Source organism: Thermomyces dupontii (assembly GCF_041956625.1).
Source record: "Thermomyces dupontii strain NRRL 2155 unplaced genomic scaffold VTN31scaffold_5, whole genome shotgun sequence".
Lineage (NCBI taxonomy): Eukaryota > Fungi > Ascomycota > Eurotiomycetes > Eurotiales > Trichocomaceae > Thermomyces > Thermomyces dupontii.
Genome location: NW_027192311.1, coordinates 1 through 464,017, shown reverse-complemented (window position 1 = coordinate 464,017; position 464,017 = coordinate 1). Strand labels below are relative to the sequence as shown.

At 52.6% G+C, this 464,017-nt stretch overlaps 190 protein-coding genes and 2 non-coding genes across 192 annotated transcripts; 91 read left to right on the top strand and 101 right to left on the bottom strand.

Moving 5' to 3' along the window:
* Positions 1-845: 845 nt before the first annotated feature.
* VTN31DRAFT_5434 (uncharacterized protein) lies at positions 846-1,367 on the bottom strand (the record flags this gene model as incomplete). The annotated part of the gene is made up of 1 exon (XM_069405933.1): positions 846-1,367. The coding sequence occupies one exon, from the start codon at positions 1,365-1,367 to the stop codon at positions 846-848; it is 522 nt and encodes a 173-aa protein (XP_069259591.1).
* An 821-nt stretch (positions 1,368-2,188) lies between these two features.
* Positions 2,189-2,818, bottom strand: VTN31DRAFT_5433 (uncharacterized protein; the record flags this gene model as incomplete). The annotated part of the gene is made up of 2 exons (XM_069405932.1): positions 2,189-2,299; positions 2,375-2,818. The coding sequence occupies 2 exons, from the start codon at positions 2,816-2,818 to the stop codon at positions 2,189-2,191; spliced, it is 555 nt and encodes a 184-aa protein (XP_069259590.1).
* A 953-nt stretch (positions 2,819-3,771) lies between these two features.
* Positions 3,772-5,801, bottom strand: VTN31DRAFT_5432 (uncharacterized protein; the record flags this gene model as incomplete). Its single annotated transcript, XM_069405931.1, has 2 exons — positions 3,772-4,271; positions 4,325-5,801. The coding sequence occupies 2 exons, from the start codon at positions 5,799-5,801 to the stop codon at positions 3,772-3,774; spliced, it is 1,977 nt and encodes a 658-aa protein (XP_069259589.1).
* Positions 5,802-7,231: 1,430 nt separating this feature from the next.
* On the bottom strand, positions 7,232-8,027 carry VTN31DRAFT_5431 (uncharacterized protein; the record flags this gene model as incomplete). The annotated part of the gene is made up of 2 exons (XM_069405930.1): positions 7,232-7,612; positions 7,683-8,027. The coding sequence occupies 2 exons, from the start codon at positions 8,025-8,027 to the stop codon at positions 7,232-7,234; spliced, it is 726 nt and encodes a 241-aa protein (XP_069259588.1).
* A 1,439-nt stretch (positions 8,028-9,466) lies between these two features.
* Positions 9,467-12,918, top strand: VTN31DRAFT_5430 (uncharacterized protein; the record flags this gene model as incomplete). The annotated part of the gene is made up of 4 exons (XM_069405929.1): positions 9,467-9,871; positions 9,933-10,027; positions 10,097-12,029; positions 12,094-12,918. The coding sequence occupies 4 exons, from the start codon at positions 9,467-9,469 to the stop codon at positions 12,916-12,918; spliced, it is 3,258 nt and encodes a 1,085-aa protein (XP_069259587.1).
* Positions 12,919-13,158: 240 nt separating this feature from the next.
* On the bottom strand, positions 13,159-13,706 carry VTN31DRAFT_5429 (uncharacterized protein; the record flags this gene model as incomplete). The annotated part of the gene is made up of 2 exons (XM_069405927.1): positions 13,159-13,570; positions 13,645-13,706. 2 exons carry the CDS (start codon positions 13,704-13,706, stop codon positions 13,159-13,161), a joined length of 474 nt encoding a protein of 157 aa, XP_069259586.1.
* Positions 13,707-13,789: 83 nt separating this feature from the next.
* VTN31DRAFT_5428 (uncharacterized protein) lies at positions 13,790-14,090 on the bottom strand (the record flags this gene model as incomplete). Its single annotated transcript, XM_069405926.1, has 2 exons — positions 13,790-14,035; positions 14,088-14,090. The coding sequence occupies 2 exons, from the start codon at positions 14,088-14,090 to the stop codon at positions 13,790-13,792; spliced, it is 249 nt and encodes an 82-aa protein (XP_069259585.1).
* Positions 14,091-14,563: 473 nt separating this feature from the next.
* Positions 14,564-16,417, top strand: VTN31DRAFT_5427 (uncharacterized protein; the record flags this gene model as incomplete). The annotated part of the gene is made up of 1 exon (XM_069405925.1): positions 14,564-16,417. The coding sequence occupies one exon, from the start codon at positions 14,564-14,566 to the stop codon at positions 16,415-16,417; it is 1,854 nt and encodes a 617-aa protein (XP_069259584.1).
* Positions 16,418-16,815: 398 nt separating this feature from the next.
* VTN31DRAFT_5426 (uncharacterized protein) lies at positions 16,816-17,385 on the bottom strand (the record flags this gene model as incomplete). The annotated part of the gene is made up of 3 exons (XM_069405924.1): positions 16,816-16,844; positions 16,902-17,223; positions 17,308-17,385. The coding sequence occupies 3 exons, from the start codon at positions 17,383-17,385 to the stop codon at positions 16,816-16,818; spliced, it is 429 nt and encodes a 142-aa protein (XP_069259583.1).
* A 781-nt stretch (positions 17,386-18,166) lies between these two features.
* Positions 18,167-20,425, top strand: VTN31DRAFT_5425 (uncharacterized protein; the record flags this gene model as incomplete). Its single annotated transcript, XM_069405923.1, has 6 exons — positions 18,167-18,272; positions 18,339-18,455; positions 18,522-18,892; positions 18,953-19,312; positions 19,372-20,131; positions 20,187-20,425. 6 exons carry the CDS (start codon positions 18,167-18,169, stop codon positions 20,423-20,425), a joined length of 1,953 nt encoding a protein of 650 aa, XP_069259582.1.
* Positions 20,426-21,656: 1,231 nt separating this feature from the next.
* On the top strand, positions 21,657-22,927 carry VTN31DRAFT_5424 (uncharacterized protein; the record flags this gene model as incomplete). The annotated part of the gene is made up of 3 exons (XM_069405922.1): positions 21,657-22,108; positions 22,174-22,757; positions 22,815-22,927. The coding sequence occupies 3 exons, from the start codon at positions 21,657-21,659 to the stop codon at positions 22,925-22,927; spliced, it is 1,149 nt and encodes a 382-aa protein (XP_069259581.1).
* Positions 22,928-23,353: 426 nt separating this feature from the next.
* On the top strand, positions 23,354-23,424 carry VTN31DRAFT_t62. The gene has a single exon. It is a non-coding gene; the product is annotated as a tRNA-Glu (tRNA).
* A 543-nt stretch (positions 23,425-23,967) lies between these two features.
* On the bottom strand, positions 23,968-24,449 carry VTN31DRAFT_5423 (uncharacterized protein; the record flags this gene model as incomplete). The annotated part of the gene is made up of 2 exons (XM_069405921.1): positions 23,968-24,302; positions 24,362-24,449. The coding sequence occupies 2 exons, from the start codon at positions 24,447-24,449 to the stop codon at positions 23,968-23,970; spliced, it is 423 nt and encodes a 140-aa protein (XP_069259580.1).
* Positions 24,450-25,266: 817 nt separating this feature from the next.
* VTN31DRAFT_5422 (uncharacterized protein) lies at positions 25,267-25,641 on the bottom strand (the record flags this gene model as incomplete). Its single annotated transcript, XM_069405920.1, has 3 exons — positions 25,267-25,363; positions 25,440-25,510; positions 25,588-25,641. 3 exons carry the CDS (start codon positions 25,639-25,641, stop codon positions 25,267-25,269), a joined length of 222 nt encoding a protein of 73 aa, XP_069259579.1.
* A 1,850-nt stretch (positions 25,642-27,491) lies between these two features.
* On the top strand, positions 27,492-28,304 carry VTN31DRAFT_5421 (uncharacterized protein; the record flags this gene model as incomplete). Its single annotated transcript, XM_069405919.1, has 1 exon — positions 27,492-28,304. The coding sequence occupies one exon, from the start codon at positions 27,492-27,494 to the stop codon at positions 28,302-28,304; it is 813 nt and encodes a 270-aa protein (XP_069259578.1).
* A 503-nt stretch (positions 28,305-28,807) lies between these two features.
* Positions 28,808-30,035, bottom strand: VTN31DRAFT_5420 (uncharacterized protein; the record flags this gene model as incomplete). Its single annotated transcript, XM_069405918.1, has 2 exons — positions 28,808-29,837; positions 29,890-30,035. The coding sequence occupies 2 exons, from the start codon at positions 30,033-30,035 to the stop codon at positions 28,808-28,810; spliced, it is 1,176 nt and encodes a 391-aa protein (XP_069259577.1).
* Positions 30,036-30,424: 389 nt separating this feature from the next.
* VTN31DRAFT_5419 (uncharacterized protein) lies at positions 30,425-31,434 on the top strand (the record flags this gene model as incomplete). Its single annotated transcript, XM_069405916.1, has 3 exons — positions 30,425-30,655; positions 30,712-30,931; positions 30,995-31,434. 3 exons carry the CDS (start codon positions 30,425-30,427, stop codon positions 31,432-31,434), a joined length of 891 nt encoding a protein of 296 aa, XP_069259576.1.
* Positions 31,435-31,725: 291 nt separating this feature from the next.
* VTN31DRAFT_5418 (40S ribosomal protein uS4) lies at positions 31,726-32,633 on the bottom strand (the record flags this gene model as incomplete). Its single annotated transcript, XM_069405915.1, has 6 exons — positions 31,726-31,903; positions 31,957-32,190; positions 32,253-32,351; positions 32,430-32,448; positions 32,519-32,556; positions 32,620-32,633. 6 exons carry the CDS (start codon positions 32,631-32,633, stop codon positions 31,726-31,728), a joined length of 582 nt encoding a protein of 193 aa, XP_069259575.1.
* A 266-nt stretch (positions 32,634-32,899) lies between these two features.
* VTN31DRAFT_5417 (60S ribosomal protein eL21) lies at positions 32,900-33,608 on the top strand (the record flags this gene model as incomplete). The annotated part of the gene is made up of 4 exons (XM_069405914.1): positions 32,900-32,935; positions 32,995-33,062; positions 33,123-33,170; positions 33,278-33,608. 4 exons carry the CDS (start codon positions 32,900-32,902, stop codon positions 33,606-33,608), a joined length of 483 nt encoding a protein of 160 aa, XP_069259574.1.
* Positions 33,609-34,421: 813 nt separating this feature from the next.
* On the top strand, positions 34,422-35,702 carry VTN31DRAFT_5416 (uncharacterized protein; the record flags this gene model as incomplete). Its single annotated transcript, XM_069405913.1, has 3 exons — positions 34,422-34,600; positions 34,659-35,609; positions 35,663-35,702. 3 exons carry the CDS (start codon positions 34,422-34,424, stop codon positions 35,700-35,702), a joined length of 1,170 nt encoding a protein of 389 aa, XP_069259573.1.
* Positions 35,703-36,383: 681 nt separating this feature from the next.
* Positions 36,384-37,039, top strand: VTN31DRAFT_5415 (uncharacterized protein; the record flags this gene model as incomplete). The annotated part of the gene is made up of 3 exons (XM_069405912.1): positions 36,384-36,457; positions 36,514-36,704; positions 36,780-37,039. 3 exons carry the CDS (start codon positions 36,384-36,386, stop codon positions 37,037-37,039), a joined length of 525 nt encoding a protein of 174 aa, XP_069259572.1.
* Positions 37,040-37,216: 177 nt separating this feature from the next.
* Positions 37,217-39,347, bottom strand: VTN31DRAFT_5414 (uncharacterized protein; the record flags this gene model as incomplete). Its single annotated transcript, XM_069405911.1, has 9 exons — positions 37,217-37,448; positions 37,529-37,729; positions 37,795-38,114; positions 38,169-38,253; positions 38,305-38,474; positions 38,542-38,664; positions 38,724-38,878; positions 38,944-39,061; positions 39,126-39,347. The coding sequence occupies 9 exons, from the start codon at positions 39,345-39,347 to the stop codon at positions 37,217-37,219; spliced, it is 1,626 nt and encodes a 541-aa protein (XP_069259571.1).
* Positions 39,348-40,483: 1,136 nt separating this feature from the next.
* VTN31DRAFT_5413 (uncharacterized protein) lies at positions 40,484-42,265 on the bottom strand (the record flags this gene model as incomplete). The annotated part of the gene is made up of 2 exons (XM_069405910.1): positions 40,484-41,669; positions 41,727-42,265. The coding sequence occupies 2 exons, from the start codon at positions 42,263-42,265 to the stop codon at positions 40,484-40,486; spliced, it is 1,725 nt and encodes a 574-aa protein (XP_069259570.1).
* Positions 42,266-44,036: 1,771 nt separating this feature from the next.
* Positions 44,037-46,435, bottom strand: VTN31DRAFT_5412 (uncharacterized protein; the record flags this gene model as incomplete). The annotated part of the gene is made up of 2 exons (XM_069405909.1): positions 44,037-44,348; positions 44,417-46,435. The coding sequence occupies 2 exons, from the start codon at positions 46,433-46,435 to the stop codon at positions 44,037-44,039; spliced, it is 2,331 nt and encodes a 776-aa protein (XP_069259569.1).
* Positions 46,436-47,391: 956 nt separating this feature from the next.
* VTN31DRAFT_5411 (uncharacterized protein) lies at positions 47,392-48,186 on the bottom strand (the record flags this gene model as incomplete). The annotated part of the gene is made up of 1 exon (XM_069405908.1): positions 47,392-48,186. The coding sequence occupies one exon, from the start codon at positions 48,184-48,186 to the stop codon at positions 47,392-47,394; it is 795 nt and encodes a 264-aa protein (XP_069259568.1).
* A 1,274-nt stretch (positions 48,187-49,460) lies between these two features.
* VTN31DRAFT_5410 (uncharacterized protein) lies at positions 49,461-50,141 on the top strand (the record flags this gene model as incomplete). Its single annotated transcript, XM_069405907.1, has 4 exons — positions 49,461-49,473; positions 49,573-49,618; positions 49,692-49,889; positions 49,970-50,141. The coding sequence occupies 4 exons, from the start codon at positions 49,461-49,463 to the stop codon at positions 50,139-50,141; spliced, it is 429 nt and encodes a 142-aa protein (XP_069259567.1).
* A 202-nt stretch (positions 50,142-50,343) lies between these two features.
* Positions 50,344-52,838, bottom strand: VTN31DRAFT_5409 (uncharacterized protein; the record flags this gene model as incomplete). The annotated part of the gene is made up of 4 exons (XM_069405905.1): positions 50,344-50,449; positions 50,512-51,270; positions 51,323-52,541; positions 52,685-52,838. 4 exons carry the CDS (start codon positions 52,836-52,838, stop codon positions 50,344-50,346), a joined length of 2,238 nt encoding a protein of 745 aa, XP_069259566.1.
* Positions 52,839-53,703: 865 nt separating this feature from the next.
* On the bottom strand, positions 53,704-55,357 carry VTN31DRAFT_5408 (uncharacterized protein; the record flags this gene model as incomplete). Its single annotated transcript, XM_069405904.1, has 3 exons — positions 53,704-53,771; positions 53,832-54,750; positions 54,809-55,357. 3 exons carry the CDS (start codon positions 55,355-55,357, stop codon positions 53,704-53,706), a joined length of 1,536 nt encoding a protein of 511 aa, XP_069259565.1.
* A 2,465-nt stretch (positions 55,358-57,822) lies between these two features.
* On the top strand, positions 57,823-60,198 carry VTN31DRAFT_5407 (uncharacterized protein; the record flags this gene model as incomplete). Its single annotated transcript, XM_069405903.1, has 4 exons — positions 57,823-58,015; positions 58,085-58,784; positions 58,840-59,948; positions 60,011-60,198. 4 exons carry the CDS (start codon positions 57,823-57,825, stop codon positions 60,196-60,198), a joined length of 2,190 nt encoding a protein of 729 aa, XP_069259564.1.
* Positions 60,199-60,923: 725 nt separating this feature from the next.
* VTN31DRAFT_5406 (uncharacterized protein) lies at positions 60,924-61,844 on the bottom strand (the record flags this gene model as incomplete). Its single annotated transcript, XM_069405902.1, has 1 exon — positions 60,924-61,844. The coding sequence occupies one exon, from the start codon at positions 61,842-61,844 to the stop codon at positions 60,924-60,926; it is 921 nt and encodes a 306-aa protein (XP_069259563.1).
* Positions 61,845-63,108: 1,264 nt separating this feature from the next.
* VTN31DRAFT_5405 (uncharacterized protein) lies at positions 63,109-64,800 on the top strand (the record flags this gene model as incomplete). The annotated part of the gene is made up of 4 exons (XM_069405901.1): positions 63,109-63,138; positions 63,194-63,281; positions 63,343-64,587; positions 64,664-64,800. 4 exons carry the CDS (start codon positions 63,109-63,111, stop codon positions 64,798-64,800), a joined length of 1,500 nt encoding a protein of 499 aa, XP_069259562.1.
* A 1,129-nt stretch (positions 64,801-65,929) lies between these two features.
* On the top strand, positions 65,930-67,105 carry VTN31DRAFT_5404 (uncharacterized protein; the record flags this gene model as incomplete). The annotated part of the gene is made up of 4 exons (XM_069405900.1): positions 65,930-66,416; positions 66,474-66,599; positions 66,656-66,938; positions 66,991-67,105. 4 exons carry the CDS (start codon positions 65,930-65,932, stop codon positions 67,103-67,105), a joined length of 1,011 nt encoding a protein of 336 aa, XP_069259561.1.
* Positions 67,106-67,488: 383 nt separating this feature from the next.
* On the bottom strand, positions 67,489-69,115 carry VTN31DRAFT_5403 (uncharacterized protein; the record flags this gene model as incomplete). The annotated part of the gene is made up of 4 exons (XM_069405899.1): positions 67,489-67,942; positions 68,018-68,621; positions 68,683-68,969; positions 69,042-69,115. The coding sequence occupies 4 exons, from the start codon at positions 69,113-69,115 to the stop codon at positions 67,489-67,491; spliced, it is 1,419 nt and encodes a 472-aa protein (XP_069259560.1).
* Positions 69,116-70,730: 1,615 nt separating this feature from the next.
* Positions 70,731-72,291, bottom strand: VTN31DRAFT_5402 (uncharacterized protein; the record flags this gene model as incomplete). Its single annotated transcript, XM_069405898.1, has 2 exons — positions 70,731-71,854; positions 71,916-72,291. The coding sequence occupies 2 exons, from the start codon at positions 72,289-72,291 to the stop codon at positions 70,731-70,733; spliced, it is 1,500 nt and encodes a 499-aa protein (XP_069259559.1).
* A 1,052-nt stretch (positions 72,292-73,343) lies between these two features.
* On the bottom strand, positions 73,344-74,894 carry VTN31DRAFT_5401 (uncharacterized protein; the record flags this gene model as incomplete). Its single annotated transcript, XM_069405897.1, has 4 exons — positions 73,344-73,668; positions 73,725-74,211; positions 74,291-74,573; positions 74,670-74,894. 4 exons carry the CDS (start codon positions 74,892-74,894, stop codon positions 73,344-73,346), a joined length of 1,320 nt encoding a protein of 439 aa, XP_069259558.1.
* A 597-nt stretch (positions 74,895-75,491) lies between these two features.
* Positions 75,492-77,814, top strand: VTN31DRAFT_5400 (uncharacterized protein; the record flags this gene model as incomplete). Its single annotated transcript, XM_069405896.1, has 4 exons — positions 75,492-75,637; positions 75,693-75,836; positions 75,911-76,094; positions 76,144-77,814. 4 exons carry the CDS (start codon positions 75,492-75,494, stop codon positions 77,812-77,814), a joined length of 2,145 nt encoding a protein of 714 aa, XP_069259557.1.
* A 180-nt stretch (positions 77,815-77,994) lies between these two features.
* On the top strand, positions 77,995-80,900 carry VTN31DRAFT_5399 (uncharacterized protein; the record flags this gene model as incomplete). Its single annotated transcript, XM_069405893.1, has 10 exons — positions 77,995-78,203; positions 78,628-78,963; positions 79,021-79,078; positions 79,144-79,279; positions 79,342-79,702; positions 79,760-79,839; positions 79,891-80,042; positions 80,094-80,287; positions 80,344-80,492; positions 80,542-80,900. 10 exons carry the CDS (start codon positions 77,995-77,997, stop codon positions 80,898-80,900), a joined length of 2,034 nt encoding a protein of 677 aa, XP_069259556.1.
* A 426-nt stretch (positions 80,901-81,326) lies between these two features.
* VTN31DRAFT_5398 (uncharacterized protein) lies at positions 81,327-82,151 on the top strand (the record flags this gene model as incomplete). The annotated part of the gene is made up of 1 exon (XM_069405892.1): positions 81,327-82,151. The coding sequence occupies one exon, from the start codon at positions 81,327-81,329 to the stop codon at positions 82,149-82,151; it is 825 nt and encodes a 274-aa protein (XP_069259555.1).
* A 922-nt stretch (positions 82,152-83,073) lies between these two features.
* On the top strand, positions 83,074-83,685 carry VTN31DRAFT_5397 (uncharacterized protein; the record flags this gene model as incomplete). The annotated part of the gene is made up of 1 exon (XM_069405891.1): positions 83,074-83,685. One exon carries the CDS (start codon positions 83,074-83,076, stop codon positions 83,683-83,685), a length of 612 nt encoding a protein of 203 aa, XP_069259554.1.
* A 218-nt stretch (positions 83,686-83,903) lies between these two features.
* Positions 83,904-84,914, bottom strand: VTN31DRAFT_5396 (uncharacterized protein; the record flags this gene model as incomplete). The annotated part of the gene is made up of 2 exons (XM_069405890.1): positions 83,904-84,365; positions 84,438-84,914. The coding sequence occupies 2 exons, from the start codon at positions 84,912-84,914 to the stop codon at positions 83,904-83,906; spliced, it is 939 nt and encodes a 312-aa protein (XP_069259553.1).
* A 720-nt stretch (positions 84,915-85,634) lies between these two features.
* Positions 85,635-87,455, bottom strand: VTN31DRAFT_5395 (uncharacterized protein; the record flags this gene model as incomplete). Its single annotated transcript, XM_069405889.1, has 1 exon — positions 85,635-87,455. The coding sequence occupies one exon, from the start codon at positions 87,453-87,455 to the stop codon at positions 85,635-85,637; it is 1,821 nt and encodes a 606-aa protein (XP_069259552.1).
* Positions 87,456-90,106: 2,651 nt separating this feature from the next.
* On the top strand, positions 90,107-90,679 carry VTN31DRAFT_5394 (uncharacterized protein; the record flags this gene model as incomplete). Its single annotated transcript, XM_069405888.1, has 1 exon — positions 90,107-90,679. The coding sequence occupies one exon, from the start codon at positions 90,107-90,109 to the stop codon at positions 90,677-90,679; it is 573 nt and encodes a 190-aa protein (XP_069259551.1).
* Positions 90,680-91,534: 855 nt separating this feature from the next.
* VTN31DRAFT_5393 (uncharacterized protein) lies at positions 91,535-93,190 on the top strand (the record flags this gene model as incomplete). Its single annotated transcript, XM_069405887.1, has 1 exon — positions 91,535-93,190. The coding sequence occupies one exon, from the start codon at positions 91,535-91,537 to the stop codon at positions 93,188-93,190; it is 1,656 nt and encodes a 551-aa protein (XP_069259550.1).
* Positions 93,191-96,614: 3,424 nt separating this feature from the next.
* On the top strand, positions 96,615-98,305 carry VTN31DRAFT_5392 (uncharacterized protein; the record flags this gene model as incomplete). Its single annotated transcript, XM_069405886.1, has 4 exons — positions 96,615-96,828; positions 96,910-97,306; positions 97,371-97,731; positions 97,799-98,305. 4 exons carry the CDS (start codon positions 96,615-96,617, stop codon positions 98,303-98,305), a joined length of 1,479 nt encoding a protein of 492 aa, XP_069259549.1.
* A 1,371-nt stretch (positions 98,306-99,676) lies between these two features.
* On the bottom strand, positions 99,677-100,492 carry VTN31DRAFT_5391 (uncharacterized protein; the record flags this gene model as incomplete). Its single annotated transcript, XM_069405885.1, has 1 exon — positions 99,677-100,492. The coding sequence occupies one exon, from the start codon at positions 100,490-100,492 to the stop codon at positions 99,677-99,679; it is 816 nt and encodes a 271-aa protein (XP_069259548.1).
* Positions 100,493-103,347: 2,855 nt separating this feature from the next.
* On the top strand, positions 103,348-104,337 carry VTN31DRAFT_5390 (uncharacterized protein; the record flags this gene model as incomplete). The annotated part of the gene is made up of 2 exons (XM_069405884.1): positions 103,348-103,423; positions 103,481-104,337. The coding sequence occupies 2 exons, from the start codon at positions 103,348-103,350 to the stop codon at positions 104,335-104,337; spliced, it is 933 nt and encodes a 310-aa protein (XP_069259547.1).
* A 137-nt stretch (positions 104,338-104,474) lies between these two features.
* On the bottom strand, positions 104,475-105,988 carry VTN31DRAFT_5389 (uncharacterized protein; the record flags this gene model as incomplete). Its single annotated transcript, XM_069405882.1, has 2 exons — positions 104,475-105,095; positions 105,161-105,988. The coding sequence occupies 2 exons, from the start codon at positions 105,986-105,988 to the stop codon at positions 104,475-104,477; spliced, it is 1,449 nt and encodes a 482-aa protein (XP_069259546.1).
* A 1,002-nt stretch (positions 105,989-106,990) lies between these two features.
* VTN31DRAFT_5388 (uncharacterized protein) lies at positions 106,991-108,545 on the top strand (the record flags this gene model as incomplete). The annotated part of the gene is made up of 7 exons (XM_069405881.1): positions 106,991-107,080; positions 107,127-107,202; positions 107,253-107,262; positions 107,313-107,509; positions 107,563-107,655; positions 107,702-108,379; positions 108,430-108,545. 7 exons carry the CDS (start codon positions 106,991-106,993, stop codon positions 108,543-108,545), a joined length of 1,260 nt encoding a protein of 419 aa, XP_069259545.1.
* Positions 108,546-109,115: 570 nt separating this feature from the next.
* On the top strand, positions 109,116-109,426 carry VTN31DRAFT_5387 (uncharacterized protein; the record flags this gene model as incomplete). Its single annotated transcript, XM_069405880.1, has 2 exons — positions 109,116-109,221; positions 109,317-109,426. 2 exons carry the CDS (start codon positions 109,116-109,118, stop codon positions 109,424-109,426), a joined length of 216 nt encoding a protein of 71 aa, XP_069259544.1.
* A 56-nt stretch (positions 109,427-109,482) lies between these two features.
* Positions 109,483-110,700, top strand: VTN31DRAFT_5386 (uncharacterized protein; the record flags this gene model as incomplete). The annotated part of the gene is made up of 1 exon (XM_069405879.1): positions 109,483-110,700. The coding sequence occupies one exon, from the start codon at positions 109,483-109,485 to the stop codon at positions 110,698-110,700; it is 1,218 nt and encodes a 405-aa protein (XP_069259543.1).
* A 544-nt stretch (positions 110,701-111,244) lies between these two features.
* On the bottom strand, positions 111,245-112,351 carry VTN31DRAFT_5385 (uncharacterized protein; the record flags this gene model as incomplete). The annotated part of the gene is made up of 1 exon (XM_069405878.1): positions 111,245-112,351. The coding sequence occupies one exon, from the start codon at positions 112,349-112,351 to the stop codon at positions 111,245-111,247; it is 1,107 nt and encodes a 368-aa protein (XP_069259542.1).
* An 821-nt stretch (positions 112,352-113,172) lies between these two features.
* On the top strand, positions 113,173-113,467 carry VTN31DRAFT_5384 (uncharacterized protein; the record flags this gene model as incomplete). Its single annotated transcript, XM_069405877.1, has 2 exons — positions 113,173-113,182; positions 113,244-113,467. The coding sequence occupies 2 exons, from the start codon at positions 113,173-113,175 to the stop codon at positions 113,465-113,467; spliced, it is 234 nt and encodes a 77-aa protein (XP_069259541.1).
* Positions 113,468-113,630: 163 nt separating this feature from the next.
* VTN31DRAFT_5383 (uncharacterized protein) lies at positions 113,631-115,527 on the bottom strand (the record flags this gene model as incomplete). The annotated part of the gene is made up of 3 exons (XM_069405876.1): positions 113,631-114,156; positions 114,225-114,984; positions 115,047-115,527. 3 exons carry the CDS (start codon positions 115,525-115,527, stop codon positions 113,631-113,633), a joined length of 1,767 nt encoding a protein of 588 aa, XP_069259540.1.
* A 1,648-nt stretch (positions 115,528-117,175) lies between these two features.
* VTN31DRAFT_5382 (uncharacterized protein) lies at positions 117,176-118,739 on the top strand (the record flags this gene model as incomplete). The annotated part of the gene is made up of 4 exons (XM_069405875.1): positions 117,176-117,178; positions 117,230-117,290; positions 117,339-117,685; positions 117,735-118,739. The coding sequence occupies 4 exons, from the start codon at positions 117,176-117,178 to the stop codon at positions 118,737-118,739; spliced, it is 1,416 nt and encodes a 471-aa protein (XP_069259539.1).
* Positions 118,740-118,916: 177 nt separating this feature from the next.
* VTN31DRAFT_5381 (uncharacterized protein) lies at positions 118,917-119,498 on the bottom strand (the record flags this gene model as incomplete). The annotated part of the gene is made up of 1 exon (XM_069405874.1): positions 118,917-119,498. The coding sequence occupies one exon, from the start codon at positions 119,496-119,498 to the stop codon at positions 118,917-118,919; it is 582 nt and encodes a 193-aa protein (XP_069259538.1).
* A 3,005-nt stretch (positions 119,499-122,503) lies between these two features.
* VTN31DRAFT_5380 (uncharacterized protein) lies at positions 122,504-125,031 on the top strand (the record flags this gene model as incomplete). The annotated part of the gene is made up of 2 exons (XM_069405873.1): positions 122,504-122,537; positions 122,606-125,031. The coding sequence occupies 2 exons, from the start codon at positions 122,504-122,506 to the stop codon at positions 125,029-125,031; spliced, it is 2,460 nt and encodes an 819-aa protein (XP_069259537.1).
* Positions 125,032-125,746: 715 nt separating this feature from the next.
* On the bottom strand, positions 125,747-127,896 carry VTN31DRAFT_5379 (uncharacterized protein; the record flags this gene model as incomplete). Its single annotated transcript, XM_069405871.1, has 3 exons — positions 125,747-126,353; positions 126,410-127,652; positions 127,707-127,896. The coding sequence occupies 3 exons, from the start codon at positions 127,894-127,896 to the stop codon at positions 125,747-125,749; spliced, it is 2,040 nt and encodes a 679-aa protein (XP_069259536.1).
* Positions 127,897-130,136: 2,240 nt separating this feature from the next.
* On the top strand, positions 130,137-132,129 carry VTN31DRAFT_5378 (uncharacterized protein; the record flags this gene model as incomplete). The annotated part of the gene is made up of 3 exons (XM_069405870.1): positions 130,137-130,808; positions 130,864-131,247; positions 131,305-132,129. The coding sequence occupies 3 exons, from the start codon at positions 130,137-130,139 to the stop codon at positions 132,127-132,129; spliced, it is 1,881 nt and encodes a 626-aa protein (XP_069259535.1).
* An 882-nt stretch (positions 132,130-133,011) lies between these two features.
* On the top strand, positions 133,012-134,052 carry VTN31DRAFT_5377 (uncharacterized protein; the record flags this gene model as incomplete). Its single annotated transcript, XM_069405869.1, has 1 exon — positions 133,012-134,052. One exon carries the CDS (start codon positions 133,012-133,014, stop codon positions 134,050-134,052), a length of 1,041 nt encoding a protein of 346 aa, XP_069259534.1.
* Positions 134,053-134,279: 227 nt separating this feature from the next.
* VTN31DRAFT_5376 (uncharacterized protein) lies at positions 134,280-135,492 on the bottom strand (the record flags this gene model as incomplete). The annotated part of the gene is made up of 4 exons (XM_069405868.1): positions 134,280-134,315; positions 134,370-134,951; positions 135,002-135,183; positions 135,237-135,492. The coding sequence occupies 4 exons, from the start codon at positions 135,490-135,492 to the stop codon at positions 134,280-134,282; spliced, it is 1,056 nt and encodes a 351-aa protein (XP_069259533.1).
* Positions 135,493-136,648: 1,156 nt separating this feature from the next.
* Positions 136,649-142,485, top strand: VTN31DRAFT_5375 (uncharacterized protein; the record flags this gene model as incomplete). The annotated part of the gene is made up of 3 exons (XM_069405867.1): positions 136,649-136,671; positions 136,734-138,801; positions 139,057-142,485. 3 exons carry the CDS (start codon positions 136,649-136,651, stop codon positions 142,483-142,485), a joined length of 5,520 nt encoding a protein of 1,839 aa, XP_069259532.1.
* Positions 142,486-142,600: 115 nt separating this feature from the next.
* Positions 142,601-143,674, top strand: VTN31DRAFT_5374 (uncharacterized protein; the record flags this gene model as incomplete). Its single annotated transcript, XM_069405866.1, has 2 exons — positions 142,601-142,861; positions 142,922-143,674. The coding sequence occupies 2 exons, from the start codon at positions 142,601-142,603 to the stop codon at positions 143,672-143,674; spliced, it is 1,014 nt and encodes a 337-aa protein (XP_069259531.1).
* Positions 143,675-144,435: 761 nt separating this feature from the next.
* On the top strand, positions 144,436-145,764 carry VTN31DRAFT_5373 (uncharacterized protein; the record flags this gene model as incomplete). The annotated part of the gene is made up of 7 exons (XM_069405865.1): positions 144,436-144,559; positions 144,628-144,634; positions 144,702-144,761; positions 144,860-145,304; positions 145,374-145,417; positions 145,474-145,687; positions 145,735-145,764. 7 exons carry the CDS (start codon positions 144,436-144,438, stop codon positions 145,762-145,764), a joined length of 924 nt encoding a protein of 307 aa, XP_069259530.1.
* A 3,418-nt stretch (positions 145,765-149,182) lies between these two features.
* Positions 149,183-151,228, bottom strand: VTN31DRAFT_5372 (uncharacterized protein; the record flags this gene model as incomplete). Its single annotated transcript, XM_069405864.1, has 2 exons — positions 149,183-150,401; positions 150,456-151,228. The coding sequence occupies 2 exons, from the start codon at positions 151,226-151,228 to the stop codon at positions 149,183-149,185; spliced, it is 1,992 nt and encodes a 663-aa protein (XP_069259529.1).
* Positions 151,229-151,584: 356 nt separating this feature from the next.
* VTN31DRAFT_5371 (uncharacterized protein) lies at positions 151,585-153,307 on the bottom strand (the record flags this gene model as incomplete). The annotated part of the gene is made up of 3 exons (XM_069405863.1): positions 151,585-152,428; positions 152,498-153,047; positions 153,121-153,307. The coding sequence occupies 3 exons, from the start codon at positions 153,305-153,307 to the stop codon at positions 151,585-151,587; spliced, it is 1,581 nt and encodes a 526-aa protein (XP_069259528.1).
* A 389-nt stretch (positions 153,308-153,696) lies between these two features.
* Positions 153,697-154,972, bottom strand: VTN31DRAFT_5370 (uncharacterized protein; the record flags this gene model as incomplete). Its single annotated transcript, XM_069405862.1, has 4 exons — positions 153,697-154,004; positions 154,060-154,428; positions 154,498-154,645; positions 154,733-154,972. The coding sequence occupies 4 exons, from the start codon at positions 154,970-154,972 to the stop codon at positions 153,697-153,699; spliced, it is 1,065 nt and encodes a 354-aa protein (XP_069259527.1).
* Positions 154,973-155,645: 673 nt separating this feature from the next.
* VTN31DRAFT_5369 (uncharacterized protein) lies at positions 155,646-158,772 on the bottom strand (the record flags this gene model as incomplete). Its single annotated transcript, XM_069405860.1, has 3 exons — positions 155,646-158,003; positions 158,065-158,288; positions 158,361-158,772. The coding sequence occupies 3 exons, from the start codon at positions 158,770-158,772 to the stop codon at positions 155,646-155,648; spliced, it is 2,994 nt and encodes a 997-aa protein (XP_069259526.1).
* A 6,452-nt stretch (positions 158,773-165,224) lies between these two features.
* VTN31DRAFT_5368 (uncharacterized protein) lies at positions 165,225-166,073 on the top strand (the record flags this gene model as incomplete). The annotated part of the gene is made up of 2 exons (XM_069405859.1): positions 165,225-165,248; positions 165,315-166,073. The coding sequence occupies 2 exons, from the start codon at positions 165,225-165,227 to the stop codon at positions 166,071-166,073; spliced, it is 783 nt and encodes a 260-aa protein (XP_069259525.1).
* A 510-nt stretch (positions 166,074-166,583) lies between these two features.
* Positions 166,584-167,875, top strand: VTN31DRAFT_5367 (uncharacterized protein; the record flags this gene model as incomplete). Its single annotated transcript, XM_069405858.1, has 2 exons — positions 166,584-166,673; positions 166,757-167,875. 2 exons carry the CDS (start codon positions 166,584-166,586, stop codon positions 167,873-167,875), a joined length of 1,209 nt encoding a protein of 402 aa, XP_069259524.1.
* Positions 167,876-168,678: 803 nt separating this feature from the next.
* On the bottom strand, positions 168,679-169,296 carry VTN31DRAFT_5366 (uncharacterized protein; the record flags this gene model as incomplete). Its single annotated transcript, XM_069405857.1, has 1 exon — positions 168,679-169,296. The coding sequence occupies one exon, from the start codon at positions 169,294-169,296 to the stop codon at positions 168,679-168,681; it is 618 nt and encodes a 205-aa protein (XP_069259523.1).
* A 548-nt stretch (positions 169,297-169,844) lies between these two features.
* Positions 169,845-170,501, top strand: VTN31DRAFT_5365 (uncharacterized protein; the record flags this gene model as incomplete). The annotated part of the gene is made up of 1 exon (XM_069405856.1): positions 169,845-170,501. One exon carries the CDS (start codon positions 169,845-169,847, stop codon positions 170,499-170,501), a length of 657 nt encoding a protein of 218 aa, XP_069259522.1.
* Positions 170,502-170,784: 283 nt separating this feature from the next.
* On the bottom strand, positions 170,785-172,261 carry VTN31DRAFT_5364 (uncharacterized protein; the record flags this gene model as incomplete). The annotated part of the gene is made up of 5 exons (XM_069405855.1): positions 170,785-170,995; positions 171,057-171,467; positions 171,523-171,730; positions 171,801-172,037; positions 172,114-172,261. The coding sequence occupies 5 exons, from the start codon at positions 172,259-172,261 to the stop codon at positions 170,785-170,787; spliced, it is 1,215 nt and encodes a 404-aa protein (XP_069259521.1).
* A 1,902-nt stretch (positions 172,262-174,163) lies between these two features.
* VTN31DRAFT_5363 (uncharacterized protein) lies at positions 174,164-175,490 on the bottom strand (the record flags this gene model as incomplete). Its single annotated transcript, XM_069405854.1, has 3 exons — positions 174,164-174,935; positions 174,996-175,298; positions 175,351-175,490. The coding sequence occupies 3 exons, from the start codon at positions 175,488-175,490 to the stop codon at positions 174,164-174,166; spliced, it is 1,215 nt and encodes a 404-aa protein (XP_069259520.1).
* Positions 175,491-175,757: 267 nt separating this feature from the next.
* VTN31DRAFT_5362 (uncharacterized protein) lies at positions 175,758-177,187 on the top strand (the record flags this gene model as incomplete). Its single annotated transcript, XM_069405853.1, has 2 exons — positions 175,758-176,182; positions 176,269-177,187. 2 exons carry the CDS (start codon positions 175,758-175,760, stop codon positions 177,185-177,187), a joined length of 1,344 nt encoding a protein of 447 aa, XP_069259519.1.
* A 224-nt stretch (positions 177,188-177,411) lies between these two features.
* Positions 177,412-180,409, bottom strand: VTN31DRAFT_5361 (uncharacterized protein; the record flags this gene model as incomplete). The annotated part of the gene is made up of 5 exons (XM_069405852.1): positions 177,412-177,644; positions 177,708-178,526; positions 178,584-179,895; positions 179,959-180,269; positions 180,334-180,409. 5 exons carry the CDS (start codon positions 180,407-180,409, stop codon positions 177,412-177,414), a joined length of 2,751 nt encoding a protein of 916 aa, XP_069259518.1.
* A 487-nt stretch (positions 180,410-180,896) lies between these two features.
* Positions 180,897-181,801, top strand: VTN31DRAFT_5360 (uncharacterized protein; the record flags this gene model as incomplete). The annotated part of the gene is made up of 4 exons (XM_069405851.1): positions 180,897-180,946; positions 180,997-181,179; positions 181,256-181,614; positions 181,668-181,801. The coding sequence occupies 4 exons, from the start codon at positions 180,897-180,899 to the stop codon at positions 181,799-181,801; spliced, it is 726 nt and encodes a 241-aa protein (XP_069259517.1).
* Positions 181,802-183,080: 1,279 nt separating this feature from the next.
* Positions 183,081-184,628, bottom strand: VTN31DRAFT_5359 (uncharacterized protein; the record flags this gene model as incomplete). Its single annotated transcript, XM_069405849.1, has 4 exons — positions 183,081-183,180; positions 183,364-184,408; positions 184,486-184,558; positions 184,617-184,628. 4 exons carry the CDS (start codon positions 184,626-184,628, stop codon positions 183,081-183,083), a joined length of 1,230 nt encoding a protein of 409 aa, XP_069259516.1.
* A 2,552-nt stretch (positions 184,629-187,180) lies between these two features.
* Positions 187,181-191,745, bottom strand: VTN31DRAFT_5358 (uncharacterized protein; the record flags this gene model as incomplete). Its single annotated transcript, XM_069405848.1, has 3 exons — positions 187,181-190,959; positions 191,024-191,432; positions 191,485-191,745. 3 exons carry the CDS (start codon positions 191,743-191,745, stop codon positions 187,181-187,183), a joined length of 4,449 nt encoding a protein of 1,482 aa, XP_069259515.1.
* Positions 191,746-193,488: 1,743 nt separating this feature from the next.
* Positions 193,489-194,479, top strand: VTN31DRAFT_5357 (uncharacterized protein; the record flags this gene model as incomplete). Its single annotated transcript, XM_069405847.1, has 2 exons — positions 193,489-193,510; positions 193,578-194,479. The coding sequence occupies 2 exons, from the start codon at positions 193,489-193,491 to the stop codon at positions 194,477-194,479; spliced, it is 924 nt and encodes a 307-aa protein (XP_069259514.1).
* Positions 194,480-195,364: 885 nt separating this feature from the next.
* VTN31DRAFT_5356 (uncharacterized protein) lies at positions 195,365-196,506 on the top strand (the record flags this gene model as incomplete). The annotated part of the gene is made up of 2 exons (XM_069405846.1): positions 195,365-195,761; positions 195,824-196,506. 2 exons carry the CDS (start codon positions 195,365-195,367, stop codon positions 196,504-196,506), a joined length of 1,080 nt encoding a protein of 359 aa, XP_069259513.1.
* Positions 196,507-197,191: 685 nt separating this feature from the next.
* VTN31DRAFT_5355 (uncharacterized protein) lies at positions 197,192-199,599 on the bottom strand (the record flags this gene model as incomplete). The annotated part of the gene is made up of 6 exons (XM_069405845.1): positions 197,192-198,357; positions 198,412-198,554; positions 198,604-199,121; positions 199,183-199,341; positions 199,406-199,523; positions 199,577-199,599. The coding sequence occupies 6 exons, from the start codon at positions 199,597-199,599 to the stop codon at positions 197,192-197,194; spliced, it is 2,127 nt and encodes a 708-aa protein (XP_069259512.1).
* Positions 199,600-200,092: 493 nt separating this feature from the next.
* Positions 200,093-201,433, top strand: VTN31DRAFT_5354 (uncharacterized protein; the record flags this gene model as incomplete). The annotated part of the gene is made up of 1 exon (XM_069405844.1): positions 200,093-201,433. One exon carries the CDS (start codon positions 200,093-200,095, stop codon positions 201,431-201,433), a length of 1,341 nt encoding a protein of 446 aa, XP_069259511.1.
* A 616-nt stretch (positions 201,434-202,049) lies between these two features.
* Positions 202,050-204,677, top strand: VTN31DRAFT_5353 (uncharacterized protein; the record flags this gene model as incomplete). The annotated part of the gene is made up of 2 exons (XM_069405843.1): positions 202,050-202,913; positions 202,980-204,677. 2 exons carry the CDS (start codon positions 202,050-202,052, stop codon positions 204,675-204,677), a joined length of 2,562 nt encoding a protein of 853 aa, XP_069259510.1.
* A 1,028-nt stretch (positions 204,678-205,705) lies between these two features.
* Positions 205,706-209,324, top strand: VTN31DRAFT_5352 (uncharacterized protein; the record flags this gene model as incomplete). Its single annotated transcript, XM_069405842.1, has 4 exons — positions 205,706-205,733; positions 205,810-206,005; positions 206,073-209,002; positions 209,056-209,324. 4 exons carry the CDS (start codon positions 205,706-205,708, stop codon positions 209,322-209,324), a joined length of 3,423 nt encoding a protein of 1,140 aa, XP_069259509.1.
* Positions 209,325-210,876: 1,552 nt separating this feature from the next.
* Positions 210,877-213,036, top strand: VTN31DRAFT_5351 (uncharacterized protein; the record flags this gene model as incomplete). Its single annotated transcript, XM_069405841.1, has 1 exon — positions 210,877-213,036. The coding sequence occupies one exon, from the start codon at positions 210,877-210,879 to the stop codon at positions 213,034-213,036; it is 2,160 nt and encodes a 719-aa protein (XP_069259508.1).
* A 387-nt stretch (positions 213,037-213,423) lies between these two features.
* Positions 213,424-214,317, bottom strand: VTN31DRAFT_5350 (uncharacterized protein; the record flags this gene model as incomplete). Its single annotated transcript, XM_069405840.1, has 2 exons — positions 213,424-213,995; positions 214,056-214,317. The coding sequence occupies 2 exons, from the start codon at positions 214,315-214,317 to the stop codon at positions 213,424-213,426; spliced, it is 834 nt and encodes a 277-aa protein (XP_069259507.1).
* A 511-nt stretch (positions 214,318-214,828) lies between these two features.
* VTN31DRAFT_5349 (uncharacterized protein) lies at positions 214,829-216,016 on the top strand (the record flags this gene model as incomplete). Its single annotated transcript, XM_069405838.1, has 3 exons — positions 214,829-215,128; positions 215,186-215,547; positions 215,608-216,016. The coding sequence occupies 3 exons, from the start codon at positions 214,829-214,831 to the stop codon at positions 216,014-216,016; spliced, it is 1,071 nt and encodes a 356-aa protein (XP_069259506.1).
* Positions 216,017-216,053: 37 nt separating this feature from the next.
* On the top strand, positions 216,054-216,974 carry VTN31DRAFT_5348 (uncharacterized protein; the record flags this gene model as incomplete). Its single annotated transcript, XM_069405837.1, has 1 exon — positions 216,054-216,974. One exon carries the CDS (start codon positions 216,054-216,056, stop codon positions 216,972-216,974), a length of 921 nt encoding a protein of 306 aa, XP_069259505.1.
* A 4,104-nt stretch (positions 216,975-221,078) lies between these two features.
* VTN31DRAFT_5347 (uncharacterized protein) lies at positions 221,079-221,612 on the bottom strand (the record flags this gene model as incomplete). Its single annotated transcript, XM_069405836.1, has 1 exon — positions 221,079-221,612. One exon carries the CDS (start codon positions 221,610-221,612, stop codon positions 221,079-221,081), a length of 534 nt encoding a protein of 177 aa, XP_069259504.1.
* Positions 221,613-221,657: 45 nt separating this feature from the next.
* VTN31DRAFT_5346 (uncharacterized protein) lies at positions 221,658-222,122 on the bottom strand (the record flags this gene model as incomplete). The annotated part of the gene is made up of 1 exon (XM_069405835.1): positions 221,658-222,122. One exon carries the CDS (start codon positions 222,120-222,122, stop codon positions 221,658-221,660), a length of 465 nt encoding a protein of 154 aa, XP_069259503.1.
* An 875-nt stretch (positions 222,123-222,997) lies between these two features.
* Positions 222,998-223,453, bottom strand: VTN31DRAFT_5345 (uncharacterized protein; the record flags this gene model as incomplete). Its single annotated transcript, XM_069405834.1, has 1 exon — positions 222,998-223,453. The coding sequence occupies one exon, from the start codon at positions 223,451-223,453 to the stop codon at positions 222,998-223,000; it is 456 nt and encodes a 151-aa protein (XP_069259502.1).
* A 2,073-nt stretch (positions 223,454-225,526) lies between these two features.
* On the top strand, positions 225,527-225,839 carry VTN31DRAFT_5344 (uncharacterized protein; the record flags this gene model as incomplete). The annotated part of the gene is made up of 2 exons (XM_069405833.1): positions 225,527-225,534; positions 225,593-225,839. The coding sequence occupies 2 exons, from the start codon at positions 225,527-225,529 to the stop codon at positions 225,837-225,839; spliced, it is 255 nt and encodes an 84-aa protein (XP_069259501.1).
* Positions 225,840-227,970: 2,131 nt separating this feature from the next.
* Positions 227,971-228,544, bottom strand: VTN31DRAFT_5343 (uncharacterized protein; the record flags this gene model as incomplete). The annotated part of the gene is made up of 2 exons (XM_069405832.1): positions 227,971-228,283; positions 228,396-228,544. 2 exons carry the CDS (start codon positions 228,542-228,544, stop codon positions 227,971-227,973), a joined length of 462 nt encoding a protein of 153 aa, XP_069259500.1.
* Positions 228,545-228,692: 148 nt separating this feature from the next.
* Positions 228,693-229,690, top strand: VTN31DRAFT_5342 (uncharacterized protein; the record flags this gene model as incomplete). Its single annotated transcript, XM_069405831.1, has 3 exons — positions 228,693-228,724; positions 229,025-229,316; positions 229,610-229,690. The coding sequence occupies 3 exons, from the start codon at positions 228,693-228,695 to the stop codon at positions 229,688-229,690; spliced, it is 405 nt and encodes a 134-aa protein (XP_069259499.1).
* Positions 229,691-230,448: 758 nt separating this feature from the next.
* VTN31DRAFT_5341 (uncharacterized protein) lies at positions 230,449-231,294 on the bottom strand (the record flags this gene model as incomplete). Its single annotated transcript, XM_069405830.1, has 1 exon — positions 230,449-231,294. One exon carries the CDS (start codon positions 231,292-231,294, stop codon positions 230,449-230,451), a length of 846 nt encoding a protein of 281 aa, XP_069259498.1.
* Positions 231,295-235,669: 4,375 nt separating this feature from the next.
* VTN31DRAFT_5340 (uncharacterized protein) lies at positions 235,670-237,127 on the top strand (the record flags this gene model as incomplete). The annotated part of the gene is made up of 1 exon (XM_069405829.1): positions 235,670-237,127. The coding sequence occupies one exon, from the start codon at positions 235,670-235,672 to the stop codon at positions 237,125-237,127; it is 1,458 nt and encodes a 485-aa protein (XP_069259497.1).
* A 112-nt stretch (positions 237,128-237,239) lies between these two features.
* VTN31DRAFT_5339 (uncharacterized protein) lies at positions 237,240-237,747 on the bottom strand (the record flags this gene model as incomplete). The annotated part of the gene is made up of 3 exons (XM_069405827.1): positions 237,240-237,368; positions 237,423-237,652; positions 237,726-237,747. 3 exons carry the CDS (start codon positions 237,745-237,747, stop codon positions 237,240-237,242), a joined length of 381 nt encoding a protein of 126 aa, XP_069259496.1.
* A 781-nt stretch (positions 237,748-238,528) lies between these two features.
* VTN31DRAFT_5338 (uncharacterized protein) lies at positions 238,529-239,834 on the top strand (the record flags this gene model as incomplete). The annotated part of the gene is made up of 2 exons (XM_069405826.1): positions 238,529-238,902; positions 238,982-239,834. 2 exons carry the CDS (start codon positions 238,529-238,531, stop codon positions 239,832-239,834), a joined length of 1,227 nt encoding a protein of 408 aa, XP_069259495.1.
* A 3,325-nt stretch (positions 239,835-243,159) lies between these two features.
* On the top strand, positions 243,160-244,632 carry VTN31DRAFT_5337 (uncharacterized protein; the record flags this gene model as incomplete). The annotated part of the gene is made up of 3 exons (XM_069405825.1): positions 243,160-243,249; positions 243,308-243,699; positions 243,777-244,632. 3 exons carry the CDS (start codon positions 243,160-243,162, stop codon positions 244,630-244,632), a joined length of 1,338 nt encoding a protein of 445 aa, XP_069259494.1.
* A 1,438-nt stretch (positions 244,633-246,070) lies between these two features.
* On the top strand, positions 246,071-247,010 carry VTN31DRAFT_5336 (uncharacterized protein; the record flags this gene model as incomplete). Its single annotated transcript, XM_069405824.1, has 2 exons — positions 246,071-246,087; positions 246,158-247,010. 2 exons carry the CDS (start codon positions 246,071-246,073, stop codon positions 247,008-247,010), a joined length of 870 nt encoding a protein of 289 aa, XP_069259493.1.
* A 217-nt stretch (positions 247,011-247,227) lies between these two features.
* On the top strand, positions 247,228-247,598 carry VTN31DRAFT_5335 (uncharacterized protein; the record flags this gene model as incomplete). Its single annotated transcript, XM_069405823.1, has 2 exons — positions 247,228-247,356; positions 247,407-247,598. 2 exons carry the CDS (start codon positions 247,228-247,230, stop codon positions 247,596-247,598), a joined length of 321 nt encoding a protein of 106 aa, XP_069259492.1.
* A 1,394-nt stretch (positions 247,599-248,992) lies between these two features.
* VTN31DRAFT_5334 (uncharacterized protein) lies at positions 248,993-250,195 on the top strand (the record flags this gene model as incomplete). Its single annotated transcript, XM_069405822.1, has 2 exons — positions 248,993-249,279; positions 249,349-250,195. 2 exons carry the CDS (start codon positions 248,993-248,995, stop codon positions 250,193-250,195), a joined length of 1,134 nt encoding a protein of 377 aa, XP_069259491.1.
* A 1,269-nt stretch (positions 250,196-251,464) lies between these two features.
* Positions 251,465-252,397, bottom strand: VTN31DRAFT_5333 (uncharacterized protein; the record flags this gene model as incomplete). The annotated part of the gene is made up of 1 exon (XM_069405821.1): positions 251,465-252,397. One exon carries the CDS (start codon positions 252,395-252,397, stop codon positions 251,465-251,467), a length of 933 nt encoding a protein of 310 aa, XP_069259490.1.
* Positions 252,398-252,729: 332 nt separating this feature from the next.
* VTN31DRAFT_5332 (uncharacterized protein) lies at positions 252,730-253,812 on the top strand (the record flags this gene model as incomplete). The annotated part of the gene is made up of 2 exons (XM_069405820.1): positions 252,730-252,855; positions 252,922-253,812. The coding sequence occupies 2 exons, from the start codon at positions 252,730-252,732 to the stop codon at positions 253,810-253,812; spliced, it is 1,017 nt and encodes a 338-aa protein (XP_069259489.1).
* A 41-nt stretch (positions 253,813-253,853) lies between these two features.
* Positions 253,854-256,370, bottom strand: VTN31DRAFT_5331 (uncharacterized protein; the record flags this gene model as incomplete). The annotated part of the gene is made up of 10 exons (XM_069405819.1): positions 253,854-254,746; positions 254,799-254,847; positions 254,897-255,073; positions 255,127-255,251; positions 255,301-255,335; positions 255,391-255,784; positions 255,837-255,930; positions 255,994-256,065; positions 256,126-256,159; positions 256,228-256,370. 10 exons carry the CDS (start codon positions 256,368-256,370, stop codon positions 253,854-253,856), a joined length of 2,016 nt encoding a protein of 671 aa, XP_069259488.1.
* Positions 256,371-257,289: 919 nt separating this feature from the next.
* Positions 257,290-258,158, bottom strand: VTN31DRAFT_5330 (uncharacterized protein; the record flags this gene model as incomplete). Its single annotated transcript, XM_069405818.1, has 2 exons — positions 257,290-257,654; positions 257,726-258,158. 2 exons carry the CDS (start codon positions 258,156-258,158, stop codon positions 257,290-257,292), a joined length of 798 nt encoding a protein of 265 aa, XP_069259487.1.
* Positions 258,159-258,533: 375 nt separating this feature from the next.
* On the top strand, positions 258,534-261,272 carry VTN31DRAFT_5329 (uncharacterized protein; the record flags this gene model as incomplete). Its single annotated transcript, XM_069405816.1, has 7 exons — positions 258,534-258,614; positions 258,690-259,119; positions 259,178-259,386; positions 259,449-259,806; positions 259,860-259,956; positions 260,010-260,642; positions 260,696-261,272. The coding sequence occupies 7 exons, from the start codon at positions 258,534-258,536 to the stop codon at positions 261,270-261,272; spliced, it is 2,385 nt and encodes a 794-aa protein (XP_069259486.1).
* Positions 261,273-261,745: 473 nt separating this feature from the next.
* Positions 261,746-262,033, bottom strand: VTN31DRAFT_5328 (uncharacterized protein; the record flags this gene model as incomplete). Its single annotated transcript, XM_069405815.1, has 2 exons — positions 261,746-261,882; positions 261,955-262,033. 2 exons carry the CDS (start codon positions 262,031-262,033, stop codon positions 261,746-261,748), a joined length of 216 nt encoding a protein of 71 aa, XP_069259485.1.
* A 994-nt stretch (positions 262,034-263,027) lies between these two features.
* VTN31DRAFT_5327 (uncharacterized protein) lies at positions 263,028-264,185 on the top strand (the record flags this gene model as incomplete). Its single annotated transcript, XM_069405814.1, has 1 exon — positions 263,028-264,185. One exon carries the CDS (start codon positions 263,028-263,030, stop codon positions 264,183-264,185), a length of 1,158 nt encoding a protein of 385 aa, XP_069259484.1.
* A 350-nt stretch (positions 264,186-264,535) lies between these two features.
* On the bottom strand, positions 264,536-265,144 carry VTN31DRAFT_5326 (uncharacterized protein; the record flags this gene model as incomplete). Its single annotated transcript, XM_069405813.1, has 1 exon — positions 264,536-265,144. One exon carries the CDS (start codon positions 265,142-265,144, stop codon positions 264,536-264,538), a length of 609 nt encoding a protein of 202 aa, XP_069259483.1.
* A 990-nt stretch (positions 265,145-266,134) lies between these two features.
* Positions 266,135-267,469, bottom strand: VTN31DRAFT_5325 (uncharacterized protein; the record flags this gene model as incomplete). The annotated part of the gene is made up of 5 exons (XM_069405812.1): positions 266,135-266,698; positions 266,755-267,000; positions 267,056-267,132; positions 267,201-267,222; positions 267,419-267,469. 5 exons carry the CDS (start codon positions 267,467-267,469, stop codon positions 266,135-266,137), a joined length of 960 nt encoding a protein of 319 aa, XP_069259482.1.
* Positions 267,470-268,586: 1,117 nt separating this feature from the next.
* Positions 268,587-270,595, bottom strand: VTN31DRAFT_5324 (uncharacterized protein; the record flags this gene model as incomplete). The annotated part of the gene is made up of 2 exons (XM_069405811.1): positions 268,587-270,349; positions 270,418-270,595. 2 exons carry the CDS (start codon positions 270,593-270,595, stop codon positions 268,587-268,589), a joined length of 1,941 nt encoding a protein of 646 aa, XP_069259481.1.
* Positions 270,596-271,162: 567 nt separating this feature from the next.
* Positions 271,163-275,499, top strand: VTN31DRAFT_5323 (uncharacterized protein; the record flags this gene model as incomplete). The annotated part of the gene is made up of 5 exons (XM_069405810.1): positions 271,163-271,218; positions 271,273-274,061; positions 274,122-274,208; positions 274,258-274,479; positions 274,538-275,499. 5 exons carry the CDS (start codon positions 271,163-271,165, stop codon positions 275,497-275,499), a joined length of 4,116 nt encoding a protein of 1,371 aa, XP_069259480.1.
* A 108-nt stretch (positions 275,500-275,607) lies between these two features.
* VTN31DRAFT_5322 (uncharacterized protein) lies at positions 275,608-276,243 on the bottom strand (the record flags this gene model as incomplete). Its single annotated transcript, XM_069405809.1, has 1 exon — positions 275,608-276,243. The coding sequence occupies one exon, from the start codon at positions 276,241-276,243 to the stop codon at positions 275,608-275,610; it is 636 nt and encodes a 211-aa protein (XP_069259479.1).
* A 287-nt stretch (positions 276,244-276,530) lies between these two features.
* VTN31DRAFT_5321 (uncharacterized protein) lies at positions 276,531-277,855 on the top strand (the record flags this gene model as incomplete). The annotated part of the gene is made up of 2 exons (XM_069405808.1): positions 276,531-276,760; positions 276,811-277,855. 2 exons carry the CDS (start codon positions 276,531-276,533, stop codon positions 277,853-277,855), a joined length of 1,275 nt encoding a protein of 424 aa, XP_069259478.1.
* Positions 277,856-277,985: 130 nt separating this feature from the next.
* On the bottom strand, positions 277,986-278,963 carry VTN31DRAFT_5320 (uncharacterized protein; the record flags this gene model as incomplete). The annotated part of the gene is made up of 1 exon (XM_069405807.1): positions 277,986-278,963. The coding sequence occupies one exon, from the start codon at positions 278,961-278,963 to the stop codon at positions 277,986-277,988; it is 978 nt and encodes a 325-aa protein (XP_069259477.1).
* Positions 278,964-279,550: 587 nt separating this feature from the next.
* Positions 279,551-280,106, bottom strand: VTN31DRAFT_5319 (uncharacterized protein; the record flags this gene model as incomplete). Its single annotated transcript, XM_069405805.1, has 3 exons — positions 279,551-279,705; positions 279,815-279,917; positions 279,978-280,106. 3 exons carry the CDS (start codon positions 280,104-280,106, stop codon positions 279,551-279,553), a joined length of 387 nt encoding a protein of 128 aa, XP_069259476.1.
* Positions 280,107-280,347: 241 nt separating this feature from the next.
* VTN31DRAFT_5318 (uncharacterized protein) lies at positions 280,348-281,163 on the top strand (the record flags this gene model as incomplete). Its single annotated transcript, XM_069405804.1, has 2 exons — positions 280,348-280,452; positions 280,537-281,163. The coding sequence occupies 2 exons, from the start codon at positions 280,348-280,350 to the stop codon at positions 281,161-281,163; spliced, it is 732 nt and encodes a 243-aa protein (XP_069259475.1).
* A 30-nt stretch (positions 281,164-281,193) lies between these two features.
* VTN31DRAFT_5317 (uncharacterized protein) lies at positions 281,194-282,251 on the bottom strand (the record flags this gene model as incomplete). Its single annotated transcript, XM_069405803.1, has 3 exons — positions 281,194-281,594; positions 281,643-282,099; positions 282,150-282,251. 3 exons carry the CDS (start codon positions 282,249-282,251, stop codon positions 281,194-281,196), a joined length of 960 nt encoding a protein of 319 aa, XP_069259474.1.
* A 1,025-nt stretch (positions 282,252-283,276) lies between these two features.
* On the top strand, positions 283,277-286,759 carry VTN31DRAFT_5316 (uncharacterized protein; the record flags this gene model as incomplete). Its single annotated transcript, XM_069405802.1, has 2 exons — positions 283,277-286,477; positions 286,538-286,759. The coding sequence occupies 2 exons, from the start codon at positions 283,277-283,279 to the stop codon at positions 286,757-286,759; spliced, it is 3,423 nt and encodes a 1,140-aa protein (XP_069259473.1).
* Positions 286,760-287,313: 554 nt separating this feature from the next.
* VTN31DRAFT_5315 (uncharacterized protein) lies at positions 287,314-288,773 on the top strand (the record flags this gene model as incomplete). Its single annotated transcript, XM_069405801.1, has 3 exons — positions 287,314-287,406; positions 287,464-287,855; positions 287,933-288,773. The coding sequence occupies 3 exons, from the start codon at positions 287,314-287,316 to the stop codon at positions 288,771-288,773; spliced, it is 1,326 nt and encodes a 441-aa protein (XP_069259472.1).
* Positions 288,774-290,501: 1,728 nt separating this feature from the next.
* On the top strand, positions 290,502-290,892 carry VTN31DRAFT_5314 (uncharacterized protein; the record flags this gene model as incomplete). The annotated part of the gene is made up of 2 exons (XM_069405800.1): positions 290,502-290,597; positions 290,668-290,892. 2 exons carry the CDS (start codon positions 290,502-290,504, stop codon positions 290,890-290,892), a joined length of 321 nt encoding a protein of 106 aa, XP_069259471.1.
* Positions 290,893-291,176: 284 nt separating this feature from the next.
* VTN31DRAFT_5313 (uncharacterized protein) lies at positions 291,177-292,004 on the top strand (the record flags this gene model as incomplete). Its single annotated transcript, XM_069405799.1, has 1 exon — positions 291,177-292,004. The coding sequence occupies one exon, from the start codon at positions 291,177-291,179 to the stop codon at positions 292,002-292,004; it is 828 nt and encodes a 275-aa protein (XP_069259470.1).
* Positions 292,005-293,084: 1,080 nt separating this feature from the next.
* On the top strand, positions 293,085-293,659 carry VTN31DRAFT_5312 (40S ribosomal protein eS12; the record flags this gene model as incomplete). Its single annotated transcript, XM_069405798.1, has 3 exons — positions 293,085-293,087; positions 293,145-293,466; positions 293,535-293,659. 3 exons carry the CDS (start codon positions 293,085-293,087, stop codon positions 293,657-293,659), a joined length of 450 nt encoding a protein of 149 aa, XP_069259469.1.
* Positions 293,660-293,936: 277 nt separating this feature from the next.
* VTN31DRAFT_5311 (uncharacterized protein) lies at positions 293,937-295,892 on the bottom strand (the record flags this gene model as incomplete). Its single annotated transcript, XM_069405797.1, has 3 exons — positions 293,937-294,127; positions 294,179-295,805; positions 295,869-295,892. 3 exons carry the CDS (start codon positions 295,890-295,892, stop codon positions 293,937-293,939), a joined length of 1,842 nt encoding a protein of 613 aa, XP_069259468.1.
* A 472-nt stretch (positions 295,893-296,364) lies between these two features.
* On the bottom strand, positions 296,365-297,737 carry VTN31DRAFT_5310 (uncharacterized protein; the record flags this gene model as incomplete). The annotated part of the gene is made up of 5 exons (XM_069405796.1): positions 296,365-296,907; positions 296,971-297,287; positions 297,350-297,554; positions 297,626-297,633; positions 297,695-297,737. The coding sequence occupies 5 exons, from the start codon at positions 297,735-297,737 to the stop codon at positions 296,365-296,367; spliced, it is 1,116 nt and encodes a 371-aa protein (XP_069259467.1).
* A 654-nt stretch (positions 297,738-298,391) lies between these two features.
* Positions 298,392-301,151, top strand: VTN31DRAFT_5309 (uncharacterized protein; the record flags this gene model as incomplete). The annotated part of the gene is made up of 3 exons (XM_069405794.1): positions 298,392-298,869; positions 298,928-299,747; positions 300,521-301,151. 3 exons carry the CDS (start codon positions 298,392-298,394, stop codon positions 301,149-301,151), a joined length of 1,929 nt encoding a protein of 642 aa, XP_069259466.1.
* A 902-nt stretch (positions 301,152-302,053) lies between these two features.
* Positions 302,054-303,724, bottom strand: VTN31DRAFT_5308 (uncharacterized protein; the record flags this gene model as incomplete). Its single annotated transcript, XM_069405793.1, has 3 exons — positions 302,054-303,143; positions 303,201-303,222; positions 303,277-303,724. 3 exons carry the CDS (start codon positions 303,722-303,724, stop codon positions 302,054-302,056), a joined length of 1,560 nt encoding a protein of 519 aa, XP_069259465.1.
* Positions 303,725-311,666: 7,942 nt separating this feature from the next.
* On the bottom strand, positions 311,667-313,344 carry VTN31DRAFT_5307 (uncharacterized protein; the record flags this gene model as incomplete). Its single annotated transcript, XM_069405792.1, has 10 exons — positions 311,667-311,686; positions 311,754-311,874; positions 311,927-312,283; positions 312,344-312,681; positions 312,735-312,805; positions 312,870-312,906; positions 312,966-313,043; positions 313,105-313,147; positions 313,216-313,236; positions 313,324-313,344. 10 exons carry the CDS (start codon positions 313,342-313,344, stop codon positions 311,667-311,669), a joined length of 1,107 nt encoding a protein of 368 aa, XP_069259464.1.
* A 596-nt stretch (positions 313,345-313,940) lies between these two features.
* On the top strand, positions 313,941-314,851 carry VTN31DRAFT_5306 (uncharacterized protein; the record flags this gene model as incomplete). The annotated part of the gene is made up of 5 exons (XM_069405791.1): positions 313,941-314,228; positions 314,286-314,357; positions 314,421-314,558; positions 314,622-314,679; positions 314,733-314,851. The coding sequence occupies 5 exons, from the start codon at positions 313,941-313,943 to the stop codon at positions 314,849-314,851; spliced, it is 675 nt and encodes a 224-aa protein (XP_069259463.1).
* A 312-nt stretch (positions 314,852-315,163) lies between these two features.
* On the bottom strand, positions 315,164-317,615 carry VTN31DRAFT_5305 (uncharacterized protein; the record flags this gene model as incomplete). The annotated part of the gene is made up of 6 exons (XM_069405790.1): positions 315,164-315,992; positions 316,063-316,628; positions 316,680-317,264; positions 317,326-317,432; positions 317,499-317,526; positions 317,583-317,615. The coding sequence occupies 6 exons, from the start codon at positions 317,613-317,615 to the stop codon at positions 315,164-315,166; spliced, it is 2,148 nt and encodes a 715-aa protein (XP_069259462.1).
* Positions 317,616-318,366: 751 nt separating this feature from the next.
* Positions 318,367-320,001, bottom strand: VTN31DRAFT_5304 (uncharacterized protein; the record flags this gene model as incomplete). Its single annotated transcript, XM_069405789.1, has 3 exons — positions 318,367-319,182; positions 319,240-319,751; positions 319,851-320,001. The coding sequence occupies 3 exons, from the start codon at positions 319,999-320,001 to the stop codon at positions 318,367-318,369; spliced, it is 1,479 nt and encodes a 492-aa protein (XP_069259461.1).
* A 423-nt stretch (positions 320,002-320,424) lies between these two features.
* On the bottom strand, positions 320,425-322,356 carry VTN31DRAFT_5303 (uncharacterized protein; the record flags this gene model as incomplete). The annotated part of the gene is made up of 2 exons (XM_069405788.1): positions 320,425-320,476; positions 320,546-322,356. 2 exons carry the CDS (start codon positions 322,354-322,356, stop codon positions 320,425-320,427), a joined length of 1,863 nt encoding a protein of 620 aa, XP_069259460.1.
* A 1,021-nt stretch (positions 322,357-323,377) lies between these two features.
* On the bottom strand, positions 323,378-324,380 carry VTN31DRAFT_5302 (uncharacterized protein; the record flags this gene model as incomplete). The annotated part of the gene is made up of 2 exons (XM_069405787.1): positions 323,378-323,952; positions 324,071-324,380. 2 exons carry the CDS (start codon positions 324,378-324,380, stop codon positions 323,378-323,380), a joined length of 885 nt encoding a protein of 294 aa, XP_069259459.1.
* A 404-nt stretch (positions 324,381-324,784) lies between these two features.
* Positions 324,785-327,091, bottom strand: VTN31DRAFT_5301 (uncharacterized protein; the record flags this gene model as incomplete). Its single annotated transcript, XM_069405786.1, has 9 exons — positions 324,785-325,123; positions 325,179-325,516; positions 325,579-325,679; positions 325,745-325,889; positions 325,944-326,058; positions 326,121-326,612; positions 326,667-326,818; positions 326,871-326,976; positions 327,029-327,091. 9 exons carry the CDS (start codon positions 327,089-327,091, stop codon positions 324,785-324,787), a joined length of 1,851 nt encoding a protein of 616 aa, XP_069259458.1.
* A 734-nt stretch (positions 327,092-327,825) lies between these two features.
* VTN31DRAFT_5300 (uncharacterized protein) lies at positions 327,826-330,048 on the top strand (the record flags this gene model as incomplete). Its single annotated transcript, XM_069405785.1, has 9 exons — positions 327,826-327,878; positions 327,933-327,973; positions 328,033-328,052; positions 328,105-328,181; positions 328,231-328,360; positions 328,414-328,680; positions 328,734-328,975; positions 329,025-329,830; positions 329,885-330,048. 9 exons carry the CDS (start codon positions 327,826-327,828, stop codon positions 330,046-330,048), a joined length of 1,800 nt encoding a protein of 599 aa, XP_069259457.1.
* A 453-nt stretch (positions 330,049-330,501) lies between these two features.
* VTN31DRAFT_5299 (40S ribosomal protein uS3) lies at positions 330,502-331,529 on the bottom strand (the record flags this gene model as incomplete). The annotated part of the gene is made up of 3 exons (XM_069405782.1): positions 330,502-330,819; positions 330,910-331,223; positions 331,376-331,529. 3 exons carry the CDS (start codon positions 331,527-331,529, stop codon positions 330,502-330,504), a joined length of 786 nt encoding a protein of 261 aa, XP_069259456.1.
* A 584-nt stretch (positions 331,530-332,113) lies between these two features.
* On the bottom strand, positions 332,114-334,489 carry VTN31DRAFT_5298 (uncharacterized protein; the record flags this gene model as incomplete). Its single annotated transcript, XM_069405781.1, has 3 exons — positions 332,114-333,856; positions 333,918-334,406; positions 334,466-334,489. The coding sequence occupies 3 exons, from the start codon at positions 334,487-334,489 to the stop codon at positions 332,114-332,116; spliced, it is 2,256 nt and encodes a 751-aa protein (XP_069259455.1).
* An 827-nt stretch (positions 334,490-335,316) lies between these two features.
* Positions 335,317-335,656, top strand: VTN31DRAFT_5297 (uncharacterized protein; the record flags this gene model as incomplete). The annotated part of the gene is made up of 2 exons (XM_069405780.1): positions 335,317-335,510; positions 335,569-335,656. 2 exons carry the CDS (start codon positions 335,317-335,319, stop codon positions 335,654-335,656), a joined length of 282 nt encoding a protein of 93 aa, XP_069259454.1.
* A 681-nt stretch (positions 335,657-336,337) lies between these two features.
* Positions 336,338-338,590, bottom strand: VTN31DRAFT_5296 (uncharacterized protein; the record flags this gene model as incomplete). Its single annotated transcript, XM_069405779.1, has 1 exon — positions 336,338-338,590. One exon carries the CDS (start codon positions 338,588-338,590, stop codon positions 336,338-336,340), a length of 2,253 nt encoding a protein of 750 aa, XP_069259453.1.
* A 2,340-nt stretch (positions 338,591-340,930) lies between these two features.
* Positions 340,931-341,246, top strand: VTN31DRAFT_5295 (uncharacterized protein; the record flags this gene model as incomplete). Its single annotated transcript, XM_069405778.1, has 2 exons — positions 340,931-341,173; positions 341,235-341,246. 2 exons carry the CDS (start codon positions 340,931-340,933, stop codon positions 341,244-341,246), a joined length of 255 nt encoding a protein of 84 aa, XP_069259452.1.
* A 415-nt stretch (positions 341,247-341,661) lies between these two features.
* Positions 341,662-342,798, bottom strand: VTN31DRAFT_5294 (uncharacterized protein; the record flags this gene model as incomplete). The annotated part of the gene is made up of 1 exon (XM_069405777.1): positions 341,662-342,798. One exon carries the CDS (start codon positions 342,796-342,798, stop codon positions 341,662-341,664), a length of 1,137 nt encoding a protein of 378 aa, XP_069259451.1.
* A 316-nt stretch (positions 342,799-343,114) lies between these two features.
* Positions 343,115-343,840, bottom strand: VTN31DRAFT_5293 (uncharacterized protein; the record flags this gene model as incomplete). The annotated part of the gene is made up of 1 exon (XM_069405776.1): positions 343,115-343,840. The coding sequence occupies one exon, from the start codon at positions 343,838-343,840 to the stop codon at positions 343,115-343,117; it is 726 nt and encodes a 241-aa protein (XP_069259450.1).
* Positions 343,841-345,713: 1,873 nt separating this feature from the next.
* VTN31DRAFT_5292 (uncharacterized protein) lies at positions 345,714-346,760 on the bottom strand (the record flags this gene model as incomplete). Its single annotated transcript, XM_069405775.1, has 1 exon — positions 345,714-346,760. One exon carries the CDS (start codon positions 346,758-346,760, stop codon positions 345,714-345,716), a length of 1,047 nt encoding a protein of 348 aa, XP_069259449.1.
* A 343-nt stretch (positions 346,761-347,103) lies between these two features.
* On the bottom strand, positions 347,104-347,388 carry VTN31DRAFT_5291 (uncharacterized protein; the record flags this gene model as incomplete). The annotated part of the gene is made up of 2 exons (XM_069405774.1): positions 347,104-347,221; positions 347,273-347,388. 2 exons carry the CDS (start codon positions 347,386-347,388, stop codon positions 347,104-347,106), a joined length of 234 nt encoding a protein of 77 aa, XP_069259448.1.
* Positions 347,389-351,320: 3,932 nt separating this feature from the next.
* Positions 351,321-352,588, top strand: VTN31DRAFT_5290 (uncharacterized protein; the record flags this gene model as incomplete). The annotated part of the gene is made up of 5 exons (XM_069405773.1): positions 351,321-351,333; positions 351,385-351,401; positions 351,457-351,480; positions 351,533-351,942; positions 352,009-352,588. The coding sequence occupies 5 exons, from the start codon at positions 351,321-351,323 to the stop codon at positions 352,586-352,588; spliced, it is 1,044 nt and encodes a 347-aa protein (XP_069259447.1).
* Positions 352,589-352,749: 161 nt separating this feature from the next.
* Positions 352,750-354,368, bottom strand: VTN31DRAFT_5289 (uncharacterized protein; the record flags this gene model as incomplete). Its single annotated transcript, XM_069405771.1, has 3 exons — positions 352,750-353,858; positions 353,923-354,227; positions 354,292-354,368. 3 exons carry the CDS (start codon positions 354,366-354,368, stop codon positions 352,750-352,752), a joined length of 1,491 nt encoding a protein of 496 aa, XP_069259446.1.
* A 511-nt stretch (positions 354,369-354,879) lies between these two features.
* Positions 354,880-356,124, top strand: VTN31DRAFT_5288 (uncharacterized protein; the record flags this gene model as incomplete). The annotated part of the gene is made up of 4 exons (XM_069405770.1): positions 354,880-355,250; positions 355,316-355,642; positions 355,702-355,828; positions 355,900-356,124. 4 exons carry the CDS (start codon positions 354,880-354,882, stop codon positions 356,122-356,124), a joined length of 1,050 nt encoding a protein of 349 aa, XP_069259445.1.
* Positions 356,125-356,335: 211 nt separating this feature from the next.
* Positions 356,336-356,406, bottom strand: VTN31DRAFT_t59. The gene has a single exon. It is a non-coding gene; the product is annotated as a tRNA-Gly (tRNA).
* A 362-nt stretch (positions 356,407-356,768) lies between these two features.
* Positions 356,769-359,618, bottom strand: VTN31DRAFT_5287 (uncharacterized protein; the record flags this gene model as incomplete). Its single annotated transcript, XM_069405769.1, has 1 exon — positions 356,769-359,618. The coding sequence occupies one exon, from the start codon at positions 359,616-359,618 to the stop codon at positions 356,769-356,771; it is 2,850 nt and encodes a 949-aa protein (XP_069259444.1).
* A 1,184-nt stretch (positions 359,619-360,802) lies between these two features.
* VTN31DRAFT_5286 (uncharacterized protein) lies at positions 360,803-361,679 on the bottom strand (the record flags this gene model as incomplete). The annotated part of the gene is made up of 3 exons (XM_069405768.1): positions 360,803-360,917; positions 360,979-361,060; positions 361,130-361,679. 3 exons carry the CDS (start codon positions 361,677-361,679, stop codon positions 360,803-360,805), a joined length of 747 nt encoding a protein of 248 aa, XP_069259443.1.
* A 1,451-nt stretch (positions 361,680-363,130) lies between these two features.
* On the bottom strand, positions 363,131-364,514 carry VTN31DRAFT_5285 (uncharacterized protein; the record flags this gene model as incomplete). Its single annotated transcript, XM_069405767.1, has 2 exons — positions 363,131-363,853; positions 363,909-364,514. 2 exons carry the CDS (start codon positions 364,512-364,514, stop codon positions 363,131-363,133), a joined length of 1,329 nt encoding a protein of 442 aa, XP_069259442.1.
* A 670-nt stretch (positions 364,515-365,184) lies between these two features.
* VTN31DRAFT_5284 (uncharacterized protein) lies at positions 365,185-365,616 on the top strand (the record flags this gene model as incomplete). Its single annotated transcript, XM_069405766.1, has 3 exons — positions 365,185-365,419; positions 365,481-365,501; positions 365,558-365,616. 3 exons carry the CDS (start codon positions 365,185-365,187, stop codon positions 365,614-365,616), a joined length of 315 nt encoding a protein of 104 aa, XP_069259441.1.
* A 552-nt stretch (positions 365,617-366,168) lies between these two features.
* Positions 366,169-367,797, top strand: VTN31DRAFT_5283 (uncharacterized protein; the record flags this gene model as incomplete). Its single annotated transcript, XM_069405765.1, has 2 exons — positions 366,169-366,396; positions 366,451-367,797. The coding sequence occupies 2 exons, from the start codon at positions 366,169-366,171 to the stop codon at positions 367,795-367,797; spliced, it is 1,575 nt and encodes a 524-aa protein (XP_069259440.1).
* Positions 367,798-368,055: 258 nt separating this feature from the next.
* On the bottom strand, positions 368,056-369,260 carry VTN31DRAFT_5282 (uncharacterized protein; the record flags this gene model as incomplete). Its single annotated transcript, XM_069405764.1, has 2 exons — positions 368,056-368,076; positions 368,145-369,260. The coding sequence occupies 2 exons, from the start codon at positions 369,258-369,260 to the stop codon at positions 368,056-368,058; spliced, it is 1,137 nt and encodes a 378-aa protein (XP_069259439.1).
* Positions 369,261-369,779: 519 nt separating this feature from the next.
* On the bottom strand, positions 369,780-370,989 carry VTN31DRAFT_5281 (uncharacterized protein; the record flags this gene model as incomplete). The annotated part of the gene is made up of 5 exons (XM_069405763.1): positions 369,780-370,199; positions 370,251-370,509; positions 370,571-370,726; positions 370,791-370,800; positions 370,866-370,989. The coding sequence occupies 5 exons, from the start codon at positions 370,987-370,989 to the stop codon at positions 369,780-369,782; spliced, it is 969 nt and encodes a 322-aa protein (XP_069259438.1).
* A 716-nt stretch (positions 370,990-371,705) lies between these two features.
* VTN31DRAFT_5280 (uncharacterized protein) lies at positions 371,706-372,185 on the bottom strand (the record flags this gene model as incomplete). Its single annotated transcript, XM_069405762.1, has 1 exon — positions 371,706-372,185. One exon carries the CDS (start codon positions 372,183-372,185, stop codon positions 371,706-371,708), a length of 480 nt encoding a protein of 159 aa, XP_069259437.1.
* Positions 372,186-374,758: 2,573 nt separating this feature from the next.
* VTN31DRAFT_5279 (uncharacterized protein) lies at positions 374,759-375,220 on the top strand (the record flags this gene model as incomplete). The annotated part of the gene is made up of 1 exon (XM_069405760.1): positions 374,759-375,220. The coding sequence occupies one exon, from the start codon at positions 374,759-374,761 to the stop codon at positions 375,218-375,220; it is 462 nt and encodes a 153-aa protein (XP_069259436.1).
* A 2,938-nt stretch (positions 375,221-378,158) lies between these two features.
* VTN31DRAFT_5278 (uncharacterized protein) lies at positions 378,159-379,712 on the top strand (the record flags this gene model as incomplete). The annotated part of the gene is made up of 9 exons (XM_069405759.1): positions 378,159-378,233; positions 378,289-378,320; positions 378,389-378,474; positions 378,751-378,773; positions 378,841-378,878; positions 378,934-379,074; positions 379,126-379,375; positions 379,441-379,610; positions 379,679-379,712. 9 exons carry the CDS (start codon positions 378,159-378,161, stop codon positions 379,710-379,712), a joined length of 849 nt encoding a protein of 282 aa, XP_069259435.1.
* A 417-nt stretch (positions 379,713-380,129) lies between these two features.
* Positions 380,130-380,588, top strand: VTN31DRAFT_5277 (uncharacterized protein; the record flags this gene model as incomplete). Its single annotated transcript, XM_069405758.1, has 1 exon — positions 380,130-380,588. One exon carries the CDS (start codon positions 380,130-380,132, stop codon positions 380,586-380,588), a length of 459 nt encoding a protein of 152 aa, XP_069259434.1.
* A 35-nt stretch (positions 380,589-380,623) lies between these two features.
* VTN31DRAFT_5276 (uncharacterized protein) lies at positions 380,624-381,276 on the bottom strand (the record flags this gene model as incomplete). The annotated part of the gene is made up of 5 exons (XM_069405757.1): positions 380,624-380,669; positions 380,731-380,738; positions 380,796-380,955; positions 381,008-381,032; positions 381,105-381,276. The coding sequence occupies 5 exons, from the start codon at positions 381,274-381,276 to the stop codon at positions 380,624-380,626; spliced, it is 411 nt and encodes a 136-aa protein (XP_069259433.1).
* A 1,643-nt stretch (positions 381,277-382,919) lies between these two features.
* On the bottom strand, positions 382,920-383,525 carry VTN31DRAFT_5275 (uncharacterized protein; the record flags this gene model as incomplete). The annotated part of the gene is made up of 1 exon (XM_069405756.1): positions 382,920-383,525. One exon carries the CDS (start codon positions 383,523-383,525, stop codon positions 382,920-382,922), a length of 606 nt encoding a protein of 201 aa, XP_069259432.1.
* A 1,498-nt stretch (positions 383,526-385,023) lies between these two features.
* On the bottom strand, positions 385,024-386,063 carry VTN31DRAFT_5274 (uncharacterized protein; the record flags this gene model as incomplete). Its single annotated transcript, XM_069405755.1, has 3 exons — positions 385,024-385,487; positions 385,542-385,837; positions 385,885-386,063. The coding sequence occupies 3 exons, from the start codon at positions 386,061-386,063 to the stop codon at positions 385,024-385,026; spliced, it is 939 nt and encodes a 312-aa protein (XP_069259431.1).
* A 562-nt stretch (positions 386,064-386,625) lies between these two features.
* On the top strand, positions 386,626-387,542 carry VTN31DRAFT_5273 (uncharacterized protein; the record flags this gene model as incomplete). The annotated part of the gene is made up of 3 exons (XM_069405754.1): positions 386,626-387,155; positions 387,229-387,407; positions 387,460-387,542. 3 exons carry the CDS (start codon positions 386,626-386,628, stop codon positions 387,540-387,542), a joined length of 792 nt encoding a protein of 263 aa, XP_069259430.1.
* A 1,318-nt stretch (positions 387,543-388,860) lies between these two features.
* On the bottom strand, positions 388,861-389,454 carry VTN31DRAFT_5272 (uncharacterized protein; the record flags this gene model as incomplete). Its single annotated transcript, XM_069405753.1, has 1 exon — positions 388,861-389,454. One exon carries the CDS (start codon positions 389,452-389,454, stop codon positions 388,861-388,863), a length of 594 nt encoding a protein of 197 aa, XP_069259429.1.
* A 2,272-nt stretch (positions 389,455-391,726) lies between these two features.
* On the top strand, positions 391,727-392,722 carry VTN31DRAFT_5271 (uncharacterized protein; the record flags this gene model as incomplete). The annotated part of the gene is made up of 1 exon (XM_069405752.1): positions 391,727-392,722. One exon carries the CDS (start codon positions 391,727-391,729, stop codon positions 392,720-392,722), a length of 996 nt encoding a protein of 331 aa, XP_069259428.1.
* Positions 392,723-392,756: 34 nt separating this feature from the next.
* Positions 392,757-394,259, top strand: VTN31DRAFT_5270 (uncharacterized protein; the record flags this gene model as incomplete). The annotated part of the gene is made up of 1 exon (XM_069405751.1): positions 392,757-394,259. The coding sequence occupies one exon, from the start codon at positions 392,757-392,759 to the stop codon at positions 394,257-394,259; it is 1,503 nt and encodes a 500-aa protein (XP_069259427.1).
* Positions 394,260-400,841: 6,582 nt separating this feature from the next.
* VTN31DRAFT_5269 (uncharacterized protein) lies at positions 400,842-401,330 on the top strand (the record flags this gene model as incomplete). Its single annotated transcript, XM_069405749.1, has 1 exon — positions 400,842-401,330. One exon carries the CDS (start codon positions 400,842-400,844, stop codon positions 401,328-401,330), a length of 489 nt encoding a protein of 162 aa, XP_069259426.1.
* Positions 401,331-403,300: 1,970 nt separating this feature from the next.
* Positions 403,301-404,804, bottom strand: VTN31DRAFT_5268 (uncharacterized protein; the record flags this gene model as incomplete). The annotated part of the gene is made up of 5 exons (XM_069405748.1): positions 403,301-403,848; positions 403,917-403,981; positions 404,038-404,417; positions 404,476-404,546; positions 404,618-404,804. The coding sequence occupies 5 exons, from the start codon at positions 404,802-404,804 to the stop codon at positions 403,301-403,303; spliced, it is 1,251 nt and encodes a 416-aa protein (XP_069259425.1).
* Positions 404,805-405,981: 1,177 nt separating this feature from the next.
* VTN31DRAFT_5267 (uncharacterized protein) lies at positions 405,982-406,470 on the top strand (the record flags this gene model as incomplete). The annotated part of the gene is made up of 1 exon (XM_069405747.1): positions 405,982-406,470. One exon carries the CDS (start codon positions 405,982-405,984, stop codon positions 406,468-406,470), a length of 489 nt encoding a protein of 162 aa, XP_069259424.1.
* Positions 406,471-406,713: 243 nt separating this feature from the next.
* On the top strand, positions 406,714-407,426 carry VTN31DRAFT_5266 (uncharacterized protein; the record flags this gene model as incomplete). Its single annotated transcript, XM_069405746.1, has 2 exons — positions 406,714-406,908; positions 406,971-407,426. The coding sequence occupies 2 exons, from the start codon at positions 406,714-406,716 to the stop codon at positions 407,424-407,426; spliced, it is 651 nt and encodes a 216-aa protein (XP_069259423.1).
* Positions 407,427-407,857: 431 nt separating this feature from the next.
* Positions 407,858-409,180, bottom strand: VTN31DRAFT_5265 (uncharacterized protein; the record flags this gene model as incomplete). Its single annotated transcript, XM_069405745.1, has 4 exons — positions 407,858-407,873; positions 407,926-408,850; positions 408,924-409,074; positions 409,139-409,180. The coding sequence occupies 4 exons, from the start codon at positions 409,178-409,180 to the stop codon at positions 407,858-407,860; spliced, it is 1,134 nt and encodes a 377-aa protein (XP_069259422.1).
* A 320-nt stretch (positions 409,181-409,500) lies between these two features.
* Positions 409,501-410,308, top strand: VTN31DRAFT_5264 (uncharacterized protein; the record flags this gene model as incomplete). Its single annotated transcript, XM_069405744.1, has 2 exons — positions 409,501-409,628; positions 409,696-410,308. The coding sequence occupies 2 exons, from the start codon at positions 409,501-409,503 to the stop codon at positions 410,306-410,308; spliced, it is 741 nt and encodes a 246-aa protein (XP_069259421.1).
* An 871-nt stretch (positions 410,309-411,179) lies between these two features.
* Positions 411,180-412,887, bottom strand: VTN31DRAFT_5263 (uncharacterized protein; the record flags this gene model as incomplete). The annotated part of the gene is made up of 4 exons (XM_069405743.1): positions 411,180-411,277; positions 411,332-412,446; positions 412,507-412,635; positions 412,697-412,887. The coding sequence occupies 4 exons, from the start codon at positions 412,885-412,887 to the stop codon at positions 411,180-411,182; spliced, it is 1,533 nt and encodes a 510-aa protein (XP_069259420.1).
* A 1,685-nt stretch (positions 412,888-414,572) lies between these two features.
* Positions 414,573-419,104, top strand: VTN31DRAFT_5262 (uncharacterized protein; the record flags this gene model as incomplete). Its single annotated transcript, XM_069405742.1, has 5 exons — positions 414,573-414,657; positions 414,722-414,881; positions 414,957-417,927; positions 417,985-419,028; positions 419,093-419,104. The coding sequence occupies 5 exons, from the start codon at positions 414,573-414,575 to the stop codon at positions 419,102-419,104; spliced, it is 4,272 nt and encodes a 1,423-aa protein (XP_069259419.1).
* A 524-nt stretch (positions 419,105-419,628) lies between these two features.
* Positions 419,629-420,974, bottom strand: VTN31DRAFT_5261 (uncharacterized protein; the record flags this gene model as incomplete). The annotated part of the gene is made up of 3 exons (XM_069405741.1): positions 419,629-420,143; positions 420,219-420,809; positions 420,890-420,974. 3 exons carry the CDS (start codon positions 420,972-420,974, stop codon positions 419,629-419,631), a joined length of 1,191 nt encoding a protein of 396 aa, XP_069259418.1.
* A 349-nt stretch (positions 420,975-421,323) lies between these two features.
* On the bottom strand, positions 421,324-422,193 carry VTN31DRAFT_5260 (uncharacterized protein; the record flags this gene model as incomplete). The annotated part of the gene is made up of 1 exon (XM_069405740.1): positions 421,324-422,193. The coding sequence occupies one exon, from the start codon at positions 422,191-422,193 to the stop codon at positions 421,324-421,326; it is 870 nt and encodes a 289-aa protein (XP_069259417.1).
* A 1,430-nt stretch (positions 422,194-423,623) lies between these two features.
* VTN31DRAFT_5259 (uncharacterized protein) lies at positions 423,624-424,376 on the bottom strand (the record flags this gene model as incomplete). Its single annotated transcript, XM_069405738.1, has 5 exons — positions 423,624-423,659; positions 423,718-423,864; positions 423,919-424,082; positions 424,160-424,272; positions 424,324-424,376. 5 exons carry the CDS (start codon positions 424,374-424,376, stop codon positions 423,624-423,626), a joined length of 513 nt encoding a protein of 170 aa, XP_069259416.1.
* A 1,460-nt stretch (positions 424,377-425,836) lies between these two features.
* Positions 425,837-428,851, top strand: VTN31DRAFT_5258 (uncharacterized protein; the record flags this gene model as incomplete). The annotated part of the gene is made up of 1 exon (XM_069405737.1): positions 425,837-428,851. The coding sequence occupies one exon, from the start codon at positions 425,837-425,839 to the stop codon at positions 428,849-428,851; it is 3,015 nt and encodes a 1,004-aa protein (XP_069259415.1).
* Positions 428,852-429,157: 306 nt separating this feature from the next.
* Positions 429,158-431,597, bottom strand: VTN31DRAFT_5257 (uncharacterized protein; the record flags this gene model as incomplete). The annotated part of the gene is made up of 6 exons (XM_069405736.1): positions 429,158-429,870; positions 429,938-430,099; positions 430,174-430,570; positions 430,634-430,819; positions 430,872-430,933; positions 430,985-431,597. 6 exons carry the CDS (start codon positions 431,595-431,597, stop codon positions 429,158-429,160), a joined length of 2,133 nt encoding a protein of 710 aa, XP_069259414.1.
* A 1,700-nt stretch (positions 431,598-433,297) lies between these two features.
* Positions 433,298-434,223, top strand: VTN31DRAFT_5256 (uncharacterized protein; the record flags this gene model as incomplete). The annotated part of the gene is made up of 2 exons (XM_069405735.1): positions 433,298-433,370; positions 433,433-434,223. 2 exons carry the CDS (start codon positions 433,298-433,300, stop codon positions 434,221-434,223), a joined length of 864 nt encoding a protein of 287 aa, XP_069259413.1.
* A 458-nt stretch (positions 434,224-434,681) lies between these two features.
* Positions 434,682-435,868, bottom strand: VTN31DRAFT_5255 (40S ribosomal protein eS4; the record flags this gene model as incomplete). Its single annotated transcript, XM_069405734.1, has 5 exons — positions 434,682-434,732; positions 434,796-435,090; positions 435,264-435,548; positions 435,612-435,749; positions 435,855-435,868. The coding sequence occupies 5 exons, from the start codon at positions 435,866-435,868 to the stop codon at positions 434,682-434,684; spliced, it is 783 nt and encodes a 260-aa protein (XP_069259412.1).
* A 485-nt stretch (positions 435,869-436,353) lies between these two features.
* Positions 436,354-437,550, bottom strand: VTN31DRAFT_5254 (uncharacterized protein; the record flags this gene model as incomplete). Its single annotated transcript, XM_069405733.1, has 3 exons — positions 436,354-437,159; positions 437,212-437,469; positions 437,523-437,550. 3 exons carry the CDS (start codon positions 437,548-437,550, stop codon positions 436,354-436,356), a joined length of 1,092 nt encoding a protein of 363 aa, XP_069259411.1.
* Positions 437,551-438,404: 854 nt separating this feature from the next.
* On the bottom strand, positions 438,405-440,334 carry VTN31DRAFT_5253 (uncharacterized protein; the record flags this gene model as incomplete). The annotated part of the gene is made up of 4 exons (XM_069405732.1): positions 438,405-438,614; positions 438,667-438,848; positions 438,895-439,948; positions 439,999-440,334. 4 exons carry the CDS (start codon positions 440,332-440,334, stop codon positions 438,405-438,407), a joined length of 1,782 nt encoding a protein of 593 aa, XP_069259410.1.
* A 1,158-nt stretch (positions 440,335-441,492) lies between these two features.
* VTN31DRAFT_5252 (uncharacterized protein) lies at positions 441,493-445,611 on the top strand (the record flags this gene model as incomplete). Its single annotated transcript, XM_069405731.1, has 3 exons — positions 441,493-441,875; positions 441,932-442,088; positions 442,144-445,611. 3 exons carry the CDS (start codon positions 441,493-441,495, stop codon positions 445,609-445,611), a joined length of 4,008 nt encoding a protein of 1,335 aa, XP_069259409.1.
* A 401-nt stretch (positions 445,612-446,012) lies between these two features.
* On the top strand, positions 446,013-447,189 carry VTN31DRAFT_5251 (uncharacterized protein; the record flags this gene model as incomplete). The annotated part of the gene is made up of 3 exons (XM_069405730.1): positions 446,013-446,291; positions 446,354-446,812; positions 446,869-447,189. 3 exons carry the CDS (start codon positions 446,013-446,015, stop codon positions 447,187-447,189), a joined length of 1,059 nt encoding a protein of 352 aa, XP_069259408.1.
* A 413-nt stretch (positions 447,190-447,602) lies between these two features.
* On the bottom strand, positions 447,603-448,209 carry VTN31DRAFT_5250 (60S ribosomal protein eL37; the record flags this gene model as incomplete). Its single annotated transcript, XM_069405729.1, has 4 exons — positions 447,603-447,742; positions 447,834-447,905; positions 448,074-448,136; positions 448,206-448,209. The coding sequence occupies 4 exons, from the start codon at positions 448,207-448,209 to the stop codon at positions 447,603-447,605; spliced, it is 279 nt and encodes a 92-aa protein (XP_069259407.1).
* Positions 448,210-448,945: 736 nt separating this feature from the next.
* VTN31DRAFT_5249 (uncharacterized protein) lies at positions 448,946-450,331 on the bottom strand (the record flags this gene model as incomplete). The annotated part of the gene is made up of 1 exon (XM_069405727.1): positions 448,946-450,331. The coding sequence occupies one exon, from the start codon at positions 450,329-450,331 to the stop codon at positions 448,946-448,948; it is 1,386 nt and encodes a 461-aa protein (XP_069259406.1).
* A 397-nt stretch (positions 450,332-450,728) lies between these two features.
* VTN31DRAFT_5248 (uncharacterized protein) lies at positions 450,729-455,779 on the top strand (the record flags this gene model as incomplete). Its single annotated transcript, XM_069405726.1, has 2 exons — positions 450,729-450,963; positions 451,017-455,779. 2 exons carry the CDS (start codon positions 450,729-450,731, stop codon positions 455,777-455,779), a joined length of 4,998 nt encoding a protein of 1,665 aa, XP_069259405.1.
* Positions 455,780-455,914: 135 nt separating this feature from the next.
* Positions 455,915-456,415, bottom strand: VTN31DRAFT_5247 (uncharacterized protein; the record flags this gene model as incomplete). Its single annotated transcript, XM_069405725.1, has 2 exons — positions 455,915-456,177; positions 456,247-456,415. The coding sequence occupies 2 exons, from the start codon at positions 456,413-456,415 to the stop codon at positions 455,915-455,917; spliced, it is 432 nt and encodes a 143-aa protein (XP_069259404.1).
* A 2,156-nt stretch (positions 456,416-458,571) lies between these two features.
* VTN31DRAFT_5246 (uncharacterized protein) lies at positions 458,572-460,855 on the top strand (the record flags this gene model as incomplete). The annotated part of the gene is made up of 11 exons (XM_069405724.1): positions 458,572-458,667; positions 458,721-458,865; positions 458,918-459,123; positions 459,189-459,234; positions 459,285-459,733; positions 459,789-459,879; positions 459,934-459,989; positions 460,043-460,292; positions 460,345-460,441; positions 460,497-460,623; positions 460,697-460,855. The coding sequence occupies 11 exons, from the start codon at positions 458,572-458,574 to the stop codon at positions 460,853-460,855; spliced, it is 1,722 nt and encodes a 573-aa protein (XP_069259403.1).
* A 507-nt stretch (positions 460,856-461,362) lies between these two features.
* On the bottom strand, positions 461,363-463,741 carry VTN31DRAFT_5245 (uncharacterized protein; the record flags this gene model as incomplete). Its single annotated transcript, XM_069405723.1, has 5 exons — positions 461,363-462,352; positions 462,405-463,413; positions 463,469-463,563; positions 463,630-463,659; positions 463,709-463,741. The coding sequence occupies 5 exons, from the start codon at positions 463,739-463,741 to the stop codon at positions 461,363-461,365; spliced, it is 2,157 nt and encodes a 718-aa protein (XP_069259402.1).
* Between the last annotated feature and the right edge of the window lie 276 nt (positions 463,742-464,017).

The window sequence follows — 464,017 nt, the reverse complement described above, 5'->3', positions numbered from 1 at the left end:
TATCACACTGAGCAATGATGAGCAACGCCCATGCTGATTAACGTCGAGCTTGCTCTTGATGATGACAAAGTCCTCGTGTAATACAGTACGCCGTACAGTAAATAGTTATTCCATCGAATCCCTGCCGCTCGGGCTTCTGCAGATGGAACTTGTCAGCTTTCAAGTACACTTCTCACCAAGTGTCAACTGTCAAAGCGTGCTGGTGTCTCTACTACACTATACCTAGAATGGCTAAGTGTCATCACCACATGGAGTGGAATGTCCATGATTCCGTCCAGACGATGTCTTTGGCTCTTGTCGTCTTTTTTTTTTTTTTTGTTTCAACATGAGTAAAATGGAGAGCTAGCATGGTTAACTGCTCTCTCTTCACCTACAACCAGGATTCTGCCCCTTGAAAAAAGGTACTTGCACTCACTTCCCCGTCACAATCCCCTTGACATTTGACATGATGTCAAAAAGCTTCACCCCATATCGACCTCACCTTTGTTTTCAGTGAGCAATCACTGAAGGGTGCGGGTATGAGACCAAAGACTGCTTTCTTAAAATCTGATCCGAGGACTCTTGACTGCATTTTGTTGTGGTTTCTCATTTAATATATGTGCTGCATGGATCGTGCTGACATGTCCGGAAATCGTACAGGATCTTGACTGGTTTTGATACGGTGACAGCAGGCTGGTCGGGAGGTTGTTGACGATTCAAAGTGTGCTACGCATTGTTGCTGCAAAGTGCGGAACAAAGACTTAGAGTACTCCGTATTCACTCATGCAATTATATTAGATCCTCCATTGATCACTGTCTCCAACAATTACCCTACCAGTCACCACATGCAACACAGTACATGACTCTTAATCCCTCATTTCCACCAACTTCCGTAGGGCCATCACCTCCCCCTCCCACTTAGCAACCTGCAACCTCAACTCATCCCGCTCCTTAGTCACCTCAGCCAACCGCCTCTCCAAATCAAGGACTCGATCCTGTTTGCGTTGCCGGAACCGACGGGCCGCCAAGGTATTGCGACGGCGTCTTTCAAGAATGCGCTCCTCCTCAGAATCGAGGGCGCTATCATTGCTGGACGGCGCCGAGTTACTCTCGAGCCGTGTGCGCTTTTTCGTGTTGGTCGACGCAGCCGCGGGCACTGACGACGAGGGTCCGGAGGAAGTTGGCAAAGTTACCGAGGACGGCTTGGCTGCGATGGGCGGATACTCATGACGGTGTAAAGGGGGCGGCACAGCAGCAGAAGGCTTGTCGAGGGTATTGGTGGATGGGGACGCGACAGTCGTTGTGGTGAAGGCCTTGGCACTCTGCTGGACCCAAGAGGAGTCCTCGAGGCCAGCCGTCGACGGTGGGAGCAGCAGGGTGTCCGACATCTCACCTAGCTGCTGGAATATCGGGTCCAAGTCAAACGAGACGCTGTCTTTAACAAGCGGCGTCGTCGTCTGGCTAGGATTATCAGCGATCACCAAAGGAGGATCGTGCGAGAGCGAATCCCAATCAAACGAGTTGAAATCAAACAGAACTTGACTCTCCGGCGAGTCCGAGTGCTGCGTCGAGTAACCCGGACAGGCTAGAGAAGGCGAAGGAGAAACCGTTGAACAATTGGACGAAGGCAGGAGAGACTCAAAGTCAAATAAAGGGTCGATCGATTGATCTTGACCAGAGCTTGCGAGCTGACTACCGAGCAGCTGCTGCGAAGAAGAAGTTGACGAAGAGCTGCCTGTTCGGCTGAGAAGCGCAGAGGAAGTAGGCCATGGCGGGTCTGGGTTCTGAGGAACCGGCACCCGAAATCCTTGGATGGTGAGAGAAAAAGAGAACTACCGCCTCGCAGGCAGAGAAAATAGCAGGACTCCGGCGGTCCTGCTAACAGCGCGGAGTGAACACCTGTGCTTTTGCCAATGCTTTTGACTTGCGGGTTCGAGAGGGGATGGGTTAAATAGATCGGGGTGTGGAGAAGAAAGTTTTGTTACCGTTCTGTTGGTTCTGCTTGTATTTTTCAGATTGTTTGTTACGATTTGTATTTGTTTGCAGATCAGCGTATGATTTCGTGCTAGCAGGGGTGGTCGGCAAATCCCATTGAGGAGTCTCTTCATGGTAAGATTCAAACTAGCAGTCATACGGTATGATCAACGACCAACGCCGGGAATGAATTCGGAGTTCCCGGACATAACTGATCGCAGTCAACAATATGAATTTACCAGTCACAGCTCCTGGCGAGAAGATCTGCGAGCTGCTCCAGATACTCCCGATCCACTTCGTCAAAGCCATTCGGCTTCGTGCAGTCAATGTCAATGATTGCGACGGTCTATACCAGTCAGTCGATCAGTCCTTGCTACTCATCGTCTGAGAATTCTGGCGGAAGAAGAAAAAAAAAGCATACCTCCCCCTCATGCAGAATCGGAACCACAATCTCGCTGCGACTCTCAGCGTCGCAGGCAATGTGACCGGGAAACTCCAACACGTCCGGCACGACCACCGTCTCCTTTTTCAGCGCCGCGGTGCCACACACCCCCTTACCGAACCGGATCTCCTGGCAGGCGGTTTTACCCTGGAATGGCCCTAGGAGGAGTTTCCGTTCGGAGGGAGGAACACTCGCGGTTGTACTTGATTGTGACGAAGCCCGGCTGGGGAAGAGATCACTGCGGATGTAGAACCCGGCCCAGTTGACCGAGGAAGATGGCTCGGGGAGAGCAGCATAAGCGTGCCAGAGTAGCGAGGATGCGTTGGCGAGGTTACTAGTAGGAAAGCCGTCAGACACCGAGTCCAGCAGGAGAGGCAGTTTCTTTTTTCCCATCGTACCTGACCTAGTAGTTCCAAGAGCCATAACCGCATCAGCGATTTTACCTGATACACTCAGCATGACAGACTCAATTGCGATTTATTTACCCAGTTCCGCTGATCAGCGAGCAGACCCTGCGCTTGCTCTAGAAGCTGCTTGTAAACTTGGGCTTTCGACAACCCTCGGCCGAATTGAGTCGCATCCGCATGAGGCTGGGTTTCATTAGCCACTGCTGGTCACACAATCCAGGACTTGGGCATTATCGGGAAGTTGAAAACTGACCATGGTGACTTAGGAGGGGGGGTTAACTGTTTTCCTACCAACGTTGGACAGAGAATGAAAACAGCTGCTGCGATCTTGTCCGGGAATCAAATCTGATTGTGGGGACGACTGTCGTACTGTAGGTATCGGGATCAATCGGCGTCAGAAGATAGGTACTACTTCGTTATGAAATCGTAGTTGATGCACAAGTCGAAGAGACATGAGGTTATTCAAGAATCTTAAATCGCTAACGATGTGTTGAATTATTAAGCTTGATGACCAGATTCTCCGATTCGGAGAGCTTTGCGAGGTAGGATTGCTCATTTCTCCTCATAATAACGCAAACCCTGATCTCACCAAGAGTCGTTCTTTTGTTTCGCTGGTGTTTCCACTCATCGTCCAAATTCGATTCTATGAGACAGTGACTACCATCGCTACCCGAATCGACTACAGTATGGATCAAAGTACTTGAATGCACACAGTCGGTGTCTCATTTGCTTGTATGTATTGTATCAATCCGAGGCGCTTTCCAATCGAACTATGTCCAAAAGACAGAAACCACAAACGCCGATCCAGTGATGATCAGTCCGAAAGTCTGCTTTAACGTCGAACCCAAATGAACGTCATGACCAAAACTCCAGCAGATCGCCAACTAGACATCGCTTCAACGTCATGAAAGATTGAAGGAATGTACAGCAGATCATGTGCCAACTGCAAAATCATATATGGCGACCCCGCTACATGTTCAATAAACTCAGCTGCCGGCGCATGGGACTCGCCGAGCCGGTGCCACAGGAGTCGCCGTCTTCACTCGGCCCAATCCCGCTGTCGGTCCCGGTCGCCGGGCTGTCAAAATCAATATCAAACTCGGTGTCTTCTTCGTTGGACTGATCGCCGTCCCAGGCCTTTTGCATGCTACCGCGGGAGTTCCACCGCAATGCTCGACGCACGCTGTCGAACCACTCCCCGCCTCCGGATACGACGGTGGGGAATGGATACTGGCTGGCTTCCACGGTGACGTAGTCTCCCTGTCGCAGTTCGATCCGTCCCTTGCCATCGAAGGAGCAGTAGGCGACCGAGCGGGAATTGACTGGGACAGCGATCCGGAGCAGCATCGTATCCGAGAGAACCATTGGTCGGAAGGAAAGCGTGTGGGGGCAGATTGGGGTCAAGAGGATGCCGGGAATAGAAGGATGAATGAGAGATCCGCCGGCGGACAGCGAATATGCCGTAGACCCTGCACATCGTTAGCGCTTGAAGCCATGCATCACAGACTTCCCAGTTACTTACCGGTCGGTGTGGAGAAGATACAGCCGTCAGCTTGCACCACGGTCAAGAGCTCGTTATCGCCATAGAGCTCGAGGTTGGAAACATAAGGAGAAGGGCCCCGGTCGATGACCAATTCATTGAGCACTTCGAACTGCTCGCCTTCTTCCACGTCTCCTGGGGCAGCCCCCTTGCTGCGGTCAGCACGGAACACCGTGCAGGTAAACCGCATGCGCAAGTTCACTCGCATCCCACCATCGCCCATGATATGGTTTAGGTGTTCCCGGTACTTGGAAAACTCGAAATTCGTCAGGAACCCCAAGCTTCCCAGAGAGAAGGACAGAACCGGAGGAACGATGCGTTGGAACAGCCAGGACGTGAAGAGAACAGTTCCATCACCGCCGAGGGTAAGAACCAGATCAAACTTTTCCGGCGATGTCCAGCACATGTCCGGGGTCCAGTAGTGAAGCATGTCTTTGAAACGGGGATCCTTTGCAATCAGGCTAGGGGCATCGAACCGTTTCGAGGTCTTCAATTTAGCATCCACGTAGACGTTGACTCCCACGTCATTTCCGTATCTCGGGGTGCTGATCAGCCATTCGGCCAGCTCGCGGGTCAAGTAGACTAGACTATTATCCCGTGCCTTCGTGATGATCATGACCGTCTTCACCGCGCGCTTGATTGGCCTGCGCTGAAGTTGCTTCGAGACTTCTCGAACGCCCGTGGCTGTCTGCACCAGCCGCGAGTGCGACAGCCACTCATCATCGGCAATCTCCTCGAGAACCTTTTGGATATTGACAGCGTCGTCGAACCGCTGGTGGAAGAAGCAGGGCGACTTTAGCGCATAGCGGGCTGTCAGCGAGTCTTTGTCCTCGGAGTTGCTGAACTGCAGATTCGCCAGCGCCGCCGAGAGAGTCTGCGACGTCGCATTGCTGGATTTGCGAGTGGTGTCGTTCTCTTCCGTGGAGGGGCTTGTATTATTATTATTATGATTATTAGACTGTGCGTTGATGAGGCCGGATAGGGAGGCCGCCAGCGGCAGTGATGGTGCATTAGACATTGGTGGTCGAGACGCCAGCGCCTTCATGATGGTTTGTCGCGGGATCGTGTCGATGGGAGGCAGCGTGGGTTTCCGGGGATCTCCAAGTGAGCGCGGGGGACGCAGAGGCAGGAAAGAAGGTGCGGGCGCGGTCGCGATCGAGGCTGAGTCCTCGCCGGGCCGTGCTGCTTGACTTGCTTCCCGAGGACGGGACGCTGCGCTGGATTGCATGTCTTCTGGCAACGACGATCTTCTCGATGGACCGCCCTCTTCTATCGCAGGCATCGTATGTTCATGTTCCCGGAGTGATGTACTGTTGACTCGCGACGAGATAAAAGACCCAGGTCGGTCGGCGGAATCCCGGTTTGTCAAAATAGTCAGAGACGGCCGGCGACGCTTTTCACGACTGTCTCGCGGTTTGGCTGGAAACGAGAGGAGCGGCGGACTTGGGGGAGTGGACATGGCGGTGGTCTTCGCTCCGCGGGACTACCGGACTTTTTGACCCTCGGAGTTACTCCTCCTTCTTCTCCACGACGAAGGCAGATGAATCGCCCGGAATGACCGGCCGGTGATTGCCAAGGGAAAATGGGCACCGGACGATTCGGACCGTCCACTAGCGGTGCCTTGCGAGAATACGGGCTGCGTCTTCCAAGGAAACGAATGTGACCGAGGGGCTGGAAGATAGTTTATTAGGAGCACGGTTAAGTAACTCAGTAGTTAACCCTATTTCTCTGTCAGCTTTCCGCTCCATCCCCCACGTCTCGGTGGAATTTTCCAGGCGAACCTTTATTAATAGCAGGTCTTAAATGATTAATAGAGTCTGCGTGCAGAACGATTATTATTATTATTATTAATCCGTTGGCCCCCGAACCTGCAGGAGCCCGGTCGAAAAGAAGAAGAAGAAGTGCTGGAGAGTGTCGGTCCCTGCCCGACTGCTGAAGTCTTAAGTAGTTGTCGACGAGGATGATGATCGAGCCCCCAGGCTCCGACTAAGTTATCGCCGACAGGAACGAATCAATCGTTCAAGCAACGTCGATAGTCCAAAGAGCTTGCCAACTGCCGGGATGAAAACCTTGGTCTAGATATAGTCACAGCTCAACTCCAGCCCCTTATTTTTTTTTTACCCTCTGCATAACAACAACGAGCAGAATCCAACAGCATCCAGTTTCAGAATCTCATGCACACCCCCACCGCATGAAAGTTTCATCTCACTGCCTCCAGCAGTTCGCTGGGCTGGCTCGTGCATCAGAATCCTGGGGATATCAGATCCAACCGATTCTGTCACACGCTGCAATTAGCTCCATTCCATCTTAAACATTGGAGCTCAGACTCGACTACTTTGGTACATAGAGAGGAAACGCATGGACTCAGAATCATTGCTGTGTCTACCAATTGCCAATCCAAGCATCACTCTACTCCGTCGATGGCACGTTTTACCCTCAACGACTTGACGATTCGTACGGAGTTCATCTAATCAATGGCCCGACGGAAGTAGAGCCCGCTTTTGACTCGGCTAAATTCAATCCTCAAAAAATGATGTTCTCAGATCATCGCATTTGGACTGACAATACTTAGTGTCGGCCAAGCGGATGCAGTGACACGACTCGTGTTGCGAAACGTTTGACCGACAAGACCAAAAACGCGGCTCAACCGCCGTCCGGCCCGTTCCTTGACCATGTGCATGAGAGTCGTTCAGTCATTGTGCGAATCCGCAGATCTGCAGGAGTTCCTTCAGAGAAACCCATGACAACGTCTGGCTGAATTACGGCCAGTTTTGCCGCTCTCTTACCGTTTAGACATCCGACATGTCACCGTGGGCATTATCGTCGCTCATGTTTCGCACAGATGAGCCAGAGAAATGAACCAAAGCCGCATGTGATACGTCGCGGAAATCATGCAGCATTGATAACATAGGCGTAGTCGCGGTAGATTTTGTCTTCCACCGTTTCCCGCAGCACCCTTTCCAGATTTCCGTCTTTGTCCGAAGGCTTGCGGTCCCGGCAGATGGTATATGCACGGTCATGCACCTTCTCCCACGTGTCGAGATCGAAACATCCGGAACTTTCATTCATGAGGAGGTGCCCCTTGGACGAGAATGCAAGGGCATGGAGGGATGCGGCGTCTTTGATTACCTGGACGGACGGATTCTCGACGATCTCCCCGGTTGCAGTGACTGCCAATGCGGTGGTCGTCAAGGTCATCGACAACGGAATAGCGGCCGAGAGTAACGTGAGGAGAGCGGTGTGTAGCAAGGCCGGCAAGACCGGTATATACTGCCGAGATTGTCTTGGATCAGTGACCAGGCCCCAACTCAAAGTCGGTCGTTGCCGTGTTTCTGCTCACCGATTGTCCTCTTCCCATCAATTCCTCGGTCGGGCCACCCAGAACCACCAATGTCAAGACGAGCCCTCGTCGTGGAAATCCCTTTTCTCTCCCCAGGATGATCCTCCCCAGAACGCTCTTGAGAATCCCTTCTGCATACCTTTCGCCGACCGCGCTGGGCGCGGTTGCCGGTTTGACCAGGATTTCCAGCGTGGCTTCCTCGGGTTTCTGCGCGTCTCGACGGCCAGGCAGCTCGATGGGACCATTGACCGAGCCCAGGATGTTCAACCCGGTGTACGGACAAGTGTATGCAGCAGAGCCATCGGCGCGATCCAACGGCGAAAGCGTCACCGTCGAGCCTGTCATTGTCGGAAGAAGGCTAGTTCAAGAACGGGAGCAGCAGTGTCACAGCATGCATGTCGCAAAGATTCAGTCTTTGCAAATGGCGGAAAACTTCCGCTCAACTCCTTGGCTTCGGCAGGATCAGAATGCAGAAGCTCGCTGATTGGCTCGCGCTCGTCCCTGATTATCAGATTATTTAGCAAGCAATGAATCTCCACGACATGACACCGTGTGACGAGTATGTATGTTGACAATTCGGGTGTGTGAAAAAGGGCTCAGAATTTGACAGCGAGTGCAGTTCCATTTCCATACCGATTTGGTGTTGGAAGCCTTTTACAGTTCGCAGTGGGCAGATGCCGATGGCCAATGGCAAACTGACCAGCAGTGAGGCGTGCATCAAGTCTTCCTAAATGCCACCGTTGCCAATTTTGCCAACCGCAGATAGCGACTGAACCGCGCTGTTGCTGCAAGAACTCTGTCGAGGGAATGTTGGTGATCTTTCACTACATACAATAGTATTACTGTATGTACGGACTACGGAGGATGGAGGATTTCTCAAGGATGGCTCTGAACTTGGAAGCCTTGGTCCAGGTCATCTGATTGAAGGCCAGTTCCCAAGTTCGCCTAAGCCAAAGTAGGTAGGGCCGCTAGGGTTAGCCCTATTCCAATCAAGTACTCCGTACGGCCATAACTCATGATTTTCGCCTCCATGCCCAGAAGTCAGATTCTTGACCTTGCCGACGCCACAACGACAAGAGAAATTACGTCATGCCCAACGGCAATGTGGCCCATGCCTGACCCCGGGATCCCCTTCCAAGAGCACAGCCACTGATATGGGTGGAGGTTGGAAGCGCTCAGAAACTCAGAATTAACCCTCCCTAATGGATAACCTCCCTACCCAAGAACATGGACCGTTGATTGCGTTGCGGAGAGTGTGGGCAAGCATTGGCGAATCCAGGCGCAAGTTCCGGAACTAGGCGATCACCAAACATCATTCCCCGACTGGCTGTCCGGTGGTGATTCGTCCATCTGCTCTGAAATAACCAGGTCCAGACATCCGCCAGTCCATCGTCCATCATCGCTTATCCTTGCTTGTCCCCTCATCTCAGTCGCGGTTGGCGCCAAGCAATTCCTCGTCGAATGCGAGCATTGACCCAGACTGGTAGGATGCATGTCGCTGCGATGGGATACTGTATGTATTAAAGACCAGAAACTCCGTCGGTATATAGTTTCATACGTAAGCACCTTCTGCACCGACCCACGGTCGATTGCTTCCGAGACTCTCGGGATCCAGGGTTGTACTCTGCCGCTGGTGCTGGAAAAGTAAGGCGTGTCCAGCTTTTACGACATCCCGGTTGTCGTACGCCCTCTTCCGGCATTCTTCTCTGTCTCCCAGCGGAATCCAGACGATCACGTCCTTTCGCTGCCAAATACCTCCCCCGCGGTGCAGGAACGCCAATTGAATGGGCATAGAGATTGCGTCCCCCGATGTCGAAGAATCGACGGAGCCTCCTATATGCGGTTCCAATGAGGACCTTCCCAGTTTATCACGACCACAACCCGCGACGAGTCGAGTAGATTCCCTGCAAGAGTCGAAGACAACACCGGCGACAACCCTTTCGCAATCAACCACCACATCTACTGCCGTATCCGCAGACGTCTACGACGAGCAGGACACCCACGTCTACGCGCATACTCTCCCCGCCCATCAAGTAGCTCTCCATCTCCGTGTAGATGTCAATCATGGACTGTCTAGTGCCGAAGCGGCATCTCGCCTGGAGCGAGATGGCCCTAACAAGGTTAAGAGTGCAGAGGGGGTTTCCGCTTGGGAAATTCTGTTAAGACAGGTGTCCAACAGCCTCACGATGGTATGTTCTGCACTGTGGTTGAAGCAAGCCATGGAAGCGTGCGTTTAGTAACTCGGACCAGGTTCTGGTCATCGTCATGGGGTTGTCATTTGGTATTTCAGACTACATCGAAGGGGGCGTGATTGCAGCGGTAATCGCCCTCAACATCATCGTCGGGTAAGTGAAATATTAGCTTTATTCTGAGTCCTCGCACGTGGACTAACATGCTTTTTTTCTTGCTTCTAGCTTTGTCCAGGACTATCGGGCAGAGAAAACCATCAACTCATTGCAGCAGCTCTCTGCCCCGGTATGCAGGGTCATCCGCGATGCCAAGCTAATGTCGATCAAGGCCGAAAAGCTGGTCAAAGGCGACATTGTGCAGCTAGCGGTCGGAGATGTCGTCCCCGCCGATATGCGGCTCTTTGAAGGGATCAACACGTCGATGGACGAGGCCCTACTCACCGGTGAATCGGTTCCCGTGAGCAAGAAACCCAGCATCGTGCTGGAAAATCGGGAGATTCCCATCGGAGACCGCTGCAATATGGCGTACTCTGGGAGTACCGTGGCGCAGGGTCGCGCAAAGGGCATCGTCGTCGCCACGGGCATGTCCACTGAGGTGGGCAAGATTGCGAAGCTGCTCCGTGAGAAGGGCAACAACTCTCCCACCGGGGGGGTTGTAGCAGGAGCCTGGGCAAGACTACGCACCAGTTTGATCAACATCTTGGGTCTTGTTGGCACCCCTCTCCAGGTCAAGCTGAGCAAATTTGCTTTGCTCCTGTTTGCTCTAGCCATTCTGCTGGTCATCATCGTCTTCTCCGTGGCATTGTTTGATCTCGAGGGCGAAGTGCTCATCTACGGCATCTCGGTGGGAGTAGCGGTGATCCCAGAATCACTAATTGCCGTACTCACCATCACGATGGCCGTCGGAACCAAGGCCATGGCCAAGGGGAATGTCATCGTCCGGAAACTGCAGTCGTTAGAGGCTGTGGGCGGTGTGACGAATATTTGCTCGGACAAGACCGGTACCTTGACGCAGGGCAAGATGTTGGTGCGTCAAGTCTGGACACCCCGGGCCGGTACCATGATGATTGAGGACGTGGGGAATCCTTTGGATCCAGGCAGTGGAACGGCCAGGATCGATGACGTGGAAGCAACTTCGTCGAACATCAACAGCAACGACCACTGGAAATTGCTCCTGACAGCGGTTGCTCTGTGCAATCTGTCGACCGTTAGTTTGGAATCCAAAGGGGCAGACTCCGCGCAAAAGCCTGCGGCTGCTGCATCTCCGACATGGGTGGCGGTCGGAGAGCCGACTGAGATTGCCCTGCAAGTTCTGGCTACGCGATTCGGCCATGGAAAGCCGAAATTGCTCGAGGACGGCAACTTCGAGTTCATTGCCGAGCATTCATTTGATTCCAGAATAAAGAGGATGTCTGTCGTCTATCACAACAACCGGACCAACATGAACGAAGTCTACACCAAAGGCGCCACAGAAGTTCTGGTGCCAAATATGTTGCTGAACGAGAAGGAAAAGGCTGAGGTGCAGAGCCAGGCGGAGCAGATGGCAGGCGAGGGACTGCGAGTGCTTTGTGTCGCAATGAAATCCGTCCCTGTAGCCGATTCCGACCATTACATGAACCGAGACCTGGCCGAGGTAGGACTCACATTTCTCGGGCTGGTCGGCATCTACGACCCGCCCCGCCCCGAGACGGCGGGTGCGGTAGCTCGATGCCAGATGGCAGGCATCACCGTGCACATGTTAACGGGAGACCACATCCGTACGGCAACCGCCATAGCGTATGAAGTGGGAATTCTCCGCAAGTACGTGCCGTCGGCATTGCCTCGCACGGCCATCATGACCGCGGCAGAGTTTGATGATCTCACCGACGCTGAGCTCGATCAAATGGAATCCCTCCCCCTGGTCGTCGCGCGGTGCAGCCCGTCGACAAAGGTGCGAATGGTGGAGGCAATGCACCGACGGGGCGCTTTCTGCGTAATGACGGGAGATGGTGTCAATGATTCACCTGCGCTTCGTCGGGCCGACGTTGGCATCGCCATGGGGAAGGGGGGAAGTGATGTGGCCAAAGAAGCGTCGGACATGGTGTTGACCGATGACGATTTCTCTTCAATCGTCAAAGCGGTTGAAGAGGGAAGACGGCTGTTTGACAATATACAAAAGGTGCGAAAGCCAGTCAACTATTTTTTTTTTGAGTTCATACTTGGAAGGTTACTGACTGTTGTAGTTCTTGATGCACTTGTTGATATCAAACATATCTCAAGTGATACTCCTGCTGATTGCCCTAGCATTCAAGGATGACGACGGGAAATCGGTGTTTCCTCTCTCCCCGCTCGAGATCCTTTGGACAAACCTGATCACGTCCTCCTTCCTCGCGATAGGTCTTGGTTTGGAGGAAGCACAACCCGACATCATGTATCGGCCGCCGCACGATCTCAAAGTTGGCGTCTTCACCTGGGAGCTGATCGTCGACAAGATGATCTACGGCACTGCGATGGGCGTCCTGTGTCTGGCAGCATACGTGGCGGTCAGCTACGGGCCAGGACAGGGCCAGCTAGGAATCGACTGTAACAACGGATACAATGACACGTGCGACGTCGTTTTCCGCGCACGGGCAACCACCTACGCAACCCTGACATTCCTCCTGCTCGTCACAGCGTGGGAGGTCAAACACTTTTCCCGGTCTCTATTCAACATGGATCCGGTCCGATACCGCGGCCCGTTCTCGGTGTTCCCCGTCATCTGGCGGAATCGTTTCTTGTTCTGGGCCGTGATGGCGGGCTTCGTGATCACGTTCCCGGTGATATATCTTCCTGTCATCAACCGGGCTGTCTTCAAGCACCACGGCATCACTTGGGAATGGGGCATTGTTGTTGGTGCTCTGGTTGTGTACGTGGCGGTGGTGGAGAGCTGGAAGGCAGTCAAACGGTCCTTGGGCATTGCCAGCGGTAAACATCGCATCTTGACTGTGCGGGATGCCGAGATGCAGGCTGGCGCGTCTCCTCTGCCAGGGGAATGGAGAAGTATCTCTCCCAGCGTGGAGACAAAGTAAGTTGGTCGAAGAACTTGAGACTGCAGTATCATATATCGTCGTGATGTTCAACACATCCGATCATCGATTTATATATTGTCAATGATGCATTCTGTATTCGATAAGTAGGTAGCACATCTGTTCAATCTCAAAGAATCCCGTTTATTTGCCACACCAATCGAAAAACGACGATGACCAGATTGACGTTGTAATTTGCCCTCACGATAGTAATCAACATCTTATGAAACACATATCACAGTTTTATTCTACCTTTCGACTCTCCTTCATTCGAGGATCCCGCGCATAGCCAAACATGCCCAGCAAGTACGCGATCCGATTCATCAACAGGAACCCCGTCACTGCAATATTTCCCCATGCCACTGGACTCCAAGTGGCCACATCCCAGAACCCGCTAGGCCCCATGGCGACGTACGTCGCATAGATGTGACCTACGTCGCCGATGGCCAGCGCAATCAGATAATTGCGCAGTACCCGGGGCTCCGAGGCGGTATACACGGTGAGAACCCCGAGAATGGCAAGTAATAGGTAGAGATTGCCCAACTGGTAGGTCAGCGCGAAAACGCTGGGATGCGGAGGAGGTTTTCCGCTCTGGGATGTTTGTCCGGCGATGAAGCTGGGAGTGTCGATGAGAGTCCCGAGGAAGCCGGCGATTCTGTGGGACTGGCCATCAGTGATGCTGCTAACAGGTTACATACTTAATTTACCCAGGTTCTAGACGACACTGACAGTGAAAGCGGCTCAAGGATGGCGAAGAGGATGTGAGGCCAGGTAGGGAATATTGTCGACATGGGTGAGGACTCCTGCTGGAATACGAAGGATGCAGTCTGGGCCAAAGCCTGCACGGGGGGTATATAGTACTCCGTAGTTTCAATCAGAGGGGAATCGCTGATTGATCAGTGGGCATGCGTGGATTTTCCCAGCTAAGCTTCATGATCCATGCATGCATTGATTCGTTGAGATCTGCTGAGTGGTGCCTATATCCTGAGCTGACGTCGAAGAAATTCTCCCAACGATGACGACGACGACGATAGACGTTCTGCTTCAAAGAATGTGTTGCCGTCCATAAAAGCCCTGTTAGGACATGCATATAGGCCTCAATCCGAACACAGCCGGCGCTCTGGACGAGCTGTCAGTCGTCAGCTACTGTTGTTCATAGGACAGGGTACCACCATTCAGCTGTTGATGGTCGTCGACCAGACTGTGGTCATGAATGAAGTTGCATGAGCAGCTTGAGACGCCAAATTCTGGTTTGGAGCAGAATGGGGAGATCACGGACGAGAGCCCTAATCCGGAAATTTACAATTAACTAACTAAAATTGAACTCGAAATAGGACTTTTTCATGAAAGTCCAGCCACAATCGACGTCAAATCGTTGACCATGTTTATCAGTTTTTGAGTGTTTACTTTAACTAACTTTCAGTGACTTATTAAGCACGGTTACTGTGATTGGATGATGGCAATTCCGACTCGTAAAAGCTGTCCTCCCATGGCCATCTCAAAAGGCGTGAACCTGCATGTAGGGCAAACGCACCCACTGTGAGTTCCAGATTGAATACTACTAATTGCTGGCAAAGCACCCTATGCTACTGGCCATGGGTCAACGTCTGCGCATGTCGAACAACACCAGCATCCGGCGGCCTTCCACATGATGCGAAATGCAAACTCGTCGTCCTCCGACGAGCTCCAACTTTCCCGCCTGCGCATCCCGTCTCTTGCTCCTCCCCCGACGCCGGCGCCGGCAGTGCCGCACTCGACCGCCGAGAAGAGTCGGCCCTTGCCGCTGTTCGAGTCAGGGAACCTGAATCATGCCTCGCAGCAGCCAACTTCCACGCCGCCGTATCCTTCCACCGCCTCCGCTTTGCCGGCAAAGCTTCCGACCTTGAAGGAGTTCCTGACTGCGGCTCGCACAAACAATAACGGCGATCCCAGAACGGATCCGTCGTCGTCGACCACGCAGCCGCCACCGAGGACGATCTTGCCGGCCTTTATCAATCTCCGGGCGGTGGAGAGACTGCCCTACGCATCCATTGAGTCGGATGGCTTGACCAGACGCCGACGCTTGGATGTCCCTGGGGAACATTTCACGGGCGAGACTCTGCAACTCCCGGTGCCTCAGACGCAAAGCGAGAAAAAGCCACCGCCGCCGTTTGGACCGTTCACGATTCTCAACGGGTTGAACGAACCTCCGCCAAATGCTGCTCTGTTTCCTCCTATCGAGCCTGGAGCTATGCCGCAAGCTCTCGACAAGCGAGCATCCGAGTTGGAAAAGTCAGAAAAGCCAACAGGGAATCCTGGTCGACGGGAAGGGCGACTGGAAGAAATCCTCAGCCCGGGAATTCAAGAGAAGAGTCCAACCGACGTGCAACAGTCCGAATGGACCTCAAAATGCACCAAGAACAATATCGCACTTCAGGTGGCCGCCCCTAGCGCTGCTCCTCAGCGTCAAGACCATGATAACAATGACGAGCCACTGTCTCCCCGGACTCGCGGGAGGTCACGCAAAAATGTGCGAATGTGGACGGAGGAAGAGACCAAAGATCTCCTTCGTGGAGTAATCAAATGTGGCATCGGTAACTGGGCAGAGATCCTCCGGCAACCAGAGTTGAAATTCAACAAGCGCAGTGCTGCTAACCTCAAGGATCGATTCCGTGTCTGCTGCCCCTGGGCGTACAAGGCAACTAACCAGAATGAAGCCATCAGAAAGCTCCAGGCCATTCTTGCCGAGGTCTTGGCGGACTCGAAGCCGATCGATCTCATCAAAACGGAGCACGCGGACCTGGATCCCAGCGACTCGGCTGGTTCAACGGATTCCGAGAAACAGTCAACTTCACGTCAATCATCAAAGTCTGAACCAGGCGGGGCGGACGCGGCGAACAAGTCGAAACCAACGCCTGCGTCTCTGGGCATCCCGGAACCGCGTGCTCAACCCAACACGAAACGGCGATCTCGCCGACGGTTCACGTCGGAAGAAGACAATGCGCTGCTCACCGGGTACGCAATGTATGGATTCCGCTGGACGCGGATCCAACAGGACAAACGCCTCAATTTGTCCCACCGCCGCGCAACCGATTTGCGGGATCGCTTCCGTAACCTACTCCCGTATGTGTATCGGGAAGGATGCACGGTAAAGTTGCAGGTCGGTGATCTCTCTCCTGTATCGAAATCCGTGCCGTCGGGTCAGCCGTCCAACCCAAGCCGCGCTGAGCCGCCGTCGTCTTCGACGCCAGTCGCACCGTCGTCGCTCACACTTCCTAATAGGAGGAAGATGTTAAAATCTATAGCGAGCAGTGGCCAATCGAGTGTCAATGCGCTGCTAGGGCCCGTCGATCCCGCGTTGATGCCACCGCCGCCGTCGGGATCGTCCAGTCATGGCAGTGCTAGTCTCTCTCTTGGTGAAGACAGTCATCATTCTACGTATGCAGTCCCTGGTAACTCACAGGCCGAGGGTATGTGGGAGGATAATACATTGCCTCCCTTGGTGTGGGAAGATCTTAGTTGAAATTTATCTAAGTTTGCGAGGATTTTTGGTGGATTTTTGATCAAAAGCGTCTGGAACGATTGGAGATACCCCGTGAACGAATTGTATGCTTCTGGAATGTATTGAAATCGAAAATACCGGTTGTCTGATATCTCAATGTATATCTCAATGTTATTAAGAGCTAAAAGAAACGTGAAAGTACACCTCGAAGTTATAAACACCAGGTCTCCAAAAGAATTTGCAAAGAATCGCTCGAACACAGCCAATTGCGCCAGAACCGATTAAAGGAATGACAGAAACAAAGACTACGTTAGTATGCCATGACACGTGACCGGAGGGAAAGTAGGTGCGAGGAGCGGGCAGTCTGAAGGGAGTTTGAATCGACACAGCGTATTGTGTGGATGACCGAGTGATGATCATCACCAAGCATTGCGATCCCAGTTCGGATCTATGAATCGACCATTAGCATCGGTCCGATAATGAATCTAAAACTCGACATTCATACCTTGAATGAAGCTCGCCAGGACCTTACTCCCCGTCTGCAGCAGCGGATGCCCGGCAACAATCTGGAGGAACCTCTGGAGACCTTCCCTTCGATGCTCAATCACGTCATCACTGAAGCGGTTTGTGAAGACCTTTCCGGGCAGAGGCGGGATCGTCACGCGCGAGGATTCCCGCTCAAGGATATCGCGGAAGTATTCAAAATCCGAGTATCGACGGCGGACGACCGAGTGTTTCAGCTTGAAGGCGGGGATGTTGGTGCGGCAGACGATTTCATAGGAAGTGTACATATTGCGCGATGTGCCATGGGTTTGCGGATTGCGCACCTGAAGGTTCGTTCGTTCCGGCGTTAGTTGTTCCCGTTCGGTCACTGGTACGGGAGGAGGTTGGATGATCGAGCGAGGGAGTACCTCTATCTCCAGGAAGTTCTCCGGTGGCCCGTATATTTCTTCGAACGTCTGCTGACGCGCATCCGGAACGGACTGCATCTTGAATCGTTGTTGTGCTTCCGAAGCTGTAACTGTAGAACTTGAGCGGTTTTGCGCTTTCGAGGACATGGGTAGCAGTGATCTGAAGCTTGGATGGAACGGAGAAGACTTGGGGGTGCTGACGACGACGCCGAAGACGACGAAGCCTAGGATGGAGACGTTCTCGTGCTTGGGTAACAGAAGATGATGCAACTCACAATAATGGGTAGACCGCGCCTGGGTTGTGCACACAAGCAGACGGAGGCAGCGAAGGTTAAGTAGCTTAGAATGTCCCCGTTGGAGAGGACATTCGATGTCTGGACCCCAGCGGGGCAACGGTCTCTCGGTTTTTAGTTTTTCCGAGGCGACTTGCCAAGAAACTGGGGATATGGAATCGTCAAGTTTACCCACTCACGTGTCAGCTGCCGTAATTTACCGATGAGTATCCGTACTCGTAATCTGTATCTGTCATACAGTAGTTAAGTAGTACTCGGCATTTCGATCTGGGTTGAGACGAAAGGATGAAATCCGAATTGATTGATAAACATCCAACGTCCACTTCACCAATCGGATTTTGGCGCGGACTTTGTCTCTGTAGTCCGCATCGCCAACGCGTGGCCAAATTCATTCTTCGAATTCCAGCGTCCTGGAGATTACAAACTATGTATTTCCCCGCCCGGAGATCGACCCAACAGCCTGCTGCGTCCCGAGTCCCGACCAGCGGTCAATCCTATCATATATTCCGCGTTTCGCAAGTTCCATCCTGCCCGACACTGGCAACGTATATGAGAACCTTCAGAGCATGGACCACGATCCCGATCACGCGCGCGATTCTCAGTACGATGACGAGCAGTTTGACGACGGACTAGACGAAGGTCGCACGCTGTTTGGTCGGGTTAATTTCGTCGGTGAGTGCTTGACGAAATTCCAGCCTCGTTGGCCACCGTCGTCGTAACTCGTGGTGCATCAAGCAGGCGATTCCGATGACGCTGGCCTCGGTAACGTTTACATCGAATTCGTCATGGACCCCCCGGATCATGACCATGAGGGCAGCATGGGCCCCTCATCGGGGCAGGGGCCCTTCGCGAGAGGTGAGAGGCCCGACTCTGTCCCCGGTTTCTTTGAAGATCAGTGGCTGCCGCTGACACTACGACCAGTAAATCCTGCGGAGATCCTCCAACTCCTTGCTGCAACTGGGCTCCGACGAGTTCCCCAGGCGCATGGGTTCATGGGCGGCCCACCCTTCGACCCCGACGAAGAAGCCGATGAGGATGATTTTTTCTTTGCAGAACAAGGAGCCTATCGATTTCGCCGAAACCGCCGCGATCGACCGTCGGGCAATCAGTTTCCCGAAGTTCCAAGCGAAAATGGTCAAAAATTAATGGCATCGGGTGTCTATGGGAACAATCCGCACTACTTGGACACTCGCAGGCTAAGAAAGAAGAAACTGTCCAACAGGTTGATGTGGCGCGAGCTGGGACTCGGCGGGTACAGTGGACAGAGAAGAGACACACGCTCAATATTCCAGGTAAAATGACTTCTCTCCATTGAATTGATAATGCCACCCCATCTGACAGTTGTGCGAAAGGACTTGATCCCCGGAAAACGTCCTGACAAGATCCTCCATTACGATTCTCGATGTTACTCCGGGCAGTTCTCAGAAGACGGAAACTTTTTCTTTTGCTGCTCCCAGGACTTCAGGGTTCGATTGTATGACACGTTGAATCCATACGAGTGGAAATACTACAAAGCGGTCTCATTTCCGTTCGGCCAGTGGACCATCACGGATGCCACGCTCAGCCCAGATAACAAGTACCTGGCATTCAGTTCCATGCATCATGAGGCCGCCCTCGCCCCGACGGATCCCAATGATTCGTCGGAACCGATTTTGCTCGATTTTGGCAACTCGTCACAGCCCAGAACTTTGTTATTAAGCCGTCATTTTGGAGTATGTTCTACTTACCTGCTCTGGTATGATCACGCAAAGCTAACATTATCACACCTCAGATCTTCTCTTTACGGTTTTCCGGCGATGGCCGTGAGGTAGTCGCAGGCACATCCGATCGCTCAGTGATAGTGTATGACCTAGAAACTCGACAAAGTGTGCTTCGCTTGCAAAATCACGAGGACGACGTGAATGCGGTGTGTTTTGGGGACAAGTCATCGCCGCATATCCTGTATTCAGGATCTGACGACACCACCATCCGCGTTTGGGATCGACGGTCCATGAGTGACCGGCGTGAGGCTGGTGCGTTTGTCGGCCACACTGAAGGCGTGACCTATGTGGACAGTAAAGGGGATGGTCGTTATGTGCTCTCAAATGGCAAAGACCAGTCAATGAAGCTTTGGGACTTGAGAAAGATGATGTCTACGGCAGATTTCGACAAAGCCGACATTCACTCATACACGACCGGCTTTGATTATCGATTCATGTCCTATCTTGAAGAGGACTACATGAGGCATCCCCAGGACTGCTCGGTCGTCACCTTCCGCGGACACCGTGTGCTCAAGACCTTGATTCGGTGCCATTTCTCTCCTCCCGGAAGCACAAACTCAAGATATGTGTATACGGGCAGCTCAGACGGCAAAGTGTATGTGTACAACCTCGATGGTACAAAGGCGGCGATCATCGATGTGCAAAAGTGTACACGCAACACCCGTCCTCGACAAGAGGACTATGGCTATGTTTTGGCAAATGACCGCGGACTTGAGTGGAAAACATGTGTTCGTGACGCAAGTTGGCATCCTTATGCCCCTGTCCTGGCCGGTAAGTCAAGAATGAGATCCCTACCACATGTGTTTGTATACTGATTACATTCTAGCTACCTCGTGGGATGGTTGGGGCATGTCCACCGGAACTACCACCCTTTTTTCATGGGGTGACGGAGTCAAGAAGGACGAAGGTGTCCCGCACATGGGGATGAGCTATGATTCCAGAGTCAAGTTCCATTCGCGATTCAGTCCTCGCACAATGGAAAACGAGATGACGGAGCGATTGCAAGAATATCACAGCAATCCAATGAACGAACTCTATTCGGAGTACTTGGCTGATATAATGTGATCCCCCCTACGGTGTTCATATATATGTCATTGTACATTATGTCAATATGGTGCGGCTCCCATCAATGACTCAATGGCAATCTCAGGATGACCTATGATAACTGTACATGCTCAGGATTCTATCTGTCAGTGAAGTATATAGCAATGCACCGGCAAGCTGATGCATGCAAATGGGGAAGTCCCGTCACTCCCGCGTAACGTGACATGAAATTTCCTAACTTGGACCGTATATTTCTTCTTGGCATTAGTGTTATTATTTATTGGCCTACCAGGGCCTGGGCCAGGGTACACGGGAAATACGTAAATCCGTTCCGACCACAGAATGTCTGAGCTTCTTGGACCAAATCTCTGGTTCTCAACATCTTTCATCAATTCCTGGCACTGGTTTGCATCGCTTGTCAGGTTCATGGGTTCGAACTGCGTCTGTCACGTATCGAAGAGACCTCTACGTTGTCTTCTCCAGTGATTTCTTTTCTTTCCTCCTTGTTTCACGGTGCTATTCGCGTGCAGTAACCCTATCGCGTCAGACGAACGCCATCCCGGTCCTCTCCTCAAATCCACGCGAAGAACATCACCAGCTGATCTCGAATCAACCTGGTGCTTTGTTCTAGCTACTAATCTTCTCTCATTTTATTCGTTCCTCTTGTCTCAGGGATTTTTTTTTTCTTTTTTTGGTTCATGTGTTGGCTGCCACTGTGTTGCCAGCAGCTTTGAGGGCGCCAGAACCTCTGTCGGAATTTCCTCTTCTCTGAGATTTGAAAAGCTTGTTACTTCTTCCACACGCCTGCACTTGCCATCAAAGGCAGTCTGGCTGATCATTGCTCGAGACGGTGTTTGAGTTGAACAGATCAACTGAAAAAGAAAAAATAAAAAAGAAAAGAACAAAAGGAAAACAAGCAAGCTGTTTCTCTTCCTGCGACCGTGGTCCAACTTGTACGTATTTCTTTTTGTCTTCCTGTCACTATGCACATGTCGGTCAGCTGCTGGGAATGCAGTGGGGTTTACCATTCGTTGCTTTTTTTTCTTTTCCTTCGTGGCTATCAGATCATGTCTCGCTGTTTACTAATGTGATATCTTGACTGACAGACATGTACACATATTGATTCATCCGGGAGAAGAGAGAAAACAAAGCTTGTGCATAACAAAAACCTGAAAAGCAAAGAAACAAGAAGTGTTCCAAGCAGCATTTTCTCACTTGCCATACCGTACCTCTGTGATCTAGTCGCGTGACCATGGCCGAGGACGATAACTTTGACATTGACATCTACGGTGATGGAGGCTACAATGGGAATGAGCAGGGCGAGTACAAGGAGGATCAGGAGTTGATACTCGATACTCAGGAAGGTCAAGGGGATGGAGCGGGCGAGCATGGAAAACAAGACGGGGAGGACTACAGTACCGAAGGCGTGACGGCTACCAATGGAGCAGCGGGCGCAGATAGTGGCATCTATGACACCAACGACCCGTCTCAGAGCCAACAACAACAACAGGGACAGACACGGAACGAATCCTCGTCGGACGGACGGCCGGTCGATCCCGACGCCACGACCGCCCTTTTCGTGTCCGAACTGGCATGGTGGACTACCGACGATGATATCCGAGGATGGGCCAAGGAGGCCGGAGTCGAGGAAGAGCTCAAAGATGTGACGTTCAGTGAACACAAGGTCAATGGAAAGAGCAAAGGGTATGCTCAGAGAACAGTGTGCCAAGGTCACATGTTGTCGTTTCTGAGGCTAACGGGCCATCCAGACAAGCATATGTCGAGTTCACGACACCGCAGGCCTCCACGGCTACCAAACGCCACATCGAATCCATAGCCGCCAGCGGACAAGTTGGACGTAAACATCTGGCGAGCTACGCAAACCCGCACCAGAATCCGTTCCGGACTCTGCCAAAGGACGCGCCGTCACGCAAAAACCCTGCCCAGCAAGTCGGGTTCAACGCGCAGGGAAATATGGGCTTTGGCATGAACAACATGGGCGGCGGTTTCCGGGGTGGTCGTGGAGGCTTCAACCGCGGCGGCATGGCCGGCAACATGGGATACGGCAACCGCAATTTTGGCGGGCCGATGGGAGGCTTCCAGGGCGGCGGTTCCATGGGTGGTGGTGGCTTCCAAGGGCCCATGGGCGGCGGCATGCAGAACTTTGGCGGCTTCAACAACCGCGGCAATATGATGGGTGGAGGGATGCGCGGTGGCCCCGGAGGGATGCGCGGCGGTCGCGGCGGCATGGCCCCGAATATGATGGGCATGGGCATGAATCCCATGGGAGGAATGGGCATGAACCCCATGGGCGGTGGAATGAACCCGATGATGGGCAACATGGGAATGCAAGGTTCGTCTACCCCATCTCGCCACGGTCATCCTCTGAACGCTGTTAACTCATTCCCAGGACCAGGCGGTTTCCAGAACCCCAACTTCAACTCCGGGTTCTTCCAGCAGCAGAACCAAGGGGGGGATGGAAACTGGAATCCTCACGGGGCGAAGCGGACTCGCCAGGAATGAAAGAAAAAAAAAACCTTTCTATTCCGTCCTTCTTTCTTTTATCTATCTCCGCCGGTTGCATCACGGGCTTGTCGAATTCTGTCCATGTCTGATATCTCTCTTAATCGTTGTTATGTTTCTCCCAGAGTGGTCTCTGTATTAGAATCACAGTTGAGTGTTCCGTCTTCTGTTGTTTTTTATTTGTTCGGGCTGGTATTGTTTATCTGTCATGTATACTTTTTTACTGGCGCCTGAGGCCTTTCTGTTCCTTCTCCTGGTCACCAATAATGAAATCCAAGTTCGGTTAAAGTCTTGATATTGGGTTCGGTGATTGAAACTGTGTCGTTGGCTGTCCGGATTATCGAACTCATCGATCTCATCGAGTTGTTGGCTGCAAAATCTGCTAATCGCATGTAAGGACTCAAAAGGTCGGTCATTAACAAGCAATCCGTAATGGTGTAGCGGTAACATCACTGTCTCTCACACAGTAGCCCGGGGTTCGACTCCCCGTTACGGAATACTGAAGTATCTTTTTTTCGTCCTCTTTCACACTTCACCAGACGGTGCTGCGATTCGAAAGTACTTTTGTTTTAAACCTACAACCTGAATTCGGTAGGTAGTTATTGTTCCCATCGGCAGTGAATGCCGCCGGCTGTCACAGAAAGCAGCCCTTGGTCGTCAAAAGGTTGATCTCGAAGCACAGAGGTGAACAAGTGTGATGAGCATTGAGAGGTCGGATCAATTATATTCAACAAACACATGGACAAAGCGGTCTACAGATAGCGAATAGTTATCGGCTGAGCTGATTGTGAGAGGACAGTACTCTTGTATAACTTGGGGTTCCTGTTTCACTTGCAACTGGAAGTGGATTTGACAAACATTGTGATGAAAGGCGGTTCTCGAAGAAACGGCGCTGGAAGGGTTTTGTCGTCCCGCGGATTCGTTCCCCTACCATGCTAGACGAACAATTCCACTAGAAGATCATTTATTTCGGCTACTTCGGGCGCGTTGTCATGTGCATTTAGCACCAGTCGTGTCCGTATCAAAACACTTGAAGAACTTCAAGTTCCCGGTGGTCGCATCAATTCCCGCATTTTGGGAACGCGTGATCTCCGAAGCATTCTCCAAGAACAAAGGCCTTGGCAATGGCCATATCCTCGATGGTGTCGTCGGCATCGATCACTGGGAGTGCTCGATGGTACGCCCAATAGATGTACTCCGTAGGTAGATGGCGAATACATCGGCTCCAAAGCCATGATATACGCACAGTGCCCGTTTCTGTCTCTGCCCAGATCCCTGACAGTGCTCCCTGGAATACCGGGTCGTTTCCAGGAGAACCGCATGCGCGTGAAATGGTTCCCCTTGTACGACTGTCTAGACTGTCTTCCCACGGAATCTGTTGACGAGTGGTCAGCATCGACAGTATGCTCTGCCCGCAATGCCATGGTCACTGACTTGGTGCCGAGGGATTTAGAAACGCGAACCAATCGTTGATCGGTGCTACCCGAGTTGGTCGTAGGCTCGTAGCAGCACGTGGAGCCATGCTATTGTTGATGAAAATAGAATGTACAAATGATCATCAGTTGATGTAAACGCAGTGGTGAGATGCACCGATGAGAAGCAATGTCAAGGAGTGTCATCATGATGCCTTGTACCTATAATCTAGGTAGTTTGAGGTTGAAGTAGAGAACGGAAAGGAGCGAGCGGCGAAAGGCTGACTTCCTCTTGGAGCACGAGTAGGTGTAGAGCCCAAAAATACAAGACGCTTCCCGGCATCGCGCCTTCCAAGTTCTCGGGTTATCTTGATGAAATCCACGATTGAATGGCCAAAAAGAGTAAGTACTGTATAGGCCTACAACTGTCCAAGCAGTCAAGCACCGCGAGCCCCCATCAAATCCACAGTAAACTCGAGTCAAATGGACTCCCTGCGAGCGTTTTGTCCAAGGCATGCGGTCCTTCGTCTTTCCTGAAGGTGTGAAACCATGCTTCGCAGACGGATGGAAACAAAAATAAGCTCTAACTCCAGCCCAACGCCGGACAGATCCCCTCTTCCATCAAACGGCGGAACATATGCCGTCATTGCTGGATGGAGGTACATCCCCAAAAGGGCCAAAGACATTGAAGCCGCTTTCGCTGCAATTGCCGAGTTTTGTTCTCCCGAGAGGCTGTGGGCAAGCTACTTCATGTATTCGCCTTGTGACAAGTGCGGAGCAACGCCACACCTGTTATATTGCACCGTTATCACTCTTCGAAGGAAGCCGAATCCCGAAAACTGCCTGTCATAAAGAATACATCTGCAAGACAACTTTGACAGGTTCTCCAGAAAACAGTCTTGACAGGCCCCGAGTGAATGAAATCATTTATTTCTTCCCACCCGGAGGAGTGTACCAAGCTCCACCCTTGCCATTGTTGTAGTAGGTGCTGCCGTTAGGGTTGCTGTAGTAGTAGGAGCCGTTACTGGAAACATTCTCAGGTCAAGTCACAGACGGATCTCGTCGACAGAGGGAGGTCAATGGCCAAGTTGTGTCCGTACCTGTTGGAGTTGTGATAGCTATTGGGGTTGGCCACGTTGCTACCATAGTTCTGGGAGCACCAGTGGTTGCCCTGTAAATGGCGATGCATGAGCCGAACTTGATCTATGCCCCTCAATCGAATCTCTTACGTAGTAGGGTTCATCTTACCTGGCTGTTGGCGCCAGAGCCGTTGTAGGTGTAACCTTTGCCGTTCGAAGACATGGTGAGATGGATTATTAATCGAGAGATTGGATGATCAGAGGCTTGCTGAAGAGATTGAGGGCACTGAAGCCTTCAACAGAGCTCAGGAGTTGTGAGAAGAGACAAACAGGAACCAGGCAGGAGGTCCTCTCTTTCTGAGAGAGACCTTTAGTGACCGATTCCATTATTGGTGAACGCTAACCTCTACGGAGTACTACATACTGTAAATACTAATAGTGGGTAGCCTCGATGTGATTGACAGCCAATCAGGCTGTCGAGATGCCTTGAGGTAGATGCCTTTTTGGAAGTCATGATCCGATGGCACGGAACGCTCTGGTTAGCGCGACTCGTAACTTACTTATTTAAGTAGGTTAGGTAAGTAGAATCTCGTGCGATTGACGCGATCCGCGAATCTTACTCTGAACGTCAAACTCAACCGTTAGTCAGAGATTATGTAGTACTTCCGGACTTCAGACATCAGACTCGCCTAACCAGGGTTAAATACAGGATTCAGAGGTCAAGTACTCGTACGGACGAGTTGGGTTCGTTTCATCTTCCATTGGTGAAGTCACTCAAGTACGAGTAGCTTGCAGTGGTAACTATATAGTACGGACAGACAATCGAAGTCGCTGTCTGGATGACGACCCATGCGGAAGCGGTCCTCCGTGGTTGATGGCTGCTGCAACTACTGTAGGGGCCTGACGAGTCGTCTCAGCAGAAAGATCTATCAATAAGTTGCTTATACACGTGTTTGCTCTGTACGTGTTTGTGGCCTCAGCATGCGTTCGAAAAATGACCTGTCTAATTCGGCCCGGCGAGTTGTGTTTTCAGGTAACAAAATACGGCCTCAATCGTGCATTCTTGCTAGACAAGATTTACCTACTCGTACTCCAAGCAAGCCAAGCTGCCAAATACAAATAAGGTTGCTTTCGTGCCGATTCCATCCTTGGACACCTTCGATACCGTATAACCTGCTCATTTCCGGCCTGACTATGTACCCACATAGCACTGGTTGGTAGTGCTGCTCGTAATCATACCATTCAGATCTCATGGTTTCGAGATATACCCTCCATGTTCGTGAGCAACGTAGGAACGGCGAACGTGACACAGCCTTCCAGTTATCGCTATTCGTACTCGCACATATCGCCACTGGAAATTGAGATGATGTACTAGGACCTTACTGGGGGCCTCTGCATCGAGTGAAGAAGTCCATTCTCCGAACCCAACACTTGTGGGCACCCTGCAATTGAGACAATGCAAGATTAGGGCTAGGTCACCGCTGGTGAGTTCATGTAGAAGCACAAACCAACATCAGACTTATTACTTGACATCAGCATTGATTGTATTTGATTCTCGGTGTTACTCTAGGAGACTGACGGAATTCGTTTCTGGATATGTACCTTTTTGGCCGCTTTTTTCCACTCAAGTAGAAGTGACTTGGCCCCAACCATGACGGTAGTATGGCTTTGTCTTGCTTTCTTGCTTCAAGAACATTGTCTGTATTTCTTTGAGACTATTCAAGTAACTCGCCAATAAGCAACATTGTCATTGTTTGAGGTTACCAGGCAACAAAAAAAAGACAGTAGATTTCCGAAAGAGTTCCTGGGATTGTAGGGCAGATCGGAGACTCGACGGCAAAGTCCATCACATCGACACCGGTCACAGCAAGAAACAACAATCTGTACGGAATTTCTTTCTGAGAGTACTACTGATTACTTCTCTCGTAGTTGCATTTAATTAGAAAGAAGAGAATTCTCTGAACTCCATTAACACAACTTGCCGTCGAAGAGCTCGTCTGGTATTCCAGCCTCGACCCAATATTGGCAGGATTGAGCACGAAAAGAAGTTCATAATCCACAATCACATCGACAATGGAGAAGGCGAGCATTGTGAGATGGACGCATGGGGAGCCGTTACCCCCAGAGGTACTTGAATATGCCAGTGAACAGGAAACCCCTGGGCGGCCAATGATCTACTGGCAGCATTTTGGCACTATCCCAGCAAAGTCACTTCGTTCTGAGGACGGAGCGTTGAGTTTGCTCATACAAGTCATCCCGAAGGACGAACAACAGCTGGCTTTCTTGGAGGGCAGCAGAGTGAATGTGATCTTGGAGCCCTTAATGCACAAAGGCCCCGAATCGGCCGACTTTGAATGGCTGGAGGCAGACACTGGCGTTGATGCCAAGGTCCATTCTGATTTCTGTCTTCGAAGGGGATCAGAGCTGCCCATATACTGGGCGCTTGAAGATTTTCTCAACGATATGCCATCGCTGTACATTTTGATCTCTGACTTTGCGGTCCTGGAAGCCCAGTCTGGTTACGATTACATCTTTGGAGGAACGATTGACGTAGTGGGCAAGTCTTTCGAAATCAATCTTCCTCCAATTGGGATTCGCTACGACCCATATGGCGATGCTCCAACATCTCGCTTTGTTTACACTGCGTCCATCGAGGACGAAGATCAGACTTTCAGTGTCCCTCCCACTGGGGTGCTGTACGATTTTGTCTGTGATTTCTTTTACGAGGGGATGCACGCCCGCGCAACGTATTCAATCCTGTCTGTGAATGACGATGATCTAGAGTTTTATCCTCTGCCTTACCGAATGTGGTGCAACCTCCTTGCATTCCCAAGCTCAAGCAACCTGGACGCATTCCGAGTGATAGTCGAACATGAAGGGGCGTGAAACGGGAGGAACTTGGTTCGGGGACGTTTGCTTTTTTTTTTTCTGTGAGTTCTTGATTACAGGTTGTGTTTGAGAAGGTTGCAGTTTGCAGTGTTGATCGATTGCTGAGCTTCTCTAATCTGGAAATTCTTTGAAAGTCGAAACTTGTCCCGAGGACTTTCCCCTGTTGCTTTCAGAGAGTAAACACGATGTCGCGATAATCGAAAGCTGCAAGTGCTCAGACTTTTCGACAAGAAGTAAGACGGATTGAAAGGAAGTGAGTACTCGTAGGTCTTTCGCGTTTCGTTGAGCCAGTTGTACTGTTAGGGCCAGGATGCGGGGGGGGTGCTGATTAAGCGCAGATGACCAAACCGCTTCTTTTCAAATCGCCCTGCATCAAGGATATTCTAGAAACCGGCAGACGGCGCATCACTATCATATTTGTACTTTGTACTAGTAATTGATTGTCCTACTCATTATCAGCAACACACAGAGCTGGAGAGCAATTGTATGCATTCAAGAGGCTACCACGGTGCCTTGACATCGTATGTCCCATCCTCGTTCAACACTTTCCCACGATCCCACTCCCTGCCTTCCCCTTTCTTTGCCCATCGAACCTCCTCCATTTTATTTTGTTCATTGCTTCGTGAAAAGGCAGGGTTTTTCTTCCATTGCTCGATTACTTGGTCGCCGAATCCAGCCTCTCGTAGTCGTTCGGCACCTTTCTGTCTCCATCGAGCACGGTCTCTGAGGGCTTCGAGTGCCATGTCCCAATCGTCCTCTGCAGTCATGAGACCTGCTACCGGTCTCCGCGTAGAGACGCTGCTGGGGCGGCCATCCTCATCGTCGTCCAGATGGACGTCAAGAGTAGGGTCATAATCTTGTGAGAAATGTGCGTCAATATTAGAAGATCGGTAGGCACCACGGCCACGAGACGGAACTGAGTCCATGTTGCGACCAGCGTCCTGGGATTGCGGTAGTGGCCCGATCAAGTCTTCTAGTGGATCGGATTCGTCATCTGACGCCCGATGATCCTCATGCAGTCTATCGCGCCGGTGATTTGATCTGTGTTCATCGTCATTGCTTTGTTTCCGCCGTTTTGGCGACGCTGAGCGGTAAGGAGACCTGGACCGCGATGAAGAACGTGACCGGCGGCCGTGCCTGTGTCTTGTGTGGCAATCATCGCGCTCATTTCTTCCGCGTCTCGGGGATCTATCACTGTCTCGAACATCATGTCGTCGACGATGTCGGTGTCTCCTTGGAGATTCGCGACCGTCAGATCCATGGTCTCTCTCATGCTGACGCCGAGATCTCCTTGGCGAGCGATCATAGTCACTCTCAAGGGACCGATCGCGCCTCGAGCGTGACGATCGTTCTCTCGTATCGGACCGATGTGAACGATGCGAAGGTGAAGCGTGCCGGCCTAGGCGACGTCGCATTCGCTCTCGAGCTTCTTCCTCTTCCCTCCGTTTGAGCGCCGCATTGTGGTTATCGGCGTCTCGCAGGATGTTTCGCAGGAAGCGCGTGTTTGGTTTCGGGGCTTTACCACTCGGTCTAGATTGTTAGGCCCATGATCTCAGAATCGGAAATAGGCCATCCGGCAAACCTTTTTGAAAGGTATGCGTCTATTCCCAAGGCAGAGTATCTTAAGGAGCTGTTTCGTGCCTCCGAGGCCACCAGCTGTGCGATGTAATCATCGTTGGAATCGTCCAAGGCTTCATTTTGTGACGGCATCCTTTCACGAGAATTCATAGTCTGATTCGAGATTGACGTTGAAGATGTATGGAAGAATTCATTCCACAATACTCACAATACTCAGTCGATCTTCTGATCATTCCAGCTCTTTGACCAGCTAGTTGTCCATTATGGCCATGTGGTGGACCAAGTTCGGTCCTCCAATACCCATGTGTCATGGTCTCTGGAGTCTCACCCTTCGAGGTTGATCCAAACAAACCAAACATTTCCGAAACCGGATGGCGATCTGATAAGCATTGTTTTGATCGGCGATAGGCAACACTGACGATCGCGACGCGCGGTTGAGCACTCGAGCCTGGGTTCTACAAAACGATTTTTGTAGTCCATAAAACTCTCAATGATCTTGTTTAATACCCTCGGCTGAATCGCATATACGGACCGTAACTATGACGCCTCCATCACCGTCCAAGACGCTTTCCAAACTTCGACAGCTGCAAAAGAAACAGGAGGGTCCCGATTCACAACTTGCCATCCTTCGAATCAGTGAACCATTCGCTTCCAGCAACAAGGTCGTTGGGATAAACCGGTCGCCTTCGAAACGAACGTCAGATGCGTCGGAAAATGCTCTGGAGGACGTAACACCAGCGTCTCTAGAGGCGGAGCTTACACACTACAAAGTCTGCGCCTATCCAGGGTGCCGAGTTGCATGAATAGCTCAGCTGATTCTGTTCAGGAGCTCTTTTCGAAACTTCGGTTCTCGTATCTAGAGCAAGTGACAAAAGAAAAGTTCCTGCGCGCGATCGTCGGCGATCCGCCGCTGGTTGTTGGACACAATGAGAATGTCGAATTGGAGGCGCAATTAGTCCAAACCAAGGAAGAATTGCGCCGAAAGAAAGAAGAAGTCCGTGTTATGGTGGAAGAGTTGGAGAAGAAGGGACGGGATCTTGCGAGACGTAAGTTTTCGAACGCCATCGTGTTCGATGCTTGTTGGGACGTGTTGACTGAGGTTGCCCTAGGATATCAAAACATCCAGTTGCAGACCACACAGCTTTCGACACTACCGGAATCAATAGCGAATCTCGACAGTACCATCGCATCGTTACGCGCTAAGCAAGCCGCCCACGCCAGCGCCGTGGACCCAAGTAATCCGTCATCGTCGCAGAACTTGTCTCTTCCGGCAACCTTGTCTCTTCTTGCTGAGCGCGAGGCGGAATTGGCAGCTATTGAACGACAGCTGACCTCTCTACACAGCGCTCTTCCGCGGAAGACAAGAGAGGCAGAAGCTATGGAGCGAGAGCTGAGTGTCTTGGAGCGACGGAGGAACGAAGCGGTGGCACAGGCCCAGGAAGCCAAACGTAGGAAGCGTGAAGGAGAAAGCGATGGTCTGGAAGAGATGGGCAGATGGTATCGAAGCGCGGAAGCAAATTTGAAACAGCTCGTGAATGTCGAGACTTGATTTGGCCAGAACAGGCTCGGTCAATGCGTAGCAAAATTGTCCAATATTCTTCACTAGTGGCAGCCGTAGAGCCCTGGTTAAACTATCAGAGGCAGCCGAGACGAAATTCAACGTTTTCAAGATATTCAGTGACTACAGAGTGTTGCCAAAGACTTTCCCGTACTGCAAGTCTGGTGTTCACCATTCGTCATCATTGTACATGCTAAGTCGTACTAGACTACTTTAACGTCAATGTCCTCAAACAAAACCGATGTCTAATTCAGACTACCGTTTTAGTCATCTGCTTTTCATTTACTCCTCGTCCTCCTCGGCACCCTCATCACCACCGCCCTCAGCGGCACGAGCCTTCTTGCGGCGGACACGGCCAGGACGGCCACCACCGAACGGAGAGGTGAGGGCGAAGTCGATGTGCTTCTGGGAGTCCAAGCGCACCATGTAGGAAGGAACGTTCACAATTTGCTTGCCGACACTACAAGTTGTTAGTTTCGTGTTATACTAATCGCAGATCCATCAGAGACATACCGGATATGGCGCTGGCGAATCAGAACACGGGCATGGTGGATGGACTTGGCCAGACCCAGCTTGTAGACCTGCGTCTGGAGACGGCGCTCCAAAAAGTCCTCAATCTTCAGGGCCAGGACGTAATCCAGTCTCATGCGGGACTCATCGAGCACACCGATGCGGACCAGACGGCGAATGAGGGCATTGCCTTCGAAGAGTCGCTTCGGGTCCTTCTCATCGAGAGTAAGAAGCTCACTATGTATCCCCAATTAGCTAACGAGACTCAAACCACCATTCTCTTCCACGAAAGTGCATACCGAGCCGCACGGCGGATCTTCGACAGGGTGAGCTGGACACGCCACACCTCTCGCTTGTTGCGCAGACCGTACTCGCCGATGAGCTTAAGCTCCGAGTCACTAGAGACGAATGTTAGGACATGATCACCACGACATAAGTAGAAGCACGCTTCTACTTAGTGGCCGGGGAGTACTGACAGTCGAGCCGACTCGAAGGCTAAGGCACAATGTTAGCATGACTACCTTCATTTCGAACATGTAAAAAATATCCCAGGCGGAATACTCACGTCGGCGAGGGGTTTTGTAGGTCTTCGAGTACGGGCGCCTGGAAAAAGAAAAGTAATCGTCAGGAGCCTGTCATTCTGCAACGCAGACAGCGTATACTCACGGGACCGGAGCCATTGTTGCGGTGGTGCTCTCCCGATTGTCGCGAGGATGAAGAACAGAATGATCCTACGCGAAGTTCCCAAGTTCAAAAAGTGGAGTAAGCGAAGCGAGTTAGTTAGTGGGTCCGAATCAGGGTTAGCGTTAGGGCAAACCCTAATCATTGTCCAACCTTCGCACTAACGTCGGAACAGCTCCCTGTAACAACTTGAGTCCGCCGCCGGAGGGTCTTTGAATTGCCAACTTCCTTCATACAACAGGACCGCACCGACAAATCTGCCATCATGGGTCACTCTGGTGGTTTGCGCTCCGGCACCCGGGTATGCTTTTACTGTTGAAGGGAATTTAACGCTCTTTCCGTGCTGACTAGGTTTTTCAGAGCTCGTTCGCCCGGGATTTCCGTCGACATGGCACCCTTCCGATGTCCACCTACTTGAAGCAATATCGGTAAGAAATTCCTACGCCGCGAGATTGCTCGTTAAAGTACAGCATCTGATGGTACTACAGAGTCGGGGACATTGTTGATATTGTCGTCAATGGTGCCGTGCAGAAGGGGTTAGTCCTGCCCAACATGGTTTTCACGGGCTTTGCAGGACCTGAGAACCTGCATGCCCTGGAAATCGAATATCCGAGAAAAGAACCGTGGCTGAGAACCCTCACAGTATGCCTCACAAGGTCTACCATGGCCGGACCGGTGTCGTCTACAACGTGACCAAATCCGCCGTCGGTGTCATCGTCTACAAGCGTGTCCGCTACCGCTACATCGAGAAGCGCATCAACGTCCGTATTGAGCACGTTCGTCACTCCCGATCGCGCGAGGATTTCCTTCGCCGTGTCAAGGAGAACGCCATCAAGCGACGTGAAGCGAAGGAGCAGGGCGTCCATGTCCACCTGAAGCGGCAACCGGCTCAGCCCCGTGAGGCCCATGTCATCTCGCCAGCGGAGAACCCCCCGCAGACCATCACTCCTGTCCCTTACGAAGATCACCTCTGAGGGATGAATTCGGACGATGCGGGTATTCGGTATTTGTCGGTTGTACTGGTCGGCCGCTGGTCACGGGTTGCATGAAGCAATGTCTTTGCGGAAATATCCTCACATGGTGGTCCTTACAGTTAGATGACCTCTTCCAATAAAAAAGTTCAAAAAGGACGGTTTTCGAAGTTTCATGTCTAAGTACAATAGTCACTGTTGACTTTGCCGGACATTTTGGCGTTAAGAAACGACAATTCGCAACTCGTGATATGTTCCTTGAGACTGCAGTGTTCGGCTTGTCTCTGAAGCGCCTCAAAATACCGTACATACAACATTTACTCGTAGTATTGATGTTTTCAATGCTAGCATACAGCCACATTTGATACTGTTGTCCTATTATCCTTGACATATACAGCAAGAACTATGCACCGCGACATCCGTTTCGCATACTCTAGCCTCGCTTGACGTTTATTCTCCTCATACGGATACCCATTCCTGTTTCTTTGCTCTCTGCTGCGCGTTCTGGATGCCCATGAGCCTTAACATACGCATAGATTGCCGGCCGCCTAATTCGCGGCATCTGATTGGCTGCGATTTCTCAAGCAAAAAAGTTTCTCCTATCAATCGGCGATCAATCACTACTTCAGAGATCGGAGAATCTACAGTGAACTGCAGCGACCAAATATCGTGTTTTCAAATCTGCAAGTCCATCTTGATCGCAGATGCGGTAGCGGCGAAGCTGTTGGGAGCAAAGGACGCGCGTCTTGATAGCCTTTGCTCCAAGATTTTCTGATCCAGCCTTTACCAGCCGGCTAGTACTATTACACCTCGAGCATGGCACTCTCAATCTCGCATCAGAGCTCTACGCAAAAGCAATTATCGAGCAAGGATCCAGTCGACCCGGCCGCTGTTCAATCACGAGAAACCGGCGATGTTGTTCCAGAGGCAAACAGACTGCCTCAGGCCGGCGAGAAGCCGAAGGCCAAACCGCTGGCTCATTTGATTGCCGGAGGGTATGGATCAGTTCTTGTTTCGCTTTCAAGGGTTAGCCAGCTGACAGTTGTCCGATAGGATTGGTGGCATGACAGCAGCGACCCTGACTTCGCCCCTCGATGTTCTGAAGACGCGTCTCCAGTCCGATTTCTATCAGTCGCAACTCCGAGCGCTGCGAGCGCAGCATGCCATCCCTCCGAACGTCTCGCCATTCGTCCGGCTTCCTCGTTCTGCTTTCCTACATCTGACCGAAACCTTTCAAATTCTCAAGTCAATCTACGTTCATGAAGGTTGGCGTGCGTTGTTCAAGGGGTTGGGCCCGAATCTGATCGGAGTCGTGCCGGCCCGGTCCATCAACTTCTACGTCTACGGGAACGGCAAGCGTATCCTTGCGGATTACTTTGGTTATCAAGATACGACAACGACTCCGTGGAACATTCATCTCAGCGCTGCCGCCATTGCCGGTATTGCTACTGGCACTGCGACGAACCCAATCTGGCTTGTCAAGACGCGACTGCAATTAGACAAGTCAAACGCGGAGAGTGGGAAGGGTCGGCGATATAAGAACAGCTGGGATTGTATTAAGCAAACCGTTCGACACGAGGGCATCCGCGGCCTCTACAGGGGACTTTCTGCATCATATCTCGGTGTGACGGAATCCAGCTTGCAATGGGTCATGTACGAGCAGATGAAGAAGTTTCTCGCTCGCCGCGAGGCAGCACGCAGTGCCGATCCGAATCACGTTCCCACCCTTTGGGATCAGCTCGAGCTCTGGGGTGGACGCATCGCTTCTGCCGGAATGGCCAAGCTGATTGCGGCCATCGCGACATATCCTCACGAGGTCGTCCGAACGAGATTACGACAGGCCCCTACGGTTCCTGTTGGGGGTGGGAAGGTTGAACTGAAGTACACTGGACTCGTGCAATGTTTCAAGACCGTTTGGAAAGAGGAGGGTTTGGTTGGGTTGTACGGTGGCCTGACGCCGCATTTGTTGCGGGTTGTTCCCTCTGCGGCCATCATGTTTGGAATGTGAGTCTTCCTTTGGACGTTCCGATTTTCAGCACTTTCTCACAGATCTCCAGGTATGAGGCAATCCTGCGCCTCTTGGGAACCACTTCATAGACCACCGGGTCAGAGCTTGTACGATAGATGGGTCGAGGTCCGTCCCTGGTTGCTCATTCTCGACTAAGTTTACCCATCCATAGTTTGTTTGGATTGAGCATGCAGTTGCATATACATAACGGATGGAGTGGTTGCACCTTGCTGAGGGTGCATTCCTGCTGTATAATAAATAGTAGTAGGCGTTCCAGGAGTATGCTAGACAGGCGGGTTCTTCGCGGATCATGAGCTGCATTAATCTCAACTTTGGTTGAAGGAAATCCGTTATTCTCATCTGACCCACAAGTCAACGTAGCCAACTGTTACTCGGTCGCAGAGTGACTTTGGTCTGTCCGAGCTCTAGAGAGATTCGGCGTCGTCCACATGATGGCACCATCGTAGCCTCTAATGCCGCGATTTGACCCCGTCCATTCGGAAAATCGGAGCAGTCCAACCACTCCAGTGGTCGAACCGTTTTCTTTTTTTTTTTTTTTTTCTGCGCCTCTGTCTTCTCATGATGACTGGCAATATTTGTCAGCGATTTGTAATCTCTAATCAGGTGCCTTGTCCTCTCTGCCCTCCATCGCAGCTATCAGCAAACGAATGTAGCTGCGCACGGAGTATCCAAATAGTATTATTCTACGATCTCAGACGCAGTTCCCCGCGCTGCAGTACTGTATCCAAACAGCGGGGTGAACCTACAACATGACGGATCAACAAGTTGCTCACGACTACCACACCCCACTACAAGGCTACGAGAACCTCGAGCCCCTCGGCGAGTACGTGGAACCATCTTTGTTTGCACAGAGAGCTTGGGATTAAGCAGAGAATGCAGAGAGCGAACAGCAGATGGGGCATCGCTCGAAAATCCCCAGCACGGCATCCTCAGCAAAGCCTACACCGAGTTCCCCGATCCAATCGACAAGGGACGCCGCGGAGGCTTCGACATCCACGTCTATCATTTCCAGAACAATCAGTTCCAGCAACGATATGCACGGGAACTTCATGAACGGATCCGGAGAGAATGTAGGCTACTATTTATTTATCTCTCTCCAGAAGCACCCCTCGGTTGCTAACCTGGTAGGTACGATGATGGAGTAGTTCCCGAATTGCGCATTTACCGCTTCTTTGATAGACCCGTTGGCCCACATCCTGTGGCCATGTTCGAGGTGAATCTCTTCACTCCCGCACAGTTTGGCGCATTTATCCCGTGGCTGGCGATCCATCGGGGGCCGCTGAGTGTCTTGATCCATCCGAATACAACAGTTCCCGGGGAGGAGGTAAAGAACCACTCTCAAAGGGCGATTTGGATGGGGGAGAGAATCCCGCTTGATTACTCGGTGTTTAAGAACTTGGAGTGATTGATTGTCGTGATAGGTAGTGCATTGTCTGGGGCGTTAGGTACTAGGTTCACATCTTCATCAGCTGATAGCGTTTTTTTTTTTCGGACGGGTTGGTGATCAAAGGTTTGACCAGTGGTTTTCATTTCCGGCCTTCCATCGTGCTCTCTACCTAGTTAGGGAATGGAACACCTGGATCTATTCTCTATCCACCTGTGCATACCACTCATCCAGCCAAACCTTCATTTGAGCAAGAGCCTTGTCAATAGCATCCTGCACGCCTTCATCGAGTCGTGCATTCCTCAAGTTCAAGTCAAAGCAGTGACTAGCGTTCGGCAGAATGTACACGGGTGCTTCTGGCGTTGACTGCTTTGGCCCGCAGGGCCGAAAGGGAGAGGAGACCGACTCCGTGATCCATGGATCATACTGCCTGCTCGAATCCATTATTAGAACCCAATTTTTCAATGTGTCCAACATAGGGGGGGGGGGGGGGTAAAATAAGAAGCCGACCCTTGAACCCATAATAGCCTCTTCGTCTCGCCAAACCAGCCATGAGTCCATTCATTGAGCGCATCTGTGCGTTTCCCGTCGGGGGGAGCGCTGCCGTAGGTATATCCCTCTTCTTCCGGGAAGTATAGCGCACACTGGCGGTGCCAGTAATCAGCTGTCACTAATCGTGACACGATGCTGGGTGTTCCTTTTGGTGCTCCACTATGATACCCTCAGTCAGACGCCCAGCCATATACAGCAGGATAATAGAGAGAGGAAGTAAGTACTCTTGCCATGAAGCGAAAGGCTCGTTACATAGGATCCAGTTCCATTGTCGATTTGCGACATTCCTCACCGAGGTGTCCGCAAACTTAGGGTTATTCGGGTCGTAGGACTCCAGACAGCGGGTGCTCAACGGATCCGTGTCATCATAGCCGACAAACTGGACGTCAGCAATGAATTTATCCGTCTTCGGCACGATAGTTTGTAGGATAGACTCACACCCGGGAAAGAAGATCTCGTTCCACCAGGCCGCATACCCCTCCAATGCCCTCTCTGCACCGACACCATCCGGTTCGGGGTAGCTTGGCGGATTTCCTTGAACATTCTGAAGTTTTGATGAGAGTACAAATCAGGAAGATCTCATCTGAGCTCTGCTTACTTCGATATAGTCGCAGAACGTGTAAAATTCGTCAAAATGGGTCCAATTCGAGGCTTGCCATAGATATTGACCAGCCGCGAGAACCCTACACTTGTGTTAAATCCTTTCCAGACCCTCAGAACAAGGCAAAACGTACTCTGCGAAATCATCGTCTTGCAATGAACCCACTTGGAATTTATCCTTCAACTGTTGCTTTGTTTTCTCATCACCAGATGCCAGAATTCGGTCGACGTGTTCAACGAGACGTGCGAGATCCTTGCTGCAGTTCTTCGGCATACCCTCTTGGATTGGGACAAAGTACTGCCACTGAAAAGACCGCGTACGTGTCAACTCACAATCTCTGCACGCATCGAGGCCGAGTGAAGATACACACATAGTCCCAAATCGCCTCCACGGGCGCACTGGATGCATGATATGCCCAGTATGTGCCTGGGGAGGTCGCCGCTGTCCACCCAGCCAAGGCGCCGCCGTACGATCCACCGACCATGATCCATGGCTGAGTTGTTATCCATCAACATCTTTCTCTTTCTCTCACTCTCGCAATGTTAGTCTCACCGATGCGTCAGCGTTGCTACCGCCCGTTGGGTCAAACGGTAGCTTCACATTCTTTGCAAAGTAGATTGCATCCTGAATTGCATTCTCTATCGTCAAATGCTGCAGGGTTTTGGTCGTTAGGTTCTTGAAAGGCGACGATTCGCCGTAATAGCGGTCTGTAAACAAAACTTCAGCCAGGTAACTCTTTCTTTTTTTCTTGGTTCAGAAAGTTCATACTCACGCTCGAGGACGATGACGGCGCCCCCAAACTCCTGCGCATAAAGACCAGAAACTGTTTGATTGGTCAGATATCCTAGGTAGAACTCAGCATGGAACTCTCCGGGTTGAAACACAATGATCTACAGAGGCATCAGTTGGCAGTAATCCAGAGCATATGCGGCGATTTCATCGTCAGATACTTACTGGCGATCCTGGACCCTTCCACCACTGGGAATTCCACCAGTAGCGCTGGGGAAATGTCCCCAGCTCCGGATTTTTGTGATCCAACAACTGATCAAAGAAGGCACTTTCATTGATAGGCAGACTTGCCACATCCTTAATTGGAGGAGCTACTGGGATGGGACGTAAAGAAGCTACGGCGACTTGAGCGAGCAGAAGGGAAGCAGGTAGAGAGAGAAGGAACATCATTGCAAGAATAAATGACTGCAGTGTTTTCTGGAGCTCACAGACTCGGCATGTAGGCCAACAGCTTCCTTATATTTCACAGTTCTATGGACGTGCTCCGTGGCACCCCATATTAGGATCATCCTGCAGTCTCGATCTTCTCTTGTCTTCCGGCATTGCTTCTCCTCTCCACTCCGTCATTTGCGTCGGTAACTTAACTAATTGTCCTCAAAAAAAGTCAGCCATTTATGAAGTGCCAATAATCGGGCCAGCTCATGAAGTCCAGACCTGACGGAGAAAAGGTTGCATGGGATCATCACACCGTAGTGTATCGCCAATGTGGGAAGAATGAATCTGGTCCGTGTGATAGGGCAAAGAGCAGCCGAGTCATATTGGCAAACGAAAAAATGGCTAGGTTTCGATGATGTCCGCCGGCCAAGGGCTGTATGCAACTAGGCGCATGCTGTGCGTCTACCCGAGAGTTCTTTGTTCGTAACTCGTTCGGATCATACTTGCACCTGAAAATGATGGTACAAAATCTACTACCGATCAGTATGCACTAACTGTCAAGCTTTCAGCTATCGGTGATAAACACAGTACGTTCGCAATCTGAATCATCTGGCATGTACGAAAACTGTTACTATTGTTTTTCAGTATTTATAGACACTAAGAATACAATATCACAAGACAGCGTGAGAAGAGGATCGGGGAACAATAGAAGGGAAGGGTATCAAGAGAGGCAGCCTAGGTTCTCAGGACACATCAAGAGCGTCACCTTGAAACATTGCACATTATCTCAACCTCTCAAGGAGCAGTCGATGGGCCTTCGAACCTGAGGAGTGAACGTGCTGGACCATGACAGAACGGATGCTCTTTCATCAAACAGGAACAAGGGAATGTAACAAGTGTAGGTGTAGACGCTGAGACCCTCTAGGTTGATATCCGGGTTTCAAAATCTTGAAATGGGAAGCATGAAAGAGGTTGACAGAATAACAACACGGAAGAAAAAGAAGAGTGAAAAACCCAATATCTCCGCCGCAACTTGTGACACTCAGAAGCTAAACATCTGAATCCTGAGTTGGCAGAGTGCGCAACTATCAGGCCACCACATTGCTGCTCCAGGTCGGGCTACGTTCGAAGATCGGCGTTGCTGCTAATCATCGGGTAGCACGACCATTTCTCGGAGGAGTTGGCCCATACCGAGCCGAGGTTGGTGGCTTCTGGCTGTTCTTGAGTTTGTTTTTATTGTTGAGCCTGTTAGTTCTCCAGCGCTCATAGCAGATCTCGCGACTGGCCTCGCGCAGTTCTGATCGCCATTCCTTGAATACGCAGTCCTTCAGCTTCACGAAGTCACAATGTTCGGGATTGTATGGATCAGCGAAGCCCCAAGGAAATTGCCGGCCCACAGGTCCATCCTCCGACTCCAGAGTATGAGGATCGGGGGAAAGGATTGAGAGCGGAATGAATGGATGATCCGAGGTCGAATTCGTCGTAGCGTTGGTGGACTGTCGCTTGCTTGGGGGAGACGATGGAGCTGATTGCTCCACGACCGGCTCAACTTCTTGATTCGAGTCTCCGTCTTCATTAGGGCCGGAATCGGCATCAGTTGCCTCTTGTTGGGAAAGACCTTCCTCCTCTTCCTCCTCATCCGCCTCATCCAATCGATCATCAGTAATGCCACTGGAATCGTCGTCCTCTTGCTCCTCCAAAGTCAGAGCCTCCAAGGGATCAATCTTGGCCAGCTTGAGGCTCTCCCACACTGCCTTCTTCAGGAACGCCATGTGGGCCGTGGTAACCGTATCAGCCTTGCTGATCACAGGAACCACAGTCGTTTTGCCTTGCAGCACGCGCAACACCTGCAGGTCGAGGTCATTGTCCAGAATACCAACAACTTTCGACTGCGAGCCGTGAAAGTTGCTCAGACTGTTCTCCTCAGCTTTTTTGGCAGCCGCAAGGTTGATGTCCAGGCGGGCAGGATCCAGGATCAGAAATACGCAATGAATGTGCGTGTCTCGAACTCCTGGAGAGCGCACCACCTTCATTTCCTCGGCAAATGTCTCCTCGAACTTGCTTTCCACAAACGCAGTGATGTCCGGCAGCTGGAGGTCGACCACGTTTCTTTCCAAGCCCTCCGAATCCCAGAGCGTCAGGCCGACCCGCTCGCCATCGATTTCTGTCTCGACGTAGTGGGAGGTGAAATTGGAATTCGCAGGGGACACGTTCTCCTCCGCTACTTCGTCTGGTGACCGCATTGGGAGTTTATTAGGAGGAAGCGCGAGCGACTTGCGCAGAAAGTTCAGGAAAGATGTCTTGCCGCTGTTGCGCGCGCCGACTACCAAGAGGCTGCGCCATTGTCAGAAGACGGCGAACGAGGTGATCTCCATAATTGAGAGTACTCACTTGTAGGGGGTCGGGTCCTTGCGTCTGCGCAGCCTCCGCGGGCTATTGATGGTACTCACCGCGCTGCTAGCATAGCTGTAGCGGCCACGATGAGTCATGCTTTCCGTCCGCGCATATGGATCGATAGGGATTGGAGGCGGCGGAACGTGGTGCTGCAATGACTTGGCCCTCCCATCAAGGTGGTTTTCCGAACTTGTCACGTCAATCGTGTCATCGCCTCCAAAAGTCTTGAGCTTTGGTGTCGGGGCGAGATCCGGGAGACGGGGAGCGTGCTGGGGAATGGATTCGCGCAGCCTACGTTCTTCCTCCCGGAGCTGCTCCTTCATTTTCTTACTGAGCTTCGAAGACAACTTGCGCTCCCCGACGGGCTCAGTCGATTTGGAGCGACGTAGAAAACCCAGCGATGACCTGCGCGGAGCGGTGTCGGCGGAGAGGTTGTTCTTGCCATTTTCGGTAGCAGAGGGCAGCGGCTCTGGCTGAGAGGGCTGCGAGGGCGACCGGCCGCCCGGAGTGCGCGGTCGGGAAGTCGCGGCGGCCATGGTGGCTCCTTCCTAGCAGGGAGTGTCGAGTTCAGACACTTCGCGCCGGTCAGTTGAAAGTTGAATGGACTCTGGAGTCGATTTCTGGTTCTCTTCGGTTGGGCGACGAGATCGGAGATAGACTTGCGCACTTACAGAGTGCAGAATTGATTGCCTTGTAAAAAGTCTGGAGGGGACGCCGGGGAAACGTTGATTCAGGGGGTTCAGTCACAGCGAGGACGGTGCGGCGATTCACAACTCTCCGTCAGCGCTCTGGTGGCGAAAATCAAGGCAGCAGAAGTTGTCCGCAGGTGGGCGATTCATGCGATGCCTGGTAATGTAATCCTGGTTGCGTCGGTGTGGACGTCGGGCTGACGATTTCTCAGAGCAAGGTCTGGAAATGATATGAAGGAGTCAAAGGAGCGAAAGATATGGTCAAGACTGGCGCCAGCTCAGCAGGATGACATTCACGAGTCCAGCAGGTGATTGTCAAATTGGCTGACGCCTGGCGAGCGCAGCTGGTCCTGTCCTGAGTCCTGACTCGATGCCAGGGTCCAGGGGGTTACGTCGCACTGCGGGGGGGTATGGAAGAAAGAAAGAAAGAAACAAAACGAGAGACAAAATGATCCTGCTCTGCGGAGTACAGGCACCAGGATGCTGCCAGTACCGCGAGAGACGAAAGGAAGGACGTCAATTAAAGCGAGCAGATTGAATGCTGCGCGCACAAATTATTTTGTCCCGCGCTATGGTCTCGAACCGCTTACGGGGGGAATGAGCCCAAGTCCCAAGTCCGTCAAGTTACAGAACCCGGGCAGGTTGAATGCACATTAGGATACCCGCCGACCACTCCTGAGTCTCGACTCTGAGAAAATTACCCAGATAAACAACCCAGATTGGCATTTCTCGGTTTCATTGCCCACTCTCGGGTTTTTCTGCAGGGCAAATGAGCAATGACCTGCTCCAAAGTCCCAATGCGCATGGCCGAGCCGCCAAATTCAGGGGCTGCGCTTAAGATTGTAGTCTAGGCGGGCTTGATAGGGCTTTCGGGACAAGCGGGTTCCCCCACTCGGACGAGGTTGGTGTCCAGTGGTACGCCTGGATACGCGAGCCATCGTTGAGATCAGATCATCGTCCAGTCCCTCTAAAGGCATCGTAGGACACATAGTGATCGCATAGTCAGGTACGAAGCTCGATGAATGAAAATGGAGTTGACAATGGCTTTTGCATGTACTCCGGATGCTCTGCCTCTCTTCCAGCCTTAAGCTGATTAGGATGATTCTCCTTCTTCATTGGCCACTTTTGCTGTTTGGGGCCGAGCCCGGCTTTCCTTTTCCGGACTGGCGCAACTCCACGGTTCCCTGAGAGTGGGCCACGCCATGATCCAATTCGTTCCTTCGGAGCTCTCCGCGGGCATGGCCAAGTTCAGGAACAATGAGGTACATTCATTCGACTTCACAATACCGTAAGTACTACATACATACATAGAGACATACAAATATCACCACTAGACAAAGAATTGAACTGAGCAGAGCTCTACAAACGGTATAGTTATTTGATCTGAAAGCAAGATCACCGTCTAAGGACTGTGGCAACCATTCATCAAGATGATGACCACCGAGTTCGGTACCCAAGATCATATCGCATCTGGTTGGATTTATGTGCTGTAGCTGGAAGTAAGCTTTGTGACTGATTTGTAGGTACAAATAAACTCATGCGTAGAAAAAAAAAATACTCATTCACGTCTTCGAATCGGATCCAATCATTCCAGGTACATACAACATACAGCACATACCTATACAAGCCTGCTCAACTTGGACGAACTCCGGGCCAACTCAATGCAGAACTCGCCCCAGTCGCTTCCGCCACTCGAGGCCATAATCTCCTCAGCAATCGTCTCCTCAAGGCGTTCGCCGTAGCGCTTTCGGTATTCACGTTTCACCAACTCCAAATGCTTCGGCTCCCAATGGAGACGCACGAGGCGAGATATTAGCAACTCGGAGCGTTCCCTAGTCGACTTGGACTCTCGGATTGCCTGGTGTAAGAGAAGAGCATCCCGCATGGGCCGGTTGATAGCTCCGTTCAAGATGTGTGCAAGCGTTTCGCCCTGGAAAAAAAAAAACGATAATCAGTGACCCGGATGGATGCCTTGAGTGGGTTAAGGGGAATGCATACAACCAAGTTCCTGGACTTTGCAATCATCGCCCGTGCAAAGTTGTGTTTGTACTGACGCTCATAGACCCTCAGAATCTCGCGCAGATGCGAGTCGCTCCGCAACAGGATAATGTGTATCATTGCTGTCTCGCCTCCCTCGCGTGACACCAGTGCCCGATAGAGGTCGTCAACATCGCGCTGGACCAAGTAAGGATCAACTGTTTTCTCCGGCTGACGGCGCTCCTCCAGGGCGAGGAGGATCGCCGTCCGGAATTTGTCGGCCTTCAGTTCCGCCTTCATGCACTTCTCCAAGTCGTCCGAGTAGCGTTTATCACGGAAGCAATTCTTGATTTCACGAATCTCGGAATTGGTCCGGCCAATCAGTGACTCAATAAGCAGCTCCCGTCGTGACGCTCCTGACTGGTAGTAGAGGTTCGCCCAATACGCCTCGGATTCCCAGCGGCCAAGGGCTGTGGCATAGCATGCCTTCCCAAGCGGGCCGGTACCGAGTTTTAGTTTGATGTGCTTTGCCAAGTTGATACCCTTCCCATGGATCTTTGCATGCTTTTTGTATTCCGCGCGCAGCAGCAATATGTCGTCACTGGTCAAATGGGGAAGAATTCGAATCAAGGGTTGAGGATCAATACTGCCAAACTTCGAGAGAGTCTCTTTGAACGTAATTGCGTCGTCCGTCGGATCGTAAAAGGTGACCTTTTTGCGACCGGATGGGACGATCACTAACATCTTTTTCTCATCCTCGCTCCCATGCCGTTCATGTCCTCGACGATCGCGAGATTTTGAACGCCGATCCCGAGATCGCGATCGCGAACGATCTCTGCTATTCTTGGAGCTTCTATCGTCTACCGACAAGTGGCGCCCGTGCTTTCTGTGCTGCACCGAGTCAAATCCATCCAACGGCTCTATGTCGGAGATATCGCCATCTTTGGGTACAATCTCGGGGGATGCAATGGGCGATGGCATTGGCGAAATGGATTGATATGTTCCTTTATAAGCCTCGAGCAATGGACTTGCTGGAGGACGATCACCCGGGCTTGGCTCTTTTCCAGAAAGATCAATCGACACTGAAAGATTCAGTGGTCGTTTGCCAGGGGCAATCTCGAACTGGGGTTCGGCACTCGCAGTGTACGGCAATGAACTGGCCGGGGGACGATCACCCTGGCTGGACCCTTTCGCAGAGGGATCAGCCGTCTGCGAGAGACTCCGGGTTCGCTTGCCGGGGGCAATCTCAAACTGAGGCTCGGCACTCGCTGTGTACGGCTTCACGGATGGGTTCGCCGTCGTTTGCCTATATGGAGCATTTGAAGATTTGCTTGCATACTTGATGGAAGCAGGGTCCGGATCAGCGTACTTCCATTGAGGAAGATCGGAGTACATTTGCTGCGGAGACTGGGTAGGCGTCTGCGAGTTCGATGGCTGTACGGACGTCGAGCCAGGAAAAGCGCCCGGAATCGAGGTCGGGCTAGGCTGCGCATATGGACAGTGCTCAGCGGGCTGCGCGTACGAGAACCTCTCCGGTCTGGCATAACTTGGATGACTACCAGGTGGTTCGGAATCAGAGTCATATAGCTGGTATGATGCTGAAGACTTCCCGTCGGATTTGTCCACCGAAGAGTGAGACGAACGCGGATCTTGCAGCTTAGAGGCTCGCCGTTTAGCTTCGTATTCGATCGCAGAGGTGTCGCCGTAAGCTAGTCCACTGATGATGGAGTCTGTGTCTGATGAGTCAGAGTCTTCGGAGGGGACAGCTGAACGTCCGGGTTTTATGAGACGATAGATGTTTTCCTTCAGCTGATATTTATTGCCATGCTTGTCTTCGCTTGCGAATCCACGGTGCGCTCCATTGCGCTTCTCATCGTCCTTGGCCGAAGGAGAGTAGTATTCCTTCCGCACCCTGTCGCTGATATCTGAGGGTGGGGATAATCGCCGCCTGTCACTCGATTGAGGGCGCTCTCTATTTCGGCCGCTGGGAGGTCTTGAGCGACCGCGCGATTGCGAATCATCGACCTGAAGTGTCGACATGGTCTACCAAGTGCGCTGCGGGGTTGAGAAACGACACTGCGAGCGAAAACAGCGATTTGACGCAAGTTGATTGTGAGATTTCGGTACACAAGAGGAGAGCAATGAGAGCTGCACTGCGCACACCAAAGTATGATGGACAATCTACCCAGGTATGACGGTTTGCAGAATCAAACACATGTTGAGTTCCAGGCTGAAGTAATTTGTCGTATATACCGATCAGGTCAGCTGAATGACTGCCCTGGAAGATCATTTAAAATAGCTCGCAAGCAGCCTACACTGGGCTGCCGTTATGCTGCAGGCAACCTGCAGCTAAGCGACAGCGGCGACACTGTACGGAGTAGGGTCAGCAGGAAAGCTTAACAAATGATTCTTGTTGATACTTTACCAAATCAGGTTAGAATATAGGGTTATCGCGGTCAACCTCAGCCTGTCACAGGGCAAGGCCACAGCCGCAGAGCAAAAGTTAAACAGGACGGCTAGTCCCGATTTGGCAAAAGCACCAGATCAAGTTTAGCGCCATTGTCAGAGATGGTGAACCGATGAGGCTCCGTTCAGCCTCCAATTTATCAAGAGCGAATGAAATCACATTCCTCCGCGGATCGGCCATGTGGCAAACAGCCTAACGTATGTATGTAATTGTCCAATGCATCATTCATCTCACGTTGCTGATGACGTTCAAATACTGGTCTATGAGCGCAATAATTATCAACTGATCGAGGTTTCGATGGATACATATGAGTTTGTAAAAAATTATGACAGTGAATGCTGCTGCCCTGAAGGATTGTTTGGAGGTTGTATGGCGAACAATGAATGCTGAAAGGCAACATGGGACAAGAATACTCGTAGATGGGTTTGAACAAGGATGGACCGAATGCATTCAAATCGGAAGACAGAACAGTCGACGTCTGATAAGCAGGCTGATCAGTTCCGTCGTCAACGGACGCGCCTGATAAGACTCAGTAGTATTCTGATACCGCAAATGCCCTGGCAACTGGAGGAGCGCCCGCCAACAACCCACAGTCCACAGGAAGACAGACCCCAGTGATGGAGCCGGCCTGTGCACTGGCAAGGAACGCCACTGTACTCGCAACATGCCCGACTTCCACGATGCGCTGCATCGGATACCACTGCTTGACTTCATCCAGGACATTCGGATTGGCTTTGGCCTTTTGTTCCCATGCCGGGGTTTTCACCGTACCCGGAGCCACGGCATTGCATCGGATCCCGAAACGGCCGTACTCCACGGCAATCGACCTGGTCAGATGGATGAGGCCGGCTTTGGCGGCACTATATGCGGGGTTCCCGAACATGCCCAGTCCATTCGCCGACGCGACGTTGACCACCGAAGGAGAGGACGGACAAGCCTTTAATGATTCGGAAAATGCCTGGAAGCAGAGAAATGCAGCATTGAGGTTGAGGTCGACCTCAGCTTTCCAGGATTCAACTGTCATCTCATGTAGAGAAGCCGCATGTGTGGCGCCCGCGTTGTTGACGAGCGTGCGCACCGTGCCTCGCTCCGACACCCGGCGGGCGAGATCCTTGACGGCGTCGGGGTCCGTGATATTGCATACTTCTGGAATGATTCTGTTGTGTCCTCCTTCCACCCTCGACTCGAGTTTTGCATGTGTCGTTTTCAGCTTTTCTCCATCGACGTCCACCAGGACCACGGCATCGTGTGTCGGAGCAAGCTGCGCTGCGATTTCCTGGCCAATCGCTCCGGCAGCACCAGTTACAACAGCTAGGTAGGTCATTGTTCACGTCACTTGGATCAAGCCGAGGACAACTGAGGGACCAAATGTTAAAAGCTTCTCCGTACTGCAGTGAAGCGGGAGAAACGAGTGATAACTAGAACTCGTTTTATTGTCGGGTTGTACTCCGTACCTGATAGTTAAGTTTGATCGTGACATCGGCATCGTATCCCTTGACTCTTCCCGTTCCCCAACGGCGAGGATCGGTACGAACTGAGAAGTACCTGGAGGTACACATTGCAGTCTTCGGTGAAGTACCATCTCAATCCGTCTTCAGCTATCATGATACCGAAAGGTACTGTCAACGATGAAATCCCTCAAAGTACCGACTCGGAGTCACTGGACACTGACTATATCAGGTTCATTTTCACACGATTCTATGAAGGTTTACCGTGAAATTGGCAGGAGTGTAGACACTGTACATGCTGCAGATTCTCCAACTTGTACACCAAAGTACCTGGTGGGGAAGAGGCCATGACGTACACGTGGAGGTGGAGCCTGGAGCGGCTCAGCGAGGGGTGAGTGGCAGCCAAGAGGTAGAGAAGCGTGGGGTTCTGTACTCCATATGTACTCCGTACCTAGTCATAGTTACTCCATCGTACGTAATGAATCTGTTATTGAGTGTAAATTTGCTTTATGATTGGTTGCTGATCACGGAGGTCGGAGTCATATTATTGTATGTATCCGACGGGAGAAATCAGGTTATCACACTTTGAATTCTCAAGCAATCACTCATCTCACTACTGCCAAGATGTGTTGTGAAAAACACTGATGAATGTTGCTTGAAGTTGCCCGGTGCCTTGTGACGACGGGACTCTGGTCCTGGTGCCTGGATCACACATTTTGTGCCTGAACTGAACCTTTGGACAGATCATCAGCAGATAATTAGCCCAAGGACTGGGCAAACACCTAATTCCTCGTATATTAAGTAGTAGGCTTATTAAGTACTCAGCCCCGAGCAGATGCCAATCCGACAATTCCTTGAATCTGCTGTCAATCGATCCTTCATCCTTGAAATTTTTTGTCAAGAAAAGTTGAACCTCAGAAAAACTACCCAAGGTACTAGTACCTATGGCACCACTCCGAATTCTCTGCTTCGGAAACTCCCTCTCGTGTGGATGGATGTCCTTTGACGAGGAAAGACATCCTTACGCCATCAAACTCAAAGAGCGACTTCTCAGCAGCGAAATACCTGCCGTCCGTGATGGTGTCTTGATCGATATCGAAGGAATGCCGGGGGATTTTGTGAACTGTCACCTGGACAATTCCTTCAAAGAATGACAGAGAGATGTCTGTCTGCCAACCCCAGTCTGTCCAGTATACACCGAAATCTGTCTTCATTCTTGCCGTTTTATGTTTGGAGGGCCCATTCTTCTGACAATGCCCCAGGTGACGCCGCGATATACGACTGGGTCATTGTCTTAGGGGGAACAAAGTCTGTGTCTGACATCTGTCCCGACTAGCTACTATTCTCGCAGCACAGCAACTGACATTCATCCACGAAACAGTGACCTGCCCAGCGGCATGTTCTCTCCAGAATCCATCTACAACGATCTCCGAAACGCCTGGAAGATCGCCCTAGACCACAACGAAACGGCCCAAGTTCTCGCCCTGACCATCCCCGAATGCGGCGTGAAAAGCGCGAATCTGGACAAGCGCCGAGACACAGTCAACAGTTTCATTCTAGCACATAAGGAAAACCGATTGTATGTTTTCCTCTTTTTCCCTTCTTCTCAAGGTACTCCGTATTTGCAGGGAGTTTCAATGCTGATTCTTGGAAAAATAGCCACACATTCGACCTCAAGACTGAATTCCCATACCACTCGCTCGACCAGAAAGAAAGAGAGAGGCTCTGGGCAGATACCGTGCATTTTACCGCCGAAGGGTACGATCGAGTGGGAGGATTGATTGCCGATAGATTGATCGGGATTCTTTCGAGGCAGGAACAGCAAAGCTGAAATTTCAAAAGCAGTACAGTATCCGAAACAACTACAGTAATGGGTAGTAGCAAGGCAAGAAGAATATTAACACAATGGTACACACCCAAGGTCAACGCCCACAATGAGGAGGCTGGCAAAAAAACGGACCCGAATCCATCAACGCCTTAAATCCGTCCTTAACCTAGAAGACGGTTGCATATTAAAACCAGAATATAGCGAATCATGATCCTCGGGGAGGAACTTCGATTCCGGCCGCTTTGAGTTTATCGATATCATCCTTCTTCATGGTGACATGCGTCATGTTACGCGGCAATGGAAGACCTCTCCTAAAAAAGAAATGTCAGCATGGAATGATCCGTGATAAGTGAAAACCGAAGGTGGAACTCACTTCAGATAGTCAATGTACAAGTTACGGGCCTTGTCTTTGAGCTGCACTTGACTTCGGCGGCTGAGCCTTGGCCCGTCCGGATGGGCTTCATCCGCCCGTTTGATATCAGCCCACCTGGTCCCGTAGCGCTCTATCAACTCGATCAATCGTTTCTCTTCATCCGCTGTGTATCGACGGCGGATTTGCGGCTCCGGACTCCCAAAAAATCGCGCTAATCTCGAAATTGGTCGCGACGGACGGTAGTCACTGTCATGGCTAACCGTACGAACCTCCGTGATCTCGCATTCCTTGTCCTCGCCCGAAGTCGCGCCGTTTGTTCGATTGTGGTCGACACTACGGCTGGTTTGCGCGTCACTCGGGGCGAATGGAAGGTTGCGACGCCGCTCTCCGGAAGCCATCTCATTGTTCGTGGTATTCGAGAGACGCTGACGCTTTCGTGATCTTGACTCCTGATCAGTATCATTGTCGTGCTCGGCAGCACTTGTGTCTCGTTTCCTTTGGTTCTGGTTGCTGTCTTGAGGAATCTGAGAGGCATCTGATATCGAGGATACCCGTGACGCCGTTGACTGCCGATCGATAAAAGATTTCCTGGGCATGAGCGACTGGTTCAAACTTTCCCGCCAATCCTCGTCGTCATCCAGGACGATCGTCTTGTCAGGGTCAGGGCCATCTTCTTGAACCGTCGAGCCGCTTTGGTCCGCCGAGGTCGGCTTGTGTCCATGCAGACGCAGTATGTCCATCAGCCGGTCTTTATCTGCTCTGTTAAATGATTAGTGAGGCTGGCAGACCGGAGGTACATCGGCGAACTCACGCTTTAGTTGTTCCGTTTTGACGTTTACCTGGCGACAGTTGCTGTTCCGATTGTCCGAGGGAACGATCAGTCGACCGGGAAGCACTTCTCCCACTGCCGGGGCCTAATGGGGACCGGCGGAGCAGCATTTCTGAGTGCAGCTGAGACGAGGGTGAAACGTCCTCGAAGTTGGGTGGTCCTGCGCTGCGCCCACTAGTACTGTTGCGCCGTTTGAGAACATTTTCGAGTTCGTCGCGGGCTATATCGAACGGAGGCTGACGATTCAGGTGCTCTGAGAGTTCCTGATCTCGACGGCGAATCCAATTCGCTACTTTGTAAAGAAACGCATTCCAGGGATACTCGATCTCTAGCCCATCTGTGTCCACACGCCCGCCTCGGAGAAATCGTTTGACATCTTGGACGTGAGCCAAAGCATCGTCCAAATAGCGCGACGGAAGATTGCCGTTGTGATCTTGCAAGCCTGGGACATTGAACCCACGCAAAGGCGCATTTTCGGGATCATCGGATACGTCGTCTGTATTCGAGAACACTTGGTATACGAGATCGAGCGCATCAGAATCAGCGTCTGAGACGATGTGGGCTTTCAGCAATTGGGTTCTCAGATTCAATCCGACATTTAGGGTTGCGTTGCGCAGGTTACTCCTGCCCGGCAAATTGACGTCAGGCTCTCCATCGAAGGAACTGAGAAACTGAGAAGGGAATCCTGCTACTAGTTCGTAAAAGTCGGTTTCGGCTTGCGGCAGGGTCGCTTTAGTGAGGATTTGTAATGCGAACTGGGCGCAGTTTGCCTTGTAAAGGATACCATCGACGCGCCATTCAAGGTCGCGGGTTACGTTCACGGGGGGTAGTGTTTCCGCTATCTGATCGACGGCAATATAGCTTCCAGTGTTGAAAGCTTCCATCTGAGTTGCCAGATTGGATCTCAATCGATGCAGTCGACGACTGTAGCCACTTCGAGGGTCCTCGAGCTGCTTTGCCAGTTCCACAGTGGCATTCGCGGTGGATGTGTACCGAGTGAAAAACTCAAGCACTGACGACGCAGCTCGTTCTAGATCCGGGATCGCATCCAACATTAATTCTGCGTCCACACCGCTTCCTTCAGGCTCCGTATCTAGGAGAGTGGCCCCAGATATATCATGATGCTCCGATTGATCGAGGCTGTCATGGTTGTGTGACTTTGTCGAGGTGGGTGTCGGTCTGAATTCTTCGTCGTCCAAGTCTGTGTTGTACGATGAGCATTGGAACTCAGATGCGAGGAGCAATGTGTTATTCTATGTGTCATGACCACCCAACGTCGTTGAGCATCGTCGTGATCACATGCAAACCAACAATCAAAATGAGGATGACCAGCTGAACACTAACCTTGGCTTGTTCTCCTAGTTGCCGACCTAGGTTGACTGGCTGAGATGCTTGTGTCATCAGCCCCATTGAGTTCGTCGTCTTCCGGTTCTTCGCTCTGGTCTCTGGTCGGCCTCCTCCTCGGAGTCCGAAGGTGATGAGGTGGAGAGCTTGACATTGCGGGAGCTGTCATGCACGCGCCGGAGCTGTCTGGGCCCCCCTGCTCGATGGGTCTTGACAACGAATATGCGACAGGGCCACTCAACAACAACCCAACCCAGTCAATGAAAGTAATGCAATTAGAAAGAATTCGACAAGACAAAAAAAATCGAACCCTTCGGCTTGTTGCACTTCGAGTGCAAAATACGAGTACAGAGTTCAAATCAGGAGAATGGAGGCGAGAGGAGAATCGCGCTAGGCTACCCTAACAACCCTGATACCGCTGATGCTGACTAATTAATTGTGACCAATCAGAATGAATGTTTTGTTTACAATGGCTGTATCATGTGACTAACCCTAAAGGTATTTTAGCTAGTTACTAAACTCGGTAATAAAATACCTCACCAATTTGAGAAGTTTGGATCTCTGCAGTACCCTTTCAACCTGTTCGAGGACTGTTGATAACCATCCATAAAAAATACTCGTCTTGCCTTTGGTCACATGTTTAGGAGCTAATGGTTAGCGGAATGGGCATCCAAAGTCTGAAAGGGCTTCTCGAAAACGGACGTCGCATAGTCTCATGATCTTTCTCATTGTGCGACGGACGCGACCTTGAGAGGACTGAGATGACCTACAAACCCATTGTGAGAGTCGTATCACCACAATGTGTCTCAAACCCGTCCACCCAGTAATATACATTAAGAAGCAGATAGACATATACCGTAGTACCCAATCCTCCCACATGTAGTAGGGATAACAGAGTCCAGCGTCACGGAGAGAAAACCACGTCTAAAATCTAAAAATCACAGAAAACAGTCCTGGAAGACATCATACTCGTACATTGATGGCCGCTCCGCTAAAGGGATATGCTGACGGCACCATGTTTAATAGATCGCTTCAATCAAGTATAAAATGCCGAATATAAAGAACGCACAGGCACCTCCCAGTGTAACTGTCGACGAGTTAGTTAGAAGCTTGGGAGACTTGAAGCTGCTTTGAGACATTATCATACCTGCTCGGAGGCTAACTCTGCCAGCAATGGCGCGTCCACCCAGGACAGCGGCGCCGGTGCAGAGGCCATGGCCGATGATTGCACCGATTGTCACCCACCAGTAGTCCTGCCCAGCTGCCATGGCGATAGTAGCAACCTGGCTACGGTCACCCCATTCACCCAAAAACGTCATGGCAAAAGTTTGAACCCAAGCAGGGCTCAGCAAGTATGAGCATAGGTTGCTCACACCAGTCATAACCGACTCCACCGAGAGTCCTCGAACAGGGGACGATTCACGCGAGGAATCCGAAGACGCACTCTCTGGAGGCGAAGGAAGCCGATTATTGGATCGTTTTCGACCAGCACGCCCGGCTTCGAGAGCGTAGGGACTGATAGAGGATCGGCGTCGACCTCGACGACGTTGAACATGTTCTTTTTCTTCCAGTTCCATTTCGACTTCTTTCATCTCTTCACTGACACCCTCGTCTGGCGACATGGCACGGCCTTCTTTGAACATCTTCGTGCCAAAGGTAAGGAAGAGTACACCGGCCATGAATTTTGTGAACCAGGAAGGTAATAGGGCAGGAACTGCATGCCCGAGAAATGCAGACAGAACGGTCATGACGATCAGGGCGCAAAATGCTGACGAGAAAACGAGCAAACGAGAGTGGCGCATGGCCATCAGCGCAGCCACAAGGAACGTCTTGTCTCCCACTTCGGAAAACAAAATCATGGTAAGAGAGAGAACAAGGGAATGAATTGGGCTGATGACTTTTCCTTCCGAGTCGGAATAGTCCAGTGAAAGCCACGATTGGTCGGTGGAGGTGGCAGAAGTATCGTGTGGTAGATGTGTCGTGTCCCGCACGGAGTCATCATCGTATGAAGACGGTGGTTTAGGGAGATCAATGTCGAAAGGTTTCTCGGGTAAGTCTTCGGGTTTCTGTGGCCCAGAATCCGTCAGCTAACAGCCTTATCAGTGCTAGAGGTCTTCGTCACACCTGAAGCAAGCCGTCTCCCTCCGCCAGGACACCCCCAGAATCCGTCTCGTCAACACTATACGCGCCGCCGACGGCTTTCTCCTGCTCGCTCTGGGGGAGAGGAGGTGCTTCCTTGGGCTTCTCTGGAAGCTTTTCGGCCCCATCCTTGTTTTCTTTGCTCTTCGCCGACATACCTCCCTCGGTGCCGCGAGTGCCCTCTTTTGGGCCTAATCGATGGGGGTCATCCATGACGCCGTCGTTCGATTGGGGAATGGGCTTCCCATCTGGACCTAGATAAGATCGACCGAGATCTTCCGACGTCGCGCCCGCGCCGCTGGTTTTTGTTTTCTTTCGCGTCCTTTCAGCCTCCGTCTCAATATGAGGCCCTTGATGAGGTTTGCCGTCTTTGCCATCGACAGGGGCGTCCAGCGTCCCTTTTCGAAGAGTTGGATTCACGGCAGCATTACCAGTATCGTCAGATAAAGCAAGGGCATCGGCAGGATCATACTCGGTGGACGCGGTTGTAAGCGCGAAAAAGGCAAACGCTAGCAATAATCGATCGAACCTCATAATGCCATGGACTTGGAGTCTTCAAAAGAATGTGGATGGATTGATGACAAGTTGCGTAAGGCGAACGTGGCTTAGTAGATACTTAAGTAGTGAATGGGAAGCGAACAAGGGCCCTAGAATAGGGAGTACGGTGGTAGAATTGTGCAGGAAAAAAAAAACAATCTCGAGCATCCAAGTCAGGAGAACTGTCCAGCGTCAACAAACACGTCGAGGTCAGGGGTACTCCCGTCCTGTAAGGAAAACAACCAAGAAGAATCTCTGATGGTCTCGATCATCGCCAGACGCCACGAAACGCACGATTCGTCAATTCGAGTTACCAAAGTTAGTTACGGAGTCACGTGAACTCAGAACTCATTTTTCCGCATATGGTAGTTACAAGTAATCGAGCAATTGTCCACGAAGTCGTCGAGGATCAATGATGACCAGCTGCTAGCGGAAAGCAGCGAGATCGAATTACGAGTAGGTCATGTTTCGAAGGCAGGTGTACGACTTTCATGGATGAAATCGACGTTCCATCGTGAACCCGCAGCTTCTCGTGGAAGAGGTCAGTACTACTCGTAAGCACTGTACTTTCCGCCCATTCAACCTCGGAAAAAGGCATTCTGCACAGTACCTGTGCTCCAAGGACGCACCTACACAGTTGGTTATGTGCCTAGCCTTTTGGCAGAAGTGCAGCAGCAGTGCATCCTTGATGCACCCAGCATGCTCGGCAGTGTGTCACCCTGCAGGCCTGCATTCTACTGCCATGTGCGCAGCTCGTGGTTCCACTTCAGTTTCAATGAGTCTTCTCCCAGCAGCGCCAGTTGATTCAGAGACTCCGAGCTGGCTCGGGAGTCAAGTCCATGCATCCGTCTCGCACTCCGTCACATTGGCTCTGTCAGAGACAGCGGGATTCAAAGCGGATTCGAACTGAGAAGCTGTCCAAACCGAGCAGCAAAAAACAAGGATAAAAGCTGTTGGCTGCCTGCAGCTCCTGCACCAACGCCAGGCCATTGGACGTTGACATCGGAATTCATATGCATGTGCTCTACAAGTCCTCCCCGGAGGACGGGCGATCAATTCGTAAAAGTTGGCTACTCGAAGATCAAAGAGGTCAATCGTGGATGCAATTAGCCTAGAGGTCAATTTTCTCGCTTAGAACTGAAGAGACGGTGTAAACGATCGGCCTACCAGCACAGCAAGTTTAAGCTCGGGAAGCCGACGATCAAGCGCCGCTCATTCGGTCATGCGGAGGACAGATGACGATCAGGGATTAGCGAGCACAGCGGGCGCGCACCTTATTGACCCGAGGCCCGCCGACGATACAGTAGTACATACATATACATACATAACCTACCTACCTTAGATAGTAAGATGGAGTGGTTTGGACCCTGCACTGACTGATGATAACCTCCGGAGAGCACGAGCGTCCATCTGCACAATGACGACAGAGTGGACCTCGACTCTTTGACGCGTTCAGAAACCATCGAGTCAGCTGACTGGGGAGCCTCGTCATCCGCGGCACTGAGAGAAGTCTGTCATTTTGGCTTGTCAGATCGATCATCTTCCCACTGCTGTCCTTGGCGAAGCTGCAGAGGGGCTTTGATGGACCTTTCTCGTAGTTTCTTTGTGAACTCGAGGTCAGGCTAAGTAGGTCGTAGGTAGGCTAAGGAGGAAGAAGAAGGAATCATGGGAAGAGGATGTGGCTGGTCATCGGACCTCCTCTCCGCCACCGGAGGAGGCCATCTCCAGCGAGATCCGCCTAAATGCCAAGCCTGACGACTGCAGCAGAACTGGGTACTCCAACTCCTCATACATAGTACCTACTATAGTACTCCCTCCTCGTAGCAAGAACTAATAACTACTGCAAAAGTGAAGAAGAGGAGAAGTGGACACTGGCAAATGCTATTTCGGCCGTCGTGGCGTCAAGTGGCGGAGTTGGTTCGTCCAGTGATCCGCTGCCGCTACACAACACGACGATGGACTAAGTATGTCTGTAGGACTCGGTACAGTTCTGTGTATACTGTACTGTATAGGGTGGATCAAACCCCAAAACAATCCGTCATTCAGTTCGCTGTAGGTGATTCGGAGCTTCTGCAGCTGGCTCCTTGTAGAAGAAACACGAAAATACCGTGCTCAGCGTCACATGCAGCGCTCTCCACTGCAGTAGTACTACTCCGCGTTTCCATTGTTCCTCGATGCTTTTTGCCATCTCTCCATTCCATGGCGCGCGCCGTATTTAGAGGGCACCATGACGCCCGCTCCGCATTCTCCCTCTTCCCGACCGTGTCAGTTGCTCCCGTCCGTTGCCTCCCGTCCCATCTGACGGACGAGGACTTTTGCGTTTGGTGTTGAGGGTCAAGGCCCCCAAGTGCGGCGTTGTGGGAACGACCAACGCAGTGGCAACTGGAATAACCACACAGCGGGTGACGCGCCAATTGTCAAGTTCTGGTGCTGAGTCACCCTTGACTAGAATCCCGGGCAACATGAGTACAACCGACGCGCCGAACTCCCCGGCAGACTCGCACGGAGAGCTGCGCATTCAGTCCTCCGTACCCATGTGGAAGAGATGGCTGGGCGCATCGCGAGGCGAGCGGCGATCAGATTCTCCCGAATGGGGGCATCGGTCCAAGTGGACGCTCGGGATCCTCAGCGATAAGGAAACCGACGAAGTGCCAGGTAAGTACGACCAGCCTGAATAAACCCTTCACGATCTGTTGCGGCAGTTCATTGACCGAGTGCCCGCAGGAACCGTCTTGTTGTTGGCATCGAACCGAAATGAACCGTTGGGTCTTCGGCACCAGCCTGCTCGCACCTCCGCTTCCTCCCTGCCGTCTCCGTACCCGCCGTCGCGCTCCTCGTCGCGCTCGGTGGTCCCGCAGAAGAGGACCCCCGATGGCCGCATCGTCCTGAATCCGCAGCCGGAAGATACAATGAATGACCCCTTGAATTGGCCAACATGGCGAAGGGATGCGGCGCTGCTGTGTCTGGGCTTCTACTGTTTGATGGGTGGTGGTATGACGCCGGTATTGGCGGCAGGCTTCCCGCAGGTGTCGGAGGACTACGGGGTCAGCATTCAGAAAGTGGCATACACCACCGGGCTTTACATGATGGGCTTGGGTGTCGGATCCGTCGTGATGGCTCCCACCGCCATCCTCTGGGGCAAGCGTCCAGTCTACCTCGCCGGAGCCACCATGTTTATCCTCTCAGCAGTGTGGTGCGCGCTCTCCCAGAACTACGCGAGCCTCGTGATTGCTCGCGTCTTCCAGGGCATTGCAGTCAGTCCCGTCGAATGTTTGCCATCTGCAACCATTGCCGAGATTTTCTTCTTGCATGAAAGAGCCTATCGTATCGGTATTTATACACTGCTTCTCCTGGGTGGAAAGAACCTTGTACCATTGGCTAGTGCTGCTGTCATTGAGGCCCGGGGCTGGCGTTGGGTGTTTTGGTAAGTTCTCCGTTGGCGACCGTCCGACCGATGTTCCAGCTGACACGAGCGTCAGGGTGGTTGCCATCATTGTGGCAGGTTGTCTAGTTTTGCTGTTCCTCTTCGTTCCTGAGACATTCTGGGACCGGACTCCACGCCCGAGGGCTCGATCGAAACGGCCCGCTCTATACCGGAGTGTGTCCAGCTTTCGGGGTCGCCGACCCGAGCCGCGCCCTGATCCCGCCTCTGAGTCGGGTCCTACTGCGGAGAAGCACGCGGAGCCATCGGCCACCCGAGCTCGGAAAGACGTCCGTGTTGGGTTCGCAGGAGATAATCTGGACGAGAAAGACGGTGAATCTGTGAATGGACGACCAGGAGATTCGCAGGAACACGGAGACGCTGGGGCTGTGGAGGAGAAAATCGATTCTGCCGAGTCCCCCATCGAGACTCAACCGCAGGTTGCCCAACCGGTCCCAGTCATGGTCCCTCCGGAGGGCGATACTCCAGACCTGGAGAATGGTCGGCCCGGTCCAAGGTCACCCATCCGCAGCGAGTCGGAGGAGTACATTCCGACGTTAAGTCCGTCCGTAGCGTACACCGAGAACCTTCGTCAAAAGCCTCCCGTTCCTTGGGTGCATACTCTCCGGGTATGGAATGGGCGGTTGGCGAGCGACAAATGGCTTCGAATCCTTTTGCGCCCGTTGATTCTGTTCGCATATCCGTCCGTCCTGTGGTCATCTCTTGTGTATTCATTGTCAGTTGGGTGGTTGATCGTTTTGTCCGAGGCGGTGGCCCATATTTATCAGGATCGCAACACCTACAACTTCTCACAACTCGGCACGGGCCTCGTCTACATTTCACCCTTTGTTGGGGGTATCCTGGGCACGGCCGTGGCCGGCAGAGTGTCTGACATGGTTGTCCGCTTCATGTCACGACGCAATGGAGGCGTGTACGAACCGGAATTCCGGTTAGTGATGGCGATTCCAATCGCACTGTGTACTGCAGCCGGCCTCATGGGATTTGGCTGGAGTGCAGAGGAACGAAATGCATGGATTGTCCCTACTATTTTCTTTGGAATAGTTTCGTTTGGGTGCTGCCTGGGGAGCACGACGTCCATTACCTTCTGCGTCGACAGCTATCGGCAGTACGCTGGAGAGGCTCTCGTTACGCTGAACTTTAGCAAAAGTAAGTTCCACCTTCTCTTGGTTTGCTACATACTTTTCTTTTCTCTAACTTTGATCCCACAGATATCTTCCACGGCCTGATCTTCTCCCTTTTTATCGTTGACTGGCTCGAGTCCGACGGCGCGCGGACGGTGTTCCTTGCGTTGGGTGGCATCCAACTCGTGTGCCTGCTGTCCGCGATTCCAATGTACATATTTGGCAAACGAGCTCGCATGTGGACGGTGCGGAAGAATCTGATGGAGAAGTTCTGATCGTACCGTACCCGTGGAGCTTGGGCGGCGTTGTCTTTGCGATGAGTATTCTGGTTAACGACCTTATGCATTGGGATACATCATGGCATCATGTTACGTACATACGTCATGTTGGGTTTACTCCAGTTGATTATGGTTTGATGAGGGCTCGTTACTGGATGTGCTTTTTTTGTGTTTGTTGTTCGCGGGTCATTTCTCTTTTTTTTATTTTTCAGGTTTGGCTCTCTAGATCGTTTGCTTTGGTTGCTTCGAGTGGAGGTTCTCATGATGTTGCTTCGTTGGGAACTTGATTGTACCTTTTCTTTCTCAAATGTACACGATAAACCGTTGTTGGCAGCAACCTCCGACCACTTGCATGCAGGTAGCTACACCATCTGTGGACGAACATCGTCGAGAACTGTGCACAACTTGTCCTCGAATGGGCCACCTCTGGCTCATCACTCAGGAACGGAATCAATCAGCCTCGGACTGGACGGTGGAAGGACAATGAACCATCAAAGTCAAATGACTTGAGAGCTCCGCAATGATGCAGTAAGGGAATACTCGCAAAGGTTTCGACGGCGAAGTGTAAATGTTCGTGAAATCCGGGTTTTCGTTATTGAAACATCATATATACGAGCAATAGGTAACGTGATAGATTGGCATAATCCCATGATCCGACAGGATCGAATTGGTAGTCTCGTATAGTCTCATAACGCCGATAACGGGGGGCTTGGAGCTGCTACTTAGCCGCGCGGCTCGGATATTGCCGGCAATTCTGCCACTTTTTGACCGGAAGGCCCGGAAGTCAACTCCACCCCGGGGGGCCTATAGGCCACGTATGAGGCTCTCTTGTGGTCGTGGTTGAAGGACATATCGCCGGGGAGTTCCATTGCCATGGGAGCAGTGCTGTCGCTCGTGGCTGTTCCGCTCCATGAAGAACGGGCCGGGTCTGGCGACCGCGGTACTCGATAAATGGACGGCGAGGACAAAGGTGGTGAGGGCGGCTGCTGCTGTTGTTGTTGCTGCTGCAATACTAGCATCTGCTGTCGCTGTGCCTGTGCCTGCGCTGATCGATCCGCCGGATTGATCGTCTTCAGCCGGCCATTTTCCATCATGGCTTGCAGGACCCCTTGATCCAGCAGCTCGGCCTTCTTGATCAGTCGGTCTACGAGGACCTTGGTGGCGGACTTGAGGTTGTTCTTGACGAAGGAGACGAGACTGAAATTGCATCGGATTTCAATATCCTCTCGGAGATACAGGCCCTCGGAAGGCGCGCCGATGCCAATCTCCTGTCGCTCAGGTGGCTCACCGGGCTGATTCCCTGCGATGCGATAGTTGTGGCGCAAATCGATCCCCATCGGAACGTAGATGTGTGTCTGTAGACCCCAGGGTACATCGTGAAAGCACCCGTGAAAACTGACTTTGCCCGCCCCCATCTTGCCGATGCCGGGGATGAATTGAATCCGCTCCGTGATTTCATACCATGTTGAATAGTATTCTTCGGCGGGCGCGTCGCGAGGGGGTTTGATGGCGCGATAATCAATCACTAGCGGGTTCAACTCGATGATTTCTCCATGGCTATGGAGGAGATCCACGGCAAGTTGTCGCGGGATGAATGACGGCAAGGGGGTGATGTTCGTGTACACCTCTTTCTTTTTCATCATTTTGATCGAACGTTAACCAAGTTGCTGCTCTGTTTGGCAGTTTTGGCGATAATGAGAGGTTGTTGTTTCTCGAGGCATTCGGCAAACAGCGAAACAAACTCGATGAAACAGACGGAACGAATCAACAAACGTGTAGGCAGAAAATGAACAATCACTGATCAAAACCCGGAAGACAACTTATGTATTGTTGGGTTGGATTAAATTAGGTTGCTTGAGGAGCACGACGTCACTACTAGTTGCATAGGCTTTCAGCTACAGCTGCATGGTCCAGTAACAATTTGCTTTCAACCTGTGCCTTTTGGGGCTGAGTTTGTTGGGGATGTCGGCCTGATTGCATCGACCAGCGTTTCCGAAAAAAAAAAAAAAAGCAGAGACCTCTGCGACGCATCATTCTGAAGGATAGATTAACGAGGTATGGATCTGATCTGTTTGATGAATACAGAGAATTGATACTGAGATTCACACAAATTCTTCAAGCAAGAGTCTCAAGAGAACACTGAAATGGTGCAGAATTGTCATCGGCCACAAATTCCTGCAGGCATGGCTCGTGCACAGAGACAAATCAGATCATGAAACCCCAAGTCCTTATCTTTTCCTAACTTCAACTCCAGTACTCATACCCTGATCTAAACAAATGCTTTCGGCTTTGAACTCGTACACCCTAGGTACTATCGAGAATCCATTGAGATTACGTGCACAATCAAGTACTCCTGCAGCATGGGATACTGTAGTAGACATGATCCGGGTCATCCGACAGGTTGTCATGTTCTACAATCGAATTCGATCGAGAGCGAAACGACCGACCCTTCTCGTTCACCTTCGGTCGTCCTCTTCTTTAAAATCTTCCTCATATTAGCGTACCAGTCCATCGGCGCTTCCGGGCCGATGTGCTTTCAGAATCACCACTGTGAACGACAAGTTACCTACCAACTTAAGAAGGCTACTCTGTAACCGCCGAAGCCAAGAGTCTTATCCACCGAGTTCGGCTTGCGTCCCGGCCTCCCGGGGCTGCCCACTCGTAGTTCTGAACTGCGGCGGGGTGAACGATTTGCTACGGTTCGGCCAGATCGCCGAAGTACCGGACTGTGGGGAGAGATCCGGAGAAGTACCAAGGAAAACACGAAAAGACGCCTGTCGTTGAACGGAGCCTGACCCTAGAGTATTTATAAAGCCTGCTTGTCCATCCATCTTGATCACGATCCTCTTCTCTAGCTGCATCGCTCTTCAATAGCCCTATCGATCCTTTGCCAGGACCCTCCAAAAAATGGCCAAGGAATACAAGCTCCCGTTCACTGTAAGTCAGTTCGTGACACGTTCTTTTGGACACAGTTTACTGATAATCCTGATAGCTGGACAAACCAGATTTGATCCATTTCGAATCCTTCGTCAACCATGAATGGGTATCTGCGAAGAAGGGCGGGCGGTTTGAAGTAGTTGGTAGGACGCTGCAACCTTCTCCGCATGGCCTCGCTACCCCGCTAATCACAGCGCCATCAAGATCCCGGCACGGATATTGCCTGGGCGAGTTGTCCAATCAACACGGCCGAAGACTTGCCGCATGCCGTCGAGGCTGCCCATGCGGCTTTCGAAAAATACAAAAAAGTCACCCCGCGACAGCGTGCGCAGTGGTTGCTGAAATGGGACAGCCTGATCCGCGAAAACAAGAATGATATTGCCAAAATCCTTACTCATGAGACTGGGAAGCCCCTAGCGGAAGCCCACGCAGAGATTGAGTATGCGGCCAGTTTCACGTGGTGGTTCAGCGGCGAGGCGGAGCGGATCCAGGGAACGGTTTCTACGCCGGCCATCCCCGGTCGCCGGGTTATCACGCACAAGCAGCCCATCGGCGTGGCGGTCGCTTTGGTGCCATGGAACTTCCCCATCGCCATGGTTCTCCGAAAGGCTGCCGCCGCCTTGGCAGCTGGTTGCACGATGATTGTGAAACCAAGCCCCGAAACTCCAATCTCTGCTCTGGTCCTCGCTCACCTTGCCAAGGAAGCTGGTTTCCCCCCTGGCGTGTTGAATGTACTCACCACTGATCTGGAGAACACTCCTGCATTGAGCGAGGCGCTCTGCAAGCACCCATTGGTCAAGAAGGTGACTTTCACCGGATCGACCAGAGTGGGTAAAATCGTGGCGGGCCATTGCTCGCAGGGACTCAAGAAGCTGACCCTGGAGCTGGGCGGCAATTGCCCCTTCGTCGTATTTGATGACGCCAATCTTAACCAGACGCTGGACCAGCTCATGGCCCTCAAATGGCGCCACGCCGGTCAGGCCTGTATCACGGCCAATCGCATCTACGTCCAATCCGGAATCTACGAAAAGTTCATCGAGGCACTCAAGGAGTGCACCTCCAAGATTGTCGTGGGCCATGGCGCCGCAGCAGGGACAACCATGGGTCCATTGACCACCCCTCGCAGTCTCGAAAAGGCCGAAAATCAAGTCGCAGACGCGAAGAAACGCGGCGCCAGGGTCGTCTTGGGTGGCAATCGAGTTGCTGGAAAGGCTGGCTACTTCTTTGAGCCGACCATTCTGGCAGACATGACGTCCGACATGTTGATCTCGCACGAGGAAAGCTTCTGTCCCATTGCGGCGATCTACAAGTTCGAGACGGAAGAAGAGGCGGTCAAATGGGCCAACGACACCAGTATGGGTTTGGCGAGTTACGTGTTTACGAAGAACGTGGACCGAATGTGGCGAATGTTTGAGAATCTGGAGGCAGGGATGATCGGTTTGAACACTGGTAAGTTCCTTGCCCGGTAGTGTGCCGTTTCCGGTGCGGGAAAAAAAAAACCCTTGCTGAAAAGTGTGACGTTTAGGAAACTCCTCTGCCGCCGAGTCCCCATTCGGAGGGATCAAAGAATCAGGCTACGGCAAGGAGAGCGGCAAGGACGTTGCCGTCAATGAGTATTTGATCACCAAGACAGGCACACTGTCGGTTGAGGATCACTATTAACCTGTGACGATATATACATGGAGTCAATAACAGTCCTACGGGATACGACATGTATGAGTACTGATGATGAGAATCCACTCTTGAGAGGAATTTTCTAGCTTCGACATCTGGAAAATCTAGGGCAGGGTCTGGAATGTGGAGGCTCTGCAAGGGACTCCAACAGAATCCTGAGTGGCGTACTAGCGTGTATCATTCTAGCAATGGCAACGAACTGTTGAATGCTTCAAGAATGCCTCTGCGTCGCAGAACCATGGCGTTGAGGTTTGCCAGTGATGGTAGACTAGAGTTTCAAACAGATGCTGATATCTGGTCCTGTTACAGAATTTCCTTATTGAGTGATCGATTTAGGGTTTGTATCGATGTGTGCGGTTCATTCTTGATCAGTTCACAATAGCATTCCACTTTAAACATTCATCCACTGGGTCCATTGATAATTTCCGATCTGTCGTCGTCCAGGAGAATAAGATTTGAAGTTCCCACATGTCAATCATGACACTAAGTCCATGCATTTGCCCAAGCTGTCTACTGGGATTGATGTCTTCCTCCATGAAAGATCGTGCAGAGGCAACGTGCCTGCACTCCCAACGCGCAGACATACTATCTCCCGAATGTTGATGAATCGTTGTTGACCCAGCGCTGTTCTGACAACAGCAATGAGTGATTCCGCGATAACACTGACCAAGAGGAGAAAACTGCAAGGAGTCACGGCCCTGATATGTTTGATCGCCATTCCGTTCGTAGTGCCGCTGTCAACGGTCTGGTCGAAGGACAAGAGCAAGCTTCATAGTAAGAGGGTTGTTCAATGTGGAGGTACGTTGTCTGATTCTGTGACCCGATTCAATCATGAATCAAAAACATTGCTAAAGTTCCTACGTATGAGGACTCAAAGTCGATGCGCCCGAAGGCCAAAAAGAGTGCCCGGATAATGCATGCTGTTCACGTTATGGATATTGTGGCAAGACCTTGGAGTATTGCGGGCTTGGGTGTCAGAGCAACTGTGATAGCCAAAAGGCTGTCGCAAAATTGTAATTGTGCCAACTATGCTTGATAACGAAGAGTTGCTGATTGAATCAACGCCTCCCACGTTGGGAAACAAAGCGACAGTGCTCCATGCCCCGGTACGAATTCGATGAACGTTTCCATCGCGTACTATGAAAGCTGGGCGAGTCAGCGCAGCTGCAATGTGTATACGCCTTTTGACATCGACCCGACGCCTTACACTCATCTTAACTTTGCTTTTGCATTGATCGACGACGACACGAGTGAGATACGACTCTCGTCGGGGAAAGACACTGCGCTCTTTGCCCAGTTGAAGCATGTCCAGTTTTTGAGCCGAGACTTGCAGTTGTGGATTTCGGTAGGTGGATATGCCGTCGGAGCAGCGCCGTTCTCAAAGTTAGCCAGTACTGCCGACGGACGCCGGAGATTTGTCGAGTCGGCCTGCAGGTTCATGGACCAGTATGGGTTTGATGGCATGGATCTCGATTGGGAGTTTCCCGCTGTCCCGGAAAAGGGCGGGAGCAAAGCTGATCGGGAAAACTTGGTGGCTTTGGTCAAAGATTACCGATCCTACTGCAAGAACAAGGGACTCAGTGTGGCAGTACCCGGGGGCAAATGTGAGGATCTTCTCCCCTGCTGGAAAAGAACTGAAGTAATTGCTGACTTTTGCCAAGCTTACATGCACGGGTTCGACTTCAAGAGCATCGTGCCCTTTGTCGACTGGCTGAACATCATGGCTTATGATCTACACGGACCGTGGGAGAAGCCGTCACTCGCTCTCCCGCACACGAACTTGACCGGTAATCACGTACGGGCCGCACGGAACATGGACAAGGTGCTCAACCCATTGCAACAGACATCCACGAATCGATCCAGAGTATCCTTGATGCCGGTGTAAGCCCAGAGAAGATCGTCCTCGGCCTCGCTAATTACGGCAAAACGTTTGAGCTTTCCAACGATGCTTGCAACAGCTCTAGCTGTCCAGCCAAGGGCCCCGGTAAATCGGGTCCTTGTTCGGGTGAACCTGGTTCGCTCTACCGCGCCGAGATCCACTCGATACTGGAGGAGACAAAGGAGATCAAGCCGGTATTTGACCGCCATGCGACGGTGAAATATTTCTCTTGGGACAAGACGCAATGGTTTGCCGTGGATTCTGCGGTTGAGGTCTTTGCACTGACGGGGTATGTGTAGGGTATCGTTCGATGATAAGGAGACTATCGAGCTCAAAATGGAGTATGCTGCGAGGAATTGCTTTGCCGGTATTCTATGGTGGGCGGTGGATATGAGTCCCAGAGAAGATACTTGACAACTTTACTCCGCTCAACTTTACAAAAGAACGAGTGCGAGTGCCCCTCTTGTCTCATCATCCATGAATCGCCAGACCCAATGCTGCGGTTCTTTGAGCCTTTGAGTTAGGTCTGGTGAGGACTTTGTTTGGTTCCACTCTGGCTACCACGAGTCCAAATAGAACGTGCAGTCATCAGCCTTTATTAACAAAGAAAATCTCGCCGGGCGAAAGGTACATCGTCAAGGTCATGCCGTGGGCTTACGAACAACGGGCCAATGTCAGTAAGTAATACTATCGTCATAATCTCTGTGACATTATGCAATTATAGAACAGAATAGAATGTCGTCCAACGACTTTGAAACGCTCCTCGTAGAGCTTCGCATGTTACTATATACACGAATTTATGCTCGTAGTAAGCACATGTTTGGAGGAATGGATGGGGTAGGGGATGGGGCAGGGGATGAGGCAGGGGATGAGGCAGAGGATGAGGTGGCGCTGTTGGCGGCGGCGAAGGAGCTCCCAGAGGCATCAGGGCCGCCAGCGGCACTACCCAACACGCCCTTTCTCAGGGCCTCGACATGAGACCAATCGTACGAGTCTTCACCCAAGCTCCAGGCCATGACACCACCGAGGCCCAAAGGCTTCACAATCTCTTCGAATTTCCTCGCAATCAGCTCGGGGGTATCCCAGGTCCAGAAGAGCTTGGCCTCGGGATCCCAATAATACTGGCCACCAGCCTCTTCATCGGTCTTGCCTTCTCTTTGGGCTTTGCGCCACGAGTCAATGGCAGAGATACCGCGGCAGGTGCCGTAGTCAGACAAGCACCCAGCAGAGCAGAACTCATCGGTTGAGCCGCTAAGGATCAAAAGGCAGTTAGAATCGGTGGGCAACCTTCAAACCAAAAACCAGGGGTTGAAGAAGAGCACATACCAGTAGCCATGCTGACTGCAGCATTGGCCTTCAGGGCACTTTCCGCTGTCAGGGCCGCACAATCCATTCGACGAGATTGAAAGAATGGATGTGGATGGGGGTGGTGCCATGAATTGCTTCTCAAATGTGATAACCCCGGACCTGCCATTGTCGCTGCCGTCCGCGTTTTCCATCGCTTCTGTTGGGCAGCCCAAAAGCTGAGCGCCGCAGTCGCCAGCAGTGGGGAAGTACTTTGCATAGAATGCGAATCCCAGATTCGCCTTGTCTGGTGGCAGGCCAATGTCAAGATAGCTCTTCACCCCTTCCAGGGAGGCTTTGACGCTGGAATGATGCTTCGTCTCGGTATCGCGACGGTTCATCAAGTCATATGTCATGATGTTGACAAAGTCCACCGATTCCCAGATGGCGGGTCCCTTCTCCGGCGTGAATGCAATCTGATCGCGTGCCAGTCCCGGCACCGCAATCGACAGGATCTTTTCCGGACCAAGTTCCTCCCGAAGCGTCCGTAAAAACACCGGGAAGGCGTCGACTTCGTGCGCCTTTTCCTCGTTGGAGGTGATCAGGTAGTCCTGACCATTCCCGCCGGGATATTCCCAATCGATATCTGTCCCATTTATCAATCAGCATGGTGACACTTGCGAACCAACTGGGGCAGAACACCGTACCGACGCCGTCAATTCCCAAGGTATTCACCATGTTTACCACATTTCTCGCCCAATTTCGCATCGACTCGTCATTTTGCACTGCGAGTGAGAAGCCTTTCGTGTCCCCCCAGCCTCCAATCGCAACCAGAATCTTGCTGTCTTCGGGAAATCGGCTTCTGAACACAGACATTGGCTCCCATGGCTGGTAAGCTGTCCCGTTCAGGAACAGTTCTGAATTGGCAAACGCCATGATCGCATGGGTGATGCCTGTGGTTTGTTCGCGGCCGGGCAGGTCTTTGATATGCCATCTATTCATCGAGCACCACCATCAACGAATCCGTCCTATATTGGTGGCAGACTCGAAGCATCCCAAAACTTACTCGTCAATATACATGACATATTTCAAGGCCGCTGCCTGAGCGGCAAGCAAACTGATAGCAAGCCTTCGCAACATTGTGCAAAGCCAGGCACGCGAAACAACTGGACTCTGTGAGGAGAGGAGGCCGGGGGCCGAATCATTCAAATAGGGTACCAAAGAGCTCAGAGCTGAGGTGGAATCAATTAGGGCTTTGACTAATTCAGGTTCGGCCCTCAGTTAGTCGTTCCATTTAGAGTGGTCATTTACCAACAGGGAACGTCGTCAAGGGCCGCCCGCCCCCCTCTCCATCCAATGATTCTACATAGAGCCCCTGAGGAGTTCCTGAATGTGTATATATTAACCGGGTGGACTACGCCTATCATGGTTAGATACTAGTAGTAATTCTAACAATGCCAGCTGGAGTCGTTCCTGGTCCGTTTCAAACCATTCCCAAAGTCCCAAGAATATACAGATGTCCAGCCCACGGACCATGAGTTCATGACAAAGGCCATCGACAGTCCCAGCGCGTACCAAGCTTACGGAATGCTGTACATAAGTACGAACCCACCTCTGAGTACTGTGAATGCGAAAGGGCAAAGCATGACCTGTTATGTCATTATTTAATCCATCTATATTTGGCCTTTCATTGTAGACCCAAATAGGTCTGAAAAGTGGAAGATCATCGTCGTGAGCATTCTGCAGAATGGATAAGTATCCATGCGTTGGGGGAGGGGACCAATTACGTTGGCCATCAATTGCACACTGTTATGTAACTAGCAGGTTCATGTTCCCCAATCTGCCTACTCTGCGCTAGGTGGTACTAGTTTTGAAACAGCGGAGGGAACTGAGATGGTCAGCAGGTCAAGGAACCAACGTTGATTTGGAGAAATACGGAGTACAATACAATGGGTGCACATTTTTTTTTTTCCTGCCCCATGAGTCTCCATGGGGGCGGAAGTGTAAATTGGTTAACCTACTTTTAGGCCCTTCCATTGCTTTAGGTTAGGTTAATCCTTAGTATGTACTGTAGGCATTCCGGCCCGTCTTTCAACCTGTTCTAACTTCTGCATGCATCTTCTGCATTCTTGGATTAACCTCAAAGTTCTTCATCTCTACGAGGTCGATGTGGGATGTAAACAAAGCCCAAATACTACCTAGTACCTCCTGATTTAAATCCTCATCGCTTAACACGAGGAATACGGAAAACGTGTCCATGCATCTATCTCAAAGGCCCTTCAGCTCTAGTACAACGTTCAAAGGATCAGAGTCGTGAAGTCATCAGCCTGTCCTTGGGCTCTTGGCAGGGGACCTTTTGGCTGCGCTAGCAGCGGCTTTCCTTGGCCCAAAAGAGCGTTGGGATTCAGGTACTCCGTACAGACTGCAGAGTAGTAATAATAGTATTGAGTATTGCTGTGATCTGCGACTGGTCGCGAACATACTTAAACGACTAGGTCTCTACCAGAAGGTTATTATCAAGGTATCCATGCTCCAGTGACACCAGAACGCTTCCGAATGTCAGAACACACGTCTTGGCTGACGTCTTGTGCATGCACAGACATTGAAACGTTAGCGATATCCGAACTCAGATGTTGACAACCATTCAAAAACCATCCTTGATGCCATGACGGATTGCAACATACTCGCGCCGAGTTCATTATAACAATATTTACATGATACATCACTCATATCGTAATGCAACGTGTTCCAGTTGCTAATCCCAATGTCGTCGAATCACTGGGCGAGCCGGATCCCATGGCCCAATAACGACATTTTTGTACTTCTGTAAACTGATCAACCACCAACTGCAGGCACCCATGGCAAATGCTGTCAAAAAGCTGCCGAGGAGTGACCCGACGACGGCTCCAGTCACGCCGCCTCGAAGCGTGATGCCCACGCCTGCTCCTGCAGCAAGGACCAGGGCAAAGGTAAGAAGCAGATGTCCTGTCCACGAAACGTGCCGGAGGTGTCTCCGAAAGACCGGAAACAGTCCAAACACTTCAATCGAAAACAGCATCAAACTGAACACATGTGTGGTGGATGGTAGGCGGGATGCCAACACTGTCGAGGCCATCACCGCTGCATTCGTGGACAGAGAAGCCGGGAACTTCGTCGCTCCAGCTTTCTCCCCACTGCCGTAATCAAAGGAGAATATGTTAATGATCATCAACCAGCAACTCATGGCCCAGATTGAGTCGCTAGCGGTGGATTTAGTCAAGGACTTCAAGATGGGACTGAGCCCCAGCAGGGCACTGTAAATCAAGACGGCAGACTTCATGGTGGAAAGTCGCTGTCGGTTACGAGCAGACAACAAATGTTTCTTCTCATCAGCCGATGCCCCTCCAGATAATCCTGTGGACTGCCGCGACGGAAGCGACAGGCCGCTGAATTCAGTGCTATGACGGCGCAGCTTCCTTCCGGACTCGGACTGTGCCAATTCCAAGCCAAGGCCCTGCACATTGTCCGAGCTTTCAGTCGGATGGGAGGAGGAAGCAGCTGTATGTGATGTTCCCGAACTGGAGCTTGAGCCGTCGTCGACTTCACTCGTCTCCGAAGCCTGAGCAGCCTTCAGGGCCTCGTTCTGTTCCCTCCAAACCCAAAAATCCCATAGTACCCATCCTAAAAGAGTACCTAAGCTGCCCCATCCCACAACGGATACTGGACTCACCCTCCCCTGCACAATGCCCACGAAGCAGCAGACGAAGATGACAACGGAGCTGACGTGCTGAACGATGACGGTAGAATCAGTCACCAATGGCCAAAAATCGTATGGCCGTACTCGTGGATTGCGTTGAAGATGATCAAGGAATGTTTCGGCGTCGGTGTAATTATCTGGGTCTGGCGTTGCGTGACTGTCAGTCGGCACTCCATGTGCGAGGGAAATTGCGCACACACTTACATGACTGTCGCACCCAGAGGAGCTTTTTCCAGGCGCTTTTCCGTTTTTTTCGTCTCTTGTAATCTCGACGTTTATGGTGGCTATCGGATCTCTTGGGTTCGGTGCCAGGTATGGCGGGCGGCGGTCGCAAGGCTGCGACAGCAGCGGGAGTGGGCGCTAGACCGTCTATCGGTCTTGAAGGGAGCAAACTGCCCTCGTTCTGGTTCCATACTCGAGGATAAGCACTACCGTAGTAGGCATGCTCTGGAGCAAGGCGGTTTGGATCCGGCGGCACCCGTTGTGGTAGAGGCGGCTTCAGTCCCCCAGCCCTGTTTGGGTGAGTCTCAACAGGGACTGGAGGAGGGATTGGAGCAGGAGACTGGGGAACCGGCGCCATCCGCGACCGCGAAATTGTGGGGAAAGGACTCTGGGTGACCAGAATGCTCAAGGATTTATTTCATCATCGACATTGATGGGAGCATGAAGTAAGTACTTTGCAGGAGTAAAGTAGAACTGGATCGACACCAATGCTGGACCAGCCAAACATGACAGGGGTTAACCTAATAACCTGCTTGGTGTAACAGTATGTATAGAACAGGTATTGACTGTAATAATTGCCCATCTAGGTATAGTTTCCCACTTAATCACAGTACAAGTTCGAGTACGTACCTGTAAGGAGGTAAGTAATCGCTCGTACTATGGTTCACCTGCACCGTAACCTGGTGGCCAGGCAATGCAGGAAGAACACTGCTTAGTACTGTCAAAAGGTTAACTAGAACTGGGAATCCTTCACGGGTCCCTGAACAACCAAAATGCAAAAGGGATAGATCACTAAGATTGGGAACAGTTAGAAGCGAAAGGGAAGCTTGACCTATAGCCAGCAAACGGGGAAGCTCCGACCTTTTTGAGTCCTGAAACTCCTGACAGGCTCTCAACACCCCCCGACGGGGATTGTTGTCGACTTTGACAAGCCAACGATGCCGATTGTCAGGGTTCCAGTAGCATCTCTGGGCCAGCAGACGCCATGCACATCGCTTGCCCATTCTTCATCAATATTCCATGCCAAAAGGCACTGCATTCATCCTGAGGAAGTAATGCCTTAATTCACTTGTCTGAGGTTCACCAGCCCTTGGATACTCGCAGACTTGCATTAATTTGAAGGATGATGAAAGGTTGCGACAATATATCTCTGCTGTTCCATGGGACTAGGGCAAATACCTGTCGAATTTCGAGATCAGGAAAACAACCTAACAACTTCTCTATTTGCAAGCTGACTGAAACCAATGTCATCTATACATCTACTACGAGTACATTCCCTTTCAATTCTGAATTTACAAGATGCGTCTTACCCATCATTCTGGGCCGACTGGATGCTATACAGGGGTATCGTGAAACAAGACGTTCAGATGATATAGGGTCACCGGTGTCGAGTTCTTCGCGAATGAAGGCTCAGGACGAGCTTTTATCAGCAGTTTGCGGATTCGGTTCCGCTTGGCGGAGCTGCTCCCACGTCGGCCGTGCCGAAGTCGACTCTTCGAAGCTGTTCCGCCGGCCCCAGTTTTGAGGCTGTCGCTTCAAGAAGGCACCAACTGCACCGAGATAACCTTCATGGCGGAGGAAATAGGCCTGCTTCTCCCCTTTGGACCAAAATTTGATGGCGTACGATAGAGTGTTCATGGTCTGTCGATGGCCGCGAATAAACGATCCTCCGAAATAAATGTCATGTACGCCGTGCTTTTCTGACTGCAGATACGCTATTTGACCGATGTTATTGCTGCAAAGAACCAGCGTCAACGCTGACCACGATGGGCGGCAGAAATCAGTACGTACCTGATCGCAAATAGAAGGCTGCGGCTCATGTCCTCGTGGCGGAATTGGATTGCTTTATGCTCTTCCGATTTCCCGCCTTCTTCCGCCGCAGCCTCGGCGGCTCGCTTCATCCTCAAGACTTTGCCGAATGTGCTGGCGATGGCTGTGCTTTTAAGGCCAATCTTAGCGTAGTCCATGCCGTAAATATCGCCAACAAGCATATCCACGCCGCTGTTATCCCCGCGATCCGCCAGCGCAAGCATTTCGTCAAACGACGTAACTCCAGTCAAAAGGGACATGAGTCCCCAAAACGTTCCACCGCCCAAATGGGTCCCGCCTACTCGCTGGAATTCGTTCGGGCCCGATACTTTGATCATGGAGACACCGGAGCCGATGTTCACGAGGAGATAGGGATATATGTTTGGCCGCGCTTCAGCGAATCGGATGGGCTCTCCTTCGCTATAGGTGAAGACCTCATTTGGGATTTCCGATATGAAGAAGTTCAAACCTGAGCATCAAAAGCAATCATGTCAGATTCCACGTAGATGTTCGCGACCGGAGAGGTGCCCAACAAACTGGGTTATTACCTGTGATTAGACATTCCATCTCCTCTTCGCGCGTGATGTCCACTTTTAACTCCTCCTTCAATCTATCGTAGTACTTGAAGGCGCCGCCTCCAGTTGCAACGACACATAATTCGTCCGGGGCTGAGCCATTGAGCCGGGCATGCTCTTCCTTCAATTGTTTGATGAAGTCTATGCACAAATCGATGCGGTGCGTTTCGAAATTAACAAAATTCAGACGGCCGCCATCCACCGCCGAGTTCAATTCGCGTGTAAAATAAACGAGTTTGGCGAGCGATCCCCCGAGCTGAGTGAGAAAAGAAACGATGTTAGCGCTCTGCCTTGACAGGTCGACGGATCACACGAGTTAGGTAGGTCTTGCGGGGAAACGGGAACTGCGCACATCGACCGCAATGTGGCTCACGACGCTGGTATGGTGAGGGAGCCGGATGTCTTTTCGCTCATAGCGCACTCCGTTCTCCTCCACACTGTCTGGGGTCGATGGCTCGTTTTCAACAATAAAGGCACCATCAACATTGATTTTGACGGTGCCAGGATTACTGATGGTGGCTTCAAGGCGGGCAGCCGAGGATGCCGCGTTCGCGGAATGACTGTGGGCGGCAGACATTTCGCGCGGAGCTTCGGACGAGCATTTGCAGAGAAAGAGAGATGAAAGAATTGGATTCTGTTGAATTGATTTACGGTGGGGAGGGCAGTCTTGAAGAGCCTGGAGGTCGGCGTGCCCACGCTTACGGCGTATATCTCCTTCTGGCCGGGGAGGGTGGTTGACCCCATCGAGCCGACCGAAAACCGCGGTTCACATCCGCTTTTGGAGCAGCAGCGATCTCCGCAGTCGGCATACGACAATTTTTTTTTTTTTCTTGCTCTACATGGCAATGCAGTGATCAAAGCGTTACTGGGACGATAATCGGCCAAATCCTTGAAAATCAGTCAACTGTCATGGATTGGAAGTTGTGCAATACGCTGCTCTTTCCGATTATACCACCATGCTGCCCTCCCGGATTGCGCCTTCCCCCCAGATAAGAATGAAAGAAAAACTTGAAAGATACGGAAGGCGCCTTCTCTGCTCTTGCCTTGCGCAGCCATGCCGTCGATACTCTATATTAGTATCTCCCGGGCTCCGGCGATATGGCGTCTAGCTGTGCCGTGATCGTGAAGCAACAGAGCTTTGGGGATCGTTAGCGCCGGTCTGGTCGTCGGCATTATGTTTGCATTGCTTCTCTGGATTACATTCCTTACGGCTTGCTATGCCAGCATCATCATCAGCCCAGTCAACCCATTGCGCTGCGATCAAGCCGCAACGTCAAAACAGCGCTGCTTTCGGGGCCAGAATTGCTCGGTGGATGGGCTGTGAGTTCTCTCGTTGCGTAACTGATCCGAACAGGACCTGACGAAATGTCTGCAGGTGCCAAATTGTTCATGATGATTCCATTCAGTATGCATCGTTATTTTCCAGTGGGCATGGTCCCGACCCAGTTCATGAACCTCCGAAGATGAAAAAGCGCAGCCGCCTGGAGAGGTTTCTCAACGCTCCTCAAAATGCCCAAACGTAGGCATTTGATTCCCCAATTCTGCCCAGAACTAGCATTGATCTCTAACGAAATGGCACTGCCAATATAATAGCACCTCTTCGAGTGGTGCAGAAGCTGCGTCGACTCGGAAAGCAGGGGGTGTTGTGAAGGCTGCGATCTCGGAGCCAGTGCTTCATCCCCCAACAGGTAGCAACGTGTCAGCTGGTACGAAGACGCAAGTGTTCTGTAATCCGGACGATACTGTTCCCTGTCATGCGTGTTGCTCTGCCTACGGGGTCCGTTCCTGACTGCAGTTACACTCAGAATCGCACTAACAATGTACAGTTTTGCGGATCGGGCCTGTCGTTCTGTGGCTATGGATGTCAGTCTGGCCAATGCATGAATCCTAAAGATCTACCGGTCCTTCCGCTCCAATATCCAAACCTCAGCTATGCTCCGGGAATATTTAGGATCGTCGGCCAGTCAGGTGTCCCGGCTATGGGCGCGGCTTTGATGCCAACCGGCAACCCGGTTTTCACTGACAAAGTCGAGAATTATACCCAGTTGCTGTTGGACAACGGTCGCTATGCATTCTCGGCAGAATATGACCTCAAAATGAATATCCCACGGCCTTTGTACATGAAGACCAATCCTTTTTGCTCTGGTGGCATCTTCCTCGCAGACGGGCGGTTACTCTCGATTGGTGGTAATGGGCCGCTCCCAGACATAGATCCGACTGTGGGGGACGGATTCCGCGCGTTACGTTACTTAGAGCGCACCCCTGGTAATGAGTCCGGCGAAGAGCTGAACTGGCAGGAGCCCGGTCATTTGTTGTCATCTGCTCGGTGGTATCCTAGCGCCCTGACGATGCCCGATAAGCGGATCTTTGTCGTGTCAGGAAGTTTGAATGGGTTGGATCCTATTGACCCGAAGAACAACAATCCGACTTACGAGATGCTCGACGAGTCTGGTCATCCAGAAGGGCCAAGCATCATCCTCCCAATCCTGGAACGAAACCAACCATACTACATGTATCCGTTCCTCCATCTCTTGAATGACGGCAATGTTTTCATTTTCGTTGCTCGCTCAGCGGAGATCTTCGACGTCTTTGCGGGGATCACCGTGGAGAATCTGCCAGATCTTCCAGGTGACTATCGCACCTACCCAAACACTGGAGGCAGTGTTCTTCTCCCGTTGAAGGTCGAGAATGATTTCAATCCCGAAGTCATGGTGTGTGGTGGAGGACCGTATCAAGATATCAACGCGCCGACTGATCCAACCTGTGGGCGTATCCGTCCCCTGTCGCCTTCTCCTCAATGGGAGTTGGAGTTGATGCCTCAAGCAAGAGGAATGGTGGAAGGAGTTCTCCTACCAGATGGGAAGGTGCTGTGGATCAACGGAGCTCAACGTGGATCCCAAGGCTTTGGTTTGGCGAAGGACCCCGGCCTGGATGCTTGGATTTACGATGCCGAGCAGCCTCTTGGGGCTCGATGGACAGTAGCTGGCACCTCGAAGATTCCCCGACTATACCATTCAGTGGCGTTATTGCTTCTGGATGGTACCGTACTACTGGCCGGCTCCAATCCGAACGAACAGCCATTGCTTGAAGGATTTCCTGTCAATCCATCAACCGCCTTCGAGACGGAGTTTCGAGTGGAAATCTACACTCCTCCATATTTGGCAGGCGACCAAGCTTCGCGGAGACCGACAGACGTCTGGATCTCGCGGAAAGAGCTCCATGCGAACGGAAGCACTTTCCGCATCTCCTTCTCTGCCCCGGAAAATGCCCAGACGCTACAGATCGCGCTGTACCATGGGGGGTTTTCTACACACTCGGTTCACATGGGTCAACGTCTGATCTTTCTCGACTCCGAAGGGTTCCATGCCGGTTGGACAGACCAGGTTGTGACGGTTAGCATGCCGCCCTCCAGGAGCATTGCCCCTCCCGGTCCCTATGTGATCTATGTGGTCGTGGATGGAATCCCGTCTATAGGACAATTTGTCATGGTCAAATGAGTACCGGTCTTGTTGAGAACGATGCTGGTTGGGCAAGCTCTCGGTCATCCCTATCTTTAAAGCAAAGTAGCGAACAGGAGGCGTATTTGTCAATCAATTCTATTCTTTACTCGAGTCTTCCTTCTGAGCATGACTCTTGTCTTGGTACTCTGCCTTGAATTCACCCTGAAACCGTCGTGAATGCATGCTTTCCTGTCGAGACAGGTTCTCGTTTGCCAATTTCCCGATTGGGATGTTGAGATCCCTTCACGCTCCAGCCGCTTGATGCTTCTGATTTTCTTCCACAGATCCCTGCTCCTATTTTCTGCTCACTACCTACTCTCTCCTGGCTGGGTCAACCAGTGGCAATTCGTGGCTGCCGGAGTGTTTCCAAGCTCACACAATCTGAGGTGTGTAAGTGGCCGTTCTCATATCGCTGCGTGCTCAAAGATCAGGCAATTATCTGTTTAATGTCACTGTGTGATACTCATCAGGGTCCGGGAGCTTCTTCTGTTATCAGGCTCTCGAAAGAGCCTACCTTGTGACGGCTGTGTTTCCGGCTGATGCCATGGTTTGCATGGGCAAAAAGTGCCATAACTACTCTGGTTTTGATGACCTGTGAATCCTTACCTGTTCTTTCCCTGACTGGGGTTTGTTTGCTGCTTTCTTCCTTTTTTTATTTTTGCCTTCTCTGTTTCCTTTCACGTGCTTTCAGGGTAGTTCTTGGTCATTTCCTCCTCGGTCTGATATTCCTGTAGAGTTGGGGTCGAGCATCCTCATCCACCTCTTTGAAGTATAATGGTTCCAGCATCGATGGCTGACACGTACCTGCAGATCACTCTCAATCTCCATACTATGCGCGAGGATGGCAGCCTTCGACACTTCGGAAATGGCTGATGCTCTCCCTGAGGTGACGAATGCGGGCACCACTGGTCGGACGAACGCCGAAACCGCTGCTCTCATCAGAGAGAAGGGCTGGGCAGCTCCGGAGCAGTACGATTATGCGAGATACTCGGCTCCCAATGCCATTAAACACCCGGAATGGGCGTCCAATGCGGCCAAGTACGAATGGAAGGACGAGTACGGTGATGTCGGCCCAGCGGATCCAGAATTAGAAGAGATGCTCTTTCGGAATGACCTGATCAACCGGCCTGGTCTCAAACTTGACACGTAAGTCAACTTCCCGCAACAATACTATGCATGGGATGGACTGACACCGACTTTCAGGCTGCGTGGCATCAAAGTCACTGCTGAGTCGATTGAGCAGCCGAAGCCTATCAAGAGCGTATGTTCAATATCTCCGCTGTAAGTTTTGTTGTGCGCGAAATAGACTCAAACTCGTGAGTATAGTTCGATGATGCCGGCCTGCATCCTATCATGCGGGAGAACATTCGCCTGTGCGGCTATCAGATTCCCACTCCAATCCAGGCCTATTCTATTCCAGCAATCATTACGGGACATGATCTGATTGCTGTTGCCCAGACCGGTCAGTACTGCATCAATCACACTTTTTCGCCCCCTTTCTGACACTTGGCTCATTACCTAAAGGGTCTGGGAAGACGGCCGCCTTCTTCATTCCAGTGCTCTCTCAGCTCATGGGCAAGGCAAAGAAGCTCGCAGCTGCACGTCCTAACCTTGCTGCTGGGTTCAATCCTGCCACTGATGCAGTGACTGCCGAACCACTTGTGCTGGTCATTGCGCCGACCCGTGAGCTGGCGACGCAAATCTTCGATGAAGCGCGCCGTCTTTGCTACCGATCCATGTTGCGGCCGTGCGTCGTGTATGGTGGAGGCCCAGTGTCTGCTCAGCGTTTGGAACTCCAGAAGGGATGCGACATTTTGATCGGTACTCCTGGTCGACTGCTCGACTTCATGGGAAAGCCTCACATTCTGTCTCTGCGCCGTGTCAAGTATGGAATGGTGAAGGAGAACCACACTGATTCCACAAGCTAAGGCCTTTCTCTTAGGTACACTATCATCGATGAAGCCGACGAGATGCTCCATTCCGACTGGGAGCAAGAATTGGGACAGCTCCTTTCAGGTGGAGGTCAGTCTCAGTTTTTCGGGTCACTCATATTGCAATGCTTATTGATTATAGATTCCAATGAAGACGCTGATCATCGCTACATGATGTTCTCTGCGACCTTCAACAAATCCTGCCGCGAACTTGCCCGGAAATATCTTGCGATTGATCACGTCCGCATTCGTGTCGGCCGTGCCGGCAGTACCCATCAAAACATCACTCAGAGGGTAAGATGTTGGCGCGATCTATCGACAACGGACCAAAGCTGACTCCCGAAGATCATTTATGCAGAGGAAGAGAAGAAGAAGCAGTGCCTTTTTGACCTGCTGATGTCCATGCCTCCATCCCGCACCCTCGTATTCGTGAACTCGAAAGTACAGGCAGATTTGGTGGATGATTACCTCTACAACATGGGCTTTCAGAGCACTTCGATCCACTCGGATCGCAACCAACTCGAGCGTGAAGATGCGATGTAAGTCCCCAGCATTGCAGCGATGGTTTCCAGTTGGCCACTGATCCCATCCGTAGACGGGCCTTCCGTTCTGCCAAAAGTCCGATCCTCGTTGCCACTGGTGTCTCTGCGCGTGGCTTGGACATCAGGAACGTGATGCATGTGATTAACTACGACTTGCCTCGTGTCGACCGTGGTGGTATTGACGAATACGTTCATCGTATCGGTATGGAACCAAGATTGTTGATGCATGCATTTCTCTGACACCATTCTAGGACGCACGGCCCGCATTGGTAATGAGGGTCTGGCAACATCTCTGTACAATCATGAGAAGGATGCCGCTCTTGCGCCTGACCTTGTCAAAATCCTGCTCGAGTCCAACCAAGAAGTTCCCGACTTCTTGCAGGATTGCATCCCTACCGATGGCGTTCTCCAATTCGACGACGACACGGATGCCGAAGGTGAGGACCAGAACGATAAGCAGGAAGCTAGCGGCGATTCGTGGAGTTCCTGGCAAGCAGCCAATGCGCAGACTGAGAATGGTGGTTCGGCTTCGTTCGAGGCTACTACGGCTACTGCTCCCCGTTCGTTCTCTCCTGTCCAAGACCAGCCTGGCGATGACTACAACTGGTAGAATCCGGTCCATTTTCCAGACCATGGCCGCTGGCAGGACCGCCCTGAGCTTCTACCTCGGGGTCCAACTGAACAAAGTGTGATTTGATGTTCTGTGCTTTCAGTTCGTGTGTTGATCGATTGTGACAAGTTGTCCAATTGTTTCTCGCAGCACTGCAGGAACGAGGCAAAAACTTGTCGTAGTGTCAGTCTTAGAGACTGGAAGTAGTGAGGAATGAGAAACATCAATCTGAATATTGCAGTTGCTGTCTGGGTATGTTCCTTCCTCGTATGATTATTGTATGTGTCCCTCGACACGTGTTGTTGTTGTCAAGCACACGCACACTAGGTATCTCTCCGCACCTTTGGAGAGGAGCGTGTCGCTTCACTTCTTACTGCTGCTCTATCGTTACCGCCGATGCTTTCAAAACATTGATGGTCAGTCGCCATGGCTCCTTTGCCATTGATAGTGTTCCTTTGCTGTGCATGGCTTTCGTTGCTTCCCGGTAGTTATGGCTTCCTTTTCAACAACTCCACTTCGAAGCAAGGCCTCGTGATTGATACCTTCAAGAACACTGTGCACAATGATTTGGGTGCCTGGCACGGTCCAGGGGAGAAATTATATGTTAGATACGGCAACTGGGCGCGTCGCTTTGTCCGCTTGTTCCCATCCAATCCCGACCATAACTACCACACGCAGCTGTCAGCGTCATGTCTCAACTTGACGGAGTACTCCAAGATGTATCTGCATGTGGTAGCCTCCGGCAGTCACCACTTCAGCATCTCTCTCTACCAGAACGTGGACTGCGATGCACACAAACCGTCTGTTCCCTTAACTGCCGACAGCGTAGACGCGACGCGATACGCAACGGGAACCCACATCTATGTTCCCCTGTCTCATTTCGCGGTCGACCTGTCCAAAGCCCATTCGATTGCGTTCCATGGCTTCTATTCTCCGAGGGAAGTGGTGCTGCACAAGGTGGAGATCACACCGTCGATCCCACGATATGTACACATACCTGCAAAGCAGAAGACGGGAACATTGGTGTTCAGATGCAAAAGACCAAATTCATTCGCTTTCGGTGTAGACGATGGTGACCCTGAGTTAGCCCGAGAAGTGATGAAGATCTTCGATGATGAGGGCATTCAAGTGACATTCTTCGTGGTTGGGAAAGGCTTGGAAGATAGCTACACGAATTTCACCGCATTCTACAAGGAAATGTTGCAACGGGGCCATCAAGTTGCGCTCCACTCCTATTCCCATCCCAAGTAAGCATTCGATTCGTTGGGCAGTGAACAGAGCAGCTAATTTGGACAGAATGGAGGGTCTTGACATTGCAAGCATCGACAGGGAAATACTCAAGGGATATCGAGCAGTGCGTGACCATTTGGGAGTTCGATGTGAGTGATGCAATATCAATAAAAACCTGAACGAGGGCTTATACATGCAGCGCGATACTTCCGGCCACCGTACGGAACAATCGGGGCGCGAATGAGGCAGAGGTTATCCTGGTATCTCAAGGACCCGTACATTGTGAATTGGAGTGTGGATATCGAGGACTGGCTTTGGGCAAACACAGACGAGCCAGAGAAACAACTCGAAGCATTCAAGCGCGACGTGGATCGGGGTGGTGACTTGGTAGTCATGCATTACCTGACACCATCGACTGTGCAATATTTCAGGGATATCATCAAAATAGCCAGAGACACAGGGAAGAGGATCATGAGAGTGGATCAGTGTCTGATGGATCCAGATGCACCTCCACTGAAGAATTCAGGGTCGGAAAAGGGGCAATATATGAAAGACGAAGAAACAGAAGACAACGAGGAAGACGAGGGGAGAGAAGAGGGCGAAGAGAATGAAGAGAACGAAGAGAGCGAGCGGGAGGACGACGACGAGGAGTGAAGCGGTGACAGCAGCCGACGTTGATAACCATTGGTATCTTATCACTAACAAGTCGTTAGCCTAACCTAGGTTAACTAATACCTAGTCAATTGCCGTATTTTTAAGCATCCACGCCGATCGGCATGATCTCATCCTTGTCAATGCGGAGTCCTGTCCTGTACTCATGCCCAATCTGACGCTTCTGTAGGCTAGGCTACTAGCGATGACGGTCCAGCAGTTCAACCGATTGATTGATTCTCAAGCTGAGGCCCCAGCCATCCACTGACTACGAAACCACCCAACCGTCAAGATGACCACCACCACAACAGACAAAGACAAAACCACAACAGATCCGCCAACGGAAAACAAAGACGCACTCCCACCACACTTAGACCCCTCCACCTTTCCCCGAACGGTGACCCTTCCAGACGCAAACGTCACCGTCGAGCTGACCTACAATGAACTGGACACGGACCAGCTGATGCGGCGAGTCAAGTCGCCCCGCGCGGGGGCCAACGTGCTGTTCCTGGGCACCACGCGGGACACGTTCCAGTCCCGCGCCGTGGCGCAACTCAGCTACACGTCGTACGCGCCATTGGCGCTGCGCACGATGACGGACATCGCGCGCGACGCGTACCGGGAGCATGGACTGGTCGGCGTGAGTGTCACCCATCGGTTGGGGACCGTGCCCATTGGGGAGGCGTCGATTGCGATCGCTGTGAGTGCGCCGCATCGGGGCCCCGCGTGGAGGGCGGCGGAGGAGATCCTGGAGGAATGTAAGGCGCGGGCGGAGATTTGGAAGAGGGAGGAGTATGTCGGTGAGAGGCCGGAGGATGGCGTTTGGAAAAGGAATTGCGAGTGGGATGCGGAGGGGAGACGGAGGGATGTCTCTTTGAACCAGCCGCTGAATCGTACTGTTTAATGGGCTATTACTATGACATGATCAATGAATTTGGAACGATTACCAGCGTTTGGAACGGAACTTTTTGCTCAGTAACATGGTCAATGACTACTCTGTACCTTGATGCTGAAGCTCGTTGGATCGTCGAATAATCGCCAAACCATTCGATTGACTATAATACAAGTTTAATGGTCCGAATCGGGAGGAGAGAGTTCTATTATTACATGCTTTTTGGAACTTTATTTCTTGTTTGGGTCCAGGTCAAGGGGCTTCCCTTCTCGCTTCCAATCATTGATATGCGCCATGATTAGGCGGGTCGCCGACTCGGGAGTATCCTGACGACCGATGCACTCGACAAAATCTCCGTCGGGGTCCATCAGGTAGAAATAAATGCTGTGGTCGACCAGGTAGTCCTCCCCGGGTTTGATGTTCTCCGGCGTGCTAAAGTACACCCGGTACGCCTTACACACGTCCTTGATCTGCTGGTATGTTCCTGTCAAGCCGATGATGTCCGGATGGAATTCCCGGAGATACTTGCGAAGAACCTCGGGCGTATCGCGGGCCGGGTCGCAGGTGATGAAGACCGGACGGAGCGGCGACACGGGTCCTCCCGCGGCTTCCTTCACCTTGTCAATGATGGCAGCCATCTTGTCCAGCTCGTCCGGGCAAATATCCGGGCAATGGGTGAAGCCAAAGTAAATCTGAACAAAGTTAGTCGCGTTGTCCCCCTTCCTAGGACAGTCGTCGGGCCAGAAAAGATATGTCTCTCATACAAAGCTATATCTCCCCTTCAAATCCTCATGAGTAAACTCGTTCCCATCCAAATCTTTCAACACAAACGGTCCGCCGACTTTGGGCTTCCCAACGCCTTTGCTCATCTCTGCTATTCGCTTGCGCTGCAGCCGCGCTTTCTCGTACCGGAAATAGACGATCATCGACGCGCCGGTAATCACGAACAAGAGAGCCGCCTTCCATGAGAACGGGCCCGTGGCATGCCGGGCTTTCATTTGGGCCATTGTTTTCGGCGCCGTGCGGAAAGGTGTTGTTGAGAAGGAGCGGGCGAATTGAGCCGTTGCTGAGGCATTGATGCCATTGCGTGAGGGATTGCTGTGCGTCGTGTAGGGCATTGTCTTGGATACCGGTCGTTGGCGCAGAGCGCAGCGGATCATGGACCGTTCCAGGTTGGAGGCCAATGGAAGAGCGCCTGAAGCGCGGCCCACTGACCGGGAAAGCGTCGATGACAGTAGCATCTCGAATAATTTTTCTGCTTCGTCGGAAATTGGTTGGGGATTGAATTGAATCAAAAGTGCTAACTGTCAAGCTCGAACATCAGTTGATAGCGAACCGTTTTCCTCGTTTGGCTAAGCAAAGGTGCTTCCGAGCCATGATATCGGATCAACGATGATCCGCTAGATACCGTCCGATTGGTGCGCAACGTGCTGTCGTCAACTGTCATAATGACAGAGCATGCATATATACTACTCGGAGATCCTAATCGATTGACCATCACGGAGACAGTTCAGCACTTCAACCCGAAATTACCATCCAGAATCTCAGGAATTTCCCTAGAACAGAGCACAAGCATCATTGCTCTATTATCACATGTTCATACTCCGTGGAATGTAGGTAAATACTAGTAGTATTCAGTACATATGTGCATCGAACACATACTGCTCCAGTGGAAAGCAACAAAGATGAACACCGAAAAGAAGATCAGAAATACCACACCTAGAGAAAGCAGCTGCTCAAAGACGAAACGCGCTGTACAAAAGATCGTAATGAAGAGGTCGGGTAAATGCTCGGCGATGCAAGCGGTTCCATGGATCAATAGGGCCACCCGTCAGCAATTAAGACGACAATCGAAAACGGAAAATGCCGACAAAAGATCGTGCTTCAATTTTCAGACACAACATATCGTGATCTATCTTCAAAGCCAGATATATTTGCAATGAGAAATCGACATCAATTCGTCACTGCCCACCGTGACTCGCCTGGCTGGCGCGGCTGGGACTCGTACGGCTCGGTTCATCCTCCTCGAGGACGTCGCTCAAACGGGTCGGATGACGGTGCCGCGGAGTAATTGACTCCCATCCGCCCCAGCCCGAGCCGCTGTAGTCGACAACATCCTGTCCGTACCCACCTCTGGCAGGAGCGGTTCCATATCCGCTGTCATAGCCCTCTTCGGTGGTATACACCAACCGCCGGCCCTGGGAGTCAACAGCATACGATCCGTCCGGATTGCGGACGTAAGCTTCCTCGCTGATATCACTGCCCTCCACGCTAGGGACGTACGACCCATCGTCCGGTTCTGACGTTGGTGGCTCGCCATGTAAGGCAGACCCTTCATGCTGATAGAATCGACCTCCTTCTTCAGCATAGGCAGGCTGACCTTGGCCCCGCAAAGGCTGACTGGTGGTGGTGGTGGGAACGCCGCCCTGAGATCGGCCCTCGGAGAACTCCTCCGTCCCCCTGGGAGCCTCCTCGTAATACGCTTGCGATGATGGCGGCATGCTATGCGGTGGCTGTTGACCTCCAAAACCAGATGCAGCGGCACCGGCAGAATGCGGCCCGTCGCGGGTAGGAGGTCTGTTGGTGCTGTTTTGCCTGCTCATAGCTCCCGGAATCATTGGCACCACTTGAACGCCACCGACAATAGTGGGCTCGCCATTGCGGAGCGAAGCTGTGCGTTCCCGTTCCTCCTGTTCTCGGCGGCCAAGTTCTTCCCAAGCACGGCGAGCTTCTTCCTTGGAGATTTGCAACTCCCGGCGCATCTCCTTCAGCAATTCTTCGGCCTTCTTTCGTTCAGCTTCCGCTTTCATGCGGTGATTAACGGCATCGGCTTGCTCCATTTTCAGGGTCCTGATCTGTCTTTCCAGTTCCGCCTGCACTTCTCGAGCCCTTTCTTGTTCCGCACGGGTATCGAAGAACCACCGCTGGAACTTGCGCTCTGATGAAGCTCGCAGTCGCTGCAATTCGACCACTGCATGGAAAAGGTTCGCACCTGCGGCCGAGAGATCATTGATCTGCCGGGCCATCTGCTGGCTCAATGGGTCTTGACTGATTTCTTTGTTATTCTGTTCCAGTTTCCTAATCCAGTAACCTGTGAGACCCTCCCAGTGTGATGAGAGGGTTTCCCAGCGCTCAAAAGCATGAGGAAAGGTAGACCGACGAGGTTGTTCCTGTAGCTTCGCTGGTTGCGCCGACGTTCGCCCAGATGGAGCAGGCTGGGTTGACGGTCGCTGCTGAGTTCCACCCGTTGTGGATTGCGCTGCCGTTCTCGCTTGAGATTCTGGTTGCTGTTGTTGCGGGAATCCCGTTGCTGCTGCAGTTGTTCCAAGTGGTGGCTCCTGAGAAGACGGAACCGGTTGTTGTTGTGCGTCTGGTCGCCTTGTAGGCTGTTGCTGTTGCATGCTAGGCGGCTGCTGGCCCGCATACGGTTCGACGGCAGGAGGCTGTCGCTGAGGGCCACCAGTTCGCGGGTCAGTTAAGGATTCTCGGCCGGCAACGCCAGCAGCAGCGTATTGTTGTTGAGAGTGAATGTGTTGCATGTGCTCCTGTTCCTGTCTCTGTCGCAATTCAGCTTCCTGCTGCTCGCGTTCGCGAGCTTCCTGTTCGGCCTTCCTTCGGGCTTCCCGGTCTCTACGATCTCTCATGATATCTGTTGGCGTGCGCACGCCAGCAGGGACCTGCGTACCTGGCCGCAAACCCTGAGTTGACCGAGAGGTTCCATTTTGAGCCCGACTTCCCCCTGCCACAGTTGTTCCACCGATTCCTCCTCCAAGCTCGGACATCGACGCGTTGAGCTCTTCGTAATCAGGAGTAAAAGGGAACGGCTTGCGAAGGGCCTCTTCCAAGGCCCAGCGAATTGCCGAAGCAGTTCTCGGAGATACTCTGGTTGACCGCGGTGGCCAATACGACTCGAGGCCCGGATTGTATTGGTCTTTGGCGGTGGAAGTGCTGGCTTCAGTTTCCGCCTCTGAAAGAGCAGGAGCGATGTCAGCCGATGTCAATCCACGCTGCGGAGGAGCGGCGGCTTCCGTGCGCTGAGCAGGATCCGTCTCACGGTGGCGGGGAGGAGGGAGATTGAATGAGGCGGACCGGTGGTGAGTTTGAAGACGTGGAGAGACTCTTCGGAGTGAGCGAACACTTCCCGATGGGCTCGATGGTCGAGTGGGTTCGGGTCCCGCTGCGGAAGTGGGAGGAGCTGCGGGATTGGGTGTAGAAGGCTGCTGCTGGCGTTGCTTCGGCGGATTTATGGACGTTGATGGGCCGCCAACCTCGACGGGATGGTCCGGCGGTCCCTCGGTGGTCGGATTCACGGCGACAGCTGGCGATGACAACGGAGCCGATCGAGAAGACAACGTGAAGATAGTTTGAGGCCGACCTTGCGGTCAGTCAAACCAAATCACTGATTCCGAACAAGTAAAGCAGGGGGGGTATAGGTGTTTCCTCCTGCAGGGAATGCTGTATGCTGTGCGAGGTGTTCTACTCCGAGACGTTCGAGACCGTCTAGTAGGAGACTGAAACGTGCAAGGCACGCACAGAAGGGATTGCGCCGGGTAGAAAAGGAGAGTGAGGCGAGGATGAGGGAGACAAGTAAGTGGTCGTTCAACCGAAGCAGAAACGAAAGGGAAAGGATGTGGCTGGTCAAGAGTATGGGGATGTCAAGCGATAATTCAGATGGCTGGGAAAGCCACCGGCGGTCATGGGGAGCTGTGCCAAAGCTGCGATGCACAGCAAAGCAAATTGACTGCCCGGCATGGATCAATTGGCGTGTGTGGCAGTCATCAAGGCGCTCAGAGGCCAAGTTTCCGACAGATGTCCTAGAGAAAAGAATACTCTAGCGGTGCGCGGACATGTTTTAGGGCAGGGCTCCGTTGGCTGGGTTCGACTCCGCCGGATGATCGACTTCCCCCTACGACGAGAATCAAGGATTGAGCCACACAATCGGTGTCTTTGAAATGAGACTCAATGTGGTTGTTTAAACTAACTGATTACGGAGTTTATTTTCTTTTGTATGATTCATAAAACACGGGCCAAAGCTTCTTGTTTATCAGCGAGTCGCACGATTCGATTCCAGTGTTCAATGATTGTGATCGCATCCTCTTCATGAGGGCATCATTACGGTCCCTATTGCTCGGGGCAGCCTTGCGCGAGTCCCAGTATCTCAAAGAAACTGTCAAGTTAGGCATGATGTTTGGGCGATGATGTGTTGGCATTTCTTTCTCCTTGTTTCTGTTTTCGATCCGTTGGATTACTGCCGTATATTTACTAGGCTACTTAACATTTTCGGTTAGCGAGGGAGCTTGGATAACCTGACCAGCCACTCGGTGTTTGCATCTTTTGCAATAGCTCAAGGTCGGTTCGTGTTTCCGACATTAACTCGTGATCGCGAACGAATCTCTCATTTTTATTGGTGGATAAGATGACTCATCAAAGCTAATCACGTGAGCCTGGCCAGCCCTACCTAGGCCCTAGGCCCTTGCAGCATAGCTTGATGCATCTTCAAACCCCATTCACAAGCAGTTAAACTGTTTGGACCTTGGGGAGGCCGGAAAATAAAGAAACCACCCATTGGAGTTGTTGCTTTGTTAGGACACCTAGGTATCAGGAGTCGAGAGGGAGGGAGGGTAAACGCTGTGTTTCAAGGCATTGTCAAACGCAGTGCAAAATGTCCGCTCTGCGAGGGCTTCGTTCCTTGAGTACTACCATCCAAAGACGCAAGAAGTCCATTCGTCGCCTCAGGAATTTTGTACGCCAAAAAACGCCATGGACAAAGAACACTACCAATAGTAATGATCATGAGTTTGTGGGATCGAGAGTACTTGCCTTGGAGCCTCCATGTGGTTTCTTCATCAGTTGAACTGACGACAGAGTTTCGACGAAGTGGAAGCCAATGCTCAAGACTGGTGATGATTGTGTATTTGGCACTCCGCACTGTGAGTCTGAAGAATACCAAGAAAAACACGTCAACCAATGTTGGAAGAACATGGAGTTCAAAACAAACAGTTTCTAACGAGCCTCTAAACAGAGAAGATTTGTCAGATCTTGCCCAGGAAAGGAACTATTTTGAATTAAGCTTTACCATCCCTTCAGGATCTTTTAATAGCGTGTAAGCAAGGAATGGAGGCGAGACTCGTACAACAGGTTTTTTTGAGGAGAAGAGCCTGATCTGCATCGAGTTGAATGTTTTTTTCGGGTTCGTAGACGCCACTGACATTGATTCCCGCAATCGAGTTCAAACTCTCGGTTATACGTAAAGAAAAACATCGACTTAATAGAGTGGCCAATTGTTTTGTCTTATTCGAAAAAAAACTGAGAAACTCCTAACTTCGTAATAGAGTAAAGTCATGATGCTAGCTTTCGCGCTGTTCGAAATGGTGCATTCCAGGGATATGGCATGTGTCGGCAGTGGGCACTCGGCAGTGCTCTACCGGTCTAGATGAACGCGGAGATTGCAAAACCACACGCAATCCCGGACACACCGGAGGACCCTGAGCGCAAGCAGCTCCCGGAAGACTCCGGGGAGACTTGGCAACGCAGCGACAAGGTCTCGCTACATACAATTGTTTTCCGCGGCGCCGCTGTTACGATGACGAAGCAGTGCAGCGACTGGAATGCGGGACTGTGGCGATGCTGTGTGGCCGGAGCATTCGGCACAGCGACACTGCTGAGAGATGGATCATGGAAGCAAACCTCGGTTGATTCTAAGCTTGGAGCTGTGAGAGTCTGTCTACAGACGAGTCTACACAGTAGTACTCTCATAGCACGAGTACATGGATTGGAGAATAATGGCACATTAGTTTATGGATCCCACACTTCCAACGAATTTGAACCCTCTGGTTCACTCAAAGCCGTGTATCATTGCACGACTTACTGGTACATACTCGAACTTTTGTCGGTCAAGAAAGGTCCTTGCAACATCACACGGTCGTTCCACCGAAAGAGGCTGGGAGACAACCATGGGCGAGTTTCTGTTAGATTGCCCGAGAAGTCTATCGTTCGGCAGCAGTAGAACGAAAGGCAGATGATATTTTTCCAGTTCTAGGGATAACCGAGATCAATCTGCATAGTTCGATCGCCAAGAGAAGCGATTGCATCGAGGCTTGCGGCCTGCAGCCCGTCTTGCTCTTAGCCACCGGCAATGAGTCGAAGCCATCGTGACTTCTACTCGTTAGCGTAGACGAAGGCGGGCTCAAAATGAGCATGCCTTATTGCTCGATCATCATCGAACTTTCGACCGGTCATATCAATTATGGAGAGCAGTAGCGTCCAGTCTGGATTCTATGTGCTGCGGCGCTCCGTCGGGAGAGAGAAGTTCTGTCTCTTCTCTAGTCCGAAACTACCAGAATTGTCCTGTCATCAGAAATCTCATCGTAATGAGAAGCTTCAGTGAACGCTTTGTCCCTTGCTCCTGATAGGAACTCAGTTTTCAACGGCAAGGCAGCTCCAAGCCTCCAAGAATCCCCGTCTGTAGGAAGAGATCCACCTTGCAGTAGCTTCATTCATCCCTCTTATCCCTTTGGAGGGCGAGATGTGAGATTTCATAGGGTTCCGAATATATCAGTTGTCTGTGTGGCTGCATGAGTGGAGAACGGTTTTCCTGCATCTCCCCCGGCATGCAGGGGATCTACAATGAAAATTGGTAGCCAGACTAAGCTTGTGTTTTGGTAGTTGATGGAGGGGACCTCGTCCTAGATTCATGTATAAACAGATCGCCGGCTCCCTGGGAATCCTCCTTGACGCCGTGTCATTGTCCTCCATCGCATTCCAGAGCCGGCTGATCATAGCGTCGACGAGCACCACGAGATCCTGTTCTATGTTTGCTGTTATCGTTCCTTTTGCACCTCTACCCTTCTTGAACTAGTCCATGGCTGGCGACTGTCTCGCCGTTCCCTCACTGCCGGACGCATCTGGGAACAAGTCTGGGAACAAGTCAATCGATTATGCAACGGACACCTTTAGAGAGCGTGTAGAACAGTGGGAGACGGCGAGATTCACACCAGTTCCCGGTGATCCTAACCTCGATCCTTTCTACCTGGAGAAATCGCTCGAGACAACCAGGGCTTGGGAGTGCTACACGTTAGACGAAACTGATGTCGAGTTTGACGATCTGGAGAACGAGTACTTGATGCTGTACATGACCGAACCGTCCCCGATTTCCCCAGACTATCACGATCAACCAGCACACGTCCAAGGCGAGCAGTACCCGGCGAGATCTATTCAAACCCGTTTGTACGGCGCGTCTTCCCACTTGCAGAGAACAGCGAACTACAGCCAAAGTTCCTGCAGTTCCATCAGAACGGATGCTACAGGGTTAACTCCGGAGTTGACGCCCAGCAGCTCATTCTCCTCCGCGTCCTCTGTATCAAACTGTCCCGAAACAGTACGATTGGCCACGGAACAGCTTGCATACTACACAGGTCGGCTCCATCAACGCGAGCGTGCACCTCGATTCTACCTTCCGTCAGCGACACCAGACATTCAGTCGAGGGCGTGCACCCGGCCATCCACTCCAATCAATGGTACGGGCTCTGAAGGCCCCGAGGCAGAGAGCAACAGCCAATCTTCCGCAACTCCCACCATGGTGCCGCGAGAAATTGGAGGTCCAGCGGCGTCGCCGCTGCGATTGAAACCCTTGCCATTCCCCCCACCGCTGACGACGAATGGCGGTGTCCCCGTACCGCAGAAGAAATCATCCACTCCCGGCCTCAAAACGCAGATCAATCCATCGGCGATCTCGCCGCCCAGCTTGATGAACCCGGTCACCATGGAGCCCCACCGGTCGCCATTCGACCATGCGGTCTTCATCTCGTCGCACAACTGCAGCCCCGTTCCCAATCCCGCTGCAGGAACGTCGATCGATCGGCGGAGGACCGACGCATCAACCAAGGGGCGGGTCTCCACAACGACATCAGTAGCGCACGGCGAACAGTCGGTGTGGGAATCAGATTCGGACTCAGAGTCCATCACCCGAACATCACAATTGCGCCGCGGCCCAATCGACACGCTTCGGAAGGTCCGAAGCCGAGTGCAGCTGCGCCGTATCGCCAAATCAGAGGGAAGACTGCATGCGGACATCCACAATGCCTCGCCCATTCGGCCAGGAAGCGATGACGCGGCAGCGCCTCGGCAGCGGGCGTACCCGCAAGCAGCGCGGTCAGCCGCCGGTATCACGTTGGCTCCCGACCTGTTTCCGCGGCCCAGCAAGCAGACTCTACGGCTTGTCGCGCCGTCGATGACTTCCCTCACGCAGCCGCAGCCGCAGCGGAGCAGTTGTCACGGTGACCAGGCCATTGATACGTCGACGGCTGCCGCCATCCAGGCGCAGTCCCGGCGTCGGCAGAAATCGAACGCGACGGATGACTTTGATATCATGTTCAAGGGCGAGGGGGACGACCGATCATACTGCCAGAGCCCGCCGACGGAGTCATGGTCGACGAATACACATCTAGGCCTGGGGAGGCCAGGAATGTTGAAGCGATTGTGGAAGTCAGTGCAGTCACTGAATTGCGGGGGCAACTAATGATTGGTGATGAGTGATGACTTTCTTTTTTTTGGGCTACGATGTATGGTTGTTGATGACCATGATGATGGAATGTGATGAATGATTCTGGGGACATGGGAGAAAAAAAGAACAACAAGCTGGTTGGACATTTGATATCCTCTCTTTTCTGGTTTTGTCTGATTTCGTTCTTGTTTGCTGTTTCCGGTGGTTGCAGATGCTGGGCTGAAGCGTCCGGCTCTGATCGAGCTCCAAGTGAGCGTCCCATCTCTCTTTCCTGTTTCCACATGCTTGACATACGCTCATTCTGTTGGTCCTTTGTAGACATCATGCAGGCGCAAGCACTTGGAAAAGTTGGAGTGAGGAACCTGTGCCATATATGAATTTACCTGTATCAGAAAGGTCCGATCTGTACTGGTATGCGACAAGATGGGAAAGCAAAAGTTCATGTTGTTCATGTTGTCTTTGGCAATCCAAGCCGCATCGTGGCTCTCTCCGATGAGTGACAATGACGAAGATTTGAAGCTAATTGATTCAGCAACATCCATAACAGACGGTGTTGTCCCATTCCCCACGGGGTAATCAGTCAGTACAGCCGATCTGAAAGCGAGCCGAGGAAGCTGGTTCACGGACTTCATCGGCTGAGCCGTACAAGGGGATGCATTCGACCAAGGGAATACGGTCAAAACAAGCTTCGTTTGTCCGCAACTCAGCGAGACAAGACCCCTCTGCCAGGGTCCGGCGCATGTGTCTCAACGAGAAAAAACTCGAAAAATGCGTTGTCCGTTGGGTCTCGAGACAAACCTGTGTACAGTGAGTACTCCGTACGGAGTACTCGACTACAATACTCGTAGGTACCTGTAGCTTGCGGGCGGTGGCGGCCAAGAAGCAAGCAACAGTTGGACTTTAGGATCCTGCGAATCGAGGACACACAGGTTTGCTGCACAGCTGCAGTGCTGCTGCCGGGGGGCCTGGGCCCGACCAGTGTGGGATTCTATGAGAGCGAGGGTCCCGTCAAAAGCAGCAACTGGAGAGAGTAAAGAGACTTGAGTTTAACCTTGTTTACGGATCGATGGGGTGCCGAGGGTTCAGCAAAAGTCCAGAATCTTTAAGAAATCGATCTCGTGACAGACGCGGCCAAGCCCCCCCTGTTCAGACTTCAGCCACGACAAGAACCCAGGAGGCCGACTGTAGGTAAGTACCCAACCGTGGCATTCGAATATGATTCGATTGATTCGAAGCCGGAAAGTCTTGGAGGAACCCTCGGTCCCTCAACCCTTTGCGCCAAAACCGTGCGCGCCCAACATCCAATGTGAGCGGTCGGACACTTTGGAGTTGGAGGCGGTAAGCAAGGGCATGGTCAGGGGAGTCAGCCCCTCAATGGGCATTTTCCAAATTATCTACGAGTACGGTACGGCGGAGTACGGAGTACTCCGTTGAGGTCCGTTCAGAAGGCGTTGGCATGGCATGGATCACAAATCATGAACTGTACGGAGTACGGAGTACTCGTACGGCGTAGTCTGTAGATAATTACCAGTCAAAAAACTCAGTCTGACCAGTTCGCTTCTGCCCAAGGGTCCAGTTCAACATGAAACAACCTACGAGTAGTTGACCCGTTCCTTTCTTACGGAATCTTAATCTTCACGCGGGCTTCACGCGGGTGGCCGGGTGCTTTTTTTTTTTTTTTTTTCTCGTTTTGGTCAACTACAGTTACTGTCTCTAACGGGGGATCTGACCTTGATCGTACTAACTATGGGGAATCATCACTGCTTCTGGATATTGAAGGATTATTTTACTGCCCCATTCGGGGTGTTGGCCGAGCAAAACTCCCCAGTGTTTTTGGATGTGAGTCATGACAAGCCCCGAATTGCAAAATGCACAAACTGGGAACGGCAAGCCCTGACTGGTCCAAATTCCGCCAGCCAACTGGCGACGAGCGAGATTCTGTCACGTGACTTAGTAACCCCATTGGGTGGCCCGCCAATCACGCCCTCAGCTCCAGTGGACAGCAGCGCCCGCGTCGCGGCAAAGGGCGTTATCTCGGACGACGGAATATTTCTTTCCGAGCACGATCTGATCTGCATTCTGCATAACTAACTTACGAGTACGAGGATTCGGTGGTTATGTACTCGTACTCCGTACTCCGTACAAGATTCGATCGGGGCGAAAGGAAACTCCTACCTCGGGACTTTTGTCCCTTCACTTGGGTCGTCCTTGGTCCCTTGTTCTCCGTCTCCGTCCTCGTAGAGAAGCGCCCAATTCCCCCAATTCAGACAAGTTTCTGCAGCATCAGCCGCGCAACGTTGCAACTGACCGAGGCTCGGAATCTCCGATCCGCAGTGGCCTTTTTTTTTTTCTCTTTTTTCCCTGCTGCCGGAGTCCCCTGCCTGTCAAAACCGGATGACGTTGTCCGGAAGCCAGGCAGACCCCCATCTCCAAGGGACCCCCTCAACTCCCCAAGTAACAACAATCGGAGATATTGGCCTCATCCGTCAGAGCTTAGTGATGGCCAAGCGCTCCCAAGATTCGTTTTCCACAGGGGGTGGTGCATCACCTAGTGTATCTATGATTCTATCGGTTGGAAGAGATCTTGAAGCGACACTAAAAAATCACCAAAGATCCACCTGAACTAGGCTAGATGTAGTTAAAGACAAGAAGCAAAACGGCCGCCTCGAACCAGTTCCAGCGTCACCAGAGTGGGCGAACTTCGGGTGCATCTGATCTGGCCATCCGCATTCTGGATTTCTTCTGGCACTGGCAAAATAAGCGTCCTTGGACGCGAGAGGCATGGGAAAGTGGAAACACAGCGCCACACGGCCATGCGTTCGGTTTCTCTGGCTTTCTGGAACGACGGTGTTTCTATTTTTCCTTCTTCTGACGTTCGCTCTCGCCAGCCGTCAAGTTATACTTTGTTGCGACTTTGTAAAAAACAACTAAAAAAGCTCTGCGGGCATTTCCCTGGTCGTTCCAGTTTTCCTCTTGCTCCTAGTAACAGATATCCATGTCTACCTGACCAACTTTTGATGGATTTTTGTTTGTTCATTGTTGTGATCCATGCGCTTTGCTTGATTCGACAATCCATGATGGAACGGACGATGTAAGGGTGGTGCACTGAAAGGAAGATCCCGCCAACACCCATCGCATTCAAGTCTCAAAAAACATTCACTCTCGATTTGTTGTCGGGATTTTCCTCCATGACATGTTGCTCGCCTTTTTTCCCTACTCTTGCTATTAATATGCCTGCTTCACGTTTCTCTTGGTCCCTCGCCTCCTCTCCTCGAACAACTCAGTCTTCGATTGCATTCACCATACACTGGGTGAACCGTCCTTGCCGCCACGGGTGACACCTTCGATTCACACGATCCTTTACCTGGCTCGGCCGGGGCTTGGAACCTCTTTGGCAATCTCTTTGTGAAACCGCAGAGGCCGTCTTTGCGGAACCGCCATGTCGGGTCGCCGCCAGCGAATTGCGGTCGTCGGCAGCGGCGCCGGTGGCATGGGCGCTTTGTATGCTCTGCGCCATGCCGACCACTGTGAGGTCCATCTCTTTGAGGCGGCTGAGGAATGGGGTGGACATATCCACACCCACCGCCATGAGAAGGATGGCTTGCAGGCTGGGGTCGACTTTGGTTTTATCGGATTCAACCCAGCAACGTATCGTAAGTACTCCCCAGCCTCCTTCCATGGATCTCTGCCTTATGGAAGCCAACATTGTAGCCAAGGCTGACTGAATTGAATAGCCAACTTCACAGCTGCAGTCAAAGACTTGGGTCTTGAATTGAACCACCCACCCAATTCGCTGGGCATTTCCCGAGGTTTTGGAGCCCTGGAGTGGTCTACAGACCGCGTCTTTGCCCAGCCCTCCAATCTGTTGCGTCCGTCTTTTTGGCGGATGCTGTTCGACATCATCCGCTTCAACAATACCTCCCTCGACGTTTTGATCGAGGAGGCCGAAGAGAAAGCAAGCGGCGTCGTCACCGAGCGTCGCCTGGAGACTCTGCGCCAGTACCTCGCAAGAGAAAACTACTCGGAGCAGTTTCGCGAGGACTATTTGGTGCCCATGACCCGCCTGATCTGGCTCATGGAGATAGAGCAAACCCGTTCGGATCTTCCCATGCGCATGCTGATTCGTTACATGTAAGAGCCGGCCTTTTTGTTTGGTGCCGATGTTGTGAAACCGTGACTAACCCCCGCGATATAGGTGGAATCATCACTTTTTGATCACGCTGGCCAAGGGACATGACTGGTACTCGATCAAGGGCGGGTCCAGGACGTATCTTGAGGCGATTCTCCGTCACTACCCGGACAACCAACTGCATCTCAAGTCGCCCGTACTCTCTGTGCGGAACCGTGATAACCGCGATGGAAAGGGCCGCTTGGCGGTTGAGGTTGGCGGTCCGGACGGTAGCAGACGGACGGAATTCTTCGACCACGTCATCCTAACCTGCCACGCGCCGCAGATACTGCAGATCTTGGGGCCGGAAGCCACCGACGAAGAGAAGCGGATCCTGGGCGCTTTCAAGACAACGACAAAGGACATTGTGTTTCACTCCGATACTTCGGTACGTACTTACCCACCTCGCTTTCTGTCCATCCTTGGGGGTTCCAATCATTAACAGGAAAGAACAGGTCATGCCGAACCGCAGAAGTGCTTGGTCCTGCTGGAATCACAAAGATTCCGGCGATCCCAAGTCCGTCAAACAAAAGGATGATCCTCAGCAATGGACCTCCTGCTGGATCAATCTTGCCATGAACATTCCCGAAGACAACTTCGGGCCCCTGTTCACGACGACCCCCCCGGAAGGCGTCGACCCTTCCCGCGTTCACGCTCGCTGGACAGCCAGCCATCCATGGTACACGCCGGAAGCGGTGAGCTCGCAGGAAAAGATCCCGTCGATTCAGAATAAGCGTGGCATCTCGTATGCGGGCGCGTGGATGGGGTACGGCGCTCACGAGGACGGTTTCTCGGCCGGCCTCAGGGCCGCTGTAGACCACCTCGGTGCCAAAGTCCCGTTTGAGATTCGTGATGCCCGCTTCGTAGAAGGGGTCATACCCAAATACACCCTTTGGGACCATTTGATCAGACTGATCATTCGGATTATTCAGTCCTTGATCATGCTGTGGGTTGGCAAGTAGTCGAGACTCAGGACTGTTGGCGCTCCTTTCTTTTTCCCTCTTTGTTTCTGGGCGGCTATTTTCTTTGTGCTCTTTTTTTTTGCATTTGCATGGGCATGGCGTCGTTGATCATGGTTGTGTGGAGGGGTTGGAATCCGCGCATTGTAGCATGCGAAAACGGTGTTTGATCAGGTTGGAGCATCCAGTGTAGAATGGAGTTGTTACGGTTTTGAATGATAAAGAAAAGTTCTCCTCACAAGATGCATCATTGTTTCGGAACAAGCCAACACGAGTATTCTCTGCAGCATTGTATTCCGTGAACTGGAGGCAGGAATGTCGCAGGCGAGGAGGGCTGCATACATTTTAAACATGATCACAAAGACCCCTGCTCGGAATATCTGGCAAAAGACTAATATTAGTACTTCCATAGGTAGAATGGGGCTCATTGATTGAAGACTCCATCACGCACTCCAGGATCTGGATGGGCGCCCCATTAAGTTATTCCGCGGCCTACGGGGATTTAATTTAAAGAATCTCCTGGGGTCATGGCCCTGATTGGAGTGCCTTTGTGAGATTCTTTTTTTCTCGGTTTGGACGGGAAAGCGTCAACTGTCGGGCAATGGGAACCGACATGTCCTGACCTCATCGTGACTGATGCACACTGATTGCCTAGTAAGCCGGGGGTGTTGCATTCTTGGAGGAGTTGGTGATTGAGTTGAAAAACTATACTAGCCTAATGGTTACATAAACATGATCTGAGCTTCACTTTGCTTCTTCCCTTCCTGGCAACAACTTTACCTATAAGTAGTTGTTGAAGACTGGGCTTCAGTTCTGTCCAAGCATGAGACCATGGTCGAACAGAAAGTCCTTGCAATAGGTTAGCACTGGAAGAACAACCTTCCTGGAGGGAGCCTTGTTGTTCCCATCTCTCTCAAAGACGCATCCAAATAAATATAGAACTCCCCAATCCCCTGCAGTCCATCTATTCTATTCTAGAGTCGGAATGGCTGAACCCCACACTTTCTGCGGATTGAACTACTTGTGTTTAGCCCTAGTATCGCTATTGAGAATCGACAATGAGCTGATGACGGTGTTTGTCGTCGTTGGTCGCAGGGGAGGTCACCCTGCAGTGGCAATTTCCTACAAAAGCAACCAACCTACTCGTATGAGTCGATACTCGGACACACCTCGAAGCACCGGGTAGATAGCCTAATAATGATCCTGTTAGACTATCACGTACCAAGGCAAAACAAGAGATCAAGCACTGACTTCTATTATTAACAAGGCTGGTTAGTTGATGGGCGGCGATTGTGGATAGCCCTGTTTAATCCGAGTCAAGCCAGTTGACTATCGAGATGCCTGGTCGATGACCCGCGGTCTTGTGTTCGCAAGTCATGCATCCTCACGATCCTCGAGCTGCTCCACAGCCACCAGATTCTCCTCCCATTTCGTCACCCGAGCAACCTCCTCCCAGCGGCGGACGATGGGATCTGCCTTGTTAGCGAGGATGGTCTCGGGTTTCTTCCACTCGCCGCCGTCATCATTGGAGGGCAGTTGTTGCGTCGTCCCGAAGAGATGATCAATCTTCAACTCGGAAACTGCTCGCCGGTGCAGCTGCCGCAACTGCTCAAGGTGCCGCGTGATCCTCTCTCTGTCCTCCTCGCTGAGGGTATTCTGCCAAGCGGCCTCTTTACTCGCATTGCTCATCTTCTTTGTTGTTGCTGTTGTTGTCTTTGGCTTCTGCTCTTTGATGTTTGCCTCTAGTCCCATGATGATCCCCTCCAGGATTCCGAGCACCGTCCCAACCCGTAGCCCGATCTGCGCACCAACGGGGTAACCCGCGTCGAAACCCTTCTGCACGTGCTCGTTTTTGGCCGTGAATACCGCGTCGCGATACCCGCTGGTGACGTGCTGCCGTCGCAAGGAGGGCAGTTCTGACGGCTCGAGCGATGATGTCTGCTTCGTGCCGTTCGGCCCGGCATCGCGGGCAATGGATGCGGGCTCTTCCGGTGAGCTGCCGAATATATCGTCGAGCAGATCGCCCCCCGCGGAGGAGCTCGGGATCTGAGTAGTGCTCATGCTGGCGTCCTCGAGTGCGAGGGGGCGACGGCCTGGGAAATTTCCGAGTACGACTTGATCGGGTCCCTCCAATATCAGATCTACATAGATATTCAGATCTGGATGTGGGGCTGCGCTGACTAACGTCATCCAGCAGGAAGTCGACAACTATGAGTAAAGTAATACTCCATATGGTTCTTTGAAAGGACGTCAACAATGACATTCAACCAGGGTCTACATCACGTATACAATTACCAAAAAAAAAAAAAAAAAAAAAAAAAAAAAAAAAAAAAAAACTAAAGAAAGCTTTGAATCAATGCCTACCCGCCCCTGTCGTAATCCGCCATGCTCGTAACGGCAGGTCTTGTAGTTTCAACGCCGTCGGGCGGATGAACCAAACCAACGTCGCCGCGCCGATGATCACGCAGAGAATGTTCGTCATGTAGTATCCATCCTGCTCGACGTGGCACGTGCCACCGCCGTCAAGGCATCGGTGCTTATCCGCCTCCAGGGCGCAAGAGAATGGGGAAGTCACTGGTTCCCCTTTGAGGGTATCCGGCGCAGCGCTGGTCGAGGGCGGAATGCACGTTGCTCGAGAAAGAGCATCGACCAGCTTCAGGATGAAATATTTGGGGAATGTTCCGCCGAGGTTAGAGACGCTATGTGGATGAGACATGAGACGGTCAGTGTCAATGCCAGAGCAGCCAAAAAAAAAAAAAGCTGAACTTACGTTGCCAACAGCGTCATATACGTCCCTCCAATGGCAGGATCCGAGATCCGAGCATGGAACGCCGACACAGCGACAAACATCACGGTCGACATAAACGTCGACAGCACATGTTCGCCAATCACCATCAGCAAGTACCACCCGGGCACCGCCTCCGCATCCGGGTATACCATGACCGTTGCCTGGGCCACCACGGCCGCGATCAACCGGCCGACAAATGCCCAGCACCACAGGCGCATGGGCGTGTATTCATTCGACCACTTCCCAGCGTAGTATCCCAGGGCAATCTCAATGGGGAAGTCGATCAGCACCACCAGTGCCATGTTGTCTTGCCCAAAGCCCTTGTCGAGGAGCTTCAAACTAGTGACGGCGTCGTTCGCCTGGAAGCCAATCTTGCCAATCAAATGGAGAACGATGATCAACTGAATGTTCTTCAGCTTGAGTATGCTCCACATGCTTCGGTACACTTCCATGATCCCATCCTGATCCTTGCTGAGCTCTTCCCGCTTAAACAACACCAATCCAATTGTGACAAAGATATAGATCCAGCCCCAAAACGTAAGATATCCGCCCAGTGTCAGAAACCCTGTATCGCCCGGTGTCGTGCGGAACCAGCGATTGGCAAAGTCCGCCGAATTGAGCGCAAGGAACACCGTATGCGAGAGGAACTGCCCCGCCGTCAGTCCGACGGTCTGCGCTGTGGACGCGTAGGAGATATTCTGCGGCGAAAGGAGCGTCAGCGCCCAGCCGTCCACCGCGATGTCCTGCGTCGCGCAGAAGAAAACGAGCAGGAACCACCACTGGGTGAAACTCCAGACCCCGGCATCGCCGTTGCTGCCGGCGTCCCGCATCATCTGCTCGATGTGGCCTCCCAGATACAGCATGGTCAGGCCGGAGATCAACTGGATTGGGGCGATCCAGCTCTTCCGCCGACCGAGTCTCTTGCTCCATAGAGCATCCACGATCGGACTCCACAGTAATTTCAGAGAGTACGGGTAAGACGCGAGTGAGAACACGCCGATCTGCCCGTACGACAGCAGGGGTTTGAGCAGAAACGGCACCGACCCCATGGCGAGACCCATTGGTATCCCTTGGAGGAAATACAGCATCACCAGGAGGATAAAGTTTCTCCGGTCCCGCTCGGGCAGATCAAAGAAGCCCGTACTCTCCAATTTTGGTGTCGGCGGCGGTTCATCATCCAGCGTGAAGCTGGACGAAGCCATCACGCGAGCAGCATGCTGCGCGGACGACGGCGACTCGATGGAGGGATCCTTCCTCCGCAGCTCCAGTCGGGACGACATGTCGTCGTTCCTATGACTGCCGTTTTGGCCCGTGGATATGGTCAGGCCCGAAGCAGAGCGCCGTTTTGAGAGTCCGCGATTCTTGCCCTTCATCTGGTAGTTCCCTTCTTCTAGCTCGGAAGGTTCGCGGAGGAGACGATCGTGGTCGCCGTCCGGAAAAGATAGGTCGGATTCACTATCCTCGTATCGGATGCCAGGTTCGGGCTGCTCGCGCTCACGGCGGTTTGTCGAAAAGGACTGAAGCTCTACTTCCTCGTTCGTCGAATCAGAAAGCGAATCGTGGTCGGTCTTTGGGCCATGCGACGGGTTACGCGAATGACTAGGGAGCGACGACGGTGAGGAAGAAGCAGCGAAAGAAGATTCGGCGGACTGGGAAACGAATGTCGTCGAAGGAGCGCTGGTGGAAGTAGGGCCAGGCATCCATACGGTCTGGATGGGGGGCGCTTGCAAGCTGTCCTCTACGACCCGAGAATCCAGTTTATTTGTAACCGAAGGATTTGTTGGCCTTGGCGCGAGACCCCTCATCCAGTCAATGGGCAGACGACTGGAGGAAGTTCTGTAGTGAGTATGCTGGTGTATTCCGACTGCTTCTGCCTCTGAGAATAAAGCCGGTTATGACGACCTTGCTACAACATATCGGGCAGAGTTGGCCAGTGCAGACTCGCTTCTGCTCGCATACAATCAATTCGTAGGCTACGGTCAAAAAGCATAAAGTCTGACAGCAGCTATAGGAGGCTCTTCGTTGGTGAAATGTTATCACAGACTACGAGTCCCGTATGTATGTGTAGGACTGAGGCTCTGGAGCTGTTGGCGTATATGTGTCTTTGATCTCCGGCAATGGCGGCAGGGGACGCGTTGCGTCAAAGTCGTCAAACGCCAAGATTTAAGTCACGTGATTCTAGAGTTAGTTTTCTCCACGCCAACCATTTGGCCGAAACTGCAAAGCATAAACAAACCCCGACAGCACAATTGAGGCCATGAATGCACCTCTATCCGACACCGACGCGTCCGTTGAGGCGCTGGACAGAGAAATAGCAGGTATTCGCGAAGAGAGTAAGGCCAAAATTCCCATATGGCATCTTTGTCAAAGTATTACTCACTCTGCAACAGTCAGCAAGCTGACTCGACGACGCCGCTTTCTTTCATCGAGTCTCCTCTCCTCCGACTATGTTAGGCGTCGAATTGAGCAACGTCGCAATGCGCGCTCGGTGCCGCCGCACACGGACACCGATCCATCCACTCTAGTCGCGCGGGCCGCCAAACATCGCGACTCAAATTACCACCGCGTCGCATTCTCGACCACAACATTCCCCTTCCGTGACCCATCGCCGCACACCGAATCGCCGGATCTTTTAGGCGTACGCATTGACATTTCAACGGGCGAAGGGCGATTTGTGAAGCCGTATTACGTTCTCCTGCGCCGCGTGCGGGACAGCAGTTCGGAGAACACGTCCCCCCGGCAGCAGCGATTAGCAGTGCATCAGCATACGATTCCGGAGTTCGTTCCGCTGACGAAACTCGCCCAGCGGTATCTCCCGCTGCCACGACGGAGCGCACACACCGAGGATGATGAAGTGGTGTCCAAGCCGTCGCCAAAGCAGGACTTGGTGGGGTTTGTGCGGCATCTCCGGAGAGAGCTTGTGGCGTGGCACATGCGCCGGGACTCGATCGAGTGGTTACGGAGGCATATGGGCTTGTCAGACGTTGACGAGACGAATGACCGAGACACGCAATCTGGCAGCAGTCATTCGCGAATCGTAGCCCTTGGCCCAGCGTCTCTAGAAGCGCGATATGTGCGTGTTGAATGGCGTGATGGCCGTGTGGGTAGGTTCAAAATCTCGAATTCCGGCCTCGTCGAGCGTGCTGTCGTTATCGGGGATCGCGGCAGGGATAAAAAGACAGAGGCGATCCTCACCGGTGGTGATGGTCGAATAGAGACATTGCATGAGCGGTTGTTGAACACGTGATGCTGCCTATTGTTGGGCGATTATGTATTATGAATTACAATTATATACATGGGTATCTTCAAGTTGAACATGACAGTCGTAAGTTCCCACTGCGAAATCCGTAGGAGGTCGTAGAAAAACATGCAATCTCATACACTTTAAGACGCATCATCCAAAAATGACCTTTGCCGCATCGAACGCGAACGCTCCACGACCGGGTCGATATCAAATGATATCTCTGGTAGAGGTCCGTACGGTTGTCCGTCTCTTTCCTCGAGTCGTTTGCGAAGGATAGCTTCCTCGAGATTCCAACGACGACGCAGTCTGGCCTTCTTGGCCTCGAACGCCTGCCTGATGGCTTGCTGCTCCTTCATGTGTTGTCGCTCCAGCTCGGCTATCGCATCGATGTTGTGATTGACCAGGTCTTGGAGCTCCTTTTCCAATCGGGCGGTGGTGCTTTGGAGCTGGCGCTCCTGTCGCTCCCGGAGCACCTTGATCCGCGCTTGGTGGAGCCGATCCATCGAGTCCAGCTCACGAAGCTCTTGCTCCAGTTGCTGCCACTGTTGGCGCGTGACATGGCGAGTCGGCTGAGCTTGATTAAGGCCAAGGCTCGACTGGGACCCCGATGTGGGAGACTCGGGGGTTGTCGCACCATCCACGTATCGCTGCATGTATTTGATGCGCGTTTCAGAATTCTGCTTGGCTCTCCGGAACTCATCCATCATATCCATCTCCATCTGCAATTGACGTTCCTCCATTCTGGCAAGGATGGCGGCGTTCTGTCATATCCGAGTTAGCTGTTAGGAACGGACAGAAGAAAGAAAAAGTCTAGACTAGTCTTTACCTGCTCCTCTCGTTGCCTCTCTATGCGCTCATTTCGTATCTTCCTCTCCGAAATAACTTCACGATGCCGAGTCTTGGATAACTCCAGAAGATCCTCCCGTAGAGCAATGAGCCGATCCCGCTCGGCTTTGTGCTTTTCCAGTAACCTGATCAACTCGGGATTGTTCAGGCTACGTTGCATTGCGGCATCATCATACACTGGAACTTCCGTAGCGACTGTTTTGTCGACCTCTGACTGCTGTGGCAGATGTGCTGCCTCGCTTTTGGTCTCAACTGTGTACTTGTCGATGCCCCCTTGTGGGTTTTGAGCATGGACTCGTGGATTTGAGGACAATGTCATCATCGACGCTGGTCGCCGCTTGCGGAGCGACTTGCCAATGGCTCCTAGCAAGCTATGTCGTTTCCGTTCCGTTGGGCTGGCTGCAATCTGTGGCCGATCCTTGACCCGTACCGATGGGGATCGGTCATCGAACGAACTTATCGACATTGGCCGAGGCGACCAAGAGTACGTCGACGGCACATGGTCGGATATCGTGGTGTTCGAGAAGGAACTGGCCAGCTGGTCAACTGACGTCGACCCGGACCGCTCCGCGTCGGAAAGCGAGCTGCTGGCCATGGAGGCGCGCAAGGAAGAGGTGACATGATTGGATAGAACTGTGCTGCCCAGCGAGGCCGAGTTTATCGATGCGGCCGACGACGCTGCGAGTTCGACATCTGGAATTTTCAAGCCGAGATTGGCGGCTGTCACGAGTAGTCGCTCCTCGACAGAATCTTCGGTTTCGTCTTCGTGCAAACGTAAGACCTCGGTTCGGTATCGGTGTTCGTCCATTGACGGCAACCAGCTGCCTGACCTCCTGCAAAGGCATCGGGAGAGGCGGAAACACAGCTGTCAATGCAGAATTGAGGACACCGTGTGGGCTCTAAAAGAGGCCCTGATAACAGATTTCTCGAATCCGAGCCGAGCGCCCGGCCCCTGCATCATGCATGTCTATATGAACTGAACGGCAAATCTGAGCCCCACCAGTCCACCATACATAATCCTCCGGCTTCTCAGCCTCTGGGTTTCCATCACGAGCTGACGAAACATGAGGGAGAAAAAAAAAATCCGACATTCTCATTCTACAAGAATCGCATTGACACATTGTGTAGTAGAAGAAATGCCCTTTGCTGGCATCCCCGGGAAACCCCGATTCCGTCGAGAAAGCAATAATGAAGCTTTCTGGTGGGATCGGACTTATATCACGTGACTTCCACGTGGCAGATGGAGCACAGATTGTGGTTGGACGGAGAAAACCCCCTTTTTGCGACTTGCTGTTGGAATTATCGCGGTTTGAAACATTTGATTTTCGGGAGGTATGTATACGAAGTACACACCATTGGCCATTAGTTTTTGTTGTCACAGTGACGGCTGAATTGCTCGACGACAGTAGTGTTCAATCTCTGCATTGATAGTAACCTATACTTTTCGAGGGTGAGAAAAGGAGTTGCTCCATGAAAGTCATGACCGTACGGAGTAATTTTCTCCGTACCGTACGGAGAATTTATACCTGCCTTAGTGGGTTAGTTTATGCTGATCGGTAATCACGTGAAGATCACGTGGACTGCGGCTCTGAAGCTAGTCTCCATTGGGATAGCGTAATTGTCAGTCAAAGTTCTAACCGAAATTGGATTAGTGAACGCAGATCAAGCCGCTCTGTCATCATGGAGATAGAGCTCCGTTCCGAGTCAACTGCTGTACTACGAGTATACGTCCACGCGCGTAGTCACTCGAAACTCTCTAGTACATACTATTCACATTGCGAGCATGAATAGTCCAGATATCAGCGGCAATATGGCCAGTCATCCCCGTGACGGTGACGTTCATTACACTGTTTTCGTTCGCCTGCCCTTCCCGCGAGGGGACTTCATCGATCCGCCTCCAGTGTGTCGCTTTCTGCATGGTACTTGACTCGTGCTGATTGCTCTAGGTAAATTGGAATGCTACCAAAGACCGAGCTCTCTGGGAGATACTCTCCCGACCAACCAAGGGCGATGATATCGATTGTATGGTCACGATCCTCATCACCGATTGATCCGTTGCTGACATCGTGCAGGGAAAGCAATGTACGTTAGATGATCTTGTGCGATGGATGACGTGCCTCTGACAGATCCAGTGCCGAGGAATTTGATGTTACCCTTCCTTTCCTCCTACAGCAGGTGGCCTGGCTATACGACCGGCAGTTGTCTCAGGTCCGAGCACAGATGCGCAGGGTCGGTACGACGCATTCCGCTTCCCCGTCACCCGGCGTTGGGTCAGTTTCAGGGAGTGGTACACTGGGCGGACAGCCTATGAGGCGGGTAGCGAGCGGAGGTGAGCAATGATTGCTTGGTATGCCACAGGTCCGCCTTCGTTGACAATAGCAGGATCGCGGGGGCTTTCCAAACTGTCTACATTGGCCAAAGAAACGCCGACGGGGCGACTGGAGGATATTCCCGTCACTGCCACGAAGGCCAGAGGTTTGTACTATTTTTCCCCCAAAATGGAGGCTTCTAACGAACATAGCACCCTCAGTACGCACAAACTCGGCCAACACCGTGACTCAAACCCAAGGAGCAACAGAAGCATCGTCACCCCCTCCCATGACACCCCGAGAAGATTACTCGGGTCAACGTCCGACGTCGCGAAGGGAACGGCCGTCCCTGGCGGTGTTACAAAAGCCGCCCAAAGCCAGAGAAAGAAGCCCCCCGTTGTCAGAATCGGACGAGTCAGAAACAGAGTCAGACTCGGAAGATGACATGCTCAATCGCCGCCCCGGAGGCGGACACCGCTTTGGGAAGTTTTCAATTCAGAAACCGGGTCTCCGCAGTAACGAAGATGACGACGACGAATCTCCGGCATTCCTACCACTATCGAGCGAACCCCAGGCGGAGCCATCAGGGCGGGACTTGCACTCGACGCTTCGCCAGGGTAATCGAACGCTCGACACGATCGGTCGACGGGACACAACTCATGTTGCTTCGTCTCGACAGTCCAGCCAGCAAGCTTCATCATTGAATAGCTCAGAAAGTTTCGGCGTAGCCGTTCCCAGCCCGCAGAACGGGCCCGGACGCCCATCAGGCCCACTCAGCCCGCAGCGAGTTGGCGGGGACCTTGCTCGTCGCAGTCCACGACGTCCGGGATCCGCGACCCATAGCAGTGAGAACACTTCGAGCATGGGCAGCAGCTTCAGTGATTTGGATGGTAAGTCATACAAGAGCAATCGGGGTCACTTTTGCTCATTACAATTCCAGACGCCAGCGTCACGCAATCCGCGCTTGAAGAGGCTCTTCTGAGCAACATGCAGCACGGAGGAATGGCGAGCCGGATGAGCACGATCAGCCAGGCCCTTCGCAGTCGATATCTGTAGCTCGTTGTCCGACACGCGGGATGATTTGAACAAGGATTGGTTACGATCTTGTGGTTTTTCAGCAGTTGGGACAGTACTATTTACATGATGTATTCCTCACGCTGTTGATGCATGATGTTCAACCTCTGATGGTGATTCGAATCAGAGACGTAGGGAGAGAAAGACTGGAGTGTGGAAGCACCAAGTACTGGACTGTAGGACTGTCGGAAGGAAGTCCGCCGAGGCAGGAGCGAACCATCGGCACAGTTTCCGTAGAGCCGATGAGGGGAACCTCAGTCGGCACTCTGCAGTTTGCTGGACCTCTTCTCTTCTTCGCCTCTTGAACTCCGTACAAATAAGATGAAAAAAACTAAAAAATGTGATCTTCTGGCAATAGAGAATAGAAAGCTTACTGTCGTCGAAAATCAAGCTCTGAGACCATCGCCAAGGGACTGCTGGTCACGGAACCTCGACCGCCTGACTCAAAAACCGGTCGCGGATCCCTGCCCTGCTACAGTTCCTCTATCTACGGAGTAGATCTCATCACATACGGTTGCCCGGTGCTGCTGCGACAAAATAAAAGCCTGGCGAATGCACAGTATTCAACTCGCTCCGTCTCTTGTGACGACCGATCGCCGCATCGAGGGCCGGAGGTTAGCTGTTACCTACTGGGATCAAAGGGGCAAACGACATCACAGTAAGTTCCAGGTACCAACGAAGATTGTACTATATACATCGAGTTCGATGCGGCACAAATCGCATCATGTCGAAAACATGCTGACCATTTCCTAGGCGAATGGAGTGCCTCGAATAAATTCGTCGCTGGTTGGAAGTCGGTACCCTTCTTGCTCTCTCGCCGGAAGCATCGGATAGAACCCGCACATTTCCAGAGGCACTCATAGGTTGGCTAGTGCTTCTAGTGTACTGTACTTTGGATACCCACGCATCCCCCTACACCATGTCAGCCGAGCATAGTTCGCCGACCGAGGCTGAATCCGCCTATTTCAACAGCTATCCACCCCCGAAAGCGCTCGAAAAACACGAGGCGCTGGCGCGGGCATTTGTGGCTCACCATGTCGAGGCCAACCGCCGGGTCGTGCTGGTCACATCAGGCGGTACGACGGTGCCGCTGGAGAATCAGACGGTGCGGTTCATCGATAACTTCAGCGCAGGGACGCGAGGTGCCACATCCGCGGAGTATTTCCTCGAGGCGGGGTACGCGGTGATCTTTTTGCATCGCCAGTTCAGTCTGTTGCCTTACTCGCGCCACTACAGCCACTCGACCAACTGCTTCTTGGATTTTATGGATGAGGACGACAACGGAGGTCCAGACGGTTCCGGGAGGATCGTCGTCCGCAATGAGTACCAAGACGCTATGCGGGACGTGCTGCGCAAGTATCGCTACGCAAAGAACAACAACTTACTACTGTTGCTGCCATTCACCACCGTAACCGAGTACATGTTCGAGCTCCGGTCGATTGCGAATATCATGCGGCCCCTCGGCGCCAATGCAATGTTCTATCTGGCCGCCGCAGTGAGCGACTTCTTCATCCCACGACATCGCATGGCAGAACACAAGATCCAATCCAGCGATATCCCCGAGGATGTCTACACGGGGTACAATGACGACTCGCATCCACCGGCCAAGTCCAAGAAACTGATCATCGACCTGGACCCGGTGCCCAAGTTCCTACACCGTCTCGTGGATGGCTGGTCGCCAGCTAACAGCATGATCGTCTCTTTCAAGCTGGAAACGGACCCGAATCTTCTGGTATACAAGGCCCGCACATCTCTGCAGCGGTACTCGCATCATCTAGTGATCGGCAATTTACTATCGACGCGAAAGTGGGAAGTGGTCTTTGTGACACCGGACCCACCGTATGAGCGCTGGATTCGCGTCCCCAAGGCACGGAGAAGCAAGAGTGTCTCCGGCATCGAGGATCAGATTGGATTGGCCGAGCGCAAAGACGCGTCACAGGGTGCATCCTCGGCGACGACAACAACAACAACAACAACGCCAGCCGTGGGGGACGAGTCTGCAGCGGGTACGACTGAGAAACATGCTGCCGACGGCGGCGATGATTCTGAACATGTCGACATTGAGATTGAGAGTCTGATTGTGCCACAATTGGTCGCCATGCATACTAAGAAGATTGAACAAGCGTCGAGAAATTGACGTCCACGATTAATTACCTAGATGTCTGTATTTCTTGATCATCTATACGGAACACACAAGTCTATGGTCTATGTACATAACAAATCATGTCATTCGAACCCCAAGACACCCACGTACCTGAGAGAACCTCCAAAACCAACGCCGAATCCCGCTCCCAAACCAACAGAGATCACTCCCATTGTGGCCCAGAACAATACCCTTGGGCGTCTGCCTTATCCTCTATTCTCATCTTCAACCAACCAGACTGTGCTCCCCGTCTCCTGATCCCTAGCCGTGGAGATTCAAAGGTACGGCATTCATACCTAGGGTCATCGTCCAGGCGCTCCGGGTCTTTGATAGGCGACAAAACGTACTGAGAGCAAGACGGACGGGCCTCGCATACGGCGGCGCAGTCGCGGATCGTGGTATAGACACCCTCCTCGACGTCGCCAGAAAGGTTGTCCCAGTCGTACCAGATCATGCCGTCGGTGGGTAACACTGGGAGTATGCGCTCACGGAAAACGTCCGAATGGAGCAAGATCGAGTTCTGTTTCTGTCGAGATGGTCAGTTTTCGGACGGGGTCGGCACAGCAAGGGATCTCGCTTTTCTTACGTCAATGAACCACTCCTGGTCGAACCGCCACATTCTCTCCACGTCCGCCGGGTCGAGATGGTGATATCCGACCACGGGAAAACACCAAGGCTGGCGGTAGAACCGGTTTGTCAACGGCTCGATCTCGCCGAGCTTCGCATTTTGCAAGAGGGGCCACGAGAAGTTGAGTTCGACGCCGGCATCCGAGAGCAGCTTCCCCAGGACCATATCCCCCGCCCATTGCGACTCCGTATACTGATAGTATTCGTCGACGTGGTTCGCGCGGTGCGCTGACGCCATCCGCATGGCTCTGCGCGAAACCATGAAGCCAGATCCTCCGTGTCCAAACCGCACGGCGCCGATCTGCGTCTCGGTGCCCAGGTAGTGTGGCTCGTCTGGATCCAGCCGCGAGAGCCACGCCATGACATTGGGCCAGACAAGATGTGTGTCCGCCTCCATGAACACGTACCACTTGGCGTCGGGCTTCGCTTTCAGCGCCTCGTCGACCATGGGCAGGAACTTCCATTTGTCCAGTTTCCAGCCCGGATTGTTGGGCATGCCAAAGGGGCTGTTCTCCTCCTTGGTGGTATCTGCCGACGTCAGGCCGGCTCGTCCGTAGGCGCGGAGACGGTTGTACATGTTGAAATCCGGGACCCGCAATCGAACGGTCTGGTCGACGTTGCGGAGGACATCGTGGACCTGGATTCCTTCAATCTCCTCCTCAAAGTCCGAGAAGACGACATAGTTGGGAAGACAATTGAGCGTTGTCCGCGCATGCACTGGAAGCTTCTCGCGCGCTTCCGTCACGCCCGTCTTCAAGATCACCAGGACGTCCTCGATCCCCGGGGCGGACGGACAGCGGAATCGATTCTCGTTGGAGATTGGCACCACCCCCCAGTCTGTCAGGAGTTGCAGCAGGAGAACCAATCCTAAGAGCGGTGCGACGAGCGTGATCCAGCGGCGTGACTTGCGACCAATGTACAGCATGAGGGACAACCAGGCGGAAGAAGCCACGGACTCAACAGGAGAAGGTTCATATGTACTGGGACGAGTACGTACGTTGTACTCGCAGAGGCACATACAAGAAAGCAGAATTGAATAGGACTTATTTTCCGGCCGATAAATCTGCGCCTGGCAGTTCAATACATTGCTAGGAGGGACTGTAGCTCCGGCTCATTATACCGGCGGCCCAAGTCATGAACAATCAAGGCTTGGGCCGAAGGACGATCACCATGCCGAAGTGCAAAAGCGAAGAACTTGTGCAAAATCCACAATCCACATGAGAGGAATGTGGTCTGTGGACTACATACATATACAGTGCATACCCCGTACATAGCTCAAGCACTAAAAAGGAAGCCGATGGTTGGTTATGACGGAAGCATTGTCATGAAAAATTTCATCGCCAACGAACGTCCCCGCCGGAGGACCGCCACTCCGCCCGAGACGACGCAAGGGCACGGCTCTGCCGCTGACTAGTGGATTTGATTTGATTTGCTTTGCTGGGTTGGCGGGACGAAGGACTCCATACGTATTGCACCACATACATACGAGTCACAACCCGTTGAATGTGCTCCGCACTTTTGGGTCCAAGCCCTTGGAGGTTTTTTTTTTTTTCCCTCGGCTCTCGGGGGGAACAAGAACGAGAGATGCGAGGCCGAAAACTTCATCCTCAATTGGACCGGGAACTCCCTCCCCTCCTCTGAGATTCCTGGATCTCTCTCCAAAAAAGCCTAATATGTGTACTCCATACTTAATCCCAAACTCAAAACTAACCGACGGGAAGGATTGGACATGGCCTTTTCTGCCGAACACGGTCCACCTTGGGTATTCTTTGAGTTTTTGCATGACGCGGCATTTCAAATGGCGACTTTCGTTTATTGCGTAGGTACAAAGTACGGAGGATGTATAGAGGTACAGTAGTTTGCGACGATCCATTGTTTCAGGTTAGCTGATCATGATATCATCTCTCCAGAAGTTCCGCGCGATTTGTGGGGAATTTTATACGAAGCCATCCGTAACGAAGGGGTTGTTTCGTTTCATCACCCGAACGAGCAAATGGAGGTTTTGATTCAGGGGAAAAAAAAGATATTTATTTTTTGGAGGACAGAGTGGCTGGCTTATCGGAGATTCGGAATCCCCCCGTTAGTTATGAAACATTGGCGATCGTGGATCGGTTCCACCTCGGTAGTTGGTTAGGGTTAATGATCTTGGTAAAGTTTACTCATCCAGGGCAAAGTGAGGGTTCCTATGATGACTTGAATCCTAACGTTCATCAGGTTGGTCTGTTCAGATAACTTGTTCTGTTCAGATAAATAAATAATTACCCTAGAAGAAAAAAAAAAAACACGGGCTCCAATGATCAACTCGTTGGTTCCACAAGCAACACCGCCGCTTCATACGGCCGCAACGGCCAATGCTTATCCTGGTACTTCTCGCTTACGCCGTAGCTGTTGAGCAGCACCTCCTGGACTTTACCCACCGAGTGCGCGGTCGGATCCCACACCACCGGCTCATCGGTCCAGTTGCACAGGACCAGGGCCTGCTGGTCCTCAAACTGGCGCGTGTACGCAAATACCTGCTCGTTGGCAAAGTCCAGCATCACGAAGTCGCCGTACACGAAGATGTCGAGATATCGCTTGCGGAGACCCAGCACCGTGCGCCAGTAGTTGAAGACCGAGTTGGGATCGGACAATTGCGCCTCGGCGTTGATAGTCTTGTGGTTCGGGTTCACGCTCATCCACGGCGTCACCGTCGGCGACGTGAAGCCGGCGTGTGCCGCAGCGGACCATTGCATCGGCGTTCGGGCATTGTCGCGTGATTTCCGTTGGTACTGCTCGCGGTAAACCTGGAGGGCCTCGGTGTTCTCGGGATCTTTGGCCAGATGCCTGCAATAATGATCAGAAACTTTCCTTTCACTTGACGAGGTAATTCAAGGAACTGATTTGTAGCTTACCCCTTCCAATGGTTCAAACAGTCAATGTCTCGGTACTCATCCATGCCCCATTCTTTCGGCACGTTGCGCATCCCGAGCTCCTGTCCTTGGTAGATGAATGGCGTGCCCGACATCAACGCCAGCACAGTCGCCAGCATTTTCGCAGCGGCAGTCGTGTACTCGGGCTTCGCACTGGTGTATCGATCGATGCATCGAGGCTGGTCGTGGTTTTCCCAGTACAGCGCATTCCACCCGTCGTTCTCATACATGAACGTCTGCCATGAATTGAACATCTTCTTCAGATCCGTCAACTTCCACGGGTTCGGCACAAACTTGTCAAACGGGCCGTGATCGATGTCTACGTGGTCAAACTGGAAGATCATATTGATTTCGTTGCGGTCGTATCGAACGGCTTTCAAGACCTCTTCCGGGTCGCGCACGTACGGCATCTCACCGACACTGAACGCGTCGTACTCTCGGAGAATCTTGCCGATGTCCTGCAGGTACTCATGCAGGCGTGGCCCGTTGGCGTAGTGGCAGTACGCCCACTGCCAGATTTGCTCCGGATTCTCAACGGGTGCGTCCGGGAATCTGGGATCCTTGCTGATGAAGTTGATCACGTCCATCCGGAACCCGTCGCATCCTTTATCCAGCCAGAATCGCATGATATCGTGGACGGCCTTGCGGACCGGAGGATGCTCCCAGTTGAGGTCGGGCTGTTCTTCTGCGTAGAGATGCAGGTAGTACTCTTGGGTTTTCTCGTCCCATGTCCATGCACTCCCTAAAAGGCGGCGTTCTCGTTAGCCGTCCATTCATGGCGCTATGAAGGCGCTCAGAGCTTGCCTTGAAAATGCGACACCCAGTTGTTTGGTGGATGTCGGTTCCCCTGCGCATCATATCTGGCGGGTTTCCAGATATACCAATTACGAAACTCATTGTCTTTGGAGCTCCTCGACTGCTTAAACCACTCGTGCTGGTCGCTTGTATGATTGACCACGAGATCCATCAGGAGCTTCATGCCTCTCTGATGGGCGCCTTGTATCAGGCGCTCCACGTCTTCGACAGTTCCATACCGAGGATCGATTTTGTAATAGTTCGAGATATCGTACCCCATATCAACCTGCGGCGATTCATACGACGGACACAGCCAGATGATGTCGACGCCGAGTTTCTTGATGTAATCCAACTTGGACACAATGCCGGGGATGTCCCCAATGCCGTCGTCATTGGAGTCCTTGAAGGATGCCGGCCATATCTGGTATACGGAGCATTCTTTCCACCAGGCTCGATGCAGGGGTTTGTGGATGTGCTTGTTCGATGACATTTCCCAATTCAACACACTTTGACTGTGCATATCATCGTACTATGGCCACGAGGGTGCGAAATTTGTGCGCCCCGGAGAAGAAACTGAACGAATCCCGCTGTCGTCGAGTCTAACAGACTTCAAAGTCCGTCATCTTGACTCCACTACGAGTGGCGTGGGCTGCTGTCATTGTCGGACATGAACTCCGGGAGTTGTGGAGTACTGTACATAACAGCAGGCCCAGCAGATCTCGGCCCTACTGTTGAACCAGTATGAACGTTCTTTTGGACAATTCAAGATGCGACAATGCAAGGATAACCGGTTTTTCGGGTTTACGTGGCACCGCTCAGGTACTACATCAACGATTGAGGTTCACGTTCAGTATCCGGGGAAATAGAGCCATCCCGTCGTTCTATTGTGCTAATACTTTCGGCTGGTTAGGTATTCATTGAATTTCCCTGTTGGTGGCCATCCAATCGAAAACATGCAACCTCCTTTGCGAATGTTCTTATTGCGATATTGATATCGAAGCTGGGTTGAACTCGGATCGTTATCAGTCTTCCTCCAAGGTGAGATAACCTTAGTAAGCCCGCGACGAATTAGCGATCGCATGTTTGCTTACATAATATGCACTATTCCATTCTGGTACTAGCGGAGTACAGCGTCCGTCCATCAAGCCTCGAACTTGGATTCTTTCTTGACTCCTTGGAGCTTCTCATGGCTGACTCTTGAGTCCTGTTCGTCTCATCATGGCCTATCGTCAAGGGGATTATCGCCATTCCAACGAGTCTTACCGCTCGCGCTATGACGACCGCATGTACGATGACAACCCACGATATAGTTCCGGCGGCGCGGGCTCTTCTTCACATGGTAACATTCATACTTCAACATGAAGACATCTTTGGCTGGACGTTCAAGGTTGTTCGCGAGTTCGTGCTAATACAGTGATCTGTCCGCAATGCAAAAGACCATGCGTGGACCTCCGGATCAGGATCAGGAGATCGAGATTACTACCGCCGGTCTCCGCCCCCACGGCGGGGACGGTCTGGATACAGAGGCCGCGACCGCGACGGATATCGCTCGCCGGACTATCGGAGTCGCAGCAGAAGTCGCACCCGCAGCCGGAGTCGCCACCGCTATCATGGCCCGCCGGAAAGCAGAGAGGTTATCATGGAGGGTCTGCCAATAGATATGCTGGAAGAAGACGTTCGCCCACTCCTTCCCAGGCTGGCTCATCACCGCTAAGCATCCTACGGTGGTTCATTATCTGTTGGGAGAGGCAAGAAGCTGAGATATGTTCTGGCCGGGCACCGTCCGGTCGATGCGTTTATACAGATTGCGAGAGAACTTTCAGAGTATTACGGCCTAGACAAGTTGGATGATATTCGAGTCATCCGCGACCGGCAGACGAGTACGTTTTATGGCTGATTCATCATTGGAACTGTATTTCTCTGCTAACCAAATCACGACAGAGGTCTCGCGGCAGATCGGGTTTCTCCGGTTTCCTAGCCTAGACGCTTCTCGTGACTTCATGGACCGAAATGCTCCTTATATCTACTTCCGTGGGCCGAACGCAGGGGAGGATGACCGGGGGACCAAAGTCCGAATCGCATACAGCCGGGAGAGGGAAGATCGTCGATCCCGTCCGGAAGGCGAATGGACTTGTCGAATGGTGAGTCGCCCACACGACGTTGTCAGTTCGATCCCGTGGCTAATTCCGCAGTGCCTCTTCGACAATTTCTCTACTCGTCAGAGATGTTTCCGCTGCCAAGCCGATCGCGCAGGTGTGTGCCTTCGTTTTCACAGATGGATTGCTTGCTGAAGGATCCCAGACGCTGAGATGCCGGCCGCCGCCCCCCCGCCCCGCGTCGCCAACAATGGTGACAACGATGTTGCGACAGACAACACCCCCTCCCAATTCGTCCTCTTCCGCGGTCTGGAGTCTTCGGTCACCGAAGAACTCTTTGCCAAAGGTGTCACCAAGCTGTACAAGCCATCCCAAACTGACAAGCAGAATGCGTCCGGTGAACAACAGCCCAAGGGCATCAAACCTACATCGTCATCCGGCGATGCAAATAGTGGCGCTAGGGAAGGTTCTTTGCGACGTGTATTGCTGGTGCGCGACCGGCGGACAAACGAAAGCTGGAAGTTCGGGTTCGCTGAATTTGCGACCGTTGATGTACGTTGCCATGCCCTCATATGGGAAGGGCGAGGCTGATTGGATACAGGATGCCAGAGCTGCGCTCAATAAATTCAACTCTATGGAAAAGTTTACCATCGCGTCGAGGCCGGTCCTCGCAAGCTACATTCATGCAGGAGTCTTTGTTCCTGTTCTGAATCCAACCCCGAGTACGGTGCGGTTCACTTTCAGTCCGCTGAATAATCCAGATATGAAATTGCAATACTGGGATGAGGAGGGCTATGTTACGGAACTGGTGGTGTCGCGTGAGGACTTGGACAAGAAGCCAAAGACGGAGTCCAAGACTGGAAAAGAGACGGAGAAGACGAAGAAGAGGAAAACTGAGTCTTCTAGCATCGCAGCATCAAAGAAAATGGCTGTCCCGTCCCATCTTCAGTTCTGGTCTGATCGACATGCAGAACTCCACGGAATTCAACGCAAGGACGGCGATGGAAAGGAGGCTGAATCGGGTGGTGGCTCGAATGCAGAACCTCTTGCCCCCCCTACCCAGTCCTATGCGGATTTGAATCGCAATTGCTGCTACTTATGCATGCGGAAATTCAAGTCAGCGGCGGAAGTGAATCGACACGAGCGACTGAGTGAACTACATCGCAACAATCTGCAGAATGAAGAACTCAAGGCCAGGGCTCTGGCGAAACTGGAGAAGCACAAAAACGATCCACCGGCCACCGAATACCGTGACCGTGCAAGGGAGCGACGGCAAGCATTCGGATCGTCCAAACAAACGACCAAGCCGAAGCCGTCAGCTGCTGTCGCGGAAGAGGAACCGGCGGCCGTACCGACACAGTCCAAAGGTGCTGCGCTTCTCAGCAAAATGGGCTGGTCGGCCGGGTCAGGTCTTGGTGCGCAAGGAACCGGCGTCACGGCACCAATTCAAACCGAAGCCTATGTGCAAGGCGTTGGGCTGGGTGCGCAGGGCGGCAAACTGGGAGATGCAGCGGAGGAGGCAGAACGGAAGACCAGAAATAGGTACGAAGAGTTCTTGGAGAAGACCAAGGATCTGGCAAGGGAGAGATATGAGCAAATGTCTTGATATCCTTGTTTATTTGTATCATTAGGTATATCATGGGCTTGGTTTGAATGAGAAACGACGTACGGGAATCAAAGAGCAAGGGCCATAGAATCTTTTCCGGCTATATGTACAAAGCTGTAGTAATACATGATCGAAAACGCTCTGATGCAAGCGAGTCAAGATTTCAAGGCGTCACCATTACCGCCCCTTATCACCCTCGCTGTCCGATCTCTTTTCTCTGTTCTTTCTTTCCCTCCTGTCCAACACGCTCGCCACCCATTCCTCCAACTCCTCCTCAGCATCCTGCTCCGTCCGACCCTCAATTCCCATCCCCGAACGAACAAACCGACGCAGATCATCCATGGAATTGATATCCAGGGCATACAGCGTACCCCCCACACCCATCATGGCTAGCGAAAGAACATTAATCGTAGCAATATTCAGCGCCTCAAAGGCCTCCAATGGTCCGTTCACGCGCGGTTGGTGCAGCGGGGCACTTGTGTAGTATGGTGGCATGGCGGCCATACGTCTCCGCGCCAGGGAACGTCTTGTGACGATGATGGAGAGGCCGAAGAAGACGGCGCCGCCGAGGAGGAGTTTGAGGTTGTTGTTTATTCGTGGTTTATTGCTCGGAAGGGAGGTTTCGGTGCTGGATGATGTGGGTGGTGTTTGCTGGGAGGGCGATGGTTGGGATGGGTGCGACTCTGTCGGGGGTGTCGGATTGGTTTCTTTCGTTTCTTTTGGAGCGGGCGAACCCCACCATCGCGCGAGGAATGACATTGTGGTACTCCGTACTTTTCTGGTGGGTGCTTCCGGCGGGAAAGAGAGGAGATGTTCAGATTGAGGATGCGATGGTGCTACGCAGGACTATCGAAGTGGTTGTTGTGATTGGGCCGTGCGCCAGGCCAGTCTGGAAAATTGTGTATTGGGCCAGTAAGCGATTATTGCCACGGGTCTTGCCTTAAGTCGACGGGCCAATCATACCTACGAGTACGAGTAGTTACGGCGGACTGTAGCTATGGTGTTGGAATTTACGGGTGTTACAGACGGTGTTTTACGAGCATTACGGGTTGGATACATGGCACCGGTCATGTGATATTCGCTTAAAAGGACACACAAAATCTTCCTGTGTGGCTAGTTTTTCGTTATAGAGGTCAATGACACATACACCCTGCAAGCCACCTGCAATCAGATACCATTCGTGTTTGTCGAGAAGATTACACGTCGTTACCGTCTTCTGTTACCTTGTTGTTGTGGATTTCGTACATATGGAGTACGGACATAGGGATCAAAATTGTTTCGCGCCTGTAATGTTGGTATTGCCACTTAGTCTTGCCTTACGTCGACGCACCGACTCAGTCTCCACTACTCCGTAGGTATCTGATGCTACGTAGGTACGGAGTACATCAGTCTACGATCATTTCAGCCTGTTCAGGTCACTACCAGAGTACTTGAAGTAGGAACTTAGGCAAACAACCTCGTAGAATTAATTGTTCGACAGCAGAGCCAGCTCCATAAACGTGACATTAATCGAAGTTCCAGAAGACAAACAATGGGATAGGTAGTAGTTTGTTTCGTTCAACACTTCATCATCATCATCATTTCGTCAATTCAATCAATTCGATTCCCTCGAGCACTCGAGTTCACAGCCGCCGTGATCAATCTCGCCAGTCCTTGAAGAACAGCCACGACAGTAATGAGAACCATATTTTGTTTGGCTGGAGGTACGACCGATACGAAGATCGCCTCCAGCACGCAAGACGTGATGGTAGGGTCTTCAAGATTGTCAACACCCAACTCTCCCTTGCCGTCGTTACTGCCTTCCTCGTTGCAGATATACCGCGGACACTTGTCATCAATTTCAATCTCATTGTTGGCTATTTCTGTTCCGTTTCTTTTCTTTCGGCTTTGAAGAACTCACGAAGCATAGTACGATTCACAAAGCCATAGTCGGATCCAGAGGGCATCAGATCTAGCACCGGCATGTGCTCTAGTTCTTTGACACTAATCGCAGCTCCTGGACTCTGGGGCGCCTGCACACGTCGACCGAACTTGTAGGGTCTCGTCTCGCCGGAGTTCAGACGACGGTATGCTTCGAGCTGCTCTCCGTTAGCTGGTGTATGAAGATTCATTTACACAGAGATCAACTCATACAAGTTTCTTTCTCGGCATCTCCAGGTAGGGCTGAACCAATGCCTGTTTGTGTTGAGTCCATACGTCAGCTCCATGTCGCAAGCATTGAGAAGATGAATGCTTCATTTGATTTACAAGCTCCGCATCAGTGGCAGCGTCGAGGATATCAAAGACTTCCTGCAAACAAGCCAGGTCAGCATGACCTTCTATGATCCATGACTTGAACAACACACAAGATCTCCATTGATCCACATGAATAGCACCTGCCCCAGGGTCTGCAGCAAATGTCTCGATCAGCTACTGATCAACATGAACTTCTGAGGCAGCCTAACACGGCGGCTGATGACAAAGCGTTCGTTGAGCTTGTTCAAGGCAAGGTAGTTCACTGAAGTTGGAGAGATGTTCTGAGGCATGGTGAGAGGAAGCGAACGTTGTGCTGTGCAGATTCAGACAGCAGAGACAGCGATGCAGAGATAGAGACGATGGATACGAGTCTGTGGTCAGTGTGAGATAAATGCAGAATGAATGGTGAAGAAACCCGTAGACAGAGGTAAGAACTGTCTAATCACTTGTTGCAGAGTGCTGCGAAGGACCGGTGGTGTTGAATTCACGGTTGTTTCCATTTGTGGTAACTGTCACTACAGCTCCATGTGGTGACAGCTGACCTGTGAGCGGTTTGTGTTGAAGATGGGGAGATAGACCTGAGCTAGCGTTCGGACACCATTTTCATGGCGTCTAAGAGCAGAGGGTTGGCTTTGTATAACAGGATCATCCTAGCATTTCCGATCCAAATGTGGCCGCTGTGTTGATTCACGATCTATTGTTGAGTCAGAGTGTTTGTGGAAAGCTACGATCGGAACTCGATTCGGTCTTCCAAAGACGGTGATATGCTCTGAAGAGAAACCGCAGTCAAAGATAGTACTGAGGAGAGCGAGGATACTTGATCTCTGCCAGGAGCTTGGGACAATGGAAGGATAAGCAATTCGAGGAGTTCATCTGGGATGACTCTAACTGGAATTGCATCAACAGCACTTTTGCTCCTGCAATCAAGTCAGTTCACTCAGAATTTTTCCATGAAAAAGTCATGATCTTCTAAAAGTTCGTGAATGGTTCCTGGACTAGAGTGGTAAGTGGTAACAAGCCACCTATTCCGTAGGGACTTTTATATTAAGAACCTACTACATGTACCTAATTACTAACTTACTTGATCGACAGCAATGGAGGACAAAAAGTAATGGCCCTACAAATTATCGAGAGAAATGAAAAGGATGAAACGAGGATAAAGCTGGCAATAGATTGCACTGCTGGTTTCAGGTTCTTGGATTAGGGTTTCCTCCGTACTTGGATTCGGTACCTCGGCCCATCCATCGCTCTCACCGGCCCGCCGCCTCATCGACTGGGCAGCAATGAGCAAATCCATCCCTTGGCTTGATTGACTCGGAATAAACTCTGGCATCATCAAAATACCAATAAAATAGCTGGGAAATGTCTAATCTCCTTGCATCTGCCAGTAAGAGTGTGCCACGGCGGTGGCTGGGATTTTTCCAGCCTCCCCCCATGAAGCCCAACCACCTCGTGGTTATCATGGAGGGAGCTCCAGGGGAGCTCGCCCAATTCCACATATCTACATTCTCAATGCTGTCATTCTCACAATGAATGCCGTGGAGCATTCCCAGGCCGTCAATTGTAAGTAGAGTGTCGAGACGTCGCAATGGATTACATTGTACAGTGCTAACCCGCCCAACGATATACAGGCATTCAACCACCGCAACTCTCGCACCAGCAATCGCAGCAATCCGTCAGCACCACTGACGACTATTACTCGGTTCCATCCGAACAGTCGTCGGTGAAAAGTAGCAGCAGCCAGGCGACGGTGGTGCGGTATGCGACTCCGCCATCACACCTGACGCTCCAGTCGGCACAGCATTCCAGAGCCAACCTGACTGAACCGCAACAAGTGGAGTTCGTTCCTGCGATGTCCACACAGCACGTGGTCGAGCAACAGCAGCAGCAGCAACCAAGTCGACCAGTTACCTCCAGTACCGTTCGCGCCGACAATGCTGGCCAGCCGAATAATAATAACATTCCGCAGCGACAAACCAGTGCTCCGACCCCAGGTGTTGACGACGGTCCGTATATTCGATTCGCAATTGATCAGCTGACACGCGATGAGGAAGTCATGGGCGTCGGGAGACGGGGCTCCGTCGACAGCGCGGAGTACCCGGTGGAGCGCATCGTCGGTGATGGCGGCCTGAGATACTACGCTCGCGCAGGGCAGGATGTGATAGATCCAAGGAGACCGCCCAACGCTCAGCGGAGTTTCGATCGTCGTGATGAGACCAAGGATGCCGTCTACGTTGCGGTCGATCCCGCGCCCGACGATCCGAAGCACCCACCCTTGAACTACGTCCCTCTTGTGTTGCAGTGGTGGGCGCTCGCCCTCTACATCCTCTTGGTGCTTTTGATGATCGCCGGAGTCGTGTTTAGCAACGTCTGGGCGCAAAGGCATGGCGGTCTCTGGGATTACGATGGGGTGGGCGGATCGCGATACTTTGTGGTTCAGTATCTGCCACAGCTTCTGGGCGGAATGCTGATAATCTGGAGCTTTGTGGTGCAGGCGGCGGTCTACCGGACCGTGCCGTTTTGCATCATGGCGGCGGAGCGCCAAATCAAGGGCGTTCTGCAAAGTGTTCCGATCATCCCGCGCAACTTCCTGGTCCCGGATATGGTACATTTCCGATACGGCGAACCGCTCGTTGGATTCAGTCTTGTCGCGATGTGGCTGACCAATCTGTTTTCGATGCCGCTGCTGAGTTGCCTCTATCAAACAAAGTACTACAACACATGGCGATGGACCACTGTTCAGGGGGTCGGCTGGTGCATTGTCGCCCTGTACGGGTTGCTGATGATTGCTCTGGTTCTGCTGTTGGCTCGCTTCGCCCGCACCTGGACCGGACTCCTCTGGGACCCCGTGAGTCTCGCCGATCTCATCCCGTTGATCCAGCGGTCGAACATCCTGGGCGACTTTGACGGCTCGGAAATCAACCCGACATTGGCGTCCGACCTGAAAAAGCGCGTGCTTCGACTGGGATACTGGCGGCTGATTGACGGCGAGGAGATTTTCTACGGCATCAGCGAGGAGTACGCGGTGGGTACGAATCAGCAGCGACAGCAGCAGCAGCAGCAGCAACAGCAATCCGGGCAAAACGTTGACACGGAGACCCGGCGAAGTTCCGTGATGGAGGACCCGGAGCACCAGAGCATCCTTCGGAAGCAGTCGTTCGAACGGCACCTGCACTCGCCGACGGCTCGCTACCGGTGGACAGTGTGGTACCTGCGGGATACGTTTGTCCTGGCATGGATCGTGATCGTCGCGGGTCTCTTCATCGCATTTGTCGTGGTGAGCTTCGTCAAGAACGCCATCCCACGCGGATTCGAGCCGCTGCTACCGACATTGCCTGCCCCAAACGGCTTCTCCGCCTCCAATTTCCTGTACAGCTTCATCCCGGCGCTGATCGGCACGGTGCTGTTCCTGGTCTGGCAGCCGATCGACGTCTACTTCCGCGCCGTGCAGCCCTTTGCGTCGCTCTCCTCGCCGGGCGGCGCGTCGGCCGAAACCAGCCTGCTCCTCTCCTACCCTGCCGACCTGCCCATCGCGGTGACCGTGTTCGCCTTCATCGCCAAGCATTACAAGGTCGGCATCACCTCGCTCATGAGCGTCCTCTCGCTGGCCATCCCCGTGCTGGCCGGCGGCATCTTCATCGCGCTGTGGTACCCGCAGGAACAGGCCGTGCGCATCTCCGCGCACCTACCGGGGTACTACGCCCTCATCGCGGCCTGCGCCCTTTACATGCTCGCCTATGCCGGCGGCACGATCTGGCCGCGCCGCCGCCGCCGCTACCTCCCGCACAGCATCGCCACGCTCGCCGATCTCATCAGCTTCCTGCACCAAAGCCCGCTCCTCGCCGACAGCGTGCTGCGAGAACCCCGCGCAAAGACGGACCTCGTTACGCGGCTCATCGTCACGCCGCCGTCGGAGCGCACCGCTCCCCGGTACGGGTTCGGCATCTACCGTGGCCTCGATGGGCGGGATCATCTCGGCATCGATCGGCTGACTAGGCCGGGAGGGGTTGAGATGGTACTGACCATGGAAGAGAACCCGGACAATCAAAAAGTTTGATCGATCTTCGTTTTACTTAGCGGGTATTCTTTTTCCAATGATGTATGATATGACTTGCATAGTGCGTGCGGATTGGTGTTGATAAATGTCCGCCGCCGCCTTGGTGTTGGTGGTTGATATGATTTGCCATGATGATGGGGTTTTCTTTTCATCCATCTACGGCTTAATGACTGTTGTTATGATTGTTATGATGTTATGATTGAATGAGTTATCGGCAGTCATGATATTTTTTTGGCACTCTGACGATTGGGCGTTACGATATTATGGGACTTTACGATTATGACGATAATGACAAGAGAATCCATGCAACGCCTCCATTCTCATTTACAAAAGTGTACATACAGGACGGTATCGAATCACAGGGGCAAAAAGCATTGCGGGAATCAGTCAACACCATGCAGGACACAAACCCGGTCAACCAAATACACATACAGGAGGAAACCATCCATATCAAGACCCAACGCCCTGACCTTCCGAAGAATCCTCATCCCAGTTAAAGAACACATGGAAATTAAGAAACCTCAACATGAAAACGATCGAGATCAAAGGCACAAACCATGTGTCACACTCAAATTCGTACCGTGATGGGCCAACAAGTCCGCCTTCTGGAGAAAACGCCAACCGGGTAAGTAGCAAAGTGCAAAAGAACAACAACAACAACAACGGAAAAGGAGGAAATATATACTGAGGAAAGAAAGAAAAGTTAAAGACATGATCAGAATCCAGGGTAGCGACCACCTGCTGAGCCCGGGCTCAGGTAATCAAATTCATTGACAGGTGTCATGCGCCCCCCACCCCGGCCTCCGCGTCCTCGACCGCGGCCGCGACCACGACCTGGCCGGGCCATTGGCAACTCGAAGTCCGGGTTGCTGCTCAAGAGGACGTCCTGGGTCCGAGGTACCGGGGGAGGCGGTGGAGGTACCGGTGGTAGGTCACGATTGAGAGATTCCTGCCAGCGCGGGTTGATCGGGCGCTCGGAAATGGAGGTGAAGTGGCTCGTATCGCTGATGTTGGACAACCGATTGTGCTCACCGTCGGGCCCCATGCTGTTGTCCTCATCGGGCGGCGCGACGGCTGGTGGTTCGGGGTTGTCGCCGCTTGCCGTTGGGGGTTGTTGGTCCCTTGTTCTCGTTCCGCTTGCCGCACCTCCGCCTCCCGGCACTAATGCCGATGGTAACCTCTCTTCTGATGGAGCTGGTTCGGCGAAGCGTGGATCCACATCTTCATAATAGTTTGTGGAGCTTGGCCCTCCCGGGCGCGGTCCGCCATGGTTCCCGTTGAAGTTGAGGTTGCCCCATTCGGCGCGCGGTGGTATGTAAGGCCTGGTGGCGTCAGTCCGTCTTGACGGTCGAAGAACCAAAGCACTCCATAGACTTACTCATTGTCCTCGTGGACATTGCCCGAGCTCTGTGGCGACGGCCGCTGCGGCTCTACTTGGTTGTCGTGAGGAGGCCGTGGCGCTGGATCTTGATGAAGTCCAGGCTCATCTCGGTACTGTGGTTCGGGCGCCTCGAAACCGGGACCAATAGGCCGGCCGGACGATGGGCCGTGCGGGACATGCGGGACTCCAGCAGGCATGGCACCGTACTGATCGTATCCCCCGGGGTATCCACCGCCCGGTCGGGGATAGCCTGGCGGAGGAGTGCGGCCACGCATCGGGGGAGCGCCACGCGGAGGCGCACCTCGGCCTCGCGCACGACCTGAGCGCGGTGCGCTGCGAGGGGAATAACCGCCTCCCATAGGGGGGCCTGGTGGACCGCGCGGAGGAGGCCCGTGACCCCGAGATCCGTAACCACCTCGGCGAGATGCCAGGTTCCCGTCGGAATATTGGTTTTGCAGCCTATCAGAGTATTGATGTTGCAATCTTGGATCCGAATGCGACCGTACCATACGGGGGTCCGCCTCATATGTGCCTGGAGCCGCCATTGGATTCCCATATGTATCCCTCGGAACGTTGCCGGGAGGATTACCAGGATGGCCAGAAGGATTGTTGTACCTTCCGTCGTCACCCATTCGCGTGGCATTGCTGGATGACGTCGTCGAGTTCAGGCGATGCAGGTCATCATCGTTCCTCTGGCTGGTCATTTCAAACCTGGCAAAGGTGGGAGCTGATTCCGTTTGGTAGCTAAAAGGTGTTTTTGCCTCTGTACTTGGCGCAAACGGTGAGCTAGACTTGGCCAGCATTGCTGCCTCCGAATTCTGCCGGCTGTAGAAATTCTGCCCATTCATTTCCGCATTTTCGGCGATTCGTCTCTTGCGTGCTTTGCGGCTGACGAGCGTGCGTCGCATGGCGCATGTCACTACGCCACACGCGACGATGATGATGGTCGCTGCCAGCACGATCCAGCCACCCCAGGACAGATGTGGGACGAACAGCAGAATATCAACCAAGAACGCCAACAGCGACACCAGTACCGTAGGCAGGAGCAAGATCAGCAAGGCCAGGAGGTATCTCGGGGAGTGCGACGGGCTACGAAAATGCGAGGCGGCTGCCATGATGAGACAGACCAGGGTAAGGAATGCGGCCACGGGATGGACAATGAGGATCGAAGAGAGCGAGTTCCGGGCGCTGGACGGGAGGTTGAAGTCGGCATTGGTCACTTCGGTCTCGAATAGATGGTCTACCATTCAATTAGGACTCATTTGGACAACGGGGAAGGAGGATCAGCTATTACCGGTCGAGTAACCAACTCGAACCTTGCTGCACTGCGAGCCCCTGCAGTAGCCAAACACTCCCAGGTCAACATTTTGGAACGTGGCCAGTGGGATACCCTTGATGACCGGCGTTGACAGCGTCGACAGCAACAACAGCACAAACGCGGCCAGCAGCAGGACTGTCAGCGGTGTCGCCGGCTTGAGCAACATCACCGTCGTCGGGCGGGGGTGGAAGAGGCGCGCTCCTCCTCCACGACGTTATTGCAGCTAACAAGAGAAACCCGTCCGGCCGGATACGAGCGATCCCAACTACCTAGGCAATCGCGGGACAAGGAATCATGGAGGTGGCCGCGCTGGGGTAGTCAACATGGAGCACGGGGGGAGAGAGGAGTAGTCGCAGGCTGCGTTTCCCGCAACTGCGGTCGGAGGAATGCCACAGCGCGGTTTTCAATAAGCGATTTCAGTTTAGCCAGTATGGGCAAAAGAAAACGAGTGAGAAAACGATCCTGGTCGAAGACGGCTGCTGGAAAGAGTGAGGACGTTGATAGACAGGAGTTGTTGGACGAAACCAGCCCGTTGGAGCGACTCGTCAATCATATACTGTAACTAACCCGGGGCCGGGCAATCTGGAACCAAGAGATAAGTACGGAGTACGTACTGCAGTTACAGGATCGCAATAATTTCACGAGTAGGCCTATGCATCAACCACAAGCTTGTCTGCTACCTTTGGAATCTTTCTCAATGATTGTTGAATTGCGAGATTGCGCCCATCGCTATCAGCGATACTACACGGGCGTCGCCAACGGCATTCGGTGGCTCAGAAGTGCCTTTTTCAACGCACGAAATTATCCTGTTCGCCGGCCCCTCCGCATGGCCCCAGCAATGGCAGAGATTACGATTGGCCAATCTGGGCTCTGACGGCCTCGATTCCGCTCTGGGCTGTTCTTTTCTCCAACTTCGTGTTGGGAATGGCGGAATGCACGCAACCCTCGACGAAGCAACGCCTCAGCGGAGTCGGCGCACTTGGCCCTGGCAGATGGGTGGATGTTTTCATATGCTAACCGGATCGGGATTCTTTTAGGGCTTAGGGTAAGTTACTTAATGATTCTTCAGGCCATTCTGCATTTGGCAGTCTACAGAGGAAACCATTTAGGAAGGTTTCTTGAGAAATGTTGTAATTTACTTGTCCCTCCAACATGCTCCAACACGGCCAGTCGTCTCGCCCCGGCCATTTTGGTCCTGCATTCATTTGAGTTTTCAGTCTGGTAACCGTCCCTTATTCAGATCCAAATGGCAGGGGTGAGATCATCCATTGACGTCGATGATCCAATCTTTGTGTTTTGGACCAGGGCTGAGTGCGGGCATTGGCATAGGAAGTGCTGGATGGGGGGGTCGGCGTGGGTAACCGAGATCACAATCAGGTCTCTCTTGGCCGGTTGACGGCTTCGTATCAAACTGAATTCTTTTCCGCTGATGTTTGAATTCCCAGATCAATACGGGAAGAAAGGACACCCATGCCATCATGATGTTCGGTAGAGGAACCTCCATGGAAACCAAATCAACGTGATAAGCAGTTCATGGTACTCGTCCTGCTCGATACATTGAGCGATTCCGATTGAAAGCTTGCCTTGGATGCGGGGGATGAGATGGCAGACTCAGAGAGACGGAGCAGGGTCTGTCAAACATTATCGATACATACATTGGGTACCTATCAGACTATCAGCACTGCATTCTTGATAAGGAGTGGGGATCACCCTCGAGAGTCGAAGCTGTATCATCGATTGGATGCACTTGGAAATTATTCTTGTCCAGGACTTGATGTCTAACTAGCTGTTGCGTTTGGGAATTGATCAAAAGTTGAGAGGAGTGTACCAATTGCCGCTGAACAGTGAATCTTGATCAGAGACTGAAGGTCCGAAGAGGCAACTTGACTCGGAGCTTTGAAAGCAGCAGGATTGATCGGCAAGACTGTGAGTATACAGTACTGTGTACCTGGCCATTTGTATCTGACCAGAGTCAAAGTTACGGAACGTCCCGGTACTTAACTTACCGGTCTGGAACTCTGGATTGGTCCACCAGTCGTGTTGGCAAATACAGTAAATACAGTAAGTACCTTGACATCTTGGTACCCAGCGATACGCACCGTCGGGCCCCAGCAGTTATTTTTTTTTGTTTTTTTTTTTTTTTTTTTTTTTGCTTGCCGCTTGTCCACTCACAGACGAGGACGTTCCCAGGTTCACGGCGCTGCAAGCTTTTGGACCTTTCAAAGCTTCACGGTCCAATCAACGCGTGGCTAGAAATTTCCCATCGTCTTTGCCTTCACGAATGCCGTGATTTAAAAGGAGCAGAGGCCGCTTATCGCGTCTTTCAACACTCTGGTGATCAATTTTTTATTTCCATCCCGGTTTTTTTGATCGGATCGTCGTGGATTTGATGAGACACGACGGAAAATGGTGGATCTCTCGAAGCAGCTTTCGCTGCTTCAGCTCGATGATACGAACAAGAAGACCGAACGGAACAATGCCGAGGCCGAGGAGCTGAGGACAGCACCGCTGTTCACAAGCAATATCACCGCGCTCGGGAAGATCGGACCTGGAGGGAACTGGTTCCCCCAATATGGTCTTCTCGGGTTGCGATGCGAAACATACGGTGAAGGCGAGGAACCGGAGCCGTTTCAGCCAGACACCAGCGACGCGAAACAAAACCTGCTGTATGTCAATGTTGCAGCACCACACTCCACATTCATTTGTGGCAGCCAGGGCAGTGGCAAAAGCCACACGTTGTCTTGTCTGCTGGAGAATGCACTCTTGAAACCAAACGCGGCAGGCGAGATCCAGAAGCCCCTCTCGGCTGTTGTCTTCCATTATGACAAGTTCACCTCGTTTGCGAGCACCCAAGTCTGCGAGGCCGCCTGGCTGTGCACCGCAGGTATTCCAGTTCGAGTGCTGGTGTCCCCAAGCAATCTTCTGGCCATGAAACGACTCTATGGCGAAGCTTTCAAGAATGCGAAACGAAAGCCCGAGGTACATCCTCTGTACTTTACAGAGTCGCAGTTGAACATTGCAATGATGAAGACGTTGATGGGTGTGGGGGATGACGGCAACACGCCATTGTACATGGATGTCAGTGTTGCTCTCGTTTCTTGGAGAGTTGGAAGCGCAGACTGACGGTCCCCAGGTTGTCATGAAAATCCTGAGAGAAATGGCCCGGGAGGCCGGAGACACCCCGGGACTGAGGTACTCCGCATTTAAGAGTCGGATTGAGGCAGAGAAGCTGCTACCAGGACAAGCGCAGCCTCTGAAGATGCGGCTGCAACTTCTCGAGTCGTTCCTGGCGACTCAAGATCAGAACCAGAATAATGGTCAGCAGAAACAGAAATTCAAAGCCAGAAAGCAGCCCCCTGTCTGGAAATTTGATCCGGGCAGCCTTACCATTGTCGACCTCAGTTGTCCGTTCGTGGCCGAGAACGACGCATGCGCGTTGTTCAATATCTGCCTCTCGCTGTTCCTCGAGGACCGCAGCTCAAACGGGCGGATCATCGCCTTGGACGAGGCTCATAAGGTGAGTGGACCGAACATTGTTCAACTCTTTTTCAAAGCATACTGACTTCCGTCGTAGTTCTTGACAACGCAATCAACGGAGGCAAAGGAGTTTACCGAGACGCTTCTGTCGATTATCCGTCAACAACGGCACTTGGCCGCGCGTGTGGTAATTGCAACGCAAGAGCCGACACTTTCACCGAAATTGCTTGACTTGTGCAACGTCACCATTGTGCACAAGTTCTCGTCTCCGGCATGGTACTCCATGCTTGAGAAACACCTCGCTGCAGCGACGATGAGCAATCGGTACCATGATAGCGACGGGTCGAACAAATTAGATCTTTTCAAGCAGATTGTACGGCTTCGCACCGGCGAAGCCCTTTTGTTTTGCTCGGCAGCTGTCGTCAACGTTTCCCAGGAGGACGAAGCCGGCAACACTAATGGTGGCAACGAGAATAACCACTGCCATAATGACAACTACAGCAACGGCATAATCGACTACGCCCAGAGCAGCAACAACGATGGCATCATCGACTATGCCGCCAGCAGCAACGATGGCATTATTGATTACGCCCAGAGTAGCAACAACAACGGCATCATCGACTACGCTGAGACCAGCAACAACGGTATTATCGACTATGCTGCCACTAGCAACGACGGCATTATCGACTATGCCGCCACCAGCAACAACAACGGCATAGTTGACTACGCCAACAACAACCGCAACGGCGCAGCCAACGGCACTGGCAAGAAAAAGAACAAGAAGAACAAGCAATCGAACGGTGTCTCGAACGGCACCTCCAAGCTGCCCCCGCGGGTATGGCTGCTGGGTCCGCGATACATGCGGGTGAGGATACGTTCCCGCATATCAGCCGACGGCGGACGATCGATCATGGCTATCTAGACGACACAAAGAACATAGACCTCCATGTCATGGGTTTCGGTGGGATATTTGCCTATTAGATCTGCAATGATGGTTTTTCCTTTGAGATGCATAGACGGGGTTTTGGCTCTCTCTCTCTCCGAGTTTGAATTAGACGATTCTGTTTGTTGTAAGTACCTAGAGAAACAACGACTCTGACATGACGATAGACGTGACACCTTGAGATGCATAAAAACTCGTCAGCAACGGTCATGCAGCTGAGTTGGGGTCCGATGTATGAGTAGGCCGAGTCATATAGTAGGTAGTCATCCACAATCACAATGACACGACCACCAGCAACATGATGATGCATTGCGATTGGAGTATCTATTAGCACTCCAACTATGCCCCAACGAACTAAAAAGAATTTCCAAAAAAAAAAAAAAAAAAAAAAAAAAAAAAAAAAAAAAAAAAAAAAAAAAAAAAAAAAAAAAAAAAAAAAAAAAAAAAAAAAAAAAAAAAAAAAAAAAAAAAAAAAAAAAAAAAAAAAAAAAAAAAAAAAAAAAAAAAAAAAAAAAAAAAAAAAAAAAAAAAAAAAAAAAAAAAAAAAAAAAAAAAAAAAAAAAAAAAAAAAAAAAAAAAAAAAAAAAAAAAAAAAAAAAAAAAAAAAAAAAAAAAAAAAAAAAAAAAAAAAAAAAAAAAAAAAAAAAAAAAAAAAAAAAAAAAAAAAAAAAAAAAAAAAAAAAAAAAAAAAAAAAAAAAAAAAAAAAAAAAAAAAAAAAAAAAAAAAAAAAAAAAAAAAAAAAAAAAAAAAAAAAAAAAAAAAAAAAAAAAAAGAGCTTAGGTTTTGGGAGGCGTGTTTCATCTTCAGCGAATATTAATTAAACATATTATATATAAAAATAGCCATTTGGAACAACCCACATGCCCTCGCTCGCCGCATTTCTGTTCTTAGTGACAGCGTACTATCATCAAGTGCTCCGTATATCCGCGTCCACCGTGACGGTGGATGCTGTCGTTGAGGTAACGCAGACGGTGACGGAGAATGTCCTCCCACCACCACCACCTCCTCCACCACCATCACCGTCACCTTCGACGACGACGTTGACGAGCGACCCCGTCTCTGCTTCCACGACGACAGTAACGCCGCTGGCAGGCACAAGCGCCGTGCGATCGTCGCCGCCAGAGGTCACTTTCCAGCGAGATGCAGGCGTCACCACAGCACGATCTGTGCACACGGTAGTCTCCACCGCGGGTCGCGATCCCGAGCTTGTTGAGCCTGTCGCGAAAAGCAATCAGGCTCTCACCATTCCCATCCATGTCGTCATCCTTGTTGCAGCGGTCGTCGTCGCCGCCCTCGCGCTGCTCATCCTGTGTCTCTGGTATAAGCGAAAGCGTCGGCGTAGAAGACGGCGGTCTTCCGGACTTAATGAACCAGGGAGACCCTACTGGGCTCAACAACAGGAGTCATCGAGTCCTGATCCCTGGCAAGCGCAGCATGACGATCCACGATGGCCAGAGTCAATGTCGGAAAAGTTCTTCTCTGATCATTTGTCGTGGCTACAGTCATCATCACAATCATTGCCCGGGATGAAGAGGGAAACGACCGTATCGACGACCCTCTCATCCGGAGGTGGGCAAGAGCGCTCTCGGCAATCAACAACGTCGATGAGCATGTTCCTGGATAACTCTTCGCATGGTCTCCCACAGCCGGATCTGGTTCCCCAGCCGCTCTCTGATTCGGAGCCGGCGGGTGATTTGTCTTCCCGATGGACAACTTCCTCATGCGAGTCGCAGCAGGCGAGAGAGAACCCCTTGGACAAACATCGCCAGACACCGCCTGTTCCGATTAAAGCATACATCCAGCCTCCTCGGTTTGACGATGCAGATCATTGGGGCGATCAGATTCGGTCGATCCTACATGTCCGTTCGGTTAGTCCAAGTGTATATTCCCGCGATGCTTGATCGGGTGCCAGATTGACCGTTATCCATTGCGGGTTCGTATTGCGTTTGAGAATGATGATTCAATAGCAATGATCACTGTATTCATAATCAAACATTATGTTATGCGAAACCTGTACGATATGACATACCAATCAAACGAGACATCGCTGCAAGACCACTCTAACAGGACAAACATAGCGGTATAAGAATAATGTACAACAAAACAAGGTATGTACAGAAAGTAAAGCTCATCCGGAAATCAATACCCATAGGAGGAAGAAAATCTATATGAAGGTGTCAGCAGGTTGTCCTCTCTCTCACAAACGCCGGGGACATACCATTAAAATACCGAACATCTTGGCAATCAACCAGCGGTTGCCTGACATGCGAGACCAATACTTCATCAACTCACGCTGCGCTCCCTCAACGTTCTCGACAACATCTTCGGTGTTTGCGTCAATGCGTTGGATCATCTCCGATTGCTCGCTGACCATCTGCGCCAGCTGGCTGAAGATGCCGCCCAGTTCGTTGATGGTTCGCTCGATCGCCTCGATGGCTTCCCCTCGTGCTTGTATGTATGTATTGTTTGGCTGAGCCTCTTCCATCATCAGGAGCTGCTGATCACTCGACACGCGGCCCGACTGTGGCTGGCCCAGGACCGACGACGACGACGGTTCGAGAGAAAGCAGGTCCGACTGGTTGCTGCGGAAGCCAGGTTGCGGGGACCGCCGCCCAGAGGCGGTATACAGGGGAGAATCGGAGCGCTGAGGGTCGAGCTGTGTTTGTGACCTTGAAGACACGGAGGACACAAAGTTCTCTGTCCGTGACCGCGAAGCTTGAATGTTCTTCGTTCGGACCTCGAGGACTTCTTTGAAGTTTGCGCCGACTTCGGCAAGCCTGCCTTGCAGCATAACAACAACCTACTGATGTTAGCGAAACTTCAAGACGTGACGGTGAACAGCGGTCCTACATTGTCGTTATGTTCACCTTCCTGGTCGGTCTTTGCCCGATTATGCTTGGGGTGCTGGGATAATGTCAGGGCCTGTAGAGCGGCAATCTGCGAGTTCAACGCGGCCAAGTCCTGCTTGATCACGTAGGTCAACTCGGAGATTTCCACAGGCCGATCGTCAAACAACGACTTGCGCTTGGCCACTGCATTGCCATTAGTTACAAGCCGCAAGACCAAACCTCCGTTGACCACCTACGTTCCGCCAGTCTCTGCAACTTCGCCGTTGTGCTGGTGATCCCCCGACCGATCTCCAGCGCTTTGCGGGCGAACTCCGACCGGGCATCCCGGGAATCTCGCCGGCGGGCGGCATCGCCATTTGCTTGCCGTCGTTGCGTGTCCGACAGTAACGCTTGCCTCTGCGCTCCGACCTTCTGAGAGGCCATCCGTTTCTGGGCCTGGCCCAGGATGGACCGAAACTCGGCGGTTCGGTCCTGGATCGAAGCAGCGGCCATGGCGTGGCCAAATCACGATGGATGTGGGTGATTGACTGGACGACGGCAAAAGGAGGGCTGTCCTCGAAGGATCGGTCGGCAGCTCCGCACGTAGCGTTCGGCAGATAAATAAAACTTGAAACGCGGCACTCCTCAAGCAATCTTCCCGGCTCACAGCAACCGCAGTACGCTGGAACCCGACTGCGCAGATCACGACTTGAACCGTTTGACCAATCGTCCCAGGCTGACGCCAAGCGCGCTGGGAAGGGTATTTGTTGGGCGGCTGCAGCCAGCCTGGGCCCCGGAGGCTCGACCGCCCGAAGCTCTCAGGAGACTCATGACCGGATCCGGAATAGCGCGGAATCTGATCACGTGACTTGACCGTGGCGGGGCGGGGAGTTCCTGACCAATGGGAATTGGCTGCCAACGCAGCTCTGTTCTTCCTCTGTGCCGTTTCTTACGTCTGTGCAATGGCGAAGAACTGAGTGAAGAGGTTGCTGTATACAGGGAAGTCTATCCAACACAAACAGACAAGCAGGAACTTCGTGCCCGGCCGTCGTCAACAGGAAAGCTTGACGGCGCCAAGGTGATCCAAGCAACAGTCGGATCTGTCATTTGGCGGTGATTTTGGGCTCAGTCTGTCCGGCAGCTGAGCAGCCTCCCAACACAGCCATTGGTTGAGGGTCTTTTGGGCTGGTCCAGGGCTGAATCTGACCTGCTGAAAAGTGGGAGCCCTTTAGGATGAAGGTTAATTTAGAATTTACATATATATGTATTATGGAGTGTTCAATAATTAAAACCTCCTCTCTGTGCCTTTTTTTGGATGACGAGGCCAGGTATATTCTCTTTGGGGTCTCGTCGTTTGCTTGCTGGACTGGTTGTTCTTAATTCTTCCATCAGTAAGTAGTTGATTCTCTCGCTGTCTGCCAGTCTATACCAAGTACTCCGTACATTGCGCCATTGCGTCTCCGCCGCATACCAAGCCCGCCACTCGTGCTTCCCAACGGGCTCGGACCTCAAATCCCATCCGCCATCGCTCATCTCGCTCGCTCCTCTTCGCCCAGCCGTGCGCTGGCTATCCTTCACTCCCCCACCCACTGCCATGTCCTCCGTCACTACAGAAGGGGTTTCCTGGGACTGAAAGGTTTCCTGGAGCTGACATCTGCCGGCCGCCACAATGTCGATGCCATATCGCCATGAGTAAGCCGTGCTCTAGTCCCCGTCGCGGAGAGGACGGTGTGTGCGCTGACACCCAACAACAGGTACGGCACAGGTCCTCTGGGATCGCAGTCTCAGAGCAGCTCGACGCTCTCGTTTAAAACCGATATCAATCGGCAAAAGACTCGGCGATGGGTAGAGGCCAAGTCCGTCTCCTACGATGGGGATGACTGGGGGGATGACGATCTGGTGGTAGAGGAGGAGGTCGCGCCTTCGGCCACCACTCCAGCCGCATCCTCAGACCATCGCCTAGCGGCGATTTCGGAGGCTCGGGAGTCTCTGGCTGAGGACGGGGCGGTGTCTCAACAACCTCGCGATGACTCGGAAATGCGGACAACAACGGGTGGTGAACAAACACGTGGCTCCTCGACAGAACCTTCGTCGCTGGGCCGACCGGCCGATAGCCACGAGCAATTTCAAGAGCAGAGCTCGGGCACCGTGTCATCGAAGCCGGCACCCGTAGACCATGGACAGCAGGAATCTTCCCCTGCGCCCGCTTCTTCCGCTCCCGCAGCACAAGCCTCGGAACCTGTGGCTTCGACTCAGACGGAAGAGAAATCCTTGCAACGGGACCCATCCCTGGGTTTCCGATCCGTTGTTCATCAGGCGTTTGATGCCCAAGACACACCGACATCTATGTCGGATGATATCAGTCGTTCCGACAGTGTCAGCACTTCTGTTATCAGCCCCATCATCCCACGCAGTGGTCTGGACACGGACAAGACCAAGACCATCGAGGAACACCCCGATGAAGCGGATACAAATGGTCCTCCGCCCGGTTTCCGGCCAGGGCATCGACGCGATCTGTCTCTTCCAGGGTCTGAAAATGACGCGAGTAAACGCGCGACCATCGTGGATGGCCAACAAGCACCGGAGCCCCAGCTTGCTCAGACCGTTACCGTGCCTCCGGCTCAATCTCACGAGGGTCAAGTCTCTGCTACAGGCGCTGACGAGCCAATAAAAGTGCATGATCAGCAGCCAGCTCAGGACCTTGATGGGACCGCAGGAAGCCAGCTACACACTCCGATGCCGCTACGGATTCCAGAGGGGCAAACGCACAACGCGTTGGAAAGCGCACCGCCCTCTGTGGGTACCGAGGCATCTCCCCAGGAGATGGAAAGCGATCGTTTACGCAGGGAAATCATTCGATCCCTAAGTCCGGATCCTCAACAAGCCTCACGCCCCGCGTCGCGAACATTCAACGAATCTCATGCTTCTAAAGGAGAAGCTCCGCATCTTCCCAGTGATGGTGAACACGGCATTGCTCCTCCAGATCCGCTGCGCATCAAGTCGCCTGCTGTCCCACAGGCTCCTGCAGATGTGGCTCCAGTCCCATCCGAGCCTGTGCCGGCGCCAGAGGAGGACACGCGCCCAATGCTGACAAAACGCTTCTCCTGGGAAGAATCGAGCAACGAAGCCGACAACGATGCCGGGGTGGCGCCCAATCAGAGGGCTGTCACTTCGGGAGTATCTCCTTCCGAAAGCCCAGGACAGGATGTTGCGGCGCCGACAACGAGTGCCTCTCCCGAAGAGCCTAAGGATGTCCCCGCAAGTAGCGAGGGCGCCAATAGTGGCGGTTCCGAGGCCGCACCAAGGCCGCCTGTCGAAGCCACGGCAGCGCAGTCTCAAAGTGAGCCTCCGTTGCGGACGTTCAAGCAAATCATGGAGATCAAGTCGCCAGAGGAGAAGATCCGCGCATTCAAGGAAACACGAGAGCAGTTCGCTTCCATGGATACCGGTCTGTCTGAGTGGCTCCGACGGTCGAGCGAATCCCTGCAGGACCACGCCGATTTGGTGCAACTGAATGGCGAAGTCCCTGGTGGTGCACCTGCGCGTGCTTTGCCCCAACGAACTAAATTCCCCAAACTGTCATCTTTTGGGAACCTCTCCTTGAGCTCTCCGTCCCTTCCGAGCACGTCCCAGACTTCAGGTACGCACGGTCACGTCCGGCGCCCGTCTGCTCCTCTCGCTGGCAAGATCAACATGCAGAACATGGAGTCAAAAGGCAAAGATCTGCTCCACAGCGCAGGTATGCTTGGCGGCAAAGCAGGCGGTGCAGCACGTGGGCTGTTTGCCAAAGGCAAGAGCAAATTGCGAAGCACTACTGATAAGGTAGATTGATCCCTCCTCTCCTTGTCTCGCTGCACAGATTGGCAAAATGACGTTGGCTGGTGTTGGCCTCCCATCATGTTTTTTCTCCACACTATGTGGGCTCTCCTTTACACCGTTGTGTACACATCACTACCAACCGTCAAGTAGGAGTGCCTGGATTTCACATTCGGTTGATACGGTCATCATTGTCTATGTATTGGTACCTGCAGCTATCGATATGTCTAGCAAGTGTTCTAATTCGAAGGGGTTTTGTAGGGAAGTTCGAAGTTCAATCGTCGAAGCCTACAGTTCTTTAGGCAAAAATCCAAATCAGACCTTGGCGATCAACCTGATATGGAACGAGCGGAATCGATGCCAAAGGAGTCAAGATTCTCGTCTCAACCAGTCCCTCGGCTACCTTCGTTCAAGTTCAAGGAAGGTCGGAATTTTCTTGACGACTTAGACCTGCCGGATGTGCCATCTCTCCAAGATGCAAAAGACAAGTTGTCCATTGTGCCGGAGCGTCACTCTGATAGCATGGGTTCCATGACTTCTTGGTTGGACATATCACCGACTGGTGAAACAGCCCGGAACTTGAGTCGGCCTTATTCAGCCAATGACACTCTTGGCGCATCGGAAGAGGGTCGTAAGGTCCCTGCAGCTATGCTGCGGCTGGACAGCGCGTCGACTCGAGCCAGTCGGTTCAGTTCTCAGGTGCCTGGGCCAGATATCACACGCTCGACTTCTGTGTCAGCACCGGCTGCGAGTTCTGAGCCAAACTCTCGTTCACCAAGCCCTGACAACTCCGCATCAGCGCCGGCAGCAGAGACTCAACAAAATGAAGGGTCAATTCTTGTTGAGCGGAGAAGCTCTCAGGCTAATGAACGAGAGGTGGAGCCCTCGGCATCTGCGATAGAGTCGCGCGTGAACCCCGAGCCTTCGTCTCCTCTGTTGGATCCCCCGGGCTCTACCTCGGCCTCTCAGCAAGGGAGCGGGCCGAATGAAATCGAGCAGCGAGACTCACAGGGTTCTGAACAAGAAATCGCACGCTCGGCGTCCATCTCAGCGCCCAATGAGAATGGCGATTCCGATTCCTCTTCTCTAAACCCTTCGAATTCTGCGCCGGCGCCGGTAGTCGCGAGTAGGGAAAAGAGCGGCTCGACGCAGACCCATTCCCAGGGGTCTGGGACACCCCAGCCCGAGACTTCACCTTCGGCATCTGTTGAGCCATCCCATGTGGACCCTGAGTCTACCTCGTCCTCGCCAAACGCTTCGCGTCCCGCGTCAGTGTCAGTGGTTGCGACTCAGCAACACAGCGAATCGACGCAGACAAAACGGCAGAGCTCTCAGCCATCCGAATCAGAGGCACCGCCTCCTGCGCCTGTCACGGGGTCTCAAGAGGGCTTTGGGCTTACTCCACCGTCAGATTCCCCAAGCTCCGCGTCGGCTCCGGTAGCGTCAGCGGCTCAAGACCAATCGGGTCACCTCGATGCGCATGGTTCTGAGGCCCCAAAGTCAGAAGATTCCCCTTCGGCGCCTGTCGTAGCGTCACAAAATGAAAATGCCGAATCTTCGTCACCGTCACCGGACGCTTCAGGCACCACATCTGCCCTCGTGGTGGAGGGGCAGCAAGACAACGGGTCCACTGAAACCATGCGGCAGGATTCCCAGGCATCTGAATCAGAAATCGCACTCACCGAGTCTGGATCTGCTTCTCATGCGAATCTTGAGCCTGCATCCACATCGACAGCTTCGGACCCGGCGCCGGCACCGTCGGTTTGCACTCGGCAAGACAATGGCTCAACACAACCCGACTCAGGGGAGGCATCCTCAGCGCCTGTCACAGAGTCGCATGCGGATCCCGGGCCCGCATCTGCCTCTCCAGATGATTCCGCCTCCGCTCCGCCGCCTGTAGATTCTATTCGACAGGACAGCGGTTCAGCTCAAGCAGAACCTGAGAATGTTCAGCCAGCTGAGCAGGAGATTTCCCCTTCGTCACGACCTCAAAGCTCCGTGCCGGCGCCGGTAGAAGTGGCTCAGGAAGATAGGGGGTCGACTCAAAGCGAACGTGTGAATTCTCAGGGGTCCGAGCAAGGCACATCTCCCTCATCACGCCCTCAGAGCCCCGCGCCAGCCCATCAGCAGGAGAGTGATTCAACTCAAGCCGGGCGTGAGAACACTCAGCCTCCCGAACAGGGAACTTCTTCGTTACGGTCTCAGAGCTCCGGGGTTGATACTCAGAAAGACAGCGGGTCAAATCAAGCCGAGCGTGAGAATGCCGAGGTACCGGAGCAAGAAACTTCTCCTTCGTCACGACCTCAGAGCTCCGCGCTAGCACATCAGCAAGAGCGTGAGTCAACTCATGCCGAGCGCGAGGACACTCGGGCACCTGAGCAGGAGACTTCGTCACGGTCTCAGAGCTCCGGGGATGCAACTCAGAAAGACAGCGTGCCATCTCAAGTTGAGCAACCGAACTCTCAAGCACGGGAACGGGACCTTCAACCGTCCACGCCTGTCACAGCGCCGCAAGCGAACACTCAACTTGCCCCTGCCTCGCAAGATCGTCAGAACTCCGCCACAGCATCGGGTCCCAAGCCGGTGGATGTGCCTGGCATCCCTCATCAAACAAGTCACCAAATGCCCAGGAGCCGCACCACTCCGTCTCGACGTCCAGATTTGGCAAAGAGCATGTCAAAACCCCTTCCAAGTCTGCCACCCCTCGCGGAACAGCTTGTCGTGCCTCGTCCTTGGATCGATGACCCCCACCGCGATAATGCAAACATAAGCACCAGAAAATCTCGAAGTCAAAAACCAACGACGGAGTCGCGCTCTGGTCGTGAAAAAAGTTCGAGAAATGATCATTCTTCATCCGCCGACAAAACCAAGAAACCGACAAAATCTAGCGGCAAGCCGGCCAAAGATTCGAAATCGTCCGAAAAGCATCGGAGCGGAAAAGAGCATGGGAAAGAGAAATCCAGTCGTACCAAGGAATCGACGCGGATTTCACCTGACGGTCTCAGAATAAGTCAACTTAGCATCGATCCTGAGAAGAATGAGCCGTTGACAGCGCGGCCGGTGACGGTAGAACCTCAGAGGCCGATCAGAGTCATAACGTTAACGAAGGCAGTCAAGAACCGCGACAAGGAAAGCCGTAAATCGAGGGAGTCTAATGCTGGAAGTGTCAAAACTGTCAGTTCCCGGAAGCCTGTGGCTACCTCCAATCCAGGTGAGAGTGCGGCCGGAGAGGCTCAATCCCGCGGCCTGCGTAGTCCGGTGAAGGCGCAATTCCAGAAAACGACCGGTGGCGACACTCCTAGTGGTTCTCCTCGACCGCCTCAAACGGACGAAGCCGGTAGCAAGCGGGATGGGAAGACAGAAAGCAATGAAAACGTCAGAAATGAACATGGAGCTGGTGCGAAAGCTACAAATGGGACTCCCTCTGTTGGAATCGATTCGCGGGAGAAACCTGCTGTGTCCCAAGCGTCGGCGAATGCCACTCCGGTTGACTTGCAAGATTCTTCTGCTCAGAGTCCCGGTCAGCCACAACGCTCCGACACATTGGTCATGCCCCTTCATGGTCGAACGGGTTCACAAGTGTCTCTTGATCGCGGATGTCTCAGCCGGGCCCACACCTTTCAGGGTAGCCCCAGCATCAACTTGCTTGACCCCCATGAATTCGACTTCCGAGCTGAGGCCACCTCTTAGTGTGGCGGCCGACAACCCTAGCGGGTCTTCTTCCGGCGCGAATTCACCCAAAACACCTGCGTCCAGAACACAAAGCAGCGACAATCCTATCCGGGGCTGCAATCGAAGTGTGAGCATGGCGGCTTCCGGGGCTGACTTGAAATCGAAATTCTCTTCGTCAGAGCGCGCATTTGACGCAGAAAACTCTCCCAAGTCTGCCGTTCCATTTCCCAACAGGTTCAAGTTCTTGGGCTTGCGGTCAAAAACCGTTTCGGAGATCAATGCGCAGATGGCGACTAAACCACAGGGCCAAGCGCAGCCCGACAAGACGGTTGCCAGGGAGCCTACGCAACGGAAGTTTGTAGGATCCAGGAAAGGGACCTTATCCCGCTTCAGTGTGAGTAACTCTACGCATTCAGGGTTTTCTTGCCTTGCCCTAACTCATCGGTTGTTGCAGGGGTGGTTCAGTAGATCGGGATCGACTCCGCGCTCGGATGAGAAGCGCGAGACACAGTATACTACTACGTGGGCAGTTCAGCCGAGTCAGCCGCCCGTGGACGTTGGACTCAGTTATCGATTCAGTCAGCTCAGCTACGCACCGTATTTGCACACGCTAGGTTCGGAACCGAGGGGTCATGAATCTCCTGTTCAAGCGAACGAACCCAAGCCAGACACTATTTACAAGAAATACGACGACCCCTCATCCTTCGATGCAATCCGACCATCGTCCCAGACATCCTACTCGACCAAAGAGCCGATATTTTACTCTCCACAGCAGGTCTTGGAGATCCATCGGTCAAGATCGGTTGGTTCTCCCCAGGTCAGCGGACCTCCAACGTCGACGGGGACACCTCGTACTGGCTCACCGGATGAGCAAGAGCGGGGTCGCAACCACGCGCCGGATCAACGGCAACGTTCGCGCAGTCCCCTCCCCGAGCCCGTGCCAGACCGGGAGCACAACGACGATAGCAAGGCGGACAACGCCGACACGGACAAATCCAAGGCACGGATGTCGGTTGTTGCCGCCGACCTTCGAGAAAAAATGCCGGTCGAGGACGAACCGGGTCCGAAGATCAAGGGCAACCCTCAGTCGCCAGTGGAGTTGCCGGTTCCCGGCGACGACTGGAGCGAGAAAATTGAGATGACAAGCACGGCCTATCCCGGGCAGGAATGGCACCCGGATGGGTTTGAGCACTGGTCGCCATACTAATCTGGTTGTATCATCACTTTGTTATGTATCATTTTTTGTGTTTCAGATACCCATCGCCATGACTTTCGTTGATTGTTGAATGGCTTGATACCACTATACAAAGTACTACGATGCGGTTTATTGTATATAGACTTGTGTGATTGGATAGATGCTCAATCAGGTAATTACGGGTCTAATTTGATCAGCATTTGCGATCAGACAGTAAGTACCTACCTACCTCTACATAGGTATGCATACCTAGCTAGTACTTAAGATCTACGACCGAGGACGTGAACGAGCTCCCTTGGGAGTTGAACACCGCAGAATTCTAAATTCTTGGCATAGGATTTTGAAATTCAAAGTGGATCAAAATTCTGAAAATTGAATGAAAGTGACAGCAAATCGTCCCAGCCGTCAGGAACGAATGGACCAATCATCAATGACGGCCAAGGCACCCCATAATCCAGATCCCAAAGTTCCAGCCCAAGAATCTTTGCGGACCGTTCTTAACATTTCCCAAATAGGACAGATGACAAGCTCATGTGACGGAGTGGCTTCCATGAGGTTTCTCCAGGCTCGGAGTCGGAGACAATGCCGTGAGAGTGAGACAAGTGAGGGGTTCGACGATAGGACTTGATCTTGAATACTTGGGCGATTGAATTGATAGTTGCTACCGTTTCGTTCAACTACTAGTACTACTATCTACGCTACAGCGCACTGCTTGTATAGTACGGTACATCATAAATAGCTGTTCCTACCACCGGTACAGAATTCGAACAAGAATGCCTTCATCAAAGACCTGGCGTGTGTTGCTTGGACGGCCGATTCCAACTCAGATCAGATCCGTGCATACGCGTGTGCCACGGACGTTGCCAGCTTTCTCGCTCGAGGGGAAGACTTGTGTTGGTAAGAACTTGAAGGCTTGCTCATTGTGGTCGTATGCGACGCGATGATTGCTGATGGCATGGATGCAGTGACGGGGTGAGGAATGAAAAGAAACTTGCACTTTACCTATCCATGCAGGAAGAGAATTGCTGAACGTAACCAGTGCGGGTCGTGGCCTCGGCAAAGAGTTTTTGACGGGATTCGCACGGTCTGGTGCACGAGGGTAGGGCACTGCACTTCCATACTTGGCATGAATTCGCGCAGTAGAACGACAAAAAAGAAAAGAAAAAGAAAAAAAAAAGGCTAAGAGTGGTCCAACAGAGCTTGCATCGACCTGACTCTTGCCAGCGCAACGGCGTCCGTCTCACATATCAAATCGCACCTGGCGAGTCTACCGGAAAAAAGTACTACTAGTAGCACCACCGAGAAGGGAGAGAACGCTTCGTCCATCGACCTTCGCCCGTACGCATGCGACGTGACCAAAGAAGATCAGGTCATCTCGACATTCGACCAGATCGTGCGTGATTTTGGCCAGATTGATGTCCTGGTTACCGCCGCGGGGATCGTGGATAATGTCGCCGCGGAGGACTACTCGTACGCGCGGTGGCGGAAGATGATGGACGTGAATCTCGACGGCACGTTTCTCTGCGCGCGCGAGGCGGGGAGGCATATGCTTCAGCGCGGGATCAAGGGGAGTATTATTCTGGTGGGGAGCATGAGTGGGAGTATCTGCGTGAGGCCGCAGAAACAGGCCGCTTATAATGCTGTATGGCCATCCCCATTCATAATATATATGGACTAAAATCAGTGAGGGCTGATCGAGATGTCTACATAGAGCAAAGGCGCGGTCATTATGCTTGCCAAATCCCTGGCTACAGAGTTCGTCATTCAACTCGTGTCCATACCTACGAATTCGATGTCTGACCGTTGGTTAGATGGGGTCCTCATGGCATTCGCGTCAATACGCTCTCCCCCGGCTACATGAAGACAGATCTTATCCGCGAGCTTCTGGAAAGAGAAGGCAAGGAACTGGTCGAGTCGTGGGTCAAGGACACGCCACTGGGCCGCATGGCTCATCCGTCGGAGCTGCAAGGGACGGTTGTGTGGATGGCTTCCGATGCCTCTAGTTTCCTCAATGGTTCTGATGTGGTAAGTTCGATCGCCAACCATGGGAGAAAATCAGGCTGATGGGATAGATCGTCGATGGTGGTTATACCTCCTATTGATAATAACTGGCATACTGTGATGGCTATCTGGTTGTAAGTTCAAATTCCAAGTAGGTACATACAGAAATTCAAGTCAATTTCCATCATATCAGCATCTTCCCACCATCCGATCTGATATCAGGCTATGCCCGTCGCAAAGGTTCTATCCTTCATGAAATACAGATACGCCTCAGCAAGCTCTTCCGGCTGGCCGATCGGAAGACTCTGAACCTTTAACCCACTCTGCGCATCTTTGCTTCAAGAAACCCACCCACATGGACCAACTCAGAATCAAGTACGATTTCAATGCTGACTGGTGTCCAAACAGCCAAGACGGAGTTGCGCTGTCGCTGAACCGGTTAACCCTGTGGTTCAATATCAGATTTATGGTTAAACTTACTGTCATCCACGGAGTAACAGCCACACTGCTGGCTCACGATATCAGCTCTGACCTTTTCGTAGGTTCGCCTACTTGCTGCTCTTGTGTGCTCCCTTAGGTCTACGCCTCAATTCTCTGCAGGGCTACATGGCCGCGTAGAGGCTTTTCATGCTAATGCTCAGCCCTGCTTCGAACAGGCAACAGAGAAGGATCACCGATAGCTTCAGCCGGACGGAGCAGCACGTGACAAAGTCTGAATCTCCAATCACGCTATTATCAAGCGTGTTTGTAGTTGTGAATCAGTGCGTAGACGTGAATGGCAGCCTAAGCGAAGGCAGTTTAAGCGAGACATCTGAAAGCACAAACGTTCAGCTTTGCTAATAACAACCTCTTGAATCATCCATCATCGATGGCCATGGGTATACCACAGGACATACCACAAGGGACTGAGCAATAACAAACATCATCCCACCGAAGTGCTGCGAAAAAACAACAGAGTGAACCGCAAGCAGAAGACAAAGCCATCAAAGCACAGAAACTGTGGGAGAGAGGCACACCGACAGAAAAGAACAGCAGCACGTTCGCAGAGCAACGAAGAAAATGTCAAATGCCAGCGCTCCTCCTCCTCCTCATCATCATCATCATCTTGCTGCGGTCATTACCGTCCGCTCTCGTTCAGATTTATAGATTGTTCTGTTCGACTCCGGTAAGGACATGAACCAAGAAAAGCTTTTTCTTTTCGGGAGATCTTACCGAGTGGCCCGCCACGATAGCCTTCGGCCACTGCTGCCTCCTTGCAACCTTCGACACGCGCGTTTCCGATGTTCAGCATCTAAGGGATGATAAGAAATCCAAAACAAAACCTTCACGCTTGAAGAAGCAGTCAACGCATACCTTTTCAATGCTGAATTTCCCGAAGAAGATTTCGAACATGGCCATGAAATGACCGCGGTGCTTGCCTAAGGTGAGTGGCACTGCCAGAGGTTCCGCTCGCTTCTCGTTCCGGTCTTTTTTGGGGATGCCCTGCCATGAATTAGCCGGGGCCCAAGGTTGTAGGGACCACTCTCGTTGAGACATACAGCAAACATGCCGCGACGGGCCAGGAAGAGCTCCAACATTGACTCCTAGCAAGACTCGTGAGCTACCGTTCTGCCATTCTCTCCAACTGGAGGGAAGGAGGGATGATCACCTTATACTCGTGCCCGCAGGGTAGAAGATCCTCCTTCTCAGTTCCGTCCGGCTGCTGAGACGGCTCCGGCATACGCTACGGAATGAAGTGAGAACGTGAGCCCGGCAAACTCAGGGAATATAAGATGCCGAAGGATTTGACTCACAGCGTTGGACTTTCGGCAGCTATAACACCGCGGAAGCTTCCCCTTGTGCACAAAAAAGCCCGCTCTGGAAATGGCAAGTAACGAAACATCAGCAGAGTTGCTCTGAGGACGGATATGAAGCATCCAAAGTCACTTTGAGGGACGGATTTACCTCAGCCTCTCCTCGATGGACTGCCTCTGAGCTTCCTAATAATTAAAAAACAACGTGTCAATGAAGGGTACTATCTTCAAGGCAAGATCGAGAACTGCCAAACCTTCGATGGCTTGCCAGATAACCAGCGCTTCCGGTACAACATGGTTGCCCTGGGGTTGCCCAGGACTTCCACATTCTCGGCATGTGCTGGAGATGGGCTTTTCTCCTTCGGCTTACTCGAGGACTTGGCCTTCGAGACGTCCGAGGTTCTCTTAGCCCGCTTAGCTGGGCGTGGGGACTCCTGTACGTCCGTCTCCCCGGTCCTAGAATCCCACTGTTCAGTCCCTGGAAATAAGAAAACGACATGTTTGAAAATTTCTCGCGTCCGCCGGCGAATTCAGTGCAGTCGTGGACCTGGGTGGAGAGGATATTGAACCTACCGTCGAACTCTCGCCATGATTGAGTTGAAAAGACACGTCCTCACGGAGTTGACAGCCAAAGTTGAACCGGAAAAAAAAAAAGTACTTGATGGCCTCAGCTTCGAGGGCAAGGGATCAGGTTGCTGATGGAAAGAGGGGACGAGTGTGCGAGAGTGATTTTTCTTCTTTCAGTTTCTCAATTCACAAATAAAAACAAAAACGCACTCACGCGGAGAAGGAACTACATACCTACTTGTGCGGAGTACGGATGCGAAAAACTCGGAAGTCCCGAGATACGCGGGGGAATTTCTTAATTTTCGGCGGATTTCAGAACGCGCTATTTTCTTTGCTGCACACCACCAACGCTAGCTCGAAGTTACGGTTTTACCTAAGTCCAAGAGCTTGGTTTTTAGGCGGCTTGGCCCATTTCTCACTACGACTTGTCCCAAGCTGAACGGTTCTCGAGTGCTCGTTATGCACTTGGTATAGGGGTACAAGGAGAGCTGGTACTGGAAGGCCAACTGAACACACCTGCGAGTTCCAGGATTCGGTTAACCTATATTTCAAAATTGTCAGTGTCAGAGCAATCTGGGAGAAGCGACTGCACTCACTGCAGTCCCGGACTGTTTTACAATTCGTCCCTTTGCCCAAAACAGGCCGAAACTCGTCCGGGAACTGAACTACCTTTCTATTCACAAGTTCCGGGTCATGTCTTGTTGGAAATTGTCGTGCCATCTGTGCAATTTCGTTAGAATGGAATTGTCCCAAGGCACAGTTCGATTCTTCGATGGAACAGTGCGGGATTGTTACGGTCTTTTGAGTGAGGTACGCTTTCTATCTTCGCGCACTGAATGGACCATACAGCGTCATCGAGCACCCAGTCAGATTCTAGCTGTCTATAATATGCGAACATAGCGGGGCGTGTTGAGACAGTCGTACATTCAAGAGTGAAGAGGAGCGTGATCGGAGCCGAAGATATGAACGCCTTGCCGATTTGAGCGGAGCGAAGAGCGGCAGGACAATTTAGTCAGTTCCTTTGAATCGCGGGTTACCGCATAATCGGAACCTGAAGGAGAGACCAATGAGGTTTGGATCGTCCACCCGTCCATCTTTCAAAGGGAGGGGTCGGCTGGACCGCATGGCCTTTCGTAGGCGTAGAGAGGAGATGTCCCGTCTATCCCTCGAAAATATTCTGATTCAACTCCACTCCCATATCCTTCGCCATGACTTTCATCTGCCGCTCAATATCGTCCTCCATGCCACCGCCAAGGCCCAGGAACTGCCGGATCTTGGTGAACCAAAACACCAGATCCGACGAGAAGAGGACCAGCCGGAAGACTATATGACGACCGTAGTTCCTGATCTTCTCGCTGAGCGGCAGATCCGGCGACTCGACCAAAGCGCGGGACGCCCACATCCCGGTGACCTTGACCCGGTTGACCGGTGACCCGAGGAATTGATTGTTGGCCTGCACGATGCGCAGATTGCGCCCGATGAAGATCAGTTCCCGCGGCCACTTGGTCTCGTCCCCGAGGATCTCCCGGATGGCTTTCCGCGCTGCTTGCTGCATCTCGTAGTGCCGTTGCTGCCGCTCCGCCTTGGTGAGACCCTCCAGGCCCCGTTGCGTGGAGAGATCGCCTCCACGGTACGGCCGCATTAGTGTGGCCGATGCGAAGATATCCGGGTTATTCACGCCCCACTGCCCGACAATCTCCCCCAGGGTCTTGTTGTCGAGGGTCAACAGCGCCTTCCAGAACTGCGCGTACTGATGGCGAAAGTTGGAATTCATCTGAACATACAAGCCGTGGTCGATCAGCACGAGCTCCGGCTTGCCGTTCGGCTGCCGACGGACGAAGATGTTGCCCGGGTGAGGGTCGCAATGCAGCCAGCCCCAGAGAAACATCTGCGCCGAGAAGAGATCGACCATGGTCGTCATCACGTCTTTCAACGACAGTCCCAGACCACCCCGTTCTCTCCATCCCTTCCAATGTTTCCTTTCTGGCTTGATTTGCAGCGACGTCACGGCCTTGCGTGCCAGCTCCTCGCGACTGGTACCCTTCGCGTTCGGAGGATCCAACGGTGTCCCATGAGAGCCGGGACTGCCCTCGCGCCAGCCGCCCCTCCATGGCCGTTCAATCGATTCTTTATCCCATAATCGGACGCCCTCGATCCATTCCGCCGTTAAAATCCGCTTCGAGCTCAGCTCACGGTAGACTTTGGGGATGTAGACACGATCCCGTAGTCGCGGTTCCTTGGCAACAAAGGCAGCCATCCGCTCCGAGTTGTTGGCCTCGTTCTCAAAGTCTGTTTCGAGAAACAGTCGCTCGCTGACAAAAGGAACCAAATTATAGAACGGGAGATCGAACCATTTGCTATAGATCCACGCCACAACCCTGCAACCAACTCAGCACGCTGCGACACAATCAGCGGGAGAGAACAGTACTTACTTGAAAGCCCACAGATCCCACGCCACTTGTTGCGCAATCTCCCGCTTCTGGATCTTGATGGCAATTTCCCGACCATCGGCTAGACGAGCCCAATGCACCTGCGCGACACTTGCACTAGCCCGAGCTTTCCGCTCCAAGACCCCCTTTGTAGGATCACCGGTAAACGAAACCCCAAACACCTCTTCGACGGACTTGCCAAAATCCTCCTCGATGACCTTCTCGACATCCTTCCAGTCATTCTGCGGCGCATCATCGAACATGCGCGAGAACATTTTCTGGAACTCTGGCGGAAGGATCGCGGATTGCATGGCAATTGCCTGGCCGATCTTCAAGTACAACCCGCCATTCTGCCGGAGAAGATTCGACAAGCGCTCGGCGTTCCTCTGATGCACGGCGGCGATCGACGAGGCAAAAGGCGGATTCGGCGTGAAATTAATTTTATAATCCAGCGCAACGAACAGGCCCAGGCCAAACGTGCGCACGGTCCGGGTCAACGAGGAGGCGTAGAACTGGGTGTCGATCAAGTAGATCGTCCCCGTGGCGAGGGACAGGTAAAACAGCCGGCGCAGCCATTTCCGCGTTCGTGGATAGGTTTTTGCGGGGACCGGCCTGCCGAGCGAGCTTGGAGATGGCGGCACAAAGGGTCGGAATTCCTTCGGATGGATGAATCGGCGTGTTGAGGCCCGGGCGATGATGGGTGTTGTTGTCACTGGGATGCGCAACCGGGACAGGGTCTGCCACTTGTAGCGGCCGCACCTGGACAGAAAGACCATGGTGCGGATTGGACGGTCAGCGGTAACCGTAAGATGTGACCGAATCCAAATCAAGCCATGGGGAATGAGGTTGAGAAGACTTCTTTACAAGTCCCGCGTTTGTGGAAGCTTCAACTTTGCTGCCTGCATATCAGATCGATCGGCGATTTAGTTAACCTACCTAAAATCTACTCCGTAGGGCGGAATTCCGTCATCGTTATCTCCGACCTTCCCCGATACGGACATAGGGCTTTGAACCCTAACCCTGCTGGTTCGAGGATCAAGAGAGAGGTAGCATAGTAGCATATGAACTATAGTTCAATTCACTGATATACTCTGCAAATTCAGAAGGATTAACTGCCCAAGCCAACTCAATCTCAATTTCCAGCTGCTGGGTACATCCTGACATGAACGCCCTTTCCAGGTGTTCCTACAATATCTGCTTTGTGAAACTGCTCCTCCCATTTGCCGACATACTCAACGCGCTCATAGCGTTGGAAGATGCGGGCCACCACATACGATATCTCCGCCAAAGCAAAGTTCTGGCCGATGCAAATGCGCGGACCACCATTGAACGGGATATAGTGCCATGGCTTGGGTTGCCAGTGCTCCCAGCGCTCGGGTGAGAAGACATCTGGGTCGGCAAAGTGCTCGGATGTCGGCGGGTACAGATCCTTGCGTCGTTGCATCGCAAGGGTCGAGTAAATGACGGCGTCGCCCTTCAGGACAGGCAAAGGCATGTCGCCATTCGGACCGCCACCCGATGGAAGGGTCGTGTCATTCAACGCGAAACGAATATTGTACGGCACAGCAGGATAGAGACGGAGAGTTTCGTTCACTGTGTTCTTGAGATACGGCATGTTCTTGAGATCGTCATACGTCGGCGGCCGTGTTGGGCCAAGGGTATCCAAGATCTCCCGCCGGAGCTTCGCCACAATCTTGGGATAGTGGGAGATCTCATAGATCAGCCACGATAGTGTCGCAGCAGTAGTATCTCGACCAGCAAGAAGCACGGCGACGACCTGGTCTCGAATGACCTTTGGATCACGGGTGAAGCTGGCCAGGGCATGGAGGAATGTGAACGACTTCTCGGATCGATTGCGCTTCTCGAGCTCCTCTGGAGGCAAAGCCAAAGCCTGATGAACAAATGGAACAACGAAGTCGTCGATGACCTTGATTCCACGATAGTACGCTTTCTTGTCGATCCACCAACTAATTGGTCTGCGTGTGGCTCAGGAATCAATTCTCTCCCAATCGTGGCCATTGAAAAAGGGGAACATCGTCACTTACTGCATCACCGTCAATGTCATTTGGTCCCGCTGCACATCCGAAAATGCCTGGACAAACTCAGCCTTTGGATTTTCCAGGCTGTGGACTCCATGACCAAGCAAGAATTCGGTCGTCACATCGAGCGTTAGGCGATAGAATAGATCCATGATGTCAAACTCCTGGCCAGGCTCTGGGAAAAAATTCATCATAGTCTGTGTACAACGTTCGAAAATCTCCAGGTCAGAAACACGATCTTTGACAAACATAGGCCGGATCAACTGCCTGCTGTTACTCCACTGCTTGCCGTCGGTTGTGAAAATGCTGTCGCCCAGGAAAGGGCTCCAAAGGTCATGGAAACGTTCACCCTTTCCATAGTCGGCAAAATTCCCAGTCAGAACGGCCTTGATATGCTCAGGTTCCCGAGTCATGAGGACACGGGCGTTTCCGGTGAAGTTGCTCTCGACGCAATTTGGACATGTCGGGCTGCTATACTGGTCAAAGGTGTTGTTCATGTGCTGGAAAAGGCGATTCTGCAGATGTGCCCGGCCTGCCTTGAGGAGATAATAGAGGTCTGTTCAAGATCCATCACAACCTGAGTCAATAACTGACCTCATTTGAACACGGGGGGATAATATGATCCAGACCTCGAATTGGTAGGATCGGTCCACTCGGGAGGCGAGGTGCGTGGAATCCTCCATGCCATCTACTTAACCGATAGTTGTAGAGTGCCAACCGAATGAGTCTGACCAAAGAAACCAATATGATAAAGGAGATGACGCCATAAACTGGCGTCAAAAGAGAGAACTCGAACTTTGCTAGATCAGTGATCATGGTGCGCTACAAGTCATGGTTGTCACATTGACCATCAATGACCACCACACTCGATGAAACGTCACTGATATATAGTATGTCAGCATTTTGAGCTGACGTCTAACCCACGTGAAAAACAAGCCGAGGCTGTCAACTTAGTGTCTTAACCTAGGGTCTGATCCATATCCATATCCACCTTCTCGGGTTCTTGGACATCCGATTGTTAGTTGAAATCGTGGAGAAGACGCTAACCCCGCATCAAAATCCATGGCAAAATGATGACACAAGGGTTCCAAGGTATTGTTAGGCCATTGGAGGAAATGGTCTATATAGATTCTTCTGGCAAAAAAAAAAAAAAGTCTCGACAGTTGAAGCCACTCAGAAGAGTAAATAGTAGAGCCGATACAGTTTCAATGTTGTTCACATCCAATCACAAAACGAGTCCCAACGGTGCATGGAACCATTTGACCAGGCATCTTCTTCTCAATTGCAAACTTTGCCCTCCATCCCGTACAGTGCCCCGGCATCAGAACTGCCGGGTCTAGTCTCCAGAGATCGCGCACAGTACTTTCGATGACGGACTCGTCGCTCGTGGCGAGATGGTAACCACCCACGATAGCATATACAGGTACTTTGCCTCTGAGAAGCTCCATAGAATGCTTGGTGGCATTGACGACGCCGGCATGGCTACAACCGGTGAAAACAACAAGTCCCTTGTCTGTGATTTCCTTTAGCCAGGATCAAGAAGGATTGCTGGGCCTCGATCGACGTACCCTTGACGTGGCATGCTAGTAAACGTTCATCTTCAATCTTCTCATCTGATACCCATTCATTGTCTTCCTTGACGTATCGGACTGCAGAATGCAGGCCCGTTTCGTACGGTGTCTGTCGCCGGATTTGCCCGGAAATCAAAAACATGTCATCCAAGACCGTATGGGCCTTGTCATGCTTCTGGACAGTCGCACCAGCCGCAGTGATCTCATCAAAGGTCGGATCCGCCTCAAGGGAGATGATCTTGTCGCCCATGCTGAAGCCCCTATAATCAGGTCGATCAGGGTGCAAGTCGACGATGAGATCGTGATTGCTCTGTCCGTTTCTTTCTTTCGCTTCCTTGATCATGCGAATAGCCCGAAGCATGCCACCTTGAGACCAGTGTGAATAGACACCACAGAACACAATTGTTTTTTTCCTTTAAAAAGGCAGGGTCTTACCAGAATGGTCGCGATGCCAATGCGACAATTGAATGACATCGATCTCGGAGAGATCAAGTCTTAATCGACGAGCATTTCTCTCCCAGACATCCTCCTCTGGCCCCGTATCAAACAGGATGGTTCGTCTGAGGTCGCCTTTGACAGCAGTCTAGCATGTAGCAGAAAAAAAGCAACTCACCGATTAGCAGACTCGCTTCAAATAGACATCGAGACGGAGAGGACGGAGGCATATTACCACCATCAAAGAGAGCCCATGCGCCGAGCAACATAGATGATTCATGGGGACTTCGATAATCGTGTCCTCCGCGCGGCCCCGCTCTCCCGGCGCGACGTGCTTGCCCGTCTGCATCGCAACGAGCGGTACAGGACCCCCTGTGACCTGAACTGTGTCCGGGGGGCAAGGAGACATGGGATCAAGCTCATTGTCGACGATAACGGTTACCTCCACAAAATCAATCTCGACGAGTGAATCCATCGTTGTTTCGAAACAGTGGTACTACAAGGGCCCACTGGAGAAAGTTTCTCGAAGAATTCAACAATGGCACTTATTTTGCAGCTTTTATCTCGACTGTTCAGGAAAAATGCGGGCAAGTGTATGTGCTCGTCTTGTGACGCTTTGGAGAGAAAGCGGATGATTCGGCTCGAGCCATGATATCACAATCTCGGGAGTTAGATAACCTCCATGTAGTAAAGCCTGCAGACCCTTTAAATCAAGGTCCATCAAAACCCATTCACATTATTGCGCATACACATGTCATACCAAAGTATGTATTCCCAGTTTCTGTGATGCCTCTCATGTTCACCAAGTATTTGTCGAGCTTGAACTTGACCAACAGCAAGATTGTACTGTGAAGACTCACTAAAGAGAGAAAAAAAAAAAAAAACCCATATACGTCTCTAAGATGTGTTGGTATTGATATACAACACCAAGTCTATAAACATATGTAATGACACGACTCCAGTGAGTCCATGGGTGCCGGTCGGGTTGGGCTGTCTACACGAAGAAAAAGAACAGAGAAAAAAAAAGAATCAAAAACACACAAGGAGATAAAGGGGAAATAAAAACAAGGAGGTATTAAAAACAGGGAATCAAAGTCACAAATATCCAGGCCCCAACCCCCTCACGCCGGGTATCACATCGTTCGTGTTCAATCATCATCTTCCTCTTCAGGAGCACGAGTCGTGAGCACGTATCTCGACTTGCCCGTGTGCTCCTCCCGCTCATGCTCGATGGCCAGTTTCGACAGGTGGCCAATGAGGTTCTCAATCTGGGTGTCCGCCTTGGAGCGCTTGGCACGGCCAAGGTTGTCGAGCCACGGGATGTTGGTAAGGAGGGCATAGACCATGGCGATAATGATGGTGACACCCAGAGAGTAGGCCCACACGACGACCACGGTGACAATGCTGGTCGGGCCGTCCGAGAACTCGTACGAGGCCGGAGGGCTGGTCGGCGGCGGGTAACCACCAGACAGCCAACCGAACACGCAGAACAGAGTAGCGATGACATCCACGAGCAGGATGGCACCCACCAGCTGCCACGACGGGTAGGTCTTGCCACCACGGGTGACAAAGATCAGCCAGTTCTCGGTCAGGGCAACCTCGAGGAAGATGATCTCTTGCGGGTGACCCCAGTTGTGGATGATACCACCATCCTTCAGGAACATGCTGGCACGGATGATCCAGGTACCGACGGCAAGCAGGATACCAAGGATGACCGAAACGACCCAGATCTTCGGCAGCTGCCATTCGACTGGACGCTGTTCGTAGTGAGCGTTGTCGTAGGCAACAGCAATGGTAGCCACATCAGCGAACAGGGCAATGAAGACAATGAGGTCGGCACGGATGGTCTCGTTGATGATGATCATGGACGTGACCAGGTAGATCTCCAGGTGCAAGCAAAGGGCGATACGGTACTGGATGTAGGCCTTCATGCGCTGGAAGATCTGACGAGCAACCTTGATGGCATCGACAATGGTGGACAGACCGGGGGCAAGGAAGACGATATCAGCGGCAGCTTGGGCGGCTTCCGTAGCACCCTCGACGGCGATACCGCAGTCGGACTTCTTGAGAGAGGGAGCATCGTTGACACCGTCACCGGTCATGGCGGTCAAGTGGCCACGCTGCTGCAGCATCTCGACGACCTGGTACTTGTGCTCAGGGAAGACCTCGGCGAAGCCATCGGCACGCTCCACGAGATCGTGCACGCGGGAGCCGGTCAGACCACCGTGGATGAGGCGCTCCGAGTTGTAGACCTTGGTGCCGAGCGCGAGCATCTTGCAGGTCTCCTTGGCAATAGCGATGGCATCACCCGTCAACATCTTCACGGAGAGACCGAGGTTCTGGGCCTCAGTGATGGTGTGGGCGGTATCCTCACGCGGCGGGTCGAACATGGGGTACATGCCCAGCAGCTGCCAGGGCTCACCCTCCTTCTGGACGGCGACACCGAGCGAGCGGAAACCACGGCGGGCAAACTCGGCCGCCTTCTCCCGGTAGAGACGAGCCTCCTCCTCAGAGCACTGAGTAAGGTTGAGGATGGCCTTCGGAGCACCCTTCGCGCAGGTGTAGCGGACACCATCGCACGTGCAAACGGTGGTGATGCGCTTGGAGACAGGGTCGAAGGGAGTGTACTTCTCCGTGACCCAGTTGCGGGAGAGAATCTCGCGGGCCTTGGGGTAGCGACGGAGGGTCAGGATGGTGACCTTGTCGATGGGGTCAAGGTTCTTGACGTTGTGGGACGAGGCAATGGCAGCCACGGCGAACATCCAGTTGACGTCCACACCCTCGGCAACGTATGGCTCCCGGATCGACAGCTGGTTGGCGGTGAGGGTACCAGTCTTGTCCGAGCACAGCACATCGACACCAGCGAGCGACTCGATCGCGGTGAGCTTCTGCACAATGGCCTTCTGCTTGGCGAGGTAGGCCGCACCGACGGCGAGAGTGGTGGTGGTGACGACGGGCAGACCGACCGGGACACCGATGATGAACAGGATCAGGGTGTAGTGCAGGAGACTGTTGTCCGAGTTCTCGGGGGTCGGGAGGGCGATGCGCAGGTTGCGGAAGAAACCGCCAATCCAGGCCGCAAGAATCCAGAACATGACGAGAACCAGCAGCGTAGTACCAATCGAGTTCATGATGGCCTTGAAGTGACCCTGATCCTTGGCACCCTGCACCAGCGAGGCCGTCTTGCCGACGAACGAATGCTTCGCCGTGGCGGTGACGATGGCGTACGCCTTGCCGCGCTTGCAACCGGTGGTGTAGTAGCAGGTGTCACCCATGTACTTGTCGACGGCGAGGGATTCACCGGTGATGGCGGACTGATCCACGGCAACGAGAGAGACACCGGTGTGATGTTCGACCTCATCGTCGCCCTCGTCCTCCTTCTCCTTCAGGGTGTCGTCGCCAAGAGTCGCGATGTACTCCTTGTAGCGCTCGAAGTTCTCCGGCTTGTCGTAGGCGCAGATCAGGCGAACATCCGCGGGCACGACCTGGCCTTCCTCAAGAATGACCTGCAAAAGCGGCACAATTAGTTTCTGATAATCAGGGGAAGGGGGCACTACAAGAACATACAATATCACCGACGACCAGCTCACGAGCGAGAATCTCCTTCTCGGCACCGTCGCGAACCACGGTGGCGCGCATGGCGATATCACCCTTGAGCGAAGCGACGACATCGGCGGCCTGCTTCTCCTGATACCAACCAACGATGGCGTTCAGCATCAAAATGCCGATAATGACACCGAAGTCGATCCAATCCCGCAGACCAGCAGCCAGAATGACGGCCAATTCCATGACTGGTGGGAACCAAGGGTTAGCGGCGGGCGTGCCATGGAGCCGGGGGGACGCTAAGCTCGGGAACTACTCACCATAGAGAATGGGACCACGGAAGTAGCCGATGAACTGCACGAACATGTTCTGATGCTCGGTTTCCAGCTCGTTCCAGCCGGTCTTCTTGCGACGCGGCTCAATATCGCTCGATCGCAGACCGGTACGGATGTCGGTCTCGAGCCACTCCTCGGGAGCGACGAAGGTGCCGTCGGTGCCATAGCCATCATCCTTCTTCCAAAAGGCCCAGGACCTCTTCTTCTTGTTGTCGCTCTGGAGGGCCTCACCGGCGCTCGAGGTAGAGCCACGACGGCGGTCGCGGTGGGTGGAGATGAAGCGATTCAGGGCCGTGTACTCATCGAGATTGGCGTAGTCGTCGTTGATGTCGGCATTGTTGCGGCTGCGATCGCCATTCTCCACGTCGGGAGCATAGGAGATCCTCCGCTCCGCCATTGTTGCTGTTGGTGTGGTGGCTCACCAACCGAAGCGGGAATTGAGCAAGGGGGAGGGATTGAACCGGAAGACACACGGTAGCAAAATGGCGGAATTGGATGGGATCTTCACTATAACAAAAGGAAGAAAAGAAAAAAGAAAAAGGAAGAGAGGAGAGGAGGTGGAATGGGCAAGGGGGGGGGAGGCAGGGCTCAGGTATTTAACATAGAGCAACCCGAGCAGTGGGAGGAGTGGCACGCCCCAGGAGCTTTGCTTGTGCTTTGGGGAGATTTTTTTGTTTTTTTTTTTTCCTAGCTTACCCGATTTAGGCATGTGCGAAATTTGACAAGACCCAAATTCGTAAAAAAAGGGACCCGATCCGGTTTAGTGGCGAGTTTCCAATGTTTTGCGGTGTTTTTTTTTCATCCTTTTGCGCTGCGATTCGATCGGCCCTAGTGCCGAGTCAGAGGCGAGTGAATTACTAGATACATCCATACGGGGCGTCTAGTTCTCCACTGAACAACGCTAAAACCATCCTGGACTGCGGTGGCTATCGATGACTGGCATGACGAGCAGTTCCGTGGATGACGTGCCGGTAAATTCGCAGATTTTTGCTTTTCCTAGTCTTCTTAGGGCTCCAATCTGCTGCCGCCACTAAGACTATATCCTTGGTCCAAATGATGGTGATAGCGTGCAAGTTGCAGAAATTGGCCCTCAATAATGTTGCTGGCTATCAGCGATTCCGCCAGGTCCGGCTGGCGGCACCCCGACAGGGTTCTAGATACAGACTACATACTGTCCAGACGCTTGTTCAATTGAACTAGTCAAGTTTCTGTCATCAAATACCTCATCCGGATCGACGGCTGGGGGTACATATCTCCTGTCGCATGAATGGCCGCGGCGTCGATCCGGAGAACGCCGTACGAATTCTCCTTGACTAACTAGCTTTTCTTGTCTAATTCAGAACTCTGTTCGGAGAATCCATATGCAGGATGATGTAGGATGGACTAGAGCGTATGTCAGTATGTTCGACTGCATGTTCGCACGAGAGAGAGATGGGAATTGGCATGCCTTTGTCCTTTGATCGGCTCACGGCAGGACTCAGGACTCAGGAGAAAGGACTTGTTGTCGCCCATCTGGATCCCCAATCACCGTCCGGGTCAGAGTTGAGCTCTCGCCTCTGGAAGAACCGGCTTCGACATGCCGACAGGCCCGACTGTGCCGAGCCCCGATGTGGGATGGGCCATTTCCAATGATTACTTAAACATGAAAATACAGGGTTACAGTACCTGGTTCTTTCATTGCAATCATTGAAACGCGATTCAAAAATGAGGCATAATGCTGACTCAGCATCCGAGCCAATGATCCTGTGCTCTACGGCCGATACCCATGGGATGAGTCCGAATTAACCAATAATATTCCACATCACGCAGCAATTCTTGGCGTGTCTTGGCATCTTGGCGGGAATTTCATTTCGTCTGCAAAACGAGCGAGGGGAGAATTCCCGGTAATTTGAAATACACCGACCCGGTCCTACCCCGACATTATCTCTGGTTCCAGCTCCAGCACATCCACCATCTGGGGCGTTCTCTCGCCAACCCAATCGGGACTAGTGTACGGCTGCTGCTGAGAAGTATCTGTTTATGGTAAGCTCGCCATGAGGCCCGCTGGGGCCCGGGGGAGACCGTCTGCGCGATTTTCTTTCTCCGAGGTGTGAACTTGGCAACTTGCCCCTGTGCCGCGATAGCCCCCATAATTCACCTCGGTTCAGCTCCCTTCACCGGGCTTCAATTCGCTTTGTAACGGAGTAACTGCGGTCTACGAGTATGTACATATTTCCTGCGCTTCGAGTTTCGACATGTCCATCCACCAAGTTCAAACTATCACTTCTTCTACTTCTGCCTACTTGCTTGTCCCTAATTTCGATCATCTGCTGGACTGGTTCTGTTCAGTTGACACTCACGTCAGAGCAAACCCAATTGGTGACAGGGTTCTGTTCTATCAACATTGAATGTAGTGGAATCTGGCCATGTTGCTGCTTGAGAGACAAGCCAAGGGACAGCGAGGCGACAGGAAAGGGATCAGTATTTTTGGCGATGCAGTCGGCGCATGTCCGAAATAAACTCACCGAAGCCTACGGATACTGTTCCTCACAAGTTATGTAGGCCTCGTAATCGCGAGGCGTTTCCTTTTGATCGACTTTGGCGGCGAAGAACTCGTCTCTGTAGGAGGATTGGATGGCAATGATCGTCGAGCTGAGGTGTAGTTCACAATCCTCAAACTTCAGGCCTGGCCAAATCAGCTCAAAAATCACCAAGAATCTTTGGCATGAAAACGCCCAAAAACAATGTCAAGAGGTCGACGTCCTTTGTTGGGCCTCTGGTGTTCTGCTTCTGTTGATCTTCCTTGCAGTTACCCAAAGCCAATCCCTCGTTTGTTGCTCGCAAGATTCGAAATGCATCACCGTCACCGGTGCTCTGCCACGCGCCCAATCTGCCCGTAAGCACCAAAATGCAGTCCTTCGGAAAGGATCGCGACTTCAGTCATAGTGTGTCCTACGTCGTAACGTCTACTGAGACGATGATCGACAGAGTTACATACCAACGGGCAATTCCGGACCCGGATACTGTCACCTTGATTGTGCTCTAGTCCATCCGCTTCAGATCAGATGTACTATTAACTATGCAGAATGCAGAAAACGGCCGCCGTTGTTCGGGTCAACCTGGAAAACGACAAGCGTCCCTTGGTACCTCCGAACTTTTCCACAGAGGCCCGGACTCGGGAAAGAGAGGAACTTACACCTGGCCCGCCTGGGTGCCGCATTCCGAATTTTTCTAGAAATCAAACCGAACCATGTCTCATCCGGAGTCACCGAACCTAATTATGGACTGGACCGTACTCCGTACATTCGTATCCACGTTTCCTCCGGACCTAGGTACTCTGCAATTCTGCAATTCACCGTTGGCCGTTCCACTCGGTCCACCCGCCGGACAGGGCAACAGGAACCCTTTCAGGCGCGACACTCTGTCCAAAGGGCAACGCCCGGCTTTGCCTGCGAGAATTCACTCGGCCCGATCGATTGATTCAATATTGTGACCCGAGCAAAGTTCATTGCATCATAAATCAAAATATCGGGACGCCGAGTCAGAGAAAAAAAAAAAACAAAAAAAATCTGCACTTTCCAGAGTCCAATCGAATCGCTTCTGGCTAAGAAATCTGTTAGTACACCGTAGTAGGGTTAGGTACTAGTTAGGTTAGATACGTGTCACCGTGTAATTTCGCACACACCCCGCGTCATTATGTAGGGCTGCTGCGACGCCCTTTTTGGCACCCCGCCAATTTCAGTGCACTCACTGCTCAGGAATGAATCCCAGGCACTTCTCCCAATGCATCTGGAATCCAGGAACAATTTCTTCTCCATAGGTCGCCTGTACTGTAGAAACCGGCCGGACCGGGCCGGATGACTAATGAAACAGGTCGAAAGATCCGGATTTGGAGGCTGGTTACTCTGTACGAATCGGGTATGCAAGCCAAATGTGAATTACCTGTTAGGCTAGGTAATTAACCAGGATGTTAATATATGCCAGTTGTCAAAATCCGGAGCTGCCGAAGCCAATCGCCCTCTCAAATCTCTCGGTGCGATCATGATAACATCAATAATTGGACAATCAGTGGGAGCCAGCTCGTCAATCACATCGTTACCCGAGCAGTGACACTTGACCGCATTTCAACGACGAGAAAGTTTGGAAAACTGCTAGCTCTGTCGAGAGGGAAGCAAATTGCCTCCAGTAGTACGAGTCGGCTAGAACCTGGTTGGAGCATGGGACGAACCCTTGAACAAAGACAAGCGCGATGTAGCAGCCCCTATGACTATGAGAGCTGCGGAATGTGTAACTCTGGGCGATTCCGCGTTGGACACTTCCGCATCCTAATCCTGTATTTTGCCTACTGATGCGGTTGTGTCTGCATCAGTACTACATATCTACCTATTCAACCATATGTCTCTTCGGAATAAGCCTCTCAACCCCCCATGGACGTCATGCCGCGTGCGAATCTGCGACGGATCCCTCTCCATAAGGTCCGAGTACGAGTGCTGCTCCTAAATTAGGCGAGAGAGAGAGAGAGTTGTTGATATGGCAGCTTTGCGGGAGTCAATCCACAGCCTCATGGAACAGATCAAAATATATACTGCAGCTCGCAGACAGATGACGTCATTATAAGTTTCTCATCTCGCTTTTTCGAAGAAAGCAATGGATGTAGGTACTAGTTATTGCCTCACGGCCGTTGATTTGGGACGAAGACGTACGGAGTACTCGTATGTAGATCGGCCTCTGATACGCGCGATGGTTTCGAATTTCCCGAAAGGAGAGTCAGCTCCAGGTACTACAGTAAGTACTCTACTTGTACGTCTTACGACAACCTGCAGGATGGCGACGTGCTTCATCGAGGCTCAGTCAGATCAAGGTTGATCCCCCGCAGATCGCTCACTGTCTACAACTCTCCGAACATGGAGTCCTTGCCCTTACTCCTACATACTTGAACTTCGTCTTCATGTTTTGGCCATCCAGCACGTGTTGGATTTCCAAGACTGGCAATCCGTCGCAAAATGGGGCTTTGCACTGCTGCCAAGACGAAACTATTACCCGGTAGATCCTTCGGCTCTGTGAGGTAAGATGAGCACTCAACGAGTCAGAATGGAGAGACGAGTAATAATCACTGGAGCAGTCAGCAGTACATACAATAATACAAGAGGTACAGCCTTTCTTTTGGTGATGGGCAGTTTGCAGCAGTGCGGATACAGATAACCTAAGGCGTGTCCACAAAAGCCTAGAATTGCCAAGCCGATGAGGCTGTGTTGATATTGGATCTCAGTGGAAGAAGCTGTGAAGCTGTAACGACAACGGAAGATCCTCCGGGTGAGCTTCCATATTAACCTAACTATTATTGAAGTCAAAGTCAGCTTTAGGTTAGTTACTTAGTTGCCCCTTTTCTCGTTTTTCTCTGCGACACTTCGTTCGCTACAACGCTCAATAACCGAAGACGAGCCCACCCCGAGAACAACCGCTCTAAGCGCACCACCAAGAGCCCACTTTCGGCCGATGAAAGCTTCTACGGAGTTAATCCAGTTAGTACATTACGCTCCAACAGTGATTCTGTGAGCCTGCTCGTGGAGTCTCCTTCAATAGCCGACCCCAGGCCAAGCTCAACAGAACCCCTTACTTGACATATCCTCGGATCAGACTTGGCAGTAGCGCCCCTCGCAAGGCAGTTTGGGCATTGGCACTGTGGTACATCATCACAGCAGGTACCTACATGGTTCGTTGGGCCCTCAATTCCTCCAAATCCTGCAGGCGCTTGGCACAAGACGCGTATATGTACAATCTTTACACTTCAACGTTGAGACCAAGTTCAAATTCAACGACTCTGATTCGGGTCAATCAAGCTCTCCTCGCATTCCCGGTTGGACTTCAATTCCCCCACAGATTAGGACTCCCTTCGTTCTCGGCTGTCGATCCTATTCCCATTACTATGCGTTAAGTATCATTCTTCTGATATGGGTCCAGATTAATCGTTTTATGGCAATACGTATGCGCTGACCGAAGTAGCGCAGTAGTACTCGTACTCGTACTCGTGTTTCACCAGTAGAAAACAGCATTGTTGAATGTCTGGCACGACACAGTAGAGCTCGACCGGAGAATACTTCATTGCCATTGACCAAGTTGATCTATGGATACTGACGTTGAAAATCAACATTGGAATATGCTGGATTAATCCCAATTGTTCGGGACCTTCATCAAATGGCTGACATCTGTTTTTCTCGAGAACGTCCATCAAGCAGAACATTTCCTCCCAACGCTCCTCGCACATCTTGCAATCCCTCCGGTTTGAGCGGAAGAGAGCTACTACATCAGCAGTTTCCCTCCAATATGTAAAGCCTTGGGCAGTTGTGATGGTTCGTTTGACATGGAAGACCTCGAGGAATGAAATCAAGAGGGTTCTCGAATCGAAGACTTCTGGTAGACAACATTGAATCTTTTCATATGTCCTTCATTTCCATCCTGAGAATGTAGCTATCTGATCAGCAGGCACCCTCCATCATGTGGTGCCGTATTTGCTGACCTCCAATAAATCGTCCTTCAAATCAAGGTATGACCTCATAGCCAGTGAAAGATTGTGAAGCTGATCACTCTTGAATCCTCGAATGGCCCAATCCATAGCCAAAACTAGGGCACATTCACATGGCAAGTAATTGCCATTAATGCCGACTCGACAACGCTTCTCTGGGTCCAGTGGTGCTGGTGAATACCTACCAGGTGTCAAGTGGTTTTGATCAAGACGTTTAGGCCAGCGCCACGGATTAGTCAGGGTCTTCAATGCCCGCTTCCAGACCAGATTCTCTCGCTTCGGTTTTCCATTGTCTGGTCTTTGATCAACGTCTCCTTCAGCAGACATATACCCTTCGGGGCCTACCCATGGCTACCGCGGCTGCTGTTTCGGCAAGCGCTCAAGCCCTCCGCGATAAGAAGTCGTGACTGACGTACTCGGAAACGGTGGCAACGCAGGAGCCCAAATCAAGTAGAATCCTCAACGTCGGGCAATTCTCTATCGTCCATAAGATCAACAACAAAATCGCCCGCAAGGAGCCCAAGAACAAATCCGATCCCATCAACCTTCGCGCACTCGAGATCGAAGAGCAGATATACATTCATCTCGGCCGGCACAAGCGGATTGCTCGGTACATCGACTGTCACGGCGAACACTTGGATCTTCACTACGAGAAGAACGGGGACTTGCAGTTGTATCTTGCGAAGCATAAGACGGGTGAAAAGTACCGGCGTCGAGTTGCGCGGCAAGTGATTGAAGCGGTGCAGTATATTCACCACCGAGATGTTATCCATGCGGATCTCGCTGCGAAGCAATTCTTGGTCGACGAAGGATTAAATGTCAGGCTGTCGGACTTTGGTGGTTCCTCTCTGCATGGATCGGAGGCGATTGTCCGAGAAAGGGTAACCCATTTCCTGCCTCGCGACATGGACGCCCCGTGTACGGTCCAGAGTGACATCTTCGCGCTGGGCTCGACTCTATATGAAATCTGTGTTGGTGAACTGCCGTATCAGGGAGCCGATGAACAAGAGATTAGTCGACTCTATTCGCAGGGCATCTTCCCGTCGCTGGAGCCGGTGGGCGAGGACTGGAGACTAGTCATTGACAAGTGTTGGAGACAGCATTATCGGTCTGCAGATGAGGTCCTACAAGATGCACCGGGCAAACCATCCCGATCCCTTCTCCATCAAGTTTGGCGCCATTTTATCTCATTCTAGGCATCCTCTGTCCGTCACGTCCATGTGCACAAACAAAGTTTGTGGGGACGCTTGCCAGAGACCGCGCCAAACCTTGCTGATTCTTGGTTGTCACTGAGACTGCCATTATGATTGAATTGGCGTGTTTCTTTTGGCAAGGGTGCACTATTGAATACGAAGCCCGTGTCGCTGAACTTTGAACAAAGTGCCGGGCTGGTCGGTTCGAAGAGGAAGTATACACCCCTTTCTTTTCCTGAAGGCTTTACTTTATTTGGTGTAGCGCGTCCAGGGGTACGGTTTGCATCAGCTGTCACCAAGTCCCTTGATGAGGAGTTGAGTTTCTTGGGGGGATTTCTTGATGCTGCAAATCCCTTCCTATCCAGACTTACCAAGCACTTGCACTGGTTCGTGTTTGAGTGGTTCAACGATTACTCCCCCTAAAATTGCAAATCATGACTCCATATGCCCGACTATTCTCAAAGGAAGTGCGATCTGTTGTTGTTTACTTGGGAATGACATGGTCTTATTGGCATGGAAAAGTCCTCGGCCCATCGTGAGACGCGAAGATATCATCGAAAATCTCGTCATGGCTGCGCGCAATGCAAACAACGTCATATCAAGGTACCGATGCTCGTCAATTTGAGATCAACTTGATAACATTACTTCTCTCGATGCATTGAAAAGTACTGATTTCGACTACCCAGTGTGACGAAAAGAAGCCTCGATGTGGGAACTGTGTCCAGAGCCAACGCACATGCAGCTTCCTCAGCTTAACGCCCGTCGTCCCAACAGAGCATCGGGATCAAGTTCCCTCTCGACACACTGCGACGAGAACAGAATATCCCATTATAGCTCCATCCCCAGTATTTAGACTTCTAGATCTCTCCATGCTGCACCATTTCACCGTTCATACCAGCCAGAGCCTGTCAACCCGGCCAGAAGTTCAGAAAACTTGGGGGACCGTAGTCGTACGGTTGTCATTCTCGCACCAATACCTGCTCCATGGTATCCTAGCTGTGGCTGCTCTCCACGCGGCTTTTACAGGTGGTGTCGAAGAAGACCCTCGGCAGCTGCTCAACTACGCCGCGGAGCATCAGGCCATTTCCTTGAGCTCGTACCAGTCGGCAATCGCCACGTCGGCGTCCTCGCAGTGTGATGCGCTCTTTGCCCTATCGATTCTCATTTTCATCTCGACCATCGCCTTGATGCGTGACGAATACAACATATCCGACTCGGCCACATTGGACACGAAATGGATCCGTCTTGCCCGAGGAATTCAGACGGTGGCATTGGCACACGCAGATTCCATCAGGACCGGCGTCATGGCACCGGTGCTGGATGGGCACGTTTTTGATGATTACATTGAGTACTCTTCGCGGGCCAATTCCACCACGGGGCCGGAGCACCTCCGTCGACTCGAGGCCATCTGGACCACCGAACGCAGCGACGACTTGGAGGAGAATGAAGCGACCATCTACACGCAAACCCTGAACCTCCTGCGAGCGGCGTATTCAATGCTCAGGAGTCACCTTGGCTGGGACCCAGCCAACAATCTTCCCCTGACTGGCTCAATGGATACGGATCGCGCCGTGACGTTCCTTTGGATATTGCATATCTCGGACGACTATGTTGAACTGCTCGAGCGCCATCGCCCAGTGGCGCTGATCCTCCTTGCCCATTACGCGTCACTGTTGGCCAGATGCAATGGTGCATGGTGGTTTGTCGGCAGTGCTCCGGTGATGATCAAGAGGGTGCAATCGATGCTTTCCGCTGAGTATCACAAATGGATGGAGGAGCCATTGGCGTCTATGCAACGGAAGTGATTTGCTTCGTCTAGGGGATGTGAGCTATTCCCTTCTCTGCTGACTCATCCCTCCCATGGGTTGTACAAATAGAGCCCAGGCTCCAATGCTAATAACTAATCGATAATTCACATCTTCATTGTTCGTTTATTAGACATTGCTGCTCTGGGAAGACGAGTTAAACAGAGCCAAATCCATCAAGAAACAACCAGTCCGGGCCAATCTGGATTAACGAGGAAAAAATAAAAACAGAAAGAGAGAGAGAAAAAAAAAAGAGTCAGAAAGAGAGAAACAAAGAGACAGAAAGGGAGAGAAAAAAAGAGAGACCGAAAGAGAGAAACTAAAAAGAGAAAGAGAGAGGGTTTCCTCATGAAGCATCAAAGAGGAGCCTTTTTCGCACGACGCCGTACCAGAATCTTAACTCCAGATCTGGCAAGGTACAGCCATTTCATGCTAACCGGGCTTGTGTCTTCGTTTGGATTGGCCATCTTGAAATCGTACTTGAGCAGGACATGCGCCAGCGTCAGTTTGGACATCTCGGCCGCGAAGAAGCGACCCGGACAGGCGATCTTGCCGTGACCGAACCCCAAGTGGCTGGGACCCGTGGAGATGAGATGCACCTGGTTCGCTTTGGCGGGTTCCCGTCGCGCCATTCGAAGGAAACGGTAGCCGTCGAATTTGTTGGGCCGGTCGTAGTGGGCTTCATGTCGGTGCCAGATGGTGGGAATGCCGAGGGAGGTGCCCTTGGGGATAAAGAGGCCGTCCTTGAGAACAATGTTGGATGTTGCAACGCGCCGCATCATCACTATACGCATGGCTTGTGATCAGTACTGGCCTTCATATCCGACTTGACGGAAAAAAAAAAAAAGTGTCTTACAAATCGATGAAGGCTTGAGCCGCTGACTCTCCTTGAGCACGCTGTCCATCAACTTGAGCTTGGATATCGCATTTCGATCCAGCCCTCCTGCCTCCTTGACCACCAAGATCACCTCTTTCCGCAGACGCTTCATAAGCTTGCGGTGTTTGCAGAGATCGTAGATGACTTGGGTGAGAAAGTCCGCGGTGGTATGCAGGGAAGCAAAAGCAAGGCCCATCTGGACCAGGGTATGATCCGGCTTCACGGCTCCGTAGACCTCGTTAGTCCACTGAATTGCATCTGCAAACGTTCCCCCGTCGTGGCTCTTCCAATCGGCGGACTCGCGCTTGTCGACTTCCCGCTGGATGATCCGGGATGCGGCCGCCAGTTGCTGGCGAAGTGTCTTGGCCTCCGGAATGAACCAGTGCACGACTGGGCGGAGGACTTTGGGGTATTTCCTGATGGCGGCAGCGGCCGCGGCGACGTTGTTTGCGTACTCGACGGTGATGCGCAACCATTCCGGGTCGCGGCACAGCTCCTTCCCCAGAAAGACTCGCGCGGAAAGGCGTGCGACAATGTCCGCCATGGATTCTCTGAGCACGATTTCATGCCAGTCTGGGACGTCAGTCGAGCCTATGCGTAACGCTACCAAGGAGAGGGCAACTTACCGCGACTATCAGTCCAAAAGTCTTGCAATGTCAAAGCGGCCTCTTCATTCAGGTCACTTGTGATTTTCGCTGCAGAGCCGGGTCATGTCAGCAGAAGAAAAGTACTAGTATACAACGTCTGCGATAAAGTCTTTTACTCACTCAGACCCCTAGTCAGTTTGATGCGAACAATCTCATGGCTTTTGTCGGTGTGCTTCAGGTGCTGATCGAATACATCGAAGCCGGGGAAACGACCAAAGTACTCCTGAAGTCAGAGGATTAACTTGTCTGTTCCCCCATACGAATAAAGCCAAAAAAAAAAAAAAAAAAAAAAAAAAGGAGGCTCATACCGTGTAGCTAACTCTGGCGTGATCCAAGCGATCATCGTTCCGAATTTCGTCAGCATACTCAGGGCTCAAGATGAGAGTTGGCTCGGTGTCTGTTTCCAGAACGAAAGCCTTGGGGTACTGAGGGAGTCCTGATCAGCATGCATGAGATAAACAGATGTCTATGTGCTTCTCACCTTCTTGAAGCCTTTGGCCACAAGTTTGGCGGCATTCTTCCCAAAGTTCTTGCCTTTGCCCTTGTTGTAGACGGGGAACGAAAGCTGTTGAGGCTCCCGTGCTATATACCACAGCGCCACGATGAAGGAACCGAACGAGAACACTACGATGCAGGACGTCCAGTCCAGTCCGAAGGAATCGAAGTAGTAGATGAGACGCATGGTCAACGCGATAGTCATAACCGGCATGGCAATGCAAAGAGGTCTTCAGTCGTTCCAGCCATCCAGCTCGAAATCTGGAGACCAGGTGAGAAGTATCCCTGGAGCCAATGTAGAGGACCGATCAGTCAACCTCTTTGGATCACGCTTACACACAACGCCGGTGAAGATCAAGCTGAACGAGGCCAAGTCCGAGCCGCTCGTGATGTTGTCTCCGAGCAAGCATTGATCCCTCTGTTCTTTGCCAATGACATGGTTCAAGTTGCAAGAACGCGACCTTATATAGTGCAGAACCCCCAAGATGGACTTTCGCCATTTGAATGGAATTCACCGTCAAGTGCTGACTCTGAATCATTATCTCAGAGCCAGGCTAACGGGATATTCCATCAATCTTCCACAACTGCTGAACCCAGATCACGGTGAGGGAGGATTTTTCCGTCAATAATCCATTACGGAAGCAGGTATGCTGGTCAAAACAGTAATGGGATATGGTACATCATCAATCATATCTACTTACACCTCTTTGACATGTCCTGTATTGCTTTGTTTGGAGGACAGCCCTCAACTAGGTTCTCCAAACCCTAATGCCAGTTGATGGGCCAAGAAAGAATTCTGGCCGTAATCTCTGATTCATCAGCATCTGATTCCTAGATCACTACGTGCTTCAATTCACATGTCAAGTCTTTCACTGTTTCAATCATGGTACTTATTTCCACCGACGATGTGCTAACATACACATTCCTTCATCATCAAGCCCCTTTCTTCGCCGGCTCTCACAGACTTGCCGGAACCATAAAGGACGACAATCCTCATAGTTAAACCAACTGTGCGTGAACAAGTTGGGCTGACAGGCATGACAGCTGGGGAGATTCGGACAGTTGATATATGGTGGATGCTCGTAGCCAATGTCCCGGAACCTAGAATGATGTCAAGTCAGAGAACGGAGCTCTAGAAGGTCGTACTACTATCGATACGAACCAATGAATTTTGTCATTGTCGAGAAACAGACCAAGAGCGATACTGTGCACCGGCGCATCGCCCCATCGCTCGTAAAAAAAGCCGCCGGTGCGATCAAGGTGCTCAAAATACCGCTCGTAGGCCTCGCCTCGCCAGAAATCCAGGTCGCCAATCTCGAAATTGCTCCAGAAATGGCATGTGCTGTATCCGTTGGCCTCGTCGCGATGTCCGGGCCGCCGTTTGCGATCCGTCAGCCAGAGCAAGGAGTTATCCTGGCTGAGGTACTGCGGATGTTCGTTGATAAAGGACTGGGTGGCGGGCCACAGCGACCGGATCGACTTGGGGTCGTCGTAGACGTTGATGGTGAAGCCGTAGGTCTTGTTGTGCTTTTCCATGAACTTGAACACGTCGTAATCGATGTCGCAGAAGAACCTTGGTTTATTTCGTGAATCGGATGAATCATCACAAACAGCCAGCGAATCCTTACTTGACATCAGGCTCCACACGCCAATAATACTTGATGCCGCGTAATGCCGGGTGCTTGTAGAAGAAACCAGAATTCCAACGACACATCTGATGGTAGCTGAGCATGTCGGCATATTTGACGCCTTGGGCGCGCATTGCGTGGAGCGACTCCTCTAGTTTACCCTTGTCGATCCAGTCGGGAACGTTCCAATGCTCCGGCGGAATGAGTTCTGGAGAGATTCAAAACATCAATATCTTGACACACCGGAGACTGATCGTGGACAATCCCGGGGTATTCACCATAGCGGCACTCTGCATTAGTTTCCTGCCGTGTACGTCGCTTGAACTCGTCCGTAAAGGGCTCGTTGTTGAAAAAGATCCACGAGTAGTTGAACTTTGAGTTGAAGGACCGTTCCAGCTCCCGCATCGACTGGACGATTCCATCAAGTTCTTCGCTCCGGACGAGAGATATTATCGACGCGTTTGCTCGAACATAGGGCACGCCATTAGGATCATGCATCAATGGCTTGTTGAAAGCTGCGTAACGGATTGCATCCTCCATCAGCGCCAACGGCCAACTTCGCAGTCACTGGAAAGGAGAAAAAAAACATACGTAGATTCACTCGCGCAATGGCGCGATCTGCCTCGGACATGTTCCAAGACTCATCGTAGTACATGAAGTACATCACCGCCATCGTGATCACCATGGAGACGTTGAAAAGCGGGGATCGAAGCCATCTTGGAATGCAGACAGCGGACATTGAGCCAAAGATTGATTTTAGATACCACGGGACGAGAGCAACTAATATGGCAGAAAAAGAAAGATCCCAGTGATAAGAAGCATTCAAGTCATGGTTCAATGGAGAGATTGAGAGTACTCGTACAGCTTTCCAGGTCGTGATTGTTCCTCTGGTAGAGCGGAGAGGACCGAGCTTAGTACTTTAGGTATCCTGCTCTGAGGATGAATATCAATTGAATGATTCATCTCGCCCTAGCTTCCCCGGCTTCCGACCAAATCTTTTTCTCCAACCGCACGATGCCATGTTGCGTCATAAACGAAGGAGCTGGTTCCTTGAAAGTTGGACTGTCGATCAACGTAATCCTACGGACCTTTGCGCGTAGACCCCAGCCTGCTGTATTACTGTATCTGTTTTACAGAACATCTTATCACTATCAGTGTTTCTCACAGCTCTTTGTTCACTCAATGCTTCCAACTCCGAGGTTCAGAAACAGCGACAACTGGGAAACATGCGTATCATACCTTTTTCAGATAATCACTTCCACGAAGACATGTCATTCCTGCACACCGCAGGCTCAAAAACCGCATCCCGATGAGTATCTGCAACAATCACGTGAATATACAACCCTACTCATACATCTACCAATACCGTAATGAGCATTACCATACTGCGAACCAACCTGAGCTTCCTTTGGTTGTGCTCTAAAAGTGGGGCGAATCTACCAATCTCGGTAAGCTTTACTCCGTATATCCCAAAATATCTCTACCTATTCTCCAATGAGAGTTTCGTCTCAGGCACGTGATAAACCCACTCGATGTACAAACTCGTACGAAAACGTCGAGGTTGAACGCGAACTACTGACCTACCTAGCCGCGAGAGGAACTTTGCGAGCTTGACTGGAAAGGAAAATGTTCATCACATCGAGGATCGATTTCACGAACTACTACATTTTGGACTCGAAGATATTAAGTTAGGTACGAAGGTTTCGTCCCTAAATTAACTGGTACCTATACTCCATACTGAGTGGTCGTTTCTGCTACCGCGATTTTCAGAACGCGTGGCTCACGGTGGCTGAGACCTTGTGATGCTGAATAAATTGCATGCATCAGAGGATTTTTCGAAAGCTTATCTAGTTTAAGCCTTTCAAGCTTTGATCATACACTCACTTCGCAATTGGTGCCTGCTCCACCGGGGGGGGCTTTAAGGATGATCAGATCCAAAAAGTCAGAAGCCGAATCCTTCGATAGGGTTAGGCGCGTGGCTACAGAGGATCCCTATCGATGACACGTTCGCGCTGGTTCTCGAACGTGGCTTTTTTAGAGTTCTGAGGGCTTCAGCTCATGCAGAGAGAAATGAGAGAACTCGTATTAAGCCATCGACGCGGAGAGCAGTGCAAGGGATAGATGAGAATTGATTGGTGAGAGGTTTGCATACGCGGAGTAACTACTATGCATCTCGAGGATTGGGATCGGCAAAAAAAGCGAGGCTACCACGGACGGAATTGAGAAACAAAATAAACAATTGACTGTATTACAACGACGAGTTGATGATGTGCTGTTATGCTGCTTTTGTTTCATGATCTGGAATCTCATCTAGTACCTAAGCTGGGTTAGGCCTAATGAGAATTAAGCTGGATGGGATTCTCGTCTAACGTAACCCTAGTTCAACACCGATTGACTAACATGTCCGTGACTCACTCAACACTGCAGTGGAGGGGCAGAAATACAATGTGAATTCACCGCGCACGGTCGACACACCAGAAGAATAGGGCTGAGCCTGTTGCAGACATAACGCAGGTCTAAGCCATGTATCGCTGCTCCAAACACAAAGAACCAATTAGCCAAATATCACCGATGTACAACTCCGAACCTTGCGTGAAACATAAGCCATGAAAGAAAAAAAAAAATCTATGATACAACACAATCATTCCTTCTCGACTGATGCCAGCGCCCAATCAACAGCGGCCTTGACATCATCGACAATAACCTTCGGCGTCCACGACGGCTCCCCGCCACGGTAGACTCCCGTGCGAACCAAGATCGACTGCCAGTCACTACCATGCTTGCTCCGATACGAGTTCGCGCCTCGGATATCCGACTCCGGATTGTCGCCAATCATGTACACCCTACGAATGGGTGGCAGGTTCTGCGACTGGTGGAAGATGCGCGCGCGGTTGCGGAGCAGCTGTCTCTCGGCGAACGCGTACGTAAGTTGGTAAGGTTTCCCAACGACCGTTTTGAGCAGCTCTACGCCCTTGCTGGGACCGCCGGTGATGGCATTCCAGACGCCTTCGAGTGCCTCGCGGAATCCGCCCTGTCCCAGCCGTGGCAGATGGTACGCGGCGGCCCACCAGAGGTCCGGATTCGAAAAGTACAAAGGAGGCTGCCCGTCCTGCTGGTAGCCGCGGTTTGGCAGGTCGACGCGCCCGTTCTTGTCGGATAGGGTGCCTAGAATCCCGCGCGACGAGAGCATGATGTCGAGGATGATCTGCGCGTCAAGGCCCCAGTCTCGCGGATCATTAAAGACAAACACGGCGTCGAACCGTAGACTATTCTCGGGGTCGTTCGGAATGATCGACTTGGGGAGTGGTCGGGCAAAGGGCTTGTAGTGGTCGAGAAACGGACGAGAGAATGGCCATATCTGAGGGTATGCGACGAAGATGTCGCCAGGGATGACGACATTCTTGAATCCGTACCTACCCATGTCAGCTGCGTAGTTTTTTTTTTTTTTTTTCTTCCCACATCGACCGGCGTACCTCTCCGCAACCTGTCGGCAGTTGTCGCCGTCACCACCCGAGACGAGAATGCACTTGTTCTCCAACGGATCCTGCTCCGGAGTACCATGGACCAATTCCGCAAAGGGCGAATGGCTCTGGATAATCACGCTCTCATCCAGGGGAACCCCCAACTTCTCGCTCACTTCCTGTACTCTGGCCGACTCGTGCTTGCCCCCGCCGTTGGTCAGCAGGATGAAAGGGATGCCACGGTCTTGTAGGGTTCGCAGGGCGTCTGCGGCGCCGGGGATAGGTCTGGCGGAGCGGAGGAGAACACCATCGATGCTATTGTCTTATTAGAGACGAAATTCCATGAGGAGACTCGGGGGTGACTCACTCGAAAGCAAAAGCAATGTCAGGTACCGGAGAAGCCGTGCTGTATAGACAGCGCCAATTGGGTCGGTTCGATAGAAACGGGCGCGATGCGAGACCGAGAAGTGGCCGCGGCGCAGAGCGGCCAAGTCGATGCAGCCGCATGTTGCAGCGAGCGTGATTGCTCACGAGTTAACTGTATTTGACGAGGGCCAAGAACTTGAGCACGAGGAGGCATGTTGTGTACCTATCTATGTACCCCAGATAATCACAATGTTGAACAAGCCCCCTGATTGGACAGTCGGAGATAGGCTCTAATTCCGGTGGATCGTTCAGACGGCAAATTTATGTATGTATTCTTTCTGGTCGACGCGAAGTCACAAACGACGCGTCTTTCATACACATCATTACAATGGGAAATAAAAACCAACCATGAAGGTTGGATCGCGCAGGCCGATGAAAGAAGGCTACCTGCCGACGGAGCTCGTGACTCTCGTCGTGGAGTTCATAGCCACCGACCTCAAAGACGAACAGCGGCAAAAGACGCTGTGGAGCTGCTGTCTCGTGTGTCGACAATGGTACGACGTCACGCTGCCGCTCCTGTACGAGCAGCCGCAGCTCGATAAAGGGGACGCATTCCAAAAGTTTGCAGACGTGGTGTGTCCGCCGGGCAGAGCGCTGCGCGCCAAACCCAGTTCCAAGAACCTGGGCCGTCCTACCCGCAACCTGGCCAGTCTGGTGAAGCACCTCGACATGGGCCGGCTGGTGCATCACAGTACGAAGAGCTTGACGAGCAAGCTTATTGGTCGGTGCAAAGAGAACCTGGAGGTGTTTCGTGCACCAGCGGCATCTTTTGGGTAAGCAATGCACATTGTGCTTCTTCCCTGCTGCTGCATGACGTAGGATGGAAACTCTTATATGCCAACGATTCGTCCCTCCCCAGATACACCTGCCTCGTGCCAATCGCGAAATGCGAGAATCTGAGCTACTTAGACCTCTCCCTCGTGATCGATCGGCTGTCGTACCTCGACATCCAACAGGCCGTCAGCGAGTTGTGGAACCTCGAGACCCTCTACCTCGGCCGCAGCACCGTCATCGACGGCGATGCCTACGGGTTTCCAAAGTTCCTAACCGAGTTTCAACTCAGCGGCCGGATCGCCTTTGACCTGAACGACCGCCGGAAGATGGTGTTTTGGTATTTCATGTACCCGCGCGAGCTCTACGACCTGACGTTCTACGAGGTCACCCCTCTGAATCGGCAGACGATGCGCCGCCTGCTCGGCTTCCCGCCGCTGGAGTACAACCTGGGCGAGCTACGCATCGTTCCCGGCCCGGACACGGAGCGGGAGGCCCTGCATGAGATCCCCAAGAGGCTGAGGTTGCTGAGCACCCTGCACGTGTCGGGAGACCTGATGCGTCCTTCCTTCTTCGATACCCTGCAGTCGTTAGCGGCAGAGCGCCGAGCGGGCCGAGCACCATCGCAGCCAACATCGGGCAACGACTCAGACACGGACATGTCAGACATGAGCGAGTCGGATAAGGGCCCGCCACTTTATCTGCTGAACACTTTGATCCTCGACAAACCCCCTTCTGACAACCGTGCTTTGGGCTTCGAGCTCGATGATCTCGCCGCCCGGCTCGAGAAGCCGGACTTCTTGCCCGCTCTGCGCATCGTCTGGTTGCATCCCATCTACAAAGACCTACCGGGTCGAGAGGAGCTCCACAAGGCGCTTCAGTCTCGTTTCCGTGCGCAAGTCATGGAAAATCTCCAGAAAAATCCGCCGCGCCCTGGTCGGCCGAAACCAAACCTCGATGAGATCGTGCCCGAGAGATCGGGCGTCAGGATTATAGTTGCTGAATAAAATCAACTCGTCTTGTCCAGTGGTCTACCTGTATATCCGTTAACTTAATAACTACGGAGTAGTGATACTGTATAATCATAATATGTAATAATAATCAAGGATTTCACTATTATCTACAAACAACTAATGGAACTGTAACGATACCACGCCATGTCAAATAATCAAGCACAAACGTCCAATTCAACCCATTTCGAACAGAGAATATATGACCTCAAACAATCTCCTCAATTGACCGATGCCACAACGGCCGCCGCAAAGCCTGCCTCTTCCGTCCGAACTGTCACCTTGGTCGTAACGCCGGTGCGCGACGAGTACGCCATTCGGACCAGCGCCGCGATCCGGCTGCCCATCACCGTCTTGCCGTAAAGCTTCAGCGAGTGCGTGGTGTTGCTGAGAGCAACATCCGTGCCTTCGAGAGGTTGCAGCGAGAGGGTCTTGGTGAGCTGTTCCGTGGCATCTAATAAAAAAAAATGATATCAGTATTCATTTCTGATCTTGATCCACCTGTCAATTGACTTACCTGCAATGCTCTTCACATTGCTCAGTTGGAACGTCTCGCTGACTTCCTCGCCGTTGGCACCTGTCTGCTCCCACACGTGGTCGAAGCTGCCAGCAAACGTCGGGATCACGTAGTCCGCTCCCGTCAGCTCCAGATCCTCCACCTGGTACTCGTCCTCGTAACCGGTCTCTTCCGGCTCGCCCGTCGTCGGGTCGATCTCCTTGCTGGTGAACTTGAGGACGTTGGTAAAGGAGGTCGTCGGGAAGCTGCGCTCCCCACCCGGCTTCTTGAACGCAACGTACACGATTCCCGGCTCGTTCGTCGCCAGCTTCGGGCACGGCACGATAAAGTCCTCCTCCAGCTCTTCTTCGTCTTCCGCGGGTGTCACTACAACCGACACGTCCTCCAGCACGGTGTCCGGAAGCGTGTTCTTGATGTCGAACTGGAAGACAATGTGCTCCTTGAAGATGTGTTTCACGGCACTGACAACGTACTCCGTCTCGCTCTCCGTCAGCTCGACTGGAGCCGACGACTTGAGCAACGTGCCGTATTCCTTGAGCTCCGGGATACGCGCCAATTGCTCTGCGTACTTTTGCACCATCGTTGCTGCAGTCGAAGCACCCTCGGCAGCATCCGGAGCCTTGGCCGGACCCGTCGAGGGCGCCTTGAGCGTGGGCATCGCCGAGGTGAGCTTCTTCGTCCTCTCCTCGGCAAGGGCCTCCTCCGGGCTGACGACGGGAATCGAGGAGATGTCAAACGTCTTGGTGAACGCGTTCTTATCCGTCGCCGTGACGTACATCACCAATTGGTGCTCGAACGTAGACAGGGAATACATAGATTCTAGTACAGAGTATCAGCAATGGGATCCCCGAGGGTTGAACCCCTTCCTCAACTTACCATTCTTCACAAACCGATTCGCAATCTCATCTTCCTCCTGAATCAACCGCAGGTTCAAGGCCGCCCGATCTCGGACCTCATCATCGACATCATCCAAGCACCGGGTGAGCAAGACAATCACACTACGCTTGACCTCCGGGTCCTTCTGGCCCACACCGAACTTGGCAAGAGCAGTCACGGCAGCCGCACGGACAATTGCATTCTCCAGGACAACCCGGTTGTAGATATACCGGATATACTTGGTTGGTTGAGAAGTCTTTGGACCCTCAACGCCCAAAAGGTGCAGGACCCGGACCGACAGCTTGGTGAACTCGCAGTCCTCGATGAACTCGCAGAGATGCGAGAGCGCTTCCTCCTTGCTGTCGGGCACGAATTTGATCAGATCGAACATGCTCTCTACAACACTCCGCTTAAACTCGTAGCCTCCCTCATCCCGCAGAATCCCGCTGAGGAATGAGAGCATGCTGGCCTGCTTGCTTGGGAACTTCAAGCAAAGGGTCCGGATAGCTTCCACGACCGTAATCTTGAACTCGTCCGTGATCTCGGCCATAAAGTCTGAGATTTGTTTCATGAGACGGTCGACGCTGGCCTCATTGCCCGTCTTGAGGAGCGTCGTGATGGCGAACGTTGCGATCGACCGGTTGCTGTTGGTGATGAGCGACTCAATGTCCTGGTTGCATTGGTTGACAACATGCGGCTTGAAAGAGGCCAAGTTGTGCAGAATGCGGATTGCGGCAAACTTGGTGACGGCGCGGGGCGACGACAGGAGGAGTTGCAAGATATGGACGGCCTGGGCCGCCTCTGCGTCGGTGACGTCCTTCATCTCGCAGATCGCCTTGGCCGCCTCGAAGTTGACCATTTCATGCTTGTGCCGGAGCCAGCCATCCAGCATCTGCATCATTGGTTTTCGCAGGCTGGGATCCTCCTCGGCGAGCTTGGCCGCCAGCCGCACAAGAAGGACGGTCGCGGCCGGGCTTTTGACTGCACCGGCGGCCCCATACTGCTGGACCATCTTGACAAGGGCCATGCGATCATGCGACCGCATCTGGTACAGGAGGCCAATGGCGTGATATTGTGTCATATAGCTGGTCTGCGAAATGGCGTGGGACGCACCGGACGAGAATCCCAAGAACCCGGTGGATGTCTTGGCCGACGAGGCGGCTTCTTGAGTCTCACTTTGCCACCTTCTAACGTAGTCCCGTGCGACGGGGAGTAGATGGTAGGAGGACACGAGGGCGGCAGACGAGACGGACGGGGTTTTGTCGACAATGGCAGTCTTGATGAGCCGCTCGATACCTTGAACAGTTGTAGCCTGAGACAAACGCGTGGTTAGCCATGAAAGCTGGCCCGGCAAAATAACAAAACGCGAACATACATCAATGATACGGCACAATGCCCGGATGGCATTCGCTCGGTAAAGGACGTCGCTGCCGACCGCGGTGTCCTTCATGATGATGCTGGTGGACATGATCACATCCTCGGCGGTATTGGCGAGCTCCTTGAGGACCAGGTAGACCATCTGCCGAAGTGACGGGTCCTTGTTCTGGAACAACTTGGAGATGCCAAAGAAGAGGGTTGTGGCCTCGTTGGTTGGGAATTTCTCGCCGGTGAACAGGAGCACGGAGATCTTGGTCAGGAGGGCGCGACATCTTCGGGGGGAGATGGGCGACGAATTGAACAACCTCGCTGTAAAACACAAGCACCGCATGAGCCCCCGATTATTCGAATTTAGCCGCGTCGGGGAACTCACCATCTTGAAAAACCACCGTGCGGTCGAGCTTGAGCATGCCCTGTTCGGCATCTTCGTCTTTCTTCATGTAGCTCATGTTGCCGTCGGCCGCGCAGTCAATGGCGGCGGAACCAAAAAAAAACAGAGAAAACAAAGATATCTCCACAGAATACAATGCAGAACGAGGTGCGATTCTAACTGCTGACGAAGGAAGGAGTCGTTGCGAGTTCGTGAGTTTCACGGTGCCTTCATTCTTTGGCGAAACGGGGACAAACACACGACGAGACGAAAATGTCGGTCCAAATCCGACCCCGATCCAGATCCGATTTGGTCCCAGTGACTAATTGCGGCGAGAGAGGAGCGCCCGGGGAGAGTGCCGCGCTGTGCTGTTGATGCTGACTGAGTACGAGTAGGGTTGGAATCTCCAGGTGTCCTTGGGGCGAGACTGTGGGTGCGCCGAGACAAACAATGCAAACAGGCGGCGTGCTGACTACGCTGGGCAGCTCCCAAGGAACAGAACGTGAAGAGGGCGATTTGGAGCGGGGGCAAGGATGTTACAGTGTGCAAAATGATATTCCGCCAATATGGACGTCCCCGTTAACGTTCAAGTTAATCCAAACGAGGATACCGAATGGTAGGCGAGCCGTTTGCCCGCCAGGACTTCCAAAGCTGACGCAGATCTAGGAATGACATCCTCCGCAAGCATGGCATTCTCCCAGAGAAACCGCCCTCGCCGACGCCACTGATCGAAGAGGCGATTCTGGAGGCGCGGCGAAAGGCGCACGAGAACCGCTTAGAGGATAAGGACCTGGAAGAACTTGATGAGCTGGAAGATGAGGAGGACGAGGAGTTTCTAGCTCAATACCGGTGCGTCTCACTACTTCTGCGAATGGGTTGGAACCAAGAAGACCAGGGGCATGCTGACAATCTGACAATCTGTTAGAAAGAAGCGTCTGGCCGAACTTGCCACGATTCAAAAATCCAGCGTCTACAATCAAGTCTACCCGCTACAAAAGACCGACTACGCGCGGGAGGTTACAGAAGCATCACATAAATCCTTTGTCCTGGTGAACCTGGCTTCGCCGTCCGGCGGCAACGTCGAGTCTCGTGTGCTCAACGACATCTGGCGACAGCTGGCTGCCAAGTTCGGCGATATCAAGTTCTGCCAGATTCGCGCCGATCTGTGCATCGAGGGATACCCGGAACGCAACACGCCGACGATCCTCGTCTACAAGGATGGGGAGATCCGGAGACAGTTCGTCACCTTGCGGGAGTTGAAAGGGGTGCGAACGACGATCGAAGGTGTGTCTTGCACGTCCACGGTCATGGGATTGGGAGTACTGATGGGGCAGCAGATCTGGAAAAGGTCTTGGTGGATATTGGTGCCGTCAAGGAAAATGATGTCCGACTCAAGAAGAAGGATGATCAAAGTGAGGATGAACGGGACAATAGTCATGCCAAAGATGATGATGATAGTGATTGGGATTGATACCACAGAGAATGCCAGAGTGGAAAGAGAATTTCCATGTGCAATGAGTCCTTGGTCATGGTAGAGCGTAATCAGCAAATGGCACTGGTCCATGTACTACGCATCATGCCGATGGAAACACGAGGGAGGACGAATCAAGCCTACAATACACCGGCAAACACTGTCATAAGTTCATAAATCCATTGACTACTATAGCGAATGAGACATGGAAGATCCAGGACCGACGAACTGATCACTCGTGACCAGACCGAACGTAGATCGCTGGAACTAGGACATAGGAAACTGGCACCGAGGACGTAACATGCAACAAAACGTTCAAAACACAGATAACAACATGCATGATGACATCATTCCCCTTGACGTGAAAAACCACCCCGGACGCGACCCTAACCATGATCCACCGCCAGTTACATACCATACATCACAAAAGAAATCAGGCCCGAGGACGATCAACCCGGTAGCAGATCAGTTGACCAGCCGCCAGACGACCACCCCCGAGCGACCCGACTCCGGACGTGCTCCAGCCACTTCCACCCCTCGTCCCCTGATACAACTCACGTCAAGGAGGAATGATGGAAAACAAAGACAGCATACAACACTCGAAAAACCAAACGAAAGGCAGGGAGACAGAGACACGAGAACAGTGAAAAAGGATAGATCCCATGGAACCCCGGCAGAGCATGCACACGAACCATTGTCTGGTGCTGCGCATTTGGCTCAAGACCGTCAGTCCACTGTTATCTCACTCATATTTCGCCGATGTCGCCGCAGACAAGGCCGATCGCTGCCAGGTGCAGAGTACTGCCGACGACTAGACGAGATTCTCGGATATTTGCCCGTTTCGATACTTGCGAATAACAATTAAGTTGGAAGAAGGGCGTCGCGCAACAACCTCGAAATCCGGATCCGGTCGACCCTTGCCTGCAGGACAAACAGAGGGAAGACAGATCTCCGGATCACGACACACCCAACGGCGGAAAGAATATCGGACTGGACAGGCGAAAGCAACAAACAACTGAAAGAAACGGTGACCGAAGGAAACCAGAGGGCGAAATCGAGGAGATAGACGAGCGGAGATGTTCCATAGGGAAAGATCAAGTGGAACGAACGGGAAGACGGCGGGCAATGAAATCCGTAGGAACCGGCTGCTAGTCGCTCAATCCGTCACACCCGACACGTTCCAGGGAGAGAAGACAATGCAAATAGTTTGTCCCGACAGGCCAAAACACAACAATGAGCAGAGATTGCATCCTGCGGGACAAACATGCTCCCAAGTCGATCAGTACCATTGAGCCCCAGCACCACCATCATCATATTTTGTACGATGTCCAGCGGTGGGATAAGCACCAGCAGCAGCACCTCTGGAAGCCGAACGAAGTCTAACGTCGCAGACTATGAGATTAGTCAGAGTTTTGACGATGGATGTATGGATTTCTCACGACAAACTGCGCGGCGTTGTCAAGGTTGGTCGACCAACGCACGCAGAGGCCGTCGTGAGGAGAAAATGAAAAAAAAAAAAAAACATGGGACCCCTACAAGGCACCGAGATTGCAAGTACTCACATCCTTTGAGTTCCACCAGTGGCGCGAGCGGTATCCGGGTTGTCATAAGTGCCGCGATCGACGACCTTCCGGCGCTGGGTGGAGATAGCACCGGGCTTGGCAGCACCGGCGGGCACAGCATCAGCAGCCGCTGGGCCGGCGGTAATGGCCCGACGCTGCTGCTGCTGTTGCTGCTGCTGGTCGTCCTGATCCTTGTCCTTCTTCTGGTTGTTCTCGATCATGGCGGCGTTCTTCTGGTACTTGTAGACAGTCCAGTCGAACACGTAGTCATACTGGAAGGACTCGCGGACGAAGAGATCACGGAAGATCTTGCGCAGGTAGGAGTAGTCGGGCTTGTCGTCGAAGCGCAGGGAGCGGGTGTAATTCAGGTAAATGGCGAACTCATTGGGGAACCCGCGGCAGAGCACCTCGGTCGGGGTGGTCATCTTCTTCTCCATGATCCGATCGTACTTTTGCTTCTTGGTAGCAGCCTTCAGGCCCTGCCAGGGCAGCGAGCCTCGGCAGAAGTAGAGCATGACATAGCCGAGAGATTCCATGTCATCACGGCGCGACTGCTCGACACCCAGGTGGGTGTTGATACTGGCGTAGCGGGCGGTGCCAGTGAGGTTCTTGTTCTCGCGGTACGGAATGTGGAAGTGCGTCTTGGGATCACGGTACTTCTTGGCCAGACCAAAGTCGATGACGTTGACCTGGTTCCCGCGCTTTCCGATGCCCATCAAGAAGTTGTCGGGCTTGATGTCGCGGTGAATGAACGACTTGGCATGGATATACTCGATACGGGAGATCAGTTGGTCGGCCAGCAGCAGCACGGTCTTGAGGGAGAATTTGCGGTTGCAGAAGTTGAACAGGTCCTCCAGGCTGGGTCCGAGCAAGTCGATCACCATGGCGTTGTAGTCGCACTCGGTACCGAACCACCTCACAAACGGAATGCCGACGCCACCCGCAAGGGACTTGTAGACACGGGCCTCATATTCCAGCTGCGGATGCTTGGCCTTGACGCTCTCAAGCTTGATGGCGATCTCTTCTCCGGAGATGATATTGGTGCCTGGGGTGTCGACAGCGTCAGCAGGGAGGTATTCCAGAGGAAGGAGCGACCTCGACCGGGAGGGGGGCAGCACTTACCCAGATAGATATCGCCGAAGCTACCGCTACCGATCTTGCGACCGATGCGGTATTTGTTACCAACACGAAGGTCCTGGATCTACGTCAGAATCGATGCCGTTGAAGTCGTTAGTGGACGCGTGTCTACTCACCATAGTCGTCATTTTGACTGACGGCTTGAGGCTGCCTCACTCCCCACAAATCGATGACCGTGTTTGATGAAGTCTATCTCGGTTCAATGTTAGTATCGACTCCAGTCCGATGGGACACGTGGTTGCAGAATGACAAGGGACAGAGTAGGACAAGACGGGATAAAAAAAAGGATCTCCGACGGAAGGGAGATGAAGAAGAAATAGGGCGGATTGAAAAGGAAGAGGGGACGGATGCCCAAGGAAGCTTGACAAAGGGCGTGACTGGGGAAACCATCCAGCCCAGAACACGTCTCGGTGATTGTCTAGCCACCCATCCCCCTCCCAATCTACTCCCCAGGCAGACTGTATGGAAATTCTATGCTGATGCCAACGGGTGTAACGGCAAATTGCACGACTTACCTGAACGCCGACGATGGAGGAAGGAGAAGGGAACTTGGCAGTCCGGCAGGATGCTGCCTTGATGCAAGAGTGATGGAAGCGGTCGAGGAAGAGAATTGAGAGAGCAAAGCCGATGGCGAAAGAGAAAAGGAAGAAAAAAAAAAAAAGAATCAAGGACTAGGCCCTTGACCTTGTTGGGGGAGGGAAGGATTACAAGGGGGAAAAGGTGGAAGAAGAAGAGTTGGGGGAGGCGGAGGGCGTCTAAAGAAGGGAAAAGGCGAAAGATTCGGCACTTTCTTTTTTGGGGGGGCTGACGCTGACTGCGGCTAAGGCCGAAACCAGTCGGACAAACGAAAAAGAACGAAGCGAAGGAGGGCCAAGAACCATAAGTGTCGGTGAGGCAGTCACCAAGCTCTCATCTGAGACAACCCCGTTCACCACGTCTTCTGACTGCAGCTTTGGTTGATGGTGGATACTATTTCTTGCAGGCTCTACATAATCCTTCTACAGGGCGTAGGAGATGCAAATGGAATTGTGCTGTCTGGCCAGATTGATGAGGCGGCGGCGGCCCGGCGGGAACTGGAAAGGGCTGGGTGATCACAGTATTAGTAATTAATTACTCCGTACTTACGAGTACAGTAACAACTCCGTAATTCGCAGTGACTTCCTGTTTAGTCAGGGTCAGAGAGATCCGCACAGGTGATCCGAGCGATGGACGAGGTATGAATTTAATCAAATACCACGAGACACGGAGTATGCTTTGGGCCGCAAAAGGGTGCATTGCCATGATCTGACGGCTTGCTACTGTAGTCACTTGATTACAGGGACTAATTTCCTACTGATCCTACAAAGTTACCTACTCTGTACGAGTAATCAATTAGACTGCTACACTATGTATTCCATATACATACTCCCAACCTGCAGTGGCTGGGTTCATCTGAGATTCTGATATGCCCAGCACAGTAGCACACCCCGTCCAAAGTGCCAATCTAGACGGTCAGAAGCAGCAAGAAAACCATGCATGAATTTACCCCAGCTTGTGCAGAACTCCGGAACTGCACACATGGAGCCAAGTGGCCTTCTTCACAACGTGTCCTGAGAGGAATCGCTGCCCTGGCGGCGGGGAAAGAAGGTAGGTGCTCAGCAGAGGCAAAGATGAGGTTGTTTTTTTTTTTTTTTCTTCCGCTGCGGCAAAAAGAAAAGAAAACCAAGACAGAAAAGAACAGATCGTCCATACTTGTACGTTTTTCCCGCCGAAATGATCCACCGGCCCTGGTCACGGGACTTGCCGACTTGGCTCGGAATCTCAGCCAATCATATCACATGGAAGAGCTTCTAGAAGATGGCCGGTTGACTACCTATGTATGTATCCGCCTCTACCACCGCAGGATGGTCAAGTAGTACACCGTACAAAAGTGCGGATAGCTCTGCGGAGAAATGGGTTCAACAAACTTCACCTGCTCAAGATAATCCAATTGATGGATGAACCGAGATATCTAAGCAATGAAGTATACTCGTAGACACTAGAACGAGGCTCTGCCAACGGAGTGTATGTAAATATTCCCATAGCTCTACAGAGAAAATGCCTCGAACAGCTTAGCCCAATCAAACCAATTACTGTACTAGATGCAATTGATGTGACTCAACGATCAATCAATTGACGAAACGCTGCACTTCATCGGGATATCTAGCAATGAGATGTAGACACTAAACGAGGCTTGACAACGGGGCACGCACTCATGATCCATACAGCAAATGTCTAACAATCAAGGTCAAGAAAAACGAAGGAGGGAAGCAAGATAATCAAAGGAGAGGAAGTGATCTCATACAGGGAGACCATCAGAAAACCCCCAGCGCTGCCGAGGGAGAGAGAACATGGGTGCGGGAGAATGACTTCGTCACAGACTGCCCACGCATCACAAATGTGCCGTTGTCCAAAAAAAGAGAGCAGAAATGCCATCAAGCAAATTGGGAATAAGAAAGATAAAAAAGAAAAGAAAAAAAAACGCATGGAGCAGAGCATTAGAAAACGAAGAAAAACGAAGAAAAGAGGCCAGCCAGAAAGTTGAAAAAGTTATAAATAGGTAGTCAAACAATACAATGCCGTCAGAAGGTCCCTACAGAACATGGCCCTGTTGTTCCCTGCACTGACGTCGGAGAAAAAGAAGAAAATCATTTGGTCGCCCTTACGCCTTGCCCGCGGCGGCTTGGGACGACGACGCAATGGGCGTGCTGGCACGCGCCTCCTCCTCGTCCAGCCGACGTCGCCAGTTCGCAACGGCCTCACTAATGCCGATACCGTCCGCACTCTCCTTGGTCGGGGTGCGTTCAAAGTCCAGGCTGGTGCTGAAGCGGTAGTTGCGGTGCGTGTTCTCCCACTGGCTGCGAAGCGCGTCCAACTCGTTCGCCAGCGAGTCCAACGCCATCGACCCGCGGTTGTCCAGGAACGAATCGTCCCGCGACACATTACTATCCGCACGCGGACGCCCCGCGCCGATGGTCGCCGTCGACGCGCTGCTGTGGCTGCGGTACAGCCCATTGAGACTGCCGGGCAGCTGCGACTGCCGCCGATAGTTACCCACCGACGCCTCCACCTGGTCCAAGAGCATGGTCACCTTCTGCTCAGCATTCAGCGCCCGCGATTCGAGCAGCGAGTTCTCATTCTTCAGCTCCTCCAGTTCCGCCCGCGATTGCTCCACCGCGGCAATCAGCTCCTGCTTAGCCGACCGCGATTCGTCCCGCTCGCGTTGTGCGGCAGCCAGATCCTCGCGGAGCTGCTGAACTTGCCGATCCAGATCATTCACCTTGGACGTCATGCTGGCCTGAAGTTCCGAGAGCTCCTGCTGCAAGTGACGTCGTTCAGACTCCCAGTCCTCTGGGGACTGCGCACTCTGCTGAGCGTTCCTATGGGCCTGCTCGAGCTCACTCTGCAGTTTCGCGGTTTGTGACTTGTACTTGGCGAGTTCATCCTTCATCCGTTTCAGCATCTTCTCCGTTCCCTTGACGTAATGCACCGCCGATTGATAGTCGTTTTCGAGCTGCTCCAGCTTCTCCCGGTACGCCCGGTCAGCCTCCTGCTCTCGCGTCTCGAACGCCGCCTTGCACTCTTCGTGCGCCTTGAGACTCGCCTGCAGCTGTTGCTCCAGCTCACGGAGACGACTCTGCTCCGGCGTTCCGAAGCGCGACCCAGGCGACTCTAGCATCGGCGACCGACGGCTGTCGGGCGGGTGCATGCCTCTCTCTCCGAGCAGATCCTTCAACGCTCCGTGCTGGATCGCGAGCGCGCTCGCCTCGCGTTGCTGACTCTCCAACTGGATCTTGAGCTCCTTGTTCTCCGCGGCCAGTGCCTGGGATTCCTTGATAGCCGCCTGCAGCTGCCGTCGGAGTTGAAGCCCTTCGCGGCTCACTTGCTCCTGATACGCTTCCAAACCAGCAATCCGTTCCTCGGCCCGCCGTAGCTTATCAGCGGCCTCGTCGGCTGCTGCCTGATTGGCCTTGGCCAGCTCATTGGCCTCCTTGACCTGGGACTGCAGCGCCACCACCCGCTGGTCGGTAATTGATCGCAATGAGCCGTCGGCATCGAACGAGGCCGTGCGATCGAGACCGGACATCAGAGCCAACTTGTGGCTCTCGGCTTCCCGGGCATGGCTCTCGGCCAGCTCCTCGGCGTCTTTGAGTCGACGCATGGTATTCTCGAGCTCCGCTGTACGCTCCTCATGCTCCGCTCTCAGTTGTAACAGCTTTCGCTCAAGACCCTCACGACGCTCTCGCTCCTCCTCCAAGTGCCGCTCCAGCAGGTTCGCCTTCTCCGCCGAAGCCTCCAGCGCCTCGCGTAGGGAGTTGATGTTGCTCCCGTGGTCCCGTAGGCGGGATGAAGCTTCCTCCAATCGCTGCTTGAGCTCCTCTTTGTCAAGGCTAGCTTGCTTCAGATTGGCCTCTGCTTCCGACCGCAGGGCCGTTTCCTCACGCATGCGGGCCTGCAGATGATGCAGCTCAGTCCTCACAGACTCCAACTCCAGCGGGTTGTTCTGCATTTCCAACTCAGCCAATCGCTTCGCGGTGGCTTCATTCGTCTCTTCGGCCAGTTCTCGGGCTCGTTTTTCCTGCTCAACCTCGGAAGTGAGGCTCTCGATTTTGGCCTTGAGCTCAGACTGTGATGCCAAAGCAAGAGCCAGCCTCCTGCTTAGGTCAGCCATGCGTTCGGCGTCATCCGGCGCACGGGCCGAGCCATCCTGTTGTGACGCTCCATGCGAGGCCGCGCCGTGAGCGGCAAGCTTCGCCCGCGCGTATGCCGCTTCGCTGATCGCTACGTCCCGTTGATGTTCTACTTCGGCAACCCTCTTCGCCGCAATGGCCGCCTGCCGGTCCACCGTGGCTTGCATCTTGGCTAGCTCGGCCCTCATGGACAAAAACGCTTCAATCAGGGGGCGATCCTCGTCACTGAACGCCTCTACAGCGCGATCATCCATGGACGAGTTCGGGGGAGGATTTGGAGTGTAGCCAGCTTTTCGAGCCAATGCCAGCTCCGAAGCATACCAAGCAATGCGCGTTCTTGCTGATTCAAGTTCCTTGATCAAGGCCTCTTGTTGCGGGGTTAGGCGAGGCGACTGCGGATTGTCCCCCAAATTCCGAGAGTTGCGATGACTGCGGCCTTCCGAACCGTCTAGGCTGGGTTGTCGACCAAGGACAGATTCATCGGTGCTCTCCATGGATGCTCGCTGGCGTCTCTGCAACGATCGCTGCCGCGTCAACGGCGCCGCCTCCCCCGCTTCCATCGCCTTAGCACTCAGCTTGGACGATTGCTGCGTGGGGGTGCGACGGCCGGCAGGGGCGGAGCTTGGTTCAGGGCCAGTCTGTCGACCCTCTCTCGGTGAATCTTTCGGCCCAGGGGATTGAAGGTCACGCCCGGTCTCTGCCGTTTGGCTCGGACCAACATCCTGCCTGGGTGGCGTCCTAGACCGAGAACCTGCCGGAGGAGGGCCGTTATTGCGAGGTTGAGGGGTAGGAGCCTGTCCAGGGGGAGGCGGTCCAGATGGTGCCTGGGCTATGGAAGCCCGTGGGAGACGTGAACCGCCATGGGCTGGCCCGTACTCCGGCTGCGGTCGACCGCCGGGGTACAAAGCGCTATCTCGAGCGGGCCCTGGAGCCCGCCGGTTCGGATCCATTGGCGGACGCTGCGCCTCTCTGGACGACCGGCCCGAGGGTGGCGGCCCAGACCCCAGTTTCTCCCCGCTCATCTTGCGACCTCCCGGAACCCGTTCCCCGTTGGGCGCTGACGAACCCGGTTCGCTGGGATAGCGGATCTTCGTGGTGTCAAGGACGTACGCCAAGCTCAGCTCCGCCGGGTCTCTTGGAGCTGAACTCGGTTCACCACCCAGGACAATAATCGACTTGCCCAGTGTCGTCATACTGTGACCCGATCGGGGCGATGGAGCGGGACCCATGTTATGGAAAGAAAACCATCGTCTCGTGGTGATTTTGAACGCAGCCAAGTCACCCAGATCTATGCCTTCATCGGTGCGGCCACCGAACACGTACATGGTGTCCCCCACGAGAGCCACGGCATGTCCCTCTCGGGGAGTCGGGAGGAAGCCGTTGCACTCCAACTCGGTCCACTGATTGGTACGAGGGTCGTAGGACCACATGTCGTTGAACCAATTGACACCGTTCGTGCCTCCGAATAAGTAGAGCTTGTCATTGTAGGTGACCATGGAGTGATTCGTTCGAGCGGGTGGGATTTGACCTGGTGGTGGCCCACCTTCGTGGCTGTTTCGGATCAGAAACTCCCATCGGTTGTTTGGATTTTGCAGCGCATTCAGGTCAAAAGCAACCAGATCGTTGAAAAAGTATCCCTCAACCTGGCCTCCGAATATGTAAAGCTTCGACCCGAGAATGTTCAGAGTGTGACCGTAACGTCCCGAGGGCCGCGGGCCAGGTGGGATGGCTCGAGACCACTGTCGCGAAGCTGTGGAGAGAAGAGAGTAGTCAGCGTATACAAACCCGGGCACCCAGCGCGGGGACAAACGTACAGGTATTCAACAAGTAAAGGGTATCATCTAAAACGTCATTTTCATCAACCTTGGTGTCTCCTCCGAACACAATGAATGCATTTCCGACCAGAAGACTAGCGTGACCTACACGAGGGCTGGGGCCCTCGGACACGGTCGTGACAGAAACGCAGGACAGAGTCCCGCCGTTGGTCTCAACCATCCATAGATCGCCCTTGACCGTGGTCCCGTCGACCAAGCCGCCCATTAAGTAGATGTCGCCCTCCTTGGACGCGATTGGATTGATGGCCGCACCATACCGCGGAAACGGGCTCGCATTATTCGCAGCAAAGTTGATTCGTCGTTGGGACCAGGGGTACAAGTTCGCATTGGTCGGGTTGGACATGGTCGGTGACCCGGGTGTATTGTTGGGTCCCTGCATGCGCAGATTCTTTGCCGACATTAGCACGGTATCCTGAATTGCGGACTGATTCACCACTCACATGTGACTCCGATTCTGCCCGTGGTCGCATACGAACGGGATCGGGGCTGCTTGTGCCCGTGTAAGAATTCAAAGAATTGTTGAAGCTGCCCGTTGGAGTGGGCGACTGGATCAAGCCACCGTCCCGGACCATTCTCTCCCCATTCGTTGTCGGGGGCATTTTGTTGTCCGGAGCGAAGCCATCTGACGTGTGAATGTTCCTCGTCGCGGGGGGCAACCCACCCCCCGGTTGAGATTTCTTGGATTTGAACAAGAAGGACATGGCGACGGAGATCTTTCACAGGCTACAATGTGCCGGATTCACGAAGCCGTCGAGGCTGGTTTAGTATCCTACTCCCTGCCGTCCTCGCAAAGCGGACCGTCCTCGCGAAAATAGTCTGAACTCAGAACTCGAAGAGAGGAGGGGAAAAAAAAAAGATGGGGCAGAGTCACCGGCTCAGCAATTGAAGCACCAGGCCTAAAACATCAACAGGTGCATCGAATCGTACGCGATCGAGAACTAAAGGGAACGAGCGAAGAAGCAGCGGTGGGCGTCTGTCTCGCGCAATGGGAAGGACTGAAGTCGAACCTCGAAACACACGGTTGCGAAAGAGTCGATCGCAGGGCGGATTGCGGTCGGGGCATTGGATTCAGCGCACTTGGATACCCAGCGCAGCGCTCACGGAACCTGACCGTGGGAGGAGATGGGAAAGTTGGACCAGCCGACACGGGGCAGACTGCAGACTGGATCGCAGTCCTGCTCAATGAAACGATCGGAGAGAGCGAAAATCAGAAAAACAAAAGAAAGAATTACGGACAAATTTGGCAGATTGAAGGGGGGGAAGGAGTTTGGGGTTTTTTGTCCAGGCGGACTTTTAGGGGCGCCAGGGGCAGGTTAGTTTCTGTTCGGAAAGCTAAAAAACGTCCCCTGGTAGCGATCATGTCCACTCAGCTGCGGTTATTTGGTTGAACGGGCTGTTTCTCTACTGTTTCCTCTCAATTGTATCAAGCAAAAATTACAGAGAATTTCTGCTGAGCATGCGTTCTCGACTGAGTAATCCCTCGCAATGCCAGAAGAATTCCCATACCTGCTGGAGGCTGCCACGATCGCAGGATCATTGCGATCTGATTACTGTCGATCAAAGTTACGCCGAGGAGTCAATGATGACTGAGACTGCATTTCGCACTCTTCGATCCTATTTGGAATATCGGACTGCTCTGCTGCAGCAGTTCATCGTATCATGCAATTCTCGGTTGAATTCTAAAGGTTTTGACACTCAACGTTCTGTCTGGCGATGGTTCGAGCCGCCATCAAGGACAATAGATAAAAGGCTTGAAGGTCGAAGTTCGGATTTACAGTAAAAGTAGTTACGGAACTGTATTGAAATTACGCCGTAACTACAGATTTACTTTGCAAACTGATCTCGTTACAGAACGAACCTGCAGGAGTGGAAATGCTGTTACCAAGAATAGGGAACAGTTGTCAAAGTGCCTTGGTACGATTGGTGTTTGATGCTCAGGAACGAAAACCTTTCCTTTTTATTGGCTTAAGACGCAGGCTTGCCCTTTGACCTAGATAAACGCAAATATGAAATCGTATCGTACTCCGTACGGGGTACTGCAAAAGTGCCCATTTGTGACGTATATTTGACGGCTCAAGAACCAAACTCACCGGTTCAGCCATGGTTCAGACGGCTGATGTTGGGCCGCTAGCTTGATAAGGTTAGTGCATACTCCGATCAATGCCCCATTCGTGGGTCAATCCCCATCTCGCTAGCTTCAGCCAATGACTCGCGGTATCTTTGATTTCTTGAAGTTCTATTGGATACTTGACCCTGCTCTCCACAGCTCGCAACTGCCAACCAGACCGCATTAAGCAACCAATTTCCGTATTTCGACACGTCCGCCAGCAGCTAGACGCGTCGTTGTTTACAGTCGCAAACCAGAATCAGAACCTGCTACAATTCCTGCAACAGTATCCTGAAAGCATCCTCTGTTGCGGATTGAAACGGCAAGGTCAAAGGAAATGGCTACCCAGAATCGCCCTGGTTGGGAACCGGCCGGCATACTCTTTCCAGAATTCAAAGACTTTCTAATTGCTGATCGGTCAAACAGGAAAGCGCAAGCGTACTCAGGATGATACTTCTGTCGGGAATGAGGAGAAGGGACGTCAATTGCAGCAACAGGGACAACAGCAGATGCTGGAACTCCCTCCTGGTATTGACCTCGAGTCGCCTCATTCGCTCCTTAGTCTGTTCATCAGCGAGCAGACTTTTGAGGAAATGAGCAAGAATACAAACGAGTTTGTAAAGGAGAAGCGTGCAGAAATCGATTCCGACTTTGCCCATATACGCCCTTGGACTGATCTCAATTCAGCCGAGATCAAGGTCTTTTTCGGCATCGTGATCTACATGGGTGTTTTCCAGGGACCCGACATTGATAGCTACCTGGACGGAGGCCTATCCGACCATTGTTTGGGCCCCGTTTTTGGCACGCGGCGTTTTATGACAAAGCCACGTTTCGAGCAGATCAAACGATTTCTGAGAATCCGCAGGCCTCACCCCGTTGACGAAGAGAAGCGCTGGGATTGGTGGTATAAGATGGAGCCTTGGCCCTCTCGTGCGCAGATGGCCGCTCGGAAATTCCATACCTCAGGCTGCGAGGGTTACACCTCTGAAGACTCCTTGAGGAGCATCTGGAGAACCGACCGGTCGTCCCAATATACAGTCTTTGATGAGGTTTACCGCCGATGTGGTTGCAACTGGCACCGGATCCTGCACTTCGTGGATGCGGCCGTCATCCATGCTCACACCCTCTATCGACACCACAAACGACAGGAGGAGAAGCAATACGGACAGAACGAGCCGCGCAAGGGTAAGGGCAGACTTAGCCTGGCGGATTTGAAGCAAAAGCTCTGCGAGCATTTCTGGACTTTTGCGGACCAAGTGCGGCCGTCGCCGCCGCCGGCGCTAGGACGGGCCGGAGCCCTGACGAGCGCAGACAGCGAAAGCAGTTGAACCTTCCATATCCGGTCTCTGGAGGAGCTCCTGCCTCAGGATGAAGAAAGAAACCACCCTGATACTGTAACAGGTTCTATAATTACCTCGGCAGCGAATAGTAATCTCGTTTAATCTGGGGGAAATTGATGCTGGCAGGCTTAAGTCATGTATTATCGCATACTGTACAGAGTATTCCGTCTGTATTGAAGGGTTGATACACATAATTACTCGGTTCAACTGGGAACTAATTGATACTGTTCAAAGTGATCTCTATCCAAAGCACAAATCCGTGGCAATAAGCCCCGGGCCGTGGCAGTAATCCCACCCAGCAAAACTCAGCAATAGCGGGCAGCTCTCCCTACTACTAAGTTATTAGCCTACTAAGTTATTTGTGAGTTGTGGGTTTTCCCGTCGGACAGGCATCCCCATCACCGCCCGCTCTTTCCTCTCAAAGAGACACCTCTCGCTGTCAACTCATTCCATCCATCCACATCCGCACTCCTCCCTCTGCTTCCTTCCCACCACTCGCCCTCCTTCCTTCCTTCCTCATCCACCGCCCTCCTCCTCCTTCCTCCCTCCCCGCCCGCTTCCTACTCTATCTACTCTCCGCCGTCGTCCTCTCCCACCTTCCGCTTTGTCTATCCGCTGCCAATTCGCCCCTCCATCGATCCCTCCTCTTCTTCCTCTCGTCGCCTTCTCTTCCTCCGCCGCTCTCACCTTCTGTTTCCGTCTTCCCCTCCGACTCCCCTCTTATCCCGTTTCGCCCGTCTTCCTGGTGAGTTCCTTCCGCCGCTGGTTCCTGCCGTTCCGGGCCGATTTTCTGATCGCAAGCCATGAATCATAGTTCCGTTTTCTGCTCGCTGTTTTCCCCTCTATAGTCGCCCGGGTCTTCTCTGGCTCGCCATGGCCGCTGCGACAGAATCCCGCGAGAATGTCGGTGTCGAAGAGGGCCTTTCCGAAGCCTTCAGCCGCACCAGCCTAAATGAACACCAGCAATCGGAAAATCAACCAAAAACCGACGAAGAGTATGCGCAGGCCGTTCTCACGTTACGTGCGATTGTGTCGTCCCGAGAGGCCGGCGTCATCATCGGCAAGGCCGGCAAAAACGTCGCGGATCTCCGCGAGGAGACCGGCGTCAAGGCCGGCGTGAGCAAGGTGGTCCAGGGAGTGCACGACCGCGTGCTGACCGTCACGGGAGGGCTACAGGGTTGCGCCCGTGCCTATGCTCTGGTAGCCAAGGGCCTGATGGAGGGCGCTCCGCAGACGGGCATGGGAGGCGTGGGGCACAACGGAACACACCGTACGGATCCCTTTCTACGGTCCGGAATCGGCGGGGAACGATGGTTACTGACGTTGATACAGCCATTCGATTGCTCATTTCCCATAATCAAATGGGTACCATCATCGGCCGACAGGGCCTCAAAATCAAGCACATTCAAGACACCTCTGGAGTGCGCATGGTCGCACAGAAGGAAATGCTTCCCCAGTCTACCGAGCGGATCGTCGAGGTGCAGGGCACCCCTGAGGGAATCGAAAAAGCGGTCTGGGAGATTGGGAAGTGTCTGATCGACGACTGGCAGCGCGGCGCTGGCACCGTCCTATATAACCCGGCCGTCCGTGCACAGCTTGCATCGTCATCATACGGCGGCGGAACGGGCGGCTATGGTGGCCGTTCCTACAATCGCACGGGCAATGGGGCGGACTTCAGTGACCCCTCCGGCGGCTATAATCGCCGGAGCAGCTCCGATGCCACAAGCCGGGGAGGTCCTCCGGTCAATGATGAAGGCGAAGAGATTCAAACCCACAATATTTGCATCCCTTCTGACATGGTTGGCTGTATCATTGGCCGCGGCGGTAGCAAAATCAGCGAGATTCGTCGCAGTTCCGGTGCGAGGATCTCGATCGCGAAGGCGCCTCATGACGGATCTGGGGAGCGCATGTTCACAATCACGGGCAGTGCACAGGCCAACGAGAAGGCCCTTTATCTGTTGTATGAGAATCTAGAAGCCGAGAAGATGAGGCGCAGCCAGCAGGCCGCGGAGTGAGCTGGCCATCCTGACCTGATGTGGTATTTTGTTTCTTTTGGCAACAGCGTGACGCGGTTCCTTGTTCAATGTTTGGGCTGCGTTTCTTTTCTTCTTCGTTCTTGATGGCGGGCCTTTACTTCCTAGAACAATTCGCTCGACGCGAACTCCACGAGTTTGACGACACTTGCAATTGCGGCACCTTTGCGCTCTGTTTCTCGTCCTTGGATCGGCTCGTCGACCCTGAACCTTGAAACTACTGTACTCATGAAATCCCTTATTTCATACCTGCTCGAATATTTATTCCTCCTTTGACATAACGAGCCCACTGGCTTCCTGGCCCAGCAGAATCGCGAAGCTTGTTTCCCGGGCCTTTCTGGTTGACTTTGTTTTCGTTTCTCGTTTGTTCCTGAATCGTTCTTCATTCCATCACCTTGGTTCTGATGTCACGACGAAACCACACACACACACCTCTCTGTTACGGATGCTATCAGATTTTTATAACATATTTCTAGTATCCAAGACAAAACAATCAACCGCTCCCACGCAATGCTGGTAATCAATCACATCGCCGACGTGGGAAGTTTGTTCTTTCTTTCAAAGTCCAAAGTATCATTTGGGGCAAGTGAAGTAATGACTCGAGACCAAGAAAAAAAAAAAAACCAATGAGACGATCCCCTCTAGATATGCATTCATTCAAAGGCAATCATCCCCGTTTCAACAGTTCTACCGCATCACCGTCATCATGACCGCTATCTCGACTGGCATCAAAACGCCGCCCATCGTCGCGACTGTCGCCGAATAACGAGGACAAAGAGCCATGGCTGACGTTCTTTCCGCCGGCTGCCACTCGACGACGGCCTGCGTCACGCGCCATTTGCGGGAGGTTATCCTCGTCATCATGGGACGAAAAATGAAATGGTGAGCGATGGCTATGATTCGCCTTCTCGCCCAGGATCCATGAAAATTCTGGATCGGAGAGAGAGGGACGCGTTGTCGTCGTTGTTGATGTTGGTCGTTGTGGTGCGGGTGGTGGTTGGGTCCGGGGTTTGGACTCGGAGTTGTCCGCTTTTTCAGCAGAAGGAGGTGGTGCGCGAGGAGTCGTGTCTGAAGCTACAGTGGGAGTGTCGGAGGATGGCGGTGTTGGCCCCGCTTTATCTTCTTCCGTCGTGTTCGTGGTTGGATGTGCCAAGGAGGAGGAAGACGAAGATGCAGGTGTCTCCAGGATGAGTTTGAGCTTAGCCGTCTCCACCCTCTCATACACACGGTCCAATGCCGCGACCGCGGTCGGCGGGAGCTGCGGTGCGGACTGCTTGACTGTTCGCAGATCCTGCAGGGCTTCGGACAGCGCGGAGACGACGTGATCTCGGTCGCGACTGGGCGGCGGTGGTTCGGCCCTGCGGAAACGCTCTGGGCCTGGGACGACCTTGCTCGGCACGGGTAGCCGGCGTGGACTGCTCGACCACCGGGCGCGCAGGCTGGCAGGTTCCGCTGCGGCCATGTTGCGTCGGGCCTCGCTCACGGCGCTCCGTACAGCCCGCGCGACAGTCCAGTTCTCCGTCCGGCGCTGCAGGCCTTCGGACACATCCTGGAAGAGTGCTTCAAGGCCCCTTTGTTGATTCAAAAGGGCGGATGGCAGGCTCTCTTCGCTGCGGTTGCGGGACCCGCTTCGGGGTTGGTCGCCTCGAGTTGGCGACCCGCCAGAGAGCTTTGGCGGCTGCCCGGTGTATTTAGCGATAAGAAACGCCCCCCGTGCGGGGTTTGGTTGCTGCTCAAGATAGAGTGCATCCTGCACGAGGGTCTGTGGGGGGTTAGGAGGTCGCGGGTATCGCAGAAGCAATCCTAGCGCCCCCGAGTAGTCAGATTCCAACACTGGTGGCAGCAAGTGTTAGTTCGGCCCCATGTCTGACTGGGACGGACACCTACGCCGCCATCGAATCCGTAGAATCATTGCAACACATACATAATCCACCAGTTCAATGCGCAGTCCCTCCGCAAAGAGGAAGTCCCAAATAACAAGCACGTCCTCGAATGGGAACTCCCGGCCAAACAGTAGTCGAATCCAGCGACTTGAGAATGTCAACAATCACATGTCAATATCAGTGTCCAGAGGCTTACGTGAGAAATATCTGAGGTAGAACCTCGATCGTGTCCAGATGGATTGCCACTTCGCGATCCGTCACGATCAGGAGCTCATTCTGGATGTACTGGCAGCGGGCCACGACAGGTGCAACGTCTGGCTGGCCGTTGACAGTCTCCTGCTCGCCATGCTCATAGTACACCCGCGCAACCTGCATGATGCTACAGAACATGCTAAACGCGTCATGCTCGATGTAGTTGGCGTCCAGCATCTGGCCCATCAGCTGGTCGTCACCATGGTGATGCTCTTCTTCCGAGGATGTCTGCGGATCGATTGCGTCATCCTCCACTACCCACAGCACCGGGGCCAGCAACTCATGCATGCCCTGCCTGTATCCGATATCGGGATTCAGTTTCGAATAGATGAACAGAATGTCCAGCATCTTCGCCTTGGTGGAGGTTTCTCGGAAGAAGGGGATGTCCTGCAGACACCGTTCTACATCCTGGTATATCTCTGTGCGCATCGCTTCATCACTGCGAAGCGCTTGCCAGGGCGACTGCAGGGTTTATCAGACACGGGCCACATGACGCTGCAGAGGAGAACATGGCGAATCATACCTCCTCATCTTCCGCCAACGGATCGACAGCCGAGTCGAAATCATTCGGATGATGTATATATCTCAAGAAATGATCGCGCAGGGAAGCATACGTGTCTCGCAGGGCCGAAAGGCGCTGCGACCACTCTGACCGCGGCAGGTGGTCGCAGAGCAGAAACGACTGCGCGGTACGATCAGCGCCGGTCAAATCGAAGCATCAGCGGATTTCGACATTGGTATCGCACCTTCCAGCATACGGAGCGCAGGCCATCATTGCACGGATTCCCTTGTTCCTCAGACTTCACCGCTCGTTTGAGATCCTCGGTAGTGTCGCCGTACTCGAAGAGATGCTCCCATCGGCGTCTGGAAAGGGCATTAGACGAGTCCAAACAGCGCTTCAAACGAATCACACGAGCCTGGCCTCGGCAACTGTTTTCATGGCATGATCTGCACCACCAGAGAATTATAGCATTATGGACGCTGACAGTGTGGTGTATGCTCTCCCCTCTCCAGAAACCTGGTGAGAAGAGACCAAGGGATTAGGTATGGTTAGTCATCATTGAAGGACCCCTCATACGGAAATACCCACATCCCTAGTCAGGTTAGACTCCGCCAATTTACGTGTCTTGGCATCCTTTTCCCTGAAGAAACCGTTGATGATTGGTCAAAGTATTTCCAGCTCGAAGTCACGTGCGAATATCAAGAGGTGGGAGCGCGGGATGCCGCTGGCCAGATCAGAAATCATTGTAAACATCGGCTCCAAGGATATACTACAGTATCGAGACACGTCCAAGGTTGCTTCACCTGGCAAGGGATTTTCCAGACTGCCAGTGCTCTGGGCCAGCAAGCTATCGCTTTACCATGTCACCACCGCGCGGGCACCGTGTATCGTTGCTAGACCAATGAAAAGAAAAATATACTAGACCAGCACCATGTCCGCAGACCTCTGGGCCGAGTTTGGCGCTGGCTCAAGTCAGTCTGGTACTGACGCAAAAATTGCGATATCAGCGTCGGAGACGGCCAATGCCCCAGCGTGGGACGATTCTGATCCTTTCGGCCCATTAGTGTCCGCCGCAGAGCCATCACAACCGTCATCGTCCGCCGCCCAAGGGCACAATGTAGGCTGGACATCCGGCGCTGACGATGATGATGGTCTCTGGCGTCGCGATGACAGCGGTTCCCAAGTGTTGTTCGACGCTGCGACGGAGGAGCCGCCGGCTGACGATGACGAGTGGGGGGATTTCGAGACTGCTGTTGAGGATCCAAAGCCAAACGGCGATGGCCCGGGCAGGTCCAAGGCTGGAAACAACATCTCGAAAGGGGACAGTCAGTCGAGCATATCTACGGGTACATTGGTGGATCTACTTTCGCTCAATGATGCGCCGACGCACACTCAGCAGAATTCGGCGGTTCGAGACGGACCGCGCTCGCAGATCAGATTTGGGGCAACATCAGCTACTCCTACTAGTAAGCCTAGTCGTTCGGTGCCCCAGACTCCCACAAAGCCATCAGAACAGGGCCGGAAGCAGTCTCAAGAAGATGATTTCTTTGATAACTGGGACGACTTTGATACCAGCGGAGCGAGCAACCTTCCTGCGGCCAGAGGCCTGCAGTCTAGATCTACCGCAGCGGCGCCTGCGGCGAGCATCCGTCGTTCGCAAGAGGACCAGCCGGAAGTGCGGCCGTTGAACATCCCGCCCCCGTCCATTCTGCTGCAGCTTATCCCGGAGCGGATTGAGCATTTTCGTGTTCAGGGCAGCCAGCAACGGGGCGACTCCGAGCTTGCGTCACAGGTTCTCCGTACACTCAAGGCTGCGGGCCGGATCATTGCCGGGCGCGCGCTGCGATGGAAACGAGACCCATTTCTGGCTCAGAGTATGAGAATTGGCCCTGCTCGATCGGGGAGATCAGGGGGCATGAAGCTCAGCTCGCTGAACAAAAGTGAAAGCATCAAGGAGGAGCAGGAGGTGGCTATCGTGCTTGACCTGTGGCGGCGTCACCTGAGCGTCTTGAATTCAATCGTTCAGGCCGCTGGACAGCGACCGATCCCGGTGATCCAGGACAAGACGCGCATCGACACCGCCGGAGCGAGCCAGGGCGCGCTCCAGGCGCCGCATGCCTGCGGGCTCTGCGGATTGAAGCGCGACGAGCGGCTGCCAAAGATCGACGAGAACGTTGAAGACAGTTTTGGAGAATGGTGGAGTGAGCACTGGGGGCACACGGACTGCAAGTGGTTCTGGACGGAGTATTCGCAGTATCTATCGCAGCGATAGAGTACTACTTCCTACTACTACAGTATCAATGGCCGATCGATAACCCGCCCGCACGTGGCTGTTATCGGGAACATGTGCATGCGCCATCAGACGCAAGGAGGCATGCTGGGTCCGTAGCACATGGCCCTTCTTCTTTGATAGTTCACTTGGAACGGTATCTAAACTCGACCTCTGGCGGCGATCTCTCTCTAGGTGGAGTGGTTAGGGTAGAAGACAATAAGCAAAGATCAAGCAGACTCGATCGATAAGACTGGAAAACCCCAGGAAAACGCGCTCATCAAGCATCTCAAAAAGCAATAAACAATTCATACTGGAGGCGTCGATCTCAATTCCTCGTTAGCAAACCTTTTTGAAGCCACCTCAGGGCCGGATGCTTCAAGTTTGTGGTGAATCTGCTCCTGATTTAGCGCTCGCACACCGATTGTTTCTGCCCCTGTTTTCCCTCCCCCCAAAACTGGAAAACAAACAGGTTTTCTTTCTCTCCCCTCGCGCATCGATCTGTTTACGTCCAGAGTATTTGCTAGCTCGACTCCAGCTCTCTTGATTCCTTTTCGCTCCAAAACTCCAACATTTCTCACTACATCTCCCTGCGAAACCTCAATGCCCAACCTATGCCATGTCTTCATCCACGCAAACCCTGCTCTTCAATGCACCCCCCCGCGATTGGAATCGTCCCCGTCGACAGACTGACGCCGATCTACTATTTCGCCGCCCGTCCGACCTGCTCCGCCAGGCCGCTCGCCGGTCCGTTGACTATTCCGCGCCGGCAGACACCCGACCCCGGACCAGCGCGAGTAGCACCACCACGACGACTAACACCACCGTTACTCCGCCCCGACCCTCTGCCTCGATCAGTGCGAACGCGCTTTCCAACCCGGCGCTGGCAGAGATTCCCTCGCGCAAATACAACGCCTTACGCCTGTCGCCCAGTTCTGGGGGCAATCATTCGGCGCCGTCGTCTCCCAACCACGTGGTGCAATGTGCGCCGGGCTCTCGTGACGTGCCCTCGTCACCCTTGCAGGTTCAGACTCCCAAGCGCCGCTCCTTACAGTCCTTTAGCCGTCGCCAGTCCATCTTGGAGCCTCGCTCTCCGTCGCTGAGACGGTCGCCGGCCTCGCGCAGCACCATCGCGGTCGATTCGAGCAATCACCCAGCCCCCGCGGCGACCAGTGCCCAACAGGGATCTCCGGCGCGCGAGCGATTGCTGCGCCGCAGTTCAATCTCGACGGAGAGGACCGAGAGGGGAAACTCTTCGAACATGGATCCGGAGCGTCACCGGGGGACACGCACTCCGACCGCAACCACTGCCAACACCGGCAACGATACTCGCACGGAGTCGCCCGGGGACGCACCGGGCAGCACCGATGATACGAGAGCTTCCAGTACGGACGACAGTCGCTCCAGGAGCGACGATGTCTTTCTTAACATTGCCAAGTCGAGCGCCCGGCGCAATTCACTAAGCAGGTTGGAACGCAGAAGGGTAAGTTTCCAGGTTTCCTAGAAGACTACGATCCCGAATTAAAGGAGCTAACTGCGAATACTGCAGAGATTACTGGGAGTGTCGGGGTTGTCGACCAGAAACTCGTTTACCGAAGAGTCGTCTCTGGTCGAGCCGGCGATTGCTCATGGCGGCAGTTCTCCAATCTATCCATCGTCTGCATCCGCTCATCCCTTGGAGGACACTGGCCGCTCACGCCAGAGTGCCGTAGGATCCAGTGCCCGATCGACGATCGGCATTCCCCGAAGTCGATTTGGTCGGTCCCCGTCACCGGACTCGACACGAACCTACGCGGACTTGCGGTCCTCCATCGCAGATGCCCGGTACAGACATTCGAATCTGTCTAGTCTTTCTGGTGCCAGGACAGTTCGCCAGGGTCCGTCACCCGACCCCCTAGACGGATCCAAGGCCGACGACAAGTCCTCCCGGCTGGATGGAACCGAGTCGACGCTCTCCACGACCGCGCCATCCACTGTCTGGGATGAGCTGGATGACCTCAAGTCCCGCATTCGGAAGCTCGAGCTCACCGGCAAGTTCCCGCCGTCAAACGCCTCGGGCATCTCCAGTACGTCCGCAGAGCGACCGCGCACGGCCACGACAACGGTCACAACCATCTCATCGTCGCCCAAGGTCACTCGGAAGTCGAGCAGCACGTCCGATACGGAAGAAGGCGGTTCAGCGAATGCAAATCCAATCCAAACTCTGCTGCACTCAGCTCTGGCAAAGGCCAAGTCTGCCGTCAGCACCGAGGTTTTCCAAGCGTTGGAGGTCACGGTAACGGATGCATTGACCCTGAACAACATGCTGGGCACGAATTCCCCAGGCGTCGGTTTGTCGGAGCGACAGCTAAAGCGCAAGGCCGACAGCGTGTGTCGAAGCCTGACAGAATTGTGCCTCGCCTTATCAGAGGCGCAGGCGAAAACTGCCTCCAAGACGCAGCCAACAGTAACGGGCACTCAGGAGACGCAACGGCCCGTCAATGGCGAGGAAACGTCGTCGAAAACCTCGGGGTTGACCACACCGGTGACGACTACCTCACGCTTCCGTCGGAGCATGAGCCACGAACCGGAGGAACCACAAGATAGCGCCAGCCGAGTGTCCAGCCGGCTGGAGACACGGCGGGCGACTACGATCCATTTGGGAGCGGTTCGCAATCGGTATGCGCAGGATGACTCGTCGACGTCTCCGAAGACGCCTTCGTTGGCCGCTCCCGCGACTCGACTGAGCCGCCTCTCAAGCGCGCGGGCCAAGCGGGAAAACGATGCTGATGACAAGACCTCGGTGCTTAGTCGCTTTGGGGCGCCTTCACGCGCCGCCACCGAGGTTGACTTCTCAACGGGCCGTCGGTCCACGGTCCGAGATCGATTGGTTCGCGAGTACGCCAACGCGAACTCGAACGATGCGTCGTCCACCACGCGACTGTCTCAACCGGCAGGAACGGTTTCCTCCAACCGCAACGGTTCTACGACGCAGTCGTCCTCCATCCCGCTTCGTCGCAGCTACTCTGGGTTCAGCGGCGTTCCCGCGACAACAGGCATGAACAACATCCAGCCCGGATTCCGCCGCTACGCCATCAACAACAGCCCCAACCAGAACCACATGTCTGCGGACGCGCCGGCGACGACCGCGGCTTCCTCGGGCAAACCGTCCACCCAATCTATTCCCCAGCCACGCCTTGCCAGTCGACGACTCGGCCTGCGGCTGCGATACCCTTCCACATCCCCGGTTGAGCCGGGAGAGCCATGACTTTTCCCCTCGCATCTTCGCCCTACGACACGGCATGACTCACTCACGCATGATTTATCGGGACTACATTATTTACACGGAGTGATGACATGATTTTGATTTGTTCAGTGCTTTTGTACCAGCGATGAAGCGAGGAGTTTGCCGGCCTGGGTTCTTGGTCCATGCTGTTGACTATTTTACTTCGAGGTTCGGCACGGCGTTTTCTTGTATGAACGGGGTACATAGTATTATTAGCTTGCATTTGTGATTACTGCACGGGCGTTGTCGGGTCCTGCATCTCTGTTCAGAGCACAAAGCAGAATGGCAGCACCTTGTCCATTTGTACGATGTTGGAATCAACTCTCCGTATATATTAACGCATGGATATCAATAACAATTGTCACCTATTTAGTCTTGACCGCTTCCAGAGAGAGACTCTTGACTTGGGCCTTCATTTCTAGATGTCTGATGACATCACAGCGATCCTGGAAAGTTGAACAGAAGCCATATATGTATTCAGTGATTCACCCAGACACGGCGCGTCCAAGACTCTAATAAGCATTGTGGCGCATCAGAGGTTCGTGTATCATCTAAGCTTTATTAATATTTATTGTCAAAGAAAATAAGAAAAACCTGAAAAGAATGCCGTCCGAGAAATCCGGTCAACTGATCAGTTCGGCTGACGCTGTGCTTGTCGCTTGTTCATTCCAGCATTTTTCAGGGGATCCGGAATTTCTCAACGTTGCGCGCGAGCCGAACCAGTGGAACCATCGCCGTTGGTATTTTTCTTTTTTTTATATTATTATTATTCTTATTTTATTTCAACCTCTTCCCCAGAACCTATGTAGAGCACCGCAAAGGCTTCGCCGCTTAAGACGAGCCCGCATCAAATCGGCGCCGTTGGTCCATCGCTGGCTTTGCTTTGCTCCGCTCCGACCGTCCCGCCCGTCAAATGTCTGCAAATCTTTCCTCTCCGCCGTCCTGACAAAACACCCATCACTCCCCAGGAGCTCGCCTCCGGTTCTGTAGTCACTGAATCCGCTGTCAGAATGACCGGACATGCGAGCCTGAAGGATGGTGTGTGAAAGCCCCTCCATTCCTATGCCCTTGTCCCGCGATGCAGCGCGACCAGTTCCGCTGACATCTCTTGTAGCAACAGAACAGCTGAGCCCTCGATCATTGCCCATCACGGACGCTCTCTCGACTTCCCCAGAGCGAGAATCCGCTGAGCATCCAGTATGTCCGCCCAAGAACTCCAGGGAGAATCTCTCCGTTCCATCGTCGGCGCGGGAGCCGCTGCGACTGTCGACAGAAGGCTCCTCTGCCTCCGAATATGACCAGTTATCAAGGTAGGTCGCCTCTTGTGTCCGTAGCCGCGAGGATAGGGATGATATTTACAACGTGATACCCGTTTAGATCGCCACTTCTCGACTCCGAGCCCGGACTCGGTCCCTCCGGCCTCGATCGCATCCGCTCGCAGCCCGCCTCGCGGGTCTTCACGCTGCCCAACATGTCGACATCATCCGTCGCGCCGACCCAGGGGTCGACTTCCCCTCCTGCTCCCCGATCCGCCACGTCGTCGCGAGCCGGATCCGTATACATCCCGTCGACAAGTAACGCACCGCCCCCAGTAGTGGAGGACCTGCATCGGTTTCCGACCGAGTCGTTGCATTCTTTTTCCTTTACGGAGCAGTCTGGAGAGCTGCTTCAGACGCGGCAGACATTTCTCAAGAGGTCGATCGATTTTATGAGGGACCGCTTGGGGTTAGCACACTCGGCGGCCCAGGCCCGCGCCAACAGCGGGGCAGAGTACCAGAGCATGGTCGACTCGCTGTCGAAAACGGGCATTTCAGAGGAACAGGAGGTCACCACCAGTAGCTCGCTGCCCGCTTCACAAGGGCCGCCGTCGTCCGCGGCCGACCAGGGGAGAGAAAGTAGCCCTCCCGAGTCTCGAACGCTCCACGGTTCCCGCGCCGGGAACCGGAGTCTCCTTTCTTCCGGCGTCCTCGATGAGCACGCTGCCGAAGACAGTACCAGTACATTCACAAGCCCGTCGACCGATGACCACGTTTATTCGCACGAAGCCGACTTGAAGTGCGAGCCGGTTCAACGACCAGTTCTGAATCGTACCTTCACGGATCACAGTGGATATTCTCATCGGAATAAACTACTGGAATCGCCATCGCAACTGCATCTTCCTAGCGAGTCCACCACCAGTCTCGGATTGGGCCTCGGCGGGTCGGCAGTGCATACACACAGCAGCAAGTGGACGCCCGTGTCGCAGGCGGTGTTCCGAACTGAAGACAAGGCCCCGTGGACCATCCTCGCTGCCAACGATCTCGCCTGTCTGGTTTTCGGAGTCAAACAAAGCGAGGTGCGCAAGTTGAGCATCCTCGAGATCGTGCAGGAGGAGCGCCGCGCATGGCTCGAGTCCAAACTGCAGACCTCGAGCAGCGAGGCGACCGCGAAGACGCCCAACGGCACCGCCAAGTCTCGGTTCAACATGAGCAAGGCGCTGCGGATGGGCGGCGGCGTGACGGCCCAGCTCCTGAGCAAGCCGTCGTCGCGGCAAAAGGCCGGCCGGCGAGCGCAGACGGACGACGGCTTTGGTTCGTCCACTCGCACCCCGCGAAGGGCGAACAACGCGGAACAAAGCAAGTCGCGCGGAGTCCTGCTCTGCGGCGACGTGGTCCCGATCCAGAAGCGCAACGGGTTGAAGGGGTCGGCCAGTTTGTGGGTGATGGAGAAGCGCGGTGGTCTGATCTGGGTGCTGGAAGAGATCACCGAACACGTTGCCCACCTCACGTACGACAAACAAGGCCGCATCTCCGCGATGGACGGTGATGTCCACGAGATCTGGGATCCGTCCATCGCCAAGGTCGGAGCTTCTCTGGCGGACCTCTTGCCACGCGTCCCCGTCAGCTTTGAGGAGATTCTTAAGCACAAGTACTTCGCTGCCCGCACTCAGAGCGACAAGAATTGCATCCCCATGACCATCACCCGCGCGCCAGAAGGTGGGTCTGTCTTGCGCGCATCGACGTTCCCGCACGTGGCCGGCATGATGGTGCTGTCCTCGTCCACCCTCAACATCATCAGCTCCAACTCCGTGTTCTCCGCCGCGCTCTTTGGCTACGAGCGACCGGAGGGTCACCGCATCACCGAGCTCATCCCCGACTTTGAGCGCCTTCTACAGACCCTGGCACAGGAGGATCAGGTGGCGCTGGTGGACGGTGTGGTGATCCCGGAGCAAAGCTTCCGCCGGGCCCGGGCGCTGATGGCTCTTCGCGATGACAAGGCCAGCGCGGCATCCGTCTTCCTCGAACCGGAGGGCATTCCCATCCGCCATCGCGATGGGTGCCAGATCCAGGTCGATATCCAAATGCGTGTCATCAAAAGCGAAACGGCGGCTCCGGAGGAATCCCGTGTGCAGGAGGCGGAGTCAGCGTCAGACCACGATGACGCTGACGAAGAAATTGACACCATGCCCGTGACTGAGATCGTATACGCTCTGTGGATTACATTTTCTCGACAAACACATGCCTCACGTCAGGGGTTCTCCATGGACGTCGCCAAAGTCACGACGTCGCTGCCGCAACCCCAAGTTGGGCAGCCGTCGCCGCCACCGTCGCTCCCATCGCACTCGACGACCCCGTCGCTGGATAACAACCAAGCGCCGAGCGCCTCGCTGAGACAGGAGCTGAGCGAGGCGGCATCCACACCTATGGCCAGCTCGAGCGCGCGACCGGAGTCGTCGTTGGAAGCCTCGAAGCGGTCGTCGGCGGTCGGGGACTCGCCCAAAAAGAAGCGAACAATCGATGACTACGTGATCCTGGAGGAAATGGGCCAAGGGGCCTATGGGCAGGTCAAGCTGGCTCGGCTCAAGGACAATCCGTCCAAGAAGACGGTGCTCAAGTATGTGACGAAGAAACGGATCCTGGTGGACACGTGGACGCGCGACCGGCGACTGGGCACGGTGCCCCTGGAGATCCACGTGCTGGATTATCTGCGCCGGGACGGATTCAAGCACCCGAACATCGTCGAGATGGAAGGGTTCTTTGAGGACGACGTCAACTACTACATTGAAATGGTGCCGCACGGGCTGCCGGGGATGGATCTATTTGACTACATTGAGCTCCGCGCCAACATGGATGAGGCCGAATGCCGCAATATCTTCAAGCAGGTGGTGGATGCGATTCACCATTTGCACACCAAGGCGCTGGTGGTGCACCGGGACATCAAGGACGAGAACGTGATCTTGGACGGCGATGGCCGGATCAAGTTGATCGACTTTGGCAGCGCGGCGTACATCAAGAACGGACCGTTCAATGTGTTTGTTGGGACAATAGGTACGTTGGTGCGCTTCTCCTGAATAAGGTACGATGGGAACTAACAATCTCAGATTACGCCGCCCCCGAGGTCCTCCAGGGCAAGTCCTACCGCGGCAAAGAGCAAGACGTGTGGGCACTGGGCATTCTCCTTTACACGATTGTGTACAAGGAGAATCCGTTCTACAACGTTGACGAGATCCTCGACCACCCGCTGCGGGTCCCATTCCTCCCATTCTCCGAAGACTGCATCGACCTGATCCGCAAGATGCTGGACCGCGACGTGGACAACCGGTTGACGATTACCGAGGTGATGAACCATCCTTGGTTGACGGCGTCATGATTCAACACTTTCTACATTTTTTTTTTCTTCGTTGATTTTCTTGCTTGTTGCATGTTGGTACGGAACCATGCATGATACCATCCTGCTGTCTGTTGGATTTACGACCGGCGATGATGATAATCGATGGGACCGATGTGCATTTTGGACCAAGCATCGGACAGGCATCCGAGTGCGAACCGAGAAGCCACGATCCAAACCTCCAAACAGCGAGCTGTTTGTGCTTGTTGTGCTTGTTCTTGAGAGGGTTTGTGATTTGCATTGATTGATGATGCCATGGATGATGGATGACTGGGGGGCACTGGCAGCATAGATACCCATTCCATCTGTCCTGTTGTTGTTGTTGATGATGGTGCTGTCTTGTTTGGGTGTATCTAGACGACTAGACTGTTCCATTCAGCTCCTGAATCCTGGTCTCTCCGATTCCAGTCCCCTATTCCTGTGTTAGACAATATCACGTGACCTGCAAACGGCTGGCTCTGGCATCTTCTCGGCCAGGCCTCGGCGGTGGGCCGGGTGGCTGTTCTGGAGTGGGGCTGGTTGTAGTCACGTGACTTGCTATTTACGGGCAAGCCTGAGTGGCAAGGCCGGGCCAACTGGCGAAAAATAGGACCTGCCTGGTATCTTGTATGGGAAAGATCGGGGACTAGAAGAATCTAGGAATTCAGGCGTTGAATATGAATGTATCTACGGGGTGCCAAAGGTACAGGAGGTACTTACCTATAAGTAATGTTTATGTACCTCAGACCTGACTACTGTACTGGATTAGATAAGCACAGCAAGTGGGGAGACTTATCGATAAGCGACTGATCCCCGCTTGAATAATGATCCATTAATGATACGGCAATGATGATGTGCCGTGCGCAACACCGTATGATACTGTAGTATGATACGGGGAGAAGAAATAATTGCATGCAGATGGACAGTGCTGCGTAATAATAAACTCGTTTGCAGAAGGTCTCTGATGAATTAACTCTGCACGGTGAATCCCTTCAATACTACCTACCTAGTGACCCCGATTCCTTTCTTTATCCCCCAGTCAACTCTCTCTCTCAGTCTCGCCATCCACGGTCCACCATCGCCCAGTACCAGAGAACAAGCGAACAAAAGAGCCACCGGACGGGCTGGAAGACCTTTTCGTGAATTCTTGCCCCGGAGTCTCTCTCTCGTCTTTGCCCCCCTCCCGCGGGCCTCGGTTGCTCTCTGCGAATCGTCGCCGACTTTCTCCTGTTGCTGATTCCCTCTCCGCCGCCACTCGGAGGGATTTCGGCTGTCCCTTTTTTTTATACTTATATTTTTTTGGTGCTTCTGTTATTTTTCTTTTTCCATATCATTCGTCAGTCCGCAGTCCTGGTCAAGCTCTCTCTTCTGCCCGGCCATTGCCTTAGGTCATGATCAGCCGCACGGATCGTTCCGGAATTCTCGGGTGTCGTTGACGCCCCCCCCCTGGTCTCTCCTCGCTCTCCGAATCAATTGAGATTATGTGTCGAGTCTACCGGCCCGGAGCCTGCGAGTCATCCGCCTGAGCGCTGCCGCCGCGTTCCGAACCGCGATCATGGACCGCATGGACATTTCAGAGAGCGGGTCGCCCGCCTCGCCCGCCTCGCCCATGTCCGGGCAAATTGCTCTCGACCAACAGCAGCATTCTCCCAAACAAAAGGGCCCCAAGCGGCTGCTGCAGGGCCTCCAGCGCATCTCCTCGAGCCCGTCGCTGGTCCGCCGCACTCGATCCTACTCCGCCGGCTATCAGCATGACCGCAAGGCCTCGCTGTCGTGCGTGTCGTTGTCGTCGAGTAACCAATGCTGGGGCGATCCCAGCACCGTCACGCCGGCGGCCCCGTTGATTGCTCGGTCGAACTCTCCGTCCGATGCGTCTACGCCGGGCAGCGCGCGCGTGCGCGTGGTCGGAACACTCCCCAATGTCTCCCAGGCCACCGTGCCGTTGCCCCCGGAGGTGCGGGCGCGGTCGCACAGCCTTCTAAGCGAGGCCGCGGCGCCGGCCACGGTCGCCGAGCCCTCGAGCAAGCGCAAGATTGACTTTTGGCGCGATCTGCCAGATGAGATCAAGATGCGAGTCCTCAGCTACTTGACCCCGAAGGATCTCGTACGGTGCTCGCTGGTGTCCAAAGAGTGGTACGACATGTGCTTCGACGGGCAGCTGTGGTCCCGCATCGATGCGACGGGCTTCTACGACCGGATCTCGGCCGATGCCCTGCTCAAGATCATCACCGGGGCAGGCCCCTTCGTGCGCGACCTCAACCTGCGCGGCTGCGTGCAGTTGCGTGAGAAGTGGCTCGCAGAGGGCGAGCGCATCTCGGACCGCTGCCGTAACGTCATCAATGTCTCGCTGGAGGGCTGCCGCGTCGACAAGACGGCCATTCAGTTCTTCCTGCTGCGCAACGCCCGGCTAAGACACATCAATCTGTCCGGATTGACCACTGTAACCAACTCGGCGATGAAGATCATTGCCCAGACGTGCGCGCAGCTCGAGACCCTGAACGTGTCCTGGTGCGCCAACGTCGACGCCAAGGGCCTGCGCCGGGTCGTCCAGGCGTGCTCGCAGCTGCGGGACCTCCGCGCCGGCGAGATTCGTGGATTCGACAATGAGGCGCTCATGTTGGATATGTTTGAGCGAAACACGCTCGAACGGTTGGTAATTCACCGAACTGACGTCACGGATGAGAGTTTGAAGGTGCTGGTTCAGGGCAAGGACCCGGAAATTGACGTGTTGACGGACCGGCCGATTGTGCCGCCGCGCAAACTCAAGCACCTAGACCTGCACCAGTGCGGGCGCTTGACGGACGCCGGCGTCTCCAGCCTCGCACACAACGTGCCTGAGCTGCAGGCACTGCAACTGTCGCAGTGCACGGAGCTGACGGACACCGGAATCGTGAGGGTGGTGCGCACCACGCCGCAGTTGGTGCATCTCGACATGGAAGACCTCGACAAGGTGACCAACACGGTACTGCAGGAGCTGGCGCAGTCGCCGTGCGCGGAACGGCTGGAGCACCTCAACATCAGCTTTTGCGAGAACATTAGCGATCATGGGATGCGGCCGGTGCTCCGCAGCTGCCCGCGGCTGCGCTCGATTGACATGGACAACACGCGCATCTCGGACCTGTCACTGGTGGAGGCGTGCTCGCTCGTGCGCCGGCGCGGCGGTTACGGCACGAACCTGCCGCGCGTCGGCATGCGGCTGGCCGTTTTTGACTGCATCCATGTGACGTGGGCGGGCGTGTTGGAAGTCCTGTCCAGTAACGTCTTCGTGCCCTGGACGGTCAAGAACAAGCAACCCATCGTCAGCGTGCAGGAGACCACAACTGGTAGTACTCAAGACCAACATCACAATGACGAGACGAGTTCACCATTCTCGAGCAGCCGCAATGTCTCCGCTGGCGGCAGTGTCAACCAACCACGACAACAACAACTACCCTACTACCCTCAGGAAATCATTCAACTCAAATGCTTCTACGGCTGGCAGATGACCGTCGATGAGCACACGAAGCGCGTGCTCCGCGGCGATTTAGCTGCTGCGCACCGTCTCGACCGCAAATGGGCCGATTACATGGTCGCCACGGAAGGTGACGGTACCGGGGGCGTGGGCTCGCGACGGAGACGGCGCCGCGCCGCCCGTTTGTTGGAAGAGGATGAGGAAGATCCAGTGACTGGGCAGCGGCGCCGACGGGCTCGGAGTGGAGGGTGTGTCGTGATGTGATGGGGGTTTCCATGTCCACTCCCTTTCTTTTTTTTTATCCCGAGTCTTTCTTTACCGATGGACACACGGATGGGATGGGTTTTGGGAGGAGTCCTGGTATGGAACTATTTGAATGGGATGGGATTTGGGATTGATGTGACAATGGTAAATCATGATATGGAACGTCATGGCACTGGATGTCGACTTGACCAGATTGTTCGTTCTTTTTTTTTTTTTTTTTGTGTCTTCTTGGTGTTTGCTGGAGATAGAGACATGCATGAATTCGATGAGCGATGATGAGTACTACCTTGAGTCAGGCCAATTCCATTCGAATACCATTCACAGAGGGGGTATAATGCACTTTGTCATAATGTGGGATATAGTAACAATTACTTACTCATAGCATGTTCACTTTTCAAAGAACCCATCATCACTCTCCTCACCATCCCCTTCACTACTCGAAGAGCCCTTTTTCTTCCTTTTCTTCTCATCCCGCTCCCGGTCTCGTCCTTTACTCCCCGAGCTCGAAGACTTGTTTGTTGCCGCCGACTCGGATTTCTTCTTCCCATCCGGCCCAATATCCAACTTGCCATCGCGCAAGAGATCCAACGTATTTTCCTTGGTACACTGCTCGACGATCGCCCAGACGGGCGGTTTCTTTGCAGGATCATCATCGTTACCACTGTCATGCTGATGATGATCCCCGCTTTCGGGTGATTCAGATCTGTCCTGATTATTATTATTCTGAGACTTGTCTTTGTTGCTGTGGTCCTTTGGGAACAAGGAGATGTATTTCTCGGTCAATGGGTAGTACAGCGTGTAGTTGAGATCGATTTGCGCGACGTGAATGCGTTGTTCGAGGTGCTTGAGGCGGGAGTGCAACTCGCTGTTGTTGTTGTTGTTGTTCTTGTCCGCTTCTTTGCGCAGGGCGTCGTATTCGCGTTGTAGGCGTTGGAGGCGTTTGGTTGCGTGCTTGCGTTCTGTTTTTTTCGCATTCGATCAACACCAGTCGAGAAATGAAAGACTCTTTGATTGCTTACCCAAAAATCGAACGAAATGATACCTCTTGATCATCTCAGACCGCTTCCTCCGCGCCAATTCATCCTGCAGCTCTTTCTCGTAACCTTGAAGGGCACGTTCCTGCAGGATGCGGGCCTCTGGGGGCAGGTCTACGCGTTCCAGTAGGCGTTTGGTGTTGCGGATGCGTTTTTTCAGATCGTTTACGGAGACGGTCGCCTTGGGACGGGATTTGAATTTGGGCTTGGAGGAGTCGGATTTGTGACTGCTGGTTTTGGCGGTCATTGTGTCTGTCTGATATTTGGTTTTTTTTTTTTTTTTTTTTTTTTTTTTTCATACGGAGTACGGAGTAAAAGGGTGTGTCGCTGAAAAGGCCTCTCTAGCGCGTGGTTTTTGGTCACATTTTAGTGGCCTTTATTTACTCGTGCTGCTTTTAGGTCGATTCGACTACTCTGCTTTCTTGGCGCTGAATATCAGAACGACACTGCCGGTGATTTTCCTTCCGCGCTTTCATCATGGTCTCTTCTCCCAAAAATAGCCCACGGCCGACCCATGACTGGAGTATATATCGCTGCTGCACACTCCGTGCAGCATTCTTCACTTCATTTCATTATGGGCAACCTTTCTCATTTTTTTCACATGTTGGTTGTTGTCAGCGTTCTCCAATACCATGGGTATCAGCACCAGAGGACGGACGCAGAGGACTCCGGTCCAAAGGCGGCAGCACTACCTGAATATAATCAACCAACCCAAGCAGCCTGTGAAGCCAAATCTGAAGCCACCAACGCAGACTACCATGGAACAAATGAGAGACAGCTTCACAAAGTATTTAAACCCAATCCAATTGTCCTGCTTGAAGTTACTGACCTTCTACCGGTTTGTTAATGAAATCAATCTGACACCAGCAGACCCACATTACTGGCTTGCGAACATAGATATGAACATCATCGAGGCTTTTTTACGGTGGTACCTGGATACGCACCCAGGCGCCAAATCCTTAAATGGCTTTCAGGTCCGCGTTCGATACTGGCGGATTTACTATTGTTATACGCTCAATCGTGACTTCCCGTATGATCTGAAGCAACAGACAAAATTTGTATGTGGTCAGAACCATCCCTCTCCTTTTTTGGATCCTGGCTGACTTTGCTGCCAGTTAGTCTGTGGTCCACTCAAGGACGAGTATGGCCTAGTTGAGACCATGAGGTTCCACTCACCCATTAATGCAGATGACCTTCTCAGTATGCTGCATTATGATGTTGCCATCTCAGCTGTCTTCTTTCCAACTTTCCGGCAGAGAGCACAGCATGAAACAATACGCAAGATGATGACTGCCACAAGCGCACGGCCAGGCACTCTTGTTCTAAGCTCCGGCTACTGCCGGGAGGGAAGAGATGCGCTCTGCTGGGGGGATATTGAGCTGTTCATGGTTATTGATCCTGAACGTCCTAACTGCAAGGTCCTTCTCATGAGAGTGCGACACAGACTCAACAAGGGTAAAAGAAACAAAGGAAGAGCGTATGTGCTCTGCACCCTGTCTGTCAAGGCCTTAGCTGTGGACTAATGCATGTCATTCAGGCCGAGATTCTCATACTTTGAACGCAACGACAACTTGGGAATGTGTGTCATCCAGGATATCCTCCACTTTGCACTTGAAGATGGTGCGTTCAGCAGTAATAGAATCCAGGAACCTGCAGATATCTGGCGATACACTGATGTGTCACCCCACCGGAAGAGCGTGCCAATCCACATCAAGAAGGAGATGGAGCATATACCAGTATTCCGACGTGCAGCTCGAGACAAACGGGGACACTGGATCACTCATCCCACAGAATTTCTCACATATGAGCAGTTCTGTGAGGATGAGCATAGGCTCCAGAGAGCTTTTGGCATGAAGGAAGATGGCTCTAGTTATAGATACAGGAAAGGCTCTGCCGCCATAGCTAATCAGTTACCATCAATGATTTGTCTTTCTAGAAACAGATGACTGACTTCTGCCTGCAGACCTGACTCCTGAGAAACGGATGCAGATCATGGGGCAATCCAGAGGAGACGTCTTTCTAGCATATCTCAATGAACTGGTAGACACTGATACACAGTCTGCCTTCCTGGGGACTCCCGCTCGAGATGCTTTGATCAAGCTTTCCACCAACTCAAGCATCACTCGCGACCCATCCGCGCCGAAGGAGCTGACCCCTGCCCAGCGGCAGAGTGTTGAGAAAGAACCAGAGCTGATGGCTGCCGAGAAAGATCACATAATGTTCCGGGATGATTTGATTGCAGAGTACGGCAAAATCAGCAATGTAAGGGACATGGCTCTGCTTCAGGAATATCGGCGACGATACAACAAGGTCCGATCCACACGTGAAAAGCTACTGAAACAGAAGATGAAAGAGGTCTATCACGAATTTTTCGACACCGTCGGCGATACCATTATTGAGAAGAACTATCAGGGAGAAGCCATTAACTTCGAGCCCGACGCCTCCTCTATATTGCCTGAGCGGAAAGCCTTGGCTGCCATTGAGTTCCAGAACCGAGATGTGACCAAATTTCCTGATGAGGAGCTCGCAGATCGCATCCGGTCCCTAGAGCTTCGTCTAGCTTTGAGCCGTCTCACCACCCCCAGACACCTAGCCCCGAAGCTCACACCGAAAGCCCTCCAGGAATCCACTCCATCCCTTGATGCGCACCCAGTCTGGAACCCTACTGGCCTAGAATGTCCAGAGTGTCTGAACATTGATAGTCTCCATCCCAAAGTACGGCAGTTCAGGTTTTGCACCAAGTATGTGCTGAGAGACCATCTTCAGACTGTTCATCTGCGGCGGATGGACTTTTCCAAATCAGTGTCGTGCCCCTATCCTAACTGCGGGAAGCTGTTGACCTCAGAGTCACAATATCTTAACCACGTTGCGAGAGCGCATGGGACCCAGCTACCACGCAGGTAGCTCGCTGGTCTTGCCTCTCTATTTGTGTTTGAGCCGGCCTGGGTTAGCTATCCTCTAATAGGCATATGAGCTGGGTTTTCCATAAGTCCAACAAGATTTCATTTTCAATGGACTTATGAGTCTTCATCCACACTATCTGAAGCATAACTATTGGCCCCTGTAGTTTCCCTCTGGCATCCAAGCCAGGCATCAGCAGCAGTGCTTCAGAGTCACCAACAACGCCCCCAGAAGCCATTGACAGTGGCGAGCTGTTTCTATCTCCCACGCAGAAAATCAGAGGAAAATGATTAAAAGATGTAAAATAGATGAGGTCTGCCTTGGGGAATAGTCAAAAGGAGGATTTGGAGGCTTGGAAAGGTGGTAGTCGCATTTTGCCTTCAGACATTCAGAATAGGGGTGACTGACAAGCACACCACAGTTCTGGCTCCTATGCCAGAACTGCAGCCACTTGCATGGCGTTCAGACGTCAAGCCAATCATGTGGGGAAGTCACCAGAATGCTGCTCTGATGTACTTCTGCAGGTGGGTCACTGACCAAAAGTGCAGGCCTTGCCAGTGCAGTTGCAGTCTGTTCATGGAGTGCATCTAGATGCAGTTCCCAGGCAGCTCCCTCATCAAGGCTTGCATGAACTGCCTCTGGTCAAGTTTATTGAGCTACTGTGATCTGCATACAATTCTTGTATCCCTGCCCTGTTCAAATCTTTGCTAACTGCTGTACAGGGTTGGACTTGCCTCTGACACCTCAAGCTGCTGCTGCTGCCTTCTCCTCAGCCCTGGCTTCTCCTTGCCCCTCTGGCATCCAGCCAGAGGAGACTGAGTCAGAGGAGGACGTCAAAGAGGAGGAGTTGGGTGGGGAGGAGGTGTCTGTGGAGGTAGTTGAAAGACCTCCAAAATGGTGCTGTGTGGCGCATGACCTGAACACCATCATTTTAACATGTTCCAGGGACTTTGCCCCCTCTCACACCTGCTTTTTTGTGGCCCCAGGGCCGGCCTTGCGCCAGAACAACCCCAGGGATCTCAAAGTGGTGCTTGGGGAGTTAGTCAGGTGGTATTTTGTCGTCCACAATCATCTGAAGGTGATTTGGGGGTGAAGTGCCAGGTTGAATTTTGAGCATCATTCAAATTTGTTTTTGCATTTGATTTTGTTTTGTTTTTATTTATTTTACATTCGATAATTTTAATTTGATTTTCATTTGGGTTTCAAACAAGTTCCCTCTAGCAATCCCAAGATTGGCCAGGCCTTGAAACTACTAAGTGAAACCATTCAGTTCATGGCTGCAATTATTATACTGCCCTCTTACAGTCTCAGATCAAATCAACACAGTGAAATTCTGACCCTCCAGAATATATCTTGCATCCAGATGATTGCTTGAGATGACCCTTGGTGCGTCCACCAAGCCATCCAAATCCTCTGCTGATTCTGCAGGTGATCCAGAAACTGAAGCAGTCAAATCTCTGTCCAGGTCAGGACTCAATTTCCACTATTTCAAGACATGTGTTCCTCAAATGGTATGAGATGATGCACCATTCTGCCCTCAAATACAGCACTTGCAAGCAGTCAGAATGCATTGTGTCATCTTCTTCTTTTCTATCTGTTCAGAATGTACATCTGTACATTCTGCTTCCTCCCATTCTCTTTTCATGATAGTTGAGAGTTCACTGTAGGAGATTGGATTGGGCTCATAAGCATCTACAATATGCCAAACTTTGATTGGCTTTTCAATCAAGAGCCCCTGCTATTTCAGGGCTTGAATTGTTGCAGACAACAACCACAACCTGTCTGGATTCTGAACATTAGCCTCAATCAATCAATTCTCATTTATGAGGTTCTTCAAGACCTGATCACTGCCTGGCTCCTCAAGCATGTAGGTGCCCAAGGGGTGTGCCTTCAAAACCTTGTACAGACTGAACCAATGTGGCTGGAACTTCTCCAGTCCCTTGTTCCATACAAGTACCCAGATCCTCAGTTCAAACCTGGTCTTCTTCACCAACTGGTCTTGAATGCACTTCATCTGAATAGCATGGTTCAAGAGCAGTTCATTCATCAAAGCCCTTGTGTGGTTAACATGACCAATTCAATCCTCTATTCCTTCCCACTGCTGCATATCCATCAAGTGATCAGCTGTTGAAGCCTTCTCTTCTGAATTCACTTCATCATTCACGTCCAAAGGGATCCATGGGTGGAGGCTGTAGAGCAGATAAAATGGGCTCATCTTGGTGACTGCATGAAGATGTACTTGGGTAGTGAACAAGGCCTGCAGAAGATATTTATTCCACAGCCTAGTTGGCTTCCCAACAAGATATTTGGTCAACATTCATCTGAGGGTGCCATTCAAATTCTCAACCTTTCCATTCATATGCAGATGGAACGGTGTTGTTGTTCAGTGGTGGGCCTTTAGAAGGTGAATATAGTGTCAAATAGCTTCTTCTACAAGGTTCGTTCCATTGTCTGAGATGATTTCGCGTGGCGCCCCATAGTTGATGAATATTTCCTCTTGCATGAATTGACCAATTTCCTTCTCTGTGACGTCTTGAATGGCCCTTGTGAGTGGCCAATCAGTAGTGTAGTCAATTGTGGTTATAATCCACCAATTGTCATTTGGAGTTATGGGAAGGCAACTGATCAAATCAATCCCCCACTGCTTGAAAGGCTTCACTTGTATGTCTACCAAGTGCTGAGCCTCCCTCCATTCAAGGGATTTCTTCAATCCCTGGGCGACTTGGCAATTTGGACACTGATGAACATACCACTGTACATTCTTTTCCATCTCTGACTAGAACGCATGCGGCTTCAGAACGCCCATCAATTCAGAATTGCCCAGATGACCAAATTTGTGGTGAAGTCACCAAAGCAAATCCAATTGAAACTGTGGTTCAAGGTACAGAGTGGTGCAATCATCATATTTTTGAAGCAGGATCTTGTCATCCTCAAGATGGCCAATTATGAACTGCTCTGCCTGCTTCAGGATTCATTTAGCAAGCCCACAATCATTTGGCATGTCCCCTGTACAGAGGTATTGCATCAAGGCCAAATGCCACTTCTCTTCATCTTTTGAAGCCTCCATAACATTGAGACTAATTGGTGTATCTGAAAGGTTAGCCGGTCGGTCTTCGATGAAATCCGGCCGACGGCTAATCGCGTCCAGAATGATGTTATCGTCGCCCTTTTGGTACTTGATAATGAGGTTGTACTGCTGAAATGATTGCACCCATCATGCTAGGCACTTTGATGGACATTTAGTTGTCTGGAGATACTGCAAGCTCTCATGATCTGTAATGACTGTGATTGGTTGGCCATTGTCAATATAGTTATGGAACTTTTTGAGGCCAAATTTAATTGCAAGCAGCTCCTTTTCATGCGTTGGATAGTTCAATTTGGCACCTTGCAGCTTTCATTCTTCAAATGCTACTGGATGCAGTCTTCTCTCCAGATTGTTCTGCATCAATGAGCAGCCAAGTGCCCATTTGGAGGCGTCTGAATCCATTGTGAATGGTGCCTGTGGGTTGGGTTGCACCAGAATGAATTCTGAGGTGAGAGCATTCTTCAATGTCTGAAAGACTAGTTGACATGCAGTATTCCATACAATTGAATGATGTTTCTTGAATTGAAGCTCCACATTCAGTTCCTTCAATAGTTCTGAAAGTGGAGCCATGATTTTGACGAACCCTCTTATGTATTGGTGATAGTAAGAGGTCAACCTGAGGAATTGGCGCAGCTCTCAAATGTTCTTTGGAACTGGCCATTCCTTGATCACATCAATTTTTGCAGGAACCAGGCGGACCTTGCTGCCTCCCATGATATGACTGATGAATTCGACTGATTGGCTAGCAATGATGCATTTCATTGGCTTTGTGTACAGCTTATGCTTCACCAATTGTTTGAGAATGAGCTCTAAGTGTTCAACGTGTTCATCAAGTGTGTTTGAATATATTAGGAGGTCATCCAGGTATATCAAGCAGAACTGGCTGTTATATTCCATCAAGATTGAATTCATCATCATTTGGAATGTAGCCGGCGTGTTTGTCAATCGAAGGGCATTGCCAGCCATTCAAGTTTCCCCCATTGTGTGTTGAATGTGGTTTTTGAAATGGATGATTCGCCCATTCAAACCTGCCAGTACCCTGAGAGAAGATTGAGCTTGGAGATATAATGTGCCCATCTGATCATGTCAAGCATTGTTTGAATCTGCAGCAATGGGTACCTGTTCCTGACTGTTAGACAATTCAACACCTGATAATTGATGCACATCCTCCAGGCGCCACCCAGCTTCTGTGCAAAGAGTACAGAGAACCCCCATGCACTAGCTGAAGGATGGACGAGTCCTGCTGCTAAGAGCTCCTCTAATTGACACTTAAGCTCTTCAAGATGGATCTGTGAGAGTGGGTAGGTGTTGACATTCATGGATTTTGCGTCGCTGGTATTGATTTCATGATCATAGAGTCTTTCAGGTGGTAGCTCCTTTGGTAGCTCAGTTTGAAAGACTCTCTCATATTTTGAAAGAACACACTTGACCTGAGGGTCTAATTCATTGAATCCTTGAATCTTGTTGGACAGTGAGTGGTCACTAGCAGGCTGAATGAGGAAGAGAATGTATTGTGTGCTTGACTTTTGAAACATGCAATACACTTGGCTCTGCATCAGGAGGTTGAGTTGTTGTTTGTCCTCCACAAGCTGGAGCTTCCTTCAAAGATCAATTGGATAGATAATATGTATCTTATTCCAACAATCTTTCAGCTTCATGATTGATGTCCAGAAACTGATTTGAGGGTTGTATTTGTGCAGCCATTCCTTGCTGAGGATGACATTGTACTGAAGGTTCTCTAGCTCTTGAGCCATGATTTGACAGCACCACTCTCCCAATTGAAGGAAGAATGACACCTTGTAATTAGAAGGCATATGAGAGCTGTCTGGCAAGTGCACTGACTGTGGATTGTAGACCTGTTTGGCATTATCAAGTCTCTGTACAATATTGGCATTGATATATTCATGTGAAGCTCTCAAATCCGTCAGCACATGTGTTGTGATTGGATTTGAGTGAGTGTCTAGCATCACTTTGTACAGCATGAAATTATCACCAGCTGTATTCAAATGGAACACTGAATCTTCCTCTCCTTCCCTTTCTCTGGGGCCTGAGGGGTCTCCAATCATGTTTCTTTCCAATACTTCTCACTGCCGCTCAGGGTCCAAAGGGTTGGGCAAGTCCTCCAATTTGTCCTGGAAAGAGGCCTGCTTTAATTGGTCAATGAATGCCTCTATGTCTGTTGACGATTCTAGTTTTTTGACTTGCTCAACTCCTGTTTGGAGCTATCCAGTTTCGATTCAGGCCTCTTTGTGCTAGAATCCTTTTGTTCACATTTTGAAGACAGATGTTTTCAGCTTCTGCACTGGAAACAAGCATTATTCTGTTTACATCACAGTCTCCATGCAGGTGAGTTCTTCCAAGATGGATCTTTAGATTTGATCAAGGTCAACAGGGCACTTAGATCCATTGGGTCATCCAGGTCGTCATTCAAAGTGGTTGGTGTTTGGGGTTGGTATCATTTCCCCTCTTGAAGGCTTTGCTTGAAATCACACAACTGTTTGATCATCTTCTGCCACTCAGACGGCTGATGCAACAATTCATACCACTTCTGTTGAAGTTCTGACTTGAGACCTCTCAAGAACAGATCCCGCTTCACTCCCTCACTCATATGTTTGGGGTAGTGAGCAAATGCTTGATTAAAGGCATATGTGTAGTCAAGGACCGATTTTGTTTGACGAAGCATTAGCAATCGATCCAACAACTTCTTGTGGGAGTTGTATTCTGAAAAATTGAGTTGAATTCATTCTTGAAAGTCCTCCCAGGTCTTTGGTTTGATTGCTGAAGAGCCTTCAACTAGACCAGCTTCCCATGTGCTCTTCCATAGTTGCAGGGCTTTGCCCATCAGGCATTGTGCTGTGATAATCACTTTCTGCTCAGATGTTGCTTGCTTTCTGGTTAGGGCCTCTTCCTGCTGAAAGTAGATGACTAAGGATTGCAGAAATCACTGGGCGGTGTCCTTTTTGTGATTGTCTCTGTATGAAGGTTTAGGGATGTCCACTGACTTCTGATAGGGTTTGCCCCTTCTGTTGAGCAGGTTGAACATTGTTGACATAGCAGGCGCTTGAGCTTGTAATGTGGCTGTCAATTGGGTGGCTATGAGGCACTCTACTGTCGCTTCAAGGCTCTCATTTGAAGTTTGGGCGGCTTGCTGTTGTTCAGCAGGAGCCTGCATGGCTTGGCCGGCTGACACTTCAGCTTGCTCATATGCCATATGAATGGCTTGCTGCCCGGCCAGTACCTGCAGAAGGGGATCTGAAACACCCTTCACATACAGAACCTGTTGGAATGTCTCAAACCCTGGGAACTGATTGATGGCTCCTGCCAGCTTCTTGACCTTCCAAGGGTCGGCCTGCAGCTCCTCGGTCAAATAGTAGAAAGTGGTAGGCAAGGGTTGCATTGTGGTATAGGATGAAGCAAAAACTAAAACAGAATTTGAAGCTTGATTGAATAATCTAGGATTCAAAGACTTGGAAGTTGAAGTCTGTCTTCTTCTAGCTGAGGGGTGAACATGTTGAATTTATAGCTCATTCGGGCGAGTCCAGCACCCAAATTGATCAATTGACTCGCCTTGCGTCTGATCGCTCTTGTTGCTCAAATCCGCCTATAACGGCACGCCAACTCGTCGCCGCACGGTTGGCATTCGGCGTGAGCTTCACAAAAGTAATCAGTTGCTGCCCAATTCATGGCACAGCTTTGTGGACCATCCATTGACCAATGATTCAGACGAGGCGCGCTCCCTCCGTCCAACGACTGATGGCCGATCGGGCCTCACCCTGGTAGGCGGGCCTAACCTGACATGCTACCAGATGTGGTTTTTGGGTGCGAATCAAAGATTGATTGATTAAAAGGAACTACCTAAGCGAATGTGGAATACATAAAATATATACATATAAATGGCGGTGTACACGCCAAGCTATTCGGGGCCTGATCGGGGCCCGCACGGTCACGTGACTAATCGAAAAAGGGGTCGAACGGGCTTCGAAACCACACAGAATATGTTTTCTGCCTGGCCAATGACTCTATCTCATGACAATCTGCAAAGCAGATCTGCATTGCTACTTCTAGCAATGAAGCTGAATATTTTGCAGTCTTCAAAGCCACCAAAGAAACTGTTTGCATTTGAAATATGCTAAATTGACCTGAAACTAATGAACTGTGTACCAATCAAGATTTATATGAATAATCATGGTGCAATTGACCTGACCAAGATAAATGCCCTAACTAGACACTCCAAGCACATTGATGTCCAATTCCACTGCACTTGAGAACAAGTCACCAACCGTACAATTGAAATTGACCCTGTTCCAAGCGATCAAATGGCCGCGGACGGTCTGATGAAGCCCCTACAACACACCAAGTTCAAGGTCTTTCTAGACCTTATAGGGATTAAATGATAAATGATTAGGTAGCTTTCTTGGTGGATCAAAGGATTAGGTCTAAATCTACGTTCTGTATATAGATCTGTCACTCTGACCTACGCTGCGGCCGAGGGGTGTTGGAAGTAGTCCTGGCCTAATGCCAAGACCCCTTCGCTAATCCGGCCTAGCTCGGTCATGTGACCACGTAGATAGATTCCTCGGACCTCCTCCGCCAATCCAATCCTCAGACTTCCTACAAAATTCCACCGTCATGCTTCGTAGGGACTTACTAGCTCAGCTTTCTGCCACCCAATCAGCCACGTGATGCGTGTTGAGCAGCAACGAGGCTCAGGAGTCAGAACACTCAAAACCGTGATAAAAAATAAAATACAAAATCAACACTCAATTCAGTAGCAGCGCCTGCAATGGCCTGGCAATCAAGGCTCAGTCACTTCTCTCTCTCTGGCCTGCCGCTGTTCCCTTTTTGCAGCCCTCTCTGCAACCAGTGACTCGCGCGCCCTGATTTCTTGCTGCAAATCCTGAGCTTCTGCCATCGCTCGCTGAGTAGCAGATGGAAGGAATCCAGCATACTCTGCCATCAGAGGATCCAGATCAATAGGCGGAAGAGGGCCATCTCCATAGCGCTCTTTTAAGCAGCCATGATCTTCTCTTCTTCAAGATGAGCGAAGCGGTCTTTTGCTTCATTTGTTCGCCTAAAATTGTTAATCCATCTGTCACCCTTTACCCACACGGCTTGCACCTCAGGGGGGTCGCGCGGGTTGGGGCCATCAAGATCCTCTCGGGCTTGACGACGCGGCGGCGACGGGGTCTGATGGCGAGGACTGCCAGGCAGACTGCTAGGCAGGGGCATGGCCATTATTTCGTCTGTCTCTTCTTGTGTCCACTCATGCGGTTCTTTTGGCTCCAACCAACGTGTTGCTGGACGGTCGGAAGGACGCTGGCGCTTGTAAGCTGAAGAGGAGGGGGAGGAAGGCATTCGAGCGTGTTTGGAGCTGCTGTCAAGCACGGGTTTGGCAACGTTTTTGGAGCTGAATGCAACGACTTTTGGATTGAGCCAGGAAGGAGACAGAGCAAAAGATTCTTTGCTGTCAATGCAAGAGTGAGTTCTGCAGCTTATTTGTGACCTTTTTGCGACAGGAGTTGATGCTTGTCTCCAGGGGTTTTCGCTCCATTTTTCCTTCGCGCGCCAGCCAGCCAGGCCCCTTACATTTGCAGAGCGAGACTGCCAAAAGCAAATATGACTTGCCTAATTGGGTAGTAGTGCGAGACCTCAGACGAGTCATTTTTACTGGGAGCGTTGGTGTCAGGAGAAAGCGGTGTAAGTCCCTACGAAGCATGACGGTGGAATTTTTACCATACAAATTTTGGTGTTCGGGGTTTTCATGCGATGCCAATATGGGTTAGCGGTGTTGTCCCCCTAGCAAAACCAGTTGTCCCCCTATAAATCCCCGAAACCCATATCATGAAGCCTGCAAGCGCCTTCAACATCCACGGCTGCCTTCTCAAACGGGGGCCAGTGCGAAGGGCCTCACCTGATACCCCAACCACAGCCCTTCTTGCTCTTCCCGCCCTTTTCCCCGCCGCAGTTGCAGCACTTTCCGTCCTGTCTCATTCAAAAGGGAGAAGACAGCAGGGATCTGCTGTGCCGCATCATGCAACAGATTACATGAGGGCGACACGGCATGGGATCACTAGAAGAAATTCATTGATCCCAGTTTAGTCTCACCTGGAACATCTTGGCGAGCGACGCACAGGTGCGCAGCGACCACCGCGCATTGCTGCTAGATGGGGCGATGGAAGGCTCGCGCGGAGGTTGATAGAAACTCGCATAAGCACCAATATCGGGCCAATCATCTGCTTGCTTCATCCTCTGCTGTCTTTGGTCTGTGACTGGATACAGGCAACTTGTCAAGAGGGCGGTTGATCTGGTGCAGGAGAGGCATCATAGCTTACACCAGCTTCATGTCTCTGGTTGGATGGTGAGGATGTTGGGTGAATTCGCTGCTCAGGCCGCTCCCCGCCCAGTCCTATAGATGGTGAGAGTCTCTAATGCGCGCAAGGGTCCGCAGAGTCATGCGGCTGTACGCACACCGAGGGTTCATTCACCCTCAATGATTGGATTCAAAGATTTTGGGGCGACAAAGCGTTGCCCCTGCTTCATTGATAAGCTACAGTACTAAGGGTTAGGATAGGTGCCAACGTGGAATAATCCACATGAGGATATATAACTGACCACTCCCTGTGCTAACTCTCGTGAAATACTTCAGAAGAAAGAGTTAAACCACATTCCCTTTGCTTGCGCATTGATTCGAGCCCTTCACACCTGTGATCCCAATATTTTGAATCTCCAGTGATTACCAACAAGAGCCGCCATAGTCATGCCCTCCCTCAACAAGTGAGTACAAGCCAAGCTGTTTGCTGGAAAGTGCTAACAAAATCATCCAGTGGTTAAAATTCTCAGTCAAAGTTGTCAAAGAATTCGCGGCAGGAGTCCCCTGGAGCAAGGTGATCCAAAAGGCGGCGAATGCTGAGAGAGGAATGTGAATATTCCCAAGCCGGACGCCTAAGAACGGCGAGAAATACAACCTGCGAATTGATAAGGGATCCGTGGTTGGCGGGAAGCATGAGTTGATCCTTCAGGCCAACAAGAATGCTGAGAACGCTGGTGTCAAAGCCGCTGCAGCTGCGGACAGCCATAAATTATGGGCTAAAATTCTTGTCGACCCCGAGAATGCTGATGAAAAGAAGGCAGAGGAGGACTTGATCAAGTCATTCAATGAGACTGACTAAAGGTTGCAAAGGTCTTGCGGGTGCTGGTTATATGAGTGGTAAACTTGAGAATGCATTTATGAATCATGGGCACGTCCTTTCCTTACAACCAAGGGTTAGTGAGTCATAAATTACTTGGAGGTTCGCATACACGCCTTTGCTTAAGATAATGTCAACCTGCTCGTTTGTAGTCGGCGACTCTTTGTCACCGAAGTGTAACCTTGTGTTGCTTTTCACTAATGAGCTGGTTAAAAGATGTGTCTTGACATTTTGCAGTCCCTGGCAGCTGTCTCTGGTTACACATATCTGGTTTGTGGAGGTTCGCGATCCAGGATCCACACTATCCCAGCTGAATCACCAGATCTCTCATGTTTGGCTTGTTTGCACAGAGCCTTCTAAGGGACGTTTATACCTGCTTGTCCCACAAACAAAACAACTAGAGTATAGATGGCCCATTGATGACTGAATTTGGATTAGCATATCTTGGCTGATGGGCTGAGAATAAATCAATTTAAAGAGTTGTTTAACATGGAAGCTAAGAAGAGCGAATCCCGCAAGAGAGCTAGGATTTAGTGGATTGCATTGCCATGATTGTTTGCTAGAACACCCTGTTCATAGGGGACTTCAATGTTCACAAGCCCTTTAAGTCTCCTCGGTGTGGAACTGGGCAACCAGCGCCCCGCACATATCCTACACGATGCACCGAATGTGGTAGCAGTCAATGTCTTCCGTTGCCAGTGAAATGCATACATGGTATGTACCTAGGTTATCTTTTCGAGACTCCTTTCCAGCTCTTAATTTTGTTCAGGAAGGTGCGAATAACCAACAGGGCTGTCCTTGTATTCCTCAAGGAGATGCTCAGGTGGCCAAACGATCTTCCCAGATCCTGCCCCACCGCGAGGAGTACTGTCCTCCTTCTCCGGGGTATGGGTTGCCTCCTTGAGGACGAAGTCCTCTTTGCCATTTGTGTATCCATGCGACGCCACGTGGAATTCCCGGTCGACCTGAAGGTACCATGCCAGCCTTTCGGATCTTTGACGTGCTGGCCTCCGGCGGTGGTGGTGTCGTGCATGTCGGATCTGGTTTACTGTTTGATTAGCTCTGGGCAAGGTATAAGCTTCAAGAGGACCATGAGGAATACAAGGTAGGCCGCCGAGCACTTGGACTGACGTAAAACTGAGGATGACGCACCGAATGAGAATTGCCTTAGGAGCCAGTTGTTGGTCTCGAGCTGTTGCATAAGCAAGAGCAACTAAAGCCTTTTTCCGACTCGGACTGATGGTGTTGCCGGCGTAGAAGAAGAACCGGACGAAGTTGACGCCTCCCGCAGCAGCGGCCATAGTTTGAAGCGAAGCAAAAATAACTTGAACTTGTAAGAGGGAATATGGCACTTCCGCTTCGAACTGGCATGTAGCAGCAGTTCTTCCTACCTGATGCGCTGAGACTCAGCCCTACTTATCTGTTCACTCTCACCCTGTAAGCGCTGAGATGCGCATTGACCCCTTTTCAACATGGTATCAGTATGCACCACGCGGGCTGTATGGCTTAGAGCTCTGTGACTGAAAAGTAGTCCTTTCAGTCTCATGGTATCGGACAGAACGCACCTATGCCATCTTGATAGAGTCTGACATTTAACAGGACTCGGTGACTATACTCTCTGTGTTTCTGAACACCAAAAGTGCCGTGTTTGTGTGACTTAGAAGAAGAGGAAGATGCCATTGGTTCTGCAAGCATTACTACAACCGCTCATACTCCTCTGCAGACCGTCTCCGCGATAAGTGTTGATTCCTCCCGGTTACGGAGCTGCTGCATACCTCTAGGTGCCAGGGCTCGTGCAACGAGTACCCGGAGCCAATCTACACCAAGACCGTGCGCGACATTCGAAGTCCCTACGACCATCCCATTCGGGGCTGTCTTGAGGCCGACCGCGTCGTTGCCTTTGACTTTCTCAACATGAGCCCGACGAAAGAGCCCAGTGTCATCACGCGCCATGGAAACGGCAGGATCCAGATCGTAACCATGCAGCCACCCTGCGCCCCGGTTCGGCTATCGTCGCAAAACGTGCTGGTGCGGGGGAAAGCGAGCGGAGACGGGGACTTTGTGGTTGACAATGTATCAACAGCTACTTATAAAAGATCATGTATATCAGACAAATCCTGACAAAAGTCAGGTAAGTGTCATAGTCTCTGACTGTATACACTTTAAATGAAGAATAATAATAATAATAAGGTCTCAGCTGCATTGTGCGCACCAATGGGGAGCTGGTGAATGGGCTTTGGGTTCAAGAGGATGTGAAAATTGATCCTGAATGTGTCTGGTGGGCTGTTGCATATCTGAACTGCAGGAATCTGGGTAAAGTTAATACAGAACCTTGTTCATCTGCTTCACCTGAGCATTCTTCTCAGTGGGAAACTCCTTATGCTCTTGACTTGCACCAGGCTCTGTTGCAGTTTCTACCAAAATTGCTACTGCAGGACACTCTCTGAGAGATGATATTGGGTCTGAAGTTGTTCTGGATGGATACCACCTGTCTTATAATGAAAGTGAGGTGGCCATGGTATGAAGACTGGCACAAAACCTGGGAAGTGGAGATCAAGATATTTCCTTGCATGGTGTCTGCAGGCCTGGCTCCTGACCCTGAACTTTGAAAGAGGTGAAGCTCTGAGGTGATTGAAGAAGATGAAAAGAGCAATAAGAGGGTCAGAGAGTCTTCAAAGGGCATAAGCTGTGAGGACCAAGAGATATTTGATCAAGTGCATGGCTTGTGGTATGTTCCTCATTGCTAGGAAGTTGCAGCAGGCCACATCTGTCTTCCTGCTTGACACATGATTGAGAGATTGATGTTCATAAGACCAACTTTAAAATTGGACACATATCCTTGCCCAGTCTCTATCCTTGAGCATCCGCCATACTGTACCGGTGCTTCTTCTCTTGTGCGGCCCTTGGCTGAGAAGAAATGGACGCTGCCTGCTTTCTTGCCCAGGAATACCTGTAGAATTCTTGTCATGGATAATAGCAAGTAGGATGTCTTGGTGAAGTTTAGGGAGGAAAATCATTGGGCTGAAGACAACCAAAAGGAAGATCTCACTAGCACCAGACATGGGGTGTTGGCAAGTACATCAATTTTGTATGAGTTACTGTGAGAATGATGTACATTCATGAATCTCTTGTATTGCCTGCACCATGGATTAGGAAAAGATCAGAAAACAATTCCAAGACTGAAAAGCCTGCTGGCTGCTTCACACTACCACTGCCGCCGCCGCTTCCTTGGTCGCCCCCTGGCCCTGGTCGATCCCTGCAGCCTCTTTCCCATCCCTGTCACTGAGTCACCTTCCTGCAATGGCTCTCTGAAGAGCCGCCCCTCGCGGGCTAGATCACCGTGCGCGTGGCCGACAACAGGAGGCACTGGATCTCCACAACTGAGGGCCTCTGCTCGCTCTCCTATTACCAACTCAGCCAGCTTGAACCAATGCGCCGCCAGCTTGCAGTCATCAGGACTGTCATAGTTGAGGCCATCTGGGAGACGGATCTTCCCAACAGACGGCGTCCCTTGCTCATCTCTCAGTAAGCCATATCCACCTTGCCTGCCTGTCTCAGCAGTGCAAACATTCAAAACCATCTGTGCGGTCCTGAGAGCTGGCATGACAGCACGGCATCCAGAGGGGGTCTTGTAATCTGCAGGTGGAAGCAACACACGCCCGATCAAGACGCTGCCAAGCCCAGGTGCGGGATTGATACCTGGCGCCAGGTCTGACAGGTGGGTATTTGTCAGAGGGATCGGTGTGTCGCAGTTCAAGGGGGACTCCTCTGGTTTGATGGGAAATTCAGAGACGGGGTCACAGTTGGCCTTTTCTTTGGCCATTGTAAGGGCAAAGCTGCCATTGGCCATGGGACGTTCCCATAGTGCACGACGTATTCTGTCAGCGAGGGTGAGGCCGTCCTCGACTGGCAGCACGGTAAGATGAAGGCTACCCACAGAACCGGTTTCCGTATACGCTAGGCGACCCCGTATTTGTTCCTCCCACACGAGTCGCTCTTGAACTGGAGAAGCGGGCTCAGTTGGACATTCTGAGCTTGGGCGACTGCCCATTTGAGGCAAGTCGACAACCTGTTCTGCGCGACGGGCGGAAGGGGATGCGCGTGGGACTGACGTCGTCACAGCGGCTGCGCCTTCGTTAACGGGAGCTGTACTCGCGCCTGGGCAATTCTCTGCCGCCTGTTAGGAACTAACTACTATGTGGTCAAGCCTCTATATTGCACTATGTGGTCAAGTGTCTATATCGCACCGTGAGCAATGGCAGTTTCAGATTCAGTGTCACTTGTGCCCTTCTCTTGGGAATCTTCAATCTCCTCCTGATCTGACTCAGTCGTCAGATCCACAACTTCCACGACGTCAATGTCGGGAACGTCGCTCGAATCCAGTGGCGGCCGCATCATTGGGTCAAGTTCAGACTGCATGGTAAGGCACGGAGCTGCAAAATCAGATAGATAGCTACCAAGTCTCCTTGGAGCACGAAAAGCAGGCATGAAGGTGAAGAACAGACTGTGGAGCTGTCCAGTCGCCGAAGAAACTGCTCTATTTGTATCTCCACGCCTGCCCTCCGCCTCCACTTCCTCTTGCCACCTTTTCTCAAATCCTGGCCTCCCCAACGCTTGTTGCACCTGAGAAAGTCTCATGCGCTGCCCGTCCCTGGGGTCCAATCAGATTTAATTGCCTTTCTTCCAGCCCTCACTAGTGGCACCCCCTTTCCTCCTTTTCAGAAGAGCGTCCCAGGAAGCCTGAATGATGATTATGCTTCTCATTCGCCCTTGCACACTGACACGCACTGTTCACTTTCTTGTGATCACAGATCACCCTTCATGGCTGGATGATCAAGGTTCCATATCGTTCTGTCGCTTTGTGGCCGTGGCTTTCATTTAAGTCGATCGCTGGCAACTTCTGCCCTTTTCCCCCATTCTTCTCCTGCCACTAGCCAGCTAATGGTGCCCCTACACCACTGCAAGACACAAGTCGAGATCCCGTGGAACGCTAGCCCAAAAATATTGTAGTGAAACAAGTCAGCTTCACTCCTAGAAGACAATGTAGAGTACTAGGCCAACTGAAGTCTCCTGGTGTGCTTTACATGAGGCACTTCCCGTCCACGGCGCTGAAAAGCTGGAAAAGAAAGTAATGCAATGATAGCTGGCACTAGATGCATGGGATGATCACGCAGCCCAAAATTTGATAAACTGCCTCCGGCCATGACATGTCATCTCTCAACACCAAGAGGCGCAGGCGATGGAGCCCCATCCACAGCCCATTGACAGCCCTTGTAAGTGATCGCATCCCTCCGATCAGCCAGCCGCGAGACATGGAAAGGAAGCCACGGCATCACTATTCTGCCTTGTCCACCTGGCCCTTTGTGGTCCAGCCAATGCCCCAGCACCAGGAGTCGACCGACACAGGCAGACATGTCCATAGGTGGTTCCAGTTGTGGAAGTGATTTGCGGCACAGCACCGTTGAAGCAAGCTGAAAATCCAGTCGCACCCTCCCATGGGTCGGCCTGGATGCGATTGGTGAAGGGAAGCCTGCGCATTGCCATCATGTTCTTTCCCCTCTCCTCTCCAGAATCCATGCTCAAGCTGAATGTGCTGTGCCTCATGACAGGCCAATGGCACGCAGTAAAACAGAGTAAATATCATCAGGGGGGGGGGGGAGGAACAATTCTGCAGCTGGGAACAGTGAATGCAACCTTCCTTGGCATCAATGCATCGGATGATCACACCAAGGGTGAAAATCGCTCATGTGGTGACACCTAATCGCATCCTTCCTCTCGGTCAGTAGCTGCAACACACAACACCAGTGATCACAGAGGGAAACCTGGGTGTATCCCTACCTTCGTGCATTCACTCTTCCAGCAGCCCGTCGCGCCTGAGGTGTCAGAAGATCGTGCAGAGAGGAGAAGAAAAAAAAGGTAATTCAAGGAGACATAGATGGGCAGTAGGCAGGCAGTTCAGTCGGACATGATCAGAAACGATCTCATGAGAATTGAGAATGGACACAGGGCATTCCTGGCCCGGAATGAATGGATGCAACTTCCAGAGTATCGGCGGCGTAGGGAATGCGCCCAGGCCTCAAGTTTCACAATTTCGCAGGATTCTAAGAATCGACATGTCATCGAATCCGTCACTGCTGCCGCTGTAGCACCAATGGCACGCCCGAACACCCTGAGGAGACCAACGAGGACAGGACGGTTCCCTGGCACGGCGCGGCTTCAGGCGAGTCCGCGACGGGTCCAGATCAGCGCAGGTGGAATAAGGGCGACGCATGTGACGGCGGCAGGAAGGTGTCGGCGTCGTCAGAGGCGCGAGAGGACGGAGAAGACGGAAAGAAAGGACAGATGGGCAGGAGGTCGTCGAAGCAGCGAGAGAGAGGGTTTATATATATCGTGACAAGGCGGCGCGAGGTGCCTAACCCGATTAGGCACGCTATACCGGAAGGGGAAATTCAGTGACAGGCCAGAGTACGGAGTACAAGAGTGCTTCATATGGTGATGGAAATTGAAGCTGATCGACTGATAAACGGATTATCATCGGCCCGACACTTATCAGATCGGATTGAGTTGCTTATCGCACTCTTCAATCCAGTGCTTCCTCCGGAGCATTCATGGAGGAACATCATGGACTCCGCCATTCGCTGGTCGCCCTCGTCAACCCCCCGCGGCGAGCAGCGATTCCTCAACGTCGACGTCGGGGACAAGATCTTCCGCCTCTGCCGCGTCACCGCCTTCGACGGCCGCCGACTCGAGTACGAGATCCTGTCCACTCACGACAAGGTCCCCGGCTTCCGCGCCTTCGACTGGTCACCCTTTGACGAGTCCCTCGTGGCCGTCGGTCAGTCGTCCGGCGAGGTTACTTTACTGCGTCTTGGCGAGAGCGCGGCAGATCAGGCATCGTGGTCGTTCCCCATCCGCAACCAGCGCTACTGCAATGCAGTCGCCTTTAGCTCCCACGGCCTGCTGGCCGGCGGCCTTGACAAGGTCCGCAATGACGTTTGTCTGAATGTCTGGGACGTCAACCATCGCATCATGGCCAGCTCCTCCAAGGGCTCGCTCGCGGATGATCGCCATGCCATTGAGCCGCTGAGGAAGTTGAGTTCCGATCCGATTACCAGTATCAAGTTCTTTAGAGACCAGCCGGATACTCTTGTTGCGGGTGTCAAGGGCCAATTCATTAAACTATTCGACTTAAGAGGTTTTTGCTACTTCTTTTTTTCTTCCCGTTGCTTTCCGTAGTCGCAGCTAACCTGCGTAGACAATGCCCCCCAAGCCTTTCTGCAGTTTCCGACTCGATGCGTCCACAGCACGGCCATTGACTGGCTGGACGAGAATTACATTGCCTCTTGCTCCATCTCCGGCGAGCCGACGGTGTGCATTTGGGATCGGCGCATGGGCTCGCGCCTGACGTCTGCGTCCAGCAATCCCGACGCTGCTCAGACGGGCCCCGCGCTCGAGTTTCGGAACGTGGTCAGCCCCAAGGCGACCATCTGGAGTTTGCGATTCTCGAAGACGAAGAGAGGCTGCCTGGGCGTGCTAGCGAGCAACGGGCATTTCAAGACGTACGAGCTGGCCAAGGAATATCTGTCCGAGGAGAATCGGAATACCCTGGAACGCACCCTCGGCCAGGGCTCGTGCAACGAGTACCCGGAGCCAATCTACACCAAGACCGTGCGCGACATTCGAAGTCCCTACGACCATCCCATTCGGGGCTGTCTTGAGGCCGACCGCGTCGTTGCCTTTGACTTTCTCAACATGAGCCCGACGAAAGAGCCCAGTGTCATCACGCGCCATGGAAACGGCAGGATCCAGATCGTAACCATGCAGCCACCCTGCGCCCCGGTTCGGCTATCGTCGCAAAACGTGCTGGTGCGGGGGAAAGCGAGCGGAGACGGGGACTTTGTGGTCGTGCATCCGCACTCAACAGATCGGAAAATCGCGGACGTTCTTCGAGAATTGAGAGAGTCGCATGGGCGTCAGAAACAACAGCAAGGAAGACCGGCGAAACCACTATCCAGCCGAGAAAGCCGCGAGCATGCTCTGGAGATGGGAAACTGCGGCAAGCGAATACAGGATGCCCTGACGTATCTGAGCGTGCGACAGGCCCGCTGCAAGGAGGGCTACTTGTTCAACTGCGAGCGCAACAAGCAGATTGTGGCGGATGACCCGGGCCTACAAGAGTTCTGGGACTGGGTGCTTCGTAGGTTTTTTTCCCTTTTAAACGAGCTGTCTAACTGGTCGTTGACTGAGCAGGTGCGCGTGAGGCGTCCACCAATCAATCAATCATTGTCAATCGCTATGATTTGAGCTACATCGGCGTTTCGGATGTCTGGAATAGCACGATGAGTATGTTTGTTTTGGGTCCAAAGGTTGCTTCTTTTGACTAACGTGATCAAGCCGATCGAAAAGAGCCCGTGGATTTTGCCCAGATGATCAAGGATCTAGCCGCCCAGCTCAATCTTCCCGAGACCAAAGGATGCAAGACGGAGTTTCCGGAGCACCGACGGCTCGGACTCCGGCTCTGCGGCGCCGTCGAAACGAAAGCCGAGCTGGAGGAAACTGTCGAAAAATTGGTCGCGCAGCGACAGCACACGAAGGCCGCGGCGCTGGCGGTGTTCCAAGAAGAGTTCCGGACGGCCTTTATGGCTTTGCGTAAAAATGGACCGACTCAGGCGCATAAACTGCTTGCGATGGCCATTGTCGGGTCCGCACGCGCGCAGGACAACGAAAACTCTCCGTCCGGCGCCAATAGCGACTGGGGTGACACCTGCGCGGAGATCGCCACGGAGCTGACGGATCCGTACTCGAGGGCGATCCTGGCCTACGTGAGCAAGGGCAACTACAAGTCGGTGCTGGAGGAAACGACGCTCCCGCTGCGGTATCGCGTGGAGGTCGCCCTGCGGTGGCTGTCCGATGAGGAGCTGACTACATACCTGCACCACACCACGCAAGAGGCGATTGCCCAGGGCGACATCGAAGGCATCATACTGACGGGCCTGCGCGGCCAGGCACTGGACCTGTTCCAAAGCTATATCCAAAAGTTCGACGACGTGCAGACAGCCGTGCTGGCCATGAGCCACACAGTACCGCGGTTCGTCGATGACAACAATGATGCCTCGACATACAACCGGGCGCGGTTCTATGCCTGGCGCGAGACTTACCGCCGGCAGATCAATGCTTGGAAGATGCAGCTCGAACGCGCGCGGTTCGACGTCGGCTCGCGCCGGCTCGCCGTTACCTGGGACGGGCAGCGGCTGATGCCGGCCGCGCCGCAGCAGGTCAGTCTGACGTGCAACTACTGCGCACGCCCGCTCAACGCGCCGGATCCGTTGGCTGCTGCTTCGTCTGCCGTCGGTGGCAGCACAACCGCACAAGCCACAACGGCCAGCAACAATACTGCTTCGGCAATCAACACCACCGTCCCGTCCGTTTCGTCGTCCTCCAATACCACCGCCGCAACGAGCGCCAGTGCGTCCCTTGCCGGTGAGATGCTCCTCAATCCATCAACATCCTCGGGCTACGCGGGCGACGGCAAGGGCATCCTCGCATCGGGCACGTTCTGTCGAAAATGCGCACGACACATGCCGCGCTGCGGGGTATGTTCCCTATGGCTCGGCGCGCCGGATCCCATGTCGCGTGCGGCCATAGCGGCGGACACGGCCGCGGCCGCAGCGCAGCAAGGCGACAGGAGTGGTGGTGGTGGTGGTGGTGGTGGTGGCAGTAGTAATAGTAATATTGCTGCTGCTTCGGCCGAAGAAGTTCTGAAGCGGTTCTTTGTGTTTTGCATCCATTGTAATCATGGATTTCATGCGAATCATGCGCGGGACTGGTTTACGAGGCATCGTGTATGTCCCGTGGCGGAGTGTAGCTGTATCTGTGACCGATGATGAAATCATGTACTGTTATGATACCCATATGTAGTATTACTACCAGAAGAACGATCGCAGCTAGACGTTTCTCATTTTGATGTCTCCCTACCCAACTCCAGTCTACTCTAATCTAGATCATCAATCTCTCCACCTTGTCCTTGACTGCCCGAATCTGACCCATCAAATCACTCGCCTCGTTCGTCGTGATACTCGCCGCAATCACCGGACGGGACACTCCGGCCGCACGACCAAGCGCGAGCTATTTAATACCTATCAGCCAGAGCTCCCCCAGCAGAGAAAAAAAAATGCTTACCTTGCTCGGTACATAAACATACGGCACATTCTTATCCTCGCATAGCAGCGGCAGATGCAACAGGATCGCCAGCGGCGTGGTATCCGCCGCGAGCACGATGAGCTCCGCGGTACCGCGGTTCAGCGTCTTGGTGGCTTCGTTGGCGCCCTTCTTGAGTTGCCGGTAGTGCGACGCTTGTTGAACGAGGTCGAGGATGTTTTGGGTGAGCGCTTCGTCGGCGATGGGCCAAGCTATTTATTTTCTTCATCAGTCGTTGCTTTCAAACACGTTTTTTTTTTTCTTCTTCTTATAGTAGAGACTTACCGGCGTTTTGCTCTCCTGACATGGCGCTGGGTGGAGTTGGTGGTAGTTTGAATGGTTAAGGCTCACGACTAGGGATCACGGCCTATAGACGCTGCTGCGGAGAGGAATCTCGTCGGTGGAGGAGTTTTTTTTTTTTTCTTTTGAGGTTGATTGATTTCTGCTGGTTCGAAAGTTCGGAGAGATCTGAGATGTTCCAAGGCGGTGAAGTTTCGGCGTCGATCTGCCAAGACATAGTAAATGATGCTAAGCCTTTCTAGGTTAGGGATATGTTTGCTAGTTAAAGGTAACCGGATTAGGGAATCTCTCCAGTGAAGAGCGTAATAGGGTTTAGGGTTTGACCTACTCGGTACACTGACCCTCAATCATTTTCCTGAAAGGTTAGTAGTGCTTTATTGATGCCCCTTTTTCGTTTGCTGGCTCATGGAGGGCCATCTAAGCAATTTCTCAAACCAACCTGCGAGGCTACCCACCGTAAACAACTTGCAGGAGTCAGACGGACTATTTAGTAGTACCTACAACTCCCCGCGGGGTCCCAAGCTACCTTAGAATTCCCGCTCGAAGCTGACAGAACTGCGACACATGGAAGTAACAAACCACTCTGAATTAGCAATTGCAAATTCGACTCGGGAATATGGAGATAAAGGATATTGTGGCCTCTCTGCCTCTTGAGCTCCTGACTCAGATCGTGGAGCATCTGGATCTGGAAGACATTATTCGGTGCCAGAGGGTGCGTCTTGCCCAATCTCGATGTTGGCAAGTTGGAAGTCTATCCTGATGGGGATTAGGTCTGCAAGCGATGGCGCATGATTTTCTCCTCTGATACGTTCATCAGTCCGCTTTTGAGAGAAACGCTTGCGTTTCTAGGCTTGGATGCAGAAGGGATCAGCACAGATGTAGCGATGGCTGATGCGATGAGCTATTTCCGATGGCGACATGGATTGCAGCATGCTCAACCGATTAAGAAGATATTTCTCCCTTGGCCAGAACACTTCACGAGGATGCCCGATGAAGTCCAATGCTGTTCGCGTAGGCTGTGCTACAAGGTTCCGGACCGCAACGAGATTGAGGTCTTGAACCTCGAGACTGGGGAGATAGTGAACTGGACTGGCAGCGGAGGAGACTCAGTCTGCCATTTCGGTGTGTCCGATCGCTATCTTGTGCTGGCCTCAATGAAAGGGTACGTAGAAGCAACACGATATACATGTTGTCACGTTTGTCACAACGTTGTCTGAAAAGACTTGACTGATAATTGATAGGCGCTCCTATAATTTGACAGCGTATGATTTTCAGACAAATCAAAAACTCAGTCAGCGGGTTTCTTATTCAAGCGATCTACTTGTTGTAGAGGGCAAGGTGGTCATCGCATCGTTGAACCAAGGATTTTGCCCCGTCTACGTTTGGGATCTGGGTTTGAACCATCTTCAAGCAATTGGCAACTTCTCCGGGCTCAAATTTTGCCACGTAGCTGCGGCTGAGAACATCCTGGTGGCATTCCAGGTTTATTTTGAAAGAGAGACGCCAGAAGTGCGTCAAACCAAATGGACGACGACGACAGGGCAGCTGCTCGAGGAGAAAATCTTCCGGCTACCGGTTTCGGTCGATATCCCCGTGGACGCGAATGTGCGGTTGCTCAGGAGTCCCTGCCGCACCTTTGGCCACAAGACTGTGACCCAGTTTCACTTCGGGACGGACGTGTATTCCACGATGCACCTCGAGTACGACTACGCCGTCGACTGGCTCAACGTTCGGTTAATCCACTCTGTCAATCCCGGCGACGGAACCATTGTCAGAGATCGTCCAATTCTTGTGACCCCTAATCTCGTATATCGCTGGATGAGAGACAATGGCCAGCCCGTCACCTACGACGCCACTACAGGCATTTCAATCAGGTATTCTTCCCATCTACCGGACACCCGAGTGCTTCGTCCTTACTACTCGATGGGCGGGCCGATACATGAACGTGAGTATTATTGGTTGCTGTCCGTGGGTGATCGTGATGCTTTCGGCCTGGTTGGTGACGGTGGTGTTCAACTCTGGTTCTGTAATCCAAAGTTCGTCCCGGACTTCCTGGAGCGGGCCAGGGTCTCTGGTGAGGCTCACGAAACCTGACGCACACTTGATGTCTCGGATTTGCACACAACTTGTTTTTCCTCGAACCATCTTCTTCACTACTTCTCGAACATTGGGGATGGGAAAGGCAGAGCTACTGAAAAGTCAATCGCACCTATGCCATCTTGATAGAGTCTGACATTTAACAGGACTCGGTGACTATACTCTCTGTGTTTCTGAACACCAAAAGTGCCGTGTTTGTGTGACTTAGAAGAAGAGGAAGATGCCATTGGTTCTGCAAGCATTACTACAACCGCTCATACTCCTCTGCAGACCGTCTCCGCGATAAGTGTTGATTCCTCCCGGTTACGGAGCTGCTGCATACCTCTAGGTACCAGAGCGTTTCGACGACATATTTAGTTTGTGCGGCTCAGTCAGCTTCGTCCGTAGTAACGGGTTCAAATCCAAGTAGCAATGGGAAGTATCTGAGTCATTACTGCAGGAACACTACTTACAGAATAGATGAAATCATGAGAGATTGGATTGCCTACTGATTATCCTAACCTTGACCCTACTATGTTAGATATCTGATCAGCTGTAGCATGGAATCAACAGGTTACCTCGCGTTCGTTTTCTGCAGAGTGCAGACCCTCTCCTCGATGTGGTAATTTACGTCTCTAATTGATAACTATTACATGATATTCGTGGATTTATAGATCGCTGCCTACAGTCAAATCCAGATTTTAAGGAGAAAATCAGTAACTACTTGAACAGGCCTCAAACTGAACCCTAGGTATCGCTTGACTCGGCAGCCTCGAAGAAGCATTTCAAGGCATGCCTATCTCTCGTGTGCAGCTTGTAGCCTTCAGCGTGGCCAATGAGGATTGGACCTCGACTTCTTACCATGCACGATTTACGGAGATCTCACTCCCTTTGATAGGCTACTCCACAGCCTTGCAACAGATCGGGTTCGATTGGCTTTATGTATTGCCTCTAATCAAAGCCTTAGCCCTAACCCTAAACTAGAAGAGCCCCATGTTTCGCCGCGTGAATGAACGGCTAGTAGAGAATTCGATTATAGTACTACTTGAGAATTCATAACATGACGTTTTTGGCGCCCTTCGGAACCCCCTTTTCCTCCTGAAAGTTCAACATGGCATTGAAGAATAGTAGTAGGTAGAGAAACGTGAACCTCCCTCGTGCTCGGGCACATCACGGAGGGGTTTGATTTGTCGGATCATGTCAAAGTGGTTCCGCCGCAGACCATTGCCCCAGCCTTGTTCATTAGAAGCTGGAGTTAATTGCTTCTTAAAACTGGAGTGACGAACTCCGTCTGAAGCGGCATCTAAGGTTCGACTCAAGAACATCAAGATGTATGATATTGTTGGCTCGTGTTGGATCATGTATTCTATATCGTGGAACATTTAGACCTGGAAGACACGGCCCGGAACCAGAGTGTGTGGTGCTCAGTTCACTGTTCGAAAGTTCGGTAATTCTCTATGTTGACTGTACTAGTACTTAGGTTTCGAAACGCTGGCGCACGATTTCTTCCGCCCGATAATCAGGCTTGCTTTGAGCAAAACGCTTGCGTTTTCTGTGCCTGGACATGCACGGCTCCAGCCAGAATATGGCGATGACGGACACGACAAAGGACACGGCAACGGACACAACGACAGACGTGACGATGGACGCGTTGAGCTATTTCCGATGGCGACATGAATTGCTATGTGCCAGACCGGTTATGAAGATTGTGCTGTGCTTGCCATCGGGAGGCCTCATTCAGTGCCAATCACGCCGGCTGTGCTATCAGTTTGGAAGAACGAACTCGAGATGGTGAATCTCGAAACTGGCGAGACATTGACTTGGACCAGCAGCAGAAAAGGGTTAATCGATGACTTTATGCTGTCGGATAAGTATCTTGTCCTGGTGTCGGAGGAAATATGGTAAGTAAGGGAACTAGGTATTCGGCCGTCGTCTAAACAGAGGTTCTTAATTGTGATGATTGATAGGGACGACATCAATTTGACAGCTTGAAACATACACACAAAACAGAAAGTCAGTCAACACGTGCATCATGCTGGTCCCCCGTACTATAAAATATCGTCGAGGACAAGTTGATCATCGCCCCTGTTCCGAACGACTGTACTCTGTCCCCGTCAACATTTGGAATCTGAGTTCGAATTCTGTCCAAAAGACCAGTTGACAGCTTCTGCGACCTGAGATTGTGCCACCTGAACACGGCTGAGAGCACCCTGGTCGCATTGGAGATTTACTGGGGCAATCACCCGATAGAGGTGCGTCAAACCAAGTGGGAAACGACGACAGGGCAGTTGCTCGAAAGAAAGGCCTGCCGATGCTGGCTGATTGCCACAAGAGACCGAACCGTTTTGTCTGTCGTAAAGGCAACGACCCTCACCTTTTCTTTAGTATCGAATGCGACGAGTCTAATACCTTCAGTCAACAAAAGACTGTGACCAAGCTCCTCCTCGGATGCCTCCATAGCAAGGAAAAGTACGTCGCCACGATACACCTCGAGTATGACGAAGCCTTGGATTGGCTTAGTGCTCACTGGATCGACTGTGCTACCCATCCACGAAGAAAACTATTGCGCCTCCTATCTGACCCATAATCCCGTCGACAGCGCGGACAGTGGGCTCATGGATCTCGCTGCTCACGACGCCTCCACCTACGAAACGTTGGAAGCATCTCTCAGTCCAACAAGGGTGTTCGGCGACCGTAAAATATTTGGTTTGGCCAGCGGGGACTGCGTTCAGCTCTGGGTTCTCAATCCAAACTTCGCCCCGACCAGATCCCAGATGGAGAGCCTTCTGCGACGAAGCGAGGGACTGCGTGTTTTTAACCACTGACACACCATCTTCTTCGCGGTCGAGAAACTGGTCACGCAATTGATTGACGAAGGCGTCGTGATGAGGATTTGTTTGGATGATTTCCGTGATTGAAAATAACTTAAATCGCAGCTAGGGCTACAGTCTCACGAAGCCACTTGGGAAATGCCAAACAAAACGCCACACTACTGCAACATGATGTTATCAGCAGCTTCCTTTATCAGGTACTCGGAGATTATAACTATTAATTCGTAGTTATTCGGTTTTCTTCGGATAAGAGTACTATACTACTATGCTTTTGGTAGGTTTCAAACAATAGTACAGACTGCAACGATGAGGATTGATTGAAGAGTGGGGAAAGTTAGGCTGAACGATCAGGCCGGAGTCCTTCTTAGGCCACCACACATCAGCGCTCTGGGGTAGGCCTAGGAGATAGCGGAGTGGGTGACTTGAAGAGACCAAGAGCCGAGCTTTCCTTCAATCCTTTGATGAATTTACCGAGCGGTATTGCCGGTTTGACTTGAGACCAGGATTGAACCATGTACGATATCGTCGGGTCCCTGCCTCCAGAGCTCTTAGTGCAGGTTGTGGAGTATCTGGATGTGGATGACATTCTCCAATGCCAGAGGGTGCGTTTTCTCAATTCAAGATGCTCGAAAGTTGGTACTCTATGTTGATATGACCCAGGTGTCGAAACAATGGCGTACGATTTTCTTCTCCAATACAGTCATCAAGCCGGTTTTGCGCGAAACGCTTACGTTACTGGGAATGGACAAGGACGGCATCAGCATAGATACAGCAATGAGCGACGCGATGAGCTATTTCCAATGGCGATATGGCTTGCAGCATGCCCGGCCGGTCAAGAAGATCTTCCTCCCGTGGCCAAAACACTTGCCTAGAAAGCCCGATGAGATTCAGTACCATTCACGCTGGTTCTGTTATAGCATTTTGGACCGCGACGGAGTGGAGATTCTGAACCTCGAAACTGGGGAGACGTCTACTTTGGCCGGCAATGAAACTGGGCAATTCCAGTATTTAACGCTTTCTGATCGGTATCTTGTCATGGGTTCAATCGGAACGTAAGTATGGAGGTCAGATTATACTGCCTTGTCGGCTAGGTAATGTCTAACTTTTTTTTTGACTTGACGGGTAATAGGGATTGCACGTACTTGACAGCGTGGGATCTACACACAAAGGAGACCATCGCTCAACGAATTCTTTCCTTTGTCCACCTGTTTACGGTCGTCGAGGACAAAGTAGTGGTTACCGCTCCGCAACCCGAAGGGGACTCTTTCCCCGTCTTTGTTTGGGATCTGAGTTCGAATCGTATCCAAGAGTTTGGCAGCTTTGCTTATCTGAGATTGTGCCACCTGGACGCGACTGAGAACGTACTGGTGGCATTCGAGATCGACTTGATGAAACAGCCAGCGGAGGTGCGCCAGACCAAGTGGACGGCAGCGACTGGACAGCTGCTCGATAAGAACATATTTTACTTGGAATTACCGGCTGGTCTCGACCCTGTTGACCCGTACGAATACGTCCGGACCGACTGCTGTATCACCTATGGCCACAAGACTGTGACTCAGCTCTTCTTCGAGACCAACGACTACACCACAATACACCTCGAGTACGACTACGCCGTCGATCGACTCAGCGTCCAGTGTATCCATTGCGCCGAACCGATCAACAACTGGGTTTGGTATAGTCGCTCTGCCTATCTGACCAGAGACCTGGTCTACCGCTATTCCGTTGAGACCGGTCAAGTCACCGTCTACAACGCGAACACCAGAACTGTGACCCTGCACCAGATCCAGTTACTGGACAACTCATCGAATCCGGAACTCCACCAATCGCAGAAAGCGGGTATCCCTTCCATGTCATGGACCAAGGATGTTTTTGGTGACCGTGAGGTCTTTGGCTTGTCTAGTCAGGCCGGCGTCCAACTCTGGTTCTTCAATCCAAAATTTGCGCCTGACTTCATCCCGGATGGAGAGAATTCTGCGATCGAGTAGGTGAGTTTGTTCGTGGGAACAATGAACCATGTTGTCAATCGCTTACGATCATCTTCTGACCTCTCCACGGGCTGGCGATTGACATCCTTGATTGAAGGTATCATGGTAGGGAAGTGTCCCGATGATTTCGTCAAATAACTCCCCCTTACAGTCTGGTAAGACTGCCTGGGAGGTGCTGAACAAACCGCTCCCGTACTGTAAAAAAGAAGTACTACGCCCCATGTTCATGCGTCGCTGGCTCGGCGAAGCAGAGACGACATCACTTGACTGTGCAGCTCTCAACTTGCTTCAACCGCAGTGATGAATTCTGGAATCAAGTAATGCTGATCTTTTCAAGCCAAATTGTCAGAAATTTCCCAGCTGTTGATAGACACAACGCCTTTGAGGGCCGAGACTTGGGCCGGTCCAACCCTAACCCTACATGTAAGGATGCTTGGGACGATTGGGGATCTGAAAGGGGCGTATCTCTCAGTCAAGTTTTTGGAGGGAAGCTCGAATCCTTGGCTGTAAAATAGACATACTACTCCGTACATATGTACCTCTAGGTAGGGAACCCGAAGTGGTTGATTGAAGAAATTCCAGATTTCGGTTTGCGGAGGAGACAGAAGAGTCGTTTTCGTTTTCGTTGGCGGAACCAGGGGTGTGGGAGTGAATCTGATTGGCTACTGCTAATTACCGAATGAATGGTAGGCTAACTAGGTCAGGAACAGGTGGTTTGAACGCGTCCGTGTTTTCAGAGAAATTCAGACTACTAAACTGTGGACTCCCTACGACGGGTTATGCACGCAGCCCTTAGCCTGGTGCGCTCAAGCGGCCGAGACGGGAATCGCTCTTTGAACAGTACGAGTGACGATTCAATCCCACCCAATGAAATCTCGGTCTTGATTCAAGGCCATGTACGATATTGTCGGAGCTCTGCCTCCTGAGCTCCTGATCTATGTTGTGCAGTATCTGGACCTGAAAGACATTATCCGGAGCCAGAGGGTGCGTCCTATTGCTCAATTCAACGATGGAAATGCCATCAGCACTCTATTCTGACAAGCGTCTTGGTTTCCAGACGATGGCGCGCGATCCTCTCCTCCGAAACAATCATTACGCCAATTTTGCGCGAAACGCTTGAGTTTCTGGGCTTGGACTCAGAGGGCGTCAGCACAGATGTAGCGATGGCGGACGCGCCACGCTATTTCCGATGGCGACACGGCTTGCAAAATGCCCAGCCGGTCAAGAAGATCTTCCACCCCTGGCCCACACGCTTGCCCAGCGTACCCAAGTTGAGTAACATCAAGTACCACTCGCGCCGGCTGTGTTTCCATAGAAATCTGGACCGCTTCGAAGTCGAAATGCTGAACCTGGAAACTGGGAGAGATCGACTTGGGCTGGCAGCGGAAGAGGGCCACCCGGATTCGTTCACTTGGCGCTGTCCGAACGATATCTTGTTATGGGTTCGATGAAAACGTAAGTAGAGAGAAGCTTAAATTTCTGCCTTCGCAGCTATCGTCTCACATATGTTCTGATAATTTAATAGGCGTGTCCATTATTTGACTGCGTGGGATACACATGCAAAACGGAAAGTCGTCAATCGAATTCCTGCATTTAATGCCTGGTTCAGGATCATCGAGGACAAAGTGGTCATCGCTCCTTATTGTGAGGTAGAACTTCGCCCTCGTCCCATCTACATTTGGGATCTGAGTTCAAATAGATTTCAGGAGATTGGCAACTTCTCCAAACTCAGATTGTGCCACGTTGACATGACCGAGAACGTACTTGTGGCATTCGAGGTTGACTTGGGCGAGGAGCCGTCGGAGGTGTGTCAGACCAGGTGGACGACGACAGGGCAGCTACTCGAGAAGAAGATCCTTCACCTAGCGATCCCGGTTGATCAGCCCCTGGACAGGCTGCTCACTGACCCCGACCCTGGCTCCACATTCGGAAACAAATCAGTGACGGAACTCTTCTTCGCGGCCGGGAAGCATCCCACGGTACATCTCGAATACGACCACGCCGCTGGTCGGTTCAAGGACTGGAGGATCAGCCCTCCAGATAACTTGATTAAAAATGGCCTCGCATTTGATTCCATCTATCTGACCCCCTACTTGGTCTACCGTTGGATCTGGGAGACCGGCCATGTTGTCGTCTACAACGCCGCCACGAAAACCCCAACCCTGCATCCAACCCAGTTGCCGGACAGCACGTCGAACCTGATAATCCCAGAACCGCCGAGATCATATGGCATCACTTCCAGGTCACGAAAATTCTGTGCCTTTGGCGACCGCGATGTTTTATGTGTGGTCAATCACACCGGTGTGCAGCTTTGGTTCTTTAATCCGAACTTTGCCTCCGACTCCATTCCGAATGGAAAACATTCGGTGATAGAGTGATAGGTAAGGTTGTTCTTGGGACCAAGCAACCAGGTTTTCCACTGCTCAAGCTGCCTTTTCCTTCTTCGTGATTTACTGATCGGCACTTTTGATTGTTTATGGTATTGTAGTGTAAACATGTCTCGATAATGTCGTAAATAGAACGCCGCCTACAGTTTAGCGAGGCCACCTCGGGTGTGCTGAACAAAATCCGTCCTGTAAACCCAGTTCAGCCTTCATGAGTGGCTGGAGGCATTTCCACGACACATCGGTGTGGGCAGCTTTGAACCTGCTCCAGCCGCACCGATGCGTCGTGGTTCAGGTCGTGAGATATCTAGATCTAGAGGACTTTGTCCGGAGCCAGATGGTGAGTATCATGATGGTCAAGAGTTCGTACTCTACCCTGACAAAGCTGAGGTTTCGAAACGATGGCACGTGGTTGTCTCGAGCGATACGATTAATATCCAAGAGATTGGTACTTTCTCCTATCTCGGATTCTGTCCCATGGATGCGACTGAGAACGTACTGGTGGTATTCGATATCGAGACTGAAAACCACTGTGCACGAGGGTGCATCGGACTGAGTGGAACACTACAACGGGGCAGCTGATCGAGAGGAGAATCTTTCTCTTGCTGATGCGGCCTGATCTCATAAACTTCATGTGCGTCAATAACTGCCGCACCTACGGCCACAGAACTGTGACTGAACTGGAGTCCACCAATTGGTTGCCGTATAACGCCAGTACTTGCAAGGTGACCCTGCATCCAATCCAGTTCCTGGACAGCTCATTGAACCCCATACCCCCAAGATCTCGGGAAGCGGAAGAGTTAGTACGTGTCTTTCAATCGTGAAATCTTAGGCTTAGCCAGTCATATTGGTGTTGTGCTCTGGTTCTTCAATCCGAAGTTTGCTCTGATTTCATCCCGGCTGGAGACGAGCATTCTACGACGGAGGGCAGTACTAGTTGTTGAGCTTGTTCTTAGGCACAAGAAATCGAGTTATCAATCATGCTCATCCTCTACCCCCTTCGCAGTTTCGCCATTGTCAGTTGAAGAAGGTGTCGTAGTAGGGAGCATCTCGTAGCGGACTGTCTGGTGGTCACTCTGTGGAGGTGCGGAACAAACCGATGTGGACTCTGACCCCGCCGTCACGGGTAGCTGGCTCAACATTTTCAAGATACTCTTCTCTATCCGGTTTGTACCTATAGCTTTCAACCTGCTCCAGTTGTAAGGAGGGAGTTAGGAATTACACAGGTACCTACATACTACATAGTAGGTTAGATACTCCGTAGGCCCTAGTAACTATACTACGAGTGTCATTAATGCCAAGAACAAATGCTGCAAGGGCGTAAAAGTCAGTCGATGTATCGATACGGTATCGTACCGTGTCGCCTTAGAGTCTGAACTGTGAGTACTGTACGATTCTGTCCATTATTACGTCAACTACTCATTCATGCCTTCACTACTTCAAGATCTGAACGTCAATGTCTCGCGCTAACATGGAATTCTCCCAACAATGACGTGAGGAATAGGCAGGGAGATGAATACTGAATTTCGTCGTTCTCGTTCAGATGCGATGGAATCAGCACTGCAGGGTTGACTTTGCTAGACTCAATCGATTCCACCCCAAGTCGTACTCTCAAGCCAGGTCAGGTTTGCTGGCTGAAGAGGCTGAGGGTTGAGTTGCGTCTCAATACCATTGATAGGTCCATCCAAAGCGCATCCTGGGTTCGACTCGAGAACATGCATGACATTGTTGGTTCTCTGCCCCTGGAGCTCCTGGTCCATGTCGTGGAGTATCTAGGGGTCGAAGACATCGTCCGGAGCCAGAGGGCGAGTATCGCTCAAGTTAAGACTCGGAAATTGGTACTCTATACTGACAGGGCCTAGGTCTCCAAGCGATGACGCACGATTTTCTCATGCGAGACAATCATTCCACCTGTTTTACGCGAAACGCTCACGTTCCTGGGCTTGGACTCGGAAGGCATCAACACAAATGTAGCGATGGCCGACGCAATGAACTACTTCCGATGGCGACATGGCTTGGAGCATGCCCGGCCCGTCAAGAAGATCTTCCTTCCCTGGCCAACACGCAAGCCCAGCATGCCTCATCTGTACGATTTCCGTTCGAGGCGGCTGTGCACCCAGACCAATCCGGCCCGCTTCGAAGTAGAGACGGTGAATCTTGAGACTGGAGAGAAATCGACTTGGATAGGCAGTGGAAGAGGGGCACTCATAGTCGATCGCTTGACGTTTTCTGATCGATACCTTGTCATGCGCAATAGCGAAATGTAAGCAGGAACAACCTTATTTTCGTGCCTTGCTGGCTGCCGTCTGACGGTTTGTTTTGATGAATATAGCCAAAGCGTTGATTTGACGGCATGGGATTTGCACGAAAAACGGAAAGTCGCCATACGGCTTCCTGCTCTTGGAAACCGGTATTCCATCGTCGGGGACAAGCTGGTAATCGCCCCCGACACCCTACAGCCTCGTTGCCCCGTCTGCATTTGGGATCTGAGATCGAATTACATTCGAGCGATTGGCAGCTTCTTCAATCTGAGACTGTACCACGTTGATGCGGCTGAGAACGTGCTGGTGGCATTCGAGTTCAACTTGAGGAAACAGCCCCCAGAGGTACGTCAGACCAAGTGGACGACGACGGGGGGGCGGCTGCTCGAGGAGAGAACCTTTCGCCTGCCGTTGCCAGCCGATTGTCCCGTAAATTGGGCGGACAGCCTCCTTCCCTGCAGCACCTACGGCCATAAGACTATGCTCGAAGTCTACTTCATCGAGAAGTACTACACAAGGATACATCTCGAGTACGACTACAGTACCGATCGGCTCAGCGTTCGATCGATCTGCTCTGCCGATTTATTCGAAAAAGACACATTCATAGGTGCCCCCATTTATCTGACCCCTCATTTGATCTACCGCTGGGCATGGGATGCCGGTCAGGTTGCCGTTTACAATGCTGTGACTGGCACGGTAACCCTGCATCCAATCGAGGGGCCGGAGAGCTCGTCCGATCCGATAGTCCCGAAATCGCGACGATCGAATCTCTCTTTCAGGCCAAATATATATGACTTCGGCGACCGTGAGGTCTTGGGCTTGGGCAATGATACCGGCATTCAGCTCTGGTTCTTTAATCCGAAATTCGCCCCCGACCGCATCCCGGATGGAAAGCATGCTGTGATAGGAAACAGGTGACTTTGCTCTTGGGAACAAGGAATCAGTCTACCAGTTGCCGTTCATTCTCTTTCCTCTCCGCGATCTGCCGATTGGCATCCTTCTGTGATGGGGGCGTCGTACTGGGAACCCTGTTTCGATGATTTCGCACTTAGATCACTGCCAACGGTCTCATCATGTCACCTAGGAGATGCCAAAGGAACAGACTGTGGAGAACCAAAATCATCACTTTCCCAGAGCAGCTGGCTCGATGGCTCGACGACGCTTCGAATGGCACATCTGGTCTGTCCAGCTTTCAACCCGTACCTGCTTCGGGCAAAGAGTTAAGAATGCAAGTAACTGGTTATTTTCTTTCTCGAGGCACTTCAAAAGTTCAAATGGTTGGACTGTCGAGTTCTGTCTATGTAACCTTAACCCTGGGAAACACCAGAAGACTGCAAGGTCTGACCATTCCCCAACTTCAACATGAAAAGTTCTCAACGCATGAATTCTAGCGCATAGTACTCCGTATGGAATCCCAAGATTGTCGTGAGGGATGGGTAGGAGAAGTTTTTATTGTCATTCGGATGTGACGGGATCAGGACTGCGAGTTTTGATCGATGTTAGGCGGATTACATGGCCTGATTTCCCCAAAGTCGTACTCTCCGGCGGGCCACCGAAGACGCTACATGGGTTCTGGAGTTCTCCTCCAGGACAACCAGTAAACACCAATGACACATGTATCCCTCGTAAGCAGCATCTCGGGTTCGATTCCAGAACATCTCCTGGCCTATATCTGGAGTGTCTGTGGGTCAAAAAAGACATCATCCGGAGCCGAAGAGTACGTTTCGCTCAATCCGATATCCGAAAGTTTGGGGCTCTATTGTGACAGTGCTCAGGTTTCGAAACGACAGCACGTGATTTCCTCGTGGGATACAATCGTCATGCCTTCTTGCGCAAAACGCTTGCGTTCCTGGGCTTGGACAAGAAGTCCATGAACAACTCGGCACCAAGCTACCAAAAACAAACGAGAATTGAAAGGGACTTTGCAAGCGAACTCAGTTCGTAGCACGTGCCTCTGTTCAAATCTGTAAGCATCTTTCTCGGAAAGAATCCTTCGCTCTAACGATTTACGTGTTCTTTTGTTCAAAAGACGGATCAGATCGCGAGAGGCTGCCGATGAAGACACTACCGAAGTTTATGCTGAAGGTAAATGGAAACGATCAAGGTCTCCTCTCCCGGTGGGATTGATGTTCAACTGAGTTTTAATACAAGCCAGAATGCAATGACTGCTCGAAATCATAGTCTGGATCATGACTTCTTATCCAGTCGATCAAGAATCTGCTGAAACTTGGTTTCGATGGCCTGTTCAATAGTTTGCCGCACCTGGCGGAGCCGCGACTCCCAGAGCTCCTCCAAATGGCGCTCGTGTTTAAGGCTCGCGGAGAGAACTTCTGCAAAATCCTCAAGCATATTAGGCAACGAAAGCTCATCAGCAGGAGAGAAGCGTCCCCGTTTTTGAGGCCGCGAAGTTGAAGAAGGATTCTCGTCAGCATCCGTCGATTCTCGGGCACCGTTTGACGATTTTCGCTTTGCACCCGCTTGACAGCGTTTATTTCCCTGGTCCTGGTCGAGCTGCGAAAGCCGATGTACACGATTATACTGCCGTTTCAGGGCCTCAGCCGCCTTCTTTGCCCCTTCCGCTTCCACTACTCCGACCCAGGCGTCCAGAGCCTGCCGATACTCTGGGTCTTCGCTGTATCTGCCTCTCTCTTCTCCGGTAAGCTCCCGTTTACGTTGCTCCATGGCCTTTTCGACCCGGCGGCGAGCAGAGGTATGAGAGTAGGGCCGGTTGATATGTGCCTGGAACGCTGCGGCAACCTCCTGCCAAAAGGCAACTATGCCCACATTGCCGTACAGCCCCCGTTTGTTGTAGCAGATTCTGAAAAGTAAAATCTCGTCCATACGGCCCGGTCGAATGCCCGCAGCATTGGCGTTGCCTACTCGTCGGGGAACAACCTTGGAAGTGGACTCTGGTTTGCCGGATGAACTCCTTGCATTAAGGGCAGGGGAGGCAGATTGATTTGTCTGAGCGTCGAGTTTTGGTAAGTCTGACACGGACTGCGACGGAGGTAGCGCATAATTAGCTGGTTGAGAGCACGATATCGATGGGGCCTCTGTCGTAGATGTATTATTCATGGCCTCGTTGGTAACTTCGGCGGAGTATGAATGTGCCTCTGCCATTTTCCTCGACTTTCAAACTAACACACAGCATCAGGCAGGATTTCTGATATTTCCCCATGCTACCTCAACCACCACACACGACTTGTGCAGAGAGGGGGAGACGTGAGAGAACGATGTACCATTCAAGGGGTCCTCAGAAGTTGGCACTCTCACAGTCTCAATTTTTCATTGTTTGAAATTACGAGTCGTTTGAGCGGGTAATACCCGATTTGAACCAACAGTATCCAATCAGACCATTGCAAATGGAGACTTGAAAACGAGACCTTGTTCTTTCTGGTGACATCAACTTCATCGTGACCGCGTGTCAACAACGCCGCACATCATCTTCAGCAATGCCAGGAAAGTCAAACTCACGAGAAGTCACTATTTCCAAAGCCCTATCGACTCTTCTCCGCCACTCTGCGGAGAAAGAGAACATCAAAATCAGCAAGGAAGGCTACGTTAATGTTGCAGATGTGGTAGGTCGCTCTACATCGAACAGGACTGCGATCATCACGCTCAGCCTTGAATGGTCCTAATTCTAGCTTGCCTGGCGGAGGCTTCGTGGTCTGAAAGTCTCGCTTAAAGAACTGCTCGATATCGTTGCCAACTCGGATAAACAGCGTTACTCGCTCCTCTACGCACCTCCGTCGGATCAAGGAACAACTTCGACAAAACCACTCGAGCCGCCGGGAAATGGATCACTCGCTGCCCAAACGGCCGCTTCTGCGGAGAGACAGAGATCGGCCACGGCGCACGCCCTTTCTGTTCGAGACGACAATCCAGCGCATTTCCTGATCCGCGCAACACAGGGCCATAGTATCAAGAGCATCGACACCACCTTATTTCTCGAGCGACTCACCTTGCACGACGGCATCTCGACCGACCCCGCTGCGGCCAAACCCGAGTCGACAGGCGGGACGGGTCTGCCCGGTACCGTAGTGCATGGGACCTACCATGGCGCTTGGCCGTTGATCCTCGCGTATGGCGGTCTCCGCCCGATGAGCCGCACGCATGTTCATTTCGCCACGGGCCCGCCGTTGGAGGAGGTCATGCCGCGCGGCCGGGGCGAAGCGCCGGCTCCCGTGCCGAACAATCCACCCGTGATCTCTGGCATGCGGTCCGACGCCGAGATCCTCATCTATATTGACCTTCGAAAAGCCCTCCGTGCCGGGTGTCCGTTTTACCGCAGCGAGAACGGCGTCATCCTCTCCGAAGGGTTTGTGCCACCTGGAAAGGATGGTAACGATGAGGAATCCAAGGTGGTTCCGCTAGAGTTCTTTGACGTCGTGGTAGAGAGAAAGGCCGGCCTAGGCGTGCTATGGGAGAACGGTCGGGTCGTACGCGAGTTGCCGCCTCATCTTGCTTCGAAAAAGAGTCCAAAGGCACATCATGGACGGAAAAGGAAAGGGAAAGGGAAACATGCAGGAACGTGAAATCGGTCTCATTTATGACTCAGGTTTAAATATCTCTATTGTTACGCATTCAGCATGAATCGATCGAGAAATTCCTCCAGCTCTTCGACATCCTCCAGCTCGCCCATCCACGAAACATGCATGTCCGGCCGCAAGAGAACTAAGCATCCCCTCTTCGCATCCACGTCGTAACGACGATACGCCTGTCCATGCTCCTGGTGGTACGGTTCATCATCGACGTAGATCTTCCAGTAGTCCCAGCCAAGGCCCTTGCGGAACGGGCGGAAGATCTCATGGAAATCAGTCAATTCGACGCTGCGCCGGGGCGATGAGTGGATCGTCAGCACCTCGATGACGGAGTCGATCGGCGCATCCTCCGGCGTATAGCGCCGCAGGAACGAGTCTGGCCGCGCCAGCGCTTTGCCCAGTTCCTGCATCCGTGCGGCCTGCTCGGGTTGCTTGACGTCGCCGGCAAACACAATGATGCGCCAGCGGCCGTCGCTAGGTAGACGCTCCTGGAAATGCCACTGGCGCGCGTCCGCCTGGTTGAGCACGGGGAAACTCGGGAAGCGCATCCCGAGTTTGATCACCGACGAGAGATGCTGCTTGCCGACGATTTCGCGGGTCGTCTTCCCACGAGCGCTGACGTCCGTGCCGTCCCCCTGCGCCGCGGTGTCGCCGCTCTTGGCCACGATCATGCTCGCGCCGTAGTCGACACCAATCCCTGTCGTGAACAGATGCCCTTTCTGAATGGCCGCTTTAAAGTCTTCGATGCTGATGCCTTCCTCATCCATGAGATCCTTGGCGGGACGACCGGAGAACAGCCTCGAGAATCGGTGATCAAACTCGATCAGATCCTGCGCGACCCGCCGTCGTTCTGACTGGTAGGTCTTGAGGATTTCCGGCTTGCAGATGCCTTTGGCGACCAAGGCGATTTTCCAGCCAAGGTTGTATGCTGTTTCGATTAGCAAGAATCTAGGTATTCCAAAGAGTCAGGCAATCCTTACTATCCTGCATGCTGACGTTCATCCCCTGGCCGGCCTTGGGTGAATGCGTCTGTGGCTGTCAGTTTGTCTCCGTACCTTGAGGTTCATGATTTTCGTACATGTACGGCGTCTCCTGCAAGGAAGATTCGCTCGTTCTTGGAGAACTGCGACCCAACACGCTGCCCGATCTGATACGCAGTCCACCAGTCGCAGTACTCATAATCAATCTTGTACGGCGCCATGATCTTCTGTGCCGCCTTCAGGATCGTCTCTGGCGTGATCTTGGAGCGGTCATACTGTTGTTGTCAGTCAATGCCTATCCGCCGCTGATATTCCGGGGCTCGCTTACATCTCCACCGCCCTTCTCAGTCGTTGTGAGCTGGATGTAGAGTCGAACGAGCCTGTTCTCACGCGGGATCACCATGACGCTACCGGATGAGACTGAGTGGATAGCACAACGCATGCGGATGTCAGCTGCAACGGGCGTTAGCCATGACCCAGCCATCGAACCGGCTTCACTCACGAAAGTCCGTGATGGGAATGATATCCAAAACACCCCTATCAACAAGCCATTAACTCTGGTTACTATCTCAGCCATCACTTCGAATCTCACCAGATATAATCCGTCTGCTCTCCCTCCATCGCGAAACCCAGCTGCCGACGCACCCATGAATGCGCTCCGTCGCAGCCAATCAAGTACTTTGCGTGAACGACCTCGGTCGAACCCGCCCTGGGATTCGCTTTGGCAGCATTGAGTATGTCGTCCGTATCGTCCTTGGCAAGATTACTCCGAAACAGCCCGCTCTGCACCCCTGAACCATGGGTCCGGCACTCTGCAGGCATCGCCTGGTCCTCGGTCAAATGCCGCAGGGTCACCGTGACGGGGTACGCGGTGCGGTCGGCTGGGTCGACCGACTCATCGAGGTGTATGGCCTCGGGCATTACGCCGCGCTCGACTGTAATGTCATGCTCTTTGAGGCTGTCGATGAAGTATCGTTCAATCCGGCCTGTGCACTCAGCGAGGCGTTCCGGAAGAACTTGACCCGGAAATGGACGCACCTTGGTGCAGAACCGACTCGACAAAGCGGCTGAGGCCCGGAGGCGTGTCGGGTATGCGATCTGATCGTCTGAGGACGCCATTTTCATCTGGGTTCTAACCATCGAAATTAAGTCCGCAAGCTTTGAACGAGTGTTTGGTCGTGACACTACTACTAACCCATAAACACATCTCAAGCATGTGGTTTGTTTCCGCATACACTCGGTGGCCAAAGCCAAAGGAGTGTAATATCTACATACTCCCGAATCAGCCGTCGAGCAAGCTGGAATTCAATCGATCGGCCTAACCTACCTCGTGCGTCCGACATTGTAAGCCGTCAGCTTGTCTAGTGGCAATCAACCCTGATCGTCAGTGCCTTTGATGAGAAGGATTGAGAAGTGAAGGTCGACACACCCGTTGAAGATTTTGGTGCTTCTCTTGTCCACGATACGCGTCTTGATGCCGCACCGACTCATCCACGTGGCGGCCATCAGCCCGGCCGGACCGGCGCCGATGATCAGCACATCCACGTGCGATTCCGACGGGGAGTTTGCCATGACGCCGCTCAACTAGTTTACCACGGTGAAAGAGAGAGAGAGGAAACACTGTACAATCTTGGGTGTCTGTACACTTCTAAGAATCTAACTTGATTATCTGCGGAGTTACTTGTATACTGTACATTCATTACAGTATCATAATCTTTTCTGCCCCGGAAATCTCTACTATGAAGTGGGTGGGAAGGGGGAATTCCGGTAGGCCATCCATCCCGTATGTACGGAATATGTACCTGCGTACTTTGAATCCGAGTCAGTGCGCAGTGCGCGTATTGACTCGATATTCTCCATGGATCAAATGCGGGGAAATATCCGTTGGTGATGGCGAACGGGGGTAGTGGATGGGCCTATGGCGTCCCTTGAATAAGAACTGTCGTTCATCATGCGGGATGATGATGTGGAGGTTCGCTGTGGAGTGAGGTGGCATTTTTCGATTATGAATTCTTCGGGACAAGTTCGACAACAAAGATACTATGTACTGTACTTGCTACTAGAGTTGTTTTGTTGACGTAACTGTAGAACCCGACGGTTGTGATCTGTCGAACATGACGTTCCTATGCCTATCGTAGTCTGGCAATATACATTGATTTTAAAAGACTGCCAAGTGATCTTTTCAAGATACAAGACTAGTTCCTGTGTCCATCGGTCATGGTTCGGATGATGGATCATCCATGCAAGGGCCTAGCCCTAACTTCTCCGTCTGCCCATCGTCCTTCTTCGGGCCGTGAACCACGCGGAGGAGGACAACTTCCCATCATCCTTGGAGCTGATGTCGACCTAGTCGGACTCTAGTGCGATTTCGGAATAATTCTTCCCTTCTCAGTTGATGCTGGTTGGAAACTGACATCTATTACGCATGTGTATTTTAACAGATCAATGCCTTCAATCGTAACAATTCTACCAATCATCATCATCATCGCAATCATTGCACTTGTTGCGCAAAATCGGCAATGAGCTTTCCGACCTCATCGCTCGCCTCGATACAGTGCCAGTGCCCAACCTTGGGCAGGATTTCCAGCTTCTTGGTACTGCTAGACACGCTGCCAAGGATATGCTTGCATCCATCCAACGGCGCGGACTTGTCTTCCTCGCCGGCAATGATGAGCAGCGGTGCCTTAACGGCGGCGTAATCTGGCGCTGTAGCGGAGGAGACCACGCGGCAGAGAGAGATGTACCCCAATGGATTTTGGCCCAGGAGCAGTTCCCGGATGAAGGCCTTCTGCAGAGGAGTGCTTCGGGAGCCGGTCGCCGCGTTGGGGATGGTGTTGGCCATGGGTTCCATGCCGTCTGCGCGATACGATGGTCCTGTCAGCCAAATTCTCCTGCCTTGATATAATCGATTTTAAGAGGCACCTCACCCTCCGAGACGACCTGGATGCGCTTCTCGAAAATTTGCCCCGTGCTTGGGGTCGGATGAACTGGCCCAATAGCAACCACCCCGATAACGCGGTCCGGATAACGCTCCGCGAAATGCACGGCAACGGTGCCGCCCATGGAATGCCCGACCACAATCGCTTTGGATATCTTGAGCGAGTTCATCACGCCCAGGACATCGGCGGCGATGCTGGAGATGCTCTGGTCCAGACCGGTGAATTCCGAGCGCCCAGAGCCATACGTGTCAACCGTCACGCATCGGTGACGCGCCGTGAGATGCGGAAGGACTGGGAAGTAGTAATTCTGCGACGATCCCAGCCCATGAATCATCACCAAGGTCACGCCGCCGTCGGGCGGCCCGTTTGGATGCGAGTCTGCATAGTGCAGGCTTTTCGAGTCAACGACGGCGTAGGGCATCTTGGATGGGTCCTACAGCCGGACGAGAGTATTTTTTTTCCTACTGCCAGTGACAGATTCATAGTTACTAGGATTTAGACAACTGGTTGCCCAGGCCATGTCTGTCAGTCAGAGCCGTTGGTGTCATTGTTGACGAGGGCCTGACGTCGGCAGATGCAACAATCCCCACACCCGGCGGAATCCACCGCGCCGCGCCAAATGCTGACTAATCACTCCCGGGCCAATCATCGTCGTGCGGAAGGGATCCTCTAGCGTCGCCCGTTTTTGTGGAGAAACGGCGCGCATCATTTGCACTTTCAGCTTTCGAATTCTCCTGATTCAACGCGGGGAAGACGCGATCGCCCGACAACTTCGACCAGGGCGCGGCCGATCGCGATGGCGCGTCAGCGAGTTGCACCGGAGAACCGCATCCGGGCAGCCCAGGCCTGCGAGAACTGCAAGCGGAGGAAGCAGAAGGTTAGTGCCCGTATATGCAGCAATGTCCGGGGAGAAGGGCGACCGTCGCTGATGGAGGAGGGGTACTCGTTCAAGTGTAATGGAACTGTACCTTGTAGTCACTGTACCAAGCGCCGCGTGGAATGCCACTTTCTCCATCCCGTTCCGCCGACCACGGAGGCCACCATCACGCGAACACGATCGCCGGAGCGACGCAAGAACAGGAAGCGCGCGCGGGAGCCGGAGGACCAGAGCGCGGCCACGTCGCGACCGTTTCTGGATGACCGCAGCGAATCAACCGCCGGCACGCAGTCGCTAGCGACGCCATTCGATGCCACGACGTCCTCGCGACAGCAGAGTATGGCTGCGCTGCCGTTGCTGCAGAATCCATCGAGCCGGGAATCTCTGCACGCGATGGAAGGGACGGCGGAAAATTCTGCGGCAGCTCACAATGTGGAGTCCGAGACGGACGAGGCCGAAATCCAGGGAATGACGCGAATGCTGAGTGATGGCAGGGGACGAATGTGTATGTCCTGCTATGCGGTTGAACCGCTGCGGCGAGATGCTGACTTTACAGCTTGCAGTATATGTTGGCGACGCCGCGCCGCTATCGTATTTGCAGACAATACGTCAGCTGGTCGGCAGCGTCGTTGGAAAATCGGCTTTGACAGATGATCCCCAGCGAAACACTATCCTCGAAGCGCCGGTACAGGCGCCACCCGTGTACCCGTATACACATACTCTGCCCGACAAGGAGGCTGCTCTTTTCTTGGTGGATTCATTCTTCGTCAACGTGAGCGATCCCAAGGAAGAAACGTCGCACAGGTGTGTGTATATACCTCTAACCTGTACAAGACCAAGGGCATGCTGTACCTGTTCGACGAAGGCTGGTTCAAGCAGCGTCTGGAACGCACTTATCAAAACCCTCTGGCTGCCGAACAGCAGTGGATGTGCATCCTATATCTGGTCTTTGCCATTGGCCTGCAGTTGAGAACCCATCTTGCCAATCCGTCCCCAAGAGAGACCGCCATCCTTCGACGGTTGCAGCCGGACGAGGTTGACCGGAGTCAAATGTTCTTCCTTGGGGCAAGGCACCTCAATGAGTCCATGTCCGCTGTCGAAGACGGGGATTTTACTTCGATCCAGATTCTTTTGCTGATGACGTGGTACATGCTCTCGGTTGGGAAGCGGCACACCGCCTGGTCATACATAGGTATTGCTTCTTTATATTGGTAGTGCCTCTTCCCCTCGCTAATATAATCTCAGGATCGGCGGTTCGTCTCGCCTACGCGCTCGGCCTACATCGGGCAGAGTCGCAGCGAGCTTACAGTGAAGCCGATCGACTATCCTACTCCATTCAGAGGTTTGTCACTCCAGACTCGGAAATGGAATGCAGCCCACTGAACGTGCAGCAAGGGTGCTGTTATGGCGAAGCCTCTATGTAATGGATCGATTCTTGTCCGCCTGCCTGGGCCGTCCCATGTCCATCCAGGATGAAGAAATCTCCGAAGATATCTTCCCTGACAGCGGAAGTGGATCCGGGCCGCAGCGTTCGCTCGAGAGCTTCGAATACCAGGCCCTCTCCGCGTCAGTCCGCTCCGCACGGATCTTGGGGACGATACTCCAGCAGATCTACCGCGCTCGGAAAGTGTCTCTTCGGACGGCACGGTCTTTCGCAGTGCAACTTCATGAGTGGACACAGTCCCTACCGGAGATTCTCCAGTGGCGCCCCGCGCCTATCCCGCATGATGACCCTGGCAAGGCCATGGGGCAGCTGCACCTGTGGATGTCGTACTTTGGCGTGGTCGTCCTTCTTACCCGCCCTTTCCTTCTTCTGCACGTGAAGAAGACAATATCCGAGTGGCAGGGGCCGAAGCAACCGTCCGGGGCGGAATCGGTGGCCAGTTCTCCGGCTGAGAGCAAGGTGGCGGCCAACCCGGAGCTCAAGAAGTACTCTGCCGCGTGTGTGCGGTCAGCGATGCATTTGATCCGTGCGGTGCAGACCATCAAGGTCAAGGGGTTTCTTCCGCGGAAGAATCCGTTCATCATGTAAGTAGTTCCGACCTTTTTTCCATTGCCAACGTCATTCCTGACATCATCAGCAACTGGATCTTCCTTGCCGCCCTCATTGTCCTGACGAACTCCTTTTTCAATGTCTACGACAATGCGGAGAATGATTCGATGGCGCAAATCGCGATTCAGCTGCATGAGCATCTCTCCGCCGCGGATCCCCTGGCGGCGCGCTACGTGCAAATCCTCAACGCTTTCTTGAAAGTTATTTCGGACAGCAGAGCTGCTCGCATGCCGAATAGGGAATATAAACATGATCCCATTGAGGGTTTGCTTTCTACAAAGCCCAACAGCCCCGCCGACGTCGGACGCGGCCCCGCCCAAAGCAGCGTGCCCGGCTACGAGAGTCAAGCACCCGTATGGAGCTGGACCTCTAAAGTCACATCGACCGACGTTATGCCGTCGATGCCAGCAGGGGATCTGTTTGCAGATGGGTTCGGTGAGAGTGTCGAAGGGCTGATTCCTTCCGGGAGCGAGGAGGGGCTAGGGCCAGATCTCGGTCCGATCCTCGAGGAGGTGATTCATTTTGACAACCTGTGGCCGTTGAACGAGGATCCGGGGCTCTTCTCTGGGCATATTCCCATGTATGGGACGAGTCACTACCTGTGATCTTGACATGGTACCCGACAATTGACCTCCTCGTCTGAACTCTTAACGGCCATATCCCGCTCTCCATGACCTTGCCAATGAAGGCCCGCCGAGCAATCATTCCCCAGAATCGGGATGGGCTAGTATTGGCCGGTGTAAGTGAACTATCCAGCCATTCTGTCGAACCGGCTGCTCCATATCTACGAGGCCGATGCCGCGTACAGTCTCCCGGACGGGACACTCGTCCATTGGAAAAGAGATGAGGAATGCTGCGGATGAATTCGGAACTCCAGTGACGATCATCAGTCTGCAATTCAAAACAAGATGGAGCTGACTGCCGTCCCATGCTGCACGGCAGTAAATCACATCCACCATCGGTATCAGCTCTGATGCTGGAACTCGGTACAACACGATTCCGTATTGATGTCATGTAACTATCCGCAATCAATCGAAAAGCAATAACTACTGTAAATTGGATCTGGTACAGAAATAAGCTATGATTGTTCTTGTTCGTGTTCACATTCATCGCGCTGACATGTTCCTGCAAGCCAGTTGGCGGAATTGCCGGGCAAAAACCGAAACCTCTGGAACACCGTCGAGTTCTCCCTTTCAACAAACCCTCGCGCCCGGACTGAATGCAACAACCTCTCAGCCGCCGACCTTGAAGAGGGGCAGACGCAAACCCCGCGGGCAGCTTACGCACAGCCTCTGCAGCCAAAAACGACCAGCATTGTGTATCGGTCCACGTGCCGACCAAAGGGCCCTGATAAGCCCGGCCACATGATGGTGTTTGGTGTGATTATTGCATACCGTACAAGGAGGAGAGTTGCCAAGCCGAGGGACGTTCGGAACTCTAATGTATGTATCTGTTGTTGTTCGCATGATGACCTACAGGACAGTAATCTTTGGCGAGCCAAAATCAGGGTTTTCCTAAGGAAAAAAAAAAGACCCAGGAATAGGAACCATCCAAAATGGCGCATGGGTCTGGTCTCTGCCCTTATCGCAGTTGACGATCAAGGACGAAAATTACTTACCAGAGACGGAAATTACGACAGGGAACCAATCAATGACGCCAGTCAGCCCATGCTGAAGAATACTGTGGCAGGATGGATGATGCGCATCCCTCCACTTTGTCCTAGGTTCGCCGGGCCCGGACTGGTCCCTGAACTCCCTGGGCGCAGTCTTGTCAGTCTAGTCAGACCGTGACCGGTTCTCCGTATTGTGACGGTAATGACGCCCCAGGCCGCAAACATCCCATCCCATATTCCCATGGTCGCGGCCCCCCCACCCCCGATTGGGCAAGTCCCCAGAATTAGAATATGAATAGAATAGGAATCGAGGAGAAACGCCATGTCTCGCTCCTTTATGGGTTTATTGTGCCAACGCGCTTTCTTCCATGTCTTTCTCTGCCTTTTCTTCTCCCAAACTCTTGCCGAGTTTCTTCTAATTCTACGCGCTGCTCTCACGCTTGTGTGGTTCGACTTGAACGCCTAGTCGACAGTTGTCTTCTGCTCTGATCGCGTCACCGGTTTTCAACCCTGATCAGGCTGTCCAGCGGTCAGTCTCCTCCTCATCGCGTCTGCTGCTACGTGTTTCTTGTTGCAAAAGTCGCGTTTCTGTAACGTGAGTTTCCCATTTTTGTCAGATGATTTTGATTATTATGGCCATCTGGTTACATGGCCATCCGTAACTATACTATGTTTGAATATCCCGCTGACTCGCCACAGCTGATTGTTTCGTATCGTTTTTCAACCAACCTCCCTCGCAAAACAAACCATGGCTTCCCAAACCGCTGTTTCGGGCCTCGGCGTCGGCGCAGCGGCCAGGACCGCGTCCATGGATATTCCCAGATCGCGCAACATGAACACTGGCAGCATCCGTGATGGCTACGTCGCTGGAGGCACCCGGTCTGGCAAGCCGACGACCATGTTGCCCACTCCGCCCAACTCCATCTCCCCGACTCTTCCTCCGCACGCTCTCAAGCACAAGCAGTCCGTGGACTCGGACATCGACCTGCATGATACCGCCGATCAGTCCAAGTACGATGACACCAGGGCGCCGGGGAGAGTCGTCGGCAACGGAGACGGCTCCGGAGCCATCACCCCGGACCTGTTGGCCAAACACCATCTGCCGGCGATCCTGTTGGCCCACGGCCCGCTGGCGATCCGTCATATCATCGGCTACCTCACCTCGTCGTTACCGGGCTTTGCGTCGATCCCGCCAGCCAAGGCCCGCCGGCTGGTCGTGAGCGCCCTGGAGGGCCGGGGCGTGGACGGCGAAGGCGGGGGCACGGATGGGAACGTGGTTTTTGAAAAAGTTGGCTGGGGCCGATGGGATGCGCACTATCGGGGCCAGCCGGCACGCGATCGCCGTGCGTATCATCAGGATCATCCTCCAACCGCCTCCCCTCCGTCGAGCGTGCCGAATTCATACCACCACAACGGGCTGCAGATCCCACACCCTCAGCGGCGGGAGGGTGCGCCTCGAGGAATGTACGGAACCAGCACGGCGGACTCGGCCGTGTTCTCGCATTCGGATTTCGACTACGGGGAAGAAGTTGACCGCATGTCACTCGACGGCGACGGTGACACCCACAGCTACTGTTCGTCCATGTCCGACGGCGCGGACGAGGTGATTCCGGACGACCAGTGGAGCGACCAGGACGCCACCGACGAGGAGGATTGGGCACAGATTGGTGCGGACGCGTTACGAGCTCGATCGTTGAACGGCGGCGGACTCATAGGGCCGAATAATAATAATCATAATAATGGCTACCACCATCGAGCAGGCGGGCCTGCCTCAACAACGCTGGCCAAAACTGCGCCGCCACCGCCACCCCAGCAGCAGTCATCGAATTATTCGTTCCCTGACTATGTCGGCGACGTGGAGGAGCGAGCGGCCGTTGAAGCGCTTCTGCGTCTTGGCTCCATGTGACGAATTCTTTCATACCTGTCAGCTGAGCTGGTCCGGCTGGCGGGGACCTGTGTATGGACTTTTTCGACATTCTTCTTTGGGATTCGGCGTACGGGGAGGGAAACAATCAGGGCCTGGATACCACTACCTTGGATTGGCGCATGGCGTTTGGTTTGATATCATCATTCTTTAGGTTTAAGGGGTTCGGACTGGACATTACCTGTGACTGGCTCATTGGGAGGATTTTGTTTATATATAGTCAATCAACAAGAAAACAGCATCATCCACTCACTCATCAAAAACGACCCCGATTGTCATCATATTGTACAAAGCAACCCACTCAGAAGACGTAAAGTAACTAGGTAGTTACATCAAGTCTTTGAATTCACCCGCCGCCACACCTCCGCCTCCGCTTCGGCGAGCTTATTCCCCGTTGCCTTGGCCCAGCTCTTGACGGTAGCAAGAACGCCACTCTCTTCCTCCTCTCCTCCTTCATTCTCACTTCCATAGTGATAACTGGAAGTGGTGGTATAATTATTATTATTATTGTTATGATTATACCCCGAGGCGAAAGAACTCGGATTCGGGCCGTAGTACGAATAGTTCTGGCCCGGTGGCATACCATGCGATGAATGGTATCCGGATTGGTAATAGGAATAGGAGGCTTGGTTGTTCAACATACCGTTCCGGTTCGTGGATGATTGTAGTTGTTGTTGTTGTTGTTGTTGTGAGGTAGGGGAGGAAGGAGCAATGCGTGGGACGGTCGATGATGATGATGATAATGATAATGCCGGTTCTGATTCTGGTTGGGGATTATTCGATCTCTGCTGCTGATGTTCCTGTTGTGGTGTTTCTTCTTCTTCTGCTTGGTTCTTTGTGGACTGATTATTCGAGAGCTTCCTGTTGGGATTGATGGGAGCGTTGGTGTAAGTCTGGATTCCTTGAATCATGGTCGAGCGCGAAGCGGTAGGTGGAGTCATTTTGACTTGATCGTCTTCTTGTTTTTTCCCTGACCCTGTGTCTGCCATGTTCGTTGGATTTGGATGATGAAGATGTCTGGGAAGAACAGTCCTTTGGAGTTGGAATTCAAGCAAGGAATATATATGAATGACATCATTGAATCACGTGGCGCGTTGCAAAGGTTCTTATGATTGGACAGGCTCGGGACAAGAATGTTAGCTTTAAACCTGATTGGGTATGTACGTATTCCTCGGCAGAATCAAAATACATAACCTAGAGGTACAGTAGGTAGGTACTTTGGACTTCACTCCGTACAATCGCAACAACAGGTTTCGGAAGCCTTGTTCAACGACAGCGACAAAAACGTACGGACAATTCAAAACGATATGATTGTGCGAGTCCATTGGATTGTTATGTAGAATAATCTTTTTGGAGTCGTTGATTTGTTTTCTGACCCTTGGAAAGTACATACGTGAATTTGCATTCAGCCAGCAAGTCTCAATAAATATGTTGCTTTCATATTCAACACCAGCAAGCAGTACAGTATCACGTCGTACTAAAAAGGCAATGTGAGGAGATCTGTATGCCGCCCGGCCCTGTATTCGCCTCTATTCAATAAATCCATAGTTTTGCCTTGACTATTTGGGGCCATGGTGTGGAAGCAGATAGCCACAATGGGTTTCCACCAAGCAAATACAACTCTTGCTCCTGCCTCCATTTCCAAAAGTCGTAGTTCTGTCGAAACTAACGACTCTTGCTTGAATACTCAGACCTACCGTAGTAGATACTGGAATATCCAAAAAAGTACAAACTCGAACGAGAAAAGGATTACACAAAACACATTCAACATACTGAGTACAAGCTCAAATAAAGTACACAGATACAATGAAACCCCAGAGCCTATGCTTCCCTTTTCTCTCCTTGCCTCCGGACAAACTGAAAAAAGGTCAAGCATGTCTATAAGCTGCCTCCCATTCTTGTACGTCCCCTTCAGTCCGTAAACCGCGCGTTTAGCCAGAGCCGCCCTTGAACTTCTTGCCGAACAGGAGCAGCTGCAGCTGGTCGTACAGGGCCAGCACACCAGCGCTAGCAACACCACGCAGAATGTTGGCACCGGCACCCTTGAAGAACGAGCGAGTACCCTCCTTGGCAATGATCTGACGAGCGCAGTCGATCGACGACTTGTACTTGACGGCCTCACCAGAAGTCATCATCATACGACGACGGATGGTGTCCAGCGGGTACGACGCAATACCGGCACCAGTGGTCACGGACCAGCCCAGCAGGAACGAGGCAATGAAGTTGTTCTCCAGGGGTCCAATCAGGACGAGCGGCTTGAGCGAGTCGTACATGCCGAAGTACAGACCACGGTAGACGATGATACCAACGACGGACACGGTGAAGCCACGGTACAGACCGACGATACCATCCGAGGCCAGGGTCTTCTTGTAGACGTCAATCAGACCGTTGAACTGACGCTGGCCACCGCTCTTGGCGGACTTGGCGTCGTTGGCCAGACGGGTACGTGCATAGTCCAGAGAGTAGACGAACAGCAGCGAAGTGGCACCGGCAGCCTACCTTTGTCAGCAAAGCCGCGTGATAGGGGTTGGTAGGACACAAAGTTACTTACACCACCCGACGCCAGGTTACCGAACATCCACTTGGCATAGCCATCGCGGTCCTTCTTGTAGGAGAACATCGACTTGTAGGTGTCGCGGAAGGCGAAGTTCAGGGCCTGGGTAGGGAAGTAACGAATGACGTTGGCGGTGTTACCACGCCAGAGCGACAGGACACCGTCGTTGGTGGCAGTGCGACGGAAGCAGTCAATGATACCGTCATACTTGCGGTCCAGACGACCGGCACGGATCATCTCATCCTGAAGCGCGGGGATCAGCATTGATCCAATGCGGACTACGTATCGGGAGGCTTACCTGGTTCTGGATGAGCAGCTTGATCCGCTCAATGGGAGCAGCGGCGGTCTTCGAGACGGCGGCAGAGACACCACCCACTGTCGTCGAAGTCAATGACCTGGACTACGAAGTCGATCCATTGATCGGTCTTTTAGCCGAGACTTACTCAAGAAGTCGACCACGAACCCCTGCAAGTTACTTTGTTAGCAACATCCGGTTTGGAGAGCAACATCGGAGCCCGGGACCGCTATCGCATCATCATCGCCATCGGCCGCAATCATCCACCGCGTCGTTCGAGCGTGTCGACGTCTTGCGATTCTGATTGCAGGATGGACTCGATGACGACGGGACCAGGGCTCGCATTGAAGGGAAGAAAAAACTTACGGGCATGCCCAGGATGGTCTTCTCCGACTGCTTCACGTCACCCTTGGACATTGTGGCAGCTTGTGCAAGTCAACAGTCTACCAGTAGAGAGGAGAGGAGAGAATGAAAAGACACAAGTGACTGGAGGGTGGAATGACCAGGGATGGGAATTAAAAGGGAAGAAGGAAAGGAAAGGACAGGAAGAGGAAAAGAAGGGAAGAAAAAAAAAATTTAGCGTGGGCGCAGGAGACCACGGGGGCACTCGGCAACGCGGTGTGAGGGAAAAATGAAAAAATCAAAGAAAAAAAAAGAAAAACTTACCCTATTGGGTTAGAACCCGAAATTTCCCGATCCACCCGGTCTCCAATTTTTTTTTTTTTTTTTTTTTTTTTCCTTTCGCCCCTTGGAGGCAACTAAGGCAGGACCGGTCCATGGAACAGATTGGAAGAGAATTTTCTGCCCATTTCAAGTTCGGTCCGAAACAATTGTCCGGTTTGTGGCCGAATTTCTCTCAATTCTTTTCTCTCGTCTGGACTGTGTGAAGACGCGGTGTTATTCGGTTGCCACGGAAAACAATGCCAACTCATACCGAACGAACAGATTCTTGGCCATTGATTAATCGCCTGCTGAAAAGCTACGGGATTTGGTAGTTATTCTTAGTCTTGGTACATCTTTTCCGCCCATTGACCCTTGCTGCGGATCACTTCTGTCTACTCAGTCCGTACTGGAGTTGCGTTGACCGTTCCTTTGCCTCCCATCTCTTGCTCGATGTATTCACCACCATCCGCCTGACACAAAGCTTTCTCCCCGGCCGAACGGCTGTCGCCTGTCGGACTGCTGTTGGGGGTCCACTCCTGCCCGGACCGTCAGCCGCTTCCTATTGGCGGATGAATTCTCATTGATGACTAAGCGCTTCAACCTCGGCTTAGCTAATCGCCATCCGAGAACAAGCGCGACTGCCAACTTGATCGCCGAGTTGGAGATTTTCAGAGCAAGAAAGGGACGTTCTCTGCTGAAGAATTGTTGAGTGGGTACTTGTAATAGGGGAGAGCGAGATGTAGCGCTACACTCAAAGTCTATTGCTACGATATGGTATCTAGGGCACATCAGATTCAATCCAGGACAGTCATGCCAGAGCCAGAACATCAACAGCTGGTATGGATATTGGCCACATGCAGAGGTACACCACTCAATTCTTCTTCTTCTTCGACCTCTTCCGCTTCTTCTTGCGAGGCCCTTCGCGAACATCCACCGCCATTTCGTCGCCATCGCCGCCGACTGTAGCAGTCTGCGCCGCGTCGGACGCCGACGGGAATTCCCACTTGGGTCCGTTCTCGTCCCCAAAGACCTCTTTGCGCCACGCCCGAAGCCGAGCCTTCTTGCCCAGTCTCTTCCGGTCCCGACGCTTCTTCTCGGGATCCCGGAAAGTAGCCAGCTTCTTCAGGCCGACGTACTGGTTCAGCTGGGCGTCCGTAGCCATTAAAATGTCCCGCGGAGTGAGGCCAAAGCTTTGCGGCGAGGTCTCGCGGTATCGGAAATGGCCCGCGTTCTTCTTGGTCGCGCCCGGCAGGAGCTGAAGATCCAGGTCCAGATTGCGATCAACCGCCTCCTCGATGATGCGGCGTTCAAACTTCGCGGCGCGCTTCTGCTCCCGTTTCTCTTGCGCACGGCTCTTCTTCTTTTTCTTCTTCCCCTCCCCTTCGCCTTCATCTTCGTCATCGTCGTGGGCCTGCTGCTCCTCCGCGCCCTGACCATCGCCCTCGTCATCGTCGGACGGAGCGGCATCTTCGTCCTCGTAGTCTGGGACAATGTCCTTGATGTCAATATCATCGTCCCACGTAGGCTTCTTAAGACGTCGTTTCTTCTTTTTGCCGGACGATCCATCCTCCTCCTCCTCTTCGCCTTCCATCTCCGCGTCCTCCTCTGCGTAATAGTCGTCCCCAAACCGCTTCTGCATCTCCTTCTCCCAAGTCTCGTCGTCGAAGTCTTTGTCAAGTAGCTCAGCCCATTCCCGCTCGGTGATGTTGACGGACTTCATTCCCGCCGCTTGTTTGATCTTCCGCACCTTCTCTTCCAATTCTTCCATCTTCAACTTCCGAAGGCGATTCCTTTCCATTTCGCGCGCACGCCTTTCCTCCTCTTTCTTCAGCTTCTCAGCTTCTCGCCTCCGTTTTCGGGCATTCATTTCCTTTCGGCGGACCGAAAACTGATTCGTAGTATCACGCGAGTGTGTGATGATCCTCTCATTGACCTTGTTAGGATCCTCGAACCGGAAATTATATGCCTCCTCGAACATGTCCGCCTGTTCGTCCTCCTCATCATCGTCCGACTCCAGCGGTTGAAACTTGGAATTCTCTGTGGGAATCCATGCACGCGCCGCCATGTAGTCCGACAGAAACTTCTCCGGATCCTTGTCGGCGTTCTCGACATCCAACTCAATCTCGCGACGGGGGGCATTCTCTTCGTCCTCTGGCTTCGATTTGCGTACCAGAAAATCATCGTCATTGTCGGAAGCCCCATCTTCCGCCGCAGCATGCATTTCTTGAATGACGGTTCTCTTCAATTCTTCCTGTTCTTGTACGTATGTCTTGGGCGCCGGTTTCTCTTCTTCCTCTTCTTCGGCAATTGCACCTCCTTTCAGGAGATTTTCCCGGTGATAGTCACGGAGATACATCGGCTTCTCCTTCTTGGGTTTCTCCTCCTCCTCCTCCTCCTCCTGCTGAAAGTCTTCTTCCTTGATCTCTGGAAAGAACCTGGCGTTCTTATCATACACACGGGGATCCTTGTTCCGGATCGCATTCAGAGTCGCGTTGATCTGCGCGTCCAGCTCCTCCGTCACCAGCTCCCCATCCTCGTCTTCTTCTTCATCCGAGGACTCATCTTCGGAGTCCTCTTCCGAATCCTCGTCGTCCGACTTGGCGATGCTCACTTTCTTGCCCAATTTGGATTCCACTGCACGTTTCAGTCCTCAATTAGCTTCGCCCACACGTGGAACAGCCGGTTATTGTATTGGTGCTCACATCGTTGCATTTCCTCTCGCTTTTTGTTGTATTCAAAGCGGCGCGCATATTCTTCATTGATTTTGAACTCGAGTTCGCCCTCTTCGTTCTTCACCAGTCCTCCTGGGCCATTCTCGAGGTCAATTTCCCAGTCGCTCTCTTCGATGAGCTTGCGTGGTCGTTTTGCCGGTGGTTCCATGGCTATACAGCGACCTCCCACGTCGACCGACTGCGATCAAGGCCTCTTCTCACACTGCCGCTCTGCGTAGGGAAAAATATCTGGGCGGCAGAAATTCTGGAAACTGCTCACCGCCTTGTGATCTCCACTTTCTATTTTGGGAAGCCCAGCACGTTCATGTCCATCTCTCGAGGGTCTGGAAAAGACTGAAGACAGTCAATTGACGAATTGACGAATTCGAAGGAGATATTAACGTTCAGGAAAGCAATCTTCTAAGTCGCTAGTAAAAGTAGATAACTACTTAGTTTATTTTGCTGATCTCAGAAGTCGACAGTCTAGGCCTCCTGCGATGCCTGAGGCCACTAAAGAGTCCAGACTCTCTAGAGTTGAACGAATCATCGCCGATTTAATACTCCGTACTGTACGCCATGAATGAAGATCAATGATCTGCGCGATCTCTCCGACAATTTGTCATCTCAATCTCTCGTTATTTTTTCCGTATATACAGGCCTAGACGCATGCTGATGGCTGGAGTTGGTTTGATCCTTTCATGATCTGCAAGGGATTCCCCGTCTCAGCAGCGCCCTGATGGTGACCTCGCAGCCGGCCCAAGGGCCGCAAGTCGGCAAGCTCCTGAGCGTCGTGTGAGTATTCATTGCGGCAAATGACTGAACAGGAATGCTTATGCAAGATACTAGCCCTGTCGGATTAAAAGAAGCGGCCCTCGATTCTCCAACTTTCCACGCGACCACTGTCCACTTCGCGGATCAGCTGGAACTCCTCGAGCGATGGCTGGATGGTTACGCGAAAGCCGCGGCCAAGATCGCCACGGAACTGTCGCCGCTGGAGCAGGCGCTGAGCTCGCTTCTTGCCTACACAACGAGCCCGATCAACGTGTCCGAGGCCGTGGTGGATCATGATTATACACTACTTGCGGTCAAGCGCCATGGTGATTGCATGCGGGAGATATGGGGCAAACTCCTCGACAACGCTAGAAAGCTAGATCAACTGGTTGCGGAGCCCATCAGAGCTTTTATCCAGGGTGATCTGAAAAACTTTAAGGAGGTGCGACGAAATCTGGATCAGACGCAGAAACAGTACGAGAATCTTTTGGCAAAGTACTCCGCCCAGTCCAAATCGAAAGAGCCCTCATCTCTGAGGGAGGATGCGTTTCAATTGCACGAAGCGCGCAAGGCCTATCTCAAGGCTTCCCTGGACTTCTCCGTCCAGGCGCCGCAACTGCGCAATACCCTCGATAAGCTGCTCGTGCGCATCTCGGTTGATCAATGGAGGGAAATAAAGCTTATCCACGACGCTAGCATCCAATCCTTCTCAAAATGGGGTCAAGACATGGATCGAATCAAAGGTTGGATACATGAGATGGAATATAGCGAGCGGCACACCTTGAGAGAGCTGTACGCGGCTCGGAAGCAGGTCGAGGAGGCGGCCGAGTTGGCGGCGCGGCCATCTCGCGAACTCGACGACTATTCAGTCTCCACCGTGCCCTACCTCGGCCGCGCACCGTCAGCGCTCAAGAACAACGGGGGCAAGCCATTCAAGCCAGAGAAACAGGGCTGGGTATACCTCAGAACTACAACGGGGAAACCGACCCGTACGGTATGGGTCCGGCGTTGGGTTTTTCTGAGAAAGGGCATCTTCGGCTGCCTCGTTCAGAGTCCCAGAACCGGGGGAGTCGAAGAGACCGAGCGGGTCGGTGTCCTGCTGTGCAATATTCGCCCGGCTTTCCAAGAGGAGCGGAGGTTCTGCTTTGAAGTAAAAACCAAGAAGAATGCGATCATGCTACAGGCCGAGTCGCAAAAGGACCTCGTGGAGTGGATTGGCGCATTCGAGGTCGCAAAGCAAAAGGCTCTAGAAAACCCGGCCAGTACAGACTTGTCTGTGTCGGGCAAGTTTACTGTGCAGGATCCCGCCTTTTCCGTATCTCAACCCCCAGTTCCGGAATTCATGTCGGATAACACCGACTTCCTACACTCCAATGGGGGTGAGGACTCGTCCTCGGACCGTTTGTCGGTGCCAGAACGAGAACCGGCAGTACGAAGCAGCGGAGATTTCGGAACCCGTCGGTCTACTCAAATAGACGGCGAGGAGCGTGTTAGCCGAGACCATGCTTCCCGGATCATCCAGAAACTCGACATCCATCGGAAATCGTCCATGGTACCTCCATCACCAATAGCGCCGGGAGGTGGCAGTAGCACGCCTAGCCCTATGTCTACTAGCCATACAGCACTTCCGGGCGTCTCATCCTCTGTCGTCTCTGATCTCAGCAAGGGTCAGGACGACCCCCAGAGCAACCTGGCGCCAACGACTCTGGCAAATCCGCCGGCTCCTACTAGTACAAGTAGACTGGCGGTGCATATCAACTGCGAGCGAGGCATTGGCATTGGATCGGCGGACTCTACGGGAGGGGTTCCAAGTGGGATTCTGGCGAACCTATGGGGCAGCGCGAATTGGGGTTTCCTCAACACTTTCCGGGATGATGGCATCTTGGTTTCAGAGAATGCCGCTTCGAGTGAGAAGCAGCCAGCTTCGTCCTCGAGTGACGGTAAAGGAGCTGGCAGTACAACGAGTTCGCCGGTGTCGTCGCAACCAACCAGGCACAGGCAGACGGTCAGCCTGGATGGTGAAGCCAGTAAGTTGCAGCGGTCTTTGATCGGCGTCAGTCATGAATATCCCAGCTACTACCCTCCACGGCTGCGCTTCCAGGATGCGCAGTTCCGCCTTCTGTTCCCCAACGTCAAGAGGGAGGAGAGCCTGGCCATGGTGTTCCGCGCCACCTGGAATCCGAACGATCAGCAGGAGTTCCCCGGCCGAGCGTTTGTGACAACTCGGAAGCTCTACTTTTATAGCCACTATTTTGGCCTCGTCCTGACTACGAGCACTTCACTCAACAGCGTGTCGGAAGTCACAGCGGCGAGTGGAAGAGACTGCGACTTTTTATACCTGCATATCAACCGGCCGCTCGCTGACGATATGCCTCGACGAGTCACGGTAAAGACCTTTTTGGAGCCATTGCGACTTCTGCAGAGGCGGCTCAACTATCTGGTGACGGTTGCATCTTCCAACGAACCTCCAAACCTTGAAACCATCCTCAAGACGCTGATCAAAATGGAGATGGACTCTCCGTCGCGGTCCGTGAGTGCCGACAGCTGGGAGGACATTTCCATGGACGGCCATAGCGAGTCTCGCTCTCGCCGGCCTCGCAGTATCACCCGGAGGGGCCACAGGGACTTCCGCGCCCCGATCTACATAGAGAAGGACCTGCACGTCGACTCCGAGCCGTCGCATCGTGGTCGGGCTGTGCATAAGGTCAAGCTACCGGCAAATCCTGTCCAATACACCCCCCAAGGGAATCTCCATCAGGCGGCGGAGAGATATTTCGACATTAGTTCCAAGGCTCTATTCCACGTTTTGTTTGGAGACAAGAGTCCGGTGTGGCAGGTTCTGCTACATGAGCGCCGAGCGCAAGGTGGGTGTTACTCTTCCCTTCCCCTCCCCCCCCTTTGATATCGATACTCATAAAAGTTAGGAACTAAGCGAGGCCCTTGGAGAACTTTGGATTCCGGTCACATGAGGCGAGATTTTGAATATTCGGTCGAGACAAGTGACATGTTTGGTAGGTTTTACATCTGCCTTTCCTTTCTGGTCACCGTTAACAGCAGCAGGCCGATCAAGTACCAGTAAGGTCTGGGACTATCAGATCATTGACGTCCTCAATGATCACCTCTGCTACGTAGTGACCGACAAGCGGACACCTTGGCACCTCCCGTTCCGGCGCAACTACCGACTGGTCAGCAAGGTTGTGATCACGTATGTCGCCAAATCCAAGTGCAAGCTGGCAATCTACACCAAGGTCGAGTGGCTTTGGTCTCCATTCCTTCTCAAAAGTGAGTCAGAAACAGCCCACAATTGGATTGACAGCGACATGCGCTGACCTCGATCCAGGAGTCATTGATGGCCAAGCCATGCAGGATCTCGAGCAAGACGCTCAGGATCTAGTGGAACTGGTGAGCGACCAGGTGCGAAAGCTGGGGCATCGCGGCCGGACTAAGAAGGCGATTGCGACTTTTGGTCTCGTCGGACACGAGACCAGCGTGAACCAGTTCTCTGGGGGTGACCCGCCTGCGGGCAAGTTGCGCCAGCAGCGGTCGCTCGGACGGCTGCTCATCGAATCTTTGGTGTCTTTGCTGCGACGAGTTTTGTTGACGGTGATGATGTGGGCGTTTGCCGTCCTTCGATGGGTGTGGAAGACCTGCAGCGCGCACGGGTTGCTGCTGACGCTGCTGGTGCTGAGCGTGCTTGCCAATGGGTTCTTCACGTGGCGTAACTCGCTGGAATGGTGGCATGAGCGCAATGCTGCGCAGTTCATGGCCCGCCTGGGCATCCGGCCGGACCGGGTGATGAGCAAGGCGATCTACGTCCGGGACCTGGACGAAGCGGTGTTCAACACCACAGCGCGCTGGGACTCACCGGCCAACGCCAGCCGCTGCTTCGCAACGTTCCACGAGCAGACACTCGTCGACGACGGCACGCCACTGCTGAGCCAGGCGACTTCCCCCGGCAGGGGATTCGACCCCGTCGAGCGCAGCGCCAGTCGTCGCGTGCAGCGCACGCGCCAGCGCTTGGGAATCTACCGGCACGACCTCCTCGTGGCACTGCGGGTGGTCAATCGGATCGAGAAGGAGGTTTTGCAGAGCGAGTGGGAGCGGTGGCTGGAGCAGGAGACGAGACGATGTCGGCAGGTTGCGTCGTTGCTCAAGCGCAACGAGGTCCATGCGGATACCCAGGGTCCTCACCAGGACGTATTCTCGGGCCACAGAGAGGACGTGCAGCGGTGGTATGACGAGTACTGCGGGAGCTGCCAGGAGGAGCGGGAGCGGCTGGGTGAGCGGTCGTCATTGATCTGACTGTATCCATCCTTTCCTTGATACCCCTATACCCCTTTGTTTCCTGTCGTGACTGGTTAGCAATTGCTCATTTGGCACGTAAATTAGGTCTTGTACATTTCATAATTTTTAATTCTGCCTTGGCTTCACAATCCCCTCCTGCACAACATAGTAAACAATCGTACCATCCCCACCAAACTGCCGATCAACCATGGCCATCAGAATCCTCTTCCCTCCCCACTCCCCCTTTTGCATGGCCTGACGACGGCGCTCGAAATACTTTGCCAATCTCCGCGCCTTATCTGAATCCTCAGAGTTCATCATCATCATCATCATCCCCTCCGGTTCATTGACCACCACCGGTGCCGGCAGCGCATCAAACACCGCCGCCAACCTTCTCAACGACCACTTCTGCCCTTGCGTCGCGGGAAAGACGTAGACCCTTTCCGGCGGGAGATCTGCGTCGCGTAGACCCAGGTCCAGCATGTAGAGCTGTTCGTCGGGATGTGTGTAGATGCGTTGCGGGGGGATGCCGGAGATGATCGGCGTGGGTAGGTTCGTCTTCTCGTCTTCTCCATTCTCCGGCGGGAGTGACTGAGGGGTTTGTGTGAGGTCGGTGGCCGTGGTGTGTACCCGGAGAGAGGTCCAGAGGTGTTGGTGTTGGAGGTCGTGCAGGACTTGCGCGGTGAGAGCGGCAAGGGGGTTATCGGCGGAGTGGGATTGTTCGATGGTGGTAGTGAGGGCGGAGGGTTTGGGGGTGGTCATGGCTGTGTTTTTTTTTTTTTTCTCCTCCGTTTTTATTCATTCATTCTTTCTTTGGTGGGTAGGGTCTGGGAGGAGTTTTCTGATGGTGGATAAGATAAAGCTTGTTTCGGAGGTTGATCGTCCATCTCCGAGACTTCGGCGCAATCGGACAGATGAGAACAACCTGGCCTTTACTCCGACCGCCCCTATACTCGTAGTACTCATTTTCTACATTTTCCCAATGCGCGATTCAGGTTAGATTCGGGTCGAAAAGTCATTGTGAGAACTACCAATTTTCTCGTGCCACCATGGCGCGAACAAAGCAGGCGACGCCGATGCAGCGAGCGCCACCGTCCGAGTACATGCAATCACTGGCCGATGTCCCCGATCTCAAGCTTCGAGCGTCGAATGGCCATGCAGAAACAACAGCAAAGAACGTGGAGAATGAGAGCAGTGATAGTCACAACAGCAGCAGCAGCAGCAGCAGCCCGGGACTGCTCCAGTTGGTGATTTGCGTTGGGGGAATCTACGCGTCATTGTACGTGTCTTCACCACCGTTAGAGTATCCTGCTATCTGACAAGGGACAGTCTATCATGGGCAGTATTCCAAGAAGCCATCACGACCATCCCCTATCCCGTGCGCCCGCCGACGGACGCCGACCCGCACCCGCCAACGGAGCGCTTCACCTTCTCCGTCGTCCTCAATACGATCCAGTCCTCCTTCGCCGCCATCACAGGGTTCTTCTACCTCTACTTCAGCAATAAGGGCTCAATGCCGTCCGTCTTTCCCAACCGCCAGATCGTGCTGCCGCTGGTGCTCGTGAGTATAACATCGTCGCTGGCATCGCCCTTTGGGTACGCCAGCCTCGCGCACATTGATTACTTGACCTTCATCCTCGCCAAATCGTGCAAGCTACTGCCGGTGATGTTTCTGCATGTCGTGCTGTACCGCCGGCGGTATCCGCTGTACAAATACGCCGTGGTGCTGCTGGTGACGGCTGGCGTGGCGGTCTTCACGCTGTATCATCCGAGTACGTCGAAGAAGGCTGCCGCTGCGGCTGAGAAGACGGGAACAGGCCGCTGGCTTTGGGGCCTGTTCTTGTTGTCGATCAATCTTCTCCTCGACGGCCTCACCAACACCACGCAGGATCATATTTTCTCCTCACCGGCGCGCTACACCCGCTATACCGGCCCCCAGATGATGGTTGCGCAGAACTTCCTCTGCACCGTCCTGACGGTCGCGTATCTGTTGCTGACACCGTACCTGGCGGCGCCGGGAAGCCCCCTGCAGTCCGTGGTCCCGGCCTCCGCGGGCTCGGAACTTTCCTCGGCCATTGCCTTTCTCCGGCGCCATCCCCGCGCGCTCAAGGATGTGCTGGGCTTTGCCGTGTGCGGCGCCATCGGCCAGGTGTTTATCTACCTCACGCTGGCGCGCTTCTCGTCGCTGCTCCTCGTCTCGGTGACGGTCACCCGCAAGATGCTGTCGATGCTGCTGAGCGTGTTTTGGTTCGGTCACTCGCTCAACCCCCAGCAGTGGTTGGGTGTGCTGCTGGTTTTTGGCGGTGTGGGTGCGGAGGGGATTGTGCAGAGGAGGGAGAAACTGGCAAAGGCCAAGGCCAAAAAGGAGGCTTGATTTCTATACGGTAATAATCGTCATCATAGTATATATAGATGTAGACCATACACCAAGTCCAAACTCCTAACCTTCAGACATGCAACGACACATGGGGTATCGTGGTAATCAAAGAACAAATGCAGATGAATCATCGTGACATGCCTGTGGGAATGCTTGCTGCGGACTCGGGCAGAGACAACGGCGGCGGATTGGGTAGTCGCGGGGTATGGTATCGGCGTTTCGACGGCGGCGGCGAGATCAGTGGGTCGACGGGGCCGACCTCGACCTCTTCCTCCTCCTCCCGCTGCTGCTGCTGCTGCTGCTGCTGCCCCCGGACCTTGGGAGACATCGATGCTGGGGTGGACAGCAACCGCGATATTCGCAGGGGCGAGGCGATGGATTTTGTCCTGGTATCGTTCTGCTCCTGCGCCTTTGTCTCGCCGTCGTTGTCTGTTTCGTGATCGCTATCGTCCTCCTCTGCCCTATCCAGTCGTATTGATCGCTCCACACGCGCGACCCTCTCCTCCAACGCCATTGAGGCATCATCCACCCCAATGAGCCGCTCCTGAATTCGCTGCTGTCGATCCACGACAGCATCGAGCCGGTCCTCGACCTCGACGAACCGGCGCGGCACGTCGCGCTCCATGAACCGGAAGAACGAGTACATGGCCTCGCGCAGGACGCGGACGTCCTCGCGCCGCGCGCGCCGTTCCTCGCGCAGTTCAGCCTCCCATCGGCGCCGGGCACGCTGATGCTCCTCCTCAAGGCTTTGGATGCGCTCCACCAGTGCCCTGTACGAATATGCGCCTGTGGGGGAACCGCTAGGCTCGGGGTGCTCGGGGTAGACGGCGGCGTATGCGTGGTAGCAGGCTTGGTGTCCACAGGCGCAGTGGGCCCCCGGCAATGCGTCGTCTCGTTGGAACCGCTGACAGGCGCAGCGCTGCGGATCCGCCGTGCTGGTGCGGGGGGTAATGATATAGCGGCATTCACCAGTCGGGAAGATGTCCGAAGGAGGCTGGTTCTGCTCGCTGCCGCTATCTGCGTTCAAGCTGTTCAAAGAAGATGAGGCGGTCGTCCTGTCTGCGTCCAAGACGGTCGACGCAGATGGTGGGCGTTCAGGGCGCATCAGGTCTCACTTCCACCAGGGGGGAGGGGGGGGAAGACATGGAAGGCAGAACGAGTGTGACTCTTGAGACCGGGGCGCTGCAATCGGGCTCGCACTGAACTCGCCAGGCATGACGAGAGAGATGCGTATTAAATGCACACTGGAATTTGCATGTCTTCCCCGATCTTACAGTCGGCCTATTTCAGACCACGCAGAGTGGGATGTCGAACCGCAAGCTGCATGGGTCCGGCATCCCCAAGACCGACGAGACCCTGTTTTTTGCTGCATGCTTCCCCCGTTTTCATCTCTCGAGTGTGTCGCCCTGACCCATCTGGCGAGATGCGAGGTCTTGTTCGGCCTCCGGCGTGGGATGGGCTCCAGTCCCCACGCTAAGAGTTTCTTGGCTCCCCATCGACTGCGAGTCTCCGTGGGAGTGGATTATGTAATGCTCTTTCAAATCACGTGAAATTCGTAACTAGTTACCCGATTCGGCTACATCGATTGATTTCTGCCGGAGTTTCGGTCCATCGATCGGTTTGACCCAAGCCCAAATTTATTCAAGGTTATTATTTATCCGATCAAATGATGGAACTGCAGGACGACCGCATTCATTTCCTCCCCTCCACCATGATGATGTGATAGCCAAAACTTGTCTTCGCCTCGGCGTACTTGGGGTTTGCCGTTGTGCTAGGTTCAAGCTCGAACGCGACTTTCTCGAAATCCGCGTGCAAACTCCCGCGGGTTTTCCACCCCAGGGATCCGCCTGGAGCTCTGTCAGTGGAATATAGACTCGCTTTTCGCAGTACTGTTCAGGGTTGTTTTGACCCAGGGGGGTTGAGATCAGCGGGGTGTGGCACTATGTGATGTCGTACCTTGTCGCGCCTTGTCCTCTGAGTACTCCCGTGCAACTTCGTCGAATTTAGCTCCGTTGCGCAGTTTCTCCAATGCCTCCTCCTTTTTCGAGTATTTCTCGCACTACATGCTCGGTCAGATGCTTTTGCGCTGCAAGGAGTAGAGTGACGTAGAGAATCGTACCAAGATATGTCGCACGTTGATCGAGTTGGCCGGCTTCAAGCCCCCCTTTCCGCCTTTTCCCTTGTCGCCGGCGTCGGACGCGTCCTTGCCTTTGCCTTTGTTGCCTTTGGAGTCTTTTTTAGGCGCCATTGTTGGTGGACTTGAGGGCGTGAACTGGATCAGAGCATCAGCCCAAGAGCTGCAGACGCTTTGATATTGCATCGGAGTGGGGTTTGGGCTGTTGATGCCTCAGGCAGATATCTAGATGGCCAAAACAGCTGCCACGGGGCTGTCAACACCAATTGAACCATTTACCTATCATAGAGAAGGGTACTGGATGATCCAATTGTTCACAGAGAGGTATCTGTGCTATTAACGACTCGAAGCCCCAATGTCAGAGCAGCTCTGCGCCGCCAGAATCCCATCACTGCCTGACACCGCATACTACATCCCCAACTTCATCTCTCCGGAAGAAGAGGAGCAGCTAGTTCAAAAGGTTGGCGCAGCTACGAATGACATTTTCGTCGCGTCGTCTAATCAAGTATGATTAGTTTACCTGCTAACTCTGTCGCGCTGTTAGGTGTACGCCGTCCCCCGCCCCCGCTGGACCCAGCTCTCCCGCCGCCGGCTGCAGACATGGCCCTCCGCGCTGTCCAAGACCGACACCCTGCTGGACGCCCCCCTGCCATCGTGGCTTGAACGCCCCGTGGTGCCTCGCTTGAAGGCCCTGGGCTGCTTTGCCGCGGCACCCCATGGTGCGCCCAATCATGTCCTAATCAATGAGTACGAGCCGGGCCAGGGCATCATGCCACATGAGGATGGGCCTGCTTATTACCCGATTGTTGCGACGGTCAGCCTTCGCGCGCCGATTGTCTTGGATATCTACGAGAAGAGGCGGCTAGACGATCAATCTTCTTCACCAGCACGGGATAACGAACCAGCATTTCGCATTCTACAAGAGCCCCGCAGCTTACTGATCACAACAGACCGTTTGTACACGGATTATCTGCATGGGATTGCCGAGCGTACCACCGATGAGGATTTGTCATCAGACGCCATCTGCAATTGGGATCTGTTGGGAGACCGCGAGGAGTACATGCAGGCTAAATCGTACACGCGACAGACGAGAGTCAGTCTGACCTATCGGGATGTCTTGAAAGTTGCCAAGGTAGGCAACAGCATCAAGTTCCTGGCCGCGAAACGATGAGCCGTTCTGCTCCTCGGCCGGGGATATGCTTTAAAACAAAAACGGGATCATCTTCCACTTCCCCCGCACGCTATCCTCACCAAACTTGCGCTGGTACCAGCCCTTGGTGATGTGCGCAGTGGTCCCCAGGTTCGAGACTATAAACGACAGCGCGCAAAGAAGCGTCTTGTTGGCCAATTGACCCTGCGGCGCGGCAAGGAACGCCAGCGAGAGGTAGATGACGCATTCGGCAGTGTAATGGGGACTGACGATCCGGGCAAACGCCGGGTGCGTCGGCACCGTGTACGTTTTCAAAGTCGAAAGGTAGTAATGGCAGTCATGTTGCACGCCAGAGGCTAGCAGGAAGACCGGCACCCAGATCCAGGTGCGCAACGAGGGCACCTGGGTAATGCGGAAATCAGCTAGTGTGAACTTGTGAGATTGGATGGCACCTGTATATCGTCAGCCTCGCTCCATACCATCAGCTGCAACAATCCTACCGGTCCCTTCAATCCACACGGCCACTGTGATGAGAGCATAATAATAGAACCCTAGTAGCCAGTGCGCAACCAGCATTTTCGACTTCGATGGCTTGGACAAAGCGATGCACTCAAACAATCTCCTCGCAGTCTGGATCGCCATCAGCACCATGCACACAATCACCTGTTGGATGCTCATGGAGTTTTTCAGATGCTCCTCCGAAATGTTGGCAGCGATGGCCTGGAATACTCTCGACTTGGTCGCCAGCTGCGTGATCCAAAACGCCATTGACCCCGTCGCGAAGATGTAGAAATGCGTGAAGTACCCGTGCGACACCTGCAACCCAGCGAACCAGTCGAGGAGTTTCGACACGGGGGACGACCCGTCCTTTTTGGCCGCCGACGTATGGTCCAGCCCCCGTGCGCCATACACGGCAAACCGATTATGGAGGAACGGGACCGTGCGGAGAATCCAAATCTGATCTCGACGTCAGCCGTCAATCCACACCCGGAGGAGACGCGAAATACCATGACTGTGGCCTGCAGGAAGCCCAGGCGCACAATATCCACAGCGTCTACCGCGCCCAGGATGCCCGTCCGGGCTTGCTCCCCCTTGATTGATGCATCCATGGCGTCCGATACCTGTTCTGATGCTGCAATGCCGGGAGATGTCTGTCGACGGGAACTTTCGGCAGGGGAGCTCGGTCAACAACAATCCACAGAGGAGATCAAACAACTACGCGCTGACCGGCCGGCATTGTCCCCTCTTAAATTCTACGACCGTGCCAACAATCTCGACGCATTCTGGACCCAAGAACCCCGGTTCCTTTTCTGCACATCCGAGTACAGTAGTAGGTAGTGTATGTGCCACGTATTTTTCCCCTTCGTCTTCTTTGAGACTCTTGGATGCAGTCGGGAATGAAACTATCCCTGATTTGGTTATTACTGCCTGATTCCCAAGGCCTACGCGTAGTTTTCCCTGCCTCGCACGTGACCTACCGGTGGCAGTACTTCCTCTTTTCGGTTCGTGCTCTCCGTGGTGGCACTGGGGGGTTCCTTGTCGGGAGAGTCGGCAGGTTTCACCTCGGCCGTCGTCGTCGGGAGTTCGGGTCCCGTTTGCGTATTGATACGGTACGGTAATTTGGACTAGCCATTTCCGGGCCGTTATTCCTTGTTGACAATCGAAAAGAGGTCCGTGCGTCCCGTCACTCCCCTGAATTTCAAAATCTACGCAAAATCCCGATTAGAAACCCGTTTTCACTTGAAAGAAATGCAAATTTGCATCAGCAAAATTCCAGCTGTGGCCACCGCCATCCGAATTGAGATTAGCGCATCCTGGCGGATTCGCACGCAGCCTTCGTCCTGGGCGACGCTCGCCCCTTCTCTCCTATCAACCAGAACCTAACGACGGCCTCACGGTCCAACATCGTTCCTTTGCTGCCGCACACTCCGCCTCGCCAACGCTTCTAGTGCGCTTTTGATCATCTCTCTGACCGTTTCCACATCTCGCGATTTACCTACAGCCTCCGTATCGGATCGAATTTCGCCCGGTGTCGACAATCCCCTCGACAAGCCCGCTTGAACTCTCAGCAGTTCTCGCCGCTACGGCACCCCAAAATGACGAGCACGACCAGAGGGCAATCTCTGCTGACGCTATGAGTGATGTAGACGTCGTCCAATCGTCGTCGCTCCCGACCCCGAGTGTCGAGGTGTCTCGCGCGACCCAGCCCGAGGAGAATAGGCACAACTCGTCCCAAAAACCGTCATCTGCGGACCCTGTTGCGGTCGCAGATTCGGACGAGAGTCGAAATGGCCGCGCCGACGATGGACCTTTCAGCCCAAGGGCCGATTCCGAGGCGGAGACCATCATTCAGTCGGGCCGAGAGTCGCTGTCGCCAGAGAAGCGAAGGAAGCTATCTGGCTTCGAGCGCAACCATGATCACGCCCTCCACGGCATATCAGAACCTGCTGCGGCTGGGGACGTGTCTCCGACCTCGAGAAAGCGGAAGCGCGATGACGAAGATCCGTCCCTCGTCGATGGCGGCCAGCATTCCACAAACGCCAAATCTAGAGACGAGTTGCTTCCGCCGACCAGGATTAAAAAGGAACCGGTAGAAGAGCCTCCGAATGTCATCGCACGAAGCGATTCGTCGGAAGTGCCTTCTGGCACGGAAAGTCCTCGGTCGCGAAAGCGCAGCTCGAGCGACAGTGCTCTCGACGGTGATGCGACCGACGCAGTATCCCGCGCTCGTGCAGATTTGGCCGCCGATCGGGAGCACCGTTCTACGTCTCGATCTGGGTCTTCCAAGTCCAAAGAGCGCTCTACTTCTCCATCATGTCGTTCGCACAAGCGAACTGTGTCCGGTCCGTCGACTATTCAGAAAAAGAAGAGCGCAGGGACTCTTTTGTCTGGCCGGCAGCGGCACGGTTCGGAGGATCGCCAGTCGGTTTCGTCCTCCGCGAGTGGATCGCCCATGCCGCCGTCTCAACGTCGCCGATTGACCTCGGAGGGTGCGGCCGCGTCCCCGGCGAGGCCTGTATCACACAAGAAACAGCGCGACCAGAATGGTCGGACGAGGCTTGCGAGGGCCTGCGCCGCCCAGGAATACGAGGCTGCGGTCGCACGCCATGCAGAGCGGCCCGAAGATCTGAATGTAGCGGACAACGCCGGGAATACCCCTCTGCAGATCGCTGCTCTCGAGGGATGCGTCCCAATCGTGAAATTTCTCTTGGATGCAGGCTGCGAGGTGGACACAAGGAACATCGACAAAGACACCCCACTCATCGACGCCGTTGAGAACGGTCATTTGGAGGTGGTCAAACTGCTCCTTGAAGCTGGGGCGAACCCACGCCTGGTAAATGCTCAAGGCGATGAGCCCTACGACCTCGTGCCGTCGGACTCGGAGGATTACGAAGAGATTCGAAGAGTTCTCGCCGAAGCGAAAGCAAACCCACGGAACCGACGCACGGACGCTCAAAACGCACGTGAGAATTCTTCCAAACCTTCCGTTCAGCCGGCACCGTCAGTGCAAAGTCCTCGAGAATCTCCTTTTCGTAGTCCACCTCCGGCCAGAAGGAAGACGACTGTTCGACGTGAAGTCACCCGTAACGACCTCTTTTGGACCCAGGCCACTCCTGAGAATCTGAGGGAATTCGCGGCCAAAGGCGACATGGCCGGGGTGGCGAATATCCTCAACATCACCCAGAAGGCCGATCCAGAGTCATTGATTGCCGCTGCAAAGGGGGGCCATGAGGACGTGATGTCACTGCTTCTGGGCATTGGGTTCGCGGATCCGGATCCTGACCCGATCGACAGCCCCCATCTCCGTCCCGGCTACAACACTCCGATGCTGGCGGCGATTGGGCGTGGTAACTTGGGTGTGATTCGCTTGCTGCTGGACCAGCCCAACTTTGACCCGACTCGCCGCGTGTACCAGGACCGTTACTATTTCGAGATCGCGCGCGATCGCAAGGGCGAGAATTGGGAGGAGGAAGAGGAACTCTTGCGATCAGCTTTTGAAAAGTACCAAGCAGCCAAGAAGGAGCAGCAACTGGAAAGTAAATCTCCACGACGATCTCGCGATGAATCAAAGGACGGCAGACGATCATCCCGGCAAGAGTCACCTTCTCGTTCTGTCTCTAGCCGACGATCGGGTCATGATGGGGAACTCCGTACGAAGTCTGCGAAAGCCCGGGACACCTCGTCACGTCGGCGAGAGAGATCGTTGGTCACCGGCGGCCGACCGAAGGCGGTGCGTCGAGATGACAGCAGCGACCGACGAAGTTCCCAGACGTCTACCCATAACAGTGAGGAGGCGCCAGTCAGACGCCGTCGGTTGATTGCCGGACGGCCGCCGCAGAATCGAGACCAACCGAGACCGAGTTTTGCGTTCTCAGAGTCCTCTGAAGACGAAAAGGTGTCGGTTAACCGCCCCAGAGACTCGATACTCAAGCGGTCGCGAAGCAGTGAGTCAGTCTCGGACGGCCGTACGGGCCCAGGGGAATCTCAGAAAAGACGGCGGGTGCTGTCGGATGAGAGTGACCATGATGCTCCGAATGCTAATTCGGATGTGAAGGAATCTCGACCAGCATCGTCCACTTCCGCTTCGCTCGATTCGCCGCATGTAAAGTCCGAAACTCGAGACCATGATTCTGAAGTTCCTGTTGATGTGGGCGACGGTGCGGATGCCGAAGCCAAAGCCGAGGAGGAACGCATCGCGGCAGAAAAAGAACAGGCAGAACACGCTCGCTTGAAGAAGGAAGAAGACTTGCGCCAAGCGGCCGAGCTGGTCCGCGCTGCTCGAGAAAAAGCCGAAGAGGAAGAGCGAAGACGTCGGGAAGCCGAGTTGCGTCGAGCTCGACAGGTCGAAGAGGAACGCCAGCGGCGGGCCGAGCAGGAGCGGATGCGGATCGCCAAGCTGCGCCGTGACCAAGAGGAACAGGAGCAGCGACGGCGCGATGCGCTGCCCGACCGGCTGCGGATTGCGGCGAACCTGATCGGGGCGAACGATCCTCGTGCACGGAGTCACGCGTGGCTGAGGCATTTCATGCCGGTTGTGACGGCACAGACAAAGCAGCTCGATCCACAGTGCAGTCCGGAGGCCGCAGAGGAGCGGTGGGTGCCGAACTTTTTAGTCGCACCGCTCCTGGCGACGAACGATCTGCAGCTGTCGCAGTATGCAAGCTGGGAGAAGCGCCAGGCGACGCCGACGCAACGGCTGAACCTGTGGCGGGTGACGCGACGGATCCTGCAGGTGGACGAGTCCGAGGCTCCCGGAACGTTTGGGCAGGTGATCCGAAAGGACGAGGAAACGCGGCCCAAGTACTTTGACATGGAGCATGTGTTCTGGGTAAAGGTACGTTTGTGAGACATCCACCTGATCGTAAAATGCTCAACTAACTTGTATGACCACTAGCTCTCGGATTTCATGGACCTGGTGCCGCACATCCCGCATCTGAACGGGCTAGACATTCAATTCATGAAGATGCACATCGACCGGGAACCCTGGAGGGACCGGACGGTTGCCTATGACGGACAAGTGGTGAACGGGGCCGGCCATGCGCGGGCAACTGCCGATGTTCCCGTCAATGGGTTTACGAACGGGTATGGGCCGCCGCCTTCGAGTACATACTTTTGATGGAAGGGAGTTTGTTTTTTTTTTTTCTCGGTTTGTGTGGCATTGCTTTTCTTTTCGTTCCTTTGTACGATACCTGATGAGTTACGATCGAGTCCATGTATCTGGAGTCTGGAGACGCTCGGCATTGGGCAATCCAACATTATAATGGAGTGGGATTTCGGAGAAATTCAGCTCAAAGGATGATTTCTTCAGCTGCCAAAGCATAACTCTGAGAGCCTTGAACCCGTCATTTGAATGTTCTGTGCTGGTGGAGGGATGTGTCATTAGGACTCATCGAAACAGAATACAATACATAAGTTACCTATTCTATTCTCTTTTTGCTAGTTATGTACTCCGTAGTTAACTATGAAATTTTAGTATTTTTGGGAGAATTTCTCGGATTCTCCACTCGTTCGGACGTGACACAGCGCTGCGGGGTTGGAATATAAAAAGTACTACCTACTACAGTACAACAACCTACCTCTAGATAAGTGACCGACAATCAGATCAGATCAATTCACCTCATTCTAACCAGACGTGCTGAATTCCCTCAAGTTCGATTCGAGATTATCGTCATGTACTATGATATCGTCGGCTCTCTGCCCCTCGAGCTTCTGGTCCAGATCGTGGAGTATCTAGATCTGGAAGACATTGTCCGGAGCCAGAGGGTGAGTATCGCTCAAGTTAAGACTCGAAAATTGGTACTCTATACTGACAGGGCCTAGGTTTCAAAGCGATGGCGCACAATTTTCTCGTGCAGGCCCATCATTGCCCCTTTTTTGCGCGAAGCTCTTGCATTTCTGGGCTTGGACGAGGAAGGTGTCAGCACAGATGTCGCGATGGCTGACGCGATGAGCTATATCCGATGGCGATACGGCTTGGAGCATGCCCGGCCGGTCAAGAAGGTCTTCCTTCCCTGGCGAGAACCATTACCGAGAAAACCTGATGAAACTTTCTGCTGTTCGCGTAGGCTGTGTTATAACGTTGTGAACCGGAACGAAGCCGAGATTTTCAATCTCGAAACTGGGGAGACCTCGATCTGGACAGACCCCGGCAGGGCGGCACTCCGTCGTCTCGCTCTGTCCGATCGTTATCTTGTTATGATATTTAGAACATGGTGAGTAAGGGGACCTCGACAACACTCATTGTGTGCTGTCAGCCGGCTGTCTTCTGAACATTTTGATTGAATGTTAGGGGTTACGATGAATATCATGATTTGACAGTATGGGATATACACACAAAACATAGATTCAGCCATCATGTTCCTTCTTTTTGCGCCCGATGTTTGATCGTCGGGGACAAGCTGGTTCTCGCTCCCTCGCCCCAAAGGAGCTCTTTCCCTGTCTACGTTTGGGATCTGAGCCTGGATCATTTCCAAGAAATAGGCAGCTTCTCTCATCTCAAATTGTGCCACGTGGATCCCACGGATAACGTACTGGTGGCATTCGAGATTGGAGGGAATCAGCCGCCAGAGGTGCAACAGACCAAATGGTTGACGACAACGGGGCAGCTACTTGAGAAGAAAAACTTTTACCTTCAGGTTCCAGCTGATTGTCCGGTAAAGATGAATGTGGAGTTGTTCCGCAGTGCCTGTCGCACCTACGGCCGCAAGACAGTGGCCCAGTGGATGTTTTGGAATGATCGCGCCCCGATATACTACGAGTACGACTACACGATCGACCGGCTCGACGTCCGGTGGATCGACCGCGCTGACGCCATCGTCAGATGGGGGCTTATTTATCGCTCTGTCTTTCTGACCCGGAACTTAGTTTACCGTTTCCTCCCTCAGACCAAGGAGATTGTTGTCTACAATGTCTCAACCGGCGCAGAAACCCTGCAATCGCTGATAGGTGAACAAGGTCAAAAGCACCCACTGATCTGCGAAACCGACAGTCGGGAATTCAACGTCTTTGGTGACCGTGAGGTCTTTGGCGTGACCAATAAGATCGGCGTTGAGCTCTGGTTCTTCAATCCAAACTTTGCCCCCGATCTCGTACCAGGTGGATTATGTTCAGCGCCGGAGGTGATTAAATGAGTTAAGCTTGAAGACAAGAAATCTCGAAGGGCTGCCTACAGACTTGCCAAGGTCACTTGGGAGGTGCCGAACAAACCATTGCCATGTATTATCAGTAGTAACTTTCGCCTCCTTGTGGAGTTTAGGGAGGACTCGGGGTACTTAGGTAACGAAGCTTTTGAGCGGGGATACTTACCTGATGTGTGCAGCTTTCAAAGTTCACTTCAGTCGTAGCAATGAGTTGCCCGTATTGGGCAAGTTCGGAAGCCCAAATTGCTGATGGGCACAGTCAAGCGCCAACTGGAGACCCGAGTACCCCTGTCAAAGACAAATCAAAGTACTGTAGCCTAACCCTAACCCTGGGACACCCCTCCTCCCACCCTTCCCTGACGTTCCGGTCCAGTGTCAAAAGAGGGAAATTCAGTGGCTTCGCATTGTGTAATCGTTATTTTGTCATTGACTCTGTCGAACCATAAGTAAAGAAAAGAGTATTATTTTGTGAACTGTCATCCAACATTTGATTTCGCGGTCGATAGGGAGCGTCTGTTCCACTCGTTTGACATCGTGGAACATACAGTCAAAACAACAACTGAGGGAATGGTTGGACGCGTTTAGCATCCCGCATCAAGCTCGTCGAGAACAGGATGGTTTTCTTCGTTTTTCCGAGCGGAGAGTCCCTCCCTTTGTGTTTGAAATTGAGTTCGGATCAGATTGAAGACTGAGGGCTTGGTACTTATTCTTCAGATCTACGCATAGGGAGAGCTTCCCGGTTGCTCAATCATGATTTGGGGCCAATTCACTCTTTTCCTCCACTGTTGGGAATGAGGGATGTGGAGGAGCTAGACTGTCTGTGTCAATCGAGTCATCTCTCTAAGTAATGTACAGTTTGGTAAGGGATCGATGGGCTTCCCGCAATGAATGCTGTCAGTGCTCCCGAGCCATCCATTAGGTAGGTACCTACTAGTTACTGCCGTGTCTGTGCGTTCGAGAATTAACCGCTCTTAGGAAAGAAAATCAACCAATGCTCACCCTCTCAAGACCTCATTCGCGATGTGGTACCAGATCGTCGACGGCATTGTAGACGAACTCGATGATTTCGCAAGCTACTACTATAAGTGCTAGTTAGTCACATAATGACGAGTGTGCGGCGAGGATCTACAGAGTTGAAAGTACTGGGGAGATGCTGAAACAAAACGTTGTGATTGTGACCGCTTTTGTGTGGAGCTGGTAGGAATTCCCTTCGACGGAGGCGATGACTTCTGCAATCATGATTGAGACATGACTTTATTTTGAAAAGTAGAAACCGGAAAGGCTTGGTGATTCTACCTTGCACAAATGTTTGATGGACCTTTCCTGGCCTTTCAGAAACCCTAACTCAACAAGAGGCCTGAACGCGAATTTCGCCGCATTCAGTAAGTTATTAGGTAGGCTACTATTAGTACAAGTAAAGAATAGGGCACATAGCTACAGTTGCTAATATAACTACTTTGTACTTATTGTTTGGAGAGCATGCGTTCCTTTGCATGCCTCGAGATCAAATATTCACATGTGCAAAGGAACGCACGTTGTTCAAACGTCGACACATCAGTACTGTGGGGATATATGTGACGTGTCGGATCCATCAAATGTATAAAACCATATCCTAACTGCCTAGTACCCTGAGGATTCAAGTGTAATAGTACTACTACTTTCTCAATACCCGTGGTGAATCTCTTCGGGGCGGCTTTTCAGGTCCGACTGGAGAATATCATGGTGCATTATGATATTGTCGGCTCCTTACCTCTCGAGCTCCTGATTAACGTCGTGGAACGTCTGGACGTGGCAGACATTGTTCGTAGTCAAAGGGTGCGTATTGCTCGGGTTGATGCTCGAAAGTCCATACTGGGAGCACTGAATAGATGCTGAAAGGGCCTAGGTCTCTAAACGATGGCGCAAAATTCTGTCGTGCGATACCATTATCGCGCACATTTTGCGCGAAACACTGGATTTTCTGGACTTGCACTCGGGTGGCGTCAGCATAGATGTTGCGATGGCCGATGCGATGCGCTATTTTCGATGGCGACATGGCTTGGAGCATGCCCGCCCGGTCAAAAAGATCTTCCTGCCCTGGTCAAAGTACTTTTCGAGGGGTGCCAAGTAAATCCAGTACCATTCGCGCCGGCTGTGCTATACTACCACTCCCTTTAGCGGAGTGGTTAAGGTGGTGAATATTCTCGGAACTGAGGAGACATCGATAACGACCGGCCCGGGCATACTTCATCATCTTAGTCTGTCCGATCGCTATCTTGTTCTGGTCTGGAGGGTCAGGTAAGGAAACATGAGAAGATGCATCGAATTCGTCGTGTGTCAGCCGTTGTCTGAACATTTGATTGATCTCATAGTCATACCTTCGATGGCTTTTTTGCTTTGACAGCATGGGACACTATGCACACAATACAGAGACTCGATCAACGGATTCCTGCTTTGAACTTTCATTATACGATTGTCGAGAATAAGGTGGTCATCGCTCCCCAGTTCCAACGGAAATCTAGCCCCGTCTACGTCTGGGACTTGAGCTCGAATAAGATCAAGGAAATTGGCAGCTTTCGCTATCTCATATTTTGCCACATGGACACGGCTGATAACGTACTGGTGACATTCGAGATTCGAGGAACCGAGCTGCTACTCCCGCCAGATGTGCAGCAGACGAAGTGGACAACGACGACGGGGCACCTGCTGGAAAGAAAAGTCTTCCCCCTGCCGAGACCGGCTGATAGTCTCTCCGCGTACCAGGTTGATTGGTGCAGCAATCCCTGGGATCATTGGAATTCCTGGGATACCTGGGATACCTTCAATACCTTCGGTCATAGGACAGTGGCCCAGTCTAAGTCATTTTGGCACGGCAATTACAGCGGCCCAGTCTATCTCGAGTACGACCATGCCATTGACCGGCTCACCATCCGACGAATCGACTGCACTAAGCTCGTCAACAAATTTGGCCGGTATCACTCCGCGTATCTGACCAGAAATCTCGTCTACCGCTGCTGCAGTGAGACCATGGAGCTTGTCGTGCACAACACCGCCACCGACACAGCAACATTTCACTCGATCAGCGAACAATTTGAACGGGAAGCACTTGTCCGTCGTGGCAACATATTGGATTTCATCCACGTCTTCGGCGACCGCGAGGTCTTCGGCTTTGCCGTCAAGACGGGCGTTCACCTTTGGTTCTTCAATCCAAACTTTGCCCCGGATCTCACAACTACTGGATAGAGAAAATTCTGCCCCAGAGGTGAATGAATGTGTTTGTTCTTGAAAATGAGAAAGCAAGTTCAAGCGCCGCCTGCACTCTTGCGCGATGTCCGCTTGGAACGTGCAGAATAAACTGCTGCTATAGGTATGTAGAGTACTTGTGCCCATCTTCATGAGGAGCTGGCTCAATAGTGAACGTACCATTCCGAGGACATAGTTCCAGATTTATGCAATAGACAATGACTTCTGAATCGATCCATGTATCGAGCGAATCTTGAGGCTCAAGATCTCTGGTCTCACAGCCCTAACCCTATCAAAATGCCAGACTCAGTCCCAAAAAGTTGATGTTCAGTCGTCTGACGTCGAAATAGAAATGCTGCGCTCAGTTTCTGCACGGTTTCTTGCAATGTTTTGTACATTTTCCAAAAACCTCAATTGGCTTTCATTCTGATTCAAATCGAAGTCAGTATCCTTTACAACACCGCCGACGGCGCAGCAACCCTAAGCTCCATAGTCGACAAAGAAAGAAGAGGACTGAAACCATCTATGCACTGCGGCAACATGATAGATTCCAACGTCCTTGGTGACCGTGAGATCTTCGGCTTTGCTGATGATTTCGCGAGGTTCAGCTCTGGTTCTTCAACCCAAACTTTGCCCCTGATTCACCCTGATAAAAGATTCTACGAGTATGCCAAAGGTATATTGGTGACTTTGTTCTTGAGAACATGAAATCGACAAATCGACCGCTCTGCTCTTTTCTCAGCTTGGGAAATAGTGGTCCTTGGTTGATGAAAGTGTCGTACATAGTCGGGATTCATCTCGGCTACGGTCGTTTGTGGCCGTCAACATTGGCGCCAACTGGCTTCTCTATTACATATGCAAGAGTACGTTGAGTTAACTAAGCTAAACCTGTTTAGGTAGTTAGTGTTAGACTATACCGAATCAGGGCTTAGCGCCCATGGAGGATAAGATAGGCGAGATTCGAGCCCTGAACAAAAAAAAACCACACAATTCTCGTCCTCCCATCAACTCGCACCACAGCACCAAGCAAAAAGGAAACTCTTTGAGGATCATCCGACATTTGATACTACACAAGCCAAAATGGTGAGTCTAGTTACCAATTCCCTTGATTTAACATTCTCCTTTACTAATTTTCTGCAGTCGGACGGAGAAGAGAATCAGGTTGTCGAGACCGCCGAGGAGGTCGAGGTCAGCGCCGACTCGGGAGCTCCCGCGGGGGGCATGTCCGTCCTGGACGCGCTGAAGGGCGTGCTCCGGATTGCGCTGATTCACGACGGTCTGGCCCGCGGACTGCGCGAGGCATCCAAGGCGCTGGATCGGCGCCAGGCGCACATGTGCGTGCTCAACGAGAGCTGCGAGGAGGAGGCCTACAAGAAGCTCGTGATTGCCCTGTGCAACGAGCACAACATCCCCCTGATCAAGGTGCCGGATGGCAAGATGCTCGGGGAGTGGGTTGGCCTCTGTATGTTTACCCCCTGATATTCGAATTAATTGGTTGATGGGGAGCTTTGCGGGCTGACAGTCGGTTAGGCCAGCTTGATCGTGAGGGCAACCCTCGCAAGGTCGTCAACTGCTCGTGCGTCGTGGTCCGGGACTGGGGCGAGGAGTCGCAGGAGCGCTCCGTGCTGTTGGAGTACTTCCAGACCGCGCAGTAAAGGGAGGAAGAAAGGGCGCCCCTGCTTGCTCATCGTGATCCCTTTTGCCGGCTGCAGTACCTGTGTATGTGCAACAATGGCATGTTGGGTACGATTTGGTCACGCATGGGTTTATGATGAGTAGTTCTACAATGATAAAATGGAATCATTGCGCCACGATCTCGTCCAGTTTCTTTGAAATCTGGAATCGATATGTATTGGATTGACTACCGATACAACTCCCTCCCAACCTCCCAAAAGGCGAATACGATGAATACATTGAATACAGTTCTGTAGCTTACCGGAACTCATATGTCGGGAACACCATCCTGCTGTGCTCCGGCTTTAGCGACAGCTGCTGGTAGGGCGAGCTGCCTGGGTCGTAGTATAGCCCTTCAATCTCGCCCGTCTCGCGGCACAGGGAGATGTAGTAGAATCCGGAAATAGTGAGGCCCTGGCGGGCGTCGGTCGGGGTCACGAAGCATCTCTCTGTTCGGGCATTAGTATCCGATATTTCAACCAAGGGACCGACTGACTGACCCTTCCAGCGCATCAAAATCCACCGCTTCGTAAGCTCCTCCGTCACCCAACGCCTGTTTACCAGATTCTTCACCATCTGGCTATCTGACATGTCCCGGAATGGCTGCAGCTCCCGCCAGTACGTGCAGTCAATCTCCACATCCGCCGCGAAGTTGGTCGTTTCCAGGGTATGCCGCTTCAGATCGATGATCTCGCCCTCCAAGAACGTCACAATGTTCTGTGACTCGCGCGTTGGGGATGTCTTGTCCGGGATGTTGAATGCTTCCATCGTGCCGGATAGCGTCATCGTTGAGTAGTCTACGCTCTGGATCGTCACTTTGACCGGCCAATGCTCCTCCTTAGGTTCGTGATGGTTTGTGATGCCACCGCCGCTGCTACTACTGCTGGTGGTGGTCGCATTGATCACGCCCGGTAATAAATCGGCCAGGTACCGTCGCCCACTGCTCGTCGCCACGCTGATGCGTCCCGGCTCGCTGCCGTTGACGATCAGCAGCTCGCCCGCCGGCGTCGTGCGGCTGATGCGGTGCGACACAATGTGCACTCCGACGGCGCTCGCTGCCTTTTGGAACCCGCGGAACGACACCCCAGGCTGCAACCACGAACTGACCGCCGGGGGTGAGAGCGTCGCGGTGCTCATGAGAAACCCGCCATCGTTGCAGGCATTCTTGAAGTCATCGTACGAAACCAGTCCGTCTTCAACCGCGGACGTGATGCTCTCCTGATTCGATGTCATGAAGCGCACCCGCTCCAGATACCGGATAGCCCTCTTCAGCCGCGAGCTCGGAGGGTTCTCGCGCAGGTAGTGTCGGTGCGACCGAACCCTTTCTCGACCCTCGCCGTACGCCTGCCGGTTCGCTCGTCCCGACGACGACTCCTGATCTTCGTAGTCCCGCGCGCTGCGACTTCGCTCGCGTTCCAGGAGAAAGTCCTGTATTCGTCGCGAGTGGGATGCGAACCGGGGTCCTAACCGCAGCAGGCTGGAGTCGTACAGCGTGCTGGTCGGGTCAATCCAGCGTTCGCTCGCCGCGGACGTCTCCGAGGCATCTCCGTTCCAGGGAGCATTTCTTCGCGAGGAGCGTCGACTCGAAGATGACCTAACAGACCATCCTCGAGGGGTATCTTCGTCTGCATCCCGCATGTCAATGTCCTGCTGATCCTCCATCCGACGGCTACCAGGCTCCTCCTCGTCTTCGGACGAGCCGGGAGCCCATCCGTATATCGACCGGATCGTATTCGACATTCTCCCTTCGTAGCTCGGAACGGCGTTGGTGCGGTCCGGATGATGATGATTTTGATAGCGCCGCACGATGGGGAATCGTCGGCTGCCATCCACCGACGGGCGCGGGGATCGCTGCTCGTCTTGATGATTGTCCCAGCTCACGAGCGGCTCCGGCGGCAGATATGCAACACGTCTTCGGCGTGCGCGATTCGAAGCGGACGACTCCGGAGGGGAGCGGTACCGAGAGCGCAGGAAATTGACGTTCTCGTCGCGGATGTCGTCGGGACCGAGCAGTCGGGGAGGCGCTCTCAGTCGCGGGGCGACGGTAACGTCTGGCACGGGGCTAGAGATGGACTCGAGATGCTGCAGATGCGGAGTGGCAGAGGATGAGGCGACAGGGGGCATGTCCTACAGAACACAGCGATTAGATCTACCTAGATAGAATGTCGTAACGAAATCGATCAAACATACTGGTTGCGAGTCTTCAGATGGCATGGCCAGAGATGCAGCTCATCTAAACCTCCCCTTGAGGTGTTGCTCTGAGATTGTCGGGGATGCGGAGGTGTCCGTTAGTACGAGGAGGCCAAGCGGCGGAGAATCGGGGATCGAAACGACGGAAAAAGGCCGACGGGCAGAACGAAGGATGGTTCGAACCTTAGTTCTGCCTTAACTCTTGCACAGTGAATAAATAGCAAGACTTTTGTCACTACTATGGTGCTCCGATGCAGGTTGAGAAGGGAAATGGATGTTTAAAGTACTGTAGTGTAGTCCTTTATGCTTCAAATCGATGCTGGGGCGCCCAGATACCGAAGATAAGGGGGGCTTGACAACGGCGACAGATTCTTGTTGCTTCTGAGAGAGGACAACAGCTAATCAGAGATTCTATCCTTCTATCTTCATCTCTATCGTGCATATTCAAAGGTGCAATACAGGAGGTGCTCGGCGTGAATCTTGCCGTCACACAATCTCACGACACTTGCGCCGCACGGCATCGCTCCGCCCGGTCAATGCACTCCAACAGCACATTCCAGAAGGCATCTGTATCCAAACCGCGGGGAATAATGGTTCCTTGACCTGGCCTCCGCTCGGCAATCGTCCGGCCCAGTTGTCCTGTGATCGAGACGTCCTTGCCATGCTGCCCATCGGTGACGACGGTCACTGCGAATCGCTCTCCATTTCGATCGTCAAACGTGATGACCGAGGTGGGATGCACCCCAGCATATGCAGGATTGAGGTTGGAGAGAATCACCGCCACAGCCAGCGGATCATGCAATGGGGGACCGCTCTCAATCCCGAAGACCGTCATGTATGTCCCGGCGAAGAACATGAGCAGATCATGCAGCATGCGCCGCAGAGCCGTTGACGTTCCACCCGGGATACTGCTCTTCAAGACCCTTTGACGAACAGGACCGGTCGCCAGGACCTGATGCGTGAGATCCAAAGGACACAGTATCGTCTTTGGCATGAGGATCGGGTTGGTCAGGACAGACTGCGCCGCCTCGGGGTCGCACTGTTGTTTGGTAATAGTTAGCTAGAACGGTGTAGCCATCACAACAGCGCAGCCTTCACCCACGTAAATATTGAATTCGGCCCAGACCGTCGTATTCCCGATTCGCGACTCGGCCCCCGGCAATCGGCTCACGGGCGCATCTGTGAATCCTCCCCCGATAGCGCCGCCCATGATGCTCAAGCCGGCAATGTGCTCCGCGACCTCAGGGAAGGTCGCAAACAGCAGAGCAACGTTAGTTAGAGCACCCGTAGCCACAACCCACGCCGTCCCGGCCGGCTGGGCGAGAAGAGCGTCACGCATGGCCAGAATCGGATTCTTGTCCGTGACCGCCGGCCGGCTGGGTTCCGGCAGCAGATCGGTGCCGTCAAGGCCCGATGTACCTTGGTGTGATGCTTGTCAGCCTGCTGACCGAAACACCGTCGTCAACGCCAGATTCAGTTACCATGGATATCCGGTGCATGGACCGCAAGACGTGAAAAGGGCTTCTTTGCGCCAGAGTATACGGGGATCTCCGGCTTCCCAATCGCCGTCAACACGCGCTGGGCATTGATCGTGGTGTTCACCACGGACGCGTTGCCGTGGACCGTGGTGATTCCAAGCAGATGCAGCGACGGATGGTGCGCAGCCAGGAGAATAGCAAAGGCGTCCTTTGATGATCATAGATTGGCCGATTAGCAGAAATCATCGACTATGCCAAACTACAGGTTCAGCAGCCTACATCGTGTCCTAGACTTGCATTGTTAATCCGGGTATCTAGTAGTAGAGGGGCCAGCAAAGCAGATAGTACCTGGATCGCAATCCAGCCAGACTGGAATCGGTTCCGTAGTCATGGTCGTCAGGATCGTGATCTACTTGTGTGATCTATGACTCTTCGCGATAGACCTGTGTATAATCTATGCTATCGCCGGCGAGAGAGAAGGTATGGACAGGATGACCTTTGTTATCTCCATACTCCGTACGGAGGAGGGCTATAACTCGATGTAACCTGTCAAGTTATACGGCAAAGAGGACAACACAATACGGAAAACACGAAGTTAACGAGATGATTCCTCGTACACAACGTTATTCTCCTCGAGTAACTTGGATTGTTTCGACTTTTGGGCTGGGAGACATCGGATGCGGTCAGTCAGGATCAGGAGAGTGAGGCTTGATGCTTTGAGAGTGATCAGTTGGGTTGATCATGAAGGACTTGTGCTTGACCAGATCACATCAATCATAAATTAACTGAAGTTTGAGGGCGAAGCCGTTGGTGCTGGACATTTGACACTCCCACATAGTACTTTATTGTACTTAACCTAGGTTACGAGTAATAAGTAGGTTACTTACCTATAATGGTTTAGCGTCCCTCATTGATACGGAGTACAGAGGCCTTATCAGATGCACGGGCCAACTGGCCAACGTTTTCTAATGCCAGCACATCAACGCTCCAGCCTGGGTAAGATCGCAGGCTCTCGCCATTTTGGTCAATTCTCCAGAACGATGAGATGACCAGCAATCCCCGGTCTGCCTCCCTTCCTCCCAGAACTAAATCCAGTGCGGCGGCTTCAACGAACCCATCGGCTACAGCACAATCGTCGCGACACGGCCACCGGAGGACCAGTCTGGACGCGGATTTGGCAGATGCGACGAATGACAAGACCACAATAACGCTGATACGTCGTGTCCTGTGTCCGGACTCCTTCACCCATGGCTCGGCTAGCCCGCCGTCTCTGGAAGAGCTCCTCCCGCCCCTGACCAGCTCGAACGAAGTCGACCTTCAACTATACGCTTTCATTGCGGTCATTGTTAAAGAGTTTGTCTACGCGTGGTATGCGAAGATCACGCCGGATCGGACTTTTGTAGATGAGCTCCTCCAGCTTATCGCACATTGTACGCGTGCATTGGAGCAGCGGTTACGCCGGGTCGATGTTGAGCAGCTGTTGCTAGACGAGATCCCGCGTTTGATCGAGGCGCATATCCTTGGTATGGCTATTGTTTCTGCCGCTGGTGGTCTGGATGCTTATGCGTCATGCACATACAGCGTTTAGAACGGCGAGAAAAGGTTCCGCCTTGGTTTCGGTGCCTCAATCTCTCCGTCAGAGATACCATGCCTTGAACCCGCATCCTGCCCTGTCGCCCGTGCCGGACACTTCCGCCCCGGAGACAATTTCTCAGCAGAGCGCGAATGAAGAGGCATATCGTCATCTGCTGGCGCAAGGCACACTGGCTGTTCTCCTGCCCACGGAAGATTTGGAGAACGTGTGTTTGCGGACCCTTGTCGAGGACATACTCGCCGACTTGATCTTCGGAAACGAGATCAGCGGGCGGATGTGCGAGGGCTCGTTTATCTGGGAGACGATCAGTAAAGTGATTACCCTGTGGCGACTGAAGAGTCCGAGCGCGCCCAACGTCAACGAAGACGAAAGAGCACCTCGAGAAGAAAATCGCCTCGCAAAATTTGGACTACTTGAAACTGAGAATGACTCCAACGATTCGGAAGCCAGTCAATCGTATCTGCCGTCCTGGCTACTGACGGCGCTTCATGCGGCGTACCTGGTCTACAACACGGCGCTTTTTGTTGTTTCCGGTCTTTTGCGCACGGCGTCTGCTTCACCGCATGCTGCAACGGACGCTACATCATCCAAGCATGCGAGTTCGATTCGGTCAACGTCCCCATCAGGCTCATGGGTTGGAGCCGCCGCCCGCACCCCGGTGATTGACTACGACATATTCAGTCTATTTTTGCATCTTGTGGACATCCCACAACGTATGCCCTGGTTGTGCGGACTAATGTGCCTGTTCAAAGATTTGATGTTGGCGGGTCCGGGAAGGATTGGTGATACTGGCGGCGTGGTTGACCGGTAAGCCATCCCCTCCATCCTCCCGAATTTTTTTTTTCCTCCGACTTTTCGACCGCGGCTGGAGCGGCACGGGTATCCTCATTGCATTCGCTCTCTAAACTTGGGCATCCCTGCTCTGAGAGCGACATGTCCACCACCCCTGCAGGATGGCTGGGTTGAGACACCCTCTGGTCTACATCTACATTTCAGGATGGCTCCTGCATGACGTTACGATCACTTGATCGCCGCGATCGTCGACAAGCCACCCTGATGTTTTGCATGAACTCGCTTGAACTTTCGTTAGTGTCATGTTTCGTTTCTGTTATTGCCTTGGGTACCGATACGACGTTTTGGTTCATGTTGCATTCCGGCCTAGCTCGGTGGGGTTACTAGTGCCCCCGGCTGAATGCGATGCGCAAGCAGGTCCTGGTCCGGTTGATTTCTGCTGCTTGGTCGATCCGGTTTTCAACCGTATATTTGAGTCAACAACTAAGGACGATCTCGTCGCATTCGTTCGGCGAATTGGATGGCCCGGCCCAGTCATCCGTGCGCCCTGTCCCTGTAACGATCGCCAGTCGGACAAGGGCAGACGTCCTTGAAGACACCATCATGCCCATGGCCGAACCGCCGGTTGGAGAGTTGTCATCCCTGTTGCCAGATACTAATCAGGGGGGAAATTACCTGGGGAGCTCTGCCATCCAGCGGTCTAGACCTGTCGGGACTTTAACGACAAATACGAAGTTGATCAATCATTTCTTCACTTCCCATCCCAACTAATATTCTGTCATTACTAGGTTTCTTCGAGAGACGATCCAGACTCATGTCTTCACCACTGCATTGCTCCCAACGATTCTCCGCGCCGCCCGGGCGGCACTCTTCCCCTCGAACTCGCGACGGTCAACCGCACCGTCCACCTCTAAACCTACACAACCGGTACCCAGCAGTGGCAGTAACAGCCGTGCCAGCGAACCGAAACCCGCCGCCACCACCGCATCCATGACAGCGGATACACCTGAGACGAGTCGCCCTCACGCCGAGCCGCCGAATACGAAAACTGAGCAGCGCGCTGAGGGCGAGATCAAGCGCCAGTGCGCGCGCGACATTTATTCGATCATCCCGCGAGCCGTCGCGCATAGATTCTTTATCGGAACGACTACTACTAATCATAATGATAATCATAATCATCAAAATGATCATCATCACCGCAGCAACAACGAACAAGAGGAAACAACCGCGCCGGAAGGAGACGAAGAAGACACCGTCCTGCAGTGCATCGAGGCGGATCTTCTCGACCACTTTTCTGATCTGTACTGCAATAAACATCTCGTTTTCGCCGTCATCGAGACGGTGCTTTTGAGGCTATTGCCGGAGCTTTCGGAGAGTGGTGTTCGGGAGCTGATGGAGGAACGGGGAGTTGTAAGTTGATTGATAAAGTGGTCCAACACTTTTTTGAATGGAAATAATTGTACTCGACGCAGCGTTCTTCCTATGATGACGGTAGATTCATCGTGATGTGAGTGAACAAAACAAGGATATTGTGCATAGTATACCCAGAGAAATAGAGCATGGATTGCATTCTCAGCTAGGCTACTCCGTACAAGTTGTCCAAAAAGAAATCAAGAAAAGCCATGTCATGATCAGGTAGCAACTAATCAGCCAGGTCGTACAGTGTTGCTGTTGTTGGAAAGTGAACATTATGGTATGGAAGAGGGAAGCAAAACACACAGAAAAACTCCGAATCCCCGAGGTCGCCCTCGTCATGTTCCCCGTCTTGATCCAGGTATCGAAGCGAACATATATCAATCAATGAATATGGATATGAGCGAGTAGTACTGTTCAGGTCGACATAAATGAGTTTCTGCCGGGTAAACTGATGATGGTAGATGGTATCCAAAAAGGCTTCTGAGAGAGGACAACAGCTAATCAGAGATTCTATCCTTCTATCTTCATCTCTATCGTGCATATTCAAAGGTGCAATACAGGAGGTGCTCGGCGTGAATCTTGCCGTCACACAATCTCACGACACTTGCGCCGCACGGCATCGCTCCGCCCGGTCAATGCACTCCAACAGCACATTCCAGAAGGCATCTGTATCCAAACCGCGGGGAATAATGGTTCCTTGACCTGGCCTCCGCTCGGCAATCGTCCGGCCCAGTTGTCCTGTGATCGAGACGTCCTTGCCATGCTGCCCATCGGTGACGACGGTCACTGCGAATCTAATAATGGTAAAGGGTTTCCAAAAAAAAAAAAAAAAAAAAAAAAAGAAAAAAAAAAAAGAAATCAAGCATTGAGATAATGTTCCGTAGTCCGTTGGAGGCACACGACGACTAAGTAGTAGTAGTAGTCTGTCTCATCTGCTGCAGCGGACTCGACGAAAAAACGCCGGTAGGCACCGAAACGGAAACTTGATTCTGCGCCAGCTCCAACTTCTCCATCAGTTTGCCCATGATGATGTACTCCTGCGCCTGGAGGCCCAGTCCGGACGGCTGGCTCTGGAAGTAATTCATGACGAGCTCGAGGGCGCGGCGGGCCTCATCCTGCGTCGGAGACCCCGGCGAGCTTGCGACGGGGCTGATGCTGGGTCGGCGGCTTGCTTCCGTGGCGCTGCTGCTGGTGGCAGCTTGCGTGTCAAGGCGCGGTGAGGGAATTCTGGATGTAGGGTGTGATTCTTGGTGTGGTTTTGTTGGTGATGAGGGAGATATTGTTGATTCGGTAGCTTTGTCCGGAGAAGAGATCAGTCGCGGACTAGCTAGGCCAACGTTGCTGTTGCTCCTGGTCGACGGCCGCTCCAACGGTGTCGACGGGCTCTCGGTCACTACCGGCGATGTCTCACCGCTTGCGCTCGCTGCTCGTTGGCACCCGGTATCCACGGACACTGTGCTCGGCGAACGAGTTTGTTGCGTCTGGACGTTCCCCTCCGCGCCATGCTCTGCAGTTGCCTCGTGTTTAACGGCTGAATCTTGGCTCTGCGACGTGGATCGCGACATCGAAGCCGGAGCAGTTGGGTGGTCGATAGTAGGCGATGCCGACGATGATGTCGGCGACAGGATCGTTGCTGTGCTGGAACCCGTCTGCGGACAAATCGAACTATCGGTGGCGTCGTCGCTGGCTGTCACGTCGATCGAACACCTCCGGACCTTGATATTGTTTTTTTGCTTGAATTTCTCCAGCCAGCTGGTCGTGAGGACCTTTTGCTTTCCGTCGGGGCTGCCAAAGTTGACGGCGAAGAAGCGTGCCTTCTCCCGGATCATGGCGTCGGTCAAGGTATGCCCTTGGCGCTGGTAGTTTCGGACCCAGTTCGCGAGTGCCCGTTCGATGTCCGGGACTTTGCCTCCTTTACTCTTCTTGATGGACGAGCGGCTCTCGTCGTCCATGTTCAGGTATTTATCTTTTTGTCGAAGGACTTTGGAAACCGTACTATTGATCCAATGGTTAGTTTCAAGCCTTTGGACGGCATATCTTCACAAAGTGTACCTTCTCTCCACGCCAAACATTGCTGTGATGCAAGTCAGTCCTGATCGGGGAAAGCGGCTCGAGCGGATGAACTTACCCCCAATATCGGTTTGCTTTGCACCCTTGTTGTTCTCATGGTACTCGCACATTGCGCGCCGGTCTTCATCAGTTAGGGTTCTTCGCGGCGTTGCTCCCGTCCGGGTCTTTGGAACAGCGGCCACGGGCTGCGGCGGCGATGATAACGTAGTGTCTGGGAATGCCGGCTGTGTCGTCAACATGCTAGGCCATGATGGCGCCGGCAGGCTCATATGCATGACATTCGAGTAGATAGGCGCGACGGACATGCTGTAAGCCGGCTCCAGCGGCATCACGGGGGCGGAACCAAAGCCAAAGCCATGAAAGTCCGGCATGGGCGGGCTGTGATGCGCAGGAGGCGGTGCTGGAGGAGGAGGTCCCGGATCAAAGGCGCTCAAGTCAACCCATGGTGTTGTGGTCCCGCCGAAGTCGGTGGCTTCGCTGGCAGCGATAGCCACCTTGCCATCCATCGTGTTTTCCTTTTTGGGTAATAATCCTGACTCCCAACCCAGCAGATCCCGTGATCGTGATTGCAGGCAGTGTAGGCAAGATTCAGATACACTAGATATACATGTACCTGAACATGCGAGAAATATCCACGATCTTATTCCGCGTCAATCAAGTCTCCTCAATGCCGATGGCTGCATAACCAATGGTGCTGCTGTTCGTCTGGTGGGTGACAAGATTGACAGATCGTTAGGGCGCGCCGCCTTAAGAGCTCTCAACGAGCAACAATATCTAACGCCGACGGACTTCTGCACGGTGAGAAGAGCGATCTTGTGGAAGCAATATATACACTCAAGCAAAAGGAGGGCCCAGTGAAACCAAGCGTGCCCGCCAATTGATGCAATTCAGACAATCATCCGCAGAGAAGAGGAAGAGCCTTCGACTGTCGACCCTCTAGGAGAAGCTAGGACAGGTAGACATCAAAGTTTTTATTATGTACCTCGCTAGTACGAGTATCTATGGAGGACATCCACCGGGGTTCCTTCCGGGTCAACCGGTCGATCGATTATCGCGGGAACGGATGGGCAACAAGAAAAAAAATAAATAAAAAAAAAAACACGGAGAATTACAGGCCACGAAGAAAAGTAAAGAGGCAATGAAGTACCAGAAATGAGCCTGTAGAGAGAATAATCGTCAGAGAGCACATTGTGATTGGAGGAAGAGGGCAGAAAATGGGCTGGGGATGGGTTGCATGGTTGGCTAGTCAGTTAGACCTGATCCTCCCACCAGAAGACAGAGTGCACAGAAATGACGCTAATTGCTCCAAGAGTAATTCCGTACGGAGTTCTCCGTATTCGTACTCCGTTACGGAGTACCCATACCACGTAATTACCAGCCGAGTCGAGTACTCCGTTGTCGGCGGCAGCTCTGAAAAGCCATGGCCCCTCCCCCGCTCCGGCACCCGTCAGATCATCTAGGCTGTACTGGGGACGGAGTGCGGAGTGTTCAGCGGGAAGAGAACTCGAATAATGGAGGACCCCTAACTCTGCCTTTGTTGGACAGACATGATTCGAATCAGAATGGAGAGTCGGGCTTCTGTCTTGCATGGCAAGGAGCAGTCTGGAGCAGCTAAGCAGCTCCGCCCCGTAATCGAATCAGATCGCCGACGGAAGATATTACAGATGTCGGGGTGTCCACAGCGGGTGCTCTGACAGGGCCTTTCCGAATCAAATCGGATTGCTCCAGCACGAGCGCACGGTCGATCAACGGTCAGTCGAATGTCGCAAGCGGATTCGATGGTGGTTGAGCTTGGCCTTGGAGGAGAAGATCAGAGTTTAGGATCATCCTCGCAACTAGTGGACGCTTTACAGAGAAAAAAAAGAAATATGAAAAACGAGAAAAAAAGGGAAAAGGGGGAAAGGGTAAAAGGGGCTGGACAGAAAACACTGATTGGACGACTGCATGTATCCATTCAGAGCCGAAAGATCGAGAACAAAGAGAAACTGGCTTTGGAGGTTTGGGTTAACAAGCTTGCCAGCAACGCGTGAATCCCGTTTTTTCCATTTTTTAACCTTTTTCACCAGAGAGCAGCGTGCATTCGATCTTGATCCTCTGCGGATCATGCCGATAGTTGCGGTCCCTTGAGTTCGATCAAGTCAACCAGAACGGGAAATATTATTGATCTAGCGATTCTGAATTAGATTATGAGGAGTCAACTTGCGGGAGGAGGAGCCTCAATCAGATTATCTCAACATTCAAAGGCATCGGGTTTCTCGGTGTCCTGGAGACCGACTGATGAGAATTCTCCAGATTCCCACCGCGGAATTTGAGATTTGACCACTGCTACGAGTACGGAGTACTCATTGAATGATTCGCCTGAGCCAAGATGAGAGCGGATTATGGGACGAACAGCCAGTCACGGGCATCTCGGGGATTGTCATCTGATCTGATGTTACAAGCGAGGAATGCGAAATTCATCATACTTGAGGGGACTACTCCGTTGGTTACTGGTTGAGCAGAGTTCAGCAACGACTTTGGAGGGAAATACTAATGTAGGTTAGTAAGTAACTTAGTAGCCTTAGGAATGAACGGCGATCAGCATGGCCATAGAAATGGTCGGATGACGATGAGGGGAAGAAGAGCAAAAGCGTGGTGCTGTCAGGGCCATCGAGAGTGGCGAATCGGATGCCTTAGCTAGACGAAATGAATTTCTAAGGCGAGCTGGATGGGAGGAATTGCAAATCCTAGCAGGGAAGTGGAAAGCCATTCCGATGTAGGCCAAGGCCCTAAACAAGACACCAACCTTGATGGGTCAAATATCTAAAGTATACTCCGTACTATGATAGCGGCACGGGCCATCGGGCGGATCTTGCTGTTGAAGCCCCGAGTGGATTAATCGTATTGATAAATGGACACCCCACCTCTGGAGAACCCAACCAGAGTGCATAGGAGCAGGACCCTGAACTTGTTGAATGATTTTAGCAGAAATCCCCAACGGAGCGACTCATGAGGGGTTTCCACGATGAAACAAGTTGGTCTGGAAGGACATGATTTGACGAAAGACCGAGTCAACGATTCGATGTTCTGCACTCGTACGAGGCTGCCTGAAGTAGGCCTACTATCCTAAGTCTTTTTTTTTTTTTTTGCAGGACTTTGTAGAGGTTCAAACCGAGTCCCTTTTCTTTTACGAAAAATCCTTCGTACTTTGGAAGACTCGGTAGGTTAGTCACTCAAGTGCGATCTGACGGGATGATTCTCAGTCCAGCCTCCATGCCTCAGTGATCGAGGGTCAAGATCGGACACAGATCCACGAAGCCCTACGGACGAGCCCAGATGGGACTTGGGACAAGTGAACCGAGATAACTATAGATTCCCGTCAGAACTCCGGAGAAACTAAGGGGTTGTTCTTCCGTGCTTGAAGAGATGCGGGTTAGGCTATTTCCAGAGCTCGAATATTGGTACATACACAACTACGGACAGTTATTGTACCTACAGTTCGGCTGTCCGTTGACAAAAGCCGACGCGATGAGAAAGAAGGTTGAGGAGAGGGGAAGTACTTCGGCTTCCGTTAAATAGTATTTTGCTCGCGAGTCGCGGCTCATCATGATCAAGTGCAAAATAATACATAGTGTCAGCCACGGAGCCCACTCGACACGGACGGATTGATATGCCCCGATTCTTGAGGAAAGCGAGACTAGGGGCCCCATTTTAGGCCATGTGAACAATCATTCCATCAATCATAATCCTCACAAGGATCACACTTGACGATAGCCACAGTTGTTACCAAAGTACATACGAGTACTCCAAACGAGGAATTGGGAAAGGGAATGTACTACGACTGATTACGAATCCATGTTCACTAGTCATTCCGTCTTCAGTCTGGAGTTATACGATCCGTACAAGTTCAGGTGGTTGGGTGTTGTTTGATACGATCGACATTTGATTCGCAGGTCTGTTCAATGCCCATCCATGAGGGCTAAGCCCTAAATTGAGCCACCACTCTCACAAGATAGATGATGCGGAGCATCCAGCCATCCACTCCCCCACAGGCTACTAGTCTACGGAGTATACACAAACAATCCGTCAGCCGGGAAGTCATAAGGTTGCCGAATCACATTGAATCGACGAATCGCCACAATCGACTTGTAGGGTAACTTTCATTCGAGTCCAGAACTTGAGCTGACGAACTCCATGACGTCGAGGATTGCGATGTTCTAAACTTCTATGCAGGACGGGAGCTAATGGAGCAAGCCGATCGGAGCGGTGAGCCGTGCAGCAATAGCGCAGAAACGGTGGGGACCAAAAGGAAAAATCAATGATCGTGATCAATACAGAGTACGGAGTACTGTACGAGCCCAAGGCCACAAAGTTACGGAGTCAAGTCTAGCCGACTAAGCCGAAATTACTCTAGGTTAAGTCCGACTTGTTGACCTTTAGGATGTCCAAACTTAACTAACCCACCTGAAGTTTACGACTAGCCTAGGTTAATCATAGAGCTAACGCTACGACAGAATGAAGAGAATGAGCAAATTATGGGGTAGATTGGCTAGCGACCACAGGCAAGGCAAGCGAACGAGTCTGAAGAGGGGCTGGAGCGATGAGAAAGTGACTCGCGAGTGAGTACTTTTCAGCAAGGCATAGCAATGTCCAGCCTCCGAAGTCCAACCACGCGAGACTTCAAGGTTCAGTACTCCGTACTAATTTAGCTTAAATCTAAAGACACAAACTGTGGACTTCGGACCGAACGGACCGACTCCCGAGCACATCTTCGATGCAAATGTCGGCGGGACTAGATAACTAAGATATTGGCGCGAAGGGCACTTCCTCGGATGCAACGGTGAAGTACTGCAAGATACCAGCGGCTCCTATATAATAAGACTGCTGACGGAATGAGACTGCGGCTCTCATCTTACAAGGCTCGCCCTGGGAACAAAGCGCGAGTATGTTCTTCGTTCGCAGTTCCACTCGTAAATCGTATTATTACATGCTGATTGATAGTACCATCGCCACACTTAACCTAATACATAATAAGGAGTATTTGCTCTGCAGTGCGGCCGGTGGAGAAAATGATAAACAGGGTCGGGGGACTGACGGCGGGCCAGTTTGTTCCGTCCGATCATCGATCCACAGGCTGTACTCCGTACGGATTACGGAGTATGGGCCTCTTTATGCGACTATTTGCTACTATTTGTCCGGAATAAGGAGTACATAGTGTTCGATCCGATGAATGGTCCATTAACCCAACTGACGAGTCGAAAGCCAAGCGAATGAAAATATGTACTTACCGGATGTCAAATGGCGGACGCAGTATGTAGGTAATTTAGCAACGCTCTGCATGATACAATCGAACTGGTTTGAGGGTGAGAATCGAAAAATTCCTGCAGTTGGCGAAGCTGGAAGTGCTAGGTAACTACCTAGTAAAAACGTGTGCGTGCGGCCTTGGAGCATGGGTACCTTGGAATTATTGGAAAACCCTGCTAAAGTACGTCTGAGAGCTGTTGAAATGAGAAAACATTTCCCATGATTGATGATCTACGGAGTACCTAGTAGAGCACTCGTACTCTCTATGTAGTACTCCTGCAAAACAGTGGATCCCTCTTACCATCGGATGCATACTGACTCAACTCCGATTGGTCGCGGTCACGTGCGCAACTACGGAGCTGATCTTGGATTTTAGCGTTGCTTGCGTTGCTTTTCTCTACCCTAGGGGTACAACTAGGAACGGAGAAATGATTTCTGAGAAACATGCGACGCTTGAACAGCTTCAAAATGCTGTGCATAGTGCGTATGTACTCTGTGCAGCCTCTGCTAGCAACGTTATGCTCCTGCTGATGCCACTGGGCCAATTGATCTCTATAAGCTTCGAACCGATTGGGACGCTGCCAGGTTCGAGCCGACCCCGAACTATTATATCAGTGCAGACTTCACACTTCAGTTTGCAAGCTGTTCCGCAGGAGAAAATCATGACAGTCGCCGATTGTTACGCCTTTGAGATCACTGATTCCTATCCATATGACAGCCATTTACGGTTATCCTGTCGGTAAGATATGTTTTCAGGAGACCGCGGGATAGCCTCGATTTTCGTCCATACCAGTCTTTTAACCCCATGCTTTTTGGGCTCTCGAGAAGATGATTGACGCATCTTATGGCCGAGTTTCCAGCTCGATCCGCGGGACATCGACTTTACCCACACTGAATACCCTTGACGGCTCTTCACTCGAACGCGAGTGCGGATATTAGGGGGCCTTGATGCTGAGCCTCTCCGCTGAAGCTGCACGTCTGCAACATAGCGGGCATCCCTTAAACTGACTTGCAGGACCATCAGTTGACTGATATGACTGATAACGGTGCTAAAGGCAAATCGTCAGTACGGAGTATTGCAATGTAATACTATGCTATCTAAGGTGCTGCTTTGCAAGAGGCTTGGTTTTTGACTCACTTTGCATGCCTCAGCCCAATTTGGCACGCAAGGTGATGCTCGCTTCTCAGGGGAAGTCCCAGTTAAGGTTGTTGCTGCAGCCAGGACATTCCGGATTCCATCGAGGGTCGTTGTTTCTCTGACTTGCTGCTACGCAATCTTCCTTTCTATCTTCACTTTGTTTTCTCCCGATTTTACCTGGCTGGCCTCCAGATCAATCATATTCGGCGATCTACCTATATACATATAGTCAGTCGATGGCCGTCGTACCATATACAACTTCTAAAACCTAGGATACCGAAGGTGTACTATTGTCAGAGCGATAGTCCGTACGAAGTACAGTCGCCAGAATTCTGCAGATGATTTTGCGGCCCAGGTTAGGACCTACTTAGCACTGCGCCCGCGACGGTCCACCCCGTCGTCAAATACTTTTAAGCCCTGAGAGCTAACTACTCGTAGTACGGAGCATCCATTCCAGGATCTGTTCTCACACCCATGCACCCACAGTTCCTCGTCTGCAGCCGTGGATTACGTCATTGGCGTCAGTCTTTGCTGAAGCACCGACACCCGACGTGGTTCCTGCTGACCTGCTCTCAAACCTCTCATTGCGGACGAGCTAGGAGCTGATAATAATCAAGTACTTACATAATAGCAATGCACCTCTCGGAACCCCAAGACATTCGGAGTACACCCTCTACAGTTATATGCGTGCTCGCTTGCTGTACAATGATAGTCGATGAAGGGAATGAGTGGGTAGAACACTGGTTCCTCGAGTCGGCAGTCGTTTCGGCACGCTCATGATTTCAGGCGAAAGCCTCATGCACTGTTTCTTCCACCGAACTGATGAGTACCCTCGGAGTCTTACTATGTACTGATATTTGTTGAACCTTGTGCTCTCTAGTACTTTCCCTCAGGTGCTTCTATTACAGAAAGTTTCAAGATATCAAGTGTCAACATGAAATTTGAAAGCAGTACTGTACTCCAACGTACACAGGCTGTAAGTTTCGACTGGTCTCTGAGTGATTGATAAGATTAGCCTACGGAGGTCTGACGGAGGAACACTGATCTGAATTACCTAGCTCCCCGTATACTCGCACTTATCTGATTGACTGATAACGTAGTCTAGTTAGGCGATTTGAATTGAATTGATCTTGGGGTGACTGAGGGTTGGGGGGGGTCCAACGTGCGCTGAAAGCCGAAGACTAAATTGAAGAGATCCCCGGAACTTGATAGGCATTAGTTAATTGAGCATTAAACTTAACCATCAATTGACTCCGCAGTTGACGTAACTTTATCCTTCCAGTTTCTCTTTGCTTTTTTTCAACTCAATTTTGCGTCTTCCCCGAGCAAAGTTGGTTAAGTTGCATGCACTCGGCGGAAATAACTTTCCCAAGTGCGGAGTGAAGAGAGTTTGGCCAGTTAAGCACGGAGCCGGAGTAGCCAAAATGTTTACATAGTCAATTATCCTACCTAGTCAACATCCGGATGCACCCTGAGTCAGTTAGAAGAGAGACGGACAGAGTGACAAACACTCACTCCACGGGTTGTTTGATTTGGATCATCATCCACCGGGCCGCTATCTGCCCCAGGCACCTCTAGTGAGTTGAGGATTTTCGGAGAGCGAGCAGAAGACAAGAGACAAGGACCAGCCGGAGTCGTCTCTTGGCTGGGAAGGAACGACCAAGCCACAACTTTTCCCGAGTCAGGAAAGAGCGAAATGCTTTTCATTCAATCTCGGGCTGCAGGGAGACATGTACCTTCTTTCTCTACTCCCTACTCCTTCACCTTGACAGCACTGTCTTGACATGCTCTGTGTTCCAATTCGTGTTCCTGACCAGGTCGCCGACTGATTTTGCCTGCCCTGGCAGGGATCTGGTTCAAACGTACAAAACAGGGACGAGCACCAAGATCTGTCTGAATACGATGGCCTGCATCGCGCTATCTACCTGGGTACCTAACTGTGTCATATCACCCCCCTCCAAACAATCCATAAGCCCCACACAACGCGGGCGTCCGTCTACAACTGCCAAATTGTTCAGTATTTATGCTCATCGTTTGATGATGGTAACTGCAGTATCCGAGTCAAGCGGTCAGTATTTATGCAGCTCAACGTAAAGGAAGAGGGCTCGACGAACCAATATCTTCATCTGCTAACTCATGAGACAATCCGACTCGTTGAGGCTGATGCTTGACAGACCGCCCGTAGACGATGGCGACTTTGAACTGGCTAACGATCGATTTATGAATGGCATTGCACTGGACAACACAGGTTAGTCTCAGTCTCACCGGCGGCCCGCTTGTGACTTACAAAGTCCTCCACGGTACAAGCGTTAGCCCGGAGCACCACAGGTGCAGTGTAGTCCGGTGGCTGACCCTTGGGCTTGGTGTAGATTCGTCGGAGGTTTAGACGCTCCCACATCATCTCCAACAACTCATCCAGGTTCCATCCGTGCTCCGCGCTGATGGGGCATGCATGCGGGATTCGATAGAGCAAGTCAAGCTCTTCGATCGTGATGGAGTCGATCTTGTTAAGCGCGTAGATAACCGGGATGTAGGCCCGGTTCTTGGCCTCGAGGACATCGATCAGGTCGTCGATCGTGGCGTCGCATCGAATAGTCACGTCCGCCGACGAAATCTTGTACTCGCTCAGAACCGCCTTGATTTCCTGAAGTTGCCGTCAACAGGTCGTGCTTCGAGCATCACGTCCAGAAATGTCGTCACTCACGTCGTGGTCAATATGTGTCAATGGGACGGTGCTGGTGATATTGATACCGCCCTTGTCTTTCTTCTTGAAGATAATGTTTGGCGGCTGCTTATTGATCCGGATGCCGAAGCCCTCGAGCTCGCTCTCGATGATCTTTTTATCTGTCAAAGGCTTGTTGACATCCAGCACGATGAAGATGAGATTACACGTCTTGGCGACTGCGATAACCTGTCGCCCTCGGCCCTTGCCATCCTTGGCTCCCTGGATGATTCCCGGAAGATCCAGAATCTGGATCTTGGCCCCATTGTACATCACATGTCCGGGGACCGTCGTTAGAGTCGTGAATTCGTAATCGGCCGCTGGTACCTATTAGCAATCATCCGTAAAGGAAAGCCGATTGGGGCATACGAACCCTCCGAATGTTGGCCAGTCAATTTACTCATCAAGGTACTCTTCCCCACAGACGGGAACCCGATGAAGCCGCTGTCGAAGAGCCGGTCAGCAGGTTGCCGGGTTCACGGAACGATGGTGTCGCATAACCACATACACGCTGGCCACACCGGTACGCGCAACATCAAACCCAACTGAACAACTCGTCAGCTCCGTGCGAACATGTACCCTTCACTCGTCTTCAACAACATACCACCACCGCCGCCACCACTACCGGGGGTCGGGGCGAGGAGCTCTCTTCTTAGCTTGGCAAGTTTGGCCTTGAGCTGACCTGCAGCAGTTCAGTACTAGGTCCTCCAACGGGTTGATTATGACGGCATGATATTCCATACCCAGATGAAACGACGTCGCCTTGTTCTTCTGGGTTCGGGCCATCTACAGACAATTGTCAGCGCTGGGCGCGCTCATTTTCGGATAACGACGGGCCGTCATTTGCCACATACCTCGGCCTCGATCTCTTTGATCTGCATGGACGCGACACAAACATGTTAGCCAAAAAGGGTCCGTCAAGGTGGTGTGACCTCAAGTTTGCCAACAAAAGCGAGCCGAACCTTCTCCACGGTGCTCGACATGACGAAGCAAACACACAATGAAACCGAACAGGCCAAAAAAAGAAGACTGCGAGTCGCTCGTTACGGCCGTGCGCAGAACGCTGGTATTATAGAGATCCAACGCCAACAATCACCAGGATCTTTCGTCGGAAGAAAAAAAAAATGAGATTGCGATGAGCGAACACTTGTACTCAAATTGATTGAAGAACCAAACTGTTTGATTTGTTTGATTCGTCGATGGAGGAGATCGGCGGGGATGTTCCAGAAGGACCGGATATCATGCTGCCTGAGGCATCAACCAATCACAGCATGCCTTCGCTGACCGCTTAGCTTCGGACGTCGGCAGCTTATCAGATGTGGTACTCGTCGGTGCTCGTTGTGCCACGCTCACCTGAGACCTGCTTTCTCTGGGGATTCCAGGAGATATGGGCCCTGCAAGGGAGATTCTTAGGTGGCGCTTGTCCTCTTTTGGTGACGTTTGTTTTAGCAACTGCAATTCATCAAGGCGCCTCTCAAAAGGCCATACTCAGTACTATCGACTTTGGATTGAATGTGATCAGCAACGAACTACGACAGTACCCATTGGAACGAACGCAACACCACATTGATTGATCGCCATGCCGTACATCCGCAGCGGAACCGGGCCCGGCGCACAAGGATCCCTCTGTGCAGAATGCCCAGAGCGGAAGCACGAGAACGCTTTTGACAAACTGGTGGCGGATCTTAGCGACGTGCTGGGCCCAAGCTCAGGGCTGGACTCGGACGACGTGGACCCGATGGACATTCAGCGTTTGATGGAGGCCTACAAGTCAAACGAGTCCGAGTGGTCCGAGTACGCGCTGGGGGATTATTCGAGGGGATACACTCGGAACCTTGTAGACGAGGGCAATGGCAAGAGCAATCTTGTACGTCATGGTCCCTTGTTCTTCTCCGTCTGCTTTCGAAGTCTGATCTTTCTATAGTTGATTTTGGTTTGGACGCCCGGCAAAGGGAGTGCGATCCATGATCACGCAAATTCCCACTGCGTGATGAAGGTACCTCCTATTTTCGATCTCAGATCACGCCCAGATACTGACAGGGCGGGATTGTTTTTCTAGGTTCTCAAGGGCTCCCTGAAAGAAACCCTTTTCGCCTGGCCAGAGCAGGAAAAGGTAGCCAAAGGCGAGGAATGTCCCCTCCGAACCACCAGAGAGCGGATTTACAATGAGAATGAGGTGACATATATGTCAGACAAGGTGAGCTTCCCTGACAAAAAATCCCTAGTCATATGCCAATTGCTGATCCGTACGTTTTTCTAGCTCGGCCTGCATCGAATCTCGAACCCCGATCCCAACAATCCCGCCATCTCCTTGCACTGTACGTTGCGCAGCTTCTCCGTCTGTAGGGCATTTGCTAACCTGCCGATCCAGTGTACACGCCTCCCAACGCAGCGCATTACGGGTTTAGTATCTTCGATGAAAAGACTGGTCGATCCAAGCATATCAAGCAGTGTGACTTTTACTCGAAACGGGGAAAGCGGACGCCATAGGATGTCCAATCCAGCCTCTTGGTTACCAGTTGGACACACATCTTGTAGAACTTTTTTTTTTGGTCATATTAGTCATGGTTTCGGGATATGAGCCTGTTTTAATTCATGTATTGTTGCCATCTTGGAACGAACCGCTGATACCTTCTCGTCTTGATCAACTGTGATACTATGGACTAAATAAGCACATAATACCTACTCTGAATCTCCCATTCAATGATCAAACCTCTGCAGGAATCAAGGAATTGTAGCATTGATTGCAATCCGCATATAACCCTCATCAAGTCAAACCCATCTCAATCCGACCGTCCACCATCACCCGTTTGGTCGAACAACCCGGACAATCGACGAAAAATCTCGGACCGCCGTCGCAGCTCCTCCAGTCGTGCCAATGGATTCTGTAAAAGCCCAATATGAGTAGACTAATCGCAGAACACGCAGGAACATCGATGCCGTGAAACCCACCCAGTCCTCCTGGCTTGGCAGGTCTTGGGTCGAGGGGAGAAGAAGGTCCCTTCCGACAGCACCCGTGACATTGGTGGGATGGCCCCGCTGTTGCTGTTGGTGCGGGGGATCTCCTTCCGTGATGGTGTCGGCCGTCCCCGTCCCGCCTCGGGATGCTGTTGTTGTTGTTGTTGTTGCTGGTGCTGGTTGTACGCGGCTAATGCCGCTGTTCCGAGGAGGAGGAGTAGTAGTAGTAGTAGGCCGCTGCTGGATGGCGTCCATGTACCGGGTGATGGCCGGGTCTTCGTCCCAAACGTTTGTGCCCCGGGTAAGAGATTGCCATGGGCCAGCACGCGCGGACGCCACGGGTTGTTCGTTCCTCGGGGTCTGGTCCTTGTCCTTGGAAGAAGGGTCATGGGCATGGCCTATGCGGTCTCCAGGGGAAGAAGCTGATGGGCCGTCAATTTCGCGCGGATCATCCGGGAACACACGGGTGGCCTTTGGGACTCGTCCCTCCCAGGGAAAGATTTGTGCCGGCCTATGCGGCTGCCGCTGAGTAACTGGTACGTTGTAGGGCAGGTTCTTGGGCACGTTTTGGTAGGACTGCGGAGGCTGGAACAGCTTTGGGTCGTCCGACATGGAGTATGTCTCTAAATGCAAGTCGATTGCCTCAGGTTTCGAGCCCCGCGGGGGAGGCTCCCTATACAATATTTGGTATAACGGTTAGTTTCAAGAAGGGATGCTCGGAAACAAAGTGAGGTTTGGCGCACCGAGTCGCATCCCATCCTGACTTGGGCGGAGAGAATGGACGGTTTTCGGGTGGAGGTTGCTGCTCGAGCGGCGGATGGTGCTCTTCCCGATGGGATTTCGATGGATGGTCAGGGATCGGCTCGTCCAGCGTCAGCTTCGGGAAAGAATCTAAGCCCGCTGCAGGCGTGTCATTCGTGCTCGGAGCCGGAACATGAACGCTCGTCTGCTCTTCGCCCAGAATATACAGAGGCACCACGCTTTGCATTTCGGCTTTGCGCGATTCCTGCGGAGTCTCCTGGAGCCGATCAAGCACTGATTGCGAGTGGATTGGCTTGGGATGTGCAAGACTGAGCTCCGGTTGTTCGGCATGGCTGTCGGGCAACTGTCCTCGTTCCGTAAAAGCGTCCGAAATTGGAGACCGTCGCAAGACTTGGAGATTGACAAGGGTTTGTTGATTGTCCGACGAAAGAGTCTGGGATGCCAGAGTAGCTGGGCCCAGAGTGGAGTGAGATGCTTCACTCGTGCGGATCTCAACAGGGACTGGATGCGGAGCTCGGTCTGCCTGGGTTGATGTGAGAGCAGGTGGCTGTAACAATTAGGAATCCATAACCTGCATTCATTGACCAGATAGACTCACCCTTGGCCTGTAGTGTCGATCGTACACTGCCCACCATTTACGCGAGAGCTGCTGCAAAGGAGTGTCTCCAAAAGCCGCAAATCGCGACCTATTCCACGGTTTCTGAGCACCAATGAAATGAAGTAGACTGATTGAGTTTTCAAAGTGCCTGTACGCAGGAAGGTACTGGTAACTTGAGGTGGGCGTGCAGTTATACGTGAAACTCAGCCGATGCCAGTTCTTGAAATGAGAATTGAACAACCCCTGGTCGGCACCATCAAAGCTGGCCCCTTTCTCCGCGAGGTCCCGTAGCGCGTAGTAGTCCTCAAGATTCGGACGCAGGACCATGACGCCGCTGTTGAAGATGTCCGGCCACCCGACATCGGGCGCCGCCGCAAAGTCGGCGTCGAGCGACAGTAGCTCGTCCGGCGCGCGGACGGCAACGACATCGGCGTCCAAATAGACAATCTTAGAGAACTGGGTCTGGCGCCACAGCTCGATCTTGGTGAAAGATGAGGCCAGTTCTGGCCGGTTCATGAGAGTGAGGTTGGCTGCGGAGACATTATTGATCACTAGCGGCACAGGAATCACTTGATCGAAGACGAGCTGATTGCTCCAGCTTTAGCAGGGATGTCGTCCCATCGAAAGTTGCCGCGGAGTGACTCACTTCCAGCTCCCTCACGCTTGATTCCTTGAGGGTCTCGGGGGTGATGAGAGCGACGATCTTTGCATTCGTGCCTTGGTCGCGCAGCGAATGGGCGAGGACAACCGCTCCTACTCCGTGTCAATGCATCAATACTGCGCAAACTATTCATGATCGTTTTATGTATGCATCCATACCAGGGAGATAGTTGTCCGTCAAAACGAGCTGCCCAGATTAGCTGTAACCGTGCCGCACTCCGCACTCGGATAGTAGTAACTTACGGTGCAGTAGACCGCGTCACCGGGCAATCCCATGATGAGGACGATGATGTCAAGCTACCAGACCTACAAGGGCTCGACGCACGTCCTGCGCGGTTCACCTCGATTGGACTCTCCAACAACCTGGCTGCTGGCGTCGAGGTCAACAGGAATCAGCCCTTATAATGCCATGCATCAACCGCACCGTAGAAATATCAATACAGGCCGCTGTTGCTGAACCAAATCAAGTGATAGGTCTGCAAGAAAAAAGGACTGGATGAGCAGGTTGTAGTCGTTACTACTGCTAGTTGGTTGTCGCGTGCCGAGGGGCTGGTTCCAAAGGGTGTATGTCCTAAATCCCTTTCCAACCCATCACTTGACAGATTTCACAGTGAAGAAAAAGGGCAGCAAACAAACACTTGAGAAATCAAGCAGGGGATGAGACAAAGACTTTAGCCCCTGTCTGTTACATCCATCCCCTGTTTCATTCAGAGCCTTTGACTCTGGGCGCGTGCATCAATGACGCCGTTAAAAGTCTACACAATTTGCTGCAGCTCTCCGCTCTGACGCGGATGACATGCATTCCGTTTGAGCTCCTTTTTGCCTTATCTGGTGCAGTCGCATCGACTGCCTTGCAGGGATCGTGAAACTTGCATCTAAGCTCACAGGCACCACCTAGAAGTAGAAATCCCCGAATCAAACGCCTCCATACATATGGCTTTCCCCCGAATCCCGAGTCTAAACTCGTTCTGTCTGGTGCAAAGGCTACCGAGCCATTATTAGAGTGCCAGTGGCCAACTATACAACGTCAGGTGCGAACGGACACGACCGCGCCCGAATATGCCTTCTGGGCAGCGTCATATAGATCACCCTTCTCACCCATGACGGCCCATTCAATCACCTTCCGCAGCGCGATCCGACTCTCGGCCTCCATTTGGGGGCTATGGCCCGAGCGCGGTAGGAGGATAACCTGGCTATTGGGCACCAGATAGTCGCGAATACCATCGAGGCAGATCTGCCGATGTAATATCCGATCTTTCAGGCCCCAGACAATGGTCGACGGAGCGCGCAGCAACCCCGGCGGCCCGTCGTCGAAGACGGCCGCACTGCTGCTCCGACGGCCGAGCTCGTTGCCACGACGCAGGCCGTGCAGGGCGGCCACCGTCTCTGCGGACTTGTGCCAGGGATCCTGGCCCGTTCCGTCGCTGAAGTAACGGGTCATCTGCATGATGCCCTCGTACGGCCGTTCCCGGCCTGCGGTCTCTGGGTACCGCTTACCGTGCTTGGTCCGGGTTGCGCGCTGCTCAGCCGCCGGCCCGATCGTCGTGGCTAAGGCCTCCGCGGCATCGCAAATGGTATACTGAACCACCTCGCCGTGTTCGGCCCGGTGACTGGATCGCAACACAGCCAGATGGTTCGCCGTGCACAAGTAGTACACCAGCGGTCGCGGTAGTTGGTAGGTGAAGATGGACCCGGCACGGAGGCACTGCTCTAGGACCGGCCTGACCGTGCAAATGGCCTTGACCAACATGGATCTGTGCTGAAGTGGCGCATTGAGGAACAGCTGGAACATTTTGAGAGACGAAGACAGCAACCTTCTGACATTGGACTCGACCAAGGGCATCTGAAGCAGGCCAGATCAGCAATGTCAGCAACACCTCCTTGGGAATCCGAAGCGTACAAGAGGGCCATTGATGAGAATAAACCGGTCCGCCAACTCGGAAGCTTCGGCGGCCAAGCGTGTCGCCAGCACACAGCCCACGTCGTGGCCGACAACGATTACTCGTTCAGGAGTTGTTTTTCCATCGACAGGACGATCGATGTGGCAGCGATCCCGCATGATGATGATGAACTCAGTGAGCAACTCCAAAACCTGGGTCGCACCGTAAAAGGGCAATCGATCGGAGCCCCCATAGCCCGGAAGATCGATGGCGACGAGAGTTGCCTTGTCCCGCAGCGGCTGCGGCTGGAGCAGATGGCGCCAATTCATCCAGCTGTCGGGGAACCCATGAATGAAAACCACTAGCGGTTTCGTTATCTTCGATTTGCTAGAGCCGGTGTCTGTTTCAACATCATGCCCATGGGCGGCGGCATCGTTGGTGACATAGTGTAACTTGAAACCGTCGCGCAGTGTCACAAAGCCGTGGCTATACCCGGCCCATGTTTTCGATAGATTCCAAAACCGATCCCGAGCTGTTACAGGAAAAGCCTCCCCGTTAGTAATTGGGACCTGTCTGTCGTTGTACGGCTACGGCAGTTCAGTAGTCAGTCAAGAAGAGGATGACACAGTACCGGCGCCGACTTCCTGGACTTCCTCCTTTCTATTTCTCCGGAAGAAGAACCCCGCCGTCATGGATTTTGAGAGAAGCACGCCCATGCCAAAAAAGCCATATGCAACGGATAGAAGCGTGATTGCGGCTCTGAGTAGGGACGCTTTCATCATCTTGCAATGACAACGGCAGACGTCTCCAACTGCGTGTTCTCTAGGACCGATGAATAGATTGATAGAGATTCCCGTTATTCCGAGTGACTTTGACCTCATTCTCATATGTCTCGAGCCACAGCGGTTCCCTAGCGGATGATCATCATATGCTGTCATCCAACCACGGCTCCAAGTTCCGGCCAGTGAGACCCTAACCCTAACCTTTCTGTTCGACCACTGAGCACCACTCTTAGTTGGAGACACATAAAACGCAGGAGATACAATTGTCTTTCAACTCGGGAAACCGGAATCGCGCCCTGTTCTACAGCCAGATCTATGTACAAGTTTAGACGAGAAAATCCCACTGACCGACATGTGTTAACCAGATACCCAACAGATGAAAACATACTGAACCATGCCCATCATGCTCATCAGCAAAAAGAATCATAATGAAAAGCCAATCGTCTCGCGATTGTCATCGATTAATCGTCCGTACCTAGTGAACCCCAAGTTAGTCCTCGGAATATGGATGGCATTAGCCTTAACACATGCGCAGGGAACATACTCTAATAAAAGCCGGAAAAACCATGCCTCCATATCCTCCTTTCTTAGGACCTTCTGGGCCCACTCTTTGCTTTGCTTGGCCAGGAGAGGGCCCTGGATCCTCCCGTCTTCTTCTTCGGTGAAGTATCGAACGCTCTCCACGTACTCGTCCCCACGAAAACTGAGAGGAACGTAGTGAACCCACGGCTTGAGCCACTCATCATGCCACTCCCGGAACAGAGCGATCTTGAACACCAGACTGTTGCTAAGCAGGAACGAGTAGTACCGACCGCTGAACGCGTTGCCATCGATGTCGGCCAGGTACTTGTACTGCCACGCCCAGTTTGGGTCCGCTTTCTCAGCAACGTCGAAGAACTTTTCCTGGGCAGCGCAGTCGTCTACATCGCACTGCCCAATGAAGGTAAATTTGACATTAAATAAGTCTTGGTAAGACTTGCGCGGAACGTTCTTCACGGCCCAATCCCGATCGCCAACGCGGGTCAAGATCTTGGTCTTATCGTCATCGTGCGCGTTGTCGACTTTATCGACGAAATTCTGTCGATGCTGTCGCCGCCAGCCCCCGTCGCGCGAATACCCTCCCGTGGTTGACCCGCGCCAATACAACTGGCCAGATTTCTTATCCCACGGCCGATCTTCACTCTTGTTGTATGCCACTCTCCCGGCCCAATACCATGGGCTGGGGTAAAGAATGTCCTGGAAGCTGGAAATCTTACTCTGCGAAAAAACGGGAAACAAATCCTGGACAATGTCGAACGCGTTTGGGCGATCGAAGAATCCATGCGTGTGTCGTAGAGATGGTGTCAGGCAGATATCGGAGAACGCGGTAGTATTGTAGATGAATCCGAGGTCTCCCATGGCATAACGGGAGGTGTCATCTTGCGCGTTCTCATCCAGTGACCGCGCGGGACTACCGACAGGACAGGACATGCGAGAGTGTGTCCAGGTCGCCTGGTGCGCGAACCGGTTGAAGCGCGTCGTGGTAACCTCCTCGATCTGGTCACCCTTGCCCAGATCCGAAGGCCGTCTCGAGAACGAGTTCCGCAGCGACTCTTTCTTGTTTGTTGCTGGGATGGCCACCTCTTTGGCATACGACACCAGTCTCTGTAGATCCTCGGTGGGTATCACCACTCGCGGCTCATCATGCGTATTGAAAGCTAGATCCATATCCGGAAGATACTGGACAAAGGGCTTCATCATTTCCACAGTGGCCTCGCGCTGCCACTTGTAACCATCTCCACCCCCTTCCGCATTCGCAATCTTTCCGTTCCGGACCAATAAGGCAATCATGTTATTATCAAACCCAATTGTTTCCTTCGCGCGCTGGCGGATGACTTTTGGAGGAAGCGACCAGAACGGAAGTAACGAATGATATATCGTATCATAGTCATCAATGATCTGGACTCCCCGATCCCGCGCGAATTTATACCACTTGTCGAAGTTTGGTGGCGGCGGCATGCCATAGCGGCGACGGTACTCGGCCACGGCTTCCGGGAGAGACTTGGATTGTGAGGACACTCTCTGCTTGAACTGCTTGCCGGCATCTAAAATGAGACGCGAGATCGGATGGGAACCCTCCACCTTCAGCTCCATTTCAGGTTTATCATCTATTGGAAAGGTCCGTATATCCGGCTTCTCGATCGGGGAGGCATTGTGTTTAAGGGGAACCGTCTGAATAGCATCCCTGAGTAGAAACAACGTGAAGCCCGCTAGCGCAATAGACAATAGGAGGCCGACCAGCCGGCGACGACGCATTCTGGTCTTTGCCGGGTGATCCAGACCAAGAACGGGTTCAGAGAGCACACGCTTGCGCATGTGAGTGGAAGACGTGTTGCATTGGTCGAACTTGAAGACGACTACTTATCGAGAACGATCAGCGGACAGGACATGCGTAGCCAGCATATCTGGGCAAACGGAATCAATCCTGCCAGGAACGCGATGCAAAGTTGCTTTCGAAAAGCTTCTCCGTCCTGGACGAGGTTTCACTACTCCGGACATACCATCTTGGAACTTTTTGACTTCCATGGCGAATAGATCGGGGCGTATTCTAAACCCAATATGGAAGGTCTAGGCAGAAGCTCCTGCAGCCACTTTTGGGTGAGTTGCTCCATTCTGGCCTCACGAACCTCGGAGGACCGGACTGCAACCTTCAATCTCTGAGACTCGCATGGTCAATATTCAGCACAAAATAGAATTTGGGTGCACCGACTTGGTGATTTAATTTCCCCATCCGCTTTCGCCGGGTCCAGAAACATTGCATCTCCAAGGGACGGACCAATGTATACCATCCCGAGCTGACTCAGTTCGGGGGCCAATGTCGCTTGTTATCGGTCGAAGAGAAGTAGGAACTGTGTTCCATGATGAAGAAGGAAGAGGGAGAAAAGCTACAAGGCTCAAACTCCTCGTCCTCGGACTTCTCAAAGTTTTACTGAGTAACTTACCTTGGTACTTAAGTATCGACGGTCGACGAGGGTAAACACTCTGCACCCTGCCTATCGTGTACGTCCTTGACTAGAGCTTCAACAGAGCACTATCCTACACCGTATTTATCGAGGCATTAAGTTAGGTGCGAGCTGACAACGGACAAAGCAGAGAAAAGCCCATGAGCCCTGGGGAGGATTTGAGATAAACGCGGCTGTCACGTGTTGCTATTGTAGTATGCTCTTGACCGGATTGTGCACTTCGAGTCTCTGATAATAGTCTTCCAGAAGACTCAAGAACCACTCCAGGGCCTCTGAACCTTAAAGAACCGCAGAATCATCGCAGATGATTGACCATTCGTAGGGGTTATTTGAGATTGAGGGCTTTCTGCTCACTATGTGCCCCATGTAGTCCATCACGCTTTCCCGATGCCTCGGCCCCTGTCCAACAACCGACAAACCATCAGACTCACAGCGATCGTCCCAACGGATTCCAGAACAAAGACCCGAGCAAAGACAACATGGGCATAAGCCAGCACCAGCAATACGGCGACCAGTCCGAGATGAACAACGTAGAACGCCTTGCGACGTCCTTCTGGCGTGTCCACGCCCAGTATTGACCCGCTCCAGCGCCGCACCGTCGACCCCCGCAAGACCCAGAACAGCGTCGCGACCACGATGCCACAGATCCCAATCTCCACGTCCAGGTCCCGAACCCGCTTCGCGAGCAAGCTTCCATACGTAGGGTCCGGCGTCTGCATGTAGAAGTTCAGATACAAGGCCGCATGGGCACACAGAAGGGGCACCACGACGAGCCGGCCCAGCAGACGGTGGTAGGCCGTGAGTGTTGGCTGCGGGATGGTGGTCACGAGCGATAGTACAGACGGAACACCGCGGGATCGCAGCAGGAATGATGTCGGTGCAAGGAGGAACTGCACCGGAAGCTGTGACAGCGAGACATGGGCCAGTGCTTTGGTAAGATGGAGGTAGTCTAGCAAACAACGTTAGCAGGAGGACATCGAGCATGAGCTGGAGCTTTATTAGTCGCCCGTGTTTGCTATTCGAAATCTCAAGGCAACGGTACTGCGTAGCGGTGATTCGGACGTTACCTTCGCCCGACTTCCATATACACAGGCCGATGAGCCATCCAAGCCACATCAAAACCAGCGCATACTGCTTTATTGACTCTGCAGCCCCCTGCCGAGCGGGAGCGTTCCACCACGAGGACGAGGTACTCCGTAGCTCCTGAAGCTTTGTGGACGATGATCGTACGCCAAAACGGCAGTACAAAGAAACAGCCACAATAACCGCGAACGCGGACAATTGGGCCAAGTAGCCACGTAGATCAAGTGCAGCACGACGACTGCGAAGTTCGTCCTCGGACAAAGACATAAAACGGTATGGCCATGTGGTCGCCATGGCGAAATGAGCATTCAGCACGGCTTGCTGGATTGTCCGCCCGCGCGGTGTTGATGTAGGATGATCGTCAGCAAGGTTGATCGCCAAAAGGTCTTCAGTTAGTGCGAGTCATGAATCGCACGCCTTATCATCAAATCTGATGCTGACAAATATTCTCTCTGCGGGCTGGTGCAGAGTGAGCATGTTGGAGAAGGCCATCATTTGTCAAATGTCTAGCTGTTAAGCATGAGAGCATAAACTACAAAAGTACTCATGCCAGCAACCCAGAACAAAAGAATGCTCATAATTATGTCTCTAACTCGGCAGGATTGTCTCCCGCCTCCGAACAACATTTCTCCATGCAAGCCTGTTCTTTACTATTTGTTTGTCACCATCAATCCGTCCCGCGCCCCGTCCAGGCACCCCTAAGGAGAGGTTTGCATCACCTCGGTCTGGCCGCCAGCGGCATTGGTGGCGAAATAACGAACGTCAGCATCCTCATCCTCCTGCAGTTTCTCCAGCTGCGGGATGATCCGTTGCTGAATCAACTCCTGTCCACGCCGTGACGCCGGTGCCGTTCCCCCCGATTTCTCCAGATCCTGCAACGTGCCCTCTGCCGGAAGACGTCGTAACGTGTTGATCAGTACGGAGTAGGATTTGGCAACATTGAATCGAATGTTCGGGATGGGGTCCGTCGCCAGTCCCTCGAGCATCGGCAGGATGGAGTTCTCAATAATATTGAGGTTCAAAACGGAAGCAAGAGTCTATGAGAAGTCAGTCAAAGACACTTTGTCACTACGAGCCCCATGGATGGCTGACCGAAATTGCAAAACACGTCGTCATTCGGTAGAGGTAGTTTGGGTGTTGCCCCATGCCCAGCACTCCGGGAATGATGGATTCGCTGGCCCAGGCAACGCCAAACAACTCAGTAAGCTTTTTCAGGTTCTGAGTAGCAGCCTCCCTGATGGAGAAGACTGTGTCTCCTAACCAACCCATGCAGAGGTTGCTCAATTGCTCATCAAAGAACTTGACCCCCAACTGGCTAGCAAGCAACGGGATATATTCGATGATGGCGAGTCGAACACGCCACTGCTTGTCTTCGGCCAGTTGGACGATTGCCGGCAGAAGGGACTGCGACAACAGGTCGATCCCAATCACTGTGAAGGAGCCGTTGGGTCAGCAAACAAAGCATATCACTGCTATGTTGCGGTGAACGTACCTTTATTCACGATATCAAGTTTCGAGATAATGTGCAGGCGAACTTCCGGGTGTTCATCTTTGAGCATTTGCAGGAACATTGGCAGAAGATGGGCGGTCGTCCTGATGAGATCCAGTCAGCTCTATGCATGGTACCATGCAGAAGGGTAACGAGAGTGAGTACGCACTCTTCTTTGCCAAGAAGGGGAGCTAGCTCGCTGACCTGGGTGGCCAGTGCAGACCGCACGTGCTGAGACTGGTCAGAAACGAGGTCTTCAATACTTGTCATGACTTCATTAAGGATGGTGTCTCGATCAAGGAGCGCGCAGAAACCTGCTCAACCAGTCAAATCCACTTGTCCAGGGAGGAAAAATGGAAGATACGTACGAGGTATCTGGCCCACGATTGCTGTTCGGACTTCCGCTTCATTGTCTTTCAGGAGTTTGACAAACGCCGGAACAAGGTCTCGGGTCACCACTTCCTCATGGACGGCTTTAGCAATCTGCAGGAACGATGTCAGCATATTTGGACAGATCACGCACAGACAATATATCAAGTACTGACCCCTTCGAACTTATCCGCCACCATGTACCTGACTCGCCAGCTCTTATCCTCAAATAGGTTACGTAGAGAGGTCAAAAGAACTCCATGACTGGACTGTTGCTCCTTTGGAATCTCCTCTGCAATGGAAATCAAGATTGGCACACTCAAGAGGCGAACGCTGTCCTGATCGTCGCTAGCAAGGTATTGGAACAGCGGAATGACCTCTTCAATGATGATGGGCGTAGTCAACTCCTTGGTAAATTTTGTCAAGTTGTTGGCGGCCTGTCTTCGCACCATGGGAGTTTCGTCATGTACAAGGTGTCCGAACTGCTGGCGCAGGGCCTGCTGCATACCGGGCGATGACTTGCGGTATGGGATGCAGTACAGACCTGTAGCCGACACCTTGGAGGTGAACCAATCTGCTTTCGATAACCGGAGCACCATTGGGATGAAGTGATCCTCTACTTGCTTTTGAGACAGCACTTCACAAATCTTGTTGAGCGACTCCACCGCCTACCGTCAATTAGTAACCAGGAAGCAGGTAAACATGGCACATCCGTCCCCCACCTTGTCCCTCACCAGCGGTTCTTCAATCACCGCAAGATGCTCAAGGGGCGGAAGAAGCACGTGCGCATACTCGGCACCGCCAACGTACTCCACGAAATCGCCCAGCTCATCGGCGATCGCTTTCAAGACTTCATCCTCATCCTCAACCGAGTCTAGCTATGGAGTCAGCATCAAGCGGCGTGATGTTAGTGTCGGCACGGTTACCGTCGAGGAACGGAATCAATTCATCTCGCGTTCGCTCCGGGCCAAGGGCCAGGGCAATCGTAGAGAGGCGGTGGATTGCATTGAGACGGAGGACGAGATCATCGTGCTACAATTAGTGAGAATGTGTGACTCGAGATCGGTCGCGAAATGCCGCCTACCTTGAGCTCGTCAATCAGGACGGCGATCGGGTAGAGCTCATCGGCTTCCGGCTGCGAATCCATTGCGTAGATCTCGTGTGATCGCGCAGTTTAAGTAAATGACGGGTTGAAGGGAGATCAAGGTACGGGTCTATCCTCCCACTCCGTGACCAAGAGACCGAGACTCAATCAATGATCCGGAGAGCGCAGGTCCAGCATGGACGCTGGAGTGACCGGGAGTCTCTAAAGCACCGTTTGTTAGCACTGAACGGGGATAAGCCAATGCTGGAATAAGGAGGCGAGATTCGAACGTCTTGGGCTGGCCGAGTCTCGTGGGGCGTGTGGATCAGACCGCGGCGCGGTGAGGACAACTCGAGGCAAATTGGGCCGGACATACCTGGGCGGAAAAGCCGACGGGCTGGAATACAGTCAATGAATCAATGGTACTTGTCGATGCTGCGGAGGGAGGAAGGGCGCCGACGAGAATCTACTCCTTCACTGCGATGCTTGGATGTGGTGTTTAGGAGTTGGCAATTCCAGATTGGGCTGTGGCTGGTGAGGGGGTTGTGGCTGGGCGAGGGGTCCTGTGGCTAGTGCGTCCCGCCTTGGAGCTCTCATCTTTTCCCGCAGTAGTGGAGGAAACAGTACAATACTCCGCGCAGACAAGGAGAGAAGAGAAAAATAGAAAAAACAAATATCCTAGCAGACGCCGGTGGTCTGCGCGATTATTAGGACGCCAGATCCCGCGCCCGCAAGCCTGTGCCTTCTCCGATTTCGTCAAGACTTCCCTCCAGGTGCACCAACATCATTGAGTCACCATGCCGATGGTCACTGTGGACAAGGCCGCTCTGTTCAAGGAGCTGGGCCGAGAGTGAGTGTATTGATTCTTTTTCGTATTGCATGTTCTAATCTTGTGCCAATGCAGTTTTACCACCGAGGAGTTTGAAGATCTGTGCTTCGAGTTCGGTATCTGCCAACCACTTCGATAGTCCTTCCGCGACGCTTTCGCTAACAAACCCGCGCAGGCATTGAGCTCGATGAAGACGTAAACCATTGCCTGACCTTCGTTTGTTGAAATAATACTGAATTGTGCGCAGACGACGGATCAGGACCGGCCAATTGTGGATGGAAAACGAGAGCCGCCGCAACTCAAGATCGACATCCCTGCGAACCGGTTCGTACATCGACCAGTACGGTCACTGAAGGGCGCTGACCATGGGCAGATATGATCTGCTCTGCTTCGAAGGCATCGCGCTGATGCTCAACGTGTATCTTGGCCGGAAGTCGTTCCCCAATTATCGATTAGTGCCTCCGGCCTCTGGACGGTTGGAAAAAATCATAGTTAAGGAAGAAGTGAGTGCGGCCGTAATTGTTACTCGGAACGAACCGTCAATGACAGCGGCCAGACTGCGAGAATTAGGCCATACGTGTCTGGGGCCATTCTGCGGAATATCACCTTTGACAAGGCACGCTACGACTCTTTCATCAGCCTTCAGGACAAGCTCCACCAGAATCTTGCTCGCCAGCGAACGCTAGTGTCCATCGGTACCCATGATCTGGACACGATCAAGGGACCTTTCACATATGAAGCCTTACCTCCGAAAGATATTCGCTTCATACCGCTCAACCAGACACAGGAAATGGACGGAGAGCAGTTGATGACTTTCTACGAGGTATCAAAGTCCATCTCTCATTCTGTGAGCGCCGCTGATTCTGATAATTGCAGAAAGACAAACATCTCGGGCGGTACTTGCACATAATCCGAGATTCGCCCGTTTACCCCGTGATCTACGACTCAAACCGCGTAGTGTGCTCTCTACCTCCAATCATCAACGGAGACCATTCAAAGATTACATTGGACACCAAGAATGTGTTCATTGAAATCACCGCTACGGATAAGACGAAACTAGAGATTGTCAACAAGATCATGGTCACGATGTTCTCCCTGTACACTGCGGAACCTTTCACGTAAGCAGGCATTTTTCCCATGCGATTTCTTTGGCTGACAATTCGATAGCGTTGAGCCAGTCGAGATCGTGTCTGAACACAACGGGGAGTCAAGAGTAGTGCCCGACTTGACACCGCGGTCGACCCAGGCCGAAGTTGCGTATATCAACCAGTGCTGTGGTCTCAACCTGTCTGCCGAGGAGATTGCACAGCTTCTGAAGAAAATGGCCTACAATGCCAGGCCGTCGGAGACTCCGGGTCTGATCGACGTTGATATTCCGCCAACCCGCGCGGATGTCCTGCACCAAGCAGACATCATGGAGGACGTAGCAGTCGCTTACGGGTACAACGAGCTGCCACGGTCTTTTCCAAGCAAGTCGGGCACGATTGCAGCACCACTCCCTGTCAACAAGCTCACGGACATCGTCCGAACGGAGGCTGCGATGGCCGGATGGACCGAGGTGCTTCCGCTGATTCTCTGCTCGCACGACGAGAACTTTGCCTGGCTCAATCGTCACGATGACGGCAACACCGCCGTCAAACTGGCCAATCCCAAGACGCAGGAGTTTCAGGTCGTACGCACCAGCCTGGTGCCGGGACTCCTCAAGACCATCCGCGAGAACAAGAAGCACGCGGTGCCCATCAAGATCTTCGAGGTCAGCGATGTGGCGTTCAAGGACCTGTCCCTAGAGCGCAAAAGCCGCAACGAGCGGCGCTTTGCGGCCGCCTGGTACGGTAAGACCAGCGGCTTCGAGGTTGTGCACGGCCTGCTAGACCGGATCATGGCCATGATGAAAAGCTCCTTCATCGTGGGTGAGGAGGGGCTGCAGAATGCTGCCGTAAACGACAGCACTTATTGGATCGAGGAACTCGACGGTACGTCTCACTTTCTTTATAAAGATAAGGATGCCTATTAACTTGATGGGAAAGATCCTATGTACTTTGCCGGCCACGGAGCATCCGTCCATGTCCGCATCGGCGGAAAGCACCACGTCATCGGGTCCTTCGGCATCTTGCATCCGACGGTACTGGAGAAGTATGATCTGAAATACCCAGTCAGCGTCCTGGAGATCAACATTGAAGTGTTCTTGTGAGCGCAGAGTTTGATAAAACGGAGATCTAGATCTAGAATAAAAAAATTAAAACTTATGACGCGTATGAGATTGAAAGTAGCATCGCAGATGGAATGCAGAATGACCCAATTCTCTTGATAGATGCAGCACCTTCAAGTGCCCTTCGACAGATATTAGGTCCGGCGTATGGTAAGAGTACATGCAAATAGTTTGTCACTGGAGACAAGTCTACTCTTTCGTTTGCCTGCATTGAATTCTTTAACCTTGCCATCCCTGAGAAACGGCGCCGACGTCTACTCTAGTACATTGAGCATCGTATCCGAACGGAAATTTTTCTTTTTATCATGAGATCGAATTCGCAAACCCCATTCATGGCATACACACATTGAACGGAAGACCCCATATGGACCTGAACATTACGGCCAGAGAACAATGAGAAAAAAAACTAGGATTGGCTTTTTTTATTTATTCATCTCACTCCTGAACATACTCCTCCTGGCCTTCTACCCCTTGCTGCTCGGCCAACCGCTGCTGTTCGGCGAGTTGCTGGGCGGCGACGGCCTTGGCGCCGTAGTCCTGGCTCATGGGCTGCAGCACGGGCTGCTCCTCCTTGGGCTCGATGATGGTGACCGAGTCCGGCAGCGACTTCTGCGGGCCGGACTTGCCCTCCGGATCCGAGCCGCGCATGATCTTGACCTTGATACCCAGAACACCCTGGCGGAGGAGAACGTGTCGGGTGGCGCTGTCAATGAAGTCACGGGCGGGTTGACCGGAGTGGATCATGAAGCCGTCCTACAAAAGAAAAAAGGAAGTGGAACCGGGGTTAGCTCATCGCTCCGAGGAATATTCAAAAAAAATAGTTGGTAACAGAGTTCGACGTACAGTGAACTTCATGGACTTGGCACGAGCCGCACGCAGCTTGCCGGAAACAACGACCTCGCAGCCCTTGGCGCCGCTCTCCATGATGAACCGCAGAACACCGTAGCAGGCCCGTCGGACGGCCAGACCGTTCAGCAGCTTGTAGCGGAGGGACTCGCACTGAGCGACGGCGGACAGGCCGCGGTTCTGGACCTTGGCGGCATAGAGGGAGACCGAGTTCTCGGGGAACTTAAAGCGTTTCTGGATGAGGGAGGTGAGCTCGCGGATGCGGCGGCCCTGCTCGCCGAGAACCTCCTGGGTGTGCGTGGCACGGATGACTGTTTTGCGAGGACCCGTCAGCATGCTCTGCTCTCTCTTCTTGTACCTTCTCATTTCCCCCACGCAGTCCTCCAAGGCCAATTCGTAGCCCCATGTCCACCTCAGAGTAGTGGTAGAACGAAAAGGAAGCTGTAGGTTCAATTGAACGTACTGATATCCGTAACGGTCGGAGTAACGCGGACTTCCACGCCCGAGTAACCCTCCTCAGCCAGCTCGCGCTGGAAGAACTCGTTCAATTCGGCGTAGAACACACCGTCGGCGACGAACTTGCGACGCTTTGAGATCGCACCCTGGACGGCAGCCATGATTGCGGGATCAATTCAACGATTCTCCCTATCAGCCCGTTTGGAGAGATCTGATCGGGGCCCGGGGCGAAGAGAAGACCGGTGTGTTCTCTGTGTTGTCGGGTTGGACGAAAAGGAGGGTTGAAGCGACAAGCTCTCGACAAAACTAAGCGATGCACCAAGAGGGTTTCCCGCTTTAACATTTTTAGTGGGGATTCATTTTCGGAAAGAATTAGGGCTTGGGGTTTGCCCTCGCTTGCTAGGCCGCCGCTATACTAATTTAGGAATGTAGGGCTATTCTGCCATTGACCAATCAAGTCGCCCGTCGGACACTCACCTTCATCCAAGTACTCCGTATGCCGCCAGCATACTCCGTCCCAGTACGAGTAATCTTTCAAAGTGTCCTGGCCTTCAGCTTGCTCGACTTGTCTCATTTCAAAGTGAATCAAAGAATCAAATGAAGTGCCTATTTATAGCCCGATCACCGAACGCCTAACACGAACTCCTCCACTACCAATAGTACCGCATCAGTGCTATGCATGCAGAAGCTATGTCCCAATGGTCATCATCAATCATCATCCCTAAGAACGCAAAAAAACCATCTATCACTGTAACTCGACCCCTATCTCGTTGCTCTTGCGTTGCGCTTTATCGTTAGAATGTCGGTTTCCGGAAAGACTCAAATCGGACAGCTCAGCATGCAGACTTGATGCATCTGAGGAAGCTGTCTTGACTGTTTTGTTGGCCGCCTCGACATTTTCCACGGTTTGGTTCGAGGTCTCAACAGCAGTCAGCACCGGTGTCGAACTTCCCCCCTGACCTCCTCGCCGGGGAGCTCCTAGCGACCCGCGTGGGCCGTTCATCTCGGCATCGGCGCGTCCAAATGCTTCACTCCACCAACGAACCTCATTCACACGAGGGAAAATGAGACGTTCACGGCCTCGTTGTTTGTCGTCTATGATTGGGTCGTATCTTGGATTGAGAAACTGTTCTCTTCGTGCTAGGAAGTAGTCCCACACACTCCGAGTTCTCGTTTTTGCATTGTTTTCCACCCGTTCTTTTTCGCTGTTGAAAAGGAACGTGCCATATTGACAGGAGTAGAGATGATAAAGGAGCCGCCGTAAAAATCGCTCGTTGAACTCAAAGCGCGTTGGATATTGATACAATAGTTGATACGTCGCATCAAGAAACTGATGGAAGACAGGGCTCGTCTCTTTGACTTTGGTAATCTCCTTCTCCACCACAGGAGCAAAGCCATGTTTTCGCGGCATCGAATCGCCGTCGTGACTGTCCAGTTCCGACTCACCCAACGAATCCCGACTCGCATTGTCCCGGTTAAAGAAATTCTTCGCAGTCAGAAACGCATTCTCGAGGGCCTTCCGTGGCTCACTAGAATCCCCGAACGGCCGACTCGAATCGCCGCCAATACGATCATTCTCGATCTGGAACCACTTTTCGCTATTCAAGAGTCCCGATCGATGACGGAACATATGGCCGAACGATAGCCAGTCCTTTTCCACCAAGACCATGAAACCTTCCATCGTCCGGTAGTACGGGTCCAGACAAATCTGGCTGAGAGCACTCAGCTGACTCGTACGGTCCCAGCCGTCCGAGCAGTGAATGAGCACGTGCGAATGTTGGATACCAACCTGGCGAGCAATCAATCCCGCACCTTCAAGTATGCCGCTGATATGCTTCAGCCACCCGCTCTTTGCTAACAACTCCCGGTTGGGACCCAACGGTGTCACATCCGAGTCCTTCAGTGCCTCGACGACCTTGTTCAACGAGTCGCGCATGACGTGAATATTATCAATGCCAAGGTAAGCTTTAGTTGCAAATTTATAGTGATCCATGTTTTCCGACCCTAGACCAACGGCCTGCATAGCGAAAGCATTAACTGTAGGCCGAGCGTCCACTATCAGATTTCGCTGTTGAGCGCCGTAGACATGGGGTCTGTCATTTCGCTCTTCCCTTGTAGCCGCCACCATCTCATCTTCAAGCTCCTCTGCATTCATCACTTCGGTGTTCGAGTTGCTCGATAGCGGCGCACTTTCGACGCTTGAATTGGTAGAGTCATGCTCGAGGTTCGGCGGCGTGAAGCTGACAGGCAGTTTCTCCGAACGAGACGTGGAGAATATAGCAGCCAAAAGTTTTTCATCTTGTATGCTTCTATTCTGACGTACCCCAACCAGTGGCTGCGAACTTCTCGTAATCGAGCAATTGTTCACGGGGTGAAGATATGTGAGGACCGGAATCCGAGCCCGCGACCGGTACTTGCCCGCATAATTGAGGGTGTTGTCGGAGATTGATGATGGAACGACAAACGACGCCGGGTAAGTCGGGGAGAACTGGTCTGATTAATACCAGAGCCAAAAAAAATAGCAAAGGAAGGCGCGAACAAAGACGTACAGTATAGTCCGCATTAATCGTTGAGATGCGCCAGTTGGGATTCCGACCATCCTTCCCAATCCCCTGGCGAGCCCATTCCTTGATAGGATCGTATATCTCCCAGCCATTGAAATTCCGCTCCAGCGGATGAGGCTGGTAAGTAAAAGCATACAACTTGTCTACACGGCCGACCTTGCAAGTCCATTGCTTGAGAGTCTCATACACATCGCGGGCCTTGCTCTCGTTCGGGAAGTAAAAGCAAACAAATGTAAAATCCCGACAACGTAAACGGATCGATGATGGCTGTCTCGAGGCCGCCGGTGCAGGTCGGAATGTGCAGAACGATATAATCGGATAGGTGATCCATAGCTCCTTGGGCCGGATCGGATTACCCTGCTGCGCCGCTTCTGCCGAGCCCGGTGGCGTGTGGGAGAAAATGAGGTGATGCGGCGTTAGGTGAAGAGTCCCGGCAACCTGCTCGCCTCGCCGAGCTAGGGTGACATTCTCGACCTTTGTCCGGAGTCAGAACGCTAAGCACGTTAACAGGTCCATAGCACGAGAGAACAGACCTTGGCGATTCTTGTGCGTTCCATGTCCGATGAGGGCTACCGAACCTTCATCTCGTTAGATATGCGTCGCGAGCGCCGATCAGATTGATGTGTGAAGAAAATGGACTCGAAGAATCAGCAGAACGCGGCGAGTTTCTTAAAAACATGAGGTCTTGAATCAGTTTTCTGGAGAACATGGCGATCTGCGGCCCCTCGCTACGTCAACTTCCATTCATGGGTACTACCTATTGTCACGTGATTTTAGCTTGGCATTGGCTAACTGGACCAATGGCATCCATTCTATTTGCGGCTCAGACTCTCCGAATCCATTCCATTCTTCAAGACAGACAAGACTATGTACTATGTACGAAGTACTGTACTTACGCCAGCACTTCAGAGCTTGCATAAGTAGCGCTGCACCCAAGGCTACATAGGACAGATGGTATCCGAAGCAACGTCGGTCGTGTACTCGTAGTAGGACAGCAAGGGCGACAAGAGTGATCTGAGCTCAGCACTGCCGACCGACCGATTTGTTCGGCACCTCTTGAGTGGCCTTCACCAGATTGTGGCAGGCATTTGGATCACAAATCATCGAGACGCGCTCCTGCTACGACGCCTTCATCAAACTGAGAATCGCGAAACCGTGAGGATACAGGATGAGCGTGAAAGGTCGATAACATGATAGTTGTTAGACGACAGCCGACCAGAAATATCTTCCTACCTTCTTTTGGCCGAGCGGATAACAACTGAAGATAACGATCAGATATCACAAAGTGATTGATCCCAGGTGACCCTCTTCCACTGCCGGCCCCGTCTCAAGGTTTAGCATCTCGAACCCGGAACGGTCCGGAGTGATAGGAGAGCCGGCGCGAATGGTAACGAATCCCATTGGGCATTCCCAACAAGGGTGCTGGCCAGTTGAAGATCTTCTTGATCGGCTGGGCATGCTGCAAGCCAAGTCGTCATCGGAAGGAGCTCTTTGCGTCGGCGATCGCGGCATCTATGCTGATGCCCTCCGAGTTCAAACGCAGGAACTCAAGCGTTTCACGCAGATAGGGCATAATAGGTAAGACATAATAACTGTGTCGCACGAGAAAATCGCGCGCCATCGTTTCGAGACCTAGGCCTCCGTCAGCATTGATGGCCAAGTTTTCAAATATCAAGCTGAGCAATTACGCACCCTCCGGCTCCGGGCAATGTCTTCCAGGCTAGATACTTGGTGAGCTGAATCACGAGCTCCAGAGGCAGGGAACCGACAATATCATACCGGACCTAAGATTCCACTCCGGAGAGACTCGACACTGGTTTCGAAGGAGAACTCTCAATCAATGTCCTCCGGGAAACCTCAAGATGCGATTTGAGGCACATTGATTTGATCGGACGCCACGTCCAACGCAGAGTGCTGAGATATCGCACCCGAACGAAAACTCGGGATCTCAGTTTCTTTGTTTCCTCGCTGTTCCTTACTGCAACCCTGAAGCGTGCAAAGAGCGTAGATAGATTCCGGCCCGGCAACGCCCCAAGAGGAGATCTGAATGGCATCATTGCACGTGCTGAACTTTGCGTTCAAATTCTCCATTCATTTTTCGCGAAAGATGGTGCTGAATACTCGTCTACCTACGGGTCGCTCTTCATCGCCAACGCTGGAGCAGATCTGCACACCATAAATGTTGAAATTCTTCGTCCCAGTTAGCGTCGTGTGAAGGCTGGACCTGGTTTTAGTTGAATTTGGTTTGTTCAATGCCTCCAAACTTACTTGCCACGATCTCGATAGTAGGCGGAACTGTACTAGGACAGCATCAGACAGCTTTGACTGAGCTGCAGATTTACTCATTTATTCATTAACTTACGGAGTGCACTGGTCTGTAGTATACACCAATTCCAATCGACCCTCTATGCCTTGCCATTGATACTCAGTTGAAACGCCAGCTTGCATGCCGAATTGTAAAAGTCTTTGAACCGTTGTTCCAGCCGTTGTCGTCGGACATTGGTCGTCTCCTCGAAAGGATCTCGCTCATCCGCGCGCAGATCCATATCAAGACTGAGGCGAGACGTCTGTTCCGCGATGATGGGGCTGTTCTCATGATGCGTGTAGGTGACTTTGTGATCACCAAAATTGTAGACGCGGAATTCGCCGCCGGAAAACAAGTGGAAGGGTGGGAAAAGGTACTGCCCAACGATTCTCTCCTCGGGTCGATATTCACGGTCCACCTCCGAGCCATCTTTGCTGTCGAGAAGGGCTTTGGGAAGTGGTATGTAGCAGTAGGTGGGGAGAGAGACGTGCGGGTTTGTGGCAACATGTTGCAACTGTTCCCGGAGAGCGGCGAGCAAATCATCCTCGTACCCAATAAATGATGTGAGGAGATTGCGAGACAGGGTCCGCGTGAAGCGGACATCAAAGTCACTCTCAGGCAAAAGGAAATCAAGGGTGTCTTCTTTGGTCAGACTCTTTAGTCGCCTGACAAAGAAGTCGGACTCTGATGAGATCCACCACGAGCCATCCTCGACAGAGCCCAGCCCGATTTCAAGCTCGAGAACTGGAAGTGGTTGCGCATTGTTGATGGATGGTGTGAGCCGGAATCGGTACGTATTGTGAGACCCGTGACTTGGATCCGCTAGGAGACGCTCTAAAAACGGCGACTGCTTTGGTATTGTCTCGATGAATATATGCGGCGAAGAGGATTGCCCGAGCTCTGGTGCGCTCATGGCCGCTTTCGTGACCTCCGGCTTTCGGAGAAAGAGACACGTCCCAACCACGGCCGTCATTGTCTCTTCGAAATCCTCGCTGACCTGGCTTAGACTCGTGCCGCGTAGGAGTTTCAAGATGTCAGCGGATAGGGTGGGATACTGTCGCCGGAAGAGTGGCGGCTGCTTGTCAAGGTCGATATCTTGGTGCGGCACGCACCATCGAAACCAGGGCTTTGATTTGTCCACCCAAGAAGCGGCGCCATCGGGGTACGCCGTGTAAGTATTGGCAGACATTGACGGTGATAAGTATGTCGTAAACGGTACGGGTGTCTTCGGTTTCGTCAAGGCAGCCAATTCGAGATCTCGGCGAGCTCGATCCACCGTGGCTTTACTATCAGCGGGATAATACACGGTGCCATGAGGCTGGCGCCGTTCCTTCTCGATATCAACCCCGTACGATTTGTTCATCCACTCTATAAACTGCGTTTCAGAGACATCGCCACGGTTCTCATGAAGCTCATTGACGAATGACAAGTCAATAGGATCTTGTTGTATTTGCGAAACGAATTCCTCAATGATTCGTCGCACCGACTCGCATGCGCGCTGAGCACCAGTCACTGTGACGAGTTCCGCGGACTTTGTCACATCAATTTTGACATTATGCGTGAGTGCAAGCTCTTCGAACGAGCATTGATCTGAATTCAGAAGCAAGGAAATGGCACGCGGTTGAAGGTGAATGTCAAGTTGGCCAATCTCGTCGACAATGCCAAGTTGCCAGCATTCTCGGAGAACCCTTTCAGCCAGAAGTTTTTTGCCGCTCAGTTTGCGTTCGTTCTCGTCAGCCTCGGGATCCGCGGCAACGTCCACGTAGTTGCCGGTGCCAGGCCGCCATGCCCGGTGGTCTCCTTCCAGACTCAAATCGCCATCCCAACTTATATCGGATCCGTTCTTGCTGAACTTGGCAATATACGTTGTCAATTGGCTCAAAGTAAACGATTCCTCGATAGTACTCCGCAGACTAATCCAGTCTTCCTTGGACAAAGTATCGCCAGGTGCAAGATGTGGTCGCATATCATTAAGAAGCTCGATGAAATCTGATCGATCTCTCGCACTCTTCTCTTTTTCCACTGCGTCCATGAACAGTGGAAGAGTATCCTGATTTCGCTCCTCATTTCCCGTTCGATTTTCAATCCACCGCCGTCGGCGCTCTTTCAACGGCAGCACGACGATTTCTCCAGGCTTTCCGAGGGCTTCGACGTCCAGCGTCTTGCGAAACGAATCATGATTGGGCTCGGGAAAGTGCAGCCTTCTTTTCCGTCTCGAACGGATGTAGGGTGTTGTGGAAAAGAAAGCGAGACATCCTCGTCGTGGAGGTAAACTCAGCCGGGATTGCCCAGCCAACGGGGTAGCTATGTAGGATTGTATGAGGTGCGCATGTCTGCAAGACGTGCGAAACATGTGGATTCACACAGGGGAGGCCCCTCAGTTGATGCACGACAATTCAAGCAGATCCTAGCTCAGACTCTGTATGCCATGAAATTTGTTTGCAGGGCAGAGCTTGATGACGTCCAATGTACTAGTTAGTCACGGAGTATTCCGTAATAGGAAAAGTGTAGGGTTACTTAGTGGACACCCCCTTTCTGTGCACACCCCCTCTAATTGACACCTAGAAGTCTACCACTTAACGAGTTGACGCCTCGGTGAACGCGTAGTCGGTCAATTGTAGATAAGGAAGTTGGGAGAAGGATCTCCTCGCTACGGCCCTACATCTAAGGCCTCACCATCTCCCCAGCGAGCCCGCCATCGGCAAGGCCACTTCCGGGTGATTGCCACAAGAAGCGGGCGAGGGTGTTACAAACTTGCTACTACGTTCAATGACAACCGTGGGAAATGTAGATCCGGAGCATGTTATTGACTGCTCGGTATCCTAGTGCTCTGAGCCCTCGGATCCGTGAGAACCTCAACTCGGCTCCATAACTCATCGCCATGATTCGGAGGCCACGGCTTCAAAACTTGTTTCACGTCCCTCAACGCTGATGCCCGTGCTTCGTAAAAGAGTTTGAGACGGTGATTCTCAGCAAGATGAGGTCGTTTGAACTCGGCGTACGTCGGCGCCTGGAGGATCGCGAGCCAGTCGGCACTCTCCTCGCAGGGATTCTCCATGTCTTTCAGGAACTGGAAAACCTGGAGAACGCTATCCCACATTTTGGCTCTCGAAAGCGCCGATGCACCTCGAGGCGTCACATTTGTGTATTTATTTCCTTGCTTGACGCCGCTAATGATAGTTTCAAGCACCGCTGTCGTTTCAGAACTCAGCCGGACTTCCCAATCCACGTGGTCATAGTCGTAGCTATGTTCAGTTTTCCGGGTATTGGATGCAATCCACACCGCTGAAATGTTCCCAGGCTTCGGAGGCTTGCGACCTTCAGCCTGACTGATTTCGTTGGGATGTGGTTTGCGGTACGGCCAAATCTGCTTTACAGTCGCTCTGGGTACTGAGAGAATCTCGAACGGTCGGAAGCAATAGCCGTATTGTCCTGCATAATCCCTAGGCCAAAACCTCCCGGTTAGATCCTTCATCCTTCCCGACGCTCCAAAGGCTCTGTCACAGCCAATGGAGCTGATTTCTTCTTCAGGCATGACCAATCCAGTTATATAGGCATTCTCTGTCGGTGCAACCAGCAAGCTTGCCGGGTACGACAGAATAGACATGACCTGCCGCAAGGACAATTTGTCCGAGCACGATTTGCTCAGCGACGGCTCGGCATCTGCACGAGCAGGTTTGCGGCGGACAACCCCGAGAATAGAGAAGTTGGCTCGGCCGGCAAGTTTCCCTGCCTCGAAATCACCCTCTGCAGACTCCGGGGACAATTCCCATGGCGTTGGGTCGTCTTGAGCAGCCATACAGAGCTCCATGCTAGCGTCACCACACGGACAGCATGTACAGTACTTGTAGATCTTCACATCCGGGCAAAGTTCGAAAGGCGGCCAGTAGTCATTCTCTGAGCGATCGAGTCGTCTGCGCACATATCGTGAGCTCCTATGTAACTGATCCGCCCGTCCGGCTTTTGCTTCTTGTTCTTCTTGCAAAACTGCCTTGCATTCATTGATGAGCCACAGGTTAAAGGCACGAAGAGCTAAAATCTCAGCATGGCTGTCATGGAGCACCAGACCGCGACATTGCGGAATCTGCGACGCGTAGAGACATCTCGCACCGGTCCTGTAGTTGTTAGGAATCGGTCAACTATCTCTGTCAGAGTCCCAGGCCTGTCACATACGCGACTGCTACGCAGGTCAATTTTTCTGGTGGTTTGCCTTTCTACACGGTCAGCTCTTGTCAAAACTCAAATCGTTGAGAGATTGTGACACGAACCTCTTGCAAGGACAATTCCACTCATGGGAATCCATTCCTTGGTCCCATCTGGCCGGCTACGCGGCTTACATCTAGGTGGCAATGCATCGAAATGCGCATGCACAAGAGTAGCGACTCGAGTTGCTAGCGAGCTTTGATATCTGCCACTGTCCATTGATTCAGTCTATTGACACGTTCTCGAGGCTTATCTAGTTCGTGACCTCCCAGATTACTGAATTCTTCAAATTGCCTGTTGTCACTTGTCACAGCCGCTGGAGAAAAGTAGCGAAGGCCGTTCCTGATTGGAGAACAGATTATGGCTTGAAAGCTGGTCACGTGAAATACGGAGATACATATCGAAACGTTCATTTTTCGGTTCTCTTCAGTGTCTAAAGAATTCAACAAGGATCAGATATCTCAAGACAACGCGACGCCCGGTCATAAAAATGGCCGACAAGCTCCGCACTCTTCAGAACCTCGAAGCCCTTCAAGCCCGCTACGTCGGAACCGGTCACGCAGATACAACCAAGTACGAGTGGACCTCCAACATCGTCCGCGACAGTTACGCCTCCTACATCGGCCACCCACCGTTGCTCAGCTACATCGCCATTGGTATGGGCGAACCACGGGAGAAAGTCCGCGCTCAGATGATCGAGAAGATGGTTAGAGGGGTCGGGAATCCACCAGAGGTACGGATGAACGTCGTTGAGTATTGGGATGAGAGTCGGACAGCCAACCTCCCTGGTACAGCCACAAGAATGATATTGCCATTTGAACATGATTAGTGTTGTGAAAGAACTGTTCATGTTCCACGTTCGCCGGTCGGGTTTGGAGAGGGTATTGGGACGCTCGGTAGCGTCGTGACGGTGCAAGGCAAGCCAAATTGACTCCGCTCGCGCCTATATTGGTCAAGTTCGCTTTGGGCTAGGGAGTTCATTCACGCCCGCCGGTCTTTTTACGGAGGAGGGACATGCTTTTCATCATCTTTCCAAACGATGAAGGCTCTTCGTCGTCTTCTGCCTTCCGTGTGCTCTAGGAAAGGTTGATTCGCCGATCATGGATAGGTGCCATCCATGTGTCAGGTCTAGATGATAGCCTATACTAATCACTCACGCAACCAATCAGACATTATGGATTTCGATAACTGCGCTTGCCGTACGGTTTCCGCTAGTTTCCATCAATCAGTTCCGTATCCCTTGTTGAGCAACCCGCTTCGCGCTGCAAGATTTGTGTTCTCCTTCTGCAGCCGCCCGATGATATCTAACCATTTCTCCCGTTCAGCCCGAAGTTCGCGCACCTCACTCCTGAGATTAGCGACCTCCTTTCCCATCTCTTCGGCCTCCGAACCGGCCCGGGATTTGTCATTCCACGCAGCAGCTCTGGGCTTACGTGACTCAAGCTTCTGGGCAGCTTTCAGCTGCTGGCCGTCGATCTTGCGGAGCTGTGCGGAGAGTTTCGCTTGATTGCGTCGAAGACGCGCAAGGCGCTTGTGTTCCTGGGTTCCAGCGCCTGCAGCCTCCCGACTCCCTTTTGGAACGTCGCTGGGACTGTCGCGGTCGCTTTGGGTGTCGTCTTTGGATGGGGTCCTCCCGCCAAAGCTCTCAATGTCCGTGCGGGTAGTCGATAGCTTGGACTCGACCGCTCGTCGTTTCGCCGCAAGTTTGGCGAGGTGCTTTTCCTCCGATGTTGGCTTTGCCTTGGCGTCGCTGCCTCCAGTGAGCGCTGCACTGATGCTCTCTGGTATGGCGCTGTCCTTGCTACGCGTTGACCTGTCGACCGATACCGACGATGCTCGGGACTGGTTGATTGGCGATATCGTTCCCGGGGTGGATGCCGGGAGACTTGACTCTGCGCTGGCATAATCATCGCTTGTGGTTGAGACCGCGTCGTCCTCATAGTCGACCTTGGACCTTGCCCGATGCAAGTGGCCGTCCGAGGGCTCCGTTGCGTAGCCAAACGTATAACCCAGGACAGACTTTGGTAAATGCTGTCCGATCATCCAATCAGTCATGCTGGCGATGCTACTCCATAGCCCGCTGGCAGAGGTTGAGTCGATGTCGGCAGTGTCCGTCTGTTTGTCCACATAGTGGTGTCCGCCCGCTGCTTTTCTTCCCTCGACGGCTGCCTGTTCTTTCTGCTTGCTCTCCACGTCCCGAACTGTCTCTCCTATATCGCTAGAAACTCCTCTCGTGGATTTATCCGGCTCGGACACCCAGTTGAGGAATTTAGCTGCATCTCCGGCAATGCTTTTTGGTGTCCCTCTTTCCACCATCCATCGAGGCACATTGCCGCCGGGATCGCTCCTTGTGATCATGATCCATTCGACCGGGTTCGGGTTCAATTCAATGTTCCACTGGACCTGTTCGTTTCTGCTCTCGGCTTCCGCTTCCTTCACAGCTGACACTGTCTTACCTCTTGCTCGGCCTCTGGGTAATGAACTCGTTCTTGTCCTCACGCATGTTTGGGATCCAGAGTCCGCCCGTTTGGCTGGGTACGTCGTGGCCCTTGCATATGACGGACGACGGCTTTGCGCTGGAACCTACTCCCGGATCAACTCGATCGACTCGTACTGGCCTCTCACGTACCCGTCGCGCGGTGGGGCTTCCGGATGATAGCACGCTTCGAGACGATCATGTACCATGGTGGCATGCCATTGTTAGCTTGTTTTCCTCCTTCCTCTTCTTCGTTCGGCCGTCCTCCGTTGTAGCGATCAAAGAGACAAAGTCTCTGGCGGTCGTTGGGCCGGGAAATTGCGCAGAGAGGAGATATACTTCCAGCTTTCCGAGCGCCCCCCCGCTGCTCGCTCCTCCGGATTCCGGAATATCGACCGTTTCTAACAGCTTATCGCTACCAACTCCACGGATTGCCTTTGTCGGCTTGATCCCCTGCCGCTTCTCGTCCTCCCGCGCCTTGAGCGTCTCCTGCATCTCGGCTTGCATCTTGGCTCTCCAGCGGTCAAACGGCACACCCACATGCACGCTCCGGCGTGCAAACCATGCACCTTTCCCATCCTTTCCGTTCAATTTATACATCGGGATCCCCAGCGGGTTCTCCTTGGCATCGTTCATTTTGATTGGTTTGCCCCATTCTCGCCGCAACGACATCAGCTCCCACTCGGGCACTTGTGACGTGAAGGGACCGGAGGAATCGGACGATGATGACGAAGATGATGACGAATGAGATGACCTCAAATCAGGCTGGGAGGGAGACGAAGCTTCGGGCACGGTATCTAGTACCAACAGGGCTTTGGAGAAGATCTCGTCGACGAATTGTCGAAGCTCGTCCGGTGAGTCTCTGGGAATAGCGTCCCATTCTATCGGCCCCAAGCAGGACAGCGCGTCATGGAGAGCCGACATGTCAGATTGTGAACTGTATGAATGAAATGAAGGACTTTGGCGCTGTAATGGATGGATTGGCGAAGATGATAGTATGTATTCTCTATATAGTATACTACTGCCACATTCAACATCGAGTAAGGTAACTTAGGATCCTGAAGATGTAATATGACATGAAAACCAGAAACTTCTATCCAACAATAATAGGCTACTTATGTAGTGCCGTCAATCCACACGCCATTCATGACCGACGTCATCGCTCGCAGCAAGCATTCCCAGAGATGCACGTGACGGACCAAGAAACTCCCTCACTGAGCATAAACCAAACTTGCCGAATGGGAGCCTTACAATATAAATGACATAATTCTCTCTTTCAACCAGGGCTGTCACGATTGTCCTCGTTTACTGAAACGTTCTCTTCGTCGATCAAGGATACATAGCGACGAAGACAATGCTTGTCATCACGTGACAATGAGATTCAGTCCAGTCACGTGAATCCCGTAGCTTGCCGACTGGTGGCAGGACTGGGACAACATTTCCCCCCTGGTGGCCGTGATAAGCGAAAATCGTGCCAAGTCGAAGGATTCTAACTATCAAGAGCTGGACGGCTTTGAGCCAAGGCAGCGAAGTGTTTCAAAGTCGGGATGAGACTTGGATCAAGACTCCTGCAAGGGTTGGTGTCTCGAGGCAACTTGAAGGAACAACAATTCGATCCAAACTTCAAAGGCCCTGCTACATAGGAAAAAAGTGACAGAAGGAAAAACTTGGTTGTTGTAAATAAAAAGTGCTAGTTAAGCAAACTAAGTACACGATAAAGCAGAGTAGAATCATAGGTGTTCCAGCATCCGATTCCCGTTTTCCAGTCCTTGCCAAACCAGTGGACAGAGGAGGGGAAATCCGAGCATCTCCAGGAAATAGAACAAAAAAAATGACCAGCCTGGAGGATAGGGGATGAGCCTATCTAGACAGGACCACACAGTGGCCCCCGAGTGAAGAGAAACCGGGCTGGATGAGCAGAGAAGCTCAACGGACACTGTCCCAAGTGCACCAGTCCCAGACTGAGGCATTGGAGCATCTCGCAACAAATCCAAGCCCAGCCTCCAAGCGGACCCAGTCCGCGCTGTCGAGTTTTCTCGCCCCTTCGTTTTTCACCCATCTCCCAGAGACAGCCAGTTCGATTCCCAGCATCGAAAAGTGAAAACGCACAGTCCGGGGGAACGACAGATTTGGCAGCGGAGGTCACGAAACCTCATGCCGGTCCAAGCCGTGCTATATAGTCTCGGGTTTCTCCCCATCAAGCCACCAAAACGTCTCGAGAAAACATCGACAGCAGAAATGAAATGAGCGTAAACTCGTCAATCATGTCCAGAGCCGCGAGGCTAGTAAGTCTTTGATGACATAACGTGAAAAAAAAAAGGTAAGAAAAGAATGAAACATCCACCAGAGGAATGTTGGTAAAAGCAAAAAAAGCAGAAAGCCGACCCGCCGCTTCTTATGCAATGCAACCAACGATCAATCAAAAACAAATAACAATGCTTGCTAGAAAAAAAAAAAAAAAAAAAAAAAAAAAAAAAAAAAAAAAAAAAAAAAAGAAACAAAAACAAAGAAACGCACGAAGAATTGCAGTGTTGAACGGAGAATTCGGTACGCTAACGCCGTTATAATGCCCTTGGACCCTCGATGCTCGCAACATGCGTAACCGTTAGTTGTCGTGGTCGGAGGGAGGCGTTTCGTTCTCTGAGAAAAGGCGTTGCGGTAGATTGGTCGTATCATCCACACTTGCTTCCGGAACCATTGTCGCAACTTCCCCCAACTCGCATCGTAACACCGTGCGTGATATTATTATTACAAATGATGTCGCCATACCGTGTCACTTGTGGGACTGGGGACGTGGCTACATCGTGGTGCCGTAGGGCAGAGCAAAGTCCTGGTAGCGGTCACCCCAGCCAAACCCACCCAGACCAGCCACGGTCCCACAGGGTTGGATCAGCGTGCTGGGGAGAGGAAGGGCTGTCATGGTTGCCAGAGTGGCCGGGGCGGTGTAGCATTGAGAAGCGTTGAAGGGCGACGTCGTGTACGGTTGACTGAACGATGGGGTCGGGGAAGACAGTTGCTCGGACTGCGTCGTGACCTCAGCCCACATACTCGAATTCACGTCAGTTGTTGATGCGGGGCTCGAACTCGTGGGAACCAGCTTCCAGCTTTCGACGGAGATGTTCTGCTGCTGGACAGGATTTGACCACCAGTCGTCGTCGGCCACTGTTGAGCCAGGTATTACCGGCATCGGCTGAACGACATCCACCACGCGCGGCGGGGGAGGCTGCAACGGCACAAAGAGACTCAGCACTGCCGCCTTGGCTTCCTCGCTGCGACCGCATAGCAACTCCCCGGCACCATCCTCCTCCATTCCTTCCAGTGCTTGAACGCTTGTTCGGTAGACGAACTTGTTAGCCGACTGGACGAATTCCTCCTGCAGTTTCTTGATCTGGGCCTCTTTGTCGAGCCAGTCCCAGGTGTAAGCAGCGGTGTCTGCCGAAAAGACCTCCTTGTGGAATTCCACCAATGCCTCGATCGTCTCAGGGGTTAGTTTGAAGGCGACCTCGTTCTGTGAGACCATGTCCACATGGACAACGTAGGCTTCCACATGGATCATCTGGTAGTTGAACAAGGCATCCACCAGGGGGTTCTCATCCTTGGTGAGTTCTGCGTCGGGCGCCTTGGGCAACATGAGCGAGCACAACGTCCAGATGGCGTTGGGCGATGACAAGGCCTCTGTCAGGCAGCGGGAATGCTGCGTGACATTATTCAAAGGCCGCTTGACTCGGTTGACTCGTTTGAGCGTTGCCGTCAGCCATGGTTCGACCTTGGAACCCAACACCACGTTCGGGTTGCCACGAGGCGCAAATGCCGCCGCGGATGCGGGTAATAGTGCTGACGGCATTATGCTCTCCACGCGACACCGAAAAGTATGTCACAGGCGATGGCGGACAAAACGTGATACTTGGAGAGGTGGGAAGGGATCAAAGTTGCGACATGCGTCCGGAGCAGGAGTGGGTAGATATTAAAGTTGTACGTAGCGAAGTATAGAAGCGCGAGACATCAAGACAGCAGGCAATCATGAAAAGCAAGACATCGCAAGCATTAAGAACGGGCGTTAGCGGATAGAGAGAAAACAAGAGGGAAAAGAGAAGAGAAATGGGATCGATCGTTATCCCGAAAAGGCAAAAGAGTGACTGTCGACGAAGGAGGGAGAAAGGAGGGCTTTTTATTGACCCGGCGGTGATTTACAAGCGAAAAAGCAGCCCTGCAGCGGCCCGCTTGGCGGTCTTGAGTCGGGACTGTCGGGTGGCATGGACGGGCTGTATTTCTGCCGTATTATCCAGATACAAAACCATACTGTAACTTGGCTAGGTCAATCGAGCATTCTATCCACGATGTGCTTGACCTGCATACGGGGGAAGATGGTTCAGTGCGCTCCTCGCCACAAAGCTCACTTCGGCATCACCACTGTACATAAGTGCAGGCCCGACTGCAGGGGTGGCGATCTTCGTGACGGTGTCCCGGGTCATGCTGGTCTTCCTAACATCAAAAGTCTGGAGTCCAGTCAGATGGTGTTTGGCAAGCCGCCTGCAAACCGCCCAGACCGAATCAAGCCATAATCGTTGGGTGCCTATCGACGCAAGCGGACTCGAGCACCTCCAAACTTCCTTGATCATCTATTTGCTCATGAAGCTATGTTTGTATTGGAATTTGGAGCAGGATATGAAAACTCAAGCAAGCTAAGGAGGGTCGGAGATTTCATGACGATATTCCTCCCAGCATGGGATAGGCTATGCTTCTGGACCAAGGTTTAGGGTCCTACCGAGCAGGGGTCTATTTTCTGCAGTGGAAATAGCAACTGTAGAGTGTAGACAGGTTATTGAGTTACATCAAGCAAATTTTTTCCAATATCTGAATATGCCTGCCCTACCCCAGATGCCCCAACTTCATTCTTGCCACCTCTCTCCATCACAGTCGCAACTAGCTGCTGCATGGACTCCGAACTATCACCGAGTAGTCTAGCGGATCATCAGTGCAATGTTTGAGGCAATCCAGTAAGGCCCATCAGTTGCGGTGGATCAAGGCCGATATGCGACGGATTGACCATGCATCATCCAAGAGCGAGCTACTGTCTGTACTGAATTGGGTAACTTGTTTTTTTTTTTTTTTTTCTCTCTCTCTCCCGGGCAAAGCCATCTGAAGAGAGTCTGCATCTATCAAAGTGTTGGGTCTAATATCGCCACCCACGAGGCGGACACCAGGGGGGGAAACGAGGCACGTTCTCAATATCGCGAACAGCAGACAGACATCGACCCGGAAGAAACCCTAAGCAGCCGAACTAGTTAGCTGAAGGAGGGGCAGCGTGGGGCGACGCGATGCGCAGTCTTGGGCCGCTTTGGGCACCGGATTCGCCAACACGCCTCACCACTTGGCGTCGCGTGTGCAGCTGAAATCCCCGCTACGATCTGCGATTGGTCTCAAGGCAGATCGACCGGTCGTCGGCAGACTTACTCGAATCGACAGAGCCTTGGTGGAAGAGCTTCTCAATGGATTAACTCAGCGATGAGGGAGATAGTTAGGTACGGAGTAGTGCTTAGGAATAAATGTCAAGACTTGACTGATCCGCAAATCCGGGCAAAGAAAAGGCACGTGATTAGGGTCACGAGATCCGGTCACATGTTTCTCAGCCTCCAGAACGGAGTATTACTAACTATGTACTGTGGAGGACTCTACGGAATGACCTCGAGGTACTCCGTACTTATAACGATATCGAAACGACGGATACGGCGATGCGATGCGTTTCGTACAGGACTGTTTGTTTCGTAGATGGGAGAAACAAAACGTCGATTGATCGCTGCATCCCGAATTTCTGCGCCACAGAAGTTGTGGCGGTGCACCTGTTCAGCTGCCTTCGTTTCTGCAGTTGTCCCAGTTGGGCAAATTGTAAACGGAGTCTTCCAGTTTCCAGGCTGTTGTTGACAGAATTTCTTACAGACGACAATCAATTCTATGGCATACCGGTCCATCGCATCAATTTCCCAACAAACTACCTAGTAGAATCAAGATCATTATGGTGTGGGCTATTGCAAGCCCAGAACACTTCTTTCGACCTGCTGGTTTGACCTAGTACATACTCACATACACCGCCGATACGACATGAATCGGTGGAATCTACGTCATCTGTGGGCATGACTCATCAAAGCTGTCTTCATGATAGTAGTTGATCCTTTGGAGTCTTTCCCGAGTCATCCTTTCGTTTTGAATCCTGCATCGCGCGTGCCAATGGAGTAGTTATTATGTGATGCAAATCATGCAATCCATGTCGTATCGGCACGTCGAAAAAAAAAAAAAATCCCAACAAATTCAGTTCGCGTCAACAAAATTCCATATCCTAGCCTACATAGTACATACCATTTTTTCACGCGCGTCGTCGGCGTGTTGGAAACCCCCCAAACGCGACGTCCGGTTCCTCGACTTACTTAACCGTTCATTCGGTTGCCTTGTTTCACTTTGCAAATGATTTGACACGTTCCTTCGCTATGGTTTGTTCAGGGTCCGTTCGGACTTCGGACTGGGGGGGGGGGTTCCCTGGTTTTGTAAATTCTTTTTTTCCCGGCTTTTGCTGTCGATTTTACTCGATCAGTAAACTACATCATCCGATCTATTTCGCGAGACTGTCGAGAACTCGTTCCAAAATGGACAGTTCTAGACGCGCTTCTGTCTGGGATAGCTAGAAACCATCTTCTCTCCTGTGCAGTGAATGCTTGCATCATCTACGCCATGGCCGCCTTCTCTAAGACATGGAGAAACGCTTGGGCCTTGGAAAAATAGATAGTGCTATCGGAGTTGTTTCGTTAAACTTTGTCCTTCTGGAACATTGTCCAATACTTCATCACAAGGAGGTCATGGGCGAGACCGCGAACTTCCCTGAAATCCTGCTCCTTGAGATTGAATACGTATCGAAAACACGCGATACAGTACTGTACAGAAACTTCATCCGGAGAAGTTGCACCTCTGCACCCGACAAATGATTTCTCCAGTTGCCCGATTGGGATGTTAGGGCAAGCCTGGCAAGTAGTGGAACACCCCATGATCGATGAAGAAAATCGAGAGAACACGGTGCTATTTGGTGGAAAAGATACTTCGTATCCGCGCTCGGACGCACCGACGCGCTTGTCACATATTTGCATCATAGGTCAACGAACCAATGGCCCAGAAGTTAGATTCTCAGTTCCCATGTCTCTTCGGCTTCAGCCTGGGACAATCTGGCGGGGTCTATTGAAAAAAAATCGTACACAATGCGACTGACATTGGTGAGGGGTGATGTCTGGTAAAATAGCGTTCGGGGAGAACATCATATTCATGGACGCCGAATCATAGGATATTGGAGCAGCCTCGTCGTCGGCGCAGGCTTTGACCAGTAAGAGTTGCTGTGATGGCTGCGTATACAACTACTTCACGAATGATGCAGTTCCATTCTCTCGCGCGCAGACCGTAAGTAATCGTATTTTCCATAGAGAGAGTGAGCGCATTAGAGACCTCTGTTCGCTCGATGCACAAGACGTGGCTCGACATATCCGCTGATCCATGCATTGAGAGTCGAAATCAGCCGTCAGCGATCTACCAACTCCTCAGGCCGTTGATAACCGTATGCCGGTAGCTCTGCGAATTCGACGCTGGGAATGGCGAAGGATCATTCACGCCATGATGATCCTCCTCGCGGTCATCATGAGGTCCGACGTGAGAAGCCACTAGGGCTAACAAGAAATTGAAGCAGGCCCCGATTCTCCCTAGACAAACAAGTAGCCACCCTCATGACGGCAACTCCGAAGCCTTCATCTCTTGGTACTTCGAGAGCACTTTATACTCCATATCCCACTCCTTAACTTTCTTGTCGAGCAATTTCTGAACCTCGCTCCGCTTGCGCTCCGCCTCCTCCAGCCTTTGCCTGATCTCCTTTGCGATATCTTCCCGGGCACGAAGCACGGCCGTCTTCGACGGGTACATCTTGCGGAGTTGTCGTATCTGATCGTCCAGTTCCTCGACGTTGAGAGGCTGGCAGGTTACGGGGTGGTACTGGCTCGATGGCCGCCGGTCGTCGCTCGGCACGCGGATCTCAGGAAGCAACGGGTGGATTGGCGTGGTGCGGATTTCGGACGTAAGGGAGACTGGTTCCTGCGATGGTGCCGGACCGTCCGGCTCGGACGGTGGCGAGGGGAGTCTGCTCATGTTGATTCGGTTTTCGAGATGAATGCTTTCGAAGTGTTGGAAGTGGATCACCTGGATCCAAGTGCCGGTGATACCTAAGGCTTGAAATTGGGATAGGTTCACCGCCTGCTTGTTGAGGGCTGTATGATATTCTGCCAGACCTTAAACCACACCGCCTTTGATATCACAGCTGTCCGCACACCCCAGGGGCTGTCATTGTCGAAGAACAGTGCCGTTTGAGATCTCCGTGATAATGCAAGCATTCGGTAGGTATTGCGGCCTCTAGTACATGAGGAATAACAGCTAATACTGGGCAGTTCCGAAACACCGAAGAGTGAGTTGCCTGTACTCCTCCTCAACTCCCCAGACTAACAACCCGCTTTAACAAGCCGCGATTCGAGCTCAAGCTGAACGTAAGACCCCGCCCGAAGACGCGAACCGGATAAATGCCGCTGATGGCAAAAGATAATCGATCTCAACAACATCCCCCTCGTTTGTGGCACCGCATACGTGAAATGGCATCTCTCGTCCACCGCTGCGGAACACCGCGGACAGACGGAACGCGCCTTGATTCAGGACCACCTGGCAATATGGGACTACGAGAAGGTCATTCCAGTCCGTCTGACGATTGACCGAAATCAGATGCTGCAAGATTGCATCATCACATTTGAGATCATCCAAGAGTTTTCGTCCAATAACCGCGGGGATCGGATCGCGCTGGGGAACGTCAAGCTCAATCTTGCCGAATATGCCGATAAGAGCGATAACGAGCATGGCATTGTACGGCGGTACTTGATGCAGGACAGCAAGGTGAACAGCACGCTCAAAATTGGGATTTATATGCGGCAGTTGGATGGGGAGAAGAACTTTGTCACGTATGTCAATCACTCCCTCGAAAGTTTCTTGGGGATACAATGTCTGATGGGAAAAAAAAAAACAAGACCTCCGCTCAAGTCCGCGATGGTCTTTGGCGGAATCGCTGGTATCCTCCAAACGGATACCGCGCAACCACCACCAGGCGACCTGGGCGATATTCCCTCGATCAGCATCGGCCGCGAGACCGGCGACATGAAGGACCTCTACCGCCGCACGCTGGCCACCTCGTGGACCTGCCGCGACGGCGAGCTGCCGCCGGATCAGCTAATCGAGGACATCTTCCAAGGTGGGGATGGCTTCCCTCCCGGGGTTGCCCCCTCATCCTCATCCCGTTCCGACCGCACCGACGACCACTCCTCCTACCATGAGGAGGGCAACATCAGCGATTCCGCGTCTCGGTCGACACTACACGGCGGAGGCTCTTCTCGTCTGTCGCCGAAGCCGGAGAAACAACGGCTCAGCAAGGCGTCATCGCGGAGCCATCATGACCGTGTCGAAAGCTCGAGTAGCACTACCCTTGGTGCTGCATATGGAGAGAACGACGGTAGTCCTGGCGACTGGAGAAGCAGTCGAAATCCGCGTGAGGTGTCGGAGTTTGATGTCCGGCCGGATCTGAGGACTTGGACGATTACCGTCAGGGATTGAGATTGGCTTCCTTTCCTTTCTCCTGTTCTGTAGATACCCAATTGGTTATGTTCGAATCTCACGTTTTTTTTATTGTCCTAGGCAATAAAACATTAAGAATATCTAGAATATCAAAGTATTAGGATATATGTTGCAAGCCCTTAGGATCCAGCCTCAGCATATCAGTACACCCCAGGAATGATCTTGAACTTCACAATCGAAGTATACCGTTCCCAATCTTTGCCGTACTTGTTTCTGCACTTTTCCTCGTCCCGAGCCTCTCGGTGGACGAGCAAAGTGCCAAAATAGAGGATGTAAAAGTAGGTGAAGATCATCCCCCAGCCGCGGACCTCTGGGGTCTGCACCGCTCGTTTCTCAACCAGGCCCGTGGCAGGGTTGAGAGACTGCTCAATGATGTAACCCGCAACACCCGTCGGCAGACAAAACGCCCACGACATCAACCAATCGCCAAAGTAATTGATGTGTCGGGCAACCCCCCACCAGCCGGAGATCAGCAACTTGGAGCCGGTCTTGGTGGTGATGTACTTGAGATGCTTGACGCGAGGGTCGTCCGGGTTTCTGCGGAAGCGGTCCTTTTGGGCATTGGCGCTGCGGAAGATGTAGTAGCCGACTCCGTAGACAGCCAGCGTGAAAGCGATGCCACTGACGCCCATTTTCGCCGGGAAGATGGACAGGTATCGCGTCTGGAAGGAGTAGAGAAACGGGACCCAGACCAGGTCGCCAAAGGCGAGCATGTAACCGAATCCGTCCATGATGGTGTCGATCATCGTCAGAATGGATGACTCTGTGTAGAGGCTTTCCAGTACGTAAAACCCTTGGAATGCAGTGATCAAAACAATGGAATCGGTCACGTAGCCGTGCACGCGATACTGGTGAGCGATATTAGACAGATTCAAAATGACCCATCCGACCAAGCCGGGCCGCATCTCGCAAAGCACCTTGATGTCGATCGTTCGGGAGACATCGCTGACAAACGGGATGGGGAGCTTGATCCGAGGATTAAGTTCACGGCCGATGAAGAGGTCATACAAGACGTTGCCCGTGTGGCCGCCGGCCGCCAATTCACGATAATCGGGATTGGGCTGACCAGGCGCGGGAATAGTGAAGCTGTTGGCGTAAACAAAAATCGAGAGGGCGATTACGACCAGCATGTTCGCCGTAATGAGTTGAACATGATTGTCCCAGATAAATGTCCAGGCAGCGAAATCGGCGCCGTTGAGATAAGTTCCCACTCCAAGGCCCGACAACAGCAGAATGGCAAATAGAAAAGCTGCGGTTTATCAGTCGCTTTTTTTTTTCTCCCAGAACAGACTCGTAATAGGAACGTAACTCACAGTTGAATTTGTATTTCAATCGCCTTCCGCATGTCAATACCGTCCCTTCGTGCACCCTGCCAGGCAGGAAAACCTGTCCTGCAAGACACAGCGCATAGTACCCAAGCACCCACAAGGTCACCCGCGCATCAAACAACGCTGCTAGCCCTTCCTCTGGCCAGCCAATCTCCTCTTTCAGAGCGTCCCATGCCAAGGTCGACGGATGGAGCAGTGACGGAGCGGGACAGCCAGACACATCATTGCAGACGAAGACGAATGAGTAGAGGAGGACCGGAAGACCAAAGATGATGCCCGCTGCGCCTAGCCTGAACCCATATCAGCTTCAGATATGTTTTGTGTGCGCCGACGAAAAGAAATAGGCTCACGAACGGTCCTCCAAATTCATATCCCTCTTTTTTGTTTGGGGGTTTCTGGACTGGGATGGTGGATTCTTTTCGAGAAGCCATGACGACAGTTTGGCCAGGCCCTGATGATTCACATTCAGGAACGCTCAATCAATTGGCCCTTGGGTGATAATTCAGCGACCAAAGGGCGACAGAGGATCTATATTGAATACCGATTAAACATAAAAATCAATCTCGGATATTCGCGATCCCGGTACGTACGACCTTTACGTGGCCGCTTTGAGCAGCAGAGAAAACAAACCCTCATCGTTTCCCTTTTCGGAATAGTATACTCCGCACTGGCCCAGACCAAGACGTCCCGAAGCTACAGTTGCAGTGACGAAGCCCCGTCCCCAGTAGTAAAAGTACAGTACTATACAGTTTGGCCTTTGGAAGTGGACCAGCTCCAGTACGCGCTCGAGAATACGTTCCGGAGATTGTCATTCAATATTCGGGTTACAGTCCACGCGCGCTCGTTTCCAACGAATCATCAACCCCTCCCGGCTCATTTGTTGATCGCCGGAGCCGCCCCGAACAGCGCCCACGGCGGCGCTTGCAAGCTTAGCAAGCAGCAATGCCGCTGCTGACACGGTTCCTATTAATATTATTGGCGGTTGCAGCTGTATTGTCCGTGTCGCCTGCGCATGTCCTTGCTGCGGAGACGCCAAACAGGCCATGTACGGTGATCTCGCCAACGACAGGCCTGTTCTACGACCTCAACTTGATTTCGCTCTCGCCGCCGGAGATAGTGGATGGCCGCAAAGTTAACAAAGACGACCGCGAGAGGAGCTGGCGGGCGAATGGCCATGACTACGGGGCCAACTTCACGGTCAACATCTGCGCGCCGGTGATTGAGACCGTGCGGGATGTCGTCGGGGTCGATGAGTCGAGGTGGGGGGACGTGGGTGCTTATTACGAGCGCGATGGCAAAATATATTCCATTGGGTAGGTCAGATTCGTCAGATTCCAGGGATTAATGAAGAGTTGGCAATGGTCTGACGAGTCTGTAGTGAACAGTCCTCGGCGCCCATCTTCCGTGGTCGGCGATTAGTTCTCAACTACACCGACGGGTCCCCTTGCCCGTTCGACGAAGCTGAACAGTCTGTCTTTGGCGAGCATGGCGTTGACCGGCGGGATGACTTTCCCCTGCGAAGAAAGTCCACCATCATGTCTTTCCTGTGTGACCGCGAAGGGTCGCATTCACAAGCCGCGGTATCCTTTGTCGGAACAATGGACTCGTGCACGTACTTCTTCGAGGTGCGCAGTCCAGCGGCTTGCGGTGGCGTCGCAGGTTCTCCAGATGGGGGGTTATCTCCAGGTGCAATATTCGGCATAATGTGAGCCTCCAAAGAAAGGCACGGAACTGATAGAAGACTGACCGGTGCCCCTCAAACAGTGCCCTGATAGCCATCATAGTCTACCTTCTCGGCGGCTGCGCGTATCAGCGCACGGTGATGCATCAGCGCGGCTGGCGCCAATGTCCCAACTACAGCATGTGGGCCAGCATCTTGAGTTTCGCAAAGGTAAATCTTTCCTTCAGCCAGAATTGTGCCGCTTTTCTTCTTTGATGCAGAAGACTGACGAAGCTGTGCAGGATTTCCTGATCATCGCCTTGTTCTCGCTGCTTCGCTGCTTCAGTGGCCTCCGCTCATCCTCGAGCAACGGTCGAGCAGACACCTCCCATCGCACCGGGTTCATGGGTGCCATCGGTGGACGAGGTCGTGGCCACCGCAATGATCCATCCGGTCAGCGAAGTCCTAGGGACGTCGATGCTGAAAACCGGTTGATCGACCAGCTGGATGAGGAATGGGATGATTGATGATCTCTTATGTCCTTTCATTTGATTGTACATAGTTTGGTTCATTATTGGAAAGTGTGCTTTCGTCGCTTGTGAGGCAATTTCCTGTAGGTTCTGACGAGCGAGGCAAGAGCAACAAGCGCGATTGCTTCCATAGGATTGCTCCATAGGATTGTGGAGACAAGACAAAAAAAAAAAGGGAAAACAAAAAAAAAAAAAAAACAATGGTCAGTGCATCGTCCGCGAATCGAACGCGGGCCTCATCGATGGCAACGATGAATTCTACCACTAGACCAACGATGCAACTGTTGGCGACTTCCGGCCGACTTACTATATTCAAGGTGTCTCCTCTTCCCAAGCAAATCGGCAGGTGTGATCGGGCACGTTGGGGAAGGATGATAATTGATGGAGTTGCTCATCGTACGATCGCGGATCATGGTACTCGGTAAATCTGGCAAAGGATTGAAAACAAAAATTATGCTAGCCTACCAGTTCTTAATCCAACTGATTGATTAACTAGTACCTACTTCGACAGTCTTGCGACATCCGCGACATTTATATATATATACATGACGGGATCGCCTCAAACGAAACACTGGGGTCATTTAACCATGCAACAACCAGGGAGGGACATAGTGTACAAAGTCGTCAAATTCGTAATCTAGTCATTGGTACGTATGTACAGAATTTGCCCCATCCACCCTTCCATGCAACGCCTCTTGACCACTACCCGATTGTACATGATCCATTGTCGGCATGCCCGCAAGCGGATCAAGGTTGAAGGGCAGGAACCATGCGCTTGGCTGCTGCTGAAAGAAATCCCCTCCTCCGCCCGTCGGCGAATACGGATCGGCCCAGAGACCAGCACTGGTGCCATCCATGACGGGTTGCTGCTGCTGCTGCTGCTGTTGTTGCTGTGCATTGGTCAACGACATCGATAGTGTATCGCCGGAGATCAGCGTCGACGGATCTGCCCCGGCGTATGCGCCGAAAACCAGGTGGCGATCGAGCTGTGGTAGGTGGTCCCCTAGAGCGCCAGTCGTGGTGGGGGTGGCATCGAACCCTAACGATGGGGGGTTCTGCTGCGGGCTAGGACCGGCTGTGTAGAGAGACGGCTCGTTGTGGTTACTATTTGTGAAGCTAGCGGGGGAGTTCCCATTGGGCAGGAATTGCGACGCCACCGTGTTCAGCATCGGCAGGGTGAGATCAGGTTGCTGCGGCGCCGTTGTGGTTGTGATCGTGGGTGTCGCTGCGGTTGTGGTTCCGACGCTGGACGGGAAACGGCTCATCGATAGACCTTGCATTGCCGATGATTTTGAGTCGCCTCGCGCGCGCTTTCTCGACTGCTGCTGTTGCTGCTGCTGCTGCTGCTTCGGCGGTTGTGTTGACCCTGGTGAGGTGGACAGGCTGGCAAAGAACTCCTCTACACTCTGCCGGTCGGCTCGTTCCCTCATCACTTCGCCGTACTCATTTGACACCGTCCTTGACGATTGATTTGAGTCTTTCAGGTTGGAGAGAGACAACCCATGAGGAAACTTGTCAAACCAGTCCCCGTACTGGAATATCCGCGAGTTCTCTTGGGACGAGGACTCTCGGGGAGGACCCCGGAGAGCAGCATCTGCAAACTGCCGGTAGCGATCCTTGGCGCTTTCCACCATGTAATGAAACATGCCCCAGTACCGCTTCATTTTATTGAGGTAGCGGTAGGAAAAGCGCAGGTCATCCCTGGACCTTGCTTCCAGTTGCGCGTTGCCGGAAAATATCCCCCAGATATGGACCGTACTGGCCGAATAGGCGCAATATCCGGCGAAGGGCACCGTTAGCGAGTATCCCTGTGCTTGCTCGATCAGCATGGAGATACTGTGTGCCGCTTCCACCGCAGCCCGGCCCGCGTCACTTAAGAACTGCGCTGGCATGTCCCGGGGCGGCCGCGCCCCGGGGGCCAGGGGAATGGCGAATTGATTGAGGAACAGGATGTTCTGGTTGATGATGATGTGTAGGAAGATGAACTGGTTCGCGATCCGTTCCGCAGCGTGGTTCTGGAGATTGTCATAGCTGAAAACGAGATCGCTCGGCAGCGAAGAGGTAAAGTCATTAATCTCCTTCGTGAGTCGAAAATACCCCGAGCTAGGCGACCACAGAGGATACGGATCTTTCTTCTTGCCGCCTAGGTTCAGATAGTCGACGATATGACCCCATACGACAATGGCCCGAATGATGTAGGCCGAAACCCCCATGTTTTCCTTGGGATTCGACACCAATCCCTGCCCCTCCGGGACAGGATTGGGCACATCGCCGTCCAGGTCTTCCGTGGGTCCTGGGATCTCCATCAAAAAGTGCGACTCTTTGATCGGAAGCTGAATCCGAATGAAACGTTCGTTTCCAATGGGCGGTCGCTGGCTGCCGGATGAGTTGTAGCGATCCATCAAGAAACAGGCCCACATTGTTCGGCGCCGGATCTCCCGGTCCGTGCAGCTCAGCTTCCCGCTTTGCCCGGGGTGCTCACGATCTAATTCTCGATGCAGTTGCAGTGCGTACGCCATCCTCAATGCTTGGCCGCCAAAGGACCAACTGCGGCCACCGTGGCAAGTGCCAAACTCATGCAGACCGAGCAAGAGGAACACCGTCAGGATGGTAATGTTCGGCTCGTCATGCCGGCGGAGTGCGATCGCCGATGCCGGTCTGGCCCATTCTTCTCCGCGCAGGAATGCCGGCTCGGAGTTGATGTCTGGGTGCGTCGAGAACCGTGCGGACACCGCACAGATGGCCAGGATCAGCACGGGGGGAACGGTGCCTGCCTTCAACCTCCGCATGAAGCTGGGCTTATGGAGCAGAAGGTAGGATTGGCCATATACACATTCGAAAAAGACCTCACATAGATGTTCCTGTATCTCCTTGGGCGGGAGGAATTCCGCGCCCTCCGTGAGAAGCCCCGGTGTCTCGCTGCCCTTTGAGCTTCGCCGGGGTTGAATGGCAGGCGGGGCAGAACCGTCAGAGTGGAGATCATTACGCATGTTCCTCAACCAGGCATCCAGCTTCGCCGCAAACGCTTCATCGGCGGACCGCTTTCTCTGGGCTGCCTTCGCCGCGCGTGCCGACGATGAAGGCTGCTCCGGAGGTGGCGGCCTCACCTGGCTGCGCCCAATTGCCGCCATATCTCTCGCTTCCCCCGGCGGAATGGACCGAATGACGCGCTCCTCCATCCGTTTGAGTCGTCGATCCAGCATCGACATGTAGTCGGTCCGCGGCGCCGCCTTGCGGGTGGTCACCTTGTACACGCACGGTATTCGTGATCGAGAGCAGCGTTTGCACGCCGGTTTCTCTCCGGAGCACCGGATCTTCTTTCGACGGCAAGCGATGCATGCGAGGGGCAGCCGTTTTCGCGCCTTGCCGGCCTTGGTCTTGAGTTCACTCCATGGCGGTTTTTCCGGCGTTGTTGCACTCTGGGAGGTGTTGTTGTTGTTGTTGTTGTCGTTCGGGGGGTCTGGATCTTGTTGGGACGAAGCAACGGCCATTATCTGCTCATTACTATTTGTCTCTGATGAACAATGCGGACTGCTCTGGCCAACCTGGCCCTCTCCAGGGAGTCCGGGGCCAGGCAGGCCGACAGTTCGCGGTCCAGATGTCATGACGGGGTCGGGAAGTAGTCGTCCAGCCGCATCGGGCGAGGGAGGCACATTGTGCGGATTGAAATCGGCGGCGGGACTGGGCGATCGGAGAATCCGTAGCGTCGTCGTCGCTGGGGGTAGTTTTTCTAGAATCGTTCAAGGTAAAGACGAGGCTCCCGGACGCGGGCCGAGCACGCACTGGGGTTGGGATGGAGCAGCAGCTTGTCAATAAGATCTGGGGAAAGGTCTTGGTACGGCTTGGCGTCTATTTCGGAGCCATTGCTGGTATCTCATTTCATCCCTTCAGCGGTTCAGCCTGAGGAACAAATGCGAAGGAGGGAGAATATTCCCACGTGTAGGAGAATAGATCGCACAAACAATGGCAAGGGGCTATATCCACAATCCTAGCCCGCTTGCAGAGAAGCTCAAACTAAGAAAATATTCCGCGTCTCCCCTTGTCTCCAGTGGACTTGGGCTGGTGCTTGTCCTCTTGTTTTCTTTTTTGCTCTGATTTCTAATCAATTGGCAAGATGCCCTCATAATCAAATGGCGCATGTCCCAGTCTCCCTAGATTATTCGAAATGGCCGGCGGTTTCTCGATCCATCTTCCATTGCAGTTTGCTGGCGGTCCATGGCTCTTCCGGAGGTGTGGAGAGTGGAGTGGCCGAGACTGCCGAGAGGAGTTGACATGCTGAGCCGCTGACATAAGCTGTGCGGGGTAACCATTACGAATGGACTAACCTGATTGAGAAATCGGCAGGTTAATCTAGGCTAAACTAGACAGGGTAACTTAGGTAATCAGAATGAAGCTTGAACTCGGGCTTCTAGAAAGCTGTCAACTAAGATGCAAGTGAAAGCACTCTATGGTAGTATTCAGTTGGAATGGTTGCAATCTAATTGGCGAGATTAAGATATAGACATTAATCAATCACTGTACTCCGTATCCGGTCATCAGCAGCATTATGCATGTTCAAACTTCCAGACGAGATGAAGAGAAAGCAAGATCAACATGACCTCCATGTCCGAAAGGGATCCCAATTGACAAAATGACGCATCATGAACTCCAACTTTTCTAGAATCTGCCCGCAAGTTCAAGATTCCTTGGGCCGGCCCGCCTTTGGACGCGGAGGAGCCGATTCCAAAGCATTCAGGATCTCTTGACCAAAGACGTATATCATGTAGGTTGGAAACACCAGCCAGAGACCGCTACAGTACATCGTCAGTCAATTGTCGCACTGCATAGGCGAAGAGAGAGCAGGGAACTCACTTAGGAACGATCCAGAGGAAAATCAACCGCAGCAACGGGTTGTGGCCGACGTTATCGAAGTGTGCAAACGCTTCCATGACCACTTTGCCGAATCCGTCAGCTCTCAACAATTCTTCGGGAACCACCAGTCGAAAGATTACTAAGTACATACAGTACAGAACCGTTTTGCTGAACGTCGCAACGCTCGCGCTGAACGCAACGAGCACCGCGCGCGACCCAACGCGACCGACCACGACTTTCTCCTCAAAAAGCAACCAAGCGAGCCCCTTGCGGACCTTTTTTGTCGATGCACGCCCCGAACCCGTCGCCGTAGTTCCATGGCGATAGACGACAGACAGGTAAAAGACATAGCCCAGCGTCTCGAACAGATTCATAAGGCCCTGTCCGGCCGGGAACCCATGGCCCGACTTGTACGCCGGCCAGCCATAGGTATAGTCAACGGTGCCGTAGAGCGCATATGGCCTGAAGAACGGGCTGTGGAGCTTGCCGCCAGGCATCGTGTGCGGGCGTAGCAGGACGTACGCGGTGTCCCAGAGCACTACCGGCACGGCGAACAGCAGCCAGAGCAGGACGATGGCGGAAGGAGTGTGCACGCCTTTCCGTCCGGCGGCGCTTGACCCCTTGACTGTTTTTTTTGCGCTGCCATTGTCGTTCCCGGAGGACGGGTAATACTCCTCCGGGTGTTGTCTCGTCGACACCATGATGGTGACGCAAGGTATGAACCTAGGACGCAAGAATCACTCCTTCAATTGATCGATCCGACAGTACAGCGACAGAAAAATGACGTCTGCAGCATCAGGGAGAGGAACAGTTTGAAACTTCAAAGTTCGGACTGCGCCCTTGCTGACCGTCGCGATGCGAAGTTGCGGCTAAACTGACCGTAAAAATGCATTTGCCATTTTGGAATGAGTTCTTCGGATAAAATACCAAAGTACGGAGTACTCGTACTTGCATTTTGAAGATAACCTAAGGTTATCCGCGACAATAACTCCCGAAACGGGTATCTTGGCGCATCAAGTTAGAGCAATGCCAAGAAAGAGGCACAGACCAGGTGTGGACATGTCAACAACAGCAAAAGTTGTTGCAGAACATTGATTGAATTGGACAAGGAGTTTTAACCTCGAGTCCACAAATGCCAGCTCGAAAGCTCGCACCGGCAGCTTGACCCCAGAGCATGTAGCTCTGCAATCAATAACCTCTGAACCCGTTCCAGGGACGACCGCCTTGCTGTGCCGATGCCGCCGTGCACTTCAAGGGTCGCCCAACAAACAAATGCCTCGGCAGACGGTATCAAAGATCGAGCCAAACGAGACCAATCTCATACATACAAATGCACGTCAAGATCGCGAATTTTGAGAGTCCTGACCGAAAACGACTCATGCCGTGAAGTCCCATGTTTCAGAATGATCACTACAGTATCGATTGATTTGATACCAAGGCCGCCGATCAGCTGATTCGAGGCGTCACTTCGGCACCGCGACCCAAACGATCAGCAACAATATTGGGAACATTCAAGACGACGAAGAGGATGTAGATGCTGTACTGATCGATTAAAACACCATGTCGAGGCGCTCATGGACCTCGAGAGAAACGTGCTAGCAAGCGCTATGAAATCGAATGACAGAACACTTCATGAATTCCTGCCTCAGTTCTTCGCAGAGAACAACTGGATCTCTCCATTTTCCAAGAGGGATAGCTCGACGTTAAGTATTCTTTCGAACTGGGACGATGGTCATCATGGCACTGTACTGTAGTGGAAAATGGTGCCCGTGCACATCTCACTGGTACCAAAAAGACATGATACTCCAACCTCAACGAAATCCCATCCGTGGTCGTTCATTCACCGGGAACATTGTATGGCCGTCAGACAGACGAACTAAACGGAAGATTGAGACATATGATTCAATTGCATCTATGAAGCACACCCTAATGTAATAAACCAATTGTTGAAGAATCAAAAAGCCCTTTCAACTAATTAATACAAGGAGTGCAAACCAAGTCCACCTAAGCCCAGATAACCATGCCCAACCCAGCTGTACAGATATATATTCCATATGAGGCAGCCCTGTCAATCATGGGCCAGCCTCTGGATCACTTCATTCGCAAGCAGACCAGAAGTTTCCAATGGAATAATCATAACAGATAACCCTATTTAAGCAACGAAAAAGAAACTGGCGAGAACGACGACAAGGGCAGAGATGATCGAAGGGGCATGGAGGCCAGCGGCCGCGTCCTCGTCACCCCCACCAGAAGAAGACGAGTCAGACGACGAGCCGGACGACGAAGAGCCCGAGGAGCCAGAACCGGCATTCTGGCTGCCTTTGCCCTCGAAGCCGGGGCCCTCACCGGCGCCCTCGGTCATGTACTTCTTGGCACCTTCGGGCATCGCGGGCAGCTTGTCGTCCTTGACATCCCAGTTCGGAGGCGCAGGCTTCGGGCACTCGCTGGAACCGCCCTTGGCGTCGTAGTCACCATCGCCCTCGGGGTCTTTCGCGGCGGCCAACGCCTTCTTGAGAGCCTTGTAGTCCTCCTTCTCGGTGACCGAGTCGCCCTTGATATTCACCAGGCCATACTTGTTCCCTTCCTCCGAGTACTCGTACACGAGACCGCCGGAGTAGACAGGGCTCATGTCGATGGAGTAGAGGGACTTGACCTCGTTGAACTCGCGCTTGTTCGTGTTGCAACCGTATTCAGAGAGGAACAGGGGAAGGCCATAGCCCGTGAAGTTCTTCACCTTCTGGTCCCAGCCGGACTGGGTGAAGGACGAGGGGTCACACCAGGAGTAGTCGTTGAAGGCGAAGAAATCACTGCGGACGACGTCGTCACCGCAGTTCATGTAGTGGGCCATTTCAAGACGGTTGGAGTCAACATCGGCCTACTGCAGTTAGTACCAGGGTGATCCGCCGACGCGAAAGAGAGAGGGCTCATACCGCCGAGTAACCAACGGGAACCTTCCGGAGACCGCGCTCGCGAATGTACTGGCGAATGTCGCGGGTGACGGCCTTCACATAGGGGGCCGCCTTGGACGAGGGCCCGTCATTGATGACCTCGTTGCCCGAGAAGAATGCCAGGGTGTTGTCGTACTGGGCAAACATCTCGACGGTCGCGAAGACGCTCTGCAGGTACACTTCGTTGTACGATGGCTCCGGGTCGGCACGGTTGATGGAGTACTTGGGAGTGTTGACGTCCAGCACGAGGTAAATGCCGGCCTCGGCGAGGGCCGACATGCACTCGTCATGATCGGCGGTGTTGTCAACATGGTAGACACGGATGGTGTTCAGACCGAGATCCTTAAACTTTTCGATATCACGCTTGCAGACCTTGGGATCCGCCAGCGGGTCCTCGACCTTGGACGAGCCACCGGGCTGGTAGTCGACGCCGCGGATGTAGAAACGTTCCTTGCCTTTCCAGAAGGCATTGCCCTTGACCGTGATGGGGGTGATGTCCGACGCGCGTGACTGCAGCTTATGGGGGCTGGCCAGGGCCGAGCCCAAGGTCGCAGCGGTCGTGATGGCCGCGGCGATGACGGCTTTCATGGTTGCGCGATACTACTACTGTCTTGATGTCTTATTATTGATTAAAAGCGAGGGCGTGTATGAAGAAGAAAAGCGAAGTTGAGAAGAAGAGAAGAAGGAGAGAGGAACGAAGGACAGACACGTCAGGGAAAGAGCGACTGACTGTTCTTGCAACAAAATCACAATAATGAAAGTGGGAACTGGGAAGGAGGAGGACTGGAGAGGTGGGATTTAAAAATGGCAGGCGCGGTCTCCTGACAGTCCTTTCCTGATGTGGCGCTCCAGCACCTGGATCCAGTGGAGGAAAGAAGCAGGGGCCGTGAGTTCCTAGGTGGACCTGAGGGGAGATCTCTTCCTGTTCGGTCTGGGCACTGCCCGGTGGATCGCCCATCTGAAACAGGGTGTTTGCCAAGTTTGCTTCAAGTTGGCGGGGAGAATCGGAGGATGAGTCAGCCTGTGAATGAGCAGGTTCCTCGGATTTTACGCGAAGCGGCAGTCAAATGGTCAATCATATGTGGACTCTCGCTTTAATTTCTTTTATAGATTGGAAGTTGAACGCGTGGCCGTTGATCAGAGCCTATTATGAACGAGGGAAACGTTAATTCCAAGGTAATTCCCTCGGTTGATTGAACCTTACCCCCGATTGTTGGTGCAAGAAGTGTTCCGGAATGTCTGATGAATTGCGAGGCGGATGGCTCTTCCAACACCTTGTGTGGTGTCCAGTGCAAGACTGCGTGCAGGATTGTTGCTTGAGGTTCTAGACCTTCCGGTGATCTGGCTGCCATTGGGGCAGACAAAGTACTCGAGAACTCCATGCAGAGAGGGTCCATCTTTCAACCCACGAGGCCAAATGGATTCCAATGGAGATGCGAGTGGAGGCCGCTACAAGTCAGAACCTTCAGTTCTTCAAGGCATCGCATGGACGAGTGAGTTTGGGCGAGTTGAAGTCGATAACCTACCTCACTATTCATAGTAACATCATTGCAGAGATCTTTCAGTCCGATGAAGGTAGGCCGCCTTTAAGGATAAGGAGTTCAACATTGAGCTGTTTGCTGATATGATAGATCCAAAACGACTTCATTGGTCCAATCACAAAAATCGGGAAACAAGCAAAATGAGATAACTAGGCCTATACATCTGGCAGCGCCCAGACTAGGGCTTGGATGACTTAGGGCTCAGGGTTAGGTTTCCAATCACGCTCCAGGGCTTCTTCCAACGATGATGACATCCTGTCTACTGCTTTCCAATAGAGCAACGACGAGGGCCGCTCTTGCCTCTTGGAATGGTCGCTCGAAAAGGCAGCACACGTGACCAATAAATGCAGGCATGAACCAAGGGGTCCAGGTATATTGCGCATTCCTTCCAACAACGCGACCCGAAGGGGCAATCTCTGGTGTTTACATTTTGCTCTGTTGGGTGGTCGAGCGCTCATTGTTTTGGGTCCTGCTGTGAAATGGGAATTCCGATTGGGCATAAGGCGAATGAGAGGGCTCTGACATTGCTATCACGTCCAGGGACAAAAGGATTTGTTTACGAACAATGAATGAATGGCTTTCAATGCACTTGAATGTGCTCGGAACATTGACGCATGGCAGAGCATATTAAATCCCGGATCTGATCCGTTTTGATTCCATCGACCACGACGTTCCACCTTTGGATCCCGTCGTTTGGCAACATGTCTGGCCACGCGGCGCATTACTACCACCCCGATCTGACCTTTCAGAATCCGCGTCCGGCGCCCGTCCCTCAGCCGCAATCTCAGTTCTCAACGTCGTATTGCCAGGGATCGCAGAAGTCGGCGCCATCCGAGAAGGGCTCGATCGGTCAGCGTAGCGACTATGGCTTCAGCGACGCGTTCAGGATCGAGAGGCCCAAGTACCACGATGTGTGGGCAGGAGTTTTGGTAAGGCGTCCGAAATCAAGACTAGGGAGAGCATAAGGGCTAACGAATCCAAAGCTGATTGCGGTGTTCTTTGGCTATGTCGCGGTGTCCGGCCTGGCCATTCGCAAGTACGCCACAACGCGAGGATTCCATGGCGACGGCATCTATGATTCCGTAAATACGTTCTCGCTCGACACCAACACGCTCATTCTCTTTTTGTTTGTGTTGTGCGTCGCTCTCGCGTTCTCGTGGGCTTACTTTCTCGGGGCGCGTTACTTTACCAAGCAGTTTATTTGGATCACTGGCATCTTGAACATCGCGTTCGCTTTTGGAACCGGCATATATTATCTGGTGCGCGGGCAATGGGGCGCCGGGATTGTGTTTGTAGTCTTCGGGGCCTTTGCCTTGCTGTGCTTCATCAGCTGGATCCCTCGCATCCCCTTCAGCGTGGTCATGCTGCAAACCGCCATCGACGTAGCCAGAACGTACGGTCATGCTTTTTGGGTCAGCGCCATCGGCGGGTTTGTCTCGATTGCCCTGTCAGCCTGGTTCTCCGTGACACTAGTATCGATATACGTGGCGTTTGAACCGAACGGGAACGGAACGAATCCGTCGTGCCAGAATGGCGGCTGCAGCACTGCCAAAGTCATTGGCCTGGTCGTATTTGTGACCTTTGCCATGTACTGGGTGAGCGAATGGCTGAAGAACACCATTCACACGACCGTAGCGGGCATCTACGGCTCCTGGTACTTTTGCAGCTGTGTCCCCGACGGCCGGCCCAAGGGCATGACGCGAGGTGCCTTCCGCCGCGCCACGACCTACTCCTTTGGCAGCATCAGCCTGGGCAGCCTGTTCATCGCGCTGATCAACATGCTGCGACAGGCCTGCTCCGTCGCGCAGCGCCAGGAAGCTGCACAGGGCAATCTCGTCCGCACCATCTTCTACGCCGTGCTAGGCTCCCTCCTCGCCCTGCTGGACTGGCTCGCCACGTTCTTCAACCGCTACGCCTTCTGCCACATCGCCCTCTACGGCAAAGCCTACATCCCCGCGGCCAGAGACACCTGGACGATGATGAAAGACCGCGGCCTCGACGCCCTCGTCAACGACTGCCTCATTGGACCCGTCCTGACCATGGGCTCGGTCTTTGTCTCGTACCTCTGCGCGTTACTCGCCTACCTCTACCTGCAGTTCACCGACCCGGCGTACAACCATGACGGGACATTCACCGCCGTCATCATGGCGTTTTCGTTCGTCATCGGCCTGCAGATCTGCCAGATCATTCTCACGCCGATTTCGAGCGGGGTGGATACGATCTTCGTCGCGATGGGGTGGAATCCCGAGGTGTTGGCGAGAGATCATCCGGAGGTGTATCAGAAAGTGGTGCAGCGGTATCCGAGGGTGCAGCAGATGATTCATGTATGAAATCCTGCCTATTCTTTTCTTTTTTTTTTTTGCTGTATAGTAATTATAGTGTATTACTATGGGTTATGACTATTTAATGATGAATTCAATCTCGAAGAAATACTCATACAACCCCACTCAAAAAAGAACTCCACGAGGATTGAAACTGATCAAAAGAAGTAAACTCTATCTAACCAAACAACATGAACGCCATAACTAAGACATGGAACATGAAACTCCAAGAAACCAAACACCCCACGCATCAACGGCATCAATCAATCACTCATTGTAGTGGTATACCTGTTTACCCCGATTAGCTTCTGCTAGAAATATACGGAGTAGAGGGGGATGGAAAAAAAAAAACGTACAAAATAATTCGGCAACCCCCAACACGTATACCCCAATCTCCTCGCCATCTTCGCAAACCCTTCCGTCTCCACCAGATGATAGAATGGAAAGGCGGGAAACATGGCCCCGTCACGATGGACCTGCGCCTTGACCATGAGGGCGGTACCCCCGACGCCATCCAGCTGCACCTCCAGATGCGGATCCGCGCCCGAGTCCTCGTCCGCGGCCATGTACGCCAGGAGCGTGCGGTAGGTGGGCAGTTCCGCGTAACCCTCGAGCAGGATCTCGTCGCGGCCCATCTGCTTGGCGAGTTCCTGCGCCGTGGCGCTGTCCTGCCAGGAGTTGAAGTCGTAAGGGCGGCGCTCCATGCGTTTTGTGGACGAGTTGTAGTACCGCTGGAAGCAGTTGGGGACGATGACGGGTTTATCGTGCCGCGCGAGATCCTCGATCAGCGTGGGCGGCGTCTCGACAATGTCGGCGTCGAGCCAGAGGACCCAGGATGTGGCGGGGCCCAGGGTAGTGAAGAGGAGGCTGTTGCGTGCGCGGCTCATGGCCTGCCGTCGGATTTTCTGGTTCTCGTACTTGTGCCGCTCCTTCTCGTCTTGGGACTCGAGCGGCGAGTCAAAGTCCTGCCGCAGGATCGTCACGCTTGCGAAACGGTTGTCCACGGGTCCGGACTGTGTCTCTGCCACGGCGGCCTGCAGCGCGGCCGTCGCCGCGTTGCCTTCCTTGGTTTTCGGCAGGATGAACCCCAGCGAGATCAGCTCGTGCGGATAAGTCAGCTTGAGCAGGTTGTCCCAGTATTCCCGGTAGAAGCGGGCCATGGGCGTGAGGATCAGCACGTGCTCACCCGCCGCGGCCGGCGAGGCGGTTGAATTCAGCTCGTTCAGGTTATAGCGCACGACGGGCGGCGGCGTGCGCTTGCCGCTGCTGCTACCTCTTCCGGACTTTTTCAGAAAGGGTTTCGTCGGCGGGGACAAAGAATGTTCGGCGGCATCTTGCTGCCGTCGGTGTGCAGTGAGCGACGGCGACGGCGCGGAGGGGCTCAACAGGAAGAAGATCAGGACGATGGTGACGAGCCCGGCCACGACCCAGGTGACGGAATTGTTCCGTCGAAGTGAACGTGCCACGACCATTTGGGCCAGTCGGAAGAGGTGTAGGATGTCAATCAATGCAGACGTTGTAAAAGAAGCGGGGGGGGGATCAATGATCGGGAGCAACGGCCGACCGGTCAATTGGGCGTAGAAAGATCTCTCATTGCGTACTCGTCTTCGAGTCAAGACAACATGGCTAATCGAGCATCAACGACGGAGCGAAACACTTCCAATTGCCAATTCCGGGTCCCGGTACTCTGTAGATACGTAGACTGTTGGCAGCTCCAAACCGATGTTGCGAGACCGGATTGAGCTCTCAGTCCGGGCCCCGATAAACGCAATGTCGTAACAGGAGGCTATGTCTCGGACTTTGTCTCATGCAATCCGATATATGAATAAATGACACGTCGAGTATGGGGGCTTTTCTTGAGACTATCGTGAAGAGCAAGCTATCGCCAAGCCGGTTTTCTTTGGTCACGTGATTCTATACGAGGCATTACGGATTCGGAAAATGATCGAGCTTCGTCGATGGAATTGTCTTCTATCTTGATGATATGTATATCATGGCAGCGACCGCATAACGCCCTCAAATGCAACCAGCGCCATGGCATTGGCGGGAAACGCCCGGAGAAAGCATGGCAGGAATCCACGCCAGTATGCCCTCCACCCACCTTCTCGATACACCGCCGTCGCCGCGTCCTTCCAGCGGCGGAATTGTCGCTCTCCGTCTCCGTGGGCACCGCCCAGGGGATCAGTCATGATCCGCTGCTTGACCACGTCTGACGGGTACGAGGTCAGCCAGAAGATCTGCGCCGACATGCCGCCGGCCCAAAAATTGATCGCCGGGGTTGATAGACTCGTCCGTTCTTTCAACAGACGGGAAATGATATCATAGGACCCCCACCAGAAGAAGAAGAAGGATCGGAAGATCAATGTCGCGCAGAGGCCGCGGAAGACGCCGGGAATGCCGTGTGTTCGGAACTGGCAGTTCAGTCAGAGTCGTTCAAGTCACCTCCAGTACGAGTAGCATACAATTTTCCTCACGCAGTCGACCGGCCCCTGATATCTTCGTTGTCGCTTATCGGCGGCGTATTGAACCTGTAATCGGGCCTTGATGTGCTCGACCGGCCCTGCAATAAAGCTGACCGTTGACCCGGCCATGATGCCGGCAATGCCATGGCCCCAACTTGGAAGCGAAGCTTGACCGTTTGTCGGTTGGCGACGAAATGCGGGATTCGAGAAGACATGCTCAAGTAGAAGTCGTCGGTAGAGAGTCAAAGAGCCAAGCATTCTGCCATCAACAACATCAGGACCCGGGCTCTGCCAACATGCTCTAGAGAGTATATACTCACACAGAATCCATTACCATCCACCCGACCAGCGGGGGTGTTGCTCCCTTGTAGAATCCCGTCACACCTTCTTTTTGTATCGTCTGCACCACACAATCCAATGGCCCCCTGAAACGCGTATCTTTGGTCGTTTGTAGCCGAACCTTGACGGTGTCAAACCTTCACACACATCAGTATCCATAAGATTCGTCGAAATCAAAGCGCAACGAAAGAAACAACATACGGATGGCCCACTGTGACAACAGTCAGCCGAGAACAAGACAACCTCTTGCTTCGAGGAATGTGAACAGGTACACACCGAGACACTTGGCTACCCCCGAGAACACCCCGGCTACAAACCCCTTGTAGTCGCGTTTGGGCGCGGACGTAGGTTTCGTCGTGGCATCTACCTGCGCATACATCGCTGCGGGTTTCTGCGACATGCTTGTGGCTGTCGACATCGTTTCGGTGCGTGTTGTCAATGTATCTACGAGTAGTACTCCATCGATGATGTTTCGTTCGAGAGACTGTTGAAAGTCGCGCGACGTCGATGCGATTGTCGGTTGCTAAGTCGAAAGCACTGCAGTCTGCATTGACGGCGCAGCCTTCAAATGAAAAATATACCAGAATAACAGCGAGTCATCATGGTGTCGGCGTTGAACGCGGTTGATGAAGAAATTGGGAGAATGATGCTGTTGCGAGTGGGGCCGGAGTTGAATCGGAGCTCCGACTGCGGCGTTCAACCGGGGAGGACAGGGCAAACTCCGGATTGCACAGTGCACCTCGAAGAAGCTACTGTACAAGTCCAAAGCTTACGCATGGAAACTCTCTACTATAGATGAATTGCGAGGAGAGTGTATCATTCCAGCCATCGCAATCTAATGACGACAGCGCCCTGGAACGAGAGACATCTAGGTCCTGCATCCGAATGCAATCTAACGACCAACTCGTAGCACAACAACGGCATTGCCTCGAAAGACATGCGGGTATAATAACACACGAGTACACAGGACCACGCCGGATTCCCGTGACAAAGATGGAAGAAACAAGAAACATCATCATCAAACGATGGCATGACACGCTGACATCACATCATCACAAAGAAAGCAATCGCCTAGCAGGAGTGCTCGCACAGCGAGCCAGTCACGACGAAGGAACATCATCGGTTCTGTCGCGAAGAGGACAGACCGTCCCGCTCCCGGTCATGAGCAGTCGTCTCTGCATGTCGCGGGTTCTCGTCTTGTCCTCCCGAACCCGCTGCCAAGTAGTTGTCGGCTTCTTCCAACGCCAAGGGTGTGACTGGACCCGGGCTGCATAGCGGGTCAAGCCTCGGCGCCGGGATTTCAAAGGATTCCGACGGCGAATTTCGCGGCATGGATATGCTGGCCGTGATCAACTCCCGGTATTGACGAAGTGCATCTCGAGAGGATCCCGATGAATAGGGGTAGCCTTGGGTCTGGTTGTGGGAGTTGCCCGTCGACGACTGCAACTGGTTGGACGTGGTGTTGGCAGACTGATAGACGGCGGGATGGAAGCGAGGAAGGTTGCTCAAGTATGTCGGGGCGTCCTTTTGAGACTTGGGCGCCATGGTGTCGGACTGATGGGACATGGCCAAGGAGGGCCCCTGAGCGTTGGGCATCTTGTGCGCGGTTCTGGCGGTGCGACGCAGATGGACCCGGCCCTTTAGTGGCCTCGCTCGTAGTAGATGGGTGATCGCGCAGGTTGTAGTCGTCGATGATGTTGTGGAGTGGAGGTTTGGTCAGGCGATGTATGCCTGATCGCAAAGATTGTTGGATGGGAACGAGAAGAATATGTAGATGGTAGAAATGGGCGAGCACGAGGTTTAAATCACGCAAGGTCGATGCGGACGATGATCAGGGGGGTGGGGTGCCGTGCGGCCCGATCGGACCAGAGCCATCCGGACGCAATGGCACAGCGAACGGACTGTGGACGAACCGGTTAGAATGCTGGCCGGGCTGCGCACAGGAAGTTTGATCGAGTTCATACCGCACTTGATTCGGCTGTGGAGAGATCCTGGAATTTGTCCAAGAAAGATTGACCTATTTGTTTGATTTTGACGCAGGGACGATGGATCTTGGACAGGCTCTGCACGCTGCCGCAGCCAATCACGAGGCACGAGAGGGAGGACCGACAGTTGAGTGTTTATCCAGACCGATGAGTACTGGACGAACCAGCAGGATGGGTGATGTGAGAAGGACAGAGGAAGAAGAAGAAGAATGAGAGGACTCGGGTGTATGCAGTGTGAGCAAGGTACATTGGTACTTACCGTCAGAAAACCAGTCTGTGCTGAATAATAATTGTGAAGTCCGTACGGAGGAAATACCGAGTACAGTACGAGTACATATTGGCAGTTGTGTCATAGTGGACCCTGAGCTCATCGTGGGTCCATTCAGGTCCCAGCACAACTGCGGGGGTGATTTTCATGGGAGATTCTGATTGGTTCGCGATTTGGTGCGGTGATCTCCGGGGAAGGTGATGGGTCCAGTCACACGGCCCGATGTGATTGGTGGACGGACCCAGATCCTCGTGCTTCTCCTTGACCGTTTTGGTCTGGGGACACTTCCCGGATCAGCATTCGGTGACCAGAAGAGAACCCCCGATCTCCGCAATGGGAAGTTGGAAAGTCCACCGGCCAATCGGACTCAATCGGAGAGAGTGGAAGAGAGAACCTGTTTCTTGGTCCAGGTTCCTTTTCTGGTGTGATTTCCTGTCATGGATTGGGGGTTTTCTTTGGGAAAGAAAAGAGGGGTACTGTAAGTATCCATTCGGGGCAGAGAGAGCTTTTCTTCGATTTTGCGGTGCCTGGTTTGCGGGAGAAAAACGCTAACTAGTTAGTTAATACATGGTAAATCGTAACTACGAGTGGAAGTCTGGGGTCAGGAAGCTCAGCGGTTGCCGCGTTTGGCTCCCTGCAGATGAACGCCAAAAGGCAAATCTTGGAGATCTTCTTCCCGACCAATTGGCCCGCTCGCTTCGTAAATCCATTGATCAGAGTGCAATCCCTCGGCTTGATAAAGAGATCAACTGCCGAGTAATCCTCCGGTGCTGGAATGCAGGACGAACCGACAAATGTCAGTGAGGGGTGCTTTGCTCCGGCTGCTCGTGAGTCCATGTGTTTTCAACATGCTACATTCCCCTTGCATGCGATCATGCAGTCTGTCATGTGCTCGGGTCGATTGCCGTGTGTCCGGAGCATGAGGCCATCCAGGCGACTTGGTCGGACAGTCGATACGAACTTGCAGGCATTCTTGGACTAACTATCAGACAAATAGTACTTATAGAATCCAAGCATGATGCAAGACATCTTGATGAGCTCCCTGAACAATACGGTCACAATCTTCGTGATTGTTTCACTTGATCATTGCTGGTCCCTCGATTGACCTCAATTGCATGCTGAAACGTTGACCATGAACAATGCAGATGGAGTAACTATACTTCAGGACTGACATATCACCTGCGCTCGGTCTGGATAAAGTAAAGCGTGGAATGCGGTATTCTCTCTGACACCAAGCAAGGGTCTATAATCACCCCTGCCCCGCTCGGCATTACTCGGCCGTTGCGGAGTGCATGGTGCACACCGATACTCCAAGTTGAACTAGACGATGACACCGCTTGAAGTTGCCATGTTCTTGACAGGAACCGTAGTACCCCGTCTGAAAATGCACGCTAACAAGCATGCCAATGAGGCTAGGCTGAAATTCTTTGCTTGGCAGCTTTCCCCATGCATCAGCCCGACTCGGCGTGCCTTGCATGATTGCATTCGCGTTGAAAGGCCGAGCGAACTGAATGGCGTCGGTGGTGAGAGGTCTGGCGAGCGGAGTTCGGCGAGCGCCACGCTTCCATAGAAACTACTCGAGCGGGGTGCGGATTCTCTACGCCCATCGAAGAAGAGACCTTGCCAAACTACAACCCAGCGCGTTATTACCCGGTAAAAATCGGCGATGTGTACAATAGCAGATACAAGATCGCGGGAAAGGTTAGTTATGGGGCGAGTTCGACAAGCTGGTTATGCCAGGACCTCTCGCATCCCATGCATTGATTTTTGACGAGCCCTAACACCACAATTTCGTGATCAAGTGAAAATGAATACAAGGTTTTGAAGGTGTCCACCTTTGAACCAGATCGTCCTTCCGCGATGGATCAGGAATCGAAAATTTACGAGCACCTGGCGAAGCTGGAATCTTACAGTCTATGCTCAGTTCTTGGGACCGATGCGCCAACTGTACGATTCGTTTCCATCCCCGGGGTCCTGACGGCACCCATCGGTCCCTTGTACTGCAGCCGATGGCAATGAGTGTTTCCGACATGATGAGCCTGAACCCAGGCCATTCGATCTGCTTCTGCTCAAATGTTGTGCCTGGCGGCTTGGGGCGCTTGATTTCTTGCACTCTGAGGCCGAAGTTATTCACACGGGTAGACCTACTAAACTTTGGATGTGTTGATATGCTACCAAACGGTTCACTAGATCTCAAACCTGACTATCTGATGCTGGGCCTGGAGGACAAATCCATGCTGGCCAGGTTCGCGGCAGCGGAACTGAATGATCTAGTTCTCCGAAAGATGATTGATGAAACACGCGTTATTTATCTCAGCAGAACAATTGCCAAACCAAGAAAAGGAGCCTCGCTGTTCCGCCCTATGCGATTGCCCTGAAACGAACGAAGTGAGTGAAAGGGTCCGAAGGCCGCGCGAGGACCGACCGAACAGCGGCAAAAATTGTACTATCACGTGAGCTCCAAATGATGCTAGTCAAACAAAATCATAGGTCAACCAATTCCACTATCTAGTGGCCAAGTAAAAAAGGTCACGAACATTTCGCTCTACTCCTACACCTGACGTCTTCTGTCAATTCCGTGCTGCCTGTCGCTTCCAAACCAAATCTTGATTCTTTCTCTTGTATACTACCTACATCGTATTCCGTACGGGGTACATTCTCCTGCACTTCGATTACCTAGTAGCCAACCTAGATAGTCTCTTGGCCAAGGTTGGCTCCCCTGGTGGCGTTCCGCCAATGTGACCTACCTAATGTACCTCATAGGTATTTCTGTCAATAAATCGGTCTACATAAACTACTCGATACAGTGGAACTCTAATGTGTCTTCGAGTGGCCTACTACTACTGTTTGCGATTGTCCATTCGTACTTGGACAACTTGGAGCAAATGGCGACGTCCGTCTTCGTGTTAGACTCCTCGTCCCTTTTGAAAACTCTGGAAAAAAAACAAGACATTTCATGAAATAACGTCCTTCCAACAACAAACATCAACAGATCAAAGGCCATCATGATAACGAATCGTTGCTGCTTTCAGGTCTGCCAACGGCTGCTTCCACGGCGGAGCATTTTGTTCAAGAGATTCGTCTCACATACTGCCTCCCTTCGATTACCTTTCATGAGTGTGCATACTAACGACCCTGAAATCCGATCAAGGCCCAGACCAGAGGTACAGTTACGGTTGGTGGTCAAGTCACTTTGCGGATCTGACGCCCTCAAACTTGTCCATTTCTATAACTATAGGTACTAATGAATGTTCAAAGGAAAGATGTGTACTTCCTCCTACTCCGTACAGAATGATTACCAAATTTCATCCCTCCGTTCCTTGCTTGTCGAGAACAGTTGCTTGCTAAGTCGCTACTTTCTGTCGACTCTAGAAGTCATGGCCTGAGCGGCATCTCGCCGTCCTACCTTCACTTGAAGTACAGTACCTACGCCCGCCGGCGATCCCCGCGGGACCATAAACTCAACTATACTACCCATGTAAATGGGGACGCCGCTGCCCTTACTGTCATACTGTTCGTCTCTCAGGGATTCCGCTCGAAGACTCGCCACAAAAAGGTGCTACCATACAATCTCAAAGAACTGTAGCCTTGTCATCTTCCTGCTTTGTCGGTCACAATCTTGTTCTTTGGAGTAAATGAACACAGCCGAAGACGTTCCTCTGCATGCTACAGGCTTATTGACTGCTTTCAACCGTCCTTGCTGTCCATCATGCTACTCTGTCAATGACCAGCCTAACTTTTTCTGCCACCGTTTCCTCATACTGTCGCCTAAAACGTCCTCGGTGCTGCCTCACTTCCATGATAGCCACCAGCGGTGATAACCAACCTCCTCGTTCATGAACGCCGATCATAGATCCAACAACATCATCTGTCTCTCACACTAGGTAGGGGTCTGCTATCCCAACGACGACCTACTTGAAATACACAGTGGAGGTCGTAGGGAAATGTATCTTCTTCCATTTCAATCTCGAAATGCGGCACATACAGCCGCTCCGTGAAACCCCTGCAATCCTGCGAATCCTGCCAAACCTCTCTGACCTGCGCTCTGTACCAAATCACACAGCAACTCACGTTGGGTGCGTGCTGCTCATCAGGAAACGGCTCCAAATCAAACGCCGACACTGTGAGCAAGGGTAACTTCGTCGACCGCTCCCTACCCGATTGTGCGTCCGACACGGTTCGGAGTTCGGAGGAATCGACGGGTTGCATATCACCATATCATGATGATGGACGAGAAAATTGCTCGTCGCCCTGACAATCATATTGCTGGCAAAAGGGCGACCCTCGTCATTTTCGTACACCTGCCCGAAGGTTATATTCGAACCAAGGAGCGGTAAATGTGAAGGCTCCTGCGTATTTCCGCCCACAACTGCGGCCCCTACACCCTAGGTTAGGCCTACCTCAAGATTGCTTATCACGTGGTTCTCATTGTCAAGACACGAAGTTAGGTTACAGTGGCTAGTATTCTTCTTCCGCCGCGTTTAGGCTCAGGTCGGGCCGCCGGGGAAGCAGGGGGACCTCGACCCGGCAGCGATGATTGGCAGGAGTGACTAGTTGCAAAGGGCTGGGGCGATGTGCACACCAATCCAGACCTCGAGCCCATTGAGTGCTTCCAATGCTCGACTGGCTCAACCGACGCTCACTCCCGATCACAAAGAGATTACTCGTACACTAGTACTCCGTACATCACTCGCCATCAACGAGGATCTCCATCCTCTACGGCAACTCAAGGATAGTATGCGAGTATGGAGACGCCTCCTCAACCCCAACCTTCCCGACCTATGGCCGTTTCCAGAGGCCACTGGCAGTGCCCAAGTTCTTCGTGACCGGAATTCTTCCCGACCCAAATCCATGTCCCTGGTCCATGGTCAGTTGGTGTCTTTGCTCCCTGGAGTAGCTACACCTTCAAGTACTGTACTATGGAGTCCACGTTGACTCAGTCGGTGGAGAGGGCAAACCCGGTTCAGTAAAGAGTGTTTAGAGTTAGACACCCCTGTCACGATTTACTCCATGCGGTGCCAGCTGTTACCCTTTTGGCAGAGGTGCAGCAACGCCGGCGGGGAACGAAAAGTGAGCATCTCGGTCCGCAGGTATGTAGGTTATCCACTTGCGCACATAAATACTGATCCGGGGCAGCGACCGCTGGTCACAGAGGTGCAACTTACAAAGACATTCTGGCCGTTGAGATCAGCTCTTGGGAACTGTTCGAAAGGGTCCTGCATCCACAACACGAACTTCATACTTTCGATTTTTATCGTTGACGTGTGATCAGTCAGTCATCGACCTTCCTGGAATTCAGCAGAGGATTATTCCACAATGACGGAACCATCTACTCAGGAACAAACAACCACCACCAACAATGCCCCGGCAAACGTTGAAGTGGACACCTCGGTACGAGAGCTCTCCATTGCGGTACACCAGAATGCATTGCTAACTGGAGTCTCAGTATGACAATGACTCTTCATATGGCGATGAACTGTATGTAATGTGACACCATGGCGCTCCGGATCCCATAAGCATGCTCACACATGTTCATCAACATATAGATCATCGTACAGTGCATCACTGACATCGTCAGTGATTGATTATCGCCATGAAAATGGCCGTCGCTATCATAAATTCCGCGATGGGTGTATGACATGCTTCTTGCCCAACCATCAAAGATCTGCAAGCTAATTGTTATTTTGTAGCATATCTGCTCCCGAACGACGAGACAGAAAATGACCGCCTGGACATTAATCATGAACTTTATCTCACGCTATTGCACCGGAAGCTCTACCTGGCCCCGATCAAGAACCCGCAATGAGTGCTTGATCTGGGGACTGGGACAGGTATCTGGGCAATTGATTTCGGTAAGTTTGCTAGCTGGGAATGGCGGACCCAAGATACGGATGCTGACTCACTGAAGCGGACCAACATCCCGAGGCCGAGGTAAGGAATACTGGGGGAAGCGATCCCAGATGGACAGAACGCTGACACGGGATGTTGGCCGTGCCAGGTAATCGGCTGTGATTTGAGCCCCATCCAACCGACCATGTCAGTTTAGCATAAGAACTCGTAGCTAAGTGGCTGGGCTGACGGGGATTTGCAGGGTTCCTCCGAATGTGAAGTTCCTTGTGGACGACATCGAGTCGGAGTGGGCATATGAAAGCGACCCGTTTGACTTCATCCACGCGCGATTTCTGACCATCTCGATCAAGGATTTTGGGAAGTTGATCAAGCAGTGCTATCGGTATGCTGACCACTGTTCCGTTTTCTTTCTTGACTCTCTAACAACAAACAGATCAGTAAAGCCCGGCGGCTGGGTTGAATTCCAGGACTGGGACGGCTATCCCATGTCTCCAGACGGCAGTCTCAATGGCACCGCGCTCCAACAATACTACGACGAAATCTACGGGGCGTTCGAGGATGTTGGCTATGAGGTGCGTCCCGGGCCCAAGTTGGAGCAGTGGTTCAAAGAAGCCAGGTTCGTGAACATCCACGTGGAGAAGTTTGTCATTCCCTACGGCGTCTGGCCAAAGGATCCCCATCTTGTCAGTTATCCCCGTTGCCCCCAGACGGTGAATCAATAACACTCCAGTACTGACCTCTTAGACAGAAGAAAGTTGGCGCCTGGAACCAGACCCAGGCCGAAGCGAACGGCTTTGAGGCCACAGCTCTGGCACCTCTGACGCGGTTCAAGCAGTGGAGGAAGGAGGAAGTCATTGTCCTTGCCAGCAAGGCCCGCGCTGACGGCCGGAACCGCAACATTCACATGATGTTCGACTTGTGAGTGTCCCCGTAGCTATTATCCGGCATTGCTACACTAGACCACTAACAACAAATATCATTCGCAGCTATGTTGTCTACGCCCAGCGTCCCGAGAACTGACGGACAAGTCGTTCCTATAGCCTCGGCGCCTCAGCCTCTTGCTCTCAAGGTCCGAGCCGTCCACGTTAACAGCAATGGAGGAGCCCCGAATTGTACTGCAAATGTCCGTGGCTCTGTGGTTAGAAACATCTGATGAGAGTGTGAGAAGTCATCCATCTAAAATGATTCTAAGCAGTATATTGGTTATTCGTCCATTTCTTTTTCATTCCTGCAAGCCCTCTCTAGTATTTTTTTTTTGTCGTCCTTTCAATCCCTATGATAGGTTTTGTCCGTAGTCACTTCTAAAATCTTTCACACTGAATAAGTAGAATGGCCCTCCAGCCCTCTAATACGACTTTGCCAACATGATGGACACGCCAGCTCCGATTCAGAAAAACAAACACAAAGAGTTCCTCCACAAACAGTGTTTCAAGTAGCATGCGAGTACAGAGTCAAAACCATGGCTTCCCCAGGGGTCTTCGTTCCAGACATGATGTTCTGCTCCGTTTTCAGTTTAAGCTTCATTTGCACTTCAACGAATCAAGACCTGCTTCATTTGTCTCTAGGGAACTGCTGCTCAACTATTCCTCTGCTCTCCCTCTGCTGCAATCTAAACCTCCAGACCGCGCTAATGAAAAGTACCTAATCTTTGCGCAAAACGGCAACGCTCTGTTCGTTTCAGGGCATGCGCGCGACAGCCGCCGTATATCGGACTGTCCACATGGAGTACTCCTGCAAATGAATTCAAGACGCTGTTACAACTTCATCCCCATTGAATCTAGCTTACAATGCACATACAAAGGAACAAGACACACGAGCAGGACTTCAGTTGATGCGACGATTTCCACTTCTCCAATATCTATGACATTGTGCACAAAATGTACACTGGGGGTATGACGACTGTCATCCCATCGGAAGGCAATGCCCAAAGTTTATGTGGTCTTGTCCCGGTTGTGGTAGTTGACCTTGTCGTTCCAGCTGCTTATGGTCAGTACGTTGAACTGAGACTGGGAGACGGTATTGCATGGCCAATACTCACAAAGCAGTCTGGAAGGTAAACAGGGGTTAGCTTTAAATACGCAAAACACTATTGGATGAACTCACCTTGTCACCATCGCCCCAAGGGAAGTTCTTGGTGCGGATATTCTGGTAGGGGTACTCGACGCGCTCCTCAAGCGGAGGAAGGTGGTTCCAGTGCTCCCAGTGTTCATTCCAGAGGTTGTATGCATTGGTGCCGGCAAGGACAAGGGCAGGAATGACGACGCTGTAATTTGTTGGTTCCAATTGCTTCATTGCGTGCGAGATGCGAGACGCACTAGATGGACAGCTTGCGCCAGAGCTCTGCCACCCATTGAGTCAGCAAACTTGCACCGGTAGACAAGAAAATCGCAACACTCTTTCGTAGACACGTACCGCTCGTGGAAGCAGCATGCTGCTTGACAGCCTCCCGCTCGCGATTGAAGGCATTGTCGGCAGCCCATGCGGGTCGCTCGGTGCTGTAAAGACGGCGCTGGGCGACACGAGCGACGCGACCCTGCTGGGCCACACGCTGAGAGAGGCGAAGCAAACCGCGCTGGGAAAGCATTCTGACTCGACTGGCTTTGACGACGGAGTTTCCGGCCTTCGAGTAGGAAGGATCGTATGTTGAGGTGAGGTTTGTAGTGCGGGTTTGGCTGGCAATCCCGTGATTCGCCGAAATCATTAGTCAGCAAGCGTGGCCTGACAATCTGACATCATACTCACAATGATCCGATCAAATCTATTTTAGGAAGGAGTTTTTGTATTCTAATCGAGGACTCCGCGGCGAATCGCGCAGTGAGGCCGGACTGCTGTAAGTAGTAGCACGCAATACACCGAGCTGAACGAGTGACTCGGTGCACTGTGGTGTTAAGTCCAAAGGATGTGTGGCCCTGGCTGAATGCAGTCGCCATGGGCTTTCGCATCACGACATGGAATGGTGAGTAAGTTCTTCGGCCTCGCATGTACCGACACTGACCATTCCTAGTCAATGGTATTCGGCATGTCCTCCGTACTAGCTTTTCGAAAGACGATGCGACTAATACCATGATGCAGAAATCCGTTTAACTACCAACCATGGAGGGACAACCGGACGTTCAACGTATGCCCAAAGCATGGCCCCGTACCTTGATCACAAATGGTAGTGGGCTAACGTACACAGGCCATGTTCGATACCCTGAAAGCGGATATCGTTGTCTTCCAGGAGACGAAGATACAGAGGAAGGATCTCAGAGATGATATGGTTTTGGTTCCTGGATGGGATTGCTACTTCAGCCTGCCCAAGTTCAAGAAGGGTAGGTGTGAATGAAGTAATACAAACAATCTTGCTGACGATGGCCAAGGATACTCTGGTGTAGTAATCTACACTCGAAATGCAACATGCGCACCCATCCGAGCTGAGGAAGGCATTACTGGAGTTCTATGTCCACCGAACTCCTCCACGCCATATCGCGAATTGCCCGTCGATCAGCAAATTGGCGGCTATCCGACCCCCGAGCAGCTGTCGCAAGTGGACCTGGATGCAGCGACACTGGATTCCGAGGGGCGTTGTGTGATCCTCGAGTTTCCGGCATTTGTGCTTCTCGGAGTATACAGTCCAGCAAATCGAGATGAGTCACGCGATGGCTTCCGCCAAGGGTTCGTCAGCCTCCTTGATGCCCGCGTCCGCAACCTGGTTGCCATGGGCAAAAGGGTAATTTTAGCTGGTGATCTTAATATCGCGAGTAGCGCGCTCGATTCCGCGCCTCTTCTTGAATGGATAAAGAAAGGTGCTATTACAGAAGACGAATTCGTGTCGGTGCCTACGAGGCGAATCTTCAACCAATTGGTAGAGGGATGTAAAGTCGTGGGATCGCGGGATCCTGGTAGGGAGCAGCCCGTCCTGTACGACATCTGCCGTGGGTTTCATCCTGATCGGAAGGGCATGTACACATGCTGGGAAACTCGAGTCAATGCCCGGCCAGGGAACTATGGAGCAAGGATTGACTACGTGCTCAGCAGCCTGGACATGCGGGATTGGTGGATCGATTCCAACATCCAGGAGGGATTACTAGTATGTTTTGCTTCGCAACCTTTGGATGATCACCGCTAATTGTGGTAGGGCTCGGACCATTGCCCAGTATACGCTGTGCTCAAAGACAGAGTACAGCTTGATGGTGTCGAGGTTGATATCCGAGATATCATGAATCCTCCCGGCATGTTTCGTGACGGTCAGCGACTCCGCGAGCATACGGCCAAAGATATCCTTCCGCTCTCCGGTCGAATGATTCCAGAATTCACCCAGCGGAGAAGTATCAAGGACATGTTCACCCGTAAATCATCATCTGCCAGCGACCGTACTCTGCCAGGGCCATCGGTAGTCAATGCGGATACCCAAACTGAGAACATTCGCTCGTTGTGCTCTCGCCGCCACTCGGACCCATGTTGGCTCTCGAGCACCTGAACTGGCGGGTTCCCATGCAGACCCTCAGTCCACTCCCGCCAGAGATCGGGGACGGGTTTGACCTCCCGGGACATGGTATATGCCGGGCGACCTGGAGTGCCGCGCCCCTGCTGCTGCACTCCTCCCTGGGCATGACGGGGATCACCCGGGGCCGGGTTGGGTCCCAACTCTGCGGCGACAGTGGCTGGCCAGGATGACGCAGGCTCGCTCCGGGGGCGTTGCTCAGTGGCAGAAGGCGGTGCGTTCCCGCTTGCGCCTCCGAGCTGGCGTTGGAGCGCAGCGATCTGCATCTGGATCCCGGCCTCGCGCTCCCGCTGATCCGCGGCGAACTGCTGCATCAGGGTCGCCTGGTTTTGGGCGACCTGCGAGACCATCCGGGTCAACAGACCCAGTTGCTCGGCGAGCGCCGGGACCACCTGCCGGAGCTGGACCTCTAGCGGCGGGCGCTCCTCCTGCAGGCACTGCTTCACTTGCGCCGCGAACTGTTCGTACTCCGGCCGATGGAAGACCGGATCGGTCCACACGACATGCCCGGGAAACTCCTCGCGGAGGATGACCGAGTCCTGCAGAATGATTTCTCGAACTGACGCAGGAGGTTCAAGAAAGCAGGACCGGTCACCTCATTTCGCGTTGGGGGCCCGTACCGCGCCAGCATCACAGGATCCACCTGCGGAATCGGCTGGTCCGGAGGCGCGTCCGGCCGGAACCAGGCCATCCATTCATCCACCCACGGCCAGATGGCCCGGGTGAGCGACTCCGGCGGGGTGACTTGGGCCCGCGGCAGGTAGTACGTGCCCCGTTGCTGGAAGCCGGCCATTGCCCGCATGAAGGGGCGCGGCAGGGCATCCAGGTAACAATTTGTCAGGGCGTCCTGATTCCATTGACCTGCGCGGCAGATCTGCTCCACTTCGACTCCCTCCAGCTCCGCATGCTGAGCGCCTTGACCCCGCCCCAGGTGGGTGATCTTCTGGGGTGCCAGGCCGATGGCGCGGAAGACGTCGGCGAGCCAGCAACGCTCGGTGACGTAGGAGAGTTGCTGGGTGACGTCTCGTCCGCGGAGCCCCGGGCTTTCGCCTGCGGGCCTCGTCTCGCTGCCAGCCCGTCCAGCAGAATCGAACCAGCTCGGCGATCTTATCGACGGAATACCCGTCGGCGATGGTGCCGGCGGCGCGGTCGAGACACATTCTCTTCTTGCGCTGGCTCTCCTGCTGCCGGCGGCCCCTCAGCAGCGAGAGGATCCCCTCCCCGCGCGGGTTGTCAAGTGGGTTGACCCCCTTGGCCTTCTGTTCGTTCCAAAGGTCAACGATGGCGCACACGTACTGCTCGATTGAGGACACGCTGAGGGTCCGCTTGTCCTGGTCACCCTGCGGCGGGCCTGCACGGGTTGACGCGGACCGGGGCTCACGGTGGAGGATGTGGTTCTGAAGGAAGTGGCACAATTTGTCCTCCGTCACCAGGTCCCCGTCGCGGCAGTGCGGTTGCTGGCTCCAATATTCCTTGCATCCAGCGTGTTCGGCATTTATCTGAAGAAATTTCTGATATCAATAACACACTTTGTCATAGTAAATAGTACCTAGTAAATAACAGTACTTGGGAATAGTTAACCATCACCATAGATTCATGCGAACTTGAAATGCATCAATTTCAATAATAGATAAAGGAATATAACCTCTGATCATGCTGTCCGCTCTGATGCAAGAAAAGCGAACGGACAAAACTCTTTTTCCACCTCTTTATCATCAACGATTCCCATCCATATAATCCATAAGATAGCATAGTAATGTAGAAATCTGAGCAGTCATATCGTCATAGAAAACATTACCGAAGTGTCATCAAGATCTCAGCAAATAAATCTGCATGCATATTTCTCGGTCAAGCGAGACCGGAGAATTCTTGCTGTGCAATGGCACTGTTCACTTGTGGGAGAGCTCCATCAAAACTTGCCAGATTCTGAGCGGCGCCGGCAGTGGCCATCCATTGTTCGTAATTTTCGATGCTCAGGTCAGTAATATCGATGTCCCGAAGTGGTTCATCGAGCTGTATAAAGGCAAGAGCATCATCCGCACTACCTGCTTCGTCGCGCACGGTGAAAACAACGTCTTGCATGGAAGCCTCGCCAGAGCTCTGAGGTGAGACAGCCTCGCTGTCCTCGATGGTCTCAATGGTCTCGGTAGCGCGGCGAGAATGACGACGCTTTTTTTCAGAAGGCTTCCTAGGCGCGTACTGATACCCAGGATATTTCTCAAAGTGCTGGCGCTTCATTTCCTCGGCGAGCTTTCTGAAGTGAGCACGAACTTCCTCTGTTTCATTGTTCCACTGATTGCCAATTGCAACCGCTTGTTACATTAGCACATGTCTTAATCCAGTCATCCAGAGACAATGCTACTTACAGATATCGTTGTTGTGAAAATTCGGATTCGCATCTCTCACGATTGGATGATAGTACTGCCGATAGAGTATGAAGGCGTTTGGAGGACGCGGGATCTTTTCCTTTTTCTCACCCTTCTTGGCAGGGGAGGACTTTTTGTCGGCGTCATGAACGTCGATTATACCCGCTGCATTGATAATCGGAGTGATAACATGCTGGGCTGCATCGGATGCCCCAGAGTATTCGGGACGCTTCGTGAGACGAATGCATCCCATGGAGTCATCCACAAATGCCACGCAATGGCAGCCAAGGAGATCACTGACATGATGTGAGTGAATAATCAGGATAGAAGGGCCAATACTTACGCTAAACGAGACTTGATCACCTCAAGATTCTGTGGCCCTATGAACTTTGTGATGTCCACCGGCAGGAGCACTTCGTTGTTGGTGGAGCTGAGATGACGAAGGGCATCCTGCCAAAGCACTTCGGTTGCGTGCTTGACGTGAGGAGAGCTGTAGTCTGTACCTGGAGTGGGCGAAGCCATTTCCACAGACCACAGTCTCCCGATGGCTAGAAATCGAAGCGTTGTCGGGTTCCCTCAACGTAGAATGATGAGATGGAGGATGAAAGAAGCGTAAAGGGACAATCGGGCAGTCGAAACTAGGTTGAAGAAAAAGTCAGTCAAATCAATGAAATAATGATTTAGATCAGATGATAGAGATGTGAAATTTGGAAGTGAAGATCGAGCTAAGTAATGAGATGTGACTTTTGTCGCGTTGATCTGTGATGATTCTTTGTTGACCTCCAAAACAAGTGGATTCACTACTCCACCGTATTCTGAACGAAAATACTTGTAACTTTCTGAGCCATATGTGAACAGATATTTGGGCTGAGGTGCACGATCGACAAGATGAAACTGATTTCGCCAACTTTCTCTCCCTGAAAGATTCCTTCCTTTTCCTTCCTGCCTGGTCAGTCGACTTTTCAACCTCCCACTCCCATCGTCCTAGTGCTTACATCTAGACCTCCCACGTCTGGTCTCTTCCAAGTCTCTGATTCTCTCTCTGATTCTCTTGCCCTTCGCTCTCTGCTACGATCTCGAAGGTATGGAGATGTTCCAACCTTCGGCCTTCCAGTCGGCCCTGGAAGATCCCCGTAAAACCCTTCTCGTCTGGATCCGTTCCATTTCCCAGAATCGGGATCTGGATGGACAGAAGAGGATGAAGGCGCTTTACATTCTCTCCTCGTTCGAGCAGCATGGCAACGTCTGGCGTCTCATGGCCCAGTCGCTTGCCTTGGCTCGTGGGGAGCTCAGCGCACCTCACTCCATCAGTCACATTCTTGGGTCCTACAGCGGTCCTGGGACACTTGTGTATCGCTGCAGCCCGACCATTGAAAACATCATCAACAACTTCGATGTTAACCCCGACATGGGTGACTTCCAGTGTCAGCCGGTGGAACTGTTCAACGTTATTCCACTTTCCTTCGAAGAGGATCTCGATGGCGAAACTCGCTTCAAGATGCATCTCAAGGTTCTTGAGTACGAGGCGCTGGCGACATCTCGGCTTGTAGAGTACGCCAAGCGTTACGGCTACCACTACATTTTTCGTGCTGGCCTTCGGCAATACTATTTGACGTGAGCAATCTATGCACTCTATTCCTCCAGAAACAACGTAAAAACACATGCTGACAGTGCTGGAACCATAAAGAAAACTCGTCTGTGATTTCCACTCCTTTATCAGGAAGGACGTTCGGGGCGAAGCGTTTCAAAAGTTCGCCCAGGCTGTAATTCTTGACGCCCTCAACGACAAACCCAACCTGAATCAGGAAGAATTACAGACCCTCGTTGACAATGCGAATGCGTATCCATACGATATTCTCCGTACTCGTGAGTGACTCCAATCTTCAGAATTCAAGGAACTTCAAGTTAACAGACACAGGGAACTGGATTGTCTCGGGCCGGCCTGCATACTATGCTATGAAAGCATGCATCCGTGTTATGGACATTGTGGCTGGAGCTTGATCTGTTCTTCTACATTCATCGACTACGCCTTGCAATGTTGGCCTTGCAACGTTATCTGAGTACAGTGCCCAGTGTGCAGGCGCAGTCTGATGAAAGGATGAGAAACATATCTCTGATTCCGCTCTCCTTCTCTTTCGCCTGGTTCTCATGCAGCATCGCACTTGATTCCTCCATTGCCCGGCGCAATCTACCACTTGCTATTGCACTGCCGTTTTCATCCTCCGTTCTCATTTTCTATTCAGCGTATGAGCAGCATTACATGACGGATGATGGCCAGATAATTCAAGAAGAGTCTCAACACAATGGACAGACGGCATTCATGACTGGCGCATGACCTGATTCGAGCTGGTTCGGACTGGGCCCACTGCAACCCGTCTGTTACACTGTTTCTATCTACAAGTTCTCCGCACCGGAGAACCGTTCAGTTTCTTTGCGTTTGTGCTTTGTTTTCACTGTCACACGTAATTGTGCTGAGGTTCAAGCTTAGGTAGTATACTTAATACACATATTGTTATCAATTCTTTGATACATTGTAGGAGCCATCGGGCCGAAAGAGCCCGAAGATCCGTCTGATCGAGGTTAAGCATGTCGTTCGGATAAACTTCAAGCTTTTTGGTCCCTTAGCCGCGGATGGATGGATCCCGACCCGCTTTACTCCGTACTTTTCCCCAATTCCCCCCCCCCCCCCCCACCACGTTCCTCCCGCTTTGAGCTTGGCGCTTTGGTTAACTGGCAAAATTTGGCAATTAGCATTGCTGGAACTGTCCGCTTGCATTGACATTTAAGATATGTAATAGATAATCCGGAATCGATTTGGCTGAGTTCGCGCCTGGGTTCACGGATTTTGTATGGAGGTGAGAGTGGGTCCTTTGTTATGGGCAAAATACCTGGCATTGGGTTTGGCGTTCGCGCTAGTAATGGCCTCTTTACGTAAGCGGTTTTCTGCCGCCTTGGTCCAAGCACGCTCCAAGTCCCTCCAAGTCCCATACGAAGATGAGTACATAGTACAGTAGCGTCGACAGAGTAAACGTGCTGTGAACTTGCCGCACCCCCCTCCATTCGATCCAGCTGCATCATATCATTCATCGCCAATCTAGCCTTGTACGGAGTAGACAGCATAGTACTTAGTAAAGCAGAGGAACCACGATGCTACGGAGTACTTTGGGATCAAATAGTACTCCAGTAGTAGGTTATGTCCGTACGGAAGAGTACGATTCTTGGCCAGTTACCGCTCACAACTGAAGGTACTAGCATTCACAAAGTAAGCAACAGTGCAACGAACTGAATAGACAACACAAACAAGCAAAACATTGATCATTCAGGACCGCTCCCCCTTTCGCAAGACTTCCGACAGCTTGTGAAGGGACATGTTCCCTCGGACCCGTATCTGCTCCAGTTCTTCCACGGCGGCTCGGATTGGCATGCCCTTACGGCACCGCTCCTGAATCGCATCGATGATTCTCTTCCGGCGGTGGAAGAACATGCGCTCGTTGTGCTCTCGCCGCCACTCGGACCCATGTTGGCTCTCGAGCACCTGAACTGGCGGGTTCCCATGCAGACCCTCAGTCCACTCCCGCCAGAGATCGGGGACGGGTTTGACCTCCCGGGACATGGTATATGCCGGGCGACCTGGAGTGCCGCGCCCCTGCTGCTGCACTCCTCCCTGGGCATGACGGGGATCACCCGGGGCCGGGTTGGGTCCCAACTCTGCGGCGACAGTGGCTGGCCAGGATGACGCAGGCTCGCTCCGGGGGCGTTGCTCAGTGGCAGAAGGCGGTGCGTTCCCGCTTGCGCCTCCGAGCTGGCGTTGGAGCGCAGCGATCTGCATCTGGATCCCGGCCTCGCGCTCCCGCTGATCCGCGGCGAACTGCTGCATCAGGGTCGCCTGGTTTTGGGCGACCTGCGAGACCATCCGGGTCAACAGACCCAGTTGCTCGGCGAGCGCCGGGACCACCTGCCGGAGCTGGACCTCTAGCGGCGGGCGCTCCTCCTGCAGGCACTGCTTCACTTGCGCCGCGAACTGTTCGTACTCCGGCCGATGGAAGACCGGATCGGTCCACACGACATGCCCGGGAAACTCCTCGCGGAGGATGACCGAGTCCTGCAGAATGATTTCTCGAACTGACGCAGGAGGTTCAAGAAAGCAGGACCGGTCACCTCATTTCGCGTTGGGGGCCCGTACCGCGCCAGCATCACAGGATCCACCTGCGGAATCGGCTGGTCCGGAGGCGCGTCCGGCCGGAACCAGGCCATCCATTCATCCACCCACGGCCAGATGGCCCGGGTGAGCGACTCCGGCGGGGTGACTTGGGCCCGCGGCAGGTAGTACGTGCCCCGTTGCTGGAAGCCGGCCATTGCCCGCATGAAGGGGCGCGGCAGGGCATCCAGGTAACAATTTGTCAGGGCGTCCTGATTCCATTGACCTGCGCGGCAGATCTGCTCCACTTCGACTCCCTCCAGCTCCGCATGCTGAGCGCCTTGACCCCGCCCCAGGTGGGTGATCTTCTGGGGTGCCAGGCCGATGGCGCGGAAGACGTCGGCGAGCCAGCAACGCTCGGTGACGTAGGAGAGTTGCTGGGTGACGTCTCGTCCGCGGAGCCCCGGGCTTTCGCCTGCGGGCCTCGTCTCGCTGCCAGCCCGTCCAGCAGAATCGAACCAGCTCGGCGATCTTATCGACGGAATACCCGTCGGCGATGGTGCCGGCGGCGCGGTCGAGACACATTCTCTTCTTGCGCTGGCTCTCCTGCTGCCGGCGGCCCCTCAGCAGCGAGAGGATCCCCTCCCCGCGCGGGTTGTCAAGTGGGTTGACCCCCTTGGCCTTCTGTTCGTTCCAAAGGTCAACGATGGCGCACACGTACTGCTCGATTGAGGACACGCTGAGGGTCCGCTTGTCCTGGTCACCCTGCGGCGGGCCTGCACGGGTTGACGCGGACCGGGGCTCACGGTGGAGGATGTGGTTCTGAAGGAAGTGGCACAATTTGTCCTCCGTCACCAGGTCCCCGTCGCGGCAGTGCGGTTGCTGGCTCCAATATTCCTTGCATCCAGTCAGTCTGATGATCAGAGCCGCCTCCCTTTCTCCGGTGTTCCCGGAATTCGGGGGCACTCACGGTCCACTCCTTCTGCTTGCTTCTGTAAGCGCGGTCCGTGGATTTAGGGCGCCATCTACGCTGGTACTCGTGCGCCCTCCGACCGGATCCACGCAACAATTCCTCGAAATCGGACTCTACACCCTCCTGGCCAGTTTCCTGGAACAGAGGGGTATCAAGGGACTGCTGGTCCGAGCCCTCTTGCGGAGAGAACATGGCGGGCGAAAAAAAAAAACAAGTTCAAGCTGCTACGATAGTAGAACGGAGATGAACGGATGGGACGTTGATGAAAGAAGATAGATAGCTTAGCAGGAAGTCGAGATTTGAAAAGGGAAAAACAACGGCACAGTCTCATCGAGGCCCCCTACCTCCCCCTATATATATTTGAAGCTCAAGTACAAAAGTGAACCGGCCTTTTTCATTTCTTAGGGCTTTTGTCCAGTGCGCGATTCGCATCCAGGAGCTTACATAAGGCCTCTGTTTCACCGATCCCATCGACCGCCGGCCCTTTTCGCAGGGCCTTTCTGTCCCAATACCAGTGAATTTACCGCTAAAATCGCTCTAATATCATCCGGATCCACTGAACTTGAACTCTATTTTTTCTTGTGTTATGGGCTTTTATCACGAGAACTCGGGTGGGGCGAACCTGTATAAGTGCCCGCATAATCATGAACTCAGCCGGGTTCTGATTCTGCTTACTAATACATTTCCATACATATGATTGGCTGAAAGTACCAGGTTTGTGGGGCTTGTCCACGTGAGCCAGCTCGAGTGCCATCCTCATGGCCGGCTAGGTACAGGTGCCACTGGACATGCCTGCCTACCTCCCTCACGATTCATCAAGATTCCTGGTCGTCTTCACGAATGCAGGCATATCATAGCATTGTGAGCCGAATCTGTGCACGAGGAGCATAATTTCTACATTTCAGACCCTTGACGTCCTTTTCCATGACGGAGTTTCGAAGTTTTGTTCATGATCTGATAGCATCGACGAAGAAATCGCTGAAAGCGTTGTTGGGCATCCCAAAATCTGGCACCTTGGAATCCTGGCCTGTTAGGATTCCCATGATTCCGTGGACCACGCTACAGGAGAACCATATGAACAGCGAACCTCGATGGAGCTTCTTGAAAGACGACCGCACAACCTGGCCGGTTAACGGCGAACGATGGATGCTGCAGCGGATAGAGAACGAGCGACAATTACGGCAGCGTTTCATGCGTGATGGAGTATTTGATAACGAGAAAATTGAGCAATACTTTGTTGACATTTCCCGGTTCAAAGAGCAACTAGCGATTTGCACGCTTGTCACCGCTGGCATACCGCTGCGTCCGTCGGAGCTATTCACCTTACAACACGAGAACCTCTCATCGAATATCCGGCGTAACATATTCATCGAAGACGGAATGGTGGCATTAGTCACCGGGTTCAACGATATCACCGAGACCAAGCTTATCGTCCGTTTCCTTCCACGCGAGGTCGGAGAGTTAGTGATTTGGTACTTATGGCTGGTACTGCCGTTTGTGCGGCACCTGTCTCTGTGGCAATCAAATCAGGCTCCTAGTGGGCGTCTAGACAGCCGTCGGCGTTGTGTATTACCCTTCAATAAGGACGCATGCCTGTGGGGTCCAGATCCAGGAATAGGACAAGAATGGACGTACAGTCGGCTCAACAGAGTCCTCGAGCGGGAGACGGAGGCGAGGCTGGAGTACGCATTGGACATCGCGTCCTACAATGATATCGCAGTGGGAATTAGCCGGCGGTTACTGGAACGATCCAACGCCTTTCCGAATTACTTCCGCGCCGACCAGCGACGCAAGCTTGACTTGATGGATGAGAATGCTGAGGATTACGATGACATCGACTTTGAGGAATGGATGGACATACTGTACGATTGGGATCGCGAAACTGAAACAGCCGGCATGGCGTATGCATGTGAAATATCCGAGCGGCCCAATTCTGCCTCTGATTTGCGAGCCAAATTCCGTGCGTGCAGTACCGACTGGCACCGGCGTCTCGGACTCGAGTCTTGCGGCCGAGCGCCGTCCCTGCTCGGCAAACGCGTCGGAGCGCCGTCCAGAGGAGATGGTGACTGAAGTCCAGATGGCACGCAAACGCCAACTGCAGGCGATGGACATGGAGTCAGCACTGCGGGAAATGACTGGGGATGCGGAAATGCAGTTTCGCGGCGTGCAGGCTGAAGCCATCAGGGCGATTCAGGACAATCAGAGCCCAATGGTGGCCGTCATGGCGTCGGGCAGAGGCAAGAGTATGCTGTTCTTACTACCAGCATGGGTAGCGCCGGAGGGAACCACCGTTGTTGTCGTACCGCTGCTTGAACTACGGCAGTCCGTAGTGCAGCGCTCCCGACGATATGGAATCGAGTGTGCTTTGTGGGAGAGTGGGCGAGCCCCGGAAGACGCGTCCATCGTCTTGGTGACGTCCGACTCTGCAGCCACTCCCGAATTTCAGTCATTTCTAGATCGTCTTCGCGAGACGGGACGCCTGGACCGGATCGTGGTGGACGAATGTCACGCGATTCTGGATGATCGGAATAATTTCCGGAAGCAGCTGCTTGCGTGGCTCAAGCGATTTACCCAGGCGCGGACGCAGTTGGTTTTGCTCACAGCGACGCTGCCACCCTCGTTGGAAGGCGATCTGTGTAAGGCTATTCATCATCCCCGGCATCTCGTGCACATCTTCCGAGAACAAACTAATCGCCCCATGGTTGCATACTGCGCATGGAGTCCGCCGAAGCTATCGGAATTTGGTCTCATCGGATGGAATCCATGGTTCGAAAGTCGACATATCGTCGAGTTCATCCAAGAGAGAATCCGACGCGCAGGGAATGGTCGAGTCATCGTGTACGCCAATCTTGGCGATCAGGTGCGGGCAATCGCGCAGAAGCTGGGCTGTGAGGCTTTCCTCCGGGACGATGCCGATGATCCTGGCGCTTTGAGTCGATTTATTGATGGGACCACGCGCGTGCTTGCCGCGAGAAGTGGCGTGAACATAGGCGTGGACGTCTCGGACATTCGTTGCGTCATCCACATCGGCACTCCGCGGTCACTGCTCGTTTACGCCGAGGAGATTGCGCGCGCTGGCCGTGATGGGAAACGCAGCGAGGCCATCATCGTCCGCCGGCCTGATAACCTAAATCAATCCTTGTCGTGGATGCTCGAGGAAGTTTGCAACGCGACCGCCGAGGATATGAGGCTTGTCGAAAACTACATGGATGGGGGCGGGCCATTTTGTCTGCGCTCGATGCTCGTTGAATACCTCGACGGAATCAAGCATAGGTATTGTTTGCCACGCGACGAAGCTTTGTGTCAGGGCTGCGATAATAATCGGTGGATTACATATGATAACGAGCTGTCGGTGTCTGAGGCCTGTTCATCATGTGCGTCGGACAAACCAGAGGAACGGGTGGAAATGGATCATGAAGAGATGGAACGACGCAACGCTTGCAGACTTCGTGACATGTTGGACACACTGGACGCTCGGTCGCGGCAGCGAGGCCGTAGCTCCAGCGTCGATTCCAGCGAGTCGGCGATGAGCACCACGTTTATTCTGTCGCAAGTAGGGTACCTGACCGGCGACGGTTTCGACTCGGGTGCAAGTGACATTAAATGATTCCTAACGTAGCCGGAGGTCTACTATGGGTCCAATCCGTGCTTTGTACTAATTCGCATTGTTCAGCGCTCTATCGGTGCTCGTTGATGGATGAGCACGAGATGACTAAACTTCGGGTGAGATTCTTGATCGTGTAGAATCAGCGTCTCAACCTTTGTGTTGAGTTATGGCAGGTTATGCAGCATGGCACAAGCCTCCGAGGGAATAGATGCCGATAGTAAGACTGATGGCAATTTCTTTTGCTTGCCCAACTATGTGGGTGGGAGTGACCTCAATATGTACATCGTTTTGACAAACGAAACGCAAGAGACAAAAGGAATGACGAACAACAAAGTGGGAACCTAAGGTACCCAAAGAGCGACTGCGATTCATCAGATAATCAACACTTTGCACCTTTGCATTAAATTCAATGAAACTTCCTATTATTGTGTTGTTTTTGTCCTTTGAGGAAAAAAAAAAAGCCGTTTCCCTACTCGTACAAAGTACAAACCATGTCGAAGAACGTATCAAATGAAAGTTTGAATGTCAAATCTTGAATTTATAGAATCATTCAAGTCGCTTACTCGCTATTCAAGCAGGGAATGGCTTCAAGACGGTTCTCGTAATCCGCGTTCAAAATTCTCAGAGGAAAAAAACACGTCGTATGTCGTATGGTAACTAGTATCTACTACTACTTTCTATGATCGAGGGAGGAGGGAAAACCTGTCAGGTAGATTCTACGCCAGTTGACGACAGAGCAATCTTGATCTCACTTCGGTAATGCAGTACCTGGTACTTAGGGGTAGGTAGTAGTACTCGTATGATTATTGTGAGTAGCTGATTGCAACACGCGCTTGCGGAACGTACTATTTTCCGCCCGTACCTACAGACCTAATGTTCAAGGACGGTTGGTTGACCAACCCCAGGAAATCTCTAGGGTGTCTTTTCACTCGACAATTTGCAGTTCGCTACTCTCGACAGAATGATAGGATCTCGAGGGAGGACTTCGAATGCGACTTGGTCAAAAATGCAGAGGGTGAAAGTCGGAAGAAAAACAAACATCAAAGCGTGTTTTTACGCGTACGTGTCCAGAGGCGTGCACGACGCGACGATTGGTCTGCCAATCGTGTCATAGGCGTGTAATCGTCGGAACTAAATCTGCGGGTGTAATCGTCGGAACTAATTTTATGAAAGTCACGTGATTGTCACGTGATTCATAAATTTAGTTCCGACGATTACACGCCTATCCTTGAAGTAGGCCTAACCTCGGGTTGTACATAGGGGCCGCAGTTGTGGGTGGAAACGACTTACCGCTCCCACTTTGGATGCATTCATGCGCCTTGCTTCCGAGATGCAAAATCCAACAAATCATTGGCAGTTGGTGACGGATACCGCAGGGCCTGCGATGTTCCCTTCTCTGCCAGCGATTTCCTTCATTTCGGATACACCTTCGGGCTGGTGTACGAAAATGACGAGGGTCGCCCTTTTGCCAGCAATATGATTGTCAGAGCGACGGGCAATCTTCTCGTCCATCATGATATGGTGATATCCGACCCGTCGATTCCTCCGAACTCCGGTGTCGGACGAACAATCGGGTAGGGAGCGGTCGACGATGTTACCCTTGCTCACAGTTTCGGCGTTTAATTTGGAGCCGTTCCCTGATGAGCAGCACGCACATCCTAGAGAGGTTCAGCAAGAAAGTTTGAGCAATTCCTGAGCAGTTACCAATTTATACCTATAAGGTGCCAAGACACCGTGTGCACAGGGACAGTCAATGTACACCTGCAGAAAAAAAGTTTCTGACTGTACGGAGTACAAAATATTTGAAATCGAATGCACCGTCCATAACAGTTGAAATACATCGTATCAAACATTACTGTTGATAAAAATGCATATGGATTACATGTACCGAAATTTATCTGCTTACATCAAGCTACTGTGTTGATGTTCTGCCCGCACGAATCTTATCGTGTGTCTTAAAAAATTGTACGGAGCACCAAGGCAATAACGCGTTGTTATGTCAACGGCCCTGCTTGCGTTGGCTCGTTCGCGGCCGGAGAGGATTCTGGGCGTTTTTTCGACTGGTCTGGGAAGGTTCTCGCGCGGCCCGCGGTCTCAAAGCTGGTCTGAGGCCGAGGACAATTTAGCGGCCCCCCGACCGTTCCGGCGGTGCTGACGGAAGTGTTGTTGCAACGTCAACCTTGCGTCTCCTCCCCACGCTGCTGGTTCAGGGCAATTCGCTGAGCCTTTTTCACCTCCCTCGGTTGTCTTCGGGTCCGGATCTCTTCTTCACGCAACAGATTTGCTCCTATTTGTCCCAAGATTCAAAGTTCCTCTCCGAACACGCGTCGACTGGCCTGTTCCTCCCGTTTATCCCGACGTTCTTGCTCCATCCGACTTCTCTCCGCTTCTGCTTCTTCAAAGGCTTCCGTCGCCTCCCCAACTTCTCGCTCAGAGAAAAATTGGCCCTCTCCGATCTGGTCCTTGTCGATCAGGCCCAACAACTTCCTTCGCTTGGTTTTATCGACTTTTTTTGTTGAGAGTTTGGTCGAGATTCTCGTATCGTATCTTTATGAGATCTCGGTCGAACGCAGCGTCCAAGGCATCTCTGAGAATCTGCTCAATGTCCGGACGCAGTCCACCAGCTCAAACCTGTTCTTGATTTTTCCGCGATGTCTGTCAGCTGACGCTTCCTATCTATCGGCTTTACGTAGACGCTGCGGATTTGGTCCTCGTATCGCTTGATGAACTGTGATACCCAGCGCCCTCCAGCTCCTGTCTTCGTCGTGTTCGCAACTATTGATTACTCAATGCGAGGGAAGGAACCAGATACCGGTGAGGAACTTGATTTCCTCTCTCCTGCGCATTCTTAAGCTTCTTGTGGTCTAGCTCAGTTGCACACTGACGCGAGTTCGCCTTCCCTTTATGCCTCATAAGGGTTGTTCGCTCAATCCCATACTTCCTGGCCGTTGCCGAATAGTTCGGTTTTCCTGGATCGAGAGCTCCGAAAGAGCCGCAGAAAGATCGGATTCATTCACCATCTCTGCAACTTTCGGTCGAATTGTTGACAACTTGACAGGAGTAAGTTGGTATGAAGCAGTAATGAACAGGGGATGGTGGTAATGTTACGCGTTACAAGACGTCAAGTAGTTCGAAAAATAACTAGACTAAAAGCCGTGCATTGACTGTCCCTGTGCACACGACCCGCGTAAACTGACTATAGATTTTGCGTGCCTTGACCATCACTAGCCATTTTTGTATTAGTTGAGTTTAGTTGCATTTTAGCGCCTTTTACGTGCCCTACCCACGATTGCAATTTCGTTTCGAAATACTCCGTATGTTCAATAATAAGTACCTGAGTTGTACGGAGCTCTGTGGACGGAGTAATGAGTACGAGTACTAGAAGACACCGTAGACTAGGATTCTGTCAGATATCAGACTTGGAGACTGGTAGCTCAGCTGCCTTAGCAGCATTGACTCGGTCTATGTATAAGGTAGTCCATATGCAGGCCGGTATTCTGCTTTTGTGCGGAGCATGAAGTACTCCGTACTCATTGTTCGCTTGTATTTTATCAAACATACGGAAGATTTTGAGACGAAATTGCAATCGTCGGTAGGGCACGTAAAAGGCGCTAAAATGCAACTAAACTCAACTAATACAAAAATGGTTAGTGATGGTCAAGGCACGCAAAATCTATAGTCAGTTTACGCAGGTCGCTGTGCACACGGTGTCTTGGCACCTTAATGGTTTTTGTCCAAATATAGTTTAGTGCAGCTAACCCTTAAGAGTAGCGTGAACCCTTTAGCATCGCGCTAAAATCAAGGGGAGTGATTATGTAATGCGATCAGCCATCTGTAGCTTGGAGTACTCCGTACGGAGTACATCTTTCCAGTCACTTTACTTGCTCACATGCACTTGTACAATTATCATTCATTGTCTTTGACCACATCATATCTTCACACACAAAGACATATTAGTTGAGGAGTCCGTCGAATATAGACTGAGTTGGCACTAATAAATCTATAATTTCAATCGAAAACAAGACATAGGAGTCGAGGAGAAAGCTGCAGGGATTTAATCGACGAAAGTCTCTGTCAGGGGTGTCTGGTGCGCTATTCCCTTTTGGAAATTGCTTTTTGCTCGCGGGCAGAGCAATTGTTGATTCACTCGATCGCAACTTAGCCTCTTTAGGCTTAGTCAGAGTCCACTTGGTCCCAAAGTTTAAGGTCCACATAAATTGCTTTGTGGGTTCCGGTTGTCCCATGGCACTAAGCCTATTTAGGGCGACTATACCTAAAAGATAAACTGCTAATTGATCTGTTTTTCTTGCTGAACCTCTCTACTCCGTACTATTTAGTATTTTTGATTTGGACGTCCAGGTCCCATTCACCGACCGGGACCTTGACATTTTTTCATTCGCATCTGTAGCATCCGTTTTGAGGGAAAATTCAAGCAAGAACCAGGAGGCTGAGAGTAATATGACTCAAGAATATGTGATGAAAGTTTGAAGAGCTAGTGATGTTGTCCTGGTGGTGATTCTCAGCATGCGGACGCACTGCGGTGTGAACTATTGTATAGGGCTAAAAGGAATTCTGCGCTAGAGGGGGGCCCTTTGGGAATAAACTGCTTTCCGATCTGTTACGGCGATCATAAATCACACGCTGTGGGGAGGGGCCCCGGAAGAACTTAGTACAGAAGGTCCGAGCACTCCGTATATATGAGTAAGTTAGTCGAGTACAGGCTATCCTCGTTATAACGACTCCGTTTTTTACGAATTCCTCCATATGCCGAACCGAACAGCTTGCCAAAATTGAAATCCCATACAAATTAACGAATTTCCTGCTTAGTACGATTAACGACCCTTTTTTCGAGATTCGTTGTAGAGATTCTGCTTACTAATACATTTCCATACATATGATTGGCTGAAAGTACCAGGTTTGTGGGGCTTGTCCACGTGAGCCAGCTCGAGTGCCATCCTCATGGCCGGCTAGGTACAGGTGCCACTGGACATGCCTGCCTACCTCCCTCACGATTCATCAAGATTCCTGGTCGTCTTCACGAATGCAGGCATATCATAGCATTGTGAGCCAAATCTGTGCACGAGGAGCATAATTTCTACATTTCAGACCCTTGACGTCCACAAGTTCCTCAGCTTCGTCACTGGAACGGTTGATAGACATGGCCCAGTACCCTCGAAACAGACGAAGAGACTCAAAGCAAGCAATAAAATGCAGACTGGCATGCAATGATTCATCTCCTGAGGCAAACCCTGGAATCCTGGACATACCGAATTCCTCCTTATTACGAATAGACCCCCTTTCCAAAAATCATTCGTTATAAACAGGATTTACTGTATACATGTACTCCGTATACTCCGTACGGAATACTCGTAGTACAGTTTGTGAATAGGCGGGGATTGACTGTATTTTCCCTCCGCCGCGTTTAGGCTCAGGTCGGGCCGCCGGGGAAGCAGGAGGACCTCGACCCGGCAGCGCTGATTGGCAGGAGGGACTACGAGTAGTTGCAAAGGGATGTGGTGATGTGCACACCAATCCAGAACCTCGAGCCCATTGAGTGCTTCCAATGCTCGACTGGCTCAACCGACGCTCACTCCCGATCACAAAAATGACTGGGGATGCGGAAATGCAGTTTCGCGGCGTGCAGGCTGAAGCCATCAGGGCGATTCAGGACAATCAGAGCCCAGTGGTGGCCGTCATGGCGTCGGGCAGAGGCAAGAGTATGCTGTTCTTACTACCAGCATGGGTAGCGCCGGAGGGAACCACCGTTGTTGTCGTACCGCTGCTTGGACTACGGCAGTCCGTAGTGCAGCGCTCCCAACGATATGGAATCGAGTGTGCTTTGTGGGAGAGTGGGCGAGCCCCGGAAGACGCGTCCATCGTCTTGGTGACGTCCGACTCTGCAGCCACTCCCGAATTTCAGTCATTTCTAGATCGTCTTCGCGAGACGGGACGCCTGGACCGGATCGTGGTGGACGAATGTCACGCGATTCTGGATGATCGGAATAATTTCCGGAAGCAGCTGCTTGCGTGGCTCAAGCGATTTACCCAGGCGCGGACGCAGTTGGTTTTGCTCACAGCGACGCTGCCACCCTCGTTGGAAGGCGATCTGTGTAAGGCTATTCATCATCCCCGGCATCTCGTGCACATCTTCCGAGAACAAACTAATCGCCCCATGGTTGCATACTGCGCATGGAGTCCGCCGAAGCTATCGGAATTTGGTCTCATCGGATGGAATCCATGGTTCGAAAGTCGACATATCGTCGAGTTCATCCAAGAGAGAATCCGACGCGCAGGGAATGGTCGAGTCATCGTGTACGCCAATCTTGGCGATCAGGTGCGGGCAATCGCGCAGAAGCTGGGCTGTGAGGCTTTCCTCCGGGACGATGCCGATGATCCTGGCGCTTTGAGTCGTGCTCGACCGGCCATAAAATCGGAAGCTGATCAGGAGGATCATGCATCGCAATACATACACCGCTGATCATCAAAGCAACTCTAGTTCCTGCATAGCATTGTCTTTGTCGAGTCGGATCAGTCGAGCGCTTTGTTCTTGACCGCAAGATTCATCACCAAGGGTAGGCCAGAATGGGTTCGCTTGGCACGTCGACGCCAGCAATCCCCCTACTCATCGATGGCGTCGAGAGAACCACTCCATCAACCTTTGACGTCATCAGTCCCTTGACCAACACGATCTGCTGGAAGGCCTCGTCCGCTTCCCCGGGCGATGCGATCCGCGCGGTGGAGGCCGCCGAGGCCGCATTCCCAGCTTGGTCGCAGACTAAGCCCGCAGCGCGGCGCGACATCCTTCTCAAGGCGGCGGACCTGATGGAGAGCCGGCTGGAGACCTATGCGGCGCACATGCGGACCGAGATGGGCGCCGAGGCCGAGGTTGCCCAGGGGTTCATCGTTCCGTTGGCTATCCGCATGCTGCGGGATATCGCCGGCCGGATCTCAGCGATTTGTGGTTCGGTGCCGGTGGTGGAGGCCGAGGGGCAGAGTGCGATGGTTCTCAAGGAGCCGATGGGGGTGATTCTCGGGATTGTGCCTTGGTACGTCTTGTCTGCCCCTCTTTGAGCTCCGGGCTTGACAACCTCGTCCTCTGACGGGGAGTGATGTAGGAATGCTCCATATGTCTTTGCCATCCGTGCCGCGGCTACAGCCCTGGCTACCGGCAACACGACAGTCATCAAATCGTCGGAGCTGACCCCCCGCTGCTACTGGGCTGTTGGATGCGCTTTCCAGGCCGCAGGCTTGCCGGCAGGCTGTCTCAACATCATCCACACCCGGCGTGAGGATGCTCCCGCCGTGGTCAATGCCATGATCGAGCATCCTGCGGTACGGAAGGTCAATTTCACGGGCAGCACCGCCGTGGGCAGGAAGATTGCCGCCGTCTGTGGCCAGAACCTCAAGCCGTGCCTCATGGAGCTGGGTGGGAAGAACAGTGCCATTGTATGCGCGGATGCCAATTTGGACACTGCCGTGCAGCAGGTGCTGGCGGGCGCCTTTCTGAATGTAAGACCATGATAAGAAAAACCAATCTTCTGAATCCCTTGCTAACGTGAGTAATAATACAGTCTGGTCAAATCTGTATGTCCACCGACCGCATCCTCGTGCACTCATCCATTGCCACAAAGTTCCTCAGCGCACTCAAGGGCAGTCTCGAGACCAAATCGAAGGAAACCCCCGAATGGCCGACATTGGTCACCGAGGCAGCCAAGGAGCGCGTCGAGTCCTTGATCACCGAGGCATTGGTCTCGGGAGCAGAGGTGATCCATTGGACGCCCAGAGTGGAGGAATCATCGAATTCATCCGGCATCCGCGTGCCACGGGTGATCCTGGGCAATATCCGAGATCACATGGACGTATGGCAGGAAGAGTCCTTTGCGCCGCTGGCTGCTGTGAAGATCTTCCATCACGAGGAAGAGGCTGTGCGCATGGCGAATGATGGAGGATATGGTTTGTCTGCCGCGATTTTCACAGAGGACTTGCGTAGAGGGTTTGCGCTTGCTAAGAAGATCCAGGCTGGGTGAGTGCCCTTTGACGGAAAAGAAAAAATGTATATGCAATCTACTGACTGTGACACAGCGCCGTCCACATCAACAGCATGACTGTGCATGATGAGCCGGCTCTCCCACACGGTGGCGTCAAGCACAGTGGTTGGGGACGCTTCAATACTGATCAGGGGCTCAACGAGTACCTGGTTACCAAAAATGTGACCTGGATGGATTGAGGATTAGAGCAGCTTTCTTTTTTTTTTTTTTTTTCTCTCCGACCTTGGTAATCAGAATGGAGGGATTATTGAGATTTGAACCTCTATTGTGTGAATTCTCAAACGCAAAGTAACCTTGCTAGACTTGCTCTAGTAATACAAGCCGGGTACCTCTCGATCAAGAATAGATCGAAGCATGGGTGTAAATTATGTATAGGCGGAAAGCCTGGAAATAGCCAATTCCATCTGATCCTCATGACCACGAGATCCTATGGAGACCGCGCTGACTACCTACACGACAAGGTTCGTTTCAGGGCATGCGCGCTACAGCCGCGCGTCACCATTTTTTTTTTTTTCAGGAATTCCATGATGTCGAGTCGTCATGAATCTTCTCTTTCACCACGCAGCATCGAGATTTGGTGTTTTGTGGCAGCTTCTCTTGGAGCCAGACTCCCCACTCTGTTTGAAAGACCAAATCCAGACGTGGTGCTCGGGTCCATACCTTCAAGACCAGAAACCAGACCATAATGCGGACAAGAACACACTCTGCATTGACACAAATAAAACAAACGCAAAGACGAGATGGTATCAATTGCTTCCTCAGAGCCCAGCTCCACCTATTATGGCCCTCCCATCAAGTATCGATTGCATATCCCAGACAAAATAAAACTGCCAAGAGAATGCCATAGAAAAGTATATACAAAGCAAAATAGATTACAGTATCGTTAGTTTCCCAAACCATGGACCCGCCAGTGAAGATTTCGAAAGCATCGCCCATAACCCTGAACTCCCTCAGAAAAGAAAGGACTGGACGAGTCACCGAGGTCTTCGACGCTCAAACTGGACTCGGCGGTCTCGAATCGGGAAGTGACCTTATCGACCCCAACGGACTCACAGGACTGGGTGTTCTGAGGACGGGGCTGGGCGTCCGGGGAGGGCTGGGCGTTTGGATGGGACTCGGCGTGCGGGCGGCACTTGGCGTTCGTACAGGACCATCCCTCGTCGAAGGACGACCGTTCGACAAAGGACCATCCCATCGAAGATGAAAGTCCGTTCGGACGGGCGTGCCCTCGAGGTTCGTTGTTGCGCGCGCGGACCGCGGCCGCGCGATAGAATCGCTCCTCACCGACGCCGCCTTGTCGGGGTCGTCGACCTTTGTGAAGTCGGTGAGGGTGTCGTTGCCATGGAAGCCCTTGTGCGCCGGGTGAATGGGCTTGGGAGACAGGATCAGGGTTTCCGAGTCTCGGGATGGCTTCTGGGAGACCGGTCGGCTGCGGGGGAAGACGTTGCTGGGGAAGAGGTCGCGGATGACGGGCAGGCAACCACAGACGATGCCCATGGACGATTCAATATGCGCCCAGAGCACCACTTTGTAAGCGTCGTCTGTGTATAAGGTCAGCAGATCTGTGCGAGTCGAGTCGGCTTGGTGGGGGGGGGGGCTGCTTGCTTACATGTCAGTTCTTCGAGGTCGGCACTACGCATCAACATCAAATGGTATATTCCTGCGACGCAGACACTGCTAAAAAGTCAGATCTAAGTCCGTTGAGGCGTTGGCAGTGGTGGGAAACATACAAAATGCCGGCTGCGTAAACAACGACCAAGCCAAGCTTGTCCTGCCACGACAGTCGGCGCCGGATCAACATGGGAATAGGCAACGCCATGATGGCAAGGTTGATCGCGACGCAAAACGCCTGGTCGACGACCATGAATGACTTCTGATCGATGCATTGGGCGTCCGTCACGGAGTGGTCCCAAAACGCCGTCAGGGGATAACATTGCAGACAGGCTGCGACGATGACGCCCGCAGCCCAGGCGGCGATGAGGGAGCCGACACCGAAGGCGATCGGGCGAAACACCAGGGATTGGCCAAAATGGCGGAGATAAAGGTACACGATGGAAGTCTTGAATAGCGCGTTCAGCGTGAAGGACACGATTTGCGCCGCAAGAAGGAACTAGGCGATGGTTAGCGAGGGCTCGCTTCGTTTCTCCGCGAGGATGTCTGTGACAGACCTTCCAGAATCGCTGGATCATCGACTCATCCAGCTCTTTCCTGTGATAGCCCATGCCCGCATTTTGACACCCTGAAGAGCGATCGGTCAGACAAAAGGGGGCCATTCTCCCGAGACAAACGAGTCGACGACGGAGCACTTGCATTGAACCACCAAGGCCAGGATCCCCAAGAGCACCAACCACGCTCCGACAGACAGTCCATCATCGATTCCGAACCTTGCTCGTCGCCTCAGCCTTGCCGCGATGCGCAGGATGACCGCCAGGCTCGCAACGCCGGTCAGGCCGGAGGCGACCGAGATCACATCCTGTCCTTCTGCACTCGGAGCCATCACAACATGTGTTGATGGACAGCAGATTCGACGGCATCGTCCGGCCGGACAACAAGAAAGGAGTTGTTGCTGGTCGGCTTACTACTATTAATTTGTTTGGAGTGACCGTTGGAGTTTGGGCGCATGCTGTCGATCTCTTCTCTTTTTCTAAAGCAAACCGGACCAACCCCCCCCCGTCGGCTTGTTCATCGAACTGAACTAATCGTGCGTCCAACACTCTTGTCCCAATCCCCCAAGTTTAGCTGTGGTTTGGCATTTTCAGCCGTCTCTTCCTTTGGTAGGATTCGCCCCTGCGCTCTAAGGGCTAATGCACGCCCTAACCTACTTCCCACTTGGTCGAATAGAGACCAAAAGGAGATCGAGTTCGTTGCCCCATTGGCTCGGTTCTTTGCCTAATATGGAATAGCCAAGGCTTAGCCTATCTATTTGAGTGGAGCATTTCCAAAAATCTCTCGAGGCTGATATCAGTAAGCCAATCAGAGCTCAGGAACGACAGATTTAGCTATTCAGGTCCAAACCTTAATTGAATTGTTTCTGAGATTCTGATTGGTTGTGCAATTTGACATGTTAGTTCCCCAACTTGCCCTGTTGGGCAAGCTCAGGGGAAGCCAGGTTAGCGTGCCAGTCAGTCAGTTACTTACCTTTCAGTACTGTGGATGGCATGGCATGTCTTTGCTTTGCAAGATGATGTGATATCATAAACGACGGGATGAATCGACAGGAGAGGATGGGCTTGGGAATGGATGTACGAGTACATTCGCCTTTAAGCTGTTGTGTTACCTGGCAAGAAATACTAAGTACTTACTGATCTCCGAGCTATGCAGTGAGACCTCATATTGGCAATTCAATTCATTCGCACAACATGATTAGAGCCGTAAACAATGAACTACTTCGACAGTCTTGCAAAATGGCCGGAAATATCCACCAAATACACTGCAACTGTGCTGCTTTTCGACGGAAAGCAGCAGCAAAAAGCCGCGAAAAAAAAAAAAAAAAAAAAGAAATGTGCTCGACTGGTCATAAAATCGGAAGCTGATCACGAGGATCATGCATCGCAATACATACACCGCTGATCATCAAAGCAACTCTAGTTCCTGCATAGCATTGTCTTTGTCGAGTCGGATCAGTCGAGCGCTTTGTTCTTGACCGCAAGATTCATCACCAAGGGTAGGCCAGAATGGGTTCGCTTGGCACGTCGACGCCAGCAATCCCCCTACTCATCGATGGCGTCGAGAGAACCACTCCATCAACCTTTGACGTCATCAGTCCCTTGACCAACACGATCTGCTGGAAGGCCTCGTCCGCTTCCCCGGGCGATGCGATCCGCGCGGTGGAGGCCGCCGAGGCCGCATTCCCAGCTTGGTCGCAGACTAAGCCCGCAGCGCGGCGCGACATCCTTCTCAAGGCGGCGGACCTGATGGAGAGCCGGCTGGAGACCTATGCGGCGCACATGCGGACCGAGATGGGCGCCGAGGCCGAGGTTGCCCAGGGGTTCATCGTTCCGTTGGCTATCCGCATGCTGCGGGATATCGCCGGCCGGATCTCAGCGATTTGTGGTTCGGTGCCGGTGGTGGAGGCCGAGGGGCAGAGTGCGATGGTTCTCAAGGAGCCGATGGGGGTGATTCTCGGGATTGTGCCTTGGTACGTCTTGTCTGCCCCTCTTTGAGCTCCGGGCTTGACAACCTCGTCCTCTGACGGGGAGTGATGTAGGAATGCTCCATATGTCTTTGCCATCCGTGCCGCGGCTACAGCCCTGGCTACCGGCAACACGACAGTCATCAAATCGTCGGAGCTGACCCCCCGCTGCTACTGGGCTGTTGGATGCGCTTTCCAGGCCGCAGGCTTGCCGGCAGGCTGTCTCAACATCATCCACACCCGGCGTGAGGATGCTCCCGCCGTGGTCAATGCCATGATCGAGCATCCTGCGGTACGGAAGGTCAATTTCACGGGCAGCACCGCCGTGGGCAGGAAGATTGCCGCCGTCTGTGGCCAGAACCTCAAGCCGTGCCTCATGGAGCTGGGTGGGAAGAACAGTGCCATTGTATGCGCGGATGCCAATTTGGACACTGCCGTGCAGCAGGTGCTGGCGGGCGCCTTTCTGAATGTAAGACCATGATAAGAAAAACCAATCTTCTGAATCCCTTGCTAACGTGAGTAATAATACAGTCTGGTCAAATCTGTATGTCCACCGACCGCATCCTCGTGCACTCATCCATTGCCACAAAGTTCCTCAGCGCACTCAAGGGCAGTCTCGAGACCAAATCGAAGGAAACCCCCGAATGGCCGACATTGGTCACCGAGGCAGCCAAGGAGCGCGTCGAGTCCTTGATCACCGAGGCATTGGTCTCGGGAGCAGAGGTGATCCATTGGACGCCCAGAGTGGAGGAATCATCGAATTCATCCGGCATCCGCGTGCCACGGGTGATCCTGGGCAATATCCGAGATCACATGGACGTATGGCAGGAAGAGTCCTTTGCGCCGCTGGCTGCTGTGAAGATCTTCCATCACGAGGAAGAGGCTGTGCGCATGGCGAATGATGGAGGATATGGTTTGTCTGCCGCGATTTTCACAGAGGACTTGCGTAGAGGGTTTGCGCTTGCTAAGAAGATCCAGGCTGGGTGAGTGCCCTTTGACGGAAAAGAAAAAATGTATATGCAATCTACTGACTGTGACACAGCGCCGTCCACATCAACAGCATGACTGTGCATGATGAGCCGGCTCTCCCACACGGTGGCGTCAAGCACAGTGGTTGGGGACGCTTCAATACTGATCAGGGGCTCAACGAGTACCTGGTTACCAAAAATGTGACCTGGATGGATTGAGGATTAGAGCAGCTTTCTTTTTTTTTTTTTTTCTTCTCCGACCTTGGTAATCAGAATGGAGGGATTATTGAGATTTGAACCTCTATTGTGTGAATTCTCAAACGCAAAGTAACCTTGCTAGACTTGCTCTAGTAATACAAGCCGGGTACCTCTCGATCAAGAATAGATCGAAGCATGGGTGTAAATTATGTATAGGCGGAAAGCCTGGAAATAGCCAATTCCATCTGATCCTCATGACCACGAGATCCTATCACCGTCAGCATCAGAACAAAGAAGAAAATTGAGAGAAAGAGGCATACGCAAGCATAATCCCCGCGCCGGCCAGCAGCGCCGCAAACTGCATCAATGTCTCCTTGACCTCAAGCCACTTATCCTTCTTGCCCGACTCCAAGAGTTCCGGAATGACCGCCACGGTGCCGACGTACAGAAACGTCCCGGCCGTAAAGGGCAAGAGGAGATCGCCCCAGCTCAGACCCGTCCCCAGCAGACCGGGGGAAGCAACATCGGTGGCCGCTCCGCTGCCGCCAAACTCCTGGATGACGATGCCAATGAACGTGCCGAGGAAGGCACCAATTGCGGTGACGAACTGCGCGCCCATGGCCCGCCGCTTCGAAAAGCCAGACTGCACGAGGAGCGCAAAGTCACCGACTTCATGCGGGATCTCGTGGAAGAAGACGGCGACAGTCGTGGTGGCCCCAATGGTCGGTGAGGCGTAGAATGCCGAGGACAGCGCGAGGCCATCCGTAATGTTGTGTGTGAAATCAGCAATCAAATTGAGGTATCCCGCGAGTTTGACGCTGGGGCTGTGGCTCTTGTCGTCGTGGACCTCGGAGGAGTTGTTGGTGGGTTCTTTGTCTTTGCCGCGTTTCTTCACTTCACCGCCAGACTCTTTCTTTGCGCCCGTGGCTACGGCAATTGTATGATCGGCATGACTGTGGGAGTGGCTGTGACTGTGCCCGCCTTCTTCGCCGCCGGTTGCGATGCGCAGTGTCTTGTCCATGGCGACGAACGTGATAAATCCGGCCATGATGGCGACTCCGTACAGGAGATTCCGGTTGTTCTCCACTAACACAAAGCGCGCCTCTCCGGGTGAGTCCTCCCCGAGAAAGATCTCCGGCAGAAGGTGGAAGAGGGTGTCTCCGAGCAAGCCGCCAACGGCGAATGCGACCATTACGGACAGCGACGAGGGATCAATGTTTGGCGGACAGAGAGCAAGAAGGAAATCTTATTGTTTTTGGTAACCATTGTCAACCGCGGCTCACGCGGGCCAAAGACGGAAAATGCGATTGCGACGTACTAGGCGGTCCGGAGATATACAGAGTCGCGAGCAACGCGTTGACAGCTGGGCTGCCTGGGAATAGCACGGCGAAGATTCGCGATATCAAACTGCCTTCTTCGGGCAGAGCGGCGAGCTTGTGCTCGTTCAGTTTCTGGACTATGGAACATTGCTACACACGTCGATCAGCTCTGTGTTCGGAGGGGCATGGCCAAGGTCCAGGTCAGTCAGCTCACCTGCAGCTCTTCTTCGATCTCGGCGGTCGACAGGCGACCCATACCAGCTTGGACGGTCCCGGTTAGCAGGGACACGACCAATGCTCCCGCGGCTAAGGCCAGAGTCGGCCGCCGGGGAAAGCGAGTCAACCACGAAGCCATTCTGAACTCGGTCATTCATCCACATGCACACTCTGTGAGGACTGAAACGCATGAAGCTCTTGGACACCAAAAGGCGCACGTGACCGAATGGCCAACAAAGACACCAAGAAGTTTAGTGATGCACACCCCAAGCCGGCCGCGATAAGATAAGGCGTCGAGAAGCAATTTTTGAACTTTTCGACAAGCAGCGCCTTGCAAGGTCAACGCCAGCATCAAGAACCATGGGCGGGGTTTTAAAGAAGCGGAAGAAGCGGACTCATGTCCCTAAAATCAAGAAAAAGCACAAGGTGCTGCGTCATGGAGACAAAAGGATCAACTTTGGCGGTAATGCCCTGATCGCTGAAAACTGGTAGGCCCAACAGAGGAGGCTGTTTCTACATCATCAAGCGCTCTAACTCCGAATTGAATGGAATCAGGGACAAAAATCAAACATTGATTCAAAACTACCGGCGTCTTGGTTTGACCACTCGGTTGAACGCGCCGACCGGCGGCGTTGAGAAGAAGACCGCCGAGGCCGCGGCCATGACGACGGACTCCCTGCACATCACCAGCAGTTCGACGACGGGCGGCAACGGCCGGCAGGCGAAGCTGCAGCCGGAAGAAGTTCAGGTGGAACGGGACCCGGAGACGGGCAAGATCGTGCGCGTCATCCACAACGACCAGCAAGATCAAGAGGTCCTGCTGTTTGGGCGCAAGCGAAGACGCGACAATCCGCTCAACGACCCGCTCGACGACCTGCCGGAGCCGCAGCCGGGTGCAACGGAAAGGCCCGCTGCAGAAACGCAATTCATCCGGCAGCTGGAAGCTCGCGTTGCGCAGGAGGAGGAGGCCCTCAAGCACCGTAAGCCTCGGCACCAGAGCCAGCGGGAGCAGGAATGGATCCAGAGACTGGTGGAAAAGTACGGTGATGATATCCAGGCGATGGTGCGGGATCGCAAGTTGAACCCCTTCCAGCAGTCGGAGGGAGATCTGCGCAGACGGATCCGGAAATGGAGAGAATCGCAGCAGGCGCAGTCGCAGTCGGCATGATCGAGACAGAATGTCGGTGCATGACACTGGGCGAATTGGCGTTCTTTGGGTGGTTCGATTGTATATACGTTGTTTTTCTATTAGACTTGATCGTCATCTCAAGCACGTCTTTGGGCATCATTTCCGTCTATTCGTATACTTAATCCCATGGTTTTCAATATTGACTGTTAAGCTACAAACATGATCCATTCCCCGCGAGGTAATACCCGTATCGACGCAATGCATGGTATTTTCAAACCTGGGAGATTTATACAGGCTGCTGCTCAGCATTGAGCTGGATTGCGTATTCTTTCAGTGGGGAAGATCATGTAGTTAAGTGATATTTTCCATCGGTATACTGATTTTTGTAAATGTCAAAAAGGCGATGTCCTCCGCTTTCCCACTCTTTGGGCGATGAATTCGGCAACGAGCCCAGCGCGGGTCTTGAAGGTTTGCGTATTTTGCCTTGGCCAACTCCGCGTGCGTTGCGAGCTTAGTCCTTTTCAATGACGGGGTCGAGCTCGCAACAGTGAGTGCAACGACCGCATTGTAACTCTGCACACAGACCAAGAACATTGGCGTCGGCCTGGATTTCTCAACAGGTTGATTATCAACCCTTAGAGACAATTTTAACTTTACAGCCCACATATCTTGGGGGCTTTCCCCGGCGGAGTTGAATTGGTACTCAGTCTTTGATCAATATGTTTCCCTTCGAGCCTCCAGATATGACTCTGTTGTGTCATGCAAGCCGATGTGTACTGCGTGATCAACGCACCTTTCCTGGTAGGCATGCTGCCAAAGCTGGAAAGAATCTGCTCTTCAAAGGTGGTTTCGCATCTTGGGAGATCGGATGGAGTGGTCTGGTCAATATTAATCATAACGCATTGACTGCTCAGTCACGGTCTGGACCGTCTCGGGCGTTCTTGTCATTCGTAACACTGGTCCGATGCACGGTCCGTACCCATCGACGTCGCCGCCACTCTCCGGCGCCTTGAAACTGTGAGCTTGCTTCCCAGTCGAGGACAGGGAACTCCTTAGCCTTGCCTCTAATCTTGTCTGACTTGAAGGACTTGACGCTCCCCATGTCACTGGGGCCATCGGATGTGTTCGAGTGATCCCCGTCCGGCGGTAGATCCCAGACCCAGCCGCCAATGTGGTCCTCGGGGCCATCATTACTAATGTCCGATACCCCCGGGACCTCAAATCCGACGCCAGTAATCATGCGCTCCATAACCCATGCACGGCATTCAATGTCCAACTCCCATTTCTTGCTTTTCCATGCCCACCCAGGAGGCGGCTGGACATCTTCAAAATGCCGGCATCCACGTGGCCGATCACCTGCAATGCGAGACGGTGAGAGCGGATCATAAGGGCTTGGAGAGAATAGCACTGTTTCCCATTCACCAGAGGAATGCGGAGAAATCGAGCGATGTTGAAGTTCGAAAATCTCCACTTCACGCTCCTCAAGTGTCGAGTCCAACGAGATGTTCGCCAACGATTCCACAATTGGATTGATGGGAGACGCCAATGCCGCCAACGGGTTAGATTGGTCCGCTGGAGCCTTGGACTTTTGCTCTGTCTTTGCACTGGAATCTTTGTCCCTGTCAGTACTCTGCAGGAATCTTTGCACGCCAGAATAATTGGAAATGACATAGAGATTGCCTCCAATGAGAAATATGACGCGCCACGGCAGCATGTGTGCCACAAGGAACAGAGACGCGGTGACCGCCGTGAGCAGGATAAAAATCTCTGATGACCGCTTCTCATCGGAAAAGTTGGTGGGAGGCGCTAGTGTTTTCACTAGGGCGTCATGCAGATCAGAGAAATCCGCCATGGAATTCTGAAGATCACGCATATTCTGAAAGAAATCTTTGGACGTCTCACTCGCCGGCTTGATTGTCTTTGCTGGAGCCAGAGCCGGTCCCTCATATGAATAGTCCGAGGAACCACCTGAGGAGGATGTCGGCGGAGGAGGGTGGCGAGCGAGAAAGGCCGGAACCATGATGAAAAACAAGACGCTCGCTAGGGGCAGAACCGCCAGCAAGTACGGATTAAGACACACAAATGAATAGATCGCTAGGAACGAAAGGGTTTGCGTGGGTTTCTTCCAGCTCAGGAGCCGGCCTACACGGTCCTGGAAGTCGAAGACAGGGCCAATTCTGATATGCACAGGTTAGCTCTTTTGCACTATCTCGATCGAACAGCTATGCCCTGATTACCTCGCGTTGAAGCGGCGAAAATTGTTTGCCATGGTTGGCAGACTGAAGGGTGGCCGGTCTATCGGCTTGTCTGCCGTCTCTGTACTGTTGTCATTGCGGCTCTCAGCTGGAATCATTTGTTGTAGCAGTCTGTAGAATACCAATCAGCGCTTGCTCTCTCACTCGATGCTGGCGATCGCTGGGCACTTACTTGGCGAATAAGCGATCCTGCAGGGACAAGTTGAGATCGTCATGGTCCTCTGCATCTCCAGATCTGGTGGACTTGACCGAGCCTTCCACGGCATCTCTCTGGTCTGTGGACTCTATCGTCGTCTTCGCAAAAGGCTCCAGTGTTGGGTCCTCCTGCTCATTGGTAAACGCATCCGCCGTATATTCATCCATCTTGCCATGTACCCGAGCACGGTGACCTCAGAACTACTCGCAGTGGTTCGCTGCCAGAAGTACTTTTTTTTTTTTTTCTTCCTACACCGACTTGAAGCTCGACCTTTCCACGCGTTCACCGCGTTGCATACGCTTATCGCCAAGATGTGGAGACGTGCTTCCTTGCGTCCGCCAGATCATGCCAGTGTACGGCAAATTTGAATAGTCACTTCCTAAGGTAGTTACATGTCGGTATTAGTTACTCCGTGCGTTGACTCAGGATCATTTAGCAGGAATGCCAGTTGGGTTCTTACAGGACGGGACGGGAACCGCGCTGAGCAGCGGCAGAGGAACTACCTCTGGGTTGAATGGGATGCTCTGTTGATGCCTCGGTGCCTCAGGCCAGCTTCGCACTTGACAGCCGTGCGCCTCAGGCATCAGCCAATTAAAGAGCAACAGCGAACGATGTGGAACAAGCTCACCACTACGGGAGTATGCTTGGATCCTCCGGCCTGTTTCGATTTCTATCGTTGGTCTCGTGTCTGAGTCTGCGCTGCAGGTGGAGTTTGTGAGGTTGCGAGAGCGACCAGCAGCAAGGGAAAAGGAAAAGTTAAACTCGTGGCCGTTCAGCGGTGACACTGGAGTATGTACTGGACAGCTCTGGACAGTCTGGGGTCGGTTAAACTGCAACAGTCAAGAAGAAATCAACAAAGTAACCATCAATAACTGGACTCCGACATGGTAGCGAAGAGCTCTCGAGGTTGATCCTGTACTGTACCTGTACTCCGTATGTACTCCGTAGTATAACTAGTACATAACCACCTAGGTTCGAAGTTTGAACGCTTTCAGAAGTTATGCTTATGTAATACCAACACGTGGAGGACAGCGAGATTCCAGAAGCGACAGGTGACAGGCCCAGACGACGTGTCGCTCTCTCGACTGTCAGAATCCGGAGCGGGATGCTTCGAAGCCTTGGAGAGTCTGCATGGCGCTGGTTTTAGTGTGCAGCGCTGATCCAGGGGCAGAAGAGCCCACCAGTCGCGGACTCGGAGCCTAGGAGCTCGCTCAGAAGCAGCTAAACAAGAGCCCGTCCCTAATCCCACACCCCCAGTAATTTGGCCATTCTCCCACTCGTCTCGGCCAGCAACCTCTCCTGCGGTGCATTTCTTGTCCGACGAACACGCGAGTCAGCCCTGGAATCCTCCATCGTCTGTATTTTGGCCCTTTTCCTTTGTTGTGCGCGGCCAATCTCGCTTTGAATTCTCCCCTTAACCTAGTACGTTTCTGCCGCTCGCCGATTGCGGCTTCGAACCGACCTCCCTGACAACAGGAACCCCCCTCGACAGCCCAGATTATCACCTGCCTTCTCCACGACCCCATGGTTACTCGACGCCCGTACTGACGCGAACGTCCGTTCCAGAGCTTCGCGCCAGCTGGGGCCACTGGTGGTCTTCCAGCCTTGCATCGCGACAGTGTTTCGAGACACTAGGCTTGGCCCCGGTTCTCCCGCAATGGACAGGGAATAAGTGGCTGGACGTCGACGACATTCTCGTTGGCCCCGATCGCTTGCCAGGTGCATCTTGGCTGTCGCCCACGTTCATGATTCTTCGGCTGAATTACTTTCACTACGTGCGGTGACTCTTCGATAGGGGGTTTGACCTGGAAACGCGCCCCGTCTTGAGATTCACACTACGGAGTTGGTGGAAATGACAACGCAGTCCGCAACACATTCAAGAATGGTGTCCTCGAGGACTTCCAATCCATCCCGCAATGACGATCTCTCTTCTGCCAGTAAGAATTCTCCCGGAAGACCTTGCGCTTGCGCGACAGATGGCTAACCTTGGTGTCTCCGAAGCGGATGGCACGTCACGGAGACGGCTACAGAAGGCGGCGCCGCAGGCGAACCGAACCTCGAGGGCTCCCTCGTTCTCGCGAGGCATGACAGATACAAGATTAAGCATGGCGGGAAGACGAAGACCGTCGATCCGCGAACAAAAGACACCCATCTCAGGAGGGTGAGTACCACCCTCGATGTCTCGCAGTGGACAACCTGAGGCAAACTGACTAACCTGACCCTGCCCTTGCGACAGTCCGAAATCCGGATCGATGCACTCTGGAAGCTCATCGATTGACACGACCAACAATTCATCATCCCGGCAACCGTCCATTAGCAGCACCAACTCCCACCTGAGTTTTGGAACCGCTAACGCCAACGACTCGACCAAATATGAGAACAAGCAGCCATCACCAGAACGATCCGAGTTTCTGACACCGATCACTTTCGACGATTTCCACAACAGCATCATGGACGAGCCAAACTTGAGCAATTTCCCGTTACCAGGCCAAGGAGGGACGGGTAATCATGACAACAGGCAGACACAAATCACCTTCAAGTCCAACAACCCGTGGGCCAAGGCGTCCGCTACTCGCACGAGATCGAACTCGGTCCGACGCCAAAGCGACCATCCTGGAACGGATACGGAGAATGCATCGACGAACACGTCCATGCCACCTCCTTCCGCCCCGGCTTCTCGCACGCGCCGTCTGAGCCACGCGCCGCTTCCGCCGAGCAACCCGGCCACTACCAATTCGACCACGACTAGCCGCCCGCCTCGAAAGTCAATCGGACCCGGGATCTTGCCTACGGAATCCCGGAGCGAAGGGGCAACGAAGCGACGGCCCAGCATCTCAACTCGAAAGCCCAGCGTCGACAACACCTCGCATTTGCGGCTACGCACACAGAATACACAGTCCACGTCTGGGAACCTGACCACGCGCTCGATGAAGGCAAAATCCCTCCAGCCACTGTCTCGAGAATCGCACCAACAGCAAGGATCCCTACTGACACCCGGAGAGGCCAACAATGCACGGTCCCCCGCCAATCGGCCGCGAACCCCCGGCAAGAGCACGACTGGCAGTGCGACCACTCCTTCATCTACTGCCAAGCGTATGTCCATAGTGCCCCATGCTACCGGCCTCGGCGCACGGACCATTAGTCCGACGGATGCTCGTCGCATGAAGCGGATGTCCATGATGTCTCAAGCGCCCCCGATGCCCAGCAATGCCTCGACGCACTCCTCGGATACCTCCCTGCGACCGCGATCATCCGCACAGTCTCCGTCGATGATTCCTCGGAAGAGTGTGACACCTTCGTCGTCGCGAACTACTCCGGATCCGAACCGTAAGTCGATCAGTTCGGGCATCTCGATCTCATCCAGCGCGAGCTACAATTCGATCCGCAACTCGAGTGGCTCTCTCCAACCGAGGCTATCACAAACATTCTCGACGTCTCGGCTCCCGACCCCGAAGCCGAGGTTGGAAGCATTCAATCGTCCAGCTGAAGAGGAAGTTCCTCCAGTCCCAGCGATTCCAAAGGCCTTCGAATCTCCGAGGATGGACATTGGTGCTACGTCGCCGTCCGCACGGAAAGCCAGCATTGCATCGGATTCGAATTCGAATCAGCAGGCTGAGTCGCGACGAGGTTCCGAGTCGATCAATCCACCTGTATCGTCAAATACTGCCAATGACGATCCAGGGCCTTCCACCCCTCGAGTTGCGGAACCGAAGACGCCCGATGTCAAAGGAAAACAAGCCATTGGCCTGAACCGAAAGAGTCTTCAGCCACTGAGACTTCCTCCTTTGAACTTGTTGCCGCTTAGCACGCCGATCACGTCGAAGATCGATTCGTTAAAGGACGCATCGACAGGCGAGGACGCAGTTGACTCCGCCCCGTCACGAGCCAATCCGCCAAAGAGTCCCGTTACCCCAATGACCGCATCAAAGGCCTCGTTCTTCTTCAAAGCAGAAGAGCCTGATCCTGAGCTGCCTCTTATCCCTCGCAGCACGACGTCCCATGTTCTGATCAATACTGAGCCCTCCAACCACCGAGCACCCAGCAGCACAAGTTCAATCTTGCCGCTGGATATGTCATCCTCTCGTCGTATCACGTCGCCGTATATCTCCTCGTCGTTGTCCAAAACTGGGGCCGAGCACGGCTCTTCAGCTGACAAAGGCAGCACAGATGTTATGCAGAGTTCTCCTCACTTCAGCAAGCTCATTGGTCCTCGACCTCAGACTCAGTCCTCCACGCTTTTATCGAGCAACGACTCCGCGAGGCAATCGAGCCTGTTGTCTCCGGGTCTGGATATCGACCAGAGTGCGTCATCACAGCGGACCGGGATCCTTCGGCATAGCATGTCCAAACCACAACTGACCTCGGATTCCGCATCGTTGGCGGCCAAGTTCGACGGTATGCCACCGCCACGTTTGCCGCCATCGGCGACGTGGAATGGACTTTCGTCGCTAGCGCCCCGCACCAGCCCAACATTGAAGTCTTCTCGCACGGGCTCACGCCGCCAGTCCTCGATCTCCAGCCTCACAAATACAATCGATTCGGTGAAGCAAAGTGCTCGATCCTCGGATCTTCTCTCCGAGCCGAGTGACTTGAGCGAGACGGATGGTTCCTCCCACACGCGTTCGGGCTCTTCGATCTTGGCTCCCGTCCACAAGATTATCAGCAATGCCAAGGCAAGTGTGGATTCGAGGCCGTCACAGTCTCCTGAATCACCAGTGGATCCTCTTGAGGCTGCTGCTGATGAGGAAATGCGGCGCCTTGGGGCTAAGCGTCGGGACTTCGAATCCGCTGCGAAGGCACTTGATGACCTCAGACGCCGAACAACCCCGAAGGAACGCGTAGGCCCGGCACAGGCGCTGAAGATGGCGAATCTGAACATTTTTGAACGGGGAGAGATTATTGACTTCAAGGACATTTACTTTTGTGGTACCCAGAAGGCGAAGAAGCGTGTCGGTGATCTCAAGCTCCAGTCGACGAATTTTGGCTATGATGATGAGCGTGGCGATTACCAGATCGTCATTGGCGATCATCTGGCGTACCGCTACGAGGTGCTGGATGTTTTGGGCAAAGGAAGCTTCGGCCAAGTCGTTCGGTGTATCGATCACAAGACGGGAGGTTTGGTAGCGGTGAAGATCATCCGGAACAAGAAGAGGTTCCATCAACAGGCCTTGGTGGAGGTGAATATCCTGCAGAAGCTGAGAGACTGGGTAAGTAGATGATGATCGCCGTATATCCGTTTTGACCTTGACTGACCTCCCGTACAGGATCATGACCGACGGCACAACGTGGTCAAGTTCGTTCAGAGCTTCTACTTCCGGGGCCATCTTTGCATATCGACGGAGCTTTTGGGGATGAACCTGTACGAGTTCATCAAGGCGCATGACTTCCGTGGCTTTTCCTTGACTTTGATCCGGCACTTTACGAGGCAACTGTTGAATACGCTCTGCCTGCTTTATCGGAAGAAGATCATCCATTGTGATCTGAAACCGGAGAACATCCTGCTGGTGCACCCGTTGCGGTCAGAAATCCGAGTGATTGATTTTGGGTCCAGCTGTTTTGAGCACGAAAAGGCGTACACGTACATCCAAAGCCGTTTCTACCGCTCGCCAGAGGTGATCCTTGGCATGAACTATGGACTGCCCATTGACATGTGGAGTTTGGGCTGCATTCTTGCCGAACTGTACACCGGGTACCCGCTGTTCCCTGGCGAGAACGAGAAGGAGCAAATGGCCTGCATCATGGAGGTGTTTGGTCCGCCGGAGAAGCACCTGATCGACAAGAGCACTCGCAGGCAGCTGTTCTTTGACAAGTCGGGCCAGCCTCGGGTGACGGTGTCCTCCAAGGGCCGGCGGCGTCGGCCCAACTCAAAGGATCTGCGGCAGGTTCTCAAGTGCGACAACGAACCGTTTTTGGATTTCATTTCCCGTTGTCTTCGGTGGGATCCAGCACGGCGTATGAATCCGATTGAGGCGATGAGCCACGAGTTTATCACCGGCGTCAAGCCTCCGAGCCGGTCATCTCGCAGCAACACCATTGGGCCGATGAGGCGCCCAACGACTGGATCGGGGTCGACAGGCCCTCGCCCACTGCCGGAGCCTCCAAACCCAGGGTTCCGGAACGACGGAGCGACGAAGTCTGGCTCGCCGGCCAAGTCGGGTGTCAGACCCGTGTCGATGGTGAACGGCTCCCAGGTCAGTAAGCGGGGATCGAATAACGGGCCGTACGGCAGTTCTGCCTTACCGCGAGCGACGGTGAGGAGCAACCCCAGCAAGCCGGACCTTGCAACGGCTGCGGCAGCTACTAGTCTGGTAAGATTGAGTCCTTCTCGAAAGAAAAAGTGAGCAAATGGGCTGTTGCTAACATTGTCTATAGAAAACACGATAAGCATTTGCATGTATTATTTCGGCCCCGGTATAATTTTGTAATCATATTTTCCCTTCTTTCATTGTTTCCTTGGTTCGTTCCCTTCTGGCATTGACTCATTGCACCATAGAGGGTTGGGATTATTGGCACTTGGAGAGCATCAGCATCATCGACCATTCATACCTCCGTCCAAGGGCCAGTCTGTGAGTTGCTTTGAAAGCATGTACTGAGTGATCAGCCTGTTGTCTGTGTGCTTATTGGTTTGCTGTTGGATGCTTATGACGGACTCGAATGTCTGAATGATATGTTTCATTAATGTTTCTGTGACTGGCTGTGGATTGTCAAGCAGGCGAGTCTTTAATGTACTAGTGAAGGGTGATTGAAAGGATAGTCATCATCGAATGTACACTTCAAAGCTGAATCGATTCAGTCGCTAACCAACTCCGATGCAACCAGATAATGACAAGACATGGGATGGAATAATACATGATGGTCAAAATGAACACGCTAGACAAAAACCACCAGAACAGAATCCCAGAAACCATTTATTCATCCTCTCCCTTGATCCTCCCATTCAAAACGCCTTCCATGCGACGATTCCGTCTTCGATTAAACACCTCAGTGGCCCAATCGCTCAACTGAAACAGCCATCCACCCGCGACGAGAACCCCGGAGACCACATTGATCACCCGCACCAGCAGGGACAGCAGACTGCGCCGCTCATGCGTGACAAACAGCAGGATGGGCTCGATGTTGTACTTGAAGAAGATGCCGGGGATGTTGATCGCGTTCTCGGGGATCGCGGACGACTGGCTGGTGGCGGCGTACTGGTTCGTGAAGATGGAGTCGCGGGGCTTGCGGTGGATGCGGGACGGGTTGGCGGTGTAGCGCTCCACGGCGTCGCTGCGCTCGGAGTAGATGGTGGGTACGATGTTGAGGAAGTACTGGTAGCGGTAGTAGTGGGAGTCGGTGGTAGCGATGGTTTTGTCGAGAGGGTTCAGTAGGGATGGGTAATGCGGACCAAAGGAGAGCTCGGTGATCATATGGGAGAAGTTGAATGCTAGAAGAAGATCATCTTTGTCAGCGTGGCTTCGGTTCCAACTAGGACCATTTTGACAAGGGAAGGGAGGTGTACCGTCATGAGGGAGATGCTCCCCCAATTCCTGATACCCATGCCCTCTCGCCGTAATGTGCATATCCCCCAGGACCTTATTCCCCTCGAGACTCCCGTAGATCCGACACGAATCAGCCGGCACACCCTTCCGCAGCTTCGGGCTTTGGGGGAACTTCCGTCGCGGGTTATTCCTGACATGCGCAATGACGTGCTGCGCATGCACATCCTCCTCCTGCGCCATCAACCGCTGCGTATCCTCGGCATTGAGCGTCTGGTACTCAAACACTCCCGCGGAGATCTCCCTGTTGAGCTTCTCGTTCCACACCTGCCAGTTGGTCGGGTCTTTGGTAAGCAGCATCCCCGCCACGATGTGGTCGCCCGCCGCGTCCTGGATGTCAATGCGTAGGTCTTCGCATGGCATCCGCACCACGATGTCGATGTTCATCTGCATCGCCCGCGATACGCCCTTTTCCACGCTGAAGTGGTGGCTTTCTGTCCCGCGCCACCAGGTGCGGAGCTCGGAGAGCGTCAGCAGCGCGCTGACGACCAGGAGGAGAACTGTCCATTGTCCACCGCGTCGGGTCGGCGAGGTGTAGCTTGGTTTGGTTTTGGCTGTTTGTTGTTGTTTTTTCCCCTCACCATCAGCAGGCGATGAAAGAGGAGAAAAAGGGAATTGGAAAGGTCGAGCTTACGGAATGCGTCAAATGATCTCAACCCCGCGCTCCTCTTCTCCCCAAACGCATCTTCGTCCAGCCCGTGCGCCGCGAATTCGTTCATGGCGACGGCGAAGACGACGACGGCTATGTGCCCATCGACCGCTGCGTCACTGCGAGACTGGAATCGTGAATCGCGCATTGATCTAGCTGTAATGGATGGAATCGAGTTTTAGTTTGGAGCGAGAGAAGGAATGTCGGCGTACAACTACATTTTCATGCTCGTGTTCCAAGGGGGGCGTCAACATTATTATTTAGGTATGGCCAAGGCGGAGTGCTGAGGCCACCTTTCCAAAGTCTCATGCCTCTTCATCTCAAACCACATCCACCTAGATTGTTCCGAATGCCACAAAAATCTCTAGCGATCATTCATTCAATAATTCAGATTTAGGTTAACGTAGTGTCCGTAGCTATCATACATCGAAAATCTCTCCCATCCCAACGCCCGCACCCTCTGCCCCGGCCCGACTATCAACCAGATCCAACCGCCAGCCCTTCCAGTCGCGCAATTTTCTTTTAACCTCTCGCACCCATTCAACTCGCTTGCGCGCCTCCTCCTCCGCCTGTGCCCGTGCGAAAGCAGCCTCGTCAAAGTCATCCTCCGCGAGCAGCTCCAGACTCCCCCGTGCGGCCGGCGCTCGGGGCTGCGACGATGGTCTCCGAATACTCCCTCCCGTGAACGCCGCGATCCCGCTGGAGATGACGTCTGTCAGCGACGAATGTTGCGGGCCGCTCGGCATCAGGCTGCGACGTCGCGAGTGACTTTGTTGCCCTCCAACGAGGTCAACCTCGTCAAAGGCCCCGCCTCCAGCTCCGCCGGAGGCATCCACCACGGCACTCGTTTCATCCTCTTGGAGCTCTTTGCGCCGTTCGCGCCAGACACCCCGTCGAAGGTCGAAGACTTCGCTTTCAAGCTCGCGAATCCGCTTCTCCAGTCGCTGGCGTTCCTCGTCGACCAGCTCATCGAGTTCCTCATCCACGCCAGCACTTGTTTCACGCCGGTGGCGATCCCGTTCCTCTCGTAGTCGGAGATTTTCATTCTCCACGGACGATAGCTTCTTTCTCAGCACAGCTACTTCCTTTTCCAGTTTCTCGCCGTCTTTTAGTCTTGCTTGATGCCGCGCCTCGGACTCCTTGTGGAGATTCCCCAGCGCTTGTAGTTTCTTGTCTAGGGTCTCAATCTTTTTCTCGTCGTTCGCCTTGGCTTCTTGAAGCTCTTCAATCTCCCGCCGTAAACTCTTAATCAGGGTCTCAGTAGATGTCTTGTCTACGGCCTCCTTCATTGCCTTCTCCGTCGCACGAGAAAGCGCCTGCTTGGTGTCGGCGAGCTCTCGTTGTGTCTTCTCCAAAGCTTGTTGACTCTGCGTCAACTTGTCCTCCAGACCCTCTGCACGCATAGTAAGACTCTGATTTCGATCCGTTTGAGTTTGCAGCTGGGCGCGCAGATTCGAGATCTCGATTTCCATCGCCTCAATGGTTTCTGACTTGGACTCCAATTGTTGCTCAAGGTCCGAGGCAGGCACATCCGAAGTACCGGACGCCGCGCGCTGTGATTTGGATTGGAGGAGAGAGTTCTGCCGTTGAAGAGACGCAATTTCTGCTTTCTAAACATTCCACAGTTAGGCATACTTTCTTTCTCTCTTTGTCGTCGGCGGCTTACCAGCTGCTCCATTTCAGCTACCTGCTTCTCGGCTCTCTCCAAGCGGTCTTTGAGTTCGACCACCTCCGTATTCGCTTCGCGCAAGTCTTCCAATTGCTCTTCCAATCTCTGCCGCCGCGCATTGGCCTCCTCCAGCTCCTTCTCGAGCCTCTTATTCTCCTTCTCTAGCTCCTCCACCCGTGCAGCTTGTTTCCGGAACACCTCGTGGATCTGTTCAGAGTCCGGGACCAAGGGAGTCAAAGGAGGAGACTTCGGAGAAATGCCACTAGGTAATCCCGACATGGAGCTTCGAAAGGACGACGAACGCATCCTAGACTGCGCGGACACCGACGGCTTTCGTCCATGCGTGCGCGTCGGCAGGTCCTTCCCTTCATCCGGCAATGGTTCTGGTCCCGGCGAGGTCGGGGCATCCGGCATCGGCTCTGTCGCGGGCTCCGCTGCCTGCTCTGGCTGCGGCGCCTCTGCTTTGGGCGGCTCTGGCTGCTCTGGATGCTCCGGCTGCTCCTCAGTAGCTATTGTCTGATCATCCCGTCTCTCCTTGGTCGGAGTCTCGGCCGATGTCGACTCATCTTTACTCGGCTCACCCGAACTTGCTTTCTTGCTGGCTTTCTTTGCTTTTTGCTTTTGTAGCTGTGCAACCTGTGATGACAACCGTCCGTTAGTAGTGCAGTAGGGAAGCATTCCAAGTTGCGCACCCTTTTCTTGGCCGCTGCGAGCTTCTCTGCCTTGATTCTCTCCTCTTCGTCAGCCATTTCTGCTGGTATTGTCCAAATTCACGTGGAAATAAACTGGTGGAGAGGACTCTTTGGCCAAACAGTCTTGCGGGTTACCATGACGGCCAGCTTGCGGGATGTGCACGGACCACTTAACCTAGGTACGTAGGTAATGCCTGAGGCAGAAATCTGCAGACAAGCATTCCTGGCTCTCATTGCAGAGCCAAACCTCAACCTACGAGTTACGGCTGTATATGTCATTTCTTACGATGATTATGCGATGATCTGATTCGGAAGTCCTTTCATTGTTCATGCTCTGCAATACTGGCTATCCAGGCATTCAGAGGGACGCAAGAACGACTTCTGCGCCGGAATTCTATCTCAATGATCAGCGCAGTTCAGAACAAACTGAACTTCAATCAGCTGGAACCCACCTTGACAACACCGCGCTCAGTTTCGATGGCAGCGTACGTGATCTTGCCGTGATCGATAACGATGGCATAGCGACCCGTTCGCCCGGAAGCCGGGTCGGCCCAGCCAATGCGCTTGGAGAAAGCAGCGTCGGTGTCGGAAAGGAACAGCTGTGACCGTCAGAGACTGACTCAAAGAGTGTACATTGTCTCAGCATCACTTACGATGGAGTCATCCTTGATTTTGTTTGCCTTGCTCCAAGCGCTCATCACGAAGGGGTCATTGTAAGCCAGTACGGCGACGATGTCGACCCCCTTTTCCTTGAACTTTGAGAGGTTCGCGATATATCCGGGAAGATGGTTCTCGGAGCAGGTGGGAGTGAAAGCGCCTAGCCGGAGATGCCATTGTTAAGAGATTGGCTGTGATTAAGCAATGATCGCGGCGGCGCCGAATGGTAGAACTTACCAGGCACGGAGAACAGGACAACCTTCTTATCTGCCCACTCTTTGGAGGCATTGTATTGAACTGGCACGCCACAGACTGTGATATCGGACTTCTCTTCAGTGTAGGGAATGTACCTGCGGAACCATTCAGCATCGGGTTGTGAACTGAGATGAAGCTGCACTTACGAGAAGACCACGTCACTGGGGAAACTGTCGCCGGGCTTGAGCGTACCAGCCATTTTGAAAGATGTGCGAATCTTTCAGAGGTCTAAAGGGGTATATAATATGAATAAATCTTCGAGAGAGCTCTTTATATATCAATGACGGCGCACAAGGTCAATCCATCCAAGCGGGGGTGAGGGGCACCATCTGCCTGGCCATTAACTCAGCTACTGGCAACAAGCTTACAGGCTTAAAAAGTTGTTCTTCTTCTGCCAGCAATGGATTTCTAAAAAGGTACTGTGAATAGTGTAGCATTTGTCCAACGAGGCCATGCCCATGACTTGGTGTCTCGCTTCTAGATTTTCCCAGTTGATCCTTCGATTGTCAACCGTCAACAGCAGCCAAGCCGTTGTCGTTGCGTCATATCAAGCTCGTCAATCACCATCTTACAGCAATGGGTCCTGTTCCTAAGCTCTCATAACTACCCCAGGCAGAAGTGATGTCTTGATCCAGTATTTTGTTTCTTGAGAAGGCCACGTTGATGTGATCTCCAGACGCCAGGTCAGACAGCTACCAACATGGTACTAATGGCTGTCGACCGTTTGATGCGATCAAGAAAATGTGCACATCGTGGATAGTTGCCGTACCTTTTTACACGCTAAACCATAATAGGTAACAAATGATGGATATCCACCGTACCCATTAGATACTGTAATGGGAACGTCGGGATTGGCAGACCCTGGCATACCTGGAAGGCCGGTTAGTTACAAGCTGTTTTTCTCGTTCACTCATCCCGGATTGCCACTTGGACACGGCAGTTCGTACCATTTCAAGGGAGGGCACCTAACTTGGAACTAGGGTTTCACTGATCACGTGCACAGCCAGGAACGCGTAATCTCCGCCGGATTTTCAGTGATACAGCAGCATTACGAAGTGGCGGTGCAAATAACCTTATCACTACCAATCATGGGTGGACTTTCCTGGACAAAGCGGTACCAGGTACTGTCACAACACACGCACAGCCACATCGTGAGCCGGTCGGAAGAGCATCAGCCCGCGATCGTACGACTAGCGTCAATGCATCAGTCCGTCTTCCGGCGCGGATCATGGCAGGATGGTTTCCAACAGCTCAATCCTGCAATCAAGAAACATCCCGTTTCTTTCACCGAATGGCTGATATCAATAAGACAAAAAGTCTGTTCCTGAATCCGTAGCTGCGGATCGAATCAATCCCGGCCGATGCGACATTCCCGTTACCCATTACCCAGTACTTTGCTGACGTCTCTGCACTGAGCACTAGGTTCGCGTATGAGCTCTGATTTCGCTCACGAGACTTCCAAGTGACTTGCTTGCATACGTCGGAATACAAATCACGCCAGCGCGCTCAATGGCCACAGGATAGACACCTTCCCGGACACATATCGGTTGATTATTACCTGACGACGATACTACTATCGCTACTGGCCCTCCTTTGGCCAAGTCCGACGTCTTTTTCCCGCGCACTTTCTAGAATCGCAATCGTACCTCACCGCATCGAATGACGGAATCTCTCGTTCCCGATGGCGGGCTAGGTCCGCCTTCCCCAGAGACAAGGCCCAGGGAAGTCAGTACCAGTGAAGAATTGGTATCTGACCAACATGATTGGTCCCAGTGGATGCGATGGGATTGGGATGACCATGTCGTGGCGCCCGACTCAACAGACTCACCTTTTGCGTCTGGCTCCACATTGAAGACGGACGACTTGTCTCTCAAGCTTTCCCCTCCCGATGATCCCCCGGCGATTTCACCTAGCGTCGACCCCTTTATGCTGCAGCCCGATGGACAACCGTCCACTACGAGTCCTAACGGAAACATGCCGAGACTGCCCCTAAATCATCCAGTTCGGCATTGCCAATCAGGCCGGAAGAGGAAGGAACCGAGCGATGATGATGGCTCGGCGGGCGCGGACGATGACTCTCCGCCGGAGTCCAAGAGTAATTCATCGAAAAGGCGATCGCACAACGTGATTGAGAAGCGCTATCGAGCCAACTTGAATGAGAAAATTGCCGAGCTCAGAGACTCTGTTCCTAGTCTGCGCGCTTTGGCGAGGCAAACAGGAGGGTGTTCCGGTCAGGATGGAGCGCCTACGTCCGTTGCCAACAAACTCAACAAGGCATCCATCCTTTCCAAAGCGACCGAGTATATTCGTCACCTGGAAATCCGAAACCGCCGCCTTGAAGAGGAAAACCAGGCGTTAAGAGCGAAGCTGCGAGAACTGGACAGAGTCATAGATCGGACCGTCACAGGGTCTGTTGCATCTGCGTCATCTCCGGACAGTTATACAGGAACACTCGATTCCAGCACTGGATATTCTCCGAGCATATTCTCGCATCCGGATTCCCCGGTGACCACGAGATCGTCCGAATCGAGCGGATCAGCAGAAGGCAAGGTTCCAGTTCCTGAATACATCAAGAAGATGCGTGCCTCTGCAGCGCCGGGTGCTTTTGCCGAGTCATACATCAAAGATGACGATAATTCATCTCGTGGTATGACTCGGGGAAGCAAGTTTCTCCTTGGAACCATTGCTGGGCTGATGGTCTTGCAGAATATTAACACAAACAAGGATGCCGAGTCAGACGAGAAAGGTCTGATGGCAGTGCCGATAAGCGTGTTGAACGAGGTACTGCTGCCTTCAATACGTCGCTTCAAAACTGCTCCACTACTCTGGAGCTCACACGTGGGCTGCGCGTGGCGGCCATGGTTTACTGCAGTACTTTCTCACGCATTAGTGATACTTGTCCTTTCTTTCATTTGTGCTTTCGTCGCCTTCCTCTACCTCTTCTATTCACGGCCGAAGTTGGACCGCGACCCACCGAAGGTGGCCTCCGGCCGTTTGACTCCGGCTGAACTTAGAAGACAAGCTTGGTTGACAAGCATGCAGCGAGTTGGCGTGCCACAACATCATTTCTTCTCCGAGTGGTTTGCCGTCACCAGCCGTTGGGTCGAGTACACTCTTGGCTGTCTACTGGGCTGGAGCCTTTACTCGTGGGTCACTGGCATCACTGAAGATGACGAAAAAGGGCGGGTGAAAACGTGGGATATTGCTATTGATGCTCAGCTTGCTGGAGGAGACGCTGAGATCAGCAAATCACGCCTGGTCTTGACCATCTTCGCCGCTGGCACGCTCCCTCGAAAACCGGCAAGGACCATGCTGAAAGCTCTCCACTGTCGCATTTTACTTTGGAGAGTCGGCGAAGCGGACTCCTTCATTACCAAAATCTCCAACGATATCGCTCGGTACCTCGCGACCTATCAATGGAACACAGCAAGAGAGTTGAACAGATCGTTGCCCAAAGATCATGAGGATGCATTACCTAGTCATTTGGCCGCACTGGTCGAATATGACTGCAACGATGTTTTTTCGGACGCGATCGTGCAGCGGGCCACGAACCTCACTTGGAACCGGCCCACTCAAGATGAAGTTGCGGATGATGAAGCATTGCTGGACGTCGTGGTTGACGACCCTGGTGTGCAGACCTCGCTGGACACGGTGGCGGCTTGGTGGTCCAGTCATCTCCTGCAAAACGCACTGCTTCAGTCCTTCAAGTCAGGGCCAGGTGCAGCGTCACGGGATGCTCTCAAAGCTCAGTTTGACCAGGCAATCGCCGTGGCTCCACGGCCATCGGCGGCGCACACCCGCGCCCTGGTTATGAAAGCAGTGCTTTTCGAGGAGGACAAAGTGCAGAATATCAACGCGGTTCTTGCTGCATTGCCAGCGAAGGAAGACAAACAGTCCTCCTATCAGGCTTCGAATTTCCTCGACTCATCCCTTCCAGTGGCTGTACGCGAGGAAATCAGCATCGCCGTTCGTTGCGCGATGATTGCGGCCATCATCCGGGCACGCGCCATGGATGATCCGACAATTCCTGCGCATTTTACTGTCCGCAAGGCCATCAACTGGTTCAATCAACTGCCTCTTGATCCCCTTGAGCTCACCCTCGTGGGTTTCGCAGCAGTATACCATCTCCTTCACATCGTAACCTCGTACAACGACCTGTTATCTTCGCCGTCATGCACTTCGGCATCATCATCCGCGTCTTCCGACACTGGATCTGTTGACAAATGCACACAGGCGCGGCCCGATTTCGATCCTCCACAATCCTCATCAAACCCAAGGAAAACGCGCCATCGCACTCGCTCTGAGGGTGCAGAACCGACACCACAATACCGACGCGTGGCCAGCGAACTAGTCTATTGGGCTCGCCACGCATACAACCCGGCACTTTACGGATTCACGCCCAAGATGGCTGACGCTGTTGAAGAAGCCTGTGATTCCATGTGTAAAAATGCCGATGACATGGTGAGCCATACAAAGGGTGCTCATGAAGCAACAGCGGCAGAGCAGCACGCACAGAAAGTCGAGTCGAGTTTGCGTAAGATTATGAATATCGAGCGGAAGAAGCGTGCGCAAAGGAATTCCTCGCAAGACAGCAATGGCCTTGCAGGGCAAGATGAAAAGAATTGGGATGAGGCACAAGAACCCAGGAGTTTGGAAAGTCATGATAGGCCCTGATATTTTCATCCCCCCCCCCCCCCCCCCCCCGCCTCCTTGTCTTTTTACAGCATAGAGAAGGTTGCTTCCGGTTATGGCGTTGCTTGGAGGAATGATGGCATCACCTCTCGGTCATGGGAAATGTTCAGGGTTGATGATGTTTTTGTTTTGGGATAGTGTATGCAGCATTGACAGGGACATATTGTTTTGACAGCCTTTGATTCGTAAAATGGGCATTAATTGACCTATCGAGCCTCAATCCATCGTCTCTAATGTTTCTACATATCTCGCCCTCCCTGATCGATCAGCTCCAAGAGCCAACCCTTCCTACCAAGAAAATGACTCCTCGTACAAATCTACCACCTTCCGGCCCTGCACCTTTCGCAGCGCGTTCCGGACGTCGTCACCCATGCCTCCCGGCCCGCAGACACTCACCGCCATTGCACCAATCTGCTGAACCATCTCCCGTTCCAGAACCAAAGTGAACCTGGGTTTCCCAAGATTGATGGTCACCGGCACGGCGCCAATGATTTTGGTCCAGTCACCGTCTTCGCTGGGCTGGGGTTGAGATGGTTCCCGCTGCTGCTGCTGCTGCTGTTGCTGTTGCTGTTGCTCCTTGAGGGCGAAAAGGGTCGAGAACGATGGCGTTATCGAGGATGGTGAAGAAGAAGTACTTGGGAAGAAGGCCTCTTTGTATAGAGCGTTGACCTCGACCTCGTTGAGAGCAGTCATGCTGACGTTGTCGCTGCCGCCGTTTCTGCTGGTGCTAGGCCTGCTGCTGTTGATGGTGATGTGGCTGGTGCTGTTATCGGTGTTGCTGTCGAGGAAATTGCGCATACTCTCGACGTCGCTGTAGTAAGTTGTGAGATGGATATGGATGGACAGCGAGAGTGTGGGGAGGAGATACTGCTCTCCAAGGGAGAAAGGGAATGATGAGGATGAGGAAGAGGATCGACTGAGTGGAGTGGCGGGCGAGCCTTGGTTGAGTGCAGGGTGTGTGAGCAGGTAGGTCATCCATGGCCGTACCCATTGGAGATGGTCTCAAGCATTGGAGCGTTATTAGTTTATTCTTTGGCTCCAATAGTAGTCCGCGGAGGTCTTGCTTACCGATGCTGTGAATGATCCAAACGAGGGTGATTCTTCGCGTGGCTACGGAGCACGTTGAAAAACCGTCGATGAGGCCTTGAAGTATCGACATGGGATGTGTGATGCCGATGCCGCCCGCGATCAGCAGGACGGTTCCGTACGAGTCGAGGGGATGGATGCCTCCTGTTGTTGTTGTTGCATCGAGGATCAGCAAGACGTGCCACTAATGTCGGTGCAGGGAGAGATAATCGGCGCACCAAAGGGTCCCTCCACCAGAGCCCGGACACGCAATTGCCCTCCCGGCGCAGCGAGGACGGATCTAATCATCTTCTCCGTGAACCCACGACGCCTTTGGACGAGAAGTGACATTGTTGTCGTGGTAGTGGGCGTGCGGGATGGTTTCTTTTTCTCCCAACAGCTGCTTGGGAACGGTGTATGAGTCTCAGTCGACGTCCACGCCACTGAGAAAGGATGTGATGTCCACCATCCCATGGCCGGGATATATAGGTACATGTACTGGCCGGCACTGACTTTCCACGGTCGAGCCATGGACACGTCCACACGCGCCACGTTGCCGGGGAGGACCCGGATGCTGACTTTTGTCATTTCCCAGCCGCTGTTTCGCCAGATGACAATGCCAATTCGATACAGGCGCTGGATGCGTCTTTAGCACTACTGCCTCGCTGCCTCCTTTGCTTCATGACAGTCGTTGCTCACCTCCAGTATCCACAGGGAAACAGCCGCCAAAAAAACCCATCGGTGGACAAATTCACGTAGATGATACCACAGGCCGACGAACGCGACAACCGCAAGGGCGAAGTGAAAGTGAAGAAAGAACTCGTAAAAGGTGTGCCGGAGGGGGGCAAACGATTGCAGTATGATGACAAGAAATGGAATCATCGCCTCGAGAAGAATATCAGCGAATGTATCACGAATAGAGCTACGTTAGGCGTACCATGAACCCGAAGATGAAAATGTCCACAGTAAACAGCACGTGCGGTACCCCGTCCCAACCGTCTATGGCATTGTTAGCCCCTACGTCGGAGGACTCCGGCTCGAGAAACATACAACGTCCTGCCGCAATAGTCAACGCAATAACTGCGTGAGTCAAGGCCTCTGCGACAACGATCCTGCCTAGCCATCGATGAACCAGGTTGAACTTGTTGAATGACGTTCGCAGAAGGGGAATCAATGGGTTATTTCTTCCTGCGGTGATGACAAGTGGAATCAAATTGGCCACTGCCAGGATCCCGGCATTGGACGAGAGTCTGCGTATTGCAGCATCCGATGAGTCCCTCTTCGACAGTGGGACTGTACCAACGCAGAGGGCAACGTTGAGCGCCGTGTATGCGAGTAGGAAAACGCCCTGGATCCTCGATGGCGTCGTGCCCAACTGGAGTCTCCTTCCGAACAGTCGATATTCAAGATTGTACTTGTAACCGAACACAGGTGCGTGGAACAAGTGCCTGTGAAAGAATGCTCTTATGTCGCTTGATTGAGTGAACAGGGCGTGACTTGGACTGTACACGCACATCCTGCGGCGGTGCTCTCTGGCTCGATCCGACATCAAGCGGGATATGAAAAGCACGGCGACAACTCCGACAAGGGCCATCAGAGGGATGTAGAGGACAATGTCCTCGACGCTCGCATGTGGATGCTTATTATCGCTATTTTCTGCCATGTTTCTGCTCTGCCTTCATCTCAAAGGTAGGAAGGATGTTAGGTACTAGTCCCTAATAGCTGAGCAACCAGCTCGTGTCCCCTGCTCTCACAGGCTACCTCTCTGTTGAAAAGGGAAGCATGCTTTCACTGTTGTCGTGCTGGGTAATATTTACAACGGAAACGTTTAGCGACGCTGATATCCCATCTATGGTTTTCTCATCCGTGCAGAGCCGAGGTTCTGAGAATTGATTCGTGACAACAGTGCCTAGTTGCTTGGGTGATTGTATGCTTTCTGGCGGTTGGATGGGTCGAGCTCCGACTGGAATGTGGAATTCATCCTGGAGCAAAACCCAGGAAACAAGAGCCGATCCTCACCATTCTTGGGCGGCATTTCTCAGACCGGCAACCAACAATGTTGAATGCAAAACCATTGAACATGAGCTGGTGACACTGAGGTTCGGCTACTGAGATGCCAACGAAGGTATAGACCAGGTTGATCAGTTGATATGGTGCGAATCCGGCAAGCATGGTTACATAAGGTCACCGGAAGCCAGTCTCAATGCCATTGGCATGTACTCCGTACAGTAGGTCGAAGGTGTTGAAGCTGAGTCCCCCAACGGCCCAAGCAATTGCCGGATTCCTGCCTGTACTGTGAAGTCCTGTTTGTACTCACATTCGATGAAATAGTACAGCTGGTAATCTGAACGGTCCAGCCTGACGGCTCTGGCCCCATTCTGTCGATGGCCAAATGTCGGAAGTTGGAATGATTGCAATGGGGACAAAGAAGCTGATGGGACTGGGGCACATGGACGAGGAACAGCTTTTATGATGGATTCTTCTGCTGGCGATTGAGAGCTATCTGTCAAGTGAGATCCATCTATGTATTTCGTAGCTTCTTCGCCCAGACTCCACCGCTCCAACAAGTAACGATAGCCGATCGCAGATGAGGCATAGTTATTATGAGGGCTTGAGATCGGCATGCGTTGGTAAGGGGAACTAGGGTTAGGGCTCTGAAGAATGTTACGTAATTCTCAAACCGCCAAACCGAAATAGGAAGTCATCAGGTCATTAGGGGTCTCCTAGGGACTGTACATAGTTGCTTTCGGCCTTTCGGCGGGTTTTATTGTCTGCGCCTCTGCGGGCGCATGCGGCTCGCTGTCGGAGTCCGTCGCCTGGTACCAACGCGTTCGAAGCCTTTCCTTTCGTTTGATTAGTTGATAAATGGCATGGGCGCCGCCATGGCTACTTTGGTGGACGACCGCCCAAACTCCTGAAGCTCTGGGTGCTCACATCGAAATCTCTGCTACCTCTCAGCAGTCAGCGCGCATCATGACTTGATCAACCAGTGGCTCATTTACCTGGGATCATCTGATAGACTGGATCCTTGAGCAGCATTTCGGAAATCGAGGGCCAGTCCTCACAGGATAGAGCCGTTGGGCGTGCAACAAAGCTGTTGCTCTATAAGTCTCGGCCAAAATCGAAAATACTGATTTCCAGACAATCTGCAGAAGATTGCCTATCATCGTCTTTGCATTTCTTCGCATGATCAACTGAACAGCCACAGGATATAGGGCGTGCAACCAATCCTACATGTTTCAATAAACTTGACGGTTACCAAAGATATTCTAGCCTCATACAATTGAAGCTAGAAACGGCCCGGACTTTGCGGACGAAACCGGAGAATTGACTATTCTCCAAAGCAGACAATCAGTGCTCAAGATGGCCCGCAAGACTCGAATTCTCTGCCTCCATGGATATGGGACGAGCGGAGCAATTTTCAAATCCCAAACTTGTAAGCCGACACGATAGATTTCATTGTATATAGCGTTACCTCAATGCTGACAGAGCCGACAGCCTCGTTTCGGCAACATCTCGCGCGCGAAGTCGATGCCGACGAATTTGAGTTCGACTTTGTCAATGGTCCAAAGCTATCGGGCCCGGCGGCGGGCATTGATCTCTTCTATCCTGGCCCATATTATTGCTATTGGCAGACGGACTACACTCTGGATGATATCGCCATCGCACGGACGTGGTTGAAGGATCACATCGCACACCATGGGCCGTACGACGGCGTGATGATGTTTTCCCAAGGTTGCCTGTTGGTGTCCAGCTTACTTCTCCACCATGAGAAGGAATGTGCGTCGGCAACAGATCCCACTTCACCGCCGCCGCCACCGCCCTTCAAATTCGCCATATTCATCTGCGGCGGTGTATCGCTTTTGGAACTCGAGAATCATCTGGGCTTTACCGTAGCGCCGGAACTCTGGGAACTGGACAAGGCGTCGCGATCCGCATTGCAATCTCGCGCCGCATCCGCGGCCATTTTGGCCGAGGGCTCGAAACGATGGCGAAACGATGTTCTGAACATGACGAATCGTTCTACAGAGGAACTAGCTCAAATGCTCAAGGGACCTTATAAGATCAGGATTCCGACTGTTCATGTCGTTGGCTCAAGAGATCCTCGATACTTTTCCGGCATGCAGCTGGCAAACCTATGCCATCCAAACGTTCGGAAGGTCTTTGACCATGGTGGTGGACATGAGATTCCGAGGACTGAGTACACGAGTTCTACAATTGCGCGTTTGATTCGATGGGTGTCCTCGCCCGCCGCTACGGTCGAGGCTGATGTGCTGCCTGATTCTTGATTCGAATCATATATCTTCTGGTTTAGGTCAAGCTCGGTATGAATGATAATAGCATAGACTAGATTAAGTCAAAGGATACATCGTCCAACGTATGTAATGCATGGAGAAAAGGAGCGATTTGCCAAACACGTAGTCTTGGAATTGACACGACCGTAACTACTAATTCAACTGTTTGCGGCTTGTCGACTCCGAGACTGATATACTACGATTGTGTTGCTTCAGATCAAGATATGACTTCAATTCAACTTCGTCTACAAATGCCATGAGCCTTGACGCATAGCCCATAGAGAGCGGCAGGTTGAACTTTTACCAATCTATTTCATTATTTTTTATTCCGAACGTTCAATGCATTCGTATCATTGACTCGGCCATGCGTACACAGAACTACCGAATTGACCTACCCATTTTTCATCGCACCGTCAAACAAACCGAGAAAAATCCACGATGTCCTGATGCATTTAGGCAAGAGCCATAGCGCGGCGGCGGTCACGCTCCTCAGCAACAGTGAGCTAGAAGAGAGTATGTGGTCAGCAAAAAAACCATGGAGACTATGTGCGTGTGCCAAAACTCACCTTGACACCCTTGCCCTTGGGCAGCGAGATCCATGGCTTGTCCTGACCGATAACGAACACGTTCGACTCCCGGGTGGCGAAGGTGTTGTCAACAGCGTCCTTGATGTGGACAATGTTGAAACCACCATCGTGGCGCTCACGGTGGGTGATCACACCAACACGACCCATGTTACGACCACCGGTGACCATGACAAGCGCACCAGTGTCGAACTTGATGAAGTCCGTGATCTTGCCGGTGGCGAGGTCGATCTTCACGGTGTCATTGACCTTGATGAGCGGGTCGGGGTAGCGGATGCTGTTTGTAGAACAAAGGAATTAGCATGACTTGTCCAGGGAAGACCACGTTCTTACCGCTCAACAGTATCTTCAGTTTCGAAGAATTGTCCATCGTCCTCCGCCGATCAACCAAAGCTTGGTCCAACGACTGAATGACGCGGAACTGCTGAGCGGCTTAAAGACACAACTCACGTTCTCGCATCGTGCGTAACCAAGAATGGGATCCCGCCCTTGCCCAGCTGAACGCGCTTGACCTTGCCGAGCTTGTACTCGGCCTCCTCGGCCTGAATGCGGTGCACGGCGAAGCGGCCCTTGGTGTCGTAGATGAGACGGAAGTTCTCGCCAGTCTTCTCAATGGTGATCACGTCCATGAAGCCGGCGGGGTAGGTCGGGTCAGTGCGGACCTTGCCGTCGACCTTGACGTGGCGCTGCATGAGGACGGCCTTCGTCTCACGCGTGTTCAGGGCATACTTGAGGCTGTTCACCAGAATGGGGTCAGTACTCGTCTCGCTTCGGAGATTGAAGTTTTTCTCTGCATACCGGTTGCGGATGAACACGATCAGGGGCAGGCAGTCACGGGCCTTGTGAGGACCAGGAGAGGGCTTCGGCGCATAGGCTCCGGACATTTTGTCCAGGAGCCAGTGCCTCGGAGCGCTCAAGCGCTTCTGGTGCTTGACTCTGTCCGCATCCAACAATGTTAGCCATATTCCTTCGAGCATCCGCCGCATGCGTGATTCATAACAATTGGCAAGATCTAGAGCGGCATTGAGCAGGCAGACTTACGGTCCACGCGGCATCTTGACGATGTCGTTGACTGTTCCCTCGAGAGTCGAAGTGTCCCAGTTGACAGACCAGAGAGGAGTCGAAAGTCACCAAAGCGACAAAATTCGCTTAAGCTAACCAGCCCAGTGGGTTGTGGGTTCCAGCCCTAGCGCTAGTCTCGATTTGTCTTACACTAAACCTAACTTGGATCAACCAATTGTATTCGAGGAACGCCTGGCGCCAAATCAACAAACTATTCCATATGTGGTTAGTCCATAGGTACTTATCAATCGTGGATTTCTTACGTAAGCAACCTCTTTCCAAGCGTGATGAGATGCGTCAGCTGTCCTTAAGGAGCAGCACTCCTGGGATCTCTGTAAGCAAGCTGTCTGAACCAAATGAGAAAGCAGTCGAGTGTCCTCATGGATATTCAATGTGCTCCTTTCCGAGATATGATTGATCAGCGCCTCCCGAGATCTATGGTACTACTAGTACTTTCTATGTACAGTGTTTTTGTCATTTAGATAAGTCCCTTGATAACTGCAATCTCAGCATTCAGAATGGAAGAGCCCGCAGCGCCAATGACGGTGTTATGCGAGAGGCAGACGAATCGCAGGTCAAAGTAGCCGCCAGGAGCTGCCTCTCGCACACGGCCAACGCTCACTGCATAGCCACCGGACAAATCTCGATCAAGACGAGGCTGCGGGCGATCAGGCTCATCAAACACCACGATGGCCGGTTCGGGAGCCGAGTGTGCGCCCAGCCTCCGTGCCTCGGTTTGATACTCTCTGAGAGCTTGCTTGACCTGTTCAGCACTCGGGGGCGGCCTGTTCTTGAAGCGCAGCGACACGAATGCCATATGTCCGTCCGTCACACCCACTCGTGTGCAAGTCGCTCCAACAGTGAGCCCAGATTGTTCGTCGATGCCAGTCGCATCAGCTCTCAGCGAGCCGAGGATCTTCTGTGCTTCAGTTTCGAGCTTATCCTCCTCGCCCGAGATGTAGGGAATGACGTTATCCATGATATCCATCGACGGCACACCAGGGTATCCTGCACCGGACACGGCCTGCTCGGTGAATACTTCGACAGTCTCCAGAGGACCGAATTTGGCTTGAATTGCAGCCAAGGGGGTGACAACGCCAATGACGGCGCAATTCGAGTTGCAGACTAAAAGGCCCTTTTTGATGCCAAGCTCCTTCCTTTGATGAGGAATGAGATTCAGGTGTTGCGGGTTGATAGTCGGTACGACCAGGGGCACGAGCGGGTGCTTGCGGTAATTCTTCGCGTTCGAGAAAATAGGAATCTCCGCCTTGACGAATTCCATCTCTGGGGATGGTGAGATCAAATCATCTTGGGTACTGGGGTGGAATGATCATACCGACTTCCCCGGCGACATCGCTATCCAGCCCAGAAAATACCAAGTCACAGTCTTTGAAATTCTCAGCCTTGCATTCTTGAACAACGAGTTCACTCAGCTCCTTCGACATTGGTCTGGCCTGCTTCCATTTGACCGCATCTTTGTATTTCTTGCCGGCGGAGCGGGGAGAAGCGCCTACGGCGTGGAGAACGAGGAAGGGATGATCGGCGAGGAGGAGAATAAAACGCTGGCCGACGGAGCCAGTGGCACCCAAGACACCTACCCAGAGATCAGTTTGAGGTGGCTTCATTCTTCGTTTATTATATACGTACCGCACTTTTTGGGCGTGGGAGCTGGCATTGCGATCGAAGTGATTTTATCTCGTCAGACAAGCTTACTCTTTCAATCTGGGAATGAGTTAGGAAAGATGAAATCCTTGATAAGGCTGATTCAGGTTATATTGATGCCAGAAACCAGGAAGAAGCTGACTATGAGTCACGACAATCTGAAAGCGACCGATTTGGCGCCGATGTTGTCCGATACCGGCAGAACTTCTGTGGAATGTTTCCAAGGCAAACTGCGCATCAATGCACCTACTTTCTCTCGGAAAACGCGATCGAGGTGATTGAAATCGCTCAATTGGAGTAACAGGATGGTGAAAGTTTTCGATCCTCAGGATTAGCCCGCCTAGTCGGACCGTTGAGTCACCATTCTCGACTTTTTTTTTGAGATTGCGATGTCGATCGGCGGGGATGGTGGGACTGTCGATCACGTGAAATGAATTATCGTTGATATGATAAGCTTATCAGCTTATCAGGGACCAACTGGCACTTGGTTCAATGGGTTTACTGTTGGCGTCCAGGTGAAATCATAGCTTCATTTCAAGGCGCTCCGTTGGACTTGTAGGTCAGCACATACTGACCGCATTCCTTGGTCTGGTTTTGTATTCATTAACGCACTTGGTAACTACTCATACTAACTTTGCCTGTTAGCCATGCTGTTTGCAAAATGAGACGAAGTGCCGTTGGAGAACGCAATGCAGAGAACGTACTCAACGAAATGAATCCTAGAAAAGAAGTTGACTAGATGCGAGGAGCAATGTCATATGTGTAGACAATCATCTAATACTCATGCCGAGAAAATACTATCTTGAAAATACAGTGGTCATACAACCATACCGTGCGAATGGGTCATAGAAATCTGAACAGCCAGTCCTATTTCTTCTGCGCTCCAGCCAGTCGAGCAGCCTGGACATCAACAGCACTTGTCGGCGCGGTATCGGCCGAGTAGTCAAAGATTTTGCCGGGATTCAACAGCCAGTGTGGATCAAGTGCACGCTTGATAGTGCGCATCAACTCAATGGTGTCAGGCCCCAACTCCAGCTGGACAAATTGCTTTTTTCCCAGGCCAATTCCATGCTCACCCTGCAGAACAAATATCAGCGACTGGCAAATAATGACGAGGCAGTGCCCTTACAGTGCAGGATCCCTCCATCTCGAGCGCCCGTTCCACCATGTTGTGAACCACCTTTTCAACACGCGCCACTTCATCTGGATTTCTACGATCATACATGATGCTGGTGTGAAAGTTTCCATCGCCAATGTGACCTAGTAGACTGGCAAATAGATCCAGCTCATTCAAGTCTCGCTTCGTAGGCTCTGGACGAATTAGTGGACGAAGCAAACATGCCAGGTCCGTACTCACCGATAATGTCCGGAAGTCGGGAGACAGGAACAGCGACGTCAGTCGACCACACATCGGTGCCCTCTCGCCTCAACGCCAGCATGCTCCACAGTGACTGCTTCCGCGCTGACCACAACGAATGTGCTTCTTCCTCATCCTTGGCGAATTCAAACGAAGTCGAATTGTTCTTTTGGACGATGTCCTTGGTCATGCGAATACTGTCGGCCACTTGAGCTTTTGTCCCAGAGAACTTGAAGAAAAGCGTGGGTAATTCCTTCCACGTGCGACCAGTGCCCCCGGCGCGATTGATGACATTCATTTGCACCTCATCCATGATCTCCATTGACTGTACCGGAACGGACTTATGAATGACTTGCATCGCTGCCGATGCCGCGTCTCGAATGGTAGGGAAAGTCACAACGCCCACTCGCATTTCCTCCGGGATGGGAGTCAGTTTCAGTGTGATCTCGGTAACAATGCCTAGAGTCCCCTCGGAGCCGACGAACAGCCCTGTAAGGTTGTATCCCGCTGCCGTCTTACGCGGGCGACGTCGCGTTTTGATAACCCGGCCATCTGCCAACACAACTGTCAAGTTGATCACCCAGTCTTTCATTGTGCCGTAACGGACGGCATTGGTACCACTGCAATTTGTTCCGACCATGCCTCCAATCATCGCTGACGGACCGGGATCGACGGGAAAAAAGAGCCCAGTGTGTTCTAACTGCTTGTTCAGCTCCATCCATTGGATTGATGGCTGGACCACTACGTCCATGTCATCCTTGTGTATTTCGAGGACGCGGTCCATAAAAGCGAAATCAATTGTCAGACCGCCATATGGTGCTGAGAAGTTCGCTTCCAAGCTTGAACCGCCAGAGTAAGGGACCATGGGCATTCGATACTTGTGGCAGACCTTGGCGATCTCCGACACTTCTTCGGTGGACTTTGGGTAGGCGATGGCAATTGGGAGACGGTCCGCATTGACCGTGGACCATTCGGAATACCCATGTTTGTGCAAGTCTTCCTCGTCCGTGCTGATTGCATCTTCGCCCAGTTTCTCGCGCAGTTCCGCGATTGCCTATCAAGTCAGCCAGCGTCTGCAGACTACGGCGTGTCATGTCTATTCACCTTTTCGAATTGTTTTATGTCACCGTACTGAGGTCTCCTGGCTGTATCGGGACTTGGTGTAGTTCCTTGGGAGCGCGCGAAGGCATATGCTCCAGAGCCTGCCAATGCCGCTAGAAGGAGCGCACGTCCAGTCGTCCAGAACGTCCCCGAACTGGCATTGGCAGCTGGAATTGCCCCAGGTGACCCTGTGCTTGTTGCTCCTAAGCTGGAATTGCTACTCCATCTGCGGCCGAAGCCCGCGCAGCTTGTAGTCGATTGCGATTCTCTCAAAGAAGGTGAGCGGAGCTGAGCCCGAGACGGGGCGGAGATACGCCGAATCAAATGCCCTGCCCTCATTGTTCGCTGTAGCAACAAACGCTCGATTAGGGACAAGTTATCGCATTTGAAACTGTGAAGAATTGCTCATATACAATCCGAGTGTGGCCCTCCCTCGCTAGATCACAGCATCAAGTGCATGTCGGCCGAAAGCCAATGGCTTATGTCTCCGTTGCTCCAGTCCAGTCTCCAGGTCACCCCAAATTGCGCGGGTCCGGAGAAGCGCCGAAGGTCATGCCAAGAATGTACTTGTACTCCGTACCGTACGGATATGGTAATTACGAATACTCTGTCGAGCTAGGTAGTTACTTCGGTTAATAAGGTCTTCCGGGAAGTCTGTAATTGGCAGTGTATCTCAACTGTACATACAGTATCAATTCATCGAACGGTATCAAGCTACGAGTATGAATATTAAACAAACCCGCGAGTCCAAGCCTTTGGGGCACTTCGACCATGCCAGAAACCTTCCGACTGACGGCACAATTAACTCAAGAATGCTTCTGTGATCATTGAGCATTGGCTAGAAGAGATTACCTGGCTGTTTCAGCATCGCATGCAGCAGAACGCCTCTATAGTACTACTCTTTTCGATTCTGTTAAGGGGCGAGGGTCCTTTTTCGCAACCGGACTGACGGTAGGCTGTCCAAAATTGACATTCAAGGGACCTTCGAGGCTTCAATCATCGATTGATTCATACACAAACAGTTGTTACGGGTACACACTTGATCAGATTCGGGGAGATCCATGCATCAAAGGGAATTCAAATCCGTATCCAGACAGGATGTCCGATTTGAGAGGCCGCAAACAACAAATCAGGGAAACTGGACGTATGCACAAAGTGTGGATTACATTATGGAAGATGACTCTGAGGATGAGAAACTTGAAGTGGCAATGAGGCCACAGAGCAGGATGAACCTACTGAGCGTGGAACAATCTCTCGGGAGGGTACAGAACACTATTGGAATACGATAGTGGTATGCTTGAGGAATGATTTATATCTTGTGTTTCGTACATCTTGCTGGGATAAGGCTCAGGAATACAATATTGCCTTCATGCTCAGCATCGGTTGCACCCATCCTATTGCTGATGTTAACGCGCTTAGATATACTCACTTCAAGGTAATTGGTCTCCCGATCCAGACGTGATCCTCTTTTCTTCACCTGTGAACTGTTTGCTCCATATGGCTGTCCTGCACACAGCAACTGTGCCAGAACCAATCATTCTTCTTCGAGACATTGGACACACTCAAGGTCGGCGACCAGCCAAAGTCATGATGGCATCTCCCAAACAGCGAACGCATCGACAACCCAGGGCACGAGCTGGGAAATCGAGTCGGCTTGGAAAAAGACAATCTTCGCCAGGCGCGACCGTTCATGACAACCCCGACATCATACCAGCTTGGTCGTTTCGGGATTCCCTCGCCATCCACCTTTCCCGTGTGCCGGCGGAGGCAAGTGTGTTGACCATATGGGAAGCATTCTCCGCGTATGGTCGAATCGTCTCTATCGACCTCTTCGAAGACTCTACGGGGAAGCGAACTCAAAAGGGCAGATTGCGATTCAAGTATGACTTCCCTTTGAAAATGTCTCACCTTGTCTTGCTGATAACCCTCTCCAAAGGCCACCTCCAGAGACACCGTTCTGGAATACCGGGCGGCACCCAATCAAGCTGGCTAATGGCCGCGAGGTCTCTATATCGATTCAGCCGGAGATTCAGAAGCGCAGCTTTCAAGTTCCGAGCCCTGTGCAGCCTGATGTTGCTTATCCTGCAGAGATAGTAGGTTTTCACCGGCTCCGCTGAACAAGCACTCGCTCAACTCAAATTCTTGCAGAACATCTCTATCAGCGGCATCAACTTCGGTACATTGATCGCGGAGCAGACTTTTCTCACCCTCAAGTCAATCGGACATGGGCTGACAGAGCCGCTTCGATTGGTTCTGGATCTCCAGCAGAGGGAGTTGACCATATACTTCGAGGCCGTGGTCTCCAATCACCGACAGCCATTTCCTGAAGACTCAAAGAAAACAAACGTACACAACTACCGATTGCGGGTTTCATTGGCCCAAATCAAACGGATGTATGAAATTCGGAATCAATCGACGAATTCGATAAGCCACATTTTCGTTCTAGACAGCCCGCCGGCCTATCATCGCCGCCTCAAAAACCTGAGAACGACCTTCTCCGGCTCGGACACGAGCTGGAAAGATGCAAACGCGTGGTACCGTCAAACGGATATTGTCCACAATCCCACAGATTTGGCACGCTTGCCGACTAGTCTGAAGAAGCATACGCCGATCATCAACCTTGGACGCTGGACCACAATTCAAATCAACCATGCAATCGGCGCAGAAGACTTTGAAAGCTACAGAATGGCGCTTCAAGCTCTAAGAGATTTCAATGTCACAGTCCAACAAGACAGCAACTTCAGAGTGCAATTGCCCAAGGCGTTCCCGGTACCAGTGGTATGGGATGTCATAGATCCCCCTGAGTCGATGAAATCGTCGAACCTGCACGAGTTGATTCAGGATGGTTATGTCGCACTACCATTTTCTGTGCGATATCAGTTGGAGGTTTGCATCTCACACGGTTATATTAGCGAGTACGCTGCAGGGAGGGAATTCGCCGAAAGGCTGCTGGCACTCGGAGAGAAGAAGGCCAGAACACTGCTGGAGCATGTGGCCGTCGAAAGAACAGTCTATCATGACCCCATGACGATCTTTAACATTCAATTCCCGAAGCCAGCAACGACAGCCAAGATTCCTCCGTACTGCTGCCTGATGAGGTCGGCCACGGTCACTCCGACCTTGGTGTATTACCACTCTCCGTCGGTGGATATCTCCAATCGAGTAATTCGCCATTTCATAGAATACTCGGACCGCTTCCTGCGTGTCAGGTTCAAAGATGAGAAACTGAACGGAAGAATCAACTCCACAGAGAACGACACGATGGACGAGGTGTTCACCCGCGTAAAACGGACCATGGCAAACGGAATCACGCTGGGCGACAGGCACTACGAATTCCTTGCATTCGGGAATTCCCAATTTCGTGACCACGGTGCCTATTTCTTCGCCTCCCTCCCAAATCTGACTGCAGCAAATATCCGTGCCTGGATGGGACAATTCGAGGACATTCGCAACATTGCGAAGTATGCTGCGAGGTTGGGCCAGTGTTTTTCGACCACTCGTGCAGTCACTGCTTGCTCGGTACAGGTCCGTGAGATCGAGGATGTGAAACGTAATGGGTACACGTTCTCCGATGGTGTCGGCCGCATGTCGAACTTTCTGGCCCAGATGACTGCAAATCAGCTGAACATCAAGACGCCCGACCGGGAGCCTCCCTCGGCCTTTCAATTTCGTTTGGGCGGGTGCAAAGGGATGCTCGTTGTCTCTCCTCAGGCCAAACACCAAGAAATCCACATTCGCCCCAGCCAGCATAAATTTTCCACTGGCCATCAGGGTCTCGAGATCATCCGCTGGTCACAGTTCTGCATGGCAAATCTGAACAGACAGCTGATCGCCGTCCTCTCAACACTCGGCGTCGCCGACGAGGTGTTTCATGACAAGCTTCGGAAAATGCTGACCAACTTGGATGAAATCCTAGCTGATCACATGCATGCCATGTACTTGCTCCGGAAGTACGTTGATCCTAACCAAATGACTCTCACCATATCCCAGATGGTCTCGGATGGTTTCTATGAGTCGGGAGAACCATTTGTCATGTCTCTATTAGCGTTATGGAGAGCATGGCAAGTCAAATATCTGAAAGAGAAGGCCAAAATCGTGATTGACCGCGGGGCTTGCCTTTTAGGCGTCATGGATGAATCAGCAACCCTGAAAGGATTCTCATACGACAACATCCCAGGGCCAGAGGCCTCTTATGAAGAGAAGGTGGCGGCACTGCCTGAGATTTTTGTCCAGGTGTACCGTGCAGATGCTGGGAAATACGAAATCGTCGAGGGAATCTGCATCATTGCTCGAAATCCCTCACTGTATCCTGGCGATATTCGGGTTGTCAGGGCCGTCAATTGCCCACAGCTAAGTCATTTAAAGGACGTGGTAGTTCTTCCACAGTTGGGAGACCGTGATATCGCTAGCATGTGCTCCGGCGGTGATCTTGATGGTGATGACTATCTTGTCATATGGGACACGGATCTGTTGCCAAATGACTGGTTCCGGCAGCCCATGGATTATTCTCCAAGCAAAGGAGTAGAACTGGATCGGCCGGTGACAGTGAACGACATTACCTCCTTCTTTGTCACGTACATGAAGAACGACTGCCTGCCACGAATCGCACTCGCACATCTTGCGTGGGCCGACTACCTCGAAGGAGGTGTCGAGGAGAGAAAATGCATCCAACTGGCGAAGCTGCACTCCGATGCCGTCGATTACAACAAGACTGGCAATCCGGCAAGAATGACCCCGGAGCTCCGACCGCGCAGATGGCCTCACTTTATGGAAAGACATTCGAAGTCCAGCGGAAACATCTATAAATCTAACAGGATCCTCGGCCAGCTGTACGATGCTGTTGACCGGGTGGAATTTGTCCCTAGATACGATGAGCCCTTTGATGAGCGCATCTTGAAAAATGGAATCGTGGTGGAGGACGAACTAATCACATTCGCCAGACAACTCAAGGTCGATTACGATTTGGCACTTCGTCGTATTATGGTTCAACAGGAGATCAAAACCGAGTTCGAGGTTTGGTCTACATTTGCGATGGGTCATGCCAACCTGATCAGAGACTATCGTCTCCACGAGGAACTGGGTAATATATCGCGTTCACTCCGAGACCGTTTCCGTCGTGAATGCTATGAAAAGGTTGGAGGTCGCAACTTTGAGCAGCTAGCCCCATTAGTCGTGGCCATGTACAGGGTGACCTATGAGGAGGTGACACGAGCGCTGGAACAGTTTCGAAAGGATCATCCTTTTGACCCAGAGATGTTGTTTGAGCCAGCCAAACCTGACCCAAGTCACTTTCCTTTCATCAGTTTTCCGTGGTTATTTCCAGAGATCCTTGGGAAGATCGCACTGGGTGACTTTGATGACAGGGATGAGCAGTTGATCGGTAACAAGGAAGAGCAACAAGTCCAGGGGAAAGCAAAGTTGGGGCAAGTCCACCAAGATGACCAGGACGTTCCGGAGGAGACGGACAACGACGAGGCCCAAATGGCTGGCGGCTCGCTGGAGCAGCCAGCGCTGGCCAATCTCGACTGGGAAGGAGAAAGGGACATAGTGGAGGAAGAGGGTGAGATACAGCCGAATGCCATGGATGTCATTGCAAAAATGTTGCAGGATTATTGAATCGACCAATACTGGAGTACTCCAGTACTAGGATCGACTACATCCCATATTGAATCAAGCCATTCCACTACTGCATAATCCGTAACGTAATCTATATGTAATTTCAACGATATCATGGACGTTCTCCTGTAAAACGATACATACCAATACCTTGGCGTCATGCAGACCAATCATAGGGCGACGATCTCAAGATGCGAAACTGAAGAATACTACTCGTAGTACCACTAAGAGATAGGACAGTATCACAACGTCACTGTCAACGCTCGATCAGACATACAACCTGATCTGAGTCAAAAACATTTGAGGATTCTCGGCTGAGCCTCATGGTATCTGCTAGTTGTATCTGATTCTCGGTCACGACAGGCCAGGAACGATCTCCCCGGTAGAGAAAGGAGCAAGCAATGCAGACCCAGCCGCCACTCCCTCACCTCCTCCTACCGTATATATCCAGTCCTCCCCCGTCTTCTCTAACCTTGATTTCTTCTGTTCTAGGTGCGACAAGTAACTGGCTAGTTCTGCGATATTTGTACGCGGTTCTTCAACACGGAGGTCGGAGCAGGCCTAGCGAGCATAGTACTTTACCTTCAGCCTCGCCAGCACCAAAGACGGGGACTCATAGGGTCGTTTTGGTCAGTTTTTTGCGAAACAGTGACTTCTGGAGGGCTGAGGCGAAGAGATTGGTTCGTATTTTCCTTTCATTATCCTTTGAAAGAAAAGAATGGTCTGTTGACGTGCTCATTAGGGACTGGACCTGGCCCGTCTGGAGGAACAGGGACTGTTCGTGTTTGTGGACGGGTTGAGTAGATTGTTCCATGGAGACGTGCTAGATGCTAGTGCCCAGCCGACACAGGTACGGCAAGCTTCGTCGCTGCCGTCAGGAGTTCCTACTTCGCCGAGGACGCCCACCGCTCAGAACAAGGCAGGTTCCTCGCAGACTGGCGCCTCTTCTGCTAGTTCGACCAGCAGGAGAAAGCTACAATTTTCGGGACGAGGTGTTTCGGCGCTTGATGCTCTAGAAAAGCAAATACTCTCGGCTATTCGGGAGACAAGTCAGCAGAGGGCGACAGACGGCGATCAAGGTCAAAATGGGAGTCGCGCTCTTTTGATCATAGACAATCCGGACTTCCTGCTCGCATCTACAGGTCCGGCGTATGGCATTGGTGCGACTGAGATGATGGAATGGATCATGGAACTTGAAAGCGTGAGTTTTGCTGTTCCCTAAATCACGAGCTGAAGTCAGGTGACTGACCCATGCAGCACGCTCATGCTACGATTCTAACTGCATCTGCTGACGCGCCATTGATTCACAATGTGTCAACGGTGCCAACCCCGACGCCGTTGGAAAACGAGCACGCGGCGTTCGTGGTTGGTCTTTCACATCGTGCACGCATGGTCATGCAACTGAGAACGCTTGATACGGGTGCCGCGAAGGATGTTAGTGGAGTGTTGAGGATCAGCAGCGGCGGTCAGTTTGGGCTTGAGGAGGACGGGGAAGACGCAAGGAAATGGGAAGAAAAGGAAGTTTTGTATCATGTACAAAGGGATGGAGGCGTTCGGGTGTTTGAAAGGGGAGAATAGAGGGCACATAGGACGTCAATGTCAGGCATGATCTCTTAGACCTCAATACTGTACTGAGAACCTTCCCGGCCCGTCTGGCGGTAGGGGCAGTGGCCGAAACCACAGGCACAAGCTCGCCTTATGGAGCCGACGACTCGACACATTTGTCGTACTGACAGACAGAATGAATGCATTCATTACTAAACCCCATGACCCTCTTCGCGCCTTTTCCTCCGATGTCATTTCGGGACATCATACCCTCATGACCATTCGGAACAAACTTTTTTGATATTAGACAAAGAGGAGCAAGAGGCGACGTCTCTCGTTACGGTTAGAGCAGAGGCAGTTGACTTCATCCAGCCAATTCATTTTCACAAGCCTCGCGCCTTTTCAAAACGGACGATTGACTTGTCATTCATTCAGATGAAAGAAATCTATGCAGTCACAGGCCCACGAGAACCCTTAGGTACACCGGTGCGGAACCCATTGAGGAATCGGCGATGGACGAGTCTCAGATGCTTCATACGGCCGGTGCCGGTGGTCTTGCGCCGCTTCGCCTTCTCGCTCCAGTTGTCTGTAAAAGCGCGTGAGCTTGCTGTCTCGATAAAAGCAGGATATCCCTGCCGGCCCGCACCCGACGTGTAGGAGAAGAGAGAGACACGTACACTTTCGGATCTTAGCAGAAGGATAGCCGCAGTTACCGCAGGTGCTCTTCTGGATGTGGAAGGCGCGCTTCCCTGTATATCGAGGCGAAAAATAATCAGCAATCGATCGGCTTTGTTTATGCGAAACACACAATCCCGCTTCCATCGACTCGACCGGGTACGCCCATCGTTCTCATATCCAATGCGACCCAATTCCCCCAAAATCCCACTCTCTGCTCCGAAAAAAAGGGCTGTACTAACCGCATCGTCTGCAGAGCGTGTGCGTCTTATTGTGACGCTTGCCAAAGCTGGTGGTACCCTTCGCTGTTTGCCCAGTTAGACAATTTCTTCATTTCAATGTTTGTCGGCGTCGGGTCGCTTGCGGCCACGTACTCATCTTGAATTAGGAGCGGCTCTGTAGAAATTGATTCGGTCAGTCAAAGAGCAAGAAAATAATCGAGAAGAATCGGCGGGTAACATACCGGCTTCCGTCAAAGGGTTCGCTGGTTGTCGTCGTTCGTGGAGCAAGCAGATCAAAAAGTTCGACCAAGCTATTACTTTCTTGGGAGGTCGCTTAGCGACGTGTGGGAGTTCAGGGTTCGAGCCCTCAATTGAGAGCTAAATTAGGCTTAGTGCAATTATCACGTGACTTGACAGTCGACCTAAGACAGTTGACCTTTTTCACATGCTGACATTTCATGAAGGCAGGTCAACTGGCCGAGTGTCCCACTGGGAATCCAATCAATAAGGGAAGCAAAGGACCGCAGCTTCCAAGGCCTTACACATAGAAACCAGTAACTGGAGCAAGCAATGTCAAGACTCAGTCCTGATATGGACGGAGTACGGAGTAGTTCTGTTATGGCTCACTGCAGTATAAGCCCATCACAGACTTGGATTTTTCCGATTGAACACGAGTCGAGAAGGCTCTCGTTGCGTGTTCGTTAAACTCCTCTACGGAAGAAAATAAGGAATTTGTCCAGCAAAGCACATCACGTCAACGCAGTGGTCTCACGGGTCGTCAATTGATCAGTGTTCGTCGCATTTCAAACACATGCAAAATCTTGGGTATTATTGTGCGCCATGAACCCAGAACTCTCCCAGGAACGCCATAAGAACACCAATACTGTACAAAGTTATTCAATCAACTCATCCTTCCCCAAGTAGGGAGCCATTGGATCATCCGCAGCCAGTTTACTTCGTTTGTATGACTCAAGCTCTTCTTCATCAACGCCCTGTTGCATGGCATGAAGATCACGCTTTCTCTGGTCGATATCAACTCTTGGAGTCTCTTCCGCTTTCTTCTCGGACTCGGTAGAGTCTTCCTCGGCTGGCTTAGGCGGCTCCAAAAATGCCAAATTCTCAGCCTCCTCGAATGCCTTCTTGCCTTCCTCGCCAGTACAATAACTGTTCTTGACAGTCGAATGACAGCATGCATACCCCCACTGGAAGTTGTGCCACCAGCTGCCCCATACTGAGGTGTGATTGTTGATAAACACGTCCTCCGCGTACTTGGACTTGACGGCTTTTCTCGGGGCGCCTTTGATAGCACCGGTTTCGTCGTATTCCACAAAGCGTTCGTTCTCAATGACTGCGGCACTGCGAAGGGGAGCTGGCTTCAAGTGCTCTTCGCCACCGTATTTCTCCAGCAGTGCTTTCCTTTGCTCCTTCCTCTTAGCTTCAGTCTCGGAAAGTTCCTTCTTGCGCATGATTTCGCCCGCGGTAGGATTCGCCTGGAGGTGATACTGCTTATCTCCTCGCTCCTGCGCCTCCCAAGCGAAGCGTTGAGCCTTTTCAAACTCAGCTGCATCACCCGAAGAGCGAACGAAGTTCTCATCTGCTACGAGTGCCGAGGCCTGGTCGAGTTGGGCACCCATATCAACCATTGATCGCGTTTTTGGATCGTACTTCGCAGAGTCTAAGTCCAAATTAAGTAGATACTTCGCAGTATCCTCTCGAATTCGCAGGTTTCGTGTCGACGTGCTTTGTTGTCGACCCATGTCCGACTCCTCGGCATACCTCGCCTCATCCTTGTCGCCATCGTCACTCTCATCGTCCCCATTTTCCTCTTTCTTTTTAGCTTTCTGCACCTCTCGTTTGAGCGCTTCCCTCTCCTCGTACTCTTCAACAACACGCCGATACTCGCTTGGATCGTAGCCGTTCCACCTGTCCCGCTTGGCGTCCCAACCGAGTTGAACATCCTGAATGACCTCGTCTGGCTGGATGTCCTTCCCGGTCCACTTTGCGCCGAGTTTCCGCGGCCGACTCAAACATTCTTTTGCCTTGTGAGTCATCGCACCGCAATTTTCGCAAGCACCCTTCCGGTACTTGGTTGCGGCAGGGCCCAATTTCTTGCCGCGTTCATACCATTTGCTCTGATCGACGCTTTGCTTGTGTAGACGCTGATGCTCCAGGTAATCGCTTGCCGCGGAGTCGTCATCGACGTAGAAAGGCTTCTTCGCGATGAACTGCGGAATATACTCGTTGCGTTCTTTGGACGCAACGTCGGGTCTTCGCGACATCTCGAAGGCACGGCGCTGCGGCGCCAGTTGCAAGTAAGTGACTCAGCAGATATCCACGAAAAGCGACGCGCTCCCCCACTGCCTGAGGAGGAATACGGAGTACTAGCTTTGATTTTGAAAACCACTACGAGTAGGCTCCTGATAAGATGGCAAAAGTCAACTCTGGATAGGATCACGTGATCCATATCGCATCTAGCACTATACCACAACAGGCAATACTTCTGACGATCTGATTGGCTGGTACAAATGCACGTCATGATTCTTTGGCGTTGTTACAACAACGCGTGGGCATCTGAAATCCGCAATGCCTTTAGTAGAGAATCGATAGTTCAGCGAATGTCTGGGTCAGAAAGCGAGATGACGCTATAGATTGCTGTTCCCCTCCTGGTCAAACAGGATGGAGGTCTTTCGGGTCCGTTTGAATTGCATCGATCATTATCAAGCTACTCCTACCAAGTTCGACCCTCCGGTTCCCTATCAGAATGCAGTTACCCAGCGTCGGAACAGGCCAAAGGTCCCTGTCATTCGGGCATTTGGCTCAACGGAAACGGGTCAGAAGGTGTGCGCACATATTCATGGTGCCTTTCCATATCTCTACGTCGAGTATCGAGGATCATTGAATGAGGATGAAGGTTTGCAAGAATGGTCCACCCTTTGAAAGTCATAGCGCTGATTGGGCTATCAGTGAGCGTCGCATCTCGGAATCTTCACCTTGCGGTTGACCATGCGCTCGCCAATAGCTTCAAGCAGAATGCTTACGATGGGAAGACGGCTTATGTCGCTCATGTTACCCTCGTCAAAGGGATCCCGTTTTACGGGTTCCATGTCGGATATCGTTATTATTTCAAAATTTACCTCTTAAATCCACTGCATATCACAAGATTAGCCGACCTTCTGCGGCAAGGTGCCGTGTTGAAATGCCCATTGCAACCATACGAGAGTCATCTGCAGTACATTCCGCAGTGGATGTGCGACTATAACTTATATGGTTGTGCGTATATGGATTGCGCAAAGGTAAAATTTCGAGCGCCTGTCCCAGAGTATCTGGAACTGTCGAACCCTGGCCATCGTTGGCATGACCGATCGATACCTCCGGAATGTATATCGAACGAAGCAGATTTGCCCAGGCAAAGTCATTGCACATTGGAAGTCGATGTTTGTGTTCAGGATATCATGAATCGGCATGCAATCAAGGAGAGACCACTCCATCATGATTTCATCGAACGAGTTCATCCTATCTCACCAGAGGAAAAATTGGTTCATAGTATGGCTAGTCTCTGGCAAGACGAGACTCGCAGACGCAAGAAAAGATTGGGTATCAAGGATCCCGGAAGCAGTCCATTTCAACCAGAAGAGCTTGTTTCCATGTCTGCTAGCCCACGAGACCACCATGGTCCAGGGTGGATACATGAGGAAGAGTTCCGACAGCAATTGCACAAGCTCGTCGCAGAGGAGAGGGCAAGTGCAGAAGGCGAAGTGACTTTCGACACATTTGTCAGAAACGATCCCCAAGAAGTCAACATCAAGACAGCTCTAGAGAGTGTCAAAGACTTTTATCCCGAGAATATTGACGCGCATGCGCCAGTCGACAACGTGGCAAACGACCAGCTGGAAGCGGATATGGCAGTGGATGGAGAGGCTATACCACGCGTCATGTCTGATGATGAGATTGACCACTCTATCGATTTGGATGCATCTGACGGGAACTTTTATCCCGATACCCAGCCGAGTGAGCCAGATATTGATTCTCCGAGCGAATCAAGCGCTCTAGATTTTGTCCGTGATGTCAAAGAATCGGAAGCCGACGCTTGGTCGAACGGGCTAACGCATGATGCCCCAACCTCGACGGATGAGTTGCGTCCTGGTCATCTCGATACAACAATCACCAAATCTTCAAGGTTTTCTGATATTGAACGCGTTTCTCCGAATGCTGTCGCGAATCATTCGAATCATGGCGCTGCTGGTGGCCAAGCCCCAAATGTTCCCATGGGCAGTGGCATCGAATTTTCTTCCTTCGACATCCCTTCATCTTTCATGGAAGCCGTCGATGCTGGACACACTGGGTCTGAGCACCAATTTCCCGTCGATTCACGGCCAAGACAGCTTTCTTCCAATAAAGCCCATAGCAAGGGTGCGAGCCAAAACCAGCGGCTATCTTTTGCCGTGGTGAAGGATCCTCGTGATCCTGTAACCGTGGCTCGATTTAGCCAAAAAAGCACCCCGTCGAAAACTGCATCGCAATTGTCACAAGCAGCCGGACGGGAAACTTCACATGGAAATACAGAGGACAGTCTGATATTTCCTTCTGACATGACTCTTGCACGGAGCAGCTCCACCGTGACGGAGCAGAGGTGGAAAAGCAACTCAAAATCTCAAAAGATTCGACAAACTTTTGACATCCCAACGGGACGCAAAGTTCTATGCTTCTCTGAAACTTGCCCAACACCGGGGGAGATCGCAGGTACCATGGGTGACGATGGTCGCCCGACTGTCATTTACCAGGACGCTTACTTCAGCAATGACGCAGACGTTCCCGAGCGGCCAAGAAACTATGCAGGACGAGAATTTCGTCTGGAGAGCAACACACTGCGTTATCTCCCTGAATTTGACAAGACAAAGATTCCGATGCGCTCCTATGCCAATAGGACGGCTGTGTTGTCTGATATTCAGAAAAGAGATCAAGAACTTCGACGGGAGTGCACTGCTCGCGTCTGGGAATTCGCCCGATTGCCACCTAGTAGGCAAGAAGTAGTGGAGTGGTGGGAGAATGAACTGAGAAGTCAGAAAACCAACTCGACGAAACCGAATCAACGCCCTCAGGTTACGAAGCCAAACGTTTTATCTCAGATCGAAGGAGCCACGCAGAAGAATCCGCACGGGTTCAAGTACTCCCAGAAACAGCCTTCGACCAGTGTCGAGCACCAAATTCAGTATATGAGCGTCATGAGTCTGGAAATTCATGTCAATACTCGAGGGTCTTTCCTACCCAACCCAGAGGAAGACGAGATTGCAGCGATTTTCTGGTGTGTACAGTCTGATGATGAAGACCTCGACGTGAACAGCACTATCGCAAATGCTCAAGTTGGCGTCCTAGCTCAATCGAGCGGCGCAATCGAGAGGGTAGCGAAAGCGCTCTCCGTGCCAGTAGAGACGGAAGAATTTGAACTGGACCTGATCAATCGCCTCATTGATCTCGTAAGAACTCTTGATCCAGACGTCCTTACGGGATACGAGGTCCACAATAGTTCATGGGGATACGTCATCGAACGAGCGCGTCACAAATATGGGTTAGATCTGTGTGATGAGCTGTCTCGCGTCAAGGTCCAGTCTCATGGAAGATTCGACAGGGAGAGTGACCGCTGGGGATTCAACAAGACGTCCTCAATCCACATAGCAGGAAGGCATGTAATCAACATCTGGCGTGCGATGCGGAGTGAGCTCAATCTGCTTCAGTATACCATGGAGAATGTGGTCTTTCAGCTGCTGCACAGGCGCATCCCACATTATTCGTTCAAGACTCTCACATCGTGGTATTCCAGTGACAAGCCGCGTGATGTGATGAAGGTCATGGAGTACTTCTTGTCTCGGGTGCAGATGGATCTGGAGATTATTGAAGCAAACGAGCTGATCCCTCGAACCAGCGAACAAGCCCGTGTACTGGGCGTCGATTTCTTCTCGGTTTTCTCCCGTGGCTCTCAGTTCAAGGTTGAATCACTAATGTTCCGAATCGCTAAGCCGGAGAATTACATACTTATATCTCCCAGCCGGAAGCAAGTCGGGCAACAAAACGCTCTGGAATGCCTGCCGTTGGTGATGGAACCTCAAAGTGATTTTTACACGAGTCCTTTACTTGTACTGGACTTTCAATCTCTCTATCCCAGCATCATCATCGCTTACAACTACTGCTACTCGACGTTCCTCGGCAGGTTGGTGAGCTGGCGGGGTCGAAACAAGATGGGATTCACAGACTACGACAGAGAACCTCGTCTGTTGGAGCTCTTGAAAGACCATATCAACATTGCACCGAACGGCATGATGTATGCAAAGCCCGAAATTCGCAGATCATTACTTGCGCGCATGCTGAGCGAGATTTTGGAAACTCGTGTCATGGTCAAAAGCGGAATGAAGATTGACAAGGATGATAAGACCCAGCAGCGCCTCTTGAATCATCGGCAACTGGCGCTCAAGATGATCGCCAACGTGACGTACGGGTATACCTCGGCATCATTTTCCGGTCGGATGCCGTGCTCGGAGATCGCGGATAGCATCGTCCAGACGGGCAGAGAGACGCTGGAAAGGGCCATCGAACACATTCACTCCGTTGAGCGATGGGGCGCCGAGGTGGTTTATGGCGACACAGATAGTCTCTTTGTGTATCTCAAGGGAAAGTCCCGCGACGAGGCCTTCAGCATTGGCGAGGAGATTGCGAAGGAGGTTACGAAGATGAACCCACGACCGGTGAAGCTGAAGTTTGAGAAAGTGTACCATCCCTGCGTACTCCTCGCTAAGAAGCGTTACGTTGGCTTCAAGTATGAGCATAGAGATCAAAAAGAACCAGAATTCGACGCCAAGGGAATCGAAACCGTCCGCCGCGACGGCACACCAGCAGAGCAAAAGATAGAGGAGAAGGCTCTAAAGATTTTGTTCAAGACCGCAGACCTGAGTCAAGTCAAAGAGTACTTCCAAAAGCAATGCGCCAAGATCATGCAGGGCAAGGTTTCCGTCCAGGACTTTTGCTTCGCAAGGGAGGTCCGGATGGGTACATATAGCGACAAGGGACAGCTGCCTGCGGGGGCTTTGATCAGCACGAAGAAGATGCAGATTGACGCTCGGCTAGAGCCGCAATACGGTGAACGCGTGCCGTACGTGGTTGTGGCGGGTGCGCCGGGTTCTCGACTGATCGATCGGTGTGTCGCCCCCGAGGTTCTCCTCGAGAACGCCCACCTGGAGTTGGACGCAGAGTACTACATTACCAAAAACATCATCCCGCCTCTGGAGCGGATCTTCAACCTTGTTGGCGCGAACGTGCGCCAGTGGTATGATGAGACGCCGAAAGTGCATCGGATGCGACGCATCGAGACCGGCCTGCCGTCGGACATGAACAAGAAAACCCTAGAATCCTACATGCGCTCATTGTCCTGCCTCATCTGCCGGAAGAAGGTCGAGGACACAGACATTCCCATCTGCCAGTCATGCTCCAGCCAGCACCCGGATCAATCCATGTTCACGATCATGGCTCGCCTTCAGCGGGCGGAGAGACGGCTTGATAACCTGCACCGGATCTGTCGATCATGCATGGGTGTTGCCTTTGGTGACGAAGTCAGCTGTGATAGTAAGGATTGTCCGGTGTTTTACTCGCGGACGAGGGACATGGCCAATTGGAAACACTTGAATAGTGTGCTGGAGCCAATCATGCGGATGCTAGAGGCCAAAGAGCTTGAATGGTGATCGATCTACGCAGTGGATGATGGTTGGATGTGTTTGGATGTGTATACGACAGAAATGACGATACCCTATTATGAGTGGAGTTGTGCAATGGTTGCTTTCTCGAACGGCTTGTATCGTTTTTTTTTTTTTTTCTATTCATTGCATTTGATGGACGGCTTGCATGTAGGTTAGGTATCTGATTAGAAAGAGATTCGGGATACTGCAACATGATTCATGAATTCGTAGACTATGCCCACTGCCGTTGCTTCCTTTTCTTCTAAGTTCTCTCTGGGTTATCGGGGCCCGAGTACCTTCCCTCACCCCTCCAATGCCATCGCCTCTGCTCGTTCGTAATCCTCTCACCTTTAAGAGCGCTACCAGGCTGTTGATGCCGGCGATGGTGTCTGGTATATCGGTGGCTGTCCTCAAAATCTCTGCTCAGCAACTCGACCATGCGCTTGTCCCTTGACCGGCAATTTGTGGCATACCTTGTCGTCGGGATCTGTTTCCTGGCCATATATGCAGAAGCTTGTCAAATTGCAGGAAGTAGGTAACCAGGAACTTCCAGAAGCTTTGCCATGTCTTCCCGATTGCCCACATTGGGAGGAACGATTGTAAGTAGTTCTTCCAAAATTGATCATCGACCGACGAAACCATTGTTTCTTCCAAAAGGCGCTGGCAAGGTCACGTCTTTCAAGGTTTGGTCCTCATTGAACCGGAAGTAGTGGCTATCGCCATCGAATTGAAGGTGAAGGCCTGTCTGGTAAAGTTCCGGCGTTCTCGTATACAACCATTGACTGTCATCCGCATTCTGACAAGCTTAATCGCAATGATTCTGTGTCAGCTAGTCAGTTGACGTGACAATACTATCACTTAGGCAGTTATCACCCTCCTGTGCTTGTGCCTCCAACCAGGTCAAAGAGCTCGCATGGTCGAGGTACATGGCGAAGACCGTTTTTGTCGCGAATCGTCTCCAGGATTTCTTCTATGATGAGGAGACTGGAAGACCTTGGATCCCACCACCATGTCGAGCAAAGTCAGCGGAAAACAACCAGAAGAACCAGGCGTGGTACCAAGGAACAGGATCTTTAATGGTTTTTGGGATGAAGCCATTGCTCATCTCTTGTCTGATCTACAAACAATGCAATGCAGTATGCTGCCAGTTACATGTGCTGGCATCAATCGTCGACAGATCATCGAGAACAGCCAAATCCATTCACTCGATGCTGCCACAGGCGGAGGTCATATTAGGCAGAGCGGGAATGGCCTCTCTCCGTCATCACAGAGCCGCACAGCATAGTTTGCTGCAGTTTATCTATGACAGGACGTCATCTCCGGTAGAAACTGGAGCGTGATAGGCACGGGTTCCCTGCAAGTACTGCATTTCTAACGTCGACGAATGCATGTGTCATGCAGTGGTAGCCTCACTCAAGGGGCCAAGGCGACAAGGCTCGATAGGACCATCGATGCTCAAGGCATGAAATGTGCACCACTGCGATCTAATTGGTCCTCGGCTAAGGCGTACGGCAAGGTAGATAGCAGGTCTTTGGGAAGACGATTGAGACAGATCGCGGGCTGCATGAGATGATGATCGGCCCAGAGACAGACCCTGGTGATCTACAGTACGACCCGAATGTGCATTATCGATCCACAGGCCAAACAGTTTCAGATACGAGGGAGGACGCGCGTCTGTTGTGGTTGACGAAAGAGGTTGCTGTGTTTTACTCTGTGCTTGATTCCTGCATCTTCTCGGCTTCAAACTTGGTAAGACCTAAGCCGTCAGGTCAAATGCCCGCCGGAGTGAATTCTACCTCGCTGACATATTCGCACGCCCAACGATGACAGGAACGAGACTCGATGATTGTCCTTTGCTCGCTCCTTCATTGTCAAAAGGTGCTCTTATTCTGCTGGTTAGCTTCGGCGTTACTTTCCGAGGTGCGACCCCAGAATGCGGGGGCGGAGACTGAACGTCCTACAACTTTGTGCATCAAGTCATAACCGGAGTTCCCCGAGACAAAGCACCGGAGAACGCGCAGGAAGAGCTGCGGAGGAGGCTGCTCCGTGCCCTTCTCCATACAAGCTGAGGACTTCCCCAAGTTCCTCCATCTGGAGAACGTTGGGGTGCGCAAGGGCGTCAAACCGAAAGAAGTAGGTATGTAAAACGGAAATTGCAGAGCAGTTCCCAGCCAATAAGACCGTTCCAGGAGATAAAATGCGTTGCTAATTGGTTTACCTTTTCCATCCTGCACAAACTCAGACTTCTTCGGCGTTCTGGAAAGAAAAAAAATTCTTGGCAGTTTCTTCCCAGAAGAAATTCCAGGGCAATTTTCTGTTCCATCCAGCCCTGGTCCAGATGTGGACTTCGTTCGGCTCAGCAACTGCCGGGCCAATCCGCGCTGAGATGGGCCAATCAGCTGCCCGATGGAGGTTCTTAGCTTCCCCGCAAAGTTGCCACATTGGGTCCTCCTGTTAGCTTGACTGCCCGTCCGCGCGCTGGGGAACTCGGCAGCCCGAGAACTTAGAAGGCCGGAGCACAGTTCTCCGATACGTCACGGATCAGCCTCCTCCACCGCGCAGAAGCCGCTGCAGTTGTGGATACGTACAGTAGTAAGACTGAAAGAAAAAAAAGTGAACTGAGTATATTCAACAAACGCGCCATCATAAAAGGGCTGTGGCATGCCACCTGCAAGTCTTCTGCAAGTTGGCACGTAGACCGCGAGTGTTTTCCACATCGCACTGATCAATTCTTTTGCCCAAGCGGCACGATAGCCAAGTACGATCTATACAGTATCCTCGACCAGAGAAACGCCAAAATGTCTTCCGTCACGGATGTGGAAGGCCAGCTGCCCTCCAAGAAGGGCAAATTCAGCTTGATTTACCGGAATCCTTTCTTGTTCGGTGTTGCATTGGTCGGTTGAGCAGTGGAAAGTCATGAGACGCTTCGTGTGCTAATCTTCAGTAGTTCTCAACACTCGGCGGTCTGCTGTTCGGCTATGATCAAGGTGTGGTTTCTGGCGTCATCACCATGGAAAGTTTTGCTGCGCGGTTTCCGCGGATCTACACCGACAGCTCATTCAAGGGATGGTTTGTATCGACATTGCTGCTGGGTATGGCTACGCCTGGGAGTCTGGTGTTCGCGCGCGCTAATCGATCCGGCAGCGGCTTGGCTGGGCTCGCTGTGCAATGGTCCGATTGGAGACCGTCTGGGTCGCAAGTGGTCGATGAACCTGGCCGTGGTGGTGTTCGTTATCGGGTCGGCTCTCCAGTGCGGTGCTGTGAACGACCCGATGCTCTTCGTTGGGCGAGCCATTGCCGGTTTCGCGGTCGGCCAACTGACGCACATCGTGCCGTTATTTATCTCCGAGGTGCGTGACATTCCATTTGGCTCGTGGAGTTGCAGTCAATCTCTCTCAACTAACGCCCCAGTAAGATTTCGGTTGCTGAGATCCGTGGTGGACTGGTCGTGCTGCAGCAACGTAAGTTTTTCAGATTCGGCTGTCGGTGCTTGTTCTCATTGATGGTGCAGTGTCCATCACGCTTGGTATCCTCGCGAGTTACTGGATCGACTATGGAAGCAACTACATTGGCGGGACCCGTTGCGCACCGGAGATCCCATACACGGGCGGGACCGACTCGGACCGGACATTCGATCCATACAACGACGTGCCGGAGGACGGTTGCTGCACTGGACAGTCCGAGGCCTCGTGGCGTCTCCCGTTCGCCTTGCAAATCTTCCCGGCCCTCGTGCTTGGCGTTGGCATGCTCTTCTTCCCGGACTCGCCTCGATGGCTGATCATGAAGGAGCGCGATGACGAGGCAATGGCGACGCTGTGCAAGCTGCGCCGAATCCCGTCGCGCGATGACCCGTCCCTTGTCAAGGAGTTTCTGGAAATCAAAGCGTCCGTCATGCTGGAGAACTCTTTTGCCAAGGACAAGTGGCCCAACTTGAGTGGATTCAAGCTGCACGCTGCTCAGGTCGGTATCTCGTACTGCTAACCTTTTCGACTGCTGTCTTGCTGACACGAGGTAGTATTTCTCGCTCGTCAGCAGCTGGTCGCGGTTCAAGCGTCTTGCTATCGGATGCTGCGTCATGTTCTTCCAACAGTTCATGGGTTGCAATGGTACCTATGCTTCAAAACGAGTTGTCATGGGGGACATTAGCTGATTCTGCGCAGCCATGATCTATTACGCGCCGACAATCTTTGGCCAGCTGGGTCTCAACAGCAACACTGTATGTAACTGAAGACACAATGATCTTCGAGCGGAACTAACGGTCAACTATAGACGTCCCTCCTGGCAACCGGCGTGTACGGAATTGTCAACTCCCTCAGCACGCTGCCCGCGTTGTTCTGGATTGACAAGGTCGGCCGTCGCGTGCTGCTCATGGCGGGCGCCGTCGGCACTTGCATCTCGCTCGTCATCGTGGGTGGCATCATCGGCGCCTATGGGTCGGATCTGGTCAACCACAAGGCCGCCGGCTGGGCGGGCATTGCCTTTATCTACATTTACGACATCAACTTCTCGTACTCTTTCGGTACGTCTACTTCCAACGTTTTACCCAGATATGTCGCCGCTGACTGCAATAGCGCCAATTGGATGGGTTCTTCCGTCCGAAATCTTCAACCTGTCCATCCGTTCCAAGGCCATCTCAATCACCACATCCGCGACATGGATGTGCAACTTGTACGTCCCTTGACTGCCAATGATGCACACGCTGACGCATGCTGACCACAAACAGCATCATTGGCCTGGTGACGCCAGACATGCTGGAGACCATCAAATGGGGCACGTACATTTTCTTCGCTGCCTTTTGCTTGATTGCTTTCCTCTTCACGTACTTCTTCATCCCCGAGACTCGAGGAAAGGTATGTACAATCCCCCAACCCCACACGAGGCAAAATTGGACATCATCCCCTCCCCGCTAACGGAAAATGACAGACTCTAGAAGACATGGACCTCATCTTCGGCGACACGGCCGCTCACGAGGAGAAGGAACGGATTGTGCACATCGAGGCACAGCTCCGCGGCACGCCGCTCGTCAGCGAAGACAAGCTCAAAGAAGATATCATCCAGCAGGAACATGCTCGTGCGCTGTAATATGGTAATGACTTGGTCGATATAAATTCTGAACGTTTTACTCTTTCGGTTCTATTTGCGACGAATGATACCTTTTTGTCCACTCGGAAACTAGAGGTACTAGGTAGGAACTGGCATGAATGGAAGGATATGAAATTCATCCCTTTGATCGAGTCGAAGTAGATCAGGCAAGGGAGCTGTCGAAGAACCTACTCATCTCTACTCCCCATTCCATAGACCTCTGAATATAACTCCTGATCATAAACATCCATTCGAACCTTCAGCCACCAAAAGTCAGACAGAAGCGGTGATGTCGGTCGAATCATCCCCATCAGAGCCAGTTTTGTGATGCATTTGGACGATTGGATTCCGTGACCTCTGCACGGAGTAGTATACAGTGGTGGGGTGCCGAGTTGAGACAGGGTGTTGGTTTTGCTTGCTTGCAAGTCGGATGTTGAACACTTAGGAGGTGCATGTACAACGTACAGAAAGCTCTGAATTGGATATCTCCACAAAGTACATACAAAGTCAAAATGGACTACTGTCCGCCGGGTGCCGAAATCCTCCCTGCCCTGCAAAATCAAGCCATTCCGAGAAATTGATCCTTCCCATCGACGACCCATCCGGTGCGGGACCCGCCATGTCGCCAAACTCCGTCTGGAACAAGCCGCCCAACGTCGCGTCGTTGAAGAGATGTTCCGAGGCCCCTTGCTGCATCATTAGAAATTGTTGTTGTTGTTGCTGTTGCTGATGTTGCTGAGGGTTACTGCTGCTGCCGTCTCCAGCTCCCTGCGCCGCGCCACCGCCCGGGTTGTCGCTGCTGTTTGGACCGCAGAGTCGATTGATAACCTCCAGACATCGCGTCGCGAGTTGGTTGTTAATAAGTGATGGGTGCGTGAGGAGGGATTTTGTCGTCTCGACGTCGAGGTACCATGACCCCGCGTCCGCTGACGTCGGCTCCGCCATGAGGAAAATGATCGGAATCAGAACCGCCTGGAAGAGGAAGTAGAGGATGTACCATGCTGCCAGTCGCGTGCAGATGCGGCGTTCCATGTACTCGGAAATAGAAGTAATTGTAGCACGAGCATTCTGCAGGCAGAGGAAACGACACTTGCGTTCCGCAGGGTCCTCGTCAGCGTCGCTGGAACTGGGTGCTTGTGGACCGGGAACTCCCGGATGATTTCGACGCCAGCGCTCGATCGCCCAGCGGAGAAGGATCGGACGGTATAAGAGAATGCGCAGGTTCCAATACCGCCACATGAGGCGGTTCCTTGACAGTGCAATCCATTCAAACTCGTTGGGGTCATTGTTGCGCAGATAATGTGGAAGATCGTTGTACCACTCATCCATCGGGGCCTGCAGACTCAATGTCTCCTCTGCAGATAGACTTGGGCTTGAGATGAGTCGTTGATAGACGTGATTGGTTTTCAGGTGGAACTGCGCTTGCGCAATGAGTCCGCTGTAGAGTGTCGGGCCATTGACCTCTGCAGGAAGGGTCGTCGTTGCTGGAGTCAGGGACTAGAGATTATTAGTCGCTGTTGTTTCGTTTTCCAGGAAATGATGGCAGTACCTCTTCGTGAATGTTCATCACTTGTTTCGCATCAATAAGACTACCCTCCGGCAAAAGAATGGGCCGACCGAATGTCTTTGCTGCACCGCTGTCGAAAATGAACACTCCCCACCACAACCGCCGTCGGATCTCTCTCTGCAACAGGCTGATCTGCCATGACGGAAACTCCTTGTGCAGACCAAGACTCATCGCCATGCGAACAGCAAGGCCTAGATAGTTCCACCCTGTGTTGGGCTTGTTGCGCTTCTGCGCATAGTTGCTCAGCAGCAGCAAGGCTTGGACTAGAGTAAGGTTGCCCATCTCCATCACAGACGCTTGCTGCAAAAGGTTCCGCGCCTCTTGGTAGAATGCAATGTCCACATCAGAGTTGTCATCTCCCACACTCCAAGCTCCAAGAGCGAGAATGGTATTGAGGAGGATCTGCCACGCCTGACCATGGGGTCGTGGAATCTGCTCATGGTATTGGGCCCTGAACGTGCTCTCGTGCACAAAAGGATAGCTCGTGTGGTAGTTCATGAAATAAGCATCGATATAGGCTTGCTCGATCAGCCCAGACGGTGCAGAACTGAGTAGCTGCGATTTCAGCGGAGTCGGTCTCGGCAAAGACGGCTTCGAAGAGCCGCACGGAACGCTCACGCCAAACCCATGCTCCCGCAAAGCGCGCAGTGGCACCACGCTGGACGACGTCCCAAAATAGCCTGCGCCTTCGGGTCGAATCGACAGCGCAGCCATTCCATCAGTGAGCTCGCCTAGGGTGACTTCTCTCTCTGCCCAATCGAATCCGTCTGCCTGCTGGGGCACCGTTTCGGACGCTGATTCAGAGCGCTTGCCTTTTGCTTCCGCACGCGGTGAACCCCGTGAGGAAGACGATGGCGACATAGAGGCTCTTGCCGGCGGACCTTGATCTTGGAGCAGCGAGTTGACTACGCTGTCCAGATCGGCCCCGGGAAAGAGTCTGCCCAATGCAGCCTCGAATGTACTAAGGCGCTCCTCTACATATGTCAAGTGTCTGAACCGGATGTTAGCACCATGAATGCGAGGTACGAGAAGTTACTAGTACTTACTGTCGCGTCAAGGGACTGCGAACAACCTTTGGACTGTAAACACATTGTTTGTTCAGAGTTTTACACTGCGCACAAGTTGGCCTTTCTTTGGAGCACTAATTACGACAGAAATCAGTTATGTCTCAGTTCTGCGATTCCCACCACCACGACGGATCACATACTCTCGACTTGCGTGCTCTGCATTCATCGCACTGGGGCATGTCAGCCTACGCAGGATGAAGTCAATTGATGAATACTCACAGCAAACGACTGCTCATCACGAGTACCACCCATACTGATATGTTGACCTCAGCCAAAGCACGGGCAAAGGATCGACAGTGGCTAGCTGCAAGTCATCGATGTCCATCGGTCAGGGCGCCACACCCGAGCCAATCGAGTGCAGATCTTTTTGTAGCTTGACAATGATTGACTCCCTCATAGCAGACACAGATGAGTTGAGGAATTGCCTCTATCCCACACCAGGCAAAAGAATCAGATCCATGGGAAGCAGAATGATGATGTCCACGTGATGTTGGATCCGTGTGGATAGGCGTGTAATCGTCGGAACTA